Source organism: Zootermopsis nevadensis, unplaced genomic scaffold, assembly GCF_977971745.1.
Source record: "Zootermopsis nevadensis isolate Lab colony 2312 unplaced genomic scaffold, Znev_1.0 Znev_ptg000007l, whole genome shotgun sequence".
In the NCBI taxonomy this organism is placed as follows: Eukaryota; Metazoa; Arthropoda; class Insecta; order Blattodea; family Termopsidae; genus Zootermopsis; species Zootermopsis nevadensis.
Window position 1 is genome coordinate 304,076 of NW_028259139.1, and position 576,716 is coordinate 880,791.

Below are 576,716 nucleotides of genomic sequence, written 5' to 3' on the forward strand. Positions count from 1 at the left end.
AATGCGTACGTAACCGCTGAAACCGACGAGCGTCGTTCGCCGTCAACCAGCAGATTGACTTCTGATGACACTGTTGAAGATGTAGGAATACATTAAGGACCATGTCAAATAATTTTAAATACTTTTTTAATGAGGCTGCCTCAACCAAGTTAATTTCAGGACTACTGATGACAAAGGAGAAAACAGACTAAATTATTCGGTTTCTGAACCTTGTCCACCAGCTGATGTTATAAAATACACATTTGGATCATTTGGATCTATCCTTGTCTTCAGGTGTAGGCGAAGATGAGGGCAGACCTAGTCTTCAAAATGTGTATTTTATAACATCAATTGAAAAGGTCCAAAACCCAATTATCTAGATTGTACTGTACCATCGTCAGAATCCATCAGAAAGAAGACTGATGGTCTGTGGTTTCCTATTTGCTTGAATGCACGGAAAGTGATGAAAATATCTTGGTTATGACAATGAAACTAAGTAGTAAACCCCTGAAATGATGCTGTTAGTAATCAAAGCTTCACTTCACAAGTGTTGAGATATTTTCACGATGGAGTGCTTTGTGAATGGCCACAAAAGCAGAAATCCAACGAGCGTCAAATAATGGTGCACCTGCCCACACGAACCAGACTGTGCACAGTATTCCACAAATTAAAAAGCTTTCCTGCTCATCGCACAAGACCCCCTGTGCCTCATTTCTGTTCCCTGAACTTAATTTCACAGATTGAGACTTCATACTACGACGATTTATGACGGCTGTCTGCTAAACACACACCAATAAGCATTCCACACTAAAATGAATGAATACAGCGAATACCACGTATGCCAGCGCATCCAAATTGTATTTGAACAGAACCTGGTATAAGTTTCAGCCGACACCAAGTACACTGACTAAGCTCCGTCCTTCCGGCTGAATGCTGGTTGTCTGCTTGCTTCCTCACCCCCCTACTCTCTGCAAACAATCATTCTTTCATTTCATTATCATTAAATGCCTGAGAAGTTCACTTTGCTACTTCCCTTCTCTGGCTTGTCGTTAAATAAAGCTTTCACACGTATTTGTAACAACGCGGGTGGAAGGTTAAAGGTTTCAATAACATTACTACAAAACTAAGCAAATGTGTTTATAAAAACAGCTTACAACTTAGTCAACATGAAAACAAAAATTTTGTTGACACGGTGTTCTACAATGTTTTCTGAATTAAACCTGCGTATTTTAAAATGACATTCAACTTACAAACTTCAGGATTATCAACTAATTCAATGGAGCAGCTAATTAAGAGATTCTCAACTTTTTATTTCTTTGAGATCCATTTTAATATTGTGCTTCATCTACTGACAGGTCTGTCAAAGTGTCCCCTTCAGGTTTTGACATAACACGAAAAACCGAATCAAGGAACAGATGGAAACTACAATTTTATAACTAACACTACGCTTGAGTCCGTCTTTAGAAAGCAACTACCTGACTTTGTTATGAAACGCATGTGGGCTCAGTCAAAACTCCCAGAGCAACACTCTTCGCAGATTACGTTAGCACGTTGGTACAAATAATGTAATTTTTAAACCCAACATACCAAATTAATACAACTACAGTTTTGTTACTGTGTCTGAAAATGACAAAGCCGTAGGTTATAAACGAGCGAGCACGTCAGTGATCACGGATGGACTGTTTATGATTCAACGGGGACAGTGTTAAATGCAAATATAACTGAGCATTGTATAACCATGAATGAACAGAAAACTGTTGTAAAATATTATAATCAAGTGTATGGGTAATTTTTCTGCCTATCCAAAATACAATCAGCACATGCAAGTACGTCATCATTCTTGCCTCTTCAGAAGCCTCAAAACAGTTCTAGACGTACTTCACACTTTAGCACATCCTGTCAGTGCCCAATCACACAGGCGCCACTCCCCCTTCCCACCCGCACCCATCACGATCATTCCCCAGTCAGTACTTTGGTTGGTGGCGACGGCCGAGACGGAAACCGGGGCCTTTCGACGGCCAGACCAGGCGTGGATCCTCCATTACAGTCCACCTTGGGAACGCAGAGCGGGTCAGGCCAGGACCATTTAATACCGTGTTCTCGACCTTCGCGTCGAAATCTTCCAACAAATTATCATGTGATCTGCAGAGAAGTGGTGAAACAAGCAAAGTGCACATTCCAGTGCCATTGCCGCTGAAAATCAATTACAACAGAACAAAGAAACATAAACTGCCCAAATTAAATTATTTTCAACTTTAAAAAACACTTTCCAAATTGAACTTAATTAATCACAGTGTTTCTCATTAAATAAATCATCTTCACAACACAATGTCGAAAGAACAATCCCACAGACGCTTGTTCTTATTTTTAAAAGCAACCACGTAATGACCGGATGAATCGATGCATTCATTCTGACAAGGAAAGGAAACTGTTCACCCTTCTTTTCCGCATGCACACTAATCACAGTTTGTAATTTTGTTCCAGTGACATTACTGTTACTGCCGCTATATTTATTTACAAAAAGTACAAAAAGATCCACATTGAGTATCAATACATGAAGAATATCTTTGAATGTTTATTTCCATAATTTATTATTGGAAGGCAAAGTACAATATCTGAAACTGGGTAAAATCCACAGAGTCACAATACGATGTAACTTTGTTGTTATCCGCCTTCTCTGACGGGACATCATAAAAATTCACATTTCTGTTTCTCCATTTCTTCTATAAAACAAATACTAAGTTTCTAAATTTACTAAAATAATTATATAACAAAAAGGGTCTCAGACTAAATGTAATGTTTGACGTGCAAGAAGGAAGCTTGTAAGAAAGGAGAAGGGGGCAGCCGACGGGTCGCACTATGTAAGCCGGTGTACACGATACAGCCTCGAAGAAGTGGCCACCGTCAAAGTTGCAAACGGTACGATACGTTCAAAGCACCAGGCTGTCATGGCGTCCATCACGCATTTCAAATGAATGCTAAAAGTACGGTTAGCGAGTAGAAATCAGTCAACCCCCGGCCATAAATCTGGACAATGTCAACGACAAACGTGCCATCAGTGCTGCGTACGTAAAGCGCTCTCACAAAATGAAATACGCATTTCAACAGCATATCTGTAGGCGACTAAACTTTGTGCGTGCAGGAAGACGTAAGTCATGCAGATTCAGACGGGAAAATATAAAAAAAGTTCTGAAACGGCACAATTTTAATGATACTACAAATCAAATACATGAACAGAGATAATGAAGGTGATAATTGGGGCAAGGATCAAACAACTGAAAACAGCGTTAATTTGGCATAAGGTTTCACGTGTGAAAGCCGCTAACATTTCTCGAGTGAGAATCTTCACGATTTAGTAACATAACTCCACTGTTACATGAGAACAGTATTAACAAGTTGCAAGATATTTCTTATACACAAAGAAAATTAAATAAAATAAAATATCAAGTCTTAAACATTTCATCTCAATGTAAAATGCAGATGTTGTAACAACCAACGTACCACACTTTTATAAATGTGAAACGGTGGTTGCAGCAAGAAATGTGAAACTTTTCTCAGCCATCATTTAATTTGTGGACATAATTTTCATATCCAGTGTGAATTCATGTTTCATCTGCAGTCAAAGTTTTGTTAAAATTCACTTTTGGCTAAAACATTCAATTAAGAGCCACGTAAGGTTAAAGAGGAACTGCGACAGAAGATCAACGTAACAGATGAAATCATACACAAGGTCCAAGGCCAATTAGAATAAAATAAACTTGATATAATGGGAAGAAAACTTCTAGCAAGCAGCTTTTACTAAAATGTTAATATAACACGAGCGTAAGGTTAACACGTTATATATGGTTCTTAATTGAACGTAAGTTTATTGCAGTGTTAATTTAAAAACACTCAACTGAAGCAGTAATTCAGAGAAAATGCACCTGCAAATTATAGTCATGTGCCAAAATGCACAGCGATACGCGAATTAAACAACGCTACATCTGCGGTAGACTGTACATCAGGTTACTTAAAAATGGAATTAATTTTTAACTCAAATTATCCATTACAACATTGTAATATATTGTTGTAAATTCCCTCTGGGATACTTTCTTTGCTACAGCTTCAACAAGCTTCTGGCAGTGACCGACAGGAACCTCTGCGGATGTGTCGTGTGACATAGCATCTACGCAGAGACCGATTTTGTCCATGAGACTCAAACCGGATGTTGCATACTGCATTACACTCTCCACTGGCATCTTCTGAAGAATTTCTTCTGTAGATCTTTTCAGCATGATGAAGGACTGCATGGAGCTCAAGAGCGTATTGTTACGGTCTGCAGACAGCAACGCGTCGAAAAGTTCTTTGTGGCACGGCTGGCCAGAAGCGAGCTGACGATATAAATGACCTTGCCAAGTCTTATTGGACGGGGCTGAGCTCTCACTCAATATTTTACAGAGTCCATCAGGATCATGTTTCACAAAATACTTTATTACCTCCACTTTGGGCAACTCACCAAAAAATTTGTCTAAACCATCTGAATTCATAATATGGTCCAAGACGGCGCCACGTCCAAATCTGGCCACAACGTCACTGACACTCTCCTCCATTACTTCTGCAGTGCTGTTTGCAAGACTATTACTGCCTTTCAACACACTTAAGACTTCCTGATGCAGCCTCCGACTACAATGACCCACCTTACTTGCTTCTTCCAACACCGTTGCTAAACTTCCTTCGTTTGTAACAAAGAACTTGACGACATCAGCTGTACTCACGGACGGCGATGGTGATGACAGTACAGACTCAGGCTCCAGGTGAGCATCTTCGCTTCTACTTACACCACCTGTTTAGAAACATCTTTGTCACAACACTACTACATTTATGCCGTCTGAAAACAAAGTTTAATTTAACTTACTGAAAAACTAAGAACTCAGATAAAATATATAATGTCCAATGAGAAGAATATTTTGTTATAAACAATTCATCCATTCATTGTGTTGACCTCAGCCAGGTTTGAACCCGCGAACATTGGGTCCAAGGGCGAGAACGCTAACACTAGTGGCGACGTAATGTATGCCACAGCCGTCTAAAACCAACATGGTACGCTTGTGTAACAAAGCGAACGGCTGCCTTTTCCATACTGATCATTGTACGATGAGTTCCTCTTGGACTCTTAAAACAATTCCTGGTAGAAATTTATTTTTTGATAATTTTTTTTTTCCTGAAAATTAAATGGTGGGAACTTGGACTATCAGTGGCGACTGCTTTTATTACAAAGCGCGTTATACACAAATACTTGATTTCTACTCTCACCACATACAGATCTCATTAATATCATGGACGGATGCTCAGTCTCCTTGGAGTGAAATAACGCATTACCAACACCACAGCTGGGGCAGAATAGGTGCATGAGACTTGCGTCACCAAAGGTGCCAAATGGTTCATACGGTAAGATTTCTAAATTGATTTTACACATCTAGGGTGAGGGTCACTGGTTTGAAATTCATGTCTGGCAAAAACCACTTCGGAGCCAATGAATCTGTGAGGTCCAGTTTGAATATCAACTGGTTTAGGGTTCTTGAAAGGTTATTCCCAGTCATACAGTGGGCTAAAACACTGAATTTGGCCACAACTTACCTTTACTGATTATACTTGGCGACCTATCACTTTCCACTTCTAGTGACTTCACGTAGTCCTGGAAATGATCAACAGTATAAGCAATTGTTGGTACCAGCACATAAATAATAAATGAACCTCAATGTACTAAAAATACCTTCATTATTCTTAAACCTTCAAAACTTAAAAAATAAAAAGAAATAAATGTAGAATAAAATTTTTCTTGGATATTATCCATCGTGTAGTAAATATAAAACGTAAAACGACGTTTCGGAGATGGGACTCTATCTCCGTCTTCAGGTTCCTACTCAGTTGGGCCCACTAGATAGAGCTAATCCCTATCTCCGAAACGTCGTTTTACGTTTTATATTTACTAGATGATGGATAATATCCAAGAAAAATTTTATTCAATTGACTCTTCACCATCGTCAAGAAGTTTTAGATTTGATACAAATAAATGTAGCTTAACACTGAGTTAGTAACCGCAACTCACCTCATTCATTGTCACGGTACTAATCTCCGAAAATTAAAGACAGATTGATTTGATATTAGACATACAGATTTTAGTGGCGAGTTTTACACCACAAAACAATTAAATACATTAATATAAACACGAGTCCAAAATCCTTAATTTTCAAGCTAAGACCAGAAGTTTGAATAAAACAATTTCAGATGAGCAATGATAAGGAATTCTTCTTGGGCTACCAGCCACGTAAGGTGGTTTAATGGAGAAAACAACAACGCTTTGAGAACCGCCTTCGTCCTCGTCCTCAGGGTACTCCCCTGAGGACAAAGCACAACTCAACAGCAGAGGTAATCACATCTTTTGAAACTAACAACAGCTGTGCACTCACCTGAAGAATTGTCTTGGCATGAGATATCTTTGGATTAGCTATCGGAAGTCTGTTAATACTAGCTTCATCCAACCGGCTCAGATCACCGATAGTATGGATGTTTTTACGTGTCAGCTCAACAACCAATGCCTTTGTCCTAGAATCGTAACCATATCAGAAATAAATACACAGAGTTATGCGATATTTTCCGCTACATCTCAAAACGTTCAGAGGCATTCCAGCTTCGGGGTTTTATTTAGACGACGACATCCATTACAACTGACATGAAGCGCTCAAGAAACATAAAATATTCACTCAGTCCTACCGAGTGAGAACATCTTAAAACCAAGCAGATGTATAGTGGAAAAGGTCCCCATGCCCAAGCACCATGCCATTAAGGTGTAATGAGAGTAGAGGTGAGAGGTCAGCTTCATGCTCCTGCGTCCAGACAGGGACTGGCCTGTACAGCAAGTGAAGTGAATTCGAAGAAAGCGCACGCACATATCAAAGGACCAGTAAGACTCGTATTATAATCGCGTTCCAGTTTACACAGAATGGAGAGATTCATACTTACCACATGACATGTGTTGTGAGACGGGGCGCAACGCATTCAATTGGATGGTTACAGTTGATCAGCGCCGGGAAGAAAGCATCTTGACTGTTCAAAAGTTCTGTGGCAGTTTCTTCCACTGACCCCTGTGATGTCACACCAGTAAGATCAGGCGAACTTTGACTCTGTGGCGAAGTTTCTAAAGACGTAAAACACACATCGGCTATATTACTGCTGATTCAACTTGCGTGGTTTGATGAATCCACTTCAGAACAACAAAACTTACAAAAACACAACCACACATTTGTGTTTCGGAGTCCAACATTTCAGTGATGCAGTTATAACCACAAACTATTTCAAAAGAGAAACTGCACGTTGCTCTTACTAGGAGAGGAGAGGAGCAACAGATTCTGTCAATAGTAACGGGTGAGGCACATTTATTCTGGGAACACTAAACTATAATACATTAGCACACAAGAAGAAGCAGCTTCTCTTTCAATTACATCACTTAGAGTCCCATGAACATGGCACTTTCAATTATGAAGAAAGAGAAATACAGCAGGGAAAAAAAACTCTAACCTTCTGCATACGGAGTCGTAGCGGTCGAGAGGGCAGGATCAGAGCTTTTATCGTGGATACCGGTGTCGATGCTAACCGCTGCACACTGTGTTCGCGCCTTTCTTCTCCTACCAAGTAGCATCCTAGTTGGAGAATGCGGCGAGCGTCGTTTGCTCATGCTTGTACAGGCACTATCCACAGCGTCATGTGTGGAAAACAACCTTGTGCCTGATACCTCAGGATCAGGAAACCACACCCGCTTTTTCTGAACCAATGAAAACAAGTACACGTAAAAAAGTTCAGAGAACAAATAAGCAGAAATTTCTTGTTCATTCAGTTTACAACACGATATTAATTACTTGATCAAATACGCTTGGTGACTATTAAATGCAGATTGGGAGCAATATGGGAATAGATCACGTCTTACTTTAAGTTTAAGCCATGCAACTCACAGGAAAACGTGTCCCAGTACCGATTTGTCCACCACAAATTCTATATAGACTACCCTGGGCATGTATTTTGGAATGGATTACATATTTCCGACCTTCTTTGTAAATACAAACTGTTGTATGGAAAGTTAGATATCCACCAAGCTTTCAGTGACGACGCACACGCACAAGAAGTTTTGAATGTGCAAGAGAGCACGCATATCTATGTACATGGAACGCATAGACCAGCTGGTGGTACCCAGAGATTTCCTAAATCCTTATTCAGACAAGCAGTTTGATTCAGAAACAGAAAAGGGGGGGGGGGGGGATAAGAAGGAAACAGCAGCCTACTGTAAAGCATCTACTACCTTCACAGGGCAACACAGTAAAAAACAGACAAAAGTCCAATTCCAAATGGGATTTGAACCTATGATCCAAATACAAGGGGGGGGGGGTATATGACTCTAGAATTTTATCATCACTTTAATTTAGCAAGTAAGAATGTGAAGATGGCTGCCTTCTGGGTTGTAGTACCGTACAATCTGGTATATGTTTATCGACGTTTCAGATGTCCTTGCTGCCTTCATCATCAGGGCGATGAGTAAAAGTGAGTACTCGTACATCTTTAAATTCACTGCTGTGAAAACCTCGACTGCTACTAAGTATGAGTACATACAACATAAACATACCTTAGAAGGTGGGGTACCCTGTTCACCAGACTGCTTCAGCACCCGTTTATAGGGAATTTCAGCAAGGCTGGAAACGCAAGATGGTGACGGAGTCTCACATTCTGAAACTGAACACTGCAGCCTGGAAAACAACAGACATCTACATTAAACAATAAAAGTATCTACGTGGTACATAACTGACATAAAAGTCGTTCTTGCACCTCATCACACAATGAGAGCTCGCAGCACTAAATAAAAGCAAGTCATCAGCTTCATGCTCCAGCCACTAGGATCATCAGATCAAGGGCGCGTTTCAAGCAGCGTCACGAGAAACGCGCGCAGAACTACGGTGTGTGAAAACACGAAAGCAACAGACCACGTGGGAAGTTAATATTAAAATTAATCTTTCTGAAGTAGGATGTGGGTGGACTGGATTCATCTGGCTCTGGAAAGGATCAAGTGGCAAGATCCTGTAAAGTTTTCCATAAGGAAAAGGCAATTTTCCGTCAAGCTGCGTGATTATCAGCTTCTCAAGGACTCGCTCATATTTGGCATGTCATGGGTTCAAATTTTCAACCGCAGACCAGCTAATCTGACTGAGGGTTTTCAATACACCCCGGCAAATTCAAAGGTAATACCTCACGCAAGACCATGATTGATTCGTCTCACATCATTACCAGGCAATGCTATGCAATCTGGGCTCTTGACAGCATCATTAAATAACTTACAAATAAATGAATTAACAAAACTGTAATTAATCTGAAACAGAGCCAATGGCATCTCATTTTGGGTATTCATCAGTGTTTGAACATGCACACAAAAGTTTACATGGTACTTACCTCTCTAAAGGTGTTAAGCTAGATTCAGTGCCTGCATCTGACACACCACACGGAAGTTTCCTGCTCGAAAGTGGTGGCGTAGCAGCAATGCTTCTGATTTCTTCAGATTTCTGTGGGACAACAGGCGACGAGGCTTGCGAAGTTCCCACGTCATTTACGGCAACTGCAAGACCAACCATGTACTGTGCCCGCCCTCCTGTCGAGCGCTTACGATGATTCTTCTGAGTCTGATTTGACTCGAGGCTTCCTAATGGTGAAGAGAATGCTCGAAGCAATGAGCGTGGACTGCTGAGTAAGGACTTTGGAGATGAGGGCAACAAAGCTTTATCGTTATCTGATAATGTATTGTTACACTGTGATGGCGTACCAACAGGACTCCTATCACAGACTGATTCTTCATTTACATTCTCAGCATTGTGTGATAATCTCTTTGTTTTGGAAATTCCTGTATCAACATGGTCATTAATATTAGAATCTACTTGTCCAAGAGAAACTTCAAGTGCCACACGACTGGAACTTGCCGATCTCTTACGAGGCCGTAACGGCGAGGCCAATTTAGAATCTACCGCTGAAATATTTGTGTCATTCGACTCCAGTGCTTTATTTATATCTGATATATCTATAAAATGGTCATCAGATGTTTTTTCCTGAGCAAATGCTTTAAGAATATCATCTGCACCAGACGTTTTATGGTCCAATTTGGATATAATATCCTCTTTAATTTTTTTGTTACCCTTGTCTTTGCAATGGTCGATAGTGACAGACTTTGGCGTGACCAAACGCCGTGCTTCATCTTCCACAAGTTCCGCTTCACCCAACACTTTTTCTGAATATGAGAATATAATTTTACTTCCCTGTATCTCCGCGTCACTTACGACTTCTGAATCTTGGTCAACTTTCCTTTTTGTACCTGAACACTTGGAACTTAATTCTGTGGTGTCATCCACAGGACAAATCTTTATACTTTCATCAACATTTGAAGACCCCAGTTCTTGTTTCAATATGGGTTTTGGAGCATCATCTCTCATGACAGACACATTTTCATTTTCAGACTGCTTAGATTGTTTCGTGAGATCAGTCACAATAGTACTATTTGATTTCAACCCACTAACACGGTGCTTGAAAGTGGATTTTGAAGCAGCAATTAAAGGAGTAATTTCAGATTCTGACATGTCAATCCGTTGCTTTGACTTAGATAGTGAAGTGTCTTCTTCGGTGGTTGTCGAAATAAACGTTTCAGATTCAGATGTTTCAATCTGTTGTTTGGATGGAGGTTTTAAAACACCTTTGACATCTGTAAATACATTATCTTGACATTTTAAAATGTTAATCTGTTGCTGAAATACACCATCCTCTGAAGCTGATGAATTAATCTCCTGTTTAGGATGAGGTTTTATACTGCCATATTTTCTTTTTGTTGAAACACAAGCCTCAGATATTGGTGTACTAAGTCGGTGCTTTGATCTAAGTCTTCGAACCTCTTCATTACACTCGGATACTGACGCGTTAATCTGGTGGTCGGATTGAGGCACCGGAGGGTCTCCTCTGCCGACTACTGAAATGTTATCCGCAGAGTCCGAAGTGTTAATTTGTTGCCTGGACTCCAGCTTCTGAGTGTCCTCACTCCTGACTGCTGAAACATCATTCTTCAATACTGATACATCAATTTGTGTCTTGAACTGGTACTTCAAAATGTCTTCTTTCCTAACACTTGAAATAATGCCTTCAGAATCTGATATGTTAATCTGTTGCTTGGAATGAGGTTCTGTAGAGTCTTCATTGACAACACTTGAAACATTCACCTCATGTTTGGACTGAGGCTTTGGGAAATCTTTTTCACCAACTCTTGAAACGTTACACTCAAACTCTGATGTGTTAATAATCTGCTGTTTCAGTCGAGGCTTTGAAGTGTCTTCTTTGCCAAATTCTGAAGTGTTAATCTGCCTTTTGGATTCCTGTTTTGGATTGCCTTCACTGCTACCTGTTATAACATTATTTTCAGATACAGGCTGCCTTGACTGCAGCTTTGGGTTGCCTTCACTGTCTACCATCAAAGCATTACTCTCGACTACTGATGTGTCAATCTGCTGCTTAGACTGAGATTTCAAACCATCTCCTTCACACACATCAGACTTTGAAGTGTTGACGTGTTTCTTGGATTGCCGTTTATCACTATCTTCATTCATGGATGGTGGAACGTTAACTGTGGATGACATATTAATCTGTTTCTTAGATATAGGCTTTAGACTGTCTCTTTTGCTAGTTCTTGACACTTTATCTACAGATTTTGATCTGTTACACTGTTGTCTGGTTCGAAGTTTTGGAGTTTCTTCATTTTTGAGTATTAAAACATTACTGTTGGTTACTAATGTATTAACCTGTTTCCTGCATTGAGGTTTCTGAATGCATTCTTTGCCAGCTTTCAAAATATATTTCTCAGATTTTGATGTGCTAGTCAGTCGCTTAGATCGAAGTGTTGGTTTATCTTCTTTGCCAACTGTTGAAACACTCTCATATGTGATCTGTTGTTTGGATCGAAGTTTTGGAGTGTCTTCTTTGCAAACAACTGAAACGTCATCGCTGGATTTGGACGTATCAATCTGTTGTTTGGATCGACGTTTTGGAGTGTCTTCTTTGCAAATAACTGAAACGTCATCGCCGGATTTGGACGTATCAATCTGTTGTTTGGATCGACGTTTTGGAGTGTCTTCTTTGCAAACAACTGAAACGTCATCGCCAGATTTGGACGTATCAATCTGTTGTTTGGATCGACGTTTTGGAGTGTCTTCTTTGCAAATAACTGAAACGTCATCGCCGGATTTGGACGTATCAATCTGTTGTTTGGATCGACGTTTTGGAGTGTCTTCTTTGCAAACAACTGAAACGTCATTGCCGGATTTGGACGTATCAATCTGTTGTTTGGATCGACGTTTTGGAGTGTCTTCTTTGCAAACAACTGAAACGTCATCGCCGGATTTGGACGTATCAATCTGTTGTTTGGATTGACGTTTTGGAGTGTATTCTTTGCAAACAACTGAAACGTCATCGCCGGATTTGGACGTATCAATCTGTTGTTTGGATTGACGTTTTGGAGTGTCTTCTTTGCAAACAACTGAAACGTCATCGCCGGATTTGGACGTATCAATCTGTTGTTTGGATCGACGTTTTGGAGTGTCTTCTTTGCAAACAACTGAAACGTCATCGCCGGATTTGGACGTATCAATCTGTTGTTTGGATCGACGTTTTGGAGTGTATCCAGTACTGACGATTGAAATATTAACCTCAGATAATGTGTTAATCCACTCCTCAGACTGAGGTGTTAGAATGTCTTCTTTACCACTAGATGAAACATTATCCTGAAGTTCTGAGGTGTTAATATGTTCCATGGTTTGAGGTTTTGGAGTGTCTTCATTGCCAACTACTGGAACATTAACATCAGATAGTGTTACATTAATTTGTTGCTGCTGCTCAAACTGATGTTTCAATGTGTCTTCTTTCTCAATTGCTGAAACATTATCCTGAAACTCTAATCTGTTAATCTGCTGCAAGCATCTATGTTCTGGAGCACCTTCTTCAGCAGCTGTTGAAATACCATTCTCAGACACCATGACTGGAGAAATATTATCTTCAGGTCTTAACATGTTAGTCTGTTCCCTGGTTCTCAGTTTCAGAGTATCACATTTGAGAGTCATCAAAACACTATTCGCAGTTGTAGGTTTGTCAAACTGTTGCTTGGATGCTGATTTTGAAGTATAGTTCTCAGTCACAAGTGCAATACTTTCGTCAGATTCGGACTTGCTCTGATGCTTAAATCTGAGATATGATGTGTCATCTACTACAAGCGGAACACCACCCTCAGATTTCAATGTATTATACCTTCGTGGCCTATGTTTACGAGGACCAACATTCATAACCACATCTGACACTCTTATCTGTTCATTAGACCTGGATTCTGAAACATAATCTGCCGTAACAACTGGAACACTTCCCTTGGATTCTGTAGTATCTGTTTTGGCAACACTCGAAATATTACCTTCGCATTTTGATGTAATAGTCTCTTTTTCAGATCTTGGTTTTGGAGTATCATCTCCAGAAGTTGAGACACTATCCACACTGACCTTGTTGGCAGATTCTTTCATGCTGTCACCTACTGAAGAATTGCTACCTAATGGTATACTTGGCTTGTCCTGTACTGAATCCATCTGATTAATATCAGAAGAGTTACCATACAGAGTCCGAGTAGCAGGAAGAAGTTTCAGGCGATAAGTTTCTTCCATTTCACTTTTGGCCGTTGCAGACTTTTCCTCCTGCATACCTGTTGGTGTTTTGCTGCCAGGAGTATATACTTTAAAGGGAGAATTACAGTGTTCAGGCATAAGAACCACCAGTTTCTGGTCACCCTGAGATATATTAACCTCAACACCAGGATCTAAAGTAGTATCAATTCTACAAACAGACACACTACATTTGTGCATAAGCGGAAACCTAGAAGCTATGAGCGATGAAGCACTTAAATCCTGAGAACTTTCAATAACATCCTCAGAGTCTGCAACTTTCTGGAACTCAGTCTGTACTTCTTGTGACCCAGTACTAGTGTTCTCTGTTTCAAAGCATGGCAGAGTTACCTCTGATTCAGAAAAAGATGTTTCTTCACACCGTAGAGAAGTCTTCAAATCTAGTTTGCTCATGCTATTTTCTGTAAATATTTCTTTTTGTGACAATGTAACCACATTGCTCACTGTCTTACTTGTCTGAACGTCTAATTCTTCTGAACATTCTGAAGCCTCAAATTTGCTGTTCATACTTTCACGTGTATTTAGATAAGGAACAGTCACCTTCATCGGCTTTTGAGAGCTTGACGTGTGTTTTAAACCGGAACCTGCAGTGTCATAACCAACCACGGTTTTGATATCTTCATCCAGCCTGGTTGCAGAAGAACAAAGCTCGCGTGATGACTGAATATCACACGGTGTCTTTACATTAAAAGCTGAACATCGTGACCTCTGTCTTGTTACCATCTTCTCATGGCTAGTTACCTTCTCTTTGTGAAAACCATCTGTACTTGCATTCACTGATATGGAAAAGTCTTCATTTTCAAAGGATTGTACAGACATCCCCTTTTCTATGCTTTTATCAGAAAGTGATTTTATAAGTTCTGGAAGAATTTGGCTTTTTGCTGGAAGAATACCTTCCTCACTGGAACAGACAGCTGGCAATACATCTGTCAACATAGGTGAAGTTACTGCTGATGCTTCTGTTGAAGTTAATAATGCAGCTGTTCCTGTCACACCGAGAACAGTGATCTCCCCTGCTGCGGCCGTTACTGGTGAAGCTACCAACATTTCAGGATTTTTTGACAGGCTGCTCTTTACATCCTTTCTGAGTAAAGGAACCAAGTCTTCTTCAATTATTGAAGTACGCAAAGCACTCTGATGATGAGATGAAGCAGATCTTTTAATTGACATCTGGACTGCATTTAAATCATCCTTCAACCCCGTTTCATCAAATTTTCTCTTTCTCCTCTCTGATGACACATGCTCAATATGAATCAGACTGTGATTATGTTGAGTCCTCTCGCTATTTTCTTCCTCATGTTCCACTTCAGTATTATGCAACTCAAATGTTTCAGTACCAGATGTCAACAGAGAAAGTGCGCCACCCATCTTCAAACTGCAAGCAGTTTCACCTGCTACGTCTGCAGGCTTGTCCTGGTCAATTTCTTTTCCACTGCTTCCGAGTAGCGTCACGGCACTCTTCAATTTGGACGTGAAGTTTCCAAACCTTGCAGATGGTTTTAAATTTGTATCATTGGAACTAATAATTATTTCCTCTTTTGGCTGTAATACAGATGTCTCAAGAACAGGAGTATAATTTACAACCTTTACCTTCGGAAACACAGACTTAACACTTCTTTTGCCACTTCTAACATCATCAGCCACACATCCACTATGTTTATGTGAATCATTGCTTTCAGAAGCGATTTCATCAACATCATCTTGTCCCCCCTTTCTCAGGTTATATGGATCTTCTTTACTGGTCCTTGTTTCAGTTGATGTTTCTAAACAGAGTACATTTTCATTCTCTATTCCTAAACCTGAGGACTCAGGTTCAAATGTTTCCAAACATGGTAAAGTTTCATTTTTTATTCCAATGGCCAAGAGCTCATCAGTGTTAAAAGGATTTGGATCACAGGGTTTTATATTATCTGTCAGCATTTCATTATGCACTTTTTGGAAGGTCTCTATATTATTCACCACACTTGGTTCACATATTTCTGTATCAGTTGCCAGTACCTTCTTAGATAAAGTGTCATCGCTCTCTGAAATGTTTTGCTTGGTAAACTTCACGTCCTTTACAGGAGCTTCAGTTTTTGATTTCAAAGATTCTCTGTTAGTTAATTTAGAGGGCACTTTACTACCAGAAAAATTTTCTTTAATGACTTTCTCCTCCAATTTTGCACATGGTTTCATAGGCTCAGTAATGACTTTCACATCTACTGCTTCATTACTCACCGAATTACAATTACATCCAGCAACTTTTCTCACTCTTGCTTTTGAGGGTCTATGACTGTTTTGTCTGTCAATTTCTACATTAAAGGCCTGTTTCTTATCATGGGCTAGTGATGACTCATTACTAGAAGTCATAACTTGCGAGCTATCATTTAAATCTTTAATGCTAGATGATTCACGAGACTTGCTGTTACACTTGTTAGCTTCCACAGATTTCAAAATTTTCAATTTCTGTTGACTTTCAATAGTTGGCAACGATGAGATTTCACGATTCTGAGGCATGGCCACAACATTTTCATTTACCTTATTATGAGTTTTCCTAGATCTGGTTTTCTTGACCACTGACTGTGACCTTCCAGAAGCGACTGGTAATAAAGAAGGACTTGGATTGTCAACAGAAGCAGTTTCTGGACCTGTAATGGCCTCTTCCACAGTCACTTTTGTCACATTGTCATCAGTACCACGCTTAGAGGCACTACGGCTTCGAGACGAGCGTTTTAATGCCTTGGGCTTCTTACCGTCTTTCCTTTTGACATATTTGCTACCTGATTTAGAAAGTCTGGCTTCAGGTATTGCTTCCTTATGCTGTACTTTTGTTTCCATCTGCTGTGCTATCTTACTCTTACCCTTGAAAGGAGGCAGTTTAGGATCCCCAGGATTTCTCTTTAGAGGGCTCTTGATCTTACGGCGACTGCTGCTACTAACCTCATTTAAAGGCAATTCCTTATCATGCTCTATGTTTAAAGGTGGCGTGGTTTCCAAAGCTGAAAACGTTTTGGTTAAAATGAAATCTTCAACTTTCTCTACAACTACCTTCACAGGACTTAATGTCTTTCTCCAGTCAGAGACTTCACATTCTACATCACTGCTCTGTGTGCCCACTGATGCTTCTACAATGGACACAGAAGTGACATGGCTGTCTTCCACGACCTCTGCGAGCTTAGGAAGAATTTGTTGCGATTCATATGGTGTCTCAGGATTATGCAGGCAAGGTTCAGCAATAACAGATGTGGTCACATTATTATCTAAAGTCTCTAAACTCAGATGAATCGTCCGAGCACTGCCCTTCCTGCTGTCGACTTCATCATCATCTGCAGTAAGTGTAATAGACACAGGCTTAAAGTAATTTGTAAGAGGATTGTCAGTGTTGACTACAACTGGTTTTCTTGTGGAAGACTTGGTGGAATGGTCAACTTTCTGAACACATCCTGTCTTGTTCTTATTTGATGCTTCTATTAGCAATGGATTACTGGAACCTGGAACTATGTTAGTAATATCAGAAGCCCTGGGAGACATATTTTTGTCTGTCAAGACCGCCAGCGATGCGGTTGGCAATTCCAGTATTTCCTGCAACTCCACGGGAGAAGCAAGTATATTATGAGAGTCTGGGTGACCCTGCTTACTGCTCCTCATAATTACATCTTGGCACACCGCCGGCTCCTCCAGTGGAAATGAAACAGGGGCATCAATTCCACCACTGGCAACAGACGTAGGAGCTGGGGTTGAAATTGACACCCTGATTGCCACTTCAGGATTGACTGAAATATCTTGCTCATGAACTAGCTCTGATTCAGCAAGTTCTGGCGTATCCTTGCTTGGTACTAAGATAGAAGTTGGCAAACGAACAGCAACAAACTCCAAGTTCAGTTTCCTGCCATTTGAAGGTAGTGTTGTTGGTTCACAATGATCAGATAAAAGTGTAAGAGACAATGGAGAATTAGGAGGCTCTGATTCTGCCTGGACTTGGGTGTCAAGAATTTCATGAGATAAAACTGGCTGCTTGGGTATATCTGCACTTACAGGAGAGTTATTACCACTGATAGAAGCTAACACAATAGAGCCTTCATGATCAATCATCATCTTTTTGCGGTACTCTGCCAATCTTTGTAATGAACTGGGTGGTTCCAGCACTTTCAATGAAGAAGCAATTAGAAGTTCTTTGGCTTCTAAAGCAATTGCGTCATTTCTCAGTGGCTCAATTACTCGCTGGGGAGCAGCAAAGTCAGACCTGAAAGCAAAGATTAATGACAATAAACACATCAAAGCGCTGCATGTCTCACTAGGCATCACTGAAACAAACAGCAGTAATAATTGGACCAAATCGAGATAAAGTGACAGGAGTATGAGGAAAAATATTCAATTATATCTTAATTATTTCACTAAATATTATTCAAGTAATAAAATCATGGACAAGACGGGCAGAAGGCAGATGGGACACACATACACAATTTTAAGCAGAAAATATGAAGGAAAGATATTACTTGTGAGACATAGACATATACAGAGTGAACGTTCAATGCCTTACAGGTTTTTTTTTTGTTACGCAGTCCTGCATGGCAACTGTTCAACACTCTTACTTGAAAACATCAGTCTTTATTACATACTACAGTAAGCTTTCTCTCTTCCTTCATCCTACATTTTATTCCACACTTTATTTCTAATGGAAAGCTTGAAATCAATCAATCAATCAATCCAGTAACCGTCTCTTCGCACAACACAAAAAATTAGAAGGCACTGAAAAACAAAGTTTTATCAAGAACAAATCCATTCCCTGGAGTCAATTATTTTATAAATTAGTCTTCAGGAAGTGGATGTGAATGGGTAGATTAAATTCAACTGGCACATGATTGATTTCAATAGCAGGACCTTGTGATTCAGTTGCCATGAAAGCTTCAAATCTTAAAAATTAAGAGGGTGTTCGCCAAGACCTCACGCACTTTCATGATGCAATTATCATTCGCAGAGTACGTTCAACTTCTTCAACGAAGAACCTTCCTCTATTTCTGTACTTCTAAGATGGTAAACTTCATGCTTTGAAAGATCACATAGTCCACTCACGTGTCTTGGGAACTCTCGGATATAAGCGAGTCTTCCTGCACAGGCTGGATTGTGCTATTGTACAGGGCAGGAATGTCATCTTTCCTGCGTCTGAATACTTCTTTCTGGTGTTTTGTCAGAATACGACCCTCATCCCGTAACTGCCGAAGTAAGGACTGGCGGCGTTTACTTGGCTAAAAACATTTAAAATCAGAGATAAACGAAACTTATGATAAAACAGCCTGCAAGAGGAGAAATAAATTAGGATTAAATGCACTGGGAAATGATACGGCGCAATTAATGTTTAAAATAATTTTACATTTGTTTGCACTACCAGTACACAAACTTATAAATATGAGATGTTACAATGATTTATAATCATGCAGAGTGGCCTGCAATGTTTTTCCTTCCAAAACAATTAACCTAATAAAAAAGCATACTTTTCACCAATATTCTATCATCATACACAATTACTAACCATACACTAAATACCACTAGTACTAATCCTATCACAAAAAAGTGATATTATTACTGACATGGAGCTAAAATTTATGGTTTCCAATGGCATTCTTACAATATTTCAGGAAATCGGTCAACTTGCATGAGATTCGAGGTTTTTCACGCGGAGTTGAGACTGTGGTCTTTTAGGTTGCAGGTGGTTACCAATGTTCTGGAAAGATATGACTCTAGGAGGAAGGAGCTTCCATCAAAACACTAGAAACCACCTTCGAGACTGCATGTCACAACCCAAAAGATGACAACATGGAACACGAACACCCACCCACACACAAACAAGAGACCAAGTAAGGAAATCATCCCAAATTCCTTCCAAAACTTAAAACTAAGTTCTTATGGTTCAGATACACAGAAACGATACGCCATCTACACATCACAATTAAAGTTCCCTTGCTTGTACTTTATTATACGAACCTTTTCAGTTTCTTCGGGTAAGACAAAGATTGCATCAGGAACCGAGTCAAGGGGCTTTCCCTTAGCATCCAGTTGGCTAAAGGTATCACTGACATCATCAGATACAATACAGAATATGTTTGGTATCTGCCCACTTTTGCCTGAGTAGTTTTTCCTTGCTTCCTTAAGAACTTGTGGTACGTTAGTATTGTCTTTAGCAAATGCTGGAATAACTACATTATCCCAGAACTTTGTGGTTACGTGTCTAATTTCTTCGACAGGATGCCTGAAGCCAGCTTCCAGCAATGCTGACATCCAACCAAGAAAGTCTTTGACTGATTTCTGAGGCAAGTAAGTCTCGATAAAAGTGAAATAACATTTCCACATTCGATGCAACGATTCGTGCCAAAATTTTGTACTTCCATCCTGAAGTGGGTTCACTTGTAGAAAAGAAAGAATGGAATTTGACAGACTAGCCACCATTGGAATAGCAGCTGTAACACTGGCTGCCTTCATGTTCTTAAAAAGTGTCTCCAAGCAGCTCATTATGAGTGCACCCACAGTGTTGTACCATTCACCTGAGCGTTCAAATACAGAAAACAAATGGGAAACCTTCACCACAAGATTCATTGCATTTGTAATGTAGTTTGTTGGTTTGGACACACATCCTCTGTCTGAAATTAAAAAAAGAAAAAGTGGCTGAGAAATGCTTTAATACATGCATAAGTAGCTTCAGTTATGAAGCGACATTTATATATGGAACAGTACCTACCGGGATTCTCAACGTCAACTGATTTGTTTTAGTCTAGGATGCTTAAAATTAATTAATGGGATGGATTAATAATATCATAAAATGTATAGCAAAAATAATAAAATAGTCCATATAATCCCCTGGCCAATATATGACATAGAAGTGTTTAAAAAGTAAGAGTAGGTACTACTTCATGCGAATTCACGCTTGTTTCCCACCAATCGTGTGGCAGTCTGTTATCTGTCACGATTGTTTAGAGAAAGTATGGATCATTATCTGGTGTGCAGGTAAACAGTGATCCTAAAACAACAGCTGTATTGAAGACTTTTTCCTTCAGATTTTGATGTCATATAGACTCACCAACTTCAGCCCTCAAGTTGGACATAGTATGTTTCTTTGAAAACGTTGGCATCTACCTACAAGTCTACACAGTGTCATAACCCAAAAGAACATCACCCTCACCACCTTGAAAAACCAAAATTCGCTTCCTGGCAGATGCAATTCATCTTCAAGATCCTTACTGAGGACGGTATGGCAACCAGCAACTGAAATCCCACCTTCTTTCCAATCTAACAAAGATCAGAATACACAACCTCCAGTGTGTGTGTCTATCATGATTTCATTCAATGACGCTGAAAGGTATCTGCTGCATTAATCCCAAGACTGTCCTTCAAGTGATGCCACTAAAAAAACCTTGCATCGACTGCTCAAGAGAATCCATTCCCCTAGTTCTTGGCCAATCCTGCTCACCAGTGAACAGTCTGTCAGTAAGGGGCATGTGTGTAGACATGCAAACGTAAGTGCTTTTGTCCCAAAAGCTTTTAAAGCTACCACTCCTCCAAAAGAAACCTGCACATCCCAATTCTGACTTAAAATTACCGTAAAGTAACTACAAGTACAAATATGGTATTACTGGGAAAAGAAAAAGTCCTTAATCAGAAAATTTCATTTCAGTTTTATATTAGGTAGATGAATAAAATTATAATCAAAATTACTTTCTATCAAACTGAGAACCGCAAATTTACTTTCCTACATAGGATATTTTAATTGTTTTCAATTTCTACATCTACAGCAAAAATCACCTGGTAGGAGAAGATATCTGGACTTGCTTTTCGACGATTGCCGAGTTCCGCATATATCACCATACGGTATCATCATGATGATATTCTGTACAGCTTTGAGTAGTGGCACAGCCTCATTTGAAGACGTGGGGCAGTGTTTAACCAAAGCTTGACAAATTTTCATAGCCACAGTCTCACACACTTCATTTATGTCCAGCGTTGGAACGTTGCAAATGGCAGCTTTGTGGAAAGATTTGTAAAGCTCCAGCCACATGGGCAATATTTCCATAGCCTAAGAAGCAAAAGAATAATATCAGAATTAAAAAAAAAAAAATGTATAATTAATGGCAATCCGAATGTCTTATTAGGTCAGGAATGGACAAATCTCCACCATCGAAACTTGCCTGGTACAAACAGTCCACGGACACTGGAAGTGTTTTGCACAACAAAGGTCAATGCGAGTCTTCTGAAAATTTCAAAGGATACGCAGTATCCTTGTCCGCAGTCCACGTAAGTTGATACAAGCTGCAGCACGAGTTGCAAATGCTGCATTCTACAGTGCATCGAGTGTAATGAAAACATTTGTGTCTGTACGCTTATTAAGTTTCAGGTAATTATGCCAGATGACAGGGTAGCCTGTGATGAATTTGAAGCGAAGTACTGAAAAATATGGCAAAGTATTTTGCAGTGCCATCAGAAAGAAAAGCAATGACGAAGTAATATTAAAGTACCACAGACTACACACCTGCTTGTAAGTGATGCTGTAAAAGTGATAGAATGGGAAGAGCACAACGAGATAAAAGCAGCTGAGGTCGTGATGCTTCTCATTTCCTTGATTCACGTGGTTCTGATCCTTCAAACAGATGGTAAGTGCAGCTGCAATGATACCCCACACAGTACACAGAGACGCTTCCTCTTCACTGTTAATGTTGTAGTAAGAACTTGTAACTGTTTCCAACTGTTTCATCACAGACTGCGTGAACTCCAAAACATTGTGATGACTGATACCAACATCCAATACGGCCTTTAGAACTGGGATATATCTGTAAATATATGGCATGCATAAATTTATTTTATTAGAGGAACTGAATAGAGGAGTGTGTGAGAAAACCGAATAATTGAATTGAATTGAATTTTTTACTTCTAATTCCATAACAGATTTAGTACAGTATAGCATTTAATATTTAAATGTCCTCTGTCTGTACAGTAAGGATATTAATTAAATAATGTAACTCGTCAAAGGGTTGAGATATGGCATATTTAATAATCTCGCTACTACAGACACGTAGTTACGGAGTGCAGTCGCAACAAGAGACATTCACTGCATTAATATTCTAACAACTGAGCAGATACATACGTTTATGAACAGAAAAACTTAACTAATTCTTGAAGAGCTTGTACCTCTGCTGGTCAAGAAATTTCATGCCTTTTACTATGTCCAAAAGAGCCTGACTCAAAGCTTGCACACTGAACAATATTCCTTTCCTTCTCTACTATTCCATTTGTATATTTTTAACAAAGAACAGTTTCAATGTACAATCACCATAAAACTTACCGAGCATGTGACACTGCAGATTGAAGAAGAGGTCGCGATACCATCAACTCTATCAAGAACAAAGCCGCTGTTCCCGTCATGAGTTGGGTCGTACCCACATAGTATGTGGGCGAGGCAAGAACGGCAGGTGGAAGGGCGTAAGGCCCCATCACCAATCCCTCGAGAAAAAGGCCAATACAGTTTGTAGCCAAAGCGGGAGCCGTAGAGCTGGCACGCTCAGTCAAATTCTGCAGCAGCCGTAGCAAATCCTGAATCAGTTTCACCACTTTCTCACCTGGGATTTCAACATCGTCCATAACAACCTAATCATGAACATATACATATCCATATTAGAGTATGGTCAGTCAGTAATGGCAATGGTTGAGATTTGAGATTCTCATGATGCTACTGACATCAATTGTGGTCTTCTGGGTTGTGACATTACGTAGTCTTGTAGGTGGATATCAAACACTTCAGACTAACGTTGGGTGACCACCTACAAAATTACATGGTGTGACAACCTGGAAAACAACAGTCAACAAAGAAAACTGCTACTGACATGGTTTCAAACCGAAAGTCAATCATAATGAGCATTATCTGATGAACTACAGTTTTAATAGATCAGTTTGGTTTATGGGTTATTTAATAAAATACCTCTCTTCCCAACTAAAGAAGTCATTTAAAAACAAATGAGGTGACAAGAGGATTATCTAAGGCAGGGAAACAGTCAGAGCACTATCCTGGTATTTTTCTGGACAGACAGAGGAATGCCAAGAAAGAACATTGGTCTTCGTAACAGCAAACTGCCTCGGATTCATACAAAGTTCCTCCTAGATACAAGGGTGGAGGGTACTCATACTGGGCAAGCCACACCTCTTTATAATTTTGATTCACATCACATTAATTAAGACTTCTACTCCAGTGGTTGATGAGAGGGGGGAAAAGAAGACAACAACAACCTAAAACTAAGGCTAAATTAACTTGATAACTTGCGTGTTACACATAATACAATGGAGAGGGTGTCAAGGAATTCTGTTAATAACGGTCATATTTTTTTATTCCTTAACCTCAGAAGCATGTCTATTTGGAGGTAAGACATATTCAAATAAATATGTGCAATCAGCGAATGACGTTAGCCAAGCAGATTAACTTGAACGTGATCCTAGTTCACTCGTGAACTCACCGCGACGTGTCTCAGGAAGGAGTTCCAGATCCTGCAAAGAAGTTGCGAGCACCTCTCTACCTCGCTTCTGCTCGACAGAATTACAGCACACTCTCCAACAGCGTACAGTAACTCGTCTGACACATCCAAGAACACTGCAGGCTTGGTCAGCAATGGAACTTTACAGGGGTGGATAAAGTCCTCTTCTACATCCTTATTGTCCCTGTATAACAATAATAACAACAACAATAAAATTCACAATCATGTAAAATTGTCTGTAAGCATTAAAAACAAGTTCTATCAGAAACTTACAGACTACTCATTAAAATTAGTTTTACATTTCGTGTTTCTCAGTATTAGTAATTCACTGCCTGCACTTCAATTCAGATACAGCAATCATTCCTGGAAGTAACTAAACGAACACACACCCGCACACAAATAAAAACAGACACTCAAGCAATCCCCCTTGCCTAAAGCGAATACATCCATCATTGCACAAGTAATAAAAATGGCAAATTATTTTGATTACGAATACAGGAGCGCTAGTCTGTGCTAATAAGGCAGGATCAGATCACTCACTTTTGCCTCTCAGAAGTTTGCTGCTTGGCAGGCTCATGATCCAAGATATTTGCCAGAGCTTCAGCACAAGGTATGTGGAGAACTGCAAACTTCTTGCCTGGGGGAAGTTCCTTCGACTTGGCACAACCAAAACAGTAAACAAGAAAAGGAACGAGAACGCTTTTCCGATGGTATTCGATGCAGTTTTCAAGACGTTGGACGAGATGCCACCAAGTATTTAATTTCTGACGAGACATGACATCTGTCTTGGCATTATTTGGTTGTAAAGGCTGCACAAGCAGACGGACAGAGCGCGGTACCGCATCGTGTGGAACCTGTCACATCGACAAACTCTATCATCATAATAGAGACATTTCACATTAATTTTGATGTTAATTTATTACAGATACAAATCTACTCTTAAGATCCACATTATAGATACTACATTGCAGAGAATTTATTTACATTCCATATATCTTACATCAAACAATAGTTTCACATGTCCAAAAATCTTCCATACCTCAGTACTGGATGGCAGAAGTCTGTCGATGAGGTGTCGCCAGCAAACAAATGCCTGGACACGAACGTCCAATCTGTCAGATTTGAATGCCTTCTCTTCCACATTCAATAGTTTGTTGATAAGATGATTGTTGCCTTTTTTAATGAGCTCTGCACCCAAAACATCCAACACCAAACACCATATCGATGCCCAATCATCAGCAACACCCACAAGTTTCACCATCTTATCTGAGTAACTGTAAATAAAAAGTAACATTAAACAACCACTACTACCAACAAATACTTTAATCCATTCGCGCAGGACATCAGTAATTATGAATTAATAATTATTCATCCTACTGAACAAAATTGTGAATATTTCCACTGGTACAAATTCCTATTGCACATATAATCAGAACTTCATACTCCATCTAAGTTTTGTAACTGTTATTATCATCACTATAATGTTTACTAAATGCTTTTCATTTTATAAAATTAAAATGTAACTGAATATGGATCATTACCTGTCCTTGATGTCTTTCTTTATCTTTGGCCACTTCTCAAGTTTCAGCTGCCAATCTTTTGGTACGAGCACCAGAAGGGTCCCCAGCGCTTCTAAGCCCGCTTTCCTGGTATCTGTATCGGCTTCCTTCTGATAAGTGCAACTGTACACTTCATGAAATACAAACACTGAAGGCAAAAGGATTTCCAGCCAGAAGCCAAGATCTTTCTCAAACTGTTCACGCAGCAGCGAACCACAGACTCGCATCAGTCTTTTTGCAAAACACAAAGCCTCCAATCTTAGAGCTGACATCCAGGAAACACTATCTTGTTGCTTGTTCCAACTGCTATCAACAGTTTCTCCACTGACATTTACACATTTTTCAATCAGTTCCTGTAAGAAAGAGTAATAAAGCCCACACGAAACAAGTGCTGGATATTCCCACTTACTATATTAACTAATTACACTAATTACACAAAATATTACCGCTTACCTTATGGTCCGAATATCTTACAGTGGCAGTCACAACAGCATCAAGAAACTGAGGATCATCAAATATGACCAAGCACTGGAACAACTCGACCAGCGCGCGACTCTTACAAGAAGGCTTCACATTTTCTTCAGTTGCTCGAGATATCTTCAGCAATATTGAATAGCACTGTGAGGCCAGCTGCAGTCCCATACCCAGACGCTTTGGTAACAACTGTACTGCAGGCTTTAAGACCAACAGCACTGAAGTCCTTAACTTACTGTTGTCCTAGAATCAAAATTGTTCCAACTTCATGGAATTACTTTTTAACACATGCCAAATACAACTGCATGAACCAATCAATTTTTACTTCAATAGTTACTGTTTTGTCAAAGACAGAAAAACTTCATTAATTTATGTGGAAAAAGTCAAACAGCAAATGCAATTCTAAATTACCTAAAAGATAGTGAAAAAATGTCGCAGACATAAACAACAGCCTTTACACATTTGCAACCAAATGGTCTTTCGTAAGCAGTGTTATACTGTGGCACATTTTAGACGGCTGTTCCACTGACAGGACGTGCCAAAATAGAACGACGACACGTCACAATAAGTTTCATGGTCAAAGGATGTACAAACTAGGGACATTTACAAGTAATCACAGTTCAGTGTGGCAAAAGTGTATGAGCCAGAGCAATGTTTACAAATAGGTGAAGGAATTAAGGGAGTGGATGACTGCTGGGCCATCTCCTGTAAGGTGTTGAGCTAAAGGAGAAAATCGGTGTACTGAGGACAAACGAGTTCTTATTGTAGCATACCTTCTCAAGACACTGCAACAATGTCCTAATCAGCTTCTCACCATGAACGTTAAATGTCGACGGTAATAAATCTGTCTTGTTCCTAACGAGATGGCTAAAATACCTAAAATAAATTATAACCCTAATTAGAAATGGGCCTAGAATGTATGCTAGAAACATATCAGGAAAAGACACATATTACATTCACTTTTCAGTGAGCAAACAACAAAGTAACCTAAATTAACATTAACATTAACAAATACTGATTCTAATTAATATACAATATCTGTAACATGGTATGAAATAGATATTTTGGTTCAGCCACTGAATTCTGAAAGAAAAACATGCAATCCTTCAATATGACAAAGTGGACTAGCACAGTATACATATCTAATTCATACTCAGGAAGTATCTAAAATCTCCATGATGAATTCATTATAAACAATGAGAGTTTAATGGTTTTATTCAGTACCTCCAAGTAAATGCTACTTCAATGTTCCTTCACATCCACAATTCTTTTATATCTGATTTGACATTACATAATCCTGGCAACTGAGACAGCACTGTAAAATACCTTCATAAATTAAAACAAATATCAAGAAGCTAACAAGAATCAAAAGTGGGCTGAAAACAGGGGCTAGTTTATCAATTCTGCGATATCTGACAACCCCATCAAGGAAAATGCTTTTGTTAAAGTATCCTACATCTGTCATTAGTAATAAATTACAAATTTCACGAGTATTACCCTTCAAGTTCAGTACATGCTGCAACCTTGTCTTCTGTTAGTGCGTGCTCATTTTCCAGTATCATAAAACTTCGATCAAGCACAGAGTGATCCACTCCAATTGTGACCATTATGGATGGTGTCTCTCACAATGCTCAGCAACCAATTAAACCTGCATCATAAGTGGAAAACATGGTACACCTAATGCATCTTGTAAAAACATAACTGTTTTCTGTGGTAGCCTAGCCAGTATGACATCAGAGCTACCATTGTCTGAAACTGACTCGTGTCAACAAGAGACTGTCCCAAAAGACAAGGTCTGTGGCCAAAATTCTGCTCATGGTACAACACACTTCCATGAACTAAGTACTTACCATCATTACACCCAATGGCACATTCCTTGAAGGCTGCCTGCCAGCTTTTGTCTATACATGCAAGTGAATTCTCTGACTTGCTAACTCATCATCTACACTGCCTACTTTTTGCCAAACTTACTAGGGGGAGGGGTCTGATACACAATAGCTACCACCTTCATTCACCCTGATACATTTGATTACACTGTAATTCAATTACCCTCTTTCCTGACACTTTATCTGATAGTTATGTCACAAAAGGTTAGAATTACTGAATCTGATAAAAACTCCATTCTTTGTGATCAAATGGTCAGAATACAGTTTGGGTACCCTTAACCTAAGCTAACATAACATGACAAAACCATAACTCCCTGCTTTAGTTAGCAAGTGCAGAATTGTTATGTTAACGTGTAACAGTTATGCTGCATATGCTGCTGTGAAAAACATCTAGATACAAAAATCATACCTGTACAAACGTGTAAATGGCGTTAACAGAATTATGTACGTAGCCACAGCAATGCATTTACAACTTGAAGTGACATAACAAGCATCACCGAACAATAACTAAATTACTGGAATTACGCGCAACTGTGCCATCTTTAATTATCATAACACACAGAATACAAAAGCACATAAAGTGGGCTCAAATTTCAACTCCGCGGCATTCTACACTAAATTACGAAAATATGTCTGTGAACACAATTGTTCAAACTAGTTTACTAAACCATCATAGTCATAACAATTAGCATTTATATAAAAAAATAAATTTCCCTAATGCAAATAAGTGGCAATAGCACCTTTACATACTTGCTCGTACTTCTCAGACATAACTTTTAACGCGGGAACCACAAAAACATTTCCTCCATATAGGTGTCACCACTAGCAATATGGTCTATTTCAGTGAAAGCGTAAGGCAAAGGTCCTACAAAAAACAAGCTTAGTAATGCAAAGATCATGAAAAGAGCCTCACTCGCTCTACAATACAGAGCAACTCAAACTATACAACAAAAAAAGCCAGTTTGTACTGGCGAACGGTAAAATACTAACGTATGTACATGCATTTTGCATGCTATGTTCCACATTAAACGTATATCCATTATAGATATTTTATATTCCACTTCGTAACAACTGACACTCAAAGCCACATAAATGTGCCTAACTGATTTCAGAGCCCTTGAGAAACCAATATTTTCAGCTAGTCAAGAAATGTTCATTACTGTGTTCACAAAATCGCATCATTCGTCCTTATCCTGATGTCAGACGAATCTAACCCACAACCACATTTCCCTATATTATCCTCCCACCTGTGCCTAGGTCTTCTCCACTTTTAATTTATCCACAAGCAATAAGTCTGAAGATTCAAGATATTATCATATTTACAACTTTTACTCCCTCCCACAAAAAGATCAGCAACAAGAGAATATGAATTCTTGAGACAAGAATCCAAGTACTATGCTTAAAGCATCTTCAAATAATCAAAGTTATCTAAAGTAACTATACAAGAACACAAGAAATATAATATGCTAAAACACAATTTCATAACATTGAAAACTGATACTAAATACAGGCTGCCACAATAACATGAATCCAGAATAAATATCTAGCTTCACAGCATGACCATTACTGATCCCTGAAGGAGCTTAAGCATTTCTGAAACATCAGTTGGTTTGTACCACACTACATCATCCCAAAACAACAGCCATCTTGATATATGCTGCCATGGAAACCTGAAATCTCACCTTCCACCTGCTTCGTGCGTACTTAGTTATGGTCAGGTTTGCTGTGCATTTGGTTTAGTTTCCTCACATATCAGAATTTATCAATAAGCAAACAAATAAATTACAGGCCCCTTGAAATGTCACCATTTGAGAGAAGCTTGTAGATGAACCAACAGTTTGGAACATACATTTTTCCTAAAGCTAATTAGGATAGCTTGTAGATGATATGTGGTGAGCACAAGTACAAGGATTTACAGTACCATGTTAGGTTGGCTCCTAAAGCAGCACCCTGGTATCAAGGATGATTCTTCTCGCATAGAATACTTTAAACTCTATCTCACAAAGGAATCACATTTATACTGCCATCTTGCAAGCAACTAGCAGCCTGCAGGTTATCACAGGTGGACAGACTAAATTTTCCAATGTGTTAATTCTCTAAATGGGGAGAGGACGAGAATTTCAATGAAGAGCTAGTGGTGTACACTGCGGCATGGGTACTTCAGATGTGGACTTGCAGACAGATTAACTTTCTCATCTTGCAAATAAACATTTACAGCCCTTGACCTGCTCACAAAACAATTTAGGCCAGCATCAAGAATAAGCAAAGGAGAGTTCTGTAATATTTTTTAAACTGACTTAGATATATAACATCACTTTTGCAGGAAGATATTACATCAGTTACATATATTATACACACACAGAAAGAAAATAAACCACAAACCACATTTTCTTACTTAACTGTAACATTTGAAAATTAAAATTATATCCATTTAGCAAAATCAACACCAAACACAATGAACCACATAACTACAAGAAATTACTGTACTTAGTATTACTGTTCCCTTTATTTTCAAGACAATTCAGATTTGACTGATACAAATAAATGTTAGAACAAAATGTTTTAGATTAACTTATGTAATATTCTTCAAAGGAACAGGAAACAGGCACATCTTTGTCCCTTTATCCACAGAGTTCACAAAACATTATGGGGTATTTTGTCTTACATATCTTCATTCTTAATTTACTGGCATAATGACTTAGGGAAAAACTTTCTGGCTTAGCAGTAACAATTTTCTTTTAGTGAAACTTAACTGATTCAAATAAAATAAAACACTATTCAAGTGTCTTCATCCTTCACAAGAAAATGCAGAAACCAACTGTCCTAAGTTAACTGAAACGAACAACAAATGCTCACTGATCCATGGTACATACCACTTTCTCACTGTAACCACATCCACTCACTCAACATTAACAGCAGTAAATTTAACCATCAGTCACACCAGCTTCCTACAATGTTTATTTGAAATGTGTGTATGTATGTATATTGGTATATGTGGTCCACAAAAAAGAAAAAAGACATGGCAGCAATTGGCAAATTTCTCCTTTATACATACTCTTGCTAGAAATAGACAGAAAAGAAACAGATAAAATAGTCAGTCTCTTGTGGCCTATCTCATCTTCATGAATGAAATAATTTAACATTTGAAGCAATATATTTAACTGGAGGTGATGGATTGAGGAACACCGTTTACAGTCTTCGAGATGAGGATATCATTCTCGTATACCATCGTAGTCTCCCTTTCATTTTCGTAAATCCTGAAACAAGTGTAAAAAGCAGTATTAGTCATCTCTTATTTAAACTGCAATCACATTGATTCAACAGTACCGTGTAAACACGACAGAAGAGCTAGACTGATTTCCTGAGATTCCTATAATAAATGCCAATTAATTACAATATTAGTAGTGGCAGTAGTGGTTACTACCTCATTTCTTTCTGATTTGTGTGGGTTACCGTGTTGTCGTGCTGGTATAAACAGCAAAGGTACAGTTCTCTCTCCGCATAGTGGTCCAGAAGCTGAATTCTTTACAGAATAATCCTAGCACACTTCATTACACAACTTTAAGAACCTGCATGCATCTTGTATAAGTTTTGACGGACTCACATCAGGGTCTCCTGTCTTATGCAAAACCTCAAATGATGATGGAGGCAGCAATGACCTCAGATACAGTAACTTCTACCAGACTACATGGCGCTACATCCAGTAAGACAGACATCTTCAACAGCGTATTCTCATTGTGTCAGTGCCCCCCCTTATAATGAGAGCTACACGTATTTGTAGTTGTGACAGTGTAGAATATATCGAGCTTGAAGTGAACACACTTCAGGTCAGTGCTGTTCTGTTATAGTATCATTATATGTTAATGCCAGTCTTTCTGGGTTTCATTTAGAATCTCCATTCACTGTCCAATACTATATAAATCATTACTATATTATTACTTTTTTAACTTACTTGAATTTAAAAAGTACGAAAAAATAATAGAAAAACTGTGTATATCAGATCCAAGAAACTTCGTAGCCTTTAATTTTAAAATCTTAGGTTTTGCAAGATATTCCTGTACTTACTTCTTAGTCATTATCTTCTTTCCATCAATGAATCTGGTGGAAGTTGACGTCCTCTTAACAGTTCCACCACTTGGTCCGCTGACATTGCTAAGAGATGAGAATGATGTGAAGCCCCCAGAGCTTAGTTGACCGGCGCTGAACAGGTCTTCAAAACCTGGCATGCGAAGTTCTTGTGAAGCGAATGGATTGTAGATCAAAGAACTAATCAAGTTCTGTGGATGGGAGTTGCGCTGGTGATGGCCCTGTCCTTGACCCCGGCTGAAATCTACAATATGACAATAATAACAGTAAAGACTGGTGGCTGTGATGATGACAAATAGGTATGAAGAACTTGTGGAATAATGTTTGAGAGGGAAAAGCTGACCGAAGTGGTCGGAAGGGGGAGAGGGGCTATCCCAGTGCCACTCTTCCTACCACAATGAAAAAGACAGACATTTTCATATTTTTACCTTAGAATTGCATTATTTCAGGAAAGTGGTGAAAAAATGTGCATCAAAAGGGTTAGGAGCATTAAAATCAATATGCAATCTCTTGTAGCCAAAAAATGTGGTATTACTTGAAAATGAATAGAGGCAGGTGACATTTCTCATTTATGCAGCTTTTAATTTTTCATACATTCTCCTTGGCGAGGCTCAAAGATAAGAGAGCAGTCGAGACACTGTGTACTCCTTCAGAATGACACGAACAGTAGGGGTGGTGGAGGGGAAAAACAGTGATACATCTAACAACAGAACAATGAATACTCATAACCAGAAATTGAAAATAAGGTTAGGAAACATATGTAAAGTTTTAATAATGGGTGAATGTTAAACTGGTAATTTTTTTTCACATTAACACCATACCTTGGAAGAGATCACCAAACGGGGAACGTCCACCGAAGAACTCTCTGAACACTTCTTCAGGATCACGGAAAGTGGTGAAGAAATCGTGTATGTCATCACTTGGAGCAGCACCATAATGCCTTGAACGGCCTCGAGACGCTTGTGAATAATCCTCCTTTCCATATTTGTCATACATTCGGCGTTTCTTCTCTGAAGAATCAAAAATATCACGTGAACCTACAGCTACATGCATGCATCAAATGTATATTTAAAATATACTGAACTTACCATGTGGATACATATGTGCATGCTATGGCAAACTACCTTCATGCCACAAATGCTTATGTGCAAGTCACACAGAACACGGTGGCAAATCAGGCTGTTTCAAACGCAACGGTGCACATACAGATCCGCTTGATGCACAGTGACTCTTGCCACATGGTAAGTTAAGTAGGGGCATGGTGACTTCTTGGCCACCCTGTACTTTAAAAACATTTGGTTAATTCTCAATCACTGTATACACACTGTGTTGAACACACAACATTTGAACTTCCAATGAGTCAGAGACTGAAAAGAGAATTAGTTTATGAACTCTCTCCATCAAATGAGAAAGCTGTTAAAATGATCAATATGTATTACTGTTGCTTAGATGACAGGCCACGAGTCAGTAAAGCTAATACTAAACTAATATTGATGACGACGACAACAGCAGCAGGAACCTTCAAACTTTAGTATTTGAAATAATCACAAGTGAGGATCAATAAGTTTGTGTATTTTTTTTTGCTGTGGTGGGGAAGATACCCCAATTTCTTTAGTAGCATTAGAAACTATGCTAAAGAAGACAGCCTGCAGCATTCTTCTCCATACTCTATCTAGGACATGCTGTTCCTTATAATACAAAAAACATTCTTGCTCTTACTACCGAAATTCCATACTTCAAAACATTATTTTTCTGAATGTGTGTTGATTTTGTAATCTGGTATACTCACATTCCTTAAGTGTCATAAAGAGGTGCTATAAACCAAAAACACTGATTCTGATTATCATAAGGGGGGGGGGGGCAGCAGAACACGAAACGTACAGAACCCGAGATTTGTCATATTTTTCCCGAATACCCAAATCAATGGAGTCAATGTTCATCACCATTAACTCATTTTAGCTTCTGATCTTTACTTCAAACTGGTCTACTTTCTGTGCCACAGCATTCAATTCAGTACAAATGCCAATACCAATAAATAAATAAAGTTGTGCTTCTATGGCAAAAATTGTAAAAGATGCTGCTTTTAATATATATAAACACAATTAAAATAAAATAAATATCAAACACTGTTTAAATATTGACAACATAACTTTAAAACTGATAATACAACTCTATGCTCATAGAACATGACAAGCTCATAACACTATTAACACAGATTTTAATCCTCAATGTAGAAAAATTTTAGTATTCTTTTGAGTCTACTTACTGACAACTATATTTTTAATCAGACTTCCTAATCATAATTAACAACAAAAGCACAAGTACATTGGCCCCACTCCCAAATTTACTCTGTGTGGAATATCATCACCCGGAGCTGCCGAACCTGGGCAGATGATGCGCCAGTTGTATCAGTTACAGATATAAGAGGCAAAGAATACTTACCACAACCATTACTTAACTTAGTATTGGCTAGATGCTGAAAATTTAAATGTATCACACAGATGCAATATCAGTCTTAGTGGTAATTTAAAATAAATTGCCTTTAGTGCCCATAAAGTGGCTCCACCATCACAAATAAAACAAAATTAGAGTATGTACAAACACAGTCGTTTCTCCAATTACACATTTTTCATTTACATGTTTTCATTTTAAAGCTGTTGAAGAGTATGTACCACTTTTTCACTTACGTCACTACACTTTAACACAGCTACATGATCAGCAGAAATAAACATTTTATTTATATGTCATATCTGCAACTGTTTATCATCTGGGAGTTCAATTATCTTATGAAAAATTAACTTTTCATTTGTGCCGAATTTTCCAGGAAGAAAATCTATCGCGTGAATGGAGAAACGACTGGCCATTTCCCTCATTCACCAGTTAGAAACTGTTACAATGTTGGTTAAGAAAACCAGAGCTAACTACCACCTCAGAGAAAGACGTGTACGTAAGTTACGACATACAGTTCTGTTAGTGACAAGAAGGAATGCACATACTTAAGTGATCGACAGGACACCTTGTCAGCAAGCACCGCAGCGATACAAATTGCCGTACCATTTTGTTGAAAGTTTTGTTTGAATTGGAACTGCATATTTTTACACCATACACTCAAATCCTACTCTTATGTACATTAAGACAAACAGGTTTACGGAGTTACAGTTTAGTAAAAGCAAGGAAATAATCTCATTTCTGAAAAAGAGGCTCATAAAGTTTGTCAATTTTGATATTTCATAAGTGAGTCACACAATAAACATGCAAGTAAAATTAAATGCGGTTAACACGTAAGCAAGTTAACGCAAGTTAAGTGCATTTCACATTATTTTTTGTGTTTCAAGTATATAGAGACCACACTGCAGTTGCATGTCCTGCAAGATACACAGAACTTCATTAGTTATAAGTACATCAAGTCTTGCCAACCGCATAAATTACACCACAACTGGCCACGCCAAGATCTTACGGTAAACTGGGGTGGGGAAAACAAAAAAACATGGTTTGCACAACTGAATGTAACTGAAGAATCACGGTTGGTTAGTGACTGCTATGAAGTAGCTGGTTTTGGTTATATCTTCTTATATTTTACAGAATTAAAGAATGCTGAACTGCAAACTCGTAAACGAACGGCTCCCATGCGCGTGTTACCATGAGCTTCAGTTTCTAATAGCTGAAATAAGAGGAAAAACAAACTGTTTGTGTAAGTTAGTATTATCTACTTTTGATTAATTAAAATCTAAAATATGCCTTCCTCTGTTCAAAACCTATTTGTGGGTTCAAGTGGGTTAATACAGAACCAATGATTCTGCCTCATACTTGACGGACGCCTGGTTTCATCCCAGGAATATACTATCCGACGGTTTTCTTTGATCCAGTGTCAGGGAACGACCTCAAAAACAGGCCACGGCCACATTATCCTGTATTAACCCCAACCATCAAAGCACGTCCCCCTTCACATCGCGTCTATTCCTGCACTTGACGCAGCCATCATAAAACAACTGAACAGCCAAGCCCTTATTTCTACTTGAGACATGAAAGAACAACAGAAAATAGTTGAAAGAAATTAATCCATTAAATTAGGTGTTGAAAGGATTAAAATGTTTGACTTTACGTACTATAACAAACATCAAACTAAAGGCCTTTATAGAGAAAAATAAAATCTCTGTGAAATGTACATGCTCAAGTCTGATGATGTGACAATTGAGCGTTAAAATACCTAGCTTCAATAGACTTTTTAACCAAACTGCAGTGAAACATCAACATGAAGACTTTCACTATTATCACTTGTTGCCAAATCCCTTATTTGTCATGCAGCTGATCTTTATGGAACTGATGTTCCACACTCCGCTAACAATACGGCATATCCTTAGCATCTTACATCATACAGTGAACTGGCGATCAATAAACCAGGAATAAAGAACAACCAATGAAACCGAAGGCCCTGTGGTAATAAAAGGTCAGGGAAAAGAAACTGGAGTTAAAATCAGGAGAAATAGAAAACAATAACAAAAATTAATAACCTGATTGTCTCCTTAAAAAATAACAAACATAAATATGTTTCAGTGTAAGACTTGAAGCCTTCACACTGACAAACATTATTTTAGAGCAGTCTCCAGTGGCATAACGTCCATACCAAAATTTAATCCAAATCTATCTAGGGGGATCTCGAGCTGAATTACGTCGGCAGACAAGTGCCGACATCTTTAGCGCCTGAGAACGTGGCAATAACATTGCAATTTGATACCTGACAATAACTTCTTTTATACAGTCAGTACACAAAATTTAAACATCACTGAAAATTAGTTAACACGGATGCTGCTGTCTTGCGGGTGGAATAAATCATTTCAGTTTCATGACTGCTGCTGAGCGACACTTAGTTCTGACCACATGAATTTTTCTAAAAATTGCAACCTTTAACATACTTCACGTCTCTAGGCGTTTCTTGGCCAGAGGGATTCATTCTGGTACAGAGGATTTTTCCTCTAGCCTCTGTGTCCACCCTGCCCCCTGTAGAATGGGTACAGGGGTGCTTTCCTGGGGGTAAAGCACGGTCGGAACGTGACGCTGACCACTCACACTTATCAGTACTCCAGAAAAGCCCACTGAGAGCAACGAACACGTCCGTACGCCATGAAGATTTGCATTTCTTATTATAATAAATAGGAATTTTAAGAGACGAGTTGGGATTCTTTGGTGGCCACCATTTTAAAAGCTGTGGGTTAAACAATGAACGTGGAGTGACCGATTATGTCGTCTCCCACATATTTAATTAAACCTTGAAAGAACCAACACAATTTCAATCAGCATGCTTCAGAATTGCAATGACGTGGGGCATGGAATCTGCCCTCGGTTATAGTCCGCGTCATGTTCTGCTACTGTTGGAAATTCGAAGCACGAGGGACAATCAATCAGACGTCAACTCCATGACAGCTAACAGACACAAATACCAAATACAATTAAACCCGAAATAACTGCCAAACAGATGGTCTCTACATACTTTCATTCTGCGTATTTCATACATTAGTGCAAATTGTACTTCACCAATTTGTATTTCTTTCAAATTGACTGTGTAACATCATTATGCAGTTGACTTTCAACAAAATCTTGGTACTCGCCGAAGGCCTCTACGAAGCGTGACAAATAACCAGAATGGCGTTTTTGTGTAGGAAGAAGCAACTCTCTCTGCCTAGCTGGAGCACATACCACAAGACTACGTGATTCAAGTCTTGTCATACGGTGATCGGGACTCGGTTCGTTCTGTGGCTGCAGTATTTTGTTGCTAATTTGCCAAAATCATCGGGACAAACAATGATAGACCTTTCCAGAAATACTACTGAAAAAAAAATTGGCAATTCCGGTGGCGACGTCTAAGGACTCCACCCTTCCAGAAACGAGAAGTCAAAGTCATCAATGCAGACCATCAGCCACGGACAAAAGTTAAAATGATCCTGACATCAGTTGCGCCTCCCAACGCGATCTGTTCTTACAAAAAGACTAAACCAAGAATTGGACCATCAGGTTCCGGATCGACATGTTACAGAATCAGCCCGGTTATTTGTCAGACCTCGTACATCACAGAATTGCCACTTGCAATACGATCATTTCACACCAGGTGACCTATGGCAAGCGATATTAGAGCCCAACAACATCGCTGCTAGTCTGAGACGAAGACAAAACTCTCAACTGATTTCTGTACCTCAAAAAAGCAAGGATGATCATTCTTTGGCTACTGTACTCTGGATGAAAGACCTCTGGCCTGCGCGCGCAACTTTATTCTGGACCTCATCGTCCAGACGACACAACCTCACCTCACGCACTACTTAGATCACTTTTGAACACACGAGCCACCAATCTTGTCTTTTTTTTACTTCGAGGGGGACAGAAAGTTTCGAGGCAACTGCGAGACGGGCAGCGTCGCGAGAAGAATTACGTATTTCAAAAACACTTCAACAGATACCAATCTCTCTCCCTCTCCCTCCAAGGAGCGTTTCCTGTATCCATATTTGTTTTACGACGTACAAGGAGGCATACACACGCCGTTATATAAGATTCTCGACATTCCTGAGCATAATTTCAAAATGGGGGTGGGAGAGGAATGTAAGGACCCCCCCCTCTCGGGGATCTCTCACAACAGGGACACTTTTGAATTTCCTATAGCGCGACGTTCGGATTTTGGCCACGATTTTAAAGTGAAAAGTTCCTCCTAATTTTTCACACCGACATCGAGAAAACAGGTGTGATCCAGAGCAAGGGGAAACCGTGCAAGAAACACTGACGTCCCTGTGCCTGCGAAGTAACAGAAGATTTCTAAGAGAGTACGAAGACCATTAGGAAGAGGAGTTTACGGAGGCTAATTTTATAATTTGATTTTACGCCACGTTTTACTTATATCGGAATATCTAAAAAAAAATAACATGACCCTTAAAACTGCCAAAGAAGATAAACTGCTTACCCTTTGAGGCAAAGATTAATCAGATAAGATCGTTAAATAAAGCCAATTCTACCGGAAAGCAAATAAAATTATTAATAAAAAACGTTGCTGTAAGGCGTATTTATCGAAGGAAGTTCAGGGGAACAAGAATGCAAGCAATCTGAGGGCAGTTCGATCTATCGAGTTCAAATACCAAAGAAACGATGGAACGGCGACTCGAAAAATCCACGGAAGTTGAAGTTTCGCGGGACCTTAGAGGAATGCGTGCCGGGTCGTTGGTGCTGATGAGCGTCGTACATCCGACGTTTGGCGTCTGTTGAAACCAAGCACATATATCATACATATATACACACATAACAATTACGATGGCTTCCACCTTCGAGCGGCTCCAGGCTGTCGAGAAGCTGCTTCAAGGGGGACAAAGAGAAATGTTAAATGAAGGGGCGGGGATTTGAAGAAATCATCATTGAATTTCAACAAATGTTTTCATACACCGAAGTCTCTGATGGAATTTTCCTTCGCTCTTTCCAGAACAATGCCGAGGCACTGTTTTCAAGCAAGAAACAACAAAGCAGAACCAATTACAATCTGCGTTACAAAGTTCAGTCAAGTAAAAATCAGACCCATCGCCGGCGTCGAGCAACTCCACTGTCTCTCATTCAAATACCGAAGAAACGATGGAACGGCAATCACAAAAATCCTTCGTGGACCTCCAGTAGACTGAAAGGCGGATCGTACATCTGACGTTTCGTGTCTGTTGCAATCAAGTGCACACGCCCACACAAGGACTCAAGATTTTTTCCGTACGGTAATACTTGCTTTTTCTTCAGTTTAAAACCTTTCACTGTTGGACCTCACGCGAATACATTCGAGCAATTTAACATATTTTACTTCGCCAACAAGGGACACTATTTCTCTGATGCAAGTGCTCCCAAAGGGGTTTATACGAATTACGGAACCCCCAACACCTCACGGTAGAGGCCGACACGTCAAGGACAAAAAAGAATTAGAACATCAGACGAACTATGCACCTACGTACAGAAATGAAGACACAAAATGTGTTCTGCTGCAACGCTGGAAATGTTACCGGAAGTCGACAGTCGTCATCGTTTGTCTCGGGCTCTGGTTCCGCTAGTTCCTCTGGGGACCAGAAAAGTTCCGAAGACAAAATTTTCGGAAAAGCTAATTTCTATTTTCTGGGAGGCGCCAGTAGGTTTCCACTGGCCATTGATTTTTAACAAGCCAGTCTCACAGGGTGTGCTGCTTCAGTCTACGAATCGATTACGGGCGGACAACACATGGCAAACGACGACGACCTCCACTGGAGGCGAAGAGAACAGCTGGTCGACGTTCCTTGTTCAACCCGTTGCCTTGAAGTGAACGCAACCAAACTAAAGCCAGTCGCCAAGGTTGCTCACATTATCTCATAAATTACACAGGCAACAGAAATACTTACCGTCAGACAGAACTTCGTACGCTTCTGAAATTTCTTTGAATTTTTTATTTGCTTCGTCCAAATTATCTGGATTTTTATCCGGATGCCATTTTAGTGCTAATGTCCGGTACCTGAAAAAAAAGCAAATACACGGAATTTTGAACATCTGCCTCGCTAAATCAATTCCATGTCACGTACAATGTAAATCGCGTATCCACCGACAGCATTACCGCGTGTTAAAAGTCTGCCTTCGAGAGTTCATTAGCCGATCTGAAAGCGAGAGACAATGCACACGGAAGTCATTTTTCTTTACATTAGGGTCTACATGACAGAGTCCCGCATTTTGCAATTACCGATTGCCATACATAATTCTAGGGCCCCACATGAAGTGGCCAGAGCGTTACTCCCCACCTCATCAGTTCGCGCCAGCCATTTGCGGGAATTTAAAAATTGAGCAGTTTTACTTTATATCAGCTTTGGATTCACAAACTCTGCACAAATCGATTCCTTCACGTTTCAAAATACGACTATTTCAGAATCGTGAAACCCCCATCACAAAGAACTAAAACAATTTTGTGTAATTTTCATGAAGACTCCCTTCGACATCGAAGTCTCCGAAATCTATCGACGTAAACAATTTTTGGCCAATGATAAATCACACAGCAAACTTTATTTGTCGACCTGGGTCAGTCGGTTACTGCGCAGGCAGACTGCACTTCGACTCCAAACTTGTCCGTCGGTCCACCCATCGCCCGGCAGGCGTACTGAAGCTGTCTGCCTCCTCCTCGAAATCAATACCAGGCCAAACCAAAAGACCTTGGAGCGAGGTTTATTCCGAGGCCCTCGATCAGCTCTGGAGACGAGGGTGGCGATTGCGTAATTCTGGAACATTCCACGACGGCCCAATTCCTTCTGGTGGGACGAGGCGAACAAATGGAAAATGCCATCAACCTCGGTTGCCACTCCGTTCTTGTCAGGAGTCCAGACATTTATCGTAGGGAAACAAGCCGGGGTTTGACCCACGGATTTATCCGGCTACAAGTCAGAAGAGAGCTTGGAGGCGCTTTTACTCCTATGAAAGAATCTCCGGTATCCACTAAAAGGCAGGCTGGGTGGACCGCGTGACCAACAGGACATAACATAACCCAGCCTTTTAGGAAGGCGGACCACTCTGAATGTGCTACCAGGTCGGAAGGGGTCCGTGGTGCCACGAAACCAGTTCCTCGTACTTACGCCTTCTTGATCTCCGCTGTGGTCGCATTTCGCGAAACGTCCAGGACCCGGTAGTAGCTGACCATGATCCCAGCCAATAGAGTTACAGTTGCTGCCGGTGACCCCTAGTTTTCAGTCAAGCGACCTCACAATATCTGGAAAACAAACAGGACAGGTTAGACACCGCCAGCGTTGGAAGTAGCGTCATTAACAACATTTACGATCAACTTCAACTAAGGAAGGATGGTACACATTATATTCTAAGCGAAACGCCGTGAAATATATCGACTTCACCACACAAAATCAAGTACATATTAAAAGCAGGTCACCGTTCTGCTTCCAGGATGCAAATGGCCACTACGATTTTGATGACTGTATGAAAAATATCTATCGATAACGGGATTGCATCTTTCGAAATTTATCCCGGTGAACAGCACCCACAGCCAGAGTAGGCGTGGTGGCGAAGAGCGCCGGAAACTGAAGACCGGATGTTCATCCAGACACAAGATCACTGACGAAGCCACAAACCTCATAACGCGAACGGGCACGGAGCATACAGAAAGACGTTCCTCAAGAACCTGTTTCCATGTGCACTTCAAGGTCGACGGAGCAGTGCCTATTACAGGAGTACATGTCGTGACGAGTAATGAAACGGAGGACAGATTTTCAACCTTTCCTCACAAATGTACTCGACTTATGTACACAGCAATTGTACTGATAAATCCGCAGATATATTTTCTGTGTACCTGGCACTGATGGGTTCACAAGACACCTTTTCTTTTCATTCGAAATACCAGGTATTGAGTTACAGGATACGCAAGTTTTCGCTCTCAGAATCATAATGCGTGAAACAGTCTCGTCTTCCCACACGAAAACGTACGTCACACAATCAACTCCTAAAGGAAAAAGTTACCGTAACCAGTACGCCTCTTACTTTCCTTGATGATTCACGCGTTCGAGGCAACCTGAAGTCCTTATCTGTTTCAGTAACAAACGAATTATTCCGACACGCAGTGCAACGGAAAGAAATGTACTCCTCCACCGAAAGTCCCCCTTCCTTCAACATCGTTCACGTTAACTACTTACCCTGTGGCTCCAGAGTCCTTGAACGACCATTTTAATGGCTTTCCTGACTCTCCACGGGTTGCCTGGAAAGCATCACCACGGCCTCCTTACAAATCTGTTGCACTTTTCAGTTCATCAGATTATACCTTATAACGTCAGCAAAATATTTAAATGGCGTTCTTGTGCAAGACCTGCTTGTGACGACATGATCTGCGTCAGGGCAGACTGACGTGCAGCACACGGGAACAGACGGTATTTTTGTACGAGGTACCAAGAGCACGGCAGTGTGAGTGGCTGTATGGACCATAATCTTCACGGACTTTGCACGTCGATATGGACAGAAGCAACTTCCAGAACAAGTCTCTCCTTTTGGTACTAAGAGTTCGCCTGTTCGGTAGATAAGCTGCAAACAGTGACGTCACTAGTGCAAGTCTTTGTCTGCTTCAGGTCCATTAAAGACGGAGTGAGTGGGAGGGAGTCCCTAGAGCGGCGACGGTAGGCATGTCCGCCCGCACTCGAGAGCGGAAAATGACGCGAGTCCCATTGGATCGAGACCCGTTTTTCAATTCGAGGATTCTCGGCTGAGCAGAGAAAGAAACCAAGTCGCCTACTAACACTGCTTCTGCTCTCAGCCTGACAAGCAGGACGGCCATTTTCGTGTATTGTGCTTTAAAGTACGGAACAAAAGCAAATACTTGTAGAAAGTCATTTCTGAAAAGCGTAAACCTATAAGGATATCTGTATTCTGTGATGTTGCGCCGTGTAATCTAGACTACACGGCGCAACAGCCCAGAAGACAGCCATCTTCGGCCTCACCGCTGCCTGAAAGCCTCAAATCAGTCAGTCTTCAGTTAATGGCGGGGGGGGGGGGGGGGGGGGGAACAAGACCCACAGATGACAGAAGGGCCTTTCCCGACCATACAGCGATAGAGCACGTGACCACTCCTCTAAATTGAGCTGCTCTACGAAGTTATTAACTCTCGCGAGAGCAGAAATGGAGGACGAAGAAACGAAACTGATGACTGAGTACGAATCCACAACATGTCTGTGTCTGACATAAATGCACACTTGAAGACCAAGAAACCTCCGAAAGGAGGCGGCGAAAACCTACGTTGGCCAAAACTATGACGTAACAATTATTCTTTCTTCAGTAAAAAAAACATGGAGTTCTTTACACTTTATTGAGGCAATTCTCAGCTGGCAAAGAGGCTTTAACAAAGTTGATGTATCAAGAAATGTAAAGATTTCGAATTATTTTTCTCAATATGTGCCCCGTTTATTAACCATCTGAAGCCGAATATCGTCTAAATATTATCTAAGAATTCAGTCCGTACCGCATGGAAAACACGACACTCGAACGGTTAATGCCGTTTAAGAAAATGATCGCTGTTTACCCTGAGAATCATACGAAACCCACAAATACACAACGAAGGGTTTCATCAAGATTTTAGGCTACTAAACATTCGAATTTCTAATTGTTTACTGGAACGTTAAATTGCAAATCAATTTTTGCCGTAAATAACAAAAGTCAGTCTAACATATTTCAACTTCTTCCAAGTGTTCATAAGTATTAACAAACACGTGTAAATATGTTGATAAATAATAATAACAATAAAATAAGAAAAAGTCTTTACCTATCTCTTCGTTCACGGGAAGGGAACTAGATGTCCACAATCGAATTAACAACAAACTTCGGAGAGTGTAAGGCAGTATTCTTCAACAGCACAAAAGTATTTTGTCTTCTACAAGCGATTCACAGCTCAGTTCTTTAAAATTAATTGTTGACGGCAATACACACTAATTAAATACAACAATGTCAACGAAAACTATGACGTAACAATGTTAATTGTTATGCCAACATTGTTACAGGCGTGACTTGTAAATTCCAAAACATTTTCTTACACTGTTTAGACACGCGGGTGTTCATATAAAAGCTGACCATTGTCGTTCGATATTTACGTTGTTGGTAGTTGAAAATAATACAACGAGAATTACTCTTTGTTATAATTTGGTTACATCCCATTCTTCCTGTAAAAATTCAACAATTCTCTATAAGAAGGAAATAAATCACAATTTCAGTTTTTATTATACTTGATTAATTTTAAAGATGATTTTTTAGGGGCCCGGGCGCTGTTGACCCCATCACCCAAGAGCGAGAGAAACACAGAACGCATTTAGAAAATCGATTCGAAAAACCGGATCACACTTTCCCACTCGTTCCTTCGATTCGTCATGTTATTACTACATCCATGACTAAGACTGCAAAGCCAAGTTGTAGGATGCACGACCTTACTCCCACGGTTACGCTGAAAAGGACCTCCACATGTACAAAACGCTTAATAATATTTCTACATCGAGAAGCACAAACATATCCCGCCTCGAACCCGAGACCACAGTCAGCGGAGCGGAGAGCAACAAGGTGCTATGCCACACATGTTGGTGTTACTTAATCGAGTAGCAATCTGTTACAACAGCGCCACGAAAGTCTACCAATCAGTACCAACGAGGTACATGCAGCAGGCAGGGTTCCGGAAGGAGGAGAGTCCCTTCGCAGTTTGTCTGTCGTGGCACTCCGGGAGAAGGAGACACTAGAATGCTAGCGATTATTTATTGGGATCAGAATATGCCATCCTCGATGTATCGAAAAGCAAAGTAACTTCAATGCGTTACTGCGTAATGAGAAGTGGACGCGGAGGGCGTGAAGAACGCCCCCGCCATCTTGAAACGCCCTGAATTAGCCAATTAACAGCACGAACAGTCCAGTCACATCGTTTGGCAGAAATATTAAACATTACGTGAAAATAAGGTGGCCTTCGATACGAGGGGCTTGGACACTACTTCGGTACACCACAGAATGCAACATCCCAATGAGAGGAAGAGCGGGATTCTAGCCAAGAAGCTATTTCTGGAGCCACGGGGCTATGATTAGAAGCTGCCACGAACAGAATTAGCAGCTGTGGAGAGTTATGTAGTTTATGGCTTACGTTACAGCAATATGTGACTCTGCCCCTGCTTGCATATAAACACGACAGATTCAAAACAAAACGAGAGTACATATTAAAAAACTCTGTTGTAAGGGACCTCTGGACGCACGGAGACGAGAAAACGCGTACCTTTGGTCGTAAACCCGAAAGGAAGACCACTTGGAGAGGATAATATTAAAATACATCCTAAGGAAAAGGAGAAGCGAAGGGTGTGGAGTGGATTCATCTGGCTCATAATAGGGACCGGTGGTGGCCTCTGGTGAAAACGGTAAAAAGCCTCCGACTTCCATAAAGGCAGGGGAATTTCTTGACTAGATGGGCGACGACTAGCTTCTCAAGGAGTTGGCTATTGAAATCCTTTCGACAATTCACAGTTTTGCTTAATAGTTTGCTGTACACTGAATTAACATTCCTCCGACAGCTGCCAAGTGCCACCTCGAACGTCGCCAACGGTCACCCGGGATTTATTTGGTTATCCGCTGTTAAAAGGCAATGTCTAACCACCTGAGCTACGCCATAGCCCTAAACATTTGTTATGCTCAACGTAATAAATCATCTCAGTGACGCACATCAACATTCTTAATTTAAATATATTTAGCGTCTTGAATATAAAAAATTAATGCGGTGGGCAAGTCGTGTTGTATATACCAGAGAAATCAGTAATGCATGTAAAATTTTGGTCGATGAAATTCGAAGGAAGATAGAAATTGTAAGACTTTTTGCGTAGACGTGAGGGTGGGACCATGAAGTTAATCGTGTACATGGCGGGCACTACGCATCACGAAGTGTCGGAACTCTCTGGCCTAACAAATTCAAGAACATACAAGATCGCATTTTCACAACAAAGTCCAACAATTATGGCAGCAAAGAAACACGCAAGTTTGTACTTCAAATCGTTTTGTTTGTCGAACTTAAAAGCCGTCCACAGCTTAAAGCGGCTGGTTCTTCTTAGAGGGTCTGTAATCATTATTCAGAATCCTGAAGATTTCGCGCCCCGCGCATGAACGTCATTTGCCCTCGAAGGGGGCCCAAGTGTGAGCCACGAAATACAAATTACCTGCCACTTCAGTTACGCCATTCAGCTGGGAAAAGAAATTGCAACATCGCTCACGGGGCGGCCTACAAGCAGATTCGTGCTGTCAAGCGAGTGGGAAGGACCGAGTGTCCTTCAGGTGCGACGTGACGTGGGACGAGGACTTCCAGGCAACGGGGTCCATACGATTTTAATGTCAGACGTGTGGTAGGTGGCGTAAGGTGGAGGCAAAGAAGCTCGGTCTTTACTTCAGCACCAGAAGGCGTCGGCTTCATTCTCCGACTGCTTTACACCAGCAACGACTGGAAAGGAGGCTGCGTGAGCCCAGAGTTGGTCTGCACCCGATGGCAGGGAGAGAAATCCTTCCCCATGCCGGGAACAGAACCCTGGTCGTCCAGTTAACAGCACAAGACTGTTGTACTGTGCTGTAGTGTACTGAGCTATCCGGGCTCATTCTAGTTTCCCGTTGGATAAATACAAGTTTGCATATAAATGACGTTTCTGTCCCACTTAGTCGCAAGTCTGGATTTTATAATCACCAGTTGCCTATTCAGAAGAAATTCGAACTGACCTGTTACATGGCTACAAAAGCAGGTTTGTCAAGTGACTGACTTTACAGTCCGAATTGCATATTAGGTACAGTACGCGACTGTAATCTTCAGACTTGCAGGGTGAAGGAGGAAAGATAGCGTCTGCCTTTAACGCTTCGGACTTCCTGCATTCCTTGCAAGTCTCAAGATTACAGTCGCGGACTACAGTTGGTACAGCACCGCCAACATTTCCCGCCTTCCATGGGCCCCGATGATGATGATCTGAGCAACAAGGCTCGTCAACTTCCTTGCACACTCCCGGCCGGAAGCCCATCATTTCCCTTCCAAGGATCATAATCGTCGTTCTAGCTATTATCAGACAAGCACGTGTCTTTATTTCTGGAACGCACATGATTTCGGTGGGTACGAGACAGATAAGATATAAGCTCCTTATCGCGCTGTCACTTCTAGAAACAAAAGACTGAAAATGAACACTGCAAAATCTGATATAAAACGTTCCTGGCTAAGCAGGACACCGAACGGGGCCAACTTCCGCCACCGGCCCTCTTGTCCTAATATTTTAAGGAACATTAAACTGAGCGCTGAATGGGAGGATCAAACAACACATCACCAGTAGAAAACTCGGGGGAAGAGTTTCCTCGGAGTCGCAAAGAAAATATACTATTAAAAGTGCATAGTTATTACAAGATAACAACATTATTCTGTTTTAAATTATAAGTATGACTCAGAAGGTTTTACTGAGACATACAATTACAAAATGTACAAAAATTCATTTCCATCAGATACTAACGGCATAATTACGTAGAAAGGCTAGAGTCGCATAATACCAGACAGCATCGGCCATACTTCCGAAACGTCGATGATTAGTGTCACCTGTCAAACATCGGAGAATGGCCGCTTGCTTTCTAGTTTACAGTTAGTTCTCCAGGGTACGTTACCTCGGACGGAATACAATAACGGAACGTTAAGACGACAGACGTGTTACTCAGCTGATTGGGTGTGAACTACTTAAGACGACTCCAACACAACGCCACAATCTGCAGGGACTTTGGCTCGTATTTACAGGCCAAAAATCCCAGCTCGAAAAATGATGCATCTCATTAAACTGTCTGCTAAATATTGATGTATAAAACAATATTATATCAATGGCACGAAGATGAGCTCCTATTTGTTCGAATTCAAATTTCAGAAAACAATTCTATCGGAACGATATGCAAACAGCGGTACGCCATGATCTTACAAGTGTTTGAGGACGCGATCTCTTCTGGCCTGAGATGGCCGACTCTCACAAGTGATCTATGATTAATTACAGTTCGAGGGAACGACTAAGACTTACATAAAAGCTATTATCACAGTACTCGGACGGAATTAAGAAGCAGATGGCTGTCTTGTGGGTTGCAGACGTTTAAGAGGTCCCGGATGCCTCCATCACTTCCCTGACGTTCACGGCTTCGATTAATCCGATTAATTAAGTTTCCGGAACAAGACAAAGAATAAGGAGCACAAGAATAAACCGCGCTTGTACTTACGTGATCGACGGACAAAGACGTCACCAAATAAGGCAACTCAATGGTCGGCCATCAGTCGTCTTGCACCATACGAACAAACTATTTAGCTTCTGATGGCATTGCACGTACAGATTAAATTGCTTTATAAATAAGTCAGATTTCTGTATTAAAAAGTGTTCCGTGCAGAAGGCACTTCAGCACACAACCACCAACTCAAACACGAAACCACATCCTGCGCTGCACCTCTCGCGAACAGCCCTCCCCGCACTGAGCATCAGATGAGGAGAGGGTTCAGCCACTTATCCGATCAGTCGCATGGTGCTCACGGAACGACGCACTTCTCCACCGCAGGCTTCGACGGTACTACTTCAGCGATTCCACTGACGCGCCATGTAGCACTCCGAGAGGCTGGCAAATGTCGCCGGTTCTGTATAGGAAAACGCGTGTTTTTCGGAGACTCTGGAAATCTAGTAGTACATTAAACGCAAGGAGCTCCCGACACGACGTTTCGGCAGCACAAATTCTGAACACCGTCCGTAGGATAGTCTAGAACGGCGAATTAAAAAGTACAACGATTTACGTGCTCTGGGGCAGCATCCTCACCATTTGACTAATTTTAGTAAAAATCGTAACGGGGTCAAGGAACGACAGAACTTCCGTTGAAAAGGACAGGAGGAAGTGATGGTACGTATCGCCCAGCCGAAGCAATCGGACTAAGCGAACTCCGACTTCACATGCGAACGCGTGCGTGAACGTGCCAGCAAGTCACGACACGCTTGACCGCCTTACGCTTCCAAGGGTGCAGTGACCTGAACCACAAATAAACGGTGCTAGCAGCATCTTCTGAGAAGCCAGTAGCCAAAGATCAAGACTCCTGCTTCGTAGTTGGGAGGTCTCGGGTTCGATTCTCAGCCTGGAGATGGTCTATGCATTGTCTTCCTCGGCCCCTCTATGCTGATATGGTGCCCCAAAACAGATCACAACCTATTCCTAAAATACAGCCCACAAGACAGCCATCTTCGGACAGCAAGTTTCTCCGAAACGCTGGTATCTACCTGTAAGTCCACACGGCGCTACAATGCAGAAGACAACATCGATGTCTTCACCGCCGTGAAAATCTCAGATCTCACACAGCATCAAGACAAAGCCAACAGCCAGGGACGGAGGACAAAACGACTATGCCATGTGTTATCCTAGAGGCTAATCGTGAACAGACTTATCAACGCACCGACCAACCCCATCCACGACTTCGTTAGAACACAGTATGGGCAAAGAACTGATTTAAATGAGCAATAGGAGGAAAAAATGTTATAAATGCTTAAATTTGAATTTAAATTTACAAAACCGCAAAGCATCATTGCATTCTATTTGCGTCTGTAATAAAGTCCTGTTACCTCATCTTGAAACATAATTAACAAGATATTTGTTGAATCAAGATTTCCATTCTAGCAAAGTTCTGTCAATATGCATGGTCGGGAACTTTCTGATCTGAGCAAAATTTTCACTGTATCAAACCAGGAAGACATTTAAAAACTGTTCCGTACGTGGGCGAAGACGGTCGGGCGGGATGAACGAGGCATGTAGCACGCAAGGGAGACGACAAATCTGTACAAGGCTTCGGTCGAAAATTCTGAAGGCAATTGTTGTTCTGCATCGAAACGAAAGGGTGCGGTGTCGGTTGGATTGGATTCCTCTGGCTCAGGGAGAAGGACGCATTGTGAGCTGTTGTGGACACTGTTCAGATTCCATAAAAAAACTAGCTGAGCGACTATCATCTTCTCAAGAAAGACTGCTTCATGGGGTTATGTCAGTGCGTTAAAAAACCAAGTTTGAGGAATCTTGTTCCGTGTTTCCTTAAAGAAAAATATCACGACCACTTCCATGTATGTCCCATGCTTTTACAGCGTCAAAGAACTTAAAAAAAATACAAGCAATAATTACACAAAAGGCAACCGGCTGACCTAGAAATAACGCGACTCTTAGGACCATGCGCAGGTGAACGACAACGATCGACTTCAACGCCAGACTATTACTTGGAACCATTAACTCTCTCCGGGAATGGATTCGCAATTCCTCTTTCACACGAGGAAAAAAAAGAGTCGAAAGCCCGCTAAAGCCATCACGTAATAAATTAACAGAGCGCCGACCTCAAAACCTGCTAAAAAAACACACGCATTCGACACTGACGAGCAGAAGAGGCGTCCTGAGAACAAAATCAACAAACACGACGCTAGCTCGCGACCGACGCCCCAATTTATTGAACACCGAAACTTGTGAGCTGTCTGTATCGATCGGCCGGTCGTAAAACTCGGGTTACCTGGCAAGAGAACGAGGCGTTCTACTTTTATATTAATTACGCAGGCCCTACAAGCTATTAGACAGTTCCCCTGCTCGAGGCAATTAGAAATTTCAAACTATAAACAGGCATAGAATTTGCAATGAAACGTAAAAGAGAAAGACTTCTTTGTACAAATACGGGTTTTAGAAACGTCGGAAAAAAACAAAACAAAGACGCAATGACACACATCTGCGCCTTCCTCTTCTGGGACAATCTGCCTTTATTAATCAGCCTCACACAGCCGACAATGGGCGGTCCTCTTGTTCGGCCGACAACCCCTAGTCCTAACAAAAGAGGCTCTCCGAAAAATTAGGTTTTCCTCTTTGCTCCTTACTGCTTGGCTTCTGTTCAAATGCATTCTGCCAAATAACTATACATAAAACACAAATGAAACAATGCACGATTTAATCGAGCCGTCTTCACTACATGAGGCCCGCGCAAATTCTCTTTTAGAACGCGGTTTGGACAACTGGCCTCCTACGGCGGCACTTTCCAAAGGACCTCCTTCCTCTTACGTCCTGGAAAAGCAGAACGTTCTCTCGCAATGCTTCATGAAATCCTCAACAAGTTTCAGTTCATAACAGCCTTCACTCCGAGAGGAGACGACGCCTTATCAACTTTCGGATTTAGTTAGGATGTGAGCAGACGCTCAAGCCACCGAATCTTACTTTCATTTCTTGCAAATGGACGCGACCGACTCCTCGCAGCAGATGTTCGTCAAACAATTCGCCGTCGTCTTTGCAACATCCGGTCGCTATCCCGAGGCGGCGAATCCAGTCCCCCCGACCCTCCAATTCCTTTAATATTCATTGCAATATTACCCATCCATCTACGCCCGGGTCTTCTCTTCAGACTTTCCAAGAAGATTACATTTACACGACCTTACTATTTCCGAACACATTCTAATTACGCTAAATTCGCCAGATACATCTTAAAAGTTTCGTACTCTCGCCATGTTTCCAGCTGACTATATTTTTAATCTGTACTCTTCACCACTTTTGGACTGACCAAGTGCAGGAGTGCGTAAATACGTAAGTCGTTAGTGAACAATTTTAAATGAGTATACAAGCTCCCCCCCCCCCTCCTCTGACGAATGACGTATTTGTCTGACCAACCTCCGGGCCAGGAGGACAGACTCCTCCTTGCACGGGGTCATTAGTCCACTACACGGCCGGTGCAATCACAAGACAAAGCAGAAGACACGCTCTCCGGCTCTGCTGCTCTCACCGCGACGCACATCTGAACCAGCGGCCCTCCGAATTGTTCTGTGCACCACTGCATGATGATACGTTGTTAAACGCTATCAAAACTGGCTTTGAGCAACTTCGCTTTCATGAAGATGCAAGATAACCGAACGTCGTCGTATTCCGGACATCCCCGGTTAAAATCTCGGCTGACTGAGGTATTTCGTGGTTTTACTCAGCCCCCCATTAACAAATTTACATCAGGTCAGAATCGGTTCTTTCCGCATGCCCTCAATTCGACGCCGTACTGTCTGAGCGACTGACGGCGTCGTTAAATTTACCACAAACAAATAGAACAAGAATCTTACTGAAGAACGCCTCGAGGAATGCGTGCGAATCGACAAAAAAGCTGACGAAGATTATCCACCAAAGGCAGTTGTCACATCACACACCGATGACTGATATTCTCACAAAACGCTACTGAGTAATAACGTGCATGCAACAGCGAATTAACAAACTGTCAGGAATGTAATTAAATTGCAGTCTTTCATAAACCACCAGCCCGCGGCTCGATAAAAATACGGATAATGTGCACTCAGGTCCTAAAAGGCGGAGAACTTCTAGAACAACATGCCAGGCAACTCGGAACAACGTTCGCAGCTACGTTTCTGAACACGTCTTAAATCTACACGGACACAAAAATTTTAATACTTTATCAGAGGACTGCCGTGACAAAACCATTCTTACATTTATCGAAGCGAGACTTACGTATGCCAGCGATTTTTTTTGGATGTGGTGTTGTTCTGTGTACATGCAGACATTGCAATGAGCCAAGACTCCCCACCCTATAAAATTCCCAGCATATTCGCACTTTCAGAAATAATTCTGAGTCGGAACACGCCAGACAGCCACATCAGATCAGATGTCCAGCGCCACAGTTTTCTCGACATCGACCTGTGGCTGTGTCTGGTGGGCCACATCGGCGTCGGTGGAAACGCTTTCGAGTGGGCGCCCCAGAAACTTGTTTCTCCTACGACCTCTCTCTCCCACTAAGATACTGCAAGCAAATGCAACATCAGGTGGGGCGATCAAACTTTTTAACGGTACGAGCATATGGAAATTATCTCCGACCGGGCATGGACATATTTAGTGATCCCGGACGGGTTCCATACTAAGACATGGCCATTTAAAAGTGCCCAACAGCTATACGAAGAAACGAAAGTGGAATCATGACCGCATTACGAACAATGCACGCTTCAAGCAGTCCGACTCTGCACAAACCAATCGTTCTTTGCGATACATATTATTCGGGTCTTATTTTAAGCACGTTACATCTGTACATTTTTACATTTCCAAACCAAAACTAAGTAGGTTAGGTTAGGTTCGTTCCCACCTTCTCGCTGCACGTTATTTGGTACAAAACCCGCATCTGATTACTATACTAATACTAATACGGGACGCGGTATGACGCCTCCTACCTGTTCGGCTCAAACACCCTCAACGTATCGCATAACCTCCTCTTCTTGGCGAGAGCCGTATAAAACGAGATTTAAGACGCTGCACAGTCACAGATTCTGCTGTTGACAAAAGCTCATTAAAAATAAGAATCAACATCACGACGCACCACGGAACCGACTACACTCGTCTCTGCGTCTCAATATTACGTCTTACAGGATGCGTTTTATTTCTGAACTGATTTCAAACAGTCAGGTAAGACACAAGTATGATTTTGAGTTTTCACGGCGGTAAGTAGCGTACTCCGGTAGAAGTTTACCAACGTTTCGTCCTGATGATGGATGCAGCAAGGACCTCTGAAACGTTTGATAAACTTTTACAAAATTAATCTACTTTATTATAAGCCTTTGTGGTTAGCATCTCCAAAATACTCAATTCCACTGCAGCACGGATAAAAATGCATGTATGTTCCAGATCACCGCCAGGTAGGTTACGTTAAGAATAATTAATTAAAATGCTGTATCAACTGCAGAGGTCTTCTACTACCTACAGGCACCTCTTCACTCCCCAGTACACACGTCCACTCTTCAAAGTACAACAAATTTCAATCCTCAGACTAAGGCTACTTCTGACAAAGGTTACCTCGCGGATCATTTTACGGCGGGCGAACATGCCAGGTACTACTCAGACACTCGCCTGGAGGGACTGAACAAACCTACGAACAGCCCGTCCCCGGCCTGGAACCTACCTAATGCTAATCAGACAGGTCACCGATTAGCCAACCTGCTCAGATTATGGAGAGTGCTTAGTTGGTTCGTAATTTATTTAAAGACGCAAAACGTAGAATAAGGCGAGTCGATAATTTTGCATCGAAGAGGTCGTGGCATACTTTAAGGTACTATAAAGCAAGTCCGAACCTGGAGAGAATGAGGAAAACCGAGAATGACCTCCCAACATTTTCCAAAAACCAAGATCGGAAACAATTCCCTTCTTTTCACCTACAAAATGTCTCAACTGCCAGTAATTTGTCGCTTAATTAAGTTAGTTAAACAACGTCAATCGATCATCAGTGTATAATGAATTGGATGGGATATTTTGTACAACCATGCAAAACCTCGGTGGTCCGAAGGCCGAGATTTGAATTCCGGACCTCCAGAATACGAAGAGTTCCTCTAGCTATCAAATACACACATATGGACACACGCGCCTTACCATTTCTCTCACCACACGATGGCGATAAATATAGCCAAGAAACCATCACACAGATGGCATTTTTCTCTGGTAACCTTGCTTCCCACACGTGGTTAACCTTGAAATGATACCCAAATAAGAACTACAGACCATAGACTTGCAATATCGGTTACAGCCAAACGTCGCAACGCACAGATCGGGAGGACCTTGTGAAGAATCTGAGCGCAGACGACCGAACCACGAAGAATGGAAAAGCATTCGGTGTTGCTTACAATCAGGGGCAAACAAACCACCAGGCCGCGCCATGCAGACAGCATTTTATCTCGGGTTTTCGTTATGGACAGCAGGTCCTCATTCAGGTCGTGCAGTCGGGTCTATTGTCAATCACTAGCACAATCGCTATCAACTTTCCATAATTCTGACGTCACCCACACGCCAAGTTGTTTGCGGATACCGATAAGTGTCAAATCCTTCGTTTCTCTTTCTTCATACAAGAAAGAAGAAGCTGTTACATATTTTAAGATAATAATTGCATAATTAACAACGTGCACATCGAAGACAGAATCCAACATCACATGTTCTTCTAGAATGTAAAAACGTAAATGGTGAACACGTCCTTCTGCCTTCAAGTCGTAAACAGATGCTGGACCTGAAGACCTCGAGACTACTAGACAACATTTGGGCAAGGGCAGATGCACTCTCCGCCCGTACAGGAGGCTGGAGGGCTCTCTCCGTCGGATGGCCATGGTTGTGGACAGAAAATCCATGCCTGTATCTGGAATCGAACTCATTCTCCTGAAGCCATTGTGAGGAGGTCATCTCACGCTCCACGGCACGTTGCGGACAGTACATACAAAACCCTAACGCAGGCAAAGGATAAAGCGGGCCCTGTATTTAGTCGAATTCCACGCCATGAAGTCGTATGCGAAAAAGGTGGCCTAACTCCACGCATTGACCATGGCACTAGTTGGAGGCGAGTGGCTAGCTTGAGGCCCCGGCCGCTTTTCTCCTGATGCCTACTGGCTTGGAGACTACGAGGGCCTCAGAGTCGGTCTGGAGAAAAATCAACCAGAAAATGCCACTGAAATTTGTAATGCCTGAAGGAGAAAAACGTGTCTGGCCCAGGTTACAGGGTTGGCTCCTAATCAAAAGAAATGGTACGCACTGCAATTTCAGGGCACCTCGCCATGGCGCCCAGTAATACTTTTATTTTATGTCTTTGGCTCATTTTAAAACCCCAGCTCTTAAATTATTGCGCTGCAGAACTGCTTATAATCGCTCATTTGCCATTGTAAGAATTATGGTAGGCATTTCATTTGCACTGTCATTAGGCGGGGCAGAGTTTGGCTTCTATGCTCATCAGAAGGTGCAAACCACTTTAAAGCGGAGAACGAGCTGACAGCGAGCTCTACAAAAGACGCAATGTGGTAGGACGATCATGGTTTATACAATTCTTTATCGATCATAACCATGTTTAAAATACCTACTGGCATAAACCAATGAAAGTTGCAGCAACAGTAGTTGACAGGAAGACTCGAGCAAATATGTCTGACAAATTTCATTTCCGTTATTTTTGAAAGTGACGTCGAAGGTGTTAATATAAAGCAAGCATCAGAAAATGGAAGTGAAGTGGAACTGGTCACAGTGTTGCAGAACTCTCCTCTTCAACAGGCCAACTTGAAATTCAAGGAAGACCAGTGTAAACTTGCATTTAATCATAGGTCAAAATTCTGAGATATTGAAAGGTTTTGCTGCTAAATGAGAGGAGCAACAGTGATGGAATTGGATCCTGCAAAATCTGCGGATCAGCGATACTTCGTTTCGAACTCTACAAGACTTGGACATTTCCACAAGATGCCAAATAAATAATATTAGAAGTTAGCACAAGACTCATTTGTTGACTGACCATGTAACTGTGTTAAAGTTGGAACTAAAAACAATGTACATTAAGAAGCTGTACACATTCTTCAACTACTTTAAAGCAAAACTGTGCGCGGAAGTCAACCTAACCTGTCACTGAATTTAAGTTTCATTTAACATTATTAAATCATATGCAAACATGCTAATTTTTTTAACTTTTCAAACACGACTGATCAATGTATCGAAAAGACGTACCTAGGGGATCGATGAGACTAAACGTACAGAACATGTCAGCCATGACATATTTAATGAAACAAAAAACGTATCTGACACATGACAACTGCTTTGTAAAGTATTTAACAACACTGAACAAAGACCAGAAGTTATGCGTGATCAAATGAGATGCGAAGAATCGAAAATACAGGGAAGAAAGAGCAGTTGTTCAGAAGAACAAGAATAAAAATCAAAACTTCATTCTCAATACGGTTGTCAAGATTACAGCATTTTAATTGTACAAAGTGCTGGTATTCACAACATTGGCTAGTACCAAGAAGGATCTCTGAAATACAAAATCAATTTTATCTATTCTATTTTAAAATTGGACACAAGTGAGATACGCTTATGGATTAGTCCACTGGATTATTGTGTGTGTGTGTTATGCATTACTGGTAATATTCTCAATAAAGATGGTAGAGTATCTGTTCTATTTTAGAAGTGCATGTGCAGCTTTAAATGAGCTGGAGTAGTTCAGTACAAACAGTGTCTGACTACAAACTGGATGACCAGCGTTTGATCACCAGTAGGACCAATTTTACTTCTAGTCTCTGCATCCAGACCAGCTCTAGGGCCCACCCAGCCTCTTATCCAATCGGTACTTTCCTCGGGAGTAAAGTGCAACCAGGGTGTGACACTAACCACTCACTCCCATTTAGTGCTAAAGACAGAAACAAGTAAGTAGGAGCTGTATGTCCTCTCTCCCCAAGTGCCCCCATGGTGTGTAGTGGGACACCCTTACTATTGACAGCTTCTAGTACTTATAAATAAAGTAATTCACTAATTAGAAAATAATACATTAATCACAGATTCATATCTGTATGGTAATTTTTCACGCCTGGTAAAACTCAATATGAAATCTAAGAATGACGATGTTTCAGTATCAGCCTAAATTCAACCTATCACTCATCTTTATCAATGAATAAGTAAGTATACAGTGCTTCAGTGTTAGATCAAAATAAAACTGTTTACAATTCGTAGTCATGTCATCACCATCTTAATCCTTCTTTATATAAATTAAGAAACAAAATGACTGTTTACTATGACAAAATAATTTCAGCAAGTTTGAAACAATGCTTTATACACCACTGAAAAAAGCACATACTAAGTCCTTAGAATGATTTGCTGGGAAAACCATAAAAAACTGGAAAGGTGAAGAAAAAAATCTGTACACACACATCCAAGTGGTAAATGTCATAATTTGTTTTGTATTTGTGTAGTACATTAGACTAGGTATCAAAAAGAGGACAGAGCTATTATAATAAGGGGAGTCTTAAAAAAATAATATAAATGAAATTGAGTATGGCCACGAAAGATTACTACATACTGGATACGTAACAATAACAACAAATATGCAAAATCAATTAGAGGAACTAAAATCAATTAGAGGAACTATGACATCAGTACTAGATAAAATAACCTACAAATCATTTGGATGCATCTGTCTTCCTGGCATAAAGAATATAATAAAATGACTAGTTGGATTTCTCTCTTAAAAATATAAAACGTTAGATTAATGCATTACGTAATTATATCTCGCAAAAGGAAAGCAGCAATATGCTTCAGGCATACCAAATATTGCAACTTTTTCAGTAAAAGAAGTTTACAATTGTACAAACTTTTTAGTTGCATAATATAATTCGGACACTAATAATGTTTGTCGCGACTTCACTTCAATTCAGTATCTACATGCAAATTTAACGACAAAAATTGTTCGCTCAAGGTAAAGTACATTCATTCTCTGTTAAAGTAATTCAAAGATAGAAAGTGATTTTAAATGTATGCACAATAGGAAAACTGAATTCATTAATGAATGATTTGGCAATAAGTGATTGACACAAAGGTTTCATATTCTCCAACAGTGGTCAAATTCAATCAATCAGTATGACCCCCTGAATTTATTATTCGAGAAAGTGTACAAATCAAACTCTGCTACATATTACGACCAAGGCCTTGAACTTCTATAACAAAAGATGATACTTACGGTTTATTATTTACGAGCTGAACACCGTATTATGAATAACTCTAGAATTATGGGCACTGATTAACAAATATCACAACCCTCACTCAACAGAACACAATGGAACCAAAAACATTCAACACCAAGCATAATGTGTACTTTCTCTGCATTTTACCACCAGAGTGAAGCACTATGAAAGCAAGTAGGTTGTATTCTTCTTTTTGTTGTTATTAAACTCGCTTCTCTGCTACCAGCAACGTTCATCCAATCTGTCAGGGTTGCCAATCTTTAAGAATTGTCAACAGGGGTAAATAATCTGCTGAGTAGGAGTGAGTTCACAGTTATTTTTTTAATGCAGGCTGGAATTCTAGTATGACATGATTTAAAATATATATTGTAAGTGGAAGGTTATTGAATGTCAGTGAGTATAATGTTTGGCATATGAAATTCATATTTATGTCGTGTTTAAATTGTGTACATCGGTAGTTCTTCGAAATTTCTGCCAAGTTCTCCACCACAAATGATAGTTGGGAGAGTATATATTCACTTGCAAATTGGAGTGTGCAGCACAATTTGTTCAGGTTATGTTTGTGTTTGCTTTTTTTTACATTTTCTTTTGCAGATCTTGCCGCCATTATGATCAGAATTACAGTGAATTAATTGCTGAAAGGAATGGTGAATGAGGTCTTTTGTCACAACTCTCTTAGTAATGAGGAAAACAGAATGAATTCTGATTCAAACCACCAGACTTTCTCATGACAAATATTCTTCACTCTTCTAAAAAGTTGAATTTATTTACATTCCATAGATCCCTCATAAGCCAGTGATGTAGAATATGTCTTAAAACAAATTCCATACAAAGTTTTAACAGTTGTTACAGATGTAACTAACTAGATGGCTTACAGAATCTGAAGGTTCATCACCGAAATAACCAAAGCCCTCCACCGGACCCTGTCCTGAGCCAACAAAATCCAGTCTCCTTCAACTCCTATCTCCCATAGATCCCGCCTGAGATTATCCTCCCATCTACGTCTAGGTCTCCCCAGCGGTCTCTTCCCCTCAGGTTTCCCAACCAATACCCGGTGCACACTTATTGCCCCATCCATGTGCGCCACATGCCCTGCCCATGTCATTCTTTTTGACTTAATCATCCTGACAATATTGGGGGAGGAGTACAAATTTGTAAATAAAAAGTTTCTTGGATGTTATCCATCATCTAATAAAATAATAAAATTGAACGACGTTTCGGAGATCGGACTCTATGTGTATACCTACTCTGTTGGGCCCAATCGATAGAGCTAATCTCTATCTCCGAAATGTCGTTCAATTTTATTATTTTATTAGACGATGGATAACAACCAAAAAACTTTTCATATTCTAGCACAAAATTAAAGAGCAATGGAGACAAAGTATCTCCTTGTTTCAGACTGTTCTTGATGGAAAATGAGTCTGATAAGTATTTACCCATAAAAATTTTGCTACAGGTTTAATTTAAGAACATTTTTGTTAGACTCACAAGCTTCTTTCGTATACCAAATTCAATGAGAATATTGTATAACACTTGCTACAGATATATCTGTTATATGTAAACTTTCATGTAAGGAGGTGTAGAAGAATTCAATCAAATTTGAATTGTGCTTCAGACTAGAGACTTACTTAAACTGCCATCTGGAGTATAGTTTCAATTTTACAGACATTGTGTTGAAAAGACTATGAGCATTCCTACAGGAAGACAGATTCTTCGATTATATCGAGATCTTCTAAGGTATGGAAGACAGTTACAGTTCACTGACAAGAACTACTTTGCCCGTAGAATAAGAGAGGAATTTAAACAAGCAAAGAACACTGAAAAAGTAGAAGACATCAATTTTTATTTCCAAGTAAGTTGTAACAGAATCAGTAGCAGTATTTTAGACGTTATTCTCTGTAACATGAACTTGGTGAGCCTCTTTCTCTTCCTGCTTACATAAGGAGAAATATGTCAGGGAGCAACCAGAAAGTAACAGGGCTGATTTGTGTTCTGTTCTTTAAGTTGGTGCCTTTGGTAAGGTGGTAGTTGGAGATAATCATAACAGTTGGATCAACTCTGAACTAGTCAGCAAAGATTCGTTTTAATAGTACCCACCACAAAGGAAAAGAGAATTAAAATGTTTCATGCTTGAAAGTAGGTATTTAACATTTTTGCTACATGTTAATTTTATATTTACTTATGCTGTACGTTTCTGTTCTTTCAGAGAGGACTTGCACTGTTGAAAAATAAACGAGTAGTATAATAAAATAAACTGTTGGAACAACTTGAAAGAAATGTCTATGTTCACTCGCATTGGTTTTGGACAGCAACCAACAATTATTTTGCAGTTGTCCTTATCAAAAATAAATGTTTTGTCAGAATATATTAATGTAAGTGTACGTAATAAATGCACACTGGACTACTCCAGAGTTCCAGTACTAAAAGAGGAAGAACTAGATGAGCACTTCATTAAAGGCAGTGGACCTGGAGGTCAGGCAGTCAACAAGACCAACAACTGTGTGATGCTTGTTCACAAGCCGACAGGTATTCTCTTCATTGCCAAAGCGAATGTCTCAAGGTTTGCATTATAAACTTTATGAATACTTACGCAGTTTCATTCTAATAATAACAGTTATAAAAGGGTTAGGTGCTGCTCATATATGAAGAAGCACTTGACAGAATTTTCCTTCCACTTGAAGCACTGGGCGATAGAAAACTTTTTGTTTGTTTTCTATTGTGAAGGGTCATTATTGAAGTTTTTTGTTTGATTAACAGGTGTTGTGGTAAAATGTCACCAGTCCCGGATGCAAGAAGAGAACAGAAAGCTTGCAAGGAAGGTTCTAATCAGAAAGCTGGATGATCTGCTGAATGGTGAATTAAGTGTTGAAGCACAACAAAGAGCCATTCAAATTAAAAAGAGCAAGAAGAAAAATCTCCGCCAAAAGAAGTTAGCAGAATTGAAGGCAGAGTGGATGGACAGAGAAAGACTTGTGTGACTGTTTGATTTGAATTTCTCTGTATGATCTGAAGCTTTCATGGCAATAAAGTAAAATTAATTCTTCTCGGGCTACCAGCCCGAGAATAATTTATTGTAGAATATATCTCTTCCTCACTCCTTGATCTGCCCTTTCAATGGTCTGGTACTAGTAATATGGTAGCAGCGAGAAAAGACTGGTAAAACATGGGTTTTCATGGTTGATACAATTGGTTCAGATGGAAGTCCTGGTAATTTTGGTGTAGTGAATTATTTTAATTTGATTGCAAGAAGTTTAAGGTGAGCAGTAGCAAGGTTCATTGTTGAATGATTCTTTGAAGATGGCTTGATACACTTAACTTCACAGTTCTTGAAATCACACTATTCTTATGATAAAGTCCATTGTCTCTAATTTGTTCCAGTAACATGAATCATCCTGTGTGACTGGAACTTGTTGCTCAGAGTACAATTTTTACATTGTTAATGAAGGAATCAAGATATAAGATGTATACAAAACTGCAGAGCCAGTGTCAGACAATATATTTGCTTCGGTTTATCGAAGAAACATGTTTTCTCTTGCCCACATCTCTCCTTCATTTCTTCATCCAATGCCAACAATTCTCATAAACCCACTCTCTGCATCCAAAACAAACATACGCCGCCCTCCGTCACTGTGTTAAGTTTTAGTCCCCAAGGCCCTGATGGGACTAAATGAAATTTGTGTCAGGTTTGGATTGGTTATTTTGTGTTAGGTTTCTTAGGGCTTCAAGGCCCTGATGGGCCTAAGTGGTCCAAAGGGCAGTTCTGTAAGTTTAGGACTGGTTAGTTTGTGTTATGTTTTAGGCCATGATGGGCCTATGTGGCCCAGATGTCCCAAAGACTCCAATGACTCAAAGGACCTAGATGGCCCAAAGGGCACTTGAGTAAGTTTAGGATAGGTTATTTTAGGTTGGGCTTAGCAGGAATATTAATCGGACAATAGTGCTACTTTAAACTATTCAATATCTGACCCTAATATACATGTTTATAATAACTGGAAACATTTCCCTCTAAGTTTATGAACCACCCATTCCAACAATTTAAGAACAGCCTTTAGTATCAAGTTTCCGCAAGTTATACATCCGCTGCGGGTAGATAGCAGCACCTGGAAAACGTGACGTTTTACGTTTAATTGCCAACTAATCGAGTAATTGAGCTGTATGTAGGTATTTCTGTGTTCTGTAGCACAGTCAAGGTTATGAACCGTGTGAAAGAAGTAGCTTGTTTAAGTGTTAAACTGGATACGTGTGATAAGCGCACCTCAAATGTATAAAAACTTAGGTTCTGTTGGAAAATATAAGATGTCAGTGCGTAGTTGCTGTCAATGTTTCTATATTTCCCTAAGAAAAGTTTAGCTTTTCTTTGGTGTGTCCCCGTCCCAACAGTATACCAAATGTTAAAAGAATTCACAATTTCAGAAGTGTTTCTCAATTTGAACACGCCTAAGGCGTAATCCGTAAAAGCTGAAGAACAACATGTAGAAATTGCGTATTATGTCCAAATTATTCGTTATGGGCGATTCTGAAGAATTCCCTAAATGCTGAAATTTTATTAAAAATCGTCAATATGTATGATGATTTGTATTATGATGAGACAAAATATTTAAACGGCATATAAGGTGAACGATGAAGTTGTTATTCTTTAAATGTTAAAGCGTTCAGTGTTCTCCTGACATGCCATCAGTCTCTGATGAAAGATTGAGGTTTTTGCTGTAGTAAGGAAGGTAATACTGTTCTTCTGGGTTTCGGCGCCGTGTAGGCCAGTTGGTAGATGTCGACGTTTCGTAGAAACATACTGTATCCATCTTGAGGGCGCTGAAACCCAGAAGAACAGTATCGTTATTCCACTGAAAATTGTCCCTGTAAGACATTGCTTAGATAAGGTTGATTAAAATTGATGGTCTTAACACCATTTAAGTCAACTTTTGTGCCCCAAAAGAACATCATCCTTGAGGTAGTAATTCACCTCCATTAGATGTTGCTATACTTGTGTTAGGTCTGATTGCACATGGTCATCTTGTCAGTGTTCTCTGCACGGTTAGTCGTTCAGTAAATGTGCAGATTGTTAAAGTGCTGCTGTGGTCCAAGTTCCAAAACCATGAAGATGCTAATTTCTTTAATGTTTGTATAAGTTCATTTGATCTCACAGAATTATCTCTGCATGAATGTGGTGCAAGAATTGCCCAAACTAAGTAGGATGCACTAGTATACTTAACCCAGCCAGTTATTTTAGTCACTAAATCAAAAGGTTTTAGTACTTGCACAAGCACATGCCCCTTTTTCACTGATCTGAAGAGAAATCTGGGAGGATTTGTCTATTGGTCTTAATTGATTCTTTGAGAAGTATGGCATTTGTTGAGTTCTAGGAAGTTGGAACTTCATACACAAGTTTACTGCTTGCGTTCCTTTAGCATTAATTCATAATGGTTTAATTTAATTGGAAACTTTTATTCTTACATTGTTCAGTAGCTTTAGCACATGAATGTTTTGTAATCTTTTCTTGATATTTAAGTGAATAGAATGTACAAATATCCAAAATGCTTTAATTTTTGTAGCTGTTGGAAAACACTTTTTATGTCAGATTTGAGGTTTTCACAGCGGTGAGTACGAAGATTTCTGTCTTCTGGGTTGTTGCGCTGTGTAGTCTGGTCGATGTTTACCAACGTTTCAGAGGTCATACTGCCTCCATCATCAGGGCGATGAATGTTCAGAATGTTTATCGCCCTGATGATGGAGGCAGTATGACCTCTGAAACATTGGTAAACATCGACCAGACTACACAGCACAACAACCCAGAAGATAGAAATCTTCCATGAACAGTTAAATTATACTCAGTACTTTCAATGTATCTCGAAGGACCAGAGCCCTTTTTGAGAAGGTAATAGACATGTAGGCAATCAAGATATTTCCTGCCTGTTATGGAATCAAAAGGTTTATTACTGTATTCAGATGAATGTGTTATCTGTTCCAATTCTGAAACACAAGATTTTAATCCATATCCACACACCATAATATCTTAAGATCCATTTTAATATGCCCAGTTCATATAGAGCTGCTTCTTCATATTTATTTCAGAATGGCCAGAAAACTGTGTGGAATTTATCATGTATGTTACACATGGGGTAAAACCAATGTCATACCAAGAAGATTTCTTGCAGCTATAAATAATGATTTCAAAAGAGCCAAGTTTGAAGAAGACTTCTTGTCATCCCACATAGAAACGACGGGATTCCAGAAATTCCTGCTAACTGTAGGTTCAGCTGCAGTGTCACTATTGGATCCTACCAGAGCTGACATGATTGCAGTTATGGGGGAAACTGCTGGAGATAGTGCATTTAGATACATCTTGCAAACAATGCAGTCAGACAGTGAAGGACAAGAAATTCTTAGGTAAATTGAATTTATTAAGTTTTATTCAAAGACATGCAGAAAATATTGGGAACTATGAACTGTGTAATTTATCTGTTCACAAATCAGTGACTGATATTTTGCTTGTATTTTTTACAAATGCAGTTCTTGCAGAATTATTTATTATAATAGTGTTACCAGTATGCTCAAGCATTTTAAGCTATTCAGAAAAATTGCACATTTATTCCTAAGTCTAAATGCATACAAAAGGCTCCAGAACATTTTAGTCAGATTGAGTGGTAAAGCATACTGAACTTTGATTAAAATTTCCACATGGTACAAAAGCCTATTCTATGTGTGGTTCAGAAATTAGGGCAGTAACAGATTGAGGTTATTGAAATGCATTTTTTATGAGAGTATGAGTTATTCTGATATCATTACTGATAGAATGTTCAGGTTACTTCAAGTGTATGGGAGAGTGGTTATTAGATTTAAGTTGTCTTTCTGGACCCCTGTTTGTGGCCTCTGACAATATATTGCACTATGTCTTGCAAATATGCAGTATTTTATTTTGTGTGTATGTAAGTCTTCGGTTAAGAGAAGCTAGTAACACACAACATTTACTACATAATATATAAGCATTTTAGAATACAACAGTGATTTAAGTGGTTTTGAACAAGCAAGAAAAGAAGTTAAAATAACAAATTTTTGTACATTACCCATTACTCCAGCCTCTGCATCCAGAACAGCTCTGGGACCCACCCAGCCTCCTATCCAGTGGGTACTGGGATCCTTTCCTGGGGGTAAAGCGCGGCCAGGGCATGACGCTAACCACTCACCCCTACCTAGTGCCGAGGTTAAGAATGAGTAGGAGCTACTACATGGCTTTACTTTACTTCTTTGCTGGCTATCCTAATTTTTTTAAAAAGTGATTCATAGACTGGAATCTGTCGTGATCCTCAGGTAGGCCCCAGTTTGTTGGGCCCAGTTTATATCCAAACAGCAATTCTGTTGTAGAACAGTACATTTCCTTTCTGGTTACCTGAGAAGCCCTGTTGTACAGAATGAATGTTTGCATCTGTGGCAGAAACACAGTCATTCTGTACAGCTCCCAGGATTATTAAGTCCCATTAAAAGGTAGTCTTAAATGGAGTCTTAAAGAATCCAGCTTCTAACAGAAGGGAAGATGCTACTGCAAAAGTTAGTATCCTAAAAATCAGATTGAGACTGTTGGTTTCTGTGTACTTCGCTTGCATAAATCAGTTCACTTCATTTGTGTGAGAGCTAAGAAATGTTGACTGACTTACCAAATTTAATTTTTCTGCAGGAATAGACCACGGATAAATTCCCTCACAGTTGATTTGGAGAAGCTTCGACAGATGCCAGATGGAACTTTGGGGAGAGCATATATAGCATTTCTGGATTATAATGTAAGTATCTTTGTATAATTTAATAATTGACAATATAAAAGAAATTGGAATTTGAAAGTAAATTTAGTATTTTTCATGTAATGTTTTCCCCACTGATTTTGCAGAAAGAAGGGGACTTGTCTTCTCTTTACCTAAGATCCATCTGTATAATAGGCAAAAGTGTTGGTTTGTGATAGTTTTTTTTAAAAATTGCTATTAGACTAAAGAGCAACATAAAAACATAAGCATACCTCTTTGACATAAGATTTATTCATTGACTCTTGTGTAATCATCTTATTAATCTGATTATTTTCACAAGTTTTACTGAAATACATGACCATACATTTTAAACATTGTTCTCTGCCTTCTGTACTAATTCAGTTGTTTATTAGAGACTGGTTACTTACAGAACAGCATAGATTCAGACTGTGTGTTACAGATTGCTCAAATAACACATTGTGTAGCCTATGATTTATATATATATTATTTGTGTAGATATGATACGGAGGAGGATGAGATAAGTGAGATCCAAATCGTAATGTACGTCACATTAAATGTTTTATAAAATGTTTGTAACATACCAAAGATATAATTTCTCTACTTGATCTCAAGTTTGTATTTCAATTTCTATTTTTGTATGGTGTTCCAAAAAGCAGCCAATTCTGGCAGCTGGTGCAGTGCGAGGTTGCATTGTTTGCACCTGTAGGATGTTTAAATCTCACATTCTGATGGTGATCTTTGTTCATTTAAATGTACAATGTGCACAGTTTTGCACAGCCTGTAATTTTTTGCAAGGAAAGCAATTTTAGAGAGGTTCTACCTATAGGTTGTAACAATTCTGTCATTTCTTGACTAATTAGTATAAGTTTTAATATTGTATTTCATCATGTAAGTTTGGATTGGAGATGTCTTTGCCCCCAGGAAAGTGCTACTGGCTGAAGGTTTATTGGAGGCTTTTACTTTCATAATATGGAGAATTCTGGAAAAGGGGTTTTAGAAAACCCATCAGCTGGTAAAACAGCTTTATAAACCAGATCTATTAGTTTTGAAAAATATGTAATTTACGTGATCACAGTTTAATTTATTAGTAACAGTCTGTGAATGGAGGTAGCATCCTGTTATTGTCTGAGCTATGACTTAAGTGGATTATACTGATATTAAATTTGTAAGATAACATAAAAAGTTTATGTTAAGAAATACAGATATTAGAGAGCAATTAACATCCACAGTCTAATTAAAAATATTATAGAACATACAGTGTTTTTAAATAGATTACTATACAAATCATACATAGTACAACAACCCAGAAGACAGCCATCTTCATGATATACATGCCAGAACAAGGTATTTGTAGTGAAAACATTTTATTCTGCTCATATAATGGTTTGAGTGTAGTATGTTTATCACAGGAAATTCAGTAGCAGGGAAAGTAATATATACTGAAACAACCCTGACATTTTTGATAAAGTGAAAGAAGTAATATCTCCTGATTTCATCAAACTCGCTGCAAACACTCTGAGCAGAGCAGTTGCTAATTTTCATCATCTTGGTTGCCAGTAGTTGGCATGTTGAACATGTTTCCCATTAACAGATTAGAATGACAATTTATCTAAGCCTTCTGTGTGGTGTAGTATATAAAGAAATATGTGTAATTTATATTGAAGCGTCTTTTTTGATTGGTTCTGTATGTGATGAGTTTTCAATCCTGCAGCACTAAAAGGTAATGGTGTAGAACAAATCAGTCTCTTTATTTTTAAAGTATTCACATTTGAAACTATTTATTCTTATTCTCAGAAAGTTACTCCTGATTCTCGGTTAACAGTGCAGTTTGTGGATGATGTAAAACTGGCGTATGTTGTGCAACGATATCGAGAAGTACATGACCTCATCCACACGGTACTTGGAATGCCTACAAACATGCTCGGTAATAATCACTTCAAGATTAATATTATAATCATCATTGTCTACGAACATTTCCATTGTCCTCTGTCTTCTCATGATAATTCTATTATTTTTCAAGTCTCAATACATCATGCCCCCTTTGAAATTTGTATATAAAGCTGCCTTCTGGGCACTTAATTTTGTCTCCATTGTCTATTCTTAGTTTTTCACCTTCTTTTCTCAGGTGAAGTTACAGTAAAGTGGGTTGAAGCAATTCAAACTCGGCTTCCAATGTGTGTTGGTGGAGCTTTATTTGGACCTCTTCGGCTGTATCCAAAGTAAGGAACGTGGGGGTTGTATTTATTTCAGTTTGATAAACTAGGCCATATAAATGTTCACTAATTTTATTAAAAGAAAGTTGTGCATGGATAATCTGCACACAGATAAGCAGGAGTTATTGAACTGACTAAGGATCATATCCATGGTAGACTGTGATATTAATTGTGTTGAATCTTAGTGATCTGGTCCAATAGGAATGTTTATTTGAGGAATGGAACTTGTTTGGTAAGTATGTTTGTATGTTACGTATTTTTGTATTATTGTAAGGCTAGATCAATTTAATTTCAGTGTTTTGTTATGACAGATACTTGTCATTTATATAGTTTTAGCTACTTTATAAAATGAAGAAAATGTTATGTAATTAATTCTGATTTTGCAGGCAGCGGCAGAAATATGTCAAGTATTACCTACCATGGGCCATCCAGACTGGAACAAATTGTAAGTTCCTCATGAACATATATTATGAACATCGCTGGGAGCAACCTATCATAGAACTTCATGAAGAGCTACATATAAAAATGCTAGAAGTACCAAAGTCTTGATGTTGTATTATTATAGATTTCTTGGTTAAGAAGATATGAAACTATAAATATTTAATGTAGTTTAAATAATGGAAGTTGAGAACATTTCTGCCTCATTACAGCAATGACAGATAATCCCACACTTAATGTTAAATATGAAGGCACAAGTGAAAGAAGAATGTAATAAAACTTATTGTTTTGTCACAGCACATGATTAGTCTAAGAGTACACTGATAAATAATATTCTGGGATTTAAATACCATACATTGTGTATAATTTAACATTAGTTATTGTTGAATGTGGCTGATGTGGTTTTCAAGATGGACCAAATAATATCAAAATATAATAGAACTTTGAAATGTGATCTTATTATTTACATATTCAGGTTGTTTGGTTGTTTATGCTTGTTGAACATACAATTATATCACGTTGCATACAGTAAGACATGAATTAACTAATTGTTATTATCAAGAAGCATATCTTATTTGAGACTGCCTGATTATAAGCATTTGAAGCAAAACAGAAATAAGTACATTATTTAAGCAAAGAAATTTGTCATCTCAGGAACTGTTCTCTAGGCTTTGCTTTCTGTGTGAAGAGGTACTCAGTTCCACTTTTGGGTGAGCCCCTACTATAGTAAAATTAATGTGACATTTTTTATATCCCTGAACCATGGCTAAAATGTAGCCGTTGGGGAGAGTGAGTGAAGGATATTGCCAGTTAACCATGGCATGCTTTTCATGGCCAAGAGGTGAAGTAGTGTCATGGATTTGGTATACCCAGGTTCACTCTCCAGCCAAAATTACATTTTTTCATAAAATAAAACTATACCACATAAGACAATTTCCTAATTCACTTTCAGTCATTGAAGCACTTCAGTTTAAAAGCTTCACAATTAACATGTTAAAATTATTTCACTAATTGGACACTTCATAAATACATTTTAATAAATTGTCAAAGTGACAGTTGAACCACCGCATGGGACTTTCTTCTGGAGCTCTTCCAAAAAAAGTATACAACATTTTAAATATAGTCCTCAAGCACTTGATAGCACTGTTTAAATACCATATATGTCACTATGTACACATTACTGTTATTGTTGCATACGAATAATTAGATTTCTGTCTTCCATGACTAAATCTTATTTTTTATTAACAAAAGTCTTCTTCCTTTCATCAGGTCTTGCAGGTGGTGTCACTGGGTTAAATACAAAACCTGGACCAAACAAAAAAAAATTGAATTAACTAAAGATCAATCAATGCTGAATAAAGATGACTTGCTAATTTGCATAACTATATCCCATCCAATCTGTTCCGTTGTGCACTAGGGTAATTTTATGATGCTAAAGCCTTATCCCTGCATTCACTGTATATCTTCATGTCATTTTTATTAGACATTAGGCCTAATTCTAATCTGACTCTCAATGATAGGATAAGATGAAATCAGTCTTAAGAACTGAATGCCCCCAGTTTTATTCAGTGTGTGTGTTTCTCTCCTTGTATATTTATTTACAGTTTATTTAACATCATTCTCAATATTCAGACTAAGTAGTGTTGAATGACAGGATGATAGTAAATAATAAATTGGAAAGGATGTTGAAGGAAATGGTTGTGGCATAATTCAAGGCCTATCCTGGCATTTGCATGAAGGGAATGAGGAAAACCTCAGGATAGCTGATCTGCAGGCCGAGATTTTAACCTGAAATCTCCTGAATATGAAAGGGGAGTGCTAACCACTTGACCGCGATGTTCAGTCTCTCTTTTTGCAGTATTTTCACCCTTGCCATGGTGCATCCTTAGACAGTCTCCAAATATGGGGAGAAGTTATGAATATATTGAATAAGCCATTGCAAACGGCCAAGGGAAGAGAGTCCTTTGGCTTGGGATTTCATAAATTTGACTTGAATTTGGGAGGCACTCAGATCTAGTATTGCCATGGCCCTCAGCTATCCTGACTTTTTTTCTCCCTGCATCCTGTATCACTGTGTAGTCTGGTAGTAATTTACAAATATTTCAGAGGTCCTTGCTGCCTCCATCATCAGGGCATTTCCAGAAGACAACCATCTTCATTAATCTAACTTGCATTTAGAACTTTTGCTGGAAACCAGCTGTTCTGACTGGGGTTTCTTTTGGTATTTCTATGGTTTCATCAGGCAGATCTTGGCATAATACCTTTAAATAGGCCACAGCTGATATCTCTCATCTTTTTCAACACTAGATAATCTTTTCCGTTGAAACAGTGTCATTAAATAACTTATGAACAAACAAGTCCTTACTTTTACTTGCTTGTAGTTGTCCACTTGCATTTTCATGGTTAACTTCATCATAAGTATGCCTTATGTCTTGCAAAGTTGTTGGCCCTAAGGAGTAGTTGCTTCTTTTAGGTTTGGTTACATCATAACTGTCATTTGGTTGAGAGCTGGTTGTGTTGCACCGAAGTTTGTTATTTAAAGCCTGTTGAATGTAATATGTAAGATTAATTTTAATGTCAGAAACATCAGTACTTCTACACACATATTCAAATTTGGTATGTATGAGTATGTACATCCTGCAGTGATGCCCTTTAAGTATATTGTAGGAAGTAACAAATGAACTTCATAGTATGTCATTCCTTTTTAATTAATAGCTTGGTACACAGCAACACTAAACATTGTTAATCAATTTAAAATTGAAATCATTGTGCCTGTTTTTAATATTTAGTGTGGTTGTAGATGTTGAAATTGTGCATAAAAAGAAATGGCATAAACTGAGTCAGTTCTTTGTTTATATTCAAACCCAGTTATTTGTATGCAGTAATGGTTCTGAGTGAAAACAAAAATATCGTCATACGTTGAAGGGATTCACTGTGTACTTTGCTAAATATACAATACCATAAGATTCTGCAGATGACGATTCTTTTGTACAATTTGATCCTGTAGCTCTCCTAATTGGCGTGATTGATTTTCCACTTCTTTTTCTAAGGCTAAAACAGAAGGTGTTAACATGAAAAATGTTCTTCAGTAAACATGTTAACGTTCATACTTATGTGAAACAGTAACATTTAAACACAGAATAAATACTTGCCTTCCTTATTCCTCCTTTCTTTCTGCAAAACTGCATTCAGTTTCATAATTTCAGCAGTGTAAGTTTCCTCAGCCTGGGTTAAATTATCACTAGACCGCTTGTTAATAGCTTTATGATATTGTAACTCCTGATACATTTGATAATGCCAAAATGTAAGTGCACGGTTTGTTACATCCATAACTATCTCTGGGCGTAATCCTGCTAGAACCATCTTAAAAAGAAAGATAATATGTGATATGAAATTATGCTGCAAAGATCCTGGACATCGTCCTCTTCATCCCCAAATTTAAGCCTTTCATTATAACCATAATGAGATGTGGAAAAACCTGTTAGCATATAATGATACTAGGATGGGTACATGGTTTGACAACTTATGATCAAAATTAGAGAAGCAAAGAGCATATTTACATATTACATTTCTCTTAATGTTTAAGTAATAATTATGTTATACATAAATTTAGAATCCTTCACAACTATTTCTTTCCCTACCAACTAAATTTGCAAGTTAATTTTTTTTCATTTCAACTACCATACCATAAAACAGGTTTAGTGTCAGGTGTGATTTGATACAGAACATTTTGGTCTGTCTTGTGTGTATTCAAAGGAAGTTATTGCAGCATTTGAGTTGTATGTGTGGTCATGCACAATCCCGATCACACAGTTTGTGTTATAAGGTCAGTAGCTCCAACAAATTCTAACTTAACAAAGTTTGTCACCATATTCTAAAACATATCACATTAGTGAAATTGTAATCTGCTTCTATTTATACAGAAAGGTGATGGCTTACAGATTTAAATTTGTCAGGTGGATTTAAGTCCACCTTTACAATGTCATGCTTCTCTGGAAGTTGACTGTTGCAAGCAGGACATAGGATATTGTTCTGTGTGCTAAAAAATGTCTGGTCAGCATCCTCATCACAAAATGCGTGTGAACAGCTTGTTATCCAGGCGCACGTTGTTAAACGTTTTCTGCAGTTTTTATTGTTACAAAAAAGGTCCATATCTGTCATTATTGCAAACAAATGGATAAATTCTATTACACATTAATTCTGAAGGTAGAAATCATTGTAACTTCAAACAACACGCACACGAACTGTCAATTGCTAATCTACACTTCCTGCGTTTAAACTTCCCACAAATAAGTACGAACTACTAAACGCGGTGCCATTATAAGCACACATGTTGCAGGACGTAAAGGGAAATTTTATTTTGCTAGACTGAATTCATTGACACATCTTGAATTTCATTCTAGGATTTGAGCGTATTTTGTTGTTTATAAGGAACTTTCCTTTGCCGTACTTTTCAGAAGAAACCCAGGATGTTTGGGTTCATAATTATTTCATATCGAAAGAGTTCTTCATATTTAGAACTCGAAACGTTCTGACCAACCCTCACCGAAATCCTGCATACATTGTCCGGCTTCCTTCCTCCTCCCCCCCCCCCCCCCCAATAATCAAATCATTGCAACCAACATTTGCAGAGAAACGAAAGAGGTGAATCACAGTTTATAAAAACTCTTCATATGCCAACTAACGGCACAGGCATTGCTGTCATGTGCATGCAAACGCCGCGAAAGGGGAGTGAATGTCTGGTGCGTGAATGTTTATTCGAGTTTTTATTTTCGTTTTGATGGAGGTATGGCTGTATATAAAGCAAGGTGTGTTGATTATGTCAGTGGGTAAATGAATTTATTTTAATATGTATTGCAAACTGTATATTTTTTACTTAATTTTGAACATTTTATTTGTAGGTTAAAAGAATTTGATGACGTTTTGGAACAGGAAGAAATTAATTTGAAGAATCTCAAGCAACTTTGTTTCAATGGTTAGTAAATCTCTACTGGCAATTCTCCTTACAAATTTTAATGGACTTGGGGCTGGTGCAAGAAACTTAAACCAAAGTTTTTTAGGCCGTGTAATTTGAACTATAGGAATGCCCACTGCTTTAGTTGATGTGTTATTTATGACATGCTGTGCCACGTTATTTGAAGTTGGCTTTTTTTTCTTTTTTGCAAACATATTCTCGTGCCATTTTTCCATTCGTATTTGGTAAGGGGTTTAGTATAAAAACGTAAACATAAGAAATGACTTGGGAGAACCAACTGACTGAGGATGAAAGTGTAATTATTAAATAAAACTGGTATTGAAGGAATATTGAATGAGAATATCGACTGAATTCATGGATCTCAACTAGGGTTTAGCATTGCAATTTAACAAGCATTATAATGAATCTGTAGGTTCCACCAAAACATAATGAGCCAGGTGGCCATGAACGTCACAAGGACTGTACTCTAGGAAGAAAGTTGTTTATGTATGTATGCATGTGTATTGAAGCTGTGCTGGTGGCACTGCACAAAAATGGGATACCCTATAGCATTATATGAAATCTGAATTACTTTCGGGGTCTTCTATTCTTCACAGTCCCCACAATGAATTATGAGATTTAATGGGTTTTACTTCTCTAAACAAGTGTTGACTCATTCATCTATTATTGCAACAAATGAACTGAAACAATATTAATAGCAGAATGAAGATACCGAACTGTAACCAATGTTAATATTGTCTTGTATGATGAAACATGGGATTAAAAGACTGACATGGTGTTTTGGTAATGTATTATATAATTTGTAATTTTCTCACATTAGTTAATGTGAACTAAATCTTGAATAAATTTTTACAGTGAAGGGAGATCGTATGGGTGCATACACAAATGACAAAAAAAGGATTAAAACACTTGCCATTGGCATTATGCATTTTAGGGTTCTGAAGTTTGTAGGTTTTACTAGCATTTGTACTGCTTGTAGATTTCATTATAATGTATCACCATTAAAATTTCATAATTATAAAATATTTCACTTGAGTTGCCATTTTATTATTTTTTCTACTTTTTCCAAAGAGATAACATGAATAAAAATTGTGTGGTTTTTAAAGATGTATCATCATATAAAGAAGGTCAGAGGGAATCAGAAATGGCTCAAATTGAATGGTCTACACCAGGTACTTGCCTATGCTGATGATGTTAATTTCCTGGGGGATGGTATGGGTACCATAACCAAAAATACAGAAACTCTTCTACAGGCTAGCAAATGAATAGGCCTTGAAGTAAATGTAAACTAAATACAGGGGCATAATACGAGATCAACATCAGCGTATCTGGGAACAGTAACAAATAGTAATGAGGTCTATGATGAAATTAAGAGTAGAATACATTCAGGAAACACTTGTTTTTATTAAATTGAAAAACTTTTATCATCCCATTTGTTATCCAAAACACTGAAGATCAAGATATTTAAAACAATAATTTGGCCTGTTGTCTTGTATGGTTGTGGAACGTGGTCTCGTACCTTGATGAAAGAACGTAGATTGTAATTGTTTGAAAACAAGGTGCTCATGAATATATTTGGACCTAGAAAAGAGCTGTATTATACACATCACCTAGCATAGTGAGGATAGTGAAATCTGGGAGGTTCTGAGGGACTGGACATGTGGGAGGCAAGGGGTTCATACAGAATTTTGGTGTAAAATCCTGGAAAACGATCGCTGGGCAGACCAAGTAGGAGATGGGTGAATAATATCAACATGGATCTTAGGGAGGTGGGCTATGAGGATGAAAAATGGATGGAGTTGTTTCAGGATCGTGTCCAGTGGCAGGCTTTGGTTCAGTCAGCCTGTGGGTTCTGCTACCAGGGTGTTAGTTAGTTAGTTAATTTGCATCATATAGATCATCTACATTGAATGGCACTGTTGTTTTTTCCATCTTCTAAATTGCATGTTCTCCATGTTTGTGTTATTGAAGACTGAGTTACGAATTACTATTGTCTCCAATAATATGTTGTTCATACTGAGTTTCACAAAAATTTATCATGCAGCATATCTAATATTGACACCTGTGGTTAAATCAGTAGAAAGATACAGTTTACAAACAGGGTTCTGAGGATGGAACTCATTTCCTCTGAAATTCAAAATATTTAAATGGGAAATACCAAAGTATTTCGAGAAAAGAGCAAAGTGCTTAATGAATGTTGGTCACAAGCTACTTGTTTCTTGTTACTGATATTAATATACTTCCACATTTGAGTGTTAATTTAGGCATTCCAGATGAACGTGGCAGAAGAGCACTTTGTTGGAAACTGCTTCTGAATTATCTTCCTTTGACTCGTGCATCATGGAGCGAGACTCTTGCCAGGAAGAGGGAACTGTATAGACAGTTTGTAGGTAAAGTTAATATTTTTATTCTGCATGTACCGAATATTCTATTTAAAAAACTGGTACATGAACCCCTTCACACACATAATTATGAAACCAGTGGCAATATTGAATTCTTCCAGCAATATCCTTTTATAGCAGCTGACACACAGCTTCTAATTGGTATGGCTGTAATGTCAGCTGTTTTGTTGCTTGATAAGTATTTCTCACAAACACTTCCTGTGTCCCAAAATTTTATTACCAGTTGATATATTGTCTTATTTCATACTTGCTTGTCAGGAAACACATTGCTAAATGCTTCAATAACAGCAGATAATTTAGATGCAAAGTAATGTTTAAGAACAAATGCATATTCTGCTCATGAATACACTGTATTTGTGTATTTGTACCTGCACAGCTTTTGCACAACTGACATGAACAGTGGCCTAGCAACCAGGGTGACATCAATTTGAGTGTCTCAGAGGAGGTTGGGAGAGTGTTACATGGCAGGCCCAACCATCCAGCATGTTATTACATACATTTTATGCTTGGGATGAATTACGTATCTTATCCAATACTTAGCTGGTCTCAGAGTAAGGAATCTTTTATGTTTTGGCATATTTCTAAACATATAATCAAATTGGGTTATCAGGTTTTTGGACCTTATTCATTGTCTGATGTTATAAAACATGAATTTTTCCACATCCTGTCGTCATCTGACTGTCTTATGGATCCATGGAATGTAAATAAATTATTATTATTATTATAAAACATGACATCAAACGATGGAAAAGGTCCAAAATCCCAACAATCCAGATTGTATTACACCATCATCAGAACGCTTTAGAATCAATATAATCAAATTCTTTTAAAAATTAATTATTAAAACAGGCTCTTATGAATACAGTAATGAATCAGTGGGTTCCATAAAGGACATGGCATTTCTTGACTGAGTGAATGTTAACTTTACAGGAGGACTCTGTTTTATTTATTTAGTTATCCCCAAACTTATTATAAAACTCAAATGTAATTTTACATGTTAAGGAAGGGATTGATTCCAGGCAAGGATAGGTATTTATATTTTCACATCATTGTCCACACTGATTGTGGAGCCTACCTGGCCTTATTGGGTGCCATGTGCTCTTTCCCTGAGGGTAAAGCTGACCACTGACTGCTATCTGGCGCTGAATTTTATCTTTGTGTTCCCTATACACTTCTCTTGTATGGATTTAGGAACAGATTCATTTTTTGTAACATATTAAGAATAGATTATTCACAAAATACTCATTATAAATGGTAAAAATGAAGAAAGCATTCAGAAAAAAATGGGTGATAATTTTTGACAAATCAGAACAGTTTTCTTCTGGGATGTTGCACCTTGTAGTCTGTGGAGATGGACACTTTAGATATGCCTACTGCCTCACTCATCGTCTTCACAGTAAAGTTGCATTATAGAACTAGCATAGTGCCCGCAGTCTTAACTTGGAGAAATTCTACAAGTGTTTAGTTTCCAAGCTACAGCAATCATCATCACTGGGTCTTGAACCCAGGATACTTCATTGTTGTCGCCTTGTTTCTGTAATCTCCTCCTTGAAGCAGGCAACTTTGCCGTTGTTCTCTTTTCGCAAGTTTTGTAGCTACAGGAGTCACCCTCACTGAGACTCAAATTCAGACAATTTTTCATCATTATTAGTTTTCTGAAATCTCTTCTTGCTCCCAAGGAATAAGCATACCGAGTTTTGTGTATCTTTTCTCAAAGTATGCACAAACACACACGATTTTAATTTTATACATATTTTATACTATATTCATTACTTATATACAAACATGCCTTATTGAAAGAAGTTTTATTTTTGTGTTTTTAGAAAACATTCACACAAAGTGGTACTGCAGGTGAATGTTTTTCTAGTGTTTGTACTATGACAGTTCTCATAATTTCAGAAGAAATGATTGTAATGCCAGGAGCAACCCAGATTGATGGCAGAAGAGTTGATGTGACATTTGCTGATCATCCTTTAAACTCAAATCCAGATAGCCAGTGGCAGACATTTTTCAAGGACAATGAAGTACTTTTACAAATTGATAAAGATGTAAGGTAAGGAATATAGCCTGTTGCTTAACCCTGTAACCTAACGTCTGCGAGGAAATACAAAAGACCTTGCAGTTCATGTATTTCATCTGATGTTCCTTGCACATGTAACATGCAGTTGCCTAATGTGCACTGCTGTTTCCTGTTTGGAAGATTTTGGTTTTGAATCTCAAGTCAGAGGCTGACTGATGTTTTGTGGTTGCTCTCAGCTACTGCATGATAATGCTAGTAATTTTGTACTTAAAATAGGTTTTTTTCCTAACCATCCTGTGATTTTGCAGTGATACATTGTCATTAAATAAGCCAGTTGACATGTGTTTTTGTCTGAAGGATATGATCAAAATTTCAAGTATTTTAGAAGGAATATTAAAAACTGAAGAGTGCCTCATTCTGTTAGCTAAACTAGCTGTGGTGTTGCTTTCAGACGTCTGTGTCCCGACATATCGTTTTTTCAACAAGCTACTGACTTTCCCTGTCAGCAGGTTGTGCACAGTAGAGGCGTTAAACGCTTGCACAAACGAGTGCAACACACTGTTCTCAAATCTGCTAATGTTGAGCGGAAGGGTCTTGGTGTTACCAAGGTAAGCTGCAACTTCACAGCTTATTTTTAAAACTTTGCATACCGTGTAGTATTTTCGAATATAAAATTAAGCATATAAACAAACTGTTTACTCTATAAATAATACTAGTGCCAAACGCATTTCGACCTCAAGAGGTCATCCTTAGTAGCAAAAAGGGAATTAATTCATATAATATAATCAGAAAAAATATGCTTTTAAACAGATCATGAAGGTGAGTTGTTTACAAAAACCATAATAAGTAACACTTCACTGGACGTTGGTCTCACAGGAGTTGGTGTATTGTATTCTGCACTTAGCTATTAGTGCACTGGTCTGGTGGCCGTTGTTGGTCTCATCTCTTGCACTGTAGCAATATCAACTTTATATTTGCCTAGTTCTTCCTTGAGCCTTGCCAAAGCGCCCGGTTTTCGTAAGCTACTGATGTTCCATGTAGCCAAAATGATGTGCTTTTTCCGTTTTCCACGTCGTCTACCAAAGGGAGTCATGTTTCCGAGGTCTCGTTTCAAGAGTGTCTGAACATCATTTTATTTCCGGAATTGGGTTGTTAACCCAATGTCCAACCCCCATCTTCCTGGAGGACTGGAAGTTTTTATTCAGGGTTCATTCCCTTAGAAGGGTGGTTTCTCTACACCTATGGAGCCCCCTCTACCCCTTGGTTTTCTGTCAGGGTTTTCCTTCCCTTAGTCTTTGGGGATCCCTCCCCTACCCACAAGGCAGTGGGGGGCTTACTGGCCAGGTCACGGGACCTTCACTGATCTCATGTGGTATTTGATGAGCATAGCCTCGCCACCGGCTACACTCCCACGCTCTCCGGTCTGGGACTGGTTATTTGGGTCTCCCCTTATTCACAGGTAACCCTCATATCTGAGGGCCGCTTACTATCTGCCACCTGTGACCCGTCCAGTAGCTGAAGCTCGCCCTGGGTTTTTATAATTATACATGTATCTAAATTGTCATTTCATCCAAAACTGTTACATTGTAACAACCATTTATAATTCATTATCTAAGGTGCTTACATTCAGTACCGCAGAGCAATACTTACATATTACATAATTTTAGAGTGTCCTTCAAGATCCTTATCCATTTAAATATCTTGTCTGTGAATGCAAGGAAGCACACCCACTGGCTTGTGTATAATTTGGGCTAGTATATCCAAAGGTCTTATATTTTATGTCTCCTGACCTTCCATTCCAATTCATATTCAAATACCATGTAATCGTCTTTGTATAACAAATAGAAGAGGGCCTCTAAAATATGTTTGCCAAACCCCTGGATTGTCTAATCTGACATTGTCTGAATATGTTGTTCTAGACAAACAGTAGTAATTACATTAAGGTTATGGGAATAACTTCATAAAATAAGGTGCTCTAGTTTAAGTAGAAGGTCTGTACCAATTTTCAGCTTTCAAATGAGGATGTTTGAAGGCAGCATGCCAAGGAAATATTTAGAGATAATTTTCCAATTACACAGACGTTTTCCTGACAAATGTCGTTCTCCGCTGAGGTCTCCCAAATGATTTGTTTCCTTCATGCTTTCTGACCATATTTTTGTACGCAATTTTAATTTCTCTCGTGTGTGCTACATGCCCTGTATCCTCCATTTTAACATATAATAATAATATGTGAAAAGTAAAAATTATGAGGATCCTCATTATACAAGTCTTTTGAGCCTCCTGCTACTCTTTCCATCTAAGACTAAGCTTCGGATTTTTCAGAAATGATGGAACTTGCCAAAAATCCACAGAGAAGTCAAAAAGGATTGGTATTTTCAAACTTAACAGTGTGTTTTCCTAGTTTTGTGTACCCTCTCTATGAGGTGATATTTTGTGTTGTGCCATCCCATGCCATGAGAGAAAAATGGTCGCAGAACACTGAATCTAATGGAAAGTTCAGAAACTTTTGCATTTTGTGTTGATGTGGATGCTGAACTAATGTAAATATGTTTTCTTTCCCATTGCACCCTAGCAGCAGGTGTGTATATAATTATTATTATTATTATTATATTGTTATATGTTCATGTTTTTAATTTTACTTAGTATACAATTCACAAAGTGTAGTTTTGTTACATGATTTTGTACCCACGACAGTCAGCAGTGCCCATATTATAAATTTGTATTTTTCTATGATTAATTTGTCTTGGGCTACCAGCCATGTAAGGTGGCTTAATGAAGAAAACACCAACATTTGAAGAAGAATTTATTATACTTAGTCGCCCTGAAAGCTTCAGATCATTTATAATTTTTTGCCTGTATGTAAATGTCTGACTAATTAATTTCATGGACTGTTCATGTGTTGGTTATTTTTGTAACAATTTTTAAATAATTTTTGGACCAGTTATCTTACATAACTAGAGCAGAGCGCTCCTTTCGGAGCGCCTCGGGGTGGTTGGTCAAGTTTGTAAAACACAACCAACCTTGCGTAAGAAACTAAACTAACCCCTCCGAATGGACCACCCCTTGTATTCTGTGCCAGTCGGTCATGTTTAATTTGACAACAGTGTGAAATAGAGAGGAGGGTCGCTTCGAAGGGGGGAACAGGCGCAGAAGTGAAATCACCTCTTGTACTTTTATGTATATATAGACAATTCCTTTTTGGCCATGAGGTCTGTGAATTCCCACAATGAACTGATTTGAAAGAAAATTGATCTGTAAGGGTTGTTCCATATTTCCTTTTAAGACGCGCCCTTGACTTAGTAATAGATTTACAGGAAATGAGGAAGACATGTATTACAACAGGAATTGTTGATATTTCAAACATAACATTTCTTCATATTAATACTTTTGGAATTTTTGTTCTGTCTTTGTGCTTACTGTCCCATGACTTGTGTTGTAGTCATACGATATAATTTTTGAACGTCGATTCTTGGACTCCATCAAATTTAAAGACATGTGTACCTCAATTTTGTAAATTTTAAAGTGTGGAAAATTGCATCTTAAAATCTATGAAATACAGTATTTTGTGTCTGAATGTCAGATAGCACTCTCAGTGAAGAAGGCTCCTGAAGACTATGCACCAATGCCAGAGGGAATGGAAGCGCACTGGGAGGTGGTGGAGAGAATTCTGTTCCTGTACGCAAAGCTGAACCCTGGACAGGGATATGTTCAAGGAATGAATGAAATTATTGGGCCCATCTATTACACCTTTGCTTGTGACCTTGATCTGGACTGGAGAGGTAAGGAAGAGGTCACATAACATTAGACGTTATGGGGGGACCTGGTTTAGCGATAAAGCACTGAAAATTAACGGGGTTTGACATCAGCTGGTTCCTATGTGGATTTCCTCACAAGACTCTCATTTCCCTCTTTTCTGAAAAAGCCAAAAGACTTTATGAATGTCAGAAGTAGCAGCGATGCTGCCAGCATGGTTCAGTTGGTTGAGCCATTGATTCTTGAGATATATAATTATGATATTTTAACCAAATAAAAAAAAATAGTAAGATCAATTCTAAAGGCTTTTGACAATGGTATGTTGCAATCTGGATTGCTGAGTTTTTTTTGACTTTTCCATTGTGTGGTATTCCAAAAAATGTGCAATGTTTCAAAAACCAAATCTGTTTTCATCCCTTGTGTAAGGAAGATTTTCTTATGTGAAAATTTTCGTGTACACAGTATACCTTTGGTGGAAATCATCATAATGACTTTTTGTGTAATAAGTTTAAAAAAACATTGCTTTTAATTCATTTGTCACAACACTTTTTAATAATGATCCTTCTGTTTTATTTTCATTGTGATGTTAATTTCTTGCATTTAAAAAGTGCTCTATTATGAAATTTTTCCAAATCCCCCATAGTCTGTGTATGAGCCGAGACAGCTCAGTCAGTGTAGTGACTAGCTACGGGCTGGGCGATCGGGGTTCGATCCCCGACGGGGGCAGAGGATTTTTCCTCTAGCCTCTGCGTCCAGACCGGCTCTGGGGCCCACCCAGCCTCCTCTACAATGGGAACCGGGGTCCTTTCCCGGGGATAAAGCACGGCCGGGGCGTGATGCTGACCACTCACCCCCATCTAGTGCCGAGGTCAAGGAAGAGAGGAGCTATACCTCCACTCACCCCAAGTGCCTGCGTAGGCATGTACATAGTCTGTGTAATGTTAGAATATACTGAATATATAGCCATTATTACAGCGTGCAGATTGGATTTGGTGTAATGCGAGCTGTAAACTGTGATAGATAATGACACAAACATTTATCTTAGCCAGAAATGACTGTTAAGACTGGCGAGTGGAAATATTGAATCTACCTGTGCATTAATCCTTTAAGACTATAATTTAGTTGTATTGTTTCAGAACATGCGGAGGCAGACTGTTTCTTTTGTTTCACAAATTTAATGGGAGAGATAAGAGACTTTTTCATCAAATCACTGGATGAAGCAGAATGTGGGATAAACGGAATGATGTCGAAACTAGGGGAACAGCTTAAGAGTACTGATCGTCCAGTCTGGTCTCAGCTGCAGCAGCAAGAACTTTGCCCACAGTACTATAGTTTCAGGTACTGTTCGCTTGAATGAAGGCAGAAGGTTTTATCAAAAAAATGACTGAGATTTAATTTTCAACCATTGCAAGTAATATGAGGTAGATTTCTGCTGTTTTACTGCAAGAAATAGATGTTTTATATGAAAATAAGCAGTTCGTGAACATTAAGCTTCACAGGGGAGTATAATAATTTGCATTTGTTAGATTTAAAATGAAACAGATGGGAATGCATGAAGCCAGAGTTACATTGGATCCAGAATTCAGCGTACGCAGCATGTGATGAAATTAGCGTGATATTTATTTTTAAAATTTTCTATTATTGTAAGCGCTTGAAACTGAGGGATCTCCATGTTCACAATTTCCAGGTCAGTAAAGAACTTGTTCAACTTTGGCGGTTATTTTTTGCTCTCGAGTTAAGTCCCCAACCAAGATACAAAATGTGTCACGGCATATTTTATGATGTTCGTTCCTTCATTCAAATCAAGTGACGGGTGTTTCGGCTTCATATATAACTTCTGTTTCGCGTTGATAACATCAGTAATTTCTTTTTATTTAATTTAAAGACATTCTTGAGTATGTTCAATTCACTCGCTTATCATGTGTTTACCAGGCGGTTCTGCCTGCGGTTGCTGTACCTTTCTGTCGGATGTTTCGTAAACTTACGCACATGCCGTGGGGTGTAATAAATACAATGTGGTGATGTCTTGTGTTGCTGCCAGGTGGCTGACGTTACTTTTGTCGCAAGAGTTTCCACTGCCCGATGTACTTCGCATCTGGGATTCTCTGTTTGCTGATGAATGTCGTTTTGACTTTCTCATTTACATCTGCTGTTCTATGATCATGTGAGTGATTTTATTGATTACCAAGTTGTGTGGGTTGTAACACTGCATGGTGTTGGGAGAAATTTCCTGTAACGTAAGTTTTAATGGCTTTCTTCTGGGTTGTAGCGCTGTGTAGTCTGGTGGAAATTCACTGATGTTGCAGATGTGCTCAAGGCAGTGGGGGTGATTATGGAGGCAGCAAGTACGTATGAAACATCAGTAAGCAGTACACAGCGCTGTGACCCAGAAGACCGTTATCTTACTGACTGACAGTGTTTGGATTTGACCTGAAGATTTGGTTATGATATTTCTATAGTTCCCTAATTTCGAACATGTGTCTTTGCAGATTGCTTAGGAAGGAACTTCTTAGCGGAGATTTTCCAGCAAATGTGAAACTCTTACAGGTGAGTGAATGACATCAACATTATGACGCTTCTTAAGCCCTTTTTACATGCATAATTACTGTTATGATTGTTGCCAGTATGATGGCTCAACATTTTGACTCCTTTTAGACTACGTTGTGACCACGCTTGTTTCTTTGTCGGGAGCGAGTGACATTATAACATGGTCGTAACCTCTCAGCGAAGGCACGTGCAGGGGAGGTAAACCTTGATTTACGCCGGGGACGCGTTTCTGGACGAACCAGCGTAAATTGAAACTGTTTTTGTAATGTGAATCAATGGGAAGTCGATGACGTGCGTTCCCGGCACCCAAACGTTGACGACTCAAGTTCCTCAAAAATTGACTTCGCCTTATCCGTGATAGTAATTTCAGTCAAGGGAATGTTTTTTTGATTCATGTCATCCACCCACAGCGACAGTAATTTCTCTGTTCTTTCAAAAAGTTTACTTAGTTACTCTCGTAGCCTGTTGCGTCGACTTTTATTTTTATGAATTTTTCATTATGGTAGGAGGCAACTTCGTACTTCTGCACACATTACGACGGGTATCACCACCTTCTATTCTACGAATTACATCCATCTTATCTTCTAACGCAACTTTTTAGCAACGCATTCACTTCTCTTGGTGGCTCTTCTGCAATTTATAAATATAAAACAGTTGCTACTGCAGAATAGTGGTCGAACAACACAAACAGCACATTCAATGTGTCAACAAGGAGCGACCTGAGCGCATTTTTCCTTACTCACTTATCAGGCTGAATGCAAATGACTCACCTGAAGAGTGACCAATGCTCACGTGACTATTGTGCGATGTTGGCAGATTTTTAGGAGATTATCTCGCAATGAGTGCAGAGGTGACTGTATTTATAATTTTTATTCAAAATCAGCGATGTACGAATTACGATTTGGTATTAGAATGAGTACGAGAAACATTGTAAAATGTAATAAATAATAGTAATTTTTGACTTGCTGGTTTCAAAAGCGGCGCAAATCGAGGTTTACCCGTGTAAGTCTTTTATGATTATAACAAAAATTTGTGATTTTGTCTAAAATAATGTCGTGACAAATACTGTCACAGGATCGTGCTGAGATTTGAAGTGAGGATGTAATGATGTGAAACGCAAGTGACGCACGACTTTGCACTTCTGTAAAAGTGAAAATGGGAGCTGTTTCGTAAAGCTGTGTGAATGTTTTTCCTTGCAGAATTTCCCGTCCAGCGACATCCAAGTGTTGCTGTCTAAAGCTGCAGATTTGGCGGGTCTTGGCTAAGTACGTCCAGCTGTCTCTTTTATCGTCACATGAATTCAAGTTGGAGGACAATCAGATTAGGTAATTTGAAGGGAAAAAAAAATGGTAAACTGTACGAGTAATGCTGGGTTGTGGTACGGACTGCATTAATAAGGAAGCCATCAAAAGAATCATTTTATTTACTCTCTGACGTTGCCATATTTTGGCCCATCTGGGACTGTCATTTATCGCTCCTTAAAGTGTGTGATGTACGAATGTCATGGGATTCGGTTAATGTTTTCGTAGTCGCTTGGTGAGATGGTCGCATTTCTTATCGATCTTTCTTGCCCAATGTCTGGTCGTTTGATACATTCTGTTGACTATCACAGGAAAAATTATCGTCCGTCAACCGAAGAACATCCACAGTAATCAGTTTGTAATATATTTGTCGATATTTTACCAATTCCACGTCCTTAATATTTCTGGTTTTTTAACTATTACTGCACGTCGCTTAAGAGGAAGGTGGACTTCTCCTCTTGCGGAACACGTGATAACTTGCCGAGGTTCTACAAAGCGCTCGACTCTCTTTTGTTCCGTCTTTTTTCTCTTCTCTGTTTACGTCAGTATTGTTAAAGGTGATTAGAACTCGTCTGTGTGCTGAAGTTACGAGATGCGGAACATCTCCTTCGTGCCTCGTATTACGTCTTCATCGTTCGGCGCTAAGCAAAGAGACAATTTTATTTTACAAAAATTGATATTGGGAATTCCGTGTTTGAAAATCCGCTGATAGTCATAGAACCGTAGATGACAGTTCTCGTCATCAGAGCGGAGTAATATGATTTTATTTCTGTGAGTCGTCGACTGCGTAGCAAGAAGGCGGTCACTTGGCTGATGTTACGTAAATGTTTTGCCCAAACTGATATTTATTTCCAAAAATTGTGGGTGCAGTATATGAAATGTAACTCGTATAACGAAAAGAAATTGGATTTTGGCTCATATGATGAGTTGAAACAGCTGCCATCTTTTGAAGAAAGTAATGATTATTGAGGTCAAAACACCTGACATTTAAATTTTGAATGATGCGTTGTGTGAGCGGGTGTGACGGATTTCTGTAATCGCCTATCGAGTGTCGTGGCCTAAGCGACAGCCATGTACGCAGCAAAGAATCTCGAACTTTAGTCTGGAAATATCGACCAAACGCATCATTTAAGCTTCAGGGGAACGTACGAACGCATCTCTTAGGCGTCTTTTGCGTAGTAAAAACCACTAATTGATATCAAGCGAACTAATTCGGTTATAAAAAGCTTTTAACGTTTGAAGTTGCTTTTATTTTGTTTGGTTATGTCAACATTTGAATTGAACTTCCTCACAGAAAAAACTGTTTGCGTTGAATCATGACGAATAAACTGATTGGCTCTCGATACTTTTTTATGTTGCAAAGAAATGAAAGTCGAAATAGCAGCCGAGCAAACAGTCGCCCTTTCTGGGTGCAATGTCACGTGATGCATGCATTTAGTATTGTGTTGACGATGTCGTGAAATCCAAATCTTTCTGCATTTATATGATAGATATCTTCCTGAAATTAAGAGCTGATATTCCTCAGGTGTTGGAATGTGGCAGATAAATCACGCCTAGCCTCTTCTCTCGTAACCTAACCTTACCTAACCTAACATAACCTAACCCACGACGCTCAGTTTTTATAACCTGCATTGCTGTCGCTCAACACCAACCATTTTATCTGTTTTTGGCTGTGTAACTGCATTGAGGTTAGGACTAGAGTGACGCAAATGAAGAACTGGTGCATGTTCTTCGATTATATTAAACCAAAATCGCATTATTATCGCGAAATTCATCTGAAATGGGCGAATCTTTGGCTAAGAGCAGTTGTGTACTGACATGAAAGTTTTTGTTTTATTACGTGTAATGACATGTAAAGAACGTAACAGACACTCAGTTGAAACCATTTTCATGCGTTCTGAGCAGACATTTTGTCTTGCCAAGAAATCGAGGATAGTGCGAGAGGTTGGTTTTTCTCCGATCAGTTCACGGAGGCCTCATTTGTGCTTCGAGGAATGAAGGAAACTTTAACCACGTCTGCTCCACCCTTTTCTGTCCAAAGTCCTTATCCTCGTAAGAACTCCTTTTAAAAGCCTCCGTTCCCTTCCGTAACTCAGTTCTCCTAGAATGTGAAGATGACATTCCTACGAAATGTTAAGACTGTGGTCGACAGCGACGCTCCTGTGTGCAGTCTTGGGTCTCCCCATTGCCTGTGGTTGCCCAAAGTCTCGTGCCCTTGGCTCGTAATTGAATTCCGCTCGTCTGCCTCCATTCATTCCAAATGATTTCTCCAGTATTCTCGTATTTTTTTCAATTACGTCTATAAGTTTCAGAATTTCTCCGTGATCTCAGAAATCTTTTTTCTGGCATTCTGTTCGCTTTGACAATGTTTAAGCGTCTCTCTTTGTGTTATATTACGCGTTTGCATTTGTGTGCCAAAATTTCTTTTAATTGTATCATTTATTTTGTAGCTTTGTTTCCTGAGCGTAAGTCAGGTACTTATTTGTATTACTTTTCCATCTATTTTTGTTTTAGCTTTTGATTGTTTCTTCCGACAATTACTGTTACTTATTTTTTGTATTTGCAAATTATAATTTTGTTTGGTTGGCGCGCGGCCAGCTGTGCAGTAGTCTGGTTGAATCTGCGTGTTCGATGTAAAAGACAAGGGGGAGGGGGAGGGGTAAAGGGCTCTAAATATTATGCCCCAGTCGCAATGCCTTTTGTTTACATGGTTTATGTATTTGTTTTCCTTCAACCTGCAACACCCAGTTTGGTCCAGACTACTGTAATTCTTCTTAATATTTTCATGTTATTATTTGAATTACACGTTCTTTTGTTATTTGTGTTACGTAAGATCTTAATTGATTGATTGTGTGGGAATAAAAAGGGTCCGTGTCACAAAATCTGACCTTTTTTTAAAATTGGAAAATAACTCTTTCAAAGAGTTAAGACGTCAAATAGCGCTGTTTTTCAAGCGGGAATTACAGGAGTTCTTTTTACTGAAGACGCTAAAGTTATATAAATTTTGTCGTTGATTTGTGCCCTTTTCATCCTTTTTGCAAATGTAAGTGGTTCAGAGGGAAGGAAAGTTCGCGGTTATTTAAAAACATTTTATGTTATCAAAAATACTATAATTATTTTTAAAAATTTGTATTTTAGCCCAACGCTTCCGTGCTAGAGTAGAAGTCCGGAATATTTTGAAAGTTTCGGCCACCGTCTTCTGCACGTGGTCACTGAAAACTCCCCTTTCCTGCTCCGTCGTTCAGTTAACCTTTGGTTCTGTTCCAATCTGAGGTCCTTGCCACAGGGAAAGAATGAATCGCTCATTAATCTGACGATCCTGGTTTCTCTTCTGGCTAAATAATACGCGGTTAGCGTCGTATTTCGAGTGTCTGGCTCTTTCATGATGTAGATGAAATTGTGAGTTCTATTTTTGGGCTGTTTACTCCCAAACTAAAAAATCTTGCACAGGAATTTGTGGGAGCAGCAAATTTTGTGGTTTCTTGTTAACGGTAGTTTGAGATTTTACCGCCAGGGCGCAGCTACAGTCAGTAAAATGTGACCTTGGTCATACGATTTGTAAATGTTCCAAGATGGCGCACGTCCGAGGTCGTGTTCTCATACAAGTTCACGGGTTTTACACGTGCAATCTGGAAAAGTGCCGACATGTGACCTGTTATTCCCACACATTCAGTTATACGATGTTTTTATTTTATAAAAGCTTATATAATTGTAGCGGAGTAAAAATATATCAACTGTACAGGTTGAAAACTACTGCTTTGGTAAATTCTTTGTTTTTACAGCAGTGAGTTTGTTAATATTTTAATCGAAATATAACCATTAATAATTATATGTGTTATGAACCATATTGAATATATTTTAAAAAAATCATAGTTACTTTTTTTTTAAATATATTGTTAACACGTTGGAAAGGTGCCGTGAAACATCAGTAAATGAAATGAATGAAATTGCGTAAGAGCGAACTCGCATATTCAAAAGTTTGCGTTTCACAAAGAGCTCTTACCGATTCATCGATCTCATTGGAGCAAATTCGCGTTAACGAAACTTACGTAATTGCAGGGATGACTGTATTTATAATTTTTATTCGAAATCAGCTACGTAAGAATTACGATTTCGTATAAGAATCAGTACGTTATAAATAATAGTAATTTTTGACTTGCTGGTTTCAAAATCGGCGCAAATCGAGGGCTAACTGTATTTGACCTCTTAATTTTATTTAATCACAATCTGAACAGTTCTTTAATGTTGAAACTTATCACAGGGGAGAGGGGGAACTTAGCAACAACACCCTTTCTGTCTGTGTTCCTTTGAACTAGTTTGAACTTTGAACTTTATCACGTATAATTTGTTCACGTGATTGGTTTCGTTTACAACATGCGTTGTCTGGTCCTGCACTTGCTATACAGTAACCCGTTGTTTCAAAAATGCGTATTTAAATGCTTTAATGAAAGAAGTACTTTGTTTGTAAATGCATATGGGATTTGAGGTTTTCACGGCGGCCCCGAAAGATAGGAACGCATTGCAGACGAAATACGTAAAGCCGATACCCCGTTCTGCCCCCGGCTCCCCTACTAATGAAAAGTGCGTAGTTCTTTGTAGTCTAATTTAGGCATAGACCGAAATATGTGGAAAGAAGTCAGTGTCGTACATTCTTCGTGATTTATTCAGATTAGAAATAATGAACACCCACATAAATGTCCTGCGCACTTGATTATATCCGATGTCAGAGAAAGTTCAGTCGGTGTTTCAAGTCACGAGCGAATAAGAATTGCTTGTTTAATCTCGCCCACTCATTTCCATAGCTAATGAACAGACTCGAGTTTTTCGTAGAGTAAAATTACAATTACATCGACCGTGAATTTGTTTCTATACCAAAACTCTCTGCTTTTATTCCTTGTGGGCGTGGCGCCATGGCTCCAGCTGGGATCTTATTTTAAAGCATTCTTTATCTAGAACATAAAATGACTAAACAAGAAAACTTCTGCGTGGGTATAAACGGCGCTGTAGCCTCAAATTACACGATATCAGCTTTTAAAAAAGATTTTGTGGATTAAAGTTGTGTTGCCGGACCGCGTAAAAAAACTTTTATAGTACGTTCTTGCCCCTAGGGCTACTTCGTTTTATGCTCACATAAATTTTATTTTTCGTTTATTGAACGTCGCAGTCGAGTGGTTGGTACTCAAGTTGAGTATCCAGGAAGTCCCAGGTTCGGATCTGAGCCCGAAGATCGACTTTTCTGATAATTTTTTCGTGATTTCCCTCGGTACGTTCCGGGAAATGCCAGGGTTAGACGACAACTGCTTCCTTCCAAATCCCTTCCACCTCATATTTCTGCACAAGAAAGTTGTCTCAGAGGAAAGCCATTCCGTATGCATTGAGTATCATCTCAACTGACAGATTGGCCTTCTACTTTAATCATGGTTCTTTAAGCAATTTTTCTCTCCATAAATTCATAAATATTGATAAAATTTCCGATTCTGACCCTTTTGGGTTTATTTTACGTATTTTAAAGTCAGTTGGATGAGTGATAAATTGCGGAAAATCCTCGTCGGGTTGTTTGATTCGTCAGTCAAGATTTTGCACAAACAGACACTGCCAAGGGAGTGAGACAAATGATAAGTTATCAGTCGTAACAGCGTCTCGCCTGGTGTACCAACATTGTCCTTTGCAATAAATAAATATAAATACGTTATTTAAATGTAATATAGCATCGAACTATTCAGATGCGGATTCTTGGCGCTTAAAGGGTTAACTGCGACGCTCTGCAGTCAATGAGACAGGAGGATATTATTATTGCGTCACGAGGGTCTGGAGGGTGAACAGCGATTGTTTGTGATTGTGTGGGCGAGGACGCGGGGGTTAATCGAGTTACTGCCACACGTCCGAGCTGTCACAACATGACACAACACCCGGAACAGGGTTGCACAAATCGCCACGCACCTCCAACAAATATTTTGAGCGTGTCTGGATTGAACACCCGGACCATATGCCACTTTGACCTTGGAGCGGAAGAAAAATCCAGGAGAATCGTCGCACAGGGTTGCATATGAACGTCCAAAATCGTGGTTATGAAACGTGATGTCTTTTTGGTGTGGACATAAGATAGAAATGTTTGATGAAGTTACTAGCCAACAAGATGGACTTCGTGTAGGCCTGACGCTGGTTTAGGCTATAAAAAAGAAAAACTTTCTGTCTTCTGGGTTATATAGCACCGTGTAGAAGATAACAAACGATTGAGATGTTCTTGCTGTCTTCATCATCAGGGCGATCGCCCTACTCATGCTTAGGCTCGTAAACTTCTACCAGACTACACGGCACAACAACCCAGAAGACCGCCATCTTCGGACTCACCGCCATGAAAACCTCAGATCCTACTCAGCCTAATTTTTACTTCGCCGACTGCTAACCAAAATCAGAGATTTCATATTTACAACCTCAGGATCATTTATGGACAGGTTTTAAATGTAAGCCACGGACCGTCGTTCTGTCAGTCAGTTTGGACAGCGCCGTGCTCACTAAACTTCGCTTCCACATGGGAATTATACAGGCGATTGCATGGTCGGGCGAATAGACAGCCAGAGAGTAACTTGATTACCGGAACACATCCACGGTCTTTAGAGAAGCCCCTTAGCAAACGAACAAAGTTACAGGTCCGACGGGCTGTGAGCAACTGAGAAACAAGTGAAAATCAGAGTTGTGCTAACTCAATAACCCGACTATTGTCGCCCCCCCCCCCCCCGCTCCGCCCGTGCGGGCCAGCGAGTTGTGGCAGTCAGCTGTTAACTAGATGCATGCAGACCGAAAATCTTGTTGCTAGGAGATTCATTGTCGACACCGCGGAATTCAGCTACTTTTTTTTAATCTATAACCGGCTTTGACTCTGATGTTTTAACCCCATCCGACGTTTAGAAAAGACTCTTAGGTCTGAGGGCTGTTATTTCCAATGACTGTGTAAGCGAGTAATAGTCCAATTTATTTGTGTGGACTAAAGTTAAAATTTTGCTTTAATACGATGATGATGATGATGATAATAATAATATAATTCGAAGCAAAAATGGAACTTGTCTCTTAATTAATATAACAGTACCAACCGATAGAAATGTAATTAAGAAGAAAGTGGAGTTCATTGAAATACAAAGAATGTGGAAGATGAAAGCAGAAGTAATCCCAATAATTATAGGGGCAACTGGAACCGTCTCCAGGTCACTCAGAAAATATTTGGCCAACATTCCGGGCGAACACGACATCAGGGAACTTCAGAAAACCGCTATTCACCATCACACAAAAGACGCTCATGCAAAATATATAATAATATCTCACACGAAATCCGTATAATGCATGTAACACGTATTAAAAAGAAAATTCATTTCAGAAATATTTGCTGCACTATCTTCCTCAGGGGCAAGATTTGTCTGAGGTAGACTACGTGGGAGTGTGAACTAGATTCTAGCTCAGGACAGGGTCAGATGACTGGCTTCGGTAGGCGAAATTTCGGGTCCTATAGGGGAATTCGTCGACCGACAGAGTAACTAATTAGCTAAACATTCCACCTCATTCCCATTCTCATGGCAAGACAATCGTTTATTCGACTGAATTTCGTATAAAAATGACTGTCTGAAACGTCGAAAGCCCCTTTTCGAACTTCTTCCGTACTATATCCAGCGTTTGAGGCTCTTTGTGTGTTACATTTTGGTACCTGGAAGTTTGTGTGAAAAGGATTTTTGCAATGAAATACAATGTTCCTCTGGCTAAATTTCATTTTAAGATAAATGTTTATTCCGAAACACAGAATATCTATAGATCGTACTTGAATACCTTCTGAATCAACTGGAACAGTGTCTGGAGTCTTTAAACTTTATACGGTGAGTAATGTTACACAGTTACTTGAAAACTCTCTGGGCCGCCAAAAGAATGTTTTGACAAAAACCGATTCCTGGCTCTTCGAGTATACGTCAGTTCTGCCATCAGCGTACCAAAGACGTCTCCCCGTGTAATCAGTTATATCTGTGATGCTACAAATACGAAATTACGTCGGTTTTAAAGTGCGTCATTCTGTATTATTGTGCCTATAATTATGACGATATTTTAGTCAGATTAAATTTCTTATCGCTGCATTTAAGGAGGAGTATTCCGGATGCGCTTTTCCTCGTTAATGTTTTTAAAGGCAAAATTATTTGCTCATCTTTTGTTGATACAGTTAGTATTAGGTCTATCAGAGACTACTCTACCTTTAAGTACAACGCAATTTCAAGGCCAGTCCCTCTGCCAGATGCAGTCTGTAGGAGCATCGACATCTTAAGGTCGTATTTTGCTTACTGAGGTCAGTCAGCTGTTTAAACAATAATTATTGTTATTTTTTATTGTTTATTTACTATAATATTTTATTTTGTATGTTGTTTGTCCAAAATTGAACTGATTTTAATTTAATTATTATTTTAATTATCCATAACATTTAGCTCATTTAATTGTTAATTATTTTGCAATAAATTAATTAATTGAATTATCATCATCACAATCATGTAACTTCAGTATTCATAATTGTTGACTGGGAAAATGATTTACCTAAGAATAATTGGCATTATTATTCTAATTAGAGAGGCGACGGCATTTACCATCCACCCTTCGTCATAGCCTAATTTGTTCAAATCGGTCAGTCCGTAATTACTTTTTTGGAGTTTCTTATTTGTCCTGTGCCGATTCTGCAATTGGCTACGGAAGTTATTGAGTTAACACGTTAAAATAAAGAACTGAATTTTATAATTCAATCCAATAATTATTATTACTTATTAGGGGACGTACGTCCACGAACCAGCGACAAACATCGCCCCTGAGTTTTAAAATTATTATTATTATTATTCCATCTATTCACCGCTTTACAGGATATTTACTTATATGTACTATTATAAGATCCATTTTAATATTATATCGTTTTAGTTAAGCCCAGATCTTCAAGGTGGCGTCTTACGTTCAGGTTGCAGGCGTACGACTTAAATTGTATGGGCGTTTTTATTTTTCCTATGCGTGCTACATGCCCTGTGCATCTCATCTTCATCGATTTCGATGTCAATCGCTGACTTTCTGTCGGAATCAGTCATTTAATCATCAGTCATTCGCATGAGATACTTGGGAAAAGAGTGGAACATGAAACAAGATAAGTGAAAACCAATCATTTGTCGAGCATTTCCGTCGCTGGAGATCCGTAATGGCTGGACCGCGATTGTTTGTTGCGTTTGTGTTTGTCCCTGTCTGAAGACATTCTAGTCGAGGAAAGCAACTGCCAATCATCTGGCGGAACTCCGCCCATCTCGTGGCACAATCTGACCAATAGCAGTCCGGGGATGGAGTTCTCCCTGAACACAGAGTGCGCATGCCATTGTATCTTGCAACATCAACTTGCTGGACCCCCCCCCCCCCCCCCATACTATATCAGTACATGAAGTTCTTTCTAAATCATCCGCTTATGATACTTGTATTTTGTTTGGCATTGCAATTTGATCCTACTGATAATTCTCACAGTCCTTGGTTCGTTGTTGGAATCCATTTTCAGGACTGTGAAGTCAGAGTTATCAGAAATCGTCACGATGAGTCTGTCTAGCAGCTGTAAGCGACGTAAAGACTCCGGTTTTGGTTGATGCCTCCCGGAACTCCCTCAGTTGTGGGAAAATCAGAATCATTTCTCCTCGGACGTTGAGTACCTGGGGTGGAGATACAAGAAATACGTACAGAAATCTCAGTGGGAGAACCCATGGAGGGTTTTAATCCTTTTTGAAATGTGTAGGCCGGGACACTGCAGTTATTCTGACATCACATATCCTGTTTGGACGTGTGAAAAAATTGGAACCATTTCGTTAAAATATAATTGAAGGAATTCAGTTGTTTCAAATTGCCCCCTTAGTGGGTCATTTTACAACACAAAAGCTTAGTGTGGCCTCTTCTTGAGTGGCACGTGTTTCCTAAATATGTGCATGAAAAGGATTTATTTTCACCGTAATCTATTTAAAATGTATTAAGTAACGTTCTTCTGTTGCATTTGCGAATAGCGTAATTCCGTCTGAACGATTTCTAATACAGACTTCACTCAAAAAGCATGAAAGCTTAAGAAATTCTTTATACATTGCTAATGAGATTTGAGATTCTGTGACTTGTAGGAGTAAACCGACTTTTCGGAGGTGCATAATTCCTCCAGCTTTATTTTAGTCCTGAAGATGGAGGCAATATTCACATACTTTAGTCGTCTCATAAAGACATTTTAGAAACACGAAGGACTTCGAAAGCAAGAGTTATCAAGATATTGTTCACAATAAATAGGGCCCATATTGTCGTAACACACCGCAAAATCTCTTTCATCAAACTGATTTTAAATGTTTGTACGCCAAATAGAAATCTGAATCATGTTTATGAACGTGACGTGACTTTCTTGCAATTCTCGCCGATGTTATACAAGCGAAGGTTAGAATTGTACATTTAGGCCTTAGCTGATGAACTTTCAGAAGCACTGGAAATACCTACGTTTCCACAACAAATACAATAAAACAAATACGTGGTCAAACTCATTTGTGTGGTGAACTAACAGTGACACATAACAAAGAAGATATTTGATGCTTCCGAGAGTTCGTGTGTAACCATCGATCTCTCTTTGAACGTAACCAGCTGATAGATTATACGCCTTCCGGCGGTGCTGTCCTAACACCGGAGCCTTAGAGTACTCAAAATAATTAAAAAATATTGTAGATAAACACCATCTCCACTATCAAATCTAAGCTTTCTTTCTGTTTATTTTGTACGTCATTGCAGAAAACATTAATTTTGGACATAATCGATGAAGCACTGTTAAATTTCTGATCCACATAAATATTTATGTTGTAGCCTACTGCTAAACAACTTGTAGTTTATTTAAAGACACTTTTCCAGTAGTTCGGAATATGTAGCATCTGTTAGCTGCTTATGTCGTGGTAGGTATTGTCCAAAGTTTCAGAGGAACTTACTGCCTCTATAAAAATAATAGTCTTTATTCTCATCACCGCAATAATCTCAGATCTCGGCTAGAAATTATTCTCCAAAACATCATTAACTAACTAATCTTTGCAATTTCTGAATTATAACAGGCCACAAAGCCTAATTCGTAAGAGTCGGTAAGGCATATTCAGATGCTCTGAGTGATTCCAGGCTGTGTAATTTCATTTGAGGAGGCACAAACGCCTTAACTTTATCAATTATCTATTCTTTAGATAACAGCTGAGAGAGCAGGATACTGACTTCTGGTCTATTATATACGTCGAATATTAAGTCGATCAGGTTTGGGGTTCTCACGTCGGTAAGTGAGAAGATGACTGGTTGCTAGGATGTTGCACTGTGTAGTTAAGTAGAGATTGCCCGACGTTTCGTAGAGGCAATAAGCATCTCTGACGGTGCATCCCAGAAGACAGTCATTTTTACACATACAAGTTTTCAGTGCTGTACTATTTTGCATATCGTCAATGTTGAAAAGGTTCATATGAACTGTGAAGGACCATTTCTATCTCGAGAGATGGCAGCACAAACACGTCCTCTTTTACGGTTGTTGTTCATTTTTTATGTGGCGCCAACGTGACACAGAGCAATCAATAGTGAGGCGGTTCGTCACGTGTGTGAGACTCCGGTTAGGGGTTGGGGCTGCTGTAGCTTTTGTGGCTGAATTTCGATGAGACCTCCACCTCTCCATTATAACATGATAACTCCAACAAATACAGGAATTTAGCTGTGCGTTGATAAGCGTACAGATGCAGTTGTTTATAAGCGCGTAGCCTGCAGTGGCCGTATTGATCTGTAATTTGTTTCCGTCAAAGCGAAAAGTCCACGCGTACAGCATCCTGTGAGTTTAAAATGCTGTTATTGTGATGAAATCAAGCAGCGTTAGATGGACGTGATGTGCTGGATGCTTGGGGAGACGAGAAATTGTTACAAAATTTTAGTGAAAATATCTAAAGTGGAGAAATCACTTTAAATACGCGAGAGTAGAAAGGATATTATTAAAATTAGTTTTAAAGAAATAGTGTGTGAATAAAATCTTCTCTTGAGATCAGCCGCGTTAGATGATTAAACAATAAAACCGACGTTTCAGAGGTCGTCTCTGTCCCCATCATGTAACACATCAGAACCCTGATCGACTGTTTTCTTGTTCCTGAAACGGGCATATATTTTTTTTGTATATTCCGCGCTGTGTATTTCAGCCAATTAAAACTGATTATCTGGAACCGAGACGTACGTCACTGTCTTTAAGGTAATTGTACATTTATTCTTGCACGCAGTCGGTTCTGGACAGACCTTAAGTCTTTTTGAAGCTATGATGTAAGTCATTCCTTCACATGAGAAATTTCCTTGTAACATCAGCTGTTCAAAAATTTATCACAGGAATTAGGCTGAAATTACGCGACACGGTTATTCACTGGTGTTATTGTAATTTCCGTCTTTTTTTTAAATAATGAAATGTGCTAAGATTTAATAATTATTTTAATGCTTAACACAGATGGAAACCTGAATCGCTGATTACGTATATTTAGATTCTTTTGTCTTTGTTGATTCAGAAAATTAATTACGGTAGTGTTTTGTGTTGAAAACATGGCTTTTCCATTACGAAGATCAAATGGTTAAGTCTGTTTGAGAAAATAATCTCTGTTTGCTCGGTGAAACATGCGAATCACGTAAATACAACAAGTGGGGAAAAATGTAAAGTTACTTATTATTAAAGCAGGTGGTACGTATAATTACCAATTGGCTTAAAGTGATTAAAATCGATTTGGCCCGCACTGGATTCTGTCCTCAACTAATTAAATCCAATCCACTCTCTCACGCACACATTTTAATAATATCTTCTATACGTCTAGGTTCCAAGTGGTTTTTTTTCCCTTCAGGTATCCTGGCCAAATTTTCTATGCTATTTAATGTGTAATAGGAATAATGTACTGAGCACTTCTATAATGTGATAGTTTGAACAATAGTCGTGTCATTATAATTCATTAGAAGTTCAGGTGTAAAAATTCTCGTAACGTCGCAAACCGTCCTTTTTGATTACGACTGTGGCCCTGTCTTGGCTTGGCGAGGCGAATGTGCACACAATCCATGACCAGTTTACACACCCCGTTTCAAACTACTTTTATCAGCTCCACAAATTACAGGTTTCCAGGCTATTTTAGCCAATTAAGTGCAGACGGACCTATGAGTGAACTCGCTTTGCTTTGCGTGTAAGCGCCATTACAGGCATAATGCTTATTTTATGGCATTCTATATCGTGAACTTACTGTAAACATAGTTATCGCCGTCTTGCATAGTTCCGGCTTTTTATGAGTTTAGAATTTTAATACTCGTTATAAATTAAAAATAACATAGATTAGAAACAATCCTCGCTTAAAAATGTTTGATTTGTTGAAAATCTGAAGGAAATTATGGAAATATCAACTGCAAAGAAAAGTTCTTAAAGGTAATTCGACGATAAAAAGCGAAATTATTTTGAATAAGGAAGCTGTTGAACAGTTTAGTATAAATCGGTAAACGTCTACCAGACTACAAGCGCAATATCACATCTTAGTGTCGCCATGAGAACCTTAAAACTTATTTCGTTAATCAGTGCGTTTACTGAGATAATAGAGGTTATGTCTGTTACTTGCAGCGGGAATATAGACCTAACGAATGTAATAGTATTTCTGCAAAATTCGCAGAGTAAGGGAAAATCCGTCGGATGATCCAGGCCGAGTCACGTGGTGTGTGTACAACTCATTTAAATGTAAGGGTGGAGATTTCCTTTCAATCGTCTCGAACTGGGGACAGACTCCGCGCTCTGTATCTTGGCTGGTAATTGAATAAAATTGGTACGAGACGAAACGGGATGGGGAGAACTCGTTACAAATTCTGTCACCACTGAGTCTACCACCCCCACCCCCATCCCCCGAGACACGTCAAACTTTGCTGGTATTTCTTCCACGCAACTTTTCTTTCTTTCTGCTTGAAGTGGATTCAGTTTTTTGAAACTGCGCTCGACGCTTGTCGTTTGTACTGCAACTTCAAAATTTAATTTCGTTTATTTCATGTAAAAATGAGATAGGATTTTGCAGTAACACAGGTTCACGCCTTGCAACTTGTAAGCTGAATACAATGAAGCAGACAGAACTCCAAACGCGTTAGAAATGCGCTGATCAACTATGTTTCAAGCACTGATACTACCAAACAAAATACACTCTAATTCGATGGTCGTGGATGAATAAAATATTTGGACTGAAGAAAAATGGAATATAAAGCGACTTAATAAATTTTTTACGCTCCAACTGCTTCACGATTTGTTTCTCACTTAATATTGTTTAGGTGTTTAATGGTGGGGGAAGGACGAGCGTCACGTTTAGGGGAAAACAAGAGATGCTTACAGCATTTTGGGAAACTTAGGGGGTGATATTATTGAAGCCATATACACGTATAGCTACACAAAAGTAAATTTAAAATTTTTCAATAAAATCTTCTCGGGCAATCAGCCGCGTTAACTGGTTACCGTAGCAAACCGACCAACGCGAAAGTCTCAAATCCTATAATTTGTTTTGTTTAATCGTAATAATTCACTTGGTTACCTTGTCGTTATTGTTGCGTGGGTTCAGACTGTCTCTTTGAGCACCTACGGCCGTTGTCAGTGAACATGGACCAGCGGAGGGATGCTGCTGCACATGGGAAGATCGAAAGTCTCGGAGACGGGTCTCTGCCAGTGTCATTTTGTCCGCCACAAATTGCACATGGATCGCCATGTTGAAGATTTCATTTTAATAAAAGGTTTTTCTGTACGACCTAGATCCTATAAAATATAAATGCTGCTGGTGCTGTGTTGTTCCCAACTCTTCTCAATTTACACTTCAGGTGGGGAATTATATTCTGCACCGGGAAACACAGAAATATCCTTGTGCGTTCTTTACAACGTTCATTTAGGGACATTAAATCCGCCTTATAACATAGTCCTCATTTTCGCTACCAGATCGCGGCACCACAGTGTCTATCTCACGATTTTCCTCATCCGTAATTTTGATATTACTGCTACTAGGATATTTAGTAATACAATTTTGAGGTCGTACAGAATAGCATAACCTCCACATAAAATTTTATCTAAATCCGTTCACTGGTTCTCGAGTTGAATCGGACGGACGGACGGACAGGCACAACCAACACATAGCGCATTCGTGCAATGAACGCATAACGAAAGGGAATAGACGGTATTCATTTATTCATAGTGAGTTTTTAATAACATTGTCCGATTGGACCACAAACCCGTTTGGACATCCTGATACAAATAAAAAAGACATGACGAAATCACTAGCTGACTAGAAGAGCCTGTGATTTTTCGTAATTTGTCATTCACGATCATTCTATTTATATTTATTTGAAAACCGTTTTCAAAACAAATAACAACAGAAAACATCATATTATGGTACAACCTGCAATTTTACTTGTAATAAGCCTATGTTTGCTTGTGATATTTTATCATCTGCTTAGGTTAACTAGCGTCGAATCATTTACGGTCGGACGATTTCATTGATTTGTGCGGAGGGATGTCAAAGAAGCAGCGATGGTCTGTTTAAGGCATCATCCCGGCATTAGCAGAGGAGAAAAGCTACAAAATATATTCCAATTGTTTTTTTTCGATCAACGGTTTAAGTTTTCAATTTTTTACGTAACTTAATCCCTTACAACGGAGTGGTACTTATATGTACCAGCTGCTTTATCAAATAGGCCCAGTAAATTTACATGTTGTGTTTGTGGGCTTTAACTGGTTCTTTGTGTAAACAGCGATAATTTTAAATTATTTATTGTCTGGAATTTTTACATCGTCCATGTTTAAAAGGAGGAACCACAACATTTTGGAAACTTGATGGATGGAGACTAACTTTATCGAACGGCCTCAACTGAGTGGGTGCCTCTCGCCTGAAAACGGAAATGGAGCCAGTTACGAAATGTCGTGGTTTCTTCTTTTAAACAAGGACGATGGGAAGAGGCGAGACAATGAATAATTTTAAGTGTAATTCAACCATCGTAAGAACCCTTTAGAATTGAATTAGCGATCATTTGTTTAAACAGCATAAACGAATTGATGTTTTTAAAAGTGGAATGTGGTATTTTCTTTAAGATACGAAATATTATTTAAATGAACTTCGGCTTTAGAGAAATTAAGTGAAAAGGAAATTATAAAAATGTGTTTCTGTGACTTGAAATTGCTAGTGTCGATCAAAACCAAAATACAGTTATTAAGCATATAATTTTGTAAATATAAATGAAATATAAAAAAAAATAATTGATTGCAAAACCTGTCTGTAGTCTGTACAGAGTGAAGAAAAAGTATCATACCTGCCACTGATTAAAAAGTATTATCTAGAGCCAAGCAATGCTGTAAGCCCGAAGGAGTCCTGAGAGTATGTTTTTATGTATCGGACAATTTAGCCTAATCCTTGCAGAATTCATAACGATTATATAACTAAGTCCATGGGGAAGCTGATTATCGCTCCGTCTTTCATGATACCCTACGGTCTTTATAAGGTCCCGACCCTGGGAACTATTCTGGGCACATTACATTACAGTTCATTAATATAAATACACTAATATTTATAATAAAAACTATTCGATCGATGTCTCACTCTTTCGACACGTCGTAGGTGATTTAGGGTTTCAGAACTTTCTAGCGAAAAGAGAAAGGGCTGTAGAAAGTTGCTGAGCTATCTCTCTGATTGAGAAGTTCAAAGAACACCCTCTCTTTGTGACTGCTTCTTGTCTGTTATTTTCTCTGCAGTGCTCCGCCCTGAATCTTTGCTTTGCTTGTGAGGATGGATGCAATTGTTCGCATTACTTGCGATTCGTTTAGCAGGCGACGTGGAGCAGAACTGCGCCTCAATTGGATTACCCACTCTCGGCTGCTCGCAGTCGTTCTCTCGCTCCTCGCAAACTCGATTTCCGATGTTGCAGTAAAACCTGGGGCTGGACCGGGCAAGTCTAGTTGCTAGGATACTGACTGCTCTCCGAAAACATAGCTGAAGTTATTCGCTTGTCGCTTGTCGATGTCTCGTACCAAAACAGGAATGCGGGCAAAATATGTAATCACTCTTTGCCCTGTTTTCCATATCACATTCTATAAACGCAGTTTCATGTTTCGTTGCTTTGATCTGCGCTCATTGAAGCCAGAAAGTTCTTAGTAGTGTTTTGTAAGTGACCTTGCCATTAGGCAGCGTTTAGGAGTTCATCTGACATAGGATTTGAGACTTTCGCGGCGAGCACAATCAATAAAATCTTCTCGGGAAATCAGCCGCAGTAATTAGTTACTGTAGTAAACCGACGTTTCGGGAAACAACTCTGTCTCCATCATCAGGGTTCTGATGTACATCTAACAGTTAAAGTCGACGAAAATATTGACATAACGTAGTGTGTTAATTATTTTTATTTTTTCAGAGGATGGGAAAGGAAAGGATGTAGGAAGTAATCAAATTCCGACGGAACTCATTCAAACAGGAGGTGAAAGATTACATTCTGAGATCCATAAATTTCAATATTCTGTACGGAATAAGGAAGATTGCCTCAGCAGTGGAAGGAGTCTGTTGTTGTACCTGTTTACAAGAAGGCGATAAAACTGATTGTAGTAATTATCAAGGCTTATCACTTTATCCACGCCTGGTAATAGGTCATGTACTCTTTTACGTTTATCAGATACTACAGAAGAAATGGGAGTGCATTGAGACAGTACATCAGCTATTCATAGATTTCAATTAAGCGCATGATTCAATTAGGAGGGAAGTATTGTACAATATTTCACCGAGTGTGGAATAACCATGAGACTAGTTAGGCTTATTAAAATGTGTTTAAACGAAACCTGTAGTAAAGTCCGTGTAGATAAACATTTGTCTAACACATTTCCAATTATATATAACAAGGAGATACTTTATGGATATTGCTTTTGAACTTTGCTTTAGAATACAGCATTAGGAAGGTCCAAGGAAACTAGGTGGGGCTGAATTTGACTGGGAAACATCAGCTTCTGGTCTATGCTGTTGATGTAAATCTATTGGGGGATAACATAGATACCAAAATGAAAAATCGTAGGTCTAATTGGTGCTAGTAAGGAGATTGGTCTCGAAGTAAACACAGAGAGAACTAAGTATATGTTGATGTCTCGTCACCAGAATACAGGGCAAAATCATAACTTAATGACAGTTAATGGATCCTTTGAGAATGTGGAAAAGTTCGTGTATCTGGGAGCAACAGTAACAAACCAAAGTTTGATTCGTGACGAAATTAAGAGCAGACTGAACTCGGGTAATGCTGGCTACCACTCAGTTCAAAACGCTCTGTTTTCTTGTCTTCTGTCTAAGAACGGGAAGATTAAAATATACAAAACTGTAATTTTGCCCGTAGTTTCGTATGGGCTTCAAACTTGGTCTCTGACACTAAGGGAGGAACGTAGACTGAGGGATATTTGGACCTGAGAGGGATGAATTTCAAGGGTGGAGAAAGTTGCACTCATCACCATATATAATTAGACTTATCAAGTTAAGGAGGATTAGATGGGTGGGGTATGTAGCCCACATGTGAGAAAAGAGTAATACATATAGGGTTTTGTGGGCAAACTTGAAGGAAAGAGACCACTAGGAAAACCTAGACGTAGGTGGGAGAATAATATTAAAATTTGATCTCAGAAAAATAAGATGGGGTGGTATGGACTAAATTCATTTGGCTCAGAATATTGTTATGAGCACGCCTGTACACACACATTCACCTGCTTATATTTCTTTTGATTTATATATTAAGTATTGATTATTTGATATTCCTTTATTGCATTTAGTTTTCTTGTTACATATTGAAGGAGTTGTCATTTCTTGGTGCAAGAACCGGTAACGTTGCGGTCAGCTGCAACCACAAGTTGCATCCTGTAAGACAAGCCCACCGGAGTTGCACTTCGTAATGGAAAACAATCCCAAGGCGTACGTGTTGTCATTTTGGGGGATATAACGGAAATGATGTTGCAAAAATGATACCAATCAGTCACCTCCTTTTATAGAGTTCATTTTGAAATTAGGTCGTGAACAGCCAATAGAAAGTCTCGTAACAAATATTACTTACCATGTGATGCTAAGTGGAAACACGTATATTAAACGGAGACGTTTAAAAAGTAAAAGACTCTTCAGTGTGCATAGACTGTGGTTGAACGGAACCTCGTCCAGAGGGGAGGCCGTCGGCTTAGTCCGAGCATTTGACTAACATGGGACTTCGCAGTATCGAACAGATGTGGGTGTTTCTACTGGCATACTCATGTAAGTAGAGAAAGACAATCTTACAAGCCACGCATTGCTAGAGCAGAATATAGTACAGAAGATGACTGGTTAAATGTTGGATGGTCGAAAGATTGGTACTTACAAACACATTTCATATTCAATTTCTTTTGTATTGATTTCTTGTGTCGAACTAATTGTTTGAAATATGTTTACGTTAACCAGTGTTGAGATTAATTGTTATAACTTTAGTAAGAAGTTACCTATGGGTTAGGTGGGGATAGGTACCTTTCCTTCCTACGGCCATAACGCGCTACTGTAATTTATTTTAGAATCTACTAGGTCATGAAACACGTGTACCAACAACGTGGCTACAATGTGAAATAAATTAGCTTTTGATCTGAAGGTAATAATTAGGCATAAATGAACCACTGGAGCTGGACGACTGTCCTATGCAAAGTACAAAGAATCCGTCGAAATCCTAGCCTCTTTGTAGCATTTCGTGACGTGACATCATTTTTACGGGCCGCCGTACAATTCTAATTGTGGAAGACCACTCATCGTCGACTGTTAGCGACTGCCTATTCTATATATTGGCCGCCACCCTTCAGTTCTGGAAGCCGTCATCTTGATGATTTAACATGTTAGGCCTTTCTGTTGTGTTTGTGCGCCGCGGCTTCGGTCCCTCGTTCTTTCGCGATCGACGTTGATCAGGAGCACGAGGTGACCGTATTTGCCCGCCTGTCTCGGTAGGTACGTAGTGCTACACCGAGTCTACTTCGACTGCACTTTTCGCAAATTTTAAAGCTGATCGTTAGCCTTGTATTCAACTACCCCGAAAGCTTTAAGTCAGGAAAGCCAACGTCATCCCAATAAACACCGACATTAATGTTTGAGTGTTTAATTAATAATTAATTATACATGTTTAATATCATTCTTACGTGTTTTTATTCCCATGGGTCCTTAATTCGCGGATCGCGGTTTTACCGTGAGCGGAGATTTAAGAACGTCCCCCCCCGCGAACGGCGTGGATGTTCTGTATTATCAAAAGCAGAGCTAATTCGTGACACTTAACGTTTTTGGAGAGAACTGTTCCAGTTGATTACGTAGAGTTTTAAGATTGTTGCAAGCGTTCTTTGTGACTTTGCATTCCTCGTTCTTCAGTTTAATTTGCTACGGATACCAGCCTGATATGTTATTCACAGAACCACTACCACACAGATTGTATTCTTGGGTAACTTTGACAATATTTCGCTGTACAATACCGAAAGTCGCACTCGTCTGTCTATCTCTCCAGCTTTCTACTCGGATGGTGCCGGGTTTAAATCTCGGTCCGGTGGTCGGGTATCCTGTCCGAGGATTTACGCAGTTCCCTCAGTCATTGAGGGCAAATTCCGGGATAATCCCTTAGAAAATTAGGCTATTACCTACTACGTGTTTAAAAAGGAGTGCGATAAGTTCAGCATTTGTTTAGACTGCCTATCATCTTAGCTGGGGTTAGTTATAGGCTATAATTGGAACTCTTGACAGCTCCGTTATATAAAACAAATAAAAATATACTGCATAAATTATCCTGCCTTGTATGAGATTTAAGGTTCTCACAGCGGAGAAAATATCGTCTAGGTTCAAACCCCGTGCAAACTTGCAGATGGATAACCAATGTTTTGGAGAAACATATTGTCTCGATCTGCAAGGCTATTCTCCTAAATGTTGGTATACAGCTATAAATCTACACGAAATTACAATGGAGAAGACCAACATCAGTATTCTTGTATTTCGAAAGATAAATCTTTCAATATAAGATCCTGAGAAACTTTGAAAGCAAATCTGTAGGTACAGATCTGTATGTATTTTATTACATGTAGGTCTAAACTTATATACTTTTATAAATTAGGAGTTTTTAGAAAGTAAGTTCTTTAGCGACACTGTTTCGAATGCAGAATTTTTCAAGTGGCGTCAGATTACACGACAAGGTGATCAAAAATAGTGGAGAGCTAAGGATTTGGAAGGTGCCGTCGCCTGTTCCCCCATTCACAAAGTGATTCTGGATCCAAAATTATGACACAACAATATGACCAGGATTAAAACCGAGGTTAGCTTGTAGAACAGACAAATATTAAATTCATTATGTTTTGTGAAGAATTTCCATACCTCATTTAGTCGAAGTTCTGTGAAATGTGTGGTAGCTAGAAATGCATACTTCATTATTATATACATCTTACATCAATTTATGCGCTGAGTGCGAAGAACATGCGAAAAGAATATTTTTGAGATCGGAAGACATTAGTGTCCCAGCAACGACTTGTAATTTCCCCCCAAATACACAGCAAATTGTAGAAATCTGAGGGCAGAATTAACAGCCGTGGTCCGAACTGAGCCAATTTGACCGTGGGCATGAAAGTCTGCCCCCAACTGCACAGACAAATAAGCTTTGAACCCAGGAGCTACCAGTATGGTAATGACGAACAGTTGAAGATCATGGTGCGAGGGGGTAATCTCATTGCACGAATATCGACCTTTGTTACAGCTAAAGGGAAGGGAATTTTGCAGAATCACCCCCTATCCCAATTTTACCCTCACCATCCACAAGATGAGTAAACATTTAACACGAAAAAAAGTTCAGCGTGTAGACTGAAGTGTGAACTATATGGAAAGCAAATTTGCTTGCAGCTTCGGAGGATCAAAGGGACAGGAAGAATGGAAAAAGATTACATAGCAGGGCGAGAATTAGTACACCCTGCCCCACCTTCCCCCACCATAACAACATGCAAATAGCAACGTACACTCTTCTGTCTATTATTTCTTTCTATTTCCATTCGAAAGGGAAAATTACCACACGGTATAAAAGAAAGAAAGAAATCCTATTTGCCCCCTTCGCTGACCTAAGGGGTTGGTTGTCTTTAAAAAGTGGAAATAAATATATAAAATATAAAAACTGCTTTGGAAGGTCTGTCCTGTAGTGTAAAATTTTCTTTTGGCGTGTTGCTAGTATTTAAAATTCCGGGCATTACTGAACCATTCGGTGGCCTACGACGCAAAACGCGTAAGTACAGTCACGTTCAGCCTATTCTAAAAATCAGACGGCATTGCAGATGACTGTGTTCAGTAGCACTGATTTTTTCATGATGGGAGGTGAATTGTCGACTTCCTCTGCCCTGATGATGGAGGCAGCAAGTGCATCTAAAGCGTCGGCAAACTTCTTAACAGTCTACGCGGTCCGTCTTCCCAGAGAACAGTCATCTTCAAAAGCAGATCCAGTTTCCGAGTAATAGCCATGTTTCATGTTAATGTTTTTCCTCTGGTTTCCATGTTTATTTCTCTGTAATAAAGGGACTTAATTAACTTAAACAAACGCAAGAGTTCTCTTTGCCCGTAGTTTTTTATTTTTATTTTGTGTAGAGTAAACCTGGTAAATATTTATAGTCGCATGTTGGTAGGAATTAACTTTCAAAATCTTTATATCTGGTTGCACTCCTTAACCTGACATCACAAAAAAAGCACTTACACTAGAATTAGAGCAGCTGAAAGCTAAAACATAACGAATTGATTGTCATTTTCATATTTTTTGAGCGCTGTCATGCGGGTCAGTGCTGTACTACTGGCTGAGGATTGCGCTCGTATTAACGAGACGCTACGCTACATCCACATAATTGCCAATGTAATGAACTTGTCGCGTGTGTCCCCGACTCTAATCCCATTTATCGATGCACCAAATCCCTTTACATACATCTGCCAGCCAACTGTGAGCCCGCAGTGGCGTGCCTACCGTTTACAGAGGCGTGCATTTTGTTTCAACGCGAGTTCCTTCCTTCTGAATGGACGTCACGATCGAGTGGTTAGCATTCCTGCAGCGAATTCGGCTGGTTCGAGGTATTCGGACGTATTTTTCATGAGTGTCCTCAGGAAAAGCCCTGCTGGGAACTAACCGACAAAATTTAGGAGAGTTCTTTAAAAGCTTAATATTATCCGAATAATTGAAGAATTTCCCGAGTTTTATGGGAACCCTAAGTTTTATTACCGTGTTCACAAGAACCTACCAATGTATTATGTGCTGAGTCCAGTCCACACGCTGTGATTTGATATTTTATTTTTTTAAGACCCAATTAATAAATTTCTTCCTGTCCACACTTCCGACCATATTTTTCTGTTTGTCGTCAGACGTATGCATTCTACGTTTCCCGCCCATTATATGTGATCAAGCTAATACGAAGTTATTCAATTCACAGTATTGGTTATGAATTATGTCTTAATTGTTTCCATCTGTCTCCTATTTTATCTTTCAAACGCGGATATTTGCATAGAATACTTTAAAATAAGCAACGACAGCTTTAATAAAACCTTCTCAGGCGACAAGCCTCTTCAAAATGGAGCCGTAGTCTAACGTTTCAAGGAATGAATCATTCCTTGATGATGGACACAGAAAATGCCTCTTAAACGTTGGACACGGCTTGTCGCCTGAGAAGGTTTTTTTTTGCAGTTAGTCGCCGCAAAAGCCTCAAGTCATGTAATATTTTCCAATTCATCATTCACTGTCATCCTATGTACCGAAATTTTATAAGCATTTCATTTGAAACAGCTCGTTAAGTGACCCCAAAATTAACAAATTTCTATTACTCAGTTTTCCAGTATTTTTTCGCTTTGCTGAGTTATCTACATGGCGTCGTCATTCAACTGTGAACACGGAGCGGTGTAATTAGCTAATTTTTGCACTGGCCGGCAACTTTCCTTCAACTTTGATTCATCTCCTGTCTCGCAGCTCAGAAATGGCAATCACTTTCCACGACTATTTTTCAAGACCAGCTTCCTTGTACTGGACTGAAATAAGTACAAGTGTTTTTAAATCTACAAATTCATTTACATCAATTCTTCTCTTGAGGGTAAAGACGGTCGAAGACTGAAAGTGACAACTGACTTCCATATAAACTAGAGCCTAGGTTAGGGATGAATGGATCTGTACAGGTTAGCTCAACGATAATATATCTGGTGTGGTTCTTTAGTAATAATTTAAAAAAACAAAAACATTTGAATCTGGACTGACATTTCTGTTATTTTCTTTAGACACTGAAACTTATTGCGACTGTTTCATTACTAAACCTTAACAATTCACTGTTAATTATCACCTTCTCATTTTATTTTAAGCTCCAGTTATTACAGCATTACAAATCGAATCCTTCAGACGCTGTTTAAGAAATATCTCGCGTAAAAGGACCTGCCTTGTCAGAAGAACTTCGGTAAAAGAATTGTGTCCTGCTATCATACGACTCTTCAACGGTGTAATCTGTAATCTTATGGATGTTGTCTTGTATTAAAGGAAGGTTATTTAGTTTTGTGAGAATCCGCATGGAAATGGTTATATAAACGAAAATATTTTCATGTGTAATTGTACTAATCTTGACTCTCCTAGTACGTCTTAATGTAGAGAAATCTCTGTTGCTAAGGACAAATTTAATCTCTATGTACCATACGTGTTAAAATAACAAAACGATATCACGTAACGGGCAGTTGCATTCAGCAGCCTCGTGACGTGTTCAGCTGGTCAGATTAATTGATGTCAAACCCCTTTCGCCCTTCATAAAACTACCAATCATGCTGTGGTATCATTGTCCGATTTGTAAAAGGATTCCAAAGATAAAGAACAACAGCTTGTGATCAAGACGCGGCTGATTCTGTTGCACCAATAACGAGCGATCGTATCCAACAACAATACTCGTAATGAGTGAGGCCATTCAAAAATGGCGCCGACTCGGATCCTGCCCCCTGGTGGGAGTTTGACGCTCCATTGCAGTGATATATGGTATGGTTTGGATTAGTTGACTCACGGTCTTCGCCCTTCTTTTTATTTAATAGGAATAATCAGTGACTATTCACTGTTGTCTCATCATCTATCAACAACTTCGGAAAAAATTTGTAACACCTATTTTTATTCCGGTTAGAGTAACAGAAATTACAAATTAATGACAGAAGATGACTGTCTTCTCGGTTGTTGTGCCATGTGGTCTTGTAGACGTTTATCGACGTTTCGCAGGTTCTTACTGCCTCCATCATCACGGCTGAAGCCCTGAAGTTGGGGAAGCTTGTTTCTCCTAAACGTTGTGTAAACGACATCAGGTTTCATTTACAGCTGTAAGATTTTTATCGTTATAAAATAAAAGAATGTACTAAAATACTTTGCGTAAAATTTGCGTAAAATTGTAGTTTCCAATTTTGTGTCTACGCTGTTTTATTCTAAACTGCAAACAACAAATCGATTAGTCCAGAATCAAATAATCATGTAGAAAAGAATAATTATCCTAAGCCTACGCCTTCAACAAATTTGGTGGAAGGTATTGCACGTGTCTGTCACTTCGTACTTGGCCAAGACTCACACTGACCAGGGGGGGAAAATGTCGAAGGAATAAAATAATTATTTTTAAAGGGCCTGTTCCTTAACATATGACAACTTAAATTGAATATTTAAATATACAGCATGTCGCAAAAAGATGTACAAACATTTAACGAATCAAATTGATAACATTTTATACATCAGCATTAACATTTGGTAAATTAACGAATCTGGTGTAGGTGTTTAAAATGACCACCGTCAGCTTCGTAGCTCAGTTGACGGCGGTGAGCAATTGATTTAAAATGGCCACACAAAATTGACGCTGCGTGTGTATACGTATTTTGAGACAACCTGTGTATATGACATATATTTATCTTATAAACAGTGCGGCAAAGAGGAAACAAGGTGAAGAAGATATTTATTTTCATTCGCTCCTTCAAGGAAACTGGCTTCATAATACAGCACACAGAGTGATTTTCACAAGAATTTTTTATTCCAGAATGTACGTTCGAGAAGAAATGGAACATGATTAAAATGTTTGTTCTCGCATGCGATCTTTTTCTTCGTAGCAAAAGTTTCTCCCTTTACATAGCTCATCGTATCGTGTCGAGTCTGCAAGTTCCCTGAAAGCCTCCCGCTACATTGTAATTGACGAGGGGTTTCGACCCCCCCCCCCCCCCCCCCCCAGTTTTGATGTTTATTTCCCTCTTCAATGTCACAATCTTCCAGAGGGAAGGAATAGGCCTATATTTTGATTTAGTTTTAATGGGGCTACGGTTAAAGTTTGTTTTATTATCCTTTTTATGGATGGATAAACCAAAAAGTGCCAGCTTGTGGCTTTATGGATATTATTTATTGTTTCCGTCTTAGATTATAATTACAGGTATAACGAGATCAGTCTGTAGGTGGCGCCACTCTGCAGTAGCGGTCACTCGGGAAATTGCCTTCGTTTTGGTTTTCGTATATACATTTTGTTTATTGCTGTCAGGAATTTGCATTTATTTCGGCTTTCATTTCTGAATTCGGCAGCAGTTGGAATTCTGTCTTCATTAAAACGTCTACAAAGACAAACTTTCTTCAAAACGCCTCTTCTAGAGATCCAGGGCTGACCAAACACATTGTCTTGCCCACAAGACAGACATATTTGACACTAGTTTGCTTTGGCATTAGGCTCGTGTAACTCGGTCGGTTCTGCATCTCAGCTTATTGAGAAAGTTTTTTTTTGTTGAAATCCTGCACCTAAACTCTACTTTAGGAATTGTCTCGGTGTTTTGCCTCAATAGATAAAAACTTATTTTTGTATGCAATATTATACTGTTTGTGCATTTTACGCATAATTCAAAAAGAAAAGTTTTTCATCTTTTGTTTTATCTGTTTGATTTCTGTGAATAAAAACACTTCTAGACTGTTCTATTTAAGTAATAAATAGGCCTATAATATTTATTTCTGTTTCGTAAACTTAAAATATGTATAAGATACTTAATTTTGTTATGTGATACCAACATTTAAATACTTGTTCATATTTCTGCTTGCTACTTGCATTTAAACTATTTTAATAGTGAAAAACTTTTTAAAAATACTTATTAATTCACCATTTTTCTCAGACTGTAGTGGCCAATTTATTATCATCCCTTTAACAAAAACAAAGGTCCAATAAAATAATTTTTATTATTATATACTAAACATTATCCATCCCAAAGAAATCAGGGTCAAATTTCAGAGAAGAAAAAATTGTGTGCATATAAGGACGTAATTTCTTGGTTAAAATAGTGCCCACCAAGCTCTAAAGGGCTAATATGACACTGTGTTACATCTAAAAAAAATATGGTTATCCTGCATTTCACGTGGCACTGTACTAGAAATCGGGTGACACTTGCTTTGTACCGCTGAGTGTGACACGATGAGAGATAAACCAATCACAGTCAGTCAGGCTTTATTAAGTATGAGGCTAATGTGTGCTTCTCATCGCAAGTGCAATAAATACGTAAGTTGCACTGTTGATAAGGTGAAACGAATTTTCAGGGAGGACAGTTTCAATATTAATAGTCTGAATAATGTCGTAAGATTAATAAAGCAACATACGCAATATATTGTTAATTCGTAATAAACTTGGCTGATAACATTCTTAGAATTAGGCCGACATTGCACCATAAATTTAAGTGAAATACAAGAAATGTCTCATAGTTTTTATCAGTCCCTCCACTAAAATGCTAAAGCAGGATCGTAAAATAGGCCACGATTGGTTAATTTCATAATTACTTACTCCCGGTGCCATTAATTAAGTGTCTTAAAATAAACTAGGAAAAATTATTCATGTTTGCTTTAAAAAGGTGACTTATTTATATAAATAAAATTTTTTACGAGACATGAACATAGAATATAAGTTTCTTACGGCAATGAAAGTGTGGATTGTGGTCTTCTGTGTTATGACGCCACGTAGGTTGTTCACCAAGTTTTTGAGGGATCGTATCGCCTCAATCTTCAGGGTGAAAGTCACTAGTAACCACCTACAAGACTATACTTCGTCACAGCCCAGAGTACACAGTAAATTATTTCGTTCTCAGAATTTTTGGAAAATATTTGATGGTGAGATGTTTCGGTAAATACGCCACAAAATTCTCTTTCTGCACGAATATTCTGTGAAAAGTTGTTTTGTTATCAGAGGTAAAAAGTAAACCTCGCACTATACCGGCCATGTTGTGACACCCCTAGCAGGCAGGTAGAATTTGACTGTTGTGCCATATCGTACTGCAGAGCTCCGTACTGCAGAAATTGTTTTACTGAAATGGTACTCTAATAAAGCTAATGTATGTAGCTGAACGTTCGTTTACCTCTAGTCGTTCTCAGCCTATTCTGTCTCACACTACATACTAGACCTTTTCGTACATACATGCCTAATAGTTACTAATTTGTTACTATCATGTCTAAAAATTATTATTTACGATGTAAAAGAAACTCTTCATATTGCTTTAAGACAAAAGAATGTATGATAAAAATTAATAATAAAACTGTCTTCTGGGATGTTGCCCCGTGTAGTCTGGTAGAAGTTTACCGACGTTTCAGAGATGCTTGCGATTGCCCTGATAATAGAAGCAGCAAGCACTTTCGAAAGTTCGGTAAACTGCCATGCTCTATCGCAACATTCCAGAAGAAATTATTCTTCATTTCTGATACCGCAAGAACCTGAAATCTCACCTAATTTTAGCAGTTTTTTGGCCATCTGGAGGTGTAGCATTACTTAGCTTCCAAATTTCTCAGGGGTTCAGCGACGACCTCAACCAAAGGATTTCAGAATTAATGAGGAAGACGAAAGATGACGTGAGACTGATATTAAGTGGGTAACTGGGAATAGTTCGTGGTGCTGATAATTACAATGCAGTGACTCAAGATAGGCCGAATGGAAGGATATGCTTGGAGCTAATGACAACAGGGAAACCGAGTAATATTGTTGTAAGAATGTCTCTGTGTCGAGACCGGCTTTGGAGCCCACCCAAGCCTCCTGTTGAATGGGTACCCTGTTCTCGTCCTTAATACGTTCCACATTGAAATTATTTAGTAACGACAATTTTCTTATATTTAGGGAAATTTCCTGACTGTATTCGATGTGCCCACATGTCTGGGACCTTCCTCCCCACCCCACTCTAGTTCTCTTACTTCTTTTTGTTAAATATTTTGAAACGCGAGAGAATTAGATGGCCTAACCATGCACAGTGCAGTAACACGGCTGTATAAGAAAATATACCTAGTGAGTCTTCAAAATTCTGCATAGTAAGATTCAGCACTAAATGAGTGAAGGGCACTAAAAATCGGAGGAACATAGATTAATATTTCATTCCGTCACATTAGCCCGCCCCAGTGTGCGGTAGGTTCACGTAACTAATGTAACAGCACGGCTTCAATTATTTCAGTTGGACAGCGTTAAACAGAGGACAGCGGAGTTTCGTGCTGTCTTTTCAAGGGTTTCCCTTACGTGTGAGATCAGCATTTATTATCATTATTATTATTATTTGTAAGTACAAATTTATTTATGAACAAACTAAGAACAGATCGAATTCCCCGAATTCTTACCATAATTAATTATTAACCTTTTATCTTGCCGATGAGATTTCAGGTTCAGCTGTCCTCCGAACCACCTTGTGTCTCTTTGTAGGGCAATTTCAAACACTCTACGTTCAACAGAACGCATGATACAAGTTCTAGGTTGTGAAATTGATTACTGATCGCATTTTGAATACCAGTCGACTTCGCATACATCATGTAAAATATTCCAGACATATTTTTCCAGTAAAATTAAGTTATTTCTTCAGATTTTTCTGCTGTGCACACAAATGTGGGCTTAAGCCATGCTTAAAATATTCTGATCAAATAACCTTAATTTGGAAATCAGTGCTACGATTAAATCGGAAAATTAACTAAAACAACAAACAGAGACAAAAAGGGCGTCTAGATTAAATTACAGCAGTGGAAAGGGATGCTGCATTCATTATGGCCCCCAAGTCCATAAATATTCCAGATCGCCGACAACAAATTGGGTCCCCTAATTGTCTGCCCCAGCTCCATCGATGCTGTAATTCATGAGCGTAGTGCTTTGTGGAAACACATTTACAACCTGTTCTCGAAGGCTATCGGCAACTCGGACACTACCGTGATTTAATGTTACAAATAAAACCGATGGATTCATTTTACTTTAGCGGGAAAGTTATTTAAAAATGGGAGGTTTCAGTGTAAAAGGATGAAATGATGAAATAGGCTTGTATAAAAACAGACAGAGAAAACAGAACTTGGTTTGGTTTACCTTTCAGTAGGTTTCTGTTAAAACTAGGTTCATGAATGTTATGAAGGGTATAATCCATGTTAGTAGCTTTCTTTCCTTATTTTAAAGCATGCAGGTAAACTGTCCTTTCGTTCTAAGTTTTCTAAAATAATCTGAACTCAAAATAATAGAAAACAAATGAGATTTATATGCACGAACGTAGCAGAAAAATGTTCATTAGTTCATAATCATTCGCCCTCCCTTTTCATACCTGAAAATTTTAAGATAAAGATATAAAGACCTAATGTCACTTTTGTGTATGGGTTAGAAATTCGACACGCAACGTAATGGAAGGCAATCTACGTTCTATGTTCAACCTTATAGAGATACTTGCTTCGTGCCTCCATTATCAGGGCGATGAGAACTTCCTCATCGCCCGTTTGATGCAGTCTGTAAGTACCTTTGAAACAACGGTAAACTTCTGCAAGTCTACAAGGCGTTATAACCCAGAAGACAGCCATCTTCAAATCACTCTCCCTGTCTGAAGATGCATTGGAAACTGAATGAATGTGTTCTGCACAGCAATAAACCTTTTACAGAGTACCAGTTTCATGCACCTAATATCCTCTGAGTACTACTGGGCTTATTCCAGAGGAAGGGCCTCTGTTGTTTCCGGTAGCCGCTCCTTCCGAGAATCGAAGTGCTGCCGTCCAGAGTGCAACCACTCGCTTTGGGTCATGTGTCCTGTAATTACTTTAGGAATGCAAACACCGCTTGAATCACTCTGGAAGACTTTTCTTTCCAAATACGGGCAATGCTTACGAGTTTGCCTCTACCAGTATCCTAGCAACCGAACTTCGCATAGACTGGCTTGCGTAAGCATTTATCGACTTTGGACGGGAACGAGAACCATGTGCCACCCCCTCCCCCCCCTCCTTCCGCTCGTGTTGATATTTCCAGTGACGTCACACAGATAGCTGCAAAGGATCTGTATCTTCGTGGCTATTCATCTGAAGCCTCTCAACAGAACCCACCGCAGAGAAAATTACAGGATAATTTCAGCCCAATTATGGCATCAGGACGAGTTTACCAAGTGTAATCATCAACCTCCTCCCTTCAGTCCCCAATAAACCAGAGAGCCGCGACTCTGTGGCTGTGTACAGTCTGACATGTGGCGATCAAGTGTAATTGTGTTCGTCTTGGCTTGCAGATAACTGACTGAACTCACTGCGGGGTTCAAAATCTTTCCCAAGAGTAAATTACAGTTATTCAGCTGATCAATAAGTTTCTTGGGTTATCGAACACAAAACTCATCATCCTGTTCGCTGGCATTGGAACCTGAACCTTGGATCATTTTCTTCTTTCAATGTAGTTCATAATTTCGCAAACTTTCTGTTTAAACCCTTTGAAGACGTAGCTCATCCACGTAATATTTAATTCTCAACGGCGACGAGTATGAAGATGGATGTATTATGGGTTTTTCGCCGTGTAGTCTGGTAGGAATTTAACCGACGTTTCGGAGGTACTTGCTGTCTCGAAAATCATGCCTGAAATGCTATATTATTAAATGCGCCAACATTCGCACCACAATGTCGAGACATTTTATTAATAATAGTTATAATAATTTGATATCTTTATTGAAGTGTTTGCCAGGCAAACGGAAATGAAAATATGCAACATTAGTATTAAAATATAATGCAAAGGAAATATTAAAACAAAATTAAAACTAAAACGAATAATTTATAGGATTTCAGGTTTTCGCGGCAGTAAGTCTGAAGATATATTATTTACTTCACCTGTTCAAAGAAAGTATTCTCATAGAAAACAAGGATTTTTCAGAATATGTCGAAAAATCTGTAAAAAACAAACAAACAATAGTTGTGTTATACTGTGAAATATTTCTTATATGATCCTCCAGTTGGTCTGGCGGTGCGCCTTTACACAGACCGGATCATTCACCACTGATATGGAATGGATTCTGCTGGGATATTACGAATGGGCCCACTCGGTTTTCATAAAAGGATGGTAATTTCTTGGCGACCTGAGCTGCTATCTGCTTCCTGTTTACAAACGTTTAACTCCAAGCGCAGGCAGTTCTATCATTGGTGCCCTGCGTATCTACTGAAGATTATCACTGCTCGTTCAGGTGCACGTTCAGAACTGTATCTGATGCAAAGAGCCACGTGGCTGCTTGATCTGCGTACACGTGTAATGTACACGTGTGACGTGCGGTTAGAAGGATGACTGAAACACGTGTATCCAAGAGAAATTATGGTCTTATCTTGAGATGGCTTTTGTTTGTGTCTGCCTATTTTCATATGCCATTGTGTTTTCGAAAGCAATGCAGTGCTATTTTCTTTCTTTCAAATTTGTGTTTCCTCGGTACTCTGCTTTCAAACAACCTCGGCCTCTATGTTTCACATAATGTGTTGACCACAGTTCACACTCGTACTAAGCAAGCGGTACAATTTTAATTTGCTATAACTATTTTAATCTAAGTTTCTTCTACATTCCCCACCTCATCACTCGAAATTATGCAACCGTTCCAGGCAATTTGTTTTTAAATGTGTCTTTAAATAGCTAAGGAATTCATAAATAAGCTATGAACGATACATACGTTTCATTACAAATGTGCCATTCCGGATTCGATTCCCGTACGGGCTGAACCTTGAGATGAGGGGTAAACCAGGCTTTGGCATATTAATTTGGTTTATATGAAAGAAGGTGGCGTGATTATATATTATATTTGGCACGCCTTACTTCATCCAAATTTGAGTGATTTTATTAATTTTTGTCATTGTTAAATTTATTAATTTGGAAGAGAGTGGCGACACTCAGTCGCTTGAACGTCTCACCTTCCGACTTTCCGTGTAGCGGCAACGTGACATTCACAAAGCTTTCGCACTTGTAAAAGTTATTATCAAGGCGAAGTCTTAATCCCTTTCGGATGTGAAATGACGGTTGCCCTAGACCAATGAACGTTATGGGGTGATTTTGGGGGTACGAATCGCATCGCCGTATTCAATTCAAAATTTAAGAACAGTTACAAGTTGCGGTGGTATTTATAACGAGCTTGTTTTGTTCCGGGTCTCTCAAAGTGTCGGATTTCAAGTCGAACGGACGTGTTCTGTTCGCAAAGTTTCAGTACATAAACAGCCGATTCATTACGCTGCCTAAATATCAACGCAATTGTGTCTTTTGCGTCAGTGTGTTTCAATTCGTGACTAAATTGAGTAATTACAACACCAAAAACTGCACCAGCTCAACGACTTCGCTACCCTCACGCGAGCTCAGCTCCAATTAAGGCCTCCCTCATATATTCCCTGAGAGTCGGAGATCCCTGCCAACCGACTAATCCTATATCAAGATATCCTGAGACAACCTTAAACCCCTTCCGCGTACCGAAGTGTGAAAAGTTGTAACCGCACCAGCGCCTGGGTTTGAACCCGTGGCTACATCAGTCGAACGACGAGTCGCGTGCGGAATATCGGTTACACAAACTTCTATTGAAATAACTTGATTTAAAATCCTGTAATGTTTAATTTCTATGAATTTCTCAAATCTTTCAGAATTCGTGCCTGAAGAAATGTTTCTAAATTTGATTTTCTGTTGTTATCTACTAAATCATCTTAACAAGTTCTGTAAATAAACCGGCGCTTAGAAGAGAAACCTCAAACCTCTGACATCATGGCGTCACTTCGCCTGTCAGATGCCAACAGATCATTTTGTGTCATAGGCCCCTGACCTGCCAATATAAAATGCCATAAGTAAACTTACACTTAATCAGTTATCGGCCTGTTAATCTGCTATTCAGTAATATCATGTCTGTACTTAACATCACGGAAGCCCTGTGTTCGATTATCGACCAGGCCAGTAGCTATTTTGGCTAAGATTTTACGTGGTTTTACTCATTCCTTATTCATCTTTCATAATCATCATATTTTTCGATGCAATATAAAAGAAAGTGCAGTTGTATCGACTGGCTGGTCAGCTTTCCTACGTGAGTCTAAGTTTGGATCTCCGACAAATTCTGGCTGTCATGACCGATTTATCGATGGGTAGGAACATTTTTGAAAGGGTGTTTTAAACGAACAGATACTTGCATCGCGAAACTGCTCTGGAGCATTTATCCGTCAGAAATGTGAAAGCTACAATCAGCGAACAATGAGACCTACTGCATCTCATGTGATGATTGCCAGAGGACAACGAAACAAGTGCAATTTAGGGTTCGATTGTGTCGGAGAAGAACTGAACTTAATTCTAGAGTTTCCTCGCTACCACGCCCCTCTTATCACCATGGCAACACCCAGCCTCCACTGCGCGCTCAATGCCGACTCAGTAAACATGTTCACTTCTCTGTAATTATGCCGAAATGGAAGCGATTTCGAATCTCCAGATTCGCTCCTGTTGTGATGCTGCCGCAGTAATAGCAGATGTAAACCAGAGGAAGTGAGATCACTCGAGGCGCATGGAAGTGTTAATAATAATAATAATAATAATAATAACAACAAGGCTCTCGCCCTATCTTTTATGGTTTTCATAGCAACTCGAATGCCAACAGGTTCAAGTAAGTAAAAACAAAATTTGAAACCATTTTGAAGATAAAAAGCGAATCTAAGTGATCCCTCTTATTGCCTAAAATATGGAAATTTATTTCATCTAGAGCACGGGTTCTCACCCTTTCTCGCTGGCGTACCACTAATTCTAATTTAACACATGAAATGTACCACTAACTTAGTTCGCGTACCACCAGTGGTTCGCGTACCATAGGTTGAGAAACGCTGATCTAAAGCATACACGACTATAATGGATTTGAGTACAGAACCCATTGTAACGTTCGCTGGATGCGTTCAACCTTACTAACGTCAGTAGAAATTAAAATATTCCGTGCAACGGAGATATATTCACGTTTAGATCTAACTTAAACATCCGAAAATTGTCAATGGATGGAAAGAAGACCCGTCAGCTTTGAAGTTTGCGAAAATATCTAGTCCATGTGTTGGTGGAAGTAAATTTTTGAATCAAGAATGGCTTTCAGATATTTAAAGATCCATATGATTAATACAAGATCCACAAAAATTATTCTCCAGAACAACCATGTTTATCTTCCCACTGAAAGAAACAACTTTGGTTTTACTGGTATTAAGCCTCATGTTGTTTGCTGTACTCCGATACTTAGAGTCGGCGTCCATTTCAAGTACAGAACAAAACTAAAAGGAGATTATAATAAAAAACTTTTATTTTACATAAATTGGACAAACTTTACAGACATATCAATAGTGACTAATGCTATTCAAGTGGGCCTACTGTTATGTTGCAATATGTGAATATCCAAAATCATATATTTTTTTACTGATGGTAAAGATTTCATCAATTTTAATTCGTTTGATTGGTTGGCCAGATTGCAAGAATTATACTCACGGTTGCCAACTTCCCTCCATTTCTTCAGCAGTGACTGTTCTGTGTCGGATTTGAGGTTTTCACGACAGCGAGTCTGAAGATTTCTGTCTTCGTGTAGTCTGGTAGATGTTTACCTGAGTTTCAGAAGTACTTGCTGCCTCCATCATCAGGGCTGTTTCAACATCAACTCCTACTTTTGTTCATCGTAACGAAGTATGTCTGGCGTTTGGACTGTAACTCCGTTCCAATAATTTAAATTGTTTTCTAATCTTTCATTTGGTTGATGTTTGTAGAATGGGACAACAGAAATGAGAATTATCATGTCTCTGGCCAGCTGTCGACGCTCTGTAACAGAAAAATCTTACGTTTCAACACCAACAGTGGAACCCAGTAATGTGAAGAAGACAACTCAGAACTTGCAGCGTAGTGAAGCTAGGGGAGCTTTCCGTGACCTTGAAGCATGCACTTTGGTGGCGGCCTCTAGTCTGTGATGTTTACGCCAAGTTTCATAAACATCAGTTAATTGGTCCAAAATTTATTGCTGGGAACAAGGGATTTACATGACGAGCCATAAGCTGGCCGCCCTTTTGCTAATACTGAAATATGTCTTGCTTGTTTAGTGTCGAAAGTTTTGGTCATGGCCTATGTTATGAATTTGTGAATGACGTCTTGTGTCTTGAAAGAGCTGGATGAATGGACGAATCGAGAGTGTGATAGGTTTGATAAATCACCCGCGCTCCCCTCTCTGGCGCTGGTGTTTACCTGTTTAAGAGCCGTTTGCTTTCGAACCAACTCTACGTAAAATACTGGCCATCAGGAAATTCATCCCAATTTCACGGGTGCCATGTCGCCTGGGTAAAAGTGAAATGTAGGCTTGTTCTCATTCTTTGTGGCGGGAGCTGGAATATATTTTATACCGTCGGAGAAAGATGCTTTTCTTTGCTTTTGATTTGTGGAAGTGGCTGGGACACTTCACACGGCCATACCTGGCGGCGTGTTTTGTATGTACACACGGCTCTTGTATATTTCATTCGACGACGCAGAGTTAAACGGATCGCCTGTGACATTCATCAGCTACAGGGGTCATTGCGTAATCGCTAATGTTCACAATTGGTGTGTGGATGTCTTCTGGTAGGAGAAAAGGTACAGGAATGTGAGCACAAGATTAGAGAAGGAATATAAAGTATAGAGAAAACGGGGGAAATAGGCGGAGACAGAGGAATTAGTGATGAAAATGAATAGAAAAGAAAACATGAACCTATTAACCTATTAATGAGATATACTAGTCACAAACACTGGAATTGGTTTGGGCGCTAACGGGCATACAGACGTATCTTCTAAACCAAAACCGAATCTTACCTTAGGCCAATATAATATTTATAAAAATGTCTCTTCCTAGATTACACAGACGTTCGAAAAACATGGTTAGTGTCATATCTGCTTGCTAGTTTAGGTTCCATACGTTCAGCGTACGGGAACATCAATTTCCCTTTGCAGTCAGCTTCGCTAATATCCTGTGAAATCTGTGAAGAACAGTTCTACGTTACGTAAAGTACCACCTGCTTTAACATTTAATAAACATGCATTTTTCCCACAATATTATATCTGTGGGTTTCATATGATTTTCTAAATATATTCTGATTATTTCCCTTAACACCGTTAACCAGTTAGCATATCTGTTTGTAGGAGAGACGCGTTTAGATTTATATGAAGTAGGAACTGCATTTTTAAATATTACGTGTGGTGCAGTTAAAATTCACAAACGTTAAGGATACAACGTAATTTATTCCACTCGAAAGCCTGTTTCTTCAGAAAGATTTCTAGAATTCCCTCAACAAAGTTAACATCGTTCTTATTTTATTTTTTTGTTACCAAGGGCAGCAATTTATTGTTTACATTGATAAATATTATCTTAAGAAATAAGATGAAAATAGTTAAAAATAAGGCCTGTCTCAGCACTGAAAATATTTCTTAATCACGCAAAAAATAAATTCAACCTTTTTATATTAGACGGAAATTAACACAGCCGTCAAGTCGCATATTTCACCCAAAGAGAAGTAAGTTGGTTGCTTTACCGAAAGGATTTCATTATATTTCAGACCAATCCATTTGTCGGTTACATTACACTAATGTGAGGTTTCACGATATTGTTCAAGCCATAATAAATCTTTATCCTCCGAAATAACTATTCGTATTTAGATAAATCTTTTCTATGAGGAAAGCTTTAGCGTCTTCAGTGGAATTTGGTTCCATAAATTTGCCAAAAACTGCAATTTTCCATTACTCCAAGCACGTACGTATATGGTCACTTGTGTAAGAAAATAGAATAACTCAGAGTTCAATTACAAATCTACCGAGCAAAATAGGTTACAATCATTTCATATATACACTAAATCATCTTATAAATTTGTTTGCAACGTAGGTAAGGATTAAATAAATTGAGATATGAATGAGATTAAAAAGGAGGCGAGAAAACAGAAGAGCCTGTTACTATAAACCCACTACATGATAAATAAGACTAGTTTTATAGACTCCGTATTGCAATAATAAACATATAATGATAATAATAAAAATAACCATTATAATGCAGTAACAACAATTTCCTGTTTATTTATTACAATTGGAATGTCGAAAACCACTAACATAATTCCCGAAGAAGTTCAAACCATCTCTCACTCTCGCAAAACATTCTTTTGTGTTCCCGGTTGCAGCGCAGTGTAAAGTGTCGGTTGAGTCGCCCTGATGACGGAGGCAAGAAGAACCTTTGAAACGTCGGTATACTTCTACCACATTTCAGAAGACAGTCATTGTCTTACCTTGAAAGTTGATGCGACGTGTAAGTAATCTGGTAGACGTTTACCGCCGTTTCAGAAGTGCCCGCAGCCTTTTCTGAAACGTCTACCACACTATGCGGTCTGCTTCAGACTCCTTACTAACCCTCTCCCTCGGGCCCGGTAGCTACGGTTTCAAAGGTACTCCATAAATCAACTCCGAAATGTAATGTTTACGGCCTCTGCTGTCTGCAACGCAGCATTTCTCCAAATGAAAGGCCCAACCCGATGACTGGTTTACTGTCTCCCGTAACTCGTGTCTGGACGGCTGCCAGGGGGCCCAGTATTGGGATCTTGCTGCGTTCACTTTCTGTGTTCAGGCCGATGAAAAATCAACTAAGCACAGTGCGTTATTTACACTGTTTAGAAACTTTACATGCTGTAGACCAGTGGTATTCAACCTGGGGTACGCGTAACCCCGGGGGTACGCGAAGACATCTTAGGGGGTACGTGAAATTTAAAAAAATTATATATTATTTTATGATAAACACTGAATAATCAGTAATGTAATTTATTTAATTTATTTTAGATGTAGATTATATACTACGTATAACTTGAATTATACACCAACAACTCTGGGGGTTACAAAGTTGAAGAGAAATTATATCTGGGGGTACGCGAACAAAAAAAGATTGAATACCACTGCTGTAGACTATAGTATTTGTAGCTGTAGTGGCTGATGTTGGTGATTTATTCGTTAAAAGGCGAAAATTCCTAAGACTTTTCGCGAGAAAAAACCTTCTTTAGCAAATGTAGCTCTGGCTTTTACACGTAGAGGCCCACACCTTGGGTTCCCATTCTATGAGCACATGAACCTTTGCTGTTTTTTTTGTGAGCTGGTCTGAACATTTGGGTTTCATACCGAAGTGTCAGCGGAAATTCCCTTTAGCTTCGTGTAAGTGCAGATCCGAACTATGATACTAGGTGTGGTCGCTCGTATGGGCCTGACAGGCTACTGACCACTGGAAGAGAGGCGTAAGATATTGGAACGCCTGTAGACATACAAAGGACTGGTTGTGAGTGCCACATCACAAATAACAGAAGCCTATAGCCCCCACTTAGCGGTGCCATCATAAACATTTCATCTAGTACAAATGCCTGACCGGGAGGCGAATTACGATATTCTCTTGTTTTGTTATCCAGTGGACCGACAGAAATCTTCTCCTTTGGCATCCCTTCAGGCTGTTCACGTGACTTGTTTTATGAAAATTGGCTGCTGGTTCAAGCAGACGACAAATTAGGAAAATCGAGCAAGGTAGCTCACGGGGTGACGCATCACGCATTGCCGTTTCAAATATCGACCGGAATAATTTATCGTGGATTTCCTCAGGCCTTTATAAACATGTTGGAGTATCAGAAGGCAGCGTCATGTCATCCCACAGTTTTTTTAAAAAACTTTAGTAGTTGAAACAGCGTTGTTGAACAACCTACGATCCATTCATTAAAATTATGTTTTTTCTATTTCGGGTTCTTTCCTGACTTCGTTGAAGTTGAAGACGGGATGGGCAGGACATATAGCACGCATGTGAGAGTTAAAACGTGAATACGAGACTATTTCATATATGAAAGGCTTTTTCGGAGACCTAAGCATAGATGGGAAAGGAATGTTCTTAAAAAAAATTATTGTTAGCATGTGGGCTTGGTTAATCTGGCTTAGGATAGGGTCAAATGGCGATGTCCTTGTTGTTCTGTAAAAGGAGGTCAACCTTTGACCAGATGTGTGACTGTTAGCTCCTCAAGAAAGATGTACTGTGAGGTAAAACCAATGTCAGGCCGCGAAGCCCTCAAATCTCACTTTCTCTATTTACTTAACTTTTTTAAGTTTTTGAACGCACTGTTCTTTTGTATCAGCTCAAAGACCCGACATTTTAAGTTGTGTTTGCGCTCAGAGTAAACCTCGTTTTTCATTTTCTGGTTCTGAATAAAGTCCATCGTGCCACTTATTATACACTTTTGTGCAGAGTACAAGAACTGAAGTCTCTATTCAGACATTTGTACATACCAATGAGTTAACACACAAACAAACAAAATATTAATACAAAAAGAACGTTCCTTTTTCCTCTCTTTCTTTCTTTCTTGCAACAGCGAGTGTGTGGGACTTGTCACGAGTCAGAGACGTACTGGTTCGTGGGAGCGGGGCGCTTAGGCCCGCCGCTCCTTTAAGACTCACTCGAGTGTTGCCCCGAGCCTTTGTCTACTCTCGCTATTTAAATCTGCACTTGTCGCGTCCCGACGGACAATGGTCCATTACTTCCAGCACATCAAGGATCACCCCGATAGCTTTGATGGATTAAAGACTCATTGATGTGGATGCAGGAGCCAGTCAGTCGTCACTGAATCTCGATGTGAAATTCAACAAGAAATTGAACTCTGACAGTGTGACCGTTTGCTGCTGAATTAAATTAAACTGTTAACATTTACCCTCTGACACAAATAAGACCAAGATTATGTAATTTCAATCCATATTTAGATTACTTAAGGATTATGAATTAATGCAAAATGTTACTAAGTCGATAGCTTCTATAAAGATTACTTTACGTTATAAATTATCAGCTATAGCCTGGATAATATGTAAAGTGATAAATTTCTGTTTTTAATTTTCAAAAAATATTCCTGAAGCCTAGAGTTTTTTCTTAAGGTGTCGGGATATCCCTAAATTACCCTAAATGTTTTTCATCAAGCGGTACATTGTCGATCTAACGTTTTCTACATATTAAAACTTTTTTTCCGGATTCTACTAACAGATGTCATGAAAGTTTTAAATACTTGACTCAAAATCCAGTCACCTTTCTTGACTGATTTTTCTTTAATTATTGATTAATTCAGTAACAAAGTCAACAGCACATTCGTTGCCTTGGAGACAAAAAAATCTGTTTTTAATGGGAGATCTCTTTCCCAGGATTAGGTTTTGGTTCCACGGAGGTTTTTTTACATTGTCTCTGTTTCATTATATGTTTTTTTTGGAATTGTCGCTATAAATGTTTACTTGTCATCAGTGTTAACGTAGACATTTTGGCAAGTCACTGATTTGAGAAAACGAGCATCTCATTGTCGGAATTTTTTCATCCAAAGTCAAATGCATTCAGTTCATTGTGTGGGTTTCTTCCTGACCTGGAGTAGACATGATCTCTCAAAGGATTCCTTTCTCAATGCTTTTTGAAGCGACAGGGTCCTCGCTGGCTGAGTTAATTATCACAGTCTTTATCGGTGCAATGGAACGACTTGTTTTCAATTTCATTATCGGTCCGCTGAGTTTCGTAGAGTTCAACCAGTCCTCTGGGCGATCTCTTCGTCGGGGTTGATGTCTGGAAAGAACATAATCTCCGAACACATAAAACCTTTAATATCTGATCCTACAGTCGCTCCATTTTTATGTATCTGTGACGAATTAAGAACATCAAAATGCTACACGTTACGTCATGTTATATTTGGTCAGGCTGTTAGGTTATGTTAATTAAGTTAGGTTCGTAGCACAGCTGTGATATTGTGTCCTGAGGAATTTCCTATGTCGGATTCAAAGGCTGCAACATATATGTTCTGTGAGGAGATAGTTCTGTCAGCTGTATGCCGAGGTCTTTGTAAAATCGAGTAGTTTCATAATATGTGTGGCTTCATGGTTGCATAGAATCATAACAGCAGAACTTTGCCATCGTATTCACATTTCAGAAAGTGTATTAAACAATCGAGAAACAAAATCTATGTTGATCCACTTGGAATTCGCTTATTAAAAATTTCTTCCCAGAGAGAGGTAATTAAAAATGAAAGTAATACGAATATTGGCTTTAGAAAAGTAAAAATATTTATTATGTTAATTGATTTAAAGTGTTATTGGACTAATCATTTCGTAATTACTGTGTTATTCTGTAACAGTTAAAACAATTTGTTAAAAACAATTTACCTAAGATATTTATTTGGTAATATACTGTTATTACAATGAATTTAAAGCAAGTCTAATTAAAGAAATGAAATTTCATATCTCTGGTGGAAATTGTACCGATTTTGTCATCGAAACTGCGCCTAAAATTTTGAATGCTGTTTCCAAAACCTTTTTAAAGAAAAATGAGCATGTCTCTAATCAGAGAGTACGTGACTTCCACCGATCACTTTTGACTCCAGCTGGGCATTAAAATTTATTTCATATGAATGAACCGTTATTATGTTTAGGAAAGTCTTCAGTACAGTACAGAAGAAATAATAAAGAGCGAACTGTAACACAGATACAAAGTCGAAACGTCGCTGAATCTTTATGGCCCATTTTCGCAGTCCTGAAAAAATTCTTAATAATTATAATTATAATTTTCTTTATGATCTTCGAACTTGTAGTACCTATTTAAAATTATACCATTTTTTTTTCATAATTAATATTATGGGACTATATCTTGTGTAATTGTGATAATCCAGCAGAATAACTGATCATAATGTAGGCCTGTAACACCGTGGCCTCTGAACTCAATGACTCAGTAGCCAAAACCTAATTTAAAAAGCAACTACTCAGTTACATCGACCTGAAGATGATTTTGCACAGGAGAGGCTTTTACCCTTTAAGCCTAGATACTGGCGTTGGTAACTACACGTATGAATTTCGTATGATTCTCGCTGTAAACAGCGATTATTTCCTTAAACAGCATTAACCAGTTGATCTTTGTAATGGTGAAGAGTTGTGTTTTCTTCGCGGTACGGGCTGAGTTCTTAAATGTTATTTAGACGAGTTTCGGCTTCAGAAGTTGTGAGTCGTTTCCCAGGAGGTCGTTGCGTAGTCTGCCTACTTTAGTTCTGTAGAGCACGCGACTGGCCGGCTCCTCGGGACAAAGGGGCCCATATACAGCGCGTTAGTTCGCCACAGTGGACCCGAACGTACGCAACATCGCGTTATAATTAGGAGCTAACGTCTCTGCATGCGAAACTCTGTCTAAATGTGTACATTGCATTGACACGCACCAGCCTGGAAGCATAACCCACCCTCATGCATTTCGTATCAGAGCAGAAAACAGTTACCGCATTATTTACGCACTTAATTTCTCACACCCCTTCCCCTCCTCATTCAAAATGGTTCTCGTGTTCAAGTAAGAAAGAATCGATCAGTAAGAATGTAGCGATGATAATGTCTTATCATCACGACCAGACCGGATCTGGGGTCCGCTGAGTCTCCTATCCAGTGCGTTATTCATTTGAGAATAAAAAAAGGATTGGTTTTGCGGGCATGTAGCGAGCATGGGACAGACGAGAAATTGACCAACATACAAAATCTTAGCTGGAAAACCAAAAAGGAACGGTAAATTTTTGAGATTCAGGCATAAATAAGACGATAATGTTATAATGAAATTTTAATGTGTTTCAAGATGGTCTCTAGTATCCGGCTGTTGCAAAAGCGGAAATGAAATTTCGGGTTTCAAAAAAAAAAAAAAAAAAAAAAAAAAAAAAAAAAAAAAAAAAAAAAAAAGCAAGCGAATTTCTTGATCAGACGAGCGACTGTTAGCGTCTGAAGAAGAATTCTGCTTTATGTAGGCCTACTGCCTGCTAGTTATAATTTAAATATTAATTTCTTAAATTGTTCAAATTTGAGAACAACTTAAAATAGCTCAGGGCTGTTTCTTTCTGAGGTCATACCGACGAAAGCCGTGTTTATGGGATTAGCTTGGACACCCTGACAGAGGCAGTTCGAGTCTTCCTCAGACTTCCAGTCACAACAAACCTTGGATTGAAGGCGAAATTACCTTCAAATAGGCCACGTCGCTTCCCGTCCATTGCAATTATTCAAGCCACATCTCATTCAAAATAGTCTTATGAGATTTTAGAGCGAAGTTAAATAGCTTCGTCGCCCTGATGATGGAGGCAGCTAGTACCCCGAAAACATTTGAGAAGTACTAACAGCCGACACGACCTCAGCAACCCAGAAACGGACGTCTTCATATTCATCAGATTTTATTAATATTTCCAAGATAATTTTTAATGTGTTGTTATATTTTCGGTATCGAGAGGTTTCCCCACCAAACTTCTGTACGCATCGTGTTTCCTTATTCGGGCCGCGTGCCCTGTTCACTATTGCTTTGATTTCATTACCTTAACGATGCAACGCGATTTGTACAAATTGCAAAGTTTCGAAACAACACGGACTGATAGATATTCAGAGCGTCGTGGCAATCAGCCGTGGAGTGAAAGAGTACGCCATAAAACTCATCTGCTGATATAATTAAATGACAGCTACACTGTCATTACAGGCCTCTCTGCCTGCCCTCATTTCGTATTGGCCTAAATGCGTGCAGATTTGCTCCGGTATCGGTCGAGGCGGGGCCGATGCGCCACATTTCGTTGGCTCCGCCTACCACTTGGTGTAGCCAATCAGAGCGAGGCGGAGTCCAGGACGGGAGACCGGGAGGAGTTCGGGCGACTCCGTGTCACTATCGACAAACATCGATCAGTGTGTAGTGTGCGCGGAGTGTCGCATTGTGGTCAGTGAGCCAAGTGTTTCCCTTCTGCATTAAGCTGGATAAGACAGGAAGACCCCACGTCCACGGCCCTCAGCATGAAGGTATGTTAACCCACCAGCATCTCCTCAACCATTCGCTGCAGTGGTCTGGAACCAGCGTGTTGGATGAAGATTTCTGTCTTCTGGGTTGTTGTCTCCGTCGAGGCAGTATGACCTCTGAAACGTCGGTTAAACTTCTACCAGACTACACGGCGCAACAACCCAGAAGACAGGACTTCAGACTCACCGCTGTGAAAACCTCAGATCTTACATCGTGATGGATCTTCAGGAGTGCAGTGATTTTAAAGGTAACGCGTTCCAAGTTCTGAACAGATTCAAAGAACGACGTTCCAAGGACAAATTTCTTAAAAGCCTGAATAAGCCGAGAGATTCGCTGGCACGTGAAGTCTAAACACTGACATTGAAATACATAAATAGTGAGTCTAGGCTGAAATTTAGTACCGGACTAGGCTATAATAGAAATTGGATGTATCATTTCTTAAATGTGAAAACCAAATGTGTTTTTTTGGGGGTACAAATTTTTTGACAAGGGAGGGGTAAGAGGGAGGAATGTTAATAAATGTAACAAAGTTTGTGTCAGCGGGTTGCAGTCTCCTTTTGAAAGGAGCCTTCTGGTGCACCTAATTAATTATTTTTTTAAAGAAGATCCCTTGAAAGAAGTTCTTTATAAGTAGGCTAATTAAGGTTGAGTAAGATAGCGCATTTGTGTTGTGTAGGCAGAAACGTGGACATTAGACAACATACTTAATTTTATTAAAAAAATGTAATGATTATCAGGCCTATTTTAATTAGAAAAAAATAAAATAATTTGTTCAAAATTGCGCAATCTTCTCTAATGTGTGGGCCAATCTAATGTGTGTCACAATTAGTTACAGAATTCATCTTCGTTTGTAGGATGAGCAGACAGGTCCATGTGGATCAACCACATCTTCTGCTTAACTTAGGCCTGTAAGTCCTTTCTCACGCATTCACAATTTTTATAATCTAACATCATAGCAGACGTCAGTTTGAACAGTCGGGTTTCTTCCGGGTTACGGCGTCCAGTTCCTTGGTCTGTAGAAGCGAACGTTTCGGATAAAGTTCATTTCGTCCTCATTGGCCTATTAATTCAGACTTTCATTCCTGCGATTCTCAGCATGGCTAATTCATCCCTGAACATGGGGACAGTACGTTTCTCCGAAACGTTGACATCCACCGACCAAGCAACACGGCGTTAAAACACGGAATATTATTACAGTTATCGTCACATCGCCTCTGTTGTTTCTTGAGTATGAAACTTGGTCTCTCGCCCGAGAGGAAGAAAAACGTATGTTGCAGGCTATTTCAGAGGAATGTTGGAATATTGAGAGAAGGAGGAAAATAGGTAATGAGGAACTCAATAAAGTTCTTCACCAAAAATTAAAAATATAACATCCAGGATGTTGTGCCAACGTATAAAAGTGGTTTCCTTATTAAACAAGAAAGTTCCATGTATTTTGTACTTTGTCACGTCCGATTTAAATTTTAAGACAGCAGAATTTGGTAATTATTCTCTTATAAAGCTGCAAATAAGTTCCATTTGATTGTGTCAGATGGGTCTAAGCAATTGTAGGGATTACATAATCTCGAACAAACTTCATAAGGCCTTTTTTTAAAAAATAGCCTTTGGTGGTAATTAACCTTTACAGACTTTGAGCTCAAAATAGATAGTGACTGATAAAGATTCTACGTTTCCTTGGTCCTGTGAGCTAGGCGGTTTCAATGTTGTTTAGCGCGACAATCCTTTAAGAAGTTGAAAATATTTGTCAGAAAGAACAGGTAGGCCCCTGTAGGTTTAAAAGGATAGGCCACTAATCTCTAAAATAGGCCTGTCACTGATAATAGGCCTAGGAAAGACAAGGGAATTTTCTAAGAAGGTCGATAGAAATTAATTTGATGTCATAATCTGAGGGTATTGCATTTATGAATGAAATTAGGCCTAGCCTATGTAATAACATCTTCGGGCTAGATTCTGTATGCTGATGTATTTAAAACAATACAATTTGTTGACTGAATATGAAGTAGGCTCAGCAAAAGTTTCACGATTACGAGATTTGTATCAGCAACAAATGAAATTCAGTCTCAGCGAGTAGTTAACTTATGTAAAATTGTAAAGAACTCGCGAGATTTCAGGTTCTCGCCGCGGTCGATATGAAGATGAGAGCCTTGTGGGATAATGCACCGTTTCAGAGACATTTTCTGTTTGTGTCTTCGGGGTGGTGTGTTCTGGTGATGGAGGTGGTAAGCACCTCTGAAATGTAAAATTCTACGAGACTATACGGCTGAATATCCCAGAAGGCTGTTATCCTTAGCAGAGAACACATTTAAGAAATACCATTCTCCACTGTTTCTAACGTCATAGAGTTATAGACCTGTCTAATGTTAGTAAATTTCTGTCTTAAGTGTTTCATAGCTCGTACGGGCTGTAATTTTATTTAGAATTAATAAGACTAATAGCCAAATGTAGCTAAATAACCGTAATAATAGTAACAGTAATGAAAATAATTCTGGTGATATTTAAGAATTACCAGGGTAAAATTATAGACATTCCGGCCAAACTTTAAAATTTTAGACTGAGAAAAGTATAACTTTCTTTCACTGCAATTTTGAAACATAGTATCCAAAGACAGACACCGTTTAGTAAATTTTTTCATCAAAATGTAACATATGTACTATGTTCCCTTCTCAGTGGCTGAAATTTAGGACCTCAGCAAATATAAAACTTAAACAGAAGTACGTTCTCATGATGCCTGTTTATTCAGGTAAGGGACCTTACACGCAGTCCCAAGTGCTTTTAAATTCAATCACAAAACAACGGATGTTTTGCAAAGCAAATGCTGAAATAAGCTTTGTTTTATAGTATAGCTACTGAAGTTGTTATACAAATTCTTCGTCCGGGCCTTTTATAAAGCAAACTGAACTGGAAATGTGAATTAGCTTATTTCATATAGACCCATCAGACGCTTTTAAAGCTGGTAACTGCGTGTACATTGATCTTTGATGTACAAGTTTAACCTTATAAATTTGAGTGAGCGTTTTGTCCAATGTGTGTATTTGTGAGTTTCGTGTGATTCTCAGGGCAACAACAATTATTTTTCTTTAACAGAAATGAGTGATTGATCTTTATTAAGATTATGATTCGTGTTTTCTTTGCGATGCGAACAGAATGCTTCAGCTTCTGAGTTTATAGGCCTAAATTTCATAAAACATCGCTTTAAACTTCTAAATACACACGAAGGACAATTAGATGAAGAAACGAACACTTAGTTGTTCCCACGTAAATTAGCAAGTTCTGGTTCTGTAAACCAAAGTATGTGACATCACACACCTTCCCTTTTGTTTGCCGTCGTGGCGCCTCGTGGTGACAAGGCGTGTACATAATACTTTCATTACTTAGATAGGAACGCATTGCAGACGAAATACGTAAAGCCGAATCAACTTCCGAAACGTCGTAGTTTTAATAGTACCTTGACGATTGACAAGGGTAAAATAGACAACGCAGGGCATTTATTAATTTTCCTTCAGATAGACAGCGGAAGGATTTATCTCTTCGTCATTACGTTCATATCCGGCCCTGGGACCCGGTCTGTCTCCTGTCCAATGGATGCCGGGTGTGAACCGGTTGTGCTGTCTGCATGCAGTCTCCCGTCTGTCTCCGTTATAAACTATGACATCTCGGAGAAATATTTAGGTAAAGGGTATTCCATCATACTATCATCTCGAGACTAATGCATTACTCGAATTACGCCAAAAATAAGCCAAAGAGGTTTCATGTAAACGTCCTCGCCTGCCCGTGTGTTGGACAAACTGTCGCGTACAGATAAAGTATGAAACTTCTCAGAACTGCATTCGGATATTTACAGGACTGTTTCTTGGTGCTCTCATGGCATAATTTCTAAAGCAACGAAGGATGTGATTGGTGGGAATACCAGAAGGAAAGAGGTCACTCGGAAGACACAGGTGTAGGTGGGAGGTTACTATTTCAATTCATCCCAGAGAAAAAGTTGGATTCATCTGGCTCAGTATAGGGACCGGTGGCGGGCTCTTATGAATACGGTAATGAACACTCAGGCTCCATAAAAGTCAGTGAATTTCATGATCAGATGAGCTTCTCAAGGACTTTCCTGCATTCACCTTCAAATATGGCCGACACAATAGCCTAACCCCTAAGCCCACAACCAACATTTGGTGGTTGTATCACAGGCGAGATCCTCTGCAGACACAATAGCCCCAGGACGTAAACTGAGTAAGCTTGGGAAATCCCGGAAAGAAGACAGAAGATCATAATTCCCACGCCGAGTGTCAGAAGGCCTGTGGATCGCTGGGTGAAGCTGAGAGCGGGAAAAAAGCACTGCATAATGCTCAAAATAAAGTAATGTAATTCAAAAAAAGACCAAATGTCGCAAATACGATGTTGGATATTTATTGGGAAGATTCACGTGCCCAGATTCAGAACACGAACAACAGCCGCATTGCGTCTTCTGTTACAAACCATTGTGAAATGAGACCATGAAACAATCTATTAATAAATTACGAAGACATTTGGAAAGTATGCATAAGAACATGCTACCAAATCTGACCTCAGAATTCAACTCTTAGAAATAAAGCGAAATATTGAAAAGCTAGTCGCTGAGATGCAGCATCAGCCTTCCTATTAAAAATAAATTCCGATTTTTTATATTTTTCAATTTGTGAATTAAATAAAATATTTCGTAATTTGTGTAGATATTTATGTGTTTTTGTATATTGTTTTGAGGTTCAAATCGCAGAAATTGCTTAGGCTTCCAGTACTGATTTCAGTGGGGGTCTGCAGAAGTCAAAAGGTTAAGAACCGCTTGTTCTTTCTTCTCGCGCGGAGCCCACGGAGAAAATGCAAAGTTTCTCTTCATTACTTTGGAGAAATGGAGAGCTAGTTGCCACTTGGTTACAAGTAAGATAACCTTAACACGTTTAATATCGGTAGCTCTAAAGTGCATTAGTTTGCTACCACGTATGTTCTACCGTTGTTAACAATGTCAGCGAACGTGTTTTGGTTTGAAAAGAAACATCACCAGTTTTGGAATATTCTATTTTATAGGATTTGAGGTTTTCAGGTTTTCATTGTGGTCCATGATGATGGAAGTAGCAAGCATCTCTGAAACGTCGGCAAGCTTCTACCAGACTACACGGCGCAACAACCCAGAAGAAAGCGATTGAGAGGTAAGAGGAGGCTGAGAACTGCTATGATGAGATGAGAGAACGATGAGAGGACAGAGGAGAAGAAGGGCGAAGAAGGAGGATCAGAAAGGAGAATGCGAGGGATTATTAAAGGAAGCGGGCGATGAAAGGAAAGGCGAGGGAAAGAATAAGAATGGTAGTGATTGCATTATTCAGTCCATGTAAGAGGAAGGCAACGTGACGTACTGTCTGTGCGCATGTTTGTACTAGGGTGAGGAGAACTCCGGACTCCGGTGGAAGTAAACCAAGACCGCCCGTATACAAACTGCCAGGTCATAACACGGCGAACATCGATCATTTGCACAATGTAAAGATTACGACAGGAAATAGTGAATTTCAGTTCGAAACAAGACTTGCCGTGTCATCCGATTTGAAAGGACAAGATCTGTGTGTCAGTGTGATGGACCATCAACATGGAAAAAACTTTCAATAAGGAGCTAAACTCTTTTTATAAACGGAATGTCTTGATTCTACTCTGTAAGAGTGCGGTATATCCGTCAGGTATAAGAATTGTGATGGGCCACCTTGCTTGTTTAATGATACAGAGAAACTGATATTTGCTCAGCTGTTCAAGAAATACCCCGTCTTTTACGGAACACAAAGGTTTGTTATCGAGATAACAATAGCCAGCAACTGGTTCTTATCTTGAGCGAGCTGAAGTAATGTTTTATATGAAATTCACATTTTCTCATTACGTGCTGCACCCCCCCCCCTCCCCAATATATGATATTCCTTGATTTGGTCTCAAATTAAGAGATCGTATAGGACCTTCCTGATGGTTCATATAAGTTGATCTGCACGAGTTCTTATCAGCATCTATGCTGGAGCGATTATTCGTGCAGAGATATTTTATAAACTGTAAGTAGTCTCAAATATCATATTTGGAACGATCTCTAAATTATTGCGTCTCAATCAGTGCACCACAGAAATTTGAATTTAAATATAGGCAAAGCATTTGTACGTTTGCATGTAACAGTGGTTCAGAAAGAATTCAAATAGCAGTGGAAACACGTTATATCACGTTTCTTGTAATGCGATCGGTCTTTGCTGTAGTTCTTTGTGAAATTATCCCAACCCTCATGTTTTGTATTTATTATTTATACGTAAATTCGTCAAAAGTCAATCTTTATTCTGTGGTGTTGCATCCCAACATTAATGGACACTTATAAAATAGTGGAATTATGTTGAAAAGTGGCAGTGATGATAATGTCAATGTTATTCAGTTTTAATTCTCAACTTTATCTATTATTCTCATTATTTAGTATTCAGTTCCTAAAAAAATAGCCTTTGTATGTCTCTGAAAAAAAATATAATGAACTTAGTTTATGCGTTTACATTATCAGAGTTACTTTGCATTAAAACGTGATTACGTTGGCCTTTTAGAAACCAAATTCAATGGAGTCCCGATTATCCGACAAAAACGGGACCGAAGGTTGATCGGATAATACGAAAAAATAATGAAAACGACGAGGACAGATTTCAACTGAATTTACAATATTATTAAATGACGAAGAAAATACGATGCATCATTAAATGAAAAAATCTCACGAACAAAAATAGTATTTAACATAATGTAAATTTGTAAATGAAAAAGTTATTTTTTTAAAAATAAATTAGTAATTGGTATTCGCACGGCACTTCGGGTAAAGAAATGTAGGATAATCCGGACTGTACTTTAGATGTAAGTTTGACAGAATAATAGCAAACAAGAGGTAACTAGCATCTAGCGCTGATAAATGTCATTAAAATCATCTGAACTGAATGCCATTTTAATTGATTTTAATTCACATTTCCAGTTTGTAACCACATAAGGTCCGAAAACGGCCTGTTGTAAGTACGATAACAAAACGTCGGTTCCCTTAAAAGTTGGGCCATTTCTTTACCAGCTGAGAAACTACTGGTCCCTCAAGGACTGCGCGCTATGAAATCGCTATGCTAACTTGTTAAGAATTTTTACACCATCAGCGCAGACACGACAACCTACATACCACGCTGTCTGTTGCAGCCAGTACAATGGCTCGTAGCCGCGTCTTGATCAACTACGAAATTAATTAGTCTGGAACCTCGCTTATACGATCACCAAGTGAGTTACCGACGGGTGGGAATAACATGTGAGGATCTTTAATACCGACGCAGATCTGTAATGCAATTTGAGACAGGATGGTTCCTTTGAAAGGTTAGTTAGTGACTCTCCGTCTGTACCCTGTAAATAACAGAATAATATGAATAAATCCACGAGGAAAGTTGGAGCTAGAATCTTCTTTAATTTTATAAAGTTATTCGTAACAGGGAAATTGAGAAAATTACATAATGACTAGCTTCATAATTTCAACTTGTTCCTTACCAGATGCTTTTATGTTGTTAAAATTAAGTTGGATTAGTTTATCGTGACATGTAGCACGCATGGATGGGGCAAGATGTGTGCACCGGGTATTGGTTGGGAAGTCAGAAGGGAAGAGACCGCTGGGGAGACCTAGACGTAGATGGGAGGATAATCTCAGGCGGGATCTATGGGAGATAGGAGTTGAAGGAGACTGGATTTTGTTGGCCCAGGACAGGGCTTTGGTTAATTCGGTGATGAACCTTCGGGCTCCATAAGCCATTGCTCTTGAAATATTTGCCCTCACTGATTCTCATACAACTGAACATTTCGCCCTGCGTAACAACAGTTCACATCAGTTATAGACCAATCAGAAACAGACGACACGGGCAGAATGCGATGTTGTGATTGCATTGGCGTTGGAGTTAGTCGTTGTTTACTTGAAACTGCTTACACCGTTGGGTCTATCTATGCCCTTGCATGCAACTTATTCATCAACGATGCAAGTTGTTTTAGGTGAACAACAAAAATTCAAATGGCTTTGCGACTGTATTCAGAAATGTTGCCTCGATCCATCAAGCGATCGATCTCTCTGATGATTGAGGCAGCAAGGACCTCTGAAATGTCGGTAAACTTCTACCAGACTGCACGGCACAACATCCCAGCGTACAGCCATCTTCATACCCGCCGCCGTCAGAACCTGAAATCTCACCTGTGTGAAAGAACTCACAGAGCCGATATTGATTGTCCCCTCCCTGCCCCGCCTCGTTTTCCCTGTCCTGAGGCTAATTTGCATGTGGAGATGAATGAGCAGGCCGCACAACGCTAATCCAGTCCTGCAGTCTACGTCAGACACTGATGTGTGTCGATGTGCGAGGCGTCTTTGATCGCTCGGCAGGAGAGAACGCACTTTTTGTAATTAGTATCACTTCCTTATTTCCATACAACAAACAGATCACTGTCTTCAATCCATTAATTTTATCCCTTCTGGAATTATGAGGAGAAAGTAAGATTTTGTTTAACTTTTCAGTTTCCGTCCCTCCGTTCGCTGCCCTGTTCAGAGATAAGAGACCAGGTAATTTTCGTCTGAATCGTTAGAAGGAAAAATGTAAAATGAAAAAAAATACGTAGTTTGGGCAGAGTGCGAGAGGCGGGTAGAATCTGGTCCCCGACTTAAAACGTAAGAGCATCAGATCTCTTGTTGTTTAAATAAAACTCACATCGTCATAACCGATTTATCTGAGATTTATTTTAATATTATCTTCAAGTTTTCCAAGTGGCCACTTATCAAGGTACTTCACATTCCTCATTGTTCTGTGTGTTATATAATAAATAAATAATAGCTGTAACATATAAAAACTAAACCTGCCCGTGTGCCAAGCTCCGCGCTGTGGCATGGAATAGATCAGTGGTATTCAACCTTTTTTTGTTCGCGTACCCCCAGATATAATTTATCTTCAAATTTGTACCCTCAAAGTTGTTGGTGTATAATTCAAGTTATACATAGTATATAATCTACATCTAAAATGAATTAAATAAATTACATTACTGATTATTCAGTGTTTATCATAAAATAATATATTTTTTTTAAATTTCACGTACCCCCTAAGATGTCTTCGCGTACCCCCAGATATAATTTCTCTTCAACTTTGTACCCCCAAAGTTGTTGGTGTATAATTCAAGTTATACATAGTATATAATCTACATCTAAAATATATTAAACAAATTACATTACTGATTATTCAGTGTTTATCATAAAATAATATATATATATATATATTTTAAATTTCACGTACCCCCTAAGATGTCTTCGCGTACCCCTGGGGGTACGCGTACCCCAGGTTGAATACCACTGGTATAGAGGGCGTGAAGGTTAAGTTAGACACATTCTATACTCCACTTCAGTGGGTACATTAGTGATAAGCTTCGCACCCCGACCGACAACCTTATCTCCAGGGAAACAGCTATTGGTACTCACTGGATGTTACGGATGACCTCCAGAATCGGTCTTGACGTGGTCGAGAAGATAAAAATTCTGTTCTTTGTCAGGATTCGAACACAAGTCGTCTAGTCAACGGCTAGTAATTGTATTACTTCCTTATAATACACCCTTCATTGAAGTATGAGCGGTTTGTCACATAGAGACAAATTAATAGCTATTTTAAGACAGGGTTATCAGTGTCACTGTTCAACATTTGTAAGATAACTTAGTGTAAATAGGCCCACACTAAATTTAAAAGAAATGCGGTAACCAATTTGCGAGACGAAACATGCAAACACACGGCATCCACATTGTGACTTCAGGTTGGGCTCTGACTTAAAATGACAGTTTACCTAATCACGTTAAACAGGAGAATAAAATGGCGTGTTGATGTGCCATAGGCTTTCTTTACTGTAGCAATGTTTGGCTGCCCCATTTATCCTTCAGCGTATGTTCAGTTCAGCATTAGATGGAAAGTGACTGTGGACCAGAAGGCGTCTCCGGGACGGGTCTACGCAAAACGGGAAACTCGGCAACGCTGGATCAGAACATCAATTGGACCGTTTGGATTTCTCAGTAACGTCTTCGTTGCCCGGTAATGGTACAGTAGGAGCCGCTGTGTCGGGCGTTGAAAATGAAAATGGCTGTCTTCAGGGTTGTGATACACGGCGCTACAACCTAGAAGACAGCCATCTTTATGCCATCAGTTCACACCTCGCAATATAAATTCCGTCACTTTTATAATTTCCTTACCTGCTCTTTACTGCTCTTCTGTTTCTGTAATCACTTGTGTCTTACCGTAATTTTCATCCTTGTTTCTGATTCAAAATTAACGTCTTCCGCGGAAAATTATCATTCAGTTCCTCTTGAATACAAGCTGTGCTAACTGATCAATGCTGTAAATCTTTACCTCAGAACCACGTGAAAGGAAACATTATTTCCTATGATCTTTGCCGTGTAACACATAACAAACCTAAAATAATTCACATAATACACAGTGGATCTTTTCTGAAGCAGGTCGACCTAGCATGGAAAATTAAGTGTTTTTAGACTATTAGATTAGATCTCGTCTGCGAAAATATGATTTCTTACAAACAATTTACGGGAGTACAAGGCGTCGCCATTTTTTGTCATTCATATTTTCAGATCAGTTTTCCATTACTTTTCTCGTCCTTGCAACTCGATTCACATAAAACCTAATAAATACCCAGAGAAACTTCACTGCCTTGACTTCAGGTTTGGCTAACACTGTGGTGGCGGTTCAGCAAATGATTCGTACCTCTGAACCCGGTGGATCCAGTCCACACCCCCCACACTCGGTAATGTTATTCTGACATTTACGTCTAACCCCTTCAACTGTTGTCTTCTCTAAAGGCATTTTTTTTAACTAAAACTCTATATAGGGCTATTTGTATCAGTTCCCTACATAAAAGTTACATGACCGTCCCTTCCTATCTTCCTTTATTTGATTATCCTAACAATATTTGGCGAAAAATACGAATTATGTGACATTGTCCAGCGTCCTCTTACTTCAACATCTTAGTTCCAACTAATCGTCAAAACTTCTGTTTGCTGTTTGTTTAGGCAGATTAATGGTCGACTTCGTTATTATATCGATTGTATTTGTTGTTTTGTAACTAACTAATTGACTAGGATTATTAAGGCAATAGCTCAGGTGGTTAGTCTCACCGCGGTTCACTCCCGGGATTTGTGGTGGACAAAATGAACTGGGGTTGGTTTTTTTAAGGTTTCTTTTCTTTTCTCGTCAGTATCACCCCCACCGCTGCTTTAATTTCGCTCATGAGAGGATATTTAGCAGTGGTGTAATGGTAGGGGATGAACAAGTGGCCCGTTGTTCTATTATTTATAACAATAACCAAGTAACTAATTAAGCAATTTTCTCGCTGTTACTTAAATTCCGAAAATTTTGACACCATCATATCCGATTCTGATCCGCTTTAATCTGTTCCGTATGATCACAAGATATCTTAAGACGCAAGTGGATCAAAATTTGTAGTTCTTTCAATTAGGGCCTACCTGCTTCTAATTCAGCGTCAATCTCTCTCTTGCTGTGTAAGACTAATATTCTTTTCATCCGTTGATCTACCTGACGTATCCAGAAATTTTTTGAATTCAAATCTGAGCATAGAATTTGGAAGTCTTTAAGATTTTATGGTTTTTCGAAGTCCCTCCAGGCATATGCCAAAAGCTGATTTTCAAATAAACAAATTATTTTCGAGTGATCTCTCCCAAAATTCTGAAACTTGAAGCTGTGTATTTTTTTTTAAATCTGAGGTTCTCACGGCGATGATGATGTCGAAGATGTGTATTTTGTAGAGTAGATGAAACGTCGTTAAATAAATGTCACGCCTTTGGGATTCCACGTAAGGACTATTTCTTATTTATTCTGTAATTCGACGCCATATATTTTACACAGTTGATAAAGCGTCGTAAAATAAATTGAGAAACAAACAGCTGATCAGCACAGAAGCATCGGATGGAGTCGTGAGGCGAAGTGCGAACTCCCGGGGAGATGTCAGACGACCCGCCGTGCAGTACCCAGCTGGGCCGCGGCTTGGCCGGCCGGCATTCCTTCTACATTCACTCGGAATATTCTGTATTTATTATAATAACGCCTTACACTTTGTAATTCTGTTCGTGTGTATATGTCTACACTAAGCACATGTTGTAGTTTTTCTTACGTCACGTTGAAATGACTCAATGTGGATAGAGTTGAAAGGGAGGATCGTAGCAATTTGTTCAGTTGAACCCCACCGAAATGTCTAGAAACAGCTGGAAATCTTGTAATTCCTTCAGACTGTGAGAAAGCGAGACATTTAATATGCCTTTTAAAGGAACATGTTCCGATAATAAATGTAGAATCTCCTACTATGGAATAAATCTAAAATTAACTGTAATACTAATAGTAATAATTATATGTAAAAAGTGGTTTTGAGAACTGTGTAAAGTTTTAAAATCCTGGGTAGCTCGTTTCGATTCCCGTAATTCACCGTTGCCTATTATCCACGAGTATCCAGAATTAATTGTCGTTCTGCTCTTTGCTAAAAAATTTAACGTGTTGGATACTGGTCTTAGAACCAAAAATTGTCTTAGTAATGAGTTCATATTTGTTTTGGTAAAAAATTTGAACGCTACTGTTAATTTAAAATAATTAAAGTTGTAATAATTTTATATTTCATTTTGAAACGGATAATCGCGATGCAATTTGATCGTCACTCTTCAGTTGTGGGAAGTGCAAATTTATCTTGAGTCTGACTATCTGTGCTCGGATAAAATTTGGAAAACCTACATTCCTATAGGTAACTCAATTAATGACATTGCGTTGGGAATAAATCTGAGCGAAGTAAAAAATTTCTCCTCGATTACTAAGTTCATGATTACTGAATGTACTCATCTTCTGGCTGTCCTTAACATCCTTAGTTGGTCTGTACTTCGTACCGGCCAAAATTTTTGAAGTCTTTCACAGCTAAGTGGTGTAAGTCTACAAAGATATAGAGGGAGTGTTATATGTTTTAAATTTATTTAATATAATCAAAGAAAATAAACTTTTATTGCAATTAATAAAATTTCCAAGCAAGCACACCAAATTACCCTACATTTTTTCATTTTCGGTTTACAATTACAGCTTGCACGAGAAACTGAAAGAATTTATCTTACACTGATTTACCTCTGAGGAGTTCACATGTGTTTAAAGACGGCTAATAATTGGAGCTGCATATGCATAAGTCTGTATTTGCATGTAGACGTAACAGGATGTTAAAACATTTCAAAATGAAGACGAAAAATATTGCTTTTAACTGGACTGAAGAAACTTCGTATTTAACGCCTTCCATGCAGGTTTTACGACGACTTTCGCTCCTTCAAATTCGGGATGTCCTGGGTGGACGCTATATAGACTTGAGCTATTGACATCGTCGTTAAATAAACCAGAAATGAATAGATACGTACGAATGCCAACGTGAAATTTTTATTATTGAAGAAAACACCAGTAGTTAACTGTACCTGTTTTAGGATATGGTGGGACTCAGTCTAGTGTCCTAACCGAGATATCTCGTGTGTATCATTGAAGGAGATAGACGTACAGTTGAAAATGTAAATATTTATTCAAAACTTTTTTAGATATGGTCTGCGAACAAAATTTTATTCGTAAAACTTGAAGGTAATTAATAAGTCTCTTAAGGGAAACTGGGAAAATGTGATGATCACATTAAAATAGATCTTAGGGAAATAGATTGTGAGGAGGTAGACAAGATTCATCTGACTTAAGAGAGGGTTCGGTAGTGCGGTAATAAGCCTTCAGGTTTGATAACAGACGGAGTATTTCTTGACTCTCTCGAAAAATATCAGTTTTTTTTAAGAAGGGCTTTGCTCCATGAAGTTGGTTTCTTAGAATACTGAAGCTGTGCCTATTTTTTTATTTTATTTTAAGAGTATATTCTATTATAAAGCAACCCTTCGGTAACACACTTCATCTTAGGGCTATAGAATGTATAGCGTTTCATTTGAAACAAATTCTTCAACTTCTATGCGCGATCTGAGTGTCACGATGGTAACGGAGTGAAACATTTGCATGCTGCATCACTAGGTAGTGTACATAAGTTGATTGTCATCTTCGTAGGCCACATTTTTCAGCTGTGCGACATTTCTATTCTCTCGCCTCTATTTTTCATTTTTCTACTTCGTTCTTTGTGCGCGGGGGTGGGTAGATGTTGACGTGGTACGGCAACAAGTCGTTGACCACTTTGGGGTTGAGCATGGACGAAGAATAAAGGGAGAAGCTGTCATAATTTTGACATATGAGGCGGAAAGAACTTGCTTCTACGCGGGGGAGAACTTACAGAGTTTTTTTCCCACCAACTTTAGAATGTCTTTTTATCTGCTCCTTTGGCAGGTTTATAAGACTTATTTCAAATGACGCCCGACAAATCACTGTTGGATGACTCCGGTATATTTTTAGTTATTCAACAAGCAAAATAAGAAACTCCTTTACAGCCAACTTGAGAAAATACAATTGGAAGACGCGTATAAAAAGTTTCTCAACTCTGCTTTTCCCCTTTTAGTTGACTAAATGGAATTTAAACTCAGAAAATAATTCAACGTGGTTTAAATACATTTCAAAACATTGCGCTAAAAGACAAGTGCTTTGGTTCGATGCAAAATATTTTGAAGGCTTTGGATCATTACAAGAGACCACTTATTATAAAAGAAGCTAAATTTGTGTTTCAAGTTTTGCAAGAAAATTTAATTTTTCTGCTAGTTTCCGATTAAAATAGAAAAGTCATAAAATCTACAATTGTCTCCCCAAGTCTTTCACCATATATTGGATCACTTGATCTGTTAAACGTAACTGAACTTAATAGAATAACCGAACAGTCTGAAAAATAGCATGCAGTGGAATCCGGACATTTCTACACCCACGTCTTGATATATGTACCCTAAAAGATGAATCTCTAGAAACCATAGCCTCTTGAATGTTTCTCAGTCATTATCGGTCTGTAATAATCCATGGATTCTGAGCCATCGTCTCAAGTGTTCGAGTATTTGCGCTTTTACACGGTGATTCTGAAACTTAAATGTAGCTCTGTTTAGACTCGAATCAAATATTTTAAATAATGCCTCTTTTTAATATTACTCATTAGTCTTCAGGAACTTGGAATATTGATTCTCCATTCAGCGGACGCCCGACAATTTTTCTGTTTGAAGTTTGCGTGTATTTTTTAATACCCGGTAGTTTTTCACGACGCCAACAGCGAGCTCTGCGGCCTGAGAGACAGTTTAATTATTACGTTTTCTGACTTGGTAAAAACTAGGATACTTCATGCCTATTATTATTTAAATTTTTGCATCCCCATAGAGAACCTAGAGGTACTATTTCAGATTCAGACGACAGCGATTATGAAACTGGCTGTCTTCTGGGATGTTGCGACGTGTAATCTGTAGTCAGAGCGATTGCCGTGATAATGTAGGTAGTAACACTTCTGAAACGTCGGTCGGCTTTTACCAAACTGCACGATGCAACATCCAAGGAGACAGTCGCCTTCAGACTGTTGTAGGCGACACGAGGTTACATGTTTCAAGACCAGGGAACGAACCACGCCATATTCCACGCGGATTTAATTCAACAGTCCAACGTTGCAAGCTTTGCTGCAATTTCTCAAATGTCTTCGCTCCCCTGGGACCGATTTTCCTGTGATATTGAAAATTACAATTGTGTCGCGGCTACTATGAAGGTATTTATTGACTTATGATCTTATTAGTCAAATATATTTTTGAAAATCTTTCGCCGGTACGGATTTACAGCACTTGACAGTTGTCGAACATAAATTTTCTGATCTGTCGTTCTTAATTAATCCTTCGCCTCACACATACGCGCGCCACACGCCATATATTAGTTTATAATGTGCAACAGTATACGATTTTTTTAAAAAAAATTACCTACATCTCTAACACAAGGTCCGTAAATTTGATTAGCCCATCATACAAGATTTATCGTAGAAATTTCCACGTTGATCCGTTAACCCCACAAAATCGAAAAATAAAATTCGCATATTGACCATATTATCTGTCTTCGTTATTGACAAAAATTATCTATTTGAAAGGCAGATAATTCTGTAATAACTCATATAATTTAAAATCCAAGTATATACAGCAAAGTACTTTTTAAGAAGCTGACAGTCGTTTAGTTGGTCAGGGACTGCTCAGCCGTTTATAAAACACGAATTTTCATTGCCAAGTTCTCACCGAACTTCGCGAACTAGTGGATTGTACTCGGGAAGTCCCAGGTTAAAATCTCAATCCAGTTTCCGGATAGCCTGATAGATATATGTGAAGTTTTCGTCAGTCCCTCTTAGAAATTCTGGAATAGCAGACTCGAAATTAGGCAACAAATGCTTTATTTCGTATTCTCTCTAATATACTGTTCGTTAATTATTCTCTCATTCTACCCTACAGGGTTGTAGTCAGAGCTAGTTGCAATGATATTAAATAGACCACAAGATAAATGTATATTTTGTTACAGCCTATGTTGCAGAATCAAACAATTTTTTATAAAAAATTGTATTTTGACAGAAATGTATAATTTGATGTCCTAGAGAAACATGTTCCACGTCGGAACGCAGAGTGAGGAGAACTCGATTTAATGCATGTCTTATCACGTTTAGAACACTTATCAGATCTGGGACAACCGCACGCCGACAAAAAACATTTACCTACCTGCATTAAAACTAACCTTATCTCCGTTACAAAGTTCAGTTTCTTATGTACGTGTTTGGAAATATTTGCCCTTTATTAAAAAACAGAGCAAATAAATAACAAGATTTTGTAGACAGTGCAGTGAGTATGTGGCTGTGTAGTTCTTAATGGCCTATAGGCTGAGGGGATGGTAATAACACTTAAACACAAATAACGAAAGGAAATCAATAATAACGTGACAGTCACACCAAGTTTTCAATATACCATCTGTCTTCATGTTGATTTATCTTGTAGCTGAATCGAGGGTGTCTGAGAACTGGGTGCTGAGGGAGATATTTAGATTATATTATATTATTTTTACCCCGATATCAGTGGAGGATTTCTTGATCGTTTGGATACTGGGATCGTGGATTCGAATCCCGCTTATGGCATGGATTTCTGTTTTCATCTTTCTGTGTTATGCTCTGCTGTGTAGGTTGAATCCTTGAGACAGGCACCCGCCCTAGGAGACTTGCCAAATGTCTGAACTGATTAATAATTTCAGAAGTAAATCTAAATTAGAACAGGCTCCAAGGCCTGATCCATAAAAGCTAATGATGACAAAATTCCGGTCAAATAAACTTTATTTAAGCAATTGTTCAAATTATTAGCCACCAAGTTGAGGCACTTACTGAGAACAGCTCCCTGCACCAGCCGCAACATGTCCACTCAAGTCTTACCTTGTTCTGAAATTCCTGAACATTTCTTGATCGGTCAGCTGGCGACAGTTTAAAAAGTCTGTAGGCATAATGTCCAGTGACCTTGGCGGCCAATCCACGGGAACAAGACGGAAACGTAACATCTAAGAGGTCAATGTTTTGTATTTATATTATAATGCGTTATATTCCTATGGGGTACAACTTTCGACCCATCTCTATAACATTCAAGTGTATCCGAAATACTGTAAATAATGTGTAGATCTCAGACTACATTCAGCTGGCTTGCGATAGGGACCAGTTGACAAGCTCCAGTTAAAATGAGAAGGAACCTTGGCTTACATAAAAGAAGGGAAATTTATTGATTGGCCGAGAGAAGCTTTCTGCTCCGTGAAGTTAGCGAGTTAGGTGGCCACCAAGGAAATATACTGACAGAATAATGCTGCCTATACAGACTAAAACGAGCGTGTAAATATTTAATAAATATCTGTGTATAACATATTCAAAGTCGCCTTTAAGCCGCGTTCAGAGACCAAAACATTTCCTAAGAATTTCGGTATGAAAGCAAAGATGCTCAAAATTTCACGCACCTCAGCACTCTGTTTGAACAGGGTTTACGGAAGTCCAGGTGAAGCTGGAAGACAGATTACCCAACCACGCGGGGCGGCACAAGAAATATGACTTCACACATCAAGCAAGGCCCTCTTCAACAGACTTCCGTCCATCCAAGAAGGAGTCTATTATCACTTGTCTAAATTCCCCCATCCTCCCCGCCTTGCCATACATGTGAAATGTCTTATATAGTATATGGTACCATTATACGTATACCTGCTTTGTACTGACACCGTCTGTAACAAATGGCATCAGATTCTTCGTCAAAGAACCCTGGATCACTTTAATTAATGAGTCTGCGGTGGCTGAGGTGTAGATGAACAAATGAGCATCACGCCACGTCGAGCATAGCGATGAGGGGGGGGGAGAAGAACTTTTTTAAAAAGTCAAAAGGGTTGGAATGTTTTTTGGTTCGGACATAATATGGCGACACCATTTATCATAGCGTGTGGGCTGGATGACCCCACAATACAGCTCTCTGTTCTCATGTTGCAATTTGAATTACATTCGTTGCCTTACTTCTTACGTGGCAAAGATGGATTGATGCAACATATTCTTATGTTGCCCTACGACTGGGGATATGCAACGTGTATGAGGAGGTAAATATTGTTCAGTTCCATGCTACAGCTTACTTAATACAGCATACAGTTCTTTAGCCCAGAACATGGGTTTACTAGTTAAACCGCAACATTGGGAAATGAGCTTAACACAAGAACAGATTAAGCCTTTGAATCCGAAGCATGTTTAAATAATTTCTTTTAAATGTATTCCGTACCTCAAAGAAAACTCGACACCATTCATTTCATTATCTTTAATCTTTCCATGTTGAATACAGAAATGAGATGTCGCGGAGCTGAAGATCTATTTTTGATTTGTATTCTACCCAAAGGTACCAGGTTCGAATCTTAGTTTGGAGACTATGTTACGGCTGGGTTATTTTTGTGATTCATCTCAGTACCTTCAAGTAAATGCTGAGATTCGCTCCTTAAAATAGGTCACCGTTTTTGTTTTTCTAAACTGTAAAATTCATTACAGTTTTCCTTCAAACGCTCTTAACCTGTGTAGTTGAGAAGGTATAGTAAAATATAAGGAGAATCTGAATAAATTTGTTGTATTTGAAGATAACAAATTATTATACGATGGAAGAAACATCTTTTGAGGTTTCAGAAAGGAAAGCTTCTTTCAGACCCGATAGTATGAAATATTCGAACCGCGGAAGAAGGGACAACTTTATTCCCTCTAATTAATTTAATTTAGTTAATATTTCATTCTACTGAACCGCCGGAATTCAACACCCCCTTGGCTAAATCATTAAAAAAATTGCATGCTTCAAGGCCACGGAAGTTCTTCACCGCCTTCACCGCGAGGTTCTGCGTTGGTAACTTTGCTGCGCTGCACGTTTCGAGCTGTCTTTACTCCCCTGGGCTCCGCTGTACAATTTTCCTGTGGTCTTGACACATGCAGTTTCGTGACGGCTCCTTTAGTGCAAAATGCCATCATTAATTTTTTGACAGACTATTTTCGTCTCACAGTAAATCCAACGGAGTTTGTAATATTTCTTATGAAGCAGAGCATTTTATAAATTCTGCTAATCGTCGGGTTTACAATAGTGTGAAGTTTCATATAGTGTCCATTTTTAAAGATCTTGTTCCTTGGATACCTAAGAAATATCTTGTTTTTTTTTTAAGGAATCCGAAGTTTCATCACCACATTCATAAGACACTGGTCTCTATCCCGAGCCAAATTAATCCAGTCCACACCCTCCTACCCTCCAATATCTTTAAAATCCATCTTAATATCCCCCTTCAATAACCTTTGATTTCCGTTGTTATGTCCACCTTTGAGGATTTTTTTTACAAAAAATTTGTTTGTATTTATAATAACTGTCATGTGTCCTTTTCGCAGTGCCATCTGATTATCCTTAATTTCATTCCATATTTTAAACAGTAGTATGTAAATTATGTCGTGAAACCAATTTCGCAACAGCACAAATTATTATAGCGAGCAGGACTGTTAAAGAGTGTCTTAGGTGTTTTCGCTAAGGGTTTTACAAGTGCAGGAATCTGTCTCGGAGAACAGTTTAGAAATCCCAGTGAAGAATACGTGTGTACTAGGAAGACCACGCAAAAAGACGTCATAGTATGGACTGAGGTAATCGGCGTTGGTCTCTTAGCAACGAGCTCGCAGTGTTTCACCTGTTACAAAGCCAAGCTCTCATGAATATTCTGTAACGACAAGGTAGTGGCCGAGAACACTACACAGAGCTGCAGAGTAAACAGCAGACATGTTGCTTTGATTACGTTGTATTCGTTTATATACATATGTGGTTTATTTCAGAATGCTAACACATGCGTAGGCTTCTTAGCTAATAATGTCGAATGATAAGATGTGAGGGAAACTACTATATTCCTCAGTATAGTATAGTTGATCTCTGGCCTGAGATTTAAACCTGATACCTCCTAGGTATGAAGCACGTGTCGACTTTCGGTACTCTGGACCCAATTGTCGACTACCGACTTAGCACATGAACACAAATTACACAAATTAATTTACCAATGACCTGAACCTTGAATAAATAAATAAATAAGAAAGACCTCTTCTCTTTGTTGAGTGCAATTCCCGTCGAATACCCACCTGTAGACTTTGAGAAAGACAGTCAGACTGATTTCGTCATCTTCCATTCGTATCTAATTTGACGGGCGTGAGAAATCAGACCGATTTGTTTGCTACATCTTTGATAATTATTTTAAGTAGTTTTGGCAAACAATAGAGCCATATACCAAATGGTTAGTTAAGTAACCTGCATTAATAATACCTTATTATTATCATATGCTCACTTTGTTAATATTCTGCAGTCGCCTTTCTGTTAGTGAGTGAACTGTGGTTCTCGACAGTCATTGAGCAATTGGTAAGGACAAGTGTACTTGAATTACGTACATCATTTGAGGGTTGCTGAAGTATCAAACACCCCCTGCAACAAAGAGGTTATAACGTTTGGTAATGGGTGTTTCGCAAAATATGATACGAATGGTATCCCTCATGACATGCAAATTGTTCGTCTCTGATAGCATAAGAAAGCCAGTTCAATCTAAATTGTATCTTTTCAGACTTTTTTATGTCACAGGTTTCAGTCAATTGTAATAAAGCTTTGTAGAATGTGACAAGTAACAAATTCTGTGGCGCTGTTGGCCGCTCGGTTTGTCAAAAATTTCGCCGCTTTTTACAAAACCCGAAGATTAATTTCTATCACTACAGCCCGCCACTAGTCCTACCCTGAGTTGGTTCAGTTCGATAAACTTCTTTAAATCATATTTCTTTTTAAGATCTGCTTTAATATTATCCTTCCATATACACTGAGTTCTCTGAAGCGATTTATAAATTTCTTATTTCCCTAATGCGTGTGAAAATTAAGGACGGTTACTCTTTAAAAGCTGTATAAAGCAAAACTCAGTGTCTGTATCTACATTATTAATTTATGTAAATCTTTAATTAACTCATTAACTAAACGAGAGACGCAATGAAGGCGTCCAAATACTTCAAGAGCTGTCGCCTCATGTAGGAGAGTGTCAGAAAGGAAACGAGTACAGAATTAAACATTTTACAGCGTAAGTGGAATATAATTTGCTACCAAACAAAAAAGTGTATATTTACTGTGAGTCTAAGTAGATACAAAAATATAAACAAGAGACGGAAAACCAAATTCTGAGTTTAAAGCCTGCAGTCAGAAAAGTCTAATACGATCAATTAATTTGTTCCTGGTGCTGAACTAACCACCACGTCATGAAGACGTATGGGGAAGTGGAGGTATTGCTTCACGCATTCCTAACCTTGACAGGCGAGTGGTTAGCTTTATAGACGACCGAGTTATTCCTGAGGAAAGAACCCAGTACCCATTACATAGGAGTCTCCCCGGGCGATGAGAAATACCCCTATCTACCCTTCTGGGAATCGAACCTCGGTCGTGAAGCCTCTTGCCTAGCCACTATTGACTGCGATGCCCCGGCTCCAGTTGTCTGGTGATGATGATGAATTAAGACTGCTCGACGTGCGCGTCATAAACACGTGACTCTTATATGTATTAGGATATTTCTATTAAGAATATTGGAAATAAAGTGCGAAGTACTTCGAACGCCAACTGAGAATTAATTCAGAGGTGTTAAAACTTTGCATACCGCGTAGTGTATTGGAATATAGAGTAGACAAACCAACAACTTTTAACACTATAATAGACACTATTACCATACGCGTTTCGACCTTAAAAGGTCCATCATCAGTGGCATCAGGGAAATCAATTCATTTAATTAAATATTTTAAAATACTTTTCGTCAAATGTACTATTCATTATTTATTTTTTAAATGAAGTTTGAGACATTTAATTAAATTAATTGATTTTCCTGATGCTACTGATGATGGACCTTTTAAGGTTGAAACGTGTATGGCAATAGTGTCTTCTTTATAGTGTTAATAGTTGCTGTGTGCTTATTTAAATTCAGAAGTGCATTGTAGAATTTACTACGTAAGCATGTGATGGACACAGACCTGTAGATTATATAAGAAATGCTTGAAAGTTTGGAATTAAGATTCACGTTGTCCCTTCGAAGCACAACGCTGACTATGTTTACCATCAATTTTAATGTTCAGTACGCTCATAGAGCGAATCTCTCTGTCTTTGAAGTATGAACCAAGTTTTAAAAATTAATTATCTGACATTTTTGATTTTGTAGGTTAAGGGGGTAACTGTTGTTAAGGGCAGATCTGATATCAGTTTAAACCTTTTTTGACTAAGTTGTTTCATTAAAATGATACATAATCTTGGGCGTTTTCAGAAGCTGAATGTGCTTCTTTATCAGACAAAACTTCAGTTTCAGAACAGAAGCAGAGTCATCTCCCTAAATGGTGTGTATTTTTTAAACTAAATGTCCAAGATTATGCATTAGTTCTGGTGTGACGTATTTTAAAATTAGACCGGTACATTGGAACCCTGCACAAACCACAGAATAATGGGGTGTGCTACTTTGCGGTCTTCGAGTCACATGCTTGAGATGACTGATAGTTCCTATAATTTCTACAAGTCCTTTCAATTAAAACCTGGAAAACCAACTCCATGTAGCAAATGCCATCTTGAGAATATATGCTAATAATTCTCGGTTGGTTGGCAAAAAAAATACGCGGTTTTCATGAAATTTAGAGGTTCACTACAGTATAAACCATTTTAATATTATTTCAGTCTTTCAGTACCAAATTTAATGAAAATCCGTTCGTCAGTTTCGGATATGAAACGTGTTGGCCAATAGACAGTCTTATGCAGGGACACACATGCACACAGCCAAGGTTAAGTGCTTTTTTACTCGTTACATGAACTTGAACGAGTCGGCGAGTGGACCGTGTTCGTATCTGCCAATAGCATACCACTCGCCTCGAGATAACTTGCTGCTTTAAATGCTAGTTCAGAAAATAATTAATTTGAACTCTGGGGCCGTCTAGGGCTTTTGTTCTGCGTACTGGCGGCAAGGAGTGTAAGGGACGTCCCGCTGGGCGTGCGCCATTACCTCCCTACACCCGCGCAAATGTCCACAGTGTTGATCGGTACCCACTACAGACTGTGTCAAAATATAGTTCCCCTTCCGAGATATGGACTTATTTTATTTTGTTTGGGGTTTATTCAATTGCGTTTAAAATTGCTGATATTGTTTTGTGTTAAATGACAGGATGATGTGAAGACAGCTGTCTGCTGAGATGTTGCACATGCAGTTTGGTATAAATTGATCGACGTTCAGAGGTGCTTCCTGCCTCCATTATCTGTGTGGTCATATAAACCTGAAATCTGACAAAATATCATGTGAATTATGAATAGAGAATGGTGTGCCTAGAAACGAGTCTAGTCTAATTTAAGGCATTGTCTAGGCATTGTCCAGACTTGGCTAAGGAAAACAACTAAAGATTTCAGCCAGGGTAGCCCGTCAACGTCCTGAGGTTTGAACCCGATTACTCCCGAATACAAAGCAAAGGAACTAACCACCTTCTTACCTGTTTTTATTTTTATTTGTAGCTCTATATTTTTAGAAGATAACTAACAGAACAATGCGACACAGAAAGATGAAGACAAGTCATCCATGCCTTGAACAAGATTCGATCTCACAATCCCAGTCGAAATGTTGTATTCGGTTGTGGTGCAGCACAACTCGATTCCTGATATTAAGCTACCCGGAACTCGTTACAGTCCACATTGAGCCAACTTCTTTATATGGTGACGAGTAATAAACATTTCTGGCCGCTGACAATTAGTTCCTAGAGTACAACCCGTAGCAAACCAAATGTGTCACTGATTTGTCTCCTTTCCGATCGTATTTTTAATTTCAAACGTGTAGAAGGATTGATGCTCGTATTAAAACGTAGGAAAATTATATTTTATAACTCGTTTTAAAGCCTGATTTAGGCTAATTTTTGCCCATCGGAAAATATTAAGGTGATAATATTAAGCAGAATGAGATTGAGGGCTTGAAACACGCATGGGAAAATTAAAAATACGTAAATTTGCAATAATTTTGGTTGGAAGACCTGATTGGAAGAAAGAGACCACTTTAAAAACCTATTTGTAGATGTAGGAATGATATTAAATGTATCTCAGTGAAAAAGGGCTTAAGGCTGTGGACTTCATTAATCGGACTCAGGATAGGAACCAGTGGCAAGGTCTTCAGAACAAGATAATGAATTTCCGTGATCAATAAGATATAAGGAATTTCTTAACTATCTGAGTAACTATCATCTTCTCAAGAATAATTCTGCTTTGTAGAGTTACGCAGATAGTTATAGTGGTATACAAAGGTGAAGTTAGAAATCAATACACAGAAAGTATCTTATGTTTAGCATATTTCAACCTTATACTGAAAACAATTATGTCCCAGTGTTTTAAGTTTGTTTAAATGCTAGACTTCACAAAGCAGTGAGGAAGTTAATTAGTTGGACACTACGAAGATAAATTTGAAGTGAATTTGGTGGAGTTCAGAATGTCATTGTTTTGTCTGGGTTTCACAAAACAAGTGAGTGGATACTAGTCTGTGTAGTACAGAATTATCTAAGTATGTTTTCGGTCTCCACGCAACATTTCATACCTAGCTTCAGTCGTTCATCGTGAAATCGAAAGCAAAATACGGCCATCCTTAAAATTTTGATCGTAATTTGAGCAACGAAAACTTGCCTTAAGATTAATGTTCGTAAAACCTATCAGTTTCAACGTAAAAACGTCTGACTGGTTACCAGATTTTTTCGTTTTGTGGGGTTTTGTATACTCATAAAGATAAGAACAGTGTTACTTTCGATGATACATATTTCCTATTTAAACCTGTGAAGGAATATTGAATTATTGAACAAACGTTTTAATCATTCATCAGTTACTATAGTTTCAGTATAAATATCAGAACATAGAATAAATAATTTCCTTAATTAAAACCTTAATTACAGTAAAGAATCAATAATATAAAATTAATTGGTTCCTCGTTGTGGCGAAAGTAATATTCATAAATTGAAAAACAGGTATAAATTTACATGTTCCGTTGTGGGAAGAAATCCTAAATCGGGAAGTCTGTAAATCGAGAGATATGTGTACTCTCTTTTAGAATTGTTTATCGCACGTACGTATTACATAGCCGCCTCTCCTCTTGTAAGGGCAGGCGTTAAACTATTCTTAAATCTGGAATTCATTGTAGATTAGCGATCCTCTAGTAAAATTTAGCAATGACTGCATTCACGAAAAATAATTTGTTTTGTAAGTTATTTATGCTGAAATACCAGAATATACACACACACACGTATACAGCTGTCCGTCAATGAAAAGTGAGTGGTCTGCTTTACTCAGTGGTTGGTTTGAGCCCAGAGAACGATCTCTCGATACTCACAGGATACGAGGCTGTGATACTGCAGAACTGATGTGGACGCGGTGAAGAGAGAAATTCCTACCTGTATATTAAAGTCTAACGTGTTACATATTAATGTAATTAAATTTCACTCTTCGCCCTGATGATGGAGGCAGCAAGGACCTCTGAATCGTCTGTAAACTTCTACCAGACTACACGGTGAAACAACCCAGAAGACAGCCATTTTCAAATTTCTTATTCTTTGTTGCCTGTTATGATGGGCCCGCGTAGAAATTTGTTTACACTTTGTGTTTCTTTCCAATGCCAGTTTAAATAACTTTTATTCCGATTGATTTCTTTTACAGTAATAAATTAGTCTACTGAATTTACAGTTTGCTAGCCTACGTTGTTTTATAATGACTGATAAGCTTGTGGATTAATTACGTCCATGTGTCTGCCCCCAGTTATTAAACCAGTTGATAGATTTTAATAAAACTGTACATGCATTCCACAAAAAGGCACCTTTTAATTTCCTTTTGTTAAAACACAAACATGATGGCAAGTCTCTGCATGATTGTCAAGTGCCTCTTTCAAATGTGTTTCTTTAGGTTTCTCACAAGAAGTAATTGCTCGTGTTTTGAACACCATTATGTGTATGGCACAGTGCCTACTCAGAGGGGTAGCACGAGCGGGTCCATTTCTTACTACAGTAGGTAACATAACAGCAGGGGCAGTGAAGCGTGTGAGAAACTATTGGTTGTCTAATGTTCAGACTTCTGGGGCATTCTGCAGACTCTACAGAACGCCCCAGAAGTCTGAACATGATTTTTATTCTCTTGGTACTGTTTCCAAGTTAGAGTTAGAGAAGTGATAGGTCTTGGTATTTAATCCGTATTTGTAAACCTGGTGAGAGCTTCATAATTTGTATTCTTCGCCGGTAATCAGAACATGCAGCACGCATATGTATGGTAAATGTGTACGGAGCGTACTCAGAAAATTGGGATACCTAGTCTTAAACCAGAGTATGATATTAAAATGAACGTAGAAGAAATACGATGTGATGTTATGGGATGAATTCGTCTACATCAGGATAGAGTCCAGTGGGTGGCTTTTGGGTTGTTGAGCCGTGTACTCTGTTAGTTTATTGATATTTCAGAGGCCCTTGCTGCCTGCATCATCAGGGCGATGAGTAAACAGCGGGTGTGGAAACGGTTAGAGTTATAGGAGACTGAGGTTTCCTATAAAGAACCGTTTCCACACACAAGCGGCTTACTCATCGTCCTGATAATGGAAGCAGTAATGACCTCTGTAACGTCGGTAAACTTCTACCAGACTGCAAGGCGCAAAACCCAGAAGACAGCCATCTTCAGTCTTAAAATTCAAACAACATAACTAACTAAAAATTTACCATCGTGCATTGCCATATTCAAATGTCTCTTAAACCACATGAACTAAAACCACATCTCGAATTCTATTTTTAAGATCAACCTTAATATTATCCTCAAATCTGCGCCTATGTGTCAGAGAAAGTGGAATAGTCTACAGCTTAACGGTTAGAAATACGGAGCTCTTATAATACTTAAATGTTTACTCCGTACCTCAAAGAAATCACAACGAAAGTCCATCATAAACATCAATTCATGACTGCTTTTTACTGACTTTAAGATTAATTATGCACGATGTGGGGTAAATTAGGCTGAAGTTAAGTGTTGAACTTAAGTACGCTATAAGCCTGATGTTTGAAAATATTAGCTGTCTTATAAACGAAATGAATTATAAATTAGGCCTGTAGTTAATATTTTAAATTGGCGGTAATTGCAACACAAATTTGCAAGACATAGACGAAAGCATTTCTGTGTGTTCGGACTCTGATTAAGAATGTTATATAAAAATATTAAAAACAAAATTTAAAATATCGTTTATCGTTTTTCAAATAATTCTACAGACAATGACGAATTTATAAAATTTCACGCAAAAACTTGTAGGAATACAACGTATCTAAATATGTTGACTGTAATCTCCTGAGCTGTGACGCCATGCAGCCATGTTGGTGGTTACCACACACGCCCCAGGAGATCATAGGTGACCCCTTTACCGCAGTCTTCAAATTTTAATACGAAATGTGAGTCACTTTATTTTATTTTTATACAGTCTGTGCTTCTCTTTCTAAGTATTTTCAATTCTCTTCTCTTCCCACTTTTAAAACTTTCTTCCTTTCTTCCTTACCTTATTTTTCTCATTTTCCTCCGCGTTACTTTCTTTGGAGTTCAATAGTTTGAATTCCTTTCACGATAATTATTTTTTTCAATTTTCTGCTCACAGCATTTTTATTAATTCAGTTACACTTAATAGTCTTGTACTGCTTAAAGTTCTAATTGTGAATCTAATGCTAATGTATTTTTCTAAAAATTTCTTATTATTAATTCTCTCACGCATAAATATTTTTCCTCAGCAACTAATTTTCAACATTAACAAAGACGAAAACAAAATAGAATTCTGAAAATTGGGAGCATGACCAGAATTTTGGAGCATCTTATACACAAAATTCACGTAAAAATGTAAGAGGTCAGAGAACAGTTTGTCGTTTATGGACTACGAATTCTTTTGCGTGAAAGAGAATTTCCAGTTTTTGTGTCTTTCTCCCGCCTCGAAGGACGCGTCAACAAACCCCACAATGACCCGGAGACGAGGCAATTTTTTCCGTTTATGGGTTTAGCATTCTTTTCGGTGCCTCCTGTTATTTGACAGTGTTACTTCTACACCGTCCCCCGCTGAGAAGCAACTCAGCTGGAACGGCTTGAAGATCTCGTGGAACTCCCTTTGTATGGAAATCTCTCATCTGCAAGTTTTCTCGGTCACTCTGTACAGGGGTAGCGTTTCGTATTCCGAGGGTGGTCTGATTGAACCAACTGAAGTTCATAAACAGGAATCCACGACGCAGAACGAAAACCCGGATTAAGATTTGACGGCGAGACGTACGAATTAACAGGCAGAAACGACGAAGTCGAAATGCCAATCAGTTACTGGGACCACCATTTAAGAACGCGATGGACAAATCAAGACATCGAGGAAAATATGGACCTCGAACCTTCGGAAATGCGAAGAAAGTTAACATTTGGTGTCAAAATACAAGCCTCTGTGTTCTTATTAGAAGACCCATGAATACCTCAAGGGATGGAAAATCGAAGTTTGATTACCGGTAGGGAAAAACATTTTTTATTGGCTACCCCGTCCAGAACAGCTTTGGGTTCCATTTAACTTACTGCTCAACCTCAATCTAGTACTGACGTGCAACTCCACTTTCACTCCTCTGTACGTTTTAAAGACATGGTGCTTAGGCACAGGGGTGGCTTTGCCTATTGCTTTCAGTTTTCAATATTGATATTTTCTGATTTCCAAATGATATCACTAATTTTCAAATCGAATTCAAGACTGTCGTAAACCTAAAAAGGGTAAGGATTTGAAAGGAGAAGGTAGTTGTATATTTCAAGGTGCAGAAGAGAAATACACCTGGAGGAATTGTTGAAAGCTGCGGAAAATCAGAATAGTCGATGACTGGGCCGATACTCGAACCGATTAATTCAACTTACCTCTACATTGTCCTTCTATGTTTGTTTTGGTGTTGTGGGATGCGATGGGTTGGACTGGATATACGAAGTATGAAGCATATGGGGAAAATATTAAAATATATAGCGTGCATAAGTTTTTCATTCCAAATCATACCCCGAAATTGCGAAAACAGTCTTCTATCACTTCCAGAGAGTAGAATAATTTAAAGTTTTGCCGGCATATTTATTCTTCATTGTGCGTTTCCTCTCCTTGAATTCCTAATTGTATTTATTATTAACGTTCTTCCAGGCAAAAGAACTTTTGCATTTTTTCTCTTTCAGAATTTCTTTATCCTCCATGCGCCCCTAAACAGGTTCATTACTGTCCTGTTCATCGTTTATAATATTTTTGAAAAACGCGCTAACCTTTTCAGTTGACTATCATTTTATTCTCTAAGACGTGTGTTAAAATTCACCATTACTTGAATTTGCATGTTGCTCGTCACGTGTGTTATTTATAACTATATTTATCATGAATAATTTTAACGAGAGGTAAAGTTTCTGTTTACGGAGTCATGGCACCTTATACACCTCCATCTTACACTAGATTGGAATGTTACGCGTTCTGATGATAGGTCATTCCTGATATGTCTTCTTGACCGAACCTGTGACTTTTTAAATTGTCCAAAATAGCCTGAGATCCCTAATCAATTTGCTCCATAGTAGTACTACTAGTCTCACCACGTATTTCTCGGAGTGATTTCCTTTGGTTTCTCTAAAGCTAACAAAAATGCTGAATGTGGAACTTAATCTTTTCTTATTAACCACCTGACGCGGCTAATAGCCCGAGAAGATTTTATGGTAATGAACTTTCGGTTAAATAAAGAGTGAGAGATCACTGAGAGACTGTCTGCTTCTCAAGAAGGAATCTGCCCAACAGATCTTCGGTTTATTTTAAGCAACCTTAGCGTATAAAGCTTAGTTCTCAGGCGGTTCGCCCCTCCATCAGTGCAGAAATGCTTCAGAGCATCGCCTATCATGGCTGTAGATAATAAGACGTGTTAGAATTCGCTTACACCTCTAAGACTGTTCATCCTTTTGCTTCACTCTTTGTTTGTGTTGTGAACCTTCGATATATGTTACAGAACCCTGTCGTGTTCTATGGACCCCAGCCATTTCTTGCGGGGGGCCCCCAGATTTTAAGCAGCCAAAATCCCCCTTTGATGGGCCCTAATGTAGGCAGGTAGCCTCGCCACATTATTCAATGAGCCAAAAATAATTGAAGCTGTTTATGCGATTGGAAGGCGATTTAGTTCGGTCGCGGAAGACTACTAATGTCCTTTCCATGAGGCGAGAAACCGACGGGAATCATAGTCGTTGACAATCGGAGAAGGGGTGGAGGGGAGGGGGTCTAACAAGGTCGAGAACACAATTGCCCCTCAACCAGTATCTCTACAAAGGTTTCCACTCCTTTGTGTACAAATAATATATAGGGAGAAGTGACTTTTGCCTGACTCCATATAGTGGATCAGTCTATCTTTCGACCATTTACCAGTGTACCTATTCTGTTGCTGTTATGTATTTCGCAGAGGACTGGGGATTATCACCTGTCCCCCCATTCAGCCCTCGCATTGATTTGTTGTGTCCTCCACAATACGCGATGTAAGCGAAGAGGCTGGTCCATTATGAGGCCCAGGGCGTGCGAGGATAAGTTCTACATGTCCCCTCGAGTGAAGAATGGCCGACCGGCCGGCCATCTGCCGTAGTCTACACAACAACAAGCTTTCATATATTTACACGTTACATATATCACACCGTTCTTACAACCAATAGAAAGATCATAATACCGAGCCTTGGGGAAGGAGTGCCGCGTTGCATTGTGGGTGAATTGTCAGTCTGTGTAGTAAAATACAGCACCTCTACTTGTTTTAATACTGAAATGGATCTAAGGAAAATAGGCTATGAGGTGTGAGGTTACGACCTCACGTCACAGCCCATGGTTCGTAGTTATTCGTCATAACATGACGACTTTTTTGATTTGATGGAAATATATCATATTTTTAGCTCATTTTCGGAATTTGGTATCATTTTGATGTCAGGACGTTCTCTGCATTCAGGGATATCGAATTTAAATCTCAGCTCAGATGATTTGACCGAGGTTTTCAGCAGTTATCCTTAGTTCTTCTTATTAAGTGCCTTAAGAAACAGATTTTTATACTGGATTTTGGTTAAATTAGCTATGATACCGCTATGAATTGGATTTAACTGGTTCAGAGTACAGTCTTAATGTAGTCTTTGCCCTCACATCCTGTTTTCTAAAATCATTTTAGTATCAGACCTGTGTCTGCTTTCCACGTTCTGTGCCTACATTTTCTTGTTATTTTCATTACAGTTTTATGACCTAAAACTCTGTAAGCATTTGTAATTTCTCGTATGGTACTAAATTCCCTGCCTATTATATCCTCCATGTTTGGTCCATCTCAATACCTAAAATTTGGTAGAATAAAAATTTCCTTGGATATTATCCATCGTCTAGTAAATATAAAACGTAAAACGACGTTTCAGAGATGGGACTCTATCTCCGGAGATAGGGATTAGCTCTATCTAGTGGGCCCAACTGTGTAGGAACCTGAAGACGTAGTCCCATCTCCGAAACGTCGTATTACGTTTTATATTTATTAGACGATAAATAATATCAAAGGAAATTTTTATTCAATTGACTCTTCACCATCGTCAAGAAGTTTTAGATCTAAAATTTGGTAATTTGAAATTTCTAATCCCGTCTGATGTTTTTATTCTTAACGTTTGTTTTAGAGTAATCTATTTTGTGTTCCTACATTATAATTTACTTGTAAAATTTATAGAGTGACACGTTATAATCAGGAATATGGCTGTCTTATGGGTTGTAAAGCCTTTGGTCTGGATTTAAGTCTCCCAACGTTTTAGAGGTCCCTGCTGCCTCCATCATCAAGATGATGACTCAGGCAGCAAGGACCTCTAAAACGTTTGTAAACTTCTATCAGAATACACGGGGCTACAACCCAGAAGACAATCTCACCGCTGTGAAAACCTCAAATCCTACTTGTTATGATCACATTTGATTTTATTAAAACCCAAAAAGTACATTCCTTCTGAACTCAAAAGTTTGCCGCCCAGTAGAACCATCTCCAACAAATTGAGCAAGAACAGGGCAGACTGTTACATTGTTTGTTTAAAGGAGTGGGGGGAGACAGGAGGGATGCATTCTCCGTCACTCTTTCCGGTCCATTAGCTTCTGCGTGTCGTAAAACCCGATTCCTTTCGCAGTTTCATATTCAGGCTCTGTGTTGCGGTTTCGACTTCAGTTGGGGTCGGTCCTTACAATAGCAAGCCACTGGATCTGCGGTTTCACCACTTTATCTCCGCCAAATCAAATTCTAATAGTGACTGCAGGGCAGGGACACCCCAGCATTCTCACTCATCCACCGCAAAAAAGAAAAATTCTAAACAGAAAAGATCATTTGATAGATCAGACGAATTAGCGGACTGGGTTTGGCTCGGCCATAACGAGGTTCAGAAAGGATGAGAGACTAGATTTTAAAAGTGGCCGTCCGTGACGTACTTAGATTCGTTTGTTTTCACAATAACTTATAATACTTATTGATAAAACTTAAATAGTTTGTTCGTCTTTCGGAAGATGTCTCTTCTCACTGTCATGCTATGTGTGTGTTTCTCCTCTTAATGATTTTATTTGATCAGCTTGTCAAATTGCCATTAATCTCTGCGGAGGAGTCTTGTAGCAATTTATTCCAGTAACATACTTTTATACCCAGCTGCGTCGGTAAAGATTCAATGAAGCAATTTAACTACTGTTGGTGTTTTTCTGGCATGTGACGCCGTGTGGACTCACAGATAGATATAAACGCTGTGAGAACCTCATATATTGCAGTTTAAATATTTGAAGACATTTCTGGACGCCCTAGAGCACCATTTTTTTTTTAAAACTTTTGGCTTCTGCGGACACCCACTTAATTACTAGTGGAAGCCGGGGAATCCTAAGCCATTTCTTCGATTTGAACCTAAGACAATACACAAAAATATACAAACAATTCACAAACGAAAAAATATACAAGAATATGAATTTTAATTTTAATGGGAAGGTTGATGCTGCATCACAGCGAGTAGCTTCTAAATATTTGGTTTCATTTTTCAGAGTTGAATTCTGAGGTCAGATTCTACATTTTTAAAAACGGTTTCCGTATTATTTCTTAGGTACATAAGAGCTGAGATAGATTTTTCACACAAATAGGTTTTAGGGAATGGAATTAAAATGTTCAGTGCTTTGTACGATGGTAATACGGGATGATCCGTTCGTACATTCAGCCAAAAATTCAATCCTGTTAATTTGTCAATACCTTCATTAAATGGACCTTTAATCCAATTTATACTTTCATCTCGAGGTGGAAATTACTCGCAAAAACTGCATCCCAGATCTTACAGATGCTGGATGCTGAATTTAAATCTTTCGCTGCTCTTTTCTCCAAACACTGCACTAACCATGGCTTTAGCGGCAGGTAATATCAGTTCTTCAGCGATTGTTTGAGCTTTCACAGCATTTTCATTGCAAGAAACCGATGAGATCTCCTCAATTGTTTTCGTGCTTTGTAGGAGCTCGTATTCTTCATTTTTTAAAAAAATTGACAGATTTGATAGCATGTTATTTATACTTACTTTACAAGTGTCTTCGTAATTCAGATTGTTTCATGGTCTCATTTAACAATAATTTATAACATAACAAACATTGCGGCTACTGTTCGTGTTCGGAACCTGGACACGTGAAACTCCCCGATAAACATCAAACATCGTATTTGCGACATTTAATCTTCTATAGTCGCTCAGTGATTGGAGCTTGGCTCCTTGGTAGACACTTGAATCTTCTCAGGGGTGTTAACGGCATGTAACTGCCGACAACTAGAAGCTGCTTCTATTGCTGAATATGTTTCTATTCCTTTACACTATTTATTTATTCAAGAGCAATACAGATGAAGATATTTGGCTTTAGCTTCAAGAAGGTGATTTCAGAATTGTATAGGATTTGCGTGCGACTGTGTTCAAAGTTTGTTGAAGAGTCTTCCAAACTGACAGGCAGCTGTAAGCATCTTTCCCCTGGTTCGAAACATTCACTTGCGTCTAATTGGCTCCATCACACTCCTTAAAATGTATGGTCCAGAAACTTTCGTCTGCTGAGTGACAATGAACCATGAAGTCCAAACTGACTTTCGACATATTGAAGCCATAAATGTCAAAAGTGTGACACATGGGACAACACCCAATTCACGACAATTTATTACCCAATTGGTGTCAAAATCAAGACTTCCGGGAACCGAAGTTCCTCGCACGTCTGTGTCTTAAACATTTAGTTAGATGCCATGAAATGGAAGTATCCATCCCAGTAATTACACTCCAAACACAACAAAGAGTTAAAATTTTGAAATGGAAACTTAAAACAAATAAGAAATTAAATATTATGATTAAATTACCTCAGCAGAAAATGTAATTTGGACCGTTACACTTCTTTTGAAGTAAATCACACCTTTGTTGACGCACTGAGGCCCTCATTACACACAATACACTTAAAGACTGTTATGGCACACACTATACCAGCGTTTCTCAACCTATGGTACGCGTAGCACTGGTAGTACGCGAGTCAATGTTGAGTGGTACGCGAACTGTGTACGAAAATCAAACGATAATATTAACATAAATAAGTTTTCCTTAAACGCACTTGGTTAGTTGTACATTTGGTGTGTTAAATTAGAATTAGTGGTAAGCCAGCGATAAGGGGTGAGAACCCCTACTCTATAATGTTCAGTCTCTACTGAAAGTTGCTCAACAGATGGACGCACGAAGGTTCCGGCTGTTTAAAGCACCGTCGATGTTTTCAGCTGTTTCTCGTAAGATGATCTCATCCTGTAAAGGCGCGAGACGTCTCGAACTCTCTGGAAGTTTCGAAGCCTCTTAGTCACTCTCATCACAAAGAGACTGTGCTTGTGTTGCTCCCATGAATCAACATAATGGTAACTATTTAATTTTTAATCTCAAGTTTAAAATTCCTTCACACTTACAGAGCGTTTTAAAAAATACAGTTTCAGATTTTGCTTTTTTGCGTAAAAATACGTTGTTAATCTGCTGGGAAAAAATTATTTAATGTCCTAAACAGTCGTAGACACTCGGGGATCCGCGAACCACAGGTTGAGAGCCGTTGATCGAGAGGAACGGAAAAGAATAGGCTGTGCTTAGTGCATTATAAAGCTGCGCTGAAAATAAACATTTGCACTCATGAAAGTTTAAAATGTGTAGTACTGACACCTATTAACGTCTTCATGTATTCTTTTTCTTTCTAAATAGATGGGATTAGTGAATTTTGATGTTTGAGGCCTAAGATTCAATTTAAAATCCACCAGAACCATAATACGTATATGAAAGTAGCATCTAGCGTAAGAAGACAAACATTGGTTGGATCGCGTGCAGATTGAGGCCCACGGGTTGAGCGAAATGTCCTTCATCTTCCTACAACCTCTCCTTTTTGATTTCCAACAATCTCGTCTCTCTGTTCTGGCACCTGGCTGAGCCATCATATTCTGGGTCGTCCCATGGGTCGATTTAAGCTGCAATTGTAATTTTCAATAAAATTATTCTAGCCATTATCTTCTTAATCTTAATAGCCATAATGAGACTTTAAATATTATAATTGTTTTACAACTGTTAAACAATTATTTCATAAATATTTGTTCAAGAAAATTCCATTATTACGTTTATAAGTTGATATCATTTAGAACTGTGTGAGATTGATACGACGATGAAAATGACAGTAATGTTCTGGGTTGTAACCCGGAAAAACAAGGATTTCAAGGAACAGCATATTGGCTAACACGTTTAGAAAATTTATTTATTTATTTTATGTTTTTATTTAAGGTTGCTCTGTCTATAAAACTCATTGTTTAAACTTATTCTGTGTTTTAAGTAACTATTTGCTTACGGTGTGCATCGACGAGTTTGATTTTAAATCAGGAAAAAATCAGTCGATGCTTCAGACTGTAGTCAAAGCATCACAGGTCTAAGTAGAGGACATTTTCTTGCAGTAAATACGCTTGTCACAGCAGTTTAAGTGCAGGTAGTTAACAACTACTGCAAGTCTGCACTGCGTTTCAACCCAGAAGACGAACATTGAAATGAGTATCATGTCCTCAGAAGAGACCTAATTTTAATATGAGCTCCGAAACACTGTGTGTGTATTCTTCACTTTGCCAAAGTCTTTAAATTTATCTGGGTGTCTGGGCAGAAAAATCCGCATACAGATACTTCAGGCATTGAACCCAGACCCCTCTCAATGAGAGTCCATTTTCTAGTCCCGATACCACCAAATCCCCACAACACATTTCGGCACTTAAGATTTTTCTACGACGGAGCCAGTTTCATCTGTTGCTACAGCTCAAGATGTGTTTGTTTCGGTCAGATTTTGACATCGAAACAGATTCGGTCTGTGGGTTTTCAACCAGGGCGGCCCCAAGGTTGAGTTATTAATTAACCCGGGAATGTTTTTTTGTATCGTCAACGGGGAGAATAAATTAGTCAATTAACACTTTGCACCTCTCCATGTGAAGACTGTGATGGACGCGGGAATCCCTCCCGGGTACAGTCCCCCATGCTGTGAATGATCACATCGGGGTTAATGCACTTCCATGCAGCTATAAAGTTGAATTTGATTATCGCTTGGAGGGAGCGGTGTGACACGGTCCAGTATCGTGGTGTAGTCATTACCAGCCCTGCTTCGTGTTTGCTGGGTTCCGGGTTTGACTCCCAAGCAGGAGACCAGTTATATTGTTGTGATTAGAGATTCGATCGGGGGGGGGGGGGATATCAACTGCAACAAACAAGGTTCAACACCGCTAATAGCAAAGTCCTGAGATAGTTCCTCCATCTCCCATCCTCATAACCTCTCTTCCTGAAGTCCATATTTTATATTCATCTTTCGCATCGGAAGTTTCCAAAGAGACTTCCTCCTATCATGTTTTTTTTTTGTCCTAATCTTATGTGAAGCTCATCCTACGTTACGAGGTTTCTTATAAATAATAACAAATTTCAGGTCATATCTTAAAATATACCACGACAGGTTGCTCACGTACTCTGGAGATCATTACAATTATCACTCACCAAAACTCAATGCTAAGTAAATCTACAGTTTTCATCATACCTTCTAATTCAATGCTGTAAAAATCTCTACATTTGAAACAACTTCATTAAATAAACAAAGAATCAAGTCTCCGCTCGTGGTATAGTCTAGTGTATTGACCAACTGTCCGTTACCAGGGCTTCGCGTGAGGATACAATTAATTAGCATGACTGGTGATTTCATGTGCGCTGAAAGATTTCTCATTCATTTCATGCTGGAATACTAACCAGGACTGATGTTTTGTAAATACCGACGCCAGTTTTTCAATGTATCATTGCGAGCTTTTTCTTTCAAATGAATGTTAGATATTGTTTTTTCCCTAAGAACTCTAAATATGTAAGACTTGAGGTTCTCACAGCGGTGAGTACGAAGATTTCTGTCTTCTGGGTTGTTGCGCTGTGTAGTCTGGTCGATGTTAATCAACGTTTCAGAGGTCATACTGCCTCCGTCATCAGGGCGATGAATCGCCCTGATGACGGAGGCAGTATGACCTCTGAAACGTTGGTTAACATCGACCAGACTACACAGCGCAATAACCCAGAAGACAGAAATCTTCAACTCTAAATATAGTCACTGCTAGAATTTACCTTCAGTTTACATACTTAATACGTTCTTTGATAAAGGATCTGAAAATATAAACAGATAAAGATACCTTATACAATATAAATGAAGAATCAGGCAATAAACAAACAAATACTTATCGGCGTATTATATGCCCAATCAGTAATATAAGTAAATAAATAAGTGAGAAACAAAGTGTACAATAGAATACCATGGCTTGCGAAATAAGTAATGCGCCTTTCTTTGTTCAAATAAACATACGTAGCTGTACGAACCAAATTGCGTTAATTAAATTAGGCTTTTCAAATCTTTTGTGTGAAAGTTCATAAAATGACACATATTTTAGAGTTTTTCCCCCATCGCCCAGTTTTAAGGAGAAATAAAATTCGGAAGACAGGTTAATTTTACATCAGACAAGAGAGTGAAATATAATCTGTTGGTTCCATTGGATGGAGATAATCTCTATTCCTGGACTTAAAGTGGACCAAACAGTGTTAACGTTCACGTTTATACCTGATAATAAAAGCTAAAACTAACACTGTCATTTAAAAGTTGTTTTTATCAAAATACGAGACGAGCGTGTAAAATGTTTGTCAGTTTTAAAGTTTTACTGTCCCTACGGCTATCATCATCAAGAATGTTGATCTCTAGATTAGGGGGATAGTACTTTAAATTAGGCAACCTAAATCAATGAGAGTTTGTAGAAATGCAAGTGAAATTTTTAAAGTAATTCGTGAGGAGAAAATATCACTTTATACCATGGATTTTATTAAACGTTGAAATTTAAACGTATTTCATATAAAAGAAGCTTCAGTTTAACCGAGTTTAGATAAAAAAGGATATCTAAGTCATTAAAGAGGCCGGTTGCGGCATGAACGAAGGGAATTAAATCTCTAAGAATTGGGCTACCGGTTCAGGGACCAGTCCGATATCGAGTCCAATTGGCGGAGATTAAGAATACATGAAACCATTTGTCATAATGCTTACAAACAGCAAGAAGACTCTATGAAACTTGTCTTTCGGGGATGATCCGCGTCGAATGTGGAAAAATGCAACGTTTCGGCAAACATTGCAATCGCCGTCTTCAGGGTGAATATGTCTGTTGGCCGGACACGTACTCGTCACCAGTTGGTAGTCGCCCGCTCGCCCACTGTGCTAGTCAGATCCGCCGCTACTCCCTGCTCTATTCAGGTCCTTCAAAAACTCCGAACCGACATGTTCGCCCTGAAGATGGCAACTGTGATGTTCACCGAAACATTAGATAATTTAATGCGGCTGATCCCCGAAAGCCGAAGTTATACATTGAAATACAGCCGCGAAATCCTAAGGACAAGATTTAACAAGGCAGAGAAATCTTATTTGCTTTTGTCATGCGGTGATGAATCTTTGTTAGGACCAGGGGACAAGAATCGCTGAGGGAGGAGGGGGGCCTCTTCCTTCCTTCCTTCTGGTCTCTGTTACCCGCAACTTTATATTCGTATCAGGAATTATTATTACGTGCTGTTCACTGATTCAGATATTTCGATAACAGGATTTCAACCCCTCCGCAGGGTCAGTAGGGGAGGAAACAATAATCCACATTAGCTACAATTTGAAGGGGGAGGGGTAGTCCGTAGCTGCAGATATGTTGGTTCGTGACCAGAATCAACTGACTCATGATATGACAACACTGCATCAATTGCTGTTCATATTTAGAATCTGAAGCTGCAGGTGTGGTGGTCTTATTTCTTGTCCAGAATCGACTGTTAATCGAGTTTCAGGTTTTTAACGACACATAAAATATTTTTACATATATGATGGTCGTTAAACTGCAGAGGATTTCCAGAGTCGCGTACTAAGCTTTGCCAATTTTACCCACCTTGATTTCATCGTAATAATATTTGATGAAGAGTATAATGTATAAAGATACTTCCACTCTCTTTTATTTATATATTCTCATGCTACGTGTTTTTCCCGTTAGGACTGATAACTAAGTTCTAAACCCATACAAAACTGTGCATAAATTTGTAGTATATTATAATCCTCATATTTGTTGTGTTGAAATATTAATGTGAAATATTTTAACTTCAAGGGTTACACTAACTTAATCTGCCCGATTATTTTGTGAGAGCAAATGTATTACTGTACTTATTGTAATATTCACGAGTTGACTCCCACCGTATTATAACAGTACCTTCTAATTATCATTCTATTGTCCCTAGGAAAGATCCATGTTTTGCTAAGTCATAGAGATTGCCATTGCGTTTAAGATATAGTTTATACAGTGAATGAATTCAACATCCAAATACACTTCTGTAAACAGACAACGTCTCAAATTATAGATCTAAATCTGTAAAATGTTTTTATGTTTACGTTAAAATTTTAGATTTCTGTGGTTATCACGACGGTGGGGATGTCTTCTGGGTTGCGACGCCATTTAGTCTTGTAGGTGGAGACCATCATCTCTGAGGATTCCCTCCATTTTCTCATTACGTCTGCTGTTTTACGAGCAGATAAAACACATGCCACTGACTTTAAGACCCTAACGTGAAATGTCTTTTCCAAGAAAAATTGTTGCAGGAGAGATTTTAAAATAATGCGTAACTCATTAGGAATTTGTACATGTTTCAATAAACGTTATATTTGAATCTATACTATGGAGATTTGTCATTTATGAATAGATATTGTTAAAGCTGTTAATTTTCGAAGGAGGGTTTTCTTTGCCTTTTGGGTTCATCGGAAAAACTATTTTTGGCCCGAAGGAAAACGAAAGTTGAACTTGTGTGTTCTACGTAAACGTAGGAAAGCCCTCAAAATGAACCTGGATGCCTTTTGTGGATTCCTCTGTTGGTAAAAACGAATGATTTGCCTCTTCACGCTGTAGCTCCCATATATTACAGGAGGAAGACGATTCCAGCACTTGAGTGGCACCCTGAGGTTCGTCTTAACAAAGAGAGGGTAATTAAATCATTAATTCCTCCGCCAATTAATTAAGACTGGATGTGGCTTCTAGGGGAGCCAGTTCACCCTGAAGGAGACACGAGCTGAGCGTGCTCTGACGATCCAACTGGCCGGGCCTGCTACGGTACGTTGAAAACTGGTGATAACAGATACTGTTGCTTCAAAAGTCAAGTTGGCTTTCTGACTAAGTACCAGGACATTAAGGCGTGTGGAGACTTGGAGGTAATGTAGCACATCCTAGACAGAGACAACGATAATTCTGAGTAATCATCTGAAATATTCGGCAACATATTCGTCTTGTGCGGAGAGTACCAGGTACGGAGCAGGTAAGAGACCGATTGATCACCCATTCGTTCCGGGAATTGAACCCAGTTCGTTCAATCCACTCCATTCGAGCAGGAATAAAAATTCAATGCCAGAAAAATTTTCGGTGGGAGTCATCTACCAACAGCAATACAAACTGCAATATTTTACTTCGGGATGAATGTGTTAAAACTAATTTATTGACATTAAATAACACACAAGAGAAAATAATCCACCTTCTTGGCGCCTGTCCACTTTTAATAAGTTCATATTTCTCATGTTTGATAATTAAGAATTTCTGTCTTTCCGTTCATTGCACAATTTTCCTATACCATTTCCCTCCTTTATATTTTCCGGCTGGTCACCAGTGAGTTACCTCTGTCCGGATAAAACGAAGAGCTCCATAATTTGTGCTGTTTAACAGGTATTATATTACGATTATCCGACCAATAAATAACAAAGATTGACAGTGCATGCAGTGCGCATAGGAGAGATAAGAATTGCATACTTCATTTTGGTTGTAACGCCTGAAGGACTACATTACCTTTGCGTAGATGGGAGGATAACATTAAGACAGATCTTAAGAAACTAGGGCGGGAGAGTTTGTACTGGATTAATTTGTCTCAGGTTGGAGACCAATGGCGGGCTATTATGAATTCTATAATGAACCTTCATTAGCTAAGCAACTATTAGTTTCTCACGAACTTTTGCATGGAGTTACTCAGTCACTCAGACATGTGTGGTCACAGAAACCTCGACAACGCCATAATTATAACGTGAGACTTAAGATTCCGACGGCGTCGAGTCTGAAAATGCCTGTCTTCAGGGATGTTACGTCGTGTGATCTTGGGGCTTGCTGCCTTCATCAACAGGGCGATATTTGTGTATTAAAGCCTGTTTTTCTTTCAGAAATAACTAAAGAGCCTTATAAGGTCAACATGTTGTGTGTTTGAGTTTATTCACCTTTGAATAAGTTGACCAATTTCAGCGAAATTTGGTATAAGTAATATGCAGTTAACGGTCACCCTGTCTTAAATGCTAGTGTTCTATGGTCTGTAATGTCGTCTATAACACGAACTAGTGTCAGTATACCACCGTAACACGTCTTCAGAAAATACTCAACGTTTGTTAAGGTTATTTTCTTAGCATGTAAAACAACATGGCGGCCAAGAGAAATTTAACTTCCAATTTGACAGCGAAAAGTAATGAGTCATTGGAGATAGTAACGAACTTCTGCGTGGAAATGCGTTGTAAATATTTTTACAGTTGTTGTATGACTGTTGTTAAAAGCCCAATTCAACAACTGCACACATGGCAATAGTCCTAAGATTTAGGTTTACATTTGATATATTTCATGTGAACAGAATATGTATTTATGCATGTAATAAGCTCATCTACAAAGTTACGTTCAATTCTTCATTCTCAATTATTTTCTTGTTATCGTTATTATTATTATTATTTTTGGGGCCCGCAATGGGCGCTTGGTCGCTGGGACCGTGAGTTCGAATCCCACTCAAGCCATGGATGTCTGTCCTGTGTACAGGTAGAGGCCTTGCGACGGGCCGATCCCTCGTCCAAGGAGTCCTACCGAATGTCTATAGATCAAGCCAGTGCTCAGGCACTTGAAGAACGGGTCGATCCCAGTATCCTCAGTCTTATTATTGTTATAACTTTTCTGTATTAATTATTGTGTCCTTGTGTTCTCCTGTGCTGTATCAGTAATTGGTCGTCTGATTTTTGATGCAGGTTGAATTAAATTATTATTATCATTACGTGTTATTATTAAATCTAATACAAAGCTGTTGTAAATTGCAAGTAATATACAATTCTTGCCCGCTGGCTCTTGAACAAAATGTTAATTGTATATCTCAATTATAAACTTATATTACCCAAATATAACATTAAAAATTTAACATTTGTGGTACTGGAAGTAACTAATGTTACTTTCATTGGACCCTTTTGTATTAATATCTTCTTGTTTTAAAACAAGCTTTCGCTGCATGATTTTCCCCACCATGTTTGCAGTCTCAGATAAATCTAACATGGCACTGTGGTGTGCGCAGACGGAGCATAGAATGTGCGCGGCGTGCTCTGAACCAATCACCGACAAGTACCTGCTCCAAGTGAACGGTCGCTCGTGGCATTCGCACTGTTTGCGCTGCTGTGTGTGTCAACTTGCGTTGGACAGAGATCCCTCATGCTTTATCAAGGACGACAGTATATACTGCAAGACCGATTATGCCAAGTGAGTACCAGAATTTCTTACTAGCTGTCAGTGTTATTCTAAATTCAGCTGTGCAAGAAATTCCATGTTATGGAAACGGAAAAATTGAGGAATGTACAGAGAGAAAGCCAGAACAGAGGCGAAGATTGGAGGATACTAGCAGTCAAATTGATATGAAATAAAGACAGAACATATAGTGCGGGCAAGAGCCAATTGTTTCTCAGGATAAGAACTAATTGCCTTGTTTTTTTAACACAATAATAACTTTTCCGATTACATAACAAGTGTGGAATTTCTTGATCAGTTGAGTGACTATCAGTTTCCCGAGAAGGATCTACTCCATTGAACCTAGAATGCCCGTCACTTTCGCTCGTCAGCCAATTCCATCAAAGTATTTATTTATGTTTTACGTAAGGATTTCTTAATCAAAGGTTTTAGTGGCTCAGATTATATGACATCAGATTGGATGATTATTACTGAATAATTAAATTCAAAATACATTGAATAATCTGCCACGGCCTATTTAAGGTGATTACTATCCCGGTCTCCACGCCGAGATTTGAACCAAGCATATTCCAAATGTGAAGCATAAGTAATGATAGCAGCTCGATTGTGGCGTTCTTTTTCACTTCTATTATTTGTTTTAAGGTCCTTTTTAATATTATCATCTCAGTGTGTTAAGTAGGTAATGACTAACACTTTGCCACGTTCCGGGTTCGGATTTGGAATTATACTTGCCTTCCAGGCAAATGGCACGAACGTTCCTTGAAATACAACCGCTTTTTAAAATATTTTCAGTTCGTCATTCGCAGAAATTTTTAAAACAATCCTCAGTTTCCCAAGCGAAATTATGCATGAGATAAACTACAAACGTTGCCTCATTAGTAGTTGTATTTCGCGTTTTGAGATAAACATTTATCTGTGAAATTCGTAACTATTACTTTTGTTTGATTTTGTTCTTTTATAGTTCTGCAGGAGATTACAATAACGTAATTATTTTGTATGAATACTCTTATTTTAAAATATTCTTTTTGTGTAGAATTTTTTATTTTAACGACAAAGAATAACGAAAGTGTTTGGATTGTTCCGAAGAGAGGCGAAGTTGGTAAGAAGAGATAGCAGTAAGTAGGCCTAGACTTACCTCTCTAGGCCTGTAGTAGGCCTTGAGATTTGTTCAAAGGCTTGTAATGTGCTGTAAAGAACACAAGATTTGAACATATTTTCTAAATATATATGACTCGTGTCGTATTACTAATTTCTTTGTTTTAGATTTTATCCATTGCCAAATGATATCATCTGCTTCTTTAAGTGTTAAGAGGAGGGTGGGACGTATTCAGTTGAATCCTATAGATGTAGCTGCTCTCAATTCGTGAGTACCTCGTTCTTCCAGATCTTACAGAATAGTGTCACCCTCCCTTCTTACATCTAAGGACGACGTACGATGCATCGTTAGAAATTTTGTGATTAATAATAATAATAAACAGACAATGGGACAAAATTAAAAACAAAGAAATGAATAAAACTTCAAAAATAAATATGGGCCTCTTAGGCAAATCCGCTTCAGGGTCTTATAACATAATTTACGAAACAAAATAATCAATCATAATAGTAATGGTAACTATTTAAAGATTAGATATAATGTTGGCAGCAGTGATATTATTGGCTTATAATTCCCTCAAGTCCTCGTACTTATCGAAACTTTAAAAATAAAAGTTACCGCTCTGAGTACTTGTTACTGTCACATTTACTATTCATATATGCGTCATTCATTCCATAATCACCATGTCTCAGATTTATGAAGAACGCAAGATGCTGTGGCAGTGAGATGAACAATAGATCAAGTCAGCTGCGTTACTATGGGAACTGGGAAACAAAGAACGTAGGATTTGTTTGTGTAAGATGATGGAAAGGTGTTTACTTAGCACGGCAACGAATTGATACGTGATCTTGACTCAGAGCGGCCCCTTCTGCTTAGCGTGACTGTCTGGATTCCGCCTCTCATATAATTCACGATACTTTGTCTGCTCATGCAGTTTCATTGCTTCGAACAAACTATGAAAGGCACAACACCTAATCCATGCCGGTGGACTCAGAATTTCCACACGAGCTTCTTCGCGCCTTGGCATTCTGAATGTTTCTTTTCCTTCCAAATAGCTTCGATGAAGACATCAACATCTTGAGCATAAAATTACCGGAGCAGTACACTTTACAAGAAAAAACTTAAAAAAAAACTAAAAGTAAAGCAGTCCCACTACACGCCATATGGGTCGTTTGGGGGGAGAGGTTATATAGCTCCTACTCATTCTTAACCTCAGCACTAGATGGGGTTAGTGGTCAGTGCCAGCGTTTAACCCCCGAGAAAGGACCCCGATACCCATTGTAGAGGAAGCTGGGTGGGCCCCAGACCCGGTCTGGACGCAGAGGCTAGAGGAAAAATCTTCTGCCCCTGTTGGGGATCGAACCCCCATTCGTCCAACCCTTAGCTAGTCACTATACTGACTGAGTAAGATTGAAACAGTAATTTCTTTGTTATAGTGTTTCGTTTATCATAACCTTATTGTTTAGATGAAGATATCTGTCTTCTGGGTTGTTACTCCATGTAATATGGTGGACGTTTACCGACGTTTTAGAGGAACTTGCTGCTGTAATTTGCTGGGAAATGAGAATTCTAGACGGTCACGCACACTTTCAGCATCACACGGCTGAACAAGCCAGACGACAGCCATCTTCATATTCATTGCCGTGAGAACCTCAAATTCCACTTTATTGTTGAGATGATAGCACAGTTGCAAATAAGGAGCGTCTACTTTAAGTTTATGCATGACAAATTATTTAAAAATTCCTATATATACGAAATAAGACATATGTTGAAATTTCTCTTAGCCTATTAATTTTAGACGAAAATATTCATGAACATTGCGTGTTTTATCTTAGACAAATGAAGGCATTTAATTATACAAAAATTATTAGCCTGCATAACACTGTTTAAGACACATAAATGGTTGTTTATAATATCGTTTATTTTAAAGTTTTTAACACTAAATGTTTAATTAAATACAATTTATTCTTTTAAGCATTATCAGGAATGGTTTGCTTTTGAGCAACAGAGTATAACGTTTGTAAAATATATAGAAACGGGGAAATTAACATATTTCCATTCATAACTTCACATAAACGGCTCTGAGGCCTCGACATGCATCACAGTAAAACTGACCACTCACCACGCATTGCTTATGTTAACAAAAGATGGAGCCTTCAGGTCCCCAGTACGAATTGAGAACAGATTGGCATCTTCTGCATCCAGTGTGTTGTTTTTAAGACACTGACTGGTATGTGGTACAATGGACCACATGAAACACGTCTCTGACACTCAGAAGTCAACCTTGTTGAGACATTATTTGCATGTCAAAGCTCTGGTACATGGAACGGTTTAGGGCTGCAATTAACCTTTCTGGCTCACATGTGGGGAAATATTGGGCTCCAGTTATAGTCAAAATTCCCTTCAGATATCATCGTAATTTTACTCAGTAACTCCTCATCATAGTGCATTCAGATTCCACCATCAGTTAATACAGCGTCAAACTAGAACGCTCTGTACTTGTATTCAAAAGGAACGCGTACATGGTTCGAATCTCAACCTGGTTTTCGAGCAACAGGTCACATGACTCATTTCGTCCTCGATGTAGACTTATTTTCTGCTGTATTTCAAACAGTGCCAACATATCACAGGCTCCACGCAGCAAAGTCCTTCTTAAGAAGCTGAGAGTCGCTCAGCTAGTCAAGAAATTCCCCGCCTCTAAAGAACGCCAAGATCCATCACAGCTTTTAAAAGAGCGAGATGTATCCAAGTCTCACACTCTGTTTTTAGGATCAATTTTGGCATTATCATCCCAACAGCATCACGGTTTCCCAAGTGTCTCTTCACATATCCCGTCTAAAATGTTTGTTAATTCGTATGTTTAAGTATTTTACGAAGTGCTTTGTTGTCAAACACTCTCAATTTAAATTTTTCTTATACTGAATTTCTGAGTTGAATGGAAGCATGTATTTCCAGAATTTAAATGGGAAAACAATCTAAGAATAAATGCATCTTAAACAGGTCCCACGAAAGCTCGAACTTTAGACCACGTGGTGCCTCGCATTACAGGCTACCTCTTGTGCTACGTAAAATAAAGGAGTCTTTCACGGAGCCCTCCGGATTGTTTCCGATCCCTGAACTGTGTTTCGACACCGCGGTCCCATTTGGCACCACCATCTTGTTATTGTTGTTTCAGTAAGGATGTATCATGGGAAATGTCGGCGGAGATACAAGACATTCCGTCATACCCCGAGGAACAAAGAGTCTTTGGGGGTCAGCGAAGAAGAGGACATTGTCATGTCAACGAGATTACCGTCAGATGTCACTAGTGCGGGGAGGGGAATGACAAATGAAATCGTATGTGCAAGTCATGCATATGTGTGTGGCAGAAGACATCTTCAATCCTGGCCCAATGCCATCAGATAGCGGGTACAGGGAGCTTCTCTAATGTGGAACCTGGAAATCCTCTAGTTCTGGGGAGGTCCAATCCTCTGCTTAGTAATGACGGCCCTCACTTCATCACCCGCGCTGTGCATTTGAAGTACACCGACTGAATTAGTGCGTAGGAAATTGTTTCTCAACCATTTCCACGTGACAGAAACTCGAAATGGGCTCGTGGTTAAACATCTCACGGCACACCGGATCATATATTCGTGTTCTAAAGTATGTGCAATGTGGTTTGTAGATTATGGTCCTGAGATATGTGACTGCTACATCCTAGGTGTATCTGTTAAAATTCATCTGATTCCTTCAACCTTCGAAGTTGATACAGCGTTGTAAAATGAACCAGTCGTTATCCGAAGCCTCGATTTATTGAATAAGTAAACTGGGTTAAAAATCATATTAAATATTTTTTATCTCGTGGGTGTTTCTGTGTGCGGAATGATGCAGACGAAGATGCAGACAGAAGTAAAAAGTTTTCGCCGGACTGTAGGAGCTGTGAAAAGCAGCGACTCATTGCTTGCTCCCCGCCCTGCAATAATCCGGATTATTTGAAGTGGAAGAATGGAAGAGACCACTGCGCACAATGGTTGATCCACTTGTACCTGTGGGACATCAGAGCCTCCTGTCGTGCTGCCACGATGGCATCTAGCGCCTTTTCCATTGTCTACACAAGCTTCTGAACCATCTCTTAACATAAACTCTAAAATACTGTCAATTTAGTTCTCGTGGAGGTTGAAGAAACCCTTCGAGTGTTTTAAAGGAGCAGTTGCAGACGTTTCATTTCTCCTGTAATCAGTGGCGGTTATTTTTATGTAATTTATGTAATGCGTTATTATTATTATTATTATAGGGTATTTACTTCCATGTACCCGAGACAAACCTTGTCCCTAAGGTACAGCAGCTATTTCCGAAATACATTTTGTTTTTAATACGCGTTACATGTATTATATATAGTTTTACTATTAGAGATGACTACATATTTTACGACAGCGTCTTTGGAATGATGTATGATGATCCTAAAATGACAGTTTTTTGCAGTTCCCTGATGTCGTTTTTGCCCGGAATGTTGGCCAAATATTTTTTGATTGATTTGAAGACAGTTCCATTTGCTCCTATAATTATTTGAATTATTTTTGTTTTCACTTTCCACATTCGCTGTATTTCAATGAGAAGGTCCCTTTGTATGTTCCACCTAATTTAACAGTAAATATCTCTTAAAAATGTTTTATGAGTTCTTTATGATACTTAGCGTAAACGGGGATTATTTCTTCGAACAGCATTACCCAGTTGTCAGCTGTAATGGAGAAGAGTTGTTTCCTTTGCAGTACGGACTGAATTTTTAAATGTTATTTAAACTAGCTTCGGCTTTAAAGTGTTAAATATCATGTGAGTAGTTTCTCTTGTAATCAACTAGGTTTATTATTTTTCATCAGTTTGATCCAAATTTTTCAGTGGCGGCTTAACAATAACAATAATTTTTTTTTTTTTCAGTTTTGGAAGTACGCTTAAATGTTCCCCCGTGATTAATCGTCACGTCCTCAAAGTTCAAAGAAATATACAGGTAAACTTTCACGCATTCTAAATTTCGACACCATGAAACTTATTGAAAAGAAAGATGGATTAGACTTTTGACGTGTTGGCGAAGAGAGAAATTCCATTTCTCCGACCGGGAAACAGGGCGCAATCAGCAACTGTATTGACAAATTTGGTAACAGTTTCTTGTGCTTGGATATTCCTTCCGCGTGGAATACTTTGCCATAAACTTAACCCTTGTGTGATGAGTAATAGTACCGCATATTTAATATCCTCTACCGTATTAAATGCGAACTAACATGCTTCCAGAAAGGGACAAGTTTTTCAGAGACAAACACCTTACAGACTGCAACATAAACTACTTTCCGATTCCATAAACATTTGTCTATGTCACCCACCGCCTTGTGGCAGGTGGAACGCTTCAAATGGCCTTGAAGTGGCGTCCCACTGTGTTTCAGACCTTACATCAAATACACAAGACCCGTGCCATAAGGTCTTAATACGTTGACCTCACAGCAAAGATTTATCCTACATCAATTAAAAAGTTATTCATTGGGTTAAAATATTCTCGGTGACATTTCAGGCTATCATGGCGGCGACCACAAAGATTACTGTCTTCTGGGATGCGGTCTGTTTATCCCCTCTATCATCAGGGCGATGAGTAGATGAGAATCATATTCTTTAAAATATTCTATTTTATGAAAGTAAAATGTCTACCACAGTGTTCACAAATTTCATGGAGGTCATCTTCCTTGAGAAGCTAACAGTTTCTCAACTGATGAAGAAATTTACTGCATATTATAAAACCCTAAATTCCATTTCCGTCTTCATAAGAGTCCATGTCTGGTCCCAGTCCTCTGCCAGATGAATCTAGTCCTGCTTCGTATTTGGGAGGTCCCTGGTTCAAATCTCGTCCCAGAGACCGGCTGTCCTAACTGGGGTTTCTCGTCATTTTTCTCAGTCCGACCACTCAAATGCCTGGATAGTACCTTAAATTAAGTCATTATCGCTAATTTCAACATCTTTTCTAATTCATTATTCACTGGCATCTCATTCTTCTTATTCGATAATCTGAGCTACTAAAACTTGTCGTTCAATAAACTGTAAATAAAACACCTTTGAGTTCGGTTATCGTATACGTAGGGATATTTATGAGTAGGATCTTAGATTGTCACGGCTTTGAGTATAAGGATAGCTGTTTTCTGGATTGTGCCGTGTAGTCTGGTAGACGTTCACCATTGTTTGAGTGGTCTTAGCTACTTCCATCATCAGTGCTTTTAACTCTGAAGTTAGTCATATTCGGGAATATTTCTAACGTCCAGACGTCCATCTCTGGAACTATATTTAACTTGTTTTCCTTTAGTCGTGATGCTTAATCGTAGGTGCAGTTTGATCAGAGATGTAAGTTGTGATGCTGGAAATGGTACACATGTGAATGATCCTTAGCTTTAGGCAAGAAGCACAACACTGCCGATTCATTATCTTGTTTCTGTATAACCGGATATATGAACAACATAATCTCTCCCGAGTCCAGATAAGTGTTTGTATGAAATGTCTTTTTTGCAAAAAACAAAACAAAACACGAACTGTATGTTCCCACCAACGGCTATATTGCTTCTAATTATTGATTAATTAACAGTGATTTATATCGCCTTTACGTGTAAAATAACCAAGTTGTAAAGGTAAATTAGTTTGTTCATACGAATACAGTCGCCACACCTATACAAGTTTCCCGAACTACGAACAAACGACTGTGGATTTACTAATTACAATACTTCATTATGTTTTCCTACTTCTCATTCACGCCGCATCGCGTCGCCCTAGTCTACCGAATATTGGATCATGTTGCTGGTGGCTAATGAGTTCCAAGGCTCGATTACTAATCAACACAAGCCGTCTAACAAAAATATAGTTTTCTGGTCACGAAAACAAAAGCTCGTTGACTAAACGAGTTAGGACGAAATTTTGGTGTTGATTTAATTTGACAGGCTCCTACGCTGTTGTTGCCTTCGACCCACGCGTTTGTTTGTTAAGTCTCCTGTACAGTTTGTTTCCAGCCAGTCTTCTCTGCAGCTGCTGTGTGACCCAATTTTTCGGTGAACATCTCGCAGTGAAACCTAAACAACACTTCTTACTACAGAAATAATCGCATCTTTCCTACCTGTGTTTGTATTCTTTTTTTTAAAATTTCATCTGTTTCTGAAATGGATGCAGCTAAGTCTGGACTTGTCTGTCTGTCCGCATGAATTCATCTCGAGAACCATTGGATGGATTTGTATGAAATTTGATATGTTAGTATTTGATATTTGCTGTGAATGTTGTGAGATTGGCAAATATCCAAAAATCGTATTTTTTTAATTTCCTATAACCTGAAATATCAACATGGCGGACAAAGAAACACGTGAGGTGGTATCGACACCAGTGCCATACAATGATGTACGGTTATAGATCTTCAAAAAATACAGAAATTTGATGTAATAATTCTTTGTATGTTGTAAAATAACATGACGGTTGCACGAAAGATAGAAGGATTTTGATTTGACTAGGATTGGATCCCATGACCCCATGAGTTAATACATCATGTGACGTATTGGTATTGACTGTCCTTAAAAAGACAACTAAGATCACATAATTTTTGTAGGTGAAAATCAAAGTTATTTAAGATAATTGATATAATCTTTTATTAATAATTTAAAATTTGCAAAGAACGCTTTTGTGTGTTCCAGTACGTATTTCACATTTCTAGTCTTGTTTCTTCTTATCCGTGTTTATCTGTTTTTTTCATTAGTTTTCTACTTGTTCATATCGTGGTTAAGTGCAGTGTTTAAAAGCTCCTTGGTTTGACCGCAACTTTAGTCACTGACGTTAAAAATGAAACGACAACCAGTCATCTGAAGATTGGAATATAAACACTCGTCTCGCCATGTATATCAAAAGCCCTTCGCCGGACAATGTAAATGCCCGACATAATATCAGCGGGCCTTAATAAATCAACTATTGTCACAAACCTTCAGAATATCATATGACTCACCGCTTTCTAGCATTGATGGTGTTAACCTCCAACACCTGTAACATTTCTATTGCTGACTCCTATTACAATAGATTAGAAAGGCATCATGGAGCATAGCTTTTTCGGAATAGATCCACGGCCATGTCTCCAAACACGGCTCTTGATTATGCCTCACGACCTCGAAATCTTTAGGCTGGTTGCTGTAGCGACCTCACATTGTAAATGGTGGTGACTGATTTATAAGAAAGTTTGGTATGAAGGTCGTGTCACCAGACATCATACTTAAACAGTACTGTTAAATACTTCCCGCCAGCTTCGAAAGTTACATTCCTTATCATATTTGGTACTCAAGTTCGAATCTCAGCAGGGAGTTTGTTCAGTCCTTTAAAACAAATTATGGACCGGCACCTTTAATAAAGTCGGGATTTCAACCTTTGTGAGGTCGCGGCTTACTTTTGCTATGTTCTAGTAAATCAGTGATTCTGAACCCTTTGGTGCCTGCGTCACACTAGAATTAAAATAAGGTTTTTAAGGCAGTGGGTATAAAGCTGGCTGTCCTCTGGTTTTTGAGTCGTGTAATCTGGTAAAAGTTTAGCAACGTCATTCATCAAAAGACTATATGACTCTACAACCCAGAAGACAGCCATCTCCTTACTCACGAGCGTGAGAATTATCAAATCCTACTTGTTGGGATTTGTTTCTGGAAACGGACTGTCACTACCACAAGATGAAAGCAACTATAAATAATTTTATCTATGCTAAAATATAACGACTCCAGAAAGCCGGAAAGTGCTGTTATTTGAACCAGGCCCTGACCCGGCCCGCGAGTCGGGTCAGGGCCGAGCCAATGTAGACCTCCAAAGCCATATGCATGTGTTGAGTCTGAATCCAATTAAAAGCAGTTTGTTTTGACGCAGAAGTTTCGGCGCCAAGTGTTCCAAGTGTTGTCGCGGTATCTCTGCTAGTGACTGGGTACGCAAGGCGAGGGATCACGTGTACCACCTGGCGTGCTTCGCTTGTGACTCCTGCAAGAGACAGCTGAGTACGGGTGAGGAGTTCGCCCTGCACGAGGACCGTGTACTCTGCAAGGCGCACTACCTAGAGATCCTGGACGGGGGCAGCACCTCTTCGGACGGTGAGTTCTCGAAACAACCCGTCAACTATTGACGAGATCATCAGATATGTTATCATTGTCAAGGTAGGCCCGAAGGTCTATTCAGATCAAGTAGGAATCTTCGTAGGTCGTCCGATGCCTCTGCGCTCCACAGGTTTATACGTCACATTTTGTCGGACTGATTGGCAAAAGTTCATTCGTCCAAGGACTTCATGCCAGTTTGCTTCCCTATCTTGAACATTTATAGCATATTTCGAACAGAGATTTATCTCATCTCGTCAGGCGTGAACCAACGACTTTTCTAAAAAATCTAATTCAAGGCGTTTCAGTTCCACCTTTGTCTCCTTCATTTAGAGCAAAATTCTCACATCTAAATAAAAAAACAGGAGTAGCCTTTACTTTACTTCAAAATTGTATCCTTCGTCGTTCTGAGTAAGAATTGTGGTTCTCACGGCAGCGAATTTGTTGATAGCCGGCTCTCTTCTGGTTAACTGTGCCTTAGACTAGTGAAAGTTTGCCGACGTTTCAGAGGCACTTGCTGCTTCAGTCTTCATAGCGATAAGCAGGCTTTTCTGAAACTTCAGTGAACAGTAAAACAGAAGACAGTCATTTGCTTTATGGTTCCGCTCATATGCTGAAATTTTAATAATATGTTTTGTGTTTATTGTGGTTGTAGGATAAATGCATATGGTAAATATAATAAATATACTCTGTCTATTCCACATTGGAATCTGTGACATATTTTGCGTAGGCATAGACGGGTTTTTTTTCGAATTTTTAACTTCCTTTATGGTATAATTGTTTGTCACACTTATAGACCCTTTTGAGTATTATTCTTGGGAGACACATTTTAATTATTTATTGTTTGCATGTTTAATTTCTTCCAGATGTGTTACAAGCTGTATATGCCACACATTCCTATCCTATTATAAAAACCCTGAAACTATGCCTTTCCCTTAATGGGAAGACCAAGTTTCACACTCAGGCAACTAAGAAGTAATGAGGGAACATAAACCCACTAAATATTGACCTATTGCAGAAGGGATGCGAATAATAATAAGCTAGATATCACTGATATATTATTAAACTATCAGAATTTTCGACAACATATGTAAATATTGTCTGAAAACTATCTTTTGAAACTGAACGAACGAGTACAGTAATCGAAGGGTAACAGTTACCAAGAACATCAAACGTAAAGATGGAACTGTTTTAATCTTTGTAAAAATTGCAGGATTGAAGCTTAAATTTTGTACAATTTTCACATATTTCATGGGCTCCTTTATATAAAACGCGCGTCGATATTCTGTACCTCTCTGAAGGCAGCAAACAGGAAACACGGATGGCTGATTTAAGCTCAGTTGGACTATCGTATGTTTTCACACTTCCGATGTACATATTCAGACAGCGTTCCTCTTTTTGAAAATAAACCGAGTTTCAAATTTTGTTAATATTTGAAACATAATCTGTGATAATAAAATTTAATTTTTTTTAACGCCAAAGATCTTGAAATTTTTTATAATTGTAATATCCAATATCCTATCAATACAAAAGGAGATCGGTCTGGACTTCAGGACTATTTCTATCTACAGCAGTTTTTACCTAAGGATGGAGACAGAGTCCAGTCTCAGAAACGTCGTATTTGTAACAAAAATCAAGACGTTGGATAACGACCAGAGAGTTCGTTATTTAAACACTACACTATCGCCACAAACGTTCAGATTAGAAAAAAAAGAGCCTTCAGATCGTATGCTTGCAGCCAGCATCTAGTAACGCCCGCACCGAACACCAACTAAGATGTCAAAATCCCTCGTTCTCTGTATAACTTCCCGAAAGAAACATTTGGAATATCGCTAATCCAGTTACTTGCCGGAGCACAAAGCAGCTGCAGTCCCTAATGAGTTTGACCCTAGTGTGTTCTCCTTCTTCCCCTCATCAGAGCAATCGATGGTGGGGCCTCCCCTCGGGCCTGCGGGTAATCACGCGCAAGAACTCCGTTCTCGTGCTGTTTACTAGGTGTGAAATCGGCAGAAAATTGATTTGTCCCTATCTACAATGCAAATTGCCGAGTAGCGAGGAGAAATTCCGGTAATTTGGGAACCCGCCGACAACTTCGAAATAACGAAATGTTATTCAAATTTGAGTCAGCAAAGGCGCATTATAATGGAAATACATGGATATATTCACGCCTCCAGCTCACAGCTTGCAAGTATTCCTCTCTGACACCCGGAAGGTCTCTAGGTTAAATCCTGGGACCGCTTGAAGCTTACGATGAATTAAGCAATAATTCTTAAGCCATAGGTTTACTGGGTGTGGAGCTTAGGCTCCACGGATTCAAAATTTGGATATTGTAGTGTTCAATTTACTCACCAGGGAATGAACTATCAGTGCTTTTTTAAACAGGCTATGGCACATGTGGACTCGGTGATGGAAAACAGAAAATTCTCCTGTCGTCAAATTCGTAGCCAGTTATTTATTGGTTGTTGTTTAAAACAGGTATAAAGAAGTTTCGCTCGGTATTAACGCATAAGACCTGTTGGGCTATTATATACGTGTGCGTTTTCAAATATTTCTATGGAATCTGCTGTCATCATATCTGAGGTTGTTAAGTTCATGTTTATGGTTGTCACTCTCACAGTTGAAATAGTGGTTAGAAGAATTTTCATCTTCGTCTATTGACAAAAATGTTAAACCGATGTGGATTTTAATAGAAGATGCTCGAGGAATTTTAGGATAGGCCCGCACTTTCTATGTCAAATTCTGACAACATTATTTCAGTCGCAGTTGGTTTATTAGGACGACCGACAAGAAGAGAATTACGAAAATGTTAATTTATAGAATCTTAGTAGTAAAATCTGAAGGAGAGAAACAACTTGGGAGAACTAGGTTTAGATGACAGTATACTTCTCAACATTAAAATTAATTCTAGAGTAACTGAAATTTTAGGTTTCTGTGGTATTAAATGTGTCAATAGTGGTCTTCTGGATTGTGAAGCTGTGTACTTTTGTTAGTGTTTTTAGACGTTTCGGAAGAACGTTGGCAACCACACAGCATCACAGTCCAGAAGATTACAGTTTTCTGCAGCTACTGGGTAGAAATACCCTGAAACACCTCCGAACCTTTGATAACCATGTACAAGAATATACATCAAAATCCAGAAGACAACGTTCAACATAATCTTAGAACAGGCCTGAGAGAATATCTGTTAGGATGTGAGCTGACGTACTGTCAACTTCTCATGGATGACTGTTAATTACACATTAGCATCGACAAACAATTGTAAATGTTTATGTATTTTCAATCGTAACACTTTAATCTTTGACCACAAAATTTGACTCTTCTGTCTACAGTTTGTGTGGCGGCCTTCGAGTAAATACTTAACACGTAGCCTAGCAATTTGTTTAATAAGATATGTGCTAGCTGACTTGGCAACTAAGTCGTGGCCTATTCTTTTGACAATGAGTATGAAATTAACCTCGACCCCAGCTCTCAATTAACACATTCCATTAAGATGTTTCATTTTGTGTCGTCATTTATTTATAGTTGGTGGTAGCACGCGTCATATCACATTTGTCTCGAACGTCTTCACAATTTTCTGTGTAAGCTGAAAATTTACCTCTTACTTCGTAAAATATGCGATTGGTAAAACAAAAGTAGCAGGCTGAGCTATGCTCTTTTTTATAAGAAGAGTGTTAAGGCAATATGAATAGACTTCGCGAAGTGATTCCACTAAATCTTCACGTGGGTAATAAAGTGCAATTGTACAGCTCGTAAATCGTTCCTAGTCTCCGTGGACACTTGAGTTACTTCGACTTACCTTTTTTTTTATCTCCTATCCGTAGAAGTCACTGTCCTGTTGTTTCAACCATCGCTTCACTACTGTTTTCAAATCATCTTCCGTTTTGACTTCCAGGATGTTGCTTTAACATTGGAAACAGACAAATCCAAATTTAACAACACCGTGGAAACAACAGTGAAAGAACAGGACATTAACTTTTATTGACAGCGGACAGAGAAACTGAGCTCCAGTTGTTACAAGTGTCCTTCGGTAATGTAACGATTATCGGTACAAATAAAGACAATTTACTAGTTTACAGGGATAAAGGATTCAGCGAATCTTTTCAAAGATATTTGCAATGTAAACATAGGCTCCTCTCTGACCTTCATATATATTTGTGTTTTAATGTTATCATTTCATCTTCATCTAGGTCTTTCAAATATTATCTTCCTTTCAGATTGTCCGAACAAAATTTTGTAGGCCTAAGAATTTCTCATCCCTTCCATTGTTGTTTAATTATTATAAATATAAATTTCTCTGCAAAATTTCGATGCATTGATCGTTTCGCCACTGCGGGTCTATGTCAGTGGCCCGAAATCCGACTGACGCTGATTTTGATGACGGTTTGTCATTACCGAAGGTTATGTGTAATAAAGATGAGTCAGTACTTGAGGAATGTATCTCAGAAACTGGCTCAGTCAATTTAACAAAATTTTGAAAAATGACATTTCAGGTTCTAACGGCGACGACTGTGAAAATGGTTGTCTTCTGAGTTGTTGCGCCGTGTAGCCTGGTAGAACTTTACAGACGTTTCAGAGGTGCTTCGTGACTTTATTATCAACGCTAAGAGGCCTTAATCACCCTGATCATGGAGGCATTAAGTGTCTCTGAAGCATCGGCTAAATTTTACCAGACTCTATAGTGCATCATCCCAGAAGACGGCCAAATTCTGATTTCTCCTGACGCAGAATTTGGTAAGTTACTGAGAAAAACACTTAGCTTTAAAATGTGAGAAATTGACTAAGCAAATCTAGGAACTGCATTCTTCGATTGCTGGTTGGGGAAAAAAATGTAGAAATCTTTAGGATGAGCCATCTCAGCACAGCTTTCGTTGTCGCTTAGTACCAAAAGGATTTCTGACTTTGTGGGGGGTCCGTTCAGTCGTCGTAATGACATTGCAGGAGTAGAGTTATGGCAGAGGCTTTATCATGAACACAAGTTTGCGCAAACTGTGGTCAGCGAACCGTATCTGACTAACGGTATAATGGATAAGAAACTGTTTTCATAAAGACAAGCTATATGCAATTGTAAAGAGGTTTCCATGACTGAGTCCACAAAAATTATTTCCGCCCGCTGGGAATCCTTGTATTAATGAAGCCATATTTTCTGTGGGCGTCCCTGATAAGAAATTCTGTCCTTCCAAGATGGGGGTTGTGCAGTTAGGCTGGTAACCCACCCACGTAAAAATCTTTCTTACTCATACACTTATTGATTTTAATAGCCGGATAGATTCTAGAAGATGAAACCCTTTTTTACGAAACTAAATGGGACAGGAGACCTAAATGGGTGTTATTTATAACATACATATTCATATTAGGAGCACGTGTTGCAAATAGGGCCAGGTTTAAGAAACACGATTGTGAAAAAAGGAATGAAGTCAACTTTTGTTCGAAGATTAATGAAAACATACACGAATAAAATTCCAAGTGAATAAGACAATATCTGAAATGCCTAGGCTAAGTAATCATTAAACTTCAGTCAGACTTCACGGCGCAGCAAATCAGAAGACAAGCCATCCTCGGACTTACCGCCGTGAAAATCTCATATCCTAATCATTAACCTTTTCACACGTAGGCCTACTTCAAGAATATCTTACAGCACATCTGAAAATTCTTTAAAGCATTTCCTGTTCTTGTCTCGCTGTTAAATAGGTGTGACATCTTAACTTTTCCCATGATTCACCAGTCTTAACCTTATTTCGCAAAGTTCTTTGAATCATCTGCTCTTTAGAGCTGATATTCCCATCGTTCCATTTTTGATTCCCATCGTTGATCCTTTTAGTTGATTCCCACCAAAAATACCTGCGTTTTTGTAAAACAAAATAATTTTCTTATTTTTATAAGTATTTATCTTAAATATATAAAATCATGCATACAACAAAAAACTGTTTACACTTTGAAAAACACTTAGTGCCAAACTCGTTTCGACCTCAAGAGCTCATCATCAGTGAGAAAACATTAATTCATTAATTTATATCTTAATTGCGTCATGTTTGTGTTATATCAATACATATATTTATTTTTCCAGTCTATACACAAAACTTGTTTTAAAATAATGTTGTTTAAAATTATTTATAACATTTACAATGTAATTGCATTACATCACGACTTGAAAAAAAATATTTAATTTCACAGATAATGAACATCAAAATGCATACTCCAAATCAAGATGAAGACTGAAAATTAAAAATCAATAAACGCAATGCACAAAAATGTACAATAGTTTTTAAAAATGTATGAATTGATAAGCCTGAAGATGATGTGGTAAACATCGAAACATGTCGTCAAAATTAAAAGCGCTGTGATAGATGTAATATTATACGACACAGAAAAGCGCCATAAAATATAACATAATGCAATTTATATTGTAAATGTTATAAATAATTTTAAACAACATTATTTTAAAACAAGTTTTGTGTATAGACTGGAAAAATAAATATATGTATTGATACATTAGTCTGTCTATTAAATCATACAATTGTTATAAAGCACTGAGCATAAAAAGGTCGCACTTTATAAAACCATACTTTATGCTCTCCGTGACTGTACGTAAGAGATGAAAGTATTAAAATCAGTGTTAGAAAACACATGGTCTTAACCGAACTAACTTATAATAGGCTTTATTAGCTGGTTTGTCTATTGATAATGACGAATCTTGGTATTCCTAAGTAGAAGGAATATTTTATCAGATTGCTTTCGGTAATTATTGGTTGGTCAGCAGAGATTACGTAGGAAATAATATTTGTGATTGGTCAGTTAGTTAACCAGCGCACTACCGCGTGTATTTCCAGAAGGTGGGGATCCCGAAAACTTCCACAAGAACAAAGCGAAGAGAGTTCGGACAACTTTCACAGAGGAGCAGTTGCAGGTGCTACAGGCAAATTTCCAGCTGGATTCGAACCCGGATGGACAGGACCTGGAGCGCATCGCGCAGATTACGGGACTGACTAAGAGGGTCACTCAGGTGTGGTTTCAGAACTCGCGGGCTCGGCAGAAGAAACACCTCCACACAGGCAAGATGAAGACTCAGAGTGAGTTCCACCATCTAGCGTTACATGCCTTGCCCGATGTTTTCTGATGTACCAGCTTTTACATGGAGTGAGAATGAAGAACTGTGGTTAGTTTGCTTTACCTTTCGACCAGTTTACACGAACTAGTTTTAAAGCAGTTACACAGATGTGTATTTGCATATGTAAAATGTTGGATCTGCAGTAAATTCATCCTACATGTACTGGAACTGATGAAGGTCTGTTTATAAAATGCAAATTCTCACGGGGAGAATTTCATTTTGGGTGTTGTCCATCGCGTTGCTAGATACAAGTGGAAAGGTGTGCGTTATTAAGCCTAAAAAGCTTTAATCTTTTAGAATGGGTATTTGTAATTTTCTTTGTGACAAGTCTTGTAGCCGTCTGCCAGCCCACCCCACCGGCGAATTGTAGAAAACACCAGATGTTAAAATTCTTCTCAAGTTATGAAGACATTTCTTACGCTATACCTAAGACAACTTAACCCCTTGAAGAGAAATCTGTTCTCAATAACATTTAAGAATTCTATTTGTAGCTCACAAAAAACACAAGGCTTTTTCTTACAAGGATCAACTTGTCAGTTCTACTTAAGGAAATATTCGTTGTTTACACTGAGAATCAATACAACATGTAGAGTTATTAAATATTAAAGCATATGGTACATACAACTGACTTTTATAGGGTTTGGTAATAGGAATTTTGTTGTTTTATTTGTTGTCGTGAAACGAGAATCCGCGTCGTGTTTCATTATTACTTAAAACATCATAATTTTACATTTGTGCCAGTTAGAAAATGTATAAATACCAAATTTCATTTGCACCTAGGGTTCACGACCATAATTCACAGAACATGTGAAGTTCGACTCTTTTGTTTTAATCTAATTGTGAATTGCTTTTAATGTGGAGTACAAAAGTGCCCTTTGTCACCAAAACTGAAGCACGCGGGGAGTAAAGTTCAAAAATCAAGGCCTTTGGTGGAGATTTCGGCTAAGTCTTTCATGTTGCCAAACACGGACTCTGAGACAGCCGTAGTTTGAATCTCCAATAAAATCAACAAATCTTTGTTCTGAGGACAGGAATTAAATGACTGGGGTGGGTCTTCTGGGCTGTAGCGATCTGTAATGTGATAGAAGTTCACCGGCATTTCAGAGGTCTTTGCTGTCTCCATCATCAGGGTATGGTGATGAAGACAGCAAGTCAGTAAACTTCTCTCAGACTACACGGCGCTACAACCCAACTCGTAGCCCTGAGAACCTCAAATCCCGTTTAGTAACTAGATTCTGAAACTTGAGGAAGTTAGACTCCAACATCATCCTGGCTAGCATGACATCTGATCTCTGTACCAAATGAATGCTTAGTTGTAATAACTGAATTGTTTGGCATCTCACTGTAATCGCTTAATATCCAACATATTATTTGGAAAATAAGGAATAATGCAGTATGAACAATAAAATTATAGAAGAAATTTAAGAGGAAGAATCTTGATGTACTTACTATATTTTTAATTCTATCTATCTTATGGAATGTCTTAATAGTTTAATTCAGTTGAATTGTCACCACATAAGGTCACTATAGGAATTGTAGGATTCGTAACTTGAATACTAAAGGAAAATAGAAAGGTGGGGGTGCCCTAACTCTTTTAACGTTTAGCAATTTTTTAAACAATTAAAAATATTGCTCAGTACGAATTCATGCACACCAAAACCAATGGCAACGAAGTTTCAGTAAATCTGTACGCTGAAGTACAAAATAGATGAAAATAAGTTTTTCATGTCAATCCACACAAAATTTGTTACAGTAGAAACAATTGCTAACGTGTCGTACTTGTTCGTTGTTTCCAGTGCACCACGCCCAAGCCCCACTGTCAAGGGACTCTGACTCGAACACGTTCAGCCGCCACATCAACTTGCACCTCACATACTCGTTCCAGTCACAGCAGTCCGGCAAGACTGCCATCTTCGTTCCCCGCGGTAAGTGCGACTCTAACCTAACTCTAACCTAACTCTAACGTCTCATTCACGCCCTGTAGGCGGCTCTGATACTCATATCTAACTAACTAGATGACGAAGGTTCATCACCGAATTAACCAAAGCCCTCCACCGGACCCTGTCCTGGGCCATCAAAATCCAGTCTCCTTCAACTCCTATCTCCCATAGATCCCGCCTGAGATTATCCTCCCATCTATGTCTAGGTCTCCCCAGTGATCTCTTCCCTTCAGGCTTCCCAACCAGTACCCGGTGCACACTTCTTGCCCCATCCATGCGCGCTACATGCCTCGCCAATCTCATTCTTCTCGACTTAATCACCCTGACAATACTGGGGGAGGAGTACAGATTTTTAAGTTCGTCATTGTGCAGTTTTCTCCATTCCCCATCGTCTTCTCTCCTAGGCCCAAATATCCTCCTCAACACCCGATTCTCAAACACCTGCAATCTGTGTTCCTCCCTCAGAGTGACAGACCATGTTTCGCACCCATACAAAACAACAGGCAAAATTATTGTTTTGTTTATTTAATATTCAGGTTCTTAGAAATCAGACAAAATACTTTGTACTGAGAAATAGCAAGCATTTCCGGAATTTAGTCTCCTCCTAATTTCTTCGTGAATATAATTTTGATTTCTTATTGTTCCCAAATATTTAAACTTTGTAAAACTTTCAAAGAATTTATTAGCCAGCCTAATATCATTCTGCCAGCCTGTCTGCTGACGGGATACTTACATGTATTTACTCATGGAAATATAAAAGGCTCACAGAGAGACATAACAATTTACACACTCATTATGGATTTACAATAGATCAGGTTCCTATTTAGTTTGGTGCAGAAGGCATGAAACCTCTCGAAAAGACAAAGATTGCACTTAAATAGTAAGTGTTTGAATAGCATAAAATATCGTATCGCAGGCGTCTAGATGAATTCTGCAGATCACAGCACAATCTAAATAAATCGTCTTATTTCTGTATGTTGAAGAGTGCCATCTCTTAACAAATGTACGAATTACGTGCGATAGGAAACCGGCCTCCATGCATCCGCCAGTAATGACGGCAGGGAAAGAGAGAATGAAATGACCGTCTGTATTAGCTTCAAAAGTGAACATACAATCATTTCTTTCAGTCCAAGACACGTCGATGGATGAGCTGTCACAAGACTCGATGGTGCCAACCTGCATGAGAGGAGAGGTATGAGACGAGGCCTCCACGTCGGCTGCAGCCTGTGACCATCCCGATGTTAGTGAGTGAATGCAGCTGGTTGTTGAAGGTCAAAGATGAACAGCGTAATTCCGCATGTTCATTGTAACGGTTTAAATTATGTGCTTCTTAAAATGTTGTGTTGAATTTCTATGAACGTTATATAAGAATGTGTGTGTGTGTGTACCAGCGTGCGTGCGTGTATATATGGAATTCCTGAGTACGGGGTCATTCAAAATACCCATACCAATTTATCGATTAATTTGTATAAAATTATATCGCGCAGAACAGAATGATTCTTGATTTCTGTAACGACTATTTTGAGTCATGTGGTTATAAATAATGAAAAATTATGAATTGGATTTAACATGGAAATGAGTAGTTGTGATTTATTTAAGCATTTTCCCGGAGGCTAGAAGAAAACAGGAAAAAGATCAGTCGGAAGGGTCGTTCTTCTGCCAAGATCGAAACCGGCGACTTTTCGATTATGAAGCAAGATTGCCAACCACTGCACCGCGGTAAGATAAATTATTGTTATATTTGTAAAGTATTGAATTGCACTGAGTACTTGCGGCTTTTAAAACAAAGAAACTCCATTGAGTCAAGACTTTATCCCACTGTTTAACAGGAAGCTTTATTACCATGACTCCTTCGCTGACTTAGAGTTTAATGAATTCTTAACTCGCGTGGTTAACTTCAATCTCCTGTAAAATCCCAGGGCAAGAAAATGCGAAACAGCTAGATCAGGGCCCAAGGCCAGACTCGACGTACTGGCGAAAAGTATAGCCACGATTCGCTTGCCAACAGAAAACAGAATGCATCCTGGGATGACGTGAAACTAAGGAGAAACATTGGAGGTATTATGTCAAGTGCTTTGGCAAGCCTTTTGTCTTAAAATTCTTGGCGTTGTTCCTGTTTAGTGCTTCGACAATTCTATAGATGGTGCGCTGTTGCCACTTATGAGAGCCATCTAGTGACGAAATTGTACACTGCTTGATCTCACCGTAATAACATGGACACAATACCGCGTTGTCATAACAATAATAATGTACTACTTACATCAAGATACTAGTTAGGAGCTTTTATCGCCTTCAGTAAATGTGTCAGATATGATGCCCCTAACCTGGGAACGCGTAACGGAGAGTATAATAATGCCCTGTTTTTTTCTAGGCTATTATTATTTTTGATGTACAGAAAATGTTACATTCAAAACTTTTTGACACCAAAGTACCTCCCTTGTTTTAGTAGCATTTTATTTTCATCTTAGAGAAAACACCGCATCTACATCAGAAACCTGCCTTTTAATTATTTTACAAAAACTACAGCTATTTATTTTTAGAACCCAACGAAACCCACAGAGATGGTTACATAACAAGTTCCTAAACATTAAAGCAAGGAGTACAAGTTTTTGATAACGCGGTGCTAAGGAGAATATTTGGACATAGAAAGGATGAAATAAGTGGGGAATTCAGAATAAGTAACGAGGACCTGCATGAATTGTACGGGTCTCCTAGCATAGTGAGGATAGTGAAATCTGGGAGGCTCTGATGGGCTGGACATGTAGCACGCATGGAGGTGCATACAGGATTTTGTTAGGAAATCCTTCTGGAAAACGACCACTGGGCAGACCAAGAAGGAGATGGGAGAATAATATCAACATGGATCTTGGGGAGGTTGGCTGCGAGGATGGCAAATGGATGGAGCCGACTGAGGATTATGGCCAGTGGTGGGTTTTGGTGTCGGTGTTGAACCTGCGGGTTCTGCCACAAGTGTGTTAGTTTAGTAGGCCTATATGTAATGAACAGTGACCTTAACCTTTTAAAATTTATGGTTAAATGACATTTTTTTAAAGTTCCTAGACACACACTGAATTGTTCTAATGCTGCTACCGTCGTGTCAAAATTGTTGATGGGTACTTTACCGTGTGACCTTTAAAATCACACTGACCAAAAAATTTAAGAGCAAATTTCTAAGAAAGTTTAAAGTCATTAATTTCAAAATCTTCTTTACTTCCTGCCTTATACATTACACACAGAAGAAACAAGGATCGATCAACTTGGGGTAACGTGTGGTGAGTTCACTGCTAGCAACATTGATGTAAAAGTGTTGCCATGACATTTGATTACCAGCGTTGCTTTTATAGAAATACTTACGATTATTCAGAAAAAAATGTTGAAGGACGAGAAAGAGAACTGTGGGTTACACTGTATCTTGAGAAGCATAATACAGATTTAGCAGCGTAATCCGGTCAGGAAAACTAGCAATGGCTGGGGGTTTGTCGTGCTGACCACACGTCACCCTATATCTGGTTGGATTATCACTCACCTCTGCTTAGGCGTGTGAACGTGAGGCCAGCAGTCAAGCTAGTCGGCTTGGCTCTCTGGAGCTGTTACGCCACGGATTTTTAATCTTGAAGGAAGCCCTTTGTTTCTGTCGACATTCAGACTTCTAGTATAGTGGTGGTTTCTTCTCATCCAGTATCCAAAGCCTAGAACAACCAGTTCCTTCTAAAATGCATCAGCCCAGTTCAGGTCGCATGAGTGGGTGTTCTCATTTTTATTTAATTTTTGTGTGTGTGTGTGGGGGGGGCACTGATTTCCTTATGTTCTGACACCCATATCAGTTGAATCCTGTTCCATTTACAGTGAGGACCAGAGGCAGTCCCAGACTAACTTAAGTTAATCTGATATTTGTCAAGTGCATTAACTTAATTCACATGCCATGTTAGCATATACCTCTGTCTCGAACAGAATCTAAGTCTTTTCCTTGTAACAACACTGAACCTGTGCCTCCATTTGTTTTTGATCCAACTGTGTACCGGATTAATCCACAGTTTTTCAGGGCAGAAATAATTTTCCCATCATTCTGTCAGGAAATTTGACCATGACCAAGAATATAATATAATAGGCCCTATCTATAGGATGGGTTCGTTCTCCATGTCCTGAGACATGTTTGGATGTTTATACCTCCCAGATCTCAGCTTTCTCCATTATATACAATTGAGTGTATAGATTCCTATCTGGCCTCAGCCTCTCTATCTTATGTGAAGGTCAGGGAGTCCCCTCAATTGCAGCTGTTCTCATATCTCTAATTATCTCTAGACAGGCTAGCTTCTGCAATTTGCTAAGAAAGTTTTATACATTACTCTAAGCCACCTCATTATTGTGGCACATGTGATTGTAGGTCTTACTACCACAGTGTATACCCAAAATGACTGTACATGTCCACAATGCCCTGTAAGCTCTGTTCAGTAGTCAGTGACATTCCTTGTGTCCTTGGTTGGTTTTGGTTCCTCTGTGTCAAACAGAAGATATGTCGAAGTCATGATCAGTTTCTCATGACTCCATGGACTCACGTATGTTACGACCTGTCAATCCTGGACAGATTAATTTCAATGAGAAATTAACACACAATTTTAATCAGAAAATTCAGACAGAAGAGATTGCTTGGAAGTCTTAGTCATATGTAGGAGAATAATATTAAAATAAACCTGAAAGGGATAGGGCATAAGGATGTGGACTAAATTTTATCTGTTTCAAGACAGCGATAACAGGCTCTTATGAACATGATAATGAACCTCTGGATTATGTAAAAGACAGGATGTTTCTTGACTAGCTGAGTGACTTATCTTCAGCTGTCTGCTTTAGATTGGTAGTTTAACCTTGTGACCTGACTTGAAAATAGGTCAATATTTTAAAAATATTACCAGGGGAACACAGAAAATATGCACTGCTATGTGGGGTGAGTTTCCTTTGGTAACCTGAAAGTACAAAATTTTGTGTTGAGCATATTGCGTGCAATAAACAATCTTCTACTTCTTGGACAATGTTTTATTTCTACATAAATCTGTGGACAAGTTATATGGATCCCTTAGGTTTACACAATGATCTGTTTTCATTGTATTTTTCTGGGTATTCTACTGTGTTGACATGACAATAAATTATCAGTGCTTCTGAGGAATTTGCTTCTCACATCTTATCCTTCATAATTCATTGCTGTTATATTCCTGTAAGACCCTCTGACATTATTTTGTTGTTGTTACTTCAAGAATGAAGGATAAAAAAGCAAGTTTCTCCAATACATTGGTAAGTTTTGCCATTTGGTAAAGGTGTGATGATAGGAAGACTCTGCAATGGAATGGACAAATTATTTATTGAATCCTGTCCATGACCAAGTCATAGAAGTGGGAAATTTTCAGTATAGAGATGCCCATGATCAAAATATCTGGTGCTGTCTTGTGTAGTTGTATCTATGGATCCTTCTCTGGCAAGAGTTCATTTCTTTCTCACTAATACTATAGCACACATTCATTTCCATCGAAATTATTATAAACCAATCAAATGGATTTTTGAATCACCCTGTCTGAACTTTTGTTATTAATCTTAAAACCTTACTTAACATATAGTGTATTGAAATATAAAATGTCCATACAAGCAACTGTTTACACTATGTAGGATACTAATGCCAAACGTGTTTCGACCTCTCCCACGCATCGTTGAAGTTCACAGGCACAGACGATGCAATCGCGGCTCACCGTAGACCAGCAACGGCCTTGAGACCAGTGGACTAACAGCAAAGTGCCCAATACACCAACTCCTGTGCAGCGAACATCCAGTGGAGTGTTACTAAATATGGTTTTGTAAAGAACTTACCTTTACACTGTGCTAAAACCATTATCTGTTGATTTATGTTATAAGAATTAACTTGTCTTTGTGCCACTGATGATGACCTCTTGAGGTTGAAATGTGTTTGGCATTAGTGTCATTCATAGTGTAAACAGTTGTTTGTATGTACATTTTATATTTTGTTATTAAGTTATGTCCAGACCTGGATCCTCAATTTTGAGATTGTTGTGCAACATTCTTTTAATGCCGTTACGAACCAAGTTTCTGTCTCTATCTTAAATGATTTGTGAAGTGTCTACACGGTTGTAAAACATGGTGGATAAAGGGAGAAAATTTTTCTGCAGTAATATTGATGCAGTGTTACACAACAGTTTTGAAACACATTGTCGTGGACATACCTTTATATTTCCAAGCTGTTGGTCGAGTAATATATTTGAAATGAAATACACATTTCTGAAATGTTCATAAGTAACCATTTCTTAAGAAGTTCCTTAACCCATCCTCCTAACTTCCATGATTCTCAGTAACCATCAAGCATAAATAGTAGCTATTTTCATGAATAATAAAGAATCACAAGTAACCAATTTTCTGACAAGATTTATTCTGTTATGTGTCCAATGAATAATGTGACAGTGGAGAATATGTTTTGTTCAGAAATATACCTATAGTAAATGTTTTTATTACAAAATGCAGCCACAGAAAATGTTTGCTTGAGAATTGCTAGTATAGTGGATTATTGCAACTTAACCTATACAGGGTATACACAAAAGAATGGTGCGGTTTCAAAAGTTAATAAAAAATTTATTTCTCACCTTACACGGACACAACATACACCATCAGCGGAGGCAACTGTCCAAGTTTCTCATGCGTTAATTACAATCCTTCAGTGTATGCACCCTGGGTCACACGACACACATCCACACGGTAATCAAACTCATCCCATCCAGCGCTGTGGAAAAACACGATTGAGAAGCACTCGTACATTCCTGTGAAAATGGGGAGGAGCTCCGTCCAGTTGTAGAATGTAATCGTCATAATTGGTATTCAGTTGGGGTAACAACCAGCTTACCAACATGTCCAAAAATGAGTCGCCAGGCACATTTGGACCATTCTTTTGTGTACACTATGTATAATGTTATCAGCCAAGGTAGCTCAATCAGTAAAGTGACTGGACACAAGCTGGATGGCTAGGATTTCATTCCCAATATGGAAAGAAGTTTTTTCTTTGCCATCATATCCAGGCTGCCTTAACTATTTGTTCCCAATTTAGTAGATGTCAACTGGGATGGAGGAATTAGTTGGTTCAACTGTTGGAACTGATGAACATGATTTTTCTGTGGGATAGACAGTGCTGAGATTCTACGGGTTGGCTGACTGAGCTTATCAGTGTTGGCTGGACTGCTTTTGCTGAGACAGTGTGGATTGTTGCATATCTAGGTTGTGTTACTGAGTGTTGTCTGGGCTGGTGGAGAACTTCTTGGGAGACTGAAGATCAGTAATCCCTTTGACTATCTGGTGAGTATTCAATATTGAGAGATAGAATGATGGATGTTGTTGTGTCACGAGATAAATCATTGGTATTTCAATGCCACATCAGACACCTGAATGTACCTATCAGTTGCATATGTCATATTTTATTGACCTACATGTTTTTAAGTAAAATATAATAATCTCATATTAGATCCATTTTCCAGTTTAAGAAACCTAACCTCTCTCATCTTAAAACTTTGCATAACGTTTGGTGTATTAGAATATAAAATAAGCATCTCTCAGCCTGTTTTTGGAAATGGGTGTATTTTATGACATTTTTGTGTGTAATAAAGTATGGTTGATAAGCCTGTGTCGATGACATAAATGAATAGAGTTTAAGAATGCCCGGGATGGTAAAGTCAATTTTCCAGTGAGAGAAGAATTGATTGCCATGCTTTAAAGTTTGACTGTGAAGCCTGTAGAAGAAGGTGAAACGAGAGAAGTACACATTGAATATCTTACTAAAAATGTTTCAGACAAATGTAAATTACTGAAAGAATTATTTAAAACTTTGCTTGGATTGAATGAGGTTATGTCTGATATCTGTGCAGATTGTCTTAAGCAGGAAATGGACAATTTCAACCTGCTGCTGCAGTGACAAAAGCTTCACAGAATCCAATCCTGTGTGTTATATTTTATCACGCTACTCATGATCACCATGTTCTGATATAATTGTAGCAACTGTATTTTCAAGAACTGTTTTAATATTATTTATATTCTATTAAATCCAAATTAGTTTTAAGACATTCTTGACAGATAGTTTTTACATGGTGGTGGATATAGAGGTTTTAACAAGGCTGTGAAGAAGACTGGAAATAATTTCAAGGTGAAGCAAATGTTTTACCCAACTTATATTTGGTTTTTCATAAAATTTATTGACTATAGCTTGGATGTGATATAATGCGAGTTAGTTCAGGACTCAGAATTTTACTGCTGTCTTGATACCAGACATGACTACAATGTTGGGGTTATCACTTTTGCTTCCTGCTTGCCTTTCTTGAGGTCAATGAGGTTATGATGAGGATTATTGATTGATTCAAGATTCAACAACACTCTTTTCAGCTGCATAGATTGTATAATATCGAATGGTAAGATGAATTGGAAAGGATGTTGGAAGGAAGTGGTCCTGGTCTATTTCAATATGCTATCTCAGCATCTTTCAGAAGGTAGTGAGAAAAACCATGAAGACTGTCAGTCAGGACAGCAAATCACTGGACCCAGATTCAAACCTGGAACCAACCACTTAACCCAGAAGCAATGTTAACCACTGAACCACAATATTGAATAAGGTGAGGATAGGCAGGGCTATTTGCAGTCATGCTAGGGAAAGGAGAGGCAGTTTCACAGTCATTCAGAATAAAATCAGGCAAAACAGAGAGTCAAATTAGAGAAGAGTGGTCTCCATCACACTCCACAGATTCTAGACCTTGGTACTAGATTCAAGTCAGTAGTGAGCTTCACACTCCAGCTACATGACAGAGTTGTGTTAAACTAATTTTCAGATTATATACATTGTCATACTTGCGTAATCTTGAATAAAACTGCGTTAGATTTGGCATGGCTATAAATTATTGGTTCAAATTCAGAAAATTTGTCAACTGACTGCATTTATGTAAGAATAATAGCAAGAATTATATGAATCCTTAACATGTCGATGCTTTGACATCACATCTGTTCACACAAATGGAAACTACATTCAAACTATAAAAAGGAAGAGAACTTGATCTCCGTGTAGTTGCGTTTTCTTCGGCTCAAATTTCCTCTTAAGCATTTTGTTTCCAATCAATCTACAATAATATTTTTTTGCCCTTTTGAGGAATACAATATATAATTCTGTTTTTGCTTTAAATGAGTGTGAATGCTGGTGTCCTAATTTTAAAAAGCAGCATCCTCTTGTGTTTATATTATAACTTTTATATTTTAATTGTCACTGTTTTACACAGCATTAATTCAGCATCTATAATCACTGCACTATTGCATTAATGTAACACTAACCTTAAAATGAGGAACATTCAATAGGGATTTCACTGTAGTGGAGGGGTTCCTATAGAAATCCATTAAAGATACCTGCATAATTTTTAAGGTCTTATTCTCTACAAAATAGTTTGTGTAGCTAAAGAGTGAGAAGTGATGATTTGATTATGGCAAATAGGACAGGAAGGTGATCATAGATGGTGACTAGATAAGTATTTTGAAGGAGCTGGTGCTGTCCAAGCACTGGATAAGACAGAATGGTGAATACCATGCAAAACCTCACTCAGGATGCTAGAAATGTGACCAGAATTTAAACTATGTACCTCCTTAAGACAAATCTAAACATTACAAACAGATGAATGTTAGTGGCACAGTTGCGAAAGGGAACATACCGCAGCGAGACCTAGTAAACACTGAAATAAAAAATTCCAAGAAGTATCAGGATAATCTACTTCCAAAATGAGAAGTGTCCAGAAGTCAGAGGTTTTAATACAGCTAGACTGATTCTTAATAAAAGGAGAGAAGACATTCTGTCGGAAAGCAGGTACAGTTGGTGGACTGTATAGTTTTATTCATTGTTAATTTTCAGCAGCTCAGGGTATATCGCGTAGGATGAGAGATTGTGAATTGGAACGGATGTGGAAGGGAGCGGTCGTGGCCTAATTTAAGATAATAGCCCGGCATTTGGCTGGAGGGACTGAGGAAAACCACTAAAACCCGAGTCATGATAGACGATCTCCTGGACGAGATATGAACCCGGGACCTCCCGAATATGATGCAGTAGCCTATCGATGCATTTCATTTGACGCCCAAATGTGCAAATATGCAAATGAAGAATGTGTTAACATGGCAGAACACCCAAAAAATGTGCCACAGTGCACCATGTGGGACTTGCATTTCGTAACCGGTCACAATATGGCGAAAGTTCGTAAAGTGTCGTACCCATGTTGAGGATCCCTGCACTGGCGTAAACCAGTAGCTACTGGTCTCTGACGGACAGTTTCAGAATTACAGGATATCCTTGTAGGCTGGGTTGTTCTGGTGTATTTACTTCTACAATCATTTGTTTACATACTAATTGGTAAGTGCAATCGGATTTCTCGAAAATGTGCTCATCATATACACGTATGTACGTGTATAACAGATGATACTTGTTTTGTTTCATGCATTATCATTTGTATGAAATTACTTTATTTCCCATTTGGTGAACGTTTAACGATAAGCTAATTTCATGGAGCCAAGTCTTCCTAGGGAAGTCAACAGCGTAATGGCTCATCCGATCAAGATACCCTCTATTATTTTTATGGGACCAGAAGGAACAGCGTGCTCACAACAACCCACCATTGGTTACAATCGTGAAGCTGGGAACTTGATCCGCGTCGTCATCTCCTATTTCTCCAATATCAGTTTTAATTTTTTTTTTGTTCAAAATGGTCTCTTCCCAAACAAAATGTTGTACGAATGCTACATGTCTTGCCATCGTATCTGTCCTGAATGTTTAACAGCATCAGCACTAATTTCGTTTGACTTGTCATTGACTGGTCTGAGCGATCAGAAATTATTTTAGGTTATGTTCTGCTTAAATGCGTTCTGGAATATTTGTAATTCCTGGAGTTTTCATTTCGTTTGTTCTGCTAATTTGTCTGTTGTGACTCGTAAGAAGTTTTAACCGGATAATTGATAAACCAGCAGCTTCTCTAAATAATCTACATATCGATAAACTATACTGGAGAGATATAATAATCGGTTAATTGCCCGCCTGTGGCGCTCCGTGCTCGCAGGTTCGCCTGACCGTCCAGTGATTAGAAAGGACAAGGACAGGCAGTGATGTGTCTTGTTTGACGAAAAGTGGGACGAATTGTGAAGGTCTGTACCGAAGAGTAATATGTTCCGTGCAAACAAAACAATAAACATGTTTATTAATGTAGACCTATCTATGGAATCTTGATTTTAATGTACATCAGTAAGTCTGGATGTTTTGATGGATGAATAAAGAGGTGAAAGGAAAGATTGATTGATTGATTGATTGACTGGTTAAAGAACGTTTGGGTAGGTAGGATTGGTGTGTGGAAGCAACTGTATCTGATAGTAGCCTAATATAAGGATCCATTAGTACTAAATGATTTTGATGACGACGATACAACCACCAATACCAATACCAATAATAATAATAATAGTTATAGAATGTTAGGTTAGTAGTAGGTCTAATTCTACAGGGTGTTTATATAGAGATTGCCCGATAATTCATGTGCAACCCATTTTCTGTTTTGAAATTTGATTGCTTGAAATGCCCCAGTTTCCTCTCCACGAGATGTGCTGTTTACCATATGATTATATTTGATAACACTTAATTAGGCTTACACGTAAACTATTATTGGGACGAATAATTGTGTCGTGTAACGTTATTCGTTCGATATTGTGAGGCATTATACAAATTGTTGTTGTTCTGGGTTCTTCTGGGCTGAATACAGAGACACTGTTGTCTGAAACGTTTGGAATATACCTACGCGGCCACACGACGTCAAACCCAGAAGAACATCGTCATTTTTACCGCCTTGAGAACTTCAAATGGCGATGAAGCGAATCTTAAACACATACTTTCATATTCGTAGGGTTCCGCAGTGGCCGCTTGGTCGCTGGGACCGTGGGTTCGAATCCCACTCAAGCCATGGATGTTCGCTGTGCTGTCCTGTGTACAGGTAGAGGCCTTGCGACGGGCTGATCCCCCGTCAAAGGAGTCCTACCGAATGTCTATAGATCAAGCCAACGAAACGTTGGGACCCGCAGTGCTCAGGCACTTGAAGAACGGGTCGATCCCAGTATGATATTCGTATGCGTTTATCATATAATTCCACAGTCATGTTCATGAATATTACAATGGGGAATAATGTGATGAAAATTATTAGAAATAAATTACTTTTTCCTTTCAGACATGTCATCATCGAAAATATCAGTTCTGTTTCTTGAATGGCTTAGTTTTTAGAGTGGCCGATGTCTTGATGTGGTTTCGAAGTTTTACGACCGAATCATAGCGGAAGTATACTTTTTGGTCATTAAGAGTCAATTGACAAGAATCGCCTTATGTCATTTTACCCAGACAGATCATGAGCCATCTTTGGCTAAGCAGGACGTTTCTTTAAACTAGGCAATGGAGAAGTCAATATAAATCTTCCATGACTCTTGATGTTATATTGACGTATTAAGGTGATATGACGTCAGAGTGTTCTCCAGTTCTGGATTCGTGATACTCGTTCTGTTGGTTCGAACGTTAGGGGGAGACACAAAATGCTACAATTTTTTAAAATAATTGTGTTTTCAGGAAACAAGACGAAGCAGAACTTGGGAGTGAGAAGCCTTCGCCGTTTAACTTCTTTTCCGGCCAGGAATCCGGTCCAGAAATTCATTTCCACCGAAAGGTAAGGTTGATTTTTAAGGTGTGGGATAGCATACTGAATCAAAGAATTATTTTAAATGTTATGTGTCACATTTAGCCGCGTATTTTCTGCATCTTAGAAGGATTTTGTGAGAAAGAATCGGTTTCGTCTGACAGCTGTTTCTTTCAAGGTCGTCGTGATTAGACGTTAGTTTCATGTTTTCTACAAAGACGATGGACGCTGTATAGTCTGAGCTACTGAAAGAATCGTCGTTAAATAAATACGCGGAGGCGAAAAGATTTATAGGCCTGTCGCAATTGACTGTTAAATAAAGAGGATTTAATTAAGGATTTATTCTGGCTGAATATTGATGTGTCTTTGATAGATCTCAGCTTCGTTTATTGATTTAATAATATTTTTACACAGTTAATCATTCATAGCACGTCATATATAATGGAGGGCAGTAACCAGGAGTTTTCTGTCATTTTATATAGTTTAGTAATTTAAAAAAAAAATTAATAACTTTGTGAGCTAAATGTTTTCAATGACAACTAACAGCGGTATTTAAAACTTAGCATTTTTATAAAACGTTCTATTAGTAGTAATGACTGTAAAAACAATGGGCCTACGACGTGGACATCTTTTCTACGTAATTTTGTTAACTAATTGAATCTATACAAATGATTTTGTTAATAGTCAGCAACTGAAATGTTGGGGGTAAGAAGAAAATACATAACTAAACGGATGTTAGGCCTAATATTTGATTTAGGAAAGAATGTCGGACGTTTCGGTACAATTATGATGAAAGTCTTACTATTTATAGCTTCTGTGGCTTTTGTTTAATATATATATATATGCGCAAAACTGATGTTGTTCTCCAGTAAAGAACGCCTGTGTTGCGCGTGAAAAGGATTAATAAAGGATCAGTTTAGGATATCACACATCAAGAAACTTCATGAGGTGTACTGTAGTGTTGTTAGGTTAGTGGAACCTGAAAGTCTACGATTACGAGACAGGGAATTTTAAAGCGTCCACATGGTACTTCGACAAAGGGGTTTCAGTATAAGAGTAGAATACATATTAGAGAGATTAATTGTTTGGAAACTTTGAGTTCTGCCATAACAATGGCAGATTTTTATGAGGCCTGATTGAAGGTCCATTTGGCCCGACCCAGAGCCCGAATTAAGCCCGATCTATTTAAAATCTGCCCTGACTATCGTGTCTCTGATACATGATTCTTTTAATGCATAAAACCATTGTTCATTAACTAACTAACTAGATGGCTTACCGAACCCGAAGGTTCATCACCGAATTAACCAAAGCCCTCCACCGGACCCTGTCCTGGGCCAACAAAATCCAGTTTCCTTCAACTCCTATCTCGGATAGATCCCGCCTGAGATTATCCTCCCATCTACGTCTAGGTCTCCCCAGCGGTCTCTTCCCTTCAGGTTTCCCAACCAGTACCCGGTGCACACCTCTTGTCCCATCCATGCGCGCTACATGTCCCGCCCATCTCACTCTTCTCGACTTAATCACCCTCACAATACTGGGGGAGCAGTACAGATTTTTAAGCTCGTCATTGTGCAGTTTTCTCCACGCCCCATCGTCTTCCCTCTTAGGCCCAAATATCCTCCTCAACACCCGATTCTCAAACACCTGCAATCTGTGTTCCTCCCTCTGAGTGAGAGACCATGTTTCGCACCCATACAAAACAACAGGCAAGATTATTGTTTTGTATACTTTAATTTTCAGGTTCTTAGAAATCAGACGGGAAGACAAAATATTTTGGACTGAGAAGTAGCAAGCATTTCCGGAATTTAGTCTCCTCCTAACTTCCTCACAAGTATCATTTTGATTTGTTATTGTTGTTCCCAAATATTTGAACTTTGTAACCCTTTCAAAGGATTTATTAGCTACCCTAAGATAATTTTGCCCGCCTGTCTTCTGATGACGAGATACTAACATGTACTTAGTTTTTTCTGAATTTACTTCCAGCCCCACTTGTCTACCAGCCTCTAGTAAAACTTCTGCGTTCCTCTTTATTGTATTTATATCGTCCCCCAATAAATTAACATCATCAGCATATGCCAATAGCTGATGTGTCCCGTTCAATTGCAAACCCTCCTGCCTACCTTGGACCTTCCTGATGGCGTACTCTAGCGCAAAGTTAAAGAGCAAGGGAGACAAAGCATCTCCTTGTTTTAGACCGTTCTTGATGAGGAATGTCTCAGATACATATTTACCTACTCGAATTTTGCTGCAGGTTTCATTTAAGCACATTTTTATTAGACCCACTAGCTTCTTTGGTATACCAAATTCAATAAGAATATTATATAGCACTTCTCTCTTCACAGAGTCATAGGCTTTTTTGAAATCTATAAATAACTGATGTACAGTCCCACCGAACTCCCATTTTTTCTCTAGTATCTGACGAATGCAAAAGATCTGATCAATCGTTGATCTGTTTCGTCTGAACCCACACTGATGATCCCCAATAGTTTCATTCGCATATGGGGTTAATCTTGCCAAAAGAATGTTGGATAGAATTTTGTATGAGGTTGATAGCAGCGATATTCCTCGGTAATTACCACACTCAGTCTTGTCCCCCTTCTTATAAATAGGAATAATTATGGATTCCTTCCATTGATGTGGCATCTCTTCCTTATCCCAAATTAACTGAATAAGCTTATGGATCCTCATATGCAACCCTTTGCCACCTGCTTTAATTAATTCGGCCGGAATCTGATCAATTCCTGGAGATTTATAACTTTTCAACTTCCCAATGGCTAGTTCCACTTCATCTAAGCTAGGTTCTGGCACCAACAGTTCAGCTGTATGCATTTTAATCTGTCTAATATCACCAGTATTATGAACATTTAAGAGCTCGCTAAAGAAATTTTTCCACCTATTCACAATTTTTATTGGATCTGCAAGCAAATTGCCACTATCATCCTTTACCAAATTAGTCTGGGGTTGATATCCTTTCTTAAAGTTATTAATGCCTCTGTACAGGTCTCTGATGTTTTTTTCCTTATTATTTGTCTCAAGTTCAGCAATTTTGCCCTTCAGGTATTCCCTTTTCTTAGTCCTAAAGGTTCTACTAGCCTCACGTCTCACGTTACATAGATTATCCGCATTTGTTTTGTTTGGGTTCTGCAACCATTGAAATTTTGTTTGCTTCCTTCGATCTATTAATTTTGAACATTCTTCATCAAACCACGGTTTATTTTGCTTTCTCCTGTAGTATCCTAGTTTCTCTTTTGCTGAAATTTTGATGCAGTTTCTGACATTTTCCCACTCCCTGTTGATGTCCACACTTTCATTATCCTCATTTGTCTCTAAAATTTGAAACCTATTCGAAATTTCAACTTGATATTGTTCCTTTGCCTCTCCCTCACTTAATTTTTTCAAATCAAATCTTTCTGTGTCAAAATTTTGTTTAGTTCGTCTACTTACTGAAAGCCGCTCCCTCACTTTTGCTACCACCAGATAATGATCAGTGTCGCAATCTGCTCCTCTGAATGATCTCACATCAATTACATTTGTCTGCCTTCTCTTATCTACTAAAACATGATCTATTTGATTGTGTGTTCTGCCATCTGGGGAAGTCCAAGTGTATTTATGAACATCACGGTGTGGAAATTTTGTACTTTTTACAATTAAATCTTTTGACGTAGCGAAGGTCACTGCTCTGACGCCATTATCATTACTAAGTGCATGGAGACTCTCGCTGCCTATTGTGGGTTTGAAGACATCCTCCCTCCCAATTTTTGCATTGAAATCTCCTAGCAGAATTTTCATGTGATACTTGCCAAATGTATCAAATACTGATTCCAATTCTTCATAAAAGCTATCCTTGATATCATCGCTTTTGTCTTCAGTTGGGGCATGAACATTAAGGACAATGATGTCGCACCAACGTCCTTCCAAAATTACGTAAGACAACCTGTCACTAACAAATTCTACTCTCTTAACTGCTGCCCTAATTCTGCTATGAACAAAAAAACCCGTCCCTAGCTGATGATTGTCATTCCCCTTTCCATAGAAAAATGTAAAATTGTCCACTGGGATCGTGCCCTCCCCCTCCCATCGCACTTCCTGCACTGCCACTAAGTCTAACTTATAATTCCCTAATTCCCTACACACTGATTTCAGTGCCCCAGCCCTATAGAGGCTCCTAATGTTCCAGGTACCAAATCTCATGTCCTTTTTCAATTGCCGTGGTCGTGCCAAAGAGTCCGTCCTGATCCGAGGCTTGGTTGATTTTTTCGTAACACATATTTTTTTTAAAGGTGAAAGGTTGTTAGCCCTACACCCAACCCCCAACCTGGAGGACCAGGGTATCACTCTTAGTCTAGCGCATCTCCTTAGACCTGTCCGGCTTGGGTGACCCTACCATGAGCCGAAGCTCAGGCCGGCATAGCCCTAAGGGTCATTTGAGCACGCAAGCCTCCTCACCCGGCAGATTGCCTTCGACAAGGTGGTGATACCTTCGTTCATTAATTTATTTAAATACGCTGTTAAACATTTGTGGTTATTTTGGCGTTTGAGGAACGGTACACATACCGGATGGCAAGTTTGTAAGACAACTACTAAAATCTCTGAGAAAATGAAAGCAATGGGATTTATTAGGCGTGTCCCGGCTGATTCACGAATATTTAAACCAGCGAAACTACGAATAACTTTTTTTTTGCGTAAAAATAATGACCTAGAAAGAACTCAAAATGTTTGATTGCTATCATTTGAACCAGGCCCAAACCCGAATGTCAGTGCCACCATCCCAGGACCGCGCAGTCCACTGCCGTAAAGGACGCCTGTGTTGTTTTTATTTGCATCTGACGATGGTAGCTTGACAAGTGCCGATGTTGGAGTCAGACCGGAGCATGCGCACTCAGAGCTTCCTAATTAAAATACCGCCTTCAGCGAGAGGAGCCGCGCGTTGTCATGGTGACGTCGTGAGGGTTCTGGCTAGTTCGCCCCTCTTCTCGGTCTTATACTTTCGCCGAACATATTCTGATTGTTAGTCATAAACAATCGGTCCGCGACCCCGAGTGTGCTCCGTGATTTAGTAGTGGGTAATTAAAATATTGTGTACCAGAAAGTTTCCCCACTCAAAGTACAACAGCATTACGAGTTACATCAAACCATAAAATCTCCAAAATAATTTTTAAAAAGAGGACCTGTTATAACGTCTTCTCAAAATTGTTGAAATGTCATAATTATCACTATTTTAAGACGTTATACCATGAATTTTTTTTTTCAAAATGTACTCTTTTTTTTTTTTTTGAAGAAATGTCGTAATGTACCCACACACCCACCATGAGAGTTATCCAAATATATTTTCCGCCTAAGTTTTGTCACAATTAAAAATATATTTTGCTGTTAACATTTATCCAAAGTCGTATTTTCAGTGTCAGTTGCATATTTAGATTCAACGTTTTAAAAATGTTGGACTTTCCATAAATTCATTACATGCTCACAAATAAGTTCTCTCATTTATTTATTTATTTATTTATTGTTTCTTTGTCGTTGTGTCCTGTATCTGTTGCTTACAAATGTTCCCCTTTGAAATTCTCAAGATCGACTCAAGCATTTTTCGACTCTCGAACAATATTTTACAGTTTCCCGAGCGACCGCCTGTCCGTCCGTATGATTGCTATTGTTATTTATTTAAGCCATCATTTCGTTCCGGTCGGAACATTGGAACACTAGAGGTCATATATAAAGGGACGTCTAATTAGGACATTATTCCGTACTAGTACCTCAAAAAATCCTTCTGGTATTTCCGTACGACTTTGAATTCCCCGATAGATCCCAAACGGGGGCTTTACTTAAAGGGCCTATCTCCCAGAGCTTATATTTTAAGTCACAAATTGGTTTCCCCCAGTGATTGTCATGAAGATAAAAAGAGGTTTTAGAGAGGAATGCTACGGATCAATATCGAACTACAGGTAGCAGCTCCCAGCTCTCTTTAATTAGGGTAACGCGGTTCAAGTTCATATCCACACACACACACACAAAGAAAATGTATCAACTGACCTTAAAATGTTGGCCGCCGACATCTGGAATGTGGTAGTCAGCCAGATGTGACTCATAACATACGAGCCTTTTCCACTGCGACTTGAATCCGTATGATTGCCCCAAAACATCTGCAGTTCTGTCGTAAATAAAAGTTTTATTTAACTTTGTGTCCATCCGATGTTGGATAAATGCGGTCTGTGTTATGGTTCTGTAACCACTGTTACCAGTTTAAGAACTGTGCAGGTTTCACGAGCGTTTTTTCGAAACAACGCGTGAGACTAATACCTTCAAGTCCTCTTCTTAATCTTTTCTTACCACTTTAAATTTGTTTTTACAATTGATATCTCCAATTCAAACAGACGGGGTTAAAATAAAATGTTAATTTTACGTGAATCTGTAAGATTTTAAGATAATTTCTTTTAGTGTTAGACGATGTTTGTGAAAAATTGTGTCGATAATAACAGATATTTTAAATGTATATTTGTTTTCACAACAAATTATTTTAACAGAGTTTCAGTGTTGCTTCAATGTTGTAAGTTCGCGTGTCCACCGTGCAGTTATTACGTGTTAGAAGATCAAAAGATTTGTAGCTGAGGCTACTACTCGATACGTTTTTTCTTCAGAAGTTTAAAAGAGAGACAGCATTGTGACAAGCCTACTTGTTTTCATTAAGAAAGGAGAGTGAAGCTAAACCGACTAGGTCAAGATGAATTGGACTGGATATTTGAGGATCAGGTGATGTTACGTTGCAATGAATGAGTATGGCGTAAGGAGAGGTGTGTGATATTGTGTCCCGCTATACGCCATATGGGCGCTTGGAGGGAGAGGTATTATAGCTCCTACTCATTCTTGACCTCGGCCCTAGATGGGGTGAGTGGTCAGCTACACGCCCGGCTACGCTTTATCCCCGGGTAAAGGACTCCGGTACCCATTGGTTAGGAGGCTGGGTGATCCCCAGAGCAGAGGCTAGACGGAAAATCGGGATCTGAGCCCCGATCGGCCAGTCTGAGTTCCCCTGGCCAAATGAGGTGAGCTGTGTCGGGCGGTTTCTTCCGTAATCTGGGACAGACAGACGGAGTTGTTGGAAAAGTAGAATTGGTTTGAACTGATATGAATTCAGATAGTGGAACGATGTCTTGTCATACTGTATGTTTTTCTCGCTGCAGACACAAAGGAAAATGAAGCGATAATTTAGATGTTTCCTTTGAATATGACTAACAGGTGACTGACATGTGAAACAGCCACACCTGTGGTTGTATCATTATTTCTCCCTCTCACGTTACGTAAATTCCACTTCAACTATTGATTATCATGTCATATGTGATGTTTTCCTATGTGTTCGAACACAAACAATTGAAGGTCCACTGCGGTATTGTACGGCATGACGCACACGAAGAGGACACATCCCGGTGCTTTTTATCACCTGAAGAAGTTGTTTGGCGTAGTCGAAGGAAGGACTAAGGACGAGACATTAGAATGTAAGGGTAAGGGTTCGAATGGGAGAATGTTTGAACCTAAGAGGATTGAAGTGACAAGAGAGTGGAGAAAACTGTATTACGAGGAGTTTCATAGTTTGTTTAAGCTCTGCACCAAATATTATTAAGGTAATCAAATAAGGGAGTTTGAGATAAGCAGGACATGTAGCGAGCATGGGGAAAATAAGAAATGTTTACTAAATTTTAGTTCGAAAGACTGAAGGGAGGGGACAACTCGGAAGACCCATATGTTAATGAGATAACAATATTAAAATAGTTATTGGGGAAATGATCTCTTAGGCTGTTGATTGAATTTGTGTGGCCGGCAATTTTGAACACTGAAATGAAACTTCGAGTTTCACAAGGAGCGGGGAATTTCCTAACTAACTACTCCATTAAGGTAGGTAGGTAGTTAGTTAGAGGTGGTGTTCGAAACGTAATGGAAATCAAGATTTTTATTACCGAGTTTGGTTTGTACCTATCATGCACAATTTGTATTATCTTAAATCCCTAGTATGAAGTTCAAGTTTTATTTCCACGGGAAACAAATTCATGATGGGGGCTAACTTTATGTAGCGTGCCTGAGCGTTTCTAAACCACGTGTAATGAGAGCTGGAGGACAAAAACTGCTTTTCTTGGGTAAGGGCTGCAAAGAGGATTACCCTCAAGAGGGAGTTGTGACTGATGCTATTGTTTGCCGCGACGCGCGCCCTCAACGGGGAACCACCTCCTGTCCCCCTCCCCCGGCATCTGTCTCGGGCTTTTTTAACGAAATTCTCCCCCTGTAAAGAATATTCACACACACGCCTGGGAGCCAGTTCAGTTCCTCTTTCAAACAAACATGAATTAAAATACATAACCCTATAATTTGACCGTTATTCTATACGGTTCAAAGAGACTGAGAAGGTTGGTTCATGTAGCATGCACGAGGGAAACAGCTTCACACACAGAGAAAGTTGGCCCAGCACTGACATCTATGCGGAAGAACTCATCATCAGTTCTTATTCGGGAAATTGGTTTCCCTGGCTGGGGCATTGCATTCCTCGTTTCTGGCTGGCGAATAACATGATGAGATATCTACCTTCAAATATGACGACACAATTTCTTCTCCTCGCAGTATACTTTAAATTTATCGAACAAACTCATCACGTTATGTCATTCGACGCTAAATGCCAGGAACGCCGACGTCATCCTAATAAACACAAACAATAATATTGTCAAGTTTATTGACCATTAATTATCATGTTTTGTGTGTCTTTGGTTCACCTAACCCCATTTCTCCCATAAGGTTTTAACTTCGCTCAACGCTGTTTTACATTTCGCGGGTTGGGGGGGATTAAACAATTTAAGCTCCGCGAACGGCGAAGGTATTCAGTGTTTAAACTGGATATTCGGGTAACTAATTATCACGAAGAAGAGTGAGTTAATGAGAACAGTTACAGATCCAATAGTAACGACTTTCCTGCCGACTTAGATCCTTGAGAGCTTCAGAATTTATTTTGGAACGTTGGCCCTTATTTAACGTAACATACAAAGTTACTGAATACATATGTAGGCAGTTATTTGAAACACGTCTAAGATATGTTGTGCGTTCATCTGGTTTTGACAACGTGCAGTCTTGTAGGCGGTTATCAACACAAATTACATCCAAATTCAGGGCCCCTGCAAACCCCAAATGTCACACCGGTTAACGGTTGATCTTGTCACAAGAGAGCGTAAAGTGAATGGAATTACGTGCATAGCCACATTATAAATGTGCCCTAAGGGACAGTAGAGCGACTGTCAACGTACAACGATTGTTTTCTGCACGAAACACTTTATTGGAGGTCGATAGATCGAAATATTCCCATCCCAAAGCGCCTAAATGGAGTATAGTAGGACAGTTTTACTTTACTTTCTATAGTACTTTAACTTACGACATAACTCTGATCGATCTCGTGAATTTTCAATCGTGCATTAGTTAAATCATCTGCAATCTACAATCCCGGGATTGTCGCCTTTTCTATTAGTGAAGCATTTTAAATACCTTCACTTACAATGAAAAATGCCATTTATAAACTATTAAACAAATTAGGACTAAAACTACAACTTTGAATTGCATCTCTTTTTTTTGTTTAATAAATTGTCACCTCTTCTCCACATTTCACACAGAATTTGATAACATTGTGCAATGTTCTCGACACACTCATGCATGTTATTACTCATATCATTTTAAGCTATAAGGCTTCCCTGTCAACTGAATAAAAGGCCTGTATAAACCAAATTCCTCTATTCAATCTTAAGTATTTGTCTATCGTGATTTTAATTACAGAAATATTCTTTTTCATCTTGAAAACCGTAAATAAAACCTTAACGAACACAGTCTCATTACCTATTTATTTACTAGTCTCTTACTTTACCAGCCAGAATTTTGGAAAATATTACACCCCAAACTAATAAAATCAAAATTCCTCTGTAACCGTCTGTCCTCGTTTCCACACCTGTCTGTAAGTTTGGAAAATAATGTCAACTTTCAAGTCGGTGAAGATTTTATCATATTTTCAACATAAAAACATTGGAAAAGAACAAGACCTTGCCCGAAACTGTGGGAACCACTGCCGAACAAAGGCTTAAGTTAGCTTTTCCTTCACAGAACACAAAAATTTCATAATAACACGCTTAAAAATAAATTAAGATCTAAGCCCTAAAAAAAGTCATAAATCTTGCTTCGGGTGTCACTAAAGCCTTGCCTTTCCCCTCCCGTTAGTGTGAATCTGAGCTGAGGATTACACCGATTCAATCCAGTGTCCCAAGATCAAATACCGCTGGTATATTAATCCTAATGCTTCCTTTAGTACATTTGATTGGAAATTGAAAACCGTGAGTTGAGAAAGCTGTGATACAGACAAAGAGAACGCGGTTATTACACACGCACTGGCGGACGCATCGAGCACGTTACATTCTCACGCAATGCTGGCGAAAGCACCTACAAACAATCAGTCGTTTCTCCAAATCATTAAAACCCAATGACTGCAAACGCAACCTCGTATTATTCCAGCCGAGCTAATTCGAAGTCTTTGCATAGCAACGGCGGTGTGTATGTCGTATGGATTGTTGAGCCGTTGTTAGGGCGTGTGTCGCCCCTTGTCCATGGTCACGTGGCGCCTGTAAGGCGTCGCCATAGGGTACATGTACCCTATTGTACGAATATACACTCCACGCGACTATGAACTAACGTTGGTTTAATATAAAGGGGTGGGACTGTAAGCTTATGGAGGGTTTCTGCTCAGCTGAAGTCTATGTGCCTACACTTCTGTGAAAATAGACTGTTATTGTTATTAACATTGCCCAGAAATATTTTAATATAAACTGCGTGATGTTTCAAATACCGGAAAATTAACCACGCTATTTGTTTGGCACGAAACATTTATTTTCTGATAAAATGTGAACAGACTACATAACACGAAAGCTTTAGGGAGGTCATGCGTATAACTCAACACTAATGATTCATCTCTGGATGTGCCCTAAGATGTCAGGGGCTTTATTTTCCTCGTGTGGACTCTATACCATAATCTGTAAGGCGATTTACATGCTAAGAAGTAAAATTTAAATACATTAGGCCTAATAAATTGTCTAACAAAACTGGAAAGGTGTAATTTGTACTGGAATACACACACATGAATTATTTTAAAATTTTGATTTAATTCTGAATGCTCCTAGCTGAAATAGAAAAGATAGCATGTCACCATTAGACGCTAAATATTCTGACCTAATGAAAGCATCGTTAAATTAAACAATGATAAATAATACAGTAAAATTTAACACTAAATATGATGTACAATTTTTTTTACTTTTATTAAACATCTGTGATGGTTATTTTTTATTTATTTGTTGTCAATAAGCAAATGAATATCTCCCCCAAACTGTCTGTAACAGTTTTCCAATTCGTGCTACCAAAGTAATTACTCGATATATCAATATGCTGAATACATATCGTTTACGAATGATTTATTCCTCTATATCATAAGGATTTATTGATATGATGTAGTAGCATGGCGTATGAAGTGAAGTTTCGTTTGTATTTACTACAATTTCGAAATTCAAATACAACTTGTTGCTTTGTTTACCCGACATATTTCATGTATAGTATTTTATACATCATCACGGTTAGTAAACAGAATGGTAAATAATATCTGAAATATTGTCGACTAAACATTCGGACGAATAAAGCAAAATCAATTTGACGGTCGACGATTTAGTGAACATATACTTATAACTAAAGAAAATGTAAAACAAAATTAGTTGTTTATAATATGACAGTAATCAATATATTAGTTTAGCTTTATGAGAAATATAATTTATGAATGTGCAGTGCGTTGTCTCTGCTTTTGATATCTTGTAAACAACAGGAATTATTTGGCATGAAATGTCACAAAAATTAAACTTAGACAAAATGAAAAAATCTATTTATAATTTTTCGGAGATTTTGAAGACGAGCAAAACTTTATCATTTCGTAATTATAAAGACTGATACATTTAAGTTCTTTTACCACGGATTCTTTATGTGTTTATAGTCTGAATGACATAATTTTCGTAAATTTAAGTGGTTGAGGGGGAAGAAGAATCTAAGATTATTTAAGAACACTTATATTATTTATCAAAATTAATATAATTGCAGACTGCCGTGTTTATTTTTAGCCCAATAATTTATTTTTCCTGGTGCTTGTGGTCAGTGACGTATTTGATGTCGTCTAAATATTTAACGTTCCTGGACACACGCCATTAGGGAAGGCTTTGTTGTTTGGTAGGTCGGATATTTTATTTGAGACAGAAATAAGCCTGAATTTATTTGTGGTGAAGCCATGAATGACATCTGTGGTGATATGTGTTGCTGTTTTAGAGCTGTATTCACACATGTAATACTGCGAAATAAAAGGAATGAAACTTCTAGGTCCTAGGAACAACTTTTTGAATTATCTATTTCTGAGTAAAATTTCAAATAATGCAGATAGGACTGCTCACTACGTTAAATTTATGAGATATATAATTTCGCGTATGTTTATATGAAACGCGGAAAAGCTAAAAATTAATTTTGTTCTACCGTACATCTCATATCCGAGCAAGTCGCTTACGTGTGCATTTGAAAATTTGAATATCACGTGATTTTAAGTCAGGCCACTGCCGCAGCACTCGCACCTTTGGCTAATTATACAGTATTGCCATATCTACACCGCTATAGGCACATTTAACAAACTAAGGCATCATTAAACATTAATTGACACCGTTTAAACTAGACTACATTAAGTATGAATATGATGCACTCAAAAACGTCAATATGTCAACGTCTTTAAGTCATAATATTTCATGGAAAACTAAAAAACAAATGAACTAGGCAACGTGGAACAATTAACGTACTAATTGTGGCTGTAATTCGGATTGGTGGACGAGGAATGCATGCAATGTTGTGGCCTTGGGTTTGAATATGTACACGAAAATGTGTAATCGGATAGCATGAAATGCGTTTAATATCTTGACTAGCTGAGCGACTATCAGGTTTTTAAGAAATACTCTATTCAGTGTAGTAGCTGTCACCAAATTGCGTGTTTCAAAGACACGTGAAATTCGTACAACCTTGGAAGAGTGGAGCCCAGGCGAGTGTGGACAGCTCTGAACTCGAAGCACAACAAAAATAGCAAGTCCTTCAGTGACATATAATCTGAAGCCCTGAGAAGAATTCATTATTTTTTAGTGACCTTGAAGCACGCAGTTTGGTGACGGCTGCTATGGTTACCCCACCCGGTATCAGGCTGACGGAAAATATGAACTAGAGTTAATAGCAGAGCCGTTGTCAACACGAGGGCGAAGAATCTGTTCACTGATGAGAGCCGGGGATCATTTCGAGTTTCGCTCCGAGCAAGACAGCGGTGACAGGTGATAGGCGCAGTGTTTGTGGGTTGCAACTTCAGCGATGCCTGGTACATTCTTTGTCACGTTTTGAGACTTGACCCCTGACCTTCCCCGTATATGTCGTCCGGAATCTCCCGAGATCTCATCTCCTGGTCAACCAACACGCGACGTGACGAAAGGAAAAGCAAACTTATCGGGCAGCCATCTCACCAAACACTCAGAGCACTGGAAAGAACGAGCGGAGGAAAGGCAGTTCCCAGCACATAGGACCGTCCGCGTTCCAGCAGTGAACTTGAGCTGTGCAATGGGGCAGGTCCTCACACAAAATTAGTTCAGTCGTATTATTCTAACCCAGAATCTAGGCGTCTAGGATTAAACGTAAGACTATTTTTGCTTAAATCACACCAAATGTTGATTTCTGTATGTGTATAAAACAGTACAAAGCCTGCATCACTTAAGAACGCTGGCAAGAAATTGAACAATGTTGTACAGAAACTTTGGTGACCTCCTGCCAGTCAGTTGTCCACCCCTGTCAACTGTGCCGCGAAGCTAACGGTGGTTATTTTGAACACCTACATTTGATTCGGTAATTCGCTATGTGTGCCAATGCTGATGTATGTAATTGTTTAGTTATTTAAAATGTCTCTCATCTGTTACGTCACTGTGTATGTACAAATAGCTCATTTAAGTAATTTCTCCCTTCGTTCTCATTAAATAATTTTTAACGCGACCTAGTGATGGAAATGATCGAATTAATTTGTAAATAAAAGCATGTCGGTTCACAAATCGTAATAAGATGTGAAGATTAACCGGTGAATCACATGCTCGCGTAGGTCTAATAATGGAATGTTCGCGGCTACGTGTGTTGTGTTAGGCCTACATTACTATAACCGTTGCCATGGTAACGCCGTTAAGGAAGTTTCGGATATGGTTGTATTAATGGACATGAAACTATCGCCTCTTACGTTTGGCTAACAACTGTCATGGCCCACATTTGTTTACAATGTGTCTAGTTCCTGACTGTTGTTATTACCACATATCGACGTTTATTAATTTCTGTAAAGGTAAAAATGGAAACCAGCCTAAGGTAAAAAGGTTGATGGTAATGGAAGTTGTCTGTTTGGAGGCTTATCCTTGCTTCAGAAAGACGATGAAACAGAATATATTACAGCGAGAGAAAGGGGAATGGAAAATACGAAACTTACATGAGAAATTACAGGACGTTTGGTACACATAAGCTATAGAAATTTTACCTTAAGCTGCGTTTACAGAATTTCGGTTGAAATTTACTATTGTAACCGGCCACGGCGTGACGCTATTTCTTTTAACAGTGAGTGAAATAGCAGTTTAAATAATTAACAGTTGAGAACAAGAGAATGGTCATTACAGTATTATTTTGTTGGCAACTGAGGAATTAGATGTTCTGCCGTATATTAATAATAATAATAATAACTTAAGTAATAATTTGCAGAGAAGTAAAACACTCAGAAGAAATTGTTAGCGTAAAGGAATGAGATTAAAAAATGGATGACTCGGTTAAAGAAGCAAATAGATATGATGACAAAGAGAATGTTAGGAGAAAACGAAGGGCAAAGGCAGATTAGACTAGAGTAAATTAGAGACAGAACTAGAAAGAGAACAAAATAATAAAATTAAAATAAAGGAGAATTAGATTAGGGAAAATAATTAAATCCTAATGAGAGAGCGTACAAACTGGAAGAATAAATATGAGGTACATTAGAACATCTGAGAAAAATATGCAGATGAAAAAGAAACTATCGTATGAGCATCGTAGCTGAGACATCATAACAATTTTATTTTCGTTTTGAATTCGTACGGAGTCTTTCGCTAGCGAATGGCTATTGGGAACTTCTCAGCTCAACGCTACTTTTAAGTAAAAATACCGTTGCCCGCTCGTTTTCTAGCATATATTTCACATGCGTGTACTAATGAAGACCGCTTTATTTTTTGACAGCCACTATCTCGAAAACAGCACAAAATATTTATCACAGACTACAACTCTTGTCTGAAACATCTGCTCATGTAGAAAATAAACCTTGAAAAGTTGTATGGGCTAACAGTAAGTTGTTTTTGAGACTCAGGCCGGGGAGCCTAAGTTCATTTCACGGTTGTGTTTAGAAAACTCACTATAGATAGGCCGTGGACTTGGACACATCACACCAACAAAGACTTCATTACTCATGCCGCCAGTGTGGCAACCCCAAGAATTATTTTAGTGTATAAAATTAAGAATAATTTTTAAGGTTTATTATCGTGTTTACAATAGCCCCCTACCAATCGCTGTTCCAAGTTTCCACAACCTCCAACCTAATTTACGTAATATGATTTAATATTTATCCTGTCATCTGTGTCGATTCACTTAACAGGAGCTAGCCCATCCGTATTTGACGTGAGCAAAGAAACAAAATCTAAGTTAAAGCAACGTAACAAAACAGTCTAACATCTTAACCGAATCGCACACCCACAATCTCGCAGAACTCGGAACGACAATCGATCTCCTCCTAGCAGCCGCGAAGTCACGCGAAGGTATCACTTTGTTTACGACGTAGGCTCACAATTATCGAGTTCGGTTCATCAGCCGGCCAAGAGACTCCTCTGTCATCGCACGTGATGTAGCTATAAGCTGACAGCTCTGAATGGTCACAATGTCAACTCGAAATTGACGTGTCTGTAGCGCAATCCAGAGCTGATAACTTCCCTGCAAGACAACTTGATCGATCAAACAGTTAAATGGATGGTTTAACTCGATCTGACAGTGTGAATCAGATTGAATCACTTGCTATCCCCACTTAAGGGAGATGGGTGAAAGCGACCACTGTGTCCCAACCTCGGCTATGCAGCTTACTACGTGAATAGCTAATTGAATTTTTTCCCGCCTCTCGTCTGCCCTGCCTTAAACAACGAAAGTGAGTTTTAAACAAGTTAGCAGGAGTTGAACGGGGCACGATTTGAACACTGCGTTAGTATATTTAATCCAACCGAGGAATTTTTAGACCATTCACAAAGGTCAAATTATATTTTCTGTCTCATAAGATGATGTCATCAGACTTGTTTAGGTGGTTTCGACAAGAATGAGATCAGTGGGAAGTAGACGGGAAATGTAGAGAGATATTTGAAAAAAAAATCACTCTGAGATCTGGGGTAAAGTGGGCTGCTTTGATGGTGAGATTCTGCAGCCGAGTGGATAAGGTTGTGGACTTTGATGTTGAGGTCTGATTTGTTTTATGGAGCCACTGACATATATTAAACTGTTCCAAGTGACATACTTAAGTTTTTAATATGTTTATAAATAAACTTCTCCAGATTTTTATTTGCGTTCTGATGAGTGTCAGTTTGATGGATGAATTATAAATATTTCGGGATAATAATATTAAATTACAGTTTTAACAGAGGAGTACGTTAAGCTTGAACGAAAATGTCTGCTTATTATACACCTCAGCGTTAGATGAATGTTAGTGGTGAACTTCACACTCTGTCTGTTCATTAATTTTGTAAGACTTGAGGTTCTCACAGCGGTGATTATGAAGATTTCTGTCTTCTGGGTTATTGCGTTGTGTAGTCTGGTTGATGTTAACCAACGTTTCAGAGGTCATACTGCCTCCGTCATCTTCATTAATTTTGTTTTTCAATTATTTCCTTTTCTTATACTGGTTTCATGTCCTAAATTTTGTAGATTATCTCCGTTGACATGGCTTGGATTCTGCAACCATTGTACCCAGCCCACTTCCGCTTCTCTATTAATTTTGAGCACTCATTATCAAACCATGGTTTACTATGCTGTAGTTTGTGATATTCTAAATTTTCATTGGCTCAGGTCTTGATATTGTCCGTAATACTTTCCGACGAGCTTCTAATATCCAAAATATCGTCCAAGATCTCTAAAGCTACAAAATTATTTGGAGATTTCTATCTGGTACTTCCCCTTAACTTCTATATTATTGAGTTTCTTCAAATAAAAGCTTTCTAAATCAAACTTTTACCTTATTTGTTTATTTACTGAACGTCTATCCGTTAATTTTTGATATTATCAGGTAGAGGTCGGTATCACAGTCAGCTCCTCTGAATGATCTGACATCTAATATGTTCGAGTGTCGTCTCTTGTCAATTTAAATGTGATGTGTCTGAACTGAAGCTTTCACGGTGACTTGAGTATAATGAATTCTTCTTGGGATACCAGCCGTGTAAGGTGGTTTAATGGAAAAACACCATTCTCCACTAAACCATCTTACACGGCTGGTAGCCTGATAAGAATTAATTGTAAAAAATACTCTATTTGACTATGTGTGACACAATCAGGAGAAGTTCAAGTATGTTTATGAATGTCACGGTGAGCGAGTGGGGGAATGTTGTGCTTTTGACAATTAGGTGTTTTAAGTTGTAAAATTTACTACTCTGTTCCCGTTATAATTACTATCTTCATGTAGACCTTCCTTATCAATAATCGGTTTAAAAATTTCCTCCCTCCCTATTATCGCATTGGAATCATCTAGCAGAATTTTCAAACGGTACCTAGGGAACCGGTCAAATACATGTTCTAGTCCTTTGAGCCTTCATCTTTATCCTCAGTTGGGGCATGCATATTCAGTGTCATGATATCACACCAACGACCCGTTAGAGTTACATACGGCAAACTGCTGAAATAATCCTATTATGTACGAAAAATCCTGTCCCAAAGTGGTGATTAACGTTCCCTTTTCCATACAAAAATGTATAATTTTCTGCTGTTTGACATCCCTTCCCTTCCCTTCCCACTAAATCTGGCTTGAACTTCTCTAACTCCCCCACTACTGACTTGATTGAACCTATCCTGTAGAGATTACATATTCCAAGTGCCAAATCTCATGCTTTTCTCACATTTCAGTCGTGCTAAAGAATCAGACCAAGTCCCGAGGCACTTTTAGACATTTCATAACAAAATTAAGTTTTTACGGTGAGGGGTTGTTAACCCCACGCCCAACCCCCAAGCTAGAGGACCACTCCTTACCCGTGACTGCTTATTCAACATATTCACAGCTACCCTCCATATCTGGAGTCCTTCTCTATCCGCAACCTGAGGACGCACCAAGACGTGGTGACGAGGGAGTCTCCTTACATGGGGAGTGACTGAACACACTGAGAAAAATGATAAGTTGTTATCATACGTTGTCTTTAGAACCTTACAGCTCATTACCTCCAGCCACTGGATAGGTTGGTTCTCAAATCGCTCAAAGCTCATTATTATGAAGCAGTGAGGAGATGATTTACAGAAACGCAGGAAAATAAGTCGCTCTCCTTGATTTTAGCGAACGTTTGAAAGATGGGCGGGGAAAAGTTGCTACAAACAAAAAAACTCCACCTCTGGCTTGGAAGTAACTGAAATTTACCTCTTCGGGGCTTCGATAATTCAAAACCTCGTACAGTAGTAATAGAGATGATAATATTAATTTCTAGTGTCTGTGCCTTGCTTCATTAACCAGTTTACCACACGTCGCTCACGTCAGCCTCCAACTTTTCCTTCCTGATTTTGCCTTGTCTTGCATTGCAACTGAGTGTTCATCACGACGTCCAGTTGGTGTTAGAATCCCAATACGTTCCTCAGTTGGTTATCTTACGCCATGTTCATTATTCTGTTTACTAGTCTCAAAAATATGCGTAGCTCCGATTTTTACGTTTATAGTCTAGTATTAATTGACCGACGCACTGACGATGGAGGCACGAAGCTACTCCGAAACGTCGATCAGTTTCTACCACACTGCACTGTGCAACATCTCAGAAGACAGTATTCTTAAGCGAGTAACTGTTTAAGTCGCTACCCCGAAATCAATCTTGCGGTTGTTAGCCGTCAATCAGGTGATGCTCATTGTTCCCTAATGTGCTGTACTGACCCGGGGGGGTCCAGCTGACCTCCAACCTCGGAGCGAGGGCGGCCCCGTCAGTCACGCCACGGGGGTCGTCACGTGGCGCTTGTCAGCTCCATGACGCATCCGTCAATGAGAACAGACATCGAGATATTTCTGTAACCCATACACGTCATCATTCCCGCTTGAAATGTGGTTGCTAGATTGAAAACATAGGATGCCTGATCATAATATTTCGTTTGGATATAAACATTGTCTGTTATTTAAAGTTACGTCAATATACAAATTAAAAAAGGCATTTGCGTGGTCAGTGACTATCAGTTACTCAATGAAGACCCCGAAAGAATGAATCACATAACGAGGAGCTTCACAAATTGTATTTTTAACTTTATGTTTTAGAATAGCAAAGAATCGTAGGTTTGCATTGCTTAATCGAAGGGAAGAATCCATTTAGAAGATCAAGTTGTAGATGGAAGGATAATATTAAGATTTACAGTTGATTCCTGTTGATTGGGCCATCGGTTAATCGGGGCAGCTGTTTATTTGGGACAAATCTTAAAGACCAAACCTTTCTAACTCTTTACGTGGAACTTGGCATAATTGGGGAAGCCGCTTAATTGTACCAAATTGTTCTAGTCCTGATGTGCCCAATTAACCGGAATCCACTGTAGCTTAAGTATGGTGTGAGGATGTGGATTAGGTACATATATCTGGATCAGAATAGGGGCCAGTGACGGGCTTTTGTGAGCACGACACTGAACCTCTTGGTTCCACGATAGGCGTGGAATGTTTTGATTACCATGGAATTAGTTGAACAGTCTCGATTATTTTATGGCTCTTAAAAAATAGTACGGAAACATTACAATGGGTTTAGGTTAATTCTACGGAGCGAGTTAGAATCTTGGGTGTCTTTCGAAAATTTTGATGTAGAAGAAATTGAAATAAAAATATAAACACAAGAAAGGTCTTAATATATAGGTCCTACAAGTTATGAAAATTACTGATGGCGCAAACATCCTGTTATATTCGAAATATAACAGGATGTCATTGTCTCTCACTTTATTTTAAAGATTTTCGCTTTGAAGAATTATTTAGGGAACTGCTCTCGAGATTATTCAGAAATGCGTACAGGTCTTCATGCAACGTGACCTTATAGTTGTCCAACTTAGCCAAAATTTAAACACGCGGACAAATTTAAGAAATCCCTACAGTACGACATCAAATATCACGTAAATATGTTGAACAGTAATCAAGTTATTGCATGAGGACAGATGGAAGGACATGTTGTTTTTGTTCCTTGGCTCTATAACCCATCTGTCGGAGGTTTCCTAGTCTTTGAAGCGTGCATTTGTGAGTATTGAGTACCAGCCCACTGACTTTGCACAATTTCTACTCAATCCTGATTTGACTGCTAGAGTCATCTAGCAGTTAATCAGGAGAAATGGCCGCTGAATTTTGTTTACGAAACATCTCGCGAGGTTCTTTTACACGCCGTAAATATACAACATGGGACCGCCGGCTTCACTACGGAAGAACTTGATAAATTTAATAGGCTCTTTGTTTCAAGTCTTCTTTGCGAATTCGCATAAGTTATTAAATGATTTAAAAATACCCGAAGGAAGGTAAGCTACCATACTCCGATCATGTTTCTCATTTTTCAAACGGAGCAAATGACTGAAATGTAATCAATTTCTGTGGAACTTACGCAGTATTTACGTTTCTAAATTAACGAACGTGGAAGGAGATCAAATTATCTGACTCCGTAACGAAGGCAATTTTACATTTCATTATTTAGTAATGTAATATCATCGCACGTTAAATGCCCAAATTGGATTACATTCAATTTAGTAAGAATTTTTAACTGTGCTGTACGGTTTTTGGGTAGCTCAGTCTGTATAATGACTGGCTATGTACTGGACGACCGGGGTTCGATCCCCCCCGCCTCCTATCCCTACTGGGGTCCTTTCCTGGGGGTCAAAGCGCGGCCTGGGCGTGATGCTGACCACTCACCTCCATCTATTGCCGAGGTCAAGAATGAATAGGAACTGTACCACTCTCCCCCCAAGCGCCTACATGGCGTGTATTGGGACAGCTTTACTTTACTTTTGCTATAGGGAGGCTGCTATCAGACTGGGTACGCGTTGACTACTGGTGAACTGACGTATGCATGTGCCGAAATAGGTTTTTCATCTGTGATCATATTAGCACCTTTCAAAATAATTAGGCATTTTTAAATTAAACTGATAGTGCTCTTTAATTGGTTATTTCCATTTCCAAATGTTCTGAAGAGATCCAGGTTGTGGTCTCCTTTGAAGAACTACATTGGTAACATTTACGATGTCGTCCATCACAGATCTGGTTGCAATATGCAGAAACTGGGAACAAGTACAATAACTTACATTCTAGTCTTTTTAAAGACAATGAGTAGGGTTTTACAACTTCATTTTCTCCTTACACTTCTGTATTTAGCAGAACGAGACGGATACAATTAAACACTTGAGAAGGCAGCTGAATCATCCTTATGATGAAGGCAGTAGGCTCCTCTGAAACACATACACACACTTCCGAATCACTGTGCGTTATCTTATTGATATTTCTGATATACACTCTACAGTTGATACAGCGTTATTAAACATTGTAAGAAAATTCTGGGATTGTATTTTGCGGGTCAGTAGCTAGCTACAGCTTCGTTGTCAGGTGGCCCTAGTTTCGGGTCTTGGCTGTGATACCCCGTAGCCAGTTGTTACGAGCTTTTCGTGCTATTTCTCAGCCCCTTCAGGAAAGGGTTGGATTAGTATCTTAAATAGGCCACGACATAACAGCCTTTCAACATACGATATATTTTAAATCTGTTAAGCCTAAGGGTTCGAGCCAGGCACACAGTCATTTTAGGTTCAGAGAAGTCACATACTAGCGCGGTCAGAAGCGTGGGGTGTACGTCACTCGAACACGATCGAGTGGAGGGTTAGACTCCCACCTCAGGCACTTCTAATACTGTGGCATTTCTGTGCCGTGCAGATTGAAGCCTAGCGACGTAGCGACCCCTTAGGCATTCTGAACTGCAACAAGCCACAAGGTCTAATCCGTAAAACAGTAACGGGTGTAAGAAGACCGGTCTATTTCAGCTATGCAACTAGCAGTGCGTATTTCACGCTGTAAGACATTAAAAACGGAGTAGCATGGTAACCTAGTAACTTAGAGACCTCTGCTTGTTTTCGCAGATTTAATGTTGATTTAAGACAAGGAAATGGCGGAATGAAGGACAAATAAGTAAAGAGAATGAAGAAACAGATAAATCTACTGTTTTATGTTGTTCAGGACATGTACTTGTTCGTAGCTCGTGTCTGAAAGGGTTAAGAAAAGTTAGGCGCGAAGGTAAAAACTGGCTCCATTGGTCCTTCCAGTTTCTCTGGATACGGGCAGCCAAGTCGCGGAAGCAACCAGACGAAGCAACATATTTGCGACGGTCGGACAGACGGGACGCCCACCCTAGAAAACATCGTGCAACTGTTTGACGGCGCACGCCACCTAGTAGTGGAGAAGGTGAAGGATACAGAATCCAATTAACGAAGCATTCGAAGACCAGAGATTTTATATTTTTTACACCCAATCCATCCCTTCTCTCTTATTCGATGCTCCTTCTCTGTCTTTTCCCTATTTGAAGTGGAAAAGAAAGAAAGAAACGAAAAAGGAAAACTCGTTTTCGATTTTGTCGCTAATTAGTCTCGTTAACCGGTCACCACAGCCATAACAGGGAGACTGGACCTGCTCTCTGGGTCTCTCTGATAGCAGTGTGCAGTATTTCTTCGCTCTGTGGCCACGCGAGGCGGCGAATTCGTCCAGAACCAGAGCAGCGCTCCTAAATCCTCGTCGAAAAATTTACAGACAGACGGCTCACCTGCTAGCCGCCCGATCGTCGCCCGAGGTAAGCGACAGTTTCGCTACAGGGCTATTGCTTCTTTATTTATAGACGTTCTCTGCTGCGCACGTAATATAGGCCACCGTCGACTGTCTGGGCGATAATGAAGAAAGTGGTTGTGGTCTGTTTCAAGGGAGTTTTCCAGAAATTGTTGTTGTTGTTGATCTACTGGGTTGTAACGCCGTGTGGAACTGTAGGCAGATACCAGCAGGGATGAAGATGGAGACAGTATGTTTACCCGAAACGTTGGTAATTATCTAGAAATACACGAGGTGTTAAAACGCAGAAGATCACCAATGATATATTCATCGCCGCCAGAACCTCAAATCTCGTATCCTAGAACTTACCTAGAAAGATTAACGAGTACGGTCATTCGCCGTTGTCTCCCCCCCTCCACAGTGGTTTCAGGTTTTTCAGTGTCTAACGAGGAATCATAAGATTAATACTAATTATTCTAGAGTATGGTTGGATATTGGAGGCCTAAGGCAACTTCTAGAGATAGGGCCTGTGAGGACTAAGAAAAATATAGGTACCTGTGGCTTGCTGTAACGAACACGGAAATGAACCTTCGGTTTCCGTAGTCGGCTGATAATTTCTTAACCAACTGAGCGATTATTAGCATCTCAAAAAGGATTGTGTCCCATGGTGTTTACTTAGAAAAAAAAAAGTATAGCCTAACTATTTCAAAAATTTTAACTGGGTACGAACAGGTACTTTAAATTCACGTAAAACATAAGGGCCTAAAAGCCCGTGTTACTCTTAGCTTATTTAATTACACCTTATCAAATGCAGGAGCTATGTAAGGTCGAAAGAGTTAAGCTATGATTTGTTTACGGTGAACTTAAAAACCATGGGTGAAAGCGACAGTGGTTTGTTTTATAATAAAGTCGGTGTTAGGTACTCCAACCCGCTCTGTATATACAGACATAATATCAAAAGAGGTGCTCACGGCGTGGTCGGACATGTAGCTCGAAGGGGGAAATGGAGAAACTTTCAGAACTCTTGAACGGCAGCTAATTAAAGGACCTAGAAGGACCTGGGATGATAATACAGTGACGAGTCTTGGATGTCATCTGCTTCAGAATCATGTCAAATGGGGAATTTGCTTCATATTTGCAACTGCGTAAAAATATTTTTATTAAGGACACAAAATGTTCGTTAAAGCAGCGTCGTCCCTACGTAAATAAAATTAACTAAATAAAAAATTGATGTTATTACTAAAAAGTAATTGAAAAGGCACTCTTCTATAAGGATGTAATTTTAATTAATCTTACCTAATTTCATAATCGAGGTCGTCTGTAAGGTGAGGCGGCCGCCCTGATCCCCTTCTGGGTTGCTGTGTCGGGTAGTCTTATATTTTATCGACGTTTCAGTGGTCCTTGCTTCCTCCATAATTAAGGCGATAAGTCCCTGATGATGGAGGCAGCATGCACCTCCGAAACGTTCGTATACGTCTACCAGACTACTCGGCGTGTTACCTTCTTTCAGTGAGTGAAATGTTACAGTTGTAACACTGAAACTTGCGTGATGTTTAAGAGCCTCTATGCATTTTTGAAATAGTTGTGCTTGCAAGTTAAAATAAATCACTATTAGGATATAATGGAATTTTAAAACTGTATTAAAATGTTTATTGTTAAAGTACTTATCATTTTAGAGCATTGTGATGTCCTGTTTGACGTTTCTGCTTTGTTTTCTTGAAATGTTACGCTTTATCGTTGGATATCTGGATCGTTTACTCTTGGAACTTCTGTATGTGTACTGTTTGTTATAACTGGTGTATCGTTATCATAAATGTTTAAAACTTTATGATTGTATGCATTTACCACATATTAAACTTTAGAAAAGGTGTCATTAATGTCCTGATACAGGCCGAAACTAGTTTGTCTTTATATTTTGACAACCAATGTGAATGTAATTTGAGATTTGATGTCGTGGCTGTGATAGTGACGAAGACAGCGTATTTCTCCGAAATGTTGGCATCTAATGACGAGTCTACACGGCGCCAAAATCCAGGAGAACAAATATATCAATATGAATAAACTTTTGATGATGTATCAAAATAGTATTTGTATTACAACCGTTAATCTACGGTCTTCGAGAGCACTTCCTGCAAGGCGACAATGAATTCCACTCCTCCACAGAAGTGCAGAAGTAGTGTGAGTCTATATATAGTTTTCTCAACATCGTATAGTATCAAATAGAACAGAGACAGCGAATTTTTAATTAAGAATAATTTTGAATAAGGCAGTAGAGTCCTGTTTTAAGGTGGACGGACTGTTAAAATCGTCTAAGTCCCTGTGATAATTGTTATCTGGGACGAGAATCGAAGATGGGGCCTTTCAGAGACGAAGCATGTGTGTTAATCACTGTAGAAAACGGTGCGAAGTCAACGAAGTGACTGAAACACACGCAGTTAACTAAGGTCTGGACCTACGCGGGACAATCGTGACGTGGGACGGTCCTGTCAGATGCCGGTCTGCGACGAGATAGTATCAGCGGTGGTTTTTACTACCGATGGCGTGCTTAAGTGAGGGCCAGTGGAGTCTGATTTCAATCCTCTCACCCTTGGATCAGCTTATGAGGGTGAGTGATACTGAAAACCCAAGTGTGAAATTAGGTCATGTGAAAATGTTAACTCATTAGATCTAGGTCACACAGATTTAGAGGAATATAAACTGTTGAGTTCCGCACCTAACAGATACAAAACAGGAGAAAATGTGGTATCTACAAGAAAGTTTTGCCGTGCTGTGCCGAAACGTTTTAATATAATTGTACATGTTATTCTCGTTATACGCGTTTTCCTATATCAGATGTTTTATTTCAGTATTATGAAAGGATCAGTATCTACCCGAGGTCAAATTTTAAAGCCTGTTACATGCATCGAACCTTCTTTAGGTTTATCAGGTAATGGTCTGCAGATGATAAGCCTAACACAGAATTCTGACACAAGTTTAACATCAAAATAGCGATTTGATGTTCGTTTCCCGTCTGTGCGTCCGAGGTCCGTTTGAAGTGAACGGCTAGGGATTCAGAGGGTTGGGAGGTGTGGTAGATAATATACATTATTTCCAAGCTGCAGTATTTTGTAGCTCGTAGTTTCAGTACCTATATCGGTAATGATTTGGCTTACATAGTATATGTTTTCCTTCCACCCGCAAGATAGTGACATGGGAAAAGAACGGAATTTGTTTCCGTGTACAGCAGATGAAATGTATAAATTACGAAACTTCTAATTCTGTTACGTTTTTGGCAAAAGAAATTGCTCGCAAGAAAATCAATTTCTTTTTGGCTCTACACGATTTCGTATAGGAAACGGACGGAAGAAAAACTTTCCACCACAAAGTCTTGATGTGTTACAGACAGAAATTTTCAGTCCATTTTTAACATTTTGCCAGGACTGTCTCCTTAGAAGCGTAAAATCACTGGCTGCTCTCGAAATGACAAGCAGGCTGACAGATGGAACCAGAGCCACTATCAGATGATGAAGAGAACCCAAGGGCCTCGGAGTTCCGAATCTTTTGATCGCGCGGTTACTTAAAACTTCACGTCCGTGTTATCTTGTTTTAAATTGACATCACAATCACAGAGTTATGCGTGCCAATGGAACAACTGCCAACAAGATAAAAACATCAGAATTGTGTGTTGAGCTGTGGGCCCAACAGTGCGGTCACAAAATGGGCTAGCAGCTACCGGGGCTTAAAACTGACACAGACAGATTTTTCTAAAATATCTGTCTGATCCATTTAATCATAATTTTAGAAAGTATTCAACTTCATAGGGCAGAGTCCTTCTAGATAATCTAATAGTTGGAAAATAATTTCCGGTCATTTATGTAACCTGAAATTTCATTACTGTTTTCCAAGCTTAAGAACCAGCCAGTTACATTCAGTACAAATGTTTATATTCTATTCTGTTAAGACGCAACATCATCCCATCGTATCTCAGATCTAGCAGGTGTTCTCTTTCCTTCGTGTTTACCAATGTTTTGTATACATTAATTACCTCTGCAGTCGTGATTTATGGACCGTCCATCATATCCTTCTTCGTATCTCATAATATTTGGTGAGAAGCACAGATTATAAAGCCCCTAATTGTAATTTTCCGCGACATTCTGTCACTTTCTCAGTTTCACGTACAAATTTTCTTCTTAGCTCCCTGTTCTCAAACAAAATGATTCGCTGTTCTTCTTTAAACCTACGCGATAGCGCCTCAAACTGTCAGCAGTTTGTAATCATTTTACAGTAAATGCTCTGATGAAGTTGAACGCAACTGTCAACCCCAGCTTCCAGCTGGAACTGCATATCTCACAGCCATTCCCGATGCGAATTAAGTATCGCCGTAAAAAAACAATGAAATCGACTTAATTCTTTGTAGCAGTTGCGTTCAACTTTGTAAGTGAACGTAATATAGATTTATAGTTATGAATTGCTACATTCTACAAAGCAGTTTTAAACAACTTTTCCTGTTTGATAAGGATAATCGGATTATGCGATAGAAATTGGAAACTTTGTATAACGTAGGCGTAATTGTTATAGAGTTTGTTTAAGTCACTTTTTGGTATAATTATAGTCTACAAAATCAGTAGGGAGCATGAACATGGTTGAACTTATCATTTGTGCCTTCATCAAACGAATTGTATAATTGAACGCCTAACAGTTCATTTCATCCTTGTGTATATTTTATCTTCGAAACTATTATTTAGCTGGAAAAAATAATTTGTAAGTAGTAAGTCGTATTATACAGCACTAAATTATAGAATTATTAACACTTTACAGCCCAGTGATAACTGAGTTTACCTGCTTCAGAACAATCAGTAGCTACGCATTTCATATTTATAAGTTTCTTGATTCTCACTGCAAAAGAGAGATTGTTTCCTTCAAAGTTCTATTCTTACTGCAATGTCCAGCATCCTACTCATTATTCTCGTAGGCACTGTTAAGAACAGACTGACTATATGGCAACCATGTACATGTAAATTGAATACGAAGAAAGGAGCTTTGGAATTACGTCATCATGTTTAAATTATTTTCTACTCTACCATCTCAGAGTTCTGTGACAGTCAGTAATGGGCATCTTAACCTTTTCATTTACAGCTCCCGCATCTCATGAAACCCATTGTAACTATTCACGTTATGCAAAATTTTACGTGCCTGTTTACGATAATATTTATCAATATTGAAAATTTCTGGGCACGGCACTATTCTGCCGGTAGCCATGTCCCGGATACCAGAAGCAGTAACAGCTTGAAGCACTCCAGACACCAAAGGAGGCAATTATCAGAGTTCCTTAAATTGCTCTCGTACATAACACCCACAAGGAAGGCCACACCATTACTCCTTGTGTCAGAGCCTCGTAACGTTATGTATTGCCCAATTAAAGGTATAAAACGATGTAAGTTAGTTTTGGAAGGTTCTTAACGGAATTAATCGAATGGCGACGGTCAAAGATAGGCAAGGACAGGTGCCTGAAGAATTAAGAAGCACCCTTTTATCTTCACAACGCGAATGTTCGGCAGCTGTTTCACTCCAAAATTCCTCCCATTGGTTATAAAATTGTTAGAAACAAAGTCACTACAATACTGAGATCCATTAAGACTGTAATGGTCCCCAGTTTTCATCCGAAAAAGGTAGCGTTCTCTTGTTCTGTAATTTGTCCCTGTCTCCGGCTACGCTCATCAAATTACAGGCGTCGAGGACTTGACTAAAGAGTAGATCCATATTAGGAATTAGATTTAACCCTTTGAAGCTGGGAGATCTTCTAAATAACATTTTATAATTCAGTCAGTACAGCAAAGAAAACACAACACTTTACCCATAAAAATATCAAATGGTGATGTTGTTTAAGGAAATAGTCGCTGTTCATTCTAAGAATTATGCAAGACCCACAAAAATAGTACACCTTTGCACCAAAATCATCAATCAACGATAAATGCGGTGTGCGATATCCCTGACCAAGCATATCATTATACTCACATTCCTAAGTTAGGGACTTCAGCCCTAACCCAGCATGTAATTGTCTTCAAGCTAATATTATTTGCACGTATTGTTAAAATTTATTCTGCATTTTTCTCCATAACATAAAATCTTTAATTTTCTGCTCAGATTCAACATGCAAATCGCAAAACTCAAAATATTACTTGTCTAAAATTTACATCTTTTTTTACGTTCGGTATTATCATACCAGGCGGCTCTGTAGTACCAAACACAACACTGGTAACTAAACCAAGAGGAAGAAGAATAATAATATGATTTTCTTTGCATATTATCGAATAGCTTTTACTGTGGACTTCTAGATTATGGCGTTGTGTGGAGTCATAGGTGAGTGCAGACGCTAAAGATGAATACTGCCTCTATATTTAGGGATGAAGATACAAGTACACGTGCGTTGTAACCCAGAAGTTCACCATCAACATATTTACCTCCGTGAGAACCTCAACTAATCGTACACCACTACATTATCTTCGTGGCGATGATGCTGAACCCTCACCACGCAGGATTATATTGTAAAATTGTAACTTCACAGCGACTTTGAAGTCATGACTTTCAAATATTGGCCAATTGATCTACAAGGCTTCATGCTGACAAACTAACCCTGTAGGTTGCTCTAAGCCTTGGGTATTTCTCTCTAAAACCAGCCCAAAGAGACGACAAAACCCGACGGAAACCTGACAAAGAAGTGACACACCGCATAAGGCTCTCTATAGCCTACGTATATGCCTAGTAACGAGAGAGACAATTTCGAAAGCTACAATTAGTAAGGACCCTTCCTCCTTGTGTAAGATGTTTCCGTTCACTGTATCGGAAAGAAAATAATGAGGACTTTGCCAGACTTGTTTTGCATTTTGTTCCACTTTGTCTTCCTATTATTTTTTTCAAGAGTTCAACTAAGTGATGTAAACAATACCACGTCTTCGTATTCCATTTCAATCAGGGCGGCCGTCTGCAGAAGCGAAACTTAAATCCTCTGTTGATATTTCTGCTACCCTGCACAGCTGTAAGAAGCCAGCGGGGCTATTGCAAGGGCCCAGAGCAGAAAAAGAACTCATCTACTGCCTTATGCGAGGAGTCAGTGTTACCACAAGAAGAGACGAACCCACGCTGCAAAATTTCTGTTTTTTAAAATTGGTGACACTGAAGCAGAGTTTAAATATTTTTTGTCGTAACGAAAGTAACGTATCAGGATTATATATTCACGAGGAAGTTACGAGTCTATGAAATTTGGACGAATTCTTGCTATCATTCAATTCAGAACGTTTAAATGCTGCCAAAATATAAAGAAATACGTCGTTGTTTAGAGCTTTAGTACAACACACACGGAAACTGTTCATTTGAAACACACGTATATTAAGTTATTTTCAGATTCGCCATCGTTTCAGATTTACGACTTTTTGCGTTTACGTAGCTTTTATTGTTATGTCTAATTCAGCCAACAGACGTTCGCATTTATTTTATATAAATTATTATTTGTAGTAATTTTATTATTTGACGTTCTATACGAACGTGACCAAAGTTAATTTTACCTTACAAGATCTGAATTTACGAGCCGTGAACTGGACCACTCACAATGACATGTAGGTAGACGACAAACATAGGCCTTTTCACTTGGTTATGAAGTTCTCCTGCAGTCTGAGAGTTGAAAAACTATATTGTGGGAGGGTGCACTGTCTTCTTTTGTAAGGAGACTCTTAATTTGATGCTGTTAACTCGAAGCTTTTCCTTAGATTTGATTCCGGATCGTGCTGGGTTCACTGGGGTGAACGTGTCGTTATGGCAACCAGTACTACCTGTGCACGCCTCGCTGCCGGTGGACTCATTAACTTTTGTTGGAGACGTGAGTTCCTCTACTTAAACAGCATCCCCTCGACTGGAGACACACAACTCGATGGAAGTTCAAAAATGTTACAGCTCACGATTTGTACTGACATAATGGAGACAATTTCGGCTTCAAGCAGCTAAGTAGCTGAAGACGACTCTCTACTAGGATGTTGCGTCTTGAATATTGAGGCAGCAAGCGACTCTCAGACGCAGATAAACTACCAGATTGCACGGCGCCATATCCAAGAAGACAAGTCATCCTCATACTAGCCGCCATGTGAACTTGAAATGTTAGAAAATCTAATAATGTATAAAGTGAAGATTTCGCGGCTACTAAAGTTGATGAAAGATTCTTGGGTTACAAGCCGCGTCAGATGGCTGAATAGTGAATAAACCATATCTACTGTCAACGTTTCGAGAGAAACCTCTGCCCTCATCCTCAGGGCAAGCAAGAGTTACAAATCTGTTATTGTAAGACATCAAGGGAAGAGCCCACTTTTGAAACCTATGCGTAGATGGACCTGTTATGTTAAAATATAATATATCTTACAGGACTAGGGGATATACCAGGGGTTTATACCTTTTTTATAAAATAACTTGTATTGATAAACAATGATACGAGGACCGGGAGTTAGTATTACATACACGAACCAGGAAACGAGAATATTATTATGACTTATGTTATACATTTATTGAAATAAGGAATGGCACTACTTTCAATGTTAGAAAGATTTATAGATTTTATAACTAAGGGTCTGGATATCCACGTACGTATTTTAATTTTCTTAAATATTTTAATAATTCGATATTTCAATAATTGTAAATAAATATGAATATGATAGGCACCAGGTAATAGACTGATTATACTACAATGTGTGAGATAATAATCATTAGTATGGGGGACAATATAAATTATGTATTGTCTGCAATAATAACTTTATTTAATCTTGTGTCTGTTAATTGTAACTACACGGTAGTACGAGAAATTTCAAGATTGTACGTTGTAATTAACTTGTTATAATAAATGCGTTTCACTGAAATATAAGAATTCTAAAGCCAGTGAGGTATAAAGTATAGGAAAGAAAGCCTTTGGTAAAAATAAATATAATTCCAAATTGGAATAGGCCCTGCGCCTTTCCACTCTTGTTTTCAGAACTGCTTATTCTGATTAGTGAGCCATTACACTCTCTTGTTCGTCTGGAGTCCATGTAAACCTGGAAGAATGAGCGTATCGCGTTGAGGTTAGGAATCAGCCCCCCCCCCCCCCCCCCCCTTGAACTCTCTACGACATAAAGAATTCCTTCATACAAGAACACAGCGCGCTGTGAGTGTTTCCTGGGGGGGGGGGGGGGGTTTACGTCTGACCAAGTTCACCTTTGATAAGAGTTTTCTCTCCTTAATGAAGCAAGGAAACTAAAGATGTAGGCAGCAGCCTTTTCTTTTTTAGACTCCGTATTACGAAAGAAAGTTTTAAGAGGAAAAACTGAAGTGGAGTAAAAGAAAACGAGCTGAAACCATAAAATGAAAAACAAAGAATTGGAGATTTAATAATTCGTCAGAATTTCTTGTTTTCACAGTACTTATTATTTTTATTTTATTTTAAACGAAATGAAAGCAAACAAGGAGGAATATCTTAGCTTGGCTTCTTCAGAAAGCTGGGATCAACCCTAGGGGCCCACTTATTTCGTCTAATTAAATAAATGAAAGAACGGTGGCTTATGTAATATTTCAAATCGAGAGTGATTTATTTCTGTGGTTATAAAATCTTGACATAGTTTTATATACTTCATTACATATTACGAACACTTAGAGAATGGCATGCTTATTACATAGAACGCAAATGTCAAATTTAAATTAGATTTGCTTCCTGCCCGGCAAAATTGTTTCAAACCAAAGTATTCATATACAGTACATATGAGCACCGTAATGTACAATGGCGTGTGTGTCAGTTCTGTGTTTTGAACTACAGCGTACGCCATTTAAAACGCCACCCTCAACACTCACGTGCTACGGTAGAAAAATGAAATCACGCCAATTACGCAAATTTGTGCAGGTGTTTCCACGATTGCGCGTAAGAGGAACATTCGGTATACCTCATTATACAGCAGATCTACAGACTTCCTTGAGCAATTTGTTGTTGTTGTCCATATGGCCAAAATAATTCGTTGCGTGTATGGAATTTTTTTTTAACAAAAACTAGACTACACCACGCGGTTTTTTAACACCCGTTCTGATACCAGCATCTCGTACAGATTATATTTAATTCTCACAAGCTGGAACTTTTTTTGAACTTATCCAAATAAAATTTGCCATGATATTTTATTTCGTTCATGCATGCGGCTGTGTCATTAGAAATCCTGTTTTGTATTCAGGAAGGCTCGGGTTCAAATCTCGGCCTGGAAACTGACTGTAATGACCGAGGTTCGGGGCACCCCTCAGTTCCTCCAGTCAAATGTCCGTATATGCCGGAAATTAGGCCACGACCGCTTCCTTGCCTCCAAAAAATTCACAAAACCCCGACAATCTTTTTGAATAGCCCTGTATATAGAAAATGAATATGCTATTGTTACAACAAAACGTGTAGTTTGTGGCTCGCTTTTAGTAATATCTGATAGAATAAATAAAATAACACCGGAGTCCGGTGTGAGAAAATAGAAGAGGCGCCATTGGACGTAATAGCCCATAAGACGACCTAGAACATACTTCTAGAATCATTATAAATTTCCTTGCCCAGTCTCATTTGACGTCATGAATCTAAGTTGATTTTATGTTAATACGTGAAGAAACGGACAGTAAGATGCAAGCTGATGGCAAGGATTCCAAAAAATATTATTTTTATCACATTTAATACAAACTAGTCTGCATAAAGCCAAGTACTACTCTTGCCAAGCCATAAATAACACACCACTCCACCTCTGCGTATGAAAGTAAGTTTCGATTTGCAATCATTTACTGAAGACACTAGGGCCATTACTTAGAAACAAAAACTTAACTTGTTACATACATAAAAATTGCCTTTCACATGTTCTGATGTCTATGATATATGGCGAACATGATAGCACCTTTCATTGTAAATATTTGGCTGGAGATAATGTTGGCAGAACTGTGAGATGGCACGAGGGAGAGTGGGGAGTGTGACTTCTCGTTCATCTTCCACGACCACCGAAAGGAAAACGAGTATCATAAAGCTATCCATCGCTGTGAAAGAGACACGCCCCAAGCAACCTGTCCCATAAGACTAATAGCCAGGATGAAAGCGGACCATACTGGGGCCCATTACAATAATTCATCACGAAGAGATACGCAAACAAGGGTTCTAGTTAGGGATCTATACCAATTTTATATTCAGTGCCTGTGTAGCTTAAAATAATTTACTGAAATATGTGCTGGGGGGATCTACGGTATGTTAAGTCGTGCCAGATAGTGTTTTAACGAGAAAGTATGTCAGTATTCCATCTCAAAATCCACTAAACTGATTTTGATAATAAATTCTTAGATTTGAGTTTTTTTTTGGGAGATGAAAATAAAATTGTAGTCTTCTGGATTGTGAAGCCGTGTGGTCTTGTAGATGGTTAGCGACGTTTCAAAAGAACTAACCGGTTACACCATGAAGGTTAGAGTCACACTTTTAATCTTAATGTTTCATTCTTTGTCATTAATTTCATCTAATATTTGTTGCTTGAATATTGTTTGCAATGATATATCATGCTTGAACTCTAATGCTCATAACTAAATTTTTGAACAAAAGAACACAATGAAATGTAGGACAATATGGACTTAAGTTATTCCGCTATAACAAGTTTTCTAAACGCGCTGTCCGCATGCAGCCTGCCATTATTTTGTGGCAATGCCGTGTTATTTTGTGTGAGGTAAAGCATTTGCCCGTTATAGTATTTACCCAAAATTAGAAGATAAAAAAAACAGTTTGTTAATGACGTCAGTATATCGAAGGAACTTGCTGTGAGCTGCTGTTCATGTCAATGAAGAACGCTTTGAGCGATGCGTGAGATTGACAGCAAGGCAAACTGAACCTGATGTTTAAAGATTACTTAAATGAAATCAGTGTTAGATATGTGACACGTAAAATAGAATTATTACGAGTAGCTTGATATGAATATGTAAGCCTAACGTGAACATGTTTCCAATACTAGACCTACTTTAGTAGTTTTAGAAAATTATAATGACATTTTAATAACTTTAAATCTTTTATAACCTTGTGGTCATCGAGTCAGTAAGTAAGGGTAAGTGTAGCCTTAGTTCTGGAAAAGGTTGAGGACCCCTGTTCTTATCCATAAAATAGCAATCTTACTACTTGTAGTAATACAAAGCGTTCATAATAAGATTGCAAATGTTAACGATTGTGCCGAGATCAAATCGTAGGATTTTGTTAGCATTACGGCATTTAGCAAATACAAATGATAATGCTCATAGAGAACATCGTAAGGCTCTCAGCGACAGGGACAGGTTATTGGATGTCATGGTGAAAATGCAGCCGATAAAACTGGGATTTTATTGATAGGTATGAAGTGGTTAAATATTGATGAACCTCTGATAACTGCTGTTTATTCCCTCAGCGTAAACATCGTGACACTTGAGGCATCCAATCTTTCGATACAAACATGGCGGCGTTAAAGAATTCTGAGTTGCTGGTGATCTAGATTTGGGTTTCGCGTTTTGATCTCAAAAGACCGCAGTTTCTGACAGGCTCGTTTCTGTTGCAGTAATGTCGTGTGGCATATCTTCACCGTTTAGAAACTGCCGCGCCCTCTCGACACATTGCATCCCGTAGTCAAAAGAATCCAACTTTTACTTCCGTTTTGGTCGAAGTTACACATCACTAACTTTTCTCTTCATTTTCGTTTTATCACACTCTTCCTTTCAACAGACTCTCATATCCTCCTCTCCTTACATCTCACCTCTCCCACTGACATTTTCCCTGCATCGTCAGCCGTTCCCGTTATCAGAGACCCCGATTCGCTTTTATAGGATGTTTAAAATTATGGACACCGCCAAAAATTAAGAATATGTTGTATTGTCATTGGACCATTGTGTCGTATACAGAACGTGGAAGCATAGTTCCACGTTCGAGGCGATCAACAAAGGGTGCCCAGTAGAGTAGGTTTCTGTTCGCCCACTGCTTACCTGAAGACGGTAGTAGAATAACCTTCCGAAACGTTGTTGTTCTAAAACACTTCAACGATGGATGAAGTCCTTCAGGTTTGGGAGGATATAATGCCTTAATCTTCAGGGATGTGTAGTATGTTCCTCCGAAACTGAGTGTGATTTGAGGTTGTCACAGCGGCGAGTATGAAGATTTCTGTCTTATGGGTTGTTGCGCCGTGTAGTGTGGTAAATATCTACCATACTACACGGCGCAACAACCCAGAAGACAGAAATCTTTGACTGAGTGTGAAATTGATATGTTTCATAATGAGGTCTTATAGCAGGATTTTGTGAACACGATAATGAACATTAGGTTTCTAGAGACATTTCTGGTGAAGGTATAATGTAAATTGTCCGTGACCCAATACGTATTTTGAGTAAACGATGCGAGACATATGGATAGAGAATAATGTTTCTTAACACCCGTTTGGAACCTACCTGGGTCCCCCGTAGGGTTGACATGACATGGTTTCCATTACTCACAGTCGGGCTCCTTCAAGCCTGGTACAGAAGTGAGTGATGGTCCAATACCACTGCACTGACATGCAGCAGACAGTGAACTTTATCCATCACTGTCCCTGGATCGCATCCCAGTCGCGTGATCGTATAGGACAACCTAGGTATACGTGCCGAGACAAAAATGTAACATGGCAGGATTCTCTATAATTTTGTATTTCTCTCACAATGCTTTTAGGATGATGAAATCAAGGTTGGTCAGATGGACAGGACATGTAGAACGTATGTGAGAGACGAGAAAAAGATTCATAATTCTACCCACAAACTCTGTTTCGGATACAAAGGCAAAGATGACAGGATAATATTAAAATTCACAAAAAAAAAAAAAATTGTGTGTGTAGTGGGGACCAGATTATTAATCGTACAATACAGAGGGGCTAGTTTCTTGAGCAGCTGAACGACTGGCAGATTCTCAAGAAGGAATTTCTAATAACTAGGCTGATACAGAAAGACATAATAGGCTAATAGACTAAAATATATCACTCAAACACCTGGAAAAGAACGTATTTACGGAATGTTAATGTAAAATTTATGAACAGTTGTAATATGAGGGAACTTTGCTGATTAATTCAACAGAAATAACATGGCGGAATGCTGTCTGGTAGTGACTGATAACAGAAAGCGAGAAAAGTGAAATTTCTAGTCAAATTCTAATTGGCTGCTAAGGAACCGGTTATTGCAATTACGCGAATCCGGCCTAAAACATTTGTTTGAAAGCTGGAATACGTGTCTCTTGTGCTGTTCGATTGTGGGATTTGATTTGATCAATAAACTGCAAAGTCTTGAGACATCAGAATACGAGGTCACGTCTCGCCATATGTTGTCTTAGGGGTGTAAGAAGTTTGCTTTATTACAATAAGAAGACGCTTTTGAACAAACCAAAAATAAAGGATTTAAGAAAAAATAATCTTATGAGATAGGAGTATAACATTAAACCCGGCCTTAAAGATGTGGACTGGATTCAGCTGGCACAGGATAGGATCCAGTGGGAACACGTTAATGAATATTCGGGTTCCATTGAAAGCTGAGAATTTTTTTACTATCAACGCAATTACTATCTTTTGAAGGAGGACTCTGTTTCATGCAGATTAGTAGTTAGTTGGTATGATAGATGATGTTAAATAATACAATTCTGTGTCTTTCCTTTCACGATTTTTGGTAAATAATATCACTGGAATAATTTTTGCTGGTTTGTAATATTTATTAGAATAAGACTTTTTAGGTTATTAAGATCTGTTAGAATAAATTACGTAAAATTTAAAATATCTATCCAATAAAAGTAGCTTTGCCTTGTAACTACTTTACCAGAAGGTAAGTTACAGTTTTATAATTTTTATCAATATTTGACGAGTGACGTGAAACACAGTTCTTACGAAACATATTTCGATATATGCTTTATAAAAATGATAGATAACTAAAGATCAAGGAAACAATTAGACCGACATTTGTTTCCGCTTAAGAAATTTATGAAATAGAAATCTGTAGGAGGTCCTGCTCAGGTGAACAGTGAAATAATACGAAGGAAACCAGGTTGAAGGCATTCTGTCTCACGGACGATCAAGCACCTTCACGCTTGTCTTCTTCTATATAACGTGAGAATGTCAAGAGTTTCATGTACCTCTCCTCACTTTTCAAGAAGACACCGACAAAGTGTCCCCAGGACTCTGCAGGTTAAAAGTACTATACATCGTCTTTAAAGCTTTCTTCCACTGTAAAATTCATTTCATCCTACATCCAATTATACAAAAAGGGTAAAAATAGAACATTAATTAGCGCCGTGACAAGAGGACGTCTTCTAAGTGCCATGTTTCGTATACATCGACACTGAAATTGGATCAACATTATGTCGACTGACTGTCGTGTAGACAATCAGAAAGTCGTGGGATTGCGATGTTGTGAGAGTTTCTCCACCCGAACTTGTAACACACAATGCTAGGAATGCCATTCAACCAAAAATATTATTAAAAATCAGCACAAACTTCTATTGCTGTTATGTATATATTTGCTGCATCAAAATTTCCCGTAATTACTAATAGTTTGCATTGCTAATTGCAGATAGCAAGGCTTGACCGAAACTAATTGGTTTAGCTGAGTTTGTCAGCTTCATGCTCTAGCCACTTTAAACCTTTAGAAACATCGTTCGGATTGATACCTACTGTCTGGATGGGCCAAGACATCTATGTGTACGTAAATATCGTGAAGTATTTTTATTAGTATTTTAAAAATATTTCCTAAAGTTCATTTTTCAAAAAAATAAAGAATGTTCAGATTGTGATCTTAGGTAGTATAAAATCATATGGTCTTATAGGTTGTTAACCAACGTTTTTGAGGAATATACTACCACTGTTTAAACCCACAAGACCACACAGTCACAATCTGAAAGGCCAGAATCTGAACTCATACGATGATGAAGACCTTTGTACTCAATGAACATAGTACATCACCTTACTGTGTGCTTCCCTGCATGCAATTGAACACTTGAAAAATGGAAAACGTATCTCGGAGATATAAGAAGAAGAAAACAATGGGTTATTTTAAAACGTAGGCATATTTAATATTTATGATTTACCCCTTCTAATAATCCTGGCTGAAGGGTTGGAGCCACGAATAAACATGGTTTGTTAAAGAGTTCTCTACTCTATTTGACATAACTGACTTAATTTAATTATTATTACAAAAAGCTCGTTATATTCTGTTGAAATTTTCTTCTGTTTATTAACTTTCTCTACAATCATGTCATTTCTTGATAATCTATTTTCCATATTTATCATTGTCTTCTTCTCTCGTGCTGTATCTGTAATTAGCCTTCTGGCTGTAGATGCATTACACTAATAATAAAACATTAAATTATTTGTGCTGTGCATTATGTCTCGGTATTATTATGTTTGCGGCAAGTTAAAGAAGTATGATGTTTTCTGAATAGGTAGTGTACAGCAAACAAGTGTCAACTCCACGATACGTTAATGATTAATCACCCTGAAAAATCATGGTGTTGCCTACCTTGCCAGGGTGTGTACATTTATTTTACTGCGAAACCAGAGATTTTGTCCTCTGCCTTCGTGAAGGAAGCCACCAATTCATCTATCATGTGCCTGTTTCCCTTAGGGAACAAGGACGTACTGGAATTCAAAAATCGGTTGCACTGATTTGGCGTAGGCGTAGGTGGTTTACAGAAAGACGTCAGAGACTAACTAAAAGGCCACGTCTTTACACGTATACAAAAATCTTTCATGTTCGAATGTATGGATAGAAGAATTACGCCGAGACAAAAGTTGCTTGTTACTGGGAGGAGATTATATGAACGTAAAGAGTACAATACCGAGAAAAACGGTAATTGGTTCAATTCCCGGCAAGAATGGTTTCTGTAGCTCGGAAACTAAGCCCAGAGAATAAAAGAATTACGCCAAGGAAAATTTTTTGTTCGTGTTGGATAGAAGTTTACAGGAACTAAGTTAACAGATATGAAAACTGTTCTGGGTGAGTCTCGGTGAAGATGGTTTTCAAATATCTGACCGGAGGCCGTCTATCCTGGCTGAGGTTTTTCGTTTTTCTTTTCAGTTCTTTTATTCAAACTCCGGGTTAATATTATTCCTTGGGTCACGACCGTTTCCTTCCATTTTATTATCAAATTAGTGTCTACTCCTAATAGGCCTACAAAAGGACTGTATTGTGGGATATTGAGCTGTGTAATCTGGCCGACGTTTATAGATGCTTGCTGTCACCATCATTAGAGTGCAGTGATGATGGAGGCAGCAAGTACCTCTGAAACGTCGGTAAACGTCTACCAGAATACACGGCGCTACAACCCAGAAGATTGCGATACTTCAGCCCAAATTCGAACTGGGAAATTCATAAAGGCCTATTTTAAGATAACTTAACTATATTCGCTAGATGTACTGTCGAAAACTACAGGAACTTAGCAGACTAAATATTGCGGGATCCCAAGACAGAATTCCAGCTCTTTACAATGTGAAAGGGTCTGCTTATGACACGAAGACTCTGCGCTCTGTCGTATTTCTGTACCATCGTCACAAAAAGCCACTTGTTCTGTTAGAACACCAACAGCAGGGACTTTCCGTTATCTGTTGTCTGTGGAGAAATTCCATTTGTCACTCCGGGCCGGCAGATGCTGGGTTGTGAACGGTGTGTTGTCATCTCCGGATACGCGAAGTGACTGGTATTGATGAACCGGTGACCCAACCCAGGGGGGATTTTGATGATGTAGCGAAAGAGATATAGGACAGTCATAATTTTCAGTAAATGTCGCATGTGTTTTGAAGCAATAATAACAAATACAACATTTCAGATGACAAGACATCTTCATTCTTACCGCAGTGAGACCTAAAATCTCAGCGTGAATAAATTTGTTTTGCAAAGCGACTGCCCAGATAGCAATGGCGTCAGAATTCATTTCAAACATTAATATTATTGAATTGAATTGAATTATCCCATTAAATATCCACCACTTTATGGGGTATGTACTTCCACGTACCCGAGACAGACCTTGTCCCTAAGGTACATAGGGCAGCAGCTATTTCCGGGATACATTTTGTTTTTAATACGTATTACATGTATTATATAATTTTATTTTACGAAAGCGTCTTTCGGATTATGTTTGAAGTTCCCAAAATGGCAGTTTTTTGCAATTCCCTGATGTCGTGTTCGCCCGGAATGTTGGCCAAATATTTTCTGAGTGACTTGGAGACGGTTCCAGTTGCTCCTATAATTATTTTAATTATTTTTGTTTTCACTTTCCACATTCTCTGTATTTCAATGAGAAGGTCTTTGTATTTCAGGATCTTCTCCGATTCCTTCTTAATTACATTCCTGTCAGTCGATATTGCTGTATCAATTAAGAGACAAGTTTCATTTTTGTATTATTATTATTCCGTCTATTCGCCGTTTTACATGTGTTTACTTCCATGTACCAAGGACAAACCTTGCCCCTGCGGTCCATAGTGCAGCAGCTCATTCAGAGCCTCAGCATTAATAACCATAAGAGAGTTGCGCGGCCCGCGTTGCTGGATCACGTATCCTTCGGTGTAACTTCTGAATTTAACCGCATTTAGTAGATGGGTCCCATAAAACCTGTTTCTAACAGTACTTTTAAAACGTTAATTAAGATGAACCGGTATTAGTGCCCATAAAATGTCTGCAGCTACTCTTGGTGAACGCTTACACACACACAGACATCGCTCTCTTTGGAATATTTTACAAAGAATTCGCTGCTATACTAGAATCCAGATATGATGGCGGGCGACCGACGTTTCGTTAGATCTTTGGCTTAACCTTGACTTTCACAAACTGCAATGCTACAAATCATCAACGATTTTGTCCTGTTTGACACCGCCAATGTCCACAAACTCTTGCTTGAAATAAATAAATAAATAAATTAATTAAAAAGCTGTCACTTGGTGTCTTGCCTTCTGTATTGTGACGCCTTATATTCTAGTAGGTGGTTATCAGCATTTCCGAGGAATGTATGACCTCCATATTCAAAGTAATTTTAATTGACATGAGAATCTCAAATATAAGACATTAAATATATTTGCGCATATGTAACTATTTTTTTAAATTATAATAAAACATCACTGCCTTAAACACTTTGCTTACACCTTACAATACATTTAGGTGTGAAATACATGACGAAAGAGGATGGTACAGTACCCAAAACTGACAGAATACCATGCGATAGACAATCTTTGCTAATGTGCATTCAAAAGATTCCCGTGTTCTTCTTTGAATTGTAGAATATGTAAGAGTAGTAAAGAAATGCAGTTCTCTGGTTTCTGATTCAATCGATAAAAACTCCAGATTCTGACTAGATTCTTATTTGAAGGTTCGTTGAGCAGTTTCCAGAGAATTCAGACTTCCCCGATCCAAGAAGGCGATAGGAGAGCAGTCCTTTGTTTTGCAGAGCATACAAAGTGAACTGACGGACGAATTATACGTCAGAATCTTTGTGATGCATTGTTCGCTCTCTATGCGTGTTTCTTTCAAAAAGCAATCTTTAACAAATATAAACAATGTCCCTCATGCTGGAACGAAATATCTTTTCCCTCTTGTTATACTCCAATCGATTATTTCAGGTAAAACTGCGTTATGTCACCATTTGAAATAATGTGTGTGTTGCCAGACGTTTGTCTATTCTGGGATCGTACGTGTGTTATGCAACGATCGCTTTACTCGGCTAACACATTCCCAGAAGCACAGTTCTTCTTGAGACAGTAATAGTTGCTCAGCTAGTCAAAAAATTTTCCCGCTCATGTGGGATTCAAAGATTCATTACCACGTAAACAAAATCCTGATATTATACTTTATATTGAGTCTGCTGGAACTTGGCATAAGACCATATTTGTGAAATGTCAGACGAGACAATTCCAAAGAGTTTACTTAAATGTCTCGTCAACGGGCTACAAGGCAAAATCATTAAAATTTATTACGGTGGCTAATAAATCCTTTGCAAATGTGGCAAAGTTGAAATATTTGGGAACGATGGTATGAAACCAAAATTGCATTAATGGGAAAATTAGAGACAGATTAAATTCGGGGACCGGTTATTACCACACAGTTCAGAATCTATTGTCTTTTCGCCTGCTACCTGAAAATGTGACGATTTCGGTATGCAAAACTATAATTTTAGCTGTTATTTTGTATGGGTTTGAAAGTCGGTCTCTCAGACTAAGAGGAGAACTAGAGGTAACAAAAGATGAACTTGCTGGAGGATGGAGGAAACAACTTCACTTGCACTTTTCACCAAATATTATTGACGTGATCAAATTAAGGAGGACGAGATGAATGAGGCATTAGGGGGGGAGATAAGAAACGCGCAAATAATTTCGGCTGGAAATCGTGAAGAGCAGCGACTACTCGGAAAACATAGTCATAGATGGGAGGACAATATTAAAATTTATCATAAGGAAATCGTTTCTGAGGTTGTGGATTGTATTAATGTTGCTCAGGTGGTTCGCGTTTGTAAGGACGGCAATTAACGTTCGTGTTCCATAAGAAGAGGTAAATTTATTGAATTCAGTGAGCGACTATTACCTTCTTAAGAAGAAATCTATTCCATGGAGTTAATTATTTGACACCAGATGTGGTAAAGTATAGAAGTTAGTGATATTGTCGTTGAATTTCAGTTGTCAATTTTAAATTATTGACATTGATGTAAATCATGTCATTTGGTGAATTTTTTGTTAAACGTAAGTCAGTTTTGCACTAATGCAGCTAATACTTGAGTATGTACGTGTATGTGGGTATATACAATGACTGTGCAACAAGCTGATCGAACATGTGTTGTTGTAGATTGGGCTCGCCAAGACCACCCTCGAACGACAGCGAAAAGCAGCTAAAGAAAAAGAAAAAACAAAAGAATGGCGCCGTACAAACTCGATTCTCCCTTCTTAACCTTTCCTTTTGATTATCCAACCGCGAGTTCTTGGACTGAGTTTTTATCTGCGGATTTTTGTTACTCCTGTTCCATTAGGGTCGACGTCCCGGGGCGTATCATTGGGCCCATCCACTCTATGTGACAGGCACACAGTAGCACGAAGTTGGTAAACAGTATTACAATCACAAGCTGCTAAAAAACATGCCAGCTGACAGCCACAGAACACCGTTTAATCGCTTGAAGTACGAAGCTCGACCGAATAACATAAAAATTTACTTCCGACCTCAAAGAAAACACAAAACTTATTCGTTATAAAAATCTGTTGGTTCATATCGTTTATAAAAAAAAGTTTATTATTATTAAAATCATACGAATTGCGTAAATAAATCCGTGTGCAAAACACAGAATCGGTGAATATTAAATCATGTGGTACAGTAGATATATTTTCCACTGGTGTTTGAAGGTTTATTGCGTCATTTCTACTACTTGTTTTTTCATAATTCATTTCATAATTATCTTTTCGCAGTAGATAAAATTTTGATTATTTTATGCTTATTAAATGATAATGTTCATGAGAGAGAGGAAAGTTGAAAGTTCCTTCCACAAATTCAAAAAGATTCTAGAAATTACGTCAAGGAGTTCATGCAATATTACCAATTCCTGGCTTAATATATTTCCAAAGAAATTTAAACATAGGAACTAACTTTACATGAAGCAGAGTCTATCATGAGAAGCTAATAGTAATTCGGTTATTCAAGAAATTTCCAACAATTTTGTGGAACTCAAAAGCTCACTACCGTGTTCATAAAATGAGGCCACCGGTTCATATCTTAAACCAAATTAAGCCAGTATACACATTTCCACTCTGTTTCTTTAAGATACTTTTTAATATTATCCTCTCATCTAAGCTTGAATTTTCAAGGTGGTTTCTTTCGCTCAGATCTGTTAATGCATTATATTCTTCTTCTTCTTCCAAGCATTAGGTTTTATGACCTGTTACAATTCAGATGGACCTAATGGACCTAAACCTTTTAAGGAAGAATAAGAAGGTTACAGGTCAATACGTATCTCCTGAAACAGCAGGCTTTGTCTCATCTTGTGTGATGTAATCATTAGGTCTGTCCTTACTCCTTAGCAACACGTTCGTTCTGACAAAATTCAGTTAGTTCATTACAAGTTTTGATCCTCGGACTTTTATCAGATGAATGCTTAGTCAATTGGAATAATTAATTGAAGCAGTTTCAAGTCATAGTTCTTATACGCTTAACTGCAGAATGTCCCAAAGAAGATTTATATACAGCAGAAACTTTGGTGGTTGATTGTCAGTCGTTTGCTCTCTGCTGTCAACTCCGCCATGAAATTAACAGACGTCATTTTGGTCATTTTGAACACCTGTTCACTAAGTGCCAATGCTGAGGTATATAATGGCTTAGTTTATTAAGATGTATGTACTTCATTCATTGAATGTGTAGCCATCTTTTGGGACATTCTGTGCTTTATTTGGTGATGTGAAAGTCAGTTCTGCAACTCGCGGTCGCCTGAAAGCTGTAGTGTCAGAACATGGCTCGGTTTTAAGTGGCCTGAAGCCTGCCATAATAATCTTTCAGTTTGCCATAAGAACAAATGCAGTCTTAACGGCAGAAACATCTGTTGCTGTAAATTAAAAATATTTTTATTGGCGAGCTGGACTCAGACTATCAGGTACAACTCCTCAGTATTAAGATCTCACCAGTCCTGTTAATAACAAGATTTTTAAAACTCTTCATAATTTTTGGCTGTCAGAGAAACTACAGGTTCATTTGTTTTTTGTCGGCTTAAGATCATAATATAAATTCATTTTAATATCTCAATTATATCACCAAAAAAGGACCCTCACGCCTTTATTTCTTAAAACGTTCCTCTTTTTCACCTTTTATTTCCAAATTTAAACTGTATTATATACACATGGGGAGGGGTGTCTGGGCTGTACAAAATAGTACAGAGAGTTTTAAAAACACATTAATTTATTAAGCAGAATTTGATATTTTCACTGCGGTTAGTAAGAAGATGGCTATCCTCTGGGTTGCAGCACCTTACAGTCTTTTAGACGTTTACCGAAGTTTCAGAAGCCATTGCTGCCTCCATCATCGACGTGATGAGGCCCCGATAATGGAGACAGCGAAACATTCTGAAACGTCAGTAAACTTCTACCAGACTACACGGTGCTATAATACAGAAGAGTTGTATTCTGAGATCAGTGGCTGTAACCATGGAGCAGATATTGATAATCGGGTAATTGCACAAGAGATTTCTTGTCTTTTATGAAACCCTGTAGGTCGTTGCCACGTTCACAGAAGCCCGTTACTGGACGCCATCCTGAACAAGATCAATCCATCCATATATTCACATACTGCTTTTAATATTATTTCTATGTAGTCTCTTTTGTACAGGTCTATAGACTACACATTTCTCATCTCTATCACGCATGCTACATTCCGCACTCATCTCATCCTTCTTCATTTGATCACCAAAAAACATATTTGGTGAGGAGTATAAATTAGGCTTCGCCATGTTCGACCTTCTGTTTTTCGTTCCTGTTAAATGTAAATATTTTGCTCGGCGCACTGTTCTTAAACACACAGCCTCTGAATTTTCCACCCATTTATTACAACGGTTGTAATAAACTGAAACTGTATTAGATTTGAGGTTATCACGGCGGTCGAGAACTAGACCTCCTAGGACGTAACGCTGTGTGGACTTGCAGGTCGATACATACTCCTTCGAGAAACATTCGGCACACATCCCTGAAGATGGAGGCAATATTTTACTTTGAAACCTTGGTGTCTAACTCCAAATCCGTGCAACTAAAGTTATGGTTTTTTGTGTTTTGATCTTTGTTTATATGTGTTAACTTTGTAACTTTGGGATTATTAATTATATCAGTTTGTTAACCCTTTGAAGCCGAAGATCGTCTGAATATTATTTATGAATTCAGTCCGTACCGCGAAGAAAACACTACACCTCACCATTACGAAAATCAGCTGGTTAACCCTTTGAAGCCGAAGCTCGTCTTCATAATATTTACGAATCCAGACCGTACCGCGAAGAAAACACTTCACTTAACCATTAGAAGTCGAATCAGGCGGTACCACATAAGATTTAACATCCCGGTCAAAGCCTTAACAACCTGCTTACGACAGCGCCTGTGTAGTGAGGCGAAGAACGCCTTTAGAAATCCAACGTACTCCAATAAACACACCCTGTCAACATTGATTAAAGCTTGAAATAATTTAATCTTCAATATTTCTAATCAGACATTTAGACCGACGATCAGAGCTTAGAACCAAGCGTGTGTCTGGTGGCTTTGAAGTGCGAGACCATTGCTCAAATGCAAGCAACGTTCAGTCGTAGTTTAAATACTGAGTGTCTTCTATTCCAGAGAACCACGAACTGGTTTCTGCTTCATGCTAATAGATCCAGTGATATCGGACAGTTACGGCTACCTGCTACACTGAAAGCCATCGCCTGTTTGCCTCATCTTTTAAAAATGCAGGGTTTTAACTTCACTGTAGTAGTATAATTTAAATAATTCTCTGGAGATGAAATTAATGTCTGTAAGCTGTGTGAAGTTTCTAACTGATTTGCTTTACTTGAATGTCATAAAATGGACCCGTTCTGAAATCATGTGCATTTGTTTTCATCTTATGAACATGAATGTTCCATTACGTGTTTACGATATTCAGTCTTCATGAACGTAAGTGGACAAAATGTAATTCAGCTTTGTATTGGTATATACTCAGTCTATGTATATGTGTGTATGTTTTGGGGCTTGTGTATGCACATCGCTGGTTCCTGAGTGGAATGAAAACGTACATAAATTCATACCGAAATATGATTGCTGCTTTCGCATTGCCAGTAATGTAGCAAAACTATGTTCATGTCTAAATTTTGTATACATTTAAGCCTTTTTTATTGGCAGTTCGGAGTTTATTTATCCTGAACTTTTAAGGCTTGTTAGCATTAATTCTGGCATTGGCGATTTATATCAAAATGTGCATCGTATGTGTATGTGTGTGCATGAGGTACACACGGCTCTTTTTAATGGGCCGCATACCACCGTAGCGTATCTCTCGCTGTCTCTCTCTCTCGCTGTCCTCCGGACGCATTCATAGCCAGCCACTCCTTTCAGATCGTCTTTTATTGTTTTCCACCTGTGCTTAGCTTATAAAACCGTGGAATTCGAAATCTATTTGAGAAGTTGAAACGATTATAAAACGACAGTGACTACTTTTCAACATTATTTTCCAGAGTTGCCTTCTGCTGCTATCTCTGATTGGTCATCTTACGAACCGACCTGAACTGTGACGTTTCACAGAGAAGTATCATCCCACAAAACTCGCTTCAGTATTCGGTCCACACAAATACATAACAACTTGAAAGTCGACCACATTGTGATCCCAAACTGAATAACTTGTTCACAAACTTAGCTATCTGAGATAAAGACACAGGGCAATCAGTCGCTATGGGATTAGTATTCGATATTTCGGAGACATCAATGCATCTAATCGCCTTGGAAATGCACTTTATATTTATAACTAATCAACCAAATAATGCAATAAGTAAGTAGGTACCAAAATAACAAACTATCTAGCTCAAGATGGCTGTCCTCTGCGTTGTTTCGATATATATACTGATAATAGTTTACCGACGTTTCAGTGGATCATGAGGCGTCCGCCATGGGGGCGAAGAGTAACTGCAAACCTAACCGACTCTCCCCACAACATATTCTAAGATAAGTCAATGCAGTAAAGTCCGTCTTCAGAAGTTAATAATCCATCAGCTATCCAAATATATTCCGACCGTTTGCAAAACTTGAATGATCATTTTAATGTGCACAAAAGCCAGCAACTTAACTCTGTATTCAGGTAGACGAATAAAGTCTAAACCATCATATTTCTTTAAAATTATTTTTAATATTATCATACCATTTAAACATGACAATTAGCAGAGGAAAACCGAAGAACTCGGAGAAGAATCTCTCACTTTATCCACCACGAATCTTACAAGAAATCATCCGCAATGAACCTAGATCTCCGCCTGAACTATGACACGACCTGAGATACAAATAGTACGTTTATTCACAGAAATAAACTACTTAAATTTTTAGAGGTTTAATACAAAATGTAATACACTACATACCAACTATTTTCTTTAAAAGAATTTCAAAGGAGAGTAATAACGTTTTACTGTCGTAAACTTCAGGACTTAGCAATGATTTATATTAAGACCTTAAATGTGAAATTGTTGTATTTGTTCCTTTCTTTCTAAACGTCCAAACTTTAAAACAGATTTTGTAAATTAATTTTTAATTTTCGTTGAAGCCAGAGTCTACTGTACCTTTAATATGAATTAGGTTACCACCTATATCGTGTTCCAGATGTTTCTCGTCCATATTTCAGTTCGGATTCTATTTTCTGATCTTACAAGTGGCAGCTTTCCAAAATTGTGTATCACATGCCCAACCCAACTCTGGAGTGCATAGCGTTAATGAAATAATTGCCGTCATAAAACGAACCTGATGAAAACCATATACTGCCGAAACATGTAGTTTGACACAAACACTTATTAAGAGTGCAATAGTGTGTGTGTAAAAGTTACTGTAACAACAAACATCAAGAGTTTATGAGAAACTTACTTCGACATTTTGAAGATCCATCAAAACTTATAATTTTTCTTTAAAGAATTGTAGGACAAGGAGAGGAAATAATGAATAAATATGGTACTTGAAAGTAACTGAACACTAAATCAAGTTTTTTGTAGTGTGTAATAATGTGTATTTTGTCAGTTATATCCACGTCTGACCATTTTCATAAATAATAAATAAAATCAAGACATCCAGTTCGTTTTTGATTCGGAAATGGTGCACGTATTTTGAAGTTCGCAGATTCTTATAAAGTCACAGAAACAGACCCTTGTTAGTTGACACTTTGTTATACTTTCGCTTATTCCTGGCTAATACAACTGAGGAAATTGACATCAACACTTTATACTGCCCTATCTATATATACAAATAATAAGGAAAATAACTTACGAATATATCACGAAACATTTTCTCCAGCCTAAAATGCAACGGACAACATAAATATAGCCATGATATCACTTTTTGCTAAGCCGTTCTATTGGCTGGAATGTGTCTCATTTTGCGTCGGGAAATAAGGAGAGATTCGGTTTATGGCACAACATTATCTGAGGTTTATAAACGACGTTTCGGATGTTAATTCTACTGTAGAATATGTATATTGGCAGAATATATTTTTTATTTAATATATTTTATTTCTCGTAACAGTGAGAGTAATGGAACTCGCACCTCGTGAAATACTTAACTATTTTATTTATATTATTAAATAAAGTCGTTGATTTAATTGTGAAAAAATTAACAATGTATACATGTTAAAATTCCAGTACAGCTTTAGCCTGTATTATAAAAAAAACAACACGATACTCGCAAAGTGTCTATTGGATCGAAATAAGACAATTTCATACAAATTTAGTTAATATATAAATTTTTCCATCAGCGTAAATTAAGTCAACTGTAGTTACATGTCGTTATGCTGGCTATGTGCCCTCCTTTTAGGCTTTTAATCAACTGTCCGATCTTCATTGTATTTAGTATGTGCGTTACGCCATTGAAGACAGAGACAACATTGTAATTTAGTTTAATAAATTAATTTAAATTTAATGTAAAACAAATACGACAAACGTAGGAATTTAAGTGATGGAAGTAACACTACAATCACCTAATTTAGTGTCTTGACATGATGTAGATACATTGATCTTCCAGAAACGCTGAGTTGTTTTGTTAAGGCACAATTTTGTGAAATATGAGAACGATGTGGCGGGAATATACAAATTTTAATTTGGATTTCAGTTCGACAGCTATAACTGCTAGACTGTTGGAGCTATAAATATGAAATTTAGTAGGAAGATCGACTATAAACATCCGAACGAATTGTGAATAAAATACAAATTAAAACTTACAGAGGCGATAAATATATGAATGCTTCTGTAGTTATGATATTGATCAATAATTTCTTAGCAATTCAATAATATCGCTGTAACAAGTTTAAATTTTCAAGCAATATTAGCAATGACATGATTAGATATTATGACCACCTGCTCACTTACTAAGCACGAAAACGTATAAAATAAATTGCACTTTGCTATTGGATTATATACGTACCCTATCTAAATAAAACTTTGAAGCACAAGGCATGCAGTATGAAAACTCTGTTTAATTTGAAATATGAGATCTGAAGTGAAATTTTTGTCATAATCTGCGGCTTATTTAATGGGATAAAATTACGCTGACAATTTATTCGTGTAAGCGTAATATTTGATATGGTAAATTTACAAGTTTCGTGGTAGGGGTGTGCGGCTTGGAGCGGAAAATTTGTGACCGATAGTACATGAAGTGTGCTGGTTCTAGGATTTCTTTTTAGATTTTATGAAGTTATATGACACACTTCTTGGACATATACTCCGAATGAGTGATGATAGAGGATGTAAGATGATCGTCAATAGTAAACCTCCGGGCAAATTTAAGAAAGGAAGACCGAAACTCCGGTGGATCGAAGACGTGGGGTCTGATCTTAAACAGATGGCCGTAAGAGGCTGGAGAAGGAAAGCACAGAATAGGGAAGACTGGGCTACACCGAAAGGGCCGTAGTGCTAAAGAAGAAGAATATGACACACTTAGTTACCAAGACTGCACCATGACCCCACTGCCGAGTCTTTCTAAAAAGGAAATATGAAAAATCTCTCAGATTTGTAAAATCGCTGTACACCAATGAATTGTAACATATGTAAGACCAAACCGAAAAACAATCTTTGCAATTAAATCTGTAAATCTCCGCCCAAAAATTATGCTTTAAACAACATTTTCAATTCTATGCATATTTTGAGTAAAATTCGTTTAATAGTGGCTTACGTAAACCAGTTTCACATTTCGTGTATTTTGTCAGGTGTTTACGTAAAAAAATTCGACAACTGATTTAAAAAATGGATGAAGGAGATGCGTATTTGTAAGAAAATCTTGAAAACTGCCATATCAAAAAGTAATTTTACATCCCGAAACGTCGTATATATTACAATCGTGTAATGCCATTAAATCAGCCACTGTCACAAACCTTCTTATGTACATTAAATGTCCTTCGTCGTGCTATATTCGTGTTGTGAGGTTGGGGTGTGTCTGTAGGAACTGTAACACGCTCAGCTCGGCGATCGGGGTGGTTAGTACAGGTCTCCAAAGCTGAGGGTCTGTGTGGTTTGGGCGTGGTGGTGGTGGTGGTGGTGATGGTGAACCTCGTCTGGAGGCGGTAGGCTGTTGCTGTCTCCTAGGATCACGGATGCTGAGCCCACCGAGGGGGGACCCCCGCCACTGGCACCGTTGGTATTGCCAGGAGCCACTGCCTGCTGACCGTTCTCCTGCCTCATCAGGTTCCGGCGCCACTTGGCTCTCGCGTTCTGGAACCACACCTGCGTAAACGGTGGCAAACCACGTCACAATCACTGCGTTCGTAATAGGAACGTACAGTGGAGAGTTCGTGAGGTCACTCCCACACGCCGAACGTCCTGTATTGTTTTCGAGGGACCCCGGGTTGAAATCTCAACACGGTGATCGGCTATCCTGTCTGACGCTTTTCGTGATTTTCCTCAGTTTTTCCAGGCAAATGTTGGGCCAGCACCTTGTGATCTTAGCATCCTGTTTTATAACATGATTTGACATTTTATATCGAATAATAACAATTTGACATACCCAAGAGCAGTGGTGAGGATAGATTATTTACAAATTTATCATAAAGGTGTAAATGTGAGGTTATGGACTGGATTAAACTGGCTCGTGACTTGGATATATTTGTGGTTTGTTGAGAACACGGTAACAAACATTCGGGTTAAATAAAACGCGTTTAGTTCTGTGGATATGACATTCTCAAAAAACATATTCAACCCTTTAAAACACAACGGTAACATGTCCGAACAGAGGGTTAAACTTTAATATTTATATCCTGAAGTACCTATTCTTTGTTGTCACAAATCAGTCTGCGAATTAGTCATGTAAATGGTAAATATTTGTTGTGATGTAATAACATTCTAAAGATGGGTACATAACTCTAATCAGGGGATAGGCCTAATATTTTGTTCTCGTTGTAGACACAATGCGACTGACGAGTAGGCAGTAGAACCACAGGGGCTTGGGTTCTGTTAAAGGCCAGACCTGTAGGTCGCGACTCTGGGGTCGATGGGTCGATAGAAACATTTTTCATCAAAGCACGGCTGCCAATGTTCAAGCGTTTTAAATCAATCCCAGCTGCTGTTGCTCATCCCTTCAACAGAGTGTAAGATAATTTAGCGTCGTGTTTTCTTATTAATTTCGGGGGGAGGGGATGTTAAGAAACAAACCAAGAATGCTGCATTTTATCATAATCTGTAGGATCAGAAATCATCTATGCTGATGACAAGTTATAGCACTTTTCTCGCCAGAACTAACAAGATGGCTTACGGAGCCCAAAGGTTCATCACCGAACTAAACAAAGCCCTCCACCGGACCCTGTCCTGGGCCAACAAAATCCAATCTCCCTCAACACCTATCTCCCATAGATCTCGCCTGACATTATCCTCCCATCTATGTCTAGGTCTCCCCTGAGGTCTCTTTCCCCTCAGGCTTCCCAACCAGTACCCGGTGCACACCTCTTGTCCCATCCATGCGCGCTACATGTCCAGCCCATCTCATTCTTCTCGACTTAATCACCCTGACAAATTTAAGTTTTCTCCATGCCCCATCGTCCTCTCTCATGGGCCCAAATATCCTCCTCAAACACCCGATTCTCAAACACCTGCGATCTGTGTTCCTCCCTCTGAGTGAGAGACCATGTTTCGCACCCATACGAAACAACAGGCAATATTATTGTTTTGTATACTTTAATTTTCAAGTTCTTAGAAATCAGACAGGAAGACAAAATATTTTGAACTCAGAAGTAGCAAGAATTTCCGGAATTTAGTCTCCTCCCAACTTCCTCACGAGTATCATTTTGATTTGTTATTGTCGTTCCCAGATATTTGAACTTTGTAGCCCTTTCAAAGGACTTATTAGCCACCCTAACATAATTCTGCCCGCCTGTCTTCTGATGACGAGATACTAAGAAGAACTTAGTTTTTTCTGAATTTACTTCCAGCCCCACTTGTCTACCAGCCTCTAGTAAAACTTCTGCGTTCCTTTTTATTGTATTTATATTGTCCCCCAATAAATTAACATTATCAGCATATGCCAATAGCTGAAGTGTCCCATTCAATTGCAAACCCTCCTGCCTACCTTGGACTTTCGTGATGGCACATTCTAGCGCAAAGTTAAAGAGCAAGGGAGACAAAGCATCTCCTTGTTTTAGACCGTTCTTGATGAAGAATGTCTCAGATACATATTTACCTATTCTAATTTTGCTGCAGGTTTCATTTAAGCACATTTTTATTAGACCCACTACATTCTTTGGTATGCCAAATTAAATTAAAATGTTGTGTAACACTTTTTTATTAACAAAGTCATAGGCTTTAATGAAATCTATAGACAATTGGTGTGCGGTCCCACTGTACTCTCACCTGACATTTCTTTCTAATTAAAATTGTCACAAAGAATTTAGGTCTGCGTTTCGTAACTTACAAATCATTACAGGACGTCAGGGCGTTAAGTTGGTTATCTTGCACATCACACCACACATACTTTACCTTTACCTACCAGTTTAATTACGATGAGGCGCTTTGAAAGATTCAGTCAAATTCACAGAGCAGAATAGTTCTTGAGAAGCTTATAGTAAGTCAGCCATTCAGAGAAATTTTATGCCTTTTATGAATCACGAGGATTGATTAACGTGTTCACAGAAACTGGTTTTTGTCCTGAGAGAAATTAATGTAGTTCACAGGGTCCATTTTAATATTATATTCCTACCTACGTTTAGGCTTCATTACGGACTGGTTTGTGCGACTATTAACTTTTGTAGGAGAACAGTGCTTAGTTACTTCGTGCTTCCTGGACTCAAGAAGCTTTAATTTTGTACCTGCAACACTCGCTTAGAGAGTCCCGTCTTCTGAGCCAGCTGCTTCAGGTCCTTAGCGTCAGGATTCTGGTTAATGGCGAAGTACGACTTCATAGTACGCAGCTGGTGATGCTTGAACGAGGTCCTCATCCTCTTGGTCCGCTGCTGTTGGCCGTTTCCAGGAGATCCTACCGAAACGTCGTAGGCCAGCGATTCCATAGACGCTGAGAGTTCTCCTGGATGCAAGATCTCTGTGCAACAGAACAGTCAGTCGCATGCGAGTGGTACTTACTCAGAAAGAAAGTACTGAAGAATTAGGTTTAAAGGCTTACAATGGGACAGCTAGTTTAATCCTGAAAATACTGAAGACAGAGGCAGAGCGCACCTTCGAAACGTTGGTAATCAACCACTTACATGGTTACACGGTGTAGCATACGGGAAGACCACAATAGGACGTTATCCACTTCAAGTCCTCACCAACTGTTCTCTGTCTTCTGGGTTGCAGTGTCGTGTAGTTTGATAGAAATTTACTGACGTTCCAGAGATACATGCTGCCTCCGTCATCAGGGCGATGAGTAGTTATCGCCTTGATGATGTAGGCAGGTAAACTTCTACCAGAATGCACGGTAATACAACGCAGAAGACGGGCATCCTCGGACTCACTACCGCGCAAACCACAAATCATCTACATTCTATCCTTTCAAAATGACCGAAAGATTTAAAGTTGAAAGCAACAAGGAATTAAGTAAGAACGAAACAAAAAACGAATGAGGATAAAGGAAGATACCAAATTAATATAGGCCTATTTCAATAATATAGAACATGCAGCTACACATTATGTTAGTGTATTATTAGACCATTACAAATCTATCACAATTGTTTTTTTTTAAATTCTGAAGGCAAAGTAATTATAAACACAATACGTAAACTATCTTGATGTACCTACCTAACTAACTAACTAACTAACAAAGTAGATGGCTTACCTACCCCGAAGGTTCATCACCAAACTAACCACAGCCCTGTCCTGGGCCAACAAACTCCAGTCTCCCATAGATCCCGCCTGACATTATCCTCCCATCTACGTCTAGGTCTCCCCAGCGGTCTCTTCTCCCCAGTGCACACCTCTTGCCCCATCCATGCGCGCTACATGTCCCGCCAATCTCATTCTTCTCGACTTAATCACCCTGACAATACTGGGGGAGGAGTACAGATTTTTAAGCTCGTCATTATGCAGTTTTCTCCACGCCCCATCGTCTTCTCTCCTAGGTCCAAATATCCTCCTCAACACCCGATTCTCAAACACCTGTAATCTGTGTCTTCCTCCCTCAGAGAGAGAGACCATGTTTCGCACCCATACAAAGCAACAGGCAAAATATCTTGTAAATACTTAATTTACATCAACATGTAAAAATACTAAAACTGTGTTTTTGTATTCATTGTAGCATTTAGAAGGGGCCTGTAGGTCGTAACCTCGCCACCTGAAATATTAAGGAAGGTGTGATAGAACTAGGTCTAACAAGCTTCAGTTTAAAATTAAGAAATCAACACTTAAGCCTTGTCAACAACACCCCAAATTATCGAAAATAACTCAATGGTTGCTAATTGATTCTTAAACAATCCTTTCCCGTAAGGTGTTAATAGGCCTATAGCTTGTGTACTGCCATCATTAACTGATGATAATTTTGAGTCACGTATTACAAAATCCCTCGCACACGTTTAGGCAGATTTCATATGAGACTTCAGTCTTTTAGTAATTCCATTAGTCTCTTGTGTTATTTAATGGTGTAAAATGAAACTGTTTTCACTGCAAAATGTATGAGAGCATTTCTTGGTATTCGTATTAGAATAAAGCAATCCTGTAGCTTTCAATCAACAACGAAAGTATGCACCACGTTATCCTAGTGGACTTACCCCTAAATTAAACTGTTTCCAGTATAGCTTGTTTGATTTTGGGAGCAAATAGTTTTATGTCTGTGGTTTCTTTGGTAATTAATTTTTAGGTTATTTAACGACACTTTGTGAGCTGAGTAAGTTACAAAGCGCAGAAACGTATGCTGGTTATAGATGATGAATTGTAAAGGATATGAAAAGAAATGTTATGGGCTGTTTCATTGAATTATAACAGAATTTTCTTGGAAGGACTGCGGAAAACCACAAAACCTCAATATAGCCAGTATTTTGATCCAGATTTCAAATGGAGTCTCCCGAGTTTGAAGCAGGAGTTTCGGTCACATAACCGCGAAGTCAGATAATTACTTTCTTTACCAATAACTTACATTTGCAGGAGCTTTAATATAATATGTCTATCTATTTTATTTAGTGAACATAGTCGGAATCTTAAACACTTATGGAAACATTAAAAAGGGTCCTTAATCCAAGAACAATTTTTGAAATTGTGGAATAGAGTCGCGTTTAAAATACATAAGTAAAATCTGATACCTAAATAAACACGCTTAGAACGTTACATAAACAAGCAGCCAGTAACTGTTGAGATATCTTAAAATATTCGCTTATGATACTACCCAAATTAAGGCAGAATAAAAGTTTGGAAATTCTAAATAAACCTACTTAAGAAGTTACAATAACAAATATTCAATATAAGTACACAAATCCTAAATAAATACGATTGGAAGATTATACGAGAGTTGTGTCAAACGTCGAGAAATCCTACTTTAACCCATTTAGAAAGTTACATGAATAAGTCGACACAAGTTGAGACATCCTATGTAAACGCGCTTAGGAAGTTACGTGGATACTACGTCATGAAAAACAGAGGAATTCTGAAACAAAGACGAATAGGAATATTAACACGAATTAGGATGTTGATAAATAACAGAGTTGAACACTTAGTTGCAACAGTAGAAGGGCAGGAACATGGTTGTGTGAATGAAACTGTAGGGAGTTTTCGACACGCATCCCAGCTGATCTGATTTCAGGGTGCGATTGAACCTGCCAGCCGCTACCTGCACACACTGGCCCTAATCCATCATCCAGCCTCTGTGCTGAGATACTGAGAAAAGATGAACATTGAAGGTACTTGTCAAAAGTTTAGTTGTTAGGGGCTCGTCTGTCCTCAACTTAAGAATGCTTTCCTTTTCTGTGTCTTTTAGAGTTACCAGAACAGATTTGTAGTCTTTCAAAATACATGAAAGAATCAACTGATTTAAATAGTATTGGTTGTGATAAAGTGTAAAGGAATTTCGCTTTTAAATGTAGGAATATTTATTTAAAAATAAATTTAAATAAAGAAAAGTAGAAATAATGGTCGTGTTTTCATTAGCGGGACGCAGGTAAAATTCATAATATAAAGATAGACAAAGACTTGGAAAAATATTTAAGGGACGTAAGTTCACGAAAACATCATGAGCGGATGAAATTCGTGGAATGTTTTCTACCAGACATTTCATAATCATTTTTCTAACCGTCTCGTATCTCAAATAGACTGAAGTACGAAGTTATATAACCTGATTAAAACGTTTTGCAATGTAGTCTGAATGGTAATATTTTTAAAAGTAAAGAGTAACCAAAATTTCGTAATGTTATTTTTCTCACAACATCGTCAAATATTTTTCTGTTTACAACTAAAATTATTCTTTGTGAGGACTTTTTCCATCGTCTGTTATTTAAAATCACGACGTTTCGGAGGCTGGTTCTGTCTCCGCCTTCAGGTGAGAGTAACCTACTTTGTTGGGTCCCATAGATAGAGCTAGTCTCTGTCACTGGACCTCTCACCTGAAGACGGAGACAGAAAAAGCCTCCGAAACGTCGTGATTTTAAAGAACAGACGATGGAAAAAGTCCTGACAAAGAATAATTTTAGTTGTAAACTACCGTCGTCAAAACCCTTTAGAATTGAATTTTCTGTTTGTTAGTGTTGCTCTAATATTGAAATATGAAGTATTTTCACATTATCTACTGAATAACTTATAGTTAAAGAGTACATAACATATTACTATTCACGTTGGTACTAACATTATTTAGAACTGTGGTTCTGTGAAGTATGGTATCTGTACTCTTGATTAGATTTGCAACAACGGAATTGTTTCTGTAATAATGCAACGAATTATTTTAGGGCTGTACAAAATCACGTTTGTGCATCATAATAACAAGAATTATGTAGGACTATACCCATACTCCAATGTGAAGGATATACTTTATTTTTTTTATGTTGGGTTAAATCTTCAGGAACATATCAGTTGTGGGTCTGCACAAGCCGAGACAATATGACTTCTTTTGTGAGATTTTCGTTTAATATGACTGTGAAGACGACGTTACTGTTCTTTGGTTCTGACATCATGTACACTCGTAGGTAGATAACCAAATTTCCGAAAAAAAACATACTGTCTTCATATTAAGGAATGTCCCGAAGATGGAGACAGCATGTTTTTCAGTAACGTTGGTATTCACGTGGCGTTACAACCCAGAAGACGAACATCAATAGTGAGTGACATATGTACGCTGTCATTTTACATTCTTTGCTGGGTTATTAAATGTACCTTATATACGCTGTATTACGGTTAATTATGGCAAAATGTTTACGTCGGAATGAATCCTAAAGAACATGCGTTTACGCTCTGAGTCTGGTGGTGTAGAAACTCAAAGGAAGGAACAATAGTTGAACAAAGAATTACATTTCAAAATTCGTGCAAGAACCAAAAGTTGAGAACACTGGGAAACGGGCAATTGTGATCGTGCATCAGACTGTATCCTAGCAACCGGGCGTTCAAATCGCCTGTCTCACTGAATGTAGCGAGGCGGTCGATCGGATTGTGCCAGAACGGCGTAAGTCGCAACCTAGTCCGAGGACGTCCAGTGAAGGCGGCCATGTTGTCCGCGACTGGATTCTCGTCGTGTTATTGGCCGCTACTTTATTCCTTGCCTTCTGTCTTATCCAATCAATGGATCTGGACCGCGATTCTCATCTGTCACTGTCCTCGGCCGACATCTGAACAGCCCACCCACCGCTAGGTTTCTGTCCGATGGACGTCCCAATAAATAACGGAGATAGCACGCCTGAGACCTTTCAATTATTCAATTGGACGATGGAGGGGGCTCAGATAACCTGCTTACAGCGACCACTCACGGTTGAATCCTAGACAGAGTGGCCAATCTGTGGGTCGTGTAACCAGTGACACTTGGTAGACGATGGGGGCACGTGACAGTGACAAGACGCGAGGTGACTGTTCCTGAGATTTCACGAAGAATCAGCATCGTATGAATTACGGACAGTAATTTCGTCTCTGCTGTTCGTAGCGTAGCGTGGAGCAGCGTACCTTAATTCCAACCTTACTTTAACGCTTTTCACAAAAAAAGCTTTTGGAAAAATTCGCGGTAGGTGTTACCAACATACCTATAATTCCACCAGGCCGACGAATATTTAGGTTGGATTTGAGATATTCAAGGCTGTAAGTGCGAAGATGGCTGTCTTCTAGGTTTTAGCGCCCGTGTAGGACTATAGCCCTGATGATGGAGGCAGCAAGGACCTCTGAAACGTTGGTAAAATTCTACAAGACTACACGGCGCTACAGTCAAGAAGACAGATATCTTAATATTTATGTTAAGCCGGATGCCAAGCTTGTGGAGATAGGCAAAGGGAATATGAGGAAATTTCTTTCAAATTTTTGTTAAGTACATCGTAAAAGATTTAGAGAAATGGTGAAAAAGATTTGTGAATTTTCTGAAATGCACAAATTATTTAACTTTGTTTCCATTTTAAAACTTGCAAGACATTAAAAACACTTTAGATTCTTAAAATCAGGTGGGAGCGAAAATTTGAAGGACACACATCGCTTTGTGAGTTTACCGCAACACTCATTGCTACGCCCTGCAGTGCATTCTACAAACACTTGAGCATCTGAAGCACGTGACTGCAGCAGAGTTCTGATTCCTTAAAGTATCACACCACTATCCTCTTCACAATCACAGTACTTACCTTCTTTTATGTATTTCATCTGTGAGTTATACTTGAAATTCAGCATAGCCAACACCGCAGACATACATTTCTCTAGCAACCAGTCAGTTTACTTGATTCATTAACGGTTTTCTAATAATTCATAAAAAGCAGTTCTATCCTTCTAGGGATTTGCAGCGTTCTGAATTAAATAACTGTGTCTGTGTGATTTCTCAAGGTAAAAACAATATTTTGAATGAAAAGATTTACAGACATGGACTCACAGCATTATGAATGAAAGACTTATGTTTGAGCAGATCTAAAGTGACATCTACAGCCATTTGAACGTGAGACTTATCCCAGAGGTGGAGGGTTTGAGGTTTTGAAAGAAATATCCTCATACACAGAACAAATTCCACAAAGCACTGAGACAGTCATTCTTCAGAATATGAAAGTTATTCACGGTCCAGTCTAAACCCTCACACACGATCTCTAATAGCCATATTAAAATTATTCTTTTATTTACATCTAGGTTTTCCAAGTGGTCTCTTCCTTTGTTATCTGTATAAAATTCTAACCTCCCCGCCTGTATCACCCTCTTCTGATCTGAACATATTAACAACGAGCCTCTAATTAATATAATTAATTAAGCAACTATCTCCTGGATGTTGTAGGCTACAACCCGATTTCCATCACTGGCACAGAACAAAACTGCCCTCAGTTGAATCTAACGTACTACATTTCAGATTAATTTTAATAGACGATAATTATCAGTTCTTTTAGCTGAGTGAGGTATTTGAATGTGTCTCTTTCTAAGTGACCCAGCATTAGTTCCACTGTTTGTAAACGACTGCTGATAAAACTTAATCGTACTAAGAACTGGAATTTAAATTAATGTGTGAACGAATTTTTGCAAACCTTTTTCGGTAATCATAACTTTCACTTTCCTTGACAATTAAACTTTTTATTTCACAACTAAGAAAGGCTTGTGAGACGGAGAAATGGACCGGCCGAATCTCCCATTTCTTAAGTTCAATTTCTGCACTAAATGCAATGAGTGGACTTAACATTTCACTACTAAGTGCGAATGCAGTTAGCATCGTTGTCAGAGTATGAACGTTGCAGAAAGCTTGTCATCTAAGCTACAGGTCGTTTACAACTGTCCAGGTTAGCCAGCCGGAAATGCTGTAGTATAAATACTGTATAAACAGGGGCACAGTCTCAAAATAAAAAGTGTTGGTGTAGTCTAGCGCGAAATTTCAGGTTGGAAGTAATAACAAATATTCATGATTTGAGACCTGTCTTCTTATTCCTTAAGGATAGATTTATACTTAATAGTATTTGAGGTTTTCACAGCCGTGAATCTGAAGATGGCAAGGACCTCTGAAACGTCGGTAAACTTTACCAGATTACATGGCGCTACAATCCAGAAGACAGAAATCTTAATAACCACAAGGAAACAAATAAAGTAATTATGTATGTTTGTCAATTTTGCTTATTAACTGTGTAATTTTTTTTTTCTAATTTTGTAGAGGGGCATACTTTCTGTCCGTATTTTCATAGAAGTGAGGGGGTGACAGTGACGTCACTATCCTTAAAATAAATATCATGGCGGTGATTCGGCTATGATAGGAGTATCGGGACACCACCCTTGGCCATTTTTCGTATCGATTAAATATTGCAGAGATTCTTTTTTCGATTGTAAGTCTACATGACGGAATTTAAAGGCAAACGGACTATAGCCCCCCCCCCCCGGATTTCGAATTTCTTAGTATCTCAAGGTAAATATTGGTATAGTACGCTAAATTAGGCCACGATCACTTCTGGGTCCTGTCCTCTAGAAATAACAGTTCTAAACCAGTCTCATTTCGTCGCTAGGACCTGATGAACTTGTAAAGAAAACGCATTTTAAATTACTGTAAAACAAAATTATTCTCTGTGTCTACAAAAAATGCTGCCTGACGTTGAAAGCGCCTCCTTCCGCTGCCAGAAATGAAGCACTTTCAGTATTTCTGATGATGAATCAATTTTGTTGTTGGTACAACAAAAGGAATTGATCCACACGAATAGATTTTCAGAACAGAAATTTGATGTAAGAAATTTTGTATGTAATAAAGCTGACTTTTATTTAACGAACTGATACACTGTGAGGTTACTGAGAAGTCTGATTTACTGTAATTTATACTGCCCGGCACACATGTTTCTTCTGTCTCTGTCGTCCTGTATCTCTGCTTGCAGGTCGACAGATCAATAATGAGAAGTCCAATTTGTAACGACATATCGGTGTGTTTGATACCGAGATAAATGTTATTAATCATTCTGAATTTAATCTGTTAAGAATTATCTTTCGTCAATGTCTGAATATTGTGAACGCGTTATTCAAAGATTTCATCTCCAGATTATTGGTACCATGTCATAACTCGCCACTCATAGCCAATCTGATATATGCTTTAAATTATACCTCGGATAAAACGAAACTTCCGGACAAAATTTTAAAAACAAATCTAATTAATAAAATTAAAATACCCAGAATCAGCAAGTTTAGTTTAAAAATCTGGACATAGATTGATGTAACTGACATGAGACATTACTTAAAGGAAGAATGGAAAAAAATTGTATAATTAGTGATCCACTTTTTAAGTTAATCTTGACTTAGTGTTATCAGAATGATTAAATAAAATATATGATGGGTAAGACATATAGGCCAAATTTAAAAAAAGAAGAAATATATCCGACATTTTGGTACAGTACAAAAAAATCAAATAAATATCATCACCTAGATGATTTACCAGCCAGAACCATAAATATAGGTTATGTGGGTGGGATGAGAAAGAGTAGATTGGTACTACGTGTATAATCCTTCGGAACCACAGGATAACAAACTGATGTACAGTTTCAGTGATCAGAACTCCTACGTCGTATTCGCGAGGTTACAGGTTTGAAACTCTGGGCCCCGAAACCTACTATCCTGACCGAGATTTTTCTTAATGATTTATTTCTAATTCATAATTAAAAAATCACACTCGAATGAATGCAGTTAAAATAGTTCGTTACAGTAATAAAAATCTCTTACAGAATGTAGCATCAAAATGGCTTAGTGTTTTTGTTGTGTCTGGTTTGTATTTTGCTTTTGAAATTCGCCGGGCGACGTTCTGCATCTCAGTCCCCAGCTGATCACCACAGTGGGTTTCGCACAGTAGCGCAATGTCGAGCTTTATCAATGGAGCCATGTACCCACGGGACCGTCTCTCAACCAAAGACCATTAGCCCATTGCCCTGCCTCAAGAGACCATAGACACGCTCTGTACATTTCCAGGGCATTCACAACATACTTCATGGAGCACAGCTACGTGTCCTTCAGAAGACAATAGTCACTTTGAAGATTTCTGTCTTCTGGGTTGTTGCGCTCAGTAGTCTGATAAATGTTTACCAACGTTTCAGAGGTCATACTCATCGCCCTGATGACGGAGGCAGTACGACCTCTGAAACGTTGGTTAACATCGACCAGACTACACATCGCAACCCAGAAGACTCATACTCACCGCTGTGAAAACCTCAAATCTTAAATAGTCATTTTGTTGCTCAAGAAATTTCTCGCGTCCCAGACTACGGAAACTGAAAGGTCACGTGTTCAGAAAAATCCGTCACAGGATACTTTACTAAGCCAGATGAATCCAATCCCCATCTTTCATCCTATATTCATCGTATGCAGTTAATATTAAGGTGTATAAGCTTTATATTTTAATCTTTAAAGTTTAGTGGAAACATTTTTCAGCTCTAGCTTTAACAACCAGTAATTGCGCATTTTGAATTTAGGGGTTCTTATGAATCCCGATGTAAACAGCGTTTATTTCCTTAAACAGCATTAACCGCTTGATCTTTGTAATGGTGAAGACTTGTGTTTTCTGAATTTTTTAATATTATTTAGACTCAAAGAGTTCAACATTTCTGCATGCCTCCCATGCAGCCCTCCCAGTGTTAGCATCAAAATTCCGCTCTATAGTACAACCCCTCCCCCCCAAATTAACGTAAATATTTTTCCAAACGCCACCCCCAAGGCCAATATCAAAATTAAAAATCAACGCAAAGAAAAGCAGGAAACTGGAAGTTAAAAAATCCCATCATCTGTAATGTTGCCAAATCGCGAGACCACACGTCACTATTTAGTGATTGGTATTGAAGCTTGCTACTCAGGAAGATCTGGGTTCGAATCTCAGAGATACTGAAATTTTAATTGTTTTTTTTCTTCCAACTCTCCAGTACGCGTTAAACTCTTATCTCAATGTAAATCATTATACGAAAACTTCCATTCGTATCTTCTCCTATCCTTCATTCAGTTGCTTCCTGCCTGGAACTCCCACTTTGTATTCGGAAGGTCTCGGATTCGAATCTTAGCCGAAATTTTCATGGATTTCTCAGTCTCTAGAGGCAAATTCTGGAAAAGCAAACTACCTTAAAATTTACCACGACTCATTCTTTTCATATCCTATACAATCCATTATTAACTTAAACATGACACCATTTTATTCTGCGTAACAGAAGAGCGTAGTTAAATAACCAAAGAATCAATGGACCCTGCACCATATAGACCACTGGAAAGACCTAGACGTAGGTTAAAAGATAATATTAAATTGGATCTCAGAGAAAGAGGATGGGGTGGTGTGGATTAGATTTATTCGACACATAATACGAACCAGTGGCGGGCTTTTGCGAATAAGTTAATGAACCTTTGGGTTTCGTAAAATGTCTGGAATTTCTAGGTCACTGAACGACTGTTGGCTTCTCAGGAAGGACTCGACCCCATGGATTAAATAAGTGTTTTATATATATATATATATATAAATAACATAATGTTGATAATCAGACATCGAGTTAATTTCTCGAACACGGTCAGACGAATGAGTACACATATCAGTGCTAATGGTTTATGTTTCAAATTGCTTTAGAGTGAAATATTCTGAAAGTGACTTGGAAATGTTAAATATCTCATTGAATGTGTAGAAACCATAAGGAACACGAAACACAGACATGAATGCGACAGAGTTTTAAAGCCGTTACAAATGCTGATAACACCTCAGCGTGTTTTCATATAGGCCTATCGCTTTAATTTATGTCATGAACACCTCTGACTCCCAATTATCTAGAAGAAACAGGAATACGTCTATTAAAGTTCTATTACTGTAACATCCTGTCAAGTTTGTTTTGATATTGCACGTGAGCAGCCATCCAAACGCAAATTAGTGCTGGTTGCCTAATGTTGATACCGGCGCAGATAAAACAGTTGGAACAGCGTTGTCACTAACGAGCAACCTCGTAAATTAATTGGATTAAGGTGGGCTGGATAAGTAGATTGGATGAATGTAACATATGTATATTTTTGCGGAGAATCCGTTGAAAAGGGGCCACCAAGAGACAAAGGAAATGACCGGTGGATAATATTAAAACGTCTTACTAAAATTCTACAGGCCTGTGGCTACAATCATGCCTGTGTTTTGCATCCGGATGTTGTATATTAATGGATGTTTAAATGGACAAAACAGGCATGTATTTGCTCATAGGGACACAGGATACACAATGATCATAAGAAATAAGATATTAGAAAAAAAATAGATTATATAATTCAGTAGTTATAGTGGCTAGGCTACGGAATAGACGAGAGGGTTTCGAATCCCGGCACAGAAACTTTTTCTCTTTGATACACGTTCAGACCGGCTTTGGGATGTACTGAGCTATCGTCCAATTGGAATCAGGGGCTCTTTCCCGGGTGTGTAGAACTTCTTGTAGTGACGAAGTTAAGGTTGCTTGGACCTTTAACTCAACGTCTCTGTACGCCGTGGTCTTTTTAATAACACAGGCACAGTTTTGATTTTATTTACATATCAATACAGTCATAACAATTATGAAAATTAATGGCCTGAAAACCAAATTTCGAACCCACTGTACCAAAATAAACCGAAGGCTAGACTTTATCCAAGGATGCTCGTCAGAGAGATAAGAAACTTTTAATCCATGTAACCGGGATGATAAGAATTTTGATGTTTTGGTCACGTAGCCATCCTGTTCAAACTATGGATTCTAATGTGGAAGTTTCAATTGGTTAATTGTAATTAGTTGATTGATTAGACAGTATGAAGCTGTAATTAATCTAACAACAATTAATATCGTAGCAATTAAGCTTTGAAATAACTGCAAACAAACAGTATCATAGCAACGATACTTTGGACAAACTCATCACGGAAAAAGTCAGCTTCATGGCAGTGACACTTCCACAAATGTCGCCCGCCTGTAGACTGAAGGAAAAAGAGAATTGTGTTTACGAATTCGATTAAAATTGTCTTAGTTATTTGTTTTGTTTTTGAAAGCTCAGTTTCCTGTGATAACAAAAAGCATCATCTGCTCTAAACCGGTATCAGCGGAAACCACCCAGTGGGGCCCGTGTTTCAAACCACGTCACGAAATTGTTTCTCATAAAGACGTTCTCTTCTTTGTACATTTCTGAACGTATTGTGGTCAAGACTGAGGACACAGCATAGCAATACGTACGGTCATTCAGAGCAATTACTAACTCTGTGGAGCAGAGTTCTTGAGAAACTGGCAGACATTCAGCTGGTGAAGAAACTCGACACCTTTCTGGTAGACGAATATTCATTTCCGTATTTACAAAAGCACTGCTCTGGACCCTGTCTTAGTCAAATCGGTATAAAAATAAGGCATTGGTTTCAAGTACGGTGAACGAGACGGCCAGACCATTGGTCCATGGACCTGAGAATTGATAATCAAACAAAATTATCCTCAAGCAGTCTTTTTCTTCAGCAAGACTATTTGCCTCAACATCAACAAACAAAAATTCTCAACCATTGGCATCAACCGTTGGATCTTGTACATGATGTAGCGTTGTGAAAGAAGCATGGACCACGAGCTGAGATGTCATTTTCGAGGTTGAGATTTGAAATATGTTAGTTACAATTTTTCGTAATCCATTAAAAGTAAAATATCGGCTATTCGGTTGGCAACTTTAATTTAATTCCTAGATATAGAGAAACGCGAAGCAAACGTGACACATTCTGCTGCCGGTGCTTTCAGTCTTCGAGCAAAACAACCTGCACGACAGCTGAATATGTTTCGAAAACCTATTATATGTATAACAGCGTGGCGCATGCGTCCGTTACCTGTCCTGCATTTTACACAAAGCGTCGGGACATTTGTCACAAGAGTTCATACCGCTCGACGCAGAGTGCACTGGAATCGCAATGTGCATTGCTTTGTTTCCAGAAATGCGCGGAAAAAGCGGGCACAGACAAAGCCGTTTCAATTTGCTGGTCTGCAGTCTTCGACCTATTGAAAAACAGATCAGCCGAACTACAAATTTAACTGAAATTCCATCCGTCACAGAATGTGTACTCAGATTTTCAATAAACTTTAATTTTGTATGTATTTTTCATACTTAACATAAACTTGAAGTCACTTGACTAGTCAAATTCCGAATCGCTTTACGACTGAGTCAGCCAATTTGTCTTGGTGCTGAGTCCCTTTTGAAATTCGTGGCTAGATTTTAAGTCACAGATCTGAGTATAAGGACCTTCGTCCTTAGGTCCTTCAAGTGGTCTTCACATCAACTTTAAAACTGAAATTTGGTACTCACGTCTCATTTTTCATAAGTATCCTATACATCTCATCCTCTTTGATTTTTAACCTAATAAACATCTGACGAAGACATTTTGATGTAATCACTTCCTTATGAAAATTACACTAATAATGAAATTTAATCAGCTCGTAGCATCCCGTGTGAATCCTTCCTTTTAATGCGCCAGACGCTTGTGGCGTAATTAAATTTCCGGTCGTATCTACAAACGACGCGTAGCCGGAAGCTTGTCGCTTGTCGCTTGTTAATTCACACACAGTCTTTCTGCAGTGTGCTACAACCTGTGTGCGCCCTGGCGTGGTTCGCGTGTCGCACGACAAATGTTAAAAATGGAACTTGGATTTACGACACTTACGTCTATCAGAGAATGTTAAGCTACAACAAACACAAAATTACTATTAACTAACAAGAAGACTGCAAGTTATGCTACATACCTAAACGGAACAGAGAAATATTAATTTGACGAAAAATATTCTTTTAATATAATTTTACTTCGTAGTACTTTCTGGATATCTTACAATGATTAACTTAATTATTACAAACTTCAAATAATCAACATATTTATCAAAGTATGTGAATTTTTATGGAAATAGACATAATTCTAAACTGTATAATTTTCAATAAAGGTGAAGTATACAAAATATGTAGCGTGAGTTTCGATCAGTGATTAATCTAACTTAACGTATCAGAGTCTTTCTGAAACTAACTGTGGCTGACCTGGTCATAAAACCCTCGAATTTTCATTATCGTGTTCACAAATGCCAGCTAGCGGCACCAGTACGAGACTTCACACCTTATTTCTCTAAGATTTCAGTCAATTAAGTGATCTCTTTTCCAGCTGACTTATGCATTTCTCATGTTCTGTGCTAAAGTCTGCTTATAATTGTTTAAAGCCGAGTGTTAGATATATGTACTATCTGCTTTAACAATCGATAACTATGCATTCTTCATTTGTGTTTCTTGTACGATTCTCACAATAAACAGCGATCATTTCCTCAAACTATATCAACCACTTGGTCTTTGTAATGATAAAGTTTTATTTTCGGTAAGGCCTGAATTTTTAAATGCAAGATAGAGCAGGGTTAATTTATCACTTTCAAACATACAGTAGTCAACCACAGTTTATTAAAATTTATTGAAAGGAATGTGAACTGAACGACAAGTGCTTGCTATTATATAACAAAATAATTTCTTAAGAATAACACCAGGCTGGTGTCGTACATCAAAATTCATGCACTCGATCATAACACTTTCCATTACGCGCAATCACGTGACAGGTGAGATGGCATTAATTTATTTAAAAAAATTCTCCATTTGACATTATTCAGTCTGTCGGACGTGTTCGAAACACTTTGCTTTCCAAGTAGATCCATAAAATGTAATTAGAAGCCGACAGACCGGAAGAACGAGCTAGACACAGTCCTTAAAGTGTTCATCGACTACCAAAACTGTTGACAAGTTTGTGCTTAAATATATTAATGAACTTCGTCCCACCGTTTATTATTTGCATTAGTTTCGGCTTCAGGGGGTTAATGTTGTGTACAAATATCATTTCAATATTTTAGACGAGGCTACGTATGGTTATGCTTGTTAAACTGGCAAACTCTATAAAGCAGACGAAACTGTGACTGCCGTAAAACCTCATCTTTGCAAGAAGGAAATCCATGTTAACATAACAAGCCCCACGCAGCTTGTAGCATCCGTTAAACAAAGCCGCACTCGATTTGGTTTAGGGGCCGGTGGAGAGACATCGGATAGCCACAACGCACCGCAATCCGCTTACTAGGGCGTGTATCTTGGTTACCTGACCAACTTTGCTTGTTTCCCATATGTTCAGCTAATGTTTGGACTAAGCAAGCGACGATAACCCACAGCTCGGGAGGAATGGAAACTCTGTAAAGGGTTTGTTACAAAATGGGCTAAGATAAACCACCCAACCTTTTGTAAATATTAATTTCCTTCCACCAATATGGAGGTTGTACGAAATTCTGAGGTGAAATCGGATTTTTTTTATTTGAAGGTTTTTCTATCTGAACTTCTTTGTAAGATAGAACTTAAAAAATAAATTTGTAAAATCTGAACGTTTTTGTAGAATATAATTTACTGTAATAAAGTTATAAGACCTAAATGATTGATGAAAATTTGTAATTAAGACATTTATAAAAATTTATAAGGAAACTATTTTTGAGCCAAATAGTTGTGCGTAGTTTCCTGTATAACACAAAACCAAATCGTGTCTTTGCTTCTTATGTAGTAACATGTTTAACAATAACGTTCATTTGTAAGTAGTAGGACGTCCGGGATTCGATACCAGTACCACTTTATTCAGATCAATTCTGTGGTTCATTCAACTGGGAATTATTTCCTTTGGTAAAGACAAGAAGAGTGTGAAACTGAACTGTCACGTCCCCATACAGGATAGGTAATCCCACTGTACACATTCATTGGATGGTTCTTAGACGTAAGGAAAATCTATCAATGTTTGTGAAAACGAGTATCCAGAAATTGGTAGATGGATTGACAAGAACCGATAAGAATATAGACGAATAAGCTTCAAGAGAATGAGAAATAAAGAATGGATACTTATTATATGAACCGCACTGTATAATGTTGGTTCCTGAACATAAAAAAACAGATGGTACAAATATTTACCACTTTCATTTGGAAAAACACGAATCTTGAAGTAGCTTCAGATAAACAAGTATGGCTAGTGGCTGTTGAATTTCTCCAGGGTATATGAACTGGCAGATCTACCTGCTGGTATGTATTATAACCTGTTTGGGTTGTTATGAAATCACCTGCGCCAGATGTGTATTTGAACCGGTCCCGTATTTCTAATCTGGATTGTAATAATTTACTTGAAAAATGTGATTAGGCCTGCATTTTACTCGACAAACGTTCATAATCTTAGCTTTTAACACACGTTTCGGCCTCTTGTCCGTGTTTAGCCTGTGGTTATGTCAATTTCCATGTGTCATCTCAGAAACTTCTAGACTGATATTATCTCGATAAAATATATTTGAGGTAAACAACAAAGTAGCAAGGAGATTGTAATACTGTGTTTGATTTGAGGTTTATACGGCGGTGAGTCTGAAGATGGCTGTCTTCGGGTTGTTGCACCGTGTGGTCTGGTGAGCCTTGCTGCTTCCATCATCAGGGCGATCGCCCTGATGATGGAAGCAGCTTTCGTAAAAGTTTATCTATGTTTCACAGGTTCGTACTGCCTCCACCATCAGGGCGATGTTCCTACACTACGCAATAACCCAGAAGACTGCCATCTTCATATATGCCGCCGTACAAATTTGAAATATCACTAAATTTGTCATAATTTTATTTAACAGCGTTTATTGTTTCAGATATAGTTATAAAAACAGAATGGAAAGCTATATTTGCATATTTCCTTGTATATTCTATTTCCTTGATGCCTTAAAACTAGATATTTTGTTTTCTTTAAATTTATTCCTGTGCTATATAACTTCCTTCTCGAATTGACCGCACATAAACTGATTATCTGATACGGTTTTAAATGTAGGTTTCATCTCTAAAGCTACTGAACTTATTTTTACAAAATTTGATCTTAAGGTTTTGCACTAAAAGTTTCTGACGAATTGAATTTTGTGGGGTCTTATCCATAGGACACATGCAAGATCTCTCTTCGGAGTTAAAGACGTTGAAGTGTAGTCTTCCAGGTGGTATAATTTGTTTGTTTTCCTACTAAAATCTAGTCTGAATTTCGGATTGACCATATTCGAAGCATCTGAATAAACCAAAATATTCATTGTCCTGTTACACATCTATCTCACAACCTACAGCCTCTTTCTTTAAGAAATATTTTTAATAATCATCATGCTAACTGACGCCAAATGAATCAATCGGTGAAGAGCGAGTGTGTTTGGGGGAGTCTGATGAAGTTGATGACGTGTCAGTTGCTGATGATGAAATGTTCATTTTGATATTGCTTAGGCTCTCTTATCTAATGATTATTCCCTCTCACGGACGCCATGCAGCTCGTAGCCACGGGGCGACAAGAACTGAATAGTAGCGACTATTGCATCTCACATGTGATACCCTATCCGACCCATTGTTCTTCCGTACTTCTCGGTGCCTGCCCGAAGGGTGGTTCCCCGCACAGGAGTGCCCAACTCAGGGCTGCCACACCACCAACAATCCCTATCCAGCTGAACATTATGCATTGGTTTGTGATATTTTGGGTTATGACACGATTACCAACATTTCGGAACAATTTTTACCCTACATATTTAAAGTATAATTCTACCCTAAATATGAAGATGGTGGTTTTATTCAAGGTGGAGTTTTGCCCTGAAAACGGAGGTGATATATTTATCGTAAATATTATTAACCACCTACAAGATTTAAGGGGGTCGTGACCCGTGATTTGAGGACGCTTAAGAGGTGTAGGAGAATGTATTTGCAGGTGCTTCATACGAAATAAGTAACATGAGGATGGATAAGAACTACATAATGGTACTCTTTGCCACATACTATTAAGATGATCAAATCAAGTTAAGTAATAATAATTTGATTCGAAAATCTGAAAGGATGAGACTAAGCTTTCCTGCGAAACTTGTACTTAGATGAGGAAATAACATTGAGATAAATGTTAAATATACAGTGTGATATAAAGATGTGGGCTGAATTTGTATGAGTCAGAAAAGGGCCGTGGCTGTTTCTTGTAAACACGGTTTCAAACTTTCGGTTTCCACGCAAGACGGAAAGTTTCTTGACTAGCTTATAAATAAGTCTTTGTTCCGCAGAATTAGTAAAAATGCTGATTAATATCCTCATATCTCATTCCACTGAAATACATAAAATTAACAACTTATAACGACTTGGCACTTTCCATGCTATGAACGAGATATGTCCCTCTCTTTTATATCTTGTAACAGCTAGAAGATACGTATCCTGCCGTAATGTGATGCTTTAAATAAACCATTAGCAGAATATGACAAAGTATAAAATATAAAATAAGGAAACGTGCAATATCTGGTAAAGAATTACTACGCCTATCAAAACTCCGCTGGTGTCTTGGATATGTCTAGGCCTATATTGCACTGCGCAAGGGCGTGGATGCGACAAACGTGTAATGGCATGTCCAGTCATGTTTGCAGTTCATTAAATACCTTCACTCGTTCGTGATCAGCGTTTGATATTCAGGAAAGTTTTTAGCGCGTGTCGGTTTAATAATATTCGAAAGTACAGAACAATGAGTGTCCATTAGGTTACTAAATACGGCGACAGAAACTTACTAGTTTATGAAAATATTATTTGGAGAATAAACGAAAAAAAGATATTCGACACGAGATTTTGAGAGGTGTTATCGAAGACCCTTAAATGTACATTGAATATTACGAGTGTCCTGTACTATGTTCGTTCCATGACAACTGCTCCAGAAGTAGACTGAAAACCGGATTTTTAAATAAAAACAGTATTCCACAGGTGACACAACGTAACCCTTGTGATTTTCTCTGTTTTATAAAGGTGAGAAGAATTTTAAGGACAAAATATTTTATAACGTATCAACTGATCACAATGCAATGTGGAAGCAATGGGCGATTTGAAATTTGAATCTGAGAAGTAATGTTTACCTGAAGAAGGAACCTAAATTGAAGCCTAATTTTAACTTTCAGCTCTGTGAGCATTGTATCTTTAATTTTTCACAGTTACAATCTTGAAATTTTTTATTACGACTCGTAAAGGCGATGTTCTACACGGTTCATTTATTAAACATCACATTGAATTAATATTTAAAGAATCTTTAAATAAAGGTTGTTACACCCCTGAGTAAAATGTATTAAAAAGGGAATAGAAATAGATATTCCATGTTTTTTTTGAAATAGCAGCAACAATATGAAACAGAGAGTTCTGCCGAAGGAACAGAAAACATGCCATTGGTAGTCTGAGTTAATAAAAAATTGCGAACCACATGGGAGATCCCATTAGCAACAAGTCCCCTTGAGAGTATGATCACATATGTAGTATTTATACAAGCCATGCAGGTGCGCTAGGGGGAGGGTTCAAGTGTACAGCAAATACAAATGGTACAGTGGGGTCGGCGAGTCCAGGGATCGGGTAACACACGAAGCACATTCAGATTTCTTTCCCTTTTCTATCAAAAACTAAAAATAGCAGGAACGGAGGCGAATTCAATCGAATCTGACGTGTTGTTAAAACAGTCTTCTCACCGTGGAAGCCTGAGTTCACTCCTTTGGCATTCCACGTGGGATTTCTGACGGACAGAGTAACTTTCTTCAAGTCTTCAAGTCTTCCCCTGTTATTATCATTCCACCCCTCGACAATATTCATTCATGTATCATCTGGTGGATGCCATAATTCAACAGAAACACAGTTTCGCCCCATCGCAACAATAAAGGCAGGGTTATACCATGACAGCGTATAGGGCATTGGAGTTAAAATTCCACGTATTTTACCGAACTATATAGTAACATCGTCCTGATGATGGAAGCTATAAGCACCTCTGAAACATAGGTAAATTTTATACCGGACTATACGGTGTAAGATCTCAGAAGACTGTCATCTTAAATTAACCTACGCATCCTAGAGGTGCAATATGGCTATACCCACCTCCTCATTTATATATAAACGTGGTTCTCACGACCGAATCATGTGGTGTAATTTACGTGTTTTTCTATTTTCGCGGGCGATTTGTATGAATGTAACCCTGGCGTACGACGATAGTCACCTTTACTGTGAATCATTCTGCAACTTTGGTACCCGACTGAAAAGATCGACAAGTGATGGACGTGGTTCTTATTCAGTAACTGCAGTGGTTAAATCTGACAAGGAATAACAATGTTCCAATGCACGTTTCTCAGTGCAGATGGCGTCTAAAACAATGACTATGATGGATTTTCATCATTGACGGTTTAGTCAGTCTAGGCCTGTATGAATGTCTACAAGGCTTACAAGTAACGTTTTAGAATGTATAACCTAAATAAAACGCGGTTACAAGGAGTTTTTTTTTAAATAGTCGATCACCGTTACTGCAGAACACCTATTCAAATTTAAAGACAGTTTTTTGTAACTTCCAAACGAGGAGAAAGTCTATGGTACCAGCAAATCATGAGAGGGTGCCTGAAGATAACACAGGAAAATCCAAGCAGTAGACTGATTAATCCTTCTCGAAGGTATCACCACCTTGTCGAAGGCAATCTGCCGGGTGAGGAGGCTTGCGTGCTCAAATGACCCTTAGGGCTATGCCGGCCTGAGCTTCGGCTCATGGTAGGGTCACCCAAGCCGGACAGGTCTAAGGAGATGCGCTAGACTAAGAGTGATACCCTGGTCCTCCAGGTTGGGGGTTGGGTGTAGGGCTAACAACCTTTCACCTTTAAAAAAAATATGTGTTACGAAAAAATCAACCAAGCCTCGGATCAGGACGGACTCTTTGGCACGACCACGGCAATTGAAAAAGGACATGAGATTTGGTACCTGGAACATTAGGAGCCTCTATAGGGCTGGGGCACTGAAATCAGTGTGTAGGGAATTAGGTAATTATAAGTTAGACTTAGTGGCAGTGCAGGAAGTGCGATGGGAGGGGGAGGGCACGATCCCAGTGGACAATTTTACATTTTTCTATGGAAAGGGGAATGACAATCATCAGCTAGGGACGGGTTTTTTTGTTCATAGCAGAATTAGGGCAGCAGTTAAGAGAGTAGAATTTGTTAGTGACAGGTTGTCTTACGTAATTTTGGAAGGACGTTGGTGCGACATCATTGTCCTTAATGTTCATGCCCCAACTGAAGACAAAAGCGATGATATCAAGGATAGCTTTTATGAAGAATTGGAATCAGTATTTGATACATTTGGCAAGTATCACATGAAAATTCTGCTAGGAGATTTCAATGCAAAAATTGGGAGGGAGGATGTCTTCAAACCCACAATAGGCAGCGAGAGTCTCCATGCACTTAGTAATGATAATGGCGTCAGAGCAGTGACCTTCGCTACGTCAAAAGATTTAATTGTAAAAAGTACAAAATTTCCACACCGTGATGTTCATAAATACACTTGGACTTCCCCAGATGGCAGAACACACAATCAAATAGATCATGTTTTAGTAGATAAGAGAAGGCAGACAAATGTAATTGATGTGAGATCATTCAGAGGAGCAGATTGCGACACTGATCATTATCTGGTGGTAGCAAAAGTGAGGGAGCGGCTTTCAGTAAGTAGACGAACTAAACAAAATTTTGACACAGAAAGATTTGATTTGAAAAAATTAAGTGAGGGAGAGGCAAAGGAACAATATCAAGTTGAAATTTCGAATAGGTTTCAAATTTTAGAGACAAATGAGGATAATGAAAGTGTGGACATCAACAGGGAGTGGGAAAATGTCAGAAACTGCATCAAAATTTCAGCAAAAGAGAAACTAGGATACTACAGGAGAAAGCAAAATAAACCGTGGTTTGATGAAGAATGTTCAAAATTAATAGATCGAAGGAAGCAAACAAAATTTCAATGGTTGCAGAACCCAAACAAAACAAATGCGGATAATCTATGTAACGTGAGACGTGAGGCTAGTAGAACCTTTAGGACTAAGAAAAGGGAATACCTGAAGGGAAAAATTGCTGAACTTGAGACAAATAATAAGGAAAAAAACATCAGAGACCTGTACAGAGGCATTAATAACTTTAAGAAAGGATATCAACCCCAGACTAATTTGGTAAAGGATGATAGTGGCAATTTGCTTGCAGATCCAATAAAAATTGTGAATAGGTGGAAAAATTTCTTTAGCGAGCTCTTAAATGTTCATAATACTGGTGATATTAGACAGATTAAAATGCATACAGCTGAACTGTTGGTGCCAGAACCTAGCTTAGATGAAGTGGAACTAGCCATTGGGAAGTTGAAAAGTTATAAATCTCCAGGAATTGATCAGATTCCGGCCGAATTAATTAAAGCAGGTGGCAAAGGGTTGCATATGAGGATCCATAAGCTTATTCAGTTAATTTGGGATAAGGAAGAGATGCCACATCAATGGAAGGAATCCATAATTATTCCTATTTATAAGAAGGGGGACAAGACTGAGTGTGGTAATTACCGAGGAATATCGCTGCTATCAACCTCATACAAAATTCTATCCAACATTCTTTTGGCAAGATTAACCCCATATGCGAATGAAACTATTGGGGATCATCAGTGTGGGTTCAGACGAAACAGATCAACGATTGATCAGATCTTTTGCATTCGTCAGATACTAGAGAAAAAATGGGAGTTCGGTGGGACTGTACATCAGTTATTTATAGATTTCAAAAAAGCCTATGACTCTGTGAAGAGAGAAGTGCTATATAATATTCTTATTGAATTTGGTATACCAAAGAAGCTAGTGGGTCTAATAAAAATGTGCTTAAATGAAACCTGCAGCAAAATTCGAGTAGGTAAATATGTATCTGAGACATTCCTCATCAAGAACGGTCTAAAACAAGGAGATGCTTTGTCTCCCTTGCTCTTTAACTTTGCGCTAGAATACGCCATCAGGAAGGTCCAAGGTAGGCAGGAGGGTTTGCAATTGAACGGGACACATCAGCTATTGGCATATGCTGATGATGTTAATTTATTGGGGGACGATATAAATACAATAAAGAGGAACGCAGAAGTTTTACTAGAGGCTGGTAGACAAGTGGGGCTGGAAGTAAATTCAGAAAAAACTAAGTACATGTTAGTATCTCGTCATCAGAAGACAGGCGGGCAAAATTATCTTAGGGTAGCTAATAAATCCTTTGAAAGGGTTACAAAGTTCAAATATTTGGGAACAACAATAACAAATCAAAATGATACTTGTGAGGAAGTTAGGAGGAGACTAAATTCCGGAAATGCTTGCTACTTCTCAGTCCAAAATATTTTGTCTTCCCGTCTGATTTCTAAGAACCTGAAAATTAAAGTATACAAAACAATAATCTTGCCTGTTGTTTTGTATGGGTGCGAAACATGGTCTCTCACTCAGAGGGAGGAACACAGATTGCAGGTGTTTGAGAATCGGGTGTTGAGGAGGATATTTGGGCCTAAGAGGGAAGACGATGGGGCGTGGAGAAAACTGCACAATGACGAGCTTAAAAATCTGTACTGCTCCCCCAGTATTGTGAGGGTGATTAAGTCGAGAAGAGTGAGATGGGCGGGACATGTAGCGCGCATGGATGGGACAAGAGGTGTGCACCGGGTACTGGTTGGGAAACCTGAAGGGAAGAGACCGCTGGGGAGACCTAGACGTAGATGGGAGGATAATCTCAGGCGGGATCTATGGGAGATAGGAGTTGAAGGAAACTGGATTTTGTTGGCCCAGGACAGGGTCCGGTGGAGGGCTTTGGTTAATTCGGTGATGAACCTTCGGGTTCGGTAAGCCATCTAGTTAGTTTAGTTAGTTAGTTAGTAGACTGATTAATTACATTGAAAGTTCATGTTAGGATAGTTTAAGCTCCTGTGACGAGAAGATAATGTAATATAGTTACAACGTGACTACAACTCCAAATAGTAATAATAAAAATAACCCCGATTACAATAACTGAGAAGAATACATGTAATGATTATGCACACAGTTACATTAATTAAAACGCTGACTATTACTTGAAGGAATATTTTATGAATTTTCTTATGGAAACAAATCTTTTAGTAGGATCTGGGATTCTCAAGGCTGCGAGTATGAAGATGGCTTTCTTCTAAGTTATGACGACGTGTGTTCTGGTGGAAGGCTTCCGACGTTTCAGAAGTACTTGCTGCTTGAGTTATCAAGGCGACGAGTGTGTTCGCGTTGATTATGGAGGGAGCTAGTAGCTCTGAAACGTCGTTAAACGTTTACCAGAATACACGGCGCTACAACCTAGATGACACCCATCTTCATAAAATATTTTTTGACAAGTTAACATCTGTTTAAGGAATAGTGCAACACAATGGCTGGTTAAATAGTTAGATAAAATTGTACCGTGTAAGTTGGATACGGTATCTCACCTTAACAATTTCAGGTGAATTTTTCTTCAAAAAAAGACTATGCTTGGGAATCTTTCATGCTGATTTAGGGGTAATATAAAAATAGATCTTAAATGAATAGGGTGTCATTATCCGAACTGCATATAATTAGTACTGGATTTAGTAAAAACAGTGGATTTCTTAAATAAATAAGAAATATTCTGTACAATGGAGTTACGTTTTCAAGTTTCCAATTTGTTCTCAAACACTCGTGTTCTGTGTCGCTGTAATTGTTAGGTATAATCTTGGTCCCTAAAGCATTAACAAAATTGACTGCGGTGTTGTGAAGTCGAATTTCGTTAGATTAACACAGAAGTTAGATCTATTTGAAGACGTAATTGGTTGTAACAATAACTAGGGACCAACCCTTCCACCAGTCCTAGATAAATTATTTTGAGATGTTGACTCGGGTAATTGAAATCGCTGGCTGGAAGTAAGTAAGACAATCTTTTCTGGAGTCAGTCTCCCGCAAACCCTCTGTCTGAATCACTCTTCTCCTGCATGACATACGAACGCGTTTAAAATTGCTAACTTATACAGTGAATTCATTAGCTTAAAAGCAAGTGCCCCTGTGCGTAATTAATCATTACGCCGTTAAAACGTATAGGGAATTTCAGTTATAACTCCACTCTTTCTTGATCTCGGGGTTAGATGGAAATGGAGGAACTTTAAGTTCCGGGAGCTTCGCCCTCTCGGAACGAGGCTCGCGGGGTGCTTACTGTAAGGACCACAGATCTGGTCTGGATTAGAAGAGAAGGAAAAATCGGTGCCTCTAAAGTGAATAGAACCTCGGACGTCTGGCCAGAAACAACTGAGTTACTCTGACTGTACTTTAGCCACTGGGTATGTAAACAATAGATTTAATGAGTGGGAATGGAGAGACCACATGTCAGTATTTGTTCAAAATATTAATATTTATAGAATAACATTATTTACGTGTGGAGCCATGAAAACATTATACATTCCGTTCATATCTAACTTGTTACAGTTCATAATTGTTTTACAGATTGTATGAGAAAGTCACATGTTCTTGATTTGTTCCGTGCTGCTGTGTTCTGATGGTAGAGTCTTGAACTATTATTAATGCCAGGCGGTAATATTAAAACCTTCCGCATTCATAAATTCCTGTGCAAAAAAATTGCTACTTTTGCCTATGTATATAGAATAAATAACCTCAAAATGTCATATATTTATCCTGTCAGAGGACCCTGTGATAGGGATTTTGGGCTGGTTAAGAAAGTTCCACACACAAAAAACAGGGTGTATATAGCAAAAGAGTATCGCAAATTGTCTAAGCAATCAACCTGAAAATGACGTTATAGGAACCGTATTCAGCGAGAATTTGAGCACAGGCTATGAACGATGATAGCAAAAACATGTGCATAAGGAAAAATAATGTCAGCCCATTCATACGGTGTAGCAATTACTAGGGTTTAGGAAGATAATTTTTCTATTTCACTGCAAAACATGTAAGAACATAGCTTTTAAAATCAGCTAAATTCATCACGGCGCATGGAGCGTGCTTGAAGTTTGTCCCTGCAAAATCTAAGCCCGCAGTTCCTCGCCTATATGAACACAGTAAACATTTTTACGCCTCGTCATAAAATATTTTCGGGTTATCGGCACACATCAATTTTGAGTCAAACGTTTACCGAAATAAACAAGTGTGACAATTTTTCACATTTATCCTGGTGATGGAGACAGAATCGGTCTCCGAAACGCTGACTCAACATTGATGCGGCTGATATCCCGAAAACATTTTATAATATTCGTACGCCGAGAAAGTATTAGTCCTCAAAGGACTCTAAATTTCTTTCAGCTCCCCTAAATTTCAATTATGAGTCATGCTTTGCATATAAAATAACTTATAGCTTGTAAGTTACCTAGTGCGGCAGCTGGAAGCCTCATGGAGATCGGAAGGTCGCCCGTATCCACAACAGATGATAGCTTCCTCTTCCTCGGCCGACCTTTCTGGACTCCGACGCCGCTACTGTAGTAATGCCCCGGGGAGTCCCCCGCCCTGAAGGTGGCCTCCAACTCGACACCACCACAGTAACCATTGTGGCTGTATACAAGTTCATAGTGGCTCAGGCAGTGCGCTAGTCCGTCCCGCATTCGAAACTGATGACCCGGTCGAAGGACTGCGCCACATGACGCACAGGTGAAACAATCCACGTGGTAAACCTGGTCGTTTACCCTTGTCACAAGATCCTTGGCATGTATGCCGGCCTGGCATCGATCACAGCGCCTCACACCAAATAATCTGCGGACACCACAAGAAACTGAAGTTTAGGTCTAATAGTGGAATACGTAGAAATGTTCGTGAGATACCAGTGCTGATAATTCGACCGGAATTACTGACTGCAAGTAAAACAAATACGGATAATATTATGGTATTTATATAAAATATCTTGAGCTAGAATGAATGATCATTGGCAGAATATCTCCAGGGAACATAAACCACGAAAGCAGGACAGAATGTCTAAGCTATAGTAACTTTTGTCACAACAAAATCATACAACGTCGAGACATGAAAAGCGAAACCTAGGACGGTAAGGACAGCTCAGAACTCGTAGCGTAGCAAAGCCAGAATTTCAGTATTGTTGACTTAGAGCCGCGCTGTAAGGGGATTGAAGTTCTTCCGTGGTCTTGGATCATTGCAATTTGGTGGACGGCTGCTGTAGGGTGGTTGATACAACAACCGCATTACGATAAATAAACTGCAAACAGTGAGACAGATCCTGGTAGTTAACCTCGGTCAGAGTGACTCACATTAAGTAACACGTAGACGCCATAAGGAACGGAAGTTTTTGTGGAATCGATCCAGGGGGTAATGTAGCCGATATGTCGGCCGAAACGACTCTTGGCAAACAACAGGTGGACACCTTAAGATACTCAAATATACCTAAGCGTAAACAACAAGGGAATTTTTAGAGCAGATACCAACTTACCATGGGCGATGTTGTGAAACCACCGGACACAATAAACACATTTTGAATTAGATACGAAGGTCTAGGAGCGTATTTGTCGAGATTATTGCAGAAGCAAATAATTTACAGATTTATGAATACACACAGGGGAACGAAGAATCTTGTTTTAAAAAACACGTACGTACGCTTCTGACAAGAATTTATTTGTCTATGGGAAAGCAAGCATGATACGAACCTCTAGTCCTGGTTACAAATGTCCTAGACAGAAGTCGGTTATTCCCAGCAATGCAGTTTTAATAATTTATGCATTTTTTTTCATAACTCTTGTCTCTCAGTCTGGCCAATGGAAGCTCAGTTTGTCCACACGCTGGTGGAATGGGAATAACTGTAAGCAATCACTGGTCAGTATTGGCTTCATGGCAGTATCCGAAGGCCAACATGACAAGATCGTGGGGAAACCGTTTTTGTAGAACATTTAGTTTATTTTCGAAAATTGGCCCACGCGTGTCTTCAGAACCACGTCCCGTAAAATTCTCCTGATACCGGGAAAACCGTTGTCACTTTAGATATTATATATTGGAATTTTAACGCAATACTTAATAAATCAAGATTTTGCTTAAGTGCATTGATATATTTTAGCATTTATCTTTATTTCACTTTGGCTGAACAAACGTGAGAATGGTTTTTGAAAATTAGCTCCTGGAGTGCGGTGGACGACAGATCGGCAGATCAGATGTTCTCGCTGACGATGATGTGAATTTGCCAGTACAGTGCACTGTTTACCGAGGAAGTATGACGTAAAGTGAAGCCATGTCGACGGAAATCGCGAACATTAATGTCTATATAACAACAACAATAAATCATATGAAAAAAATTTCTATTACTATTTTTAAAAAAAATTATATATTTTTTAATTTGGATTTAATTCTAGACCTATAATATGCGAAAATAAATGCAGGGATATCGTTTCTTGAAAATTTGGAAAGGAGAAAGTACACACAGATGGGTGGGTTACATAGAACGAATGGGATAATTGAACAATGGATAAATTTTTGTCGGAAACCCTGAAGACAAGAGGAAACTTCGGAAATTCACACAAATATGGAAGTATAATATTAAAATATGTCTTAAATAAATCGTCTGTGTATTTTCGTTGGATTAATATGGTAAAAAAGTGATGTCACCACTGGGGCTCTGTTGATGGGGTAATAAACATTATGGCTCCATAAAAGACATGGAATTTCTTAACCAGCTTACCGACTATTAGCTTCTACTTGTTAACGTCAACCAGTTCTAGCGTTTCCCTGGATGAAAACCAGAGATAAGCTCGTCACGATAGCAGGATACCGTGTCCAGAATCGAATCAGTGACCTTCAGAATAGAAAGCAGGTTTTTAACCACCTAATCGCTACGTTCAGTGTGACCTTTCTGTTTAAGGGGACAGGTCTACGAAGCAGAGGGCCGGACCCCAAGTCCAGCAGCCTTGCAGACACCTGCACTCCGTTGTACTTGTGCGAGCAAGCAGACTAACAAACACTCTGCTGTCATTTCGTTTGCCATCTTTTGTTGTCTGAGCCGCAGAGTACTACAGGTCAAATTGAAAAGATTCAAAACAGAGACCTGGAGCACGTGCTATATTTTAAGCCCGTATTTTTCAGTCCCTTCTAACTGAAGATAATAGGCAACGGGTGGAAAATCTTCTCGGGAGCACTCGCACTGTAATCACTGGATGTCGACCAAATCAGAAGGGGACTTTACAAAGTGCAGTCACCAGGATACAGGCTGTTGTTAATAACCGGGTAATCCCCTATTTTTAGTAATCGTCTACATGATATAATCAGAAATCTCCAGGAATTAAGTTGATACATTGAGTCTGTGTGTTGTAGGTCAGTTGCTTTGTTGAAAATCTGACCTTGTTAAATTCGTGGACAAAGATTTTATACTATGCATTTAGGCTGTAGGTAACCGGATAATTATTTACGTTCTTTTTTTCTCGTTTCGAGCTCATCCAATGGGAATAAAATGTTCTTGCCCCTAACTGTAAAAACGATTTTAAATCTTTCACTTATTTACCTAACGACCCACCCAGCGAGAACGAGATGACTGTCTTCTGGATTGTCGCGCCGCGTAGTCTGGTAGAAGTTTGTCGACGTTTCAGAGGTCCTTGCTGCCTCCGTCTAAGACGAACGTCCGAAAGATGAATGTAGCAAACCCCACCCACTTACTGCGCGACTCCAAGTCACCACTACAGTGTTCCTTGCTTTGCTACGCTGCGAGTTCTGCGTTGTCTTCACTCGCCCTGGCTCAGCTGTTCACATCGGTTTCCGTACTTATCTTGTAGTTTAACGTACGCCTTCGCTTGAACTGATTTTATGGAGGACAGTTGTCATTGAAATACTAATAGTACCTTAGCTGGTGAGAAACAGTCGCTTTTTTAATAAATTTATGTACGTGTTAACGTGTTTACAAGCGACAGCTCGTGTTCCCCCCAGCTTAAATCACTTGAGTTCAGTTCTCACCCCATATCCCATTTGCCTCAAAACCCATTTTAATATTATCATCTCATATATATCCCTAGGTTTTACAAATTGTATATTTTCTTCAGGTATTAATAGTAACATTTTATATGCTCCATTCTCCCCAACATACCAATAACTTCCCTGTAACAGACTTGTTCTGAACATTTCATTTTCGTAACTAACAGAAATCTAAAATAACAAATTATGGAAATATATTACATTGTCCATCTGATGTTATTTTCACTCCAATAACTAAAATTCTCAAGCTTTTGATGTGATGACGGTCCTCACAATTCTGGGATTGCAGACTAACACACACAGACATATACACAAGTTTCATCTTCTGACTGAATTCTGCAGTTTTTTGTGTGGGAGATGGCAGACAAAGGCTTAGCGGGTCCATAGCAACCGATGTGCACGTCCAAATTGACACAAGGGAACAAGTAATTCATTTATCTGCTGCACTGGTTTCATATAACTTGAAGACGTATTATGGAAGCCGTTATAAAGCGAATCTGCACGTCGATCATTTGAAACAATTAAATAGCGATTCAATACGACGAGGCATGTGTAGGCTTATTTATTAATTGTACTTGCAGCTGGATGCGATGCCAGCGCGTCAGTGCCACTGAGCAGAACTAAGATCCTCCGAACTAGTTAAAAAGCTTGAATAAAAAACACAACAGCCTAGTTCCTGAATTCAAGAAGAAATTTCTTGAGCCACGTGATGCTTAAATTTAATAATTGTCAAAACCACATAATAATTATTCACTCATTTGAATGAATTTCAACCTTTTTTTCTATTTTTTTCGTTAATTTTTAAACTCTGAAGATAATCGAAATCTTCCGGCAAATGGGGACTTCATTACAGTTAAGAAACACCTCCACACATTTTGCTGACATTTTATTAGATTATGTTCTTTGAGAAGTTAATTGTTGTTTACACCTAAAAACATATGAAATCCTCCATTGTGCTTTATGGAAGATATGCAGAGCTTTTGAATGGTAAATACTGTTACCACAGTGCATTAATGGATTACATTTCTTTTATATAACCACTACAAACATTATTCGAGTCTGAAAATAGGTTGAACAACTTTTGAAATTAGACTTAAAATAATTAAAAAAAATAACGGAAATATCCAGAAAATTAAAGAAATCCGAACAAAACAGAATTAGGCGGGAACAAAAGGGAACTCAAAGACTACGCTTGTTTCTACTCGCTCCAGAAACAAAGAAGCCGAATGAGTATTCTGCCTCGAAGACGACGTAAAGCCTACAATTAATACGTTGTTTGAGAGAATCAATGAAAAAGATAGGACGATGCCCCACAGTTCGCACGCACCCCTTCTGAATGTGACAGAATTCAACGTAGCAGTTCTGCCTTGTATTCTGGATTTCCTGGGTTCATATCTTGATTCAGATGTCTGCTACCATGACTGAGCTTTTTGTGCGTTTCCTCAGTCCCTACTAGCAACTTCCGGAACGGTACATCAAGTTAAACAAATTCCGCTTTCTTTAAAATCCTTTTCAATTAAAAATTCATTAATAATTTTTTCATAAGACACTATATTAGCCACGGTGGTCTAGCGGTTAGAACGCTGGCCTTGTAATCCTGGGGTCTCGGGTTCGATTCCCGGCGGTTCCCGAATTTATAACTTGTGTTGGGCAAGGCCGTGGTCTAGGCAACACGGAGTTTTCCTCCGTGGCATCCCAACAATTACTCCATTCACACACAGAAGAAGGCAATGGCAAACCACTTCTGGATCATCTGCCAAGAACGTATATGAACAGGTCCCAGTCCGAGAAAAGGATGGAAGGATCCTGTTCATATGGACCTGTCGTCAGACAGAACACTAAATAAATAAATAAATAAAAGACTCTATACAATCCGAGATATTTACAGCGATGTTAAATAAACAGCAAATCGAAATGTGATCGGGCCGCGGGTTTCACGAACCACAGATTAAGATGCAAAGACCCGTGGTACAGCAGCGCCTCGTTGCCAAGGCAGGCAGACTGGTCGGCTAATTATCTCTTTTTGTTTTGGGCGAGGACTGACCCATGTTTTGACGCAATGCGATCTGCTTTTGTTTGTAAACTGCGGGTGCTCTTGTGTCAAACGGCAGACCGTGCTCTGATAGAACAAAATGTAACACGCACAGCAGACACGGAAGTCGGGCTCTAACACGGTATATGAAAGTAAAAACAGCGATGTTGATGGGTGGTAATGATGACAACAACCACACGCCAATAAACATGTAACCTAGTAGTAAACGTTCTTTCCAAACGAAAAGCATCTCTGCGAAGGAAAACCCCGAGAAACACTCTTAAGCACGCGGATATTAATTACAAGTACAGGCCTAATTCGTATTTATAACCAACTGCATTAAAGCGAGCCCTAGAGGAATTTAAGTTGCTTAACTGGCAAAGAAAATCGCAACATTTAAGAAACAGGAATGTTCATTGTCGTCGTCTTCAAAAGAACACGCCACTGGAACCTACACCGAGCCAGTTAAATCCATTTCACCCCCTCAGTCTCAATTCTTGAAAATAAATTTTTAATAACATCCTCAAATCTTCTTCTGTGTCTACCAAATGTTCTCTTTCCTTCAGGTTTCCTCACATTTCGAATATCTTATAATATAAAATCAAGCGGAAAATTTAAAACTTATAAAATTGAACTAATATTGCCTTAATTATGACAGAGAAATTATTATCTTCGTCAACTTTTAAAAATCAGAATGAGAAGCCGACAACTTTCACACTCTAACGTAGCAACTAGTGCGATTTGTCGAAAAAATCAGAAATAAATAAATAAATATATGAGATACTAAGTAGTCTGTATGTGACCGTACAGAGATTTCGAGATTCACATAAATGACGTTTAATTAAGGGCACTGCGGTTAGACCTATAAAAGTTGTGCATTTGAAGATCAGTAACCATCGGAACATTCTGCATTGCCTTGCCCAAGCAATGACTAACAATGACTTTGCTATTAATCGTTAGACTTTGACGTCAGAAATCGCTTCTGGATCATCATGCAGTTTGATCATTGCGTTTACTCGATTAGACGGCTGGACAAGCAAGCACTTCCCTGCTGACACCTGGGTGCGCCAGCACACGCTAGCGGAAACAGGCCTATTAGTTCATATAAGCAAAACACTTTGTAGAGATACTTTAATGAATTTAGATTTAAGGTTCACAGAGCGACGATTATGAAGATGACTGTTTTCTGAGTTGTAGCTCCTGAAACGTCGGTAAACTTCTACTGGACTACACTGCCGGACGTCCGCATAAAGTGTAGCCAGTAACTAATTTCGTCATGCGTCCAGCGACATATCACAGAAGTGGAATATATTTTCTGAAACCGTGTTGAGGAGAATTATATTTATTGTTTTAAAATAGTATAAATTACAAAAAAATAATACATTTAAAAATATTGGTTATCGTGAATCGCACCAAGGTTCTTAAAGGCTTAATTTCTGCCTACTGTACACTTTCATTTTTATCAGTGAATGTGACATTTGTTGATCACGGTATTTCTCTAGTTTTAATTTTAATTACAACGTATGTAATAATCTTGTATCGCTTTCCCAATGTGCCATCATAATGACTACACATGTTGTTAAGGTTTAAAAATGTCTGGTGCCATTACTTTCAGAACTCAAACTCTGAAACGCTGACGGGTTTGCTACAAATTGAAATAACCCAAAGAAATATCTCAGACTTATGCCATATCAGATTTTAAAACATACCAGATAGTAAAGAGAAAGGTATTTTAGTTCGATTTAATCATTCGAAGATTCATCTCGATAGTCTGTACAATATTATTGTTTTAAATTAGTTACTCTTGCATTCTGGGCCCTTTTAATTAGTATATGGATGCCTAAAGGATAATTATAAGCCACTCTGTGTCTACTTTGTCACGTCCATCAGCTAGATTTGTCTCTGTCCCTAACGTAATCTGACGTTTAACATTTTAACTAAAGATTATTTCGCTCTCTGACAATTTTAAACTTTTTAATTACTGGAAGCCTAATTACTTACAAAACTTCTCGTTATTTTTTGTACGCCCAGCCACTGTTTTCGTGCTAGTTATGATAATCATTGTAATTACTGTAGTTTTCCACACCATATCTCCTTCCTACTGTTTGCTTATAATTGGTATTTAGTGTTAAAATGGCTTCTGTACAGGATGTACTAAGTATCTTGCATTCAACATATGCCAATTTACTTATGTACATACTTACATATGTATTACATAAAATGTTTTGAATTATATTTAATGACTGTTATCATGACGGAAGTATACTGTAATGGTGTGAATCAGGCTCTACGTGCATAAGGTAGAGACAATGATAGTAATAGAAATCAAAATTTTGTGTGCATTTCCTCCTTCTCCATCTCGACCCATTTCATCACTTCACAGGCTAACAAAGTGTAAAGAACACGTTCCAAAGCATGGAATTCATTGCAATTTCTAGTGTCCTCTGGTTTACAGTCCCGTGAAACTTTGATTCCACTTTGGCCCAGCTTAGTTTTTAATTTACTTTCGTATCTCAGAACAAGTGGCCAATTTAAAAAAACTTATAAGTTGAAAGAAGGAATTTTATAGTCAGTTATTAATTATATGCAACTGTAACTTAAAGACTTTCAGTAGCTTGCATAAATTTCGACTTTGATGCTCATCTAGGCTATCACAATCTATTTTTTTTATAAACATTTCTCCACAGTATCTGGTCCGTGCTGTGTAATTTCCCTGACAAAGTTACGTGAATCATAACAATCCTTGTTATGTACTTTATGCGTTCTGTAACTACTTAGACTAAAGTTTCAATCACAGTGGCGTCCGCCAACACAGATCATTGTTATTTTATCGTGGGCGTGTTTAGACTTTTCAGGCCATCTCACGGATGCGCGAACTTAACTTTGCTTGACTGTTTTTGTTTCTCTTACAATCAAATTTTCAACATTGCACATATTTTTTTAAAAAACTTCCAACATTAAGACTACATACATTAATTAACATAGTTCATCTCCAATAGGGCCTATCAGGGTGTATATTTTTATTCTCACTGTATTTAAAATGAGTCTTTTTTATATCCTCAGAATGATATAACACGTTTTGAAATGTAAAAAAATAATTCAGAAATAAATTGTAAGATTTCATGTTCTCACAGTGGAGAATAAGAAGAAGGCTATGTTCTTTGTTGTTTCGTCCTGATAACAGTAGCAGCAACCACCTTTGAAACGTCGATACATTTATACCATATAACATGCGCAACAGCCCAGAACACAGCCGTCTTCAGGAAAATGAATTATTACGATCATTATATGGATGGCGGACTCTTATCTGTTGTGCTCTGTCCTTCTCCCCATCACAGCCAGTGCATGTGTCTCAAAGCTGTCTCTCGCTCTATCTTAAAAATGGTTTCTGGTACTAAAGATTTGAATGCGTGACTGGAATGACCTGAAGTCCTTTGATCTGCTATAGTTACTTCACAGGGAATACATTGATAGAGGTCTAAAGTAACGAAACACATGGACCAGAATCCTCGAAAAGCTAATAATATGTTCAGTAAGCCAAGAAATCCCATATAATTTATGGAATCCCAAGGTTCATTATCGTATACACAACAGCCTGCTACTGGTTCCTATCCCCTATCCTGAATCAGATCAATCAAACTCACAAACTCAAACTATTTTCATAAGATACATTTTAATATTATCATCCCATCTACTACTAGACCTTTCCAGAGACCTCTACCTTCAGGATTTGAAACCAAAATTCCCTACGCATTTGTCATCTTCCCTGTACATGCCCTCATCTTAACCCTCCTTGATTCATTACCCTAATATTTGGTGAAGAGTATAGATTATGGTACCCTTCATTAAGATATTTTCTAAACCCTCCTGTAACTTTATGCCTTAACGCAACACTGTACTTTTGTACATATTAATCTTTGCGTTTATATAACTCTGTAGCAGACGTAAGGACAGAATATTCTGGAACTGCATAGCAGCAAGCTCTCCACAAATTTAGTCTGCTCGTTATTTGTTCGTCAATGCAATTTACATTTGTCACTGTCTTACCCAAATATCTGAGCTTCATCTGAAGAAAAATACAGGCTTTAGGAGCGATAGACTATCCTACATCTTGGTTTAAAGTAACGCACTACTGTAATATGAATACTAAAATTATCATCAGTCATTATGAGGAGAATTGTGTGACTAAATAGCGTAGGTCTATTTAAAGTACCAGTATGTATGTCGTATGTTTGGAACACAACTGATTAAGACTGTGTTTAAATAAAGATGCAGCCTGGCACCTTCTTTTAATGATTGAATGTGAGGGAAATTTTTATTTAACAATTCGAGAGTAAATTTCTGTCAGGAATACAATCACCGAAATATATTGTGAGATATTAATTTATCTTCTGGAGGCAGCAAGGACCTCAGAATCGTCGATAAACTTCTACCAGAATACACAGAGTGCAACAACCCAGAAGACAGCTGTGCTTTCAGCCAATACTTTTCTGCATATTTTTGTTCGTGAGTCGCGGTAAAGTTTATCGTAAAGCCCACAACATAGACAATCTTCAGTATTACTGTGTAAAGTGTACAGTGAACTGTACCTGTAAAAGTCCTCCTTACAGTAGATGTTGCCATCCTTGACGAAGCAGGAGACCTGGGAGTCCAGAGGCAATTTGCACTCGCAGCATTTCAGGCAGGCCGAGTGCCACTGTCGGTCGACGGTCACCAGGTAGTAGCGATCCGTGATACGGCCTCCGCATCCGTCGCACACGGCCGCCTCGGCGCTGGGGCAGGGACTGGCGGTCGTAACCCCCATGGTCTCCCGGTCCTTCAGCATCCCGCAGTGGCAGCTAGCAAGCCATCACAGCACCTGGCCACAAGCAGTTATCAGTTTGGTTGCTATGATACTACACAGATTTAAACGTTCTTTTCTCCTAACCGGTTATACTACAGACAGGTCGGAGCAAGCCGCTACGTCCGTTACATTATTACGGATTTGTGTCTCCCAAAAGGATAGAGGATAGTTTAACCTAAAAATAAAATGTTTATAAAGTAACCCTGGTGCCAAATATTCTGTGAGCATTTGGTGGGTTCGTCAGTTTAAGCTCGGTGTATCTTTTTCAGTTACTGATATAGCTTTACAAACGCAACCTTCGTGTAATTATAAACAAATGGCATATTTCTTAAGATATATCTTAAATTATAACCAATCCTTTAAAATAGAACTGGAATGTTTATTATCTCAAACAGAAGATCTTCGAAGTTTGAGCGACCCTCAGGATCATAAATCATTTTCACATCCTGACAAGTTTAAAAGTTCGCTTATAAGACACTTGAATCCTCATTCGGGAGGTGTCCGATTTATCTGTGAACTGAACGCAGGGTAAATGACCGGCGTTCCACGTTGCAAGGTACCGCTAGCAGCCGGTAGAGAGATAAATTGTCTACGGGATAACAGCATAATATCAATTTTTTTTAATCCATCTGGGATATATCTCTCACCACTTTATACAGAAAAGGAATAAATTCGTTCATTTTGTAAGATATGTTTGTTTCAATCTAGCGTTAAATTTTTGTACCTGAGAAATTAAACATCAAAATAATGAAAATTAGACCCTATGATGAATCGCGCAGGTTCTGTGAATGTCATACGATTAATATGAAGGCCTAGTTCTTTGGGGTTCTGAGATTCGTTTCAGCGACTCACAGATGCTCTGCGTTTCGGCATGGAATAACTTAGCAGTTTAAACAACTTGGTTTGTAAGATAAACCATTTATGGACTATCCTATTACCTCTTATTATCATTGAAACTTAAAAAAAATACATTTTATCCAAAAAAAAAAATTAATCGTAAAACAAGCAAATTTCACATTCCAATAACTTTAAAACATTGATTCTGAATAGAACAGTCTAAATTTCTGTGTAAAATCAAATGAAAAAACCTAAAAATTTAACAAATTCTTGTTCAATGACGAAATTTTCCGAAAATAATATTCCCAATTTGTTAAGTTAATAAACACTTATGAGCCTGTATTGTCACCTGAGATTTCAAATGCTTATCGTCTGCCGGAATTTATCCTAATAAAAACAAAATGTTTTCAAACAAAAACTGCACATCGTATCTAATTCACACACATGAGGAAGCACCAGTGACTGGAACTGCTCACATGTCTTGATATTTGATAACAAGTAAGCCATTTTTCTGAAATTTAAAGAGACTAGTCTCTGCCAACTTCAGAATGAAGTGTGATACTAAGTTTTCTCAAATTAAAGTTCTAATTTACCGAGTCACGGCGGTATAACCATTTCATACGGAGTGACTCTATGGTCTACAGTGATTTAACATTAAACCTAACAAACTACATGGGACGAATCCATCTTGAGAAGTATAGTCACTAAGACAATTGCTAGTAAAGAATTATCTGGACTCGATTCGACTTATGTTTAGTCGTAAAGATTTTAAAGATGAAAATCAGACAAATGTCTTCGACGAAACTATTCCTGGAAACAACAAATTTCACTTTAAATTTGACGCAGCCCACAATTTAGACCTAGACGTTTGAAACATGTCCCACTCTACGTCAAAATGCTTCATATATTTCACGAACCTGATAATTTCTTGTCTCATTTCATATTGAAAACAAAATAAGGGGAAAATAATGGGAGATTAGCGTTACTAAATACGGGAGTGCTACCATCTATCTTTATTTCGCGTCGATAAACATAAAAAATATTCAATAACCTAACTGTCTTGCTTTAATTCAAACCTTAATTTGCGTTTACACAAATCTCGATCACTGGTAATTGATCGTTGTGTGTAGGCTTATATTATACGCTAGAGCCTGGAGGCCTGTAATGCAAGTAAATATGTTCCCAATTAGACACGACGTACATATTACTGGGTTCTGATCCAATTAGAGTATAATATCAGGTGAATTTCCAATTATGACAACGTTAGAGATATTTTGGTACGGAATGGTAAAGTTACTACCGGCAAATGGTCGTCTACTTTCCAACTATTTACGGGAAAACAAACACTAAACATAATGTGGAATATCGGATGAAATAAAATTTAGATTTCTCTTAGACTATGTTGAGACTTCACAGCTGTTGAGTTTGATCAAGCCCGAATTACTTTTGTTTCTGAGAGATAAGGAAATCACAATACGAAAAGATTAACAAAATCCAAAAAATTGGGGTTCAAAATACCACATCAACTGAATCGAGAAAGAATTGAGGCAAATAGTAGGATTCTTTGGGAAAGAAGATCAGACCATTTCAGTGAATTCATCGTTATAGGATAACACAAAGTTTTTAAATAGATGCATATGCAATGGAGAGTATTGTACAGGGAGCAGCTGAAGTGTGGCCTGCCGATTTGTACAATTCAGTAGACGGTAGCACAAACGTACTTAGCTAGCACACAACAAACATTCCGAAAAATGAGGATGTCAAATTTATCGCAATAAATCTCTCAATAGAATATTTTTATTGAAAAAATATAATCGAAGGTAAGACAAAATTGCTCTAATGAACTGTGAAAATTATTCCTTGTCAAATAGGCTTATCTTTTCTTCTTACGAACATATTTCTCTCTCTGTTTAAGCATTTCTAGAGAATCGTACAAAAAATTTCACCCTGAAATCTCTATTACATTTAAACCAACTCGTGAATATATATTCTACAATTGTTCGTACACACCAAAATCACAAATGTCTTAAAACATCGTTGGAGCAATGTTTAAAAAGTCTATGTTCTATTTTAATAGGACATATAATAGTTGTAAAAATGAGATATATTATTAATACAGATCTACAGTCACTACACTCCGCGTTTAAAATCATTCACAATCAAATTGCCAGTTGACATAAACTAATCAGTTGATAAATAATTGTCAAATAAACAAAGAAATGTAAAAAGGTTGGTGCTTTGAACGTTAAATACGACAAAATTTGTTTGGAAACACTGCCCTGTCCAAATTTAAATACGTTATTTAACAGAGCCAATCACATGAAATATCTACTGTCACTTTTTGAAATTTAAACCAAAATATTTGTGCGTTTCAGCATTGAAATTCTAGAATTAACAGAGACACAGGTATTTATAAGTAAAATAAGTAATTTACTTATGTATTTAACCTGTTTTAATTTTTACAAGTCATTTCCCCCCCCACAAGAATTGTGAACTCTTTTCCGAGTTACGTATCGAACCTATTTCAATATCGAGTATTTTACCTTCTAAGAGTACACTTGGCTACTGTTTAAGAAAACTCTTGATACGTACGTCAGAAACACTAGTCGGTTCTCGGTGTTTCGGAAAATAATCGCACTTTTCCTCATATTCAAAAGAAATCCACAACTAAGGCAACACTTTGTTGACAGTACGCCAATGTCTGCTAACATGTTAACAGCTTTAACAGTTGGCCTACGTCTGGTTCGCGGTCTGTGGTCCGTCAGGGCGAAACAAACACTTGAATGTCACTAAAATTTAAATGAGATGCGTTGGTGTTAGTCGTACCGAGAAGTTAACACGTTTCCCTGACTTTTAAGTATCGGTTTGTGCAGACGCTGTCAAAACCACTGTTCCAAGACCCATGACTCCGTAATAAATCAATTCATTTACAGAGGAGATAATTAGAGGTGAGGCAAAACACAAGACGGGTGCTCGACACTTACCGGTGTTTACCAAAGCTGTCACTCAATCCACTCGTTCCTCTCCTAATCCAGCCCTCTCTCTTCCTCTCCTCTCTCACTCTCTCCCTCTCTCTCTCTCTCTCTCTCTGCGGATAGCCGGGAGCAAAGTACAACTCTCAGCCAACAATTTCCCGCATTTTTTAGCGCTGGGGTCCGGCGGAGGACTGCAGCCTGGTGGTTGAGTAGCGAAGTTGCGTTAGAAGAACAGCCAAGGGCGGCGGTACGGAGGCGGCGAGGGCGACCCCGCCCCCAGTCCACCACCACGCAAACTCCACCTCGCTCGTGTCATCGTCTGTCACTACGCCAGCGTCATCCGGTCCACCAATGGGCCGCGGTAATGGGAGGGGTTTGCTCGTTTCCCATTGGCTGTTCGTCTGGTGCGCGGGGCGGAAGTTGGATGGCGCTGATGTAGCGCGGAGGCAGTTTCGGAGACTGAGCTTGTAAAGAGTTCGAGTATCGATTTTGTGCGGGGCGAGGGGAAGGAACGTTCAGACAGACAAGCGAATCGTCCCACATCGCCCTTTTTTTTTACTCAATTTACAATCTGCGAGATGTGTTCTTGCCCTGAAATGTCCTGAATTGTCCCCCCACTCAGTGGCGTGGAGTCTCATTATAAAATCTATTTAGTAAACTCGCGTTAATAAAAATATTTAAAACGCTACGTTTCGACTCACTGTTGACATAAATGTTCGCGACTACTCTTACGCTTTCCTTCTGATTCTTGTAGTTGGTTGTCAGAAAACCCGTTTCTGAACCTCGTCCCAGACAACAGAATCTCCGGCATTTGGTGACTCAGATCACTTTAATTTCCCCATTCATTAAACTTTCTTGAATACTCATGATTTAGAAATGTCAGTAACATTATCCGATATGCTTTGGTTTACAGGTTGTTTAACTACGGTCTTACATAAGGTAGTGACTCGGATGAAACATTGAGGATTTAGGCTGTATCCTGCAATTTTACTTGAAGGACTCAACTGTTTACTACTACGAAGATGATTGCTGATAATTAACTTCTCGAGGATTTTTTCCCCGTGGATTTAATATGGTCTATGAAGTCGGGATCTTAAAATGATGATTTTTTTTGTAAGAGACCTGTATTGTGTATTGGAATGTTGAGAAATGCATATAAGACTTTAGTATAAAAAAAATTCTCGTGAAACTAACCACATTGGAGAACTAGGAATAGATGGAAATAATATTCCAAACCTGAATCACATTTGGCAAAACGTCGTTACACAATGTACGGACAAATAAACTCACAAATGAGTGAATACCTGTTTTTATTAAGTTATTTATTTTTAATGATACAATTAGTAACTGCGGCAGCTAATTGGTTTATTGGCCATACCCCAGATGATACATAATTGAACGTGAAGGAAGGTAAAATTATGCAGATAAGAAAAGAGAAATCTCTCCCAGTTCCACTTTGTCCGTCACAAATCCCACATGGACTTACAGATAGCGAACCCAGGTCTTCGCAGTGAGGAACCGGTGACTAACCACCTGGCCTATGGCACAAATAATTACAGTGTTCTTTGGAAACAACATTTGAACAAAACAAAGACGAGAAGATATACAGCCGTGGCTGGCCTGTTCATCTACCATTGTAAAGCCGGCAAGTACGTGAATCACAAGAAATTTGATACCAGGAGATATGGCTGGAAGATTACGCTAAAATCCAGACACTGCAGCTGGTGATTGTCATTAGAGGAGATGCACTTACCCTAAATCCTACAGGCGCTGACAGGGATCTGACCTTTCATTACTCAAGCGTTTTGTTGTGACTCCTACAGAGGCCAGGAAATGCTGAGATAGTAATCTGTGTATTGTTCGTATGGTTTCAGTTCTAAACGTCTTACTTAACACGTCTTATTCATTCTTTATCTCCTCGCGAGCAGTCTGGACTAACCACAGCACATTCATCACTACCGGAAGAACACCAATGGTACTTCAGTTATAAATGGAAATCAGCTTCAGTAACGTCACGGCCCAAAACTTGGAAACAAGGAACAAGTACCCCAAAATCGTTCAAAACAGGCAGAGAGTCCTTCCTTGAGCCCATCAGACCGTGATATGCGGTCAGTAAAGTTGGTGGTTACAGGCTGGACTAACCAGCGTCTCGTCTCAGGCAAAGACATTGGGGCTTTCTTTTTAACTGTTGATAAGTATAGAACTTGAAAGTTTGATTGTCTTATTCACAAGAGCCTGAAATCGGTCTCTATCCTCAGACATACGAATTTAATCCACACCCTCCAAACGTATCACCCTAAGATTCATTTTAATATTATCCTCCCATCTGAATGTAGATATTCAACTTGTCTTATCCCCTTCTACTCTCTCTGACTAAAATTTCCTAAGACGTATTGATATCCATTTTATGGTGAACGTTTTCAAAAGCTGTAAATCTTTTTCCGATTTTAAATATGATATTGCTACGTATCTTTCACGTCGTTTAGAGTTTTCAGATTAAACATCTCAAAATGAAACCTAGTTGTTGTTCATTTACTAAACCTACGATATTTTTTGTAACTTATGCAACCAACAAACAGTAAGCTAACTCCTAAAAGATCGGAAATCTGATAGATCAGCCTAAGAAATTAGAAAACACTATTCTGTAGAATCTGCGGACCGGGAAAAGGTTCCAAAATTATTACGCACTTTTATAAACGGTTGAATAACGCGTAGACGAAAAATCTACGCACCTAACACGAGTTTAAACCAGATTGGATGGCTAATGCTTTTTTCAAAACTGTTTCAAAATGAACTCCAGATAAAACGTAATATCTCGACTATGTCAAATGAACAGTTAACATGAGACTCGGGTGAGACTACGGGAAATTTGTTATCGATTTTGAAACTTACAAGGACTAAGAAATTAAATGAATTGACCGGTTATCGTCAGTCAGTCTTGGTCGTCGATTCAAACTCTCGCCAGTGCATTGATTTGCCACGTCTCACTGTTTTGGGCTCCGGTCTGTGAGACGTAGACAGATGTTAGCGAGGGGGACAGCGATTGTGGTTCATATATGCGTTAAATAGAATGCAGCTTATGGCCTCGAAATTTGAGGAGTCAGCAAATGTTACTGATTTATTTTTCAAACACCTGTAATAAGTTATTTAAGAGACTAGGATCTGAGGTTTTCACAGCGGTGAGTCTAAAGATTGCTGTCTTCTGGGTTGTTGCTACGTGTAGCCTGACAGATTTCCACCAAACGGATTGTATTCACAACAGAAGTAAGAAAGTCAAGTCAAGTCTTCGGTATCAGAAGTAGAATGTATGATTTTGTCGAAATTAACCTACGGAATGCAAAGACAATATGGACACCGGTAACTTTGGAACCTAATACTTAAGCTATTTTAGTCTGTAACTATCTTTTCAGTGCACAGGCTTATACGACATTACGAAAAACGTGTACGGATATTCGGTGGGCCGTCTGTTAAAAACACCTGCTTTACAGAGTTCTGAAGAACAAGAAATTTTAAAACGCAGGATATATAAATTGTTCCGTTGGACGTTATCAATCATCTGGTGTTTTTGTGTTAAAAAGCGCAACTTTTTTAAAGTTGGTTTTATATTCGTCTACAGGTGACCGCTGAAACGAAGAAGTTTGCTCCGCTAGCCCTCTGATTGGGTTAGTCTAAACCTGACCCAAATATCGTTTTAATTATTATCTATCAAGAGAAACACGACCCATAAATCTACTCCCCAAAAAATTCCCTCTACGTTTGATTGTACTAGGATACTATTCGTGCGATGTGGGACTCTGGTAGGAAGAAATGCAAATGAGGTTATGGTGGGGTTTGGCTGAGTGTGCGTTTAACAGAAGTCTGGAGCCTTAAGATCGGTAATGCGTTGGTGCTTTTGACAGGAATTTGGCTCCAATCGCTATAAAGGGCGTTTCACATTTTATAAATGTTTCAATGCGATTTACATAGAAAATGTTGCTTATTAATAATTTTGTTTTCAGATTTTTATATTGTTATAGATGCCGCATCTCAATCAAATATTGGGGCTTTGCAAAGTCTTAATCCGGCCCTGAATTAGTAAAATACTTGTAATGTAGATTAACATTAAAAACGCATGCAAAACAGTCTCGGAGCATTACAATCTCATAGATCTGTCTCCGCGCAGTAAACCGCCACCCCCCTTGTAGTTCTACTTTAACTATAGATGGACAGTTGATGTATGAGGTTTTGACATCTGTGAAAGTTGAGACTGTGACCTTGTGGGTTTTGAAACTGTACAGTCATGTAGGTGTGTATCATGAACGGAGGAACCTGTTGCCTCCATCTATGGGAGAAAAGTTGAAACTGGAGAAAGTCTCATATCTGCATTTATTTTAGGCACACGTAAGTATCCGTTCAGGTGTCGACAACGTGTTTAACACAAGCAGCTCTCAGTTATTTGGGCAAAATTCGTTTTTATGCTAATGTGTAAATAATTATGCGTGTATCTGTACCTAGGAGAATACTATGCACAAGTTTAAGTTTCAAATGCATTAACATATGGAATTACCTCCACGTGTTTGTTTGCTATTGTTTCTGTGAACTTCACATATATCATTCTTGTAAATGTGAACAAGGGGGTTGGGCAAGGCTATGCGTCTTGTACGCGTACAGCCAGTTCGAAAGAAAATGGGCAACCAGAGTCCAATGAAATAATTCAACTGCAACTACGTGACAGACTACTTGGGAGACCTCAGCTTAGACGGGCCTTAAGAGGATTATGTGGGAAAGTGGAATTTATGGAGCGGTTCAGAATACAATGCAATGGTTTACTGTCCTGAATAGAATAGGCTAATGAACCAACGGGGAATACCTTGACCGACAGACCTTCTCAAGAAGGTCTCTGTTCCTTGGAGTTTATTAATTTAGCTGTTGCTAACATTCTCCCCGAATTTTTATGGATTCATGGATTGGAGTTTATAAACACCTGAGCAAAACATTCGTGTATCTTCTTCAAACCCCTTCTTCGTCTGTTCCTTCCCCTGCCTGTTTATCTCTTCCGTTATCTTACATTCTCTCTCGTCGTCCTGACCCCCACAATTCTGTTCTCAGTCACAGACATAATATTTTTACACTTGCCTTTAAAACATTCATACGAGAGCCCCCATGGTCTCACATGCCATTAACTAATAGTCAGCCACCCTTGACGGCTTCTAATAAGAATAGTTTGCTGTGTCTTTGGAAGACAATTATGTTGGATACACGAAGCTAAACTGCTACATTAGATGCGGGATATCTTCCAGTCTCAAATTTCCCCTAATTGAAACCGCTTTGCAGGTTAACTGCCGAAGGCAATGAACGCGCTCAGAGCTAGCCTTGTTGCTTAGTGACATCTGCTTACATCGTCAGCACAAGGAAGATAATTGTAGATAAAAATATTGAGTTTTACTGCAGGATCCACACGCCCCATAGTTACGTAGACGCTATGTGTGGTCTAAACCACATTTTAGAAATCTAGATCTAATTGTATGAATCTATTAAATGAATTAAGGTGTTTTAGAACAAAGTGCTTAGGGGGATATTTGGATGAAATAGAGCGAATTACAAGCGGCCAATAGAATAGCACGAAAAGATACTTCATGTTTCGTACTCTTTACCAAATATTGCAGGCGTGATAAAATGGGGACACGTAGCACGCATGGGAGGTTTTAGAAATACAGTGAAAAGGTTTAGTTGGATAATCTTAAGGGAAAATACTGCTTGGGAGACCATAGAAAGGAATCCGTACATTTTTTTTCCCACTGTGGATCTGAGAGGAATGCTGTGAAGATGCAAAGTTAGTATAACTGACTGAAAATGGGGTGTTTGTGGAAATGGTGGGAGGTATCAGTACGAAAGCTCGAGGCTCTCCGTTCACTGGAACGTAGAATAATTCTTCTTTGCAGCAGGAGGAAACAGACCTTGCACCGTAGAGCATGGAAGGTGGCTCTCCCCGTTGGCAGGACCTGTGGCGGATTGCACATAAGTAAACGAGTGTCGGCTTTGTGGTTCCGAGTTTTGACTCTGTGTAGAATCGTCGGTATATGTCAAAGTTTTGAATGAACATAATGTGTCCGTCCTCATGGCTACGAAAGATTCTATTTGACACCATAACCCAGATAATCATCACCGCTATGAAAACCCCAAATCTCTCAATGACAGCGGTTAAATATTATTTCGAAACAAGGCCCGAAATTGGAGGGTAAATCATTTGTGAAATTTGTGATAAACGAATTATTAAAATTTACAATACAGTAGATTCCGGTTAATTAGGCTATCGGTTAATCGGGGCAGCCAATTATTTGGGCCAAAAGCGTCCTAGTCCCGGTGTGTCCCAGTTAACCTGAATCAACAGTATATACAACATCACACAAAACTTTCTGAAACAAGATCTAATATGTATTTAGAGCAAACATAATTTTTATATATATATAATAATTTTTTAAAGAAATGTGATTGATATCCACATCTTCTCGATTTCATTTCTAGTAATGGTCAGTCTACACTTATCAATGTTTCACTTACAGATGCGTGTAGCGTTAGAGCTCGTCAGCCTTGTCTAGTACCACTATAAATTTGTTAAAAAACACATCTACCACTTACACTTATAAATTGCTTTCTCGTATTCTCACCTAGAATCTTATTATCAAATTGATTGCTGTTTATGTAATACTTTTGTAGCCAATATCGAAATTCTTAAGTCCACGACACTTTTCGCTCTCCTTCCTTATGCCCACTGTTTCCTCCTCCTTTTATTAATAAATTATAAAGAATTTAACCACAGACACCACGAATGAAATAAATTGGTAATTATAAGATATCTACAATGACCATATTCAAAAGTAAAAGACTGATAACTGTCAAATAATGCTACGTGTTAAACAAATGTGAGGATTTACCCAGAAGGACAGAGCAACAGATTAATCTTTGATGGAAGATAACTCAGTGTTAGTACGATACTGCCAGAATGTCCTGGCGATGATTTGGCTGACAATACGTACGTCTCCCTAAAGAGACCACCCGCCCCTCCCTCCTGTCGCCTCGGCGAGGGCGAACTCTGTGATGTGCCGACTGCAACTCAAGATGGTCCTTTTCAAGACAGACAGACAGACACGATAGGATACACGTGCTGGTAATGTACAACCCTGGGGGCCAACAGAAGTTCGCGTGCCACACTTTACAGAAAGTTGTAAAGAAAATATAACATTTTTATTCTATTTTCGTTAGCCTGCTTTTATTTGTTTAGTCGGAAAACCTGAAAAGAAGAGACTATTTTCGTTATAGTAGCAAATGTGAGACGGGCTACTGTCAAAATGGATTTTAACCAAATATGTGGATGTGAAAGTGGGGATCGGATTCAAGGCTTGTGTGAATACGCTATTGAATTCCTGGGTTCTATAAATTCGTAGAATATCTTGACTAGCTGAGCGCGTTATTAGCTTCCAAAGAAGGAAGGTCCATTATGTAGGATCCGTCCGCCTACTCCACTCTTTCGTTTCTGTGCATCCACACTCCGCGTGCTCCGACTTTGCAACCGAGACAGTTGAAGATCAATGCCGCTGTTGATGCTGGTTCATCGGGATCTTATTTCGAGCCCCTTTCAAGGTACTGTCAGTTGATCTTAGTAGTAGTGAAGAGTTATGTTTTCTTTGCGGTGCGAACTTAATTCTAAAATATTATTCGCACGCGTTTCGACTTCAAAGAGTTAAAATAATCCTCGATGGTTTTCCCAAATTACTTTTTTATAAATGTCTTTGCTGTTCTTATTAAACACATTGTAATAAAACTGAAAATATAATTGTGTTTAGTTTTCCCTCAAAACTTTCCCAGGTCTCTGTTGTGTTGTCAGTTAAAAGATATCGTCACATATAAATTACTGAATTTTTAATTAATGTTTAATTAATTGCTATGTATAAAGGAGTGGCCAGGCGAGTGTTTATGTGAAGTATTCATTCAGCATGAATGCGTTGGTATAGGACCTCAGCAATCTGTTAATTATCCTGAGACATCGGAAAATTTACAGGCTGGATGACCATTGTGTCTTCAGGCATTACCGATATTTTTTACCTAAGGTGAATCAAAGTCGATGAGAATTTAGGTTGCGTAAAACAGCGAACTGATTCCTATTTTTTTAAAAAAAAAAATGGTTTTCCAACTTTATAGATTACAGTGATAAATTCTAGGTTGAAGTCAGAAAGATGAATGAGAAAGAGTGTGGTGAAAGGAAATCAGTAGCAACTCTTTCACGGCAGTATCTTAGCATTTTCCTGGAACAACAAAATAAAACTGAAAAAACTTACAGTCAGAATATCCGATAATTTGGTTGATTTATGAACACAAAACAGGAGTGACAAGAAGGCAACCACGATATTCGGGAATAAGAAATTAGTTAATTAACTATCAAATTCTAATAAAAACACTGCGAAATGTGGTTAGTTAACCTAGTACTTTTGTGGTAGGTTAAGGAAGGCCACACGTTGACCTCCACATTACAACGCTATTGATGATCTGAAAGAGATTAATTTGCGAGTGTTCTGTGACAAGGCGATCTGCTAGTTCAGTCCACAGCTCCATCCCTCCAACTGTTACCACTCATAGGGCGGAAGTCTTAAGACTTCGGATTGTTCTGGGCAACAGTGGAATATGTTCCTTTGGTAGAAAATTAGAGTTACAGTGGACACAAAATAAATCCGAGCTTCGTTGACCATTACAAATTCACACGCGGAAAGGTGGGGGGGGGGGGACCAGAAATGACAGCAGAAACGGAGAGATATTTCTAGCTCTTTAAGATGGCTCTTTCCTGGGTTTTAGCGTAAAAGTTTACCGACGCATTAGGGCTGCTTGTTTCCTCTGATATTAGGACACAGTACGCACATCTGTACTTCCGAAAAGTCATAAAATTACCAGACTACAAGGCTCAACTTTCCACTCGCTGCTGTGAAAACCAAAAATCTCGCACTCGATAGGCACATATTTTCTTTTGTTACAATTAGAGAACAGAATATCCTCCATTTTATGTTTTGTAATATTTTGACATCAAGTCACAGAAGAAACTATTTCTAACGTCATCTGACGTTTGTCGGTTAACTGTGTAGAATGTACGGCTGGGATTCCAGTCTGTCAGTTCAAGAACTCCATACATTTTCACTCAGTGATGTTTATCTAGGAGACATCCCATTCTGGCAACAATTTCTTCGTGAGTTTTCTCAGTGCTTCCACAAAATAGCGAGGTTATATCTTAAAAATTTTCTGCTATCTTCCAAATATTTTCCAATTCACTATTCAGATAATCATTTTAAACACTGAATATTATGGACATTCGAAAATAAAATGACAGCTTACGAATTAATAAAGAATGAACCTGTTAAATGGATTTGGAGCCTAAATTTACTACGAATATAAAGAACGCTTACCATTGAAGTCACTGAGATTATGATACAGCATATTAAAAGAGGAATTTTCTTGTACAATGCACAATTAAAATTCCTTTGTGTCGACCGATATAATGTATACCCTACCAGAAGAAGTAAATCTCTTGGGACCAGCTTTCTAGGGACGAAAACCAGTAGCAGGGAAAAGACACGTGTTTTTAGGACAGTTTGTAGACACACAGCACTGCCAGTTGGAAAGCTGCCTCACGTTGAATCCACGAAACTCCATATTTTCTGATGCCATTACGTCTGGTTTGTATCTAGATAATGTTGTTTCCTACATTTCACGGTGAAAGATGGGGTGTCGCTAGGTATGCAAGCCAGTGCGATATGAATACAAAACAAAACACTGTGCAGCTCCGAGTTTTGTGTTTTTGTTTTATGGAAGTAACTTATCTACAAGATCAGAATGCTGGGACAACTGATCATAGCAAACAAAAGGCAGTGTTAAACATGACGTATAATTTTGTTGCTGCTGATAAGAAGAAGAGATGTATGGTTGCCAGCGATCACAGACAGCGTAGAAACAGACTATAAACGGCACAAAGTATCAGGAAACATCACAGGTTTTAGGTAATCGCCTTTGCAGTTTCTACAAATGTTAAAGGAAACATTTTTAATCCTGCAAACCTTAAAAGTGTCTTTGAGTTCTTTGTAAGAGCGTATAAAATGTAGAGCGGATTAGAGTGATAAGAAACGCATGCAGAAAGTAGGTTTTGAGGTGGTTCAGAAGATGGCTGTCTTCCGGGTTGTTGCACCGGGTGGTCCGGTACAACTTCACGACGTTTCGGAGGTCTTTGCTGCCTCCATTATCAGGACGTTCAGTAAAATTCTACCAGACTACACGGCGCAACAACCCAGAAGACAGCCATTTTAAGACACAACATTTGAGTCCGAAACTGAAGGAAACAAGCAATTAGATAGTTAGAAATGTAGATGAAAAAATATCGGTAACAAATATATTTTCGTAATTCACTGTGGAGTTCAGCCGAGGGTGCGTTTGATCACGGAAACAAAACGATGGGTTCCATAGAAAGACAGAGAATTTTTTGAATAACTGAGAGACTGTCAGCTTTTAAAGAACAACAACCGTGAAGCTAATTATTTTCAAAACGTGCACAATCTTGCGGTACAAGACAGCAACGTCATTACATAACAACATGGCCAGAGCCAAAAGTCATCATGTGTGTTTGTAGAGTCCACTAGTGCAATATTTTGTAATCAGGCAAGAAATTCAACATTTTCTGTTTAACCAAGACATCCCTTACTACGTTCAAAAAAAGCAATCCACACCCCAAGTTTTATTTTTTTAATTTGGATTTTAATACTATCGTTCCATTTATAACTAGAGACTCCGAGTGGTCTAATTCCTTCAGATTTCCAACCAGTACTATTTTGTATGAATTTCTAATCTTACCCACGCGTGTTTCATTTCTTTAGTGTAATGTTTATTTGAGGTTAATTTAATGGTGAATAGATAAACGTAGTTTAGAAGGTTGGTAAAATTGTTCCGAGAGTCCAGTGTTGTTCTTGTATGTAGACAGACGTGTGAGACTCTCAAGCAGACAAACCAGTTAACAAGAGGAACGCGGTGTGGAAATGTAAGTTCGTAGTTGTCAAATGCAACGTAAAATATATAAAAATAAAATCTTAAACGAAACGCATAAATGGGAGTCATAAGAAGCTCATAAAAGCAACTCAAGAACTGATCTAGTAAGTTCAGAAGCTGTTCCTCCAGTGTCCCGGCCGTAAACGTCTTCTCTTTTAAGTACAACTGGTCAGTTAGAAGCAATCTCGATAAAATTATCTGCTGGTAACGAGTTTTGTTTCGAAATACACGCGATTCAGCTTTAAAAAAGTAAATGTATCAGAAAAGAGACTCTTATTTTTGTTGTTATTATTATTATTATTATTCACAATTTTATAGGTTATTTACTTCTTTGTAACTGAGAGAAACCTTGCCCCTGAGGAAGATAGTGCAGCAACTATTTCTGAAATGAATTTTCTTTTTAATACGTGTTACATGCATTATACGGATTTCGTGTGAGATGATATTATATATTTTACATAAGCGTCTTTTGTATGATGGTACACCTTTCCAATCTTGACCTCAACAGTTTATGGAGAAATAATAACCCTATCGGCCTGTTATAGCTGTAATTAGTTTGAGTAGGGTCGTTATTCAGAAACTGTAAGTTGCAATTTGTGTTCATACTTCGTTGCCCGCGATTTTCAACTCTTCGGAGTAATCTGTCCAATGACTCTGTCACATAACGTCCTCGTATTTTAATCATTAGCAGTTGATATGATGTCAGTTATTTCTGAAGTTAATAACGAAGTCATATCCTGAATATGTTTTTACTTACCGAGGCCTTGTTTATTGCATAAGTTACTTTTCATAGATGAAGTATAGCAAGATATATAAAAGGAAGCGGTCGTGGCCTATTTTGTGCTACCGTTTTTTCATTCTCTTTGAGGGATTGGGGAAAACACAAGAAATTTTAGTCAGAATGTCTGGGTTGAGAATGAAATCGGGACCTATTGAATAAAATACAAAATCTCGACGAACGCGAAGTTTGGTAAACTAATCCTTCCCTTTATTGAAACGTGACTTTGATCTCTGACGCTGTTGTTTACATACATACAATTTAATTTCACAAATCCTCCCGACCTGGAACTCTTCTCTGTGTGAACTGGAGTCAGACATTCCTCAGAACTGCGTCGGAGTATCTCTCCACTCCGTAAACAAACTTTGAGGATGTGCGAAGTTCCCATCCATCCTCAAGTGTGGGGACGTGAGAGAGGCCCCCCGCTGTCACTGGATTCAGAACATAAGTATCCCTTACTCACCTGTAGGCTTGGCCTCTCAGAGTTGCATTCGGGCCGAAATGTGCGAGCAAGACTGATACATGTCTGCTAGTTGGCTCGCTTTTACAAATAATTTCATAGGTTAATTCTGAGGATTCCAGGTTATCGACAAACATATGTGTACATAACAGGAGGTTTCAGCCTAAAATCTGAGTCAAGTGTCTTCCTTTAACTCTTCCTACGTCGCCTTCTTTACATCGAATTTTAAAACACGGCCCCTTGTGGTTAGATTTTGTTTGTTGTCTTGTAGCAGCCGAGAGCAAACTGCGATTCGCCTATGTCAGTGGTTTGCGAGTAGAAGGAAAACAAACACAAATACTGTGTAAACAAAGACATTGCCTACAGAGGAACTGAGACGGCCAGCTACAAATTATTGCCGCTGACAAATATGTTTTTTATATGGACAGTATAATCTTCCTAACCTGCTACACCTTTCACCCGTCTGATTCCTATGCCTTTTACTTTTAACAAACCTCGAACGCACAGATCCGTCCCGACTACAATACATTGCAGGAATACCAGATATTACAGCATGTTAAATTTTTCATAAAATTTATTTTCCCAAAAAACTTTTCTTAATAATACTTGGTGATGAGTACTAATTGTAAATATCCTCTTTATGAAATTTTCTTCAACCTTTTGTTACTTCCTCTCAAAAATGTACGAGTATCTTTATCAGCATTATCATAAACCGCCAATCTTTATTCTTCCCTTGAGATTCTCACCAATACAAGAATAAAATATTAGCTACGTATTCATATACGCTTTGATTTTCCAAAACTGTTTACAAGTGAACCTGGTTTATTTCCTGTGGAGAGAAGACGTAATTTCTAGCCTGCAGGATAGGTTATTGCAAATTTACCGTTCGTCGCCTGTGGAGAAATTTAAAAAAAGTAGTTGGATAAAATAATAATAATTATAAATAAAAGATGTGTTCGCGTATTGATCTTTAACGAGTGGGTTTGTACACCTGTGTTTTTCCTACTCCATGACGCTCAGAAAGTGTTGTTCTACAAAACAATTTATCCAAATGGCCGTATTTTGATTTAATTTCTGTTTTGTCGGAAGGTTTTGATAATAAATTACGTAGTGGATATTAATTGGATTTTCTGAAACACCCAAAAAAACTGTGTTTGCCTTGGTCTTTCTTTTGTGACGAAATCTCACCTCGTCCCTGGCATAGAAGACAGATATTTAAAAGGCTTTTGGACATACGTCTGTCTTGATGTGAGGTCAGACTCTCAGGAGGTAAGGTGATAATGTAGGCTGGGAGCTGCTACTTGCATGCAGATGTCCGACCCCTGACCTGCACAGCAGTACAACTGAAATCTGAAGCGATAAGCTCTTTTCTTGATTTCAAAATATTGATAAGAGACTGAAAGTTATGTTGTAACTCTGATGTTAGCTTCTCCTCACGAATGTTAATGCAATGTCTCGATCTGACAAACATTCCTTGGGTTTAAACGGATCCGTGCTTTCGTATTTATTGCAAATTGTACGTTCCGCTCACGACGTCTGTGACGACAGAGCAGTGGAAAATCCACTTCACATTGAGCCCAGGGCTAAGTAAAATTCTGAACGCCAAACCACTAGTCGCTCTATAAGTACTGAGGTTTTCAAGACGATGACGATATTGAAGACGTTCAGCTCTGACGATGAAAGAACTACGTTTCTGCAAAACGTTAGCATTTAATGATCAGTCAACACGGCGCCAAAACCCAGAACAACATCATCAGAATCACAAATCATTCTACTAATAACAATAAAGAAGTTTGTATGTGTTAACGTTTGGTTAATTTGTAAATTTTTCTGAATGCCCCGTTTTTAATAAATACAGGCATCACGTGAACCACGTTTACAGTATGGCCATTTTCTGGTTGGCCTCTGTTTATGTTAACGTCATGTGATGCAAGTACCCCTTTGTGCGAAACTTTGTCTTTCCCTCTGAAGAAATAAGTAAGAATGAAAATCTCTACACGTGTGTAGAGCTGCAGTTTATAATATTTGTTCAGTACATAGCCACAGTTTCAGATCTGGCTATTATTCAATCCCATGGGTTTAACGCTATTTAAGGCGACTGTAATTACATATACCACATTGTCTTTCCCGTGACATATCTGAATCTTACTCACAGGTTCAATTTATGGGTGTCTTGTGGTTTTCAGACAAAGACCGAAACCTTTTTTTAACGATTCTTAAAATGTGCTTACTTAAGTATAATTGATAACTGCAATGAATATGTTTTCCTGGCAGTACGAACCACACAGTTAAATACTGTTTAGGCTATGCAGAAAACAAATTATTTTTCTTTCCAAATTATCTATTCCACCGTACATTTATCAGAAAATGTAAATTCCACTGTTTGTGTCAAGCTACTATTCTTATGACCCCCCAATGCCTTCACTTTCAGTCCAGCCTTATCGGGACAAACGGGAGAAGCCTGGGTACCTTATTACAATACGATTTTCTTCGTTCCCCCGAAAAGAAGTGTCTATTTCTTATACTTGTGATTTTTTTCCCAGGAACTCTTCTACGAGAGCGGTTGGAATATGGACTGTCATCATTTGTGCTAAACAACTGTGTGGATCTGTGCAACCTCCGCGCGATCATTTCACGACATGGCGTGACATCAACTCTGAAGAAGTCTGTCTGGTATGAAAAAGGTAAGACGGTTGATTAACATGCTTTGATCAATGTTGAGCTTCCTATATATTATGTGTCCTGACTCGCTCAGTGTTTCTTGGGGTCTATGAGGTCTTCTTTCTGCTGTGTACTCTCATCAAATGGGATATTCATCCTTTCAATGATTATGAACTTGCTTGACGTGTCAAATTTGACGGAAATTAACGTATTTATGTTAGGCAGTAATACAACTTAACTGCAGCATTAACTGTGTAAATCACGTACAAATACAGAATTCGTAAAGTGTAAAAAGGAAATTTAACGTAAAAACGTCTTTACGCCGATTAAAGCCAGATTTCTGAATTTGCCCTTGGAACATGGAACCTTGTAGCTTTGTGTCGTAATTTTGGGCAGGACCACACTTACAGCCTGTCGTTTCACAGTGGGCAATGTAGTAGGCCTGTGTTGAAAGACGTCACCTCGCACGGAGATTGTAGCGAAACCGGAATGTTTGAGCTTCTTACCAGCAGTGTTCAGTATTTACCTCTTCATAAATAATAATGAAAGTTACGAGATTTTTTTATTTTCATCCTTCATTATCAAAATTTATTAAAATTTAGCGATTGACAGATGCGGATAAATAATATGGCGTTCTGCCCTGCGAGTTTGGGAACTGGTCGGTTCCTTCTCGTTGTCCGCGAGTGTACCGGCCCGAACATGCAAATAGAATATAAATCAATGTGATTTGTTTTCGTATCCCGATGACTGCTCTGCCTGAAACCGGTTCTCTCCGAAACCAAAACAAGCAGGTAGACCCTTGGACCCTCCCGCTGCTCCAACATGACTACCGCACCGTAACACGCAGACAAAGGACCGAGTGTAAGTTCATGTCCCTTGCTCTAAGTCTGTTACAGCCGAACCAACTCTGGAGATCACAGAAATTATCTTGTGATCTCTCGCGTACACGGTAATGAACTTACCGGTTCTTATGGAAATTTTTGACTAGCTAAGCTACTGTTAGCTTCTCAAGAAGGACGCTGCTATATGGTGTGCTTCAATCTACTTTTGTTTCTAAGAAATCCGTTCGTGCCATGATTTGTTCTTAGTATACGGACAGTAAACTGTGAACTTCAGAAGAACTCAATTCTTTTATTTCATCGCAAACTTAAATTTTATTTTTCTGAATGGAACGTACGCCAAGACCGACAACTGATCTCATTTCTTGATTCCACGAGTCTTGACGGCAATACAGTGTCTACTACTGTTGGAAGAGTTAGTAGCGCAGAAATATGCATGGAGAGACTATGGAAAACCATTAGCTATATAATGTAAATATTGTAATAGAAGGATGATGAACCTGAAGATTTCTGTCTTCTGGGTTGTTGCGCTGTGTAGTCTGGTCGATGTTAACCAACGTTTCAGAGGTCATACTGCCTCCATCATCAGGGCGATGAGTATGAAGATTTCTGTCTTCTGGGTTGTTGCGCTGTGTAGTCTGGTCGATGTCGACGAATCGCCCTGATGACGGAGGCAGTATGACCTCTGAAACGTTGGTTAACATCGACCAGACTACACAGCGCAACAACCCAGAAGACAGAAATCTTCATACTCATCGCCCTGATGACGGAGGCAGTATGACCTCTGAAACGTTGATTAACATCGACCAGACTACACAGCGCAACAACCCAGAAGACAGAAATCTTCATACTCATCGCCCTGATGACGGAGGCAGTATGACCTCTGAAACGTTGGTAAACATCGACCAGACTACACAGCGCAACAACCCAGAAGACAGAAATCTTCGTACTCATCGCCCTGATGACGGAGGCAGTATGACCTCTGAAACGTTGATTAACATCGACCAGACTACACAGCGCAACAACCCAGAAGACAGAAATCTTCGTACTCATCGCCCTGATGACGGAGGCAGTATGACCTCTGAAACGTTGGTTAACATCGACCAGACTACACAGCGCAATAACCCAGAAGACAGAAATCTTCATACTCATCGCCCTGATGATGGAGGCAGTATGACCTCTGAAACGTTGGTTAACATCGACCAGACTACACAGCGCAACAACCCAGAAGACAGAAATCTTCATACTCATCGCCCTGATGATGGAGGCAGTATGACCTCTGAAACGTTGGTAAACATCGACCAGACTACACAGCGCAACAACCCAGAAGACAGAAATCTTCATACTCTGATGACGGAGGCAGTATGACCTCTGAAACGTTGGTTAACATCGACCAGACTACACAGCGCAACAACCCAGAAGACAGAAATCTTCGTACTCACCGCTGTGAAAACCTCAAATCATACGATAGTAAACCTACTTATTACGTATATACAAAAAATAGTGACTTTTATTTCCCTCCACAGTCAATCAGTACGTGTATTCGCCAAATATTAGAAGGATTGGACCAGATATGCAGTTCTCGATGTTAGTATAATCGATTCCGTCCGACCGCTCCTTGTACTTTCTATTGGAAGGCAGTGGGACACTGACTAATTGAACGAATCTATTAGAACAGTTACAAAATTCCAATTATTCAGAAGGTCATTTCCTCTTGTTCTCTTCAAACTGGTTTGCAGTGTGGATGATAACAACTTGCTGTTTCCCACACAGAACTGATTGTTGTCAGATGAACAGTGTTCCCATCACAAATCTACATGCAACTTCCAGCAACATACTTTTCAGGCGTCACGTTACGCAAGCAGGTTACGTACATAACATATGTATCTCATTATCTACAGAGTTTGCTCAAATACCTGAACGTATAGGGAGAAATAACGGTCTAAGTCACTACACTTGCTGCATGTAGTAGGGTCCTTCCTGAAATCTGATAGTCGCTCACCTAGCCAAGAAATATCCCGCCTCTTACAAAACCACAAAATATAAGTAGGATTTGAGGTGAGTCCAACTTTTACTCTCATCTGGCTTGAAGCGTAGTGTAGTCTGATAGAAGTTTATCAACGTTTCAGAGGTTGTAGCCGACGATTTATCGCCCTGATGATGGTAAACTTCTATCAGATTTTATGACTACAACCGAGAAGACAGCAATCTTTTCCAAAGTATAATTTCCGGTTCACAACAGAGTCATTGAACCTTATCCTGAGCCAGATTAATCCAGTGCACACCCTCACAACTAGCCTACCTGTTTAAGATAAATTATAATATTATCCTTCCACTATTTCTCTCAAGTGGTTCACTTATTTTTTAGAACATGAATTCAACGACAAACTAAGAATAGTTCAATGTCTCTTGCAATGTACCTACTAGCGTTCTCGTGTCAGATAATGAAGTTGTAGGTCCATGTAGAAGACCAGTGATATGTATTCGTTAATAGTTTATTGTATTGACATTTAATTATTTTGGTAGTTCGTTTAAGATAAGTTCATGCGAAGAACAGGTACTTTAAATGTTAAGTCACATGATTAAAAAACGAGAAAGATGGGGGGGGGGGATTCATCTATTTGCCAACTCCCTCCCCAATCAGATATCTATGATAAATTATATTGTGAATGATGTGATAGTTTTGAGTGACTTAAAGATTATATAGTTTTAATACTAAATTTAAATATTTTTAATTGCAGGAAAATGTAAAGACATATATTTATTTCCGGTACTCTACGTCTGATATCACATTTTCTTCTGACTTTAAGCTTCTTTATTAAAGTAGGGTTCTGTGAAACAGGGGACTCCCCGAAATACGCAGAGCTCTTTCACCACGCAGGTCCAGCCATTTTGTATGGTGTTACGGCTGTAGGGGAGAGTCTGGTGTATGTGCCTTCTACTTTTGCTGCAATAAATAATACCCCTTACTCATTATATTTGGGATAGGTTTCATAACTTATTTCTACAGAAAGGATTCGTGTTAAGGAAAACCTTGAATGGAGGACTGTACAGGAAAACGCTCGTGGTTTCATAATAATAAAAAATATTAAAAGCGCTGTCAGCAGACATTTTGAAGTTCTACAGTATTAGGTATTTGTAAGTTCTTAATCCCTTTTAATAATTTTTTTTATTTTAAAATGCTTTGTCTTAGAGTATTATCAGGGAAATCTAATTTATGTTGTTGAAAGCTACGGGTTAGTAACATATGTTAATATCTTCTGTTGTACTACGCACGACGTATTTTCTTGAGAAACACTGAACTTCTGATCTCAATTGTGCTTCGAGTTCCCGAATATCAGTGAAATAAGAAAGCTCCCGTCTTATTTTAGCAGTTAAGGAAAAGTATTTGTGACTTGCCAACAACCGAAACCATACGTCATCATAGAAGCACAGACCTATTTACAAAAGTGTTTATTTTATTGAATATTAGCATTGAAGTAATTAAAACACGCCTTCTTCCGCCATATTGACTAAAGACGTAGCTTACAGGAAGCAGTGTCAATAGGAGATTGCTTTTGATTCTCCGACATTTTTCTTGTTCCAAGTTTTAGCTTGGACCGTATTTGGATGCTGCCATCAGCATTCTGGTTTACGGTGTTGAGTCATTAGTGAGAGAAACTGAAACTTGATTCAATGCATTCCCTTTAACAACTCTCAGGTAGTTCACTGTGCCCATTCCACAAGACGAGGAACTATGCCTTAGAGCAGGCAGTGCCGCGCTGATTCTAATACAATCTCAAACAGTGAGGTTTTAGAGGAATTGTGTCTTCAATGGTTGTAACTGCTCTCCTCCGTTATGGCGCCATACTGCGTAAAAGATTTACTGAGTTCACAGCTAACTGGGATCTGTAAGTAGCAGATTCGTTCCATTTATCGCTGGGACTGAACAGAGATGGAGGATCTATTGGCAGTAGGTCTCCATGGTGACTTGGGTTGGTGGAACAAGTGATTAATGATAATGTGTCATTGTCCTTTCCACTTTAACCTTTGTGGAATCTGGCTACCATTTCTGGAACTATTAAAATGCCGTAGGTCTATTTGTTGCAATAATAATGTGGGTAATAAAGGTATATCAAAAGAATATAGCTATCTAAATTTCTCTGTTTTTTTTTATAATATTAAAAAGGTTTTAAAAACAAACACTTTATAGGACATACATAGCTGTATTAAAAATTTTATGACCTTTGTTTTTTTATTAATGTGCTATTAAATAGTGTGTTTTGGTCTTAATACCAGCACAGAGCAGATAGTATGGCCAAGTAGATTATTCTTTTAAATATATGTAGACTGAAATATTAATGGAAAAGAATTCAGACATATAAAGTTTTAAACGTTATTTTACGCGAAGGCCTACCAGTGGTTCTCCAAAACGTCGCTTATAACCTACAAAAGCAAACAGCATCACAACCCATGCCATTATTAATTGATTCATTAACTAGGATTTGAGGTACTCAAGGAGATGAGTAAAAAGGTCATGATCACCCTGATGAAGGAAGGAGTAAGGACCTTCGAAGTACCGGTAAACTTCCATCAAGCTACCAAATTACACAGCGTTATAGGTCAGGACAAGACTTGAGAAAGGAAGACGTTAATGTACACATATTATTAAGGTATTCGTAAATGAGGATATAGAGGGAAGATTTTGAAATAGAAAATATCTTCTTATTAATAAGGAGATAGTTAACAAGAGAATAACAAATTGTTCTAATGCCACTAGATTTACTGATATTATAGCTGTGGATGGCAAAATCCGGTGTTAGGTGGACAAAGTCATCTGTAAAGAGAATTCAACTGAATAAATGACTGATTATGTCGCCTGTCATAATAAATAGGCTAATTTAATTAGCGCACGAAATCTCTGTAAATGTGTTTGCCCGTGTGATACTTTAGCTAGACCTACAATAAATATGAGAATAAAGAAAAAGGTAAATTATGTACTAAGTTGGTACAATGATTTTATTCTCCTAAACTGACAGACCAGATGTGCTTGGCGAGGTATTTAGTACGCACGGGGATGTGGTAATTGCTCACAAGAGCTAGCTGAAAATCCTAAACAGAAAAAATAAACACTCAGAAGTCGCAGATAGGATGATAATATTAAAATAAATTTTAAAGAAAATATGGTGGAAGGATGTGGACTGCAGAAATCTGCCTTAGTAATGAAACATCGGGCCTGTATAAAGCGGGGAATATATTGACTATTTCAACAACTATCAGTTTTACAAGAAGTGTGCTGTTTAATTGAGTTACGTAGTTTGTTCTCAAATTCTTGTGTTTTTAAGTTTATTTCATATTTATAGGCTGGGTATACAGGGTACAGGTTAACAGTAAGATGTCTGTAAATGATTAATTTAAATAAATTGATGGAATTGGTCGTGGCTTGTTTTATCTGCTATATTATTGCTTATCTGTAAACCTACTAAGACCTTAATCTGGATAGCTGATCCCCCAACAGAGGTCAAACCAAGTATTGCATAATACGCGAAGCAGATTTGCTGACAATTCAGTAGCAATGTTTGATAATCTCTTGTCTAAAGCATGGACGACCACAAGAATTTCCCGGCGAATAAAGTAATGTAAAATGCTTCTTGGATGGAAGATAACCGAGTTTTAGACTCCCGTTCTGTAATAGCAAATATTTCAGAGGATTGGTTTGTAAATTACAACAGGTAGAAAGAAGGCCTCGGAAAGAATTGAGGTCTCGGAGCTAATGTGTGTGTATACCCGCGTAATAAAAAAGCGTGTTCAGCGAGATGACTTTTTAAAGAACTGGTTAAATAAATAAGGTAGATGTGACCATAAAGCAACCGCGCGTGGTCGTAATTCATCTCCTGGACTGAAACTCATTTCTAGTGCCCCAGCACGGCGCGGGCCCCCCACACCTGTTGCTAGGATACCAGTTGTCAGTCTTCACACTGCTGTGTTTTCTTCACAAATTGTTCTTTTCACCAAATAAGGCGGACCCTCGGGTTTCGTGAGGGTTGCGTTCTTGAAAACACCCGCGAATGGTGATTTTAGGTTGCGTTAAGTTTAGACCTAGACAAACAAAAACACACAAAACATGATACTAAATATGTATAATTAATTAATAACAAACATTAAAACATTAGTGTTCGTGTTTGTGGGAATGACATCGACGCTCCTGACTGTAGGCTGTCAGGGCGACCAAACGTAAGGAAACCAAAAATTCTAAAACCTGCGTAAGGTACAGTCGAAGTACACTCGGTGTAACATATCTATACCCACGTACTGGGACAGACGGACAGATACGGACTCTTGTCTGTTACTCTGTTTCTGCGCAGGAGCGAGGGACTTACACCGCGATGCACAAATTCACCGCAATGATTATTTTTCCCCTAATAAACGAAACTGTGATTCGCGAACCTACGAAAAAGGGGTTCTGTTATATTTTTAATGAGACTATAGGTGGGAAGGATGTGAGAGATGACAGTGGTGTACAATTTTTAGTCGGACATCCTGAATTGGGAGATCTGGGTGAAGATGTGAAGTGCAGTATTAAAGTGTATATTAACCCTTTGCGGTCTCTGTCGGACTGAGTCCGCCACGTATTTTACGAACATTTACGTGATCTGGAGTCAAACTGAGGCTGGCAAACAGTGTCAGCTTATCACTCAAGCCTTCTTCTTTGTAATAGTTCTATCCTAGTTTTCCTGGTAAGACTTTGTGTACCTTATAATACTGAAAGGAGGCAATGGAGAAAAGTCGTTTTATTCTGACACTTGTCGAAGGAATCCAAGATTCCACACCAATTGCTTTGCCATACATCATATAATGGAGTAATATCATAGTGTATATAGCTGTGATATTTACTTAGAATTGAAGTATTTTATATCTGATAAAGTTATAAAACAAATATCCTATCTTCCTAATTCGAAATTATATTATTTTAAAATTATTTCTGGCGCATAGAGCAATCTACCACTGACATGTGCATATACTTTAGTCTTATTACCAAGCATTCTTTGTGTGTAGTGACTTCATCGTTTAAACTTCGCATTCTGTTTTACTTTCCTGGTGTTGAATTTGGTCCTGACATTTCAAAAACAATTAGCGCGAAAGGAAGCACAGTTCTGAGATTATGAAATCCAATGCTTATACATCGTATATCTGCATACAATAAGAGATGTTTAGACGTCGCCAAAGTCATATCTACCCACTTGGACTTGCTTTCTTCTCTATCAATCGACAGGAAGGAAAAAGGCACCACTTATTATGCATCTCACTAGCGACTGTGGTACAGTACGTGAAAAAATATTTCAGACGGTCAGTATTCAAAAAATAGGAACTGTGATCCTCTCAGAACCGATTTTCACCATATTTAACAAAGTATCTTCCGTTTTATAAAAGTATAAATGGGAAATCAAAACTGTACATAATAGTAGTTCAATGTATACAGCCTAGTGACATTTAGATAGACCCAAGTTCTGTCTACTGGAATGAGACTTTCATTTCGTCATGTGCGCAATCTATACATTGATTCAAATGTTTTTCGTGTAATTTGTTATACGAAAATTAACATCTTTTATCAGTTGTCGGCGTTAAGGAAAGGCAAAAGCAAATGGCTCCTCCTACGTTACAAAACAGAAAACAAAGTGCATCAATTAGTATTTTCCTACCTACTCATTGGCTTCGGATTTGTCTTGCCTCCTCTTTGAACTCATGATAGTCTCCTCAATATTGAAATAATCTAAAATATGATCGGAATGTTTCGTGCGATCATCACGGTGTGGCCTATAATCATATCGCGGTAGCTGCTGTGGGAGTGGTGATGACAAAACTGTGATATTACACAGATTTACAAACAACAACAACAAGGGGCCGGGAGTATCGAACGCGCCTCCTCGAACCCGCCTTGTTCTCTTATCCGTTCGCCTCCAGGATAACGTAATTTATGGAACGGGCGTGACAACAGACCATAAAAATCATATTTTCTTTTCACCTCACCACCAGAGTCCCAGGTACACTCAGTTCCACGCACTGGGGACTCCTTGAAGCAAATACGTAATTGTCACGTATCCTCCCTTGTCTCTTACATTCATTTATTCCTTTGTTCAGCCTTTAAATGTTACTGCTTCGTTCATATTTTCACCTTTCATTAATTAATCATATCTTCCTTTCGTTATATTATTCCTTCATTAGTTCATTTCCTCACATATCCTTTCTTCCTACCTTCCTTCCATTTTCGGTTCTTCTAATACATCATGACGACTTCTTCTCAATGCTGTATAAAATTTGCAGTTCACTGAGTTTACTTAGATAATTATCCCGACAACTAAACAACAAACATTGCTCAGAGACCTGTCATGCGAAATCTGTAACTTGTCTCAGTTGTATTACGATCGGGGGGGTACAATTTCGTGTAAATCTGTGACCCCTGACGCCTCAGCTCTACAATAGTACTACACTATGATTCAAGTTAAGACTCTAACAGGTTGACTTCACGGATCCTTCCCAGGTTCAAATATTTTCTTGGATGTTCCCTCTGAAACAGCTGTTTCCGTCATAAAGCGACATTTCTTTAACTCCATAGAGTGGAGTGATTGCGAAACTGATTGCCTTTCGGCTTGTCAAGAAATTTACACCGTCTATGGAACCGAAAATTCACTACTGTGTTCACAAGCGCAATTATACTTATCTTCGTAACATAATTGTAGGTAAAGTTTTCCTTGGTATTTATGAAGCACCACGCTGTGAAGAATATAGTGAGTGGAGGAGTGGCTCTTCTGCCAGACATGTCTTTATCGCGTGGTGCTCAGTACGTACCAGAGACATATTTACCTGTAAACATAAACCAAAATTATAAAATGGTCTTTAGAATTTGAAAATCTTGACAGAGAATTTATTGTAGAAAACACTGAACGGAAGTCAAAAATTGTGACGAGAGAAGTTGGAATCTAGCTGCCCTATGTTATTTGTCTTCTGGTTTGTTGCGCTGTGTAGTCATTCATCGCCCTGATGACGGAGGCAGTATGACCTCTGAAACGTTGGTAAACATCGACCAGACTACACAGCGCAACAACCCAGAAGACAGAAATCTTCATACTCATCGCCCTGATGATGGAGGTAGTATGACCTCTGAAACGTTTGTTAACATCGACCAGACTACACAGCGCAACAACCCAGAAGACAGAAATCTTCATACTCATCGCCCTGATGATGGAGGTAGTATGACCTCTGAAACGTTTGTTAACATCGACCAGACTACACAGCGCAACAACCCAGAAGACAGAAATCTTCATACTCATCGCCCTGATGATGGAGGCAGTATGACCTCTGAAACGTTGGTAAACATCGACCAGACTACACAACGCAAGAACCCAGAAGACAGAAATCTTTATACTCATCGCCCTGATGATGGAGGCAGTAAGACCTCTGAAACGTTGGTAAACATCGACCAGACTACACAACGCAAGAACCCAGAAGACAGAAATCTTTATACTCATCGCCCTGATGATGGAGGCAGTATGACCTCTGAAACGTTGGTAAACATCGACCAGACTACACAGCGCAACAACCCAGAAGACAGAAATCTTCATACTCATCGCCCTGATGATGGAGGCAGTATGGACCTCTGAAACGTCGGTAAACATCGACCAGACTACACAACGCAAGAACCCAGAAGACAGAAATCTTTATACTCATCGCCCTGATGATGGAGGCAGTATGACCTCTGAAACGTTGGTAAACATCGACCAGACTACACAGCGCAACAACCCAGAAGACAGAAATCTTCATACTCATCGCCCTGATGATGGAGGCAGTATGACCTCTGAAACGTTGGTAAACATCGACCAGACTACACAGCGGAACAACCCAGAAGACAGAAATCTTCATACTCATCGTCCTGATGACGGAGGCAGTATGACCTCCGAAACGTTGGTGGAAATCTATCAGATTACACAGCGCAACAACCCAGAAGACGGAAATCTTCATACTCACCGCTGTGAAAACCTCAAATCACACGATATGTTAGTTCTATGCCAGTTCTCTGTCAAAGTAACTCCATGCAACTAATTTGGCCTAAATTTTAATCTTAAACGTAAAATGTGCGATACGCAGATACAAATTCTAGAGTGACCGGGTTTCTACGTACTAATATTCTGATCGCGGTACGTTAGCTTCGTGAAGTGATGGCGAGAGGTCTATTCTGGTGTGGGAGCGAGCGTACTCAGACCACCACGCTCATTTACAGCCCAAAACTCATCAACTTGCAATATCCATACGGGCCAGAGCTCGGGGCGCGCCGAGGTTTCATTGCGCTCCAGTAAATAGTTCCTGAATTGATGGCACCAGCCGCAGGCTCTCCGCTGTGACAGACGAGACGCTAGTTTGTTCGGGACCGAATTTGCAGCGCCCAGTTATAAACCTGACTCGAAAACACACACACACACAACTTTATATTCTATCCTAAAATGACTCTTCAAAATCCTTCTTCGCCAATGTTCTTTATTTTGTATTATGTCAAGTTTTAAATTGAGAGCTCATACGTTCTGAATGATTGTTAGAATAATGAAGATTGCCTAAATCACAGTCGACTTGACTTTCCTGCTTATTCATCAGCGCAAGTTTCCCAAAGAGAATTTCCCAGTCTCTAATCCGAGAAGAAATTAATTGCATAATGATAACCTCACCAAAATATAAGAAGGAAGAAATTGGCGGTTCGTGTAGTCGTATGGTAGAAATGTGAACTGAATAGAGGATTTACGTTTGACAAATCGAAGGGCTCGGACCACTAGGGAAAGAATAATTTTGAAGATAAAACTTAAGAGTAACTGGATTTATATCAACATGACTAACTTCTCGGTTGTCTGTCCGTGTAACCTGCTAAATGTTTACAGAGGGATTATTCACCCTACTGAAGATGGAGGCAATAAGCACCTCTGAAACGTCTGCATAATTATATCGTACTACAGGCACAACGACCCAGAAGACAGCAATTTTCATACTCGCCGGCGCGTTAACCTGAAATCTCACTTGGAGTTCACCGGCTTCGGGTAGATTTCAGAGGCTGTTTCTTGTGAATATGGTAACAAACCTTCAGGTTACCATAAAAGACGGGAAATTTATTGAGTGGTTTAACTAAAAGGACTGCCGGCAGGCCTGTAGTTTTTGAATTAAATGTTCGAAACAGATAACAAGGGAACTGAGTGACAGTTTACGAGTAAAAAAAAAATACGTCTGTTATTTAGCGAAGAGCTGATACTGCAGCTAATTACGCACTTTAATGCTAAGAAATTGTGTAACTACGCATTTTATAATTCGCACAAAAGAAAAGTCATTTTTATTATTGTTGTTACATAATTATATTATCATTAGATTTCCCCTCGACAACAGTAGGTTTCAGTTCAACACGACGTCTTCAAGGACAACTAGGCAATGTACGAATTTGAGAGAACTAGGTCTGAGGGGGGTTTGACTCTAAACACGTATCAGCCAATGTCACTGCGAAACTGTTACCCACCATATCATCTGATTATTAGTGTAGTTCTGATGGCGGACATTCAAATTTCGTTTTCGAATTTCTTGTTAACCTAATAATACCAATTTCTGTTTCCAATTCCATAAACGTGATGTAATCATGGAGACCTTCGCAGTAATGACGTCATTAACAACGAGGAAACAAAACCGAAACTATTCTTGGATCGATACTGGACAATTGATGGTAAATGACAGGTTGGCGCTAACGAGTCACGTGTGATTTCCCACAGTAATAATTCTATTCTACTTTCAGGATATGAATAAATTATGGCCTTTTTTTAATTGTACGTACAACCAATGGAATACGACTTCTTACAATTAAGCATCCGGGAAAATTATGAAAATATGTATAGACTACTCGTACTTCGTCTCTTAACTCAAGAGATGGACAAAAGTGGGCAACGAAAAGTTTCAGAAGTTATCATCTTCGCCAAATATCAATAGCGTGATCATACCGAGGAACATGTGACATGTACGGGATGATTAAATTGCATAAAAGTTTGTAGTTATAAAGCTTGAAGTCAAGAGACTGCTTGGTAGACCTGGGCGTAGATGGTGGTGATAATATTAAAATGTAAAAAAAAAAAATGTTTTTTGAAATTGTGGACTAGACGTAAGGAAACCACGAATTTTAGTGTCCAAGAATAATCTTTAATGTCAATTATTGTTATATCAGTCATAAACTGTTTCGATTAAATTACTGTTTTTAAGTATAATCATAAATTTCTAAAATATTAGGAGATCGAATATGTGTTTTAACGCAGACGATGTGAATAAAATAAGAAACAGTGAAACGATGCGACTTAATTTTGCCTAAGGACTTTAGTACAAAGACTTTCAGGGCGCGTGGAGATAAATCCCGAACAATCGGTGTAAGTAAACGCTAATTTAACATCAAGAAATTAGAATTTTTTAAATAAAATTACAAACCGTTCAGCGGAGAAGTCTGTTGCTGTGATATAGCCCACCATATTATTGATTTATAGTTTATTTAACAAATATTTCTGTATCTAGACTAAAGAGCGTAGGATAACAGATGACAGTGAGTAATGAATTAGAAAGAATGTGGGAGGAAGCGAGCATTAAGTCAGGATAACAGGTCTTCGGCCCGAGATGTGAACCCGGGAGCTCCCAAATACGAAGCAGGAGTGCTAACCACTGAAATACGAATTTCAGTTCCACCATAATGAAATCTGCGTTTCAGGTATGGAACTGACACACACGAAGCTCCACGGAGAGTTTCACAAGCTTTTTATAAACGTTCGTTAAGTAACTATTTATTTTAGAGCTTGTTTTTTAATTAACATGGTCAAGGCTGATAAGATCTTTGCCCTGTTTAGCGCAGCAGGCATTTCCTAGGTTGAAGGTACCACTCAGCGGTCTCAGGAAATTTACACGACCGTAAATCTGACGAAAGAGACGTCTGTTCCGTATTCTGGAAGGATTGTATTTTTTATTCGTTTCAAGTGAACGTCTGAGAGATATACGTAACTTCCGGGTTAAAAGCCACGGAACTCGACCGGAACTCGTCAGCTGTTCCGTTTGCTGCACTGCACGATCTGAGCGCCGCACTGCGGCCAGCCCCGGCAACAACAGACATTATTATCATTACTATTATTAATACTATTCCTGAGATGTCAGCCTTCACTGCAACGAATAGTGAAATTTGCTGTCTTTTGAAATGTTGCGCCGTGTATTCTGACAGATATTGATGGACGTTTCAGAGGTCATACTGCCTCCATCATCAGGGCGATGAGTATGAAGATTTCTGTCTTCTGGGTTGTTGCGCTGTGTAGTCTGGTCGATGTTTACGAACGTTTCGGAGGTCATACTGCCTCCGTCATCAGGACGATGAATCAGACTACACAGCGCAACAACCCAGAAAACAGAAATCTTCATACTCACCGCTTTGAAAACCTCAAATCTTACAAATCTATGCATGCGAGGATAAAAATGCGTTTTAAATAAATAGGGTATGTAGAATGCATTACTCTGGCTCAGGGTGGGCTCCAAAGACGGGATATTGTGAACACTGAAACAAGCCTTCGAGTCCCATTTATCGTGAAAAGTTTCTTGACAAGGTAAGTGACTAATATCTTCTTAAGAACAGCATCTGTCGGCACATAAACTTATTGAGTTAATTAATCATCGTCAAATACGCGACTGACAGTCATCAAATTAGGCACATAGAAAATTAGGCCAATCTCTGATTAAACAGATTACATCCACTGGGCAGCTTAGCAAAGAAAATCGACACACCACTGAACACGGCCTGTAAACCGCCACTGACTAGTACGGGATAATGATTTCCAGACTGGAGCACAGTTCTGACCCTCCCCTCACATCCTCAACGGCCCACATATCATTTCTTTTCTGCCCGGATGAATTATGACAGGACTCAAAACTTTTCAAGACAAAAATAAAAGTGGAAAATTTATGTCAATAGTTCGAAGCAATTTTACTTCTGAAGGTGATTTGAATATACTGGATGTCCATAAATTATCGAGCTGTTTAAACTCCGTATGACCTTTCGTTGGCTTCTGAGACACAGACAAATGCTGGCGAAATGTTTCTTAGAGGAGTTGGTGTATATTGTGACGATGTGGAATAATATTCCACGGAACAGAATCCATTGATGAACTTCTGCGATGATGTTTTAAAGCTGCAGTTACGATGGAATTCTTTTACCATCCGAATAACAGGTTACTACACAAGGAAGATAATCTTATAATATATATTTCGTTAATTAGTTTGTTAATCGGTTGCTTTCTCACTTAGCTAGTTACATAGTCGGTCAGTTAATCACCTAATTAGCATGCTGATAAATAATTTAGTTCGTAAGTTAAATATTTAGATAATTAGTCATTTAGACAATGAAATATTTAGTTAGACATGTAAACTGTTTCATTTATTTAGTCTGTTACAAAGAACTGCCACCGGGTATAAACCCATTTGCAGTCAATAATAAATAATAATAATAATAAATTTACTTTTGTGAAATGCACAGAATTAAAAGAACAGTAAGTGTTGCTTACAGTCTTAGCAAAGTGAGATATTTCTCGAAGGCAATTTCCCCGTCAGATTTGCCCCAAAGCACGGCCTCCTCGTTCCCCAAACTGACATCTTGTTTAAATTGTGATGAAGTCTCGCGCAAAATTAATGCAGAGAACTACAAACTCTTGGGTGTTTCTGTTCCCTACTACCTAAAGTGAAAACATTAGGGTATTGAAGTTTCAGAAAGACTTTATTCCATCAATCCTTGAAACAGTCGTATACAGAACGAACGAGATCAGCGGCCTAGCAACTATGGCGAACTACACTTAATTATCACAGTTAAGGTTGAGGGAGAGTTGGGAGGTGGGTTTTTGTTTTCTGAGTTCATTTATATACCGTTGTTAGTGATTATTTTGGGGTTTGGTTTTGAAATTGTACATCCCATACAAGAGTGAACGAAGCCAAGATGAGACCTAGTGACCTCATTGATAAAACACGTATTGTTATTAAAACATGTTTGAGGTCCACTTTTCTGTACGTCAGCGTAAATTATGTTTCATTACAGTGAAATTGCTCATTCAGTTTGAAGAACGAGGTTCAGTTCCCGGCAGCAGCTGGGATTTTATTTGAACCGATTATAGATCACATCGTCTCCTACATTAACTTTAATTATCTGGTTAGTGTATTAGTGTAAAATGGATGAGCTGATATTTTGACTTCTGGTAAATTTTGGGGTTTAGGGCAGAATATTTCTCTTTGGTACAACATCCAGGCAAACTCTGGAGCCCACCGCATCTCCAGCTGGCTCCGGAGGATTTTTCTTGGTGTTAAAGCCGTCGGTGGGTGAACCTGACCACATATTTATTTCCAGTGTCGAGGTTTAGGTCGGTATCCCCTTAAAAAGTTGGGAATCTTTGGACTAATTAACTTCTGGGTCTGGAAATCACATCGAGTGATCGCTGGAGATGAAACAAAATTAGACTTATTTTGGGTTTAAACCCTTCAGGTATAAGAAAAACCTACGCTGCATCTGTAAATCGGGGGTTTCTTTTACTGTGACACAATTCACCACAGCCCTTCACCCCGTGGGTAAGAAGTATGAAATTTGACCCAGGTTTGTTTACCTTCCTCATCTTGTTCCCACATGAAACGAATCTTGTTATGCCGTCAACAGACGCGGGTCTGCCACTGACATGACTCAGAGGAAGGCCCTTCGTAGCATTCTGAAGCCATGTAACCAGTTAGTTCTTCGAGATGGCAATGCCAAAAGGAAAGAGGTCAACAAAACGAAGCAGAGTCCTTTATGAAAAGCTTGTAGTAGTTAACTTCGTCAAAGCTATCTCCTCTGGTTTAAAATATTTTGATGTGTTACAGTGTTCAGAAGTGTCCCGAAATGGAATTTTGCGCTGAGCAAATTGAATCCGGACCATGCCATCGGACTGTATCCTACAAAAAGACCCATTATAATATTATGTTGCCTTATATCTAGGTTTTGGACTTCAAAGTGTTGTCTTTCCTCGGACTTTTAAGGTAATAATTTCTAATCTACTCCGTGCATCCTACACCTCACGCTCGTCTCCGCGTTTTCTCATGATATCTACACTGCGCACGGTTTGACATAAATCGCTGCTCGCAATGGAGTAACTACACAGTAGATACTTCGCTGTGAATTTCATTGCTGGCCTAGAGAGGCTCCGAAATTTTAATTTTATCATATTAATGCAATATCATTTTTTTACGATACCCTTAAACACAAAAACTTAAATATGTGATAAGTTTTAAAGGAACAGCCTGGTTCAGCGGCAATTTGTGTGACTCGAATTTAACTTTTTGATTCTCGAACTGTCCTGATCGAGGTTTTCTATTCTAAGCGAATGCATTGTACTGTTCGTTACTTAAAGTAGAGCCAGGGCCAAAACATAGTTTCTTCTACTGACGCTCAAGTGACTGACAAATACAATAGGAGGAAAATGACAGATAAGGAGACACAAAGCGAGAACTTTTAGCAACAAATGTCTATATTTGATGCCGACATCATTATAACATAGTTTAACATGTTCTTGAATACTTTCATATGACTTTATCGTGATGTCGATAGCAACAGACAAATTCAGCGCCTGCGTGATGAATCTACCGCCTTGGACAGTTTTCTTGGTGTGATCCAGTGTTCGCCCTGAGTGGGCCGCCAGACACGCACGTCCAGATGCGGGTTTCAGTGACCTGAAAGTCACGGCGCTTGTGAGGTCCTGCTGGATCCGGCTAATAAACCGATCAGCGCGTGTAATAAGATGGGTCGCGGTATAAGGAACGATTACATCGGCAATGTAAATCGTTTTACTACACCTCATCACCTGCAGAGCGTCTCTGTGCAAGAGGGACTCATGAATAATCACGATGCTGCATCGTGGGAGGGAAGATTATCTTCAAACTGTCATGACATTGAACTTCTTCTTAATCCATTTCGACCTCAATTGTCCAAAAATCTCTTCGTATGTTCTTGGACTGTTTATCCAGTGGTTCTGACATTCAGAAACAAATTTGTGGACCTAAATATTTCTAAGGGCTTCTGACGATGGTAGATTGCATTTAAAATTATTTATTTTCAGGACTTTTTCCGTTGTCACGACGTTTCGGAGGCTGGTTCTGTCTCCGTCTTCAGGTAAGAGATACCTACTCTGTTTGGTCCCTTAAATAGAGCCAGTCTCTGTGCAGAGACTAGTACTGCATTAGAATATTTTCATACAAATGCATAAACTTTATGGTTATTTTTCGCTCTGAAGAAAGGTGGTCAACAGGTTTTAAACATTTTGTTACGAACCAGCAACCTGCCTCTTTTGCTGTAGTTTTACACAGTAATTGACAATAACTACATTTTATAACATAATTGTAGATTCACAGATCAACTGAAGTCACTGTCTCTGTCGTCATCTCAAATTCTTTGTTAGATTACTTAAATTTTTACTAAAAGGAAATTTACTTTTGTGTTGTTCGGAATTTCGAAACAGGCGATTTAAACTGAGTTAATTCTGGAACATTCAAAATAAAATATACGAATGAAAAATTCTTACCAACGGTAAATCTTCGAGTAAATGGTCGATATATTATAAACCATTACGAATAATAAAGCAGTTACGAAGGTTGTGGGCCTACCGACATATCAGGGGAAACATCGAAGTGAGGGTCCGTTATATGTACTCACCCTAACGCTTCGAACCAACTGACGGTTTATTGAGGAATCTGGTAGGATATTTCTACTAATGGATAGCATTTACAAGCCGTGATTTATGTTACTATCCCCGTTGATGCCAACGAGGAAGCCTTATATTTGAGAATAACACGTTATTGTAACATGTACTTTTAGCTAAGTAATAATCGTTCTGGTAACTAATGAAAATCTCAATGGAGCTAAGTTATTTTGAGTATTTGCCACTCTCTCATCTGGTCAAGATATCTCATTATCGTTATATTTATCATGCTGATAATATGTGAACTGTGCAAATTATGGAATTACTCGAAACGAAAGTAATGTTGTAGAAACTTAAAATTATATTTCCTGTTTTTCTATGTTAATACAAGATCAAGATAAAGATTTATTTATAGATTTCTTATGATTCTCACAGTAAATATGAAATATTTTCATAATAAATTTAAAGCCGAACCTCGTTTATATAACATTTAAAAATTCAGTCAGTACACAACACTTCTCCATTAGAATTATTATATTATTATTGTGGTTAAATACCACAAAATGAAGCCGCTTGAGGGGTGTGGGGAATGTATAGCTCCACGCATTTTAACCTCGGCTTTTGACAGAAGCTAGTGGTCAGCTTCATGCACTTTCGATACATAGGAGACTGGTGACCCTGTACCTGTTCAGTGTCGAAAACAGATCGTCCAGGTCCAAGTCAGTTACTGATAGAGCTGCCCGGAGTAAAAATAATATATATTTATTATATATTTTATGATCATAAGCTGTACTTGAGATGGCATTCCTGACCTGTTAGGCATAATAAGAATGGGATTTGAATGCACAAATAATCGGATTAATGATTAGTTTAACAGACGTAAAAATTACAGAACACAAATCAACTCCAACAAATTCCTTCAACATGATTGGTTGTTTTGCTGTGAAATCTTTTATGCACGTGGTCGTTTACGAATTCAAGACACACACCTTAAATTCTAATTTTTATTATGAAATTCATCTTGTATTTGTGTCATATTCTTTCCTTAATTTTTACTCAGTACTTCTTTGCTACAAAGTCTTCCCGTCTCCCTCCCCAGAATAAAATTCAGGCAATTAAACAAAAATACTAAACCACAAGCTTCTTACTCAGGCATACACAAAACAGACGTGGGGGACTACAGCCACTCTTGCACGGAACCTGACGCGTTATAAGTGTTTGCGTGATACAGCGTTGTATAATTCTGTCATTATTGCGCTTATATATGAGGGTTAGTAATACGGCTCCCCTATCATCCACTCTACCCTCTTACTAACAATAAAATAAAACAATTTTCCTGGAAGTTGCAGGTTTGGTTTGGCGTGTACTCGTATGTTCGTTGTTCAAGTGCAGGGGGAAACCGCAAGAGCGAACAGCAATCGATTCGTAAAGAGGAAGATCTCGATATATTTACAAGACTAGTCAATGTTGATCAGTATCTCTGGCAGTATTTACAAAATCAGGTCTTGTGTACTGTTGTCATATTATGATTCACATTTTGTTCTTGAATTTTAAAAAACTGGATTCCGTTCCAGCGTCTAGAAATTACATACTGAAGAGCTACATATTTTAAAAATATTCACCAAATAACCTTAGGGTTATTGAAATGAGGAACATGAGATGATAAATACGTACAGAATGTTAACCCGGATTTCTGATAGGAAGAGACCATTTTAGGAGACGTTGTTACAGGGAATAATATTCCAATGAACCTTAAAGAAATTAAAACGAATTTGTGGATTGGGTTAATCTGGCCCGGAATAAGTACAAGTAGCAGGCTGTTGAATATCACACCAAGTTAAGTGCAGTTTCATTTTTGAATTTTTCGTATGGTGGATGATACCTATGGACTGCAGTTGGGATAACCCTGGTTTAATTCTGTGTTGGACATCCCTGCCGCAGAGGAATGAAGATGGAAGTTCGAGAAGCGATATACGGAGCCCATAACATTATAATACAGTATGTAACTGCTGAATATCGGTTTATACGAGTATATTATAAAAGGCCTCATGTATAAGAAGGGGTGAGAAATTATATTTCTAAAAACGACTGCTCCCTGCCGTCTGGATGAAGAGGTTGGCACCACACTGATGACAAAAGAGCAGCATTACTCGGCAGAATCCGCCAGGTTAGGGACCTCGGAGTTATTGAAAACACACAATGCGAACCAACGTTTAGGATAATCAGAACTCGAGCCTTGAGATGATGGGCAAACTTTTCAAAAGGAAACTGTTTATAAAGTAAGAAGGCGTGGAAAGGCGATGAAATGATAGAGCAAATGGAGAAGGACGTCTTAACACGAAGATAAATATTTGTTTGTGGATTTGTGGTCTACCCGAAGACATGAGAATTACAGAGGAAATCTTGGTTGATGTTATCTTTGATTCAAGGAATAAGAACGTAAAGTAGCGCCCTTCTGGCACTCCCCTAGCAACGTGCTCTTGCAGAGGAGGACTTCAAAGGACACACGTTTTAGTCTTCCGAACGATTAGACGATGTGTAATAATTTTCTCTTCGCATGACGGAATGTGCAACCAGAGGCAATCTGAAAGCAAAAACCATTCAAGGTTATATATTCCAGCTTAAATTCTACAGAGTAATAGCCGAAACAATTCTTATTATATCATTACGAATATTCGGCGTTAATTAAATAACATATTCGAAGGACGGAGACATCAGTAGTGTGTTTTCGTCAGAGCGTTGCATTTTGATCTCGTTAATTAAACATTATATATTACTAGAGCAACGCGCTCCTTTCGGAGCAAGGCCGTGGTCTAGGCAACACGGAGTTTTCCTCCGTGGCATCCCAACAATTACTCCATTCACACACAGAAGAAGGCAATGGCAAACCACTTCTGGATCATCTGCCAAGAACGTATATGAACAGGTCCCAGTCCGAGAAAAGGATGGAAGGATCCTGTTCATATGGACCTGTCGTCAGACAGAACACTAAATAAAATAATACGTCGCTGTGTGTTAGGGACACTTTTGAGAATCCAAACTTATTTAACTTTTGCAGGGAACTCCCTATTAAAAGAAAAGCACTCAGACTTATTATTACAACAAAATAATTTTATTTAATTATTAGGAGCTACGAGGGTCCGGTGGAGGGCTTTGGTTAAATCGGTGATGAACCTTCGGGTTCGGTAAGCCATCTAGTTAGTTAGTTATCATCAGGAAAATCACCCTGAAAATGAAAGCAACAACTCAAAAGAACGCCATCTTCTTCTTCGCCGTCATTATAACCTTAAATCTCACACAACGATAGTGGTAATAGATAAAATGTTTTTAATTTGCGGATATGAAGCGAAATCTTTACATATGGATGCGACGTTTATTTACACTTAAGCGCTTTCTGAAACAGAAGTCAAACAAGTCGTGTAAGAATCATTGTGTCAAGTCAAATAGACGCTACGTTGAATAATTTAGACAGACTTGTGTATATGATGAGGAGACATCATACAAAATTGCGGCTGTCTCGGGATGCCCAATTAGCGCTGTGAGAGGAACCATTGCCTCTCTTATTGGTGTTGTTCTTGGAGACAGGCCAGACCCTCAGCGAGGAAAATCGATCCCTGAACTGACGAGATGCGGTGTGCTATTTCTGAAGACGTCGCCGACAAACCGCACGTAAAGCCAAGCAAAATATCGTGAAGCAGCTGTTTCCAAATTGGGGTTCATGAGGCCAGTAAAACTGCTGGTGTGTTAGTCGTGTGGTTTGAAAACATACATTTAACTATTACAGGAGAAAATTGCAACGTATGTCTGTAAATATAAAGTTAGAGGGCAGAAACTGGGGTCACCACATTTACGCCCGGAACAAATTTTTGCAAAAGCAAGAAACAGGATGTGATAAAATGCATGGCATATTTTCTAGCGAAGAAAGAGCTTCGGTTTCAATTCTCAGTCCGTTTTGCACTGACAATCTTTAACGATGAATATTTTTTGTAGTTCGAATATTTTTCTTTAATGTGGTCGATGCTCTCCCTTTCGATGTGTACGTTAGGCAGCTGCCCCCGTCACCACGTCTTAAATCCGCCACTGGTTGACAATTTAAATTGCTGACTTAAATAATTTACGTATTTATTCCTTTTATACAGAGTGCAATTAAAATAAAGGCGGTTCAATAAAAAGACGTTTTATTTCTTCAAACTGAGCTGTTCCGACGTTTCATCAGGGGTACTTTTTTATTTTTGTTATAAAAGTGTGGTACAACGGCGCTGATTACTATTTGAATCATAATTTTTTGTTACTGAATTATTTTCGTGAGAATTATCAAGTGGTTACTTTTATTTTTCTTGAAATAATATTGGAGGGCGGCGAAGGACGCAGTTTCGGCATTCTATTAACGCAAACCAGAATCACTTTGAGGGACTTAAGTAAATCACGAGGAACCTCGATTAGATAACCGATCTCTAAGTCAAGTATAAAAGACAGCAAATTGATTACTTGAGAAGTCAGTAATCTCTCAGCTGCTCAAAAACCCTGTCTTTTAACAAACTCTAGGACTAATTATCGTATTTACAAGAAAACGCCTTTGGACTTTGTCTCGAGTAAAATGTTTGAAGTCCACGTCCTAAAATCTTGTTCTTTTAAGGTACATTTTAATGTTATCTTCTCACAGACACCTAGGTCTCATAAATAGTCCCTCCCTTTATTTTTGATTGGAACTTTACATTAAATTTCACATTTTCCCCATCCATGCTACACATCATGATAGTATCACACTAGATTCAATCATCTGAAACTCTTACCTTGTTGACTGTTGACGTAAGGTATAAAACTATACAGTACTGGACACGCAGAACATCCTCCCCTTGCCTTCTATAATCCCCTCAACAGCCCTCAAACGATGTAAACATTCACAAGCGCCCTCCGACGATATGACATTACCTTTTCAGATTGTCGTTGTATAATTTTAATCTTCCTGTTACTGTAATTTTTTTCGTCGATACAAATTTCATTTTACAGCTGCGATAATTATTGCATTTATAGTTAAGTACAGAAGTCCGATATAAAGTAAGATACAGTCAAATCAAAAACAAAATTATTTGTACAGCAATTTTTTAATACTAGAGCAGAGCGCTCTTTTCGGAGCTCCTCCGGGGGTTAGTTTAGTGTCTGACTCAAGTCATTTGTTTACTCAGCAACGCCGAGTAAACAAATATAACGTAACATTGTTTGATGACGTCATTTTTTGATGGACGACAAATCACGAATTTTTATAGTAGAGATACTGCATTCACTGCTGTGCTGATATGTTCTGCAACTCTTAATAATAAATAAATCCGTTGCAGTGAGAATTTGTCCTTATGAATAAAACTGGGAACCCGTAACAAGGACATGATCACGTGGCCACGCGTAACGACAGAGGATTAATTTTCCAGAAGTTCAGACATGACAAATCCAATTAGGAAGTACACACACAAGAAGTGTAATAACTCAGTTAAACTGTCAAGGTGAATAACGAGTTCAGATTAAGAGTTATATTTAAGTAATAAATTGCGTTGTTAATAATGTTAAAGCAGATTTCTTTATTCATTTCATTTACGTATAACACTACGATTTGAAACTCAAATCGTACTGATCACGCAAATGTGTATTTACCATTAAGTTTTTAGTAATCAGTATACATTTTAAATATTTTGTAATTTACCGTGATAATCAGAACAAGGCGTCCTAGGATTTATGCATTTGTCCGTCTTCCTGATCCGAGTTTTTCTTCTTAACATTACAATTTATAGCTGATATTCCGATGATTTGTGCCAAAGAAAATATTATATTTTTCTTAGCGTATTTAGAGACGCTTTCTCAACTTCATATGTTATATAGTGCGGTGTAATGGCTGCAAATTATGAGTTGGGAAGGATGTAAACGTAAATGTTCACGCTAGAGTGTCTGAGAAAAACTACGGTAACTTTAGTGATGATAGCCAATATTTGTGCCGGTAATCTAAGCTTTGATTAAACAAATACGGAGCAGGAGTGTCAATCACTCAACAGAGGCATTGGTAAAAATAAATTAAATACACGGACGCTGTTAGTATTTGGCGCAAAAAACTGTAAAATCTCCATTAATACCACCGCTGTAATATTTAAACTAGGGTTATTAAGCTGGACATGATACGCAGAACGGAAAACGATCACTTGGGGGAACTGATGAAGGGGTCATTCCATTGAAATGGATCTTAAAAATAAATATTGTTTGATAGAATCTCGATTGCAGTTACTTGAAGTACGATGGGCCTTGGAAATCTGTTGTATGAAATTATCTGTAGTTACCATGTAATACACAGAGCGTGACAGAATGTCGCTCCATTGCATAACTCACTGGCCGCGTTAAGTGTCTGTGAACTAGACGTCTAGGCTTCAGCTGCACAAAGCTTCTTCAACATTCTTATCCCCAAGTCCCGTTTTCCCACAACAGATGTTTGACCTACACAGAGTAAGCTATTGAAAAGTCATCCAAATTGTGAAAATGGCTATTCCCCTCCTATATGTATTGTCTTCACCTCCACGCCCCCAATGCACTGCTTCGACTTTGTGCTGGAACAGATATATCGTTTAGATAAACATGTTGAAATGTTTGTAATATTTGAGGTTTTCACGGCGGTGAGTCCGAAGATGGCTGTCTTCTGGGTTGTCTGATGATGGAGGCAGCAAAGACCTCTGAAACGTCGGTAACCTTCTACGAGACTACACGACGCAACAACCCAGAAGACAGATATCTTCATGTTTATAAGTTTTTTCGTATAAAAAGTGTGAGCGGACCTCAGGTTGGGTTCCCCTCACATCACACGGTCAGCGTCTGAACAGCGTGTGAAATAGAGGTGTAAAAATTGCGAGAGCACAGTCCAACAGATCGGGTCAACGCGTGTCAATTGCACAGACTTTGCATTCAGGTCATTGCATCTCAGAGCGTAGTCTCCTGCTCTTGGAACTCTGCGCTGACGACAAGGGGGAGGTTTTGCTTCCGGGAGAAATGCACATGGTGTGCACCCCACGTATTGAGTTGGGAAGTAAGAGAAGGGAAAGAAGGATATATATTTCACGAAAGAATTAAACAAATAGGATATTAAAGAGGGAGAAGAAACCAAAGAAATTAAGGGCAGAATCAGAAAGAAAGAATAAGAAATGGAAAGATACTAATGTTAAAATATATCTTGAAAGGGATTTGTTATAAAAATGTGGACTGAATTATTTTATCTCATTGTAGTATTTGGTGTGAATGCAGCAATGAACCCTCAGGCTTCTTAAAATAAGGGAATTTATTAAGCCATAATGAAGTTTTCAAAAAATGTTTTGCATCATGAGATTAGTTAATATGACAAATGTTAGGAAATACACGTGACTCGTAACAATTCTGACTCGTTTGTTCGGTTATAATCCAAGATTAATAATCCATAATCTCATATAAATACCTCAAAACTGGCGGATGCAGACGAACAAGGTCATTGAAAGACATTTTTAACTAGAATTAGGCAAAAGGTTATATAGTTATATGAGCTGACGAAGAATGAAAATAACTTTGATTTAATGTTTATCTTAAAAAACAACAGGATTTGAGGAAAAGTGTGCTGGACATACGATGTAGCCTAAACTCAGGTTCAAAAGTTATGCTGGAAATGGGGTTAGAAATGCACATATTAAAATTAGAATATCCTTACAAAGTTCTCCATTAGGAAATTTCATAAATATCTGGTGAGTGGTTCTCAAGTTGTGACATGCTCAAAGAAGAGTCGTGGCAAATTAAACAGGCACATCTTGTTAAACTTCAGCTTCTAACGTCCGCAAAATTGTTAATAAATACGAAGGAATTTCTTGAACAGTAAACTTACTTTCGAACGCTGACAGACAGACTACAATTTCGTAAATATACATTTTTCCCATTCGAGAAATAAGTTAATATTCAAGTGTACTTAACAGCACGAGAATTTCGAATGATAACAGGCTTGGAATTTACCCTACCGCTTATTAAAACAATTAGAAATGGACAATTCACTACTTGTTAATTCTATACCATTTACACGGCAGAGTTTATGACAAACATATGATTTGTATCATGAGAATTTCATGATCACACACTTTTCGTGCCTGCCACCGGCAGATTTATTAGTTCAGTACTCAGCTGGATCACGGACAGGCGATCAGAAAGTAGAAATGGCTAGTCATGACGTGAATCTCTTGTTGGTTTTCTTATGTACAAACGGATCCGACTAGGAATTATGCATTTAGAAAAGGCATCCACTGTAATGTGAAGTACACGCAGTGAAAGCAATAACAGACATCGCCACATGCTACCTTAGCCACTCAAAGCACAGGGTGTTCCAAAAAAAAAAGTGTATACACACTTAATAAATTTAAGAAAAACATTTTAATAACTAAACTATTGCATACGTCAGCAATAGCTCTCAGCGAATTAGCGAAATTATTGTTAAGTGTTAAAAATGACCACCGTCAGCTTCGTGGAACAGTTGACAGCGGTGACCAACATACTGACAAGTGACCACCAAAATTTGCTGCTGGGACGACCGCACAATACCCTTAAATTTCTTGTCGGAGCTCTATAGTCATTAAAACAATAAACCAATTAGTCATTTCAATAGTTGATCTGTTAGTTTATCAGTAACTCAGTTAATTAGTCAGTCAAAAATCGGTTAATAAGATCTGAGGACCCCAAGACGGCATGTGTGTAGATCGCTAGTTTTCTGAGTTGATGGAGGCAGCAAACACCTCTGAAACGTCGGCGCAACAACCAAAAAGACAACTATTTTCAGCAAATCTGTCAGTTTGTTGGCCAATAAAACGGTTATTCAGATATCAAATAAATCAATAAATAAATTAGTAAGATTTTCTACTATATTCCACTGTTTATTCAGCTCATCAGTCAGTTAATTTAATTATTTATAAACCAGTCAGTCGGTAAGTTAGCTATCTAATTAGTCTCTCAGTTAAATCAGTTAAGGAACCAATCACATTGAAGATTTCTGTCTTCTGGGTTATTGCGCTGTGTAGTATGGTAAACATCTAGCATACTACACAGCGCAACAACCCAGAAGATACGAAATCTTCATACTCACAGCCGTGAAAACCTCAAATCATACAAACAAATCACATTATTCGATTATTCAGTCATTTTGCTATAATGTGAGATTTAAAGTTCTCACGGCGGTGAGGATTAAGATGGAGACAGTGTATTTCTCCGAAACGTCCGAACCTACCTACATGTCTACACGGCGTCGCAACCCAGAAAACAATGTCGTCATTTGTGATATTATCAATAAACTCCGTATGTAAACGAACATGACGGGGGGCAGATATGTTGACGTAATGCGCCGTAAGCAGCGGCCTCAGGTGAGGCGTTCTTTTCGCCGGCCAGTCGGGAGCCAGTAGTAGCGACAGTGGGTCCCTGCAGTACTACAAAGCGGTTCGTGATTGATAATGGCTCCATGATGAAGCAATCTTGATACCAAAGACTACCTTCGGGACAAGCGCTGATTCCATTTTTCATAACAGCGGGTAGGATCTGACTTAACAGATAGCCTAAATCGGCTTTATGAAGAAGATCTTAGTTTGATTAAATAACAGCTTCCTCTCTCGATCTGGAGCGATGACATTAGCTTCCCTGTAGAATGGAACAATGAAATTATCGGGGATTATGCTCAAATAAGTTACCAATCACTTCAATGCAGCAATCAATCAAAGTAAGAATTTACATGGGAGTCATAACTACTGAATACTTTATAGTATCCACCATACTCGGTAGCTAACGGTTAGCTTGTCAAGCTTCTCAAATTTATGCATAAGTTATTTAGAAATTATTCGGTTTCCGGAGTCAGACTCAACAGATATTTAACTAACAAACAACAGACAAACCATTGATAGATCTAAGTACGCAATCAAATATATGAAATAGTGTCCTTCCTGAGAGGCCAAATTCCCTGTTAAAAATTAGGTAGACAGAAAGAGAAATATTTTAATTTATTTCCACAACATACAGTTTATACCTCTCTTCAGATCCTAAATAATGAGAGTATATTACAATAAATTTTATTAAATTTTTTTTAACACGTTAACAGAATATTTGAACCGTTATAACCTCATATTTGAAATTTGTATGGCAGGTAAACGTAAATACAAATTTTGCAGATGAACGAAATTGCGTGGGGCTCAGAATAAATCACAGGATAATACGCGGTTGTGACCCATTTCAGCACACTATATCAGTATTAGCTTGAAGAGCCAACCATTCTGCTTAATGCAACGTCGCTGAAGGGAAAATTATGTCCTTGCCACAAGGACAGCTGCGAGGTCAGTTCTCCTTTTAGTACTCGGTAACAATTTTAACATTTGCATGTCAGCCCTATTACTGCTGATAGGCCGGGGGTTAATGCTATGTTTGCACAGCTCTGTTTGGCGCGTATAGCTTCAGGGTAGGTTAGGATAGGGATTTCCTTGTGATCTCTCAATGTGTCTGTATGCTGAAAGGATTTGGAAACTACTTCGACACGTGAAATGTAAACTCATCACACCTCTGGCTGTTCTTTGTTGTGTTATAAACTTATATGCATAACGTTCAAGCGCCTCTGAACCCTTCCCAGGCAATCCGGTATGCTTTTTATAGTCAGAAATATTTTGCATATGGTAGCCAACTTGGTGTTTATACTTTATTTGAATTTCAAATTGCGTAGAAATACTACTGACTACAAGTCTTACCGAGAAAATATTCCTATCTCACTGTCTTACCTGGGTCCTAAATTAGAGGCTTCATCTTTGACAAGACATTAAAGTTAATTTTAAATTTTAATTTACCTTAAAGCAAGCTACTCACGCTAACGTCCGAATAATCATCAATTAATTATTCAAAAACCGTCTTGTAATTTGTTTCTGAACAAACTACTTAGTTCAGGGAAGCCCTTATACAAAGCAGGGACTATTTATTCCAAGTTTTTCAACAGTATTTCGTGATCGAGTGACATGATTCTGAAGCAGCCTCGTTACTGAGAGTGCTCTTTGATGTTCAGCTGTTAGCTACGTGCCGCGTGTGTAAGTCGCGCGTAATCAGGGTTGCCACTGCACGTACATTACATTACTACGGTCCATTAATTTATATTGCAACGCTAATTTATGTCTTAATAGTAGCAGATGTATTGCACGGACGCATAACACTAGCAGGGATTCATTAAAGTCGAAACAAACCGCATCAAAATTTGAAAAAATAGAACTTAAATTTAATATTATATCAATTTTAGAATTTTGTCTCTACCACAACGAACTCGGTCTTCAGGAATATTCAAATCGCCAGGAGTTGGTCGCCAGAATCTTTCTCCTGGAAGCCATTTGTTATTTCGTCATGAATTCAATTAATTTTCTCTTAATTGTTTTACCAGTTGCCTAACATACCATTTTGATGTGCTCGGAGTTCTTTCAGCTGATATTTCCTACGAATAACTTGTTACTTACAGAACCAGAATGTATGTTTGAATCTTATAATAATAAATTTCCACGTTACGTAAATTCTCTTATCTAAACACTATTCAGCTTGACAGACCGATCTGGCATTCGTTATAGATTACTCGAATGTGAAAGCAATTTAACAACTTAATTTATAGATAATAAACAACATTTTTGAAACCATCTGTTCGTATCCAGCCTTTTTACAAACATTAAAATTTTATTGCAACTTAAAAATAGTTTCATAAAATCAGTCACTCACCCACCCAACCATCCACTATTGTTCCACACATACTCAAAGAGTTGATATGTAAGATCAACTGGTATACTGTACAGTTAGATCATAATTTCATTTCACTTCAATCCTTCAATTTGGTTTCATTCAGCAGAAGAAATTTATCACGTAATTGCAATTGATTTCCCAGCATGCAACAGACTGTTTCAAATTGTGTTAAGAGATGGACACACACTGATGCACACACAGACGGATAAAAAAGGCGTATAGAAATCGTCGCTCTCCGGATTGAGATATCTGATAGTCGCCATAAAAGAAGTCAATTCGTTCTTGTCTCACTCAATCACGCACTAGCCCCTAAATAAGGAGGGGGATGAACATAGCATATGCTGGTTGGCTCTCAACAAAGCAGGGGGTTGTATTGTACGCCACAAAGAGAGGGCGCGATTTCAACCCTTCTGAACACATGTGTCCGAAATGGCAGTCGCCACCCTTCCTAAAAACAATACTAGCTGGTCAGGATTCCCTGACTTGATAGGACCATAGAAAAGTACTATCAGTTACATTGCCAACATAGAAAATGGTCGTCTTTGAAATCTGTTCTAGGACAATCCTCTTCAGATCGCATCTTTGTCACATGTTTTTCTATTACCTTTGTTAAATTAATCCTCCAATCTAAATGTCGTTCTCCCAAAGTTATTTATTTCTATGAGGTTTCATAGCGATATTCTTTTTTCAATTTCTTATTTTGTCTTTGTAGACCTATTGACGTAATTGGTGCATTGAATATTACGAACTATGGAATACCTCAATATTTAATTTCCTCAAGCCTGTAAGAATACCAGTAGATATATTGTCTTACGTCAAAATATATTCTTCACCGTCTCGAGCTGTTCTCTTTTCAGACTGAGAGACTAAGTTTAGTAACTTAAAAACCAACTCGAGGAGTAACACAGTTAATCACAGTAAAGGTAAAAGTCAGGTCTCACGTTCTCACAGCGGTGTGAACGTCGAATCTGGTCCTCAGGCTTGAGACACCGTGCGTTTTTCCAGATATTAACCGACGTCTAGGAGAAAGTGTCACCTCTTTTTTCAGGGTAGAATATGGGAACGATAAATTTCTTCAAAACATTGGTAAGGAACAGATGCATACTGTTGAACGCTCCAGTCATTGGACATTAGGTAAATGTCAGTATATTCCAAGACTGGATAAAAATCCATTTTAATTCTGCCCGGTGTCCGAACGTCATAAAATGTTTTCAATTATATATATATATATATATATATATATATATATATATATAAACAGACACCCGCAACACATAAAACAGCGACTTGATCTTATTGTCCGATGCACATTTTTGCATTCCCCTTGTACAAACATGACGAATGGAAACAGGCGGTAACCGCGCTGCTGGGACAATGTCATTGAATTGCCCTCTTATGTGCAATCGGGAACCCCCCAATTTGTTCTGGGTTTTGATCCGTGTCCAGCAGTTGGCAGACAGCCGTATAAAGTATCATTAGCGCTAATAATTCTCGCCGATACTCCCCGCTTCACGTGCTACTTAATACTAACTGAATCACAATAAATAAATGGAAGACACAGAAGGGTGAAGAGACTGCTAGGTTCAATTACGAACACGAGTATTAATTCACTTAGAGGGGCTAATACATTCAGGAAACGCCTGTTATAATTCGGTTCTAAAACTTTTATCGTCTTCTTAATTTTCCAAAACACTAAATTAAGATTAGTATATAACTATAATGGTACTTTGTACCAACACAGAGCAAAGTGTTTCTTCAGAAGCTGATAGTCGTAGTAAAAGAATCACAGCCTTCTATAGACCCCAAAAATTTCATTACTGTCTTCACATAATTCGTATACCAGCCACTGGACTCCACGTATAACCAGTTATATCCAGCCCACATCTTCACACACTATTTCTTTGAGATCAACCTTAATATTATCTTTACATCTAGGTCCAGGTCTCCGAAGTACCCTATTCTCTTCAGTCTTTCATACAGATTTATCTCTGTGACACTTTAAAAGGAAATCAACTGTTAACCGTGTAGCGTAGCCAAGTATCTGAGGATATGCGGGTGCCTCGCTGCTGCTCTGTACGTAACCAAGAAAATTTCACAGATGATGACGAGAAAGCTAGATACTTCAGACAAGCAATTCTTGATGTGAGATACAGCATGAGCTATAAGAATATTGAGGCTGATTTAACACTGGTTGTCTACAGCAGGTTAGTGGAGCTTCCCTACAACAAACATTGTAATTATCTTCTCTTCAATAACAAATAATCCTTGGTTTATTTTGGTATTTTATTAAGTGTTCAGATTGGATTAAGCACAGTATAATTTATTCGAGAGACTGAGGAAAATAAAGAAAAATATTTAAGGATAAGCTGCCTACTGATCGATATTCAATCCGATACCTCGAGGATACGAACCAAGAGTGTCAGCTACTTCAATGACAAATAAGAAGAGGTATGACTGCCTTATAGGATGTCTCGCCGTGTAGTTTGGTAGAAATTTATCGACGTTTCAGATGCCCACTATCTTCAAAATTAGGATGGACGACGCATCTATCTGATGATAGTGGCAGTAGGCATTCCAGAAACTTTGGTTAATTTTTAGCAATATTCCGGAAGACAGTTATTTTAATATTCGCCACCGCGAGAACCTGGTATCTCACAAAAATATAACATGAATTAAAAAATATTGGAAATTTCCAATTCTAATTGATTCATTTATTGAATAATTGCAATTCGGTTCATAGGACTAATTTAACATTAAACTTGTTTAGATGTTTGCATATTTGTGCTGGTATTACTCGGTATGGCTTATAACAGACGTATTCTTTTTCTCAATGCCTCTTCCTAGAGCCATGCCCACGGCATGGATGTGTCGGGTGACGAAGCCCGATCTGCTTATAGGGTTGTCTGCAGAAATATAGAACTCACGTGTGAAGGAAGTGCAGATGGAAAATATTAGAATGTGACAGGGGTTGACATGAAACGTGCTGCCACCTCGTTATGTCACCTCGAGTTAGCGTCGGCACCGAACACTGTACTCTGAGTGTCTAATCATAAACCAAAACAGAAATCTGTCTTCCTGTTCACGTCATGGCTACCAGTTACCATAACTTCTCAGAGCAGGTAAGAGTAGTGGTATAATGGTAAGGTGGGTCGTTGTAAGAAAACACTTGTGTATTTTCCTCTATTTCCGTACTGAATTTTTCGCTGTTATATTAAATATTAACCTAATTTGATTTTACGTATTTGAAGTCTTATGCTCATCTCTCATAGCAAGAAATCATATGCCATAACAATCAGAATTATGAGTAGAATAATAATTTAGTCTTGGCTGGCTCATTTAAGTCTTTAAATGAGCTTAAAGCAAAGGCGCTTAATACAGAAATCATGTTGATTAATACGTTTCTCAACCTTTGTTTCCTTATAGACTGCGTATTAGACAGGATTTACGTACATGTTTGCTGTAAAAATCTATCGAAATTAAATAAAGCTATGTGTAATAGTATGTAGGGCCTATTAATTTGATGATGTTTCAGAAACCATCTCTCGATCTTTTCGAGTCATTATTAATAGTTTATATCGATGTTTTTCTGTCAATGTCGATGAGGAGGACTCGATTTTGAAGATTAGATGAGAAAACACAGATAATAAATAGCTCAGCTGTGCAATTTTTAACGTGTCACAAAAGTGCACAGTTTGCATCCAATTTATGGTTTCCCGTCTTATCATTTGTCGCTAGGCGACTTTTGTAGATGCCAGTTGACAGTAGTTCAGCGTTGATCTGGAGAAAGATGGCCGTGTTTCGGTACCAGCTGTGCAACGATATCAGGGTAGGACGTTTAAAAAGGCTACTTATTTCAGATCCACAAGGCCTACGGACACCACCTCTGTTCCTCATCACCTAACCTATCTGTCAAATAACTATCTTAATGTTATCCTCCCAAATTATTTTTTGTCTTAAAAATTACAGCGTTTAAAAAGGTTCACCCATCAAAATTGTAATGGTAAGCTACACTGCTCGCTTTTTTACATCAAAATTTAACATTTGCAATGAACTCTATGTAACTGAAAAATCTTTCTTAAATCATTACAGGTAACTGACTCCACGAGGTATTACTTTCTTTAGAAGTTAATGGTCGCTTAGCTAGTCAACAAATTTCTAGCCTTTCATGTAACCTGAAGGTTTATTATGTTTACAAGAGCCAGCTAGAATCAAATCAACATCTTTTACAATATTTATTTAACAAATACATATCCCGCCTTACTCAACAATCAATAAATCTGGATTTTTTTAAAATATTTTATAAGATATTTAGTGTAAATAATGATTATTTCCTCCAACAGCATTAACCAATTAATCTTTGTAATGGTGAAGACGTGTTTTCTTTAGAGTACGGACTAGAACATTAAATAGTATTTAGACGAATTTCGGTGTTAGAGGGTTGATACTTTCCTCTGTAAGTAGAATGGTCTCTTACCTTAAGTTTCCCCGACCCGTCCATCTTATGCTCCATGATTTTATCATCCTAATAATATCTGGTGAACAGTAGAGATTATTAATTTACTAACAAGAACCGATTAGGCAGTTACAGTGGCGCCCTCATTAGCAAAGCCAAGAATGACAATGGCGTACTACAAATCACAGCGCCAGCCGGGATACAGGAAGGATGTGTGTGACGTCATAATTGGTATGTCAGAATATCCTTCCGTGTGGGTGGCGAAGGGTGGCAAGTGACTGGTGGCTTAAGGGTGCCTAATTGGGGAGGCCTCCATGTCCAAAAGCCTTTATTATATGATCAAGTTGTTGATAGGATCGCGGGGGATGGGGGAGGTTTCGGATGGCAGTCGGATTCGACAAGGATTTAGTCCGACTTACTCCTCACTCCAGTTTCAATTCTTACCCCTCAGCGTACAGAGGGATTTTTCCCCCCTTGTGGTCTCACTAATGAATGGGTTTATGTAGCTGGAGCTGCACGCGGCCAGTTATAGCACGTGGCCGCGTTGTTAGCAACTCATGCACACATTTTAATCCCGTCCCATAACGCTGTGTAAAATATCGGCGCGGACCGATCTCAAAACGCCACTCCCAACGTTCGCCACACGACTCCTCTTGTCATCGAGTATGACGCCATGTACTCCAAGACGACTTCAAGCAGTTTGAGAGATCTAACAGGCACTGAACTCTCTAAGTTTACGGTTTTAAGCTTTCTGTAACAGCAAATGGACGCTGGAACGGATGTCAGAACTTTAATTCACAAAAACAAAGATGTCAGTGATATTTCAAATGCACTTCCAAATTATCATCTACGAATAACAAAGCTGTGAATTTGTCCTCGGTGCTTATAAGTCACCGTTCCATGGAGCCATATGGGAAATGGAGTTACAGTTCCACGTATTCTTAACTTGACTATTAAATGAAGCGAGTAGTCCAGTTTCACTGTCATACGTGATATCGATTTCACACATTGAATACGAGAGTAGCTAGACCGCTGAGTGGGACTGAACAACAGAAAATACTTTATTACCAACGATGGGTGTCAAAGCAAGGCCGTTTAGCCCGAAGCCTAGTTATTGACTGAACTACACTGCTACAAATTTACATAAGAATATATTAAAGTATACGTATGACAAAAATACAAGACAGTAGAATATATTTCCGTTCCGAGCAGATATTGTGAACACTGGAACTACCTTATAACTTATAGCATATTATGTAGACTTATCTGCGTAAACAGAGACACCTATGTTTGTCCGTTTAGAGGCAGTCGTGTTCCAGTCTAACGTGGTATCAGTGAAACAGTTTTTAATATTGTAGTAAATTGAAATTATACCTAGGGGATTACACACTATTAAGTAAATTAACCTCCATTGAAATGTCACGCAGAATTTAAATTGGATATTTGGAAACTTGGGTTTAGACATATTTCAGACTGCCTGATAGCTTTGAAAATCAAATGCAATTGGACTTGCCGACCGAAGTATCACTCCACAAAATGTAGACCTCAAAGAAGAAAACTCATTATTCTGGAAGAAGATATCTCTAATCTCTTCTTTCCAAGAGCTGGTGGAGGGATTGGTATGAATGCTGTGAGTTTGAGTCGAAATAAACAATTCATTTAATGCAGGTGATGAACACCTGAGACTATCAAGTGAAATGCAGGTGTCACATGATATAGTGAACTACGGTCTATTGTAGTAGCTAATAATATGATCACGTGATTCAGCCCTCTCTGCTTTAAGCCGAAGCTTAGACTGCCAACCTCTTTAGAACTTCACAGAGTAAAACACCAAAGAGTCGAGGCAGTGCAGTTAATCTAAGAGTAAAATTGAAAGAGGGTTATGTGAAGTAAATTAAAACTAACAAAGCTCTTTTGTCAGAGAACATGAAAAGAACAGACCACTTGGAAGACGTATGCTTAAGTAGGAGGATAATATTAAAATAGATTTTAGAGAAATTCGGCTGGAGTGTGTGAAATGGCAATATTTGACTTAGAAAATGATAAGAAATATTTCTTTCCATAAAGGTGGAAAGTGTTTTCATTACCTGGGCGACTATCAGTTTCTAACAAAGGACCCTGCACTACTATTTAATAATACAATGTTCATGGTATCGGAATTCGTTTGGGAGGATTAAAATTATTAATCTTTGTGTAGTGACACCGCATGTACTGAAGAATTATGATAATGGCGATGGTAATATTAAAATATATTTGCTGTTCTGTGGACAAAGACCATGTGATAGTCCCATTCGCCGTTAAAGAAATCCTGCAAAACGTTAAATTTCAAGAGAAGATGTGTATTACCACTGCATTAAAATGCCCGTGTCTGCTAAATACGACAAAGTTTATAACAAACGAATGAATTTTAAAGAATGTGTAGTAGAGGAATCGAATGTATTCGAGAACAGCGATCTTCTTCTGTGATTCGAATGAAATATCTGGCGAAGAAACATGTCAGGTTTACTAGTGCCACAGTCTGGATGTGAACCGAGAAGCTACAGAACACGTGACTGGAAGCAGTGACGTTTCTATGTAGTCAGAACTTTTCCACCGTTTAACGAGAAGTTCAAATTGCGAATTGAGGAAAATCCAGTCATCCGGACCAGACAAAGGCGCTCCCCCCCACTAAAGTGGGTTCATTACGCAGAAAACATGTTCCGGACCGCGGCTTTATTGGACCAATTACACGGTAGGCAGGACGGATTGGTCACGTCGCTGACTACAGCTCCTGGGTCACAGGTTACGTCTTTATGTGCCCAGTGAGGAAGGCTGAAAGATCACACAGATAACAGCATCTGTAGCAGCAGTAGAAATAGCACAATAATAATTTGAATGTTTATTTCATTTCTTAATGCACCAGTATTTACAAATGCTTTCTTTGAGATTTTACATATTTATGCACATGAGGAAAGGAATGATTCAGATTTTATATTGGAGACACATCTTAGTCCGTCCTGTCTGAAGTTACAAATCGAGAATCTAGATGAAATAACAGAGCGAACAATCCAAAAGAATTTGAGCTGTGCGTTCATTTCCCGTCTTTTTTTAAATTCCCTGGGTACCTATTAAAAATCAAAAAATCTATATATCATACCTGCCACGGGTAGTAACCTTCTCACTAAAGTTAACTACATACTATTCGCCTTGAGAGTCTGAACTTTCACCTACACAATAGTATATTAAATGAATTGTAGAAGCCATGAATCTATTTGCTGCAGGCATGTAATCATTTCTATTACCCGGTTGGTTCATCTTCCTAAGCTCCATTTAACATCCCAGCTCTTTGTTTCCATATTCAATTTTCTATCAGAGTCAGTCCGTTTATATTCATGAATTTACATGATGAGTCAACCGATATCATCAAAATAACAACACCACTTTAGAATACTCTACGACGATCCACGTTATGAAATTCTCTCCTTCCTTCTTAACATATCTCTGTCACAAGTTTAAACATGCTATAACAAGTTAGCGGTTCTCATAGTCCTTCGGAAACTGGAAACATTTTGGGTCATCACCGAATAAACCACATTAATTCCTAATGGTATTTAGTGTATGTAAGCGAGGTAAAGCCTAAAATATCAGTGATAAGTCTATCTTTAAAATAAATAAAATAATATTTCCAGAATTCTGTTCCACTATCATTGTCGATTTGTGTAATTAGAGGCAGAGATTTTTAACTCCCGGAAGGAAATTATGAAACACCGTGTAATGATACAGCCCCTGCGAGGTCAAGTTTGTAACTAAAAGAAAATATTTAGAAACAAATTATTTTCTTGAGACGAAGGAGTGGTATCGTGTTTCGATATTTCATTATTGAGAACGTAGAATCACTTAGTTTTCCAAATGACTGCATCTATATAAAACATTAGTCCACATGTCAACTCGAAGACGTTCCGTTACGTATACAAATGCACTACAAGACATGAACAAACAATTCTTATGACTGAAACACTTAGCATGGAACATCAAGATAGTTCTTGTAGGCTGGTAGCCTCTGTTATTACGGAGACCTTGTGTGGACCAGATTGCATCAAGCCCAAACGATACTCTGCATATTACAGTCTCCATATATAGCATGTTAACAGCATGTAATGGCAACGTTCTACACATGTTTTATGGTAATTTCAGTTTGTTTTATGATCATGTGTTTGAACTAAGGGTGAAAGGATATAATGATTTCTTCCATTATGATCTCTGTCTGGTTACAAGTGGTCGAGGGGATCAAGACAAGAAAGATATCTTGTGCTGTGTAGGGCTAAGTCTGTGATAGTAGTGGTTTAACAACACTTTCACCAAATTCCGCCATTTGATCAGTTTCTTTCACTTTTCATTCTCGCCAGAAACTTCAGGTAAGATTTTAGATTTTCACGGCCGCGAATATAGTCTGGTAGAAGTTTGCCGACGTTTCAGTGGTACTTTCTGCCTCCATCATCTGGGTGACGAAGCCCCGACCGGAAATACATGACGTATCACCAAGCGCTACACTGTTTTGCTGATACGAGACAAGTATCGCTCCATAAAATAAAATAAAGTCATCTTCCCTTTATCCTCCTCAACACCCGATTCTCAAACACCTGCAATCTGTGTTCCCTCCCTCAGAGTGAGAGACCATGTTTCGCAACCATACAAAGCAACAGGCAAGATTATTGTTTTGTATACTTTAATCTTCGATTGTATCACTAAAAATCCTTAACAAGTTAATTTTTTTTAGTGGCGAAGTGTTTCCTTGCGTTATGGTCTGCAGTCTTAAATCTATTTAGGCTTACTTCGACTTCGGAGCGTAAATTCAATATTACATCTTCTTATCCTCAGACCGAAACATTAATTTTTAAGACAGATACTTCTCATTTAAAGTGAAAGAACATAGATTGTTCAAGAAAGCTTTTTTTCATTTGAGATATCGGCCAATCTTATTGCAGATAATCACAGAGTATGAATTTCCTAAGCTTACGTATAAGAACATAAAGAATTTAATAAAAACTGTTGTGTTGGAGACATTGTTTATGTAACAAAGGCAACACATTTTAGATAAATAGAAAGTGAGTGTGGAAACTGGATACATTTGGCTAAAGATAGGGACCAATCTAGTGATTTTGTGAACACGACAGGGAATGGTCAGGTTAAAAATTGCAGATAATTTCTTTATCTCCTGACCGATCCTCAGCTTCTCAAAAAGACATTGACTCCATGGAATTTGCTCTTTATTTTGGGAATTAAAAGAGCTTCATATGAAAGCTACGTATATTGTAATCAGTCGTAAATGCTAAAGCCCTATTTACTGAACAGCATGAGAAAATGTGATTCAATTGCTCTGAGGCTGAGTGTTTGCGATAACCGCGTTTCTCTCTATTCTACTATAAGGCCGGTCGAACTGACAAGATGAGAAATGTCTGGAATGATCAAGATGGCGCCTGCAATTGACTCAAGACGAGATCAGATATTCTCTTCCGCAAGATGGCGCCCGCTGTATCATTGATCCGACGGAGGCTCGTGTTGCCACTGGCTTATGGATTTGCTAACGTCTGTCAGAAGAAAATGGGCGGAGACACGAAGTGAAGAAAAGAGGCTCCGGAATCAATACCCGGAGTCCCATCACACTTGACAAGTGGACAGCAAGACCTACGGGGTCACTGAAGCTATGTTCGTTTTCGACAAACACTTTCAATAGATTTCTAAATTAGTTACTGGACTGTGGTCTTTGGGTTCCAACACCTTGTAGTCATGTAGGTGGTTACACCCTAAAGGATGTCAGATACTTCCACGACCACTTCATTACCAAAGCTCTTCGTTTTGTTACTTTTGTAAATTGTTAATCGTTTATTTAAACTGTTCATTCTAAGGCCCGGCTCTTAACCGCTGGAACACTGAAATTCTGCGTTAATTTACTCTCGAATTATGAACGCAATTCCGAAATGTTTTTGTGTTTATTCTTTCCTGCATTTGCAGAAACCTTACAAGAAGCTGATTTGAGTAAAAAAAAATTCTGCTAAACGTCGAATAGAAAGTTAAAAGCTGACAATTTTTTTTATCATTTTAAGGCCTCTAGAAACGTTAGAGCCTTGAAGAAGTTACTCGACCAAATATTTAGTTACTTGTACAGATTTGTTCAGTTATTTATTTTGCTAACGCGAACGCTATTGCTGATACAAATGCTCAACGAACTGCGGCGACATATCTGCCGGTCATGCGCAGAGCCGTTTTATTGTCCATATCAACATGGCCGTGCTCCGAAGATCATATAAAGCATCAGTGGTCACTTTGAGTGATTCGTGAACCTTGAGCGTTCACGATAAGTATAAAGCTGTTTTATGGCGGAATTACTGTAGAAAAATATTAGACCTTTGTTAATTCAGCTTTAAAAAGGAGACCAATAAAGAAACAGAGTAGGAAACAAAGGAAAACTAAATTAAATGTTACATAAATTTTACCTTCCCTGAAGACGTAGATGGGAAAGTGATATGTTGTTAAAAAGTTACTCCAAGACAATAATTTACGTAGCAGTTACTGAAGGGTGAAGGTGATGTATGGGGAAGTGGAGGTAGGCTAAAGCTCCACAACTTTTAACTTCGGAACGAATGGAGGAAAAGTTACGATACTCAGAGGATTTCAAGCTGGGGGGGGGGGGGGGGGGGGGGGGGAAAGGGCACTCTAGAACCGTCTGGACGCGGAGGTGAAGATGAATACTATGCTTTTGTCAGAGAATGAAGCCCAGTCGCTGAGGCCATATTTTGAATAATTTTACTGGCTGAATTATCTCGTCTTATCTTCCGCAGTTACTAATAAGTAATATCCGGCAAGTAATACAATAGACTTAGTTACTCATTGCATACGAATTATTGTAATTATAAGGAGATTTTACTTCACAAGCTATTAAATATACGCATTTTTAACGCTATTTTAATCCCTCTTTTATTTTCCATATATTTTCATTCACATAGTATTAAAAATATATTAAATATATTAATATATTTTTAATACTATTTAAATAAATCACAATATGACGCACCTACAATATCTTATTTTCATTCACGTTCATTTATTTTTATGACATTAAGGAGAACAAATTATATATCGTAAGGAATTGCATATATTTCGCCAATATTGTGTTCTATATCCATTTTACGTATGCAAGACTCCAGTCTCTGTTCCCTCTCATTCTGTGTTATTTTATACTCCACTTCTCGCAAACAGGATTTGTCGTCCGAAGGGACGCATAAATCCAAGGCGCAGCAAAGACCACAGAGATTTTCGTCACGTCCAGCAGTGAAAACGTATGGGTGCAAGATGGACTTAAGTGTCACACTTCAAGTTTTATTATTTCAGTATTTCTGAACATGTGATGTTTTTGATTGTGTAAGTATGTTTAATGAAAATCTGTTTTGAAATATTGATAAAACTCCTTTGATCAGGATACTTCTTGAGAATCTGATAGTTACTCAGCTAATCATGAATATTCGTATCTTGCGGAACACATCTGTTCATCACCGCGTTCACAGCAGTACATCTTTAGACTCTATCATGAGCCAGATGTTCGAATTTTGAATGTGTACATTCGTTACGAAACACATTCCACTAGTAAACACACTTTATCAATGGCGACAGTCAGTTTAAAAAGACAAAACTACTCATCATAGCATCTTGTTTCTGATCTTCACAAATGTTAGGTTAGACCTAACGTTTGAGCACATTTTAAATGTTTTTAAAATATTCTGAGATTATTTTATTAATTTTAATTACTGAATGTATATATGTTGTAACTTCCCAGGTAGCACTGCTGACGTTCGTATGTTTGTTGATTTTATATTATTATATTTATTTTTTTTATTTAGTGTTCTGTCTGACGACAGGTCCATATGAACAGGATCCTTCCATCCTTTTCTCGGACTGGGACCTGTTCATATACGTTCTTGGCAGATGATCCAGAAGTGGTTTGCCATTGCCTTCTTCTGTGTGTGAATGGAGTAATTGTTGGGATGCCACGGAGGAAAACTCCGTGTTGCCTAGACCACCAGATATAATTTTGATTGTCAATGGAGCGAAACGCTTATCTCTGGAATAAATACAGAATGTTGAATGTACGAAAAGCGGTTGGTAATATACATACGTGCAGGTATAATCCACACTGAATGAAATGATATAAAATCATGATCTATTCCACGTAACCAAAATCTGTTTCTCGGTAAAATAATTAATAATTTTGAGACTAAGCATTAGTATTAATAAAGTATATACAATTAAGCTTAATTTTATTAGGTGGTTTGTTCAAAATAAATTATGATGTTCAAGGTCATTTTTTCAAAAGATTGTACAGTTCTTGCAACACCCATTTACGATGAAAATTACACTTGTCTCATTTGCATCTGATGTCGTCTTTTGTGGTTTGGTTCTGTGTGAACAACTCCGGAAAGAAATTCAGTATAACCCATTCTCGTGTGTTTGTGCCTGTTATTCCTGAAGCCAACGCTGCACCAGAAGCATCAAGAGACTTCATCATGAAGCAAGAATTGCGTGATTTGTGATGGGTGGATCTCCCAGCCAGACAGCGCCCCCTGCAGAGTTATCTGAAGGATGAGCACACCGTCGGCACCTCGCTTTGTCGTCAGCAAACAGTGAATGTGCTGGGACACTTGTTGACCCCATCAGGCTCCAGGGGGTGTACTTCTACGGGTCTGTGCCTCATTAACTTGCGAAGCGTGCTGTTCACATGGTGAATCCTTGAACTTTCACAGAATGGCTTTAGTCTTTTGGTGCTGAAACGGTAGCCCATCTGAAAAATATCGTTTCGGCTAGATACTGGACTGTTCTCTTCCTCACGAATTAAGCCTTATTATCTGTTCCGATACAGAATTTTGAAAATTCCAAAATTGGATGTACGGAAGATCTGAATATCGTAAGGCACGTACACACAGAACCCTGACCTGTCTCCATATGTATGTCATTCTTTCTGTGTGTCTGCCCATCCTTTCATCTATTTATCTGTTTCTCTGTTCGTCTCTCAGAGTTCCATTTAAAAATACTTTTAAGATTCATGTCTGATTCTTTCTCGTTACTATCAGTATAGATTCATAAAAGTGCATGGTCTTAACTAATACCACGTGAAGGTTGATGTAAGTCGATTGAAAACAAATATTTATTTTATTATAGTTCAGTGATATTTTAATAAATATATTACGAGAGCTTGTAAACAACTAAATGTAACTAATATTGGATTGACAAAACAGAAATGATACGTTACGGTTTAAATATTACTAACAGAAGATGAGTTTAATTAACACCCGTACGGAAATGATTAATGAATTACGTCTTGCCTTCTGTCTCACTGTGTGTTACAGCTTATGATTAAAACACTTGATGGTGAAATTTCATGTTCTCACGACGGCAACTACGAATATTAATGTAGATCGGTCCGAAGATGGAGGCAGCAAGCACCTATGTAACGTCGGTTACCTTCTTCGAGACTACGCTGTGCAATATTTTAGAACACAGCCATCTTTGATATACTTTCTCATCTACGCAGTACTTAACTCTAAAAAGCGAAGTCCTCCATGAGTAGCTGATAGATGCTCAGTTAGACAAATAAGCCACGATTCTATGGAACCAAAATTATTTACTTAAACAGCATTAATCAGTTGATCTATGTAATGGGGACACGTTGTATTTTCTTTGAGGTAAGATCTGATATTGAGATGAGTTCCGGGTTCAAATTTCTACCCTTGCTGTGGAGGCCACAAAGTTATTTAACCATTCAAATTATAAATTCAGCTTTCATTAATAAGAACTTAAACATTCCGTCGTCTCTTTTATCAAGATTTCACTACTTACCACCGAAACGTCTTCAATCTCATTATGTCCCTATCAGAAGGATAACCGGATATTTCCTGGGAATCTTCTAACAAATACTTTTCCACACCCACCCCCCAACCACAAGAAACAAAGGGGTAACATTGAACTTCTTACTGATCGTCCAAGGAATGGCACATAAAGCCATAAGCCCATCTTCAGGGCGTGAACTGAGCAGGATACTCTACCTCTTCAGTGGTAGCGGTCGTGGAGTTAGTTTGCCACTGCACACAAAGAGGCGCTGCTGGTATGCCATTGTTCATTCCCAGTGTCGGCGCGTCACAAGGAACGTTTGTAAATAGCCCGTGATTAGCCAACAATGGTGACTGCAGCAACCGACATTAAGACATCAACAAAAGTAAGAAACTTGTTTGTCACAAACAGAAATAATTAACTCGAATTCTCCATCGTCATGGTTACGTCATCACGAAACTACTGTGTTAATAAATGATCCTCTCCCTTTGCCCCTTCCAGACAGAGGAGCAAACGTGTTTATTTTGTACGCGGCGCTCGGCGCCAATGCAGGGAGTAGCTTTTCAGGGGATCCCAGAAAGGGGTGGTCAAACCGTTTGCTGGGGGCACTCAATCAGAATCGACATTAAAATATTTTACCGAACAAAACGTTCGTTCTGCTAATATTCTGCCAGAATCACTTTTCGTCCTCACTCCTACAAATAATTCGACGTATTTATTTAAGTGATTGATAACAGCCAGATAAGGCCATCTTGAGCCAGTCCAACCCCTTCAAAGCATGCAAACTTGTTAAGAATAATTTTAATAATATCCTCTAAACTACTGATATGTCTTCTAAGAATTATCTCTATTTCTTCTTTTGATATTTGGATGAAAATGCAAAATTACATATCATTTCCATATTTTATTTCTCGATATAGTCGTCTAGTAAATCCGTTTTATTACCCGTGTCTAATTCTCTCAATTTTCCTCTTAGATCATTTGTTCTGTGTCCACAAATTATCGTCTTATTCTCTAACGTCTTCATTCCAAGTTAGAATCAATGCCATTTTCGATTCTTTTACATGGAACACATAAATCCGCCAGATTTGTGGTAAGTGGCGAGCACAAATTGTCCCAGTTTGCAGTTCGTGCATTTTATATTTTTTTTTAGAAATAAGTTCTCACTTCTACAGGACTAAAATTATTCATTATGAAACAATAAATAAATTGAACACAAGTACACACGATTTCCAGAAAAGCAATTTCCATTATGTAATACGATAAGTTACAAAAGAATCTGTACTACAAATTGTTATGTCATTTGTTTCATTCTTATTTTAGATTTATTATTTCGATACGAGATTCCCTCAATACCTTGGGTCATATTCAATGCCTAATTCTTCGCAAATGAAACAATAAACAGTAACGCGTACGTGAAAGTAAGAGAAGACTAAACTTTTCCACATGTTTGGGGCGTTTCTAACATTATCTGCCACCAAGACGTCGCGCACCCACGTTTTACATCAATAATTGAATGTCCGTATTCCAAATAAAAGATAGAAGGCAGATATTCAAGATCGAACGGGTCGTATTTATACCGAACTGAAAACAGAGACCATATCGAAATACGTACTGTATTTGGTAAGATTTTAAATATGATATACTGGCGTTCTCTAATGCAAATCTTATATTATTCTGCACCAATGTGGTCACCCCTAAGACAAGCCGCCATCATTTTTACGTTGCGTAAGCAATGAATCAGTAACATTTATACTAAGTCACGGCTACGGGAATAATTAGCAGCCCTTGTTCCCGAACCGGATTGTACCTTATATTTTGTCAGTCCCACTGGAGTAGGCAGAACTTAACTCGTCCTGTACATCTGTTGGGTTTTACCGCAAACTGGGGTCTCGAATAAAATCCTTTTTCCACATCAATAAACAAACTGGCCTGTAGAAATGAATTATAGGCAAAATTAAAATTACCCAATCAGACGAATGGTAGGTCTTCAGTTTAGAATGTACTTGTAATTAATATATTTAAAGACAATATAGGAAAAACGTATCAGTCATCATTCACGTGAGAAAAAAATAATCACTGGATTTGTCGTGAATGAAGGAAATTTTAACGAAATTTGTTAACATTAAAATCCAATTAACTGTCATAATTCGTGAAAATAACTGGTACTCCGCATTTAAGAAGCACGGATGTATAGAGTTCATTGAAATTTTGGTTGAAATTCGACTCATATCAACTGAATAGTCGCTGCTGTCAAAACAATTATAACTCGCAAAAATTCAGGGAATGCGTTAAGGACCTTCTAACATTATAGAGACTGACATAAATGACAAATTACAAAGGGGCCCTTCTTGGCTCGCTCTCTGTCCCCTTCCGGGGAAGGCTCCATATTTCCCTTCCCTGTCCTTCCACTTTCTTTAATTCCTTTCTACCATTTATTTATTTTGTGGGTCTATAAATTGAAATACAGTTAATATTTTGTGACTATCGGAATAATACATTGCGTTGGACAGACGCTATCATAACAAATTAAAGATTATCACTTCTGAAATCGTTGCTCTGTAAATTCCAATAATTTGTATGTCGTTGTTCATAAGGGTGCGTTTTCACAACCCTCGCAATAACTACAAAATCTCAGGCGCACAGTTCTGTAACTCGCGAACTGTTATAAAATTAGATCTCTCTATACCTCGATTCACTTGCAGGCCGCATTCTTAAAATACTTGTAGTAGCTTCCGTTGAACCATTACCGACTAAAAAATAACAGATTCATAGCCATTAAAATAATGATTCCCCACTTTAAATAAAGCGAATGATAAATAAGTGCAATAGTGGCGCATGTTTCTTTAGAAAATATTTTGATTTCTCTCTTTTCTTGGTCAAAAGTTTCTTAAAAGACTTGTGATATTAGTGTAGAGGCATCAGTCGTATCTTTCCTTTTATGACTGAAATTATTCAGACCTGCAGTTTTATTAGTAAGCAGAGTCATCTACCAAGATTATTAGGTACACGTATTACAGTTATCTGTATCTACCTACCGGCTGACTCTTTGTATTGTAATTATAACCTCATTCAGCATGATAACGTTTCTAATATGTAGAAAGAAGGTAAAACAGTGGATTTTATATATTTTTCTTATGCTACAGAGGCGGGAGAAATTGTAACCCCTTTTCTCCGAGTACGTATGAAGAATTCTACCATTCTGCTTACCGAAATATAAACAGACGCTCCCGATGTTTGCTTTGCTCATGACTCGCGCTGTTTTTACTAATCAGGCAAATAGGCTGGAAAGAACAAGCCGTTTTATCTTGTTTGAAGAGCATTCGATGATTTCCCTGGAGAGTTGTCGCCTGCCTTCAGCTGGGGCTCCAATGATGGCCCAGGCTCTAGATGGCTCAGCTTGTTATGTGGGTGGGAAGGGAGCACAAGAGTAGATGGTTTCATATTGCTGACTGGATTCCAATGCCGTTTCTGTTTTCACTGGATACGAGGTTGATGTTAATTTACTGGACGATCGTATAAAAATAATAAAGAAAATACAGACACTGGTGACGATGATTTCTGTCGTCTGGGTTGTTGCACCGTATAGTCTGGATTAATTAATCGCCCTGATGACGGAGGCAATATGACCTCTGAAACGTCGGTTAAACTTCTACCAGACTACACGGCGCAACAACCCAGAAGACAGAAATCTTCATACTTACCGCTGTGAAAACCTCAGACCTTACATTTGTGACGATGTTTTTATAGAAGACCACAAAACTGTAAAGTATGTATTCACGTCTGTCAGAATCATTCAGAAAAAAACATAATACAGGCAAACCAGTTTAAATATTACGCAACGATAACCAGAAATCTGAAACATATTTACTAAAGAATAAAGAAATTTTGAGAAAAAGAAGTAAGATTTCAGGTTATCAAGGCGGCGTGTATGTAGATGACTTCTGGGTGGCTGCGCCGTGTAATCTGGCAGAAGTTTACCGACGTTTCAGAGGTCCTTACTGCCTCCATCATCAGGGCGATTATCGCTCATAAACTGAATTGTGCAAGGTCTGCAGTGAGCTCAGCATTCTCCCGAATATTTCATGGCCTGTTGGACGAGGTCTGGCCTCGGTTTGTTCTGCTCCTGATCTGACCTGTGCTGTGCGGGGCATGGGCTGGAATTATCCTAGTAGTGCTTTGGATTTTTCATATGACGGAATGGGCAGGACCCGCCCTGGGCATGGTTTCGAAAGTTCATGGTGTAATCTGGGCATGAACTTTTCGTGGCATGAGCTCCATATCGTTTGGGATGCTGTGCATCGGCTGTTCATGAGAATAATCTGAGGTTTTGTGGGATGGGCATGGCTCTGAGAAGTCCTTAGCATATGATTGGTGGTATTGGTCATGGTCTACTGGGAATTTTATGATCTATGCTGGTAATGGGATGGGATTATTATGGAATGAGCACGTTATGGCTGTCCTGTCGTGTTGGGCTGTGTATGAGCTGAACATAAACTTATCACCATTTGTAACCTTTGCAAGTAGAAACTGGTATGTCGAAGTCTCGGCCTTTTTTTGTATATTGATGAATATTTTGGGGCGTCTGACTCTGGTAGTAAAGATGGCGGACACCGAGTCAACCTATAGCGTTAAAAGTAAAGATTTCTTCTCTTTTAGCTGTAATAATACGCTTATAGAGTCTGTCTCCATATTGATTATATACGAATCTTCGCTTCTGTTCACAAAGATGTATACAAACGAATATCTGCCTCTGTCTGCATAGGAGTCTCCGACTCTTCCAGTAATAATGGACATAAAATTTCCTCCATCCTTCTCTAAAGAAATAGACGTACAGGGACTTTCGGCTATGTCTATTATGATTTATATATGGGGCCTTTTACCTCTGTGCTTTATAATGGATGAACAGAATCCTTCGCCTCTGAATACAATAATGAATATACACGGCCCCTGCCTATAATAATGTCTGTTATAAGTTTGTATGGTTTGAACCTTTCACGGAGACAAACATTAATAAAATTTCGGGCTATCAGCTCACACGGCTGATAGTCAGAGAACATTTTATTAACGTACAGAGTTTTTACCTTCTGCCTATAATATCGCATATGTGAAAGTCCTTCGTCTTTGTCTGTGATACAGAATATATAAGGGGATCCTCCTCAGTCAATAATAATTGATTTTTAGGTGCTATCTCACCATCAGAATGTTTTTACACACGCCTCAACTGTCCTCCATTAGACTGGCTATATACCTCCACTATTCTCCATAATGCTCGCTATACAGGCGCCTTCATATCATTTGTTTCGTAACCCTGACTACAGAAACATCTCCACATCCCATTAAAAGACATTACAATCCTCCATTACACTTGCTGTACAGATTCATCCATATCACTAAACAATAGTGGATATACAAATACCCGAAAACACCTCCCTAATACGGACTATGATATTGGCTGTATATTAGCCTATATTTCTTCATATATTTTTCAATGTCTAAGGCATCCGACTTTGCGTATATTAACGTATATTTGTACTCCATTTCTGTGGATATTAATGGCCACAAAAGGCCTTCGTCCCCCCCTCTATAAAAATCAATAAAGGGCCCTGCTTTTTTACTAAGATTACTACTTCGTAATCCTTGTTGTTAACCAAGATCCAAAAGGTTTTGCACTCCGTATCACTTAGGTCGTTCCTGCCCTAAATTATTATCGGTTGATTATTCTGTTGTCCTTAAATCATTACAGCTTTATTTTAGTCCATTCTTGCATATATGATAGTTGGATCGTTTCTGTTCTGACTTAAATTTAGGCTCTCTTGTTGGACAACGATAACTTTCAGTAGTGGAACTTACCTGTAGAAGTTACACTACAGCGTTGGACAGGAAAGATAAATACAAATGAAAATTTTTGTTCGATAAGGACATGCCTACATAGAGCTTAATGTTTTTAAAAAAAATAGCTTACAGTGTATCGATTTACAAAGCTGGCAATACTGGTTTGCGGCTGTGACCACAGAGGAGCACATTTTCGGAACACGTGACCACAAGATGAACAAGAAGAAGGCGGATCTGTCATAGACCATTACCATTTTGTCATTACCCTCGGAGCGGATGTAGTTAAGGATTTCCACCGCTGTAGAGAAACCCGACACTCTGCGAGACATTTCGACTCTCTGAGGGCGAGTCCAACCTCCTTATTTCTTTAGACTTCGCAAAATATTTCTCTGAACTATCCGACAAAAAGCTTGTTGCGGTCATAACAACACCAGAGAAACAAGCGGTTGCAACAAAATCCATGTCAGGTTTCACGACTTTGTTAAACCAACATTTCAGTTACGCAACCACAGGGATCCACAACTCCCAAGAGAGCTAACCAACGAAATTCCTTGTAGTGTAACCCGAAAATTCAACACAATCAATAACAAAATCGATATCTTTCTAATGTTATATACGTATTCCCTTCAGAAACCTTTGTCTGCGCCTGTGATATCTAAGGTCGAGTGGTTTGTATTCGCTTTGTATTCGGGAAGTCCTGGTTTAAAATTTCGGCCCCGAAGACTGGCTATCGTGACTGGAGTTTACGTGATTTTCCTCAATCCCTTCAAGGAAATGCAAGGGGTGGGACCGCTTCCTTCCACATCCTTTCTAAATCGTTGTTGCATTTTCGGGTTACACTACAAGGAATTTCGTTAGTTAGCTTTTATTTCAATGTTAATGTTTACAAAATCCCGTCATTGATCTCTTCTGAGCCAGTCGGATCCAGTTCGCAGAGTTAATCCGTGTTTCTGCGAGATATTCGAGAATATTTCTCATTCTATTCAGGTTTTCCAAATAAAATATTTCAGTAATTTCTCCAGGTATGCTGCATTTTTAATAGTCTTATTATATAACAGTTATGGGACCCAAATTAATATTAATTCGTGGTTTTATTAATTTTTTATGGGTGTGAAAGATCTCACGCTGTGTAAAGATGGAAGTTTTATGAGATTAAATGCTGTACACCTAACAGGGGGAAACATAAAAAAAGGGGAGTTGCTACAACTTGTTTCTTGAGGAGCGAGGTTAATTTGCAGGTTGTTAGTATAAGGCAATTACAGACGACTGTCTCAACCTACAGCAGGAATGGAGACAATTGCACTTGAACTGGTTTGTCCAAGATACCGACAGAAACTTGTTATATTCACCAATTGGCACACAACAAAGTAACCTCTAACTTCATTACTGCTTTTATAAGAACACACTACCCTATCCAGATCAAGATTAATCCAATCCACCACAATAATTTAATAAGTATTTTAATATTATCCTCACATCTATACCTACGTCTTCCAAGTGATGTCTTCCTTTGGAGTATTTTTAAAAACGCTTTTATATACATTTCTCACCAATTCACTCTCTTGCTAAGATGGATTTATGCAATACTATTTAGTGAAAAGGATAAATCACGAATCTCTTAATTATTCAGTTTATTCCAACTTCCTATTATCTCAGAGACTACATTTCGAAGTTTAATTACCGACTGGTTAATTGTTATTAAATCGCCTGCGATTACCAATATATGAAATAAGATTTTCGAACATATTTTCGTTCACGGGACAGATGATAACACTATCTATTAAATTATATCTGTACTGTACATAAACGACGCGCCTTGAAGATTATGGGGCATTGAAGTTGTACTTTAATGATTTTTAGACTTAAGCTCTGGATATTTTACGTCCGATGAAAGCGCCCCCGATATCTGCTGGGTAGAAAACTTTATAGCAACTCGAAAGTGGTCTGAACGCGGCGTCAAAGACAAATATCGCCGATTCCTCCGAGAAAATCTGGAGCTACTTTTAAAGTTGAGAAGGAAACAAAAGATGCACGATGATATTCAACGTTAACTGTCCACTCCCAACGGGTAGGGACCAGAATTGCTCAGTCGGTAAAGTGACTGGAAATTAGGCTGTACGATCGTTGTGTTCATATTCCAAATTTACGCCGTACGTGCTACATGTTCTACCCATCTTATATCATTTAATGTAATGATCTCATATTAGCGATTAGATGAAAAGAATGACCACTGGGGGGGGGGATTCGTGATCCAATTATTACGATCCAAAACATATTTATTCCTGAAGACTTATTATTTAACTTAAAAACAGGATTAGGCAATGTGAGCAGGTGGCCGGCACACCGCAGGTGACAAAACCTGTTACCGACAGAAAACAGGTCACAGCGGTCCCGGGTGCGAACCCAGTGGGGGGGGGGACGGACACGCAAATATGCGTGCTGTTTGTGACTGGAGCCAGGAGGAAGCAACACAGCGTGACATGTCAGGTTCTCACGGTGGTGAGTATGAAGACGAATATTCTTGGACGGTGCGCTGTGAAGTCTCGTAGAAATTAACTGATATTTCAGAGGTTTTTAATGCTCGATCTTATTCCTGATACGTAATGAGGAATTTCATAATTTATGCTCTTAAGCATAAATTACTTTACAGATCAAATCAAGGAGTATGAGATTGGTAGAGTATTTAGCATGCATGTGGCGATCAGAAGTGAATACAAACTTTTGATTGAAATTTCTGAAGGGAAAAGACAATTCTGAAGACCTGCGCAGAGATGGATTTAACACTAAAGTAATTATTAGGGAGAAAGGGTTGGAGTGTGTTGATTGAATTAAAATGGCTCTGGTCTATGGAAAACACTGCAATGAAACTTCGGGTTTCATAAATTTCGGGAAATTTCTTTACTAACGTCTCTAAGCCTGTCCATATGATCTAGTCTTTTCTTTTCTATATAAGCAACCAACTCTAGTTGTACAACCCAAAGTTTTAGTACCACAAACACAAAAGCCTTCGACACGATCCTGCGTTAGTTCTTTTTCTGGGTTCCGGGGTTTCTCCGATTCTATACTGCTTCGAAACGCAGAAGAAAAATTACATCTTTGTCACTGCTATTAACTTCAAATCTCGCATCTCAACATTATTTTCCAATCTCTCCCTTCTTCGAAGTCGATGGTTACTGCACGGATTCCCCACCAAATTCTTTGTGCCCCACTCCTAGTTAATTAACAGCCCATCGTAAAGTATTAAAATTCACCTCATAAATCACAGAAGTTTTCGTTGAGTTACGTCCATCTTGGAAGTGTAACTTCCTAGGAACTTACTTTCTTTTCAGACACTTGCAATAAACCATGTTCAAAATTATTCGGAGATTCCAGGTACGTGTGTGATGCATTCGAGGTCGTCCCCTTCAGATGTCCAGACCAATATGTTTCTCTCAATGCCGTATATTTCACATTACATAGGTCAGGTGGGCTCCTGCCAGGGGGAGGGCTCGCGCGAGCCCCTTGTTTATTTTTGGTTAATTATCCTGGTACTCTATTATCGCCACAGAAGATATCAGTTAAAAAAAGATGATAGACCGGTATCAAAATATCGACACATATACACCCATATCTTGATACATCTTACCCGCCCCTTCCTCGAAATTCAAAAACAAAAACAAATTTGAAATACGTTCCTGCTCATAATACTTACTTTTCTTCTTTAGCTGAATTATTTCTGTTTCTACGTAACAAAATGGATTATAGTTCAGTAGCTTGTAGGCACGTATATATATATTAGATTGAAGTTCCTCACTGTTTATAAAAATAGGTGACCTTCAAGAATTTTTGGATTTATTATCAATTTAAAAATTGCTGAAGTTCTGAATAAGAATTAACACTTCAAGAAAAGAATTTTTTAAGTCGGTTTGTCGGTTATTCAGCCAGTAATTCAATAATTTTAAATAGTGATTCATTCAGCACGTAACTTTGTCAGTTAGTCACTTTGTGAACAAATTAATTACTCAGTCAGGTAAGTAATTAGTGAGTTAGCCCGTAAGTAATGTACTAAATCAGTATATTTATTGAGTTGTGTACTTTTACACACAGGTATTCAGGGCATTAGTTGAATGCCTGCACACAAACCAATAACTTCAGTTACTCAACTATTTTCGTTTGTTAGTTTATGTTGTAGAATAGAACTTCGCTGGGAACGTAATCTGAGGCCTGAAACACGTACAGTAGACCAACTTGTGCCGTTAACCGGTCACGCGAGCAGCGTGTCTGTGTGTCTAAGCCGCCGAATGCAGTACGCAATAAATCCTATCCAGCTCCAGACAGCCAGCCGATGGATGGTCGGTGTGGCTGTACTTGTAATCACGACTTTGTTCAGAACTCATAGCGGTTGTGTCCATTCGTCTTCTGTGAACGCAAGAAACAACTCCACTCTGATTGGACGGGTATTGAGAAAATTTGGTACAATCCAACTAAAATGCTTGTGCGAACACTCGATTATTTTTCGATTTATATAGACATGTACAAAACAAGTGCTGAGACCAGATAATTTTTATTCTGGTTCTGTAGAAAACTTTAAAATGGAAAAAAAATTGGAACGCAGTGGTAGTTTTTTCAAGTTCTCGTATTTATTTAATCAAATTTCTCCCTTAGGATTCAGAAATTCAGTTCTTAAAATAAATTTGGACACACTTTATAGTTACCATAAACATTTTCGTGGGAAATTATTTCCCACTTCATACAATGCTGATGACCATGTAAATAAAAACAATTTTGTTGTAACAATTGCCAAGAACCATAAATGTTTTCATAACTCATTGCCGAAATGTGTTATTTTCTTAATTTGATTTCGTTCTCTCTCTTTGTTTCCTGTCTGCGTTGCCTTAAATTTATCTTTCTTTGCTTATTATACGTTCTTTGCACGAATAAAATGAACGCGTGCAGGTCTGACCATGTCAGTCTGTCTGTACGACCATTTGTCTACCTATGCTCGGTAAAATACCAACATAACAACTGCATGAAACGAAACAAATAAAGAAATAATGAACCGGCCAGGGTTCGAATTCAAGACCATGACCCAGATTCATATCAAACAGTTTATTTGGAAAACATTTAATTCTTACATTTCACATAAAATCTCTACTTGTGTCTAAAAGATGTCATTACTGTTTCAGGGTATTATAACATTCCATGTTTTTTTTTAAGAAATCAGTGGTAAATGTTTGTTACAAACAAAATGTGATCTACTATTTAAAGTTACGGGTGACGGGAACGCTGGCATGGTCGCCAGATGGAGGACCAGGAATCCAGTGCAGCAAGGAAGAAGACAATCTAGAGATGTCAAAAAGAGGGAGTGTAGAAGATGAATGGATAGACCGCGAAACAGGGCGAAAGGGACTGTGAGAATGGAAGTCAGCCATTACAGTCAGCCATGTTGAAGACACGTGTGAGGAAAGCAAACGCAATTATAATGGCAGTTTTTGGCGCCAGGACAACAGAATTATTAGGTCCGAATCGTCAGTTCTTAAGATGCAAAACTTAATTGTATTATTACAAGTTAATTTTCGTAAGACAGATTTTACCACTGGCTTTTAAAGGGTTATGTCATAAGTTGCCCAGATTGTATACAATGACGGACGATAAGACGACACAGTCACACAAATTTAGGAAGCATCCAGCAATTTGCCCTGAGGGACCGAGGAAAACCACGGAAGACCTCAGACATTATTTAATTTCCAGTCGGAGATACGACCTAAGTTCCTCCAGAATACGAATCAGAAGTCCTCACCATTTACGACTTTTGTATCCAAGTGCGAAGACACAAATATTACTTATTCTTAATAGGGCATCGTGTCTTCCTAAGATCGAAGTCTCATACCCGTTCTAGAAAGACAGAGCTCATGGCAGCTAGTAACTTCTGACGGTCAGTAAAAAGCATGGAATGCAGTTTGACGATTACGGCAAATTGTAGCAAAGTAATCTCGCAAGAATGAGGCGGAAAAACCAGAGCTGAAATCTGAAAAATTCGTCAATTCGCTGTGGACATACCAGGCGCCTGACTGGTTTCCTTAGCTGGACGTGTTCAAAGGCCAGCCAATCTCATGTGAAACAATGCAAAGTTCCCATTGGAGATCAAAGAATTCCAGTCGTGCTAACCTGCAATCCGTTTGTGTGTAAGCAAAATGGAGATCAGAACAGATAACTCCATGGGGGAGAGTCCTTCTTCAGAAGCTAATACTTCCTTAGTTGATCAAATATTATCTGTTTTATGGGAGTAAAATGTATGGTAATGTGTTCACTAGTTTCTGACATAAATCATATGAACTCAATTCACAAACTCGCTTTCCATTTATTTTAGGCCCATTTTAATATTATCATCTCATGTATGTCTACTGATTAGTCTCTTTCCTTCAGGAATATCGAATAAATACATACATTTAAATACTTCCCGATAAGTGCTATATTTATAGTACATCTCCTGCTCAATACGCATCGTACTTTACAGGGATGAATTATCAGTTATTCATAAATCCCTTCTTTTCACACGAATGTCAATTCCAGTCATTACAAGATCTCAAAATTTGTCCCTATCTTGAGTCAGTTCTGTTGAGTAGGCGTAGGTGTTTTTAAACATACGTAATTTATTTTCTCAAAATATGAGACCATATAAAGTAAATGCAAATATTAATATTCTGTTCTTCAGCGCTATAGAATTCGATTGTGACTACCCTGTTCCCAAACAGTACATGAATGATTCAAATTGTAAAACTCCCCCTTATAAAATGTTCTCACTTTTATGTTCAAATCATTATTTTTGTCTTCGTTGTTATAAGTACATACTCTAACTCGTATTTTCTTCTCTCAAAGTGAGGGATCAGTTGACCTATTTAAAACTACAAGTAACATTATATCTGTATATGTATTAATATCAACCCTTTAAAACCCAAAGAATTTAAAAGTCCCACCAGCTTCAGTAATCAATAATTTTTCATCTTGTATTTGCGAGATTCTTACGATTCTGACAATAAACAAGTACTATCTTCTAAAGCAGTGTTAACTTTTTAATGTTGGAGCGTTGTGTTTTCTTTGCGGAACCTAACCTAAATTATTAAATATTGTTTATGTAAATTTCTGTTTCGAAGGAACAATATTCTTTGGGAGAATTAATTTAATCAAGGGTCATAGGCAGGCCCATATAGTTTTAATCGTAGAATAATGTGTGTGTGATGAATTTAAAATATATAAATAAGAGTTCGTAGCCTATTTCAAGGTGCTGTCCCAGAATTTTCTTGGTGGGACTGAGGAATAACTCCTTGGTCAGTTTAGTCGACATCTGGACTTAGATTTGATCCTGGGACCTCCCGAATTCGAAGCGTAAGCAAGTAGACCACAATGTTGGATCCGAGAGAAGACTGAGACGGTTAATTGCGAGTTTGAATTCGGTTACTCTGCTCTTAATTAGATAATGATTAGTGTGCTTATGCGATAATGTTCCGTTCTAGTCTGATACATTTTAAAACCTTTTCCTTAATTCATGAGTCAAGAATGAAGACGAACGTGGCAAGCTATAAATTCCCATGTATCTCACCATCAGACCACACGCAGACACCCTCCACCCCCTTTGACGGGAACAAGAACACGCACTGAAACAGTGAATGAGGGTAGCAAAGCATTTAGTCATGGTTCTTTCATTTATGGTCCAAAAGTTTTATCTTTCACAGATACCGTAAATTTTTAAATCGTTCATACTATCCTGTAATTCGTCCTCTTAAAGAACGAAACATATTTAAAAGTAACACAAGGGGTACAAATATTTTCAAAACTCAGCAAATGTTACATAAATAAAGTCTTCTCGGGCTATCAGCCGTGATTTATCACCATCTAACACGGCTGATAGACCGAGAAGACTTTATTAACGAAAACCGCCGTGAAAGCTTAACATCAAATGTTTTACAGTTTGAAACAGATGCGACATTTATCATCACTACTTTTCTCTCATGTTTATCCACGTATGAATAATTTACGTTCTCTTGAACTAACGCTGGTAAAATCTGGAATTAAAAATTCCTTCAAAGGCCGTCACATCTCATTATTAAAGTGTATGAATATGATGGCTAGAGTTCGATTCTGTGTACAGGTAATAGGGAACATTATCACCGCCATTCTATTCACTAGATCAATTTAACGTTACTAAATTGATATTATTGTAATAACTCCTTCCTTGTAAGAAAGACGAGCTCTGCATTGCCTTCCACGTACTTCTGAAGTCGAAATGATATTCTAACACATCTTATAAATTGACTAATTGATATTCAATATTTTTTAATCTCATATTCATGGCACAAGTAATTAAAACCAATTTGTTATAATAAGTGGATATAAGCGTTATACTAACTAACTACATGGGGCGGAGTCCTTCTTAAAAAGCTGATAGTTGTTCAGCTGACCAAAATAATCCTAGCCGTTTATAACAACAGAAGATATATCACAGTGTTCATAAGATAAGATAAGATTGGATTGAACAGTATCCAGAGCCAAGTAATTCCAGTTTCCGTAAGCTCCACTTTAATATTATACACCCATCTACGCCGTCTCCTCTCAGATGATCTTCCTTCATGTTTTTTTATTGAAATTGTACATGTATTTATCATCTCTCCCACGCGTGTTACATCTCATGCCCATCAGATCTTTGTCTTTTCATTTCCTTCATCGATACAGTTCTCAGATTTAAGATAAATTGCCTTTAGTTTGACTTCATTTCCTCTCTAGAATGGATTCGTAGGTTTTAACATTTAATAAATAGAACACAATTCTCTCAAGCAATCAGTGGTATATTTCGAAGATTGTATCTGCCTCCATCATCAGAGACTTCTATAGTGACGCGGCTAGCGTTGCAGATGTCTTATGTCTGGCATTTTTAATAAGCCACGGTAGCTCAGACGTCGAGGCTTGGTATCCGGACTGAGATCCATTCTGCCTGCTATCCTATGGCCACTGTAGGGTCTCTTCGTCATGACTTCATTCATCCTGTTAAGGTTTGGGCTACCTTCTGTATGTCTTCGTGGCGTGGCAATTGGACTCAAAAGACAACTTTCACCTGTAATACGAGAAAATGTAATGTCGAGGAATCAGACGTGAAATGTGGATTGAAAACAATGTCAGGTGGCAGTCAGCTTTCGCCATTGATTTCTACCTAGCTTTATACAGAAATCTGGATTACTACACGGCAATGACAAGCAACGAAATGATATTTTACGTAACATTCAAGTTTTATTGGAGACTAACCGCTTGATATTTCTCATTACGATACATGAACATGCCTGATAGTTGCACTACATAACATCCAGCTGGCACAAATGTACCTTTATTATGAGTATTACAAGCCTCTCCATCTTGACTTTTATTAATGGAACTTTCGTAAGTTATGAAGCAAAAACTTTCATGGTGTAATGCAACTTACGTTGTTGAAAAGTCAAGTTAGTTACGCTTGCCCATCGAGAAATGGCAAGACACAGAGACCAAATAAAGACAGATCAGAAAACCCAGTGCTTTTTAAACGATGCTTCTGTTGCGTAACTCAAGAAAAGTCTAGTAATGAATTTAAATCTGGCGCAATTGCATCAATTCTTCACATTCGGGATGCTTTAAGACTGTAAATAATTCCTTGTGCTATCATAAATCACTAAATTAGATACGGAAACCGTCTGGATGCAAAGAGAAAGGTTTTTGTTCCTGATGCATTCTAACCGATCGTCCAGTGTTTGGTCAGTAAGTTTAACACACTGAACCTTTCTTATCCTTGCACAGTGCACTCTATGAATTTATTGGCTGAAGAGATTATTTCTGAATTTGCACGGGGCAATGTGCTTATTCTGTGGAATGAGAAAAATGATTAACATTCCAGCTTTACGTACTGGAGTTCCATGTTTCGAAGTCTAACAAGTTTCCTGTAAAATATATCCGTCCCTCCAGTAGCCATAATCATACTGGCACACTTAATTGACGACGTATTTTGCAGTTGAATAAGTGGCGTTAAACAAAGGAAGTAACTTAAAACAGAGACAAATTAAAGCCATAAAGTGAGCCTCGCATCTCAGAGGTCAATGGAGGGCATGGAATTAAAACTATACGAATTCTTATTCTCGGGTGTAGATTGAAGGTGAGCGGTCCAGGTCGACTTAACCCAACATAAAGAATAATTTTGTGTCTGTTGTGTGGGCGTCACAGCTGATGTGAATTTGTGGACATAAAGAACTGATCTTTTTATCCAAGATCGTATCCCATTGCATCACTGACAGAGTGGTCCAGGTTATGAAATAATGCGAGATATTTAACCCTGCATCGTGGAGCACCATGTGGCAGCAGTTCATTCCCAGAGAAGCTCAGAATTTCGGGGTCATTTGATTTAGTCCATTCATTACAGGAGGCAAGGGTGAGCACATGTGGACTCCACGTGATACGAGCTGCATTCTACAGCAAAAAAGACATTTAGACCTGCGTCTGTTTTGCAGCAAGGAAAGTGACGTCATGGGAGGTTTGGTTACGACACTGTATCAACTGCAGTGGTTTAGACACATACCTGTTTATGACGTAATTTTACGATACACGAATATTTTACATTTTAGACTGATTTTCTGTTCATACAGGTGCTTAATAATTTGTTTGTAATACTTCAGAGTAGACTGCATAAGTCAACCTTGTGAATTTGTGCAAATCACAGATCACAGATTTTTTTCTACGTTTACGTAATCCTTACTGAGAGGTATAGAGTATCAGAAGACCTTCCTTCCAATGAAATGGGAGAGAATTTCAAATCGCATATTGAGGAGTCTCATAAATTGCACTCTTCAAATTACATGTGAGAAAAAATTAGATTGGTAAGTCATGTAGTACGTATGGGGAAAATATAAGTTTAATAAAATTTTAGCATGAAAATTCTGAAACCAACAGCCATGTCGGAGACTTAGGCATAGTTGGGAGGATAATGTAACTTATGTTAAATAAATAATGTATCAAAATGTACACTATTCAAATGGTTCTGGATAGGATTCGGTGGTAGAGACTTGTGAAAATAGTAAGGAATTTTCAAGTTTCGTAAAAGGAGGTGGATTTGTTGACTAGCTATCAGCTCTTCAAGATGAATTCTGCTTTGTTACGTAAGATTTCAGGTTGTCACGGAGACGAGTATGAAGATAATGATTTATCCCGTAATCTGGTAGACATTGAACGACGTTTCACAGGTTCCAACAGCCTCCATCTTCAGGGCAATAATTGTTTTTTTTAAAATTCGGTGAATATCTACCAAACTATACGGCGCAACATCCCAGAACACAGTCGTCATTGTTCATTTAAGTCAGTCAAAATATTATAGGAATAAATCCCACGAATGTTAGACGTTTAACTCGGATATCTTATTATTGTGGGTTTTATTGAAGTAATCCTCCTTGCATTGTATTATAAACACAAAAAACAGAATGAGAAAAACCTTTGGTACACTGATTTGTCTTCCCCAATGGCGATGTTTTCCCTCGCAATTAGAAAAACGAAAAATAAAATGTATCACATGCAGAACAAAGGAAGTAGGCAGCGCGTTTCCTCGTGTGCCCAGCTTTTAAAACAAATATTGAACATTAAAAAAGTAAGGGGTTTGAGCAGAGAGAAAATTCCGCTGACGGCTGTGGAAATGGCAGAGCGATGTGAGGCCTGTTTACCATCGAACGGCAAACGGTTGCGTTTGTTTAGAAAGCGGGGCTGTTGCTATGGTTACACTAACTCCACTGAATTCCATGTTTAAAAATAACATAAACCGCGAATGAGGTAGAAACCAAGTGGAGGGGGGAGGTTACAAAGTTGTGTGATTTATATTTATGGATTGAAGTTAGAGAGGACGTGTCATCCACAGCATCAGGTGGGTTAGTAATTTAACGACGATATATCACCTGCAGAGGAGTCTGTATACGACGGGTCTTCATTAATTCGTTTCGAACTAAAATATGCTGATTCAGATTAAACTTAATCTGTTCAATATCTGTACCTTGTAGTATCTAGGTATATGGTTCATTTAACGACGCTCTTAGTAGAAGGTTCAATTATGGGATAATTAATAAATTAAAATGGATATGGAAGGTGTGGTCTTGGTCTAATTTAATGTGACATCCCGGAATTTTCCAGGAGGAACTGAGGAGAAACACGAAAATTCTCATTCTGGATATTCTTTATCTGGGCTGAGATTTGAACCCCGACATTTTTTGAATAAAAATCAGGAGTATCAACGATTTCATAAACTTCTTGTTATATTAATTTATTTTAATATGAAACAACTAGGGTAAATTTCAAATTACCATATTAATGACCTATTATTATTTTATTCTATGAATCATTGTCATTGTGGAACGGAAAGCGATATGAGTCTTAAAATAAAGGACGATTATAAACTATTAACCTGCACAGGGTCGGGAAGGCCGCGGTCGTGGCCAATTTTACAAGTACGGTATTCAATGCAGCGGCTGAGGAAAACAACTGGAGACGTCACTCAGGTTAACCCGAAACCCGATTCAATGAATGTCACGTGTTTTAACGTTTTACTAGCCTACGGGGATATAAACCTCGGGATTTGAATATGAACATCTTAGTATATAAAATAGCTGACTTATCAAAAATGTTATTCTCAGTGCATTGGAAATTTGGTAACTTGTCCGAAACTAAGCAATAGTACGAAAAGTATGAGCAAAATCGACTTGTTTTAGTACTTCCGGGACGAAAGTTCCTTTCTTTGGGCCGGCTCTGGAGCCCATCTGCTCCTATGCAGTACTCACAAAGGACTTTTCACGGGTTAAACCAATCGGAGACTGAAAGTAATCATTCATTTATATCTAATGTCAATATTAAGAATGCGTTGAGCTATACATCGACATTACGCGATATTTCTTGATGGAATGATGATTAATAAGGCAAACGAGAAGTATCCGGATTGATCAACGTATCCCGAGAAATTTTAACATATAAATGTGATTCGTTTGAGTGTGTTATTAAAATACATCTCTGAGAAATCGGTTGAACTGGATTAAACTGATTCATGATTTGGTAATATTACATGTTTTTCTATAGCAATGATAAATTTTGGCTTCGATATGAAGGGGCGTCTTATACATCTGCATTCTGTTCGACTTTGTGTGTGCTATGGCACATGATTTCTGTGCGGCGATGCTGAAGAACTTGCAGAACTCCATCCAATGAGTGGGCAGAGAGCGGTATCGATCCTGGCACTGTCTCCCTCTGCTGCACGAGGGGCGTGAATTCAACCATCAGCGTATCGCATGAATCGAGGAGCATTTCGCCATCTCCTGGTCACAAACAGCAAAATTTAAAGCCGAACCTGCACTCATCTCGAAACAGAAATGGGGGAACATGAATTGCATAGACAAAGTATTTGGTCTAAATAATATATTATAATTAATAACTGCTTGATGATAATAATAGGAGGGAGCGAACATATATGAACGATGAAAAATTAGAGATGGGGTTTTATGGACAGAAAGAAACATTAAGTAAAAACACAAACAAACAAACGGAACAAAGCTGGAGGAAAATAAATCAGAAAAAGAGAAGAAAGGAGAATGGATAAAGTAAATAGACAGAAAGAAAAAAGTTCACTAATATTTCTGAAAAGCAAGAATTTCGTTTGGAATGCTACAAGAAGCCCTCATCCCACAAATAAAAGGCAAAGAGCAGATCTGTCTGCCAGCACCCCGCTAATTACAACGCCGCGAGCGAATTTTACGAGTTGAGAAGCAACCGGTTGTACACCGCCAGCCTTAAGTCAGGTGCATCGGGTAATACCAGCATTAGTTTTTTAATCACAGACTGGTCTGTGGTGTGATCACTTTGCGATTCCAACGTCTAAAGTTTGATTTCAAATATTACATACACTGACTCACACAAAGTCTGGTTCGCTGTTTGACTGGCTGGGAGACAGACTAGATTATTGACTAAGTCAGTGATAACTGACTGCCTGAATGACTGATTGTATGTCTTACTGGCTTCAGGCTGACTGATTGGATGACTGAATTTCTAAATGACTGCCTTACAAAGTGTCTGGAGCTCTAACGGTATGACTAACTGGCTAAATGTCTCTCTAACAATGACTGATTGCTGACTAAGACACTGAAAGATTGAACTGTATACATCAGTCTTCATTGCCTTGTCTTATTCTTCGTGAGTAGACGTTCGCTATAAACTGCTACAACGCCAATCCTGTATGTGGCTTGGACAACTCTGTGCAGGCAATTAGTGTGCGCAGGAGCTGTTCAGCTGAGCGTGTGTACCAGTGATAGCTTTGCAATTAAATTTTAAGCTCAAGTACAAGAATGCAATGTTTTTCTTTACTCGAGTTTAATTTTAAATTAAAGTAATTAGTTTGCTTTGTAACACTAATTACAGCAAGGCGTTAAACACGACGCGACGCGAAATTAATTGTACATACCGACAGGTTGTAAAGCTCTAGTGGTAAATACTTTACCACGCATCACAGTCAAGCTAGTACTAAGGAGCCATCTGCTTACGACTCATTGGCCTTTAGAGATTTAAATGTATTATACGCCTTTTGCAATGCTTGGACACAATTATTATACATACAGTTGATTTTATCTATCCATGATTATACTCGAGAATAGTTGGACAAATTTTGATTAAATTTAGTGTTGATGTAATGCCACTGGAAGCCACTTAATTCTAGTATTTTATATTTCTAATTACCTATAATAAGTAATTACAACATGGCTACAGCGCGAAACTTTGATGTAGAAGGAAAACTAGCGCTACTTGATAAGGATTTATGAAATAATGTAGGCATACTGTGACATATCTTCGAGAAAATAAACCAAATTTCTTAAGGCTTTTCCAACATCAGCACGGCTTGAATTTTTGATCTAGTCTCGATATTTGAGCTAATCATAAATATCTATACATTGGTCTAAATTCCACTGCCGGAGGCTGTTCTGTGTTCTGCTGTGTACGGTTGGATAGCTGATAAGGATGTTTTTTGAACAATAGTTCTTAATTCAAGTTACCATCCAGAAATTTCCTGAAGGAAGCCAGAAAAGCTACTAAAATTTCTGAGTCAGGACAATTTTATTTTTATTTGAAATCATCGTCTCCCGAATACGAAGCAAACTTACTAACCACTGGGGCGTGATGTTCTACCTGGCAAGTGAAAACTTGCTAACGATTTGCTATCAGTTTATGGGCATTGAAAGCTAAGAGTGCGATAGGTACCTGCAGCTTCTTTGAGCAGTCTGTCCTAAATGATAGATTTGTCTTGGGTGACTACCTGAAGGGGTCAGTCTTGAGACTTGTTTGGCGACTGGCTCAGCATCTGGACAGACGAGGTAATTCCTCGCATGCACGAAGGTCCAGAAGAGACCTGACATAAAGGTAAGAGCCGACGTTTCGGAGAAACGAACTATCCCCATTTGAAACCATCTAACGACGAGTCTACACTTTGTCAAATCTCAGAAGAACAGCATCATTATTCTCACTGCCGTGAACAATTCAAATCTCTCTGTACCCTTTGGTTTACATTTAATAATATCAAATAATTTCTAATTTCACACTTCACATTAATAGAAGTCAATTGCAAGAAAAGAAATTGTAAACATTTCTGAGAAAGCATTTAGAGTAAGAGACTGGGAAAACAAGGAAAATCCTCTCAGGATGCTGTGGACCCGCTGCTTTTCGAACCTACTGCTCTCTGATTATAAACAATATGGAAGTACTAACCCGGCTTGTGCCTGTATACAATGGAGAGAACTATTAAAAACCTTAGATAGTGCTGTCGGTATCCGTTCCTAAACTCGGGACTTGCCGAATACGAAGCAAGAGTGCTAATCATTGGACCAAGAAGTTTGATCCTAGTTCAAGTCCACGAATTGGACAAAAACTGGACAACGAAGAAAAGGATTTACATCGTTTTTGTTCGAAGAAATCCACCGGAGCTCCAAACTTGTTGTAAGGAAATTGCCTTCTTTCTTGGCAGCTTGCTAGAATGTCTTCAGATCTTCAGATATGATCCAGGCAAACTAAATGATGTGTTCAACTGTAATACAAGGAAGTCTGTCCCTAGACCGCACAGACGCACAGCTGTGGTGACACTTTTTTGTTGGGCGGCAGTGTGAATGCGATCCCAGGAAGCTGGCAGTGCATAGCACCCTGCATTCGTGTCTCGACACCGAAGCCAACTATTTTCTCTCAGAACAACTTGCTCTCCGGAAGACCCTGGCAGGGCGAGCCACTGCGCAGGTCCGAGGCCTCTACACCAGCTGCTCCCCCATTCGCGTCCTGATATCTCTGATTACAATACAGGATTATTTAATAACTCTTCTCAACTGCATAGGTTACATTGCACAACCTTTGAGAAACATTGATGGGTAGAATTGGCTCAGGATTGTATCTATGAACATAAGCCGTTTGGCTAACATCCTGAAACATGAAGATTGCTGTCTTCTGGGTTATTGCGTCGTGTAGTCTGATAGATTTGTGACATTCACCGCCCTGATGACGGAGGCAGTATGACCTCCGAAACGTTGATGGAAATCTACCAGATTACACAGCGCAACAACCCAGAAGACAGAAATCTTCATACTCATCGCCCTGATGATGGAGGCAGTATGACCTCCGAAACGTTGGTGGAAATCTACCAGATTACACAGCGCAATAACCCAGAAGACAGAAATCTTCATACTCATCGCCCTGATGACGGAGGCATTATGACCTCCGAAACGTTGGTGGAAATCTACCAGATTACACAGCGCAACAACCCAGAAGACAGAAATCCTCAGACTCGCCGTTGTGAAAACCTCAAATCATACATCCTGTAGCATTCCGTTAAGAAAACAGACCTACGATAAGACTGGATAATAAGCCTTTGGTTTTGGTAAATATATTTTTGCTTATTTCTCCTCTCTATTTGTGTTTAATTATTTGTTTCCTTATTTTATCTACACTTTCTCTTGATGCGTACGTCTATATTCTGAGTAAGAAGATCCATAACTTGGAAAAGTGACAACATTTTAAATCCTGAATTCAAAATGCATTACAGCTGTTATTTTACTTAATGCTGTGTTTGTAGTTAAGTGCAAGGAACCGCGTACTAGAAATACTGAAACATAACAAATGTTCTTCGTCTGTAATATTCATTAATGTCACATTTTAATTCACTTAATGTGCCTTGTGTATTTTTTTATTAACTTGTAGAGTAGGAAGTCTGTATATACATATTTCAAGCGTTAAAGATTTATCGTGTCTTGTTTACAGAGTTGTGTTGTAATTGTGAACTTGAAATGGGAAGAATTTTAAAGGAACATATCCTAGCTTATTTGAAGGTACTGTCCTTCTATTTGCATATACGTTGTGAGGCAGACAATGATAGACGTCAATCAATACATCGGTTCCCGGGCCAGATTAGTTTGTGACGTAGAAATATTAACAATTACATAACGTTCAGCCCCCGGAAGTTGATAAATTTCGATTCAATTCATTTATTTTTTATTTTAAAGCATAATAAATTAACGAAACGAGTTGTAATTTTGTTAAATGTAAAGTGTAATGTATTCTGAGATGTTGCGCCGTGTAGACGCTTTCATCAGTGTTTACTGCCTCCATCATCAGGAAGATTACTGATCACTCTGATTAAGTAGGTAGTATGCACATCTGAAACGTCTGTTAATCTCTACTCTTCTCCCCGGCATTGTCTGTAAGCAGCCGTAAGGACTTGAAATCTCGTCTAAGCCGTTCTGTACGCCTGGGCGCTGTTGGTGCAGGCTTTATGATCAAAACAATATCAGCGCAGTAAGACGTATCGCCTCGCTCGGCAATAACTCACGGTCATGGCCCGCAACGTCGTAACGCAACATTACAGACCATCCGTCTGTCTGTCTACTTGCTGTTGATCTTATATATACACAAGCAGCGTCATAATGCCAAGCCACGCCCCTTAACTTCGTCTTCAACTCAGCCGGACCAATAATAAATTCTCAGAGCAAGAGGATCGCTATAAGAAATACGGACGAAGCAGCTGGCCGTGATATTTGTCTCTGTCTGTTCGCGAAACGGGGCGGAGATCATCGACGTACAGGCAAAGACAAGGAAAATGCATCAAAGGATCTCCGCTGTAGCTTCGGTCTGAGAGAAATTGCTCTCGGCGAGGAAAATCATATCTAAGACAAAGTACGAGGAGTGGATAAAATTGAAATGTTTATATTTGGTTGATTAAATCAAACATAATGTATCACTAACTGGAAGAAATAAGAGAGAGATACAAAATTTTGGTAGGAAAACCACTTAACACTTGAGAAATCTACGGAGAAAGACAATATTACGTTAGAAATAGAATTCAATATCTGCTCTGTTTCAGGGGTGATCTTTTGTACCGATGTGAAATTTGGTCGCTCGCAGAACAGATTTCTCGTAATATTTAAGCGTGCGTAACATGGAAAAATAAAGAAAATTGCACAATTTATAGGCTCACTCTTTTGGACACGGTAATCGAATTTCGTGTTCCAAAAATTGCGAGGTATTTCTGAAATATCTGCGTATCAGCGTCGAATGAAGAACACTCCTCCATGTAGCTAATCATTTAATATTAATATGTGATTAAAATAAGGATGAGATGGACAGAGCATGTAGAATATAACGGGATATAACAGATACGTATAGCATTTTGTTTGGAGAATTCCAGGAAAATAAATACTTATAAAGTATGTGGTGGAAAATCGATTTTATAGAAATGATTTTGCATAACCTCCATTGCGAGGTACCCTTTCTCATGTGTGTTCTGTCTGAGACCAAAGAAATTGTTTGAACATTAAGAAGATTCAGAGAGTGGTAAAACTTATATTATTTTTATTCTTAATATAAAGTTATTATGGAGATAAAACCAAGAAATGGATGATAGGCTGTTCATGCAGTACACATTGGTAAACGACACAAACTCGAGAACATTTAGGAAACAGCACATCTGTTTGACATGTGATTTGGGGGAGATAACTTTAAAATGTATTTTGGAGAAACAGGTTTATTTCATGATTTGCACGAGAGGCAGTTTTTTGCGGGTGTTAATTAGTGTCGTTCTCCCTTGAATTAAAAAGAAACATAATGAAGACGTAAACAAAACTATTTAATTACTAACAAAATAACTACGTAATTGTGCTTAACAATTCGACGTCTTCGGCTAATATTATAAGAATTATTGATCGAGGAAAACAGTAAACACACGAAAATTAATAACTTACATATAAAATTTTGATTGGATAATGTTAATAGAGCAGAACATAAGGAAAACTTAAGATTAGACAAAATTATAACACACTATTAAAATTGATCTTCTCATGAATTTGATATTTCAGCACAAGTTCGAAAACTGACTGCATTGTGCTCTAAATTATGATTGCGATGTTAGTAATTCGTGTAGATTCAGTAATTTTGCAGGTTGGTGAGTTTTCATATCAGCAACGCTGAAACTTCGGGTTCTGAAAAAGTAGGTCAGATTAATAATAAAATAATAATAAACGAATTTATTATTTCGATGTTCTGAACCAGCATCAAACGACCAGTTACAGAAACATCATAAAACAATTAGAAACAAATTTTAATATCATTTACGTAATTACCTTAATAATAATATATCTTACCGTAGTGTCTAAAGCTGATCGGCCATTCTTTCAAGTAGCAATATTACAAAAGGTCCACCAACGAAAATTCTGTGCGCATTTATATCGTGTTCTAGCTTTAGCTCTTAGAGATACGTCACAAAATTGCTAACTGTTTATTTTCATAGGTTGGCTGGAGGATGTTGGCTTTCTCCTTGCCACCAGCTGTACACAGCCGTGGCACTTCCAATCCAATTTTATTGGAGCTTCAAATCGTTCGCAGGTAAGCGTATGTAAAGCAATTAGATTGACAAAGATGGCGAGGCACGAATTTTGACTTGTAGAGGCATGAAGCAAAATTATATACCGTGAAGGGTTCAGTTTACGAAGTTGGCGAAACTAAAAAAACTATTCCTCGGTTTGTCTTGAGTTATTTTAAGAATCTTGAATCATGGGCGAAGTCAGGTCTTAGTTAAAGTTGTCTTCAGCGTTTAACTAGGGAACAAGGCATACATAGGAATGGGGAAATTGTTTTAAAGAAAATATTCCTGAAAGTGCGAACGAAATTCAAGTGGTAAGATTTTTAAGGCGGAAAGTTTGAAGATGGTTACCTCTTGTGTTGCAGAGTTAATGAAAAATTGCGTTGCGTATTAGTGATTTGCTGGGCAGGTGAATAGTTCCAAGTGCAAATTCTTCTGAAAACACCTTGTACTGTGGAGTGAACAAATCGTTTGGTTAGGCAAGAATTGCTAATACGCGTATCCCACTAGAAACTTGGCATATTTAAAGACTTCTGTCTTCTGGGTTGTTGTGCTGTGTAGACGGGTCGATGTTAACCAACGTTTCGGAGGTCATACTGTCTCCATCATCAGGGCGATGAATATGTCAATATCAACCAGACAACCAAAAAAGCTAACTAAAGGCGGAGTCCTGCTCAAGCCCAAGATTCGTCCCTAGATAGGTGACACCATTCCTGCGTACGAAACGCATAGATAGAGGCTGTCTCCGGCAGAGACAGCATGTGGCATTAACGGAGACTGGCATGCATCTCTTGAGGAGACGTTTGAAAAAAATTGAATTTTTTCAAAATTTTCGAAAAATCAAAAAATGCTGCAAATTGTCTGAAAAGCGCACAAAACGAAGAATTTTTGAAAAATTCTGAATTCAAAATTTTTGTCGAAATTTCGAAAATTTTTGGTTTACTTCGCGTTTCACGCCATTTGCAGCCATTTTTGATTTTTAAAAATTTTCAAAATTTTCGAAAAATCAAAAAACGCTGGAAATTGTCTGAAAAGCGAACAAAACCAAGAATTTTTGAAAAATTCTGAATTCAAAATTTTTGTCGAAAATTTCGAAAATATTTGGTTTTCTTCGCGTTTCACGCCATTTGCAGCCATTTTTGATTTTTTTAAAATTTCGACAATTTTTGAAAATTTTCAAAGGGGTACCCCTTTGAGAAATTTCAATTTTTTCGAAAATTTTCGAAAAGTCGGAAAACGTGGGAAATCGCCCAAAACGCGCACAAAACTACGAATTTTTGAAAATTTCCATCTTTTAATTTTCTTTCGAATTTTCAGAAAATTTTTGGTTTTGTGCGCATTTCAGAGCGTTTGCAACGTTTTTTGATTTTTCGAAAAATTTAAAAATTTTCAAAATTCCACCACCTCATGCGTCGCGGAACCGGTCTTTCTCGGACTGTTTCTGATGTACTATGCCTCTGACGAATGCGGTCTCTGCCTGACTCCGGCTCTGAACGGACCAGTCTCTGTATTACACGCCTGTGACGTGCTGCCTCTGAGAAGCCCAGGTACGGCAGACAACACGTGAGGCAGTCACGGAGCTGCAGAGACCAGACTCCTGCGGAGGCCGGTTGGTGGGAACAACGAGGCAAGAAGCAACAGGGTGAGATAGAGGCTGTCTCCGGCAGAGACAGCATGTGGCATTAACGGAGACTGGCATGCATCTCTTGAGGAGACGTTTGAAAAAAATTGAAAATTTTCAAAATTTTCGAAGAATCAAAACACGCTGGAAATTGTCTGAAAAGCGCACAAAAACAAGAATTTTTGAAAAATTGTGAATTCAAAATTTTTGTCGAAAATTTCGAAAATTTCAAAAAATGTCGAAATTTTAAAAAAATTCAAAAAACGTCGGAAATCGTCCAAAACGACAAATTTCGACATTTTTTGAAATTTCTCAAAGGGGTAACCCTTTGAGAAATTTCAAAAAATGTCGAAATTTTAAAAAAATCAATAAACGTCGGAAATCGTCCAAAACGACAAATTTAGACATTTTTTGAAATTTCTCAATGGAGTACCCCTTTGAGAAATTTCAAAAAATGTCGAAATTTTAAAAAATCAAAAAACGTCGGAAATCGTCCAAAACGACAAATTTCGACATTTTTAAAAAAATCAAAAAACGTCAAAAAATCGTCCAAAACGACAAATTTCGACATTTTTTGAAATTTCTCTTAGGGGTAACCCTTTGAGAAATTTCAAAAAATGTCGAAATTTAAAAAATCAAAAAACGTCGGAAATCGTCCAAAACGACAAATTTCGACATTTTAAAAAATCAAAAAACGTCAAAAAATCGTCCAAATCGACAAATTTCGACATTTTTTGAAATTTCTCAAAGGAGTACCCCTTTGAGAAATTTCAAAAAATGTCGAAATTTTAAAAAATCAAAAAACGTCGGAAATCGTCCAAAACGACAAATTTCGACATTTTTAAAAAAATCAAAAAACGTCAAAAAATCGTCCAAAACGACAAATTTCGACATTTTTTGAAATTTCTCTTAGGGGTAACCCTTTGAGAAATTTCAAAAAATGTCGAAATTTAAAAAATCAAAAAACGTCGGAAATCGTCCAAAACGACAAATTTCGACATTTTAAAAAATCAAAAAACGTCAAAAAATCGTCCAAATCGACAAATTTCGACATTTTTTGAAATTTCTCAAAGGGGTAACCCTTTGAGAAATTTCAAAAAATGTCGAAATTTTAAAAAAATCAAAAAAACATCGGAAATCGTCCAAAACGACAAATTTCGACATTTTTTTAAATTTCTCAACGGGGTACCCCTTTGAGAAATTTCAAAAAATGTCGCAATCTTAAAAAAATCAAAAAACGTCGGAAATCGGCCAAAACGACAAATTTCAAAAAATGTCGAAATTTTCAAAAAATAAAAAAACGTCGGAAATCGTCCAAAACGACAAATTTCGACATTTTAAAAAATCAAAAAACGTCAAAAAATCGTCCAAAACGACAAATTTCAACATTTTTTGAAATTTCTCAAAGGGGTAACCCTTTGAGAAATTTCAAAAAATGTCGAAATTTTAAAAAAATAAAAAAAATGTCGGAAATCGTCCAAAACGACAAATTTCGACATTTTAAAAAATCAAAAAACGTCAAAAAATCGTCCAAAACGACAAATTTCAACATTTTTTGAAATTTCTCAAAGGGGTAACCCTTTGAGAAATTTCAAAAAATGTCGAAATTTTAAAAAAATCAAAAAAACGTCGGAAATCGTCCAAAACGACAAATTTCGACATTTTTTAAATCTCTCAAAGGGGTTCCCCTTTGAGAAATTTCAAAAAATGTCGCAATATTAAAAAAATCAAAAAACGTCGGAAATCGTCCAAAACGACAAATTTCGACATTTTTTGAAATTTCTCATAGGGGTAACCCTTTGAGAAATTTCAAAAAATGTCGAAATTTTAAAAAATCAAAAAACGTCGGAAATCTTCCAAAACGACAAATTTCGACATTTTAAAAAATCAAAAAACTTCAAAAAATCGTCCAAAACGACAAATTTCGACATTTTTTGAAATTTCTCAAAGGGGTAACCCTTTGAGAAATCTCAAAAAATGTCGAAATTTTAAAAAAATCAAAAAAACCTCGGAAATCGTCCAAAACGACAAATTTCGACATTTTTTAAATCTCTCAAAGGGGTTCCCCTTTGAGAAATTTCAAAAAATGTCGCAATTTTAAAAAAATCAAAAAACGTCGGAAATCGTCCAAAACGACAAATTTCGACATTTTTTGAAATTTCTCGAAGGGGTACCCCTTTGAGAAATTTCAAAAAATGTCGAAATTTTAAAAAATCAAAAAACGTCGGAAATCGTCCAAAACGACAAATTTCGACATTTTAAAAAATCAAAAAACGTCAAAAAATCGTCCAAAACGACAAATTTCGACATTTTTTGAAATTTCTCAAAGGGGTAACCCTTTGAGAAATTTCAAAAAATGTCGAAATTTTAAAAAAATCAATAAAACATCGGAAATCGTCCAAAACGACAAATTTCGACATTTTTTAAATTTCTCAACGTGGTACCCTTTGAGAAATTTCAAAAAATGTCGCAATCTTAAAAAAATCAAAAAACGTCGGAAATCGGCCAAAACGACAAATTTCGAAATTTTTTGAAATTTCTCAAAATTTCAAAAAATTTCAAAAAATGTCGAAATTTTCAAAAAATAAAAAAACGTCGGAAATCGTCCAAAACGACAAATTTCGACATTTCTTGAAATTTTAAAAAATCAAAAAACGTCGGAAATCGTCCAAAACGACAAATTTCGACATTTTTTGAAATTTCTCAAAGGGTTACCCCTTTGAGAAATTTTAAATAATGTCGAAATTTTAAAAAAATCAAAAAACGTCGGAAATCGTCCAAAACGACAAATTTCGACATTTTAAAAAATCAAAAAACGTCAAAAAATCGTCCAAAACGACAAATTTCAACATTTTTTGAAATTTCTCAAAGGGGTAACCCTTTGAGAAATTTCAAAAAATGTCGAAATTTTTAAAAAAATAAAAGAAATGTCGGAAATCGTCCAAAACGACAAATTTCAAAAAATGTCGAAATTTTAAAAAATCAAAAAAACGTCGGAAATCGTCCAGAACGACAAATTTCGACATTTTTTGAAATTTCTCAAAGGGGTACCCCTTTGAGAAATTTCAAATAATGTCGAAATTTTAAAAAAATCAAAAAACGTCGGAAATCGTCCAAAACGACAAATTTCGACATTTTAAAAAATCAAAAAACGTCAAAAAATCGTCCAAAACGACAAATTTCAAAAAATGTCGAAATTTTAAAAAAATCAAAAAAACGTCGGAAATCGTCCAAAACGACAAATTTCGACATTTTTTAAATCTCTCAAAGGGGTTCCCCTTTGAGAAATTTAAAAAAATGTCGCAATATTAAAAAAATCAAAAAACGTCGGAAATCGTCCAAAACGACAAATTTCGACATTTTTTGAAATTTCTCAAAGGGGTAACCCTTTGAGAAATTTCAAAAAATGTCGAAATTTTAAAAAATCAAAAAACGTCGGAAATCGTCCAAAACGACAAATTTCGACATTTTAAAAAATCAAAAAACGTCAAAAAATCGTCCAAAAAGACAAATTTCGACATTTTTTGAAATTTCTCAAAGGGGTAACCCTTTGAGAAATTTCAAAAAATGTCGAAATTTTAAAAAAATCAAAAAAACATCGGAAATCGTCCAAAACGACAAATTTCGACATTTTTTTAAATTTCTCAACGGGGTACCCCTTTGAGAAATTTCAAAAAATGTCGCAATCTTAAAAAAATCAAAAAACGTCGGAAATCGGACAAAACGACAAATTTCGAAATTTTTTGAAATTTCTCAAAATTTCAAAAAATTTCAAACAATGTCGAAATTTTCAAAAAATAAAAAAAACATCGGAAATCGTCCAAAACGACAAATTTCGACATTTTTTGAAATTTTAAAAAATAAAAAAATGTCGGAAATCGTCCAAAACGACAAATTTCAAAAAATGTCGAAATTTTAAAAAATCAAAAAAACGTCGGAAATCGTCCAAAACGACAAATTTCGACATTTTTTGAAATTTCTCAAAGGGGTACCCCTTTGAGAAATTTCAAATAATGTCGAAATTTTAAAAAAATCAAAAAACGTCGGAAATCGTCCAAAACGACAAATTTCGACATTTTAAAAAATCAAAAAACGTCAAAAAATCGTCCAAAACGACAAATTTCAATATTTTTTGAAATTTCTCAAAGGGGTAACTCTTTGAGAAATTTCAAAAAATGTCGAAATTTTAAAAAAATCAAAAAAACGTCGGAAATCGTCCAAAACGACAAATTTCGACATTTTTTAAATCTCTCAAAGGGATTCCCCTTTGAGAAATTTCAAAAAATGTCGCAATATTAAAAAAATCAAAAAACGTCGGAAATCGTCCAAAACGACAAATTTCGACATTTTTTGAAATTTCTCAAAGGGGTAACCCTTTGAGAAATTTCAAAAAATGTCGAAATTTTAAAAAATCAAAAAACGTCGGAAATCGTCCAAAACGACAAATTTCGACATTTTAAAAAATCAAAAAACGTCAAAAAATCGTCCAAAACGACAAATTTCGACATTTTTTGAAATTTCTCAAAGGGGTAACCCTTTGAGAAATTTCAAAAAATGTCGAAATTTTAAAAAAATCAAAAAAACTTCGGAAATCGTCCAAAACGACAAATTTCGACATTTTTTAAATTTCTCAACGGGGTACCCCTTTGAGAAATTTCAAAAAATGTTGCAATCTTAAAAAAATCAAAAAACGTCGGAAATCGGCAAAAACGACAAATTTCGAAATTTTTTGAAATTTCTCAAAATTTCAAAAAATTTCAAAAAATGTCGAAATTTTCAAAAAATAAAAAAAACGTCGGAAATCGTTCAAAACGACAAATTTTGACATTTTTTGAAATTTTAAAAATTCAAAAAACGTCGGAAATCGTCCAAAACGACAAATTTCGACATTTTTTTAAATTTCTCAAAGGGTTACCCCTTTGAGAAATTTTAAATAATGTCGAAATTTTAAAAAAATCAAAAAACGTCGGAAATCGTCCAAAACGACAAATTTCGACATTTTAAAAAATCAAAAAACGTCAAAAAATCGTCCAAAACGACAAATTTCAAAAAATGTCGAAATTTTAAAAAAAAATAAAAAAAATGTCGGAAATCTTCCAAAACGACAAATTTCGACATTTTTTTCAATTTGTCAAATGGTAACCCTTTGAGAAATTTCAAATAATGTCGAAATTTTAAAAAAATCAAAAAACGTCGGAAATCGTCCAAAACGACAAATTTCGACATTTTTTAAATCTCTCAAAGGGGTTCCCCTTTGAGAAATTTCAAAAAATGTCGCAATTTTAAAAAAATAAAAAAACGTCGGAAATCGTCCAAAACGACAAATTTCGACATTTTTTAAATCTCTCAAAGGGGTTCCCCTTTGAGAAATTTCAAAAAATGTCGAAATTTTAAAAAAATCAAAAAAACGTCGGAAATCGTCCAAAACGACAAATTTCGACATTTTTTAAATCTCTCAAAGGGGTTCCCCTTTGAGAAATTTCAAAAAATGTCGAAATTTTAAAAAATCAAAAAACGTCGGAAATCGTCCAAAACGACAAATTTCGTCATTTTAAAAAATCAAAAATCGTCAAAAAATCGTCCAAAACGACAAATTTCGACATTTTTTGAAATTTCTCAAAGGGGTAACCCTTTGAGAAATTTCAAAAAATGTCGAAATTTTAAAAAAATTAAAATAACTTCGGAAATCGTCCAAAAGGACAAATTTCGACATTTTTTGAAATTTCTCAAAGGGATACCCCTTTGAGAAATTTCAAAAAATGTCGAAATTTTAAAAAAATCAAAAAACGTCGGAAATCGTCCAAAACGACAAATTTCGACATTTTAAAAAATCAAAAAACGGCAAAAAATCGTCCAAAACGACAAATTTCGACATTTTTTGAAATTTCTCAAAGGGGTAACCCTTTGAGAAATTTCAAAAAATGTCGAAATTTTAAAAAAATCAAAAAAACTTCGGAAATCGTCCAAAACGACAAATTTCGACATTTTTTTAAATCTCTCAAAGGGGTAACCCTTTGAGAAATTTCAAAAAATGTCGAAATTTTAAAAAAATCAAAAAACGTCGGAAATCGTCCAAAACGACAAATTTCGACATTTTTAGAAATTTCTCAAAGGTGTACCCCTTTGAGAAATTTCAAAAAATGTCGAAATTTTCAAAAAATAAAAAAACGTCGGAAATCGTCCAAAACGACAAATTTCGACATTTGTTGAAATTTCTCAAAAGTGTACCCCTTTGAGAAATTTCAAAAAATGTCGAAATTTTAAAAAAATCAAAATACGTCGGAAATCGTCCAAAACGACAAATTTCGACATTTTAAAAAATCAAAAAACGTCAAAAAATCGTCCAAAACGACAAATTTCGACATTTTTTGAAATTTCTCAAAGGGGTACTCCTTTGAGAAATTTAAAAAAATTTCGGTATTTTAAAAAATCAAAAAACGTCGGAAATCGTCCAGAACGACATATTTCGACATTTTAAAAAATCAAGAAACGTCCAAAAATCGTCCAAAACGACAAATTTCAAAAAATGTCGAAATTTTAAAAAAATCAAAAAACGTCGGAAATCGTCCAAAACGACAAATTTCGACATTTTAAAAAATCAAAAAACGTCAAAAAATCGTCCAAAACGACAAATTTCAAAAAATGTCGAAATTTTAAAAAAAAATCAAAAAAACGTCGGAAATCGTCCAAAACGACAAATTTCGACATTTCTTTAAATCTCTCAAAGGGGTACCCCTTTGAGAAATTTCAAAAAATGTCGCAATTTTAAAAAATCAAAAAACGTCGGAAATCGACCAAAACGACAAATTTCGACATTTTTTGAAATTTCTCGAAGGGGTACCCCTTTGAGAAATTTCAAAAAATGTCGAAATTTTAAAAAAATCAAAAAACATCGGAAATCATCCAAAACGACAAATTTCCACATTTTTGAAATTTCTCAAAGGGGTACCCCTTTGAGAAATTTCAAAAAATTTCGAAATTTTAAAAAAATCAAAAAACGTCGGAAATCGTCCAAAACGACATATTTCGACATTTTAAAAAATCAAGAAACGTCAAAAAATCGTCCAAAACGACAAATTTCGACATTTTTTGAAATTTCTCAAAGGGGTACCCCTTTGAGAAATTTCAATTTTTTCGAAAATTTTCGAAAAGTCGGAAAACGTGGGAAATAGCCGAAAACGCGCACAAAACTACGGATTTTTGAAAATTTTCAACTTTTAATTTTCTTTCGAATTTTCCGAAAATTGTTGGTTTTGTGCGCATTTCAGAGCGTTTGCAACGTTTTTTGATTTTTCGAAAAATTTAAAATTTTTCAAAATTCCACCACCTCATGCGTCGCGGAACCGGTCTCTCTCGGACTGTTTCTGATGTACTATGCCTCTGACGAATGCGGTCTCTGCCTGACTCCGGCTCTGAACGGACCAGTCTCTGTATTACACGCCTGTGACGTGCTGCCTCTGAGAAGCCCAGGTACGGCAGACAACACGTGAGGCAGTCACGGAGCTGCAGAGACCAGACTCCTGCGGAGGCCGGTTGGTGGGAACAACGAGGCAAGAAGCAACAGGTTGAGATAGAGGCTGTCTCCGGCAGAGACAGCATGTGGCATTCACGGAGACTGGCATGCATCTCTTGAGGAGACGTTTGAAAAAAATTGAAAATTTTCAAAATTTTCGAAAAATCAAAAAACGCTGGAAATTGTCTGAAAAGCGCACAAGACCAAGAATTTTTGAAAAATTCTGAATTCAAAATTTTTGTCGAAAATTTCGAAAATTTTTGGTTTTCTTCGCGTTTCACGCCATTTGCAGCCATTTTTGATTTTTTTAAAATTTCGACAATTTTTGAAAATTTTCAAAGGGGTACCCCTTTGAGTAATTTCAATTTTTTCGAAAATTTTCGAAAAGTCGGAAAACGTGGGAAATCGCCCAAAACGCGCACAAAACTACGAATTTTTGAAAATTTTCAACTTTTCATTTTCTTTCGAATTTTCCGAAAATTGTTGGTTTTGTGCGCATTTCAGAGCGTTTGCAACGTTTTTTGATTTTTCTAAAAATTTAAAATTTTTCAAAATTCCACCACCTCATGCGTCGCGGAACCGGTCTCTCGCGGACTGTTTCTGATGTACTATGCCTCTGACGAATGCGGTCTCTGCCTGACTCCGGCTCTGAACGGACCAGTCTCTGTATTACACGCCTGTGACGTGCTGCCTCTGAGAAGCCCAGGTACGGCAGACAACACGTGAGGCAGTCACGGAGCTGCAGAGACCAGACTCCTGCGGAGGCCGGTTGGTGGGAACAACGAGGCAAGAAGCAACAGGTTGAGATAGAGGCTGTCTCCGGCAGAGACAGCATGTGGCATTCACGGAGACTGGCATGCATCTCTTGAGGAGACGTTTGAAAAAAATTGAAAATTTTCAAAATTTTCGAAAAATCAAAAAACGCTGGAAATTGTCTGAAAAGCGCACAAAACCAAGAATTTTTGAAAAATTCTGAATTCAAAATTTTTGTCGAAAATTTCGAAATTTTTTGGTTTTCTTCGCGTTTCACGCCATTTGCAGCCATTTTTGATTTTTTAAAATTTCGACAATTTTTGAAAATTTTCAAAGGGGTACCCCTTTGAGAAATTTCAATTTTTTCGAAAATTTTCGAAAAGTCGGAAAACGTGGGAAATCGCCCAAAACGCGCACAAAACTACGAATTTTTGAAAATTTTCAACTTTTAATTTTCTTTCGAATTTTCCGAAAATTGTTGGTTTTGTGCGCATTTCAGAGCGTTTGCAACGTTTTTTCATTTTTCGAAAAATTTAAAATTTTTCAAAATTCCACCACCTCATGCGTCGCGGAACCGGTCTCTCTCGGACTGTTTCTGATGTACTATGCCTCTGACGAATGCGGTCTCTGCCTGACTCCGGCTCTGAAAGGACCAGTCTCTGTATTACACGCCTGTGACGTGCTGCCTCTGAGAAGCCCAGGTACGGCAGACAACACGTGAGGCAGTCACGGAGCTGCAGAGATCAGACTCCTGCGGAGGCCGGTTGGTGGGAACAACGAGGCAAGAAGCAACAGGGTTAGATAGGGGCTGTCTCCGGCAGAGACAGCATGTGGCATTCACGGAGACTGGCATGCATCTCTTGAGGAGACGTTTGAAAAAAATTGAAAATTTTCAAAATTTTCGAAAAATCAAAAAACGCTGGAAATTGTCTGAAAAGCGCACAAAACCAAGAATTTTTGAAAAATTCTGAATTCAAAATTTTTGTCGAAAATTTAGAAATTTTTTGGTTTTCTTCGCGTTTCACGCCATTTGCAGCCATTTTTGATTTTTTAAAATTTCGAAAATTTTTGAAAATTTTCAAAGGGGTACCTCTTTGAGTAATTTCAATTTTTTCGAAAATTTTCGAAAAGTCGGAAAACGTGGGAAATCGCCCAAAACGCGCACAAAACTACGAATTTTTGAAAATTTTCAACTTTTCATTTTCTTTCGAATTTTCCGAAAATTGTTGGTTTTGTGCGCATTTCAGAGCGTTTGCAACGTTTTTTGATTTTTCGAAAAATTTAAAATTTTTCAAAATTCCACCACCTCATGCGTCGCGGAACCGGTCTCTCTCGGACTGTTTCTGATGTACTATGCCTCTGACGAATGCGGTCTCTGCCTGACTCCGGCTCTGAACGGACCAGTCTCTGTATTACACGCCTGTGACGTGCTGCCTCTGAGAAGCCCAGGTACGGCAGACAACACGTGAGGCAGTCACGGAGCTGCAGAGATCAGACTCCTGCGGAGGCCGGTTGGTGGGAACAACGAGGCAAGAAGCAACAGGGTGAGATAGGGGCTGTCTCCGGCAGAGACAGCATGTGGCATTCACGGAGACTGGCATGCATCTCTTGAGGAGACGTTTGAAAAAAATTGAAAATTTTCAAAATTTTCGAAAAATCAAAAAACGCTGGAAATTGTCTGAAAAGCGCACAAAACCAAGAATTTTTGAAAAATTCTGAATTCAAAATTTTTGTCGAAAATTTCGAAAATTTTTGGTTTTCTTCGCGTTTCACGCCATTTGCAGCCATTTTTGATTTTTTTAAAATTTCGACAATTTTTGAAAATTTTCAAAGGGGTACCCCTTTGAGAAATTTCAATTTTTTCGAAAATTTTCGAAAAGTCGGAAAACGTGGGAAATCACCCAAAACGCGCACAAAACTACGAATTTTTGAAAATTTTCAACTTTTCATTTTCTTTCGAATTTTCCGAAAATTGTTGGTTTTGTGCGCATTTCAGAGCGTTTGCAACGTTTTTTGATTTTTCGAAAAATTTAAAATTTTTCAAAATTCCACCACCTCATGCGTCGCGGAACCGGTCTCTCTCGGACTGTTTCTGATGTACTATGCCTCTGACGAATGCGGTCTCTGCCTGACTCCGGCTCTGAACGGACCAGTCTCTGTATTACACGCCTGTGACGTGCTGCCTCTGAGAAGCCCAGGTACGGCAGACAACACGTGAGGCAGTCACGGAGCTGCAGAGACCAGACTCCTGCGGAGGCCGGTTGGTGGGAACAACGAGGCAAGAAGCAACAGGTTGAGATAGAGGCTGTCTCCGGCAGAGACAGCATGTGGCATTCACGGAGACTGGCATGCATCTCTTGAGGAGACGTTTGAAAAAAATTGAAAATTTTCAAAATTTTCGAAAAATCAAAAAACGCTGGAAATTGTCTGAAAAGCGCACAAGACCAAGAATTTTTGAAAAATTCTGAATTCAAAATTTTTGTCGAAAATTTTTGGTTTTCTTCGCGTTTCACGCCATTTGCAGCCATTTTTGATTTTTTAAAATTTCGACAATTTTTGAAAATTTTCAAAGGGGTACCCCTTTGAGTAATTTCAATTTTTTCGAAAATTTTCGAAAAGTCGGAAAACGTGGGAAATCGCCCAAAACGCGCACAAAACTACGAATTTTTGAAAATTTTCAACTTTTCATTTTCTTTCGAATTTTCCGAAAATTGTTGGTTTTGTGCGCATTTCAGAGCGTTTGCAACGTTTTTTGATTTTTCGAAAAATTTAAAATTTTTCAAAATTCCACCACCTCATGCGTCGCGGAACCGGTCTCTCTCGGACTGTTTCTGATGTACTATGCCTCTGACGAATGCGGTCTCTGCCTGACTCCGGCTCTGAACGGACCAGTCTCTGTATTACACGCCTGTGACGTGCTGCCTCTGAGAAGCCCAGGTACGGCAGACAACACGTGAGGCAGTCACGGAGCTGCAGAGACCAGACTCCTGCGGAGGCCGGTTGGTGGGAACAACGAGGCAAGAAGCAACTGGGTGAGATAGAGGCTGTCTCCGGCAGAGACAGCATGTGGCATTCACGGAGACTGGCATGCATCTCTTGAGGAGACATTTGAAAAAAATTGAAAATTTTCAAAATTTTCGAAAAATCAAAAAACGCTGGAAATTGTCTGAAAAGCGCACAAAACCAAGAATTTTTGAAAAATTCTGAATTCAAAATTTTTTTCGAAAATTTCGAAAATTTTTGGTTTTCTTCGCGTTTCACGCCATTTGCAGCCATTTTTGATTTTTTTAAAATTTCGACAATTTTTGAAAATTTTCAAAGGGGTACCCCTTTGAGAAATTTCAATTTTTTCGAAAATTTTCGAAAAGTCGGAAAACGTGGGAAATCACCCAAAACGCGCACAAAACTACGAATTTTTGAAAATTTTCAACTTTTCATTTTCTTTCGAATTTTCCGAAAATTGTTGGTTTTGTGCGCATTTCAGAGCGTTTGCAACGTTTTTTGATTTTTCGAAAAATTTAAAATTTTTCAAAATTCCACCACCTCATGCGTCGCGGAACCGGTCTCTCTCGGACTGTTTCTGATGTACTATGCCTCTGACGAATGCGGTCTCTGCCTGACTCCGGCTCTGAACGGACCAGTCTCTGTATTACACGCCTGTGACGTGCTGCCTCTGAGAAGCCCAGGTACGGCAGGCAACACGTGAGGCAGTCACGGAGCTGCAGAGATCAGACTCCTGCGTAGGCCGGTTGGTGGGAACAACGAGGCAAGAAGCAACTGGGTGAGATAGAGGCTGTCTCCGGCAGAGACAGCATGTGGCATTCACGGAGACTGGCATGCATCTCTTGAGGAGACGTTTGAAAAAAATTGAAAATTTTCAAAATTTTCGAAAAATCAAAAAACGCTGGAAATTGTCTGAAAAGCGCACAAAACCAAGAATTTTTGAAAAATTCTGAATTCAAAATTTTTTTCGAAATTTCGAAAATTTTTGGTTTTCTTCGCGTTTCACGCCATTTGCAGCCATTTTTGATTTTTTTAAAATTTCGACAATTTTTGAAAATTTTCAAAGGGGTACCCCTTTGAGAAATTTCAATTTTTTCGAAAATTTTCGAAAAGTCGGAAAACGTGGGAAATCGCCCAAAACGCGCACAAAACTACGAATTTTTGAAAACTTTCAACTTTTAATTTTCTTTCGAATTTTCCGAAAATTGTTGGTTTTGTGCGCATTTCAGAGCGTTTGCAACGTTTTTTGATTTTTCGAAAAATTTAAAATTTTTCAAAATTCCACCACCTCATGTGTCGCGGAACCGGTCTCTCTCGGACTGTTTCTGATGTACTATGCCTCTGACGAATGCGGTCTCTGCCTGACTCCGGCTCTGAACGGACCAGTCTCTGTATTACACGCCTGTGACGTGCTGCCTCTGAGAAGCCCAGGTACGGCAGACAACACGTGAGGCAGTCACGGAGCTGCAGAGACCAGACTCCTGCGGAGGCCGGTTGGTGGGAACAACGAGGCAAGAAGCAACAGGGTGAGATAGAGGCTGTCTCCGGCAGAGACAGCATGTGGCATTCACGGAGACTGGCATGCATCTCTTGAGGAGACGTTTGAAAAAAATTGAAAATTTTCAAAATTTTCGAAAAATCAAAAAACGCTGGAAATTGTCTGAAAAGCGCACAAAACCAAGAATTTTTGAAAAATTCTGAATTCAAATTTTTTTTCGAAAATTTCGAAAATTTTTGGTTTTCTTCGCGTTTCACGCCATTTGCAGCCATTTTTGATTTTTTTAAAATTTCGACAATTTTTGAAAATTTTCAAAGGGGTACCCCTTTGAGAAATTTCAATTTTTTCGAAAATTTTCGAAAAGTCGGAAAACGTGGGAAATCGCCCAAAACGCGCACAAAACTACGAATTTTTGAAAATTTTCAACTTTTAATTTTCTTTCGAATTTTCCGAAAATTGTTGGTTTTGTGCGCATTTCAGAGCGTTTGCAACGTTTTTTGATTTTTCGAAAAATTTAAAATTTTTCAAAATTCCACCACCTCATGCGTCGCGGAACCGGTCTCTCTCGGACTGTTTCTGATGTACTATGCCTCTGACGAATGCGGTCTCTGCCTGACTCCGGCTCTGAACGGACCAGTCTCTGTATTACACGCCTGTGACGTGCTGCCTCTGAGAAGCCCAGGTACGGCAGACAACACGTGAGGCAGTCACGGAGCTGCAGAGACCAGACTCCTGCGGAGGCCGGTTGGTGGGAACAACGAGGCAAGAAGCAACAGGGTGAGATAGAGGCTGTCTCCGGCAGAGACAGCATGTGGCATTCACGGAGACTGGCATGCATCTCTTGAGGAGACGTTTGAAAAAAATTGAAAATTTTCAAAATTTTCGAAAAATCAAAAAACGCTGGAAATTGTCTGAAAAGCGCACAAAACCAAGAATTTTTGAAAAATTCTGAATTCAAATTTTTTTTCGAAAATTTCGAAAATTTTTGGTTTTCTTCGCGTTTCACGCCATTTGCAGCCATTTTTGATTTTTTTAAAATTTCGACAATTTTTGAAAATTTTCAAAGGGGTACCCCTTTGAGAAATTTCAATTTTTTCGAAAATTTTCGAAAAGTCGGAAAACGTGGGAAATCGCCCAAAACGCGCACAAAACTACGAATTTTTGAAAATTTTCAACTTTTAATTTTCTTTCGAATTTTCCGAAAATTGTTGGTTTTGTGCGCATTTCAGAGCGTTTGCAACGTTTTTTGATTTTTCGAAAAATTTAAAATTTTTCAAAATTCCACCACCTCATGCGTCGCGGAACCGGTCTCTCTCGGACTGTTTCTGATGTACTATGCCTCTGACGAATGCGGTCTCTGCCTGACTCCGGCTCTGAACGGACCAGTCTCTGTATTACACGCCTGTGACGTGCTGCCTCTGAGAAGCCCAGGTACGGCAGGCAACACGTGAGGCAGTCACGGAGCTGCAGAGATCAGACTCCTGCGGAGGCCGGTTGGTGGGAACAACGAGGCAAGAAGCAACTGGGTGAGATAGAGGCTGTCTCCGGCAGAGACAGCATGTGGCATTCACGGAGACTGGCATGCATCTCTTGAGGAGACGTTTGAAAAAAATTGAAAATTTTCAAAATTTTCGAAAAATCAAAAAACGCTGGAAATTGTCTGAAAAGCGCACAAAACCAAGAATTTTTGAAAAATTCTGAATTCAAAATTTTTTTCGAAATTTCGAAAATTTTTGGTTTTCTTCGCGTTTCACGCCATTTGCAGCCATTTTTGATTTTTTTAAAATTTCGACAATTTTTGAAAATTTTCAAAGGGGTACCCCTTTGAGAAATTTCAATTTTTTCGAAAATTTTCGAAAAGTCGGAAAACGTGGGAAATCGCCCAAAACGCGCACAAAACTACGAATTTTTGAAAACTTTCAACTTTTAATTTTCTTTCGAATTTTCCGAAAATTGTTGGTTTTGTGCGCATTTCAGAGCGTTTGCAACGTTTTTTGATTTTTCGAAAAATTTAAAATTTTTCAAAATTCCACCACCTCATGTGTCGCGGAACCGGTCTCTCTCGGACTGTTTCTGATGTACTATGCCTCTGACGAATGCGGTCTCTGCCTGACTCCGGCTCTGAACGGACCAGTCTCTGTATTACACGCCTGTGACGTGCTGCCTCTGAGAAGCCCAGGTACGGCAGACAACACGTGAGGCAGTCACGGAGCTGCAGAGACCAGACTCCTGCGGAGGCCGGTTGGTGGGAACAACGAGGCAAGAAGCAACAGGGTGAGATAGAGGCTGTCTCCGGCAGAGACAGCATGTGGCATTCACGGAGACTGGCATGCATCTCTTGAGGAGACGTTTGAAAAAAATTGAAAATTTTCAAAATTTTCGAAAAATCAAAAAACGCTGGAAATTGTCTGAAAAGCGCACAAAACCAAGAATTTTTGAAAAATTCTGAATTCAAATTTTTTTTCGAAAATTTCGAAAATTTTTGGTTTTCTTCGCGTTTCACGCCATTTGCAGCCATTTTTGATTTTTTTAAAATTTCGACAATTTTTGAAAATTTTCAAAGGGGTACCCCTTTGAGAAATTTCAATTTTTTCGAAAATTTTCGAAAAGTCGGAAAACGTGGGAAATCGCCCAAAACGCGCACAAACCTACGAATTTTTGAAAATTTTCAACTTTTAATTTTCTTTCGAATTTTCCGAAAATTGTTGGTTTTGTGCGCATTTCAGAGCGTTTGCAACGTTTTTTGATTTTTCGAAAAATTTAAAATTTTTCAAAATTCCACCACCTCATGCGTCGCGGAACCGGTCTCTCTCGGACTGTTTCTGATGTACTATGCCTCTGACGAATGCAGTCTCTGCCTGACTCCGGCTCTGAACGGACCAGTCTCTGTATTACACGCCTGTGACGTGCTGCCTCTGAGAAGCCCAGGTACGGCAGACAACACGTGAGGCAGTCACGGAGCTGCAGAGACCAGACTCCTGCGGAGGCCGGTTGGTGGGAACAACGAGGCAAGAAGCAACAGGGTGAGATAGAGGCTGTCTCCGGCAGAGACAGCATGTGGCATTCACGGAGACTGGCATGCATCTCTTGAGGAGACGTTTGAAAAAAATTGAAAATTTTCAAAATTTTCGAAAAATCAAAAAACGCTGGAAATTATCTGAAAAGCGCACAAAACCAAGAATTTTTGAAAAATTCTGAATTCAAATTTTTTTTCGAAAATTTCGAAATTTTTTGGTTTTCTTCGCGTTTCACGCCATTTGCAGCCATTTTTGATTTTTTAAAATTTCGACAATTTTTGAAAATTTTCAAAGGGGTACCCCTTTGAGAAATTTCAATTTTTTCGAAAATTTTCGAAAAGTCGGAAAACGTGGGAAATCGCCCAAAACGCGCACAAAACTACGAATTTTTGAAAATTTTCAACTTTTAATTTTCTTTCGAATTTTCCGAAAATTGTTGGTTTTGTGCGCATTTCAGAGCGTTTGCAACGTTTTTTGATTTTTCGAAAAATTTAAAATTTTTCAAAATTCCACCACCTCATGTGTCGCGGAACCGGTCTCTCTCGGACTGTTTCTGATGTACTATGCCTCTGACGAATGCGGTCTCTGCCTGACTCCGGCTCTGAACGGACCAGTCTCTGTATTACACGCCTGTGACGTGCTGCCTCTGAGAAGCCCAGGTACGGCAGACAACACGTGAGGCAGTCACGGAGCTGCAGAGACCAGACTCCTGCGGAGGCCGGTTGGTGGGAACAACGAGGCAAGAAGCAACAGGGTGAGATAGAGGCTGTCTCCGGCAGAGACAGCATGTGGCATTCACGGAGACTGGCATGCATCTCTTGAGGAGACGTTTGAAAAAAATTGAAAATTTTCAAAATTTTCGAAAAATCAAAAAACGCTGGAAATTGTCTGAAAAGCGCACAAAACCAAGAATTTTTGAAAAATTCTGAATTCAAATTTTTTTTCGAAAATTTCGAAATTTTTTGGTTTTCTTCGCGTTTCACGCCATTTGCAGCCATTTTTGATTTTTTTAAAATTTCGACAATTTTTGAAAATTTTCAAAGGGGTACCCCTTTGAGAAATTTCAATTTTTTCGAAAATTTTCGAAAAGTCGGAAAACGTGGGAAATCGCCCAAAACGCGCACAAAACTACGAATTTTTGAAAATTTTCAACTTTTAATTTTCTTTCGAATTTTCCGAAAATTGTTGGTTTTGTGCGCATTTCAGAGCGTTTGCAACGTTTTTTGATTTTTCGAAAAATTTAAAATTTTTCAAAATTCCACCACCTCATGCGTCGCGGAACCGGTCTCTCTCGGACTGTTTCTGATGTACTATGCCTCTGACGAATGCGGTCTCTGCCTGACTCCGGCTCTGAACGGACCAGTCTCTGTATTACACGCCTGTGACGTGCTGCCTCTGAGAAGCCCAGGTACGGCAGACAACACGTGAGGCAGTCACGGAGCTGCAGAGACCAGACTCCTGCGGAGGCCGGTTGGTGGGAACAACGAGGCAAGAAGCAACAGGGTGAGATAGAGGCTGTCTCCGGCAGAGACAGCATGTGGCATTCACGGAGACTGGCATGCATCTCTTGAGGAGACGTTTGAAAAAAATTGAAAATTTTCAAAATTTTCGAAAAATCAAAAAACGCTGGAAATTGTCTGAAAAGCGCACAAAACCAAGAATTTTTGAAAAATTCTGAATTCAAAATTTTTGTCGAAAATTTCGAAAATTTTTGGTTTTCTTCGCGTTTCACGCCATTTGCAGCCATTTTTGATTTTTTAAAATTTCGACAATTTTTGAAAATTTTCAAAGGGGTACCCCTTTGAGAAATTTCAATTTTTTCGAAAATTTTCGAAAAGTCGGAAAACGTGGGAAATCACCCAAAACGCGCACAAAACTACGAATTTTTGAAAATTTTCAACTTTTAATTTTCTTTCGAATTTTCCGAAAATTGTTGGTTTTGTGCGCATTTCAGAGCGTTTGCAACGTTTTTTGATTTTTCGAAAAATTTAAAATTTTTCAAAATTCCACCACCTCATGCGTCGCGGAACCGGTCTCTCTCGGACTGTTTCTGATGTACTATGCCTCTGACGAATGCGGTCTCTGCCTGACTCCGGCTCTGAACGGACCAGTCTCTGTATTACACGCCTGTGACGTGCTGCCTCTGAGAAGCCCAGGTACGGCAGACAACACGTGAGGCAGTCACGGAGCTGCAGAGACCAGACTCCTGCGGAGGCCGGTTGGTGGGAACAACGAGGCAAGAAGCAACAGGGTGAGATAGAGGCTGTCTCCGGCAGAGACAGCATGTGGCATTCACGGAGACTGGCATGCATCTCTTGAGGAGACGTTTGAAAAAAATTGAAAATTTTCAAAATTTTCGAAAAATCAAAAAACGCTGGAAATTATCTGAAAAGCGCACAAAACCAAGAATTTTTGAAAAATTCTGAATTCAAAATTTTTGTCGAAAATTTCGAAATTTTTTGGTTTTCTTCGCGTTTCACGCCATTTGCAGCCATTTTTGATTTTTTTAAAATTTCGACAATTTTTGAAAATTTTCAAAGGGGTACCCCTTTGAGAAATTTCAATTTTTTCGAAAATTTTCGAAAAGTCGGAAAACGTGGGAAATCGCCCAAAACGCGCACAAAACTACGAATTTTTGAAAACTTTCAACTTTTAATTTTCTTTCGAATTTTCCGAAAATTGTTGGTTTTGTGCGCATTTCAGAGCGTTTGCAACGTTTTTTGATTTTTCGAAAAATTTAAAATTTTTCAAAATTCCACCACCTCATGTGTCGCGGAACCGGTCTCTCTCGGACTGTTTCTGATGTACTATGCCTCTGACGAATGCGGTCTCTGCCTGACTCCGGCTCTGAACGGACCAGTCTCTGTATTACACGCCTGTGACGTGCTGCCTCTGAGAAGCCCAGGTACGGCAGACAACACGTGAGGCAGTCACGGAGCTGCAGAGACCAGACTCCTGCGGAGGCCGGTTGGTGGGAACAACGAGGCAAGAAGCAACAGGGTGAGATAGAGGCTGTCTCCGGCAGAGACAGCATGTGGCATTCACGGAGACTGGCATGCATCTCTTGAGGAGACGTTTGAAAAAAATTGAAAATTTTCAAAATTTTCGAAAAATCAAAAAACGCTGGAAATTGTCTGAAAAGCGCACAAAACCAAGAATTTTTGAAAAATTCTGAATTCAAAATTTTTGTCGAAAATTTCGAAAATTTTTGGTTTTCTTCGCGTTTCACGCCATTTGCAGCCATTTTTGATTTTTTAAAATTTCGACAATTTTTGAAAATTTTCAAAGGGGTACCCCTTTGAGAAATTTCAATTTTTTCGAAAATTTTCGAAAAGTCGGAAAACGTGGGAAATCGCCCAAAACGCGCACAAAACTACGAATTTTTGAAAATTTTCAACTTTTAATTTTCTTTCGAATTTTCCGAAAATTGTTGGTTTTGTGGGCATTTCAGAACGTTTGCAACGTTTTTTGATTTTTCGAAAAATTTAAAATTTTTCAAACTTCCACCACCTCATGCGTCGCGGAACCGGTCTCTCTCGGACTGTTTCTGATGTACTATGCCTCTGACGAATGCGGTCTCTGCCTGACTCCGGCTCTGAACGGACCAGTCTCTGTATTACACGCCTGTGACGTGCTGCCTCTGAGAAGCCCAGGTACGGCAGACAACACGTGAGGCAGTCACGGAGCTGCAGAGACCAGACTCCTGCGGAGGCCGGTTGGTGGGAACAACGAGGCAAGAAGCAACAGGGTGAGATAGAGGCTGTCTCCGGCAGAGACAGCATGTGGCATTCACGGAGACTGGCATGCATCTCTTGAGGAGACGTTTGAAAAAAATTGAAAATTTTCAAAATTTTCGAAAAATCAAAAAACGCTGGAAATTGTCTGAAAAGCGCACAAAACCAAGAATTTTTGAAAAATTCTGAATTCAAAATTTTTGTCGAAAATTTCGAAAATTTTTGGTTTTCTTCGCGTTTCACGCCATTTGCAGCCATTTTTGATTTTTTTAAAATTTCGACAATTTTTGAAAATTTTCAAAGGGGTACCCCTTTGAGAAATTTCAATTTTTTCGAAAATTTTCGAAAAGTCGGAAAACGTGGGAAATCACCCAAAACGCGCACAAAACTACGAATTTTTGAAAATTTTCAACTTTTAATTTTCTTTCGAATTTTCCGAAAATTGTTGGTTTTGTGCGCATTTCAGAGCGTTTGCAACGTTTTTTGATTTTTCGAAAAATTTAAAATTTTTCAAAATTCCACCACCTCATGCGTCGCGGAACCGGTCTCTCTCGGACTGTTTCTGATGTACTATGCCTCTGACGAATGCGGTCTCTGCCTGACTCCGGCTCTGAACGGACCAGTCTCTGTATTACACGCCTGTGACGTGCTGCCTCTGAGAAGCCCAGGTACGGCAGACAACACGTGAGGCAGTCACGGAGCTGCAGAGACCAGACTCCTGCGGAGGCCGGTTGGTGGGAACAACGAGGCAAGAAGCAACAGGGTGAGATAGAGGCTGTCTCCGGCAGAGACAGCATGTGGCATTCACGGAGACTGGCATGCATCTCTTGAGGAGACGTTTGAAAAAAATTGAAAATTTTCAAAATTTTCGAAAAATCAAAAAACGCTGGAAATTGTCTGAAAAGCGCACAAAACCAAGAATTTTTGAAAAATTCTGAATTCAAAATTTTTGTCGAAAATTTCGAAAATTTTTGGTTTTCTTCGCGTTTCACGCCATTTGCAGCCATTTTTGATTTTTTTAAAATTTCGACAATTTTTGAAAATTTTCAAAGGGGTACCCCTTTGAGAAATTTCAATTTTTTCGAAAATTTTCGAAAAGTCGGAAAACGTGGGAAATCGCCCAAAACGCGCACAAAACTACGAATTTTTGAAAATTTTCAACTTTTAATTTTCTTTCGAATTTTCCGAAAATTGTTGGTTTTGTGCGCATTTCAGAACGTTTGCAACGTTTTTTGATTTTTCGAAAAATTTAAAAATTTTCAAACTTCCACCACCTCATGCGTCGCGGAACCGGTCTCTCTCGGACTGTTTCTGATGTACTATGCCTCTGACGAATGCGGTCTCTGCCTGACTCCGGCTCTGAACGGACCAGTCTCTGTATTACACGCCTGTGACGTGCTGCCTCTGAGAAGCCCAGGTACGGCAGACAACACGTGAGGCAGTCACGGAGCTGCAGAGACCAGACTCCTGCGGAGGCCGGTTGGTGGGAACAACGAGGCAAGAAGCAACAGGGTGAGATAGAGGCTGTCTCCGGCAGAGACAGCATGTGGCATTCACGGAGACTGGCATGCATCTCTTGAGGAGACGTTTGAAAAAAATTGAAAATTTTCAAAATTTTCGAAAAATCAAAAAACGCTGGAAATTGTCTGAAAAGCGCACAAAAACAAGAATTTTTGAAAAATTCTGAATTCAAAATTTTTTTCGAAAATTTCGAAAATTTTTGGTTTTCTTCGCGTTTCACGCCATTTGCAGCCATTTTTGATTTTTTTAAAATTTCGACAATTTTTGAAAATTTTCAAAGGGGTACCCCTTTGAGAAATTTCAATTTTTTCGAAAATTTTCGAAAAGTCGGAAAACGTGGGAAATCGCCCAAAACGCGCACAAAACTACGAATTTTTGAAAATTTTCAACTTTTAATTTTCTTTCGAATTTTCCGAAAATTGTTGGTTTTGTGCGCATTTCAGAGCGTTTGCAACGTTTTTTGATTTTTCGAAAAATTTAAAATTTTTCAAAATTCCACCACCTCATGCGTCGCGGAACCGGTCTCTCTCGGACTGTTTCTGATGTACTATGCCTCTGACGAATGCGGTCTCTGCCTGACTCCGGCTCTGAACGGACCAGTCTCTGTATTACACGCCTGTGACGTGCTGCCTCTGAGAAGCCCAGGTACGGCAGACAACACGTGAGGCAGTCACGGAGCTGCAGAGACCAGACTCCTGCGGAGGCCGGTTGGTGGGAACAACGAGGCAAGAAGCAACAGGGTGAGATAGAGGCTGTCTCCGGCAGAGACAGCATGTGGCATTCACGGAGACTGGCATGCATCTCTTGAGGAGACGTTTGAAAAAAATTGAAAATTTTCAAAATTTTCGAAAAATCAAAAAACGCTGGAAATTGTCTGAAAAGCGCACAAAACCAAGAATTTTTGAAAAATTCTGAATTCAAAATTTTTTTCGAAAATTTCGAAAATTTTTGGTTTTCTTCGCGTTTCACGCCATTTGCAGCCATTTTTGATTTTTTTAAAATTTCGACAATTTTTGAAAATTTTCAAAGGGGTACCCCTTTGAGAAATTTCAATTTTTTCGAAAATTTTCGAAAAGTCGGAAAACGTGGGAAATCGCCCAAAACGCGCACAAAACTACGAATTTTTGAAAATTTTCAACTTTTAATTTTCTTTCGAATTTTCCGAAAATTGTTGGTTTTGTGCGCATTTCAGAGCGTTTGCAACGTTTTTTGATTTTTCGAAAAATTTAAAATTTTTCAAAATTCCACCACCTCATGCGTCGCGGAACCGGTCTCTCTCGGACTGTTTCTGATGTACTATGCCTCTGACGAATGCGGTCTCTGCCTGACTCCGGCTCTGAACGGACCAGTCTCTGTATTACACGCCTGTGACGTGCTGCCTCTGAGAAGCCCAGGTACGGCAGACAACACGTGAGGCAGTCACGGAGCTGCAGAGACCAGACTCCTGCGGAGGCCGGTTGGTGGGAACAACGAGGCAAGAAGCAACAGGGTGAGATAGAGGCTGTCTCCGGCAGAGACAGCATGTGGCATTCACGGAGACTGGCATGCATCTCTTGAGGAGACGTTTGAAAAAAATTGAAAATTTTCAAAATTTTCGAAAAATCAAAAAACGCTGGAAATTGTCTGAAAAGCGCACAAAACCAAGAATTTTTGAAAAATTCTGAATTCAAAATTTTTGTCGAAAATTTCGAAAATTTTTGGTTTTCTTCGCGTTTCACGCCATTTGCAGCCATTTTTGATTTTTTTAAAATTTCGACAATTTTTGAAAATTTTCAAAGGGGTACCCCTTTGAGAAATTTCAATTTTTTCGAAAATTTTCGAAAAGTCGGAAAACGTGGGAAATCACCCAAAACGCGCACAAAACTACGAATTTTTGAAAATTTTCAACTTTTAATTTTCTTTCGAATTTTCCGAAAATTGTTGGTTTTGTGCGCATTTCAGAGCGTTTGCAACGTTTTTTGATTTTTCGAAAAATTTAAAATTTTTCAAAATTCCACCACCTCATGCGTCGCGGAACCGGTCTCTCTCGGACTGTTTCTGATGTACTATGCCTCTGACGAATGCGGTCTCTGCCTGACTCCGGCTCTGAACGGACCAGTCTCTGTATTACACGCCTGTGACGTGCTGCCTCTGAGAAGCCCAGGTACGGCAGACAACACGTGAGGCAGTCACGGAGCTGCAGAGACCAGACTCCTGCGGAGGCCGGTTGGTGGGAACAACGAGGCAAGAAGCAACAGGGTGAGATAAGGGCTGTCACCGGCAGAGACAGCATGTGGCATTCACGGAGACTGGCATGCATCTCTTGAGGAGACGTTTGAAAAAAATTGAAAATTTTCAAAATTTTCGAAAAATCAAAAAACGCTGGAAATTATCTGAAAAGCGCACAAAACCAAGAATTTTTGAAAAATTCTGAATTCAAAATTTTTTTCGAAAATTTCGAAAATTTTTGGTTTTCTTCGCGTTTCACGCCATTTGCAGCCATTTTTGATTTTTTTAAAATTTCGACAATTTTTGAAAATTTTCAAAGGGGTACCCCTTTGAGAAATTTCAATTTTTTCGAAAATTTTCGAAAAGTCGGAAAACGTGGGAAATCGCCCAAAACGCGCACAAAACTACGAATTTTTGAAAATTTTCAACTTTTAATTTTCTTTCGAATTTTCCGAAAATTGTTGGTTTTGTGCGCATTTCAGAGCGTTTGCAACGTTTTTTGATTTTTCGAAAAATTTAAAATTTTTCAAAATTCCACCACCTCATGCGTCGCGGAACCGGTCTCTCTCGGACTGTTTCTGATGTACTATGCCTCTGACGAATGCGGTCTCTGCCTGACTCCGGCTCTGAACGGACCAGTCTCTGTATTACACGCCTGTGACGTGCTGCCTCTGAGAAGCCCAGGTACGGCAGACAACACGTGAGGCAGTCACGGAGCTGCAGAGACCAGACTCCTGCGGAGGCCGGTTGGTGGGAACAACGAGGCAAGAAGCAACAGGGTGAGATAGAGGCTGTCTCCGGCAGAGACAGCATGTGGCATTCACGGAGACTGGCATGCATCTCTTGAGGAGACGTTTGAAAAAAATTGAAAATTTTCAAAATTTTCGAAAAATCAAAAAACGCTGGAAATTGTCTGAAAAGCGCACAAAAACAAGAATTTTTGAAAAATTCTGAATTCAAAATTTTTTTCGAAAATTTCGAAAATTTTTGGTTTTCTTCGCGTTTCACGCCATTTGCAGCCATTTTTGATTTTTTTAAAATTTCGACAATTTTTGAAAATTTTCAAAGGGGTACCCCTTTGAGAAATTTCAATTTTTTCGAAAATTTTCGAAAAGTCGGAAAACGTGGGAAATCGCCCAAAACGCGCACAAAACTACGAATTTTTGAAAATTTTCAACTTTTAATTTTCTTTCGAATTTTCCGAAAATTGTTGGTTTTGTGCGCATTTCAGAGCGTTTGCAACGTTTTTTGATTTTTCGAAAAATTTAAAATTTTTCAAAATTCCACCACCTCATGCGTCGCGGAACCGGTCTCTCTCGGACTGTTTCTGATGTACTATGCCTCTGACGAATGCGGTCTCTGCCTGACTCCGGCTCTGAACGGACCAGTCTCTGTATTACACGCCTGTGACGTGCTGCCTCTGAGAAGCCCAGGTACGGCAGACAACACGTGAGGCAGTCACGGAGCTGCAGAGACCAGACTCCTGCGGAGGCCGGTTGGTGGGAACAACGAGGCAAGAAGCAACAGGGTGAGATAGAGGCTGTCTCCGGCAGAGACAGCATGTGGCATTCACGGAGACTGGCATGCATCTCTTGAGGAGACGTTTGAAAAAAATTGAAAATTTTCAAAATTTTCGAAAAATCAAAAAACGCTGGAAATTGTCTGAAAAGCGCACAAAACCAAGAATTTTTGAAAAATTCTGAATTCAAAATTTTTTTCGAAAATTTCGAAAATTTTTGGTTTTCTTCGCGTTTCACGCCATTTGCAGCCATTTTTGATTTTTTTAAAATTTCGACAATTTTTGAAAATTTTCAAAGGGGTACCCCTTTGAGAAATTTCAATTTTTTCGAAAATTTTCGAAAAGTCGGAAAACGTGGGAAATCGCCCAAAACGCGCACAAAACTACGAATTTTTGAAAATTTTCAACTTTTAATTTTCTTTCGAATTTTCCGAAAATTGTTGGTTTTGTGCGCATTTCAGAGCGTTTGCAACGTTTTTTGATTTTTCGAAAAATTTAAAATTTTTCAAAATTCCACCACCTCATGCGTCGCGGAACCGGTCTCTCTCGGACTGTTTCTGATGTACTATGCCTCTGACGAATGCGGTCTCTGCCTGACTCCGGCTCTGAACGGACCAGTCTCTGTATTACACGCCTGTGACGTGCTGCCTCTGAGAAGCCCAGGTACGGCAGACAACACGTGAGGCAGTCACGGAGCTGCAGAGACCAGACTCCTGCGGAGGCCGGTTGGTGGGAACAACGAGGCAAGAAGCAACAGGGTGAGATAGAGGCTGTCTCCGGCAGAGACAGCATGTGGCATTCACGGAGACTGGCATGCATCTCTTGAGGAGACGTTTGAAAAAAATTGAAAATTTTCAAAATTTTCGAAAAATCAAAAAACGCTGGAAATTGTCTGAAAAGCGCACAAAACCAAGAATTTTTGAAAAATTCTGAATTCAAAATTTTTTTCGAAAATTTCGAAAATTTTTGGTTTTCTTCGCGTTTCACGCCATTTGCAGCCATTTTTGATTTTTTTAAAATTTCGACAATTTTTGAAAATTTTCAAAGGGGTACCCCTTTGAGAAATTTCAATTTTTTCGAAAATTTTCGAAAAGTCGGAAAACGTGGGAAATCGCCCAAAACGCGCACAAAACTACGAATTTTTGAAAATTTTCAACTTTTAATTTTCTTTCGAATTTTCCGAAAATTGTTGGTTTTGTGCGCATTTCAGAGCGTTTGCAACGTTTTTTGATTTTTCGAAAAATTTAAAATTTTTCAAAATTCCACCACCTCATGCGTCGCGGAACCGGTCTCTCTCGGACTGTTTCTGATGTACTATGCCTCTGACGAATGCGGTCTCTGCCTGACTCCGGCTCTGAACGGACCAGTCTCTGTATTACACGCCTGTGACGTGCTGCCTCTGAGAAGCCCAGGTACGGCAGACAACACGTGAGGCAGTCACGGAGCTGCAGAGACCAGACTCCTGCGGAGGCCGGTTGGTGGGAACAACGAGGCAAGAAGCAACAGGGTGAGATAGAGGCTGTCTCCGGCAGAGACAGCATGTGGCATTCACGGAGACTGGCATGCATCTCTTGAGGAGACGTTTGAAAAAAATTGAAAATTTTCAAAATTTTCGAAAAATCAAAAAATGCTGGAAATTGTCTGAAAAGCGCACAAAACTAAAAATTTTGAAATAAGTTTTAATGTGAAATTTTTCAAATTTTTTCGGTTTTGTGCGCGTTTTGGGCAATTTCTAGCATTTTTTGATTTTTTTTTTAAAATTTTCAAAATTCCACCTCATGCGTCGCGGAACCGGTCTCTCGGACTGTTTCTGATGTACTGTGCCTCTGACGAATGCGGTCTGTGCCTGACTCGGGCTGCCTCCGTCATCAGGGCGATGAGTATGAAGATTTCTGTCTTCTGGTTTGTTGCGCTGTGTAGTCTGGTCGATGTTTACCAACGTTTCAAAGGTCATACTGCCTCCATCATCAGGGCGACGAGTATGAAGATATCTGTCTTCTGGGTTGTTGCGCTGTATAGTCTGGTCGATGTTAACCAACGTGTCAGGGGTCATACTGCCTCCATCATCAGGGCGATGAGTATGTAGTTTTCTGTTTTCTGGGTTGTTGCACCGCGTAGTCTGGTAGAAGTTTACTGACGTTTCAGAGGTCCTTTCTGTCTCCATCAGGATGCCCTGAATTTGGAGGCAGCCATCTTCAGACTCACCGCCGTGAAAAGTTCGATTCCTACAGATCTCGTAAGATATTTGAAATGTAAATGAAATGGTTCTGATTCGTTGCCAGTTTTCTCAAGGAGAATACTAATTTTAATTATTTTAAAGTTATACTGGGTATTTCCTTTACTGCCGGGATAGCTCAGTCAGTATTGTGACTAGCTACGGGCTGGACGGCCGGGGTTCGATCCCCGACGGGGGCAGAGGATTTTTCCTCTAACCTCTGCGTCCAGACCGGCTCTGGGGCCCACCCAGCCTCCTCTACAATGGGTACCGGGGTCCTTTCCCGGGGGTAAAGCCGGCCGGGGCGTGTTGCTGACCACTCACCCCCATCTAGTGCCGAGGTCAAGGAAGAGAGGAGCTATACCTCCACTCCCCCCAAGCGCCTACATGGCGTATAGTGGGACAAACTTTACTTTATTTCCTTTACTCCTGTAAATGCTTACCGCAGATTTTTCCCGGCTAAAACAAAGTGAACTTCGTGAACACTTACCCAGTACATCCTGTCTTGGCTGACCATGCAGGCTGTACGCGAAACACTTCTTCATTTCTGCCAGTTTCTGGCTTGCAGTTTCCTCCCTTAAATCTGCACACCCTTTTACCATGACCGTCCACGCCATCTTCTTCCACATTGTCTTGCCTGCCACATTTTGAGAGATTTCAAGTTCTCACGGTAGCGAGCATGAAGATGGTAAACCTCTTCCAGGCTACGCGGAGGAACAACCTAGAAGGCTGCCATCTTCAGCGAAGTTTGTGTCTGATTTCCTTCGCAAGGCAGACGAGTTGGTAGAGATGGGTGTGGATATGGACACCATAATAGAGAGAATTATTAAATTTAAAATAGGGAGAGACAGACTTGCTCCACCATAAAAAAAGGATATGAAATTATTTACCTTGATAAGGATTTAAGAAATGGGATTACTGATTAAATATAACTAAAACCCGAGTTTGTAAAATAATTATTTTAATGGGCCATTATTGATAAACATAAAGGTGTGGAAAATTCATGTCAAATTACCATCTACTTCACTAATTTTGTTCCTCTAAGTCTGAGGTAGGCCTCTGTAGGCCATACGATTTCAAAATTATATGCACGATCTTTGAAACGCTGTTTTCCTGAATAAATAATTCACCCAAGAAAGACAGTTTCAGTTCATTTCAAACACTGAAATATTATTCAGTAAATTATTTCGTTCAACCCACTTATCTCCACTTACTTTTTAAACACAAACTTGGAATAACTGTTCAAGATGTCTGCCGGGTACTTCCCCACGTGGAATGACGTCGAAATGTTGAGTTCACACTCTGAGCCTCTGAAAGCACACAGTAGCTGAGACGCCAACTGTGAACGGTTCTGAACAGTCTCTCTTAAATGCAAATCACGACAAATTTGTATCCATCACGCACGCAAAGCGATTACCAAAAAACGTCGAGAAATAATTTCACAATCTAATCAATTTTTATACCCAGTATTACTTGACTAGACGGAAACTAATTTATTACAAAACTTATTGTTTATTTTTGCATTAGACATGTTTCGGAACTAATCAGTCCATTTTTGGGTCTTTAGCTATCCTCGCAAACAACTGTGTTATGGTGTATAAGCAACACGTGTGAAAATTACGCTACAACACAACCCGCTCTTCAGCTCCACCAATCAGCACCATCAAATCCAACTCGTCACTTATTACCTGTTCTGTACATGGTTTCCAAGAACCCCCATATATTTCATGTTCACCTGAAGATGGCAACCACAATGTTTGCCGAAACGTTGTCTAATTCTCAACATTCGACGTGGCTCACCCCTCAGAAGAGAAGTTGTACATATGGTAGTGGTTTGCGAGGATAACCAAAGGCACGACGTCTGGTAAATATAAACATTAAAAGTAGTAAATTAATATGAGAGTATATTAATTTATATTATATTTTTGTGTAGAGACGGAAGTACTTGACAGTACTTAATTAGCTAGTAACCAGTACAGCAGAGGATTCTGATGTACATGCATTTTACTAGACACGACATTTTTTAAATCTCACATATTTCGTTTTGTGGCTAATGTAAACAGAAATATCGTATTTTATTTTATTTTACGTAAGATACTATACTGTTCACTGAGGCCATTGAGGACGTCTGTAACGATGCCCGACGAAGGCCTTCAGCATCTACCAACATTTACTTGCGCTGATGATGGGGAACTTTGTCGCAATTTGCGCTTATGTCTAGTAACCGTCCGTTACGTACAGCAAACCAGTGAGAGTTGCTCCATAAAGGTAGAGTTATTTATAATACAAGAGTTCAGGGAAGCACTAACAGTCCACTCTCAACTCAAATTAATTTAAATTATCACTTGGACGCGTGCACTAAGAGCACTCAAGCGGTGAAGGGGATGAGCCCCCTAGAACGAAGGGAGGACTGTGGGGAGGAAGTCCTTGCTGATGGAACTCCGGACCCACGGTTCCGGGTCCATGTGGCTGGAACGACTCCATGTCTGCAAGAGAGTTGCCAGATTCGGTTCCAGGGCATTTGTCTCCGGACTTGCCTTCCTGTTTGATCATCATTCTTCGCCATTTTGCCCTCGCGTTCTGGAACCAAACCTAAAACAGAGGACATCCTTAACCAACTGCCCGCTTCATTGCATTAATGGCATAAGTCCAGCACCGGATAAGGACAAAGGCGGTCAGACGTGTTCAGTTGTCTACACAGTTCTGCCCGGGTAGTTCAGCACATGTGCTCGGCTTGAAATTTAACTACGCATTTGAGACTGGCCGCTTGTGGCTTTTAGTGTGTGGCAGGTCCTCAAGGATTTCTCGCAGTTCTCGTAACAAAGTAATAAATAAATCATATAATCAAGAGAAGTCATTCCAACAAAAAAAGAAAAACTTGCATACATCGCGCGCGAACTGTGCTTTTGGATACAGGTTAACTGAATAACGTATGGAGACGACAGAATTTTTAAATTGGATAGAAAACTGCGCAGTTTTGAACTGTATCAACACCTGAGCATATATGGCCGCCTTAAGTAACATAAGTACCGAAAACACACAATATGGGCATTGTGCGTTCATTTTACGCAGTTTGTGAACAAAACTCTCAACAAATAAACAAATGCTTTGTTGGATTTAAAATTGTCACGATGACGAGTACAAATATGGCCGTCTTCTTGGTTGTACCGCCGCGTAGTCTGTAATCTAAACAATCACAGCAGCAAGTACCTCTGAAACGTCTTGACTTCTACCAGACAACATAGCGCTACAACTCAGAAGGCAGATTTTTTCAAATGCTTCGCTGTTTACCTCAAACCGAAACTCTTCAGAACCTTCAAGTTCGACGCTCTGACTTTAAGTTATCGCTTAGTTACAAAAAAAAAACAATAACCTGGCCGATCCTGTATTTCCACAGCTGCCATGGCTCCCATTAACAGAGATCAAAAACGAAACACTGAAAAACTTTTTTAATGTAACACGATTTGTAGTCGGAAAAGAAACTGGATTCAAGCTTAACCACAAGCTCGTCTTTAATTATTCCGATGAAATTGATCCTAATGCGAAAGCGATGTTCGGGAAAGGGTTTACAAGCGAAGGGGGAGGCTTGTCGTACGTTCATCTCTCTGATCTGAATTAAGGGCAGGCGGACGGACGGACAGCTTCCAGTTCTTGTCTTAATGAAAGGGCATGACCAGTCCATCTGCATTAAACCACTTAATAGCACTACATTTAAATATGGGGGAAGGGAGAATTTATAAAGAGACAAGAATCAAGCTCCACTCCTTTCCAGGTAAAGGATAACTCAAAGTATTACACTGGAGTGACGTGGCATGTGCCCACACAGATGTTGTGGGGGGGGGGAGTCCCTTTTACTTGCTTTAAAAGCAGTTGCAGTTGACTCGTCGAATTTTAGTTTTCCAGAGTAATGGAACTTGTAGTTAATACAGACTGCTCCATTTAAAACTCAACCCAACACACACGAATATCTTCAAGAACAAAAAGACAGAACCAACAGAAATGTTGAATTCTTGTAGCCGTGTCCCGTTGTAGCTGGCGTTCTGGTTGAAATCGGTACGGCAGTATTTTAAGTTGTTTTGCCACGGACAAACAGTTCCAGATTTCCGAAATTCTGTTACCAGTCGATGTCCTCTTGTCAGGATACATTGAAGAATGCTTCACGAACAGCAGAAAACGATTTCAGTGCGATGTAATGGTCAAAAATTAGCACGCGTTCTGTTCTGAACACATCACGATTATGAAGTATCACATTCCATCGATTCATTAATTAATGTTATCACACCAAATATTTTGTGCGTTCGTCTCATTACAGTTCATTTCTATGAAAATGAATACAATAACCATCAAACCGTGAAGACAGTGCACTGAATGACGTTAGAATAAATTCAATCTGCCAAATTCCCACGGCCTCCATGTTGGTACTGATAACAGGAATTTTGTATGCTAAGTATCAAAATGAAGAGGTTTATAACGACATGAGTTCAGAACGGAATTTGGCTACAATCATCGTCTGTAACACCGCGTCCTCCCGCAGTGGAATCGTAGGGCACATGGATTGGTATTATACCTCAGGACTCATTCTGTACTCTAGATTAAATAAGTATCTGCGAGGCCGCCTTCTGACTCGTAATAAATGTTACACAGTTCGTTATCTGTCATTAAGAGTGCAAAGTACTGAGTTAAAACACAGATCTGATAATAAATCAGTAAAACAATCCGTTTCAGGTGATTCTCGGTGTTTCAACATGTCTTGCTTAACTTACATGAAGTTTTCTTTAAACTTTACTTTAATTTTAAGATTTTTAATTCGTTCTTCGGAATTCTTGAACCGAACTACGTGTTATAACGCGGTCTCAAACAAGACTGGATTATAGAAATATTGTAATTGGCTTAAATATTAAGAGGGTAAACCTTGGATCAACAAGCATGCCATCTGCAGCTAGACTGAATGACTAAACAATATAATAATATAATCAAAAAATAAATAAATAAAGTGTAACACTGTCCGGGAGGGGTGGGAGGGGGTGTTCCTTCTGTACAGAACATGTGATGTAATTAACTGATTAACTGTTGGTATCACTGCTGTGTACAGTTTTGACTTCGCGCAAGATGTCCAAAGCAAGAATCCAGTTCATATTCAGGTAAATAAACACCAAAATCTTTCCGATAAATGCCATTTTAGATTAATTAAAGCGAGCGTCTCTTCAATACCGGTGTTAATAGCACGTGCTCGAAACTTCTATTTGAAATCTAAACTTCCCCTTTGCAAAACACTCCGGGATTGTCCGACCTACAAAATGATTTCTTACTATGTTTAATCAGAGTCATATAACATACGAAAATGATGCGTTTCTTGGTGTGAAGGACAACCTGTTTTAAATTGTAAAAACATCAAACAAATACATCACCTTAGCTATTGCATCAGTTCGATGCTAATCTAAACAGCCTTCTGGGATATTGCGCCTTGTAGTCTGATAGAAGTTAAAGGACGTTTCAGAGGTACCTGCTGCCTCTATCATCATAGCACTAATGGAGACAGTACGTACCTCTGAAACTTCGACCTGTTCCTACGAGACTACATGGCGCAACAGCTCAGATGACTGTCGTGTTTATATTAATCGCCGTGACCTTAAATCTCACAGAAGCTAACCTAATACACACATTACACTCGCTAATAAAAACAGAAAGCAATTTAGAAGACGAAATAGGCCTACACAGCATGTTAGTTCAATATTCAGTGCTTCATAATATATATACAAATCAAGTTTTCCAAAACGTTTCTCATACCACTCGTTTGCGTATTTTCAGTATTTATGTTAAAATCGCGTGTTCCAGCTAAATTTCCCTACTACTGTGATCTCATTCGCCGCATATATTAGTTCCTCATGCTGACAGTACCGACTCACCATAGGCCTAATTTTTAATCCACATTTTAAATCAAATTTAAAGATTTATACAGAATTTTGTTAGAATCTTATCACAACACTTTTCAATCGTGTAAGAATTGAACAATATTACATGTTTGCTCCTAATTAAACCGATATAACAATCACATTACTTTATTTATCACCTGCAACGTTCTGTACAAAAATATCTTAAACTACGATTAACCGTCTGTAACATGCTTGAACTCTGCGACTCAACGCCTTGATGATGGAGACAGCAGGGACCTCTGAAACGTCCTTTAACTTCTATCAGACTACAAGGCGCAACAACCCAGAAGACGGAAATCTTCATACTCATCGCTGTGAAAATCTTCCTTATGAATTATTTAAAGTTTTTCACGACACAGTCCTGTGTAAATGGAATATATTCTTAAGAAAGCAACTGGAATTCGCAGCAGAAGCGACAGTCAACTCCCCTCCCCTCTTAACCCACATCAAAGGAGTGAAACTCTTAAGTTTGAAGCCACGTTCCTCCTACCGAGAAATGCAAGAACGACTCCCACGCTAGGAGTAGGTCGTGTGATTTCGCGCTAGTAAGTGGATCCGTTTCCACATACGGATTATGTCACACACCGCCTGGGGAAGTATCCGGAATTATTAACATTCCAACATGAACACACCCACTCTTTCCGTCAAATTCTGTCATTATTAAAATAACATTAAAATAGACGGGAATTCCAAGTCAAATATGGATGGTTCAGAAGAAAATTCGTGTAAGCTTACTACAAAGAAAGAAAATATTTTATTAAATTTAGCCCTACAAAATTAACATCAAAGGTAAAAAGCATTTTATGAAAAATTATGCTTGACAGCTTAATTTTTAGTGGTACACATCTTTTACGTTAAACTCCAGAAATCAAAACAATCATTGGTATATTTCTCGATTCACATTAATTAACATATTCTGGTGGCTTTAAATGAATTTCACTAATTACAGAGAGATCTCCCCAAATAATGAACGCAGCTAACCAGTTAAAGTAGCGGGACTGCGTTTGATGGAACGTGCAGAATTTTTGCATCTAATTCGATCATAAAATAAATACAAAAATTTAATAGAATTATACTTTAAGAAATCTTACATTTTATACATCACACACAAAACCTCGTAAAAGGGAGTTCTTGTAAGATCCCAAAAGTGTAAACACAATAACCCGGGGGGATTAGATTGATTAAGCAGCTGTTCCGGCTTGTCTCCGTCCGCACACAATTAGGCCTATTAAAGTGTGCGTAGTTGTGACACAGCTGAGTCTTGTAGGTGATTACCAACGTATCAGTCAAAAATATCGCTTTCATTCTCTTCCATTCATCGGAAACTTTGGTATTCACTGCGTCACAACCCAGACGACCACGATTAATATTTTTAACGCCGCGACAGACTCATTATCGAATTACAATCATACAGATGTTAGATTAGCCTATTCTATCTGATCAAACAGCATATTTTAACAGTATTACGTCAATTTCTGACTCTTTTACAGTTTCAAAGCATATTAAATATGTTTAATGTCTTAATATTAATGCTATTCTCCACTTGATTGAAGTAATAGACCTACAACAATTATTTTAAAACTATTAAATAATTCTGTTGATTAGATCAACGCTTATACATTTAATAATGTCTCAGGTCTATTTTTGTATTTGCTTAATTATTTGGAAACTGAAGTCCTTTGAAGTTTTATCCATTACATTTTACGCAGAATCGGTGTATAAGTTCTTCCCAAAACAATGAAGACTATAATACGCCCTAAAGGTAATTAGTTCACACCATTCTGTAACACGCTTACAATTACAAGCAGTAATTAGAAAATATTACAAAGTCGAAATCCATAATATGACCATCTGCACAGAAAATTCAGAAAGCTAGTTCATGAGGTGGACAGCATTTCATTGCTACAGAGCAAAATAATTTTTATGTCTCGAGTAACAGTTATTAAACTGTCAAATTAAATATAATGAAAGTAATTATTAAGACACAGACTTACATTAACTGAAAATTCCGTCACCAACACAAGATTTATACAACTAAAAATCTGACCAATAGAAAGTCTCGCCGGAACTCCCTGCTACTGTGATGTGCATTTGTTTCTGAGATACGAAGATGGCTTTCAGTAACGCGCTGACTGTGTCAGTTCTAACAACGGACAATCCTTTCATTAGTTATTTTACCTCGGCAGTCGCTCGGGGCGGTGGAGTGTTGGCCGTCGGCCCTGCAATCCGTCAGTCCCCGACGCCCATTTCTCATCGCGCATGCGTGCCTCAGATGCCGCGTCCTTAGCCAAGCACCGGCAATTAGCAGAAATAGAAATACCCTCCGCTCGAAGAACATTCATCAATCAACTGTGGGACCTCAAGATAGGTCAGCTACCCAAATAGAAATTTGGTAGCTACTGCTCTTAGAAAATACCATAAAACATACTTTATACACGTGTAGCGGAGGATTTTAACTTTAAACGGTGCAAAACACTTTGCTCAAACGCATGGCTAAGTGATTATCAGCAAAGAATAAGACGTGGATGCCGTCTGGAACTCTTAAGAGACAATTGATACAAACCACTGTCTGATTTAGTGATATCTTAACAAAGAAAGTTTCTTATCAAATGATTTCTAAACATCGCGATTAAACCTGTAACATGAGGATGAATTTTCGAGTCCCATGAACGCAGGGATCTTCTTGACTAACTAAATATGAAGACAGTACAGTAATTAATAACTCAATTCTGTGCGTAATTTTCAACAACAGTTCAACAGATTCTGTCTACTTTGATTTTTTTCCCGAAATAAAACCAAAGTTTTCAACTACCACCTGTAGTTCCTAATGCATACAAAATCTTTCGCACTGATTACAAGTTAAGTTTCATTTCGTATCTCCAAAACAAAACAAAACAAAAAATTCTATGGTTAATTATTTAAGGCCACAAACTTCGCGCAGCCGCCATGTTGCTTTATACTCGTAAAATACGCCTCAACAAAACTTGCACATTTTTATTTCATTTACCACCACATAAAATTACAATACGTGGCGCTAATGTTGCACCCCACCTCAAATGTTCACACGAACGACTGACAGAAGGAAACTGGAAACGGGAAACGGGAAACACTAGTGACGTAAATCTGTCATTCAGTCCGAAAGTTAGGGAACAGCCTGTCTGTCTGTCTGTTCTTATAACATAAGAATAAACAAGGTCTTTGTACCAATGAGGCACGTTTGCCAACTGGTTGTACGTGTTCTGATTACTGCTACTGCATTTAAGACCAAGCCGTGTAGGCGAATGGCTCATATAAATCAGAATGTCCGGACAAGACTCCCATCTGGTAGGTCGGGGTTCCATAACGTGTTTGTGAAGCGAGTTTCGGTGAGTTCCAAAGTCTTAGCTGTTTTCGTACATTCACAAAAGTTATCAAAGTGGACCGTAATTGCCCAGTCCAAGAAGGAAACTTACGTTGTTCAGAAAAGGTTTGAGGGGAAATAACACATGTGGTTTAGGTAGTAGAATGCAGGTAGCACTGCAGTCGTACATGCCTTCTTCACGTGGTTCTCACACGTAGGCTCTCATAACACGTAATTTTTCATACATTTATTCCACTTGTCTATAATTATTTATTCTCTCTACCCACAAAATATAAGCTATTTCAGAAATCAAATAAACAAGCAAGCACATATTTTGAAATCTACTAGGCTGAGGTTCCTAACCACGCGCGCCTTTGTTCTGAGGCTTCGAGGGGAAAGTCTATACTTTTGGTTTGAATGTATTCTCACGTCTACCAGCCAAATACTGAACAATTACAATAAAGTGTGAATAACTTGGCAGATTTCGGCGTACATGAGAGGATAATATTAAAACAAATCTTTAAAAAAAAACAGGGTTGTGGACGGTATTAAACTGGCTCTGGAAAGGATAATTTTGGGTTTTTGTGAACAAATTCCACAAAAGCAGGGAATGCTAGCAGATAACCGAATATTAGCTATTCAAAAACTTTGTTTCATGAACATTTGTTATTTTACGAAATCTAATGGTCTATTAACCGTTACCACTAACCTTTAGAATGGCGATGGTCGCTTTACATCACAGTTCATAAAAACAGACATGGAATGAGACAAGGAGTGCCCTGAGGAAAATTATTTTCGTTTCTTATGCCACGGAGTTCTCTACCCTTGTAACGCTGTCTGTCGCCGAATCAAACGATCCTCCAAGTCCTGCCTGCCTTTCCCTGCGAAGAGCCAAGTTTTCTGAGACCGGAAATCGTTCTTATCGCTGTGCGCAGATAAGGGATGTGGGGTGGACGCCATTTTGTCAGCCTATCTTCCTTCCGGAACAATCAACCCATCCAAAAATAGAAGAGGCGCGTTCCTGCCGCTCCAAGTTTCACGGTATTGCAAGTAGATGGTTAATTGAACATCACGTACATGAAATACAGACCCGTGCCTACGTGAAGGATTTGGTACATTATCAAATAGTTCACGAAAACAAACATGGATCATAAAATTAACCAACTTCATGGAGCGACTCCATCTTGAGAATCTGACAGTCGCTCGGATAATCAAGAAACTCTTTTACGGAACTTTAAGAGTCGTCTATTATCATAATCAGAAGAACTTAACACTATATCCTACATCAAGCCAAAGAGTTCAGTTTGTTCAGTTGAGACTCTCGTGCCCTACTTACGACTTACTTCAACAGGCCTATTTATGTTCCATCTACACTTAGGTCTCCGTGTGTTCTTCTCGATTCCAGTCTAAAAATTTGCATGTATTTCTTTCATTCCCCATGCGCGCTACATTCCGTAACAAATACACGACAAGAATAACAAAAATATTAGATTATAATCACAGTCGTAACCATTACAGGAGTTACACGACGTAATCATCGCCATCCCCCCCCCCCCCCCGGGTGAATCACAGAACAAGTCAGGGGGTGTCAGGTCCCGCCATTATTCAGCCCCCTGAGAAGTGAGCAAGACAAATAATGGCCCGGTGAACTATAAAAATTTAATGATCACGTTTCCCTTTCGTAATGAATCATTAAATTGAACCATTCAATGCAAAAATTATGCATTTAAAGTCGCTTAATTTTTTTTTAAACTTTCTTACGTATTTTATGAGTAGACATAAAAGACTCGTAGATGGAAGATGGGGCGGTTTTTTATATCCTGTGGCCAAGGAGGGGGGGGGAGGCGGAATAAGGTGGGTCTCTGACCGTGGTAATTTTTAAACAGGTTCTGTAACTACTTACTTAAGGAGACAATATCGTAGTGGTGATACCATAAAATTTCCACCAAAACCAGCTTATAGATTTTTGGTGCACGAAGAGAGTTATAAAGACGTGATAATTATTAGATAAAATCTCGCGTTACCTTAGTCTAAAGTTCATGTCCCGGTGGTCGGACTAATTAACGCTAATGTAATCTTTTACTACGCGGCTTCAATCAAAATTCAATTTGAGGTTCTCACGACGACGACTATCTTCTGGGTTCTTTCGTCTCGTTGTCTGGTCGAAGTTAACCGACGACTCAGAAGTGCTTGCTGTCTGCAACAGCGCCCTGATGACGGAGGCAGCAATCAACTTTGAAGCGTCGGTTAACTTTCAATAGACAAAATCTTAAATCAGCATCGACCAGAGAGACGTCATTGTCAACGAGGCAAGTGTAAGGAGCGTGGCGCCACTGCGGCTAATCCCAGGGGAAGAACAATTCAGATTAGACGCACGTGAAACTTTTTCTTGTTAAGCTTTTCCCGTATTTTGCCAAATAACATTTTCTTATGACCTTGAGATTATGGAACACCCTGTATAACGACTCTTGCTAGATCGTGGCTCATGTAGAAATAAAATTTGCCAACACTCCAATCATAAAATGTACTAGCAAGAGTTTAAATTTCTGTAAATACTCGAAGCCCGTACATTATCTCCTTACATCCCTGCCCATTACGGTTTGGCCTTCTGGAAGGTCAATTCCTCGATGTCTTCAGACATTTGGAATAAAGGGCAAGACTGCGGAGTCTAGTATTACGTATTCTATTCACCTCAACTCGAGGCTAAGACCCATTCGAATCTCATACAATCCCGACATCCGAAATTACAACAGACATTAACGCCAAAGATATCACAACAGAATTTACGACCACGGAACGAAAATTTATTATCACGAGAATGAACTCAATGGGTAAAATGCTGTCCCATATACGCCATGTAGGCACTTGGGAGGATAGAAGGTACAGCTCCTACGGGCGAAATAACTCGGGTATACAAAAATATAAGCCTGAAACAACAGAAGAGTAGGTCTAATCCTGTGCAGACTGTTCCCTTACCTGAAGCACCCTCTTTGGCAACCCCGTTTTCTGGGATAGCTGTTTCAGGTCTTTGGCGTCGGGGTTATGATTAATGGCGAAGTACGACTTCATGGTGCGAAGCTGATGGTGCTTGAACGATGTGCGCATGCGCTTAGTACGTTGCTGGCCGTTGGATCCGGGAATTCCCGGAGTTCCCGGACCTGAACGTCCGAAAGAAACATCCAAGTAGTCTGCACTCAAGTCTGGAAAAAGAAATATGTCAATGCAGCAACAGAACTAAACGTTACTTGAAATTCAAGACAATTGGCAGTTATAAACAATTGTAAACAAAACGAACGGAAAAAGTTTTCAAGGAAATTACTGACAACGAACTAAAATTTCACCGATATTATTGGAGAGCTCTCCTAGATAAGCTACATTAAATGCAAAGTATATAATAAATTAAATGAAAACATTGAACAAAAATGTATATAACTTGCAGGCCTATCATCAGTTAAATATAATATTGAAGAAAATTGTTTAAAATAAAATGAGTTCTGATATGGCTACTTAAAACAAATAATTTGAAGATTAAACTTGGGACATCGATAAAACTCAGGCAATTAGAAGAAGTCTGTACGAAATTGCGCAGATTATCTATAGTTTTAAAACAGAAAAACAAGCAAAGAATTTAGTCTTGCTGCAAACAGAAAAAAGGTAGAAGAATTGACGAAATATCAACCAAACTGGAAACACGGACAGAGAATTCAAAGTAGAAAATCACCAAGAGTAAAGACAGACGTGGCAAGAACCAAAAGTAACATCAGGTTTAGAAATATGTAATTATTCGTACTCGCATGGCGCACCCAATCACTGATTTGAAGAAGAAACTTACTCCCAAATATGCTTTGGTATAACAAGTCTCTCGTTTTCAGGTCTTCCGATTAAAATATTGTACGCATTTCTTATCTCCCCCATGCGCCCCACAAGCAAGACCAACTCCTTGTTTTAGTCAACCTACTTTCATGCAAAATAAAAGTTATGAATCTATTCTGAAGGGTTCTGATGATGGTGTAATTCAGTCTGGACTGATGTTTTTTATATAAAATTACGCAACCTTTCAAGGACCGAATCTTTAGTCGTCTTCAGATGTGGCGAAGCGTAAGGGAACTTAATGTGGGTATTTTCCAAATCTGAAGGACCCCGCAGAGTAGGAGCTTCACAACTTCTGTAGACGAGGAAAGATTCAGTCCTCGAACCTTCTGGTAACTTGAAGATGGTAGTATTCTTGGTTGTTGCGTCGTGTAGTCTGGTAGAAGTTTACCAGCGTTTCAGAGGTCCTTGCTGCCTCCATCATCAGGGACAGCCCTGATGATGGAGGCAGCAAGGACAAAAGGAGAGACAACATTGGAAAACGCGAACTACCACTTTACAGACATCCCTAAGTAATTCATATTTGTAGGTGTAAACTGCATTTCGATTGGTACGCCGATATTGATGCCTTGCTTCAGGAAACAAAAACTTGTACACTTGTAACCATGACGACGGAGCTTCTGGAATGTCAATCAGAACTGGCAGCGACTCAGTCGAAGACGTCCTAATTGCTTATCTTTGTTCTATATCCAGAGGATGTTAAGTGTTGTATGTATCGTGCAGAAATCCGAACTCAGCCGCGGATGTTAACAAGATGACAGAAATAGTTCACGCACTGTAAAGCAAGAGCAGTGCCCCACATAACTCCTTTAGTCTCAGCCCAAAACTGATAGTCTCCAACCTGGTCAGTAAATAGCGTACTGCATGGAATACAACTGTCCACCGCCGCGTTAACAAAAGCCACACACTGGAAAATTACCTACGGCAGTCTGCATCCAGTCCATAGTCTCATAAACTATCCAATTAAAATATATTTTATCAGGACATCTTTCACCCATCTACGTTCAGTTCTTCCATGTGTGCGAGCTATCTGTCCTGCTAAGGTCATATTCCTTGATATGATCATCCTAACTTCTCATTAACATTCGGCGAAAAGTTCAAAACTTTAAACTCTAAATTGTGTGAAGTTGGTTGTCTTCTGGGATGTTGCATCGCGTAGTGTCACAGCTACACGATGCAGCACCCACAAGACAGTAGGTTTCGTACTCGCCGCCATGAGAACTTGAAATGTCACTCATTATCAAAAAAATTACTTCCTCTCCCTTCGGTCCAGACATTCTTTCGGCTCTTTGATCTCACTTCCTCAAACTGTGTCTTTTAGTGGTCTCACAATCTAACATTAATTTAATATTACGCTTTAATAAATCATTCCAGTCTCTTACTCTTTGTTAAACACAAGTTCTAATGCCTGTCATTTGCTATTTTGTTAATTTGATATGCTACTATAAGTTATTAAAACCTGCGTCTCTTTGCAAGATCCACGCCCATTCCTAGACTACATGTATTTTATTTTAGTTTTCATGTTATAAAATATATAGTACATATGAAAACCATATCCAAGGCTGTGTCACCATGTCAAAAAATGGGCTTTCGTCGACTGTCTCTATTTCATTGGGCAGAATACCAATGTTTTCATTACAGCAACAGCGAATTGCCCTTTTAACTTTCACATCAACAAGGATTAAGTAGTGGAAACATACTACGGGCCTAATCCCCCCCCCAAAAAAAAAACTGGGCCCGAACCCCACTGTCGGCAAATTAATTGGGCCACATGACAGGAGACCAGGTACTTGCGTAAAGCCGATTTGCACAAAGCTGATTGGTTGCTCTTGTATGTTCCAGGCAGTCAATCCCCCTCGTAGGATTAGCGAAAGTGACGACTTTACAGTCACGTCACCAAGCGGTAGAAGACCTATCAACTGCTTTGGTTGTTTAGTTGAAATAACAGGACAGAACGAGGGACGAAACAGCAATACCTAATCGAAAACGGGAAACACGCCAATGAAATGAAGATGGAAGTCTTCTGGATTTTTGCGTCGTGTAGCCTGCTTTGCCGATGTTTCAGGACCCTGATGATGGAATCAAATGTCTGTAAATTCATACTAGACAGCCATCTTCATACTCGCTGACGTGAGAACATCAAATTCTATAAAAATACACTTATTTCTAAAAAAAAAATAATTAGGAAATAAATATTTTATTGATGAAGAGAATAATATCCGTGTTACTATGAGCAAATGAAAGGTAAACATTCAATGGCTTTAAAATAATCTGTCGTATACAAATCAATGTAACGAGCAAACCTAGATTAATCTGCCACCACTACTCCAGTTAAATCACCTATTGTGAAAATAAATTAAATCCTAATGATCATAAACCTATCGAGCTATTCATTTTTCAACGTGGAGTTGTTAATTCTGTATTTTTTATGCGTCCGTAGTGCACTCATAGCATTGTTCAATCTGGAGAATATTTCTGCTGGCTTACCGAATCATTTCTAACGCTGATGACTCCTTGGGCAAATCCGCTGCCTGCCTACACGTGACAACGCGAAGATACATCCATGTCCCGAAAGAGATTCGAAAACTCGATCACAGTTTTTGAGCGGCCAGAGCCGAAGACCATTTTGACCAAACTAATGATGCTAACTAATTCTGCAAAATACACGCCCCCCGAAATCAAACCTAAATTAACTCTTCAATCCTACAGTCCAATAACAGTGAGCTTCGAGTAGCTACCACGTATCCGACGGATGCACTACGCGCACAGAGAAGCTTACTTTATCCATCATTAGGGGGACGATCCCCCTCCGAAACGTCGGTATCTACCGGACTACATGGTGCAACATCCCAAAAGTCAGATATCTTCATTCCTTCGATGAATATTTAACTGAAATTAAAATACCAAAAGCATGAGAATGCTAAACCAGATTTTTTTTTTAATAAAAGCATGTGAAGATATTCCGCGTTCAGAAACCTCACATCCTCCACAAACTGGTCAGCATTAAAACTAAGAAGGTTAGTAGTAAAAAATACAGCGAAGAAGCTATAACCATGAAGACAGATGCTCTTTTAGAAGAAAGGAATGGGATGAAAATTTTAATCTCATCGCCGCGGACAACTTTTGTTGTCCTAATCACGTAGATCCAGATCTACACAGACCTGAAAGAGATGTAATTCTTAACAGGGCTCAGGACTCTGAAATTCTACGAATTACAGAACAAAGCATAATCGGTTGGTCGTAATTTTCTTCTATCTTTGCAGTAAAATAAATCTTTTAAACTGAGGTACATTTCTCTATTAATTTCCGTATTGTTAAACCAGTTAAAGCTTTAAACTTTTAATAATCTCAGAAACACCAATAGTACTACTGCAATACTTATCTCCCACTTGTCTTTGACACACAACTTAAATCTGTCATGGCGACTGAATGCAGTAAATTATTCTCGGGCGAACAAACATGTCAGCATGGGGTTAACACCTGCTATAACCCTTAATTCGCAATATTAACTATATATCCCACCCGCTTCAAAGATCAATAATTCTTAATTTTAGTCCTTATGAGTTTCGTATGATTCTCACTAAACAGAGATAATTTCCTTAAAAATAATTTACCAGTCATGGCCTTTTTGTGGTACCAACTAAATTCTTAAGACGAGTTTCGGCTTCAAAGGAGTTCTGAGACTGCTTTAATATTAGTTCAAGAATCCAGGACGCGATTTAGCATGAAGAACACCTTTGAAATTTCGGTGTACTCCAAAGAGTACGCCTTTCCACTGTTGTTTACAGAAGCTTCGGTTTCAAGCGGTTAAATCCCATTCCCGACTACAGAGACTTTATTATAAAACATTACAGAAATCGTAAGATTCCTCGATGTGTGTCATGTGAACACAACAGCGTTGACATATGAAATGAACAGATAACGTACCCAATACAATTATTTCCACAGACCAACAAGTCGGCTAAGCAGTTTGAAAATTTACAGCGATGTTTTATTTCACAAATAAACGACGATCAAAATGTGGCCCGATTTAATCACTACACTGTCATATCGTCCGGATTAGGATCCACTAGTTAGCACCGAACAAGTCTGCCTGCCAATCGTCAATTAGCTTGCAAACAGAAGGGCGCCTAATCTACAAAGGCTAGGCCAGCCATTTCATATCCAGTGAATTAATCTGTGATTAATTTTTAGTAAAGCCGGTCTTTTGGGAATACAGGAAATGTTTATAAGGGGGGAAAGGCTTTATATTTGTTGTGACGTTTGGCAAGATTAAAAATACGAACCTTTTAATCCTAAAATAAATTGCACAGTGCAGAGGTCTCGTTACAATCCACTTGTTTTCGAGTTTATGCGTATTATAAAATTACTGAACTTAGAATAACTGTGTATGTCAGCAAACTACAATGTCTTGTTCTGTCAAATGAAGTGATCTTATTTGCAATCTATGGAAACTGGAATGGACATGGTTTTACAAATATTTCCCTATCACCGCATGGTAAATAAAACTATTCGAGTGTAATACCTGGGTTAAGATCCTGCCGAAATATATGTAATCGTGATTTATATTTTCCGTGGTTTTCCTCAGTGCTCCTGGGTGAACTGAATAATATGTTAAAATATACCACAGTCGCTTTGTTAAAGTGATTTAATGTTATGCTGTTATTTATGAACCATTCCACGCTACATAACTTCAGCATAATCTTTAAACAATAATAAAAATCGTTGAAGGATTTACTACTATGAGATTTACCCCTGAGGGTTCAGGTAAGAAATTATAGCTTTGATTAAATCATGAAATCCTTTAGACAATGTAACAAAAGTGACAAAATGTTATGCAAAAATATTGTTCCGCGGCCAGTGCTTGAAAGGATGACCACGTGAGAAGACATGTCAGTTGCATAAACGTTACTTATGGGTCTGGAAAAAGTGAGGCGATCAGCTGAGAACACAGTGCGTCACAATTATGTTCCCAGCCCTCTGCCCATCAGCAGTAACAGATAGTATCTAATCAATCCATTGTAACAGTACACTTTCTGTTACTTCAGCTCTGACAAGGAAAAAGGTTGTTCCGAAACGTCGGCAATTCTCAACAACGTCCACACGGTGAGATACCGAGAACAATGTACAACGAATTTACTTCCGTATGTCGTCAGCATGTTTGTTGATTATATCTTCCTAGAAATATTTTGATACCTTATCCAGTACTTCCAATCTGCATTATTTCAAAACACATAACGTGCCCCGAAATATCTGAGACGTTTGGCATCACAATTAATAGCGTCATCGCAGCAGAAACACAATAGCTGTTCGACATACGAACATGAGATACGTATGAGACGTAAATCAACAAAAAGATTCATTTTGATTCAATCAGATGACGGAGTTAATCTTTGTTCTGAGACTAAGCTGCAGAAGTAACTAAGGACAAAAACCTTCCTGACAAGATATACTCAGTAAGAAGAGAAATTTCCCGTCCTTTATGGAATCAAAATGTTCACTACCCTGTGTACAAAATTACAATACTGGTCCCTACTTGAAGCCAGCTAAATTCAGATCTGACCCTCACAAATCAGTTGATTAAAATAGTTTTTAATATTATTTCCCAATCTGAGCCAGGTCTTTGTAAATGGGATCTTCCTTCAGGATTCTCGACCGAAATTGTGAATGAATTTCTGATATCTTCCATGACCAGCTATTTCTATCCTCCTTGATCTGATAAACCTAATAGTACTTTTTGAAAAGCACTAATTATGATGGTCATTGCAGAAAGCTACATTCACGATTCAAGTATATTGTGATATTATTAAAGTGCGAAGTACAGATATATGTTGCAATCACAGCAAGAGAGAATATTTCTCAGAAAATAACCTACTTTTTATTCGAAGATGGCTGTCTTCCGGGTTGTAGCGCCGTGTTCTACCTCAAATCCTACTTTTGGCTCTTTCAATAAGATGCAATATCTTCCTGGCTGTGTATGCAACCCATAAAGCATTCCTGCTGAGTGGAAACGCAGTACACGCAAGGCGGAACAGGTTAAAACAAGACAATATATTATATAGTCCGCGACTGTAATCTTGAGACTTGCGGGGTGAAGGAGGAAAGATAGCGTCTGCCTTTAACGCTTCGGGCTTCCTGCATTCCTTGCAAGTCTCAAGATTACAGTCGCGTACTGTAGAAACTGAATAAATTACCCAAGTCCAGCGGGCAGGAGGGAATCGGTTGCACGATACGGTAATTTCAGAACTAAAAGTATAAGCTTAAAAACTTTCTCAGAGGGTTGACTTCTAACACATGTCAAAGTCTTGCTGCCACGCATTATAGACATACTAGCAAATCCCTACTGACGTTGGTCTTCCGGGTTGTGACGCTATTGTAGGTAGATACCAACGTTTCAGAGGAATATACTGCCGCCATCTTAAAACTGAAATCAGTTCCAGTCACTTAAGTCCCGAAGATGGAGGCAATATGTTCACACGGAGTTAAAATCCAAAAGACGTCTTCAAATCACAACAGTTTGGTTTAGCTCAGGCCACATTTATATTTCTTTAAAATCTGTTCATAAACAAGTCTTCCAAACGATCGCCTGCCCTCAAATTTTCCTACTAAAATTCTATGTTCATGTCTACTTCTCCTTCAGAGAATCCGTATGAATAATTCATCTCATCCTACTAAATTGGCCATGCTAATATCTTGTGAAAAACACAAAATTAATTTTTTTAATTATGTAATCGTCTCTACCGTTCTGCTACTTCCTTTTACTTAGGTTCAATGTTCTCCTCAGTATACAGATGAAACGTCACTTCAAAGTAGTTATTATTCTTCCTTCATACTCGGGAGGTCCCGTGTTTGGATCTTGACTCGAAGACCGGCAATCCTGATTTAGGTTTTTCGTAATTTTCCTCAGTGCCTCCAAACAAATGTCGGAATAGTGCCTCAAATTATGCTAAGACCGTTTCCTTCTACATTATTTTCAATTAATTATTAATTAATCACTCTATCATTCGAAATTACATAGATTAGGCTACTGACAGCGTCGTAAAACGAACGATAAATAAATAAATTCCCCGACATCCTGCTCTCAGACACCGTCAATCCAGACCAAGTGTCTTGAGAAATAACAAGGCACCAAATCGTTCTTCGTCTCGGTCTGCACAAAGGTGAAGACGAAGTGTGTGCAATGTATTATGTACAGTTTATTTTTGTGAGTTGAAAAGCGCCGGCGTGGCAAGCTCGCGAACTTCTGAGATTAAATTAGTAAATAAACGGAAATCAGACTTTACTACGCTGGGTCTCACCCGCTCAACTTGTTTTAATATTATCCTTTGAACAAATGACGAGCGTAAATAAATAACGCTGTAAGCGCCAGGAAGAGACTGACTACGACTTCCTTGTGATTTCGTCTCCAAGGATCGAAGTATTTTTGGCACTGAGACGGTATCTTAAGCCTGCAGAGAAACAAAGTATGGAGCCTCATGTTTCCACTATTCATTGTCAAGATGCAGCCCGACACAAGTCTGATCTTACGTGAGAAGACCGGTTGAGAATCACTATCAGAGATAACATAATCATACTTAATTTTAGAAATGACGCTTCACAGAAATTTGGCCAGAAAACACGAAGGGAAGTGACCCTTTAGGAAACGCAAACATGACTGGGGATATAAAATTAAAATAAGTCTTAAATAAATAGTAGATACTGATGTATATTGGATTAATCTGGCTCAACTGGCGGACTGTTGTCAACTCGGCAAAATAAACCTTTGGATTCTATAAAATACAGGTAACGTCTTGTAAGCCAATATAAAATGTTCAAAGAATCTGCTTTATGGATTTAATATTTTGTGAAATCAATATTCTCCTCTACTAGCAAACTTCTATTGTCAGTTCACTACTTCATTTCTCGCCGTTATTCAGTCAGAAAAAAAAATGTGTTACAGTTTTCACTTTGATTAATATTAGTGCGCACTTATGAATTCGTTTCTATAACTTGTTTAGACTTACTAACAATAACACACTTGAAGATAAACTTTGTAATGTACAATGAGGGAGGGAAATGATCTTCGGAAAACCCATCTTCTCCTTTGCCCATCCTTGAGTCAGAGAAAAAAAAGTTCAAAAATGAGATTTGCAGTCTGTGAAAGTGGAGGTCAGTATGGGAGAAATTTCAAAGAAGTATCAGCCAATGAGGCAGAACCTCTTGGGACAGGCATTACGAGGTCACGGGCCTACGTCATCGTCTGTGACCCCAGTAATTCCGTTGCACTGTTTGGCTCCGACCCGGGTCTCGGTAAATAATGGACGTGCCGGAGTGCCAAGACGCATTCCTACAGCCAATGTTGTCGCAACAAACTTCACACAGCATGAGGAACTGTTTACATCCGGACTATTTATTAACTTCTTTGCTTATTTGACATGAACATGAGCGTTAATCAAACTAAATTGCCCTACTGCAGGTTCAGAAAACAACACGAGAAGACCGAGATATCGCCTAGGTAACATTGATATCGATACGAAAGATACCTTTTGAAAAACAGCTCAAAAACGGAAACAAAATGCCTGCGGTAATGGACGTATCTCAATCTTGGCGTAAGCCAATACAAACGCAGGCTCAACTCATGAACAAAAAAATCTTATGAGTCACATATAATTTTTTACAAACATGTTTTATGTTTCTATGCAATGACCCGTGCTTTCTAATGCATTTGGCCAAATTGTTCACAAGTTTCCTGTTCCTAATTCAGTATCAATACAGAGTTTTCTACTCGCATAATTTCTTGTAATGACTCAAATTCTTTTCAGATCCTAAAGATGATTCTTCGGTTGTTCCGGATACCTTGAACGACAGTCTCCTTAACCACAACACGTTACATATTCGACGTCGTCTCAGAATCCTGACCAACAACACCTGGCCATCCTCCTGGACTTTTCAACCTTTTCATAAACTTCCTTCAATCTAATAGTCTTACCGCTGTACCGAAATGTCATTTTTCAGTGAATTCCACTCGTTCTTACACCCCCTGGTGACAAAAATCTCACCAGAGATCGTTGTTGATGACTGTCTTGTTTTTGGGTGTTTTCTAGTAGATAGTAGCGAAGTTGGGCTTATTACTACCCAGAACAAAATAAAACCTAAGACGATGAAAATTAGGGAAGGTTCGTAATCTTTACATTCCCAAATTTGTACCGCTATAAATATAACTTGTCACGTAAACTGAATGTGCCCACAAATTACTACTATCCATCGTGTTTCGGCTGTATATTAAACTATAATAACATCTATGATTTTGTATGGGTGTTTCATTCTAAGGTAGGTGCTAACCCTTTAAAGGTCCAGTGGTAATTATATATCACACCTGCTTCAATAATCAATAACTCTTAATTTTTTACTTATAAATGAAGACAACGGCGGTGGACGAATCACATAGTAAGTACGTTGACACAAGAACGACAATCAAAATTTTGGTTGAAAACTGTCGCAGGAAGACACCTAAATGGGATAATTACATTGAAGTTACGAGTTTGTGACATGGATTGAAGGACAGGGTTCAACAATTCAGCTCCACTGGGACGTTGAAAAAACGCGTTTTTTTTAATATCCTATCAGGAAAAAAAAATATCCAGACAATTTAGCAGAGTTCTTCTTGAGAAGATGATTACTGTCCAGATCAAACCATTTCACATTACCTCACCTCATTTCCTTAAATACATTTTAATATTATTCTCCCATCTTTGCTTTGATGTTCAGTGGTTTCTTTCCTTCAAGGATCCCAATCAAAATCTTGTTCGCATTTTTCATTGGGGCCCTGCGCACCTCATCCTTTACATCTGACTATCATAAGTTATTATGAAAAGTAAAGTTTGTTATGTTTCTCATTATGCAGTTTTCTCCTCAGCACAGCGACCTTCAAACACCCTTGATCCACATAATTTCCTTAATACAAGAGATCAATGTTCACGTCCAAACAAACCAAAATTTATAATTATTTTTATTTCTACGATTTTTCACAGGCGCCTTCGAAATAAAAGACTCTGAGCTGCAAAACGGACAGCACACGGTAACGAGGAATTACGAGCTGCAGACGGTAAACAGCATTTTACACTGAAATATATCTGATCTCCATCGCAACTCAATAGCAGGAATGACGTATGTTGACAGTGGTACCATCTGGCGGGGAATATTTAATTAAGATTCGCGTGTTAGTCGGCAATTAAAACAAGAGACAGTCTATTATATCAGATCTTCCTTTGCTAGCAGCAATAAGGCAGTTAGCGGGTACATACCCAGAATAATTATTATCGGTACTTCAAAAAACACGGACATATAGACAGCCACAACAAATAAAGGTTTTACCTACTGCCATTGTGAGAGATGTAAATATTGTAAGCTGTAACGTTTCAATTTTTAAAAATTACTGGTCCCACCAGCACGATTTTCAAACAATAAAAAACCCAGAAAAACACTCAAATATGAACTTATCAATTTTGGTGAGAATGGATTCTGGTAGTGACTAGACTACGATCCTGACGACTTGGGTTCGATTCCTGGCATAGCAAAACGTCTCTCTTTGTGACCGCGTCCAAACATTCTCTTGACTCAACCCAGTCGCCTTTACCAAAATGTGCCAGCGGCACAAGGCAAAGATCAGGTAGGAGACGGAAGTTCAGCTCAACTCTGGAAAAAGGGACTTCAGTCATATGTGCTCAGAATTGTCCATCCTTCTTCTTACCAAATCCGTTAATCGGTGTGTATTCATTTAAACCACGTTTACTGATGTTAGACATAAGTAAAATTGGAATGATAACGTCTAACAGCTGTGAACCTCTAGATAATTATTCAGCTCAACCCAGTTACTTTAGCGATGTTATTACGAAACAACAGCGCAAAACATTCCGCACTTTCTACAGAAGTTCATTGAGTGAGACAAACAGATACTTGTATATCGAAGTTTTCCTAAAAATCAGACATCTTGCTTATTTGTCTGAATTATAATTATTTGTAAGTAAATCATTATGCAAATCACTACGGCGTAAAGTCGTCATTTCATAAGAGATCATATGTACAGTATGCAAATCGCTTTACATAGCTATTCCTTAGTTGAGCGCAAATATACGTATCAGAAAATGTTACGCTCTTTGCAAAATACAAAACAAATGTGGAAATACGAAAATGAGATACAGGAACTGAACGAAAGACAGTCTACTTGCATATTTATTTTTTCTGTACTTCCTGTGTTTATCTGAACAGAAACCGAACATTGCTGTCAGAGAACTCAAAGAACGCTCAGAATCCTTTGGAGTACCGCTGATCAAATTGAAACAAAACCAAAACAAAGAACGGCTAATTCTCAGTTTATTTAACAATCCTTCCGCTCTCTTGGATTTGGTATAACATCGTACGACGCGTGTAGAATAACGGGCTGGAACGAATGTGGTTTAACTTAAGTAATATATTGGAATTTACTTTGAGAGACTGAAAAAAAAACTCCTCAGCCATGATAGTTGGTCTCCAAGTTGGATTTGAACACGGAAACCCCTAGACACAAAGCAGGAGCAGCTAACCAATACTCGGCGATGGAAGAATACATAATAATATTAAAACGAAACGTCGAGATAAAATCTATGAAAACTGAAGTATCGTGTTCAATTCCGGGCTTTGGTACGTGACGAGCTGAACGTTAGGGCTTTGAGTTATGTGAAAATAGACTGCAGTAGATAGAAACTAATGAAGTGTGGGGACAGCGAGTTTAGGTCAAAAGGACCATAAACTATTCAAAATGCAATTACAATTACAATCACACACACACATTTTAAAAAGCGAAACTTCAACAAACAAAATATATAACCTAGGCCTAATTATGGAAGTAAGGAAAGATAAGAAACGAGACTTTGTTCTGTGAAGATTTACACTGTAGACTTATCTTCACATCTGCACGATGGTTGTAAGCCTGTTTTTCATACACAGTTTATAATGCATATAAGCCCCATAAAACAATGTTCATGCGAAGATAAGCAAATACGATACGAATCGACATCCCAGTAGAACTGCTTCATCCTCCAGTTAATTTTTCCTTGGATTTATTCGCCAAGACCCTTGAGCATTCCGCACTCAGAAATCTTTGACATGAAAACAAGAAATTATGTGCTAACAAAAATTAATAACCGTCTGAAATAAGAGTGACGTACATTAAGCATGATCAACGAAGCTTTAAACGAAATTAACTTGGATCTTGATGTTTCCGAAACACTTGAAGAATTTCCTCAAAAATTTAAATATTATCCCAGATAAATAACCTACGAAAAAAAAATTGTAGTTGTAACGATGACATCGTGTATTTCAGAACAAAAACAGACTAAGATACAGTTCACGGAGCACAGGAACAAAGGACTACGAGCCAGAGAGTCTCATCTCAATTCCACAGTTTCCTTGACGATTTCTCTTTTATACAGTTCAAAACTGTTTGTAAAACTCGACTAAGTAAACAGCACGCAAATCCTTGCGTATTAGTTATCAAAACATGCATGAGAGGCGCTGCACAACAAGAGAGGTCATCGTTCTGCTTTTATTTTCTTTAAGGAAAATGATTTGATTCTTGAACGAAATGTATCTAGCGTTGTACCTCATGATTACAGATGAGAAACTGATTATCCTGTAGAACACATTTTATGACATTTGAGGTTTTCACAGCGGCGAGTATGAAGATTTCTGTCTTCTGGGTTGTTGCGCTGTGTAGTCTGGTCGATGTTTACCAACGTTTCAGAGGTCATACTGCCTCCATCATCAGGGCGGGGCGATAAATTGCCCTGATGACGGAGGCAGTATGACCTCTGAAACGTTGGTTAACATCTACCAGACTACACAGCGCGACAACCCAGAAAACAGAAATCTTCATACTCATCGCCCTGATGATGGAGGCAGTATGACCTCTGAAACGTCGGTAAACATCGACCAGTCTACACTGCGCAACAACCCAGAAGACGGAGATCTTCATACTCATCGCCCTGATGATGGAGGCAGTATGACCTCTGAAACGTTGGTAAACATCTACCAGACTACACAGCGCAACAACCCAGAAGACAGAAATCTTCATACTCATCGCCCTGATGATGGAGGCAGTATGACCTCTGAAACGTTGGTAAACGTCGACCAGACTACACAGCGCAACAACCCAGAAGACAGAAATCTTCGATGATAATGTACTTCTAGGTTTTGGCACAATGTAGATGCCAACGTTTCGGAGATATATATTTTCTCCATCTTCAGAGCTGAAGTGGAGATTCTGGGAAGTGGGGGATTTACACAGCCTTAGAAAAATGGAAGGCTGAGGGAGTGTGCCACACCCATTCATTGTACTATATTTCAGAAATTTAATCAATTCAATTAAAATTCTGTGTATGCTAAATTAAGTACAGCCTTATCAGTTTAAAAATACTTGTGTTTTGTAGTTGAGGGTTGCCACCAGAACTGAGCCACAGAGTTGTTGCCCTCCTGTTAAAAGTTTCTGTACTAATACCAGGCTAGTGTGTAAGTCCCTTGGAAAACATCTAAGGGAAAGATCATATTAAACACGGAAATAAAAACTTACGTGTGTTACGCGTGTGTGGGATTGGGCTTCTCGCCCTAACGAAGGACCAGAGGTATCTCAGAAAAACGTAGCGAGGAAAATATTTATACAAAGTGAGTGGAAGTGACATCAGAATCAATAAATTACGCAGTGAAAAGGTTCATAATTAACACTCTTCAAATATTATTACAGTGGTAAAATAAGAGACAATTAATTAACTGGAACATGTTGCACGCTGGGAAATAAAAAAAAAACAAGTACACTACAAAATTTTAGTCGGAAATCCTGTAGGAAGAGGCAATTTGGAAGATACAGACCTAGATGGGAGGATAATATTAAAATGGATTATAAAGATAAGGGTATCACGATGTGGACTCGTGTAATCTGATAGATGTTAATCGGTGCTTGGTGCCTCCATCATCAAACTGTAATGGAGGCAACGAGCATGTCTGAAACGTCGATGAACTTCCACCAAATTACACGACGCAACATCCCAGAAGGTCATCTTCACATACGCCGCGGTAAGGACCTGAAATTTCATCTGGCAAATATCTTGACCAACTGGTCAACTGTCAACATTTCAAGAAAGTCCACGGAGAATTTGAACAGCATGTCTACTCCGAAGCTGAATAAATAATTCGTTTCGGAAAGCTAACCTATTAGAGAAACGGCGACCTTTATAAATCACGGCCATTTGAATGCTCCATTATCTTTATAGTTCAACTCTCGGCCATGTTTGTTGTTCCTCGTGTGGCATCACTGGAATTTGGTCGTTTATAAATTAAGGGGCCAAGTGCGAGTGGGCCCAGCGTGAGAACAGTGAGTCGGGGTTCCAGTTCATTTAGCATCCAAGTTTACGAGCGCGGAACGTTATCAAAGTGTCACTTCGAGCGACCACTCGTTTTTCGAACACTTTTTTCAACGCTCGAAACAGTAGCAAACCAGACTCCTCACCTCCTCGCCCAAACGTGAGAACCATGAACAAATACACCCACTAACTCTACCCAGCAGCTTTGGTTCTCACCTTGTCAGTAAATTCCCATTTTCAATAGTGTGAAATTTCATTACCATGTCCCGAGACAGCTGAATCTAGTCACATCTATACACAGTACATTCGAAACATACATTTTAATATTATCTTTGCATGTACACCTAAGTCTTTATCATCAGGTTCAGACAAAAACTTCAACGCACGAAAGTCACGGCTTTATCAGGAAAATATAGCCTATAATAACACTGCTAACATATAAAATCAATAAACAATAATATACCTGATAAGATTTTTACGTTGGGCTATATTAGAATATTCATGTGAAATTACTAAGTAACTTTTGCCGTTAATTGGCTTGTTCCATCTGTCGTGACATAGACGTAACCCCGTTCCTTCGGCTTTCTAACCAAAATACTGTGTTCATTTCCAATTTCTCCCATGTATGCTACACACTCCAAACTCTCGTAGTTTTTGCTTTGAACAAACTTAGTAATAGCCTGTGTATGATTTGAGGTTTTCACAACGGTGAGTATGAAGATTTCTGTCTTCTGGGTTGTTGCGCTGTGTAGTCTGGTCGATGTTTACTGACGTTTCAGAGGTCATACTGCCTCCGTCATCAGGGCGATGAGTATGAAGATTTCTGTCTTCTGGGTTGTTGCGCTGTGTAGTCTGGTCGATGTTAACCAACGTTTCAGAGGTCATACTGCCTCCATCATCAGGGCGATGAGTATGAAGATTTCTGTCTTCTGGGTTCTTGCGCTGTGTAGTCTGGTCGATGTTTATCGACGTTTCAGAGGTCATACTGCCTCCGTCATCAGAGTATGAAGATTTCTGTCTTCTGGGTTGTTGCGCTGTGTAGTCTGGTCGATGTCAGCCAACGTTTCAGAGGTCATACTGCCTCCATCATCGCCCTGATGATGGAGGCAGTATGACCTCTAAAACGTTGGTTAACATCGACCAGACTACACAGCGCAACAACCCAGAAGACAGAAATCTTCATACTCATCGCCCTGATGACGGAGGCAGTATGACCTCTGAAACGTTGGTTAACATCGACCAGACTACACAGCGCAACAACCCAGAAGACAGACATCTTCATACTCATCGCCCTGATGATGGAGGCAGTATGACCTCTAAAACGTTGGTTAACATCGACCAGACTACACAGCGCAACAACCCAGAAGACAGAAATCTTCATACTCATCGCCCTGATGACGGAGGCAGTATGACCTCTGAAACGTCAGTAAACATCGACCAGACTACACAGCGCAACAACCCAGAAGACAGAAATCTTAGTAATTGCCTGTTTAGTGAAGCTCTAACTATGCATTTTCCTTCATCCTCCTGTGAGTTTGTGTCTGTCAGACCAAAAGTTTGCAGACACAAAACGCTCTGTAGGCCTTTGTGGTTCTGAACTAAAATCTCGTCATCTTTTATTCGTTATTTAAACACGTTGGTCTTAAGCCAATGGCAACTCCGCACAAGAATGAAAAAACATGACCACGTCTCCATCCCACTAATCGTATTTAAACTCGTGCGGTATTTGAGGCCGGATTACTGAGAGCATTTAAGCAAACTCAGTGCTCACCCACACAACGGACGTTCACGGATCTGGCCAAAATAGTTGCATTCTACTATTCTTCCTTGTGGAGCGAGGTACTTCTGGTTCAGATTTCTGAGTAGTAAAACATTTGCCCAAGGATAAGCTCTACAGTCTCGACACTCGTTTTGTGGGAATGAGATATGAAATGGGTCCCTTACACTCGGATAATTACTGAAAGAACCGTTAGCCTTATGTAAAAGTTTTCAAAAAAGTTTTAGTTTGTACTAAAGTCTATAAAGTTTTATTATTCAGGCTTTGATCGAATTTGTAACAAGAAACTTCGTGATATATACAGGTTAACTAATACCGTCAAAACACAGATATCCATCGTTAAACGCTATTAATGGGTTCCTTGACAAGGCCGAGCAAAGCGAAATCGCGTATAGTGAATTAATTTTAACAAAAAATAATATAAATACGTTCCAAAAGAGATAAATGTTATTTAAAATTTATAAAAATGTTAGCATTACTCACTTTACAATAAATGTACAGAATTTAATCGGACGACTCAAGAGGATGCTGATGAGTGTGAAGGAGGATCATGTTGGACCGTGTACTTCCATCTCTCTTGAAGAAGTGATGAAGTGAGCGCCTTTTGCCTCTCGCTTTAGAGTTCCTTATAACATTCAATCGCTCTTGTAACTTTGGCACCTCTCTCCATGTTGGCACCAACATCTATGATGCCAATGGCACTGCAAACGTGTTTTAAAAATTTCAGTCATTTGCTTTGTTGAAAACCGTTTAACAGATTCCACGTAAAATGATTCATTATGTTCATCATTTATTTATTCCTCTAGGTCCAGAACATTTTCATTGCTGAGCTGTGACTGAACCAATTCCTCCAAGTCCTCGCCATGTCAACGACGGTGCGCCTTGAATTGCCAATCTCCTCTCCAGGATCAAAGCCATGGAAGCCAGTGACTGCATCCGGCCAAATATTTCTTCAGGCTCCATCCAAGTAAGACTGCAATATTTCTGTCCATACATCTCCAATGTGGTCGATCGCCTTTTTGGTGTTAAAATTCCAATAGAAATCTTTCTGAGCTGGTCTTAGCCGTTGGTTGTGTTCTTAACCAGCTGTAAGAACGTCTTCCGAAGACAATAACCCTGATCCATCAGTTGAATAAGGGATGTGGTATTTGGACAGGAACATTACATTAATGTTCTCATCTATATCAGAAATGAGTGGGTGGGAAGAGGGGTGTCAAGGATTATTATCCAGGAGTAGAAGGATTTTAGAGGGTCTGTTCACTCCCTCACAGTAAGCCACCAATTCATGACGGAGTCCACTGGTTTGTTGTGACCCAAGCTTTCTTATTAAATCGCCATACAAAAGGCAAAACCCCTTAGAAGAACCCTTGAGTGATCGAGGTTAATGATGCAGGTAGCAAGTACCTCTGAAACGTCGGTAAACTTCTACCAGACAAGACAGTCTTCTACACACGACTACATAACTGTCAATAGTTCTGCATTTCCATGAACCTCTATAAGATCTTCTGATTGTTTTACAGGCTTGGTGAGAATATATACGGTTAGCTACAAACAGGATTTAAGAGGAAGGGTGTCAGTGGCGTATATCAGATTTCAATCCAACAAAACCTCACACAAAGATACGTCCACAGGCCAAACTGTCCCTGAGCCCCCAACATCACAAACAGGTGTGAAGGGTCACCGGCACCAATAGAGTTGAGCAGTTACCTCGACGTTTCGGCAGCTCTAACCCAGGCAAAACAGTTTTTAGGTATTATATACACGGAAACTTGAGTGTGATCACTAAGAATCCAACCCAGGCCGTCCAGCTAATCACTTTACTGACAGAGTTATCACAGCTACTCATATTTTAATGTGAGAGAGAGTCACATGCTACATGCAATAAACCTTCAGAATTCAAACAAGCCTGGAACAAGTTTTAGAGCCTTCATTCTGAATAATAAAGCCTAGATTCGAAGTCTTTCATCCTAAGTTAAAGTCTAGTAACGTTGCCTGTATCTTAATGCGCCAGTGACGACATGATGCACATATTTTATTACCCTTTTTGTTTCATTTACGACGTAATCATGTTTTAATACGCAAACCCAAAGTTAACAGAAACAAAGAATAAAAAAAAGAATCTGCTCCAAAGCTGCCGCTGCATAACTCCATCGTAACTTCAAGCCAATGATTCAATCGTAAAAAAAAAAATACCGCCTGCTGATAGAACAACAAAGTGAAAAAAGAATTGTTGCTAGACATTTCCACCCTTACTATGGCCCTAAGATACACACAGCTGTAAAATAAACGAGAGAGCACAAACACTAAGAATCGTGAAGCTTTATAGCGGACGTCAAGTGCACTCTTTCACAAGGAACAGTGGCGCCAAGGTAAGGAAGGCGGCCTTTACACGTTCTTGTGCCCAAAGGTGTAACAATTGAGTGCGATATCATCACGTGTTTATAGCTAAGGTGATATAAAACGAAACACTACAATAAAAAAAACACAACTCGTTCCTGTGTCTGTCTGCTCGTCGCCTCATGACGCTCCTTTCCATGAAATCGTGTTAGTAACCAACATACTCCATAGAGCATAGACCTTCGTGTAGAAGCTGGCAGTTGCTAATGTGATAATTTTTTTTTGTCTTTTATAAAACCCCGACAATTCATTTATTAATAAACAATTAATTAGCCGAGATTTCGGGCTCTAACAGTGGAGGGGTCTTCCGGCTTCTTGCCCCGCGTAATCTGGTAGAAGTTTAAGAACGTTTCACAGGTGTTTGCTGCCTTCATTATAAGGGCACCTCTGAAACGTCCGTAAACGTCAACCAAACCACACTGTTCAACAACTTTGAAGACAGAGCCACCTTCATACTCGTCGACAGAGACAAATATATAAATAAATAATAAAACTTGACACTGAGACAGAGAGTGGATTCTCTGCTCAATGTAATTGCTGTTGGTCTCTGGACACTTAATAACCGGACAGCCGTTGGAACTACACACCAAAAATAAACGCAATAAAACAGTAAACGTGTAGTTTTTATTAATAACACTGATATACGTTTTCTGTGTTCATTCTCTTCGTTAAGTTGAATGATTTCCGTCACACCACTAAACAAGTTAGCAATAAATCTGAGATTTTATGGCCAATATTAGTACTAGCTATACAATACACGAACTTAACCATCAGCCGGTTCGCTGGTAAAGTGTTTACCGCCAGTGATCAAAGTACCTGCAAGGATCACGCGGCTTTATTAACGCTGGCCGCCAAAAATTTTGATCGTTGTTTAATTAGACTCCTATGAAGTCCATGGAACAAAGTTCGTCTCATTTATGAAACCATATTCAATATCCCGGTGATGATTAAACCAATCTACACCCTCCTATACCATTTAAGACCTAGTTTATGCATTATCCTCCATCTATTTTTAGGTTCTCCAACTAAATTTCGGGAGCCGGCGTAGCTCAGTCAGACTGGACGGCCGGGGTTCGATCTCCGACGGGGCAGAGGGTTTTTTCTCTAGCCTCTGAGTCCAGACTGGTTCTGGGGCCCACCCAGCCTCCTATTCAATGGGTACTGGGGTCTTTTCCCGGGAACAGCGGGCTCTTGCGAAGAAGGTAATTAACTTCAGGGTTTGTTTACTGTCGAGTAATTTATTGATCAGTTAAGAGACTACTAACTTCTCAAGAAGAGCTCTGCTACTACTGTCAGTTATTTTAATCAGAATATCATTTAAATAATTATTATTTAAAGATTTAGGTCTTACCGTAAAGAAACCACAACACATCCCAATTACAAAGATCAGTTTCTTAATGTTGTTTAAGGAAACAAACGCGAGAATCATAAGAAAATTATAAATAAAAAAAATGTGGAGTTACTTACAGATAAACCAATGATGTAAACGATTAAAAACTGTGCCTTTTTTTAAGGGGTAAAGTGGGTGGAACTGTATACGTGTAGGACCTGGAACCAGAAGAACACGGGTTTGACAACCCTGCGGGCGAGATCTTGCCGCGTGCCTCGCAGCTCCAACGCCACGCTCCAGCGAATCGTCACGCTCCTGCCATTCGATTCGTCATGTTCGGTCCGTCACACGACAGTACGTACGCCTCGACTCCGGAACAACTGACACGGACCGAGGGGTGTTGCCAGGACGCCAATTTATTACAATCCAAGAACTGATTATTCCTAAGAAAGATTTTATGCACATTTGAAAACATGAAAAACACGCGATGGAGGCTGCCTTCTGGCAGAGGTTACCAACATTTCATAGGTTCTTGCTGCCTCCATCATCAGGGCAGTAAGTACAAAAGATGGTTGTCTTCTCGGTTGTTTCTGGATACAAATTTGAACGAAGATTACTCAGGTCCTCGAAAATTTTCTCCTTCATTAATTTCTCACAATAGAAAATAGTTTAACACGAATCCGTATACAATTTAGCAAATATTCAGTATCTAAATAGACTGGAGATTAAAAAATTACATGGAATATAGTTGTTTCCGTGCTTGATTCTCAGATGGTCCCTCACTAGAATTTCGGGTCTCCAATAATTCCTTCGCTACAGATCAACTACAGTAGCCGTCACCAAATGGCATGGTTCAAGGTCACGGTATGTCTTCATCACCCTTACCGCGCTGGTCGAAATCATTAATACGGCGTTGTTAGCTTTGCTGCTAGTTTTGAGGCGTCTTCACTCAGAAATCAAAACGATGTTATATCAAAAGTTGGAGGTGTTCGACAACGAACACCCGTTCCACTAGCAAAAGAATACCTTGCACTACGAATATTTGAAGACAACTAACAGACTTGGCTTCTACATAGTCACAGCGACATTGTCTATTTATAAATTCATGAGACCATCAATAACTAGTTTAATATGGGTTGCGTGACTTCTAGATCACCCTGTATAATAAGACTGTTGATGGATTTAAATAAAATATAAAATGAATCGTTTGGACACCCATGCCTGACAGGTTTGGAGCGTGAGGAGGCGCTCGTATCTCATGACTGAATGAGCTCAGTTTCTTCTGTTCCTCTGTGTTCACCGAGTGTACGACAGGGCGACAAGAAGAGTGTTTTTGGTGTCAACAGCGCACAGGCATGAATGAAGTGTTCCTGACACAGAAAGTAAGAAAGCATGCTTAGTAAGCACAGAGTTCACGCGGCGTCACTAGGCTACGTGTATCGGATGAAACAAGAGATATAAAAAGATTTAAGACAAAAAAGTTGACTAAGAACAGAAGGAAAACAAAGATATTAAAGAGCAGATTCAATTTAGGAAGCGCTTGGTACCATTCTGTTACTAATCTTTTGCCTTTCTCCATGTCTGAAGACGTAAACATTAAAACAGCCCACTTGTAAAAAAAAAACATTATTTTACGTAACCTACTATTTAATTTGGGTGTGAAACCTGGACATTTCAGACTAAGGGAAGAACACGGATTGGTTATGACGCCGTGTGGCCCTGTCAGGCATCGTCGGACCAGAATATGTTGACACTATGTTTCTCCTAAATGTGAGTGACTATCTACAAGTCCATACGACGTCAAAACCCAGAACAACTTCATTTTCGCCACTGTAAGAACCCCATATCTCACACAGACATCTTGTGACTATGGTAATGGAAACGTGCTTTCTATAAAAGGCATAATATTTACTGACTAGCTGAGCTACCATGAGCTTCTCAAAATGATTCTGCCCCATGCAGCGAATGAGGAACTGAAAAGAGATGAAGAAAGCACAGAGAAGTAAAAATAACGACTGAAAGTATAAAAGATACGTAAAGGCGGTCTAACGGTCAGAACGCTGGCCTTGTAATCCTGGGGTCTCGGGTTCGATTCCCGGCGGTGGCCGAATTTATAACTTGTGTTGGGCAAGGCCGTGGTCTAGGCAACACGGAGTTTTCCTCCGTGGCATCCCAACAATTACTCCATTCACACACAGAAGAAGGCAATGGCAAACCACTTCTGGATCATCTGCCAAGAACGTATATGAACAGGTCCCAGTCCGAGAAAAGGATGGAAGGATCCTGTTCATAAGGACCTGTCGCCAGACAGAACACTAAATAAATAAATAAAAGGCAGAGAGTCAAGACGGCCACGTACCTAGGTTCGCAGTCATGGTCTCCAAGTCTTTCGGTTTCCGTTTCCTGGGCCGTCCCTTCTGCCGCGTGGCCCCCGTGGTCGAGCCATTAAAGTAGGGCGCTTTGGTGCCGACCGCGCCGTCGGGGCAGACCGGTGTGGCTGCCGGTGGATGATGATGGGCGTGAAACTCGGGGGATGGAAACGGAGGCGGGTAAGAGCCACCCCCACCCCCGCCGCCAGGGAAGGTGGCAGATGAAGGCGACTGATGTTGTTCGGACACAGCCAGCTCGTAGTGGATCTGACACAGCACGGAGCTGTCTTTCAAGCCGAACTGGTCACCCTTGCTGAAGGTCGAGTTGCAAACCGCGCACGTGAAGCAGTGCACGTGGAACACGAGGTCACGCGCGCGCATCACCATCTCGGTAAACAAGATGGCGGCTTGACATCGCGCACATCGTTTCATGCCGAACATCCTGCAACATCAGACGTCACAATGAATGCCTCTTCAACTGTTACAGCTTTATTCGCTTGTGAAATAAAGCAACCCAAATTCTTCAGTTTTAAAGAAGACGCAGGAGTTATAATTTCTCCTTCATTACTGAAACACGAAAGTCATTTCGGGCATAAATGGCAGGCAAAGGGTTGATGACTTTAAAAATGTTATTTCTGGTTTTACAACACCATGACCGCTCGAACTGCATTCCTGCCCACGGAAATGAAAGTGGATTCCAAGTGAATACAATTAACTCTGAATTCAGCACAAGACCACACACACGGTAACACTGATGAGAGCTGGTTTGTGGTTAACGCACAGGACAACAACACTTAGATTAATGGTAACAAAATAATAATTGTGCCCTATAAAACGCTGAGAATAGACGTAGAATTTTGTTTCCAAGTTCCTTCTATACACAAACTACTCTCGATAGTATTGTCATTCAATTCATAATATTTTCCATCAACTTGAACTTTCGAAACAGCAGGACGATAACGTGATGTGCAGAGAAACTTCTGCTGACATATGGAAGCATCTCAATGCATAAAATTTCCCAAGACCAGGCGATAAAATTCACTTTATAATAATAATCCGTACAGGTCTTCTTCATAAAACCACAGTTCATACGAAACGACAAAATTCGAAAAACTTCGACGCCATGATTTCTAGCTCGCCTCTGTGCCGACCGACTGCACTTTCCTAAGGAGATCACCAGCGGCTTAACGAGAAAACAGCACGAATCCGGGGCTACTCAGGTTAAAAATAATAGCACATTAAATATGACAAACCCAGCTAAGTCTTAAGCAGCAATACATTGACAAATACAGGCCAACCTTCCACGGAGCAAAGTCCTTCTCGAGGAGACGACAGTTATTCAGCTAGCTAAGAAATTTCAAGCTCTTTACGGATCCCAAATGTTCATAACCGTGTTCACATAAACCACGAGTGGAAGTTACCCTGCACGAAATAAACCCACTCCACACACACTCATGACATATTTAAGATTCATTTTAATATTATCCTCCCATCCACAAATTTTCAATTACAATTTATGTGCCTTTCTGATCTCCGCAAGCGTTCTACACGTCTCACCCATCTCGTCCTCCATACATCTGATCATTCTAATAATATTTTATGAAAATCGCAAGTTCGTAGTTACGCAAATTTCTCAGGTGTTTCTTAAACAGTGCCTAATAATATTAAAACGTAATCACAGGACCGTTCTCTATTTATATTGTAGACCAAGGATGTAAGTTGTTACTATTATTCCAGGAAGAAATCTTCACTGTTCTTGGCTTCTGTTCTCTCCGGTATTTAAAAGTTCAAGTATGTTATTGCATCGCTGTGAATATTCAACTAAACCCTGGCGCTAAAAAGTTCCTAGGTTCGAATTTTAAAATGAAAATAGAACGGAAACCGCAAATATAAGTCAGACAATTGTTCAAACATTAAATATAACTTAGTTTTAAGCATTCCACAAGCCACTACGAACAGAAAGACAGACAATACCACGAAAGAAGACTGCCTAAAAACTGAAGGACTTGCGGTAAGAGTGAAATCCGTATTCCATGAAATTAAAGCTCCGTATCTCTGTCAGAATCTCTTCAAACAATGGAACATTCTTCAACAGTCAGGAAAGGGCACATCTCAGCTTTCTGCAACAACATTACGTTGAAATGTGCAGACGGCTGAATACGTGGCCCTCGGCAGTGTCTCAAAGTTTGCTAACAGCATCACGGCGACTGACTGGACAACTAACTAAGCGATCACTAACTACTTAACTAAGTACCTAACTGACGCAGCTACCAACTGGTTTATCTATCATATAATTAAGAAACTAATTCACTAAGCTAATAATTAACTCGCTACGTACCTAGTAACTAACTACTCAACCGAGCAATGGAGTGATTAGCTTCATAAATATTTAACTTCGTCCTTGACTGAGTAATTAACTAATTAATTAAGTCAATAATTAAATAAGTAAAAGATCCACTGACTGCACTATTCGCTACCTACATAGCTGATGGATTCATTAATTACGACTAAGAAACTAATTAGTGCACTAACTACTTAACACGATGACACAGAGAATACTTTCTCTCTCTGTCGGGAATTAAACAGAAAAATTAATAAAACCAGAAGTGAATACAAAGAAAAGAACGTAATAAACAACATGTGCGAATAATTGAGAATGTAGAATGAAGACCCGTGTGTGGTTTGGACGACGGCGTTTGAAACTTATCCTACTGGGCGCTCCTACGCAGCCATCCCGAAGCGATTACAAACATCTGAGGTCACCACCACCAGAAAACGGAGTGGATAAACAGCTCGTAAAAGGGAACACAGACAGGACAGGAAGCTGAAGGGAACAGCGGAATACGTATAGCCCGAAGAAAGTGTTCAGGCCGTCCATCCATGTCACTACTTCCCGCGGCCTCAGAGCACATATCTGTCCATTTGTATTCACATTGGGCGCGGCAGTCACAATGAACTAGACGATGTCGAAGTTACCATTTATAAGACTCCGTGTACGTCGCGCCTGGTCTCACGAGGATCGCGGGTGCCACTGAGTGAGCTAACAGCCTAATATGCTGAGGAGAATTTGAAATGCAGTTTGGTGATAAACTACTCGGGGCGGACACATTCAGGTACAACCGCGAAGTCCCTCCCAGAAGACACAAGGGGTAAAACCTGAGATTCTAGAGGTCTTCACGACGGCGAGTATGAAGACAGCTGTCTTCTAGATTGTTACGCCATGTACTCTGCACACTTCTGAAACGTCGGCACAACCAAGAAACAGCCATCCTCGAATAAAACCTGGATTACTCAGAGCTGTGACTTGAGAGTCGTAGTTCAATCACAAGGCACACGCAGGCAATTACAGACTCTCTTGAGGAAGACAAAAAGTTGTCGTCTCCTGTTGGTTAATTAGATGTCAGTCGGTGCATCAGACGTAATAAACAAGCTCTGTGAAACATCGCGAAAATTTAACGTACGGACACAATCATTGGCGTCTTGCCTTATACGTATCAAATCGCGATGGAATCAGTAGTATGAACAAGTAGTATCTCAGCTGTCAAACATCTTGAGGCCTGATCGTGCAATGAACACCAGATACTAAATGAACAACTTAAGAATACACCAAGAAAAGAACAATTTCATCAGCGCGTAGGCCTATTAATCAGTACACAAACCAACAAATTAAATAATTTAGTACAAGAGGTCGGCCTCTAGAGTTCTTCAAATAGTTTTCCATTTTTACGGAACAGAAACAATTATAACCGTATTCAAAAAAGCTCGCCGGACGCCAAGACGGCTTACAGAAGAAATTGCTATCGGATATGAATTTAAGCTACTTCCATTTAAAATCCACAGTCTGTATTCTTAAGACCCATCTTAGTATATCTCTGATGATCTCAAAGTAAATCCTTATAAGATGTTTTCCTACCAAAATTTCTTATACATTTGTTGTCTTTCCCCATCCGAATTACACTGGGAGAGTCTGTTACATGCGGGGATAGACTTTCTTCTGATTTCATTTCTTGTACCGTAATACGTCGTTGTTTAAGGGTTCCTCTCTTCAAAACTAGACTCTGTATAAACCTTCACGGCTTGGTGCAGAGTTCAAACAAAACTTTCCTAATAGGTGGAAATCACATAAAACTTCACTAGAGAAGGAGAGCTCGTATAAAACAAACTTCCCTGTAACATTCATTCAACAGAACATACGTAGCAAATATATTTTATGAAATAATCCTACAGATGCCTCGACTCTGGGCAGAAGATAATTTTAGTAACTGAAACAATGAAGCAATTGGTCGGTGGTAAATGCAAACGGGAAAAATACAGCTGCAGTTGAAATTCTGGTAACACTGCCCGAATTTATAAATTTTAAAGACGTTCCCAAGTTAATGGGATTACTTTTATTAACTAATTGAAACTAAGCCCATTATAACGGAGTTGATCGCTCGAAATTTTATTATAGTTACTTTTTAAATATTAGTTAGGTGGTTGGTTAGTTACTTAGCCAACTGGATATTTATTTACATACCTTCCTCTTCCCAAAGATGAAAATTCAGCTAAAGGGAAGGAGATTTGAGACGATAGAAGAGATTCAGGCAGAATCGCAGATGGTGCTTGACAGGCTGACAAAGAAAGATTTCCAGGGATGCTTCCAGGCTTGGCAGCGGCGCTGGGATCGTTGTGTTCACTCCCAGGGGAACTACTTCGAGGGTGATGGATGAATTTAATACCTGAGATAAGTGTACGGGTTTTTATACGCGCAGTCTTGAAACTTTCCGATCGTACCTCGTATGTGCCTAGTAACCTTACATGTGATACTGAACAAATTTAAATTATCCATTTTAAATTCCGTGTATGAATAACCTACGCGGTATGAGCATTTTTATTTTGTGAAATAAAGACACACATGGGATCTAAGCCCATAGCATTGAGCATGCTCGCAAAACAAATTAAAGCAAAAGGCCGATAGGTGGAACTATGCAAAGTATGCAATCGTAAATTTATAACGTTTCTACTTTTACAGTGCATTTCACTGGTAGAAAAATAACAACACAACAAATTTACGAAGCTGTTCTATTTGTTTTTGAAGCAACAGTACCTTCTTAAGATTAAATTCTTAACCATACTTTATAATACAAGTCTAGGAGATTATGCAGGCGCCCGACTGTAAAGTGAATATTTTAAAGCGAATGCCTGCCAAAGCAGCAATGTTAACTTCACACACAAATGTAAAATTCATCCATAAAATATGCATTATATGTTCCAGGCCTATACCTGAACCTTTCTACTTCATTCCACGATTAATAAAAGAGAAACCAGTGGCCAAGATATTTCGAGTCCTTCCACGTAACAAGTAGCATGGGGCAGACGTCCAGACTGAAACTAAGGGCAACTTGATAACTTAGTTGAGGGCGTAAATCAGTTTTTTATTAGACGGACATTACAAAAAAAAAATACACTAGCAGATATACAAACCCGCCGACAAGTTGCCGAGTGGATTCACCACATAAGGAGCAAGGCATTATCAGGTTTTGTACCATAATTGTCAGATATTACAGTCAAGGAAATCAGGCTTATTAAGTTCACATCCAGCTTTATGCTTCGCCGTCAAACGTAGAGGTGTTGTAAGAATGCAAGAGACAGCATTTCCAAATCTCACGAAACCCAACCCGGTATCTACAAAGAACGTTTTGGCGACCGAGTCATGGCGATAAGAACTTCAGAAATAAGCTCGCCCTTTGACGAGAAGAAGGTAGAGTGTACTTGTGCTAAGTATTCTGGACTTCAGTATCACTGTTACGTTTTTAACAGACATTTCACTATTTTTCAAGTTTTCGCAAGTGTTTCTACAACAGAACACGAAATAAACAAGGTACATCTATAAGGTAACACACTGTTTTAAAAATTTTAACATACCATATATATATATTTATATATAACTATAGAAACTTCATACATATAACTGCCATTTGCACTGCAGAATTGTAAAGACTTAAGTAAAATCTGAGTGAACCTGATGATCGTTCGGTCGAAACCTAGTTTGATATTTACGAACAGCTGTAAATATGTTGAAAATGTGTGTGAACAAATTAGAGTGATAATGAAGTCAATAATATGTAAGAAACACGCCGGGATGCTACACTACAAAGTTGTAAGAAGTGCACTGTAAGTATAATATTAAAATGGTTCTAAGAATACAGTTATACACTTCAGGGTAACATAACATGATGGGATCAGAGTAAATATAAGCGACTATTGGATCTTCCATGGGGTCAGATACGGAACATGAGATTTGGGCAGAGGACGTAACTGTGTAACAAATATAATAACAAGATTATAACCAAGATAATATTTAAGAGCATAATATGAAAAACTCGACTTACATTCAGTTTCAATATTGTCGTTGCGTCAAATCTATTACCAACTGCAAAAGCTCGGTCCATCAAAAAACCAGCAATTTCTCGTGTTATTTACAAAAGACTTTTTGCCAGGTAATTCCATTCCATATAAACATTACAATATTTATTTAAAAATTTATGTTAATATTATTGATCCACCTACATCTATAGGTTTACAAAATTTTCAGTTCCTATTCCCTTCTGGTTTTCAAACTATAATTATCTGTGAACGTTTCAAACTTTCATGAGTGCTACACGTCAAATTCATTTTATCGTTTCGATGCAATCACTTTGAAAATATTCGGTGAAGAGTACACGCTACTACGAATCTTTCCAAATGTAATCTAATCCAAAACATTTACTTCAGCACAAGCCAAATACTTGGATCAATTTCTTGCTATTATTTAATACAAGCCGGTCGAAATAACTTTTCTTTCCAACATTACTTTAAAACTTGTGGCCCTGGTAGCTTGAGATGCACTGAAGATGGCTGTCTTCTGGGCTGTTGCGCCGTGCATTCTTGGCAAACGTCTTCTACTCTACACGGTGCGATAACCCAGAAGACATCGATCTTCACGCTCGCAGTCGCGAGAATCTTTAATCCAATAAGTAGGCAAATTCATTTCGAGTTTGGGCCAAAGACCTCGGCTGCCATTGAAAATGACGGCGTATCGCGGCCGGATACAGCAACATGGATGTACAGGCTTATCGAACAAGCCATAGGGTCCTATCAGCAGCTTGTCGAGCAGGGGTGGACAAAGGCATGGCCTAGACTTAGACCTCGATTGGTAGTTCTGAATGATTGTAGGTCTTCAGCTACATCATTACACTAGATATGATTGTTTTAAATTAAGTTTGTTAGCTTAAAATGTTACAACAGAGACGTCGGATGAATGTGATTTAATATCAAAACCAAAGAAAATCTGAGTATCATGTCAATTGAGACAATTTCAGTTTCTTTAAACACAGGAAAGGAACTTTATATTTAGAGTTCTTTTCTTAATTTCTACAAAGATTAAACAGCCTTAATTCCACGGTACACTGGAGTCAACATTCACAACATACACAAATATTTCCCCTGGTAGTTACTTTTAAAATGCCTTCAATATTTTTTCTTCTCAGAGTAAGTTTCGCGTCCAATTAAAAAAAAGACTATACTTACAGATGTGTATTTTAATTTGTTAATCTCACGTGACTCCACATATTTTCCTCAGGACTTTGTTCTCAAAATTCTTGCAACTTATGTTGTCTTAAATTAAGCAAGTTCTGCAAGAATGTTGTGGGACCGGAACTACTTCTGTGTGCGTGGACCAGACGCAAGATGGAAACTGCGAGTAAGTTAAAATTACAAGAAACTAGGACTTGTATGGCTCAGGACACCGTTCACAACGTAAAAATATAATGGTACAATTTTAGGCCCCATCAAGGTGTTACGTAATAGTTACCTGAATAAAACAACGAAGTCTCCAAAAAGCAAACCTTAGTTACTATGACAAAAAACACAGATCTGGGGTACACAAGAAACGCACACAAAATTTGTTTAAAAACCTCCTGGAATATATTTGACGTTCTCACAACGGCGATTATGAAAATGGTTGTCTTCTGGGTTGTTCCGACGTGTGGTCTAAAGTTAACCGACGTTTCAGAGGTGTTTGCTGCGTCAATCATCACGGTAATTATGCCCATCATCACCCTAATAATGGAGACAGAGTCTACCACACTACACAGCGCAACAACCCAGAAAATATTCCTCTTTATGCTCTTGGAATATGACCACTTGAAATACCGAAAAATAGATGAGATAATATGATTAAGATGGATCTTTGGGACATGAGCTGTGAAATACTGCAAATTGCTGAAAATTGATCAAGATTTTGTCCACAAGCGTGCTTTAGTATGAGCAGTTACGAGATTAAGACACAGTTCATTAGTAAATATGGAAAGGATATCGTCCTCTTTAATAATAAAATACAAAAAATGAGAATACACTTATGTTAGACATAAGATTCGAACCCAGGGTCCTAGTATTCGAGCAGCCGCAATAAATCCTTTGGCTCAGCCATTACCTCACACAGCCAATAATCAATCATTCTCCTCCACAATCATTCACTAATTAGTCCAATTCATTTAATAATTATCCCACTAGGTCAGAAGTTGCTTAATTCATTCTTATATCCCAGTCTTACTACGTGCTACAAAAACCTGAAGACTGATCCCCTGTCAAAACGAAGCGAAGCATCGACCTGTCATCATAAAACGTTGAACCGCTCCCCAGAATTGGCCACGTCTGTCCTAAGCCGCGGGGCTCATCAAGGCTGGGAGCCTTCCTGCACCAGACCGGTTCTACTTGTCGTTTCAGAACCACTGACAGCGGTCGGGCCACTGATGGCCCCTGCTAGTACAAACAGGAAACATCCAAACTGCATACGGTTCTAACACAAATTCATTTAACCCCTTAATTAATAGAAATTAAACATTTCTTTATACACGTGAACGCCTACAACCCATAAATTATAATTTTTACTACAATTTATTTAGTTTCTTCCAGAATACAACCTCACTAAACTAAGCCATTTCTCAAAAAAAAATTTGTTCTTCCTATTTCTTTATATGCCCTCCTGATAGAGGCGGCAAGCAGCTCCGAAACGTCGGTTAACATCTAACAGACTACACAACGTAACAAACCAGAATACAACCTCACTAAACTAATCCATTTCTCAAAAATAAATTTGTTCATCCTATTTCTTTATATGCCCTCATGATAGAGGCGGCAAGCAGCTCCGAAACGTCGGTTAACATCTAACAGACTACACAACGTAACAAAGCAGAATACAACCTCACTAAAGTAAGCCATTTTTCAAAAATAAATTTGTTCATCCTATTTCTTTATATGCCCTCATGATTGAGGCGGCAAGCAGCTCCGAAACGTCGGTTAACATCTAACAGACTACACAACGTAACAAAGCAGAATACAACCTCACTAAACTAAGCCATTTTTCAAAAATAAATTTGTTCATCCTATTTCTTTATATGCCCTCATGATAGAGGCGGCAAGCAGCTCCGAAACGTCGGTTAACATCTAACAGACTACACAACGTAACAAAGCAGAATACAACCTCACTAAACTAAGCCATTTTTCAAAAATAAATTTGTTCATCCTATTTCTTTATATGCCCTCATGATAGAGGCGGCAGGCAGCTCCGAAACGTCGGTTAACATCTAACAGACTACACAACGTAACAAACCAGAATACAGCCATTTTCTAAACACTTGCTGTTTCGTAAAGCACACAATGGATACGTAACAGTGTTAAGAACGACAACGCAACGTCATTATTATTGCGAATCTTTTCAGAAGAACCTCGCTGACCTCCCGCGAAGACACGGTGTTTGTGTTTCTGATATCACGATCACATCTCATGGCGGCGTCGTACACAACACAAAGAATTCCGGACGAATTCCAATCAAAAGAAAGAGACGAGTAGGAAAGAAGCTGAGATCCAGTAGGAGGAGAGAAGTGGTTCCTTCAAATGAAAAAGTGGTTAGGCCAGCATTTGTTGCGAATTGAGGGCGGGTCTTATCGACTGTTACAGTTATTTAGCCTTGCTAGGACACCGCGGGTGACCCTGTTTGTTATTGTGGTCGAAAGGTCCCCCGTCGCAGCGCCGCAATGCGTGTTACCTTTTGTGGGGCTCACAATGCTCTCAGCACGGGGGCCCGTTCTGTCACCGCGACCCTACATAACCGTTGCGTCCCCTTTTATAATTCTGGACAGCCAGTGGCGGATCTAACATACCCTCAGACTCAGTACGGACGACGAGGACTTCTAGTAATCTCCGCGCATTTATTCCCATGTGGTCTTCACGCTCTGGCGTCAGCGAACGCCCATGTCTGTCTTTCGAGTCTTTCGCGACAAAGAGATCCAAGGATTCCCACTGTTACGCCTACATTCGCCTGAGATAACATTATTGCAAGAATGACGTAAGAGGCTAATGACCTGGGATGTTTAGTTGTGTGAGAACTGAAGCCGAAACAGGCATCCCTGAGATAATGTTGAAATTAGAGATTGCGAAGACTTTTTTTTTAATGAATTTCAAGTAGCTCAACTGTGTCCGACAGACATAGGATTTTTGACAGATACACCTAACTTATTCTCGAAGTAGGACAGAATTCAGTCTCACAGTCTTAAGTGAGAGCAGAATAAGGGTGCTTTAGAACAAAGTATGCAGCAATGGAATCTGTCAGCAGCTTCAAACTGTGGCCAATGTTTATTTATTTGTGGTTTATTTAAAGACGGGGCATTCTTAATACGACGCAGGAGTGCCAACCACTCTCCACGACGTTCGGTAAATGTTAATAAGCTGAAAAACTTACTGGTGAGCACAGCGGTTTAATGAATTACATTACAGCAAGAACTGAAATTTTACGTTTTTATTAAACAGGACCCAAAAATCAAACACAGGTCTTGAAGTTCAGATTATCCATGTTGGCCTTCAGATTTGTGAGGCCACGGAGTTTGCAGGTCTCAAAGCACGACTTCACAGCCCAGATCAATCGATACCTCCACGGATAATTATTAATGTGAAATGCAGACACTGAAAATGATATTGGACCGATGATGAAATATCAATTACGAGATGAAAGACACAAAATGAAACTTGAAAAACCACAACCAAAAAGAGATGATTTGTGAAGCAAAGACTTTAAGGGTAGAGATAAATTATATGTAGAAAATATTAATAAATTAACTGAAAATGTTGAAACAGGCTTTCATGTTGTTTGTTAATAGTACTATTTTATTTAACATCTGTACTCACGGATGTACCATTTCTTCTGCTAGTCTAATCCACAGCAGTGTTGTCATCTTCACTTACAGTTACCAATAATCTCATTCTACTGTCCAGACACATTAGGCCTTATTTTGTACAATAAGGGAACCATGTACTGATAGTTCATACATTATAAAAAGGAAGAAATTATTTGTGAAAACTTTCAGTCTTACAAACGTCATGATACGCTAAAAAAAAAGTGTAAGCCTTATATTTAAAACGTAATATTTACAGGAGATTTACAACTTTCGCTCACTGAGAAATATGGTATCTAATACGGAATACCGCTGCAAACAAACCCTTATTGTCCATCTACGTAACTCAACTTAATTTTAAGTTGACAAACAACTTGTATTTTTTGCAAAAGTCACATATAAACATGTCATTTTCCGCGCCTGATCATTCTATATCAGACCACTACAAGTACAAAACTTCTCAGTAAAATAAAATAAAAACGCGCCGTCGGCCATTACCCAAGAGTCTACGCGACGATTCTCAACAGGGCTGTCATATTTTATTTTCCCCTTACAGTGATATTCCATATATGGTACCTTTCCTATATGTGGACACAAATGTTTTGTTATCTGTAATTATTATTGTATTTGCAATGCTATTTTTATTTTTATATATCTTACTGTAAATATGTATTTCGTTTTAATGGTAAGTCTGGCCACTTTATGTTGTCCTGTAATTAGCATTCTTTCTTTCTTTCTTCCTTTAATAAATCAATTAAATTAGGCCCATTGCGATGGCGATGTTGTAACAGTTACAAATTTCCATTACGTAGCTACTCGTTACATTTAACCTTTTCAAGCCCAGTGGTAACTATATTCCACCCCTTTCAACAATCAATAAATCTACACTTTGTATTAATCGGTTTCTAATCGATCTCAGTGGAAGCATCGTTTACTTCCCTTAACAGCAAATCAGTTGTTCTTTGCAATTCTGAAGTGCTGTTTTCTTTGAGATACGAACCGAATCCTTACATATCATTTGGACGACCTTCGGCGTCAAATTAGTAGTCAGCATGCTTTCAGTAGGTCCTGCGACCCGCCATCTCGACATTGATTTTCTTAACTATCATCATCTTTAAGCAAATTCTGATATGGTTTCCAATTTTCAAGTTGCATTAATCGAAACATACTCCGTTACTGATGAGAATTACATAACCTTCCTAATTATAACTTTAACAGTATTAAGTAGATCAAACTTCGCTCTCATTCTATCCTTATCAGAAGGACAAGTGAGCATTGCCTGGGAACCTATTAACAATAAGATGTACCTTTCTCATTTCTTTTACTTTTCTGTTATCTTTAATAGTCCTTTCTCGGCTGCTTAAACTTCAAATACTTAAAAGGTTTTTGTACATGACAAAGTGTACACACATTACGTTGCCAACTAGTAAGTTTGCAGAGTAAATAACATTCACTTGGAAAGGTCACTTGGTTCGAATACTGATCAAGATATTTCTGCGAGACTCAGTACTTTTATGCAGAGCATAGGATTTTAAATCTATGCATTATATCTGATTTCGCATTATTCTTTTTCCCCGTGAAATGAATTATTTGTAAATCGCATAAAACATTGAAAGGTGAGAGACGTCTCTGGCGGCGTCATAGCGATAACTAACAAAACACTCAAAATAAACGTCTGAAATGTCGTGTTTGGATGGATCATACCTCCTACTAAAACTCTGGATGAAACGTATTTTGCACAACAGACATAACCACGAACATGGAGACTGAAACTTAAACTCGATCAATGTAAAAGAATCGTCATATGACCGAGCGGAAATTATACACAGGAAGACAGTAGAATTGTTTATCTATATAAAAACGGATAGCTTTCTGCTATGATTCACGTCTTATGTAATTACATTATAAGCCGGTTTTACTGTCTTCTAAATAACAAAAATATTCAGAGCACCAACTCACAATTTATTTATTATTTGTATTATAGGACAGATATTCAAAATTCATATCTCGGAAACAAAATAAATAAAAGCAATATATTCTAAAGCAAATTAATTCCCGATAAATTTTTATTTCCATTTCTACGTGTGTTAAAAATTAAAAAAAAAATCAAGTAAAAGTTTCCATTCTACCCACCAAAGGCCACCAGTTTTAATAACTAAATAGTTCTTCATTTTGTATTGTATTTATGGGTTTCGTATGACTCAAGAGTAAACAGCAAATTACTTTCTAATCAACATTAACCAGTTCATCCTTGAACGAGCAGAATTCTTTGTGATTTAGATAAGCTTAGGCTTCAAAGGGTTAATAAACCGTGCATTTAACTTTTTAATAAATCCATCCTTAAGAGAATCCATCTTATAATAAAGAAGTGTTAGGCATGTGGTAAAACTTCCTATTATGCCAAAACCTGTGTATTTCTTTAGATTTAAAATTTCAAGATTTTTTAAGTTCTTTCTGGAAGGAACAGCGCATGTCACCTGTCTTCTGTTACCGGGGCAATGACAATACCAGGTTTGTTTTGGTTTTGTTTGTCGAATTCCTTCCTCATTCTAGGTTTCCAGTTGGTCCAACCTTCCATTCTTGGGCAAGACTTCTGTCCAATCAGCTTGCAGCTTTTCTTAATCTATGCTGTGCACCTGTTCACCTTTGTTTCCTACACTGTAGCAACATAAATTTGCTTCCCAAAGGCGAATGGTGGGGGAAAAATCTTGATATGGTACATGACTCCACTTTCGACCAATAATTCGGTTTCTGATATACGTTTATTCGACATAGAATCTCTCGTTTCCCTTAACTATTAACAAACTTACTTCTTCCATGCTTATAGCTCCTTGTTTAATAGAACATGCAGTATGATTCCACAGATTAAAAAACATTCCTGAACGCCATAAAAAGTGCGTATGACTAATTTCATCCCATAGTAAACAAGTTAATTTCTTTAGAAATCGTTTCAGAATCATTTTATGTTCCTGTTTTATCTGCATACACTGCGATTTACAGTTCCTTTTTTATTTCCCAAACAAAATTTTGAATGAATATGGCTGTCTTTCAGGTTTTGTGCCGTGTAGTCTGGTCGATGTTAACAAACGTTTCAGAGGTCATACTACCTCCATCATCAGGGCGATGAGTATGAAGATTTCTGTCTTCTGGGTTGTTGCGCTGTGTAGTCTGGTCGATGTTTACCTACGTTTCAGAGGTCATACTGCCTCCATCATCAGGGCGATGAACAATCCAGAAGTCAGAAATCTTTAAACTTCCGTTCTTTTCACAGAGTAAGAAACCATGTTTCACAATCACATAAACATAAGGTAAAATGTGTGTAAGTAAGTTTTATTCGAAAAATAAGCCTACGGGTATACATACTTCCCATGTAAAGTTGACCTTCTTCAAGGGACGTTTCGGTAAAGGACATATTTAATATCAGATCCTTTCTGTTACTTGGCTGGGTGGTTATTGAACTTCTGAAGTAGCATTCTTGTGTAAGGAAGACGGGAAAAGTGTACCCACACCCGGGGTACACACTCTTTTCTGAACGCGATCTTTGGCAGGTATCCTGTACGTTCATCTGTCGCTGATAATATCTTGTTCCGAAACAATTAAAATTTGTTTCATCACATCGTCAAATGTGCAATCTCACTTCTATTAAGCTTGCACATAATATCAATCTCAAACATGTTGTAAAACCATTACTTGAATAATCTATTTACGATCTGGTTGCTACATCCTATCGCATCCTATTGGCATGGCGTGATATTAAAATAGTGAAAGAATATGTACTGACTCACGTTAACATTTAATTTGCCTTCAATCAAAAATTATCAGTATCAGTTACGTTTTTTAATAACTTATGTCATCGTCGAAATTGTAACTATATATTTTCAGCAAACACAGTAAAGAACGCCAACAGTTCATTCTATTAGACTGCAAACGTATGATCTATTGTTACAAACTAGCCCAGGACCCAGAAATCCTAGTACCACATTTAGTTAAATATTCACCGCATAAAAAAAAACGTTTGAGACAACAGCAGATCTTAATGGGTTGTCTGAACATTTTGTATCATTAAAAATGTTTCCACGTTTAGCAGATTTTATTTATTTATTCGATTATTTATGTAAATTAATGCAGAAGTCAGAGTCACATTAGATTCACAAGAACCAAATAAAATTGGAGCGTATTGTGAACCAGTTCAAGACATGTGGGCGGAGATTTTCAATGCTGATATCTTGCTGAATGTCACATAGCATGCATGATACCTACAGAGTCACAGGCAAAGTTTCAAATACTTTCTTATGTAAGTTTCCATAATATTTCCTTGAGAAACACACGATGTTTAAAAGTATCGTTGCAGCTTCTAGTCTGATGAAAGGAGCAATTCATCCAGTTCTCAGGGCCTCATGTTATCAACGTCAATAGTTAAACGACATATCTCAGTGGATCTGCGCTGGAGTCACTGGAGCGAATCCCGCTCGCGTTACAGAAGTTTGCTCTACTCTGTTAGAGGCGTAATGCTGTTAAAAATATTTTTTGCTCCCAAGTCGGAAGCTGTATGCAATAAGATGAAGGCCATTTACAAACTTATTTTCGATTTACCTGTAAGGGCCCTACAACATTAAATACCGCTGCATGTAGAAAGTGTTCATTATTTCGAAATTAATTCTGAGCTGCAACAGTTCACGACGTTTCGGAACTTTCCACAGAGACTACTCGAATATTTAGGTACTTTGTTGTCATGTACTGTCATGTATATCACTTTTACGTTAAGATTATTGTGCTACGCCACGGTTTGGAACTAAAGTGAAACTCTTGAATATTAATACCAACTACTAGCAGCATCTAGCCTCTATGATGACCTCGTGATACAACATTTACCTTACTGGAAACCAAAGTCCTGCCGTGACAACCATAAATCTCACAAATTTTAAATTCGTTCGCAAGCAGTCCATTATGGTATGTACATTTTTCTCATTCTTTCGTCATGCAAAGTCCGTTTTAATAACACCTGACTATACCGCCAAAGTAACTTTTATAAAGCAGTGAGCTTGCAAAATGTGGCCTGGCTTTGCTACCCTCTGCAATACAACATAACAGACCGACGTTGTATCTCAAGAGACGAACGTCCACACAGTGATATAAAAGAATAAAGAGTCTCGAGTATGTGTATCCCCCCCCCCCAAATACACAGCCCTGGTATTCCCACAAGGAACCTACCTCCCGTCGTGTAGCTTTCATAAGCCTAGTTCAGTCGAGTGAGTTGTGTTGGGATCAGAATTCTAACCCCATTTGTATATGAAAAGGAGCTGAAATCCAATTCTTAAAGAGATGTTTCAAATTTCGTACACAATAAAGTTGAAGAAAAATAGTGTACTATGCGTGATTGATTGTTTGTACGTGCTTAGGGCAAATACAATCACCTCGATGGTAGCAGAACTCTGGAAGGTTCAAACAGCCAATGTCAAAGCCAGCCACTGGGCAGAATTACCACCCATTTACACAACTTACTGAAACCGAACCACGTAACTGATAACTAACTACTTCTTCAGAACCTGATTGGTCCAATCGCCAATATGATCAATAATTTTCACGACAACTAAAAGTTCAGTGCTGAGTCCGCTCTATCACAACATACTTCTTCAAAATCGATTTTAACGGGAAGCTTCGATTTACGTTTTACTCTCCAGAGTGGCTTGTTTCCTCTATATCAGGTTTCCGAGGTAAATTGTATGCATTACCCACAGTTTACGCAAGATGAACCCTCTAATTTCCTTCTTGATATTCGAGATAACCAGTAGGCAATCAAACACCTAAGTACCTCCCAAGATAAAACATGAAGCCTAACAAAACGTCCGAATTATATTGGTGAATAAGAGGTTATACAAACTGATTAGTTAAGTTACGACTTCGGGTTCTCAATGTGGAGAGTATGAAGGTGATTTGTCATCTGAAATGTATCGCCGAAATGTCTGCCGACGTTTCGGGGGGTGCCTCAATCAGGGTGATGGTCCCAGAACAGTCATCTCTCGATTCACTTACTTCTGAGAATCAAAACTTTTATCCAAAGAACAAGGTTCGGAGTGTCCGCCATGTCTTGCCTCAATTCCGCGAACCAAGAAAACGCCACACGCTTAATCCCAGATGTCTGTGAGTCACATATCAACGTCTCATAGTCGGACCGAGGTCTAAGGGTCACTTGTGAAATATGATGTGAAAAACAAAGGAAAATGTACGTGCAGGAATTGTTAAATATGAAAATAAAGAAAGGACAGGGCTTGTTTCACTTGAAATATATGCATTTGTGCACCCACATATAATTTTCTTATCTATTTGTAGCACGCTACCAAAGGCCAAATTGTCCCTGAACTAAAGCATCTGGCTGAAATAGCCCGGAATACGGGCTGGGCGACCAGGGTTCAATTTTCGACAGGGATATTATGAGACCGGTTCTTGAAACCACCAAACGGACTATCAAATGTATGCGACCCTTTCTCCAAGGAATAAATCACTCGGACCTTTCAACTGAGGACAGATCCGTGTAGTGTTTGAGTTATACAACTACAAATTCGAATCTTTACCACCGCACGAGGTTTTCTGGTTCTCAAGGAGACGAGTTTCTTACTTCTTTGAGCCGCGTACATGGCAGAAATTGACTGACATTTCAGAGATATCTACTCCCTCCATCACAATGACCCTGATAGTGGAGACAGTAAGCACCTCTGAAACGTCGATGAATTTATACCAGACTAAACGACGCAAAGGAAACATTCTTCTTTGTAGCACAAACGCCTTTTAGACGCATTCGTAGTTACAGCGGCAACATAACCTCACCTTGTTTAAGCATCGTGCCAGAGAAACGTGCTGAGCTCACCAAGTGGTCCAAACGTTCTCATGGGCGATGCGAGTACCCACGGACACAAGACCGGGTGTTCCCCAGAACTGTTAATGGACACAGCGGTGGCGAGGTCCAATACTCGTACTGGAAATCGTCCTCTCTAATTCAGCACGTCGTCAGTTCCCATGTTAAGTGGGTCCTTTGTCACCATGTTATGGAACGTCCTCCGGTTGCGGGCGGAGGAAACGGTCTCCAGGTATGGAGGATAACTGTCACGGACGGTCGACAAGGGGTGGTCTTCCAGCTTGTGGGTTGGGCGGGGTATAATATAAGATCACTTGGGAAAAATTATTACAATGTATAATAACATGGATTTGAAAAAAATGAAATGTGAAGGTATGGGATTCGTCGGCTTAGTACAGAGTCCGGTTGCGTGTTCTTCGGAGCACGACAATGAACCCTCGGTTTCCGTAAATTGCGGGAAATCTCTTGAGCAGAGCTTCAAGGACTCTGCTCCACTCGTTTTATTACTTGTCGAGTGAAAGCGAATCGTACTAACCCTTTGCGTCTCCACCGGCTTTACAGTGTGGAAAGCGGTGACTTCCTACAATGCATAAATACTTCAATAGCGAAACAGTTGACCTCTTGAACCAATACATGAATACAGGCAACTCTCGGTTTACGAACATTCGCTATAACGAACGTCACAATTTATTCAAAATTTCTTAAAGTCGCCAATAGATAGAGTTCCTTATAAAATGAAATACCAAACGTTTAGTGAACATAATTGTAAGATTTAAATAAATAAATAAACATTTAAAAAATATATTTATTACAATAATTATCAAAAAATTATTATATGATAATTAGTACGTGGTTTTAATGCTTTAAAATGGCTGCTAACCTATCGTAAAATCCCAGGAATTCAAGATAAACATAACGAACGTCTTGGAACGGAACTCGTTCGTAAACCGAAAGTTGCCTGTATACATTTCAAACGGGTTTGAGGACGTTTATAGGGACAAGCCCTTTAACATATAATAACACCCAAATTCACATGCGTGCCTTACCGTAGATTCATCGCCCTGATGATGGAGGCAGTATGACCTCCGAAACGTTGGTAAACATCGACCAGACTACACAGCGCAACAACCCAGAAGACAGAAATCTTCATACTCATCGCCCTGATGATGGAGGCAGTATGACCTCTGAAACGTTGGTTAACATCGACCAGACTACACAACGCAATTACCCAGAAGACAGAAATCTTCTCACCTAGTAGTCTACGTAGGTACAGCGTTCATATTAAAAATCCACATAAGCACGCAAGCGGTTTGTTCCGCAGGGTAATTCCTCCCTATTGCGTGGGGAGAGGCTAGTAGAAATAAAGAAAGAGACAAAGAGAGGAAGGGGATGAAAGAAATGCAGATTGTAAATAAAACATTAAAACACCCACAGAATAGAAATTAAACAGGGAAAATACGACACGAAATATTCAGAAAATTGAAATGGGAAGGAGAAGGTACGAGGAATGTAAGACGGATGAAAGGATGAAAAGATACAAATAATGGCGTAAGATGTGAGTAGGGAAAAAGTTGGGCACACAAAAAGCAATGATAAAATAAAGAAGGAGGGGCGAGAATATACACGCAGAAATGAAGTCACAGAAATGGACGGAGAACGGAAGCCAGGCCACAGAAACACTGCTGCGTTACCTCTAACATATGAACACGTTCATCATTAAAGACAGACGAGTTCTGTTTATCTTCGAGATGACGAACTTGAGCGGATCTGAAATTAGCCTTCAGTTTCACTCAGCCAAAAATAAATGAAGAAAACATCTTGTAGAAAAACAAGGAGATTTGTCACGTCGTGCTGATGAATCGAACCGTGCAGCAGCTAGAGACTTCTAATTTGGCCCGACAACCTGGTGACAAATCCACCGCTCTTGTCCCATTTTTATAGAACTCAGTTCACTTCACTTACAGTTTAAAACCATCAGTTATCACGTCTTAGTCCGAACAAAAACTATCTCTGAAACACAGTCCTATTTGCGCACCAGACAATTGTTTTGTCATGTAATATGAGGTTCATTACAACATGCACAAAACCGATGTACTTAATCTTTTCTGATTCATGGATCAGACAAACACTAAAGTGTTTTTCAAGCACCAAAAACAATAGCCTGTCTGAAGATTTCTGTCTTCTGGGTTGTTGCGCTGTGTAGTCTGGTCGATGTTTACCGACGTTTCAGAGGTCATACTGCCTCCATCATCAGGGCGGTGAGTATGAAGATTTCTGTCTTCTGGGTTATTGCGCTGTGTAGTCTGGTCGATGTTTACCAACGTTTCAGAGGTCATACTGCCTCCATCATCAGGGCGATGGGTATGAAGATTTCTGTCTTCTGGGTTGTTGCGCTGTGTAGTCTGGTCGATGTTAACCGACGTTTCAGAGGTCATACTGCCTCCATCATCAGGGCGATGAGTATGAAGATTTCTGTCTTCTGGGTTGTTGTGCTGTGTAGTCTGGTCGATGTTAACCAACGTTTCAGAGGTCATACTGCCTCCGTCATCAGGGCGATGAGTATGAAGATTTCTGTCTTCTGGGTTGTTGCGCTGTGTAGTCTGGTCGATGTTAACCAACGTTTCAGAGGTCATACAGCCTCCATCATCAGGGCGATGAATGACTACACAGAGCAACAACCCAGAAGACAGAAATCTTCATACTCACCGCTGTGAAAACCTCAAATCTTACAATACCCTGTCTGTCTCGCACTGTACAGTAAACATGAGTATCTCTATTTAGGCGTTTTAGATTTAAAGCAGGTGAACAGTAACACTTCATTATCTTCGTTTTATTTTTAATTTAAAATCAAAGCGGTTAAACTGTCAGTAACAAGTATCATCACGGTTGACAGTGTGGCGTTGACGCAGAACGATAGAGACACAACATAACATAACATTACATTACACACAGCTACATGAATATTTTACTGTTTATCATCTGCGAACTCAGTCGTATTACAGAAAATTACCACTTAAGATTTATTTAATTATGCTGTCAGATCATACTACATCTCATTAGTGCTACATGTTTAGACAATATAATATTTAATAATTTAATAACCGTAACGACATTAGGTAAGTTGAAGGAAACAAATCATAAAATCCCTCGTGAATTTTCTCCAGTAGAGTTATTTTGTTTTTCAAATTGCGTAGGTCAAAATATTCTCATTACTTTGGTTTCTTTGTTGTTTATGGTTTAGTTAACAATGTCAGTATCTCAGACTACAGGCCTATAGCGTCGTATGATAGAGTCATTAATAAGCAGCGTTTTAGGAAAGCGTAATCCGACTGAATGAAGAAAATACTGTATGAGCTTTGAGGCTCTCAAAGCGAGAAATTAGGAAGACAAAGAAACATGTTTATTTACAATATACACTTAAGGTACTTATGTGATACTAAAATTGAAGAGTCGTCATAATGCCCGACAATGAAATTACGCCGGAAGGCAAGCGAAATAATTCAAGCTGCCAGACACATCCGTCATCTAGTGATTTAGATTCGTAACACGAAGTCGCTTCAAGATTTCTGCAGGGAGCATCGACCGACATTAAAACTCAATGTCCGCTTCGTTATCACTCAGCACTGTTAATCGCCGCAAAATATACCTATTTTTTTAAATATATTATCTACATATGGTGTACATATACACTACAGATACCGGGTGTCTTTTGAAATTCATTACACCACTTTATGGCCGTGTTCTGTGCATAAAAACGACAGAAATCCTCTCGTATTCACGGATTTTTGGAAGCTTCGTTTTCGAGCTACAGACTATTTGAAAACAGAGAGTCTAGTGGTATTTATGGGGCCATCTTAAAGGCCCTGCGAGATAATTCGTAAGACGCCTGGAACTTCTGAAAGCGTGCGAGAGTCCTTAATCAGGCGCGCAGAAATCTGTGTGGAGGCACGAAGACAATTTTCGTTACGTTCTTGTTATAAAAACAGTTATCAGACATTTGTACATAAACACAATCCTCTGGACGAGTTTACACTTGATTTGTATCCTTGTCCTAAAAATGGACCTCAGCTCAAGGGCGAGGCGTCCAACGTTCTCTGTTTACATCCATTTTGCCCATAAAGTGGCGTCTTGTACTTCATAAACGCCTGCATATCAGAACCTAGAGTTTGCGAGCCTGTAAAATTATCCTTAAAACATTCTTTAAAGGAATGTGACAATAGCTGATTCATTATAAACTGTATTGATGGCAAAACCCGTTGAGTTCAGGTATACTGGGCACTAATCCGCTATTCAATTCCACCAATCAGCACCGTCAATGAGTCAACCAGTCATTTAGTAACCGAGTACAAAAGTCAATCGGTAATTTTTCCTTTAAGTCTGCAACTCAGTGGGTTAGTCAGTATCAGTAAAAACGTCACTCAGCAGTCAACGAATAAGTCAACATATTCATCGTAAGTCAGTCAGTATTTCAACTGAAGACTGATGAACACTGATCCATAACGCAGGAAGATCTCTCAGGCACCACGACTTCATTGTTTACTCAAGGTACATGTACTAGAAAGATGAGAATCAATTCTGAGAAAACGCTGCAGACAGTGGAGCTGATAGAAAGGAATGCCCAAGAGATCCTTTCATTCACCCAACACGAGTACAGGACAGATGAGATGTAATTTGTCTCGAGCGCTGCCGGGTTCTGTCTCAGAATCGGTTTCTGAAATAACACCAACACCGTGGTATCCGAGTGTCTGCATTTCCTCCCAAAAGGCTTTTGGGCGAGTTTCGTCTCTTTGTCATTCTCGTTATAAAGAACATAATATCGTCTTCCATGTTAAAACCACTGTTCGGTCTTCAACAATCTATTCTTCTATTTAACGACACTGTTACGCTGCATTATACGTACTTAAGACAATTTATTTCACTGTAACTAAGACCCACGCTTTTAACATGTAAAATCTCCGAGTATTCATTTCGAAAAACATAATATATTAGACGGAAGATATTAATATATAAATTAACAATCACATTAATCAAAACTATCTAGATGCCGATTCGTGGTGGAATCTAATGTAAGACCCGTTAAAGTAGTTTAAGACTAAATACTTTTATACTTAATGCACAATTTCTTTTTACAATTTGATGTTTGTTTGTGGTAATGATGGCACAAAAGATAATAAAATTTAATGAAAAAAGGTGCAGGGTGGTAATATAGTTTCAGATATGCCCATTGTACCAGCCTCTGATAAAGATGTTAGATAACTAAGAATTTTTGGAATGATGACTGGCAGGGAGGACCTAAGTAAGCGCTTGTCAACACAGACTGTCCTGGGATTGAACTCGGGTCTCCTCTATGAAAACCGCCGGCGAGTACCCACGTCAAGGAAATGGTTCTGACATAACACTCCACCACAACCACTTTATTTTCCCCTCACTTAACTCATCCCATGTTGAAATCTATGTTCAAAATTATAAAAATCCTCCACTCCCAGATTATAACAACACAGAATTCTGTTATAAAATTTGGCCGTCCAAGTTTCGAACTTGTTCGGCCTGCTTCTTTACCTTAATCTGCTCTTACGCGGGCGACTTATTCATCGCCCTGATAATGGAAGCAACAGGCACCTCTGAAACATGGGCCAATCCCTACGAGACTACAGGCGAAATGTCTAAAAAGACTGTCCATCTTCATATTCGCCGAAATCTGATTTGATGTCGAATGTGGCTGGACTGAGGCCGACACTGGACATTAAGGCTTTGACCGGGATGTTCTTTTGTTAAATCTTATGTGGTACCGCCTGATTCGACTTCTAATGGTTAAGTGAAGTGTTTTCTTCGCGGTACGGTCTGGATTCGTAAATATTATGAAGACGAGCTTCGGCTTCAAAGGGTTAACCAGCTGATTTTCGTAATGGTGAGGTGTAGTGTTTTCTTCGCGGTACGGACTGAATTCATAAATAATATTCAGACGATCTTCGGCTTCAAAGGGTTAAAGATGTGAAATAATCCACAATAAAGTGCGTGGTACATCGCCTCCATTCCAAAAACGACTCAGAACCAGTCTCCCCCGTGACACATGAGTTTAAGGTCACCCTTGTTGCTAGGCCTCTACCAATGTTGGTTGCGCAAAAGCTGTACAGGTTTAAATATAGCGTAATCTCGAACATTTCTTCGCATCGAAATGATCTGCTTCTGATGGTAAAACAAGACGACATTACACCAACTGGTAATAAAATTTCGGAACACAGTAAGTATTTATCTGTGACAAGTGGGCACAGAGTGATAAAACAGCTGAAATTAGGTACTATTTCAGTGCATCAGATGGAACAACAGGATACTTCTGCAAAAACTCGAAATGTCCACTGGGTTTTTCGTTCTGTGCATGAAGGGGTTGCGTTTTAAATGGTACGCCGTGTAGAAAGCAAGTGTTTATATCTCCGGGGGAAAATATTATGGTACCCACCACTGGGTAATAGGAAGCTGTGTGGATGCAGATCTCTGCAGCGTGTCACAACATAAACATACGCTCAATTATGTCACGTATCTGCAATGTTATCTGTTCTGTTCGTCTCGCTACATTGACTAGATACTGACAGTGGACAGATCGGAAACAGCTTCGTCAGCCTGATCGGACAGAATCGATGTCCTACCTGAAGACAAAGCGAGACCCATCCGTCAAAACGTAATGATTTTTAACGTTTAAAGATTATCAGACTTTTAAGAAAACAGAAGACAGGTCAGCTCAAAACACTGAATATTGTAACACAGGACCAACGCCAAAGGTACTGACAGAAGAATGATCACTTCTCGTTTGTCATATGTTACAACAGTAAGACTCGCGATACTGAAAAGCAAACCTTCATTTCATAGCGACGCTGTCTTTTTCCATCGTATAAAAATCTATTTAAAATTGAAGATTTCTGTCTTCTGGGTTATTGCGCTGTGTAGTCTGGTCGATGTTAACCAACGTTTCAGAGGTCATACTGCCTCCGTCATCAGGGCGATCATCGCCCTGATGACGGAGGCAGTATGACCTCTGAAACGTTGGTTAACATCGACCAGACTACACAGCGCAATAACCCAGAAGACAGAAATCTTCATATTCACCGCTGTGAGAACCTCAAGTCTTACCTATTTAAAATTAATATCAAAATGGGAATTACCCTTGCCCTCGCTTATACATTCCCAACTAATCTACTGCTAATATTCTTATTCAAAATATTTCGAGTCTACGAATTACACAGAAGAAAAATATTCATACCTACTAGACTTGTATAGAATTACGTTCAGACAGTACCAACTTTCCCAAGAGACGTGTCCTACTTCTTCATAGATTGAAAGTCAATACGTCGCCTTTTAAACAGAAAAGTAGACCTCTGATTACAGGTTCTGGATATGTTATGGTCTGTAAGTGGGGGAAGAACCCAGGCATCAGAACTGACTTGCATATTGAAACTTCTGGGGCAGCTTCGTCTTGTCATGTTTATGTCGCCTGCATTTATTATTCGTATACATTCACATTTGGTACCTAGCCCAAACGGAGGAATACAGACTGAGGACTGAGAACATGTGGACTTAGGTGAGAAGAATGGACAAAATGATGAAGAATTTGGTAGTTTCCACCTGCAAATAAGAAGACGCTCACACCTCATTTCTCGGAGTAACTGACTTCAAACAGATACAGAGATTTCAACACGGTTTGTCCCAGTAATTTCTTATTTTTATGTATTTTAGTGCAAATGTGACAAAGTCATTGTTTCTAATTGACCAAAAAAAAAACCCGATGCTGTAACGAGTGGTTTGGATACCGTAATTACACATGCAATGATTACTGGAGATGCTGTGAAGTTTACGTCACTCCGTCCTCAAAGCGATCACAATGAACCGTGGTTGAAGAGAATTTCAGGGTCGGACACAACATGCTGTTCGTGGTTTTCCTCAGTCTCTACATGATTACAGAGGCAGACAATATCGTATCCTCGCCATTATTAGCCCACTGCTATAATTTGACGGTTGTCAGACGTCCATTTGTTCACATTCACGAGTGCTAAACTACATGGAATAAGAAAAAAATTATTTAATTACGGTATCACAAATGCAATATACACTTATATACAGACCTCAAATACAGCATGTAGTATGAATTAACTGTAGTAAGGAAATTCAAACAGATGAATCACAAAAGTGATGCTGACAGATACAGATAACATGAAAAATCCCTAATTTGCATACAGATGGTTTCATTTCATTTTCAGTAGGTGAAAAAGTGTAATACGTTTAATACCTGCTTTCTTTACAGAAAACACAACAGAATAATAACGTAAGATTTGAGGTTTTCACAGCTGTAAGTATGAAGATTTCTGTCTTCTGGGTGGTTGCGTCGTGTAGAAGTTTACCGACGTTTCAGAAATGATCATAGCCCTGATGACAAAGGCAGAACTTTGTCAGATTAAATAACGCAAAAACCCAGAAGGCAGTCCTGTAATAAATAACTGTGTTTCTCGCCTGCGTAGAACAAAGTGTCCATTACGTCAACATTCGTCCGGTCCCTGGGGCTGTGTAACTGTTTCTCTCGCCACGCCAGTATGTCGAACAACTTGAAGAGCCCGTCTCTAATTTAAATGACATTGGAACTTCAAAAGTATGAAAAAAAAAGTCATATAAGATTGAAATACTGCCTCCGCACCGGTAGAAGTTCGACATGGTTTTTCACACTCTTATCTTCAGATGTTCCATAAAAAGAAATCTAAAAGCACCAGACCTCGGCTCTCGCTGGAAGTGAGTGGTTAGCTTCGCCCGCGAAGAAAATTATCATCAGGGCAGTTGTCAACACTAAGGCGGTACACATACTCATCGCCCTACGGGTCTTAAAGAAGTAGGCCGTGCGAGGTTGGAATCATGTGCCCAGTTTTGTGTCCAGTGCACGGATTTCATCAACACGGAAATGAACATGTTCAGAAACAGATGGGAAACTTATCGAGACCTAAGAGCGTTATCAGCTCTTAAAAAGGATTCTGCTCCGTGGATCTAAGTTACACCCTTATTTTGATTCGTTGAGATTCACCAACAAGACGTCAAAGAACCGCATTTAATAAGTTCTGTTTTGTTTCAACTCGAGATTCAGTGTTCCTGTTACGAATGCATTCTTATTAAATATGGTCCCTTTACAATCTGGTGTCCGTAAAAGTGTTTCTACCACGAAGATTAAACAACTGCAGTTTGTGGTTTCTTACTGAAAACTGTCAGTGGAGATATACTTTTATCTGAACACATTTCCTGACTGCGGTCTCTATGTCCTTTGACGACAAAACCCGGAACAGTCGCTCCGTTAACCCTGCTGCTGCCTGTAACGCCAAAGGTTCTGGAGTGGTCCCGTCCAAGTAGCCCTTACAACTTCTCTGAGTACAGGTTTAGAACCCAATAGAAGCCTGTTGACGAGTATTACTAAAGCGCAGAATAAGAACATTCACGTTAAGGTGATAAGATCTGATACGACTCTTCAGAAGGCACCCAGCAGCTGCTACGAAACACTATTGGGTAATACCAGGAGGAAAGGTTATTTCGTGATATGAACGAACGAGTGATTGTAGATACTCGTAATTTATAGTACAAAGAAGCAGGAAACAAGACTAGTGAACGAACACAGCATTCACGTATAAGGAGAAACAAGTGAATTCCAGGCCATACGCCGTTGGTCTCATTCCGTAACAAGAGGTACGTTTTGGAATGCCTAATGGAATGTCCAGGCCTTCCAGAGACTTTCTTTTATGAACGTGAATACTTCCGGAAATGTAAGCGCCCTTTGGGGATATAAGAGCTTCAACAGGCGATATATGTTGTGTGTCGGTGTGTCTCTCTTAACTGCATAAATATTTTAATATTTTTGTATCTTATTTGGAAAAATTAAATGTTGGTAGAACAACTACGGAACAAATAACTATAATATGTTATTAACAGAAGCTGGAGATGCTTTGCCTCAATTACTCTTTAATTTTGCGTTAGAATACGCCATCAGGAAAGTCCAAGATAGGCAGGAGGGTTTTTAATTGAATGGGGCACATCAGCTATTGGCATTTGGTGATGATGTTAATTTATTGGGGGACGATATGAATACAATAAAGAGGAACACAGAAGTTTTACTAGAGGCTAGTAGACAGGTGGGGCTAAGAGAAAATTCAGAAAAAAACTAAATACAAGGAAACAGACAAGCGGGCAAAATCATATTAGGGTGGCTAATAAATCCTTTGAAAGGGTTACAAAGTTTAAATATTTGGGAATAACAATAACAAATCAAAATGACACTCATGAGGAAGCTGGGAGGAGAGGCATTTTTGCGCTCAGAAAGGACTGGGTGGAGAATCCCCAGCAAACCGCGGAATTACATAAGGAATCCTCCGTAGTGACGTCATTACCCAGCGAGAATCATTCGTAAATGTAAATGATCAAGAACTGTTACGCTACGAGTACATCTCCTAACTTCCTGCAATCCAGAGTCTACAGATTGCTGCTGTGTCCTTGATGGCATACCAAATCATTTGTTGCTCTATAAAGTTCAGCGTACTCTCAGGTTACTCGTTCTTCCTGAACACCGCGTCCATATTATGAACAGTTAATTTAGTATGGACTGCCTGCTTTTTTTACATGATGTAAATCCAACTGTCACACAGGGGGGAAAAACATAGTTTAAGGGTATGTGAGAACAAACTGCTGAAGAGAATATCTGGCAAATGCAAAGAGGAAAAAGTGGGAGGTTCTATAATTTGTACTCTTTGCCAAGAGATGAGTGAAACATACAGCACGCATCGGGGTATAAAGAATATGAAGATGTTTTGAGTCTAACAGAAAAGATCATTTGGTTACCGAATGAGAATAAACAACGAAAATAATATTAAAGTGGAAGATATTGGCCGGATTTAACTAAACTCTTAAGAATAAAGCAATGAATGTTCGGAACCCACATAGGAAAAGATATTTACTAACGGAACGACTATTAGATTCGAAGTGAATGTTTCTTAATACTTTTTTATTCATTCGTTTAACTATTTTCAAGAAAAATGGTAACTGTATTTCCCACCTGTTTCAACACCTAATAACTTGTATTATAGTATTTGTGAGTTTCAAAGAATTCTCAATCATCATCATCTACTACAGGGACAGTTGCTTAAGGCAACTTGTCCTTATTCGTCTTGTAGGGTGCATTCGAGTAGTTTAGTGATAAGCCCACTCCTCTGCACAATTTCTACTCAATCCTGAATTTGACTGCCAGAGCCATAATTCTCAATGCAATCAGGAATTATCTACTTAAACATCATTAACAGTTGATTGTTATTATGGTAAAGTGTTCTGTTTCCTTCAGGGTAGAGACTGAATTCTTACGTATTATCTACACGATGTTTTGCATTACCAAGATTATGTGGAAACTTCAGTCTCGTTAGCTGGTCGTAGAGGGCACACTTAAACATGGGCTATTGTATCGCACTTTTAATATTACCACGTCAAAATGGTGTGACCATGTCGCCTAAAATTTTCTCTGCATTACTTTATATTGCTCACTTTTTGACAGATAATCTGCGCAGGCCCAATTATTCCTACTGTTACCTTTATTTAAATAATTACAGCGCTATCGCTGTAATTTGTAGTGACCACACTGAAAATAACATAGAACAAGACATAGTCGTGTGCTATTTAAATTGTGTTAATTATCCCTCAGAAAATGTCTTCTGGAGGTCAGTCACCGATGGCTACTTGTCTTTGTCGTCATCCAAGCAAAGGTTTGGACCTAGGGACCACTGACGCCTTCAGGGGTAAAAAGGAAAGAGTTAATTTCCGGGGATCGGCAGTCGGCTTATCGGTCAACATCAACACGCAAGCCGTTTGCTTACCCATGACGGGTAGTCATGGCAACAGTTTCCAGTATACAGCACGTGAATTCATTAAGATGTTCTTGCACAGTGTGATCCAACAGGTCATGTAAACTTTCCGTTTAAATTCCCATCATCGCGTTGAATCAAAAGACGCAACCCTGCCATTATGTCACGGAAACATTCACACAACATACGCACAAGTTGTGATCTCTGAAAGGGAATGTTGGAAAAAGAAACCTATTATTTTGTCTATCTGCAATTTTTCTCTCTCAAATACACGCCTCGTTGATTCTGTCTTACACATTCATTCAATGTATGATTTCAGGTTTTCACAACGGTGAGTATGAAGATTTCCGTCTTCTGGGTTGTTGCGCTGTGTAGTCTGGTCGATGTTTACCAACGTTTCAGAGGTCATACTGCCTCCATCATCAGGGCGATGAGTATGAAGATTTCCGTCTTCTGGGTTGTTGCGCTGTGTAGTCTGGTCGATGTTAACCAACGTTTCAGAGGTCATACTGCCTCCATCATCAGGGCGATGAGTATGAAGATTTCTGTCTTCTGCGTTGTTGCGCTGTGTAGTCTGGTCGATGTTTACCAACGTTTCAGAGGTAATACTGCCTCCATCATCAGGGCGATGAGTATGAAGATTTCTGTCTTCTGCGTTGTTGCGCTGTGTAGTCTGGTCGATGTTTACCAACGTTTCAGAGGTCATACTGCCTCCATCATCAGGGCGATGAGTATGAAGATTTCTGTCTTCTGGGTTGTTGACGCTGTGTAGTCTGGTCGATGTTTACCAACGTTTCACAGGTCATACTGCCTCCATCATCAGGGCGATGATTTCATCGCCCTGTTTCGCAGATACTTCACGTTAATAAAATAAGTAACACTTAACTGCGCAACGTAATTCCACCAGAACAACCATGGTACTTGGAAAGAGATGTGTAGAAAACCATTAAGTGGTCTCACGGGGTTTGGAAATGAGCTGGCATACGCCTCTGAGACAGGCAGTCTTTGATCTAGATTCTAATGAATAAATTCCTGAATAAAACTGAAACACTCACCACTGAAGCTTAATAGAAATTACAGGATAGAACAGCGTAAGGTTCCAAAGAGTTTATGTTAAAGGACAGAACCCTTTAAAACTATATTTAGCACTTGCTTTAACAGTTAGTAACTCTGCATTTGGTATTTCTGATTCTTGTATGATTCCCAAAGTAAACAGATTATTTTCTTACACTGCATTAACAAATTTATGGTTGTAATTGTTATATGTTGTTTCTTTGATGTACGTACTGAATTATTAAATATTTGTTTAGATTCAGACAAATTTAAACTTCATCCGATTAATTGCTTGCCTGTTTTTGGTTCATTTAACCTCACTGTATTAACTGAATTGATTGTCTAGCGTCGAATCATATTTTCCGTGATAATTACGAAATGTCTGAAAATAAGCAAAGGGGCCTTATTTATGGAACGACCTGAGCAGGATAGGCTGACGAAATCCACCTAAAAACCCCATCCAGGACAGTGGGTACCTCCGCAGAAATTCTAAACGGGAATCCCCCTAACAAGGCAGTGGCCAGTGTCAAGGTAATCTCAGGATTACGATAGAAAACTGAGGAAAACCATGATAAAAGTGAGATAGTAAGCGGACGGTCCACGGTCGACATTCAAGTGGGATTCCTCTGTGACTCAACTCATAATGATTATCGTGGATTTTTCAGCGCTCAGTACAGCTCTATTCTTTGCCAACTAAATCCATTAAACACATTTACAACCTACTTTCTTAAAACTCCTTTTTAAAATGTGAGATTTACAAATTCGTACGTATCAAGATGTCTGTCTTCTAGAATGTTACGGAGTCCAGCCTAGAAGTTACTGATCAGGAGTACACTACTTCCATCATCAGGACGATAAGTGAGCCGAGCGCGGCAATTCGTACCGGACCACACGACACGACATCCTGATAAACAGCTATCTTCATTTTAATCTCCTCCCATGTGAGCATAGGTTTAACAAGTGGCCTTTTTCTTACAGGTATTCCGATCAAAATGCATTTTATGTCTCATGCGTTCTACAAGCCAATGACCTACTCATCTCAAACTATCAACAACCTGTATTTCTAATAGAGGTCTGTTGATCGTCATGGAGAAGTGGACTGCGGTAAACAGCTCAGTTCCGCTCCAACATCTTTGCGGAAGGGCGCATGTTTGGTAACCCACTTGGTTTCAACACGCGATTCCTCAGAAATGTGAACATCAGGTAATTGATTGCAAACACGCATGGAGCGAGGCTCCCACTGTTCACGAAGGCTGTCATCACGTGGAGCATTTACCGACACGAACACTGTGCAGTGTTTACACGGAGACCAAGTCACACCACTGCTGCCAAACGCGAACAGCGAAACAGGAAAACACAGTCTGCACTGGACCCTAACCGAATGTCGCGGTCGAGTGGTTAGTACCCCTGCGTCGCAGTCAGGAGATCCCGGACACTGTCAACAAACATTTTTTCTATGGCAACACTCAATCCCATCACCACCTAGAAAACGACAGCTTCCTTCCACAGTTTTTTTAAATTCAAAAGGACGCTACAAGTCGACGCTATATATATTATGATTACCTATTGCGTTGTACGGCATGAAATTACGAGTCTCTCATTTATTAAACAACTCAAATTGAACTTGTTTCAAAATAAGGCTCTGACTTAAAATACCGGGAGCTGAAGAAAACTGCACAGTGAGGAGATATAATTTGTACTCTCCCTAAAATAATTTTACTCTATTCAACTCAAAAAGTATATGATGGCTGGGATATATAGCATGCACAGTAGATATAAAAAATAAATACACTCTGGTTTGAAAACATGATTCAAAGAGACGAGATCCAGACCTTAATTACGATGATTTTTAAAGGAATCTTAAGAAATTAGGATGTGAAGTTGTGGGCTTTGGTTAACACGGTAGTGAACCTTGAACCACCTGAGATACTATCAGCTTGTCGATAAGGACTGTTCACCATGAATATATTTAATTTAGATATAATGTACCTAAAAGATAAACTCGCTATGATACATTCATATTCCGAATACTTCGGTTATGAATAAAGACAACTTCTCAGAATAATTTCTTCCGTGTAGAATAAATTGTAAATGTCTTTAGATATGATATCTGAGCCTGTGCTGGCAAGCCATTTTGAGAGAGAAGAAATGATTTTGTACTAAGGAAATTTCTTCTTCAGGATAAACTTGTTCCCACAACACAGAACTCCAACCATTTAAATGCTAAACTTTCTCTCAAGATTACACTCTGTTCTCTCAAACTCATCGACAGAAGAAAAACACTTGATCTCGCAAAACATTTCAAAGTCTTGTCCATCACGCTCGAAAAGCGTTTGTGCGCTCCAGCGTGAAGGATTACTCGAGAAAATCATTAAGTTTCGGACAGGATATTCCAATTTAGTTTCAAACTGTTCACGAAATCCTTCATTACATAAATGTCTCTACCCGTGGAAAGCTGGCAGTCTATAGAAATCGTAGCTTGGAAACTAAAAGCTTCTCTACGGCCTTGTTCTGAAGTTAACGTTACTATATAACTAGCTAAGGTTATTTGTAATGTTCATCACCTGACGATTTTTTAAACTTGAAAGGACTTCGGAGACAGGATCTAGTCACTATCCTGGAGTTACATAAACGATGAAGGACTATTCAAAAAACCTTTAAACACTACACGGACTCTTCAAGTGAGATCAAAATCGGTTACCCTCTGAATAAAAGACAGCTCGGCCATACGACAATGATACAGACTACACAAGATATGCTGTAAATCTTCCGTCTTGATAGTCATGTTATTAACGACGCCTTTTAAACTACACAGATCACATATGCATACTGTCGCATGAGATGAAATCACTGGTGATAAATGTAGGCCATGTTTAGAAGGTGTTCTTTACCCATTCTGTTTAATCCTTCGAGATGCTGAAGAAAATCAAGAAACAAACTCAGGATAACTGGTAACATAGCCGAGATTCAAACTGGTTACCTCTTGAATCCAAATCAGGGGTGTCTGAGCCAATCAGCTCAGTGGATTTGCTGTGTGTCTTGGGGAAAACATCAAGTCTCAGCAGGGAAATGCACGCTGCAGTCCAGTTAATTGCAGCACAAGTGCGGTGTTCCCAAGGGAACCCATAACATCGTTCTTTAATCTCTCAGTTATTGAAAGATTGAAGTAAAAAGTGTCTGAGATATATTCGGTACGCTGTAGCATTTCCCACCTGTGCGTCAGCAAGTAGATTCTACACATATTTAAACTCAGGTCGCTTCAAACTCGTCAAATTTTCATATATAATACGAGGATAATTCAGAAATGTTTCTACCTGTGATTGCCACTGTCAAGTATAGTCTGTTAATTTTCTCCAAATTGCTGTTATAACTTATAGATACGTAAGATGGCGCTGCCCTGTTAGTCGTTAAATCGAATCTTAAATTTAGGCTGAACGCTTTCATGGACTCCAACACAAATTGAATTATTCAGCCTCAATCTATAATATAAGGCAGGGTTTACAAACTTTGTTTAAGAAAGGTAAAACGTTTTGTGACAATTGGCTCACATCTGTACGTAGGCGTAAAGAATATCATATTTGTTCACATGTACGAGAAAATATTTTATTTTCGCTGACACGTAATTTCGTTGTTTTTAATGCGTAAGTCGTCTTTCTACATTATAATACCATTATTTTTTAGTAATTTTTAATTGTATATACCACATGTCTTTGAGTTAGCTGCACTAACATGTTCGGTGCTGTCTGAAAGAGATCCAATGTAGAAAAAGAAATATCCCCATGGAGAAACATTCTTCCGGAGAAACTGTTGGTCACTCACCACTGACCCCTATTCTGAATCAAATGAATCCAGTTCACACCCTGTTCCTTTAAAGTCATTTAAACTTTCCATTTACTCTTAGGTCTCACAAATTCTCTCTTCCCTTCATGTTTCCGACTAAAATTATTATAAGCAATTGTCATATCCTCCACGCGTGCTACAGCTCTCAATCATCTTATGCTCCGTGATTTAGTTACATAAATATTATTTGGTGAAAATTATATATAAAAAAAAGTTCGTCATGTAATTTTCTCCATAATTATATCTGATCTCTGGCTGTAACAAACAGATATGTTCTCCTCATATGAAATAACTTTGTGACCTGTAAACTGGGCTCCTTCCTGTAAAGGCGAATCACAGTTTGCAGATGAGAATCTTACAAGTTTTGCGACCCCTAAATATGAGACAAATTAGCATGGGAAAGCTTCCACGTTTGTTGGGTTGTTACAGTAACGACACGCATGGGCGGACACTGTCTTGGGAACATATATGATAATCCACCTATGTTTCGAGACGTGAGCTATTTTGTCTTTCTTTTCAAAAATTGCATGCAGGCTAGTAATAAAAGGAGAGAGAAGACAGAGCAAAACTGCAGGAAATGATGATACCATAAAACAGTTCTAGAAAAGCAGATCTTACTTACAATAATTATGGGATTGTACCCATCGCGTGATTTCTGCCACAAGGCTCGCGGTGGAAACAACAAACCTAATGGCCGCTACAAACAAGGGATCTGTCCTCGATGTCACCTAGCTCCAAACACGCAACTGGTAAGGTCTACAAGTGCTGCCACGACACTGGAAACAAATTCTTCAAATCGTCGCTATTCTCAGATGTAATTTTCTGTTTCAAGGAACACACACGAAACTCGGAAGTTACATGTAAGAGATTTCCTAATTGTTAAAATCAGAAATCGAAAACGTAAACCCACTCCGATATATAGATAATCTTCTATCGAGTATTATAGAAACTTTCTATTAAGTTCTATAAATAAATCTTAGCGGTAAGTTGAAACAACGAAGACAATGGCCATGAACAAACACGCCACGAGACGAGTTGCTTCTACCAAGAATCTTTTTGCCCAGACAAATTAATAATGAACACGGAACGCAAAACGTAGATGTTTGATTACGCGACAAATCACTCGTACTGAGCCCGCACAAGTCTCGGAAATCCTCCCAGATGAATATCTGAACAGTGGCTTAAAGGAAGCCAGAAACTCTCCTCTGCACAACATTACCGATACGCCTGATAAATTATGTCGTTGTTAAGTTGGAAGAAATGATAAGGGAATACGGATCAAAGAACGAAATTAGAAAAAAAGGTAAGAAATAAAGGAAATTCGAAAAGAGGATACGAAATGAAGACAAGCGAAATCATTTCCGTTGACTTACAACGGGGTAATCCCATGAAGTACTTCACACTCTACAACCATTTTATATTTTTTACTGTATAATTTAAATATTAGTAGATCATAAGCCGCATTATGTCCAATAAAAATGTTATGTACCACCAGTATATTGTCTCGGTTAGACCGAAACATGCAGTGGTATTTCGTATAGGAATAAAACATTACATTATTCCATATAACTCAGATTGGAACAAAGAACATTTTAATTTTTCAGCATATAGAAACATCAGGTATGGAAATAGCTGTCTTCAGGGTTACGGCACCATGTAGTCTGCTACAAGTTAATCCATGTTTCGGAGATGTTTGCTGCCTCCATCATCAGGGCGATCGTCCTACAACCCATAAAACAGCCATCTCCACACACCCCGCCGTAAGAACTCTAAATGTCAGAGAAATTAAATAATTAAAAAAAAATTGTTTGCGAATACGGCACAGAAATCGGGAAGGACATGGCGAATTCTTTGACTGATCCGTCTATCAGCAACGCTGTTAATACAAGCGGCTACTTTAACGACGATGAAACGAGTAGACACAATCAGCATATGCAGCTAACATATAAAATGCGCCCCATAAATAAATATGCTGTCCTAAACACAATTTCTGGTACACGTATTCGTAACAGATAATAATGGAAGATTAAAATCTCTTTTATCAGACAAGCTCAGAACAAGTCATTTTCAACGCTGACAACTCTGATAATAAAATTCCTTTCTAAATAAAGCCTGTGTTCAGCAATATATTCCATCCTAATGCATCGTAATGTGACCGACTGGAATCATCTCGCTGTAATGATGATAAACTTGTCATTAAAGCCACAACACGGCATCGTCATGTCATCATACTTTTATTTCAGTTTAAAGACAGGGGTGGGGAAAACAGAATTTTGGTCATCTGCGCAACCACAAAATGAGTTGAAGACGAACGAAAGTTGACAAAGAACACAAAATATCATATATTGTTGACGTTAAATTATGCATTTTTAGTGTCTTTAAAAAAATTAACGCTATTATATATGACAACCTTCTGGGGAAGCTGAAGTTTACAGACATTTCAGAGGTGCTTATAGCCTCAATCATTAGCATAGCAATCACCTCTGAAACGTCGGTAAACTTGTACTCCACTACACGGCGCTACAACCTAGGAGGCAACCATCATCCTCCGTGAAAACCTGAAATCTCAGTAAGACAAGATTTAGTCACTATAAATCAAAATCGGCCATGTTGTCGTTAAATCTTTGTTGCTGTGTATGTGAGTAATGGTTTAAGTTCGGTTTTACTAGGGAAAACATTTTGATTTGACAAATTATCACATGGTTATCCCCGAATTGTCCTAGTTGAATGAACAAAACCCGTAACAACCACGGTCAAAACAGACAGCCTCAGTTTCTAAACTGGAATGTTAATTGCACTACCGCGAAGTATGTCTGTTTCCTGGGCTGTACCAACTGATGCGGTTAGTAGCGTCTTACGAGACACGGCGCGACGGTTAAACAGTTTGAGGAATTTGTAGTTTAGATGCGTTAGATTAATAATTCGAATGTTAATTAATTGTTTCACAGAATAATGAACAACTGACCAAAAATATGCAAAACACTACGAAGACCAAAAGGAATACCTACAAAAAGAAATCTACAAAACAAATAAATCAATAAATGGTTGCATTAATAAATATATATTAGTTTTAAAGATGAAAATAACAATAAAAACCTGAGGATGATGCAATAGCATCGAAACATGTCGTAAAATAATATGCGCTGAAATGTAACATCGTAATAACGATGAAAAGCGCTAAATTTTAAATTTTAATTTTAACAACATTTAAAATTAAAATTAAGTTTGTGTATAGACTGAAAAAATAAATAAATATATACTGAGTTTGAGGAAATATCGAGAGTCGAGAGAGCATACCACCTTATCCATCTCGAAAAGTGTGTTCCTCGGGGCACACTGACATTCTAAAGGTGTTTTTCACGTCACATCATTAGATAGTTTTTGCACTAATATAAACCGAAGTCACTGTTACGTCTCAGGCCATTCTTGCACAAATGCAATTTCAGGCCACTGCCGTCTAACATTTACCTTAGGTCGTTGCTGCACTAACGTGATCCGAGGTCCCACTGTTCAGACAAAGGGTCTCCGGTATCATTCTTAAGAAAAACAGACATAATGAATGGGCCCATAAGATGTTCTTCGCTCTCGATAGACTTTGAAGACTTCATAAACAGTAATCGGGTGTTATGTTATCAAAATAATGACCATTTGCTCTTAGAATCATATGAAACACATAATTTACTGACTAGATGGTTTATCGAACCCGAAGGTTCATCCCCGAACTAACCAAAGCCCTCCACCGGTCCCTGTCCTGGGCGGAATTACTTACTGTTAAATCAGGTGGTACATAAAGTTACCAATGGGTTTTAAAGGGTTAATTCAATAGACAGATCTTACTTGAACGAATCGGTTAACGACTCTATATAAAGCGAAGTGTAGGATTCGAATTGGCTACGTAGCTTCGAGTTACATCAGAGCATAATCGCACTTGGTAAACATGACAGAACTGATAATGAAGCCACCGTAGAATATTTTGTATATTCTTCCCGCAATCTTCTGGAGATACCGAGGATAGCAACAAAAACCACGAGTATCGAGAGTCGATATCAGAACGAGTTTCGAAACGGACACGTCTCGAACTTTCTGAAGCATCGCTGCTTGAGTAGACTTGCTCGGTGGCGGGGATCGTTGGACAAAAGACGCACGATTGACACCCCTGCCTTGATGTGTTAGCATCCTGTTTACAGCTCTGCCACGCCGATGACATTTCACTGCTGCTGTAGTAAGAAATTCGGAATCTAAATTTGATTATGTAAGTGGATTATGATTGAGCCAAGGAATTCAAACTTTCACAATACCAACACTCGCCATTCTTCTCTTTTTCGTCAGAGCAATTTCGAAATTAATAATAAAAAAGTGAGGCATGTGTACCTCAAATAAGGCACGATCATCTTCGTTTCGCTACATCTCAATTTGATGATGATCATTACCCCCACCAGGGCACGATGATGTGATGTTTGGTGGTTGACGGCCTCCGCCGCTCCGTGACCGACTCCTTAATTTCTCTCTCCGACATAAACCTCTCACCAAGTCGCGTGCAAGATCGGCCACTACGGCACAGTGCGTTTTGCAGTCATTATCTAATACAACACAATCGATCCAGGAACAAACTCTACATTTCCGTCATGTCAAACGCCGGACATGTGATTTGCAGTCTTACCTACTAATGCTAAGCTCACCCACCACCACACAACCATAAAAGAGGGTTCCACTAATAAAACTTGGCCGGCAGTGTCCACTCCAAAACACTATTTTTATCAAAAGAATGGATGTGGTATATCTAGCTCGGATTCGAACCAAGTTCCTTGCGAAGTGTCCTATCTTAATGATTCATGTGAATATACGAGTCACAAACACATGACTGAACTTAATATAGACATAGAATTATACCCAAAAACATTCTAGGCACCATCATGAAAAATTAAGGCGTTATGGCCAACTCAATCCCGAGATTTGTCAAGGCCAGCCTCACGCTCTAAGACAATAGAAAGACGTCCTAATACATTTTATGAAAAAATTTAGGATTTCTTTGTGAATTGGACCACCAAATTCTGTTCAGTAACAAAATATTCACGTCCAATCTGACAAATATTTTCATTGAGATCCGTGAATAGACGTTCAACCCAAATAACGCTAATGTTCGATACAATATAATACAGTTTTGAGACTGATTAAAGAATATCTTATCAAAACAGTGGTAAAATTATCGAATTTGGGACGCACAGAATCGGGTATATTGAGTGAAATAATAATATTTTGTATCATTATTCCTTCTTTTAAAGTTACAAATCAAATCCTTCTTAGGAGATGAGCCCCTAACAGCCAGATCCACAAAATGGTACTTTTTACTTACTTTATCAAATTCCACTACAGAAAACCCGTTAAGACGATAAATATCGGACCATCTGGGACTCAACAAAGTAATAATACCGTAACTAGCAACGGAGAAGCGGTCAACGTTACGCCATGTGCGTTGAGATTACTTTAGAACATTATCCCTTGTGAATCACGGATTAGTTCACAATTACCCACAGATTGAACAAGAAACCTGTCCCTGAGAACGTTAGCGATGGATCACGCTTATATTTCGAGTCCTTCAGTTGTCAGATCATCTCCCAATGTGCAACTGCTGTGTACTGCTTAACAGACAAACGACACGCCGATATACGCCACTGAATTTCTGACAGCGTACCAGGTCTTTCGGGTTAGAACGTCGTGTAGGCTTCTAGGTACATTCCCACGTTTCGGAGAAACATACTACCTCCATCTTCAGGGTGGAGTAGTCCATGAGATGACGGAGATCTCCAATTAACTGCTGAAGACATTAATCCTTTGAACTCATCTTTGTAACGTAAACAATCTAGCCTTAGACATGGTTGAATGGGTAAGTTTAACTACAAAATGTCTATCAGTGAAATGTAGTTGATATTTAATAGCAGTTTGTAGTAATTCGGCCTTTCTATTGACTATTACATAACTCTCATAAAATTTAGAACGATTCGTATACACTACAAAGTTGGCTTGCAGTTTTGCCAACGTCTACCTACCAGTGCTGTCAACGGATTAAGATAAAAACCCGGTCACTCAATTTAGAGGAAACAGTCAACAACAAATGTTGTCAAGAAGAATATTTAATTTTTAACAATTATCCAAGACAGCTTGAACAATAAAGTGACTGACTGGATTTCAGATGACCGACCGGGATTCGATTTCCAGCAGGAGTACGGATTTTATTTTCGTCAGTGTTGCCAAAACAAGGATTAATTTACTGATGTCATAAACGCCTGTTATATGCTGTTCGCTTTCCAACTTGGTATCCATAATTTTATTCATTCTGGAGTCTGTGGTTCAAGCTGGCACAGGTTCGCTATATTACAGGTACAGCGAGGTCTTGAATCTAGGTTTTCTGTACAGATAATATAAAAAACAGGATCTTTCCTGGAATTCTGCCTTCGGGTCGCTTATTATATATAATTTTAAAGTGACACACTTTTGAAATAATATTCTTGGAAACTAATGTTCGCGTTAGAAGACACCCAATTAGTAAGGATAAAAAACTTTGTAAGGTTGTTCCAGAATTCAGAATGTCAAATCACTGGAATAGGTGTGCAAAACATTATCATCTGCCTAGCTCTGGATTAGATAGTTCGCAGATTGTTTAACACGAATGTTTCAACGGCAGGGGTTACAAAGAACACAAAGAGATGGGACAGTAAAGACAGTAGAGTACCAGGTTAGAGTGAGTGTCCATATTGAACTGTATCGGATTTGGAAAAATGTGGTATTATAGCAGACCTGTCGTTTTTAAAACTATCATCCCGGCCAGCTCTTGTCTGTAGAGATCGAGAAAGCACTTTGATGTAGGAATAGAAAGTTTTAGGAGTCAGATATGCCCATCTGAGGCATTGCTTCAAAGAAAAATTATGACGATAAACTCTGGCTCGAAGCTTGAAAAGAATACCTCCCAAATAGGAGCATTGCTATGCTACAATGCTCCGCGATTTGTTTTAAAGCAATCCTATGAAGTTCACAGTCGCTCAGTTGGTTCAATATATTTTCCACATTTTACAAAACCCGAAAGGTAATTATTATGTTCAGAACAGAACATTATTACATACTATTCTGAGCCAGATAAATCCAGTTCAAACCCTCGGACTCCGTTCGTCTAAAATCCACTTTAACATTATCGTCTCATAGCGTATATGTAAATTATGATTTTTTATTTACTTGTCGACTATCTGGACACCGATGAAGCGTGTGTAGAAGATTACTTCAGAAACAACTGTGTAAAATAAGCAAGTTCAACACATAACAGGAAACCCAATAACAGTAAACTGACAGGTAGAAGAGAGATGGACAAGAACGGAGTGTGAAACGAGTTATCAAGGACGAAGGGTAAATATTTGACTAAGATGTAACCGAAGCCGCCTTTAATACAGGTAGAGAACACCATGTCAATATAACTGTGAATACTATTAAATGTGCAAAGATAAACATATATAAGTGTTGGTAAATAAATGGTAAAGGGGCTACTGACAGGCTACATTTAAAGTGGAAAGAGATTCATAGAAAGGCTTTTAAAGCTGTCGAACACCACGATTATGGATTTGGATATCGTAGTTTTCCTGCGTTCTTTGTAAATGCAGAAGACCTATTTAACGCTGACATTTCAGATTCACAAGGCGGCGAGTGTGAACATGACTGTTTTTTTCACGATGCTGAACAATATAGTCCGGTAGAAGTTCACCGACGTTTAAAGCGGCCCATCCATGTACGAGTCTGACTTGCGAGTCTGGCTCGGCGAGCTTGACTCGTGAGCCGGGCTCGGATATATTTCACCACACGTGCATAGCATACTCGGCTCGTGACACCTCCACCCACAAACGATTTTGGCTCAATGGAACCCGAGTCGAGGGGGACTCGTACGTGGATGGGCCTGCTTAAGAGACACTTGCCTCCGCCTTGATGATGGAGGCAGTGGATAAGAAGATATTCCGTTCTGATCTCCCATATAAGAACAACCTATTACCTGCTCATTACAGCTCAGAAACTATTTTTCCGTCTCGCCAATCAAATATGACCGTTTCCTTCCTTGTCCTCATTAACTCGCTGTTCATTATCAACTTTCCATCCGAATGGGGGCTACATGGTTCTCATAGTTAACGAACCTACGAATCAGTGATCAGATAAGACCAAAGATAGAACTGATTTGTGCCAAGATAGAAGAAAATATTAATGTACATGCAACTGAAAAGCCGAGAATACTGCCACTATATGTAAGATTCATTTCAGTAACACCTCAGATACCTTAAGTAGTCTGTTAGCTTCAGGTTTTATGTTGTGTGTCAGTACATGTAATTCAATTAAGTGCGTGAGAATGATCCCACAGTAGCCAACTTACCGACGAAAACCCTTTACCCATGAGGTAGCATACAGCACGGGCATATGGCAACGAAAACAGTTCAGATTGTACAGCTAAATACTTCAATTACCTGTGAATGATTTACAGAAAAAGTAATGCGAGATGGCGTGTCGAAGCAAGGCTCCTGCCCACCAACACCCGTCATGATGTCTGAACGACGTGGCCTATCATTAGCTCCTTCCACCGCCAGAGGGTCTCATCTCGTCTCACGCTGCATTGCATCTTCAGAATTCGCTTTCATCCAAACCAGTGGTTCTCAGCGTATGAACCGAGATAATGCTCTTTCAGACCGAAATAATAGGGATTAAGCGAATGTTTGAAGAGTGGGCAATAACAATTAATTCTAGCATGAAAAAAATATTGGATTTTGACTATTTATTTCTACGAAAATTATACTTCGTAAACGCGCTCATGTTTTATTTTCTGCTTCTCTCTCTCCTTTGTGTATTTAATTCGAAATGTTACTTCTCCTTGTTTCGGGTTCCATAAAAGGTGTGAAATTTACGAACTATCTGCAAGAATACCTGTGATTTATGAACTCAATTACTTCAAAATACTCGTCAGCAACTTAGTCAACAAACAAATACTCTGTAAACTGCGTAGTCTCCTCCACAAAAATCCCTCAATTCATGTCTCCTAGTTTTGATCTCTTTTAATAATTTATTTTCATAAAATTACAATTTATGTTCATGTCTGCGTGAAAGTTTCAACAATCATCAAATCAAACAGGCATATTAAAAGCAATGCGAAAAGTCAGTAGCCCTGCACAGAGACCGCCTCTGAATGACTCGATTCGCTAAGCTCAGTTACGCTGAATACGCTCTGTGTATTACAGTTTTGTCATCTTATGGCTGCCACAGAATACGTGGTTCAGTTCACGCTCAGTAGATATTTTCTCAGAACAAATGTCAGTTGCGTTGCTGACAGCAGCGTGTGGTGTATTGAGAGCGGTCACACTAGCGAGCATGAAAATACAGGTTTCCACATGCCGCCTGTACTAAATAAACTGCAAGATAAAATTATGTACTGCACAATAAAAGATACAGGCCCAGTTGAAAAAAAAAACAAGTTTTTATTTTCTCGCCTGAACAATAAAATCCAGCATGACACCGGATCAACAAATCCCATGATAATTAACAGTTAATGTTTTCTGACAGATATACGTATATTTACGCGGCCACCAACTCTTCGTCTTACGGTAGCTCGATGGTTTGTTTCCCCTCCCGCTCCCCACTCATAATTCTCCTTCTCCGCTGTGTCAACCATTACGTACGATGACTGTAGTTCAAATATACCGCTAAATGAAAACATCAAAGCGTGGTGTCAACATTTGGGATGAGATTACGAAAGAAGCTTTAGAAATTTGTCAAAGAACGCGATCGTAGTCTATTTTAAGATACTATCCCAGCGTTAGGGGTCAGCAGTGGCCGCTTGGTCGCTGGGACCGTGGGTTCGAATCCCACTCAAGCCATGGATGTTGTGTCGTGCTGTTCTGTGTACAGGTAGAGGCCTTACGACGGGCCGATCCCTCGTCCAGGGTGTCCTACCAAAATGTCTAAAGATCAAAGCCAACGAAAAGTTGGGACCCTAAGTGCTCAGGCACTTGAAGAACGGGTCGATCCCAGTATCCCAGCGCATAGGAAAAAAACAAGAAACTTCAGTACAGCAACAGCCAAGATTCAAAAGTGGGACCAATAGTTATAAGATTCAGGAATTCTAACCGTATAACAGCGACATTTAGTAATGACATAATTACTGGTAGAGTAAAATATGCAAGTCAGACGTAATTTGAACCTTAAATATAAATTAAGATTATCTGATCTGGCAATGTGGAATGTCGGAAATACAGCAGAAAATTATAACGGCGTACCGGTTTGTCTGGGGTGTACTTAACATTGATAGAACTGGAAAGGACACTCAAAAGAAGGACTCGCTAACAGTAGCACCTTTTTCACCACTAAATGCTGACTGTCTGCAAAGTAAACCCACGAATCGCCTTTTGACAATCGGGAGTCAGATTTCTCGCCACAAATACCCTGGCTTATGCCATAAATTAGTAGATAGTTAAGAAATTGTACGAGGTGGAAATTATTTTTTTACAAATATTATCCTATCATCTGGACAATTATACGTCGAGTCCGACAAACTCGAGAATACGAAGCAGAAATTCTTACCAAAACCTGTCAATGGTCTTCATACTTAAGAGGCTCTGATGTTCAGTAGCGTTCAAACCAACAGAACGTACTTCATGCAACACCAACTGAAGAATGCAGATGAAAGACGGCTACCTGCACATAATTAAGACGCCAAGATTCAGTTGTTGCATATTGAAAACAGTCGAAGACCTGTGAATGAAGAGTCCTCAGACGGACAAGAACAGAAACAGAAATAAACATCTGAATGACGCGGCAGCGCATTCAACATCAAGCCAGTGCCTTTTATTAATAAAATTCTAATTTATCTTAGTGCATGTCTGACTAATGCGTCACGATTTTTTCTTTCGCTCCAGCAGTAGTTAAAGGTAGTTTTTGGTACATATTTATCTGTTCTACAGGCTAACAATGTCTATATGCCAACTAATGATGCAGGTTGGTATTAATTAATGTGACATCAGTGATTTATAATTCTGGAAGCTGCGAGCATGCTTCTTGTCTTGTTGTCGGTTGTTTAGCATGTATTCGAGTTGTACGCCTAACAGCTGTCATGTCAAGGAGGCGGACGGTTGGCGAGCGATCCGCATCGCATTGCCACCTGCTACCGGTGACAGAAATGAGATTTAATTAAACGCCATACAAGGAAATGTCGTGCCAACGACGCCCTTATACGCTATGTTGGTCGCGTTAGAAAGTATGGTACTACGTTTTTAAAGGTTCCACGAGAATCTACACCCCAGAGAAGTAAGCTCCGTTAACTTCTTTTCCTCCGGACGACGGACAATTTTTCTACCTTGTTGTAGGATTTGAGATTCTCACGGTGGCGATTATGAACATGGCCGTCTTCTAGACTAATGCGTCGTGTAATCCGGCAGACGCTTAACAACGTTTCAGAGGTTCTTGCTGACTCCAACGCCTGTTGTTTAATAACTAATGCGTTGTCGTACAGATCCAAAATATGAGAACAACGAAGCTGGTACTAATTTGTACTAAACACATTAGATGGAAGGGAAATTTGGAGAGATAAGAAATATGCAACAAGGCTCCTAGATTTCGCTAGCCTTACTATTTTTCCCACTTATTTCATCCTTCCTAGGTAAAATTTCTTCCTAAGCACCTTTTTTTTTCCAAACTCTTGTAATCTACGTTCTTCCTTCAAGGTAGGAGACCATGTTTCACAACTATACAAGACAACAGACAAAATTATTGTTTCGCATATCCTGGTATTTAGTGCTTTGGATAGCAAACTGGATGATAAAAGTTTTTGAGTTGAATGCGAGTAAAGGAAGCGTTTCTCGAAAGTATTCTACTCTTAATTTCATCATGGACCTCATTTCTATTAGTTATTGCTGTTCCCAGATACTTACATTTTCAAACATTTCTATTTAAATTAGATATAATTAACATAATCCTCACATCCACGCCTCGATGTCTGAGTGGTGTCTTTACTTTCAGGTTTAATAACTAAGTATTTTTTGCATTTCTATCGCCCATTTTATCATCTTTAATTTAATCATCCAATTAATATCTCGTGAAAAGCACAAATGAGGATCGACAAGGTGAACTCTTACAGCCTCCATTTTAGGTCCAAACATTTTCCTCTGTACCTTGTCTGCACCCTTCAAATGTTTCACCTTAATACAATACAAAATTCAGGCCTAAAATATTAGTTTTCATTTGTAAGAGACTGTGGTGGTCATGTTCGAGACTCCTATTCGGATGTTATCTAGTTCGATTCTCGCGGGTTACCGTGTATCTTGGGGTTCCTCGTGATTTCCTCGGTCTCGTCAGTCACTGTCGGGATAGTTTTTTAAGTGAAAAAAAATCCTCACCTCACTATTCGTGATCATTCTCCTATCTCGTTGATGCTACATAACTTTTAAAACTGCACCAGCGTTGTTTAACAGCCCATCAATTTTTAATCATCGATATAGTTTAGATTTCTTCAACGCTAAACAACTTCTATAGCTGATACAGCCTCGTTAGACCTCCCGAGCCGATAACCGACGTTTAGCTCCATCGACACACATTGCTGTCTCTGATGTCCTTACGAGTGGAGGTCCAACTTCATTTCAACATTACTAGGAAACCATACAGTCGGCCCATCATTAGGAAAGCTTTGTTTGTAACCGTAAAATAATTCGCCAAGAGGAAGCCTTGAGCGCTTCGTGATTTTCGTGCAAACCTCGTCCCCTTCTCCTTCCCTGCCCGCCCTCTGAGAGATTTCAGCCCACTACCCACGAGATACCGTAGGACACGACCATCAAAAGAAAACCGACTAGCTCCATCAGTTACATTGACAATACAGTGTCTTCATAAATCGTGTTAGTTCGAAGTCGCGATGTCTTCTTCATGACCAAAAAGACAGCCCAGGCCAAATCTTCGTGAGTCCGAATACCTCAAAAGAGCAATTGGTGGGAACAGAGTATCTTCATGGATCGCGGCAATTGAAGCCGGGAAATAGAGGGAAAACTTGACATGGTAGGCTTAGCTTTGTAAGTCATAATAGCTCAGTCAGTTCAGAAATAAATAACAACACAGTATCTTTATAGGTCATAATAGCTCGGTTTAGACAGCAAGTTGTGGAAATACAGTTATCTTCGTGCGTCGTCAAAATTCAGTCGGAAGAGTTACCTGCGATAATACAAAAAGTTGAGTACGAAAAGTTCAGAGAGGAAAATAAATTACTGGGCCTACATATTTGAAGATCAGCCCGGTATGTGGTTTCCGGTAACGACGACGAGGTATCTTGGTTTCTCCGGAGTCGTTCGAGATCATGACGTCTGCTAGGAGTTACAGACAAAGGATTGTCAGGATGTTTACTTATGTTCCAAATCGCCCAATCAATTTTCGAATTTGGGGGCGAATGAACACGAAATATTTACATGCTACTGATTTTATAAGGTTAAAATAATGTTAATTTAATGATTTATTCATATTGTGGAATATTTGTAAGCGTCACTGCCGTCCCTTGTCATGGAGGACATTTCCTCCGAATCATTAAAATACAGACTTGATAGTCATATTACGACTAGTAGTGAAAAAATGTGTCTCACTGTCACATAACGCATTGCATTTCTATACAAATTTTATTCGACACTAGTAAACAAACAAAACCAAAAATGGATACGAAAATGTAACAATTATCTCATTCTGTAGTCGCTGTTCTTGATATATTCCATTCGTCATGTTCTCTCATCCTTGAATCGCACGCTAACAAAACTGATAAAAATGGCAGGGATCAACGAAGATTGCGAGACCTTCCAACGAGCACTTTGCCTCCCCATTTCGAATTAATTCATAAATAAACGAATTATAAATAAAATCACAATACGTTTATTAAGAATATTAAAGGTAACTAACAATACGTTTGCCTGTGTGTTAGGTTATTTTTATAAATAATCGTTAAGCTTAAAAGCTTCTGTCTCTGTCGTATCCGACCTGTTCTCACTCCCTCTTCAAGCTGTCTACTTCATCTGTCAAAAACGGTACGAAGAAACGTGGTTGGGACGCCATGTCCGTGCAACCATCGAAATAACAGCTTCAATGGACTCCAGAGCGGATCTGTCGGAAATCGAACACCAGTCATTAGGCCTGTTGGAACTGAGCCCCCACGGCTACTAGTGGCCAGGTCTGCTTTATGATATTTTGTTCCGAATACGCTGCTACTTTTGGCCAAACCTTAGAACACCGTGCACAGAATTCCATAAAAAACATTGTCTTACTAGGCAGCCTACGCTATTATATCCAATGAACCATGAGTTTTCTGTACCTACCAAAGAATCGTAAAAATTCGTCGTCTACGATGGCAGACATCGTCATCATCACCTGCTGGTTGAAATGAAAAGAAAGGAATAGTGTACCCTCACCTTATGGCACTCAAGAGAAATCAGTCGGAACCACGAGTTGTTCTTTCAGCCGTAGCAAACTGTCACAAACAATAACTCAAAAATCAATCAAATTATTGTGTTTCTGGTTTGCCGATAAACATCGACACGAGTCTGCAATCATAATGGCTAATGGACGAATAAAAGACAATGAGGGTGCCTTGGGCATCACGTGCAGTCCCACACACGATGTTATCCGGCCGCTTAGCACAAGGACCAAAGCAAAGCTACGAGGCCGCTGCATCTCGATCAGTTTTATCAGGAAGAAGTCCGAATTCGTGGTTTTCCAAACATCATGGTCCCAGACATGGAGACGGCGATAATGTTACACGCATTAAGGAACCTGCAGGGAGTATGACCAATGCAGTAGACATAGCCAAGTCGCCACCGTACTCATACTTTTGCCATCAGAAATTTGTTCCACTGGGTCACAAACATCGGCCAAGTTGTGTCGGGTAAGACACTCGCAACAAATTCTCGGCACTTCGTGTTATCAAACGCCAGGATAACAAAGGATACAGCGTGGATCCAACTTTCAGAACACACGTAATGTGTCATTAATCTTCGTAAACAGTAAATGTATTAGTATTGAAGAGATTTCCAGAGTAACAACGACGTCGAACATTTGTGGATGCCCTACCTGTAATAGTCCTTCCTGCAGTAGATGTTGCCCTCTCGCGCGTAGCATTTCGTCTCCCCGTCCAGCGTCTGTCGACACTGGCAGCACTGTAGGCAGGACGCGTGCCAGCGTCGGTCAACGGCCAGAAGATAGAACCGGTCAGAGATGCGATGGCCGCACCCCGCGCATACAACCACGTCTTCTGCCGAGGTCGGTGGTGTGGGAGGCGTCCCCGGGTTCGGGTGCTGCTCGATCTTGGGGTGCAACAGTGGAGGGGTGAAGGCATCGCAGTTGCCGAAGGAGCCGCTGGGACCCCCACGATGTTGCCGCGGGCCATCGAACGGCAGCCGGCACAGACTGTTGCCGCAGTTGTTGTTGCATGGCAGGAGTGGTCGGTGGTGGGCGCAGCTGCTGGGGGTACTACAGTTGCTGGTACTGCAGTTGCTGGGCTCCACGTCGCCCATGGACGACGAGTCGCACGAGTGGATCGGCAGGTTGGGAGACAAGTCGCGGGACGGGTCGTGCGCCGGGCCGAAGTAGCGGTCGTGCTGCTGCTGTAACAACACACAGCGTCATTTAATTACCACCACATGCAAAAATAAAGGAATTTAATATGTCAGCTTGTCAAGGACTCTTCGCTATGTAGGATTGAGACGTAGGAGACAGCTGTTTCAGATAGTGGTACATTTCGCCCGAAAACGTGGGTACATTTACATCAGGGTACCATACCACCATTCGAAAAATGTTACCACGACAACTGCTGTCAGGATATTCTTTGCTATCGGACAAACTGCAGGAAGAATCTGAAGAGAAACGATAGTAATCTGTTCTGAAATTCCCTCCAGTACTTCGCCTGAAGGTACTAATAAACCCAAAAATAATTTCCAATATTGGAATCCAACTCGAAACAGGGTTTCAATTCCCGACAGAGGTAACATTTACTTCTCAACCACTTACAGCTCTGGAGAACACTCAAGCTCACAGGATATATTACTGATTGTGATTTGAGCACACAGATAATTTTAAACCTTCTAACATACGAAGGGGTAAAATAATACACGGAGACTTTAAAATGAAATCGCCTTAACGACAATTTTAATTAGCAGTAACACGTCACAGAACGCTAGCCGAGGCTGTCCACTTGCTGAACTTTGTTGACATGCATTTAGTTACAGCACGAAATACGTAAACATGATAGTCTCGTAAACTTGTAAGTTATGTAAAACTGTACAAATCGTCTAAATAATACAGGAAATGAACTTACTTGCACAATATTATCTCAGATGCGAATTACAAAGCTGCATACGTACTACAACTTCACCGTGTGCGTAATTTAAAAGTCAAATAAGTGGAACATCATGTAACAGATCCCTTATTACGATACCAAGAAGTACAAGTGCTCGGCAGATAAACGATAAGAATTGTAAAACAAAGTGTTAAAAAGAATACAGAAACTGTAAAAAAAAAAAAAAAACAGCTTAAGATTCTAGGGACAAAAGTCATTCTCCTAATAGCGCTTCTCTCATGTTGTTTACGCGGTTCATATATTTCTTATTCCTTCTGGAAGAATAGACTAAATTTTTAAAATCCACCGTAATTGTTTACATCCAAATCCTCAGCAACTGACTTCATAATCGCCTTGTCATATCGTATTTTCGTATTTCATAGACCGTCTTTATGTACTCTAAAATTAATGGCTGAATTATAGAATGTATTTCGCGGCAACGAAGGTACCGATGTTGATATTCCGGTTTGTCACGCTGTGTGAACGTGCATGTACGTACCACCGTTTCGGAAGAACATACCGCCTCCGTCTTCAGCTGACGTATGTGGACACAGTATAAATATAAACAACAAATACGAACAATTGTACTTTATTTCTGTCCATACAACACAGACTTTCACTTATATTAGGTACTTATTACTTCGTACCACTTCTGGATCATCTGCCAAGAACGTATATGAACAGGTCCCAGTCCGAGAAGAGAAAAGGATGGAAGGATCCTGTTCATATGGACCTGTCGTCAGACAGAACACTAAATAAAAATAAGATGAGGTGGTCTAGCGGTTAGAACGCTGGCCTTGTAATCTTGGGGTCTCGGGTTCGAATTTATAACTTGTGTTGGGCAAGGCCGTGGTCTAGGCAACACGGAGTTTTCCTCCGTGGCATCCCAACAATTACTCCATTCACACACAGAAGAAGGCAATGGCAAACCACTTCTGGATCATCTGCCAAGAACGTATATGAACAGGTCCCAGTCCGAGAAGAGAAAAGGATGGAAGGATCCTGTTCATATGGACCTGTCGTCAGACAGAACACTAATAATAATAATAACAATACAGTCAGCTGGCCTATACAAATATTTCGTGACACTAAACAAAATATGAATTACATTGTATAAAATTATTGAAGATAAGGCTTTGATTACTAAAATATGAATATAATTACATAATAACGTGCAAGATATCTTGCTTAAAATAAATATGAGTGTTCAGTATGCTTCTAATTCGTTTATTTTTGGGAAATCTCTATCATAAACAGCAAAATATAATTCATGCTACAAACATTATTTTCCAGGATCAGTATGTTATATCTCGCTGTCCCAGTAATGTCGTTGGAATGCGTAGACTAGTATGTGAGTCTTCCTTTTACGCGGAAGCCAGTGACGTCGGATACTTCGACTATTATGACAACAACAGCAAGTAAGTCATCGATGTTTCAAATCACTTATCCATATTACGCAAGTCCTAAGGCACGACGTAACATTGTAACGTTTGGGGAAAAACAGGGATATAAACACAAAAAACAAACTTTCCCTCACAAAACCTTGTTGTTCACTGATGATCAAATCATCTATCAACGAACGGTGGACAAACTTGAAAGTATGAACCTTCAAATTTCAACAACTGCCTGATAGATAATGTTGTAAACATTGGAATAAAAAAGCAATCTTTGAAGCGAATTTCCTGTTCGCTTATAAGTAAGTCTTTCAAACACGATAAGCCAATAAAACAAGTTTCAAGTTATAAAATACAGTAAGGCGGATGTTACAAATCAAGTATTTCATTTCCATCAATAAAAGGAAAATAGAAGAATAATGGATGAAACTGCATATGAAAGTTAAGACATTCTCATAAATTATTCACGGTAACTGCAGAATTTGCATTGCTATGCCACTGAATAATGATGCTACAGCTAAATTATGAGTTATGCTGTGATGATTTTGCTGGAACTGTCTCTCTCCCTACTCTTTCTGCTGTTGATGATAATATGTTGACGACGATTACATTACGTAGAATGAGGGTATTGGATGTACTGCCTGTCTAATGTTTTTAAATTCCAAGTTAATCAGATGTGTTTCGAACTCATTCCGAGTGACTGTCTGGCACACAAATAAACTGGCCACCGTCTGATCAAATTTTTGAGTGTTTCAGAAGCGGTCCAGCCTTTCTTAAAGTGAACAGTTCAACTACGAGAGAAAACCTGTAACTGTTCTGAACTAAAGCTTTTTCAAAATCATAACTGGGTCAGTCTAGCCAACAGAAGAAAACGAACGAAAATACCCATCGAAATTCTTCTGCGAAAACTTAAGAGAGTCTTAAAGTTGTTAGATGAAATTAATTTTGATATGCATCACTTCAAAATTCAATATAATTCATATTTTACACTTAACGTTGCAAAAATGTTATATCCACAGACAATATGATAATCACGGCCACAATGGAAAGTAATGTTGGATAAAAAGACTTGTTTTCTCTCCCAAAGAGACCGTCTCCTAACATGGACTCCAAGTGGTCTCAACAAGCAAAGAGTCACTGAGAAAGGGCACATCTTAAATAAATAAATGATCGTCTGCCTCATATGTTACGAAAGACTCAAATTCAAGAAATCTAAGTAGTGACTTCCACAAAGCTTGCAAAACTTCGCCCGGACATAACAATACAGAAAAGGGCACATCTTAAATTGGTCTTCTTAGAACCAGAAAGCAAATCGGTGTCCATCTTCAGGGTAGTTACGCTGTGTGGACTTGAAGGTATATATCAAAGTGTTGGTGCAACATTCTGTCTTCATCTTCAACCATTAATACGCAGGCTGTTATGTTCATCTGCAACGTTTGTGTCTTCCAGCAAGTCCACAAGCCGTTACCACCCAGAAGACACACATCAAAATCTTTACTGCCGTGGGAACCTCACATCCAAAACAGAAAAAGAACGTTTATAAAGCGAGAATGCAGAGACTCCTTAGGCGGTGTCCGGACAACCAGACAGTGGCACGATCATTCTACTCTGGTGTGCGGACGATCTAAATCAGGCCTTGGGAGAGAGCTTGAACCTCCCTTCAGCCATCACGACCCGCTGCAGCGTTCGTCACAGATTTAATGCAATCTTCATATGACCGCAGTTATTAAATGGATGTTCAGATGGCTGTTGTCCTAAACGCGGCCACAATGATCACTATCCACTTACCCATTCACTGTCATCACTGCACCAGAATAAAATTCTATTATTCTCACTATAAAAGGAGTATGAAGCTGTTCTCCAATACAGGACAGATACGTTCTCACTCAACGGTGCATAATCCATATTCAGAAGCTAACAGTCGCTCATATAGAAGATGGCTGTCTTCTGGGTTGTACTACGTGTTGTCTTGTAGAAGCTCGCCGAAGTTTCAAAGATGTTTGTTGCCTCCATCATTAGGGCGAAGATTCACAAAGTACGTCGATTATACCCTAAATGTACAACAGTGAGGTATCTGTAATGTTAATGCCCTTTACAAGAACATATTGGTGTCTGTCCAACATAACATTCGTATAATGTAATTCATTAACATTTAGAAAGGAAGTTATTCTCTGGTAGAAGATAATGAAGGTTCAACACAGCTAATACCAAAATCCCTTATCCGTCAAACCTCCCGTTCTTCAAATATCCCTAGTTTGTTTACGAAAATTCGTCCTAATCCGCTACCATCTTAAAAGTGTTGTGGTGAAAGGGTTGGTCGTCCTAACCTGAAGTTATATCCGTTCTAAATTACAATTTAGAAACATCGTTTGTCATTACATTAAAACACAAAGTACTAATCCAGTGTTCTCATCCAGACTTCGTATAGTGTCAATGGTAATCTCTGCACTCATCCTCAGCGACACGACGCAGAGATACGAAAGTATTCTTATACCTTTCACCGCCAACTCGATCATGACAACCGTGCCTCGCCTAATTACAGACAGAAATCACTATTTCAACGTGCTTGTTACAGTGAATCGGTTTTGAAACTATCAACAGATAATACAAACGCAGGTCACGCCCAGTGAACTTATTCCGTTTATACTGAAAACATAACCTCAAAGTTTGATAATGTTTGCAACCTGCCACCACAGGGGTACCAAATAACACACGACAATTAAACTAGTTCAGCTCAGGAGTAATTGGTACAAAGTACAAACAGATAACCGCTGGAAATGTTTTGTTTTAAGGAAAACAAAGGTCCGTCCACGTTAATAAAAAAACTCACAAACTCGCATCATTATAGATTGAAATATAAATTATAATATTCTCACGTCCTTTGCATATCTGTTATCTGTTTATCAAATACAAATCATGCCTGCATTTCTTACCTAACGTCTTCCGACCAATTCCGACATCCATGATACAGGCCTAACTTCATGGAAGCTCTTCGCCAGAGGCTAATTGTCGTTCAGCCATTCAAGAAATTCCCCCACCTTCTGTGGAATCCTAAGTTTCGCGACCGTGTTCAGAATACCTCACCACTGAACCCTATCCAAAGTAATTTGATTTCGCCCACAATCTATTTCCCTAAGATTATTTTTAATATTATCCACCTACAGTTCCATGATTTTCTCACCCGAATATATTCAGGAAAGAGTACAATTATGAAACTCTCCATTATTGTATATATTATCAGTGTTTGCCTGCCATTGGCTCCTCGCTGTTGACAAACACTTTAATAAATTAATTGAATTGAATTGAATTATGCAGTTTTTCCGAGTCGCATGTTACTTCCTAACTCTTGGTACACATATTATGGACATCCTATTTAACGCCAACAAGGAATTCAAAATGGAAATATTTCTTTAGATGTAAATCGCACTAACAAACTCGATATACTGGCTAATGATAAAAGAATATTCACGAATCCATGTTGCAATTCATGAATTTTTTTAAAAAAAAGGCGTTACAGAGGAACCAGCGATACTAAGAACATTTATAAAAGCAATTATTTATAGTCACTGCCCTCTGGTACAGGCGCAAGGAATCATGGACATTCTGCTTCGATTATATTAGGATCCGTAAGTTTGATTTTCGTATTTCCTTCTTCCTGTTCTTTCTTCTGCTCTCATCTTCTTTTCGTCATATCATTCATTTTAATTCTCCTTTTTCTCCCTTTCTGATCTGGGAGAGAAGGATGGAACAACAGAAACAAAGATGAGATGTTTGCTACTTACTGTTCCAGAAGGGCAGTAACGCCCTTCCAGTGAAGGCGACAGGCGGTTGGCCAAATCTGCAGCCTCTACCCTCAAAACTCTTCAGGTAAATAAGACGCGACCCACTCAAGCTCTCTTTGAAACAGTAAATATAAAAACCTGTGATGGTTGCATTGTGTCTGTGATACGCTTGTTCAGTCCATGGTGATCTGTAGACAAAACCCCAGGCATTTAGATGGCAGATAACAGCGGTCCTCGAAAATCACGTGTCTAAAGCTATCCCTTCAACCCGTGTCCAGTATAATGGGGAACGTGCATTTTGAAAGCCCTCTCAAGTGCCAAAAATTGCAGTTAGGTGGTCTGAAGATTGTGGAAGACGTAGGTACTACAAACAGTGTTGCCAAGACCGTAGTTACTGAGTATTCTGCTTGGGATAAGAAAATTAACGCACGATATTTATAATTTAAATTCACCACTTATACTTCGTCATATCAGAGAGAGTCACAGCGACGGGACATTTAGTACGCAGGAGGAAAACACTTCTTGCAAAAGAATAATACGTAAAGATAACACGTGAAATTAGATGGAAAGCCAACATGTATATGAAGTGTATAATATTAAAATGGATCTCACGGGAATGGTCTACAACGTGAATAAGCCAAATACAGTGAATTGGGTCATGACAGAGTCAAACGACTCACTGAACGGTAAAACACCAGTGGATAGCCACAGGACCGGTACTGTAGGTCCATCAATCTCATATTCTGCAATAAAAATAAGAGTCTACAAATATAATAAATATTAGAACGTCAAAGAATGCTTGAAAACGCGCAATCTCTTGCTACTCGGATGGCCATGCCACCAAACGTTGAGAACGTCACAGAGAAACAAATTATCTCGACGCTAAAACCTAAGAACTAACTACGTACAGAAGCAAAAGTTCTACTTGACAATCTAACAGCCCCTCGGATTGTCATGAATTCCAAGTTTTTATGGAACCCGATATTTAATTGCCTCGGAGATGACCGCATTCTGAGACGTTGCGCCGTCTAATCTGACTGAAGTTTGCTGACGTGATTACTCATCATCCTGACGATATAGACAGTAATCACCTCCGAAACGTCGGTAAAGTTCTACCAGACTAAGCGTCGCAACATCGGAGGAGAAGTCGTCTTCATACTCTCCGCTGTGAGAACCTGAACTCTCACTAAAGGAACGCTGTTTCGTATTGTGTGTAATTTGACGATGTCTGTGGGCAAAATATCTGAGGAGAATATTTAGACCAAAGACAAGAAAGTCGCAGAGATTCTGCATAACGAACGTAATAATTTGTCCCAGTCACTAAATATTATAAGAGTAGTCAAATGAACTAATATGAGACCGACGGGTCATGTAGCTTTCGTGGAATATATGAGAAATACATTTAGGTTTTTTGGCCAGAAAACGTGAATGAAAGAGACAACTTCGCAAGATTTAAGCACAAAAATGAGAATAATATTAAAATTTTCTTGAAGAAATTATATGAAACCGTGTGTGCCGGATTTAACTGGCTCACGAATATGTTCCAATGGCGGAACCTTCTAATTAATGCGGGGGGCATCTGACTGCGGGCCCTCAAGATGGACAATGGAGTTAAGTCTTCTGGGTAGCAACGCAGGGTTAAGAAACGCTTGTTGTATATACCAACGGCGTTACAACCCAGAAGACCAAACCGACATGGCCTCAGTTATTTAGCAATCTGCCAGTTCAAACGACATTCACTTTAATAGCATCGGCTGCCATCAGACGACTTGTTTCCGGCCCCGACGGCAACTGCCGCGCCATTTGCTGTACACGGCGTCGCTTAGCGAAGCCACGAACAGGTTTATCCACAGTATAACATTCCAGGGGCAAACAAGTCACTCTCTCGTTGCTAGGATACGCATTCTCACCAGCCTTTACGAACGTGTGCTGAATGTGGACTCAATTTCTTCTCGTCGTTTTGCTATACAACAATTGTCTACAACTTGTGGGTCGCGAGCAATACAAAATTAAAGTAAATTATCATCGTAATGTTGTACTCTTCAACAAATTTTATTAGAGCGATGGATCTAAGAAAATATAGTTGGGCACGTAGAACGCATGGGCTAGGTAATTACATATAAAATTTTAGTGAAACCGCAGAAAGAGAGGCCAAATAGTTTATGGGATAATATTAAAATTAACCTTGAAGAATAGAATGTGAGAGTGTGAACTATATTATATTGGCAGCAGTAGTGGGAGTTTGTGAAGTCGATATTGAAACTCCGAATTCCATAAGAGACAGGTGATTTTTTTCGATTGATAAGAGAAAATCTTATTTAAAAAAAAACGTGCCCAGGAAGATATTTGGGCCCAGGAAAGATGAAAAAAGTGGGGTATTTAAAATATTACATTTCGAGGATATGAGTGAATTGTGCAGGTCGTATGGCGTAGTGAGAATAGTGAATTCTGGGAGGCTCAAATGGGCTGGACTTGTAGTACGCACGGGGACGTAAGAGGTGCATACAGAATTTTGGTGGGATATCCTTCTGCAAACCGACCACTGGGCAGACTAAGAAAGACATGGGAGGATAACATTAAGATGGATCCTAGGGAGATGTGCTGTGAAGATGAAAAATGGATGTAATTGGTTCAGGATCGTGTCCGGTGGCGGGCTTTGGTGTTGTCTGTGTTGGACATGCAGGTTCTGCTGCCATGGAGCCATATGAGAGAGGATTAACTTCTCAAGAAGGACACTTATAATATGCGAAGAAATCCATCTTAAGCTGCAAAGTGGAGAAAAGAGCTCCTCGTTATGAAACATCCTGTTCCTCTGCTGTTGCATCTTTTATTGACTCCACTGTTGTCAACATTCTACTTTCAAACACTCTGTTCCTCACTCAAAAAGATTCGAAACAATTTTCTATAGCTTATACAGAAATTCTTAAATCTTATATAAAACTGAAAATATGACTTTTGACGAGATATGCCAAATTTCCCCAAACTTAATATATTAAATTACTGAAACCAGGAATAAATATCACAACGGTAAATACTAAAAAAAAATCCTCGAGTTCGAATCCTTGTAAGAATGCTTTTGTCGTTAGGAAACTAAGCACAACAGAATAATGTCGCCTAGAACAAGACACAGAAATTGGTATCACAAATCCAAAAATTGCAATGAGTTCGAGTCCCGATAAAGGTGTTGAATTTTGATATAGTTTTTCCTATGGCATTCAACGGCACGTACCTAACGACGAGGCCTACAATAAGCTTCCGGGTAATAAAGATTCATAAAAAACGTAAGCATCTCACGAATTTCCTCGCTGTACCACTGCGGCCTCCATACCGATATTATTAACGGAACATAAAACTTCGGTAAACTTCTACCAGACTACACGGCGCTACAACCCAGAAGCCAGCCATTTGAGAAATAATGGCAAAGCCACCTGTTTCTTGTACGTCGTACCTCTGCGTTAGGATGAATATTACGAACACCACACGACGAACAATTACGTTTCTGTTGATGCTAAAAATTCCACAGTCCCTCAAAAAGAAGAACGTGACAAGTTTTAAATCTTCAGTATTAAAACGAGTTCCAATGACTCCAGTTTCGCCAAGTCTGTTAAAAGGACATAGTAAATCCCGTTCTTGTCCACTTGTTACGCAAGAAAGCTTCTGATTAAACTCCGCATTAGTAAGAAAGAAAAATTTCTCTTGGTTTATTTTTAGATTTTTATCAATTGAACAGGTCACAAGGTTTCAACTTCCAACGCGACACTCCGAAATCAGCATTTAAAAGGCGGGAAGATAATTCAATTTAGGCCATTCACTTCTGTAGTCGAGAAGACCAAAACAACAGCAGACCTAAGGAAGGATCGCGCGTAAGAATACCATAAAATGCAATGAGTGAGGAGATCTCACAAGAAAGATCCAGTAGCTACTTCAAACACCATTGCCGATTTAGAGATTATTCGTGCTGGAGGAACGTTGATTTCTCGCGATTGATAGATAAATTACTCCAAATTAAATTTAAAGAAACTTTTATAGTGTTGAAAAGCTCAGAATATTGTCAACAGACTTATGGAGATACTGAAGGAAAAATTTTAACAGTGAATTACGAAAGATCGGATACATATTTCCAATCTAAACAAAGAATTTACAACCTTTTGTAAAAATTAAACTGTACATTTATTTATTTCCTTACAGCACGTTCAAAGATAAGCCGGAATATCTCAGTCAGCGTAGTTACTAACTACGGACTGGACGTCTGAGGTTCGATCCCCGACGGGGGGGCAGAGGATTTTTCCTCTAACCTCCGCGTCCAGACCGGCTCTGCGGCCCACCCAGCCTCCTCTACAATGGGTACCGGGGTCCTTTCCTGGGGGTCAAAGCGCGACCGGGGCGTGACGCTGACCACTCAACCCCATCTAGTGCCGAGGTCAAGAATGATTAGGCGCTACGCACTCCCCCCCCCCCCCCCCCCAAGCGACCTACATGGCGTACTTTTAGTTTTACAATAAAAGACGCTGTCAGTAACTTAAACTTCAGAGTTTTATTTAAAGTGTAGCATAAGTGAAATAATGTCGAGTTTCTCTCGGATCCACATACAACACAGTCAAGACATACAGGGGAAGATCCCCGGAACACAGGATTTGACTCCGGGTGGACCCGGCTCCAGTTGTTTTACGTCAATACCCGATGGACATCGAGATACATTAAAATGACCGAACAGCATAATTCAACCATATCATCCAGGGCGAGTTCACGTTCAGCCTTTGCCACAAACCAAGCTTGATCTTAGGTTTCCAAACATCAATGACTCTCGATTACAAAAGTCCGCCGACTTCCGTGATAACCTTTTCGACCACACCAGCAAAGTGTGACTATAACATAGCTCAGCTCTCCCGCCACTCATAAATGCCAACCAGAAGACGCGCACTTCAGGGTTTGTACCAATTCCTCAAGTCCGAATCTTCTTCTCTCAACACGCAGCTTCATGTTGAGAGAAACGTATTTGAATCACGACACCTAGCCGTATTCGTCGCTACTTCATGACAGATTTATAATTTAAATGCAAAATAAAATTGTAAGGGGTTCGTAAAGGAATAATATTTTTTTTAAAAAAAATGCGGAAATTTTTGGAGGAAATACTTTAGTATTCTGACAGAGATACTGAATATTTCTTTCGGAATTTTTCTCGTATTTGTTCCAAATATTCTCCGCATCACTTTGTTATGATGCATCTTCAGTTCTTTCAGTCGGGTCAGAGATCAAGGTTCACACCCGTACAAAACAACAAGCAAAGGTTCAAAGCTTCATAATCCTTCTCTGTAGCGCCATAACACACGTTCCAGCTCAGGACTCTTGTGACATTTCATAACAAGTGATAGGAAGTCTACTAGGGTTTCAACGGTGAGGAGCTATCGACCGATGCCCTACATAGAGGCCTGCCCCTTTCGACTGTCAGCCTATTCCATGAAACGTTCTATTAAATCTTCTTTGATACATATAAGCGACGCATGTACAGAATACCCAAAAATTATTCACACACAAAATACGAAATATTAATCTTTGTGTATACATTTTTGGGGCACTCTGTATGTTTGTAGGGCAATGTATAATCTGCATAGATCAATTTGCATAATATCTCAAAAAATATATATGCACATTATAACACCGAATATTAGCCTTGTTATCGATATCTTTGTGCTGTGTTTAGGAGGGGAACTTAACATATGTCTAATTATCTAAGTGCCAATGCCGATTAAGTAATGGTTCAGTTTAATAAAAATTACTTTATTTAATTCATTGGTTGTGTGTATACATTTTTTTTTGGGACACCCAGTACGCACCTTCCACTGATGAAACGTCACAGATAAATACCAAACAAAGACAGGAGAAAAAATTGTTCAAATCAATTATTAAAGATACTCAGAGAATTGGATGGTTTCCTGTGTGTCAAATCTCGTGCTTAGCAACGGAGTGATCAATGTAGCTTTCGTCACTACAAACACTCTTTAGCGTCAGATTAAAGGAATTAAATAGGCCGGGGCTTATTTGGACCACTTCGCTGTTTCCTTACGAAACTGAGAAAAAACACGAGAAAGCATGCCAGTAAAAGATTCCATCACACGCACAGAGGCAAATAGGTGCAGCTGTAGAGCGGATCTGCTAAATAACACAGTAAGAAGACTCAAAGCCACGCCCCCTGTCCATACACTCGTATAAGGCGGAAACAGTAACAGTAAATGCGAGAGTAAGACAGAACGAGATTTCCAATCAGACGTCCGCAAAAAGTTGCAGCTGTCAATAAGTGTAGGATCTCCACCTCATGAGAGTCACTGCCGATACGATATAAAGCACAGAGCGACACGAGACCACTAATTAGCCAGCCGATTAAATGCATTCCATCTCTGACGGACATTTCTGGGCAGAAAACTGCCAGCCAGGTAATAAATACCGAGCAAAAGACATCACGAGCCAACTTCACTTGTTACGCCAATGCAAAGATTGAACAAATTGTCAAATTCTGGTTGCTAGAATCCGTCCGTATATGGACACAAGAAACGCGTTCTCTGAGGCTCTGCTATGTTTGATTACAGTCCTTACAGCCGAGAGTCCGAAGATTGCTGTCTTCTGGGTTGTAGTCTGGTAGAAGCCTACAGAAGTTTCAGAGGTCCTTGTTGTCTCCATCATCAGAACAATTAAAGACTTCTAAAACACCTACAATACACCGATAAACCTCTATCAGACTACACGGTGTAACATCGCAGAAGATTAATCAGTCATCTTCATTGGTCTTCATGTTTATTTATAAGCCCACTGTTGCAAAGCTAAGCATATTTCAGCGAAAATATAAATTTTACTTCTATAAATTTATCGACACAACAGAAAAGTGTTTGTTGGTGATTATTGTTTTTAAATAAATACTTGACCGCAGTATTATAAAAACATATTTTTATTTCTTCAACAAAGTATTTATTTATTTATTTATTTATTCTTACTTAATTCAACCTTATATAATTAGTCTGTTTTATTTTGAAAACACTATAGCAGGATCATAATATAGCCAACGTCCTTATTTCCGAGATGTAAACCCCTGACCTCCATAATACGAAGGGATAATGATAAAAACTACATAAATTCCGAAGACCTGTCCAAATAATATAACTCTTCACCAAACAACATTAGGATGGTTAGATAAAGGTGGATGCGAGGGGCAGGGTATGTAGCACGCATGGGGAGATGTAAAACGTAAGCTTCTTTTTTGGATAACCTGCTAACGTGCAGTCAATAACACAGAACTCGGTCTGGATCTCATACAACGACAAAACCTTGTGGACGACGACGAAGATGGCTCTCGAAACGTTGATGTTTCCTTCTTCAAGCCGAGAAGAAGTTATACGAGAATCCACTGTTTAAATTAGTGGCAATGGGTTTCTCAAGAAGGACTCTGGTTCGTGGAATTTGAAGCACACCTTAATTTAAAATGTCGTAATAAAGTCAAGGTTGACGTTGCGATACACAATTTGAAGAAAAAAAAGACACTTCCCTGTGTCACACTTTCTTCAGCGGTTCCACGGAGGATAAAGAACAAGTGGTAATTCCACAGGTGGAACTTTCCAAAAGTATGGTAGAACAGTTGAACAACACAACGCGTTCGTTCAATTAATATTAACATTTTCTTCGTTCATACAGAAAACAAACAGTAAGACACCAAATGAACAAAGCCCTGGTTTGTATTTTACAGTAAAGGTAGCAGGCAGTCGAGCGCCAGAGAGCAGCACTGCTCACGTCCATTTTATAATTACTTTTAAAATGTGAGGGATTCAGAAATAAAACCATTTCTCCAGTAACATGTTTACGGTTTAAAATGGCTGAATCTGTATCACTTTTCCATTCAAACCCTTTACAACAGAACCCGGTCGATTCAGCTCCAGTTCTGAGCATGGCCGTGAGCCCTCCTCTGACTTCTGGACAAAATATTAGGAGTCGACACTCCACTGTTTCTCTGCAATGCAAATTTATTATTTCCCAATTTCCATCACTGTTACTTTACTTATAAGTCAAATTAACGCCGTTACTTTCTCCGGGATAGAAAGGGTGACTGAGGTTCTGTTACCAATGAGGTGATTTTCTTATCGCCATGTACTCAATGGCTTTGCTAGCCGTAATATATATTTTATTTTTAACTCTGTATTTATTTATTTATTTCCACGTTCGAGAACGAAGGCGTGATTTGGGAAAAAATTTAGCTGCTTGTTTTTAAAACAATTTAGCAGCTTCAACTGTTTCTTCAATTGTCGCATTGAGAACCAACATACAAATATTTTTACATGAATAAATGCCAACGTTACTCATTTAATAGTTGCAATAACATTTAAAAAAAATTAGCTCTTAATTTCCGCGTTTTTCAGGAAAAGTCTAAAGCGTTGATGGAGAAATGGAGATATTTATAACAACGAAAAGTCGACTCATTTGTTTTTAAACCCATGATAGGATTTTTCGGGTTATTAAAATATCACGCAATGTACAGCTTCGTTTGAATTTATATAAGCCAATTCTGACACAACGCTACTAAACTGATATGATATGAAAGTTTTCGTCATCTCAGCCAATGCCACAGAAAAGAGTCTTTACCGAAGTCTCACAGCTGGTCACATTATCAATTCGGTAACTCACACAACTTGAGTTTTCTTAGAATTACAAAAAACGTTAGAATTTCGTGGTAAATTAAAGCCAGTCTTGAGGAGTGTCATATTCACGAAATGCTAATTAGCTTATTCGCACTCAAAACTGTAATTGTGAGTTGGCCCTACTGCTTCCTGCCTGCCAGAACGCGGAGTCACGCAATGCGTTACACACAGCAAGTGTTACGAGTTGCCTCCTCGGATTGGCTCAGTCACCTGTCATCTCCAGGCTGAAGGTTATTAAGTGTTACATACAGACATCAAATGTTAAACAAACTAAAAGTGCAGTTCGGTAACTCACATACGTTAAGAAGCCATTAGGGCTTTGCCCAGTTACATATCAAAACTGTTCTTCACTCAGTGTTACTGAGAACCCCTAAAACCCCCACATTTTACAACATTTAACTCTACATTTATGGGTGTCGTGTGATTCTCACTGTAAACACGGCATTAACCAGAAAATCTCGGCAACGTTGAAGTGCTGTTTTCTTTGCGGTACGGAACGAATTATTAAATATTACTTAGACGAGTTTCGGCTTCAAGTAAGACTTAACACTTAAGATACTTATACGACCCGTTCTTCAAGTGCCTCAGCACTGCGGGTCCCAACTTTTCGTTGGCTTTGATCTATAGACATTCGGTGGGGCTCCTTGGACGGGGGATCGGCCCGTCGCAAGGCCTCTTACCTGTACACAGGACAGCACAACACAACATCCATGGCTTGAGTGGGATTCGAACCACGCCTCAGACCACGCGGCCGCTGTGACGGCTTCAAGCAATAAGAGATGAATATGATGTGTGCGTGCGTGATAAACATGTGTATCCAATTTAAAATGATACGACAACACAAATAGAGACTACAAGTAGGGCTCTAGTATTCAAATTCTGGGTTGCATACCTCTCACGCAGCCCTTCCTACATTAACATCAAAATTCCTCCCTGAAGAAACTCCCTTCGTGAACATCAAAATTTCACCAAATGCCACCCTCCGAAGAGTATTATCCAATTTCAAAATTGTGTAAGAATGCAGTAAGACATTGCTCACTTGTTTCTTAATCCACTTTTCATCTCACCTTCACTCAATTCACCTTAAGAAGGAGGACGAGCGGGTACTGCCTGGGAACCTTCGTACCTGTAAATTTATGCCCTCCTCGTTAAATAGAGTGTTTTTCGCCACCCCAACCCTCTCCTTCTGTGTCTTTCTTTCGACTTCAATGATTTACATAAATGATGCTCAATGTCCCGCAAAGCCAGAAGACCGAAACTCAAATATTCAAAACCGTAACAACTTCTAAACTCACTTGTGTAGTTGTCATCTGCTCATGCAAATACATCCTAAGAGCACGTCTAAACAGTGTAAACAAAGAACTCTTGTGTTCTAAGTGCACTTGTTCCAAAAGTCGACAACTGGGCGTGATGCCACAGTTCTGATTATGGTAGTCTCGACAAGCTGCTCTGTGAAGAGACCGCAATGATGCATGGGACGTTTTACACCGAGTGACAAGTTTTAAACACGGATTGACGGCGCCATCATTCCGTTTGCGAGTGTCTGAACCCCTCCCAGCTACTTCCTTCCGCTATAGATCATAACAATGACGATTCAGACAGCAACAAAAACCAAATTCTTGGCTCGGAACACCTAAATAACGCAAGCGATTTCTTAAAACACTCTCAGCGGAATAATATTGCCCACTTCTCAATATATGTTGTTACAAACTTATGGATCACAGTTTCTCCCAGACCAAAGCACGTCACAGAGGGGCACAGATTATTCCCTCCTGGACCTACATGAGGTAAATTCTCTGAGCTAGACACAAAGGTGAAATAATTAATTAATGTGTCGAAATAATTTTGGTCTGATATAATGAAGGGAAGAGACCACTTGAGAGACCGAAGCGTTGATGGAAGGGTAATATTAAAATGGATTTTAAAATAGAGCGAAGGGTGCTGCCTGGATTCAACTGGATCACAATGCGACCTGAGGCGGTTTCTTGTGAGCACAGCGCAATGTATCACTTCTCTACACGGCTGTGCCCCACGAGGTCGGCCGATGAGTGGAAATACTTTTAAGGGATCAGTCGGAACCTACCACCACCTTCAACATCAATGTAGAATTAACTGTGAAAAACGCGTACAGACAATGAATGTTGTGTGTCAGACACTCTTAGTTACATGTTTTAGAACATATCGATCAGACACACATTATCTTATTAGTCTCACACCAAATCCGACTGAAAATACGAACCATAATTTTAACTCTCCCACAAGTCTCATCCATCCGCAGAATTGCAGAATATTCTAAAAAATGTTTGCTAAACCCTCTGAAGACGGAGCTCGTCTATTAATACTTATGAATCCAGTCTGTACCTCAAAGCAAACACAACTCTCCATCACTGCAAAGATCAACTGTTTACAGTGATAATCATTCAAAACCCATAACTATAAGATAAAGAGTTATAACATACATGAAATTTATTAAAATAGAGAAATTTGGGGCCGCACATATTGCACAATTTGGAAATCGAGTCGGACCGCTGGTTTGTCAAGCCTGTGGTAATATAATTCGAACATCCAACACCGCTCGCCAACGGACGTGAACCTCAACCATTACAAGATGGCTGTCTTCTGGGTTAAAGAGTTGTGTAGTCTGGAAGAAGTTTACCGACGTTTCAGAGGTGCTTACTGCATCAATCATCCGGGTGTAACAATCCAAAAAAAACAGCCAATTTCATACACGCTGCCGTGAGAACCTCAAAAATATCAAATTACGTAAATTTGATTGGTTTCACACTCCGTCGGCCTTGCGTCTAGAGCCACCAGTCCCTCCAGATAAGAAAGTGGTCTCTGAATCTCTGGGAACAGCTGTGAAAATACACGTAAAACACTGTCGGGAAAGCCACTAGTAAGGCACTTTACCGACTAAACTATCAGACCTCATATACAAAGTTTACATTTAAACAATCCTCTTTTATCTCATGATCTCGCCGTTATGTGCGTCATTATGGTCATTCTCTTTCTTCCCTACTGTCTTCTAAGTCGTCCATATCAGCTCCACTTTCTACTATCTGCATGCCCACACCACCTTGAACAACGCTCTTCAATTCTTTCCGCCACTCCCACTGTTTTCATGTTAATTCCTGTACAGTTATGCCGTGGGCCTACTCCGTGGAACATAACACGCAATATAAGCATAAATAAAAATTTCGACTCAAAGTCTGCACACGCCACATGCCTATTCTAGTTTTAAAATAGGGAACTCAGTGACTATCAGTTTGTGGGTCGCCTCGATGCCTTGAGCATATCGTAAAGTAAGTTAACAACCAAACAATTTTAACTCCATCTAATATAATCCTGGATAAGTTAATAGTAGCTTAGCTTGTCAAGAAATAGTACACATTCTACGTAACCCAAAGGTTCATTACCGTGTTAACAACAGCCTCACTATGATCCTTTATCTCGAGGCATATAAACGCTATTCACATCACACCACATTTCGTTACGATCCACTTAAATTCTATCCTAAAATTTGTGCTTATATACAGTCCAATTCTATCTTCACTTCAGGTTTGTCGACTTTTTCTCAAAAATCTTATTCTCATTTCCCCCGTGCATTTTACTAATTTCGCCCATCACATCCTCCTTGATTTGACGATCTAAATATTTGGTGAATAGTACAAATAATGACGGACTGTTTACCAGCTTCCTGTTGCATCCTCCCTCTTAGGTCAAAGTAATTAATCTTCAAGATTTTATCAGATCTCAGACACATCTAAAGCAGCTTTATTTCCATCTCCTTCTCCTCGTACTTATTCTCTGGTTTCGCCTCCTCGTTTTTCTTCCTTTGTCCTCATTTTTATTACTTTCCTCCGCCCCTTTATGATAACCTCCATTTCTCCTCCTTCATATTACCTTTGTAATCATCTTCCCTTCCGTCTCCTCCTTGCCCCCATCATCTTGGCAACACGCGGTGCGCAGTTGAGCTCAAACGCCCGGTGTCTTCACTGTCAACACAGGGCAGAGCCCACACTGGTTATCTCTACGGCTTCCCTGCTACTTGGACGAGCGTCTCAAGCAGACACAATGGTGCCATTTAGGCCTTCAGCCAATCAGACACACCCACTACGAGCTTACAAACTTGTAACGTGTTTCACAAAAACTTTTGAGTGCGAAAAATACTGAAACGTGATTTTATCTTCCGAGTATTGGCGCCAGGTAGACTCGTCGGCAGATACCAACGTTTCGGAGAAACAAAATGTCTTCATATTTAGAGTTGAAGAAGGGCGACTCGACCCCTGCGATCAACGTCTCACGCTTGCTTTAAAATAAAACCGGACATTAGAACATTTAAAATATTCTACAAACTAGATGGCTGTCTTCTGGGTTGTTGAGCCATGAAGTCTGGTAGGGTGCCTCACCACTCTGATGATGGAGACAGCAAGCACCTCTTAAACGTCGGTAAACTTCTACCATGGTACTACAACCCAGAAAACAGCCAACTTATTTCTCTTTATTATGAATGTTCTCGGAACCAACCACACAGACATAGGATTTGAGACTTTCGCGGCGAGTACAATCAATGAAATCTTCTCGGGCAATCAGCCGCGGTAATTAGTTACCGTAGGAAATAGACGTTTCGGGAACCAACTCTGTCCCCATCATAACCCTGATGATGGGGACAGAGTTGGTTCCCTAAACGTCGGTTTAATACGGTAACCAGTTAACGCGGCTGATTGGCCGAGAAGATTTTATCAACAACACAGATGTCTCAGTACCGCCTCTTCTAATGTTTGGTAAAATTGAATGGAAACACAAACGTCTTTCCTGAACACCATATTCACGCGGTCGACCTAAATCGGCGAGCACAGCTTCTCTCATAGAATGTATCTGTTTAATATAAATCTGTATTACGAAGAGCCGACGGCAGTTGTGAAGTTTTAACACTTGCAGAGAACATTCACCCGTCCAGAGATACAAGGAGGTGATCGGGTTATCAAGATTCGGGGTACAGAAACCATCGCAAATATCATGAGTCATCATCTATCATGCCGGGAATTAGCTCATTCCAGAAGCATGAGCTCGGCCTAGCAGAAGATTCCATTACCAGCATGCGTGTAACGACAATAGCAAGGAGCAAATATTCTTCACAGAACTCAAACTATAAACGTTTAAAGCCAAATATGGCGGTGATAGACGTGTAGCGTGTTCTCTGAAGGTTGTGTGTCTCTAGGCTTACGTTCAAATATATCGCTTCTTTGACGTCAGCTCTAGAACTTAAATTCTGATAACAATATATGACATAGTCATTTTATGATATGGTAACCGATAAGTTTTTGCGGCGTAGGGAACATGTTCGTGTCCACTATTACAAACTCACCTGTCATGTGAGTTGTGGGACGTTTTGGTGATATTTACCTTCCAGTGAGCATACAAATGCCATCATATCTCCCCCAGACTAAGTAAAATACACGACAACATTTATGAACATGTAAACAAGTGCCCATAGCCAGCCAAAACTTTTGTGGTATCACATCATCAATTCTCCTAGCAATCAATTATCAATACTTCACAACAGAATTATCGCTATACTTTTGCTAAAATGACCGACAAGAACGACGGCGACCGAGTTTTGGACGGTTCTGGGTATCTACTGTCACGTGCCCTCGTCAGCCAATCAGCTTCAGAGAGTTGGTGTATAAAGTATACAGTTACATCAAGTATGAAGCAGCCGCCATTCGGAAAGACTTCTCTCTCTCTCTCTCTCTCTGCGCCACCTGTCCTCGTTTCTAACGGCCACATTACTTTTCCTTCTAGAACAATTTTTCTTCGGTCTTAACTTCGCTCTTGCGGAGATCAGATGTCACCACAAACAAATACGACTGCAGACCTGAATCAATCAACAGCCCGATAAACTCATCAACGGGAACGTATAATACAACGCTGTATTACCTACAGCAGAGTGTTTAATATTATGTTTTAAATTTATGTTCAAACACCAGACTTGTTTGATGTTAGCGCTAAAACTTTACAAAAACAGGTACTCATATTTAGTGGAGATGATGAGAGGAGCTTTCAGTTCATAGCTAAAACTCTTCGGGCTACCTAGCAACTACGCTGTTGATACACACGACCCCTGTCCATATAATTCAATGATTTCGGTGAACGATGTAGGGTTGCATTCAGTGATACTTTCACGTGCCTATAACTGACGCGCCACTCACAAATTTAAAATTTGGTAAAGAGACGCTTTATCACAAGATTTCGTAGTAGAGCATGGGGAATGACAATTCTTTATTTAACCTTTGAGTATCGAATATCTCAAGGCGATGACCCTGTTTACAAACTACCGTGATAAATAATTGGCTACTACATCGAATACAGCATGGAAAATATAAGTCCAACAGTTAATACAATTTGCGTATGAATCACTGTTTACAACAGCCCAAGAACCCATAAGACCAATAAACATAGGCATCAACTGCTCAAACGATATTCTGTGCCATAAGAAATGAATAATTCGGGGTCCAGTCACGTCCTCTGCATAATTAAATAACTATCAAAAGTTCAATGCACATCTGTACCTCGAATTATCATTATACAAACTGCATTAAAGTGCGTCATGATCCAATATGAACACATTTCGGTAATAAATTTCGATGCATTAGGGATTGAAAATTATGTCTTCTGGGTCATTGCGTCTCATAGTCTGGTAAAAGTTCGAGGACGTTTCAGAGACGCTTATAAACACTGTTTCAAGACGGATCTCGTACAACTTGTTATTCATGTTTACGTAAAGTAGCGGTAATGAACCAACTCGAAACAAATATACTTCGCAAAATGGATTTAAACTAGTCGTTCGATTAGTTTCAGACATGAAGGAGACACAATAGTGATATCGATTAAGTGTTTCTGTTAAATATATTATCGAAATAAATTTATTATTATCATTTAGTGTTCTGTCTGACGACAGGTCCATATGAACTGGATCCTTCCATCCTTTTCTCGGACTGGGACCTGTTCATATACGTTCTTGGCAGATGATCCAGAAGTGGTTTGCCATTGCCTTCTTCTGTGTGTGAATGGAGTAATTGTTGGGATGCCACGGAGAAACCGGGGAAGCCCCCGGAGGAAAACTCCGTGTTGCCTAGACCACGGCCTTTCCCAACACAAGTTATAAATTGTGTTGCGCAATATACAATATATTAAATAAACCTGCTAGTATTTGTAGAATCACACAAGAGTTTCATATTCTAACCCTGTATTCATAATGCCAGAGTTGTTAAGAAGTAAAATAAGATTCCACTGCAATTAAGATATTCATCTGTCCTAATGAAGTAAGGTCGGACAACACAGGAAACAAAATTATACCCTGAACACTTTATGTTCCGAGTATAGGCCTATAATTTTCTTACTTAATAAAGTATGTCACGACATAATTGTTCTTTTGTACCCGCTTACAACCTAACGTCTTAATTTTCCCAACTTTTCACACGGAACTAAGAACATCTGTATTTACCAATCTCCGTAGAAACATCGATAATGAAGCCTACATTGCTATTTAGACGCAGAGAGTTTCTCGTTGAATCTGTAAAGGATGCGAACAAGGAATAAGCCACCGGCTGTTCATGACTGCGAACTACAGCTAAGCTATTTTGCGGAGGCCACTAGCATGCGAGAGAGGGGAGGGAAGCTAAGAGTAGTGGGGGTGAAAGCTAAGATATCGTTATCGGAAGAGCAGATCAGTGGCAGCAAAATAATTCATTGTCAATTACCACAACATTTACTGATTATAATGCAGCAATTTTGCTCGATTCGTAACCTTCGTTGTCTTGTTCCACAGTACTTCGCCTTAAATTTAAGTAGACGTTTTGAATGCGCAAGAAAACTGCGGATATGCAAAAATAATGGGTCTGTACGGCAATTATCTCTATCCGAAATACATGTCTCACTATTAAAATATTGTTACGAAGAAAAAATGTAGGATGCATTTAAATTCTTTGTTGCACGCATTTAAATATACAGATTATAGTAAATTAATTACATTTAAAAATATCAAGAACTTATTTAGAAGACTTACAGATCCCAAATCTCTTGTTAAATTACTTTAAGATCATTGAATCTTTTAGACAAACTATAATTATAAAAGAAAAGTAAGGTAATCAAATGAGTATTTGTTCGTGGCCAAGTGTGTCTGTCAATTCATGTTCAAACCACCACCGCTGTACCCGGAGAAGGAAGTTCTATGCACCGTTTTGATAATGAAGGAATGGCTATGACCAGAAGGTTTAATTCAATGCGATACAAAACAAACATCACGAATTTGAATGTTCTTGCGGAAAAAACAGTTTTGTTTGATTTCCTTGATGAAAGCACGTTGAACATCTGTAGCTAAAGCAGACAAGCTTTATATCCAATCATTATTTTTTACAAAGCTTTTGTTTAACCGAACGGATTTAAAGTACTTAGATAAGATAAATAGAAGAATTAAATGTATCCATTTGATTCAGACACAACACTGATTCCAGTGCTGTAATCTACGTAGGTACTGCGGTGAAAGTTAATGAACTGCATACCTACTGCACTTTAAACCAGAAATCTTAAAAGCTATTAACGAAAGATAAGATCTGTAAACACTACCTGTAAAATTATATTCATATTCATTTCAAGTGTTGCTGATTTATGATCGTTTTAACTATACTCGTTTGTACTTCTTACACTTAGTGTAACACATAAACAGTCAGGTCTCTTCAGCTATAATCAGATTTAAAAAAATCATAAACTTAAAATTATAAAGATTGCTCAATAAATTACGCGGACAGCAATGAAAATGCAGGTGAAAATTCGAGTGCAATTAAAACAAAACGCCTTTGTTTCTGAAGCACTTAAAACAATTCACAAGCGAGCAAAGCCGTCCTCATGAAAACATGACAGAGCTACTGAATGTGAGATGTCCTCTGAAATACGTAGGTTATCCACATATATACTGAAGATATCCACACAATTTCTTACGTTTTACTTAAGCTGTGGAATCATGTAAGGACAAGATACACCCAACAACACTGCCAACCGTCCAATCTGCACCTCCCACGTTCCTTGTCATGATAATCATCATATGACCAGTTCCATGAAACAGAGTATTTCTTACGAAGCAAACAATATCGCCGCATATTATGTAATCCGAATGTTCATTACTATACTCACCATTCGTCCGTACCTCGAGCCACATGTATCGAATGCACACCCTCGCATCACATCTACTTAATATCTTTTTAATATTATCTTCCCACTTCGCCTAGACCACTCGTCCTTCATGTTTTCCAACTAAAGTTATTCATGTATTTCTTCTCTCTCCTATGCGTGCTATTACTGCGCCCTCTCACACAGAATCTTAGAGCACACAGTTCAGACCTCGCACGAAGTCATTTCCGTCTCTTCGGGACCAATGACGAGCGCCTGGAACGTATTTCTTAAACGCCGGGACAGATGCCTTGGTGTCACGGTGGAACAAATGCTTCAACATCGGCGACAACTTTGTGGAAAAACGATGGGCAGGAGTTTTCTTACGTGTCACAAACGCATCTTTGTAAAAATAGAGACCTTGACACAGGAGTGTTTGTTACCAGCTACGATAATTACAAACTACTCTACATTTATTGTAGGCTATACCATCACCTCAAGGTCAGTCCTTCAACTTGAAGTAATACCGCTGCTAATGAAATCTGCACGAACACTGACACATTCAACAAGACACCTTTTCGCTTACTGAGATTTTACAACCGCCAACACTTAATTTGTGCAAACACTTCAGGTTTTATATTGTACATCTGGACCCTGTTTTCTGTGTTATGGGATGATCTTATGTGTTTCTTCAATATTTCACTATATTATTTGTTTTTTTTTTAGTATAATTTGTTTTATTGTGTACTTGTACTATCTGTTCTTGTGAAGCGCTTTCATAAATGAAATTAATTAAAAAGAAATAGGCTATTATTTGAGAAGGTAAATTTTTCACGGAACATTACAACCACCGGTAATATTGGAATTAATCCTAAAAAAGGTTTCAATTTGAAATTAACAAAACTGAAAAATAAATGAATAGAATTTTTGAAGACGAAAAGTAGAGATTCACTCGAAAACCTCACTATGATGAAACAAACACTTTTTGACCAAGTGTTTTGCTGTTTAATCAGTTTATTTGCCCATGCAGACTTACAAATCTGATATTTTCTTTTCTTATTTATATCTGTACAAGTGAAATAATAGTATAATAATAATATAAAAGTGGTATTCATTAAGAAATTCTGAAATTATCTACTTTTTTTAATGTTACAACTTAACTGGGTAAAATATCTCTACATCCGAAAGTATTGACCTGGCGGGGAGGGGAGAGAGAAATTGCATATTGGGGAGTTTCATAAGTACGGGTTTATGGGAAAAACTGTATAAGTCCAAAATTCGACTTTTTGAATTTCAAGAAAACCCTTTCCAGCATCTGAACCAATATAAAATTTATTTTTATTTTGTACCAGTACATATCTCTTGTATCACTGGAATAAAGCCATAGGTATGTGAGTAGTTCACTTTTATAGAATTGAAACATAAAGAAATGAACATAATTTGTTTTTGCATTAAAAATACAGCAGTGTAGGCAGAACAATTCCCCAATTCCAACACTCGTTTTCTCTTAGACTAATGCAATTTTTGCCGAATAAAATTACTCCCTTGTATGAGTGCAGGTTTAAACCCATAAGATGGCAACACTAATTGAAAACTACCCATTTTGGATAGAAGTCGTTTTGACTATAAACCCTTCAATTTGCACACTTCATCAAATAACAAAGATTCTTAGGTGGGCAACTGAGCTCGAAAATTTCTGATTCGTGAACAATTAAATCCGAAACCCTTAAATTTGTCACTAGTTTATTAAACGAAAGCTCAGAATGCACAGTGTCAAATGAGACGACGATTAATTAATAACAGAACTGAAAAGGATTCGGAAGGAAGCGTTAGTATTCTACTTACAGGTACTATCAAGGAACTGTCTGGAAGGAATGAGTAAAACCATGAAAATTCGTCAGGATACGTATAAGGTCTCTGGGCCGATATTTGAAACTAAAACTCCTAACTACAAAGCAGGAGTGCCAGGCATTGGACTAGAGGCTGACAGCTACGGATACAAACCTTCGTACTTTACAATTAAAATGTGAAGGCCTATTTCTTCTACAGCTGAATTCGAAAATTTGTGTTCCTCCTGCATGAACTATGCAACTTGAAAGGCCGTTTCGGCGCTCACCCTTGGATGACAGCTGCAAATGTCTTCCAAGAAACTCGACGTTCCTCCTTCCTCGCGGTACCATCAAGAAAGCATCGCAGTTTGTTAGATGTTTGCTTGCTGTTTCGCTGTTGACTCGTGCAAGGGAATGACAAAGGCTTTCTTTCCACGACACAATCACAACATAAGAATCGGTAATAAATCTTCCGCAATTAGGCCTACGCGAAAAACAATAGCAATAAAACTATGTTCTTAATTAAAATAAAGAGTAGAAACTCTCGTTATTCAGTTCGAAACCTCTAGTTAAGCTCTTTGTAAGATTTGAGGTTTTCATTGCAGTGACAATATTATTAATATTATTCCAGGTTTTGGCGCCGTATGGCCAGCCCTGAAGATGGAGACAGTACGTTTCTCCGAAACGCTGACATCTAACGATCAGTCCGCAATATGAAATTTTCTTTAAATTCTTGCAAAACTTTGTTTTTCTAATTTGAAAATTACAAAAAAACGATAAAGTACTGTAAAATAAATTTTCAAAGTGAAAAAAACGAGAGACGAGCTAATCGGGTAGGAGAAAAATACACTACAAGAAACATTTCAATAGCACTGCTGGGATGAAGTGAAACTTGAAACAGACCTGTCGTATGACAGTTTAAACACGAACGAAAATACAAAAACACAACGTAATGTTTATCAAAAGATAAGTATTTGAAGGACACGGGAGTAGGCAGGGTTTGAAAAGTAAAACATGATAAGTGAACGGACTTATTGAAAACAGACTGCAGTGCAACGACTTAAGACTTATACAGTAATCTATTGTTAAATAAATTTACAAGTGTCACAAATTATACAATGTCTACGTCTGCAATTATATGACGCTCTAATGACACATTCTTCCAAATAAGCTGTTAAGACCGGGAGGTCACGAGTTCATATATGCCCTCAAAGACAGCCTATCCTCCTTCAATCCTTCTTCCTCCGGCAAATGCCGGAATAGTAAATTGAGAGGACTCACGATCAATTCGCCACACATCCGGTCCAGTTTATTAATAACAGAACTGAAAAGGATTCGGAAGGAAGCGTTAGTATTCTACTTACAGGTACTATCCGGTCCGGTCCTATAATTCGGCAAAATATGAAATACTGATAGAATCTTAAAATAAACCGCAAATAAATGAACCTATGAATGCAAATCAAAACTGAATTCAGAGCCACAGACCGTGATTGCGGATTTCTCCTATTAAGCAGCAGAGGAATTGGAACAACAGAAACATAGGCAAAAACAAAGAGACCTCCAGCACGTAAACTGTGTTTGGCGAGACGCAAGCAGCCCGCTGCCTGCCAAAACAATTCATCACCATGCTACTGGAATATCAAAAGTCATATTTTACAGAGGCGGAAAGACAAATTGTTTAAAACATTTGAAATAAATCACAATCACGTCGCCATAACTGTCTGGCTGTCTGTGGGAGTAACTTTGATCCTGTTTACAGTCCAAATGCTGTTCTGGGTGAACAGTCAGACGGAATGATTAGAAGAAAATGACTTACGATACAAGATAACATGCATCAACTGTGAAGCCGAAATAAGCATCAACATCATTTCACAAGTAGGTGCTCCATCTATTGACCCGGCGGGCGGTGAAGGAAACTTCCACGACTTAAACCGATCACAATGGCCTCGAGATCGAAGGATCACACCTTATTGGCTGATGTAAACACTGAAATCGTCATTTCAAATCAGGACGTGTGCCTGTATCCGCATCTTCGGGTGTTCTCCGCCGCTGGACAGCGCCATTTTGGTGTTTTGCTCACACAGCTTTCTCTCAAGTGGCATTGCACTCTCGGCCTTGATTTCAATGTATTGGACACCCCTAGACCTTTACCATATCAGGTTATATCAGACAAGTCTCTTAACCCTTTGAAGCCGAAGATCGTCTGAATATTATTTATGAATTCAGTCCGTACCGCGAAGAAAACACTACACCTCACCATTACGAAAATCAGCTGGTTAACCCTTTGAAGCCGAAGCTCGTCTTCATAATATTTACGAATCCAGACCGTACCGCGAAGAAAACACTTCACTTAACCATTAGAAGTCGAATCAGGCGGTACCACATAAGATTTAACAAAACAACATCCCGGTCGAAGCCTTAAAGATATGAACTGCCCCGAGGGGTTTTGACACAAACGGGGCCAAGCCATTTTCGGGACACCACCAGGGAATAACCCCCCCCCCCTCCAAAGCCTAGTCCAAATCAGAATTATTTAACCCCTGGGACTCTACTGCTTGCTTCACTGGGGCGTGACTCCCAGCGATGGTTGTTCCAGGAGCTTTGCCCCACGGGCCATCTCTACCCTGCTTTGACCACCAAGCTTCGGCTTCTCATCCTGGATCAACATAGGGCAATCATGATCTACAGACAACACTGGCCTTGGATCGCATTAGTGATAAACATCTATATCAGTGTACTCCAGAGAGTACACCTTTTCTGTCTTGTTATACGTTGTGTTGTCCCTTCACGGTGGGTAGAGCAAACTCGTCCTCAAAGACATATATTTAATTTTAAGTCAATTATCAATAAAAATATCAAATCAACAAATTTGTTAAATATAATGACTGAAGCATGTGGGACCTGTCTTGCGGTCCTCCTTGAGAAGCTGACAGGTGCAACAGATGGTCAGGAAATTCATCGCGCTTTATGTAACCGGAAGGTTCATTATCGAGATTACACTAACACCCGGTTAGCATCCCTTGACAGAAAGAAACCCATTGTACACCCTACCACATCTACCCAACATAAATTTTAATATTATCCTCCTACACAAGCCTATTTCTACTTTTCGCGTTTGTTACCCCGTCTCTTTCATCCTCTCGGACATCACGTACGTATCATCATTTGAAACAGGCATGAAGTTTCGATAGATTATCGTCAACAAAAACGTGAGGCCGCCAGTCGATAACAAAGAGTGATTGTGGCCATAATTCTTACAAGATTAAAAACAAATCATGCTCTAAAGGGGGCATGGACAATCTTTAAGTAACATCGGGACGATTTCATCATAGTCGCGGGTCATAAGATCACATATCAACCGATTACCACTACCTACTTAAATAGTCTTGAATAGATGTTACTGTAATGTTAAAAAAATATACAGGCCGGTTAAGAAAGCGACGTCAGGCCAGAAATTTCCTATGCTCTGTCTAAAGCAGTGGTATTCAACCTGGGGTACGCGAAGACATCTTAGGGGGTACGTGAAATTAAAAAAAAAATATTATTTTATGATAAACACTGAATAATCAGTAATGTAATTTATTTAATTCATTTTAGATGTAGATTATATACTACGTATAACTTTGGGGGTACAAAGTTGAAGACAAATTGTATCTGGGGGTACGCGAAGACATCTTAGGGGGTACGTGAAATTCAAAAAAAAATATTATTTTATGATAAACACTGAATAATCAGTAATGTAATTTATTTAATTCATTTTAGATGTAGATTATATACTACGTATAACTTTGGGGGTACAAAGTTGAAGACAAATTGTATCTGGGGGTACGCGAAGACATCTTAGGGGGTACGTGAAATTCAAAAAAAAAATATTATTTTATGATAAACACTGAATAATCAGTAATGTAATTTATTTAATTCATTTTAGATGTAGATTATATACTACGTATAACTTTGGGGGTACAAAGTTGAAGACAAATTGTATCTGGGGGTACGCGAAGACATCTTAGGGGGTACGTGAAATTTAAAAAAAAAATATATATATTATTTTATGATAAACACTGAATAATCACTAATGTAATTTATTTAATTTATTTTAGATGTAGATTATATACTATGTATAACTTGAATTATACACCAACAACTTTGGGGGTACAAAGTTGAAGAGAAATTATATCTGGGGGTACGCGAACAAAAAAAGGTTGAATACCACTGGTCTAAAGGACAATCTGCTTCAGACTTAATTGGAATTGGTTCAGAACCGACGACATATTATAAAAATTGTTATAGTTCCCGTCATCACGCTTGAGGGCCACAGAAAAGTTGTACAATGTCGCATCACGAACAGAGACGACAGAAGACAGCTCGCTGTATTGGTGGCTTGGAGCCGCGCGGTAGAAACCCCGACGTCCTTCCATGGCCTTCAAGCATGCAATTTAGTGACGGCAACTCTTATGCCCAAGTAACACGCCACAAAGATACAAACCGGGACTGAATATGAAGGTCACGCAGTGTCACACTCGGCAATCGGTAGAGGGGTTTGAGCGTGGTGGCAGAAATAAAAATTCCCTGCCCATGCCGGAAATTCGACGTCGACTTTGGCTGAATTCGCCAGGTAGAATAAAAAGGTTGTCAGTGGAACCACGGTTCCGGAGAATTAGACGTAAATACGTCTATACGGAAAGGAAGTTTATATATTGGCTTTATTCTAAATATTTCCTTTATACATGCTTTACAATTGAGATAAGTTTGATTAAGACATTGCTTATTTAACTTGAATTAGTTACGCTTAAGATGGGTCTGTGGTAGCTGAATGTAATGTAAAGTAATGTATTTTAATGTAATGTAATGAAATGTAATGTAACGTTTCCTAGGTAACAATAATGCCGAGTAAACACGACGTTCCCTAGATAAACATTGTTAATGGATCTTACAGATTTTCCTGTAACTTTTTCGTTACACTTTTTCATTTCCCTTTTTCGTTACACTATTTGCCGAATGAACCTTCCTTATAGACGTATTTACGTAAAAAATACAGTACTATTTGAGATAATAAATAAATCAATAAATAAAGCGCTTAAATAATAACAGTAATATCTGATTAAGTCTGACAGTCTTGAAAGTCGGACTAATAATTCCTAAATCATCACACGGAACTGCTTATCACATAACTAATTTTTAGTGGCAAAGTCACTCTGTTACCAAAGCGTTTCAAGCAAGCGGCGTCTTATTGCCAAGTGATTACATGCTAAATAAAATGACGCTGATAGTTCCGCAGGGATAACTACATCAAGACATGAAATACTGAGAAAGAAATGCTCAGGTATTTCCAGACAAGCACATGTATTACGTAATGTCGTAGGTACTGTCCTTCAGAAAACATATTAATAAAGCAATCTAATTAGTACAAAAATTTCAGAGAAAATAAAAGCAGTGGCTAAAACTAAAAATTCACACGAGCACAGCATGAGATCAGAATGTGTTCTAGATAAATGTGGATAACATATCATTCAAAATGCTTACAAAACTGAAATACATCGGCAGTATACAAAAGTGAGTCTAGGAATTTTGCAACTTAAGAAAAACTAAATTGAGATAATGTTTTTTCAACGATCAGAAATTGCTGGCACCGATTGTAATTCCCACATCAAGGACGCATAATCCAGCCAAAAAAATGGCTGTCAGCTGACTTGCTGAGCCGTGTAGTCTTGTAGAAGTTTACCGACGGTTCAGAAGTGCTCTACAAGACTACACGGCGCAACCCAGAAGACAGCCACGCTCATACCAGCCGCCGTGAAAACCCGAAATATCACATAACCCAGCGAATTTATCAACTGTTTTATATGGCTGTGAGAAGTGGTCTCTTACAATGAAAAAAGAACATGAAATGCACGTGTTTAAGAACAAATCGCTGGGGTAAAATATTTTGACGAAAGAGAGGAAATTACTTATTACGGTGGTAGAATCAATTCGATGGGGTAGGCACTTAGACAGTACGCCACTAAAATAAAATAATTTAAAATTAGCGGGGTGTTCTTTGTTAAAATTATACCGTTCAAATGGTTAATGGTTGTGTTGAATCTTCAGACATATTCGTTTAGTCAGTTAAAATACAAAACGTTTTAGGTCGCGCTTTAAATATCAGCTGTTTCCTCTGCGAGTTCAGAAACGTATCGTCTGAGAACACGTTCAGAGGCTGTTAACAAGAGACGATGCTACTTGGATAAGTGCACCGCATAATCTGTATTGGGCCTAAGAGTGTTCGTAAATTTTTCTGCTAAAAGTGATGACACGAACAATGAGAAATTAGCTTTGGAGGCTTATGCTCATCTACTGTCACGTGCCCTCGTGAGCAAATCAGTTTCAGACGGTTTGCTATAAAGCATTCAATTACTTCAACCGTGAAGCAGACGCCATGTCTACATCTCTCTGTGTGCCGCCCGCCACAGCTCGCGTCGGCCACTTAAAGCCCAGACCTGTACTTTCAAAAAAAATCCTCAAAATTGAGAGTTGTCTTGGAGAGAAATCAACATTTTCACTAATTACTCAATACGATTTCAGATGTACTATCAGTTCGTTCCCAAGGGAAAAGTAAGATGAATGACTGGATTAAATTACGTAACTTTCTGCGTAAGACATTCTTACATCAACATTTAGCCTTAATCTTTTGGGACACAACTATTTTAATAAGTTCCCCATTCTCACACTTCGTAACTGTCGACTACTCAAATCCCCCCCCCCCCCACCCTTCAGATTCTCTCCTTCTATCGCCTTTATGAAATCCATCTGCTTTCTGGTTGCATCTTCTACAACTTCCAGTTCCTGTCAAGTAAATTAGTTGTTCTGAAAGTCCTCCATTTTTCCTCTTACCTTTGTGCACTGTTTCCTTTCACATTCGTTCTTTGTCTTATTTCGCGCCTCCTCAGTGTTAAATGTGATTCTGATAAACTTTGATACAAGAAGCATGCAGTACCAACTTGGTACTTCGGAACGGTCTTAGCATTCCCTTAAACACAGAGGAGAACTTGTGTCGATGAGAGCGAACGGAGGGGCCTTCCGGATGCATGTTTTCTAACAGCCAGCAGTCCGGCAAATAGAAAAATACAGAAGCCCGATGAGATATCCTTCACACATGATTAGTTTCTCTACATACAATTAAGGCGTATTTTGTCATGTGATGTGAATTAAAATAATTCGTCTATACCACTTGTATAAAATGTTAAAAAATATTTCGGCCTTAGGTTTTGTTAAAAATTATTTCTGAACACATGAGAATACCAAACTGACGCTATCAAGAAATCGACCATCGTCGATGTGGACTAACTAATGCTTCATATACTGGTCTGTAATTTGCTTATCACACGTGTGTCTTCATTCTGGATCGGAAATTGTTAAAACGTTTAGGTCCTCGGTTCGATACAGCGTATGGAATCACCTTTACATGCTGCCTAAGAACCTCTATGAAAAAACTACATCTGATACACCCATCAGAAAATCAAAAATGTTTAGGAAATATATCGCCCTGAAGATGACAACAACGATGCTTCCCTAAACACATAAAATTGACCCCCGAAAGCATGTTACACACTGAACGCCAACAAAACTTCTGTGTGACATGTACATGTCTACATAATCACTCACTCAGTGGGCGAAATGCCGAGTTACTGAATGTGAATACAGCAGGTAATTACAGTTTCCAATGTGATTTATGGAGAAACTTGAAGACTACGTAAGAGACAATTAATCATATCTCTGCTGATTGATGCGTGATATTTTGAAAAGATTTACTCCGAAAATGTATTTCCATAAATGCGTTCTATACAATTGTCACTTTACTTCAAGGCTAACATGAACTTTGAGGCGCATATATTATACATTTCAATACAAAAATATTAGATATAGAATAATATATTTCAGGTAACAATGTTATTATATACACTTTTACGCTACTCAGCCTTGCAACGAAATGTTTGTATCGACATGTGAGTGACAGCGTCTGCCATCAAGTAATTCTTAAACTAACAGACATTTTTTTACCAAAATTGGTATGAATGATATGACTTTAGATGAAATCTGTTAATTTGTGTCCCTGCCCATCAGCAGTACCAAAACAAATTTGATCGTTCATGAGACTGAGTCATCACTACCGTCACTTTATAGTCAGCGAATTTTCTGGTAAAATAGCTTAAAAGTACATTCGACAACGCTGGTTCTATGAGATGTAATTATAAATGTTGCATGAAACAATTCTTGCGTCTTTGTTTTGTGTGTTAACGGGTCACAAAAATGTGATAGAATGAAGTTTAGAGGTTATGTGTGACAACTTTCATGGAAATTATTAAGGGTAAATCAGAATTATTAAACAAATCACTAGGATCGATTAATTGCATAATTATTAGTTTGTAATTCCTGTTAGTCTTCCGTGTCACAATTTCTCTCCAGAATTTCACGTATGAAAAAATAAATTTAAGAAAACTGAAACCAACCACAGCAACTGGATTCCAATACAATGAACTACAAAAGAATTAATTACGTTTTACCAGTTTGAAAATTATTTCATTTGGGGCGAATATTAAATATAATTCAGAACACGACCACACTGGAAAGACATTGGTCAAAAGAATTTAGCGCTTAAATTCTGTCGAACCTATTAAAATTCCAAAGCCTTGGCGACATATTACATGCATGAAATATCCAATGGGATCCCAACGGTAAATTGTAACAGTGAATGCGTATAATTTATTAAACTGATTGACCAATATTAGGTTTACGTTGAAATACCAGAAATAAATACAAAAGTGACTTACAATAATATTAAAACAGGGACTTAAAAACCTTGCAGCTGAACAAAAGAACGGACGCCAATAGTGTTTATTTGCAGTATTCTGAACAGGTAAACAGCGTGTGTAACATACGTTAATGACTCTCATAACGTTATAACATGGTTATTATGTTAAACCTCTTGTTTATTTAAAGATTTTGCAGAACTAAACCATCCTCTAACGGCTGGTCTTTGCTGCAAGAACAAATACAAATGGCAGATTATATTCAGCACTCTGAAACCTTCACTGGGAACGTTTAATTTAAAATGCGAAAAGAAGCTCAAAATTTATCTAATGAATATCCTAAGAACAAGAAGACGAAGTACAACTCAGTATCTTCTCTCCCATAAATTCATCTGTTCAAATATTAGACTTCACGGAGAATCGTTCTTGATAAACTCATGTATATATGGTTTATTTAACGACGCTATTTCAGTTGCTCAGATTATATAATGTCTAATGAGATTATAATGAATAATAAATTGGAATTAATGTAGAATGAAGCGGTCGTGGCCTAATTTAAAGTACTATCCCAGTATTTGGCTGGAGGGGCTGAGGAAAACCACAAAAATCCCAGTCAGGATAGCCTGTCTCCGGGCCGAGATTTAAACCGGGACCTCCCGAATACGAAGGAGAGTTAACCACTCGATCACTACGTTCACTGATAAATTAATTGTCGCTCAAGTTGTCACAAATTCTCTGCATTTTATGGAACCAAATATTTCATCACCTTACTCACAATAACCCATCCATGGTCCATATACCCAGCCACTTCGATCCAGTGCACATCGCAACATTTACATAACTTATATTACGCTCCCTTCTATGCCTAGGTCTACCAAGAAGTTTATTTTCCTTCAGGTTTCACAAGTAAAATTTGATAAGCATCCTAGACAATCAAAACAATATAGACCTTAAGTAGAACACAATATATAGAAATAAACTATCAATTTTAACAGTCTGAATTTTAAAATTATTTTTTTTAAAACATATTATTCAGAAACTTCTTTTCTAAAGAATCTGGGCTTCGTAGGTACACTTTTACTCTTCTTAAAGTAAGGCATATGCAGTCTGCACGATCAACGCCAGTTATGGCACTAGAGGTGTGTATCGGCACTCTGCTTCATGTGATATGTCGACAGCTGAATGAACTATGTAGTATGATGAACTATTTTATCAGTAGAAATAACATGTAAACAAACTGAGCTTGCATCTTGCCTATAAACAAGTCAGCCAACTGTTTTATTTAAATACGCTTTGTATCAAAACATCTGACGGGAAATGACATCTCTGTAGTCTATAATAAATAAACCAGGTGAATGTAAAAATGTAAAGTTGCCTTTATGCTTAATTAAACACCACGCCACAAGACATATTGGGGATGGGAGGCAAAGCTTCACGCATTTTTAACCTCGTCACAACATGACGAGTATAAATAAGCTGGTCACACTTAAAAGACCTACTTTATTTAAAAAAAAATTCTCTACGGTTTTTGCTACAACGGAAATAAAAATAGGCTTATTTTGCTTATAAACTTTCAAGACTCCATGAAATATTTCCCATTGCATGTCACAGATCCTTAATGAAGTCTGGAGTCATAGAAAGAAAGAAATTACGTGAACACAACATAAGAAGAACTCGTCTGTCCCCACACCTACAAATTACAAGCCGCATTCTGTATAATAAATACGCAGTCGCAAGAGAATTAGAGTGGTTGACCAATTCATCAAGATAGATAATTATTTCAAGAATAAACATATGCAAACTTTATTTTATATAAAAATACAACAGTCTCATACATGAGTTGGATACTGTGATATCAATCCAAGTGGCATCACGTAATCCAGTATCGAAGATACACATCTGGCAAATGTCGAATGCCAAAAGTTATATCAACGAAAGATATAAATGAAACTGTTCCAATTGTAAATCGATTATTCGATATGGAACACAGAATGATATTTTAATTATCTTATTTTAAATACATTGTGATTTGACGGAATAACAAAATAATTTAATTTTAATTTAATAAATCACAATAAGACGCAACTACACTATTCTATGAAATGAAATATAAATTTAAAATGCAAGAAATTAAATTCTGTACTTTAAATCTCAACTGACGGAGAATTTGTGCAAGTGGGAAGACTGGTGATTAATCCGGCAGGCGCGGGATGTCTCTCGGCTGTTAGGGCGAGCCGGCGACCGCCAGACCGCGGATTGCACTACACGTAACGCACTTTAGGAACTCATCACTTCGTTTCGGTAATCCCATTTGAGGACACCACTCCAATCTGTCTCTCAGGACATAAATGGAATCGTTTATTCTCTTTGCCTCGATTGGCTTATGAAACAGATAATTTTTATTTTAAATACCACGGTTGGCTAGGACTTGGCTTTTTAATGATTACATCCATCATATAGACCTACAAGTTCTTCGTGTCTAAATTTGTTTTTCTGTCCTCTGTCATTAGGTTCAGTCAGTGTACCCTTATGTGTTCGACGTAAGAAGGCGGATAGAACACGACCTAATATCATGCACACTTCGCTGTCAAATAAACATCCCACTTTTTCTAAATTATTATTATTATTATTATTATAAATATACTGGCGTATTCAGTAGCAATTTGCCTTTGTATATTAAATGTTCTATGCACTTTTTTACAATTTCTTTGTTCTTACCTTTTATATTTATGATTGTGTTGTTTTGTTCATCTCTTGTGCTGTATCTGTAATTGATACAGCACACTAATAATAAATAATTAAATTAAATTGAATTATAGCTGCTAATGTTCGTTTTGTTTCTGTTAAGTAAAGTTAAAAGTGTTCTCCTTTACCCTTTGCGATAACATACGTAACGCTGTTACAAAGATTGATCACGCATCCACCTGGTCACGCATGCAAAGTAATATTCATGGACGAGATGATTTGCTCATTAAATGCTGCTTAAGTGACGCCAACGAATGTTAACCTTAATGTGTACAGACTGTGAACTAATTAATGACCACCACTTATTTGCATTGCTACGTCTTTATGATTCCTCAGCACTCACAGCGACATCGAACACTTATTGAGCTGGTGTTTTGATGTAGAAATACTTCAGATCATGGCAGCAAAACTGGTCAGGCACAGAACACAAGTGCCAGAGCAGAAACACGCGAATATCGATGCCTCTATCGTTAGCACTTTATTTAATTTTCCTTTAAGACTTAAAAAATCTTAAAACCTTAAAAATCACGTCTTCAAAAGGGGAAAAAAAAAAACACCTGTTGTGTTACATCTGGTAGAAAGTGCTATTTCCGATCTGTGGGCACCGAGTACTTAATGTTCTGGCCTATATTAGTTCTACTTTTGTCAGTAAGACAGAATATATAAAATTCAACTTTAAAATTACACATGCATTGAGCCAGAAAAATGTTTTTTTTCATAAAACAGGACTGAACATTGCTGCCTCTAATGAAGAAACAAGACAATAATTAAAATACGTCTAAGTAAACAAAGAAGAGTTTGTGCCCCGAAAGTCAAAATTTCTTCCAGTAGCTGGTAGATCCGACATAATCCTATAAAACACGGTTACAAGGGTTTAACATCCGGATAAGAACACTTCATTGCATGTATCTGATATATGTATATATATAAAGTGTATTTAACGATGCTCTCTATAGCCCACGCTAAATAGCACTGGATGATATGATCGCATTCCGATGTTGTGCCAAAGATAAAAAATCCACGCTCCTGCCCGGGATCGAACACAGCCCTCATTTATATCTGCTGATATCACCACAGTTTAATTCTCTCCATCTTTAATTATTTTAATATTTGAACCATACAGTGTTTAACTACAAAGTCTGTAAAAATTTTTGCTTGTCAGTGCCATTTAACTGGAAAACATCTTGAAACAGACGAAATAATAACCACAAAAACCTTATTTAGGTGTACTGAACCCGCTGTATGAGCCGGGAGCGCTCGGTCAGTATAGTAACTACCTTACGGGCTGGACGACTGGGGTTCGATGCCCGACGTGGGCAGAGTAATTTTTCCTGTAGCCTCTGCGTCCACATCGGCTCTGGGGCCCACACAGCCTCCTCTACAGTGGGTACCGGGGTCCTTTCCCGGGGATAAAGCACGGCCGGGGCGTGACGTTGACCACACACCCCTATCTAGTGCCGAGGTTAAGAATGAGTAGGAGCTATATCCCCTCTCGTCGAGCTTTCCTCTTTTTAAAACCCGATCTATTTTCGAATACAGAAAAATTTAATCTGAAGTTGGTAATTAGGTTCAACGTCCGAAAATTACGAATTCAAACTTGTATTCATATGCCATAATCAATACAACAGGTACAACGCGTACTGGGTTTTATACATGATTCCTGATTTCAAATTAGAGGCCTATACGTTTATTGATTTCACAACAAAAAACGAATTTTGGTGGCAAAATTATTTTATTTAAACAGATTAAGTTGCCCACAAAAGCTAACCATTACCCGACTGAAATGTTTTACATATACAACGGCCACAATTTTGAACTTTAAACTTATTCAGTTCAAATATCCGTTTTCGGAATTCGAAACGGATAAACAAAGCTTTCAACAACATCCACCGCACTGTTCTTAACAGGCGATTATATTTTTTTCAACAGCGCAGGCCAGCGTATTATACAGATCGTTCACCCTAAATATCGCAACAAATTACATAAATAACGGACTATAAATTTGTCAGAATTCTTCATTTTAACCTTTTACGTTTAGGAAACGTCGTTCTCAATGTAACAGCCTCCATATCCACTCCTAAACACACATATACGGCCTACATACATGCATAAATACATACAGATGTGTGTACGGCACCGAGAAATACATTCTGTGGTCAAAATACAGTTACTGGCTGATAAATCAGGTGACGCACTGTATTTAAAGGGTACGTAGCAATTGAATAAAAGAATGAGCGGAAATCTGAAACAAAGTACACTACATGAACGAATATTTTATTTCAAATTGGCCAAATCGCAAAAATTAGTCCCAATGGAGTAGAGTTTTCCAATATAATACATATTCCAACAAACTTATAATCACAAACAGAAATGTTCATCAATTTACGTATTTCCCGTACATACCAGAAGCTGATTCGCTTCAAAATAAGTATGAGGACAGGTTCTCAAGTACCCACAGTGACAAACACCACCCACATTACACACTTGTAATGGCTTGGAAACGTCAACTAGGCCTGTAGGCCTGATTATTAGAAGCACGGTCAACAGGATGGACTATAATGGCCACGACAACCAGTAGGCCTGCGTTTAACTGCGTCTTATAAAGCGTATAATGCGTAACATCAAAGTACAGTTCACTATCATAAATTCGACATAGGATCATAGTAATTCAAAGATCTGTTCGTTAAGAAAACCCTAAGATTCATCATAGAATCTTACCCTAGATGCAGTTTACACTTCGTCAAATTGATATTATTTCCCAATACTCGCAAATGGTATATTTTCGTACGATTTCTCAAACAAAACTTTGTATTCATAATAACTGTAAAATAATCACATAGTTTGAACGAAACATTTAGAACGTTAACACAGAAAGGGATTTATAAAATAATTGTTCCGAAAACAGGCCAACATGCAATTTGCAACCCTCGTCCACCTTATAAGTAATACTTACTATGCACGAGAATGCACTGTGCTTTACGTAAAGGCCGAAGCTCCAATGGAACAACCTGTGACTATAATATCACGCGATCCAGCACCCCCCCACAAACAATTAAAAGTGCCCCCCCCCCCCCAAAGCCTTTCCGGTTATCAAAGCCATCAACAGTGTTCACGGTACAGGGATGTCCAGCACCAGCTCATGTGTTTTATTTAGTTTGACATTTCCGTGAGATCTGGATTCACTGTACCATAAGACAGGTGGACAACGAAGCACCTACTTTCACAGGATTATAACAGGTCCTGTCAGCCCACACAGCAATCCAGAAATATTTGTAGGAAACTTTTAGAATTAGCTCAGTCACTTTAGAGACTAGCTATGGGCTGGACGACCGGGGTTCGATCCCCGATGGGGGCGGAGGATTTTTCCTCTAGCCTCTGCGTCCAGACCGGCTCTGGGGCCCACCCAGCCTCCTATCCAATGGATACCGGGATCCTTTCCCGAGGGTAAGGCCGGCCGGGGCGTGATGCTAACCTCTCACCCCCATCTAGTGCCGAGATCAAGAATGAGTAGGAGCTATACCTCCACTCCCCCCCCAAGCGCCTACATGGCGTATAGTGGGACAGCTTGTACTTTTTACATCCAATGTTACGTATAGAATCTTAAACCATTTTGTCAGTCGCAATGCATTCCTAAAGAAACATTTGATCTCGGATAAAGATTTAACCAAAATGGCGCAAAACTTTTATATCAAAATTTTCAGAACTTCCGCACGTTTGGAAAAAAATAAATAAGCCGCCTTGTTTTCAATCCTGTGACATTTCACAACCGGTAGAATATCTCAAGTATTGTTCAAAACAGTGGGCCGTCCTGTTGCCGTCAAATTATGTTGTTATCACAACGACGCACAAGCACATTCGAATGAAGAAAAATATTATAAAAGAACGCAGAAAAGGATGTAACCGTTGGGTATTTCAAGTTGCTATCCCAAAATTTGTCTGTCAATACTTAGGATAGGTTAATTTGATGTTTTCACGGCGGTGAGTCTGAATATGGCTGCCTCCTGGGTTGTAGAACCGTGTAGTGTGGTAGAAGTTTACCAACGTTTCAAAGGTCCTTGCTGCCTCCATCATCAGCGTGACCCAGAAGGCAGTCATCTTAGAATAGTTTGTGTAGCTTGCTAAAACTTGGAACTGTTGTCTCCCGTCTGCAAATCAGAATTTCTAGACTGACAGCTGGAGTAGAAAATTATATCAATTTATATGATACGTTCCTTACAGCGCCATTAACGAATGACGGAGAATTTTAAATGAATTATGTGGTCTAGACAACAAAAACTTAAACATGAACTGAATCGTGTGTTCTTCTGTGGAATTCTTTTAATATTCTTTATTTTCAAATAAAAAAATTACGTCTCTTAAATTTCTACAGCGTATTTAATATTCGTCACCAGAAATAGCATCTGATTTCCGAGTTAACAATTTACGATTTCTTCGCCTGAGTAACTTTCCCTCCATCAAAGGAAATTTAAATAAAAACCATATAAAGCCCAGAGGAAAAATTTGAAATAAATTGATTTTTTTAATGGTAACGTGTGGTTCCTTTACAGAGCGGACTGGATTCTTAAATATTAATTAGACGAGCTTGGCTTAGAAGTGTTAATGCGATGTTTTAATTTCTTAATCGCTATGGTAACAAGTATCCATGACATTGTCAATATAACTTCAAGACATAAGACTATCTAAAATGATTCCCCCTCACAAATGTTATGAATGATTTAGGTATTTCTTCGAAATAAATTTTCTGAGAATTAGCTCGAAATGAGATGGAGACAAACACTCCGCGAATTCTTTGCCCAGGCAGTAGTAAAATTTAATTGTCGGTCGCTTTCACTGCTCGTGGGGAAAAAAAACAGTATCCATTAAACAAGAAACACCTAAATAGTTTCCAGTTATTGCTGAGGTTGAATCAGCAATGCTATTTTAAAAACTAATTAGAACCAAATATCCTGAGGAAAAATTAAGATGGGACGCCGTTATATCGTTTATTAAATTTCAAATGCCAAGGTGGACAATTTAACGCTGTACCGGCTCTCAGGATGATGGCCCCCACCGCTAAGGCGGTAGTCTGCCGGTACTACAAAGCACAGACCGCAGACAAACACGACACTTCGTAAACCGAGTAAAACCGTGACCAACGCATCCCTGATTGCACAGAAATGTATTTAAAGTCACAGTTAATCTAATTTCCTTGCAAAATCTTAATCAATCGAATTAAAACTAAATTATATAAGCTTACCAAAACCATTAAAGATGGCTTAGTATTTATAATTTTCGAATGACATTTTTTTATATTTCTTTGAAACGACTGATCTCCCCTAACTTGAATACTGAGTATTTATGACTTCGCTTGATAATAGGTTACGTCAGGTTTTTAATCATAATATTCGCCTTCAGAGTCTGCGAGGCATCCACATCGCAGAATCGACCTGACATCTACAAAAACCTAACAAGGTCTTACCGGCACACAGAAGTACAAATAGCAACGCGAATTTTGTTATGAAATACTGTAACACTTCTCCGTCTGCAAACTCCTGATACGTAATATCAAATAATCACGGGTTATGTCCAAGATTAATCTTACTTAGTTCAATCGCCTCTCAGGTCAACGTACGAAATGTGTACAAATACCACGTAATTGATGATCAGCCATTTATATTATTATAAATTATGCAATTATCTGATTGCGGCTATAAACTATTAAAGTCATTAAAACATCAGTATTACATTATCATCAGACGTTTTCCCTGTGCGTAGGCAACACGCCATAAAACTTACAGGTGGAAAGGAAATGAAGCTCAAGGCATTATTAACCCTTTGAAGCCGAAGATCGTCTAAATATTATTTATGAATTCAGTCCGTACCGCGAAGAAAACACTACACCTCACCATTACGAAAATCAGCTGGTTAACCCTTTGAAGCCGAAGCTCGTCTTCATAATATTTACGAATCCAGACCGTACCGCGAAGAAAACACTTCACTTAACCATTAGAAGTCGAATCAGGCGGTACCACATAAGATTTAACAAAAGAACATCCCGGTCAAAGCCTTAATCTGAACACTACATGATGGAGCTTCACGCTTAGACTGATTTACTCCCACGGACAGACCATTGCTCAGCTCGCATTTATTATTATGTTACTGATAACTCATAAAATGTTTGCTTAGTTTGTGCTAAGCTAAATACAACAGATCCTTATTACCACGACAGAATCATCATCACTCCCACCCTTTTAAGTGTTTCCCTTTTATTAATTCATAAACAATTTACTAGCAAGTTAACTTTGTGGTTTTATTACTAACTAACCGACGTTTCTAGACCGCTAATACCAAAGCCCGTCATTGAACCAGTTCCATCCACCGCCGAACCTCACAACATATCGCAATGACAAACATTTTAATAATATCCTCCCATCTCCTGTCATCCAGTTCCCAAAAACAATTCCCCGCCAAAATTCAGCACGTATTTTTCTGTTTCCTATATTCGCCGCATACTCGGCCCTTCGTCGCCTTCTAGATTTCTACTGTTCTGGAAAATAAATGTGATAATTTTTAAAATAAATAATTTCCATTATTTATTATTCTCTTAATTAAATCACAAGGTTTACGTTCTTTCCACACAGCCTACTTCAAACCCGAAATTATATGGTGTATGCATTTATAAAAATAATTAAACAGCTACAAGACGGTATTTTATACTAGAATAGAATCTGTAACAATCCAAAACACTTTCCCAACATTTTCGTGAATACCACAACTCTCGCAATCCCTTAACGTAAATACGACGATTAGCACAATAAACGTATTTATACACCTCATTCGTTTGGCCATCACGCACGGACAGTCCCGGGGGTTGACAAGCGAGAGGCTGCCCTTTGCCATGAAAAGAACACAAGATAAATAAACTGACGGTAAAAACATTGTGGAAGGTGGACATTTACTGCGAGAAACGCTGATTAGATCTAGAAACTCGGGTCCTCACAACAAAACGCAGACGTTCCTGACGTACGTCTTTGTAGTCTAAAGTTGGGTTATGTTTAAAGGAAAACCTAACCTCACACTGACACGGGAAGAAAGCATCTCTTACTGCAAAATTCAGTTGTAAAATAAAGCTTCCACGCTGGACAGAACATCTTAAACACTAAGAACGACGTCTGTGAGGCATTACTTAAATGAAATGACCGCAATGAGCGTACGGATAAATTTCGTTGGTATAAAACACGAAACGGAGTGCTCTTTGTACGACGTGATGCAAATTACGTATACAATCAATCTTTTTGACAACCGAAGCTGACAAATTTTAAGTCTGGTATAATAAGTGAATACTAGGCCATATTACTCAGTGGTATGAACTTATTTAAACAGCTAATTTGTCAATCAAAGAGATTAAGAACAGTGATGAGAGGCTGTGATCATCTCGAACCCACAATTTGGGAGATTCTACGGCGAGCCTTTCCTAACATTCGCACTTTCAGTCTTTCAATGACTGGACTAGAAAACGCGAATCCAGTACGTGTTTTAACTTCTTTAACGACGCTGTTAATTCCACAAGCAAAATATAAATGCGGCCGAATTAGAATGAGACTTACAAGAAATCTAATAAAAGACTAGTTACAAATGAAATTTACTTTTAAATCCCATCTCGGAATTTCGGAATTTTCCTTTGTGATCGAGCCATGGACCTCCAAACCATTCAACGAACAACACGACAGCGAAGTGTCATTTTGTATCCCGACAGCATTTCCATGCCTGTGAGTGAAAGTGCGTCCTCCAAATTCCTTTCTCGTATTCTTCATTCATAACAACCTTATCATGTCTCAGCTGATGCCACGTAACCTCAGGGGTACAATTAATCAGTCTCCCGAATAAGAAGCCACATAACTGACTCACCCAATGCATCCCGGGCTGGGCGTCCTCATACACTCCCATCAGTTCAGGTGCAATGATGGTCCCTGCGAAGACAAGTTGCCGGCCGGTCCGCTTGAACGTGGCGGGCAGGAACGGCCACAGCCCCGGCGAAGAGGCAGCGCTCACGGCCCGAACCCCAAGCAAACACTACACCACAGATACGAACTCCCACCCCACTGAAGGCGGCTCTAGAATAAAGACTTTGTTTATTATCAGTGAACCATCACTGTTTGTGTGCGCTGTTTTTTTTTTCTAACAACACGATTCAAAGCCACAGCCTTCTACAACCACGTGGCACTTCGGATTATTTGTGTTTCAGTCGCAAGAAACCTCACACAATTACGATGCCACAGGTGTCCCTCCGACGCGCATGTCAAAGCGACCGTGGTGTACACGTCCGATACCAGCAACTGAGGCAGACAGCGAGCAGGCGAGCACTGAGCGCTGATGCCAGAGCTCGTAGCGGCAAAGCGAAGAACCACCACGTGGGTGTGATGACGGCCCTCGCCATCCCCGGACAACCGTTGAGGAGAGAGAGGGGACCGGGGTAAGTGTTAAAAGAGGGTAGACTGAGCTCTGCAGGAGGTCAGCTTGGACCACGAGGCAGGTGATGTAGAACTGAGCACGCGCTGTATAGCCGGAAGTTTTACATCTATGGCAAAAATGTAGTTGTTTGGTTTGAATGCCAACCCCCAGACGTTCAGAACGAACCTTTATCAGGCACAACGCAGGTAAAGCCACCACCAACCACCCAAAGCGTACCCAGACAGCAGAGGGTTTAGTACCTAGTTCGAATCTCAAGTTAATGGGTTCAAAGTCTATTCAAAGACCAGAGATTATTTCTGACTGCTAACACGAAGAACAAATTGAATCAAAGACCGAAAATCTATTGGATATATATCAGTGTTCCACAACTGATATGTCGCAGAGAGGTTTCACATGTTCCGCGAATTCTAATAGGTGTTTAAGCATGTTATTGTTAGAAAAATACAATAACTTTTCTTTCGAAATTATAATTCTTCACACACACACACACACACACAGGTTTATCGTCGATAATTTTATTGAACATGTGTTACGTTTTGTTTAATAAGCCCGCACTCCTACAGGCAAGTATTTCTTGACACATATTTCGTTCTCCCTCGTACTGAGATGAAATTTTGTGGCGTGCCGTCATGTGTCTTTGACAAGTCAGGGTGTGCTACGGGTGAAGAACACTCCTGGAACACGGCCATATATGATGTATGAGATTTAAATATTTTACGACGGTAAACTCGAAATAGTACAAAAAACAGAGTACTCGGTTCGTGTTGCCTACAAAAAGTAAATATTTGTCAAGTGTAACTTTGATGGGACAAATTTAACTCAGTCGGCATAAGCAGGAATAAATTCCTAGTGTCAATTAAACACACTACAGGGCTATATTACGCAAATTATATTTCTTATAAGCGTTACAATAAAAAACACAATTGAATTTAACTGTATATATAGAATGTACCATTTCAGAGAGCCCAGAAGCAGTTCCACCCCAGCGTAATACAACCTCCCAGTATCACCAGTGACGTCCCAGTCAAGGTCACCCCAGTTGCTAGGCCGCTGATTATGCCAGTTGCATTCACTAGCAGAATGTGTTCTTTCTAGAGGTTATTCGAATAACCAACGACGCCTGGAAGAACTGAATAGATTGGCGCTAACACCGACCCAGAAACACTTCGCAAATTTGCATATAAATTTACTAAAGAGGGTGGGTATTTGTCTTGGAGAGGGTGGTGGACATTTTAAGCTCTTCTGTAAATCTTTTTTTCCCAAAAATTAAAAACTATAAGAAAATCGTGTGTATTTTTTGTATTGATGTCAGCAAAGCCTGCAAATATTGTTGTAGTTAGGTCTGCGTTTCAAATGGAACATTCTGTATATGCGAATGTGGTAATTTTTCTTCATTTCAGATGGCAAGACGCAAGCCATAAAAATCAGACTTTGTGTTTTGTCGTATTTTACATTTCTGTGATACCTTTAAAAGTGTACGGCTTTACAAACCAGTTATAAAACTCCACCAGTAACATTTTTCTACTGTAGCTGTCGTGTGCAAGCTTGCTTTTAATATAAGTGCTTATTCCCTAAAGTGTAAGTAAATTATTTCAAAGACAAACGGTGAAAAAGCAGGCAAGTCAGCGAATTACTTCCGCCCGCTACTCATCTGAATTTCATAGCATCGTAGGACTCTCGCTTAACATCCGTAACTTGCAGGTTTGACGACTACGTGTAACTTCTGACCGAGCTGCTCAATAAAATTTATTCATTTACGAAGATTTGTGGGCTTATTTTGGATAAAATATAGCCTTAACGAAATCCCACTTATCAAATTCACTAACGTTTCAAAAGTGCTTATTGCTTCCATCATCAGGGCGATGATCGTAGGTTAACTTCTACCTGACTTCATGATTCAACATTTCAGAAAACTGTCTTCTGGGTTGTAACGCCGTGTAATCTGGTAGAAGTTTACCGACGATGATGGAGGCAGAAAGTTTCTCAAAAGGACTTTCTCATGGAGTTAGTCGTTTAGGCGTATTAGCCAATCACAAGCCCCTACTGATTAGAACGCTCAGAGTCTTGGGAACTGAAAGAGTGATAATGAATGAATGATGCCAGAAAGACACTTACTTACGAGTATTGAGAAGATTTTGACCTTTGGTAAACCAAAATCAATCACCATGTCCATCTCTGATCTAGAACTTCGAAATTCAAAGTAATCATTCTTTTTTTAATTTTATTATTTATTTAGTGTTCTGTCTGACGACAGGTCCATATGAACAGGATCCTTCCATCCTCTTCTCGGACTGGGACCTGTTCATATACGTTCTTGGCAGATGATCCAGAAGTGGTTTGCCATTGCCTTCTTCTGTGTGTGAATGGAGTAATTGTTGGGATGCCACGGAGGAAAACTCCGTGTTGCCTAGACCACGGCCTTGCCCAACACAAGTTATAAATTCGAACCCGAGACCCCAGGATTACAAGGTCAGCGTTCTAACCGCTAGACCACCGTGGCTCTCTTTTTTTAATATAATAAAAATATTTAAATTGTTAGTTTTACTGATTCGGGTGTACAAGGTTTTCACTCGGTCGCTTCAGACAGGTAGAACTCCACCCCTTCTGTACATTTAAAACTCGTCATTCTAAGTCACATAATATTTTCACTCGAAACAACCGTTAAACAGTCCAAGGGCAATGAAGCAGCGACCATCACAACGACATCCTTACCCGTTACTGCGCGTCTCTTCGTCACCACAACCCGTTGTCGTGTGATTCATTTTAATATCATCCGTTTTTAGTCATCCATGTACGGATTTCAAGCCTCCAGCAAGTTTCCTCGCCCAATTTTCTTACACATTTGTCACCTCCCCCCGCAACCGCGTCGTACCGCCTAAAAGCCAAAGAGTAGTCACCTCCATTTCATGTCCTTATGCCAAAGAATGCTATGCCTTTCTCACTTAATACCACAAATTCCCTAATTATTTCAACTCTTTTGAGGCCATACGTTCGTATTCTGAAACTAGTCTTTCAGCAACGTAAATCATTGTGCTCCATCTATGGTACGCGTGCCAATGGATTTCATCCTCTTAACCTTTTTATTTGCTGGGTGAGTTGTTCATAGTTTCTTCTTTTATTCTGGTATTTATCCCAAAACCTGTAACTCAAAAGGGCTCGCAACTTCGTTGTTACTATGAACACCAAATACTTCTGTCTTTCATGAACTTCATCTTCTTGGCCCCCTGCATGTTCTGTCCATTGTACTGTACCCAGAAAGCCTGCTTGCTACTGGTACGAGATATCTTTTGAACAGCAAAAAGGAGCCAGCGACTGCATGTCAGAATTTCGAGCCGGAACAATGCTGACACTAACATCCCGGCTTCCTGGATCCTTGCTCAATAGTCTCCTGACCATAGAAAGCCGACAAGCTGAAGATAAAGGTTTGTCCAAGTATGCAGATACTGTCGACCTGCGAGTTTTCGGGATGGCTGTCTTCTGGGTTGTAGCATAGTGCCAAGGATTACTGACTTCTCCAAACGTTTTCGCGGCTGGAGTAAACTTGGTGCTTTTGGGTGATTAGCCCTCTATAAAACTAAACTATAAACCTCCTTATGTACATATGTCTATTTATTTTATCTCACGATGCTACCACCAGCTCAGGCAACACAAAGTTCAACTACAGGACGATTAATAAATAATGAATTTGGAAAAAAAAATGAGAGGAATTTTTTTTTATGGCCCGAAATTTAAGAGGAGGGGTCGGAAAATCACGAAAGAACTCAGAATAGCCGGTCTCAGGGCAGATGTTTTAATCCTAAACCCATCGAACACGAGGGAAGTTAACCACCGGATCACAACGTTTGATCTCGTACACAGAATAAAAGTTATAATTTTAGGATGTTCCAATTTTTAAGTATCTGCGAAACAACTCTGGCAAATATATATGATTTCATGATGAAGTTCGGATAAAATTAAAATAAGTAAATGCTTCTTTGTAAATGATTTCGGAAACTGTTACCACCCAGTATTTTTCAAAGCCTCTAATACCTAAATATACAAAACAGTGATGTTGCCATTTCCATGTTCTTTTATTTTATAAAATATGCAATTTATTAATACAAACATACAGTAAGCCACTGACAAGAGACATAAGCTATGAACATACGCCTGCATTTGCGATGTGTGACATTGAAGGTGTTACTGGAATATTTTTTGTCCTTAATTATTTATAAAATCCCTATGGAAAACATAACGAAACAAACGAAAAGAATAATAATAAACAGTCGAACAAAAGTTATGAGGAACATAAGATAATATGAAATTATAAACGTCAAAAACAAATGCGAAATTAACTCCACGGAATACAGCCCTAAGAGTGGTTCAACTGATCAAGGAATTCCCCGCCTTTCACGAAATCCATAGGTTCATTATCGTATTCTAAGCGGATGAATCCTGTCCACAACATCCCACTCTGCTTGTTCAAGAAACGTTTTAATATTGCCCTCCCATTTACGCACAGCACGTCCAAGTGGTCCGTTCAGGTATCCGGACCAGCACTTTGGTGATTTCCTTACTTTCCTCATCCACGCGCCATGCCCCATCCATCTCAATCTACTTGAACTTATCAGTACAAAGCTCGTCACTAGTTTTCTCCATCCCCCTGACATTTCAACCCTCTTAGGTACAAATATTGTCCTCAAAACCCTCTTCTCAGACACACAATGACTCAGCAATGCGAAAGGACAATCTGTTGTGCAAGTGATTAGCTTCTAAATGCTTTATATCTGTGTGCAATAAATGAACTCCAAGGTCCATGTAAAATACAGGATCGCAGACAACAAATACGCGGTTTGATAATATTATTTCCTCTCTTCCTAGCCACTACACAGACCAGCAACTTGAGCGTTTCCATAATCTTTCAATGAGAACGAAAATACGTCAGCCTACGTTGCAACATAACACATAAATATGGAAAACCATCTCTGAATAATGAAAAAATACAAATAAGATTCCGATTAAATTTAAAGTTTATCACCGTGGCGGATACTTGGTGTTATCTGGAGTTCCACAAGGCTCTACCATGGGACGTCTCTTATTTAATATTTTTATTAACGACCTTTGTTACAAAATTTCTCTTACTTGCTGATGATTTGAAACTATATCGTGATATTAAATCTGTGGATGACTGCAAAGCTCTTCAAGCAGATATTGATTTGATGATAACAAATGGAACTTACCAATATTATATCGTTCACACGTAAAACCAACAGTATCCATTTTAATTACATAGTTAGTGGCTTTTTAATCATGCGTACTAATTGTATAAATGATATTGGTGTTTTGTTAGACAATAAACTATATTTTCACTGTCATGTAAATTGTGTTCATTCTCAGGCACTAAGGACCTTAGGGCTTATTCGTTTTATTATAATTTTTCCTCTCTAGACAGCCTTGTTGCTATATATAATGTTTTAATTAGGTCAAAGCTCGAGTATGCCTCGGTCTTTTGGAATAATCTTACACAGACAGATTCTAATAAATTAGAAAATATTCAAAGAAAATTTGCCTGTTTGTGCAATTACTGACTTTTTAAGTTTAATATCCCACGCAAATATGAATTGATTTTATCTACTTTAAATCTGAGAACACTTTATTCCAGACGACGACATCTTAATGTCTTTAAGGGCAAAATAAATTGCCATTCCATTATGGACGCTGTTGGTTTACGTGTGCCGGCGAGGAAAATAAGAGAATTTTATACTTTTAGTGTGAGCAATGCGCTAAGACATAGTCCTTCAGCGAGGTGCGTCACCGCTGCAAATGACGTATGTAAATTTTTGGACGTATTTCGCGTAAACATTGTCTCCCTTGAGGGCACGTTCTCAATAAGGGAAAAGATCTAGATAGCTTGTCTTGATAGATGATCTAGCTTTTTATCTGTTCTTTGTATTTCTTTACATTTATATTAGTGTTCCCTAGGTGGATTATTTGTTTTTATTTATATTTCTTCAATTATTTTTCTTTGTGTCAATATTGTTTCTATTTTGGGTTTGCCTGTATTTGGCTGTTATGTTTAATACTGAACATGTATAAGTTTAGTTGATCTGTTTGTGTAATATTTTTCATTATTATTGTATGTATTATCAGTGTTTGTTATTGACTTCTTGCTGTTGGCAAACACTTAAATAAATGAATTGAATTGATATTACACCGTGTAATCTGCTAGAAGCTTATCGATGTTTCAGAGGTTCTTGCTGCCTCCACCTGATGATGGAGGCACCAAACATCCCTGAGACGTCGGTAAACGCCTGCCAGATTACACAGCACAGTTTATTTCTTGGTTGCATGGATTTGTAGAGCCATATAAATAAATAGAAAATTATGAAATAAATCGTGTCATGGAATAAATATTCCTAGGACCCCCAATCGACACAGTTCGAACAATGAAATCATAAAAGCAACACAAAACACATTCATAAATTATTTCTCCATAAATTCATTGGTTATAAATGTGTTCATGGGACAACATTCATCATCCTTTTTTATTTAATTCGTGGAAGTGGCTTTGACACTAGCCAGATATGCAGCATGTTGTGAGGGTTGCCAGCCAAAATAGTGAACGCGATAAGATAGAGGCGAGGCACCCACTGACAGAGAGACGGGCGAGATGCATCTGTCGTGATTTACGCGAGGACACAGTGATGTACTGGCGAGCAAGACTCAAACAAGCAGAACGGCGTGATCTGACGTGATAACTGAAATTACTGTTGGCCTCTGACACGGTGCCAACTCTCCCTTTTACCCATGTCGAGTTCTGGCTTCTACTGTGAAAACTGAACGTCGATACACGGTGAGTAGCGCTCCGGATTCAAAATCTGGAGGACTCCGGTCAAACCTTGGCGGGGAGACTGGATTTCCTGATAATGTTCTCGTTCCTCCAGGCAAATTCTGGCACAAATGCTTAAATTAAACCACGACAACTCCCCCAAATAACATTTCCAAATCATTATTTATTATCATCCATCTTAAGTGCTGAGGGGATTTCAAATAAGCCACAAACAAATACATATCTCACGTTTTCCCTGGTTCTGCAACCCAGTGTGGGGGCATTAGCCGAAGTTTTTGGAGTTTACGTGATCTATTTAGACATTCGGTAGGACTCCTTGGACGAGGGATCGGCCCGTCGCAAGGCCTCTACCTGTACACAGGACAGCACGACACAGAAAGATGCTGACAAACATCCATGTCTTCAGTGGGATTCGAGCCCACGGTCCCAGTGTCACGAGGTCCACGCCTCAGACGGTGCGGCCATTGTGACCGGCTCTTTACATAAAAAGAGAGGTTCTTAACTAACTTCATTTGATCAAACGGATACCCCTACCCTAGCTAGGTTTAGCTGTCCGTTCATAAGTTTCAGTTAGCTGTAGTGATTGTGATTTATTTATTTATTTATGAAAAAAATCAAATCCTTCAAAAAAACAAATACATATCTCACGTTTTCCCTTATTTTTAACAAAAAACAGTAGCTAAACTTTTCGAATGAGACACGATGGACATAGACACGACCTGCAATGATCTACTTCAGTGGTATTCAACCTTTTTTTGTTCGCGTACCCCCAGATATAATTTCTCTTCAACTTTCTACCCCCAAAGTTGTTATGTATAATCCAAGTTATACGTAGTATATAATCTACATCTAAGATAAATTAAATAAATTACATTACTCATTATTCAGTGTTTATCATAATATATATATATATATATATATATATTTTATGATAAACACTGATCTACTTGACTTTCTACTCGGCGATGTATTTTGCAGGTACACACAGCTTCTAGGGTAATCTAGTTAGAGCTAATCTACAGTAGTCTAGAAAGAGTTATTAATAATCCAGTTGTTCGTACAGTGCAATGTTTTCTTCAGTGTACACGGGCGCCCAGAAAAGAACTCTAGGTAGATTTTGAACTACAGTGGACACAGGCCTGAGGCAGTCTTTAATCGAATCGCAGTAGTTTAACATCGGAATAAAAATGGCGTGGCAAAGTTCAGAGATATTTTACAAATGAGATGTGTTACTCAAATGAATGCTGCTCCAAATACATTAATTTTAAAACCAGGCTAGTAATAAGTTTGTGTAATGAAGTCTACAAGACAGTGTTTACATTCGGTTAAAACATCTTCGGTGCAAGGTTCCGGAGTTATGCTGTTAAATTTCTGATGTATCTTACATGTTTTTAACGTCCATCTAAAATTTAATGTTCCGTTTAAAGAAATATAGCATGGCATTCCATCAAGATCTGTTCGCGGAAGCCGGGTTTGTCGTACATGCGTGCGGACTGCGTGGCCCTCAGCTGATGGAGTTTCTCACTTTTCTACGGAGTGGTATGTGAACATGGTGCAGGACCATTCATGGGATTTCAGATGTCACTGCCCAGACTGTTGAGGAAGTAAGCATTGACGCCTAGATTACAAGGGCAACATCTCAGACGCAGTGAGAACCTGATTTCTCACTGAATAATTTATCTACCAATTTAACTCAGACTAAGTAACTGAATTACAAAGTTCAACGCCAGTAACAAATCCAGCAATTACATATAATGCTTAAAAAATTTCCGTCCATAAGGTGACGATTTATCGATCGACGAAGTCATAGCTTAGACATCAAAGGTAAGATTTATTTAAAACACAGAACGACCATGTTAATGCAGAGTAATCAGCAACACTCTGAGTTCGCCTTACCCCCGGTACAGGGTTGGCACAAACCCGGTCTGAACATGGACACGAAACCTCCGCCATCCATACAACAATCAATTTACTAAGCTATCCCGCGTAACGACTCTGTAAGATTCATTTTAATATTATCCTCCTCCTGTCTCTTCTTCGCTGTCAGAGTAGGAAAAACAACTTAGGGTTCCTTGTGCGAGTGCAGGGCTCTGGCATCCATCATGGTGTCAATGTAACGTAAATCAAATGTATCTTGTTAGTCGGTAAGCCCCCGAGGACGTAATATTTCATCCACTGAATTTCCAACTGGCGATCCGATGACCTCATTCGACCCAATACCTAAACGAATACCCACAAAAAACAGTCGCTCAAGAAAACGAAACCTAATCGTCTCAGTGTCTGCATCGGGCGTCGTTTATCTTGCTGAATGCTTTGCCACTGTTGCATCGGCCAACACCCAATAACAGCGGCAATGTGGCCGCCCCGTAAACACCGAATTTGCTATCGTAATGGGTACGAACCACCAACCAGCTACGTAGATTAAAAAATGGCTACTTGGCGAATAACCAAATAGCTACCTACCAAAATCGCAAATCGTCAATCTATGTTTGCGTTGTTTGTGATTACCTATTCACGCAAATCTTATAGTGAGCTGATCCCCAATGTAAGGAGAGCTACCTAATGAATGACAGATTAAATAGAACAGAAACCTAAACACTGTTCATTAAAATGGTAGGACGTGATGGTAGAAAGAATAAGGAAGAATTCATCACGTGATAAACTTTTCAGTAAGCCTAAGGGCATTTCCTCAGAAACCCATACTAATTCAAAAGTTCAAGAAATTTTCAAAAACCCGAAGTTCATCACGGTCATTGCAAAGGCCTCTGCTGGAACCGTCACCGGAAGTTCAACAATTTCTGTAAAGAATTAACATGCTTAAAATGTAACAGGTGAGTACAAATACCATTAAGAGAATATTTACAGATATACATTCCAACTAAATATTTAATAAGGACGGTGTGCCTGTCTGTCTTCAACAACTGTAGGATCATGAGATTTGAGGGTCTCACGGTGAAGATGTCTATGTTGATCTTCTTGGTAGAAACGCGGCGTAAACTTGCAGGAGGACAATAGTTTCGCAGAAACATATTGTCTCCATCTTCAACACTTCAGCCCTGAATATGGAGGCAATAAACTTCTACGAAACAATGGTATGTACTCACGGCGTTACAACCCAGAAGACCAACATCTTGTTCAATTTGTTTTCACATTCGCTCTATGAAGCAAGATGGTGGCCGAGTAATTGTATTCAGAATATGGTTTCTGACACACTTCGTATTAAACGTCACCAAACAGACAAATTGCCAGCTTTTCATAAAGAAATTAAGAAACATCTGCTTTGTTCTCACAAGACTGAAAAGAGTTTCATATGACCAATAATATCCAGTGAACGTGCCATGACGGGTTATAACATACTGAAAGTTTACACCTCCTGTAAAACTAACGTCAACTTATACAACAATTATTTCTTTTATCAAGGGCGAAAAGATGATAATGTGACAAAGATCAAGGGATGTTCGCTGCTCACGCGAATTTTTCAAGAGCGTCAGCTGAGTTTAACACAGCCACCTGTTGGGGCCCCTTAATACTCCAGCTTGTCTCCTTCCCATGTCCTTACGTACGTACGTACATAAATACATGCATACATGCACAAATTATGTAGCTCTTCTGTGTAAACAACCAGAATTTTTTAATTAGCAGATTAAAACTTCGGTCTGATATTCTTTCCCGGTCTGGCGTTTTGGGACTAAGTCTGTAATGATGGCAAGTTCGTCCAAGATTTTCTTTCAGATGTCTTACCATCATGCCTTGTGCGTGACATCAGAGCTTCCTCAAGAACAGAGCACGCACGAGCTGTCCGACTGGAGACGTCACTGTAAGTTATTTTATTCTTGTGATACAGAGTGGTCTTACAGTGGCAGGCAACCTCATTAATTAAGTTGTAATGACTAGTAATTAGTACGTTCCTGCGGGCAATACACAACTCACCATTATGCCAAGACGTTACACGAAAAACCATGTACAGCTAAAATTGATACACCGCTTAGTTGTCCTGTATTGTGAATGTGATGAAGTTATATGTTGAAGTTATGCTCAATACAGGCAGCTATGATCACCCAGCACTTAGAAAAGGCTGTGTTGTGTTACTGGCTGACTCTTCAAGTGATGTGGCGCGTGCGTACTAATTAAATCTTGCATTTATCTTCTTCCAAAATGGGCTACGTTCTTATGTTTATTCTACAGAATAGCAGGATTCAGGGTATCTGTCAATGAACCAGGGTCATTCTTGTTCCTAAAAAATTCGGGCTCCATGAGGACCTGAGGCCTGGAATTTGTTGTAGGTCTGCGTAGAGCTATGCCTACACTCACTCCCCCCCCCCCACACGTCTGCATGGAGTGGTTCTTGAATTAAGAACCAGGAATAAATTAGCTTTATTAATATTATTATTGTTATTATTAATATTATCCAATCTATTCACCACTTTACAGGTTATTTACTTCTATGTACCCGAGACAAACCTTGCCCCTGAGTGGAGCAGCTATTTCCGAAATACGTTTTGTTTTTAATACGCGTTACATGTATTATATAATAGTTTTACTATTAGAGATGACTACATATTTTACGACAGCGTCTTTCGAATGATGTATGAAGATCCTAAAATGGCAGTTTTCTGAAGTTCCTTGATATCGTATTCGCCCGAGATGTTGGCCAAATATTTTTTGATTGACTTGGAGACAGTTCCAGTTGCTCCTATAATTATTGAGATTCCTCCTGCTTTCATCTTCCACATTCGCTGTATTTCAAGATCTTCTCCGCTACCTTCTTAACTGCATTTATTATTATTATTGTTGTTATTAATGTCTCTGATAATTTTCGGCATGATTTCCATCGGGCTTACATTAATATCTTCAAAATTCGCTCTGGACAGACGACAAGTCAGAAATTACATGGGTCTCCCTGTTGTTTAAAATTCTTATTTGTTTGTACTGAGATTGTGTTCTCTCTTGTAGCTAAAACATCAATGATTACAATCTGTAGCGTTTTCTAGTTCATGTATTTACTGGGTCCATCACGTGCATCATTGCTATGTGGGACAGATATTTGTGTGATCTGCTTGTCAGGTTTGTAGGCCTGCCTGTCAGAAGGGAGTGGAACACTCATATATAACTGGGTAGAACGCTGTTCGAACCTGCAGTAGGACGTTTCTTCTGTTTGTGGGTTATACAGTTTACACACGTCTAAAACATCATCACATTCTCTAACGCACTTTGTGATTCATTCAACGACGCTGTCAATATCTCGGATTATACAAGGTGGTCAGATACTTAAGGAGAGATTACTTGCAGCATAAAATGTAGCCTTAATAATTTTGAAACCTAAAACCTCTTGACGATGGTGAAGAGTCAATTGAATAAAAATTTTCTTGGATATTATCCATCGTCTAGTAAATATAAAACGTAAAACGACGTTTCGGAGATGGGACTCCGTCTTCAGGTTCCTACACAGTTGGGCCCACTAGATAGAGCTAATCCCTATCCCTAGCTCTATCTAGATAGAGTCCCATCTCCGAAACGTCGTTTTACGTTTTATATTTACTAGACGATGGATAATATCCAAGAAAAATTTTATTCAATTAATAATTTTGGTTTACATTCGCCACAGTTTCTGAGTCACAACGTTTTTTACCTTTACGTAGCGTCTATTATTCTGATTGCCGATTTTTTTAAAAAGTAGACCTTTTGCTGTTCTCCAAGAATAATATCGATTATTCATCTGATGCAGCTCAGGTTTGGTGCACATCATTGATGTGTTGTTATTGACTAAACTGGCCTATTTATGTTCTGTATAAGACGCAGGAGTGTCACACTGGAACACAAGACGCCAGTCCTTCCAACTACGAACATTACTTTGCAATATCTAACCACGAGACCAGGAAGTGCAGAGCAAGGCCACAGTAGAATCCATAGTCCATCGCTTCAGCACACCGCTCACTTCGCAGTTCACCCCCCCCCCCCCCCCCCCGCACAAAATTTTCAAAAAGTGCACTTTCGTACTGTACAGACTTCGAGTCATACAATCCTTGCACTCTTAACGCCATATTTAGTTATTGTTCGTCTATAATCCAATAGTAAAATGCTATTTAACCCATGTTAACCTCGAGAGCAGGTGGTATTTGGATCAAAATCTACTCGACTCAGAAATGTCATATTGATAGCTACTGTAAATACATTGTACAGCGTTACCGTTGTTTGATTATTATTAAAAATTGAATTAAACGAAATGTTATTTATGCCCTTTTTCGTCTAAATTAGAGCATTTATTCCGTTTTACTTTTTTACTGTTCCTGACATTAATGACTTGTATTTATGGTCATTCCAAACAGATGTCAAAAGCCACTTTTGCTGGACTTCAGATGAACTTTAAAGTATCCTAATATGTCCTTCACCTCTCACCGTAATCATAACTCAAGGCGATTAGATGTTACTTTACAATATTCTGCTTAATTCCGCCTGTTCATGTGTTTTCAAGAAAACATCAGTTGATTCCACGAGTATTAATGTTCCTGCTACTGTGCACGAGGATTCAATCTAGCCATCTCTTGGTATAATATAGAAATTATTCTAGGTACTTGTTTTCTAACTCTTTAAGATATCATATCATGAAGAAACAGCCACGGTGGTCTAGCGGTTAGAACGCTGGCCTTGTAATCCTGGGGTCTCGGGTTCGATTCCCGGCGGTGCCCGAATTTATAACTTGTGTTGGGCAAGGCCGTGGTCTAGGCAACACGGAGTTTTCCTCCGTGGCATCCCAACAATTACTTCATTCACACACAGAAGAAGGCAATGGCAAACCACTTCTGGATCATCTGCCAAGAACGTATATGAACAGGTCCCAGTCCGAGAAAAGGATGGAAGGATCCTGTTCATATGGACCTGTCGTCAAGCCAGAACACTAAATAATAATCATGAAGAAACTCCTATTTTTTAGAGGAATGTAATAAATCCAAAACAAACTGATAACTATACAATTTGTTTTCACTCTTTCAAAGTGGTGAAATGTGCCTTATGGTATATACGGTTTACTGCATAAAACATGCAGATGACAACTTTGTAAACCGGTGGGATTTCAGGTTCTCACGGTGGTATGTTGAGCCGCGCAGTCTGGTACACATTTCTCGAAACTACAAGGCGCAGCACCCTAGAAAGCATTCATTTACAACCTTAGGACCCTGCCGAAAAAATATCGGCATGGTAATAAATATTACATATTACTAAATGTGAAAAACAATGATCACCCAAATTAAAATTCATTACAGAAATCTTTGTACGTTATTTTCGTTCATATGAATCTAATTCTACCTCTCCGGTCACTCACTATCTGAGGCAATTCTGATATCCCTTGTGCGTTGTCTTAAATATTTCTTACACTTTCGACTCTGATGTTGAGAGGACCGTATAAATCCGCTGGTCCAGATAAATTCATATTTTTATAATCAGAGACTGCTCTGAGATATTTGCTCCTACATGAAGTAAACACTGAAATATTATCTACCACATACCTTAACAACAAATAACTCTGCAATTAGTATTCATGGATTTCCTATCATTTTCATTGTAAACAGGTATTATTTCCCTAAACAGAATCAAGCAGCTGATCTTTGTAACGATGAAGTTTTGTGGTTCTTTCGTAGTGCGGGCTAATTCTTAAATATTACTTAGACGAGCTTCGGTAAAGTTGCTACTGCATAATTTTCATGCAATCCTCCCTATTTAAATTCATCAAAATTTACTCCCTTGTGGAGGTAAATTTTCCAAATTAAAATTTCAGCATTCATTAATAAGAGGTCAAACTCCAGCCATCTCTGTTATGAAACGTCTGTCACTAAAAAACGTCCTCACTCTCACTCTACCTTTAACAGAAGGGAGAGCTGCCATTGTCTAAGATCATTTTAACATTAAAATAGTCTTTCACCCTCCAGAAATAAAATGTCTCACTTCTCCCCTAATTGTTCTCCTTCCTCCTTCTCTTTTATTACTCTTTCTACATCATTATTTTTTCGACTACAAAGGGTTAAAAACGATTTCCCCTTGAGAGCGTATGTTGTGCTCATCTTCCAGAAAGACAACATCAGTTTACTGACTAAATGCAGACCTAGTTAAAATTTTAAACAACTTTCTTAAGTTCTTTAAATACAGTAGATTATCAGCTCTCCTTTCACTAATCCCTAAATTGTACTCACCTCAATGCGGATTTAATCAATAGGAATCTGTCGTAATTAATTCAATTACGTGCTTATGCAGTGTTTGCTCACTAGTGCAAATGGACTCCCATTTTCTTTTATCTCAGCCAAGCCTCTTATAAAGTTCCTTATTTTTGCAATAACTTCATAATTCTGAAAATGTACGATGCAGTCCATTTCGGAAGTTTCGAACACTTTATCGCAAATGAGAGCTTCTTGATGCTCGCTTTCCATCACTGCATTTAAGAACAAATGTATTTGTCACTCCGTAACGGATACTGTTAACAGTCGCGTATCTAATATCCTCATCAGAGTTTTCCTATTTTCACTGCAAGCAATGCAGGATGCTTAATTAAGTACCAACAACAATTTTACAAGATAGTGTAGTTGCGTCATATTGTGATTTATTAAATTAAAATTAATTATTTGGTTATTCCGTCAAATCACAATGTATTTAAAATAAGATAATTACTACACTATGAAAATTGTAAAAAAAATTGTAATTGAGTTTTAAATTTAATATAATTTTACACCTGATGATGGTTTAATAAAACCGAAACATGTTGTAACTGTTCCAATTGTAAATCGATTATTCGATATGAAACACAGAATGATATTTTAATTATTTTAATTATCTTATTTTAAATACATTGTGATTTGACGGAATAACCAAATAATTTAATTTTAACAATTTTACAGTAAACGGTGTTTTAAGATCTAATACTTCCATTCTGAAAATACTGTTTTGTCAATTTCAAGCTATTACTTTTAGGGAAGATTTTACCATTTACGTACGAATTTTAATTTAAACTTGTCAGGTATAATAATTACTCGTTCGGTCGCATGTTTATAATTGTTAACTTACAATATTTCACAATTAAATTTATAAATATTTATAATCTGCTTTCATATAAAAAATTTATATTCTTAGCTGCAGTTGTCAATATAAAATAAAATAAAAACTTTCGAACTGCCGCAAATTTGTTGTTAAAAGCAACCCAATGTTCTTGGAACGCTAGGACATTATAACTGCTGGATCTTTCCATTGTTTGCTCACAGCGCGGCACAGTTAGCTACTTGAATTAAGCTAGAACACGAGAACTTATTTGCAGGAGTAGTAACGTGATATAATGACAGAAAATACTGTATTCAGTCATTACCCATTTCCTGGTATTTTTAAATTGTGTGGCGTGATATACGAAAAAGACGAGACCTATTATTTCTTACCTTGTTCCAGGAAACTGTCTTTTGTTAAGAACCAGGAAACAAGGAAACGAACACCAGCATGGGGCGACGTGAAGAAGGAGACACGCCCACCAGTCACCTGTTCCACGAGATTCATCAAACACCATTCGCATCTGTATGTCCCCTTTATCCTCGGCGACCAGAACCAATCGTACACAAAAATACCCATGAACACAACCCAGAAATAGACGGTCTGATTCTAGAAATTACGTTCAATACAAGATTTTCTTCTGAGATTAGAAATACAAAATTTTCACTCTGAAACACGAAAATTTTCCATTTACATTTTTCGCTTACTAATGCTCTGATTGGCTATGATGTACATTGAATTCAGGCGTAAGACTCCTACGTATGTTCAGCACACGAACACACATACGTGTACATGGTCCCAGAAACGCAGCTTAAAACCACTTACCATTTTAAAAATCCACTCGCCCTTGCCTTATATGTAGCAAGTTTCCACAAATAGTTTATAGAAGGATAATATTAAACTGGATCTTAACACAGAAATGAACTTCCGGCTTTCATGATAGATAGAATAAAACTTTACTATCTGAGGGACCATCAGCGTTTCAAGAACGACTGTGCGTCATGGAGTTAATTAGTAATTTAATTTAAGATAATGGCAGATGTCGAATACAATTCAACATAACCGAGAAAGACTTCAAGGATGAAGGTTACATTCTGTTGGAGAAGACGAGATATGAGAATATAAAAAAGAATTATAATATATATTTAACGTAATAGGTAATAGATGGCACATTTAGAGGACATAAGATGTATGAGAATCGTTAAACTTTTCTTACTGTAGGAAATTGAAAAGTACAAGGCTGAAATGGCTCGTGAAATATGTTGTGAAAACAGATCAAATGGTACAGAAGTTGAACGAGGACACACACACACACACACACACACACACAATGGTAATCTCATAAGCGTAATCTTACTTCCCCTCAAGAATACATAATATGCAAATGGGAAGTCTAAATGCTTTAAACGAGGCTGACGTAAGGACGCGCTAATCCTTGCAGGTAGTAACAGAGGACAGGGGTTGCATCTCACATTGACAACAAATAAGAGAAACTTATTACAATTCGCTGAACTTCTGGTACAGATATGGACAAAGTACTTGGCACGTGAGCGGCTGAAGCCTTGAATACGTTTTGCTGAAAATATTTGCCTCGTGTTTCAGTTCTGGATAGCAGACCACAGTGAGTTAGGTGAATTTTAAGATTTAGTTTTATTGACAAGGAGTTTTGATACCCTAATTCAAGTGATTCACGATGGGATAAAATGCATTTTTCATTACCAATATCGCAGCTATCAATTTCCTATAACTCTGAAGTCACTCACACGCCAAAGTTACTTTCCGATATCTATAAACGGCATCCTTCTGAGTGAAACAGTTCAAATTACAGCAATCGAAAGGGTGGCTTTGAAGAACGGGGAGGGGAGTTGTGCAGGGGTACTGCGAGTGTTTGATCAGGGGTGCATGATGCTTGTCAGATGAACCATGCAGATTAGCTAAATTAACAGACACAGACATCATATGCTAAGGATTACTGTCACGCTGACAGATCCACACTGTGTGCTACAATTACGCACAACAAGATTGGATGGGGTTGGCCCACTCAAGAACCAATAAAAAAAAAGTTCAGGCTTTTAAGGGTTGAAGTTTACTAAAATTCCACCGTGTTCTTTACGCCACAACACGGACGGTGACGTCAGCAGTTTGCTTATTTGATGACTAAGCGTCAGAGGAGCTGTAGACTTTTATCAGTCTTCCTCGAGAGTAATAGTGACCTCGGTTGGCATTGTTAAGACCATATAAATCAATGATCTGGAGTCAAATGGATTGCCTAGTCCCTAGGAAAAAAGCTGTATCCATCCACGGACATGAACATAATGTATTCTTCACTCAAGCTAGGTAATGACGAACACTAAAAACGTAATAAATGACGAGATATAAATGTTAAAGCTCCTTGTTTCCTGTTCTGGATAACCAGAGTTCGAATCTCAGCCAGAAACCGACTATTCTCATTATGATTTCTTGTAGTGTTCTACAGTAGGCTACCTTCAAATGCTGGGACAGTGCATCTAAAGAACCCACGATACTTTCTCATTCGTCCCGTTGCTCTGTGTTAGATTCAGTTCTTAATCTAGGCAGCTAAAAGTATGTCATTTGAAATAAACTAGCAGAATAGACAACTAGAGAAACGCTGTTGGCTGGCTTTCTAGTTAAAATTATTGACCACGGTCATGTTGACAAGAACAAGAGATTCCAGTCTGTCCGTCTACGGGCTCTGACCGGCCGGTTCGTCTGACACGTGAAGAATTGCCGGGCAATTAACAGTATAGTATATTTAAAATTGAAGAACGCGTTACTTTTTAAAAGGGTGATATTACATGTCAGAGTTATTTAAATGCTAATGCTACATTTCCTTAAGGACAAACATAGATTGGTGGGTGATTAAGAACAGGGCGCTGAGGCGAATATTTGGACCAAAGAGAAATTATGTGGCAGGAGGCTGGAGAAAATTGCATAATAAACATAACCGTCTTCCGGGTTATTGCTGCCTCCGTCGTCAGGTCAAATGCCCTAATGATAGAACACCACTGAAACGTCGCTACAACCCAGAATAAACCCACCTTCACATTAATAAACAGAAATCTCACAAATTGCATTCAATTTATGATAAATAATTAACCATTATAGAAGCCTATATAAAATTTTATGTGGATATAGATCAAAAACATAAGCCTACTTATGCATTTCGTATAAAAAATATTGTATAAGTTAACACAAAATTTTTATATTACATTTGGCATATTTACCGTAAAATTATTTCCACACTACTGGAAATGGTTCAAAGAGATTGGTCATTAGATTGTAAAATTAATTTATAGCTTGTGATACACTTGCCATATAGTTTAAATAATTTTGATATTATATACTTCGAACTTATTGTTTAGGAAGAAATGCCTCATGATTCAGTACTAGCTCAGATTTCTTCATTACAAACTTACATTAAAATTCTACCACAAACGTAAGCAAAGTTTTATAAGGTAAAATATAAAAACAAATAAACAACAGTGGATTTCGAAGAGGATCCGCGGCGAATATAGAAATTACCCAACGTTTCGGCAAATACTGAAGTTGCCTTTCTCAGAGTGAATATGTTATGGTTGGTGCAGGGTAAAGCGGGCTGCTAACCAATTGGGGGTGAGCACGTGGCTAAGGAATCAATGGATAATTTTGGACATTTTGATGTATTTATAATTTGTTCACATAGGTGTTAACACAAAAAAGTTATCTCAAATTTAGCAGAAAGATTTCAAAACGTTTATGGCGGGCCTTACACTTGCTTTTGGCGCTCGATAGATGTCACGCCTTTCGCCCATCTCATTCTTCTCGACTTAATCACCCTGACAATATTGGGGGAGCAGTACAGATTTTTAAGCTCGCCATTATGCAGTTTTACGTGTTAACATCTTAGGTTTTAATTTTTGTGTGACTAAAAAATTGTGTGTGTGTGTAGTTACATTTGAGAGACCGTCCTGTAATATGAATACAATATGAATAAAACTGAAAGTTTATTAGAAACACCGATTTCGGATAGGAAAATGGAATAAAAGTTAGAAATTTTTAATAAGATGCTTTTGAACCCAAACATATAGAAATATCCCAAAAATCTGATGAGAAATTAACATATTTCACACAGCGACTTTCAAACAGAGACGAGAAACAAAACGTATCTCTCTGTCGCAAATTTTTAAAAATATTTAACCCCTAGACTGACAAAGTAAATTTTCGATTTTACGCACAGAGGCTACGAATTGAGGTGGAGGGCTTTAGTGTTTACTGGTCCCGGCCTCACTTGTTCAGCCGGTCAGGAGCCTCCTGCTGATATGTGGAGCGCTGTGACGTTCTACGTATGTAGTTATCACAACTGATAACCTCCTCCTCATTCGGGGTCACTTCGGGTTGGTGTGACACGAATTAATCGTTCAGCTTCAAACAAGTTCAGGAAACAAGTCACAAACCACTCGTGGAACGACCGTGTCCTGTATAGGAACACAGTTCCATCTGTTCCCTTTCAAAAATGTTTTCATATAAAGCTGTTAACTTAACGATCTAGCTGCTTTCATACTAATTTTCTGCGGGTAAATTAATTTGGGTGAAAATCTAGAAAACAGTCATAATATTTCTAATCAGATCAGTAGTTAGCAACGAAATTACAACACAAATGAGTTGTTTTTATCTGACACAGTGGTAAACAATTATATGGCACATGATTTTATCGCCTGTTCAATTACTGCCCCCAAAACACGATAAAGTAAATTGGAGTCTTCTTCCTAACTACATTTCTTCCTATCTTTCATCCAATCTTTAATAAATGTTCAAACAGCATACCTAGAGGAGTACGGCACAGTTAATTAATAACCTGGAAGAATTGTACTCTTAGTAATGTGTGTTGTTCCACTGAAAACGCAAACAACACTAATACACGAATCTCTTGAAGCACAAAACTACTAAATCCAACATTAAATTCTTAAAGCCGTGTCCGGTTCTTGAACCTGAAGCACTACCTGAAATCGGTAAGGCTGTAATATCAGTTGCTTTGTCTCTCGATAAGAATTTATCACGGACAAGCACATATTGCGTTCTTAAATGTTGAAAATCGTCTTGTTCTGTGCTAAATGCTTCATAAAGAGCATAATAATATTTCAACGCGACATTATTTTCGATAATGAACACACGTTCAGTCCGTGAACATACCTTTCGCGCATCCGGAATGAGCAGCGGCCTACCAAGGAGTGTCATGGGGTGGACCCGCATATCATTTCATCTTTGTACCGAAGTAGTCACAATCTCCGCTATAGAAAACATGTTCCACTTAGGGTAAAACAAAAGTTATAAAGGAAAAGAGAAAAACTGAGAAAGAAGGAGGTACTCGAAGAATGGAAGGAGACAAGGCAAATCGAATGAATTGAACTGTTCGCGCATTACATTGCATTACACCACATAAAGTACATGTTAGGTTACACAGGCTAATTACAGGGCGTACTCCTTAAAGTTCAAACCAAAATAGCCACAAATACATTCTACATTTTAATCCGAAAATAAATATAATACGGAAATTTGGACTGTATTCATCCAGCTCGAGATAAGGACAGCGGTGGTCCCTAAACACCACGGTAATGACACTTTTGCTTACATAAAATGAGGGCGTTCTCAATCGGTTGAATAAAACTATACGAATATCAATACGAAAAATTTAATGTGAGTCTATAATAAAGTTTGATCCAAATCAGTTATTTTATTCGGATAGACGAACGCGTCATGACAAAGTGCTGGCTGATACTAATTCTCGAAAACTCATGACATGCAGAGAACATTTGCATGGAGTCTTATCTTGAACGGCAAAGGGAACGTCACAATCTTACGTTAAATTTCAAAGCAAAACTACCTACATAACATAAAGTAGCCCAAACTTCATATTCAAGCCTGACTTCTCTTTATTTCAGCTCAGATGAAGACAGATCTATTAACAATCAGCCATGGCAATCAAACAAATACATTTTTTATTTTAATCCACAAATGACAGTAATCCTTGAATAAATTATTCAACGACGCTCTATTTTGGCGTTTGAGGAACTGTACAAAGACATCGGATGCCTGGTTTATATGGCGTAATCTCAATTACTGAGAGGGCACAGCTGGGAAAATCTTGTGGGATTGGTTTTTGGAGCCCGACTGTGTTAGGAGCATAAGATCAACCCAGCCAAGCGTAAATTTTTCTTTGCGTAAATAGAATGGCACGAGTGGGCCCAAAATGTTCTATTTGACGTTTGATTGCAATCAGTGAACCAAGCCCGAACCCTCACAGACCTCTCCGTGATAGTGGTCCATGCCTCAGAGCTAACTACAAGATAAGCACATTTTCCAACATGACTGCTAGCAAGGATAAGCTGACAGTGTCATGACCCTGCCTGCAGATAACAAGTTCACTCCGACACTTCCAGCAAGTGAAATGCGATCCGCTGGCCAACGATCCGAAAGCCGTCTTAATAATATTTGAAAGTTCAGTCTTTACCTAAAAAACAAAATCCAATCACAACCATTGCAATGATCAAACATACCGTTTAGGGAGAAATCGCTGTTTATTCTGAGAATGACACAGAGCCCAGTGGTTACACTGTTGAGACATTAAATAATAAAGCAGATGGTGTATATAGTTACCACTGGGCTATAAAGTGTTAAGAGAAGTAAAACGACTGCACAAATTGAATGTCGATGCGCTGTTTTAGGGGGCTACTGGGCTCACTTGTCCAGCTTAGAGACCGGGATTTCTTTATTGAATTTCCTTAGTTCCGTAAGTCATGCTCGGAATAAAACTTGAAAAGCATCAAGGTCGCTTCCTGCCACATCCTTGCCACTTCATCACTCGCCTCATAAAAAAGTCGCTCTTTCGTCTGCATTGGCCTTTTAACAACGTGATATAAACTGAGCGCGTGATAACTGCGAATGGAGAACTGGGAAGCTTGCGGTAGTCGTGGTCTATTTAAAGTGATAAGGCTGTCTCATTAGGCGATTGGGGTGAGTGGAGGTATAGCTTCTCTCTTCCTTGACCTCGGCACTAGATGGGGGTGAGTGGTCAGCATCACGCCCCGGCCGGCTTTACCCCCGGGAAAGGACCCCGGTACCCTTTGGACAGGAGGCTGGGTGGGCCCCGGAGGAAAACATCTCTTTTGGTATATCCTGCTGATATTCAAACCCGCTACCTCGCAAATTTAAACTGAGGCGATCGGAAAAAACTGAAACATATCAGCTGTTCTGCTAAGTAGTTTGGCTTCGCGTGCTGCGGTCTGATCAGGGGCTATCATTATTTTTATCGTTCTATGTAATCATTATGATATGGTAACGTCGGCGTAGACGACTTCCTATCATAAACGCGCGTTATCCTAGCAGGATTTAGTTCATTGCTGTCCGTTTCAACTCGCTACAGAGAGTGGCAATGTTGTTCTAGAGTTCAAGGTATAACTGCTGGCTCGTTCTTTCCGCCCCCCACTGCGGGAAGCAGACGGTTGTGGGGGCTCCAAGTGTTCCGGGTGAGGTACTCCGGCGAGTCCGTTCACACATAAGCTATTCTGTCTAATTATGGAAAGTATGCAAGTTCATAATTACACATTTTCCATTACTACAAACAAACAAAATTTCTGTTGATAAAATTTATATCAAGTTCAGTTCAGAAGCATTTGTCTTCCCGTCTGCTACATATACGAGGTGCGATCGGAAAGTTTCAAGACTGCGCGTATAAAAAAAAAAAAAAAAACCCGTACACTTATCTCAGGTATTAAATTCATCCATCACCCTGGATTCCTCACACTTAGTGGCTTCCGCGCCCAGAAAATCATGACTTCATGAAAAGTTTCCGTTATTGTTACCTGATTTTAACCTAAATTAGAATGTGCCGACAATTTTTAGTAAAGGCTCTCGGTATGAAATTTTGAGAAAATTACTTAAACGGATATATACTTTCTTCTTGACAACAGATAAATATTGCGGTTTTATAGAATGACTATTGCAAACGTTTGTTGAGAACGTGCCAAACAATTAATAAAATCTATCAGGACACTTACAAGTCGAGTATACAGCCAAATCTCGTGACGAAATTATCTAGGGTTTACATGTTTCTAAATGCTAGAACGTTATAGAAAATAGTAAGTACTTACGTAGACGGCAGTCTGAATCCCAAGCAGCCCACGGTCCTAGCAACTGGCAAATCATCGTCTGTCGGAGAAACAAACTGTTTCTGGAATTTCTTTGGCATGTCATAACCATCTCTGGCCGGGAATCTGCAAACATAAGTTGAATAATATATTAAGATAATACTTTATCTTACGTTCCCAGTATCAATAATATTCCCAATATATTATTAACATTTAATTCAGCTTCACATCCGAAAATCTAAACTTTTAGGTGAGATTTTGGATTCTAACAACGGTGAATAGGAAGATGACTGTATTCTGGGATGTTAACTTCTGCCTGACTACAAGGTGCAACATCCCAGAACAAAACATTTAGTTTTCCAATCAAAATTACACATGTATTTATTTATTTTCCTAATGCGTGTCACATGCTTCATCTACCTCGTAAGTCTTGATTTAATGAAGCCTTCGTTATTTTAATTTCTCTATTCACAATGTTACGTCATCAATCTCACGATTAAATATTTCCTTCAGAATCTTGTTGCAAACAATTCCGACGTTTCAATGGATCTTTCTTCCACCACCATCACCCTGATGATGGCGGTAGTAAGAACCTCTGAAACGTCGGTAAACGTCTACTAGCCTATGCGGGGCAACAACCCAGACGACTTGCCGTCAGAACCCGAAATCTCACCGATTCGTTTTCGTGCAAAGTTTCTAGTGGTGTCATCTATCCGGATTAAAAAGGAAATAATTTATTTGTTGGGAGCAGTCCTACATGTGAAGAATTTATATTAGTGACGTCTCTTTCCTCTATAATTAATAAAGTCTTGTCTCAATGTCTCGGATAATCTATGTATAAAAATATAATATTTTAATCGTGCAGGAGTTTTTAAGCCACAAAGTTTCTGAAGTTGGGTCTACTTCTGTCTACAGGCAAGAAGCGATCAAATGCCTAACCTGTTTGGCTCCTTCTTACAGCTAGTCTCAAAACAAGATAAGATTAAGAAAAATTAATTAAACACACTTTGTTAAACTACAGTCAGAAACTTTCAAATTTCGATTAAATTTTTAACTTTACTAAACACTCATATAAACGAAGCATAAATGCATGACATGCCATGACGTTCGGTGTTGGTGTTCAGTTATATTTAAATACGTGTTCAAACATCTACAGTAGATGAAGTGTCGTTAAATAAACTCGTATATTCATAATCGTACAATAGGCATTTTCCAGGGAAAGGCTTTGTTTCCTAAGCAATAATAATAACTAACAAAGAGACTTAATATCATAAGGTACCCAATATTTACTGAGTAAGCTTAAATTATATGCATTAAAACGTCTTCTTATTCTCATTCCTAAGACGTTTCGCTTTTGTGGCTCGTCTGGTCATCATCAGCCTCCCCCAATCTAAGACCAGTGGTCTGTTACGGTAACAGTCCAGTATTTGTAGTCTCTCCTCAAACATTCCTAGTCCATTTGGTTGGTAATGGAGAATTAGAATGAGACTTTTGGGCGGAGCGTTCAAAGAACAAGTTTCTTTCCAGTTAGCTCTGTAATTCTTCATGAATTCCATGACTGCCTGTGTATTTGATTCCTTTATGTCCAATTCGGTTTGTAATCCAAGAGAGAAAACGTATCTGCTCTCCTTACGAATATAATTTCTGTTACCGTGAATCTCTTTTAATCTCCTTTACATATAGTCCAAGCTTCGCTGCCATTAATTCAACACAATCTTATAAACTATAATTCTGAATTAATCTGATTTAATTTATTTATGTATTGAAATAGACTATTCAAATATTTAACGTTCCGTTATCTTACACAAACAGAAGATTCACAATCATCGCAGAATCCAACGACTAGAACATAAACCAACCAATAAAAATCACAATTTTTTCCTAGTCACCTCAATTCAGTTCTTTTTCTCTAAAATATATAATAACGATCTCCGTTAAGAGATTATTTCCATGTAGGAATCGGGCAGAAATGTTGTATGTATTAATCTCATTCATCTAGTATTTAAATCCACTTAAAAATATTAAGGTAATTGTAATTTGCCCTTTGAATCTCAAACCTCATCTAAATGATATTTAAAGGTTCAGTTCCTACCTCCAGTACAAAGAACAGTTGGTTAATGCCTACAATGATCTTTCTCTGGGTTGTGACATCATGTGGACTCGTAGGCATATACCAATGCTTCTGTAAAGCATACTGTCTCTATTGAAAACTGCTGATTTTCTGAACTTCAACCATCATTTAATATTCTAAAACAAGTCCGGTAATGTTCTGTAGCTGGCTCTCCTCCCATTTTCAGGTGAAAATGCCGATTATGTTCAGTTCAAAATATTTTGTCCTTCCGTCTGATTTCTAAGAACCTGAAGATTAAAATATACAGAACAATAATTTTGAATGTTGTTTTTTATGGGTGCGAAACATGGTCTCTCACTCTGAGGGAGGAACACAGATTGCAGGTGTTTGAGAATCGGGTGTTGAGGAGGATATTTGGGCCTAGGAGAGAAGACGATGGGGCGTGGAGAAAACTGCATAATGACGAACTTAAAAATCTGTACTCCTCACCCAATATTGTCAGGGCGATTAATTCCAGAAGAATGAGATGGGCTGGGCATGTAGCGCGCATTGATGGGACAAGAGGTGTGCATCGGGTTTTGGTTGGGAAGCCTGAAGGGAAGAGACCTCAGGGGAGACCTAGACATAGATGGGAGGATAATCTCAGGCGGGAGGAAGCCTGAGGGGAAGAGACCTCTGGGGAGACCTAGACGTAGATGGGAGGATAGTCTCAGGCGGGATCTATGGGAGATAGGAGTCGAAGGAGACTGGATTTTGTTGGCCCAGGGCTTTGGTTAACTCGGTGATGAACCTTCGGGTTACGTAAGCCATCTAGTAAGTTCGTTAGTTACTTAGTTAGTCCGCTAGGTAGCACTGGGTGTCAATTTGAACACAACGTCTATTTGAAAATAGCCTGGCACATATTATGAAAATTTTTACTACACCACAATTTGACCCGTTCGTTAGCCGATCTGACAAGTGCCACATCCTTCCACTGACCGGCATGCAAAACAGTAATTGTAAGGTAAGAAGCTACATAACTCACAAAATCTGATTAGTACATACCATTGCCGCTAGAGTGCTGTGAAAGAACAACTTAAATACATTAAAATTCCCGTCACGGTTTGGATGTACAAATAAAATCCCCAACCTATACACAGCGATTCCATTACACTGCAGTGGTAGGAGTGAGTGGACGAAATTTTAGCGGCCCCCGTGATTTGTTGCGACAAGTTTTCTCGTGTTCAGGTGGCAATTTATTCCTCATCCCCGGCTCACAAATCTCCCACTTGATATCCACAGTAGCTGCTAGTCCTGGGAGAAGAAACAGCTACAGCTTAATGAATAACATGTGGGAACAAGCACTGCATTTCTTTACTTTAACGTGCCTTTCCTGTAATGCGAGATTTGCTACACAGATAGCAAATAAGTATGTCACTTAGGGTTGTAAGGTTCATGTACCACATATTGGGAGATACAAAATTATATTCGGAAATCCAAGAAATTACATGAGGGACTTACGAGTTGATCGGAAGACAATATTAAAATGGGCCTTATAGGGTGCGAGGTTCTGGACTGGAATCTGGTACCTCAGGACACAGACCCGTGGCGGGGTCTTGTGACCACGGAAATGTATATTCGGGTCCCGTAACAGACGGAAACGTCTTTGTCACATGAACAACTATCAGCTTCTTACGAAGGAATAGGTTCATAAAGATGGGTTCTGATCAGCTAAACGTGTAGCTATGATGATGTAAGAAATGAATACATTTTTTGTATCAACAGCTCTTGGAAAAGGATCACTTGAAAGAAAACAAAATAGATGTAGAGAATAATATAAGCAGAATAAATATTAAAGATTGGTTTTTATAATGGGAGATTTATGAAACTGGCTCCAGATCTTACTGCATTAGTGATGAAGAACAGTCATCTTCAAATCCGCCGCCGTGAGAACCTAAAATCTAACCTGAACTATGGGTGTCGAACGTTTCCGTCCTATTGTCTGGAGTCCTCTACTTTCGTAGCACCCCGAAGGCTTAATTAGATTTCTACACAGGCCCATCTTTAAACAGTGTACTAAGACAGTTTAATGCCCTGCTTCTCTGTGGTACATTTTAACCCTATGAAGCTGAAGCTAATTTAAATAATATTTAAGAATTTAATCCGTACCTTACTTCACCATTACAAAGACCAAACGATAAATGTTGTTTAATTAAATAAATTCATGTTTACAGTGAGAACCAT

At 38.8% G+C, this 576,716-nt stretch overlaps 10 protein-coding genes across 62 annotated transcripts; 5 read left to right on the forward strand and 5 right to left on the reverse strand.

Annotated features, from left to right (window-relative positions):
- Positions 1–1,102: 1,102 nt before the first annotated feature.
- On the reverse strand, positions 1,103–30,487 carry LOC110839264 (Rap1 interacting factor 1). 4 transcript variants are annotated; one of them, XM_022083315.2, is made up of 20 exons: positions 28,902–30,487; positions 27,763–27,913; positions 27,039–27,141; positions 26,245–26,508; positions 25,774–26,144; positions 25,272–25,506; positions 24,773–25,086; positions 24,215–24,416; positions 23,053–23,354; positions 22,243–22,540; positions 21,519–21,789; positions 19,707–20,359; positions 18,798–18,970; positions 9,451–17,967; positions 8,633–8,753; positions 7,537–7,780; positions 6,982–7,156; positions 6,429–6,564; positions 5,596–5,653; positions 1,103–4,801 (listed from the first exon to the last, which is right to left on the reverse strand). In XM_022083315.2, the coding sequence occupies exons 2-20, from the start codon at positions 27,870–27,872 to the stop codon at positions 4,008–4,010; spliced, it is 13,341 nt and encodes a 4,446-aa protein (XP_021939007.2). In that variant the 5' UTR covers positions 27,873–27,913; positions 28,902–30,487; the 3' UTR covers positions 1,103–4,007. The 4 variants fall into 4 exon arrangements, with proteins under 4 accessions (XP_021939007.2, XP_021939009.2, XP_021939008.2 ...); XM_022083317.2 differs by having other exon boundaries at positions 28,892–30,487; XM_022083316.2 differs by lacking the exon at positions 28,902–30,487 and adding an exon at positions 28,561–28,869.
- A 142-nt stretch (positions 30,488–30,629) lies between these two features.
- On the reverse strand, positions 30,630–59,388 carry mrj (DnaJ heat shock protein family (Hsp40) member B6 mrj). 6 transcript variants are annotated; one of them, XM_022083337.2, is made up of 7 exons: positions 59,233–59,388; positions 41,828–41,961; positions 40,616–40,725; positions 39,353–39,472; positions 33,059–33,247; positions 32,217–32,481; positions 30,630–31,408 (listed from the first exon to the last, which is right to left on the reverse strand). In XM_022083337.2, the coding sequence occupies exons 2-7, from the start codon at positions 41,890–41,892 to the stop codon at positions 31,309–31,311; spliced, it is 849 nt and encodes a 282-aa protein (XP_021939029.1). In that variant the 5' UTR covers positions 41,893–41,961; positions 59,233–59,388; the 3' UTR covers positions 30,630–31,308. The 6 variants fall into 6 exon arrangements, with proteins under 6 accessions (XP_021939029.1, XP_021939031.1, XP_021939030.1 ...); XM_022083339.2 differs by lacking the exon at positions 59,233–59,388 and adding an exon at positions 48,969–49,221; XM_022083338.2 differs by lacking the exon at positions 59,233–59,388 and adding an exon at positions 44,506–44,638.
- Positions 59,389–59,453: 65 nt separating this feature from the next.
- Positions 59,454–62,307, forward strand: LOC110839271 (mitochondrial translation release factor in rescue). 9 transcript variants are annotated; one of them, XM_087343866.1, is made up of 4 exons: positions 59,489–59,604; positions 59,831–59,883; positions 60,902–61,088; positions 61,443–61,625. In XM_087343866.1, the coding sequence occupies exons 3-4, from the start codon at positions 60,921–60,923 to the stop codon at positions 61,479–61,481; spliced, it is 207 nt and encodes a 68-aa protein (XP_087199992.1). In that variant the 5' UTR covers positions 59,489–59,604; positions 59,831–59,883; positions 60,902–60,920; the 3' UTR covers positions 61,482–61,625. The 9 variants fall into 9 exon arrangements, with proteins under 9 accessions (XP_087199995.1, XP_087199989.1, XP_087199994.1 ...); XM_087343865.1 differs by having other exon boundaries at positions 59,496–59,629; XM_087343869.1 differs by lacking the exons at positions 59,831–59,883; positions 61,443–61,625 and adding an exon at positions 61,994–62,147 and having other exon boundaries at positions 59,454–59,604.
- Positions 62,308–63,337: 1,030 nt separating this feature from the next.
- Coq4 (Coenzyme Q4) lies at positions 63,338–71,333 on the forward strand. Of its 9 annotated transcripts, none has more exons than XM_022083330.2 (7): positions 63,400–63,538; positions 64,227–64,351; positions 65,306–65,620; positions 66,906–67,008; positions 68,782–68,911; positions 69,113–69,206; positions 69,587–71,333. In XM_022083330.2, the coding sequence occupies exons 2-7, from the start codon at positions 64,284–64,286 to the stop codon at positions 69,747–69,749; spliced, it is 873 nt and encodes a 290-aa protein (XP_021939022.1). In that variant the 5' UTR covers positions 63,400–63,538; positions 64,227–64,283; the 3' UTR covers positions 69,750–71,333. The 9 variants fall into 9 exon arrangements, with proteins under 9 accessions (XP_021939028.1, XP_021939022.1, XP_021939023.1 ...); XM_022083331.2 differs by having other exon boundaries at positions 63,400–63,534; XM_087343857.1 differs by having other exon boundaries at positions 63,400–63,498.
- LOC110839270 (E3 ubiquitin-protein ligase CCNB1IP1-like) lies at positions 70,827–74,206 on the reverse strand. The gene is made up of 5 exons (XM_087343861.1): positions 73,578–74,206; positions 72,791–73,001; positions 72,598–72,689; positions 72,004–72,181; positions 70,827–70,943 (listed from the first exon to the last, which is right to left on the reverse strand). The coding sequence occupies exons 1-5, from the start codon at positions 73,797–73,799 to the stop codon at positions 70,870–70,872; spliced, it is 777 nt and encodes a 258-aa protein (XP_087199987.1). The 5' UTR covers positions 73,800–74,206; the 3' UTR covers positions 70,827–70,869.
- A 75-nt stretch (positions 74,207–74,281) lies between these two features.
- LOC110839273 (TBC1 domain family member 13) lies at positions 74,282–124,966 on the forward strand. 5 transcript variants are annotated; one of them, XR_015533873.1, is made up of 11 exons: positions 74,283–74,446; positions 74,540–74,613; positions 76,878–77,003; positions 78,915–79,068; positions 79,487–79,643; positions 82,616–82,814; positions 83,925–84,126; positions 84,830–84,952; positions 85,278–85,335; positions 86,535–86,660; positions 122,661–124,966. XR_015533873.1 is itself a non-coding variant. In XM_022083346.2 (10 exons), the coding sequence occupies exons 1-10, from the start codon at positions 74,427–74,429 to the stop codon at positions 86,598–86,600; spliced, it is 1,170 nt and encodes a 389-aa protein (XP_021939038.2). In that variant the 5' UTR covers positions 74,282–74,426; the 3' UTR covers positions 86,601–90,465. The 5 variants fall into 5 exon arrangements, 2 of the variants coding, with proteins under 2 accessions (XP_021939038.2, XP_021939037.2); XR_002546408.2 differs by lacking the exon at positions 122,661–124,966 and adding an exon at positions 110,511–112,763; XR_002546407.2 differs by lacking the exon at positions 122,661–124,966 and adding an exon at positions 104,079–104,272.
- On the forward strand, positions 105,591–196,202 carry Awh (LIM/homeobox protein arrowhead). 8 transcript variants are annotated; one of them, XM_022063975.2, is made up of 7 exons: positions 131,605–131,727; positions 172,907–172,978; positions 175,221–175,402; positions 185,364–185,581; positions 192,409–192,630; positions 194,483–194,611; positions 195,754–196,202. In XM_022063975.2, exons 1-7 carry the CDS (start codon positions 131,722–131,724, stop codon positions 195,822–195,824), a joined length of 900 nt encoding a protein of 299 aa, XP_021919667.1. In that variant the 5' UTR covers positions 131,605–131,721; the 3' UTR covers positions 195,825–196,202. The 8 variants fall into 8 exon arrangements, with proteins under 8 accessions (XP_087199996.1, XP_021919670.1, XP_021919667.1 ...); XM_022063973.2 differs by having other exon boundaries at positions 131,607–131,727; positions 185,367–185,581; positions 192,409–192,648; XM_022063971.2 differs by having other exon boundaries at positions 131,609–131,727; positions 192,409–192,648.
- A 2-nt stretch (positions 196,203–196,204) lies between these two features.
- On the forward strand, positions 196,205–389,311 carry LOC110829836 (uncharacterized). Of its 14 annotated transcripts, none has more exons than XM_087343871.1 (6): positions 201,061–201,967; positions 207,276–207,372; positions 317,952–318,092; positions 336,050–336,102; positions 372,709–372,985; positions 373,797–375,587. In XM_087343871.1, the coding sequence occupies exons 3-6, from the start codon at positions 318,084–318,086 to the stop codon at positions 373,941–373,943; spliced, it is 486 nt and encodes a 161-aa protein (XP_087199997.1). In that variant the 5' UTR covers positions 201,061–201,967; positions 207,276–207,372; positions 317,952–318,083; the 3' UTR covers positions 373,944–375,587. The 14 variants fall into 14 exon arrangements, 9 of the variants coding, with proteins under 9 accessions (XP_087200004.1, XP_087200003.1, XP_087200002.1 ...); XM_087343874.1 differs by lacking the exon at positions 201,061–201,967 and adding an exon at positions 203,049–203,271; XM_087343873.1 differs by lacking the exon at positions 201,061–201,967 and adding an exon at positions 204,963–205,037.
- On the reverse strand, positions 257,157–303,291 carry LOC110829834 (LIM/homeobox protein Lhx9). 3 transcript variants are annotated; one of them, XM_022063970.2, is made up of 5 exons: positions 303,125–303,291; positions 299,050–299,318; positions 288,845–289,224; positions 262,457–262,686; positions 257,157–259,874 (listed from the first exon to the last, which is right to left on the reverse strand). In XM_022063970.2, exons 2-5 carry the CDS (start codon positions 299,283–299,285, stop codon positions 259,641–259,643), a joined length of 1,080 nt encoding a protein of 359 aa, XP_021919662.1. In that variant the 5' UTR covers positions 299,286–299,318; positions 303,125–303,291; the 3' UTR covers positions 257,157–259,640. The 3 variants fall into 3 exon arrangements, with proteins under 3 accessions (XP_021919662.1, XP_021919660.1, XP_021919661.1); XM_022063968.2 differs by having other exon boundaries at positions 257,157–259,886; XM_022063969.2 differs by lacking the exon at positions 303,125–303,291 and adding an exon at positions 302,733–303,113 and having other exon boundaries at positions 257,157–259,886.
- A 28,678-nt stretch (positions 389,312–417,989) lies between the features above and the next one.
- ap (apterous) lies at positions 417,990–572,539 on the reverse strand. Of its 3 annotated transcripts, none has more exons than XM_022074066.2 (5): positions 572,426–572,539; positions 502,335–502,867; positions 452,424–452,875; positions 429,295–429,518; positions 417,990–419,637 (listed from the first exon to the last, which is right to left on the reverse strand). In XM_022074066.2, exons 2-5 carry the CDS (start codon positions 502,775–502,777, stop codon positions 419,404–419,406), a joined length of 1,353 nt encoding a protein of 450 aa, XP_021929758.2. In that variant the 5' UTR covers positions 502,778–502,867; positions 572,426–572,539; the 3' UTR covers positions 417,990–419,403. The 3 variants fall into 3 exon arrangements, with proteins under 3 accessions (XP_021929758.2, XP_021929762.2, XP_021929757.2); XM_022074070.2 differs by lacking the exon at positions 572,426–572,539 and adding an exon at positions 547,868–548,309 and having other exon boundaries at positions 502,335–502,864; XM_022074065.2 differs by lacking the exon at positions 572,426–572,539 and adding an exon at positions 547,868–548,309.
- Between the last annotated feature and the right edge of the window lie 4,177 nt (positions 572,540–576,716).

Bases quoted from the DNA above. Each gene is read 5' to 3' on its own strand.
- LOC110839264 (XM_022083315.2), bottom strand. From the start codon at position 27,872: ATGGTCACAATTGGAGTGGATCACTCTGTGCTTGATCGAAGTTTTATG. The intron at 27,142-27,762 runs GTAATACTCGTG...AATTTATTTTAG, and splicing joins GCATGTACTGAACTTGAAGG to GTATTTTAGCCATCTCGTTA. The intron at 26,145-26,244 runs GTAAGCGGTAAT...TCTTTCTTACAG, and splicing joins TAAGATATTCGGACCATAAG to GAACTGATTGAAAAATGTGT.
- mrj (XM_022083337.2), bottom strand. From the start codon at position 41,892: ATGGTCAGCTACTACCGGGTCCTGGACGTTTCGCGAAATGCGACCACA. The intron at 39,473-40,615 runs GTAAGTATTTCT...TGGTTTCAACAG, and splicing joins GTACGAAGTTCTGTCTGACG to ACGCCAAACGTCGGATGTAC. The intron at 33,248-39,352 runs GTATTTGAACTC...TTGATTCTTCAG, and splicing joins GCCGTTCCATCGTTTCTTTG to AGAAGAAACGCCGAATGTAT.
- LOC110839271 (XM_022083343.2), top strand. From the start codon at position 61,513: ATGTCTATGTTCACTCGCATTGGTTTTGGACAGCAACCAACAATTATT. The intron at 61,763-61,993 runs GTATTCTCTTCA...TTTGATTAACAG, and splicing joins GCTTGTTCACAAGCCGACAG to GTGTTGTGGTAAAATGTCAC.
- Coq4 (XM_022083330.2), top strand. From the start codon at position 64,284: ATGTGCAGATTGTTAAAGTGCTGCTGTGGTCCAAGTTCCAAAACCATG. The intron at 64,352-65,305 runs GTTTGTATAAGT...TATTTATTTCAG, and splicing joins AAGATGCTAATTTCTTTAAT to AATGGCCAGAAAACTGTGTG. The intron at 65,621-66,905 runs GTAAATTGAATT...ATTTTTCTGCAG, and splicing joins GAAGGACAAGAAATTCTTAG to GAATAGACCACGGATAAATT.
- LOC110839270 (XM_087343861.1), bottom strand. From the start codon at position 73,799: ATGACAGATATGGACCTTTTTTGTAACAATAAAAACTGCAGAAAACGT. The intron at 72,182-72,597 runs GTATTGTATATT...TACATTCAACAG, and splicing joins GTCATCTGCAGAATCTTATG to GCTTTAAATAACAAACTTCG. The intron at 70,944-72,003 runs GTAAGGACTTGT...TGTTTGGTCCAG, and splicing joins ACAACTACAAGCAAGTAAAA to GTTTTGTATTTAACCCAGTG.
- LOC110839273 (XM_022083345.2), top strand. From the start codon at position 74,427: ATGGCTGTATATAAAGCAAG. The intron at 74,614-76,877 runs GTTAGTAAATCT...GTGTTAATTTAG, and splicing joins CAAGCAACTTTGTTTCAATG to GCATTCCAGATGAACGTGGC. The intron at 84,127-84,829 runs GTACTGTTCGCT...TGTTGCTGCCAG, and splicing joins CCACAGTACTATAGTTTCAG to GTGGCTGACGTTACTTTTGT.
- Awh (XM_022063971.2), top strand. The intron at 172,979-175,220 runs GTACGTTGAAAA...TGGTGTGCGCAG, and splicing joins AACTGGCCGGGCCTGCTACG to ACGGAGCATAGAATGTGCGC. The intron at 175,403-185,363 runs GTGAGTACCAGA...GTTTTGACGCAG, and splicing joins TGCAAGACCGATTATGCCAA to AAGTTTCGGCGCCAAGTGTT.
- LOC110829834 (XM_022063968.2), bottom strand. From the start codon at position 299,285: ATGCTGAAGGACCGGGAGACCATGGGGGTTACGACCGCCAGTCCCTGC. The intron at 289,225-299,049 runs GTACAGTTCACT...TGGTGTCCGCAG, and splicing joins TGTAAGGAGGACTTTTACAG to ATTATTTGGTGTGAGGCGCT. The intron at 262,687-288,844 runs GTAACTTACAAG...TCTGTTGCACAG, and splicing joins GCTTCCAGCTGCCGCACTAG to AGATCTTGCATCCAGGAGAA.
- LOC110829836 (XM_087343871.1), top strand. The intron at 336,103-372,708 runs GTAAGAGATACC...TTCGTTTGTTAG, and splicing joins GGTTCTGTCTCCGTCTTCAG to TTTATGTTGTAGAATAGAAC. The intron at 372,986-373,796 runs GTATTGAGAAAA...TACTATTTAAAG, and splicing joins ACTCCACTCTGATTGGACGG to TTACGGGTGACGGGAACGCT.
- ap (XM_022074065.2), bottom strand. From the start codon at position 547,906: ATGGGAGTGTATGAGGACGCCCAGCCCGGGATGCATTGG. The intron at 452,876-502,334 runs GTAGGGCATCCA...CTGATGTTGCAG, and splicing joins TGCAGGAAGGACTATTACAG to GATGTTCGGCATGAAACGAT. The intron at 419,638-429,294 runs GTAAGGGAACAG...CCTCTGTTTTAG, and splicing joins TGCCAAAGAGGGTGCTTCAG to GTTTGGTTCCAGAACGCGAG.